General features: G+C 37.5%; 6 protein-coding genes, 1 non-coding gene and 1 pseudogene across 10 annotated transcripts in view; 3 read left to right on the top strand and 5 right to left on the bottom strand.

Moving 5' to 3' along the window:
- The window catches only part of RGS7 (regulator of G protein signaling 7), a 592,608-nt gene extending 523,719 nt beyond the window's left edge, over positions 1–68,889 (bottom strand). Inside the window, exons 1-3 of one of the 4 annotated variants that reach the window (XM_073801627.1) lie at positions 68,448–68,889; positions 67,143–67,269; positions 63,784–63,861 (exon numbers count right to left, since the gene is read on the bottom strand). In XM_073801627.1, the coding sequence (XP_073657728.1) occupies positions 63,784–63,861; positions 67,143–67,220 (156 nt within the window). In that variant the 5' untranslated portion in view covers positions 67,221–67,269; positions 68,448–68,889. The remainder of the gene's footprint in view (positions 1–63,783; positions 63,862–67,142; positions 67,270–68,447) is intronic. The other 3 variants (XM_073801618.1, XM_073801639.1, XM_033851999.2) reach the window with 3 other exon arrangements.
- A 148,554-nt stretch (positions 68,890–217,443) lies between these two features.
- Positions 217,444–260,340, bottom strand: FH (fumarate hydratase). The gene is made up of 10 exons (XM_019920567.3): positions 260,182–260,340; positions 248,247–248,381; positions 240,126–240,236; positions 238,098–238,274; positions 235,048–235,230; positions 232,701–232,866; positions 231,361–231,564; positions 229,654–229,781; positions 221,403–221,556; positions 217,444–218,889 (listed from the first exon to the last, which is right to left on the bottom strand). Exons 1-10 carry the CDS (start codon positions 260,311–260,313, stop codon positions 218,747–218,749), a joined length of 1,533 nt encoding a protein of 510 aa, XP_019776126.1. The 5' UTR covers positions 260,314–260,340; the 3' UTR covers positions 217,444–218,746.
- A 23,528-nt stretch (positions 260,341–283,868) lies between these two features.
- KMO (kynurenine 3-monooxygenase) lies at positions 283,869–339,328 on the top strand. The gene is given in 16 exon segments (XM_019920608.1): positions 283,869–284,193; positions 304,487–304,556; positions 306,103–306,200; positions 307,409–307,498; positions 313,859–313,907; positions 317,620–317,707; positions 319,101–319,266; positions 322,095–322,166; positions 323,091–323,212; positions 324,773–324,920; positions 332,734–332,791; positions 334,991–335,073; positions 336,297–336,398; positions 336,489–336,548; positions 338,053–338,190; positions 338,193–339,328. Coding segments are annotated over 16 exon segments (1,482 nt in total). The 5' UTR covers positions 283,869–284,118; the 3' UTR covers positions 338,256–339,328.
- A 127-nt stretch (positions 339,329–339,455) lies between these two features.
- Positions 339,456–398,802, bottom strand: OPN3 (opsin 3). Its single transcript, XM_033855994.2, is given in 5 exon segments — positions 339,456–340,467; positions 341,430–341,684; positions 356,723–357,042; positions 398,147–398,527; positions 398,565–398,802. Coding segments are annotated over 5 exon segments (1,455 nt in total). The 3' UTR covers positions 339,456–340,206.
- CHML (CHM like Rab escort protein) lies at positions 387,096–394,161 on the bottom strand. Its single transcript, XM_019920576.3, has one exon. It carries the CDS (start codon positions 393,862–393,864, stop codon positions 391,909–391,911), a length of 1,956 nt encoding a protein of 651 aa, XP_019776135.1. The 5' UTR covers positions 393,865–394,161; the 3' UTR covers positions 387,096–391,908.
- Positions 398,803–407,577: 8,775 nt separating the features above from the next.
- On the top strand, positions 407,578–557,548 carry WDR64 (WD repeat domain 64). Its single transcript, XM_033851972.2, has 28 exons — positions 407,578–407,892; positions 414,027–414,157; positions 431,344–431,446; positions 433,923–434,026; positions 436,739–436,768; positions 438,022–438,132; positions 440,591–440,805; positions 443,817–443,951; positions 462,065–462,144; positions 468,441–468,580; positions 474,605–474,731; positions 477,753–477,901; positions 480,294–480,417; positions 482,836–483,011; positions 491,478–491,654; positions 509,952–510,082; positions 512,714–512,815; positions 514,003–514,072; positions 515,008–515,044; positions 515,647–515,786; positions 517,467–517,572; positions 529,528–529,586; positions 532,581–532,690; positions 543,271–543,459; positions 545,880–545,985; positions 548,688–548,768; positions 549,600–549,713; positions 557,465–557,548. The coding sequence occupies exons 1-28, from the start codon at positions 407,748–407,750 to the stop codon at positions 557,546–557,548; spliced, it is 3,276 nt and encodes a 1,091-aa protein (XP_033707863.1). The 5' UTR covers positions 407,578–407,747.
- On the top strand, positions 496,654–496,759 carry LOC117309699 (U6 spliceosomal RNA). Its single transcript, XR_004524013.1, has one exon. It is a non-coding gene; the product is annotated as a U6 spliceosomal RNA (small nuclear RNA).
- LOC109547480 (protein-L-isoaspartate(D-aspartate) O-methyltransferase pseudogene) lies at positions 528,380–529,290 on the bottom strand (annotated as a pseudogene).
- Positions 557,549–576,716: the final 19,168 nt, after the last annotated feature.

Below are 576,716 nucleotides of genomic sequence, written 5' to 3'. Positions count from 1 at the left end.
ATTTCATTTCCCTTATAGGTAATGATGTTGAACATATTTTTACATACTTATTTGTCATCTGTCCTCTTTTGTGAAATGTCTCTTCGTTTCTTTTGCCATTTTTTAATTGGATTGTTTGGTTTTTTACAGATGGGTCATGAGAGCTCTTTATACACGCTCAATATTAGCCCTTTGTCAAATACATGGTTTGCAAATATTCTTTTCCAGTCTATAGCTTGTCTTTTCATCCTCTTAACAGGGTATTTCAGAGAGCAAAAGTTTTTAATTTTGATGATGTCCACTTTATTGATTTTTTTCCTTTTATGGATTATGCTTTTAGTATCATATATTCAAACTCTTTCCCTAACTCTTCATTTCAAAGGTTTTCTCCTATGTTTTTCATCAAAGCTTTATCAGTTTGACTTTATATTTAAGTCCATAATCTAGTTTCAGTTAATTTTAGTATAAAATGTGAAACATAAGAGGTTGAGGTTCATTTTTCCCCATGAGTGTCCAATTATCCCATTACCTTTTGTGGAAAATGCTACCTTTCCTCCTTCAAACTGTGCAACTTTGCCAAAAATCAGTTGGTCATATTTGTGTGGATCTGTTTCTGGTTACTCTATTCTGTTCCATTAATCTATGTATATGTCCCTCTTACCAATACCACACAGTCTTGATTACTGTAGCTATATAATAAGTTTTGAAAATTGAAAAGACTGATTCTTCCAACTTTATTCTTCTTTTCCGAGTTTGTTTTACCTAATCTAGTTCTTCTGCTTTTCATTATAAATTTTAGAGTATTCTTGCCTATATTTACAAAAAAATCTTGCTGGAATTTTGATAGGTATTATGTTAGACCTATATATCAATTTGGGGAGAATTGACATTATTAATATTTTGAGTTTTCTAATCCATGAACATGGTATGTCTCTCCATTTATTTAAATCTTTGATTTATTAGATCAGCACTGCACAGTTTTCAGCATATGTATTGTTTCACAAGGTTTACACATAATATTTCAATTTTATCTTTAGCAATTGTAAATGGTATTATATTTTTAATTTTGGTGCCAAAATTTTCATTGCTATGATATAGAAATACAATTGATTTTAAGATCAATTGTATCTTATGTATCCAATTGTATCTTACGTATCATACGTATCCTATGATCTTACTGAACTCAATAGTTCTAGGAGTTTTTTCATAGATTCCTTGGAATTTTCTACATAGTCAGTCATGTCATCTGCAAAGAGAGACCTCTTCCTTTCTAATCTGAATGTCCTTTCCTTTTCATGAGTTACTGTACTGGCTAAAACTTTAAGCACTGTGTTGAATGAGAGTGGAGAGGGTAAATATCCCCACATTGTTCACAGTTTTAGGGAGAAAGCACTCAGTTTTTCACCATTAAGAATAACACTGGCTGTAGGTTTTTTGTAGATGTTCTTAAATTGAAGAAGTTCTCTTCTATTCCTAGGTTTCCAAGAGTTTTTACCATAAAAGGCTGTTGGATTTTGTCAAATGGTTTTTCTGCACTGATTGATACGATCATGAGAATTTTCTTCTTTAGACTTCTAATACGGAGATTTATGATTGATTTTCAACTACTATATCAGTCTTGGATCACTGAAATCAACTCCAGGTAGGCATAGTGTATAATTCTTTTTATCCTACTGAATTCTACTTGTGATTGTTTTGTTAAGAATTTTTGCACTATATTAATGAGATACTGATGTGAGCTTTTCTCTTTTTGTACAGTCTTTGTTTGGTTATGGTATAAGGGTAATATGAGGCTCCTAAAATGATTGGGGAAGTGTTGTCTCCTACTCTATTTTCTGGAAGGAATTGTGTAGAATTGGTATCAACTCTTTAAACATTTGTTATAGGGCTATTCAAATTATCAAGTTTATATTGAGTAGACTGTAGTAATTTGTGTTTTTTGAAAAAGTGGTCCTTTCATCTAAGTTATCGAATTTATGTGTGTAGAGTATTTCCTTATTATCCTTATTATCTGCAGTCTATAGTGATAGCTCCTGCTACATTCTTGAGATTGGTAATATATGTCTTCTTTCTTTTTTTGTTTGCTGGTCTTGCCAGAGGTTTGCTACTTTATTTGATCTTTTCAAAGAACCAGCTTGTTGCTTCATTGCTTTCTCTATTTTTTTATTTTCAATTTCATTTCTATATGTTCTTATCTTTATTACTTCCTTATTTCTTCCTGCTTTGCTCCTCTTATTGATTTGATGCTTTTCTTATTTTCTAATATATGTTTTTAATGCTCTAAATTTCTCAGTTCTACTTAACTAGGCCCCACAAATTTTGATATATTCTATTTTCATTTTCATTCAGTTCAATATTTTTAAACTATTTCCTGCTTGTCTTCCCCTTTGACTCACGATTTATTTGGAAATGTGTTGTTTAGTGGCAAGCGTTTGGAGATTTTCCTGTTACCTTTCTGTTATTAATTTCTAATTTGTTTCCTCTGTGGTCAAAGAACATATTATTTACGTGTTCGATTCTTTTAAGTTTACTGAGGTGAGTTTTATGTCCCAGGATGTGGTCTATCTGGCATGTGTTCCATAACCATTTGGGGGATATATATATATATATATATCTTACTTCTAGAGTGTTCTTTAAATATTGATTAGATCCTGGTGGTTGAAGATGTTGCTGAGTTCTTCTATATCCTTGCTGTCTTTCTGGCCAGTTGTTCTAATCTATTTTTGAGAGAGGAGTGCTGAAGTCTCCAGCTAAACTGTCAATCTGTCTACTTCTTTCAATTCTATGAGCTGTGCTTCAAATATTTTGCAACTATTTTTTGATGTATACACATTTCAGACTTCTATGTCTTTTTGCTGGATTGACATTTTTAGCATTATATAATGTCCTTCTTTGTTTCTAGTAATTTTTTTGACCTTGAAGCCTAATTTATGTGATATTAATATAGTCACTCATTGTTTCCTTTAATTAGTATTTGTATAAATTTATTTTTCTTTCACTTTCTGTTAATTATTATGTTTGAAGTCAGTTCCTTATAGACAGCATATGGCTCAGTCATGTTTTTAAATCCACTCTGCCAAGCTCTCTAATTTTATTGGTGTACTATGCCATTTATTTTTAATGTAATGATTGATATGTTAGGTCTTAAGTCTGCCTTTGTAATTTTTTCTATTCCCTCTGTTTTTCATGTTTTCTTTTTCCTGCCTTCCTGTGGATTATTTGAACATTTTATAGAATTTCATTTTGATATCTTTTTAAGTGAATATCCATGTATAACTTTTTTATTTGTTGCTTTAAGGTTTTACATTATAGATACGTAACTTATCAAAACCTACTTGGGTGGTTGTTGACACTTGCGTGTCATTATTTTACCAATTGAGTGATATATAGAAAACTTAACTCCCTTTATGTACCTTTACCCTCTCTTCTTTATAATATAATTGCCTTAAATACTTCATTCACATACATTTAAAGTCACATCAGACAGTGTTGTAGTTTTCCCTTCAACTGCCAAACATAATGTAGAAAGCTCAAAAGGAGAAGAAAAAACTACATATTTACCCATACTTTCACTTACCATGTTCTTTGTTCCTTCCTGATGTTCTAAGATTCCTTCTTTTATAATTTATTTTCTGTTTAGAGATCTTCCTTTAGCCATTCTTTTAGGGTAGGTCTGCTGGCAATAAATTCTGTTTTCCTTCAACTGAGAATGACTTGACTTCCCCTTCATTCCTGAAGGATATTTTTGCTGGATAGTGGGTTCTGGGTTGAAAATTATTTTCTTTCAGCACTTGAAAAATAATATGTCACTTCCTTCTAGCTTCCAATGTTTCTGATGAAAATTTTATTTTATTTTTTTTTGCCCCATAGATTAAAATGACATTTTTTCTGGCAGCTTTTAAGATTTTTTTATTTTAGTTTAATTTGCAGAAGTTTAATTATGGTGTGTCCTTGCATGAATTTCTTTGGGTTTATTCTGGGTGTTCATTCATTCACAGTTTCTTGAATCTATAGGTGTATATCTTTTGCCAAATTTGGGAAGTTCTCATCTAGTATTTCTTTGATCACCTTTTCAGCCCACCCTCATTCTCCTCTCCTTTCAGAACTTTGATGACCCACATATTAAATCTTTTGGTATAATTCTACAGGTCCTGAGTCTGTTCATTCTGTTTCAGTCTATTTTCTGTTTTTCAGATTGTGTCATTTCTGTTGTTCTATCTTCCAGTTCATTGACTCTTTCATCTATCACCTGCATTCTGCTGTTGAGCCCATTCACTGAGCTTTCTATTTTAGTTATTACATTATTCAGTTCTAAATTTTCCAGTTAGTTTTTTTCTTTAATATCTTCGATTTCTCTGCTGAGGCTTTTCATTTTTTCATTTGTTTCAAGTGTGCTCATATTGCTCACGGAAGTATTCTTATCATTCTTATGGCTGCTTTAAAATCTTTGTCAGATAATTCTAACATTTCTGTCATCTTGATGATGGTAGCTATTGATTTTTTTCTTTTTGTTTAGTTTGGGATCTTCCTGGTCCTCAGTATGGTTCGTGATTTTCAACTGAAACACAGCATTTTTGTCACATGTTAGGAGACTCTGGATCTTATGTTCTCTGACACTGCTCTGGCAGGGTATTGGGGAGGGTGCTACCTCATTATTGCCAGATGAAGTTCAGTTTTGTCACTTGGCTTCCACTGACACCTGGGAGTGGAGGGCGCTCCCTGTCACTCTTTGTCATGGGTGGTATTTCTAGCTCTGACACCACAATGAGGATATTCTCATTACCCCTGGGTAATGGTGAAAGTCCTGACTCTCCATTAAGCCTCCTCTGACACCACCTCAGAGGAAAAGAGAGGGTTTACCTCGTTACTGTCCAGGCTACCCATATTGTTTCCACTGACCATGGTGTGGGATGGGGGAGACAGTCTTGATACTAACAACAAGGAATGAAAGTCCCAACCCCTACTTGATCTTCTCTGGCACCACCGTGATGAAGGTGTTGGGTACCTCATTACAGCTTTGTGAGAGAAAATGTCTAGTCTCCCCACCAAGCCTTTGCTGGTATGGGTGGTGGTGGGGCCACAGTTTTTTCTGTGGTGTTTGGCTAGAGTGGAGCTGTTATTACCTAAAAGTATCTGTCTTTCTGAGTTGCCCTTTTCCTGGTCCCTCAACTAGAGAGATCAGGTTTTTGTGGCGTTTTTTTCTCGTCTGTGCCCATTGGAATTTCTGGGTTGCTGCCTTCTTCTACTCCAAGTCTGGGATATGAAGCAAAAAGATTACCCAGAGAACTCATTAGCGGTATCATTCCTCATGTTCCAAAGTCCCTAGCTAGTCTAACTTCTTATCTCCTCCTTTCATAGTCTTCTTACATTTGTTTGTATATAGTGTCCAGGACTTTTCATTGTACTTAGAGGATCTAGTAGGGAAAGGTATGTCTACTTCACCTTCTTGGAGACAGAAGTCTGTCCTAGGTATTTTACATCTAATCTTCATAATATCCTCTAAAGTAAAGTTATTATCATCTCCATTTTACACACAAAGAAACTGATTCAAAAAGATATTAAGTAGCCTGTCTAAGGTCACACAGCTAAAAGTGGCAGAGCCAGGTTTCACACCCAAGAAGTGTGTCTCCAGAGTCAGTGCTTTCAAACAGTGTACTAAAACTCCTCTCAGGTAATAAATTTTCTTACCAATAAGGAAGCTCCTTATTGGTCTTGATTGACCTCTTCCTGCCGGGCTGGACTCCTGACTATTTCACAGTAGCTAGGAGTGCCCTCTGTGGAATGTGGTCCTCAAGGTTACAGCCCCAACCTTTCCCCAGCCCTCACCCACAAACATACACCAAATCTAAAAGGTTCAAGTCTCTTAGAATAAAGATTATCAATCATATTCCTTATTTTTGAAACTCTATCATAAGAGTTAATAATAACCTGAAAATGATAATTGTAAATGTAATCATAATCCTTTTGTTTATTGATCATATCCTTTTGAATTCAAAACTTTTTGTTTTCTACCAACTTTTTATTGCATTATCTTCAAGGAAATCATTCTTTCCAAGTCCCTTTTTGAGGTCACTTCCATTCTCTCTAACTTCATCTCCAGTCATACCCATTCCATCCCAGAAAACCTCAACAATTCTATTACCTTCTCCCATACCTAAGGTCATGGCAGTGCTGAGACAGAAAGAGCCTTAGGGATCTTTTCATAGGTGATAAGGCAATGAAGTGACTTGGACAATGTTATGCTACTTCTTAGTGGTAAAACTAAGATCAGAATACAGATCCTCCATTCAGTCCAGTTTGTTTTACACTGACTCCCTTCATCAGCTCTAATACAGGAGAATGAAATTGTTTCCTATTATTTTATATATGATGCTTCCTTTCCTTCCATCCAAACCTAATTCCGAAACACCATCAGGAAGAATTCCCACTGTAATTTTAAAAGGGGGGATGAAGAGACGATGGTATTATCCTATTAGCAAGTCTGAATATACAGCCTATCTGCTGGTTCAATCGAATAGAGAGTATATCAAACCTGCCTCACCAGGAATCAGTCTGATTCAACCTCTGAGTTTCTTCTCCTTCTCTCCATCTAGTCCAAACAGAGATCCTTCTATCAGGTCTTTTCAGCTTCCTGAATAAAAGCCAGCCCCCTGCGGCTTGCTGCTACCAGCCTGACTATTGCTATCTTCCAGAAGTCTCTAGTTATGCCACATTGTTCAAGAAAGAGTAATATCATTAAAGTGACTTCACAGTCCCATAAACATGCCACTTGAAGCCCTCTTCTTCTGTTTGGTAACCTATACACCACCCACCACAATTGACAAATGGCATCTAGATTTCAGTGCTTAATTCCTGCAAAGACTCCAACCATTGGAGAGCCTTCAAAATATAGATCCCTGTATGTCATGATAAAATAACCTGACCTTAAAGCTCAAAATACATCTGACTACAGTATTTTTTTAAAGCCACTGGACGGTGACACACACGGTTGACATCACTAAATTATTCTAAACAAAATTATTCTGATCAATGCTAAGAGAAGTCATGATGTGTCCAGGGACTTATCACAAAAGGAGTGGTTTCCGCCCATTAACATAAAGATTACAGTGAAGACAGAACCCTTTCTCTCTGGGCACAAAGGATACATGGCAATGAGGTCACTAGTACAGTGTATGACCTGTAAGTCGCTGGCTCTAGTTTCTCCGATTCTATTTTTCTGTAATACAGAAGTGTTCTGCATCATATAATGATCTTAGGCAAAGGAAGATTCTTCTGGTTCTCCTCATTTCTACAGATACCTATAAACATCTACTATACATATGACAGATGAACTTCTCCCATATAAACATCACATGCATTGCCAGAAATCAGGTTTCTGCCCTGTTCTAAAGGAAGTAACAGTCAGGCTTGGACATCTGTGGTGGCCAGATTTTCTGATTGAAAAAAAATCAAGATACATGACATAGGACAAGTCATTTGAAAGTCGAACTCTTCTAGAAAACTAGGGGCACCTCGTTGCAGATCAATTAACATTTTACTTGATGTAGAAACTTATGAGAAATAATGAAAATTTCCACAGCACAGAAACTGTGAAGTTTTGGCAATGAGAAAAAATGAACATCAACAGATCATACAATTTATGTGACCAAGCACCTGATATTTTATTACCCGTGAAGTTTTCACACATGTGAAAACTGGGCTAAGAGAGGTAAAGCAACATGCTTGAGATCACATGGCTAGAGATGAGAAGATTCAGGATTTGAGTCCAGGTTTGTTCTGCTCCAAAGCTCCTGTTCCCGTTCATGTATCTAGTTCAGGCTTCATCTCTGAGCAGGTGAGGAGACCAGCATGCCAGTTACTTGTCCTCTGAGAAGGCTTTTCAGGAAGCCTTACGAAGTGTACAGTGGATCCTCCTTCCAACTCCATTTGAATCTGTTATGAATGTGCTGAAGTGCCTGTGGGGCAGTGATGTAAAGGAAGGGAAATTTCTCTCTGATCTGTAGACTCCTCAGATGGGAAACTGCATTGCTGCAGACATCAAGGTTATCTGCCATCAAGAGGAGTAAGATAAGTAAAAAGGCCTACTTCCATTTTCAAACTGAGGGCTCCTGACAATTACAATATCCTGTAAAGGAATAAATCCATTTCTGGAAAGTCCTGAAAATTCTCTTCATGGCACCCTGCCCAAAGCCTCTCTCAAGAAATTGAGGACCTGCAGGATAGGATTCCTCCCCAACCTCTGGAACTCAGGTTCCACGTCTGATTGGTGGTTCTGGCCCCTGTAGCCTCTCCATCCTAACCTGTAGCTACTCAGCAGGAAATACGCCTTTCTGGAGCACAATTACCACTACCACAAGGATGCCTTCCAGTGACTGCACTGTTCTGATATTAGACGCCAGCCAAAACCAAAGCAACCTGCCTGCTTTAGTAACTGTATAAATCCACTCAACTTCTGCAAATGCCCAGACCATTCTTTGTTGTTGTTTTTGTTGTATAAGGCTTAATATGCAAGGCAAGTAATGACACCAATTCTTCCCTCAGTAAGGGGTGCTGGTCTCAGAGCAGCCCCATATCCAAGACAATGCAAGTCAAACTTTCCATGAGATACTAAGCACATAAGCCCTTCATGGTCTAGCTCCTGCCCCTCTGTCAGCCTCAGCATCTAAGTCTCCTTCTCCAGTCAATTCAAACTAATTGCAGGTCCCTAAATACATCATCCTTTCCTTAACTCTGCAGTATTCTTTGCATAAATTTTTTCCTCTTTCTGCCCTGTGGACCTTCTTCATCTAGTAAATGTCCACTCATACTTCAAAATTTAGTCCCATTGTCTAGTTGTCAGGAAATACTCCCTGATTTACAAGCTTGATTTATTTGTCCTCTATATTCCCCTAATAGCCTTTCCAGGCTTCCATCATAATACTCACCATGTTGCATAGTAACATCTAGTAACCCTCCTCAACAATTAGATTCTATGCAACAACTCATTCAGTTTTTCTCATTCAATTTTATAGTTCCAGATTCCACGACACAGCAGTTGTTAAGTGCCTAGTAAAAGGTGCACTTATCTCATTCATTGACTGAACAAATATTTATGGAGTAACCACAAAGCATATTTAAAAAGCACCTGGGTTCCTGAGCACTTATTCTAAATTAAGGAAGCTTTCATCACACCTCACTGTCTCAGGTGCATCAGAGATCAAACAGACTCTCAAACAATCTGCCTGGGGGTAGACGGGGAATGGTGTCGGGAGGAGGACGGAGTTGAGTCATGACTGTGCCTGCTGCTATTGAAGTGAGAAGAGGAGCAATGGAGGCAAGGTAGAGCACAGGGGCGCTCTCCACGGCTCTGCCCAGTGCACTCACATTGAAAGTAGGTGGTGCTATCACTTATTCAAGCTCAGCAGGAATCCCCTGTGGAGAAATTTCTTATCTCACCAAGGGAGATATCATTAGAATATATGCAAAAGTTAAAACAGCCCTGTATTTTCCATCTCAGTGTTTTTATGTTCTAGTTAGTTGCATACATATGTGAAAATCTCCCTTTAAAATCAAATGCCACAGCAGAAAGTAGGGTTCACATGTACAAGTGTTTGTAAATGAGAAGTATGTATTTTAGGGAGTGCATATGTAATAATGTCTCACCCAGAGCTGCTACAGGCAAGATGATCAAAAGGAAAATAGCACTAGCTGATGCCAAATGTGCGATTTACATGATTTGAAAATAAAGTGGCATTCCAAAGAACGTGTGCAAATTTCCCTCAGACACAATCCACTAGCCAACAGATTAAAATTTTAAGATACATGAATAACTTCTCTAACAAAAGCTTACTAAAAGGTAGCACTGACTTAGAAAATTAGCATGGTTACGTGAACTCCAAATATCCAAATATCTCTCTAATCATCCGCTATCTCAGGGTGCAAAATAAAAACTCTTTGTTTCATTTTTTTATTTATGCAAAGTAGAAAGGAAATTTTGGTCTATTCTCATTTCAAGTTAGGTTGATTGATTGATTAAAAAAAAAACAGAATGAACTCTGTACTCAATTGCACATTAACTAAACACCTCAGCATACGTTTATAAAAAGTAGGGGGTGTGGAAGGGTGACAAAGAGGCTTTACAATTGATTTGATCTGGATTTGGATACCAGTTTTGTCACTTTATAGTTGTGTGAGTCTGGATAAATTATATAAATTCTCCAAAGCTCGGTTTTCTCAACTGTCAATGGAGAATGAGTGTAGACATTTCATGGGTTGACTAGATGGATTATAAACTTACTTACAAACACATGTATATGTGAACACTACTTTCTAATGTGACATTGGCACTTAAAGGATATCTGCATGTATGCGTGCAATTAATCAGTATAATGGAAGTATAAAATGGCACAGGTGAAGTATCATGCGCCTGACTTAGTGAGCCACAAGCACTCATGTTTGGTTTCCACTCACCCCACCTCCTTCCCAGATTTCTATTGAGAACATGGCAAGGTAAAATAAAGCGCCTCTCTGTCCTTAACGAATTTAGACTGGTAAAGGGGATTAAATGTACACAGATTATGCCAAATGAGATATACACTTTGAGAGCAGAATAATCCAAGTATTATGAGAACACAAGGGAGGAAGACAGTGAGTCAAGGTCCCCTGGACATCAGGATCAGTTCATGTAAAGGCCATTTTAGATGGGCCTCGTAGAATTGTGGGTGCTTATAGTTCGTAAATCTAGCAACTGAAATAACGTTAACACAGAAGAAGAAGCTTAAGCAGATGGTTGTCTGATAAAGAACCCTGAGGAATTTCCACTGGTCACTAACTTGTAGAGCTGACCTGAGGATTGCTACTAGCCAGAACATGGTTTACCACCTAAAATGGGACAGTGCTACCAGCCTAAGGGGAGATCAGACATTCCTTATTCTTCTAATTCCAGCCCAGAGAATACTCAGTGTCCCAACCAAAGCACAAGGAGCACTCCTTCTACAGTGCAATCAGTGAGAGAAATTATGTCTTGGCCTCTACTTTAATCCATACTATTTTTTCCACAGCTTTCTATACAAACCAATTCCTTAAAACAAGAAGAGAGGGTGTAAAAGGGATCATTTAAGAAATAGGGCTTCCCTGGTGGCGCAGTGGTTGAGATTCTGCCTGCCGATGCAGGGGACATGGGTTCGTGCCCTGGTCCGGGAAGATCCCACATGCCGCGGAGTGGCTGGGCCCGTGAGTCATGGCCACTGAGCCTGCGTGTCCGGAGCCTGTGCTCCACAACGGGAGAGGCCACAACAGTGAGAGGCCCGGGTACAGCAAAAAAGAAAAGAAAAGAAAAAAAGAAAGAAAGAAAGCACTCCCTGGAAACAGGTATGACCCCAAAAAGTAAAATGCTACAGGATGGTGAAGTGCCACTTCACCATCCTGGTAAAATGCTACTTGTATAGTGAAGTTTGAAGAGCCCTAGTAGCAAAGGGACAACAGGGCTGTGGATTTTCATGTACTTTGTCCATTTATTAGTCCATCAGAGAGACAAATAGTGAGGATAGAAGAGGATCCCATTAATCCAACAGAACAGTACAGGACTTAGAAACTCCTCATAGCACAACCAGTCCAGGTTATGGGTCTGAGAAGATGCTATCAGCAATCAAGCCAAGAGTGGGTGGATTATGTACAAGCCATTGCCCCTGCTTACAGCCAAATGCTTAATCTACCCTGAACACTCCTCACCCCAGGGAAAATAAAGGGCAACAGAGAGAAGAAAGGGAGGGCAGAAGGAAATAAACCATGTGTCCTAAAGAAACAGTATAGGGATAATCATCTTAAAAATTCAACAGAAAACTATGCCTCTTTAAAATTATTTACTACACAAACCAGTAGATTTTGAATAAGTTACAGTACATCCATATGATAAAATATTTTGCAGACATTACACGTTCTCAAATAACACTTAATGCACCAGAAAATGCTTACAATGTAATTCGAAGTAAAAAGAGCTGATGTAAAACCTGTACATACAGTGTTTATCAATATCCCTAAACTAAATGTGTGGTAAATGTATATCAATGAAAATAAAGTTAAATAATATAATAGTTCTTACATCTGAGTGATGTGACTATGCAAGAATTTTAATTCCTTTCTAATATTTTCCTACTGTCTTCCAAAATTTCTGTGAGGTTACTTTCATGATTTAAAATTTGTTATATAAGAAAAATAGTTACATTTACAAATGTAAAGGTAACAAAGGTTGAGGGAAAGAGTCTTCAAAGCAAAGGGGAAATGTCAGCAAGGACAAGTCAGTAAGAAAACATAACCCATTTCCTACGCAGCCAGAGCAGTGGTGTGTGGGTGCAAACAGCCGTGTTGAGGCAGAAAACAGGGAATAGGGTCAGACGACCACACTTATGAACAGAGATTTTCTTCTGTCCACAGGGCATATTTTGAATATCAGGAAAGGCTAAGTTGGAGCTGTGTTTGTGGAACTCCAGCAAGTAGCATCCTGAATCAATCAGAGGTGAAAGACTATGCTAGGAGTCCAAGTGTCAGGCAGTGACAGCTGTGGCCTCAGTGACAAAGGTGAGGATGAGGTAGATCCAAGTGTCGGGTTATAAAACTACTCAACCAATGCTTGGATACAAATGGCCTGGGAGAGGAGAGGATTGAAGATAGCCTCAAAGACTCAATTCTGGGTGGTTAGTTAGAGATCCATATTATTCACAAAAATTGAGGTAGGAGTATGAGTTTATTTTGAACAAGTTGAGTTTAAAGTGTCCACAGAGTATCTTGAGAAGATTCTAACTGGGAGTCAGAAATGTGAATTTGCAACTGGAGAGAGAATCCTGGGCTGGTAATGAGGGTTCAGGAATCATCTGTATAGACATGAGAGGTGGTCGGATAATAGAGGAGGAGACAGGGAGATGAAGAGCAGAAGGAGAGAGAGGAGAAGGGCGAAGGGACACATAAAGAGTCAGACAGAGGAGATAGGCAACAACGTTGGAGGATCACACTTCGGAAGCTAAGAGGAGAAGGAGGCACTGACTGAGCCAGGAAAAACAAACAGAAAGGTGATCCCTTATTTCAGTACCACGGGAAAGGAGCTGAGAATGCTGAGTCACCCTAAATGGTAAGCGCTGTACAAAGTTCCATCAGACTGAACTCTGAGAAATGGCTGCTGGAAATGGTGATTAGGGGGTCAAGTGACATAAAAATGTTTTCAAATGAAAAATTAAAAATAAAGGCAACTTGTCTCAGAATAGACATTTCTCCGCAGTAACTGTCATGTTAAAAACACACCTGGAGTGCCATACCCTAAGCATCACGTCATTTCTGCCTCATGCAAATGAGCTGGAGACATTCATCTCTGAAGTGCTACCAGCTTGAGGCCATCACCACAGCAACCAACAGAATAACTGTTGTTTTTTAACTCTGCCCATCACTAACTACATGCCAGCTTTTGAAATGCATAGAAATGAAGTTGTTCTTTCAGACACTGTTGCATGGGACTTAGCCTGGTTGCAGGTGTCTGTGAACACTGCCTGACTTAGGATATTTTCTATAATAACTGTAATGATAAAATCTGCCATGCAGTTTGGTAGCAGTCAGGAGAGACAAATTAACTCCTAGCTTTGTGGACTAAAATATATATATATTTATCAATTCAAATTGGCTTTATTTTAATTAGTTGTTTCTTAAGATACAGTTTTAGCAGTTCCTTAATCAAACTGACACTTTTCCTTAATATTAAAGAGGAAATTTTTTACACCTAATACATCCCTGTAAAAGCAAACCAAAAGCTGAGTCTTGCTTATGTCTCTCCTTGCCCCCAAGGGCCAGCCTGGGAAAAGGACAAGAATCAGCTGTTCAGTCTATTCTCTTTTTCACATAAATTGATTCTTCTTTTGTTCATTTCTATGAGCCAAGGTAGATAATATTTAAAATTGTTTGAATTTATGTTACCTATCTAATTATTGTTAATAATAGTACTAAAATAACAAACAAAACATGCTTGAGAAGCAGCCCAGGGTAACTGAGAGTTGAAGATCCATGTACTAAATTTCTTACAATTATTAGACAGATTCAGAAGAAAAGTACCATTAATGCAGTGGAGAACTCCCATAAATCCCAACTGTCTGAATATGACCTTATAGCATGCAAAATCTCCAGTCTTCAACATACACAGTGATAGGCTGAATGACCACTGAGCAGAGCTACGGAAGAATACTTCCAAGTATCAACTGGTTGTTTAGATTAGACCTGTGTTTCCCAAGCTTATATTTGCATCCCAACCTTCACAATTTTTGCTATAACTATGACCCTCTTGTACTATTACTTAAGTTTTCCTTAAATCAACACTTTTTAGGTGAGCGTCTTTCAAAGTAATAACACAATTGGCCTTATAGTATAAACTGTAAACACTACCAGATAAAATAGAGTTTACCAAAAAACTGACATGCTAATACCTCTGAGAATTCTGAATCTCAAAGATTTATTCCATTTTCAGCTTTAAAATTTTGTAGCACATTATTTCTTTGCTATCATTCAAATAGCTTATGTACCCATATCTCAATGAACCCCTTCCCAATAAAGCCCAATCTCAATGTGAAACATTTATGTAAAGGAAAATCAATTACAAATAATAGGATGATCTGTTATAACCAAAGAGCTTTTCAAGGCACAAGTCACACCATAGAGCTGAACGCCATTCATTCAACAAATTCAGCTGTGAAGAAGCAAATATGGACCCTACCCAACAGGCTGGGAGCAAGACCTAAAACAGGCAGGAGGGGCCCAGGAGGTGAAGGATGGCGTGAGGGAATTAAAAAATGTGAATCCCAGAGGAATGGCTTCTAGCTTGAGGTCTCAACTCCGACATGAAAGAGGAAAATACATACCAGCGTATCAGAACAGCTACAACCAAAGTTCTTTATTTCACTCCTTGTGAGATTATGTTACTTTAAAATGAAACATGAATTCTAGCATAATTTGTATTTTTCTTCAAGTCCCTGGCCCTCCAGGACTCCATCCAAAATTCAGATGTTAAAAAGGCAACTCTGTCTCTACACATATCCTCTCCCCTCCCTCAGCCCCATTGTTCAGCACTAAATGAGACTCTAGCTCCCAGGAACCTGTCAACCACCTTCAGTGGGGAATGAGTGAGTGTGTATGTGTCAGGACTGAGGAAGGCCTGAGAATAGCCATGGGTCTTGAGAAAGGGAGGAACGAGGAGGCCTTCTGTCAAACTTCCCATCTTCTACCAAATCTGCGCTCCTCCAGTCTTCCCCATCTCTCTCTTTTTTTTTTTCTTTTTTTGCGGTACGCGGGCCTCTCACTGTTGTGGCCTCTCCCGTTGCGGAGCACGGGCTCCAGATGCGCAGGCCCAGCGGCCATGGCTCACGGGCCCAGCCACTCCGCGGCATGTGGGATCTTCCCGGACTGGGGCACGAACCCGTGTCCCCTGCATCGACAGGCAGACTCTCAACCACTGCGCCACCAGGGAAGCCCCCCCCCCCCCCGTCTCTCTTAATAGCAACTACACACCTCCAGTTGCTTGGGCCAAAAAACTCTGAGTCATCCTTGACTTGTTGCTTTCCTTCACATGCCCATCTATCAACAAACTCTCTTAGATCTACCTTACAAATATAGCCAGAATCCTTCTCCTTCTCACCACCTCCACAGCCACCACTATGATCCAAAGCACCTTTACCTCCTGCATGGATTATTGCAACAACCTCCTAACTGGTCTCCCTGCTTCCAACTGTATCCCTTTCAGCCTATTACACAACAGCCAGAGTAAATCTGCTTATGTGTAAATCAGATCATGTCATTCCTTTCCTCAAAACTCCAGGGTCTTTCCATCTCCCTCGCAGTAACTAAGCCACAGTGTCCTTGAGGTAGCCCACACAGCCCCACACGGCCTGATCCCTGTCACATATTTGACCTTATCTCCTTTCCTCTCCCTACTGGTCCTACCCCTCCGGTCTACTCATCCTTCCCTGACCATTCCAGGTATCTTTTCTCTTCTAGGATCTTCCCTCTTGCTGCTCTTCCTGTTTGGACATTCTTCCCCCAATAGTGCCATCTCATTTCCTTTACATCTGTTCTCAAAGGTTAGCTTCTCAGCTAGGTTTTCCCCTGGCCACCTGATTTAAATGTTCAATTTGCCCACCAACACTCCATCTCTCTCCCTTATTTCTTCTACGGCACTCATCACCAACTAAAATGCTATATTTTACTTATTTCTCTTACTCATTGTCTCATGCCTTTAGAATGTGAACTCCATTAAGAAAGTGATTTTTGTGTCTTTAATGGACTGCACTAGCCCCAGAACCTAGAAAACTGTCTGGCCCATAGAATGTGTTCAATGAATATTTATGGAATTAATTTGTAAAGAGAAGGATGGAAAGGACAGATAGATTATGAGAATCAATCCTTAGAAGGATAGCAGCACCATTTCAGAACCAGATTAAAATGAGTGGATTAAATTCAGAAAGAACACAACAAGAATGCCCTACCAATATAAGGTGTGAATTTTTGTAATGAGGTATAGGAATAGATAGTCAGCTTTCTTCGTATCTGGTTTGAATGTGGCTTTGATTATTCAGCTCTACCAGGAGAAAAGTCAGTAACAAACAAAAGTCAGTAACAATCCTAAAAACCTCATTTCAGAAATTTAGGAATTCATTAGCAAGTAAGAATGATCCTGTCACCAGGGGCATCACCACCAGGTGAAAATTCAACAGTAGAATTGGCCAATACTAGGAAGAACTACATGGTAAAGCTTGAGCTGCTGTGAAGTCTATAAAAGGCATGGCTGAATTCTTGACATGTAAATAATTACAGTACTAAGCCACAGACAGCTTTTGACCTCATAAATCCTTAAATCCCCCATTAATCTGGACTTCAATAATGGGTTGATTTAAGGAGTTGCAGATTTTCAGTGTCCTAATCCTGAGATATAAGTGTATGAGGTAATGAGAATCCTTTTCTTTTTTTATAATTATATATATATATATATATATATATGTATATATATATATATATTTTTTTTTTTTTGGCTGCATCTGGTCTTAGTTGCAGCACGCAGGATCTTTGTTCCAGCATGCGGGATCTTTTCGTTGTGGCACGTGGGCTTCTCTCCAGTTGTGGCGCAGGATCCAGGGCTCTATAATTGTTGCACGCAGGCTCCAGAGCACTCTCTGTAGTTTGTGGCATGCAGGCTCTCCAGTTGAGGTGCGCAGGCTCTGTTGTCTGTGGCATGCGGGATCTCTAGTTGAGGCACGCAAGCTCAGTAGTTGTGGCGTGCAGGCTTTGTTGCCCTGCGGCACGTGGGATCTTAGTTCCCTGACCAGGGATCTAACCCACATCCTCTGCATTGGAGGGCGGATTCTTTACCACTGGACCACCAGGGAAGTCCTCAAGAATCCTTTTCTAATGAACAGTATCAAAGAAAGTAAAATCAAGTGACTCGAAGTAGCATCTACTTCCATCTGAAGGTGTCCAATGAAATGGTGAAGGAACAACTGTAATTATGCCGCAAAGTTTAAGTACTACAAGACCTAAATCAAACACTGAAACACAAGTGTGCTATTACTATAAATGGTAAAGCAATATATTAAAGATAGTCAACCAGAAAACCACCAAAATTATTTTATTAAAGGGAACTTGGGCAGCACAGAAAAATATTCAAGCCAAATCTCATTCGCCATTGGATCTGCTACCAGTACATTAACTCACTCCCTTCAAAGGAGATGTTGGATGGACAGTGACTAATGGGACAAAGAAGAGGAATCACAAAGTAATTCAATATTACTCAAATCCAGATGATAAAGAAAGAAATATGACTCCTGATTGCAGATTACTAGGGAAGGCTAATATTAAATGGATAATTACAAAAATAATCACAAACCAGGAGAGGACCAGCATTTCAAGCCAATGTTAAGTAGCCTGTGTGAATACCCTGATCAGGGAGCTTGCTTTATGTTTGAAAAGTTGAAATAAGGTCAGTTAATCCAAGTAGAGTTGTTTGCCTTACTGACACCTACTCGTTCTTTTGGTCCCAGCTTAAATGTTACCACTTCAGGAAGATCTTGGCTCATCTCACCCCTCCGACTAAATCAGGTTTTTCCATATTCCCTAATGGCACCTTCTATTGTTTCTTCATAGCACTCAGCACAGTCATCTACACCCTTGTGTATTATTATGCTTAGGCTAAGTGGAAACCAAGACCCAACTTTAGAGAAAATTCTGGTAGACCAGAAGAAGTATCTCACAAATAGTTTTCCCCAAATAAGGCTTGTTCTCGTCTATGTATGTTAAACACTAAGCAAATACTTGGTTGCACCAGTCAACAGGGAAACCATGTTAATTGGTAGTAGCAATACTGGTAAAGGTCAGTTCTCTCAAAGTCTCCAGGACTTCCATCATCTAATCTTCTGAGGAGATCACATAGCCATGGAGAAAGAATTTAGTGTCCATTGTTTTGATTCCGTTCACAACATTCTGGTGACCTTAGGATAACCTTCTAGAAAAGAAAAACAAATGTAATAAGGTCAACTGAGCTGTGCCCAAGGCTGGGGCATGTTTACCATCACATAAATCAGCAGATAAAGAACAAGAGGCTACAAAATTGCATCTCCAGGGGAGTCCAGAGCTGGTTCAGTGATCTCTGCAGACATGACAAGTACTTCTCACCCTTTAATTTTAATTCTAGTGTGTACAACCTTTTTTTTTTTTTTTTTTCTTGCCTGTGTTGGGTCTTCATTGCTGTGTGTGGGCTTTCTATAGCTGTGGCGAGCAGGGGCTACTCTTCATTGCGGTGTGCGGGCTTCTCATTGCAGTGGCTTCTCTTGTTGCAGAGCCCAGGCTCTAGGCACACAGGCTTCAGTAGTTGTAGCACAACTCAATACTGTAGCTCGCGGGCTCTAGAGTGCAGGCTCAGTAGCTGTGGCACACGGGCTTAGCTGCGCCGTGGCATGTGGGATCTTCCCAGACCAGGGCTTGAACCCGTGTCCCCTGCATTGGCAGGCGGATTCTTAACCACTGCACCACCAGGGAAGTCCCTAGTGTGTACAACCTTAAATCTAGGATTAGTCCCCAAGAAATGATAATATGTTTAAAGAGAAAGAAGGGCTAACTAACATGAGCTAATACAGTTCTGAAGACTCTTGGAGCTTCCCTTTCTAAACTTTGACACTCCTAGGCTTGTTAATAGTCTCCATATTTTCCAGGAAAGTCAGTGTTTCAATTATTCTGTCTAGTTACTACACTGACCATTTCATGTATGTCACTTAGATGATAGGTACATATTTTTAGCTCAAAAAAAAAATACTACTATCTTAAGTTACTAGAATAAATGCTGAAAACTTATAAGCAAAGAAATGTTCTGAAGATGAGATATGAAAAAGCCAACTATCTTGAGCAACTCCAAAGACTTTTTTGGCAAATCTCTTTTCTGAGGACTTTGTATATAAATTCCATCATCAGCTTTGGCTGCTATGGCAACTGGAATATTTAGGAAATGATCTGAAACCAGCATCACTACACATACTGCATCTTTTGCAGGAAAACAGAAAAGACTATGAGATCTAATCCACTCTAATTTCGAAACACAGCTTTGATTTTCATTCCTAAAATCTATGCTCATATTTGCAAATCAATAAATAACAATCTAGTTCATTATGGAGCAGCCTTTCATTTTATTCCTTAACTAGTCACATTAAGGCATCACTTAGGTACTCTCCTCTCAGTTTTATTAGGCCTATCTTTTTTTTAAACAAACTTAATTTTTTACAGCAAAACGGAGCTAAAGATACAGAGTTCTCATATCCTGCTGCCCCCGTAACACACACAGAGCCTCCCCTATTATCAATCCCCCACCAGAGTGGTACATTTGTCACAATCCAATAAACTACACGGACACATCATAATCACCCAAAGTCCATAGTTTACATTAGGGTTACACTTTTGGTATTGTATATTCTATGAGTCCTGACAAATGTATAGTGACATGTAAATACCGTTATAGGATCATATAGAGTAATTTCACTGCCCTAAGTATCCACTGTGCTCCACCTATTTATCCCTTCCTCACTGCTAATCCCCACCAACCACTTGTCTTTTTACTGTTTCCATAGTTTTGCTTTTCCCAGAACGTCATATAGTTGGAATCATACAGTACGTAGCCTTTGCAGATTGGCTTCCTTCACTTTATAACATGCATTTAAGGTTCTTCCATGTCTTTTTATGTTTGACATCTCATTTCTTTTCAGTGCTGAATAATACTGCACTATCTGGTTATACCACAGTTTATCTATTCGCCTACTGGAGGATACCGTGGTTGCTTCCAACTTTTGACAATTTTAAATAATGTTGCTATAAATATCCATGCGAAGGTTTTTGTGTGGACACAGTTCCAATGTATTTGGATTAATAACAAAGAGTGACTGCTGGATTGTAGGAAAGAGTACGTTTAATTTCTTGAGAAACTGCCTGTCTTCCAAAGTGACTACACCATTTTGCATTCCCACCAGCAATGAATGAGAGTTCCTGTTACTCCACATCCCCACCACCATTTGGTGTTGTCAGTGTTCTGGATTTCAATCATTCTGACAGGCCTGTAGTAGTATCTCATTGTTGTTTTAATTTGCATTTCCCCATCTTTTCATATGCTTATTTTCTAATAAGCCTTTCTCCTTTTACTCAATACCTGAGTGTCCCACTGAACGCTGTGCAACAGAATGAAAACCAAGCCCTCTAGTCATTAGTTGGCTGTGATTTAAGCAAAAAACCAACCATGGTTCTCACATTCTATACTGGAGTGCTCCTATTCCTGGGTCACTGAAATAGCTAATTTTGTTTGCTAGAGCAAAGAAATCGGTGCAGAAACGAAGAGTACTAAAAGGACTACACAATTCAATATAGCATTTAGATCCATGTACCCTAACTACATGTACGAAAAAAACATCAGACAAGTTTTTGAGCTCTCTGTTTGGACCATGCCATTAGGAAGTTCATCTAGAATTAACAGTGTTTGCTTGAAAGTCCAAAAAGTGAGGAGATTTCTTCTTCCTTGAAGTTCTTACAAGATGTTCCCCTGAATATTTGGGGATGATGGTTAAGGAGTGTCACAGTTAATCTACCTAGATGAACAAGTACTGAAAAAAGCATATATCTAAGTATATGCTGCAAGATAATGGGGGAATAGTGGAGGTGGGGGAATTCTGGTTCAAGCAAATATTCTAGAATCTAAAAGATTCTAACTAAAAATTGTTTCAGCTCCTAACTAAAAATTGTAAACTCCCTAAAACAATGGCCAAGACATTTTGGAAGTAAACTAATCAAACTGTCATTCTTTTTCCTCTGGAAGCTTACTGATTCTGTTTTTAAGATACTTATTATAGTCTCTTAAAAGGTTTCTACCTCTGCACTTCTGGTGTAGAAACAAATTTATATTGAGCTTTTGAAGAGAATCTAAGATAATTTGTACTATTTTTATCAATATTAAAAAGTGTTTCCAGCAGTACCATCTTCCAAAAATATAATTTAAATGTTGTAGTCAGTGCAGGTAATATAATCAAAAGTGTCAAACAAGAGAAGAAAAATTCTGTGACATTCACAGATATCACCTGCATCCACTCATTTTGTTCAATAAAAAATTATTTTGAGTAACCACTACATTCCAGGCACTATTCTAACTACTTAAATATGTAGTTTATATTGATTTAAATATGTAAATAATATTATGTGTTAGAAGATGATAAGTACTAGGCATCACAAGTACTAGGCTGGGGCTGTGGGCAGAATGGAGCATTCAATGGGGCCCTTATTAAGAAGATGGCATCTAAGCAAAGGCTTGAAGAAAGTGAAGGTGTGAGTTCTGTGGTCATCTGGGAGAAAGTATTCTGGGCAGAGACAGCAGCCAGTACAAAGGCCCAAAGGAGAAAGCAGGCTTAGCATACTGAAAGGCCAGCAGGGAGATCAACACCAGTGGAGCAGAGTGAAAGGAGAAGGTCAAGTGTAGGCCTCTCATGTTATAGTCAGGACTTTGGCATCTACTCAGAAAGGTAGTCCCTGGAGGATTTTCAGTAGAAGATGTGACTTACTTTTTAAAATCTTTCTATTTTAGAAAATGTAAATCATATGTAAAGTAGAGAAAAATGTATAAGAAACCCCAGTATATTTATGACTAAAATACTTTTTCATTTATACTCCCTACACACCCCCACCCCAGATCATTTTGAGGAAAACCTCAGACAACATGTAGTTTCAACTATATATATTTTAGTAGGCACTTCCAAAATATAGGCACTTTTTTTTTTTTTTTTAACACCACTGCAATATAATTATCACCCCCAGTGTGGGCTGGAGCAGTTCATATATTGGCTTAGCCTGAAAGCATTGGCTTAGCCTGTGTGCATCTCTTCTCATTCAGGGATCTCTGACCTTGAAATCGGCCATAGGGGGAGTATATACTTCACGGAAATCAACAAACATGAAAATCAGGGCTTTTATTTCTGGAGATCCAACTGTTAAATATTTACCATCACACCTCTGATTCAAACTTGAAAAATTAACAATGCTTTTTTAATATCATCAGATGTCCAGTGAGTGGTCATAGTTCCTTGGTAAACTTACAATTTTTTTAGTTTGTGTGTTTGAATAAGAATCAAAATAAGATCCACACTTTGTAATTGTTGCTATCTCTTAAGTCTCTTTTAATCTATAGGGTCTCCAATATCCCTTTTTTTTTTTTTTTTTTTTGCAGTACGTGGGCCTCTCACTGTTGTGGCCTCTCCCGTTGTGGTGCACAGGCTCTGGATGCGCAGGCTCAGCGGCCATGGCTCACGGGCCCAGCCACTCCGCGGCATGTGGGATCTTCCCGGACCGGGGCACGAACCCGTGTCCGCTGCATCGGCAGGCAGACTCTCAACCACTGCGCCACCAGGGAAGCCCTCCAACATCTCTTTTTTTTCTTGCATTTATTTTTGCTGTTATTGAAAAAACTGGGTTGTTTATTCTGCAGAATTTGCCACAGTATGGATTTTGTTGATTGCAGGCCTATGGCTTCATGTAACATGTTCCTCTGTCTCCTATAAATTGGCAGTAAGATCAAGTGGCTTGTTCAGACTCAGGTTCTATTTTTTGTACAAAACTCCTTCATAGGTGAAGGAAGAATACTTTTATCAGGAGGAACAGTAATGCAGGTTAAATTTTATTTTGTGGTGGTAACAGCCTACTGATAATCCTTTCAAAATGATAACAGTTTGCATTCTGTCACTTATCCTTCATTTATCATTTGAATATACCTATAAGAGAAATTTCCATTTGTCAACCATTTGGTGAATTTACATTTTAACAAGGTCACTCTGATTGCTGTGCAGAGAAAAGACCATAGAGGCAAGTGTGGAAGCAGAGATATGAGTTAGGTGTTTCACCCACCCAGGAGAGCCACAGTCATGGTTAAGGCCAGGGTGTAACCCTGGAAGTGATGAGAAGCATCAGATCCTAGATCTGTCTTGAAGTACATCCAACAAAAGTTCTCAATGGATTGGAGTTGTTGTTTTTGCTATTTGCACGTGGCCCAGGAGGTGCCTGATGATTAAAAGTTTGTAATCCGGCTGAGGCAGGAATTTGAGTTCTAGGTGCTACAAGCTGGATAGAAAAGCAAATGACTCAACAAGGGGTTGAGAGGGGATTGGGAGAAGTGCACATGGAGAAAAGAACTGACCATTCAGTTTTCCTGTATTAACAAAGTTCGGGTTGTATACATACTGCTAAATAAGGAGTTACTTTAAAATATATAGTTATTTACTTTTGAAAGATGGTAGGGGACATCAAAGATAGTTACAGTGCTGGCTTGAAAATAAAGTAAGAAATCATGTATCTGCCATGTGTGAGGTTTGAGAAGGTCCTGGGAATGTAGTGTCAAAGATTTATTTAACTGCACATTGTTATCAGTATCTTTTATTATTACCTGTATTTAGCTATGTCACGAATTAAAACACAGTGACTAATTGTAATATGTTGTAACCCTCTTGATCTGTCAAAAAAAAGTTGTCCCAATATCTAACAACCAAACTTTACAATAAACCTGATCTACTATATTATTTAAAGGTTTAAATTTTTCAGATCTTCTGTTTATGAGTGGTACAACTGCCTAATTTCTCTAAAGGTATTCTGTGTTTTCTCTGGTAGATTCTTTTTAGGAATTTTAAACTATTTTCGCTGGCTCATATCCTTTTCCAAGTTTTAATGAAGTAATTTACAAACATATTTTTTTCCCAGCATTTCTACCTCAGTGGCTAGCTTTCTCTTACTAAAAAAAAAAAAAAACAAACACATAACTAGAGAAACAGGCAGTAATATGAAGCTGATGCTCAATCCTACAACATTTTCGATCTCAGTTTTTCTAGATCGAGTTCCACCAAAGTGATTGCCATGCTCTCACAGGCTCAGATAACAGCCATTCTTGCTAATGAGTGTGTCAGGATATTAGAGAGTGTGTTCAAAGAACCCAGAGTGGGCACTGTCCTCAAAGACATTTATTAAAAGAACAGAGTAATCTTATAACTGGATGGACTTCAAAGGCCTTCTCAAAAACTTCACTCTCCCCACTCTCCTCTTTATAGAAGGAAAAAGATGTAAAGGGGTGAAGTAACTTCCTCCAAGGTCTAACTAACCTGTAACTAACCAGTAGAAATGAAGTTGGAATAGTTTATGGTCTTGGAGCATGGAATTCAGATCAGAATAAAGAAAAGACATATTAGTATATTTTCTAAGTAACTACATGAAGACCTCCTACTCATTCTCTCTCTCTTCTGTCTCTCTCTCTCTCTCTCTCTCTCTCTCTCATACACACACACACACACACACACCTACCTCTAGAAGTCTACTTTGGAACAGAAGAGGTTAACTGGCAAAATAGTGTCATATGACTGATTATCCAGTGTTTCCTTTCATAGCACACTAACAACAAGGTAAGAAGGTAATGAGATGGTTTGTAAGGGAGAAAGGCTGTAAAAATGAAATCAAAGCCCTTGGCAGGCAAATTAGTATTTGGTCACCTGTTGAGTGTTTTTTGCTAAAACAGATTTTTATTGAAAGATTCTACTGTGTTTCTTGGGGTTTAGGTATTATTTTTTCATCTTCACTATAAATGTGACCATAGAAAAATGCTCTTCTTCCTGTCCAATCTCTATATGCAATCTATTGGATGAGTCATTTATAGGAACATTTTGAGAACATCCCAAACACTATGAGTGGACCCTGGAAGTGCATACTCTCCACTCCATCCTAATGAATTTAAACGTGGTTAAAGGAAAACTTACTAAATTCACTGACCTGCTAATAAGGCCACACTGAGAAAGATTCTAATGGAAACTGGCGTAACCAACTGCCAAAAGAGATAAATAACAAACGCACATTATATAAAAATAAACAAGACATTTGAGTACATCAATTATCTTGGTACTTCCCATTGAGTAAAGGCAGTGATCAGGGCTTTCAAATACATTTCTATTAACTCACCAATAGATCTCAACAAACTGCTAAGAGATTTAGTTATTCATTCAAACCAACTAAAAGAAATAGGTTTCCTTTAGAAAAGTAAAGTTCAGGTAAGGAGAAGATAAGAAGAGGATGCTGGTCATTGATTACTCATAATGTGGCAGGCCTTTTTCCAGGCCCTTTTCATAAGTCGTATCAAGACATGAATGAATGTACACTGGAATAGAAATTCCCTAAGAGCAGGAGTCTTACTTGTTTTGTGTTTCTGTTGCGTCTCCCAGCATCTGCAGTGTCTGACACACATAGATGCTCAGTTAATATTCTTAAATGAATCACTGAATGAATGGGATGTCTTACCAAAGAAGTTGCTGACGCAAAGCTCCAGAGCATTCAGCGGGGGTCCCTGGTGAAAGTCTTATCTTCCCTTGACCTCAGGGTACAGATATAGATGGCAATAAGAATATGTGTTCAGTGAGAATTCCAGCTGTATGTTGATACTCAGCTTTTCACCTCACTCCAGTAATTTTTTTCACTCTTGTGATTTTCTGCTTAAAATGTGCAGATGGATGCACACACATCTTTATCTCTGCAAAATTAGGAATAACTTTCAACACAATGATCTTTATCCTTTTTCAAGGGCTGTTTCAGGCACTGATGCCATTGCAGTTGCTAGGGAGATGAGAATAATGAGGTGGGGAGGCACTGAGTGCTTTCTTTAGCCTGCAGCCCAGGGCACACTGACCAAAATAGAAAAACAATTCCAGTCCAGCCTCCCAATCAAATCCCTTACAGTCTACTGAATATAGAAGGAACTGTGATCCCATTTTGGTATTTAAAATAGGACCATCAAAATAACAGCTTAAAACTTAGCTATATTCTAATATTCCAGTTCTGTTTAACCGAAAACAAACCAACTTTATATTTTTACACTGATGTGGATCAAGCAACTGGATAAAGTATCACACTTTAAACATTTGCCCTGTAAGATAACAGCAACAAGCCTGTTAGGGGGTCAGAGCAAATTATTTTTATCAGCTGGTCTATTTCCTGAGAGACCTAGAAAGGATTGTGCTCATCTGTGTAAGCACTTCTAAGGGCTTGGGCTAGACAGTTGCTAAGTATTTTTAAAGTTTCTAACATAGCCTGGATATAAGTATCCGTAATCTAGTAGATTTGACCATGACTCTTGGCTGCTTTTTACAGCATGCTCTCCAGACTTATACATTGGTTCACACCACGGATACTTACAATGAGCACACTGTGTGGGTGTCCTCCAAGCTTAATGAACACGGAAATAGTCAGCAAAAGAGAGAAAGCCGGATTTATTAAAAGAAAACTAGCTAATGCAGATTTTTAAACTAAAAGTGTTTGGAATTACTTATATACTGGTTCTTATAACATCAGGTCTCCTTTGTTTTACTCTCCATCATCCTCTCTAAACTGAGGACAGCCATCACCTATGTCAGAGTGGCATTAATGAGTACATGGACAAACAGTGGGCTCAAAACTGTTCATTTTATTTCACTTGCTTATCTTTCAATAATCTCTCCTATAAAATTCAAGGCATGAAAGCACCGAAATGAAAATGACAAGAATAAACAACCCAAGGAGTCCATAAGGAACAGGAATCACCCAATCATCTTAGTCATATTGCAGACTGTTGTAATTAAAGTTCATTATCGGGCTTCCCTGGTGGTGCAGTGGTTGAGAGTCCGCCTGCTGATGAAGGGGATGCAGGTTCGTGCCCCGGTCTGGGAAGATCCCACATGCCGTGGAGCGGCTGGGCCCGTGAGCCATGGCTGCTGAGCCTGCGCTCGGAGCCTGTGCTCCGCAACGGGAGAGGCCACAACAGTGAGAGGCCCGCGAACCGCAAAAAAAAAAAAAAAGAAAATGAAAGTTCATTATCAAAAGAAATTATTCAAAAGTCACGGCATCTGGCATTAAAATTATAGACATCTGACATTTGCCACTGGAAACATAAGATTTCAGCAATAAACTCATACTTAGAAGCATTACTAGAATGCAAAAGTGACAAGGTCAGTATAACACCAAAGATCTGAGGAACGCTGTATTACAATGTTATACGTTACAGTGTCTTTTCCTATAGAAGATTCCTGATTCACTGAAAACTTAGGAAAACAATACAGATTGTGACATTTGATTGTCTGGCATAGGAGGCAAGGCAAAATGCAAATGTTAGAATTAATCTCAAATTACAATATTGTGCTTAATGTGATAATTAAAATAGCACGATTCATGAGTCTCCATGATTGCATCAGTCTGACAGCTCACCATACAGTGCTCAGATTCTTATTTATTTTTTATTTTAAACATCTTTATTGGAGTATAATTGCTTTACAATGGTGTGTTAGTTTCTGCTTTATAACAAAGTGAATCAGTTATACATATACATATGTTCCCATATCTCTTGCGTCTCCCTCCCTCCCACCCTCCCTATCCCACCCCTCTAGGTGGTCACAAACCACCGAGCTGATCTCCCTGTGCTATGCGGCTGCTTCCCACTAGCTATCTATTTTACGTTTGGTAGTGTATAAAATAATCCATTTGTCACACTGGCACAAGTATCCTTGAGAATCCTAGTGAGAGGGGTTTTAATGCCACAGTCTCTGCTACTCACAAAAATATGCTAGCATTCCAGAGCAAGATAAGAGATGCATCAGCCCAAAAATGCCATTAATGCTGTCTTGTGAGTAATTCCATTACAAGTTAATAAGTCATATTTCCAAGGCACACAACATGTTTGCTTCTTCCTGAAGGTGGATTTTTTTCAAAGAACTTTCATCTTAAGGGGACAAGAAACCAATACTTGCAGTCATTCTTTTCTTTATGAAAAACGTCAAGAACTTGAGAAATTGACTCGTGGCAGCAAATACATCTTCTAATTTAGTCAAGTCAACCATTTTCCATTAAGTATATCTATCTTAAGAAACAGTGTAAATTAAGACCTGGATGAAGAAGCCGTGTGTGTGTGTATGTGTGTTGTGTGTGTGCATGTGTGTGTGTGATGAAAGACAAAGAGACAGTCAACACAGGAAGACAGGAATATGTTCTTTTCACCGATATACCATCCCCTACAGTCAAGAAAACCCAGGACAAAATCATGACATCATAAAATTCCCAGGGAGCTAATGACTATCCATGAAAAGGAGCTTATAGGAGCAAATGATGGGTGAATCATCCTCCCTTAGCCTTTAAATGCCTCCCTCACTCAATTCAGATTTGCTCTCTTTCCTATTCTGCTGTTATGTGAAATTTTAAAATTCTTAACTTAATATTCTTGTATTGCTTTTTAAAATTCACTGCTCAATCAAAGGTATTCGGGCTTCCCTGGTGGCACAGTGGTTGAGAGTCCGCCTGCCGATGCAGGAGACACGGATTTGTGCCCCGGTCCAGGAAGATCCCACATGCCGCGGAGTGGCTGGGCCCGTGAGCCATGGCCGCTGAGCCTGCGCGTCCGGAGCCTGTGCTCCGCAGCAGGAGAGGCCACAGCAGTGAGAGACCCGCGTACCACAAAAATAAATAAATAAAGGTATTCATTTGACTATCAGAAATATTTTTCCCACAGAGGGATATGGAATGCATATCTGCAAGACAGTCATCAAAGAAATGAGCCAGTATCCTCTCATCTTGGTCCTTGTAGTTGCTGAGGCAGAGAACTGCACTTATAGACAGAGGCTTGGATTTGACTATAGTTCTGACATTGATTTTTGACCTCTGACAAGGTTCTCAACCCTCTCTCATGTTTTGATTCTTCATTTATAAAGTATCTTACTCAAAGAATCATTATTAAAATAAAAAATTGGATAACAAAAATGGAACCTATAGATTGCAAAGTGTAACACAATTTTAAGGTATTATTATTACTAGACATTTTGCTAGTCCCTTTTGAAAACACAGCTAGTTCAGCTATAACACAACATAGGTGTTCCTAAAAATTATGCACTACAAAAAATTGGGCAATAGGGGCTTCCCTGGTGGCGCAGTGGTTAAGAATCCTCCTGCCAATGCAGGGGACACGAGTTCAAGCCTTGCTCTGGGAAGATCCCACATGCTGCAGACCAACTAAGCCCATGCGCCACAACGACGGAGTCTGCACTCTAGAGCCCGCGAGCCACAACTACTGAATCCCGCATGCCTACAGCCCATGCTCCACAACAAGAGAAGCCCAAACACCGCAGCGAAGAGTAGCCCCCACTCACTGCAACTAGAGAAAGCCTGCACGCAGCAAGGAAGACCCAACGCAGCCAAAAATAAAATTAATTTAAAAATTAAATTAAAATAAATAAATAAATAATAAATCACAGAGCTTATGGAGGGAAAATGTAGTTAGAGACACAACACTCAAAACTTCATCTGTGGGAATGTAAATTGATACAGCCACTATGGAGAACAGTATGGAGGTTCCTTAAAAAACTGAAAAGAGAACTACCATACGACCCAGCAATCCCACTACTGGGCATATACCCGGAGAAAACCATAATTCAAAAAGATACATGCCTCTCAATTTCACTGCAGCACTATTTACAATAGCCAGGACATGGAAGCAACCTAAATGTCCATCAGGAGAAGAATGGATAAAGAAGATGTGGTACATATATACAGTGGAATAATGCTCAGCCATAAAAAGGAATGAAATTTGCAGAGACGTGGATGGACCAAGAGTTTGTCATACAGAGTAAAGTCAGAAAGAGTAAAATAAATATAGTATAGTATCGCTTATATGTGGAATCTAGAAAAATGATACAAATGAACTTATCTGCAAAGCAGAAACAGAGACACAGACGAAGAGAATGGATTTATAGATACTGGGGGTGAAGGGGGGATGGGATGAACTAGGAGATTGGGCTTGACATATATACACTACTATGTATAAAATAGATAACTAATGAGAACCTACTGTATAGCACAGGGAACTCTACTCAGTGCTCTGTGGTGACCTAAACGGGAAGGAAATCCAAAAAAGAGGGGATGTATTTATACATATAGCTGATTTACTTTGCTGTACAGCAGAACCTAACACAACATTGTAAAGCAACTATACTCCAATAAAAATTAATTAAAAAAAAACTTCATCTCTGACACATGAAAAAAAGACGCAAACCTATTAAAAAGGGTAGCAGTTTTTCACATGTTAATTGGTTAATAAATACATAACTTCTACAGTATTTAAGTTTTTTCAAGATAATGCATAATCTTCATCTTGAAAAGACCTGATGTTGGCTAACAGATGTGGGCATGGCAAGGGTTACAACCTGTGTTACTGTGAAGTGATAGAAAAAGGGTTGTCTGAAATTGCAAAGTGGTGACACCATATGAAGGTGGGTGTGGCTCATAGCATAGGTCTAAACTGTGAGGTAGTTGGTAGATGTTTGAGAAATGTGCGTTTTGTGTATTTCTATTGTATGTGGCTCAATTCAGTTGGGTGCAGTTTTCTTCATTCACTCACAAGTGAATTTGCATTACATGCAAATTGCTCCCTAATATATCAATTGTGATGAAACAAACTTGTGATTTCAAATGAGTGTTATAGCAGAACTGATTGTATCGTGGAATGTGTTCCCCAAATGGAAAATAAAGCCCCAAAATAATTTAAGCTGATTCTCTCTGCCCCTGATACTTAAGAGACGAGTACATACACAGGAAGAGCAACAGGGCATTGCTCTGAGCTTCTCTTTTCATCAGTAAATAGATGAACATTTGATACTTTGAAAAATTAAAGCTTTCAAAAGTGAACTTCACCACAACTGGGATTTTCTTAGCATATTACTAACTTTGAGCCTCCCAAAGGACATTTGATTAGGGAATTAATATCACTAGGTTACAAACCATAGGGAGCTTTTCCTTACTTTTTCCAATCACTCAACAAATTTTTCATTCCTCACCTTTATTCACTCAGTTACTATTTATTGAGCACCTACTATTCTAGGCATTGGGGATGCACCAGTGAACAAAACCTACAAAGGTACCTACTCTCATGGAGCTTACATTCTAGTGAGGGAAATACACTAGGAACAATAGCATAATATTACATACAATGTTAGAAAGTGATAAATGCAATGTATTAGTAGAGGGTAAAGGGAATTAGGAATATCAGGGAAACAGACTGAGCATTATTAAATTATGTGGTCAAGGAAGTCCTCATTGAAAAGCAGACAATAAACACTAAAAATCATATGTAATCATATGTAATATAATATCATGTAATGATTAATGCTAAGAAGAATAAAGCAGGGTGAAAACAAAGAGAGTAATGCAGGGAGTTCAAGAAAGTTGATGTATGAGCTAAGAGAAATCGTGACTCGTGAATATCTGAGGAAGGAGAATTTCAGACAGAAGAACAGCAGCTGTAAACTGCTTGAGGTAGGATGAGCTTGGCGCCTTCAGAACCCATCCAGAGACCAAAGCAGTTGTAGCAAAGGGCCAGAGAGAGACCCTTGCGGGAGATTTGGTGAGAGAAGCAGTCAGAGCAATGGCCAGGCCCAAGCCCCATAGGGATTTGTAGACTAAGGCAAGGACCTACAGTGCACTGAGTTTTTGAGTACGCTGTGGCATAAGCTAACTGAAATGTTTAAAAGACCATTTTGTCTGTACTGTTGAGAAAAAAATAGCAGTAGTCTATGTAAGAGATGATAGTGGTAACTATGAAATGATTTAATGTGGATGAAGTCATGATGTATTTTAAAGGTAGAGCCAAGGAAACGTGTTGATGGATAGAATACAATGTGAGAAAAAGGACAGAATCAAGAATAGCTTCTAAATTTCTTTACTTAAATAATGGAATGAATGGTAGTACCATTTTTTGAGGTACAGATGATGGCAGAAATAAGTTTGGCCCCGGGGAGTGGAGGAGTGCCAGAAATGAAGATCTACTTCACAGTAGCGAGTTCAACCTAAGAAAAAGAGAAGCCTCATACAGAATTATTTTAAATTGAATAGTGATCAATCTCACAATCAACCACTTCATTTTGTTTACCAGGGGTATTTTAATGTTTTGACTTCATATTTTTTTAATAATTAACTTAAAGTGTTTCTCTTGACTCCTGTATTTCCTCCAGCATAGTTATCCTGTTAACTCTCTGTTGTCTGAAAATTGCTATGCCTTATTGCCTTAAAATTTCAGACTAGGAGAAAATAAATTTCAGGAATTTAATGGCTTAAAAAATGTATCAATAACCGAGTCACTTTCTGGTTGTACCAAAGATTTGAATGCATTCTCTAGTATGATTTCTTTTTGATAATTTCGACTAAATTATGTTTTGAACAATACCAACAATTCTCCCTTATTAACTTTCCTGCCCCTGAGCTGTGGAATGTCACATAGCGCCAGCTGACCAGAAAAGACCCTGATAAAAGAAGCAAACAAACTATTTAAACCCCACAACGGATGTTAAACTCTCCTGTGACCAATATTCATAAATAATTCTAATTCTAAACTCCTTGCTGCCATTGAACAAAATAATGAAGTATGTAAAATTCCTCTTTGATTTCTGACTCTCCATTCTGAGCTTTTTAACTTCCACAATATCCCTGGCTCTCTAATCAATGAATCAATATAACAAATTCAAGCATACTATGATACAAATGATTAATAAAGAATAATGTGCCACTTCTCCCAAGAATGTTAACATTTTAAACAAACAGGAAGCCTTGAGTCTATGAAATAAATTTCTACTCATCAAAGGAAGGAGGAGAAAGGGCTTTTCCACAGCCTCATAATCATAGCCCCATAAACAGGCCCAAACTTTTAAGGTTAAGGGGTAGGTGGTATTGCTGTCAGCTTCTAGTTTGGCAGCACTATGCTAATGAATGACAGCACCTGGCCCTCCAAAACTGTAAGTATAAACATAAGTTTATTATAAATTATACTGATAGAATGAGTACCACACAGTTTACCAAGAATACAATATATATACTTCTTATTGTAAATTCTACACAGCCAATTGATTCTCACAGGATGCTTTCATTGGTTTCTACACAACTGTTTTATCCATAGCCAACTGTGGTTGCAATTCAACCATAATTTGACAAATGGAGTTGCATCTCAATCCATAACTCCTTTCCAAATAGTTTTTGTTATAATTTTATATGTGGCATGAATGCTGGTTGATATTTTTATCTTAACGAGTAAAACAGTGAAGATGAATGTCAAAACTTTTCTTGTTTATCAATGACGTGAGCAACTTTGTTGAGTCAGATTACAGTTTTCAAATATCAGGAGAACATTTTCTTTTTCTTTTTTTTCTTGGCTGTTCACAATGTAACAGCTCTAAACACGATGTATTTTAAGTTTATATCTGCATTGTCAATGTTTTTGCCATCACTTTCTCAGATCTTGAGTTCAATAAAACAATCAAGTAAGCAATTCATTTGTAATGTTAGCTGATTTCTGTGCTGTAACTATCCCAATGTGGCTGATTTCAAGCTTCCAATGTATGATATGGGACCTAGAGTTGGGAAGAGATAAGCAGTTTATTTACAAGATGTAAACAGTTTTAAAAGCACAGAAAATAATAAAATTTGGAAAAAATAATTAGGAAGTGATGAGTTTTGAGTAGTTATTACCTCCTTTTAATACAATTTACTGAATTGTAAGTTTATGTTACTTAATACTAAATCATGGCTGTGTTTAAAAACCAACACAGAGACTTCCTGAGAATTTAACAGTTGGTTCTTCTTTTTAAATTTATTTTATTCAAGTATAGTTGATTTACAATATTGTGTTAATTTCTGCTGTACAGCAAAGTGATTCAGTTATACATACACAAATTATTTTTCATATTCTTTTCCATTACGGTTTATTACAGGATATTGAATACAGTTCCCTGTGCTATACAGTAGAACCTTGTTCTTTACCCATTCTATATATAATAGTTTACATCTGCTAATCCCAAACTCCCAATCCATCCCTCCCCCATCACCCCCCTTGGCAACCACAAGCCTGTTCCCTATGTCTGTGAGTCTGTTTCTGTTTTGTAGATAAGTTCATTTGTGTCATATTTTAGATTCCACATATATGTGATATCACATGGCATTTGTCTTTGTCTTCTGACTTACTTCACTTAGTATGGTAATCTCTAGGTCCATCCATGTTACTACAAATGGCATTATTTCATTCTTTTTTATGGCTGAGTAATATCCCACTGGGTATATATACCACATCTTCTTTATCCATTCATCTGTCAATGGACATTTAGGTTGCTTCCATGTCTTGGCTATTGTAAATAGTGCTGCTATCAACATAGGGGTGCATGGATCTTTTCAACTTAGAGTTTTGTCTGGATATATGCTCAGGAGTGAGACTGCTGGTTGGCAACTCTCTTTTTAGTTTTGTGAAGGGCCTCCATACTGTTCTCCATATTGCCTGCACCAATTTACATTCCCACCAACAGTGTAGGCAGGTTCCCTTTTCTCCACACCCTCTCCATCCAGCATTTGTTAGTTGTAGACTTTTTTCATGATGGCCATTCTGATCTGTGTGAGGTGGTACCTCACAGTAGTTTTGATTTTCATTTCTCTAATAATTAGCGATGTTCAGCTTCTTTTCACGTGCCTATTGGTCATCTGTATGTTTAACAACTGACTATTGTGAAACAACACAAGTCAGCTCTAGAACTTCAGCTTCGTCTCCAGTAAGCAAGCTGTTAAGATGACCTGGGGCCGAATATGGGGAAAAGACCTTTGCCTTGCTTTCTGCATTTACCTTTTCGTGGGTCTCTCAATGTGCCTGAGAGAAGCTGCTATCAACCCTTCAGCTGAATCAAACCCTGAACCTCGAGCCAGGCTTTTTAAGACCTCACCCAAGAACCCACTATACTAAGGACCACACGCCCAGCCACCCAGGATTCTGATGACGAGTTTTGAGAGGAGAGACCAATGTGGTCCCCACATAACAAAGTATGCGCCCTTTACAAAACATCATGGAATAAACATCTCAATTGTTTACATTATAGATGTATCTCTTTGGATTATCGAGATTTCATACATCTGCTTCGAAGCCATTCCTCAGCTGCTGTTGTTGGATATATTTTGGGTTCTGAATATATCTTCCAAGGACAATAATATCATCATCTCCTTTGCCAAAGCAGAAGATAACATTGGGCAGTAAACAGTGATTCATATGCCATACAAGTTATTCTGAGATTCCTTTTCAAGGCCTTGGCTTCCTTACATAAACCAAATCCTTTCTTGTGTATTCCATAGGAAAGCCATCTCCTGCAATCTTGATGCTCCTGACCCACTTCACCTTCTCAATGGAGAGTCTGAGCATAATATTTATTCCTTGTTTAATATATTTGTCTATGTATCACAGACATATCCCCTGCTACCCAGGAGTTTATAACCAAAGAGTAAACATTCTGATAGAAAAGCGAAAATAATAAATACATATGTATGGACAGTAAGTTAAAGTTATTAAGTCAATATGGGAATCCAAACATCAAACACTAATGGAAGTATCTCAGTTTTAATAATAAAATAACAATAAAATTGTACACATCTACAGTATTTCACATTAACTATAAAATAAGACTTGGCTGAAATGTAGCAAGTAGGTGGTCTCAAAGAGCTTGCCACTTTTCCTTTTTTTTTTTTTTTTTTTGCAGTACGCAGGCCTCTCACTGCTGTGGCCTCTCCCGTTGTGAAGCACAGGCTCCAGACGCACAAGCTCAGCGGCCATGGCTCACGGGCCCAGCTGCACCACGGCATGCGGGACCCTCCCGGACCGGGTTACGAACCCGTGTCCCCTGCATCGGCAGGCAGACTCTCAACCACTGCGCCACCAGGGAAGCCCAAGAGCTCGCCACCTTTAAAAGTCAGTTCTTATATGTGATAGTATTTTAAAGTATTCTTAGGTACATGTATGGAATTGCCAGCATTTAAGTGCTTCTACTGTGAGGACTTTCAACATAGGAGTGTTGTTTTACAAGTAAAAGTAGTCAACATTCATACTATATTTTAATCATTATAAAGCAATAAAAAATTATTCAATTTTTATTACTGAATAAAATAATAATTCAACTCTCTGATTCATTTAGAAAAGGCTGCATAGACTTAACCCTTTAAACAGGCATGGCATTTGACTTTTCTTAAAAAACAGAGGGTAGAAAGAGAAGATCAAATGAAGGGCACTGATCCATAAATTACTCCTCAAGTAAGACATTTGGGTTATCTGTGATTTTTCAAGTGATTCATCAGACTGTTTAAATGATTAAGTGAACAACCAGAACTGTAGCAGGAAATCCATGCAGACATGGTAGCATCCCATAGGCACTTCTTATCTTCTAGAGATTAGAGTCTGAATTCCTTTGGCAATGTTAACTTGGTTGACTGATAATATTTAATATGAAAAACCTAACATTTTGTCTATAAATGTTAATTTTCTTCTCCCTTTCTAAAATAAAGGCCATTTAATGATTTATTGCTTGACTTTCATTTTTCCCATGTTCTACATCTATGGAATTAGATATGGAATACTGATATAAAAGAAAAAACCTACAAAAACACATCAATTATTACTGTTAATGGTATCTGTAAAATGTTGATATTTTAAAAATCAGTAAGATAATACACCAAAATATTAATGGCAGTAGTATCTCTGAATGGAGGGATTAAAGGAGGAGTTTTATTTTATCTTTTCCATGTAGTCCAAGTTACCATAATAATCATGTATTACTATTGGGTTGAAGAAAGTTTTATTTATTTTTTTTTTTTTTTGCGGTACGCGGGCCTCTCACTGCTGTGGCCTCTCCTGTTGCGGAGCACAGGCTCCAGACGCGCAGGCTCAGCGGCCATGGCTCACAGGCCCAGCCGCTCCGCGGCATGTGGGATCTTCCCGGACCAGGGCACATACCCGTGCATGTCCCCTGCATCGATCGGCAGGCGGACTCTCAACCACTGCACCACCAGGGAAGCCCCAAAAGTTTTATTTTTAATAAGGATAAATGAAAAGAGAAAGAACATTACCATCTCATTTCACTTATTAAATATCTTTAAGAAAATATTTTATAATTTCTGTTTTAAAGTTTTAAAATGTCCAAAAGAAGCTAACTACTCTCCCAGGCTTTTTCCCATCCATGCTGAAGTACTTGTAGTTCACTGAAGCATCATGCTGACTCCAACTCTGCGCCCTTAGAGATGCTTTTCCTGATATCGTAAGTACCGTTCCCTGTGTTCTTAAAGTAATTAACTCCTGGTTTTCCTTCAAAACTCAGCATCACCTTCCCCAGGAATCCTTTTCAGGCTCTCTAGTGCAACATAAATGTTTATCCTTTGGACAGAACCCTCCATGAATTCATCCACAGTAAGCACTTATCACACTGAAATAACTGCAGAAAGTGTGTTATTCCCAAATGACTTAGTACAGCACCTACTGAATAAAGAGATGAGTGAACTGATAACTTTGACATTTCCATAAGTTAAACAAATGGTTGACCTTTGTTCTTTCTCTCACTTAAGCGATTGGACCTTTGACTAGAGTAGTTAAACCAAACTAGGTGATGTGATGCCTTAGAAAAGGTTACAATTATTTATGTAAACAATCCATTAATTTAATTAATAGTATTTATTGAGTAAACATTAACTGATGGCACTGTGTTAGGCACTGGAACTAGAAAGGAGAGACAATGCCTCTTCTCTCAACAGAGACTAGTGGAGATACAAGGTAAATATACAGTTATGGTAGAGGGTGCTGAGTGTTGCAGTGAGGCAAGCACTTTCTGTAGCAGTAGCAAAAAAGGGGTGGTTGGGATGTGGGCACAAGCCTTCTCTGTTCCAATAACATATAAAATTAAAATGCAGCTGCGTCTACAATACAAAGCAAAATAGAAATTGGACTGGACAACTACCTAATATATCAGTGTAAACACTCTATGTTATATAACTTGAATGGACAGAGGAAACAGCAAAACCCACTGTTATAAGCACTGGCCCACAGTGAATGACTGGAAGACATGCAGACTGCCACTCAGTACAGGAAGTCTAGATCTGAAAAAGGGAGTTTCATAAAGATTTTATAAATATTTAAACCTGGTGTCAATTTATTCTTTCCCAAATCCAATTCCTAGGTCCAAATTTGGGAAGCGTGGTGGGGAGGAGATAATAAATTTCTCCTTAAACTGTACCACCACAGGAAGAAATTCTTTCAGATCAAATTGTTGCAGAATAACAGAGTCACTTTTGGCCATCTCATCTTTGAGCATTATTGCCCTTTCTATCTCCCAAAGAAATGAAGCTGTTTCTATATTAAAAACGTAGTAAGCATGAGTAGTCTTTTTCTCTCCAATGCTTTCTGCTTCTAAGCAATTCAGAGTCTCCAGCTGGATGTGAACCCTATCTCCCTTTCAGCTCAGCCAACATGCTTCCATGACATTCCAAATATGAAGTTGGGTGGACACATCAGATTCACTTTCCAAAAGCATAGTGAAAACTATTCCACTTGATTCAGAATCACAAGTCAGATTTTTAACTACTTCAATGTCAGACTCTTCCAAACTTCTTCCTAAAATTATTACTTCAAACCAAAGAATATTGTCATTTATACCTAACAACATGAGGCTAGGAGGTTGTGGTTGCTTCAGTTCTGTCAGAATTACCACATATATCAGATATTTACTGCCCAATTTAAAGAATAAAATATACCTAGAACTAATAACCATAATCCTAAATAATCTTCTCTAGTATATCCCACACATAGTAGACAGATTAGACTTCTTAAAACACAGCTCAAAAATGTGTATATGTGTATGTGTATGTGTCCTGATTTAAACTGTATAATTCTTATAATTCTTATAATTTAAACTGATTTAAACTGTATAATTCTTGCTTGTTATTTGTAGAATAAAGTACAAACCTCTGGTCTGGAATTCAAGCTCTTCACAAGCTGGCTCCAACCTGCCTCCTTCACTGGTAAGCCACATATCCTTTGTAAAATCTATACTTCATCTCCAAAAGACCTTGTGCTATTCTCTTAGCATTCAGAGAACTCACCCCTGCTCCATGTCTGTTCTCTCCTCTCTTTTTCAACTGGACTAGCATACCTCCCATTCCACGTATTCAAACTCAACTCATCCAAACCCCTCCTCTATTAATCTGCCCAAATTATGCCATATGAGGGTAACATCTCTGTCCTCTACACTCTCAGTCTTCTGGTTTATATCTCTCTTGCCACCTCTAACACATCTTATTCATTTTTATAGCCTCCCACAGCAGTGAGGACATAGTAGGTATACAACTGCAGAACTAAAAGTGAATGACTGGATCTTTTAAAATAATTATTCAGAAGACATTCCAGGATTATTTTATTTCTCCACTTAATCCACACATATCTGCTACCATTATTTAATAGGTTCAGGTGTTGTAAGATATTAATGACTCTATGTTCACCCTATAACTGACATCAGAAGTTGTTTTAACAAATATACATATAGCAGCTTATCTGCCACTTGTTTCTCATATAAAGAAAATTAATGAAAAAAATCTGATGGTTGAATAACCTACATGTAAAAAATTCAAGTAAAAAAACGGTTTACCCTGAATTGAATTATCAGCTGCATGAATTGCCCTTTAAGGGTGAACTGAGCCTTGATGCCAGGCAGCCCCTCAGGTGTTCTTTAAGTTCCAACCTCAGAAAACCTGAAGACCTTTATGGCATTAAATAATAAATACCAACATGATTACTACTGAAGGTGCTAGTTTCAGAAATCCTATTGGGCTGTAGAGTAGCAAGTATCAGTTCCATATAGTCACAGTGTCAATGGCCCTACCTTTTCCTAGCAAATAGTCTATGAAATGTAAGATAAAGATATCATAATTCATGAATTCCCAAATGAGGAACAAATGAAAACAGAATCACACAAATATTGCCCAGACCTTGAATTTTATGCTGCAGTCTTAGACTACTCCAAAGGACAGAAATCAATTTGATAGAGCTGGGAAATAAAATGATTTCTAAATTCTTCTGACAGTAAGAAACAAACATGTAAATTTTATCAAAGTAGAAAACAAAAACCAAGGGATTTTGATTAACTGATTTAATCATTTAAATATCATAGTTATTCTCATACACTACAAACTACTGTGATATTTTTATTTGGAAATTAAAAAAAAATAAAAGGTGAAGTGTTTGATTCTGTGATAATAGAAAATTTCCTGATAATAAGTTTCTGTGGCTATATTAAGTGCCAATGAACACACCAAGTTCTGGCTAATACACAGTGTTTACCAATAGATGATGTGACAATTTATTTTACTTAAATAGTGATGCATTTGTAACATATACCATCTACTTCTTCTAAACCAAAGAGGTACCTGTCAGAGCCTATGTCACCCATCACTCTCGCTGAAGGGGCAGGCCTAGGGGAGTACAGTCTTCTCCTTCCCCCAAATCCAGTTTTAAGAAGAGAAACTGGGTTCTCATTGAAGGACAGCCAATGCACACACTAGGCAGTGGCAAAACTATGCCCAAGTATCAGAAGATAAACGAGGCAATGAGATTCTAATCTCAAAATTTTGGAATTAGAAATCAGAAGAGTGAGCCAACATAATTTAATGTTATGAGGGAGGACAAAAGGTGAAGTATAGGATGAAGGCTAACTAGTAGAAAATAGGACAAATGAAAATGCCAGACAGAAGCAGTTCCCATTAGAGAACAAGCCTGAGAGCTGTCTGAGGTCCTGACACCCTGAGAATCTGATTCCAGTCAACCCAACCCGCTGGGTTACAACTGTTCTGAAATATACCCCAAACCCCAATATGACAGATTCGTAACATACTCAAATAATTAGGGTAAATTCTGGAAGTTCATAGTAAAAGAATTTAATCTATTCTTGATATACTGCTGTAGCAAAGCGGCATAGGCAAACAGTATCATTTTTTAAAGCCCAGGCTGCCTGAGCCCAAAGCCCAGCTCTGCCATTTACTACCTATGTGGCCCTAGGCAAGCTATTTAATCTCTCTAAGCCTCATCTATCTCATGTGTAAAATGGGTATAGTAAGAGTGCCTCAAGGGGCTATTATGAGCAATAAGTGAGATTATGAACAATAGCGGTTAGCACAGATAGCCTTCGGTGTTGTTAGATGATAGTCCTGATCACGATGATGACAATAATGATGATGATTTTCTTTTCTACTCAATAGAGGAAGGAATAAATGAGCTTTAAATTTAAACTAACTCTCTAGCTACTTATCACTAGCTTGTTCACTTAAAACAGACTATTATAGTGAGTATTTTAAACACAGGATGCATTGCCCTGGAGACAATTTGGAATGGAAAAGAATAGATATGGAAGCAGAAACCCAGAACATTTTTTGCCTTATGACACAGATGATGGTTGCTTTTCTATTACCACCTAGTGATGCTACGTCTCATATATAACCAATGCCCTTTTTTCCATTTTCTCTGCAAATAGTATAACTTACGCCCTCACTACCCTCCTGGGGATTTTATGAGGGCCTTATTATTGAGCCTTCTGCCTTCTCACGTGTGCAATCTTTGTATTGCTTCAGAAGACCTCCTAATTCATAGTCATCCCCAATTAAAAACTCTTCTATAGAGCACCACTGTCTGCTGAATAAATGCTAAATTCTTTTATCATGATCATCACGACCTTTCAGAATCTGATCTCACTTCTTGGCATCATTCCCTACTGTTGCCCACCAACTTTCCATGGCTTATTCTCACATCTATTAATTTTCTCTGGCTATTTTTCCCCGGCTAGACGCCTCTTCTAACTTATATGTTTAAGTCAAAATCTGACCTATTTCATAAGGCTCAGCTCATTGCTCTTTCTTTAAGAAATATATTTAATACTCATATTCAGAATGAAAACTGTTCTGTGGTCAGAGTAATCTATAACACTTCACATTCTACTATAAAGTTATGACTTTATAGTCAAAGCTACATTTTAAATGAAGAGGAATAAAAAAATGGATGTAAAGTTCATAAACAAGGTAATCTTGATATGAGAAAAATACTGGTAAACACATCTGAAACTAGTCAACGTCAGACATATTTCAATGCCCACTCGTCCCCATCAACAACCTGACTCTAAGGAGATTTAAAGGATTCTAGTAACTAAGAAAAAACAATTATTTACACAACAAAGATTTTCTCTATTTCAATGTGACAAACTTTTTACTCACTACAATGGCAGGCCTTCCTGGTGCTGTTAAGCACAACAATGTGAAACTAGATGCAAGGGACCTATGCGGCCTTTTTCAATCAATTCTTAGTGAGTGATCACTGTGATCCAAACTAGCAGGGGATCCTTGTACCTACTAGTTACACAGAAGCCATACAATACTGAATGGATCTTCTTCCAAAGAAGATATTCAGGTGTCCAGCAAGTGTATGGAATTATTAAGAAGGTCAGAGCAGGGCTACGGTGAGGTGTCACCTCACAACTGTTGGAATGGCTGTTATCAGGAGGATGAGGGATGGTTAGTGCTGGCAGGGATGAGGGTGGGCCTCATTCACTGTTGGTGAGAGTATGGACTGATGCAGCCACTGAGGAGAACAGAACAGAGGTTCCTCAAAAAACTAGGAATGGATCTTCCATATGGTCAAGCGGTTCCACTTCTGGATATGTCTGAAGGAAACAGGATCACTATCCCCAGAGGATGTCTGCACCTCCACGTTCATTGTGGTGTGTGTTGTCTATGGTGCCGAGGACATAGAGGCAGCCTGGGTATCCATCAGCAGATGTATGGATGGAGAGGGTGTGGTGTGTGTATGTGGTGGAATACTGTTTAGTCATAAAGGGAGGAAGGTCCTGCCATTTGCAATGACATTGGTAGACCATGAGGGCATTGTGCTAGGTGAAGCGGGTCAGACAGAGAAAGACAAATACTGTATGATCTCACGTATATGTGGAATCTAAAAGAAAAAAACTCATAGAAACAGAAATCACATTTACAGTTTCCAGGGGCCAGAGAGGGGGATGGAGTAGGTGAAGGTGGTCAAAAGGTACAAACTTCTAGTTATAAGATAAGTAAGTTCTGGGGATATAATATACAGCATGATAATTAAAGTTAACAATATTGGATATCTGAGAGTTGCCAAAAAGTACATCTTAAAAGTTCTCATCAAAAGGAAAAAAATGTGTAACTATGTGATGTGATGCATGTTAACTCGACTTACTGTGGTGATCATCTCACAATATATAGAAATACCAAATCCTTATGTTATACACTTGAAACAATGTAATATGTCAATTATAGCTCAATAAAACTGGAAAAAATAAAAGGGGAAAAAGTCATACAATAAGTACTACCATGCTCACTCTCCAGTTACTCACACAAAGCTGTAAATACAAAATTGCAAAATGATCACACAACAGTAAAACGGGTATTTATGTTGTTAACATGAGTGTTGGAAGTAGGAGAAAATTAAAGGATCTGAACAGCTTCAAGGCATGTTTCATGTATGCATAATCCACTGTCAGACACAGGTGCACATACTTGCCTCCCAAATAAATCTTTTTTGACATTCACTTCATTACTATAGGAAAGTTACAGGATATGCCTATTGACAAGAGAAATGGTGATCCATTTGGGTCACTCCAACCTTTATGTAGAGACCATTTTTCAAACTCCAAGGCATCAAGCACAGATTTTAGATCTGATATCTGCTGTGCATGTGTCTGTTGTGTTGTAGGATAACATTATGCTCAGAAGTTATTAACTTTCTTTTTCTTAAGTCCAAATCAAGTATTGAGACACAGAGGGAGGGAAAGAAAGAGGGAGAAAGGTGGGGGGACAGAGAGAGAGAAAGAGAGAATATCTGTACGCTGATTAGAGGAAAATGTAATTTTTCTCACTTCTCCAGGTAAACAGGATGACTTCGAACAACCATTAGTTTTTTATTCTTTTTTTACTATGTCACATGTAGCCTCTACTCTAGAGACTACACTGTTAAACTTAAGTACACGGTAACAGGATCTACCCATAAAACAGTGTAATCCCTTTGCCAAATCCCCCAGCAAAGGTCAGCTTCCCCAGGGCTATTAGCTTCCTTAGGAAAGTCATAAGCTGTTCAAACACCACCGGTAACTTTGGTTTTCCTCCCTAGGATTCCTATGCAGACAGAGGTACCTCCAGGAGCTTCATCTCCAGTCACCTCTAATGGGAAAAGACTGAGGGAAAGAAGCAATCCCTCAACATCCAACTTATGGGACCCCAGCTGTGTTATTACATCAACTCCTGAGTGAGGGGCAAAGAAACTCCACTCTTAGTCTGTCTTTCTCTCAGGACACTCCAGGAAGTAAGGCTTATCACCATAGACTGTCTGCTGGGCATATCTGGCCTCCTCATTTGCACCTTCGCTTATTAAATGTAGAGAATCCTTCTGCTATCACCTCCCCTTCTTCACTTCCCTATGAGAAGTGAAGATATGACATAAATAATAAGATATGACATAAATAATAAGTCATCATCATAATAATAAAAATAATAATAATAATAGTAAGTGAAGTCCCTTCACTTCCCTTCACTATGTATATGTTGGAAGAGGGCATGGAAAGGACGTGACCGCAGGTTGACCCCTGAGCTGCACTGGGCAGTCAGAGGCTCTTCATCCCTCTCCAGTCCTTGGATTACACATTTCAGGCATGGTTCTCCCAGCAGAAGCCGTTCTGAAGAACGCAGACTTCCGAGAGCAATGTGGTGTTGAGACCATCTGAACTGAATATGTGACTGAACCCAGTTAAAGGCCTCTAGATAAACTTTTTTTTTTTTCCAGGGTTTCTCACCTTAGCACTATTACTATTTTTCATTGAGGTATATAGTTGATGTAACTAGATAACCTTTTTAAGTTTCTGGCGGGCAGATGTGGAGACCTATTTTAGCTGCCCAAGGCAAGTCTCATACATGAGTTTCCTGCTTATTCCACCTGCCACCTACCAAACTGGAGTGTCTGCCTCTTCCATCTCCCCTTGCCTTCCATGTATGGAGCAGATTTCAGGTTTCACCCAGGAAGCTCCTGAGGTTTCGAACCAACAGTATCAACAGGCCTGCCCGCAACAGCTCTTACCAAATTTTGTATATGTTTATTGTCTGTACTTCATCTTGTTCTTTAAAAAACGTATTTGAAGCTTATCTATATTATTATTTATGTCATATCTTATTTTCAAAATATATTTAAGGTCAAAAAAATATATATACATATTTAAGGTCAATTATAAAGATACATTAAATTTCAATGATTAGAAATTAGAATTGAAAATGATGTTTTCAAATTAGATTTTACAGAAAATACTGGTTAATAAGTCAATGAAAATTTCGTGGCAAGTTTTTAACTAAAGTGAGGGCTCATGGCTCTGTCTTCTGATGCGATCAGCTTTAAGTGGCCCATGTCACACATCTGAGAGTGAAATGGAATAGAACGTATGATCTGTCAGACAAAAAAAACCCAACATGATGAAAAACTGAATGAAATTCAATAAAATGTAATTAGAAAGATTTCAACATAAAGCCAGTGTTTAGGTTTAAATAATCGATCACGAAAGTATCAACAGAACTTGAAGAGGGCCTTGCTATACAGTAGCTTCTCTGAAAAATACTTCCTTTGATTGCAAGCTCAATGTGATCTGAAGTGTAAGAGGATTGATAAAACAAAAAGCTATTGAGGGCTTCCCTGGTGGCGCAGTGGTTGAGAGTCCGCCTGCCGATGCAGGGGACACGGGTTCGTGCCCCGGTCCAGGAAGATCCCACATGCCGCGGAGCCGTTGGGCCCATGAGCCATGGCCGCTGAGCCTGCGCATCCGGAGCCTGTGCTCCGCAACGGGAGAGGCCACAACAGTGAGAGGCCCGCGTACGGCAAAGGAAAAAAAAAAAGCTATTGAAACCATTTATGCAAAAACAGAATTATAATGTCCAGAAAATAGGTGGTAGAAGTTCCACTATACTAGTCAAGCCACTCTGTGGTTGAATTTTCTAATGGAAACTATTTATACACCCTAGAATCTAAAGGCATAATCTTCCACACTACAAAGCAAAATAAAACCCTGTTTCTATTTGGATGCAACAAATGTTTTCATCAGTCATCATTTCATCTCTATTTAGTACAGCTTTTTCATAATTCCTATATTAAATGCATTCTTCTTCAGTGGATTTTTCCTTCTATTTTTTTTAACTGTTTGCTCCAGCAGATGTCAAAAACCAACTAAAGAGACATTTAAAATATACATACTATTTTATTGCCAACTCCTAATCCTGTCTATCAAAAATGAGAAAAAACAGTCTAATTTTAGAAAGAGGGTATTATCACTTACCCATTGTGCTGTTGTTTATTGAACTGAAGTCACCACTAAGATTGCAAAACCTCTTAGCTTCACTTTGAGGGTGAAAAACTGTTAATGAAACCCGATTGAGAATCTATTGCATTATAATATAATGGTGGAGAGAACAAGCTTTAAAAAAAAATCTGGGTTTGAATCCTGGCTCTGTCAATGCAGCTTAGCCTTGGCATCTTCCCTAAGTTCTCCAAATCTGTAACTAGTTTAAGGATTAAATTATATAACATATGTAAAGTGCTTAGCACAATGCCTCACATATGGTAAAGAAATAATATATTTTAACTATTATACTGTTGTTTTTGATATTCTTATTAGAGTCACTATTATTACTATTACTTATTCACTTTTACATACTGTGAGACTGTTTTAGACCTGGAATCTAGCAATCATTTTTGCTATTTTATTTCTGCATTTACTTACTAGTTTCACTCAATCCATAGACTCTCTAAAACAGCAGTGATTTAAATCTACTCATGGGTAGAACTCTGGGCAATTTTACTAGCCAGCTAGTAGTTTGCCCAGGAATGTTTTATAGAAATACGAAATGAGAAATACAGCTTATATTCAGATATTCCCAGTTAGGGGATCACAAGGTAATTATTCATTCATACACACACAACAAAGACATATGGTAAGGCAGAGATGAAAAGTGATTCGTATCATAAAAGAAACATCAATCAAGTGTTGGGAGAGTTCGACAGACAGAGGAGGAATTTTGTTGGTCCAGGAAGGTTAAAATTGTAATAGATTGTAATAGACTGAGAGCACAGTCTAGTTTCCAAAATTGTTCTTGGGGTACTTTCACACTGAATCTCCCTCTCACCCACTGTACCCTCAGCCTCCACTCCAGTCCTTTCATTTAAACATTTATTCCAAATAGTACCATTCAATTTTAAAAAGTAATTTTTTACTTCATACACTGCCAATGAAATATCAAAAACAACGAAACACTTCCCTTTTAGATAAAGCCTAATTAATTGTGCAAACTGTTTTGAAAACCTGATTGTGGTGTTTCTCCTGGTTGCATACCTGTAAACAAATGAGAAGCAGAAACTTATTGGCAGCTTGACCCTCCCTGGAGAATTTAGTTGGAATACTAATAAAATAAAGCCTCTGAACCCTCCCCACAAATTGACACAAACAGGAGGAAGAAAAAAATTAAAATTTCAACTTCTGAACCATATAATACAGGTTCTGACATTATAGGAATGCAACAGACAGTCCTATTTCCCCACCAGCCTTTGTTTTCACTGCCGCCTGCAAGGGATGGAGAGTTTTTTTCCAAAATGGTGAACAGTCATAACTGAGTTGGTCTCAATTCACTGCCGCCTGGGGGGAGAAAGGTAACAAATACAAGGTTTTATTTTGTTTTGAAGAGTCTCTCACAGAGAGGAAATTCAGTAGGTGGAGTTTAGAAAAAATCTCCAAACAGACCAACAGAGAGGCAGACCTAGGCTCTCCTTAAAGGCATCAACCACTACAATATTGTCATTTGCCTCGCCTAGCTTTCTCCACCACTTACTCCTCAAGGCCTGCTGGGCTACTGGTATTGATAGAAAAACACTCAGTTGGTGAGATGAGGTTACTGAGGTGACAGCAACTTCACAAAGTTTGTTTAGTCACATGTGAGAATTTGCCATGAGTAATCCAGTAGTGACTGGATATATCTCAACTGGATCATTCCAGTCTTTACTTTGAGGCCATTATAACAGGTGTATTCAAAATGGTATCTAGACAACTAAGGAAAGACTTAGGTTGGAAGAATGAGAACTACTTTGTGAGTTAGAAAACCTGGGTTTGTGTCCTCAGATCTATAATCTTGGCTAAGTCTACGACTGAGGTTTCTCATCTGCCGTACTCAATAAGGATAATAACTCCCACAGGATAACTATGAGGGCTAAAAAGAAATAGCATCTCTAAAAGCACTCTGTAAAGGTCAAAATACTGCTTAAATGTTAGGCTATGGCAATCTTTTACTGAGCCTGACAGTCATGATTTGACTCCTTAAATCTCAATAATTTAACAATGATTTAAAGGAATACACTGTATTTTCTTATTTTTTGTAAGAATATCAAAACTATTTGTATAGGCATTATGATCTATTAGCAAGATCAAAAGGCCATTTTGAGTTTTATTAGATCTCTTTATTAATACAAAAATGTTCTATTTATTTTGCATCTTAGTTTTCTCATCGTTTTCATAGAAAAAATAGTCCTTTGTATTTCTCTGTTTTAATAAGTTTCTGTGAAAGTTCTACATAAATAGCAAGTATAATATTATAGTTTCATGAACATTGTTTGGTTCTATAATGTTTAAGTAAAACAAAACCATAACCACAAAGGAACTTGCTCAGAAATCTATTAGTAGAATAAGTCAATGTAATATATATCAAAAAATGTTTTAGGGCTTCCCTGGTGGCGCAGTGGTTGAGAGTCCGCCTGCCGATGCAGGGGACACGGGTTCGTGCCCCGGTCCGGGAAGATCCTACATGCCGTGAAGCGGCTGGGTCCGTGAGCCATGGCCACTGGGTCTGCGCTTCCAGAGCCTGTGCTCCGCAACGGGAGAGGCCACAACAGTGAGAGGTCCGCGTACCACAAAAAAAAAAAAAAAAAAAAATTGTCTTATTCCCTTCCAATAAAAACGAGGTAAACCAGAAATACAATCATCTAGAATAAGCAGGTGAGTGGATGAGAAAAGTAAAAGCTTTTCAGAATTCTCAGCTTCTAGACTGACATTATGAAGATGGTGGTTAATTGGTGGTTTAAAATCTTTTTCCCTTGAAAGAATAATTAAGGTTTCCACTAAAAACAAGGGCAATGGTTGAAACAGCAGAATCTGTTCTCAGTCAGAGGTTATATGGGTCATATAGATCATTAAGATCATTCTAGGCCATGGAATGCTTTAATAAGCTCAATGACACTCGGTCTCACTGAACTGATGCACCTCTTAAAAAAAGAAACTTCCTATCCTGAAGGGACTCATTCTACAGTTGAATGGCTGTTAGAAAGTTCTTTTGTATATCATAGGGCAATACAGTGAGGAGGGGCAAACAGAGCATTCCTCCCAAACAGCAATAGCCACTCAACTGATAAAAGTTTCCTTCTCTAATGTAGTTTTTAAAAAGTAGCATTAAGAAAGTCCATGGATTTTTCAGTTTCCTTTGAATACTATGACCATTTTGTATTTTTATAAAAAGAGGGAACTGCAATGAAAAAGGCCATGTCTTGGCAAAAATCCATATCAGTAGTTCTAGCTATACAATCACTTCCAGAAACATCAGTTGATTTATGCAAAAGCTCTAATATATGCAAATACAAAAGAAAGCAAACATTTATTTCCAGAAGCATTATTAAATTACGACACATTAGGAGTCATTAACAACTAGCAGGAAGGGGCACTGGGCTTTGCTAGTCAAATGTTCCAAACAATCAAAAATAATATCCACGAGACAATTTCCTGCACATTGATTATTCCAATCTCCACACTAATAAGAAGGGCTAAACCAAATAAAATGAAACAGCACAGCAAGAAACTAAAGACTGAGCCCACTTGTAATGGGGTGGTCTATAACCTTGAGAGATGGATTATATCTCTCAGGTTACCGGGGGAGTATGGGAAGTTATTCCAGCACCTTGAATCATACCTTGAAACCTTAGCACTGCTTGGAAAGCATCTTTACATCAACTATGCCCTTCCCACATGCACAAACACACACACGTTTCACAAAGCAAAGAATTAAGACCCAGACAGATTGTCCAAACCAACCAGTTAGTAATGATAAGCAAAGTCGGAACCGGGGACTTCAGATTAGTCCAATGTACTTTTACTCTGTAAGGGCTTAAGTGGCTATTTAAACACTCTTGAGATTGCAGCAAATGCCACTGCTTTTAACAACTTACAAAGCAAACTGAGAAACTGTCATTTTTGTCTTAGTTTTTGGAACTACTTTTTAATAAAATAGTAGAAACAAATATTTTGAATCTGTTGTAAAAATTTTAACCACAATTCTCTTTCTTCCTTCACACAGTCCTAAATCTGTCAGTTATTAAATATCCACTAAATCTGCCAAGTGATACGTTAGTTTCTCTAGGGACACAAGGGAAACCAGAACCAGATCTTCTTACAGAGCCAAAAAGATTAAAAAAAAAAAAAAAATAAGCACACATGCAAGCAGTATCTGCAGCTGGAATCAATGGTTCCCTCCTTCAGTTTACTTAACATACAGAAGCGTTTTGCTTTGGAACCAAACTTCCCAGGGACTTTCCTCTTTCTGCTTTTTAACTTGTGACTATATAAACTACTAAGCCTGTCATCTTAAAAAAAACATTTATAATCATTTTTAATGTAAAGAGCTGGAAGTTTCGTGGAGAGAAAATAAGATGCTTTATTGCTTGCATAATGTTTACACATTTGTAAAACACTTCTACGTGTGTAATCATATACAATTGTCACAATAATCCTCTGAAGTGGCTATTCCTAGCACCTCCATATGTGAGGTAAAAAAGGCTCAGGGAGTTTAAAAGATTCCCTAAGTTCACAAAGCCACAGAACTGTGGCCCACTGCCTTGAAGACTCGGGCTACAGGGCCCATATTCCAACCCAGTAGGGAAGTCACCTTCTATAGTTTGTAAAACACAGGATTTGGGGTTACACAGACTTGATTTCAAATCCTGACACCACCATTTTCTATCTGTGCGATCTTGGGCCAAGTCTTTACCCTCTCTGGGCCTCATTCCCCTAATATGTAGAATGAGGGAACAGTACCCCCTCATAGGACTGTTACGAAAATCAAATAAAATCACACATGGGAAACTGTGTTCTCAAAGCATTCACCTTCCCTTGTCTGCCTTTATCTACCCATTGTTCACCTCCTCTGCCTTCTTTCCTTGCACCACCCTTAGTTCAAACACACTTGCTTTTTTTCTTGCCTGGACTGGGCAGGTCTCCCTTGCTCAACGGTGAGGAGTTTAACAATCATTTGATGTAGTGTGTTTCACACAGAGTGTATTTCCATAGCAAGAATTAGTCCATAGGTAAATGAGGGAATTATGTCAGACCAACATAGAAGCCCCATAGGTTCATGCACAATATTTCTTAGCACGCTACGTTTTGTGCCACCACAATACAACAGCCAAACACAAAGTGTACACATAGTGGATGCAGCAAGCACTGGAGGAATGTAGCACTGCTCACATGACCCATTCTTCCTCTTTGCTCAGTCTGGCTAAATGCTAGGTTTCAAAAGGGTTTATTGCACATTTCTCTCATATATTTGTACAAAACAAACAAGCAAACACTAGATAAGGAGCCAGAACCATTTCATGGTAAGCCTGTCACTGCTCCTCTACCTGCAAATTCTGCTGCTAACGTCCCTCTGTCCTTGTTTTCATAATTCAGCAGACAATACTTCCTTATATACTCTTCCATCAAGCCACCCTCGCCTGTATTTTCTAAAGGTAAAGTCTTGTATTACTGTGTTATTTCTTTACTTATAGGGAAGTTAGCATGTTTTTATAGACATGCTAGAAGTTTTAATAAGATTTTTTTGGTTATTGCTTAATTATAACATTAAATGTTTTGGTGGTTAAAACATTTTGAGTGATCTATTCCAATTCTATTTCCTTCAAAATGCCAGTTATTTTTAGTGTGTGATTTTGCAGAGTGTGGGGCTTTTTTAGTGGAACTTATTATGCCACAGCAGAAATGTCTATATTTTGCTTTGTTGTGTGGGTATTTCTGATATACTCAGGCACCACAGATTGATGGAATAGATGGTATAAATAAATTGTTTTCATTGCACTTACTTGACTCTCTTTGTTAAAATTCAACTCAGCACCTCATCTGCATGGTTAAGAATGTACAATTTCCCACGAAGATGCTACCAAGAAGGGTAATTCTTTTTCATAAATATGCTCAACAAAATGCTTATAAAATTTTTTATAAGCATAAAATAAGGCTCATATATAGTGTTCAAATAAACGTAGGCAGTACTGGCCTAGCTCCACAACTTTAAGTAGCTTGTGTTTTAGTATGTAAAATGATTCAATTTTCAAATCAGCTAAAAAGACATTGCAAGAAGAGCATCTTCAGCTATAAAATCTGTCATATGAGTAATTTCTAAGGTAAAGAAATAAATTCAAAAATTTTAAAAGTGTTTACTCTTATACCTAGCATACTTAATTGGCAATAAAATGAAACATATGGGGTTTTTTGTTTGTTTTTTTAATTTTATTGTATTTATTTATTTTTGGCTATGTTGGGTCTTCGTTGCTGTGCGTGGGCTTTCTCTAGTTGCTGCGAGTGGGGGCTACTCTTCATTGCGGTGCAGGGGCTTCTCACTGTGGTGACTTCTCTTGTTGCAGAGCACAAGTTCTAGGCGCGCAGGCTTCAGTAGTTGCGGTTCGCGGGCTTTGTTGCTCCGCAGCATGTGGAATCTTCCCGGACCAGGGATCGAACCCCTGTCTCCTGCATTGGCAGGCGAATTCTTAACCACTGCACCACCAGGGAAGCCCAAACATATGGTTTTAATGTGCATTTATTTTTTGACATGGGAAAATAACCTTTCCAGGCCTTGGTTTCCTCATAGGAAAACAAGAATTTTTTTAAAATTGAGTAAGGGACCTCCCTGGTGATCCTGTGTTAAAGAATCAACCTTACAATGCAGGGTATACGGGTTGGATCCCTGGTCAGGGAACTAAGATCTCACATGCCGCAGGGCAACTAAGCCCGCACGCCACAACTACTGAGCTAGAGAGCCTGAGTGCTGCAAACTACAGAGCCCACACGCTCTGGAACCACAACTACAAGAGCCCATGTGCCCTGGAGCCTGCACGCTGTAACTAGAGAGGAGAAAACCCGCACACCACAACTAGAGAAGAGAAAAACCTGCACACCACAACTAAGGAGAAGCTCGCCTGCCACAACGAAAGATTCTGCATGCCTCAATGAAGATCCGGTGTGCCCCAACTAAGACCCAATGCGACCCAAAATAAATTAAATAAATAATAAACAAATATTTAAAAATAATAAAAAATTTAATAAGTGCACCATCAATTTTATGAGGTTTTACACATACACATATATATATACAAGAAATTCACTGTAAAACTGTTGATCCTCCAATCTTGGAATTGTAAAGTGCTCTGATAAAGAATATATGATTGTCATCACTGATTCTTTACCCCCAACACTTCTAGCAAAATTACCTAGCACAAAACAATTGTTCAGTAAATATTTACTAAATTAAATTGAACTATTTACATAATTAATGCGGCAGAATTTCTCAATTATATTATTTAAAAGAAACTAGATTTATTCCTAGAAAGCAAATAGGCTGCTTTTAAAATAAAACAAGAAACGTATATTTCAAAAGAAAAAAAAAAACTTTTTCCCTATTACTATCTTACAGATTAAAAATAAAAGGTTTTGGATGTCGTTGTTAAGTTGGTTAGAATTTGATTTGGTCGCAAGTAACAGAAAATCCAAATCATAGTATCTTAAAGAAGACATAAAGATGGCAATAAAACTACTCTGTATGATATTATAATGATGGATACATGTCGTTATGTATTTGTTCAAACCACAGAAGGTACAACGTCAACAGTGAACCCTAAGGTAACCTATGAACTTTGGATGATTATAATGCATCAGTATAGGTTTATCTTTTGTAAAAATCTACCACTCTGATGAGTAATGTTGATAATAAGGCTGGTTATGTAGGGTAGGGATTATATGGGAAATCTCTGTACCTTCCTCTCAATTTTGTTGTAAACCTAAAACTGCTCTAAAAAAATCTTTAAAAAATATAGAAGAAGAATTCTTAATTTTTAATTTTTCTCTAACATAGAATTATGTAGGCAGGTCAGGTTTGTATGCTGACTCTATAATCATCAGGGACCCAGGTTCATTCCCTTTTGTTGTTCTGCCATCCATAATTCCCAGCTTCTACCTCCTGGCCAAGATGACTGCATTCTAGCCAGGAAGAGTAAGAAAAGGAAAAAAGAAAGGTATACTCCCTTTCTTTAAGGGCACTTCCCAGATATACACCTCTTCTGTTTACATCTCATTGGCCAGAATATATCAAATGGCCATGCCTAGCTGCCTGGGAGCCTGAGAAATGCAATCTTTATTCTAGTGGCCATGTGCCTAGATGAAAATGCAGAGTGCTATTACTACAGAAGAAGAGGAAAAGAAATATCAAGGACAGAGGGGTTTACCACAGTTTTATAAAGTGATAATGAGCTTTGAGTCAAACAAATCAATACGGTACAAGTCAAACAAATCATAGTGTACAAGTAAGTTAATTAGTTTCTAGTAAACTTTCAGAGTAAGACAGCAATGAGGAATGCTAGAACACATTTCCAAAAGATAAAGTCCTTTTGATTGAAGCCATTGAAAGTCTCATCCCAAATGACCTATACTAAGACATCTTCAAATCAGTTAATCAGTTCAAATCAGTTAAAAGAAATGTTATGAAAAGAATATACAACTGCATAAAAACAAGATTTAAGATGAAAAGAGAAATTCATTTTAAATTATCTTTTTATACTAATCTAAATGAATAGTAACTTTTCTGGTTAAAATCAATTATATCTCTATTCTTACCTTAAGAATAGAATGAGTGCTCTATATTCACTAACATTTTCCAAACATAAATGTACTAAAAATAAAAGAATGGAAAGACTAAATAAAAGTCAAGGAAAGACAATAAATATTCTAATTTGAGAGAGTCTGGAATATTCTTTAAAACATTTACAAGATTCTTTAAGAGATGTGGACTGCCTGTCCCATCCCAGTAGCCCTAAAAGCAGTTACTTTATAGATTCAAAACAAATAAAACTGAATTCATTTTTAAATGTGCTATTATTTTTAATTTTTTTATTCATTAAGCTTCATCACTACCATCACCCAAAAGAGTCAATTATGGAGGTTTCACTTTAACTGTAAACTTGGAAGCTAAGGATAGAAAGGACTTTAAAGACCTCCCCATTATTAAAAAGGTAGCTCAGAAATCCAAACAAAAATAACAGAATTTTGGTTAGACATAAATCTAAGTGGTCATGTAGTTCATAGGTCAAACCATTCCTAACTGCAATCAAATCTCTTTAAAAGTTCACAAAATCTCCAAAGAAGATATGAAAATAGCCAATAAGCAAAAGATGCTCAATCATTTGGGAAATGCAAATCAAAACCACAAAGAGATGTCACTTCATACCCATTAGTATAACTACTATCAAAAATAACAAGTGTTGGTGAGAATGTGAAGAAGTTGTAACCTTTGTGCACTGCTGGTACGAATGTAAAATAGTGTAGCCACTATGAAAAACAACATGGTGGTTCCTCAAAAAATTAGAAATACGATAACCATATGATCCAGCAATTCCGATTCTGGGAATTAAAAGCATGGACTTGAACAGATATTTATACACCAATGTTCATTGCAGCATTAGCACAACAGTCAAAGGTGGAAGTAACCGAAATGCCCATCCATGTATGAAAGGATAAACAAAATGTGGTATATACATCCAATGGAGTATTTTTCAGCCTTAAAAAGGAAGAAAATTCTGACACATGCTATAACATGGGTGCACCTTGAGGAAATTATACTAAGTGAAATAAGCCAGCCACAAAAGAGCAAATACTGTATAATTCCACTTATATGAGGTACAAAGAGTACTGAAATTCACAGAGACAGAGAGTAGAAGGGTGATTGTCAGGGGTTGAGGGAGAGGAGAATGGGGAACTGCTGTTTAATGGGTATAGAGTTTCAGCTTGGGAAGATGATAAAAGTTCTGGAGATGGATGGTGGTGAGAGTTGCAGAACATTGTGAATGTACTTTATGCCACTGAACTATACATGTAAAAATGTTTAAAATGGTGAATTTTATGTTAGATGTATTTTACCACAAAGAAAAAAGAAAAAGAAAGAATGATAGACCCATTTGAGTAACATGAAAAAAATGATAAAGCTCATGGAGTAAAATATGCCATTATTTTAAGGACCTAGGACAAATTATCATTTTATTTACCTTTATCTTCCTTAAAGTACTTATACACACTAAAGAATTTATATCTTAAATGATATATTTTCTGAGATTTGCTTCAAAATAACCAACTGGGGGAAATCTGAAGTGAGGAAGCATAAATGAAACCAGATCTACCAGCAGTTAAGAATTGTTGACACGATGTGATGGGTACATGAAGATTCTTTATATTATTTTTCTCTACTTTTGTATTTGTTTGAATTGTGTATGATGAAAAATTTTTAATATTTATTGTACATTTACCATATGAAACAGTTTTAAACAAAATCATCAAGAACCAATGAAGAGCAGCAAATTCTAAATTCTAAAATATGTATAAGAAAGACAAATTTTAAAGGGAAATCCTCCTTATATGTCATCACTTCCACTTACAGAGAAATCCTTTGGGGGCAGCATTTATAGGTAATAGTTAACATATATTAAATGCTTCCTACTTATCCAAGCTTTACATGCACTATTTATAATAACTTATCATTATTATTATTACTATCTCCATTTTTCAGAGGAGGAAACTGGGACTCAAAGAGGCAAAGTAATTTCATTCAAGTTCACAAGTATTAAGTAAATTTTAAGTCTATGGAAGGAGACATTTGGTTTTCTAAGGGATAAGATCAACACTCTTGCCTCCTCTGTCTCCATAAATCTCTGAAGACTTTCAACATTAGCTTAGCTCAATTTAGTTCATTTATTGAGTACTTACTAAGTGTCAGAAGCTGGGCACTTTGGGCACTGTGCTAAGCACTCAGAACTGCAAACAGAAGATACATATCAACATAATATTTATTTCAGAAACCAGATGACCCAATATAAATAAATTTTCCTAACACCCAGTTCTTCCCTTTTCACAGCAGTAATCACTCTATGATAAGTTGTCTGACATCTGTCCTCACCACTGTAATATAAGCTCAGTGAGGGCTCAAACCCTATCTATCTAGACCACAACTCTATCCCCAATGCCCACACAAGGCTCAATCAGAGCTGAGGCTCAATGTATGTATGGCGTACAGAACTGAATTTTGAGTGCGCTGTCAATTCACTAACTTAAATGGAAGCAACACAGTGAAGAGGCAAGAATACGGTCTTTGGATCAAGCATTCATTCATTTATTCACCCACTGATTCATGTGCTTAGGCACTCAATATTCAGAAACAGCTATTATGTGCCATTTTTCTAGGTGCTGGGAACACAGCACTGAAAAATAGGAGTCTCCACCCTCGTGGAGCTCACCAGCTCTGTTACTAATTCCTGAGCAATCTTGGGCAGTCACTTAGTCTGCATAAGTCACTTTCAGCTTTCTTATTAGAAAAACAGGATGCTAATAATCAACGTGCAACATATTTTAAGGAAATCAGGTAATACAGATAAAAGCCTTGACACTCAATAAATAACAACTATTCTAATTAACAATAAACCAAAAGTCAAAACCCAAAATACTAAATATAAAACAGAGCAAGTGACAAATGGCATTAATTTCCAGAGGAAATGCAACTAAAAAAAGTTCAGCAAGAGAAATATTATTAATAATATGTTCTATGTGTACTTAATTTTCTTCAAAATGCTTTGGTATACATCATTTTAAATATTAAAGGTGAAAATTTTCCCTAGATTTCTGTACTAGAGAAAAACTTTCTACTGAACCAGTTTGCCTAACGTTCAAAAGCTTCTGTGTGGCCAAAGATGGTTATGTAGATTTATATTGGTCTTGACATCTTCCAGCAATGACCAAATGGGGGAAAGCATGTTAGCTGGACCTCTACATGACCTACAGCCATGGGGACACTCAGCAAGCAGGGAAGACTTGGCAAGGAGAGTTTTGCAAAGTTTATTCTTGCAAGGAACCTCAGAAACTTCCACAATTCCCAAAAAGAGTCTGTATTACCTGTCAATCACTCTCAGTCAAACATTCTCACTTATACTTCATCTTTCCAATGATTCTGTAAAGTAGTCTCCAGGAGAAGTTAACACACTTGCCCAAACTTACACAGCCAGTTGGGGGCAGAGCAGGAATTCACATCTAGCCCTTCTGACTTGGAGACTCTGTCACTCCGTCATGAACTACTACTTTCCCTAGACTACTGCCTTCCTTTCAACATTCTGAGACATATGAAAGAGAAGTGAGCTTAAAAACAATGGATTTCTTTATAACCCAATTTTAAACTCTGAACAAGGATTCCAACCACTTTAAATCCCTTTTACCCAGGGCTTCTGGTTTTCCCTCAGTCTTATTAGGAATTGGAATGGCTATGATGTATGTTTGAGACACCATAAGATAGAAATTAATTGGAATACTTTCAACATCAGCAAATCATCTGAGATGCTGCGAGTGCACTTCCTGGAATATTCATGGCATATGCAGACTTTAGTCTTACTGAAAGACAGCCCCTATCATCTGACCTCTGGAGGGCCAGCCTCTGCAGACAACTTAAAGTCTCCATAGGATGAAAAATAACAAAACATCAACCCTTGGTGTCATTTATTATAATATCTCCTAATATCTCCTTAGCAGACCATGGTCCTCCTTTAAAACCTTACATCTGTATTATTATTTTAAAAAATTGTTTGTTGGGCCCTACTTTGTTGCAAGCACTGCATGCCAAGTCTCAAGCTAAGTCTAGCATTTTCTTTTATCTCTTCTCTTGGGTTTGATGCTGTTTTTCCAAAGGTCTTTATTCCATAATCACTATGCTATCAAATATAATAGCCACTAGCCACAGGGGGCTATTTAAATTTAAATTATAATTAATTAAAATTAAATATAATTTATAATTCAAGTCCTTGGTCACATCAGCCACATTTCAAGCGTTCAACTACCCTCTGTGGCTAGTAGCTACTATACTGGACAGTACACAGAATATTTCCATCAAGATAGAAAGCTCTATTGGACAGTGTTGCCACAGAGCATCAAATTCTGGGTTTTCATCAGCCTAGAACTTCCAGTCAGGATCAAATCAAAGACAGAACTACTACCAGGGTAGGTCAGTCAGTCTAGTTCCCAATCTTATCATTCCTGGGGCTCCAAATGCTAAACTATAGTTGAAGGGAAAAGGGAATCTAGTAATCTATTTATAATGGGTGATTAAATACCCTGGAATAATACATAGATGCCACAGAGTAACCAGGATGCTGATTTCTTACTGAAACTGAACTACAAACACAAGACTTACTGCATTTATTTTAAGAGAGAGACACACACACACCACAGAAAGACAAATAAAGACCTGAATTCAACCTGTGTGACCTTAGACAAATCATGTTACTTACTTCTCTGATCTTAAATTTCATAATCTGCAAAATTAAAAAGTAGATAAATTCTTAGTTTCCTTTTACCTCTGAAATTCCAGAATGCAAAGGCTTTATTGAGTTTACATAATACCTAAGTAACTATGCAGACTTCAAAGATATATTAGATAATAATTCAAAGGGCTTATTAAAAATAGAAGCTAGCTATATTGAACTAATAACATAAGACAGGACACTCATTGTGTCATAAAATGGTATTACCAAATCATCTTACAGAATCTGCCTTTTCAACTACCAGAAAGACATGACTGGAAGTGGTTAAAATGTTCACATTTTCACCTTTATCAAAAAATATAGCAACATACTGGACCCCATGGAACATACAAGGTGTTTCATTAAATAAATAGTAATAATAAAAGAATAGTTATTAGAATTATATAATGTAACTATTATATATTATAAATTATGTTATAATTATATAATTATTATTATAGCATTTTTGAGACATTCATTGAGGGTCTAACATAGGCTACCTCATTTTATCATCAAACAGCTCTATGAAGGAAATGTTTCCTTATTTTTTGTCATTTTATACATAAGGAAACTGAAATGAAAGGAGTTAGGTTGCTAAACCACAACTGCAGAGCTAAACAATGGCAGAGCCATGACTTAGAACCAAAACCGCCCAACTACAATGCAGATGCTTCTACTTCAGCACACTGACTCCTTAAGAAAATTTTACTTGCTAATCACCAGAAAGGACCTAACATAAGAAGGCTTCTAGACTATTCTTAAGAACGCAGCTAGAACAAAGCTGCCATTTTCCTACATATTTTTCCGGAAGACAGAACAACTTCTCTCCCTGGATAGGCCCCTCAGTCAAAATTTTTTCTAGCCTAGGCCAGGTGGCAATTTTAATGGAGCTGAAATAACCTTCATGATTGTCTATTAGAGTTCCAATGTCCTGAGACCTTTGTTAATTGAATTAGACACAAGACAAAGGGAATTAAAAAGAGGGAAAGTTAAATTTTCATATTGCCTTGGGCAAATGGCAGAGAAGTGGGTCTTTTTTTCCCTAAGGAACTGCATACCCACATTCACATTTACAATTATTTTATAATTAGATTGATATCTTGTAAGATAGAAGCCTCTGTAACTCTGACATTCAAATGCCTCCTTTTCACAGCTATGAAAGGCGGAGCAAGGGCCAACTACTTGTGTTGCTTGTTTTCCACAATATCGTTTTCAAGGAGACTTAATATTTATTAAGTCACTAAACTATCCAAACCCAAAATATTTTCATATTCTCTGCAGTGATCACATTCCATCAACCATACTACTGAAATATACCCTGCTTTCCATCACTCAATAGAGCCACAAAGGCTATTATAAGGCAATAAAATTCCTTTACAGCTTCTCCTTTCTACATCTGCACTTTCCTCTGATCCATTAGATTTGGTGAGGTTGGAGGTGAGAAACGGAAATAAAATTCAGGCCACAAATTCTTATCTTAATCCCACAAATAGTACTGATAAGCAACAACTGGTGAGGAAAAAGCTCCACCATGAAAGGCTTTCTTGCTCCGAACTCAAGTTAATTATTACCCAAAATTCAACATTAAATTATTACTCATAAAATGTCTCTATCTACTTCTCAGAAGTATCATAGATGGTGGTCCTATCCTATCTCAGGACGCATTTGTGTCACTGAGGGAAAAACAGGTCTGCATTTGATTCAAACAGATTAAATTCATATTTATAGTAGACAACATCCTTTAGTCTAGGAAGGTGCTTTCAAATAATGCATAGAGAAGACACTCCATTTTGGAATTTTTTAGAAATGGAATCTTTCTGATGCCCGCCTCCCATCTGAGCCCCTAATTTAGAAATCTGAGGGGCCTAAATACCTTTTGTGATTATCCATTTGCAAACATTCCTTCCTTTTCTAACAGGCCTTTCTCTGGTTATCACTTAGAAATATTCTTTACTGTACTAACATGTAGCTGCACCCTATACCCAGACAGATCAAGATAACTAAGGTTCAAAAATGTCAAAGGCTATTTTTGATAATGGAGTTCGAGGAGGGAGGAATGTGACACCTTCAAGGTTGACCACACTGGACAATCCTGAAGTGACAAATGCACTGAGTTAGTGCCAAAAATGTCAGCTAACTCACCCCTAAGAAACTAGTGATGTCTGTGACTAAATCTTTTCCAAAGAAGAAAACTAGTCACTCCCCTCTCTTGCAAATATATCTGTTTTCACAGAACAGACTTACTTCAGAAAAAGCTTTCAAAGGCAATGTCTAGGTCAAGCCAATCAGCAGAGGTCATCTGCCTACTGGGCTGATAGCTCCCATTACACCTTTATGTAAGAAAGGCCAGTGGTCCCATCTTACTCTGCAAAAAACAGAGCAGTCTTAATCTTTCAAGACTAACCTTCTGCCACTACCACAATATAATACCGAGTTTAAAAGCACCTGAATGTCTGTGTATAACAGGTACTCAAACAAGATGGTACCTGCTCTCATATCCAAAAGACATCATTTTCTCTTTCACAACTAAAATGAGCAGCATCTCAGGGAAAATTACATCTTCACCCTAGGTCTTTTTTTAAAATATTTATTTGGCTGCATGGGGTCTCAGTTGTGGCACACGGGATCTTTAGTTGCGGCATGCGGTACCTAGTTCTCTGACCAGGGATCAAACCTGGGCCCTCTGCATTGGGAGTACAGAGTCTTAACCGCTGGGCCACCAGGGAAGTCCCCACTTAAGTCGTTTTTGAAAAGTGAAAAGGAAGAAGCAAACGGAATGAGAGTGACTAGATGGAAAATGAAGAGAGAGGAGGGGAAGAGAGAATGGGTAAGGGAAAAGGTGGGGGGGAGGGGAGAGGCATAGTGAACTTTATAGGTTTGCTATTTCCAAAATATGTGTTCATTCCACTAAAACAGTGAATGAGGAAAATATTTTCATTTTCTTTTCTGACAACCGGAAGATAAACTGTTGCTGCAATAATAACAGAAATTATTGGTCATTTTGAGCATTCTTGCTAGTAAGAAGCCAGCATTCCAGCCAATATGAAATATTGGCCCCAAGGTGCCCTAGAAATTTTGTTTTTCAAATGCAGGAACGTCAGCTTCTGGACAAAAAGTGATGTATACTGTCTAGTGGGCAGCATGCTGGCCAGACACCAAATTTACAATGTGTCTCCTTGTAACCCTGGGTTCTAGTTCAGCGATCCTTTACAGCCAGTACCACCCCCAGGAATGAGAGTTTTACCCAAAGCAGACCAAGAATGACAGTAGTGTTTGAGTTCTGAATTTTCACCTCTACATACTTTTCACCTCACTACATTTCAAGAAGCTAGTCTGAATCCAAGGTGAGTTGGAGCTAGGTGGGTCTCTTCTTAAAGAAGTTGATTATTTCTATTCCCTTCTAGTTAAGGTCTATCTGAAGGGAGCTTAGGAAACCCCAGAAATAAAAGTGGTTAAGCTTCACATTTTATAAACTTTTGAATGTTTTCAAATACATAAAATGACATAACCACACTAACTTAATCACTTGCTTATAAAAAAAAAAGCAGCATTATAAATTGAAAAATTTGTAAGGAAAATATTTTGTCCATATGGATTTTTTTAATGTACCTCTTATATCAAATGAAGCCTACAGAGAGCCCTCACATTAAGCCAAAAAGGTACTGGCAAATATCCGAGACTGATTTGCAGGTACCAACCCTGATTGTGAGGCAGTGTTGAGACAGGCTGGGACCTGGGACCCTTTGCTGCAGTGCTTGCACCTGGATGAACGTCTCCTGCAGCAACAGAATACAAAGAAACTATAAGGGACTAAAAATAACTGTGTGCATGTGCAGCTGGGGCAAATTATGAACAAGATACAAAAAGACCAAAAACCCAACTGCCACTTATGAGGCGTTCAGAGCAAAAGCAGGGTGCTGTGCATGATCCCTGCACCCAGCATCACCAAGGGAGTGGGCAGACCACCCAAGCCATACCTCCAGTCCAGTCTCCTGGACCCGCCCCTACCCTCACCCCATTTAAGGGACCAGCTCACCCTCCACTCAGGCAGCAAGCAAGGGGAACTGTTCCTTGTTTTCACCCCACTGTGCTGCAGTGGGCATCCCAATAAACCCTTGCCTGAATTTCTCATCTGGCCTCTTATCAATTTCTATTGATTAAGGAGTCCAAGAACCCTGGTCGGTAACAGTGTTACTAATGCCTGTAGCTCTCACTATGGCAGCACTCACTCTGCCTGGAGGATCATAGTTCTACCCACTGAAAATACATTTTTCCCGAACATCGCTAAGGAATTCTCCATGGAAAAAAGATCCCTGGAACCTTCCCATTATTTTGAGGAATTCCAATAATCCATATGAGGATAATCATAATGGAGAGACATCAGATGAACACAAGAAATTCACAAATCCCAGCTCTTTTCTGTGCATCACACTTTGACAACCATTCACTGTTTTCTCTGCCGCACAAGAATATTCCTAAACCTCATTCATAATCTACCGAGAAAAAATGGAAACAGCACATGCATATCTTTAGTAGGTATAAACCATCAGAATCCTGGGCAGTAAACAAGAGGTGGCTTGCAGGGAGGGGAAGTGGTGAGAACACAGAACCCACTTTAAGAACTGTGTTTCAACAGTGAACTAGAAGTGGAAAATTGGCATGAATCAATAAAACAGCAATTTCTCTAACTATTCTCTTCACTGATACTAAGCAATGCACTGTGAGGCTGAAGCTCTTTCCTAACCTTTGACTGACTTCATGATTAATAAGCATTTGTAACAAGTCGCTTATTCTTTCATGCAGGTTGAGCAGTTGACATATGGAGTCAACCTACTCCTTTCCTTTTTACCCCTCTCCAACTATTCTGCTGTTCTTCACATTAAAATCTGGCCTCTACTGAGAAGATATTAAATGTCAAAGCCCACATAAGATACAAAAAACAGAGGTAAAATGGTCATATAACATCATGTTGTATGTCTGTCTACAGACATGGACCATTTGACTTGGTAACCAGCAAATGCTAACCAAGAACAACTGTGTTTCTTTATACAAATTATCTGGTATTTCTTTATATATTATTATTTATATCACAAACAAAAAGATATATGTTCAGAGAATAAAAGGATAGACAGGAAATGCATAAGTAAGCATTATGAGTAAAATTTACTGGTGTCAACTTTTTTCCAACAATGATTTATCAGGAAAATCTTTTCTAGAAATAAATTGTATGTGTCATTACCCTAAACAAAAAGCTAGGAAAAGGAGGGCAAAGAAGTAGCACAAGCAGTTCCAACCTTACCCAACAGAATACAAATGCTTAAAAGAAATGAGGCATTACATTCTCTCCCTGAAGTTATCATAACCTGTTAATTTATAAGTAGCCCTAACGGCAATTTGATGCTAAACAACAATTTATAGAGTGTTTCAAAATTAGCAATATGAAGCTTAGGTACACTAAATAATCCAATAACTATCTATAAAACTCCTAGCCTCATTTTTCACATATTCTCATGATAACTGACTAAATGAGACACAGACTGATGTCATATTAAGTTTATTTCTAATCAAGATTAACTGTTAGGTGTCCAATCAATTCAGCCCCTGATCTTTTAATAGGGAAACAGAGAATATAGTGTTTGACCTAACAAAAATAGCTAACTACTGATAATTTTACAGAAGTCCAACTCTCGACATTGCACAAACCTATAAGGTAGAATTTACAATTCTCACATCTTGCATATTACAATATTCAGTCATACAAAACAATAAAGAATATTATAACTTCTTTAAAAAAACACATAACTGCCCCTAAGATAGTTCTTCTCAGAACCACATCTATACAGAATGGGCAAATATCCAGTAATTTCAATCAATGTAGGAAAATAACAGTAATAACTTAGGCTCAAGTGGATTATTTTCTTGATTTATCCAGTTGGGATGCTTTAAGACTAAAATAGGCAATTTTTTTTCCCTGTGGGAAAAAAGTTTTACTGTGCTATCCCAGACCCACAAAAGTGCATTCATAGGTACACAATACACTACGGTCTACAAGGCTAGCATTGACAGGATGTCCATGCATATTCACATCAAAGCAATAACAAGATTTCCTCAAACGCATATCATCACCACCTCTTAATCATCCTGGCTCACATAGAAGGAGAGTTTTCATTTAGTATAGGTCAAGGTGGAAAGCTTTTCATCTTTATTCATAACCAGTTCTGATCCTCTAGCAAACTCATCCTAGACTCTTCAATGTGCTCACACTAATCAAAATCTTTAACAATTTCCTTCATTTCAAGGTCTGGTTTCCTTTTTACCATTGCTAGTGTTAACTAAAGAAATCTTGCCCCATAAGCACTACAGATAATATGCTAAAGAAAAATAATCCCAGCATAAAAAGCAACAGAAACAAATGGTACAGAAGTTAAATAAAAAATACTGCTTCCTGAATTTTAGGAAGATTGTTGACTATAACCAGAATGAACTTACCTAAGCAACCACTCTGAAGCATACACAATATTCAAATACACCTTTATTATGGTGGCTTTAAAGCTAAGATTTAACTTAAAAAAAACTGGAATTGTTTAATTAAAATTATTAAACCACCCATACATTCACAGCCACATTCACTCTTGCCCCAGAATTGCAAAGTAGTCTATTTTCATTTCTAAAATGTTATACATTTATATAATCATTATAACCTAAATGCTTAGAAGGAGTATAAGAAAAAGCTTCTAAAATCTATTACAGATGCTATAAAATCATGTATGTAACAAACAAAATATGTGGGATGTCCAAACTTGCTGCTATTGCTGACTGCGGATTAATCTATGTAAGATCACCAGGGAAAGTGTGAGAACACAGTATGAGTAGCCTCATTTACTTCACTGTGTCTCTACACATATGCATTACTTGAGAATGTCAGATCATCCTCAAGTATAATGTGCAGTCACTGGGGATTTGGAGAATCCATAAGGCCACAAAATTGATCTGAGGGAAAAAAAATTCAAGGAAGCCAGAAGTTTCCCTTTTTCCACGAAAGTGAAGAAATCCTTACCTTTCTGTACACCAGCATGTTGGGTGATTCATCTGCCACCCCATTGCTGGTCTGCCCATAATTATTCCCCTGGGCCATGTCACCACACACGTGGTCCACTCTTAGATACAAGAATTATCACTCCTCCCTGCAAGAGTCAGAGAGACATCAGTGAGATCCTAATGGTAGTACTTAAGAAGGTTGACTTTTTTTTTTTTTTGCGATACGCGGGCCTCTCACTGTTGTGGCCTCTCCCGTTGAGGGGCACAGGCTCCGGACGCGCAGGCTCAATGGCCATGGCTCACGGACCCAGCCGCTCCGCGGCATGTGGGATCTTCCCGGACTGGGGCACGAACCCGTGTCCCGTACATCGGCAGGCGGACTCTCAACCACTGCGCCACCAGGGAAGCCCTTAAGAAGGTTGACTCTTGATTCATCTCCCCCATCCACAGCACCCATCCCACAATGGAGCATGCTTAAATGCTGGGGCTGGCTTGCAAGAAATAGCACAGAAATAGATTTAAAAAAAAAAAAGAAAAACTGAATTTACACCTACAGTACTCCCAGGGAATTATAAGTAAGAAATGAATGACAATCTTTTAGTTAAAATAGTCATTTGACTATGGTTTTAATTGACTTGATTTTCTGGGTACTCATTTTTTAAAGTGTTTAAGGCTCACTGAAAAAAAAAAAAAACCACCGTTACCATTTCCATCCTATGAGTTCTCTTCTCTCCCAATACTGCATCTCCACAGTATCTTCGGTGTTTTCCCCGAATGGGCAGAAAGGCAACACCCTGTGGCAGCACACTTTCTCCCAGGTGTCTGGCTAGTTTCCCGCATGCAGGCGCATCAGAGAGGCCCATTCCCCGAGCCATTCTCCAGTCATGTGTTTCGTCTTCATTCCCCTAGGTCTCCCGCACAGAGTCAGGGAGCTTCTCCGACTTTCACCTGCCTGCACTGCCGGCCAGTGGCTCCTCTCCCCTCGGCCCACTCGGCTTCGGAAGTCACGGCGTAACCCTGCCCAACCTTTGCAAGAAGGCATCAGAAGGTGTCCCGGAAACAAGACCAGGTGGGAGGTCGGCCCTTTAGGCAATTACCTGGGTCACTGTGAGCAGCACCTAACTGCGGACGCCTCAGAGTGACCAGGCACTGAGGGGAAAACAAGCAAGCCCAGCTCGCCTGCTTGGCTCTCACGGCGGCAGCAAATGGCAGGCGAGCCCAAGCCGCGCGCGGGAGCCGGGCCAGCGGCAGTGTCAGCCCCGAAGACCGGGTCGCGGGGCTCCGGGGCGCCGCCTCCCCCCAACCCCCACCCCCAGCCACGTACCTTCTCCTGAAGGTCGCGGCCCGAGGCGCCTTCTTCCCGGCGGCTGGGTGCGGCGGTGTCAGCGCGCGGCCAGCTTCATCACCTCCGCGCGGGCACAGGGCTCTGACGGCCCGCGCTCCTCCGCTCCCTCCTTCGCTTCGCTTTGCTCCCGGGCTCTCGGACCACGAGCGCGCGCGGGACCGAGACGCCCGGCCCGTGCGCGCGACTGGGGAGGGAGGAAGGGACTGTCACGTGGGACCCGGCGTCCGTAGGTGCTGGCTAGGGGGCGGGGCTCGGCTCCGCGCGGCCTCGCGGCCCCTCCGGCCCCGCCGCCCCACAGTCTCCTCTGTGGGAAGCTGCCGCCCTGCCCCCAGCGCGCGCAGCCCGGGCCCTTGCACACCCGGGCCGGCGGTGTGCGCGCCGCTGAAGGCCTGGCGATGGGAGTGTAAGCCGGAGAACAGGAAGGGCGATGGGTAGGTGGGTGGATGGATGGAGGCATGCAGGAATGGATGGAGCCCCTTGCAGCCGGCAGTTTCGTCACGTGTCTGATGACTTCGCTGACTGTGCGAGCGAAGCAGATGATTGTTCATCGTTATGCTTAAATAACGAGAGTAGAGAGATATTGAGACATCCTAGGAGTGAAGGAAATGTCCAGGATCAAATGAGTCATTCAGCCCGTTTGCCTGCGACTTTCACAGCTTCCTCCTAAGTTAGAGAAACGGGAAATGATCTGGAGGCTGCCAACTCGAGGGGAACATCTTGCCACCTGTTAAAATGAAGGCACATCCCCAATATCTGGTTTCTCTCTCTGACAGATGGTGCTCAGAGGAACTTTCACCCACTTACTCTCAACCTCCAGCAGTTTTCAAAGAAGGTGTGGGGTGCTGATCCCCCATAATTATTCTTCAGGTTGCTGTCACTAATTCTTCTGTAAGGATTAGAGCCACATTAAGAAGAAAAATCACTTGTGTCCCAGTTATAGTAAAAGGAATTTGTGTGTCTGGCTTTCAGGGGCAGGGTTGTGAAGTTATAAATACCTGAAGTTTTCCTTCCACAGCTGGGCCAGGTGTGGTGGAGAGACAGAAAATAATCAAGCCAGCCCCTCCTAACATCCTAGGTAAGAATAGAACTTACCCCTGGTCAGGACAACTGTTCAAAGCAAACCCAGGGACCATGTGCACCAGTGCATTTCCCCCGTCCCACCCAGGTCCTGTCAGGTTTCACTCAGGGAACAAATATTTATTCAACCTATCCTCTGTTCTAAATACTACAGGGCAAAGATTACTAGCCCAAACTACATTTACACACACCCTAGACTGACCCATCTCCCACTCTTCCCCAATTCCCAAACTGTTTCCATGGTGTGCTCTGGAAATTGTGATCCTTTTCAGCAAAATTGCCATTTTTTCAAATTCTCTATATATGTCCTTAACCTTCTTACCATAGCCAAAAACTACCTCTTCCCCTTCGGCCCCTCTCTCTTCCCCTTCACTCCGTCAACTCCGGGAAGTTGTCATGAACTGGATTAATAAGTTTGGAAAGAATAACTGGACATATTCACTCAGCTTGAACATTTTTCTCTTAAGGAGGAACTGCCTGAAACAAGCAGTCATTCTCCTTCACATCTCGAGGTAGAGGTTCTGTCCCTATAGGGGACACCCAAGCTCAGCATTGATGGAACATTCCCATCAATCAACAAACTAACAGAATAGAGCTAACATTTCATATTTTATGAATGAGGTGTAAAATATACCCCATCAATCTATCTACCCATCATATAGATATGATATCTATATCTATGTGTAGATTATCTTAGGTAAGATATGTACATAAGATATCTATATGTAGATACAGTTATAGATAACATGTACAATCTCCCTTGACACACTTCCCACTTACTCCTGTCCTATTTTTCTGCTTCCTTTTACACCAAAAACTTCCTCACCCGAATTCTGTCTTGAACCCATTCTATTCTGACAATGACTTCCTTGTTACTAAATCAATGATCAGTTCTCAATTATCATGTGAATCAACTTTTCAGAAGTTAAAGTTGATCCCTCTCACCTTCTCAAAAACTTTCTACATTTGATTATCAGGACACCGCTGTTATTTCTTTTTTTTTCTTCTAGTTTTATTGAGACATAATGGACATACAGCACTATATAAGTTAAGGGTGTACACCATAATGATTTGACTTACATATATCATAAAATGATTACCATAATAAATTTAGTGAATGAAGATCCACCATCTCATATAGATACAAAAGAAAAGAAAAACATGTGTTTTTTCCTTGTGATGGGAACTCTTAGGATTTCCTCTTAACAACTTTCATAGGTAACATGCCACAGTGTTAATTATATTTAATTATACTTATCATGTTGTACAGTACATTCCCTAGTACTTACTTAACTTGTGACTGGCAGTTTGCACCTTTTGGCTACCTTCATCCAATTCTACCTCCCCCCCACCCCTACTTCTGGTAACCGCAAATCTGATCAGTTTTTCTTTGAATTTGTTTGTTTTTGAGGTTTAATTGACCTGTGAGGCTATGTTAGTTCCTGTTGCGCAGCATAGTGATTCAATATTTCTGTACATTTCAAAATGATCACCACAGTCAGTCTAGTTACTGTCACCATATAAAGATAGTACATAATTATTGACTATATGCCCCACACTGTACATTTCATACCTGTGACTCATATATTTTGTGTCTGTAAGTATGTACCTCTTAATCTCCCTCACCTATTTCTCTCATCCGCTCACCCCTTTTATTTCTTTTCTACATTTCTGGCTGCTGTTTCTCAGCCTCATTGCTTGTTCCTCTTTATCTTTTTCACTTCTGAATTTTGGTATGCCTCATATCTCAGTCATTGGGCTTCTACTTCTCTCAATTTACGAGCACTCCCTAGGTGAGCTAAATCAGACTCAGACCTTCAAATGCTTCCTAAATAATAATAACTCCCAAATATATACCTTTAATGTAGACCTATGCTCCGAAATCCAGTCTTTCATCTGCTTGCTTAACACCTCTATTTGAATATCTAATTGGTGTCTGATCAGCTTCATGATAACAGGGATAATGTCTGTTTATCTCACTGCTATATAACATCTCAGGCATAGTACAGTTTCTGGCACACAGTAGATGCACATTAGCTAAATGAATAGATGTATCTAATAATAATAATATGATAAGAAATTTTTATACTTAGTAATACATTCTTTACATTATTATCTCATTTAATCCTCACTAAAACCCTGCAGAGGTAGTTATAATTGTCATGTCTTTTACACTGATACACCAGTGGGAAAGGGGAAGATTAGAAAGCTTACATAAACTGTCCAGATACAGCCCACATAACCAATAAGTGGCTGTGCTGGTTGTTACTGTGTCAACTTGGTTAGCCAAAACTACATTTCCCAAGATCCCCTTCCCTGTGTGCACGTGAGCAGAGTTTGCCAAAGGAGGACTTTGTGCAAAATAAGGAAAACAGAGTGAGATAGCACCTATTCCTCTCTGAAGGACTTTGTAGTTTGACACTGTGACACACACAGAGTCCCACAGCGTTCTAGCATGTCCTTCCTCTCCCTCACTTCATATTTAGACATTCCTAATTCCCAACCCTTATGAGCAACCACACACATACCAAGAGTCTGAATGTGGACCTAAAGGAGCAGTAGCCATGCAAAGACCATAGCTTTCCGCTGACTTTCTACCAGCTTCCTGTAATGGTCCCCTCCAGCACGCGGCTATGTCTGGCTTCTGAGATATCCCTGTAAGCTTCAACTTGCCCACTGACACAAAGGCCTCAGAGGGTCTGGTAGTGACTTTTCTCAGATATTTCAATTGTGTAAACTATTGTTCCTAAAATACACTTCTTATTCCATTATACTAATAGTGGTTCTACTTTCCTGACTGAGTGGCTGGCAGAGTTCATATCCAAGTCTTCCTGGTGCTTTTGACTATTCTACGAGAAATCCAAGTTAGGGAGCTAAAACCTTGAAACCAATAACTACATGAAAATGCAAAACTGAATGATAGAAAGTATGTGAACTGACTGAAGGGAAGGGGTTGACATTCAAACTGAACTCTTCAAGGACTGATAGGATATCTCCATGTAGAGATGATGACAAAAAGGGTTTTCAGTAAGACACAAAGGCAAGAAATTCTGAAATGCATTAGGAAATTAATAAGACCACCATTTACAGGATTCCTACCATATCTATATTTATATATAGACATAATTTATATCTATATTCGTCCTATACATTTTTTTTAATTCTCACAATTTCTGACAAAATTTAGCCCAAAAGCTATGTAAAGAAACTGAGGTTCAAGTTAGGAAACTTGACCATGGTCATATACCTTCTAACTATCAGAGCCTGGAGTCAAACATGCCTCTGTGTGTCTCCAAAGCCCTATGAAAAAAAATGTGCAAAAGTGCCTCTAGCAACAGCATGAGTTTAAAAAAATCCAGGGGTCTCCCACCAAGATGCCTTTCATTCTATTGTCTGTCTCATCTCTCATCCCACTGTCATCCCTCCACATACCTAACTTACACCTTTCTCTCTGTGCATTTATGACTCAAGAATGCTTCTGACTACTTACCCTTGCAAGGCAAATATCAAGGAGGAAGATTCAAGGAATAACACATTTCACCATTTCTTCTATTGTTATTATTAAGCCTCATTAAACAATTCATAATTTGTGTTACAGAATATTGGAAAAAAAATTATGTCCATCACCTTAACATTTCTAGGACTCACATTTTTCATATATAAACTGTGGAAATTAGACTAGATCACCTCTCAAAGCCTGTCTGGATCTTAGAACATAAAGCTTTAATATGTTCTTTTTTGTATTTTTGGCCTCTGTAATGACTTTTTATGTTGCAAACAGCAAAACAACATGGATATTTTGGGATGTTTTTCTGTTTCTTTCTTTCCAAAACCATGTAAATATGTGAGTCTCAGATATCATCGCTCAAAATCACTTATCATTTTCCTCATGGACCCTATATTTTGAGATATTTTTGTCAAACAAATTAAATTGTAAAATGTAATAATGCATCCATTTTTTCATGCTATATAGAACTCCTGAGCATCAGGTAAAAGTCCTGTTAATTCACCAAATAAATGTAATTCCACCCCAAACAATGACATTTAAGGTTTTTGTTGTCGTTGTCTTTGTCTTTAGCTTCAGTCTTACCTTAGAAAAAAATAGAATTTGATTAATATTTTTGAAATATTGGAAATAGTTTATTTGTTTGCTGACTGTTGTAACAAAGCATCACAAACTGAGTGGCTTAAACAACAGAAATGTATTCTTTCACAGCTCTGGAGGTTCGATGTCCAAAATCAGGGTGTCGGCCAGCGTGTCTGCCCTGACAGCTCTTCCCTCAGATATTGCTGAGGCACCCTCTCAGTGAAGCCTACTCTAAATAACTTATTTGAAGTTATGCCCCCTCCTGTCACTCCCCTTCCTTTTTACACTGATTTGTTTTCTTTTTCAGAGCATTTATCACCTTCAAACATACAATACAATTTACTTATTGACGATGTTTGTTGTCTGTCTCCCTCTGAAAGAATTTAAGTTCTGCGAGGTCAAGCATTTTTCCTCTCCTGTTCACTGCTATATCCCCAGGGTCTAGAACAGGACTTGACATATAGAGAGCACCCAGTAATTATTTGCTGATTTATTGAGTGAATAAATCAATGAACATGATTCTGTTTGAAAAGAACATGGTCTATGACTTTGAACAAAACTGAATTAACATCACGTTCCACAATAGATGGAAATGATATGCTCTTCAAACCTATTTCCTGTGTGTCATAAAGGGAAAGAATAATTCCTTTTCCTACTACATGCCCACTCCACAGAGAAATGCTTTGAGAATTAATTAAACATTAACATAGAGAAAGCACTTTGAATTTCTAGAAGAAAGCACTTTACTGATTTGAGGCTTTTATTGTGTGAAAGAACTGCAAGTGACACAGGGGCAAGTACAAAGATGAGGACATGTTAAATGGATAATGCTGGTCACAATATTATATTGGCATTTTATGGGATAATTGATTTGAGATTGATATAGGCAGGGTGAAAAAAGCAGAGTGGTTTAAGAAATCTTAACCCAAATGACAGACTTTTAAGAAATACTTTCTTCTTTGTAGTCAACTCTCAATTATTTATGGCACAATACTCACGTTAATGAATTATTCTCCACTTTTACCATCCTTTTGTCTATTTTATGGCCACTTTCTTGCTAATTAGAACTCCCATACCAATGTCAGGGGGCTGGCAAAGAGGAAAAAAATAAAAACTAAACTTTGTCCTTATCAGGAGTTTATTTCTCTCTCCTTGTTTGTCAGGGCCCAGCGGTGAGGCCAGGTTAAAGATCACAGAATTAGAGAGACCTTCAAGATGGCGGAGGAGTAAGACATACAGATCACCTTCCTCCCAACAAATACATCAGAAACACACCTACATGTGGAACAACTCCTACAGAACACCTGCTGAACGCTGGCAGAAAACCTCAGATATCCCAAAAGGCAAGAAATTCCCCAGGTACCTGGGTAGGGCAAAAGAAAAAAGAAAAAACAGACAAAAGAATAGGGACAGGACCTGCACCTCTGGGAGGGAGCTGTGAAGGAGGAAGTTTCCACACACTAGGAAGCCCCTTCACTGGTGGAGATGGGTGTGGCAGGGGAGAAGCTTCAGAGCCACAGAGGAGAACACAGCAACAGGGGTGCAGAAGACAAAGCGGAGAGATTCCCGCACAGAGGATCAGGGCCAACCGGCACTCACCAGCCTGAGAGGCTTGTCTGCTCACCCGCCGGGATGGGTGGGGGCTGGGAGCTGAGGCTCGGGCTTCAGAGGTCAGACCACAGGGAGAGGACTGGGGTTGGCTGCATGAACATAGCCTGAAAGGGGCTAGTGTGCCACAGCTAGCCGGGAGGGAGTCCAGGAAAAAGTCTGGACTACCTAAAAGGCAAGAGACCATTGTTTCTGGGTGCACAAGGAGAGGGGATTCAGACCACCACTTAAACGAGCTCCAGAGACAGGCGTGAGCCGCAGCTACCAGTGTGGACACAAGAGATGGGCATGAAACACTAAGGCTACTGCTGCAGCCACCAAGAAGCCTGTATGCAAGCACAGGTCACTATCCACACCTCCCCTCCCTGGAGCCTGTGCAGCCTGCCACTGCCAGGGTCCTGTGATTAAGGGACAACTTCCTCAGTAGAACACACGGCATGCCTCATGCTGTTGCAATGTCATGTCCGCCTCTGCCACCACAGTCTCACCCTGTATTCCGTACCCTCCCCTCCCCCCAGTCTGAGTGAGCCAGAGCCCCCTAATCATCTGCTACTTTAACCCCGTCCTGTCTGAGGGAAGAACAGACACCCTCAGGTGACCTACATGCAGGGGAGGGGCCAAATCCAAAGCTGAACCCCGAGGGCTGTGCGAACAAAGAATACAAAGGGAAATTTCTCCCAGCAGCCTCAGGAGCAGCAGATTAAATCCCCATAATCAACGTGATGTACCCTGCTTCTCTGGAATACCTGAATAGACAACAAATCACCCCAAAATTGAGGCAGTGGGCTTTGGGAGCAACTGTAGACTTGGGGTTTGCTTTCTGCATCTAATTTGTTTTTGGTTTTATGTTCATCATAGTTTAGTATTTAAAGTTTATTATCATTGGTAGATTTGTTTATTGATTTGGTTGCTCTCTTTCTTTTATTTTATATAGAGATATATATTTTTTTCTTTTTCTCCTTTTGTGAGTGTGTATGTGTATGCTTCTTTGTGTGATTTTGTCTGCATAGCTTTCCTTTTACCATTTGTCCTAGCATTCTGGCTGTCTGTTTTTTTGTTTTGTTTTGTTTTAGTATAATTTTTAGTGCTGGTTATCACTAGTGGATTTGCTGTTTTGCTAGGTTGCTCTCTTCTTTCTTATTACTTTTTAATTTTTTATTTTAAATAATTTTTATTACTTTTTATTTTAATAACTTTATGTTATTTATTTTTTCTTTCTTTCTTTTTTTCTCCTTTTCGTTCTGAGCTGTGTGGCTAAGAGGGTCTTCATGCTCTGGCCAGATATCAAGCCTGTGCTTCTGAGATGGGAGAACTGAGTTCAGGACATTGGTCCACCAGAGACCTCCCAGCTCCAAATGATATCAAACGGCAAAAGCTCTCCCAGATATCTCCATCTTAACGCTAAGACACAGCTCCACTAAACGACCAGCAAGCTTCAGTGCTGGACACCCTATGCGAAACAACTAGCAAGACAGAAACACAGCACCACACATTAGCAGAGAGGCTGCCTAAAATCATAATAAGGTCAGAGACACCCCAAAACACACCAACGGACACAGTCTTGCCCACCAGAAAGACAAGATCCAGCCTCATCAACCAGAACACAGACACCAGTCCCCTTCTACAGGAAGCCTACAAAACCCATTGAACAAACCTTAGCCACTGGGGGCAGACACCGAAAACAATGGAAACTATGAACCTGCAGCCTGCAAAAAGGAGATCCCAAACACAGTAAATTAAGCAAAATGAGAAGACAGAGAAACACACAGCAGATGAAGGAGCAAGGTAAAAACCCAACAGACCAAACAAATGAAAAGGAAATAGGCAGTCTCCCTGAAAAAGAATTCAGAGTAATGATAGTAAAGATGGTCCAAAATCTTGGATATAGAATGGAGAAAATAAAAGAAACGTTTAACAAGGACCAAGAAGAACTAAAGAGCAAACAAAAAATGATGAACAACGCAATAAATGAAATTAAAAATTATCTAGAAGGAATCAATAGCAGATTGACTGGGGGAGAAGAGTGGATAAGTGACATGGAAGATAAAATAGTGGAAATAACTACCGCAGTGCAGAATAAAGAGAAAAGAATGAAAGAATTAAGGACAGTCTCAAAGACTTCTGGGAAAACACTAAACAAACCAACATTTGAATTATAGGGGTCCCAGAAGAAGAGGAGACAAAGAAAGGGACTGAGAAAATATTTCAAGAGATTATAGTTGAAAACTTCACTAATATGGGAAAGGAAATAATCAAGTCCAGCAAGTGCAGAGGCTCCCATATAGGTTAAATCCAAGGAGAAACATGCAAAGACACATATTAATCAAACTATATAAAATTGAATACAAAGAAAAAATATTAAAAGCAGGAAGTGAAAAACAACAATAACATACAAAGGAATCACCATAAGATTAACAGCTGATATCTCAGCAGAAACTCTGAAAGCCAGAAGGGTGTGGCAGGACATATTTAAAGTGATGAAAGGGAAAAACCTAAAACCAAGATTACTCTGCCAAGCAAGGATCTCATTCAGATTCAATGGAGAAATTAAAACCTTTACAGACAAGCAAAACCTAAGAGAATTTAGCACCACCAAAATAGCTTTACAACAAATGCTAAAGGAACTTCTCTAGGCAGGAAACACAAGGGAAGGAAAAGACCTACAATAACGAACCCAAAACAATTAAGAAAATGGTCACAGGAACATACATATTGATAACTACCTTAAATGTAAATGGATTAAATGTTCCAACCAAAAGACAAAGACTGGCTGGATGGATACAAAAACAAGACCTGTATATATGCTGTCCACAAGAGACCCACTTCAGACCTAGGGACACATACAGACTGAAAGTGAGGGGATGGAAAAAGATATTCCATGCAAATGGAAATCAAAAGAAAGCTGGCGTAGCAATTCTCATATCAGACAAAATAGACTTTAAAATAAAGACTATTACAAGAGACAAAGAAGGACACTACATAATTATCAAGTGATAAATCCAAGAAGAAGATATAACAATTGTAAATATTTATGCACCCAACATAAGAGCACCTCAATACATAAGGCAAATGCTAACAGCCATAAAAGCGGAAATCGACAGGAACAAAATCATAGTAGGGGACTTTAACCCCCCACATTCACCAATGGATATATCATCCAAAATGAAAATAAATAAGGAAACACAAACCTTAAATGATACATTAAACAAGATGGACTTAATTGATATTTATAGGACATTCCATCTAAAAACAACAGAATACACTTTCTTCTCAAGTGTTCATGGAACATTCTCCCAGATAGACCATATCTTGGGTCACAAATCAAGATTTCATAAATTTAAGAAAATTGAAATCATATCAAGTATCTTTTCTAACCACATTACTATGAGACTAGATATCAATTACAGGAAGAAATCTGTAAAAAATACAAACACATTGAGGTTAAGCAATAAAATGTTAAATAACCAAGAGATCACTGAAGAAATCAAAGGGGAAATCAAAAAATACCTAGAAACAAATGACAATGAAAACACGACTACCCAAAACCTATGGGATGCAGCAAGAGCAGTTCTAAGAGAGAAGTTTATAGAAATAAAAGCCTACCTCAAGAAACAAGAAACATCTCATAAACAACCTAACCTCACACCTAAAGCAATTAGAGAAAGAAGAACAAAAAAAACCCAATGTTAGCAGAAGGAAAGAAATCATAAAGATCAGATCAGAAATAAGTGAAAAAGAAATGAAGGAAACAATAGCGAAGATGAATAAAAATGAAAACTGGTTCTTTGAGAAGATAAACAAAACTGATAAACCATTAGGCAGAGTCATCAAGAAAAAAAGGGAGAAGACCCAAATCAATAGAATTAGAAATGAAAAAGGAGAAGTAACAACTGACACTGCAGAAATACAAAGGATCATGAGAGATTACTACAAGCAACTATATGCCAATAAAATGGACAACCTGGAAGAAATGGACACATTCTTAGAAAAGCACAACCTTCTGAAACTGAACCAGGAAGAAATAGAAAATATAAACAGACCAATCACAAGCACTGAAATTGAAACTGTGATTAAAAATCTTCCAACAAACAAAAGCCCAGGACCAGATGGCTTCACAGACGAATTCTGTCAAACATTTAGAGAAGAGCTAACAACTATCCTTCTCAAATTCTTCCAAAATACAGAAGGGGGAGGAACATTCCCAAATTCATTCTACGAGGCCACTATCACCCTGATACCAAAACTAGACAAAGATGTCACAAAGAAAGAAAACTACAGGCCAATATCACTGATGAACATAGATGCAAAAATCCTCAACAAAATACTAGCAAACAGACTCAAACAGCACATTAAAAGGATCATACAGCGTGATCAAGTAGGGTTTATCCCAGGAATGCAAGGATTCTTCAATGTATGCAAATCAATCAATGTGATAAACCATATGAACAAACTGAAGGAGAAAAACCATATGGTCATCTCAATACATGCAGAAAAAGATTTTGAAAAATTCAACACGCATTTATGATAAAAACCCTCCTGAAAGTAGGCATAGAGAGAACTTACCTCAACATAAAAAAAGACCATATATGACAAACCAATTGACAACGTCATTCTCCATGGTGAAAAATTGAAAACATTTCCTGTAAGATCAGGAACAAGACAAGGTTGTCCACTCTCATGACTATTATTGAACATAGTTTTGGAAGTTTTAGCCACCTCAATCAGAGAAGAAAAAGAAATAAAAGAAATCAAATCAGAAAAGAAGAAGTAAAGCTGTCACTGTTTGCAAATGACATGATAATATACCTAGGTAAACCTAAAGATGCTACCAGAAAACTACTAGAGCTAATCAATGAATTCGGTAAAGTAGCAGGATACAAAATTAATGCACAGAAATCTCTTGTATTCCTATACACTAATCATGAAAAATCTGAAAGAGAAATTAAGGAAACACTCCCAATTACCATTGCAACAAAAAGAATAAAATACCTAGGAATAAACCCACCTAAGGAGACAAAAGACCTGTATGCAGAAAACTAAAAGACACTGAAGAAAGAAATTAATGATGATACAAACAGATGGAGAGATATACCATGTTCTTGGATCAGAAGAATCAACACTGTGCGAATGACTGTACTACCTAAAGCAATCTACAGATTCAGTGCAATCCTTGTCAAACTACAAAGGGCATTTTTCACAGAACTAGAACAAAAACTTTCACAATTTATATGCAAACACAAAAGACCCCAAATGGCCAAAACAATCTGGAGAAAGAAAAATGGAGCGGGAGGAATCAGGCTCCCAGACTTCAGACTATACTACAAAGCTACAGTAATCAAGACAGTATGGTACTGGCACAAAAACAGAAATATAGATCAATGGAACAGGATAGAAAGCACAGAGATAAACTCATGCACCTATGGTCACCTTATCTTTGATAAAGGAAACAAGAATATACAATGGAGAAAAGATATCCTCTTCAATAAGTGGTGCTGGGAAAACCAGACAGCTACATGTAAAATAATGAAATTAGAACACTCCCTAACACCATACACAAAAATAAGCTCAAAATGGATTAAAGACCTAAATGTAAGATCAGATACTATAAAACTCTTAGAGGAAAACATAGGCAGAACACTCTGACATAAATCACAGCAAGATCCTTTTTGACCCACCTCCTAGAGAAATGGAAAAAAAACCCAAAAATAAACAAATGGGACCTAATGAAACTTAAAAGCTTTTGCACAACAAAGGAAAACATAAACAAGACAAAAAGGCAACCCTCAGAATGGGAGAAAATATTTGAAAATGAAGCAGCTGACAAAGGATTAATCTCCAAAATTTACAAGCAGCTCATGCAGTTCAATATCAAAACAACAAAAACCTAATCCAAAAATGGGTTGAAAATCTAAATAGACATTTCTCCAAAGAGGGTATACAGATGGCCAAGAAAAAACATGAAAGAATGCTCAACATCACTAATCAAATGCAAATCAAAACTACAATGAGGTATCACTGCACACCTGTCAGAATGGCCATCATCAAAAAATCTGCAAACAATAAATGCTGGAGAGGCTGTGGATAAAAGGGAACCCTCTTGCACTGATGGTGGGAATGTAAATTGATACGGCCACTATGGAGAACAGTATGGAGGTTCCTTAAAAAACTAAAAATAGAACTACCATACAACCCAGCAATCCCACTACTGGGCATATACCTTGAGAAAACCATAATTCAAAAAGAGTCATTTCCACAATGTTCATTGCAGCTCTATTTACAATAGACAGGACATGGAAGCAACCTAAGTGTCCATCAACAGATGAATGGATAAAGAATATGTGGCACATATATACAATGGAATATTACTCAGTCATAAAAAGAAATGAAATTGAGTTATTTGTAGTGAGGTGGATGGACCTAGAGCCTGTCATACAGAGTGAAATAAGTCAGAAAGAGAAAAACAAATACTATATGCTAACGCATATATATGGAATCTAAAACAAACAAAAAAAGTTTCTGAAAAACATAGGGACAGGACAGGAATAATGCTGAGGACGTAGAGAATGGACTTGAGGACATGAGGAAGGGGAAGGGTAACTTGGGACGAAGTGAGAGAGTGGCATGGACATATATACACTACCAAATGTAAAATAGATAGCTAGTGGGAAGCAGCCGCATAGCACAGGGAGATCAGCTCGGTGCTTTGTGACCACCTAGAGAAGTGGGATGGGGAGGGCGGGAGGGAGATGCAAGAAGGAGGAGATATGGGTATATATGTATATGTGTAGCTGATTCACTTTGTTATAAAGCAGAAACTAACACAACATTGTAAAGCAATTATACTCCAATAAAGTTTTAAAAAAGAGAAAAGAATCACAGAATTATAGACTTATGAAATGTAGCCAATTCAATTCACAAATCACTAGGTACATTGCACACAATTAGCACACAACATGAGTTAGTCAAAGTGGGGAAATAGCAAGGGGGTAACAAGACGCTCCAAGGAAAAGCATGGGAAGGAGGCATCTCAGGTCCAGCAGCAGGGCTCATGAAAAGCGACAAGTATGTGTGGGAAGACATCTGTTGTTCTGAGGGAGCCCCCAGCAGTTTCCTGGAATAGCTCTCAGCAGCTCAGAGTTGGCTCCTCCAGCAAAGATCCTTCCAGTCATGCAGCTCAGTGGTCTCATTTTAAGAAGTCTGTCTGTCAGTAGGAGCAACAGTTATACCCCAGGGGATCTTGTCTCTATCAGTTACTCCTCTAGTTCCAGTGACATAAATCCTAATTTGCCTAATAAATCCGTTATCAAAATTAACACTCTTAGTTTTTTACTCAAAGACACTTGCAATCTTACAGCAGACATTTCAAAACAACTAATATGAAAGTTCACATTGGCCACTGTGACCCCATTTGAACTACTTAGCATAGCTTAACATAGCATAAATCCTATAACTTTCACACAAGATGACTAGATATCATAACACAAAAGAAGTCACATCATAACACTCCTTCCTGTTAAAATGTTTAAATTCTGATATAGATTACTTCCAAAGTGACACAATTTTTTTTTTTTTTGGTACGTGGGCCTCTCACGCACAGGCTCAGCTGCCATGGCTCACAAGTCCAACCGCTCCGCGGCATGTGGGATCTTCCCGGACCGGGGCACGAACCTGTGTCCCCTGCATCGGCAGGCGGACTCTCAACCACTGCGCCACCAGGGAAGCCCCAAAGTGACACAATTTTTAAATATTATATACACTCTTCAATTAGTTTGCAAATTCGTTGAACACATATTATGAGTGAGATGCTGTATAATGTTTGGGAAGGAATACAGAAAGTGTTGCGACCTTGTTCCTGCCCTTTTGGAATGTTGGAGTAGGACTAGAGAGGGCATCAGAACATCTGAGTTTTAGCTGACTTCACTGCTTAAAATCTAGGTCACAGTGGGCAAGTGACTGTGCATTAATTTTGTATACTACTACTGTATCAAATTCATTGATTAGCTCTAGTAGTTTTCTGGTAGCATCTTTAGGGTTATCTAGGTATAGTATCATGTCATTTGCAAACAGTGACAGCTTTACTTCTTCTTTTTTGATTTGAATCCTTTTTCTTCTCTGATTGCTGTGACTAAAACTTCCAAAACTATGTTGAATAATAATGGTGAGAGTGGACAACCTTGCCGTGTTCCTGATCTAACAGGAAATGGTTTCAGGTTTTCACCATGGAGAATGATGTTGGCTGTGGGTTTGTCATATATGGCCTTTATTATGTTGACGAAAGTTCCCTCTATGCCTACTTTCTGCAGGGTTTTTATCATAAATTGGTGTTGAATTTTGTCAAAAGCTTTCTCTGCATGTATTGAGATGACCATATGGCTTTTCTCCTTCAATTTGTTAACATGGTTTATCACATTGAGTGACTTGCGAATATTGAAGAATCTTTGGATTCCTGGGATAAACCCCACTTGATCATGGTGTATGATGCTTTTGATGTGCTGTTGATTTCTGTTTGCTAGTATTTTGTTGAGGGTTTTTACATCTATGTTCATCAGTGATATTGGTCTGTAGTTTACTTTTTCTGTGACACCTTTGTCTGGTTTTGGTGTCAGGGTGATGGTGGCCTCGTAGAATGAATTTGGCAGTGTTCCTCCCTCTGCTATGTTTTGTAAGAGCTTGAGAAGGTTAGGTGTTAGTGCTTCCCTAAATGTTTGATAGTATTCACCTGTGAAGCCATCTGACCTGGGCTTTTTTTTGTTGGAAGATTTTTTTTTTTTTTTTTTTTTTGGTACGTGGGCCTCTCACTGTTTTGGCCTCTCCCGTTGTGGAGCACAGGCTCCGGACGTGCAGGCTCAGTGGCCATGGCTCATGCGCCCAGCCGCTCCGCAGCATGTGGGACCTTCCCGGACCGGGGCTTGAACCCGTGCACCACGCATCGGCAGGCGGACTCCCAACCATTGTGCCACCAGGGAAGCCCCGTTTGAAGATTTTAAATCACAGTTTCAATGTCAGTGCTTGTGATTGGTCTGTTTATATTTTCCATTTCTTCCTGGTTCAGTCTCAGAAGGTTGTGCTTTTCTAAGAATGTGTTCATTTCTTCCAGGTTGTCCATTTTATTGGCATATAGTTGCTTGTAGTAATTTCTCATGATCCTTTGTATTTCTGCAGTGTCAGTTGTTCCTTCTCCATTTTCATTTCTAATTCTATTGATTTGAGTCTTTTCCCTTTTTTCTTGATGAGTCTGGCTAATGTTTTATCTATTTTGTTTATCTTCTCACAGAACCAACTTTTAGTTTTGTTGATCTTTTCTACCGTTTCCTTCATTCCTTTTTATTTATCTCTGATCTGATCCTTATGATTTCCTTCCTTCTGCTAACTTTGGGGTGTTTTATTTTCTTCTTTCTCTAATTGCTTTAGGTGTAAGGTTAGGTTGTTTATTTGAGATGTTTCTTGTTTCTTGAGGTAGGGTTGTATTTCTATAAACTTCCCTGTTAAAACTGCTTTTGCTACATCGCATAGTTTTGGGTAGTCATGTTTTCATTGTCATTTGTTTCTAAGTATTTTTTGATTTCTTCTTTGATTTCTTCAGTGATCTCTTGGTTATTTAGTAGTGTATTGTTTAGCCTCCATGTGCTTGTATTTGTTACAGTTTTTTTCCAGTAATTGATATTATAGCATTGTGGACGGAAAAGATACTTGATATGTTTTCAATTTTCTTAAATTTAGCAAGGCTTGATTTGTGACCCAAGATGTGATCTATCCTGGAGAATGTTCCGTAAGCACTTGAGAAGAAAGTGTATTCTGTTTTTTTGGATGGAATGTTGTACAAATATCAATTAAATCCAACTTGTTTAATGTGTTTAATATGTGTGTCATTTAAAACTGGTGTTTCCTTATTTATTTTCATTTTGCATGATATGTCCATTGGTGAAAGTGGGGTGTTAAAGTCCCCTACTATGATTGTGTTACTGTCAATTTCCCATATTATGGCTGTTAGCGTTTGCCTTATATATTGAGATGCTCCTATGTTGGGTGCATAAATATTTATGATTGTCATATCTTCTTCTTGGATTGATCCCTTGATCATTATGTAGTGTCCTTCTTTGTCTATTGTAATAGTCTTTATTTTAAAGTCTATTTTGTTTGATATGAGAATTGCTGCTCCAGCTTTCTTTTGATTTCCGTTTGCATGGAATATCTTTTTCCAACCCCTCACTTTCAGTCTGTATTTGTCCGTAGGTCTGAAGTGGGTCTCTTGTAGGCAGCATATGTACAGGTCTTGTTTTTGTATCCACTCAGCCAGTCCATATCTTTTGGTTGGAGCATTAATCCATTTACATTTAAGGTAATTGTCGATATGTATGTTCCTATTACCATTTTCTTAATTTGGGGGGTTTGTTATTGTAGGTCTTTTCCTTCTGTTGTGATTCCTGCCAAGAGAAGTTCCTTTAGCATTTGTCGTAAAGCTATTTTGGTGGTGCTGAATTCTTTTTGCTTTTGTTTTTCTGTAAAGGTTTTAATTTCTCTGTCGAATCTGAGTGAGATCCTTGCTGGGTAGAGTAATCTTGGTTATACGTTTTTCCGTTTCATCACTTTAAATATGTTCTGCCACACCCTTCTGGCTTACAGAGTTTCTGCTGAAAGATCAGCTGTTAACCTTATGGGGATTCCCTCGTATGTTATTTTTCCCATGCTGCTTTTAATATTCTTTCTTTGTATTTAATTTTTGATAGTTTGATTAATATGTGTCTTGGCATGTTTCTCCTTGGATTTATCCTGTATGGGACTCTCTGTTCTTCCTGGACTTGAATGACTCTTTCCTTTCCCATATTAGGGAGGTTTTCTACTATAACCTCTTGAAATATTTTCTCAGTCCCTTTCTTTTTCTCTTCTTCTGGGACCCTATAATTCACATGTTGGTTCGTTTAAGGTTGTCCCAATGGTCTCTGAGACTGTCCTCATTTGTTTTCATTCTTCTTTTCTTTATTCTGCTCTGTGGTAGTTATTTTCACTATTTTATCTTCCAGGTCACTTATCCGTTCTTCTGCCTCAGTTATTCCACTATTGATTCCTTCTAGAGAATTTTTAATTCCATGATTGTGTTGTTCATCATTTTTTGTTTGCTCTTTCATTCTTCTAGGCCCTTGTTAAACGTTTCTTGTATTTTCTCCATCTATTTCCACAATTTTGGATCATCTTTTCTATCGTTACTCTGAATTCTTTTTCAGGTACACTCCCTATTTCCTCTTCATTTGTTTGTTCTGGTGGGTTTTTACTTTGCTCCTTCATCTGCTGTGTATTTCTCTGTCTTCTCATTTTGCTTAACTTACTGTGTTTGGGGTCTCCTTTTCACAGGCTGTATGTTCGTAGTTCCTGCTGTTTTTGGTGTGTGCCCCCAGTGGGTAAGGTTGCTTCAGTGGGTTGTGTAGGCTTCCTGGTGGAGGGGACTGGTACTTGTCTTCTGGTGGATGAGGCTGCATCTTGTCTTCTGGTGGGCAGGACCATGTACGGTGGTGTATTTTGAGGTGTCTGTGACCTTATGATTATAGGTAGCCTCTCTGCTTACGGGTGGGGTTGTGTTCCTGTCTTGCTAGTTGTTTGGCATGGGGTGTCCAGCACTGGTCGTTGAGTGGAGCTGGGTCTTAGCATTGAAATGGAAATCTCTGGGAGATCTCTCACAGATTGATATTATGAGGAGCCAGGTGGTCTATGGTGGACCAATGTCCTGAACTTGGCTGTCCTACCCTAGAGGCTCAGGCCTGACACCCGGCCAGAGCACCAAGACCAGACATATAGCATCTTGATGTTGCAATGATAAGTGTAGTTCCAGGGGAAGGAGCTTGGTGGTGGTACTGTTGCTGCTCTAGGTGACCACTGCCTCTGCAGCAGCTCCAATAATCCTAAGGGTCTACAAGCTGCAGGAAGATGAGGCCACACGGGGAAGTCTGCAAGCTATGATTCTTGCCATGAACCTGCTGCTGCAGTTGTGGAATCCGGCTTCCCCCGCCGCTGCCACATGTGGCTCAATGTTTTCATCTGAAAAAATGGGTCGATTAGACTTTATGATCTTTGAGCTTTCTTACAGCTCTGACACCTCTGAGAGATCAGCCTTAGCACCAACAGTGGACCTGACATGATATGGCCATGTATTTCCAGGCACACTTAGTTTATTTATTTATTCTATTTTGATCTAAGCTACTTCCATATTCCTTTTCTTCCCATTTTCTGGCCACATGTACATAGTAGCAGAAAGCATGGCTTCTCCACAAGTGAACCTTCTTTTTTTTCTTTTAATTGAAGTATAGTTGATTTACAATATTATATTAGTTTCAGGTGTATAACATAGTCATTCAATATTTTTATAGGTTATACTACATTTAAAGTTATTACAAAATAATGGTTATATTTCTCTGTACCATACAGTACATACTTGTTGCTTCCATAAGTGAACATTCTGATTTTGAATTCATTTGTAAAGAGTGAAGTGGCCCAAAAATGCCATTCATAAATGATCCTTGATAAAGCTGACTTGCAATAAGCTTCTGTCATGCTTAGCCTCTTCTGACAAAAGTCCCATTTTCAGTGAACTTGGCTGGGAGTGTGAGGTATAGCCCCTATCCTAGAAAAAAATCAAGAAATTGAAAATATTTTCTAAAACTTTATATGAAAAAACACACACTTTGGAATTTAACGGAAATGTAATTGTAGGCCAAGGAAACCCAAGTCTACTTCTTTTGCATCCTGAGCACAGGACTCTCATGCAATCTCCTTGGGGGTGGGATAGTGAATATGGAAGAGGAAGTTCAGGCTTTGGAGTTAGACTAGGATTCAGAGCTCTCTTCTGCAATGTGAGAACCCTCAGTTTCCTCATCTGAAATAGGTGGAGATAATAAAACTACCTCATAAGCCTGCCATAGGATCAAATGTGATAACACCTTTGGTCTTTTAGCATGGCCTCTGGCACATGAAGACCTACATAGAAGTTAGTCCCTTTCTTTCAACAATTTCTTGATAAAATAGCTTTAGCCATACCCGAAGAAAATCTTGTCCTCTGAAACAACTAGAGTGAAAAAACCTAGAGAACATGGTTAACCGAAACTGGCAAATATCAGTGTTTTCTGCCAACACTAGTGCCATGAAAAATCCTGTGAATTTGGCACCACTTGCAAGTAATGCAAAGGTGATTCACAGCCACATTTATAAAGTTCTTTGACCTCCTTAGGAGAAATATGTTAAATAAATACAAGCAAAATTCTGTTCATATCATTCTTCAGTGGAAATGCCACACTTAACCACATTCAAACTCTATAACATATTCTTTTTCTTTCCATGCTATGTACCCAAGTCAATATTTCAAAAATCTATGTCTGTCACCAAGAAGAATGATGAAATAGCATACAGGACAATTTAAAATAAAGAAGTGAGAGAGACTGGACAGATAGAGAACATTAGCTGCTCCCAGAAAGAAGTTTGAAAAGAGACAGCACTGAACCCTTAGAGAAAACTTGCTTAAAATGCATGGTCATCTTACTTTGCTCATGATTTGAAATTAATTATGTTATAATTTCACTGCCTTATTCGTTTCTCTAATGTGTTATCAAGAACAGGCAGAGCCATTTAGGTATTCACACAGCCCTTTAGTGATCTAGAATTGATTAATACCCATTGGCACTGACAGTCTGTTTGGAGTGAATGAAAATGCACACTTTCAGTACTCCAGGGGAATAGAATAAGAGGTCTTCATATTTGAAACAAAAGCTGTCAAACACCTGTACTTATAAGTTAATTCTTAGCATAGTGGAGAGAACAGCAAAACTATCCATCACTGACCCTTGATCAGTATGGAGGTTGACGTTCCCTATCCCTCTGTCATTGTGCACCTCATGGTGACACTGGGTATCTGACCTTGACACATCTGGGAGCTATTTTTCTCACTAACCAAGACATAGCTATATACCTAAGCCTTTTTCTTCCAAGGAGCATGACTAGGCTAAATTTAAGACCTATAAATTGTAGTTAGAAAACTGAAAAATACAAGAGAAACATAAATAATTGTTAGCCCATACCAGGTAAGGAAGGATAAGAGAGAAATAACATAACTAAGGGGAAATTCCTTCAAAACAGAAAGAGGGCAAGAATTCTATAAATTCTCCCCATGGAGAACAAGGAAAAAAAACATGTGAAGAAAAAGAAACTGATTTAAAAAAATTAATAATAAATTGATGTGTCTTGTGAAACAACTTTCTTCCAAGTATGAGTTGTCTGGCTATTTTGATGAAAGTCATTTTGGAATTTTCAATCCATGGACATAATAATAAATATACTTTGTCTTCTGAGGAAAGAGGAAAAAAGAACAAGTTTTTCCCTTGTTGAATTTAAATGTGAGTCTGGTTATTTTAATCAGAAATATCCTATACCACAATACAAGTGGAGCATGAAGAGTATATATGAGTCCATATTCTAGTGTAACTATGAAACATGTCCATCCCTCTAGTCTTGTTCTCAAACATAATTTGAGTGTTATAAGAATAGAACTGGAACAGATACCCAAACAAGAAAAGAGTCAAAGACATGAGTTCTTATTTCAGAAAAAGAAACGCAAATAGGCTTTAAAATATGAAAAATATGTTCTTCTGATTCATAAGATAAATGTAATTTTAAACTATACTGACAGTGCATTCAATGCAAACCCTATTGAAATATCTGCCTTTTTTTGAGAAATGTATAAGCTGATCCTAAAAATCATATAAAAATTCAAGATATCCAGAATATCCAAAACAATCTTGAAAAAGGAGAATAAAATTGGAGAATCACACTTCCCTGCTTCCAAACTTACTACAGACCTATGGAAATCAAGACAGTTTGGCACTGGCATAAAGATAGACACATAGATCAAAGAAATATAATTAAGAGTCCAAAATAAAATCCATATATCTATGGATATCTATGGCCAATTGATCTTTGTTAAGGGTGCCAAGGTCATTCAATGGGGAAAGTATAGCTTCTCCACAAATGTGCTGGGACAACTAGCACCCACACACAAAAGAAAGAAAGTGGATCTCTACTCACACCACTTACCCAAAATAACTCAAAATGGATCATAGACCTAAATGTCAGAACTCTAAAACGCTAAGAATAACTTACGAGTATATCTACATGTCCTTGGCTTAGGGAACAATTTCAGGTATGACAGCAAAAGCACAAAAAACAAAAGGAAAAAAATGATATAATAGACTTCATTAAAGTTAAAAACCTTTGTGCTTCAAAGGACACCATCAAGAAAGTGAAAAGACAACCTATAGAAGGCAAGAAATTATTTTGATATCATATATCTGATAAAGAGCTTGTATCCAGAATTTATAAACAACTCTTAAAATTCAACAATAAAAAGGCAAAAACCCAGTTTAAAAGTGGACAAAAGATTTTTGCCAAGAAGATATATCTATGACTGATAAGCACATGAAAAATGCTCAACATCATTAGTCATCAGGGGAATGCAACTTGAAACCACAATGGTAGCTACTTTGTTACTGAGAGCAATTATCATTTCCAGTTCCAAGGCAAGAGGCTGATAATTTGGGCTTTTCCCAGGCAGGGGGCCATAGCTGGAGGACAGAAACCAGAAGAGACTATGTAAATCTCACAAGGCTAGAGAGACAACATTGGAAGTGAGGAGGCAACATTCCAGTGAGTAAAGAGTGAAACTGAATCTGGTGGGGAAACATTTTGCCCTCTAGGAATTTGCCTATTTCTATAGCTGAATGTCTTTGGAAGATATAAACCTGAGCGGAAATCTCCTGAAATTCAGAGCCGTGCTTTATTGCAGTCTCACTGTGATATTGACATAAAAATTAGAGTTCAGGATTTGCTAGGGGAAGGGCTCCCAGTGATCATATCAGGCTATCAGAAATGTGAAAAATTAATAGAGCTTGAAGACCAGAAAGAGGAGCTCTCATGTCCTGGGACGAAGGCAGAGCTCAACGGGAAAAGATTCTTCTTCTTCCCTGGCAAGGACTAAGCCAATGAAAAGCCATGTACTCTTTGCTTACTGTAGCCCTTCCAACTTCTTTACTGTCTCCATAAAAGCATTCTCATTACCTTGCCACGTGGGGACTTGCACATGGTTTGCCATTGCAAATTGCAATTCTTTGCTGATCCTGAATAAACCCATCTTGGCTGGAGAAATATCTAGCAGTCTATTTGTTTCTGATCAACATTTTGGTGGCATGTATGGGGACCAGAGAAGACCCCTGCAGCTCTGTGGCTGGTGAGCAAATAGGTGGGGCATCCACAGTGGAGGCCATTGTCACTCACTGCTTTTCTGCCTGACCCTGGCGTTTGAAGGTACATCTTTCTCCTGGATCCAGGTTCACACTCTCTGCATTTGAAGCTCTCTAGTTTTTACTTGGGATCTATATAAAGGTTTCATCCTTGTGATTAAGGCCTTGTTCTGTATGAAGTACTTGTTTGGCACTTTGATCTGATCTTGAGATCAGACTGTTTCAACTGAAGCTGGCTAAGAATGCCTTCAGCCCAATTCTATTGGGAAGAGGCTGCTTTAAATGAAACTGTAGGGTTTTTATCATAAATGGATGTTGAAATTTGTCAAAAGCTTTTTCTGCATCTATTGAGATGATCATATGGTTTCATCCTTCAATTTGTTAATATGGTGTATCACATTGATTGATTTGCATATATTGAAGAATCCTTGCATTTCTGGGGTAAACCTCACTTCATCATGGTGTATGATCCTTTTAATGTGCTGTTGGATTCTGCTTGCTAGTATTTTGTTGAGGATTTTTGCATCTATATTCATCAGTGATATTGCCCTGTAATTTTCTATTTTTATGACATCTTTTTCTGATTTTGGTATCAGGGTGATGGTGGTCTCATAGAATGAGTTTGGGAGTGTTCCTCCCTCTGCTCTAGTTTGGAAGAGTTTGAGAAGGATATGTGTTAGTTCTTCTCTAAATATTTGATAGAATTCGTCAGTGAGACCATCTGGTCCTGGGCTTTTGTTTGTTGGAAGATTTTTAATCACAGTTTCAATTTCAGTGCTTGTGATTGGTCTGTTTATATTTTCTATTTCTTCCTGGTTCACTCTCGGAAGGTTGTTCTTTTCTAAGAATGTGTCCATTTCTTCCAGGTTGTCCATTTTATTGGCATATAGTTGCTTGTAGTAATCGCTCATGATCCTTTGTATTCTGCAGTGTCAGGAGTTACTTCTCCTTTTTCATTTCTAATTCTATTGATTTGAGTCTTCTCCCTTTTTTTGTTGATGAGTCTGGTTAGTGGTTTATCAATTATGTTTATCTTTTCAAAGAACGAGCTTTTAGTTTTACTGATCTTTGCTATAGTTTTCTTCATTCCTTTTTCATTTGTTTCTGATCTGATCTTTGTGATTTCTTTCCTTCCACTAACTTTGGGGGTTTTTTGTTCTTCTTTCTCTAATTGCTTTAGGTGTAAGATTAGGTTGTTTATTTGAGAGTTTTCTTGTTTCTTGATACAGGATTGTATTGCTAGAAACTTCCCTCTTAATGGAGGCATAGAGGGAACTTACCTCAACATAATAAAGGTCATCATATATGACAAACCCACAGCCAACATTGTTCTCAGTGGTGAAAAACTGAAACCATTTCCACTAAGATCAGGAACAAGACAAGGTTGCCCACTCTCACCACTCTTATTCAACATAGTTTTGGAAGTTTTAGCCACAGCAATCAGATAATAAAATGAAATAAAAGGAATCCAAATCAGAAAAGAAGAATTAAGGTGTCACTGTTTGCAGATGACCTGATACTAGACATAGAGAATCCTAAATATGCTACCAGAAAACTACTAGAACTAATCAATGAGTTGGTAAAGCAGCAGGATACAAGATTAATGCACAGAAATCTCTTACATTCCTATACGCTAATGATGAAAAATCTGAAAGAGAAATTAAGGAAACACTCTCATTTACCATTGCAAAAAAAAAAAAAAACCAAATAAAATACCTAGGAATAAACCTACCTAAGGAGACAAAAGACCTGTATGCAGAAAACTATAAGGCATGGATGAAAGAAATTAAAGATGATACAAGAGATGGAGAGATATACCATATTCTTGGATTGGAAGAATCAACGCTGTGCAAATGACTATACTACCCAAAGCAATCTACAGATTCAATGCAATCCCTATCAAACTACCACTGGCATCTTTCACAGAACTAGAACAAAAAATTTCACAATTTGTATGGAAACACAAAAGACCCCAAATAGCCAAAGCAATCTTGAGAAAGAAAAACAGAGCTGGAGGAACCAGGCTCCTGGATTTCAGACTATACTACAAAGCTACAATAATCAAGATAGTATGGTACTGGCACAAAAACAGAAATATAGATCAATGGAACAGGATAGAAAGCACAGAGATAAACCCACGCACCTATGGTCACCTTAACTTTGATAAAGGAGGCAAGAATATACAATGGAGAAAAGACAGCCTCTTCAATAAGTGGTGCTTGGAAAACTGGACAGCTACATGTAAAAGAATGAAATTAGAACACTCCCTAACCCCATACACAAAATAAGCTCAAAATTGATTAAAGACCTAAATGTAAGGCTAGACATGATAAAACTCTTAGAGGAAAACATAGGCAGAACATTCTATGACATAAATCACAGCAAGATTCTTTTTGACACACCTCCTAGAGAAATGGATATAAAAACAAAAATAAACAAATGGGACCTAATGAAACTTAAAAGCTTTTGCACAGCAAAGGAAAATGTAAATAAGATGAAAAGACAACCCTCAGAATGGGGGGAAATATTTGCAAATGAAGCAACTGAAAAAAGATTAATCTGCAAAATTTACCAGCAGCTCATGTAGTTCAATATCAAGAAAACAAACAACCCAATCCAAAAATGGGCAGAAGATGTAAATAGACATTTCTCCAAAGCAGATATACAGATTGCCAAGAAAAACGTGAAAGAATGCTCATCACTAATCATTAGAGAAATGCAAATCAAAACTACAATGAGGTATCACCTCACACCAGTCAGACTGGCCATCATCAAAAAATCTACAAACAGTAAATGCTGGAGAGGCTGTGGAAAAAAGGGAACCCTCTTGCACTGTTGGTAGGAATGTAAATTGATACAGCTACTATGGAGAACAGTATGGAGGTTCCTTAAAAAACTAAAAATAAAACTACCATACAACCCAGCAATCCCACTACTGGGTATATACCCTGAGAAAAACATAATTCAAAAAGAGTCATGTACTACAATGTTCATTGCAGCTCTGTTTACAATCGCTAGGACATAGAATCAACCTAAGTGTCCATTGACAGATGAATGGATAAAGAAGATGTGGCACATATATACAATGGAATATTACTCAGCCATAAAAAGAAATGAAATTGAGTTATTTTTTGTGAGGTGGGTGGACCTAGAGACTGTCATACAGAGTGAAGTAAGTCAGAGAGAGAAAAACAAATACCATATGCCAACACATATATATGAAATCCAAAGAAAAAAGGATTCTGAAAAACCTAGGGGCAGGACAGGAATAAAGACGCAGACATAGAGAATGGACTTGAGGACACGGGGAGGGGGAAGGGTAAACTGGGATGAAGTGAGAGAGTGGCACGGACATATATACACTACCAAATGTAAAACCGATAGCTAGTGGGAAGCAACAGCATAGCACAGGGAAGTCAGCTCCGTGTTTTGTGACCACCTAGAAGGGTGGGATAGGGAGAGTGGGAGGGATATGCAAGAGGGAGGACATAGGGTTATATATGTATATGTATAGCTGATTCACTTTTTTATACAGCAGAAACTAACACACTATTTTAAAGCAATTATACTCCAGTAAAGATGATTAAGAAAAAATAAATGAAACTGTGCTGGTTTTTCAGCCCATAGCCCATTCCTTTAGAAGAGCTGTCTTCTGGAGACCTGGCTCCTCCCAGACAAAGTTATCTTTTTAGTATTGGCTGGGATTAGCTTGCAAGCTGTTCGAATTGAGCCGTTTGTTCTGTAAGCTCTTTAAGTTGTTTGAAAATTGTTCTTTATTCTAGAGGATAAAAGACCTGTAGGAAATGGGATCCCAGTTATCTAAGTATTTTGAGGGTGCTCCCCTCACAGGAACTCCAGCTGATTTTATTTTTAAAAATCATAACCTGGGAATTCCTTGGTGGTCCAGTGGTTAATATGTGGTGCTTACACTGCCGTGGCCCAGGTTCAATCCTTGGTCAAGGAACTAAGATCCCGCAAGCTGGACAGCACAGCAACAAAACACAGTCTTTCCTCCTGTGCATTTCTAATTAAATAGACTGACCTGACCAAAAGCAATTTAGAAGATCAATGGCCTTTATGGGGAATTTTGGAATCCCTAAACTTAATTCCCTTGAAACAGAATTGGACTACAATAGCTCAGAATTTTTCAGAACTGTGTGGAATGCTTATTCCGATTGGTATTTTGTAGCTTCCCAATGCTGTTAGGAATCTAAAATTGCCTCACTAAAGAATAAGATTTTAAGATTAACTGAGGCAAACAAATTACCAAAGAGAGATAAAAAGGTGGCTCCCGGCACCTCAGGCTCTTCTTTCTTGGTTTCTCTGTCTCAGACTCTGCCTCCAGCAGAGCCTTGTCTTGTCTCTCTCAACTCCTTGTGGTCAGACTTTGCCTCCTTGCCTTCTGTGCTGCCTATGCCTCCACTACAGCCTCAGTTCCCCCAAGTGTCTCTCCAAACTTCTCCCTTTCTCTGAAAATCTTTTCACTCTCTTTTCCTCTGAACTTGTCAGAACCTGTCCCTTTAAAGTTAAGCCATCTGAGGATCCAGAGGTTAAACCCTTAATTTCTTATACTCCCTGGACTAAAGCTGAACTGCAAGCCATAGTCAAAAAGTTTCCCAAAGTAACTGAATTCCTCAGATTTGCTAAGGAATTTAATATAGTCGTTCAGACTTATCAACCTAACAGTTCCTAGGACTTTTCTGAAGACTGTTGATTGAAACAAAATTCAGTCTTGCACACAAAAATCTGAAGAACCTGTTCTTGATTATTACAATCGACTTCAGGTTGTCTTTAAAGAAAATTCTAGTCTTCAGATATTGATTCCACCTGGGTAGCTTTTAACTCTATGTTTATTAATTTGCTGAACTGGGACCTTTTCCTTCTAGTAAGAAAGACCAGGATGGAATGGAAACTATGTCCACTCCTGATTTCGTTAATCTGGCAATCAGCTCTTAATCTTAAACTCCACCAAATGAAAGTTCCTAAACAAAACCAAAACCTTCCTGATTCCTGCTGTTATTGCAAAGAGCCAGGACATTGGAAAAGAGATCATTACAAATTGAAGTGCTTTAGGTGCCTACAGCCCTCCAACCAGCCTTTCCAACTTTCTCCCAATTCTCAATGATGGGGCTCCAAGGAACTGCAGGGGCTCTTCCCACTCTTCCCTTTCAACTGGCTTTCAGAAACATTTCTCCAGGCTGGGGATGACTTGCTTCCAATCCTAACTGACACCAGAGCCACACTCTTCGTGCTCAACCCCAATACCATAAAGCAGCCCCTACCTCGGAGTACTAAAACAGTTCAAATAGTAGACATCTCTAATAAACCTCAAAAGGTTCCTCTCTCTAAACTTATTCTCTTTTGTTTAGGCTCTTTGAGAGGTACTGACACTTTTCTCCTTAGTTCCTCCATCCCCATCTATTTATTAGGTTGAGACTTCTTCTTAGAGTAGTATCATACCAGTACGTCTTTCTTCCCAAAGACAGAAATGATTCTAAAAATTAACAGTAGTAATCAAAGGAACCCACCAAGTGAATTAAATGACCCTTGACATCTTTTATTTGTTCCATCTCTGATGGTACTAGAGGTGATTCTGGAAACACTAATAATTTATCCTTATTGAATCAGCTACCACTTTCCTTATGGGCAAAACCTCCAACTGATGTTGGCAAAATTCACAGCACAACTCCTATCAAGATGCAAATAGACCTCTCAAAACGTCTTCTCAGAATTAATCAATACCCTATAAGAAGCCCTCCAAAGCATAAAGCCCATAATAGAAGATTACAACACTCAAGGTGTCATTATTCCTTGTACTAACCCCTATAACACTTCCATATTATTGGTGAGAAAACCTAAAGGCTGAGAGTGGAGGTTTGTCCCGGACCTCTGAGCAATAAACAGCATTGTTATCCTTCAACGCCTGTTGTTTCTAACTCCCATACACTACTAACATCCATTCCCATTGGAAGTAAACTCTTTACTGTAATTGATTTATGCAGTGCATTCTTTAGTATTCCATTTAATGAAGCTTTTTGCCTTAACCTTTTTGCCTTCACTTGGGAAGAATAATTCACCTGGACAGCAATGTCTCAGGGTAATAGTAAGAGTCCTTCTTATTTCTCTCAAATCCTAAAGGCTGGTCTGGATGTCATAAAGTTCCCTAGAGGTTCTACTTTGTTGGAATATGTGGACCATTTGCTTCTTTGCTCTACTTCTGAAACCTCCTCATGAGAAGACAGCATCTAAAAACTTTTAGCCTTAAAGGGACACAAGGTCGTCAAAGAAAAATTACTGTTTTCCCAAATCCGGGTTCGGTATTTAGAGCATCTGATATTAGAACAAGGGTTACACCTAGTTCCAGATAGACTTCATGGTGTCCTATGTTTCCCAAAACCCAAAACAAAGCACCAGCTGTGAGGTTTTCTTGGGCTACTTGGTTATTGCTGAAATTGAATTCCAAATTTCTCTTACGCGCAAACCACTATAGGTTTTACTCAACATTAACAACCCCAGTCCAATTTTATGGGGCAATGTAGCCTTTAAAGCCTTAAAGGAGAATTTGATGAACTCATCTCCCCTTGGGCTCCCTAATTATCATATCCCCCCTTATATATATGAAAAGGGAATGCCCTTGGTGTACTCACCCCAAAACACAGGGACTACCATGGACCTATGGAGAATTATAGTCAGCAACTGGACCCTGTGGCATGGGGATAACACTCTGGTCTTAGAGCCATTATGGCCACTTCCCTTTTGGCTAAGGCCAAAGAGAAAATTATTGTGGAATCCCCTTTAACTATTTTTGTACTTCATGCAGTAGAAGCTCTCCTGAATTGTCATCACACTCAGTATTTCTCAGCCAGCTGCCTCACCTCCTATGAAGTCCTTTTGTTAACTGCCATGCACATAACTCTTTATATTGCAATAAACTTAACCCAGCTACTCTTCTTCCCTCCATCACTGACAAAGTCCCTCATGACTGCTTAACACTGATGGACCACTTCCTGACTCCTCATGATGATCTACAGAAAATCCCATTGGATAATATTTACTTCTCATCGTTCACTGATGGTTCTTATTTTAAAGGTGACAGTGGCAAATATTGTGCTGAGTATGCTATTATAACTACTTTTGATGTCGAGGCAGCATTTTTACCCATTTTCAGACTGGACTGAAGCCTTCCCTTGTAGACAGTCTACTACCTTTTTTGTGGCTAAAGTACTTTTGGGAACGATTATTCAAACTTCATAGTGACCAAGGAACCTGTTTTCTTGGCCAGGTGTTTTAACAAGTCTGTGCTGTGTGTCTGGTTTTACAACACTTTCACTGTGCTCAATCTTCTAATGCACTAACAGCATTATTAACACTCAATTGACAAAATTTGTAGAGGCCCTCCAAATACCTTGGTCAAAAGCATTGCTGTTGGTCCTTCTAAATCTCAGACTTATCCCTCTTGGAGCTATAAACCCTCACCCTTTGAAATGGTCACAGGACATCCAATACAATTGGCACCTGCTTCTTTTGATCCACAACTGATAGAAGGAGAGATACTCTAATATTGCAAAGGCCTAATTGCTTCTATTAAAATAATCATGTTTTGGTAGAGCCATCTTTTCACAGTGTACTCTCTAGAGATGAAGACCTTAAGCATCACATTTTGCAACCTGGAAATTTTATCTATTGGAAAAGACACCACCACAAGAACTCTCTTCAACCTTGCTGGAAAAGCCCCTATCAAGTACTGCTAACCAACCCTTGTGCCATCAAACTCTAAGGAGTAGACTTTTGGATTCATGTTACACACCTAAAGAAAACACTGAACTCTGACTGGACATACACTTCATCTGGTGACTTGAAAGTAAAGATTTCCCAGAATTGAAGCAGATGACATCTGATGAGACAGCTTTCCTAAGATATCTGGACCAGGTCTATTGGAAGTTTATTGCCAAACCTTTGATGATGCAATGTTTCACATGATCTCCAATGTCTATGAACTTGATAACATATGGACTTTAGATAAAAAGTGCCTGACAGTTCTCCCTCCTACCCTTAACTTGTTACTTCACTGTGACCTTAATAGGTTTTCAATCTGTGAACTTTCCTGTTGATAAGACACATGACGCCCAGGAAAGGTCCTTCCTGATGTTGAGGGACAAAAAGCTGCTGAAAATAGAAAACCTGATACTTGATCAGAGATGCTTTCAGAGAATGGTCTTGATCAAAAGGGGAAAATGTAAAAAATTAATCAACAGAAACCTCAATTAAATAGAGTGGGAGACCAGAATAGGGAGTTCTCACACCCTGTAATGATAACAGTCCAACAGGAAAAAGGAAGACTCCTTTTCTTTTCTGGCAAGGACTCAACCAATGAAAAGCCATGGACTCTCTAATGTAACCCTCCCTATTTCCTTTTCCTCTCCTTCCCTTGCCATGGGGGAAGTTGCCTGGGACTCACCATGGTTGCAGACCCCAAATTTCAATTCTCAGCAGGTCCTGAATAAACCCATCTTTTCTGGAGGAATATTTGGCAGTCTACTTGTTTAGGTTAACACAAAAAGACAGTGAAAATTTACAACCTAGGATTTAAATTAACCAGAACTAGACAAAGCCTTTCCAAAAACAAAATATAGCCTTGACTCAACAGTCTCTGACTGAAATAAAGTTATAAGCCCTTTCTCTATATGCCCAGCAGAGGAAAAGGTAAAATCTCTATGGAGAAATATAAACTGAAGCCTCTATCATTATTTTTTTCTATTCAATATCTACCTTTCAATTAAAAATTACTAATCATGCCAAGAAACAGGAACATATGATTGTAAGCCAAGAGGGAAGAAGACAAGAAACAGACTCAAAGGTAATCAAGATAATAAGTTGAAAATTAAGAATTTCAAAGTAACTATGATTGGCATGTTCAAGAACATAGAGGCAAAGATGGAGAAAATAGATTAAAAGATAAAGACCTTCACCAAAGTGTTGTAATTCATTTAATATTTAAATTCTATAACATAAAAATATAGTAACTGAAATTAAGAATCAAACAGGTCTTTGGCAGCAGTTTTGACACAGCTGAAGACAGGATTAGTGAACTGGAAGAAATGTTAACAGAAAATAATCAAACAGCAGCACTGAGATTAAAAAACAGAACCATTGAGAATAGGAAATACAGAAAAAAAGTGGAAGATATTGTGGGGTAAAATGAAGAGTTGTAATGTACAGATGAAAGAAAGAAAAGAGTAAAAACAATATTTGGAGGAAAACTATATGAGAAATTTTCAAAACTAATCAAAGCCATCAACCCACAGATCAACCACCAACCTAGAATTCTGATCCACCAAAATTATCCTATAAAAGTGAAGGAGAAATACATTCTCAGATAAATGATAATTGGAGAAATTTCTCACCAATAGACCTGACTTGCAAGAAATGTTGAAATAAGTTCTTTAGAGAGAAGCAAAATGATATAGAAGAAGCACTGCAAACCACAAGCTAAATAAGTCAAGTAAGATGTAAGCAAATAATAGTAAAGCCTTTCAGCACCAATATAACGAAAAACTTTAAAATGAATAAAAGAGAAAAATGACACATGACTTTAAAATGACAACTGAATTCTCAACAAAAATGATGGAGGTCAAGAGATAACAGAATGATATTTTTAAGGTGTTTAAAAAAATAACTGCCAACTTAGAATTCTTTAACAAGTGAAAATATCCATACCAAAAAAAAATCATAAAAGTCATTTCCAGAAAGAAAAAAAAAACTAAGAAATTTGTTGGCAGGAAAGATAGAAATGAATGAAGAAATAAAGTGCACTAGAAAGGGCAAATATGTGTGTAAAAATAAATAAATATTGACTTTAATAAAAACACAATATTATGTGAGAGTTAAAATATAAATAAAATTCATGGTAAGAGTAACAAAATAAGGGAACTAAAATATTCCTAACTTCTAACATTATTGGGAAGTAATAAAAATAATAGTTATTATTGAACTATAATAAGTCAAGGGTACATATTGTAATCTCTGGGGTAACCATTAAAAGAATAGTAAAAGAATAAATATATGTCAAATAAATACAGAGGGAAATGGAACAAGAAAAATATCTCACTAAGATATTAATGGTATTAATTTATTTATAATTAATAAAAGACACCAGAAAGGGATAAAAACAAAGAGAGGTGCTAAATAGGAAAAATATAATATAAAGATATAAATAAGTCTATATACATCAATAATAACAAAAACATAAATGTGCTAAATAGTAAGACTATGGATGAGTTAAAAAGAAAATATAACTACATGTTATTTATTAGAGACACACTTTAAATATAAACACACAAAATGTTAAAAATAAAGGGGTAGAAAAGTATATCCCAGTAACCCTCTCCCGCAAAAAAGGTGGAATACCTATATTAACCCCAAAAATGTACACTTTAAGCAAAAGGCATTACTAGAGATAAAGATGTACATTTCATAATCAATATTAATAATATAAAAATTAACTAAATAAAATAATTATGTTAGACTTCTTTTAGAAACCATGCAAGTTAAAAGAGAATGGAGTGAAATATTTAAAGTGTTGAAAGAACAAAAACAAACAAACCAATCAACGTAGAATTCTGTATCCAGTAAAATTATTCTTCAAATGTGAAAGAGAAACAAAGACTTTCTCAGGTAAACAACAATGAAGGAATTGCCCACCAATAAATCTGGCTAGCAAGAAATGCTAAAAAGAAGTTCTTCAGAGAGAAGGAAAATGATATAGGTCAGAAAATCAGATTTATATGAATAAAGGAATATTAGAGAAAGAGCTAATGAACTTAAAATAACATCTTTTACTTTTCTTATTTTTAGCTGATCTAACAAATAGCAGTTTGTTAAAAAAATAGTAACAATGATGATTATAGCTTACAGATAAGTGAAATATACGACAGTAATGTTATAAAGTAGGGGAGGGAGAAATTGGTAATACTCTGTTATGTTACCTGCACTACCCATAAAGCAGTATAGTATTATTTGAAAGTGGACTGAGATAGTGGAAAAATCTAGGTCTGCCACTTAAACATATTTTTAAAGAATTATAATTGATATGCTAAGAGAGAAGAGGAAATGGAATCCTATAAAATGTTCAATTAAAACCAAAAGGCAGAAAAAGATGTGGAAGACAAATAAAAGGGAAAAAGACAAGGGCAATGAATAGGACCTAGTTACAGAAGTGGTGGATACTAATCCAGCAATATAAACAATTGCTTTAAATTAGAATGGTCTAAATACAATTAAAAGACTATCAGAATGGGTTAAAAAAACCACCACCAACAACAAGACCCAGCACAATGTTTTCTATAGGAAACCCATTTTAAATATAAAAACACAAATAGATTAAAAGTAAAGGAATACTGCATGTTAAGATGGTGGTGGGGGAAGACACGGAGTTCATGTCTCCCCACAACGAGGGTGCCTGCTGGATGCTGGTGGGGGACTTTGACGCCCAAGAAGACAGGAGGAACTCCCGAGCAACCGGGTAGGATGAGGGGAGAGTGAGGGGGGAAAAGTAGTGAAGGCTGGACAGGACCAGCACCCCTAGGGTGTATCTGGGAAGAGGGAGGGTTTCCCATGCCTGGAGGGACCCTCGGGGGCTTGGAGGATCGGGAGGAGTGCACTTAGCATCTCCCCTGCCCAGCTGGGGCCCAGGAAGCCTGCAGGACACCTGGGCCGGGTCCTCTGCCCTCTGAGGCCCCTTCCAGGCTGCTTTAGTCCTAGGGGCATAGGAGGGAGATGGGGAGAGAAGAGGAGAGGTGGGAAGGAGGGGACCTCCAGGACCGGAGGATGAGGGGAGGCTCAGCAGGCGTTTCCCCCACCCATTCAGGCCCTGGGAAGCCTGCTGGACTCCTGGGCCTGGTCCTCTGCCCTCTGAGGCTCCCTCTGGATGCAGCGGTCCTAGGGAAGTAGGAGGAAGGGAGGAAGGGAGAAGAGGAGGAGAGGCAGATGGGAGGAATATCCAGGGCTGGGGGATCAGAGGTGGCACTGTAGGTGTTTCCCCCATGCACTAGGCCCTGGGGAGCCTGTTGGGTTTCTGGGTCTTTTCCCCTGCCTTCCAGGGTCCCCACTGGCTGAATGGGTCCGAGGGTCATAGGAGGGAGGAGGCAGAAGAAAAAGAGAGACCATGGGGAGGGGCTCTCTGGGATTGGAAGATCGGGGGGAACATGCTTAACATTTCCCCTGCCCACTTGGGCCCAGTGAGTCTGTTGGGGTCCTGGACCTGGTCCTCCACCCTCCAAGGCCAGAGGCATGCCTGGGCCCCTCCGGCTGCATTGAGCCTAAGCCCCCTCCCAGCCTCCTGAGGGCCTTTACTGGCCCTCTGGGGCCTAAACATAGACCCTGCCCACCACCTAAACCCCGCCCCAGCCTAAGTGCCGCCCTCCACAACCAAGACCTTTTCCAGCTTTTTTTGTTTTCCTTTTCTTCTCTTTTTTACTACTGTGGTTCTGTTTTACCTTCTGGTTGTTGTTTCATCTATATTTTTATTTTTTTATTCTTTCTAACATATCTTTTAGTTTTCTAGCTTAATTTTATTTTTTACCCTTTCTTATTGTTCTGCTTTCCTTTTTCTTTTTTTGGCTCCATTGGGTCTTCATTGCTGTGCGTGGACTTTCTCTAGTTGCAACGAGTGGGTGTTACTCTTTGTTGCACTGTGTGAGCTTCTCATTGCAGTGGCTTCTCTTGTTGCAGAACACAGGCTCTAGGCATGCAGGCTTCAGTAGTTGTAGCACACAGGCTCAGCAGTTGTGGCTTCGCAGGCTCTAGAGAGCAGGGTCAGACATTGTGGTGCATGGGCTTAGTTGCTCTGCGGGATGTGGGATCTTCCTGGACCATGGCTCGAACCCATGTCCCTGGCATTGGCAGGCTGATTCTTAACCACTGTGCCAACAGGGAAGTCCCTCTTTTTTTGCTTTTCTTCTTTTTGCTGCCCCATGCTGCTTACAGGGTCTTGGTTCATGAGCTGGGAGTTGGGCCAGAGCTCCTGCAATGAGACCTCTGACTCTGAACCACTGGACAAACAGAGAACCTCAGACACCAGGGAATATTCATTGGAGTGAGGTCTCCCAGAGGTTGTCACCTCAGCAGAAAGACCCAGCTCTACCCAACTCCAGTGCTGGAATCCTCAGGCCAAACAACCAGTAAGACAGGAACACAATCCCACACACCAAAAAAAAAAAAAAAAAGAAAAAAGAGACAACAAAAAAATATGTCACAGATGAAGGAGCAAAGTAAAAACCTACAAGACCAAATAAATAGAGAAAATAGGCATCTTACCTGAAAAAGTATTAAGGGTAATGATAGTAAAGATGATCCATAATCTCAGAAATAGAATGGAGGCATGGATTGAGAAAATACAAGAAATGTTTGACAAATATCTAGAAGAACTGAAGAAAAAACAGAGGTGAACAACACAATAACTGAAATGAAAAATACACTAAAAGGAATCAATAACAGAATAACTGAAGCAGAAGAACGAATAAATGAGCTGAAAGACAGAATGGTGGAAATAACTGCCGAGGAGCAGAATAAAGAAAAAAGAATGAAAAGAATTGAAGACAATCTCAGAGACCTCTGGGACAACACTAAATGTACGAACAGTCGAATTACAGGGGTCCCAGAAGAAGAAGAGAAAAAGAGTTTCTGAGAAAATATTCAAAGAGATTATAGTGGAAAACTTCCCTAACATGGGAAAGGAAATAGTCATGCAAGTCCAAGAAGCACTGAGAGTCACATACAGGATAAACCCTAGGAGAAACACACCAAGACACATATTAATTAAACTAACAAAAATTTAATTCAAAGAAAAAATATTAAGAGCAGCAAGGGAAAAGCAAAAAATAACATACAAAGGAATCCCCATAAGGTTATCAGCTGATTTTTCAGCAGAAACTCTGCAGGACAGAAGGGAGTGGCAGGATATACTTAAAGTGATAAAAGAGAAAAACCTACAACCAAGACTACTCTACCCAGCAAGGATCTCATTCAGATTCAACAGAGAAATCAAAAGCTTTACAGACAAGCAAAAGCTAAGACAATTCAGTATCACCAAACCAGTTTTACCTTTATGCTAAAGGAACTTCTCTAGGTGGGAAACACAAAAGATGACAAAGACCCACAAAACCAAACCCAAAACAATTAAGAAAATGGTAATAGGGACATACATATCGATAATAACCTTGAATTTAAATGGATTAAATGCTCCAACCAAAAGACACAGACTGGCTGAATGGATACAAAAAAAAGACCCATATATATGTTCTCTACAAGAGACCCACTTCAGACCTAGGGACACATAAGACTGAAAGTAAAGGAATGGAAAAAGATATTCCATGCAAATGGAAATCAAAGGAAATCTGGAGTAACAATACTCATATCAGAAAAAATAGACTGTAAAATAAAGACTTTTACAAGAGATAAGGAAGGAGACTATGTAATGATCAAGGGATCCCTCTAAGAAGAAGATATAACAGTGATAAATATTTATGCACCCTCAATACATCAGACAAATGCTAATAGCCATAAAAGGGGAAATTGACAGCAATACAATAATAGTAGGGGACTTCAACACCCTACTCACACCAATGGACGGATCATCCAAACAGAAAACAAATAAGGAAACACAAACTTTAAATGACACCATAGACCAGATAGATTTAATTGATAATTATAGGATATTCCATCTGAAAGTGGCAAAATACACTTTCTTCTCAAGTGCACGTGGAACATTCCCCAGGATAGATCACATCTTGGGTCACAAATCAAGACTTGGTAAATTTAAGAAAATTGAAATTGTATCAAGTATCTTTTCCAACCACAATGCTGTGAGACTATATATCAATTACAGGAAAAAAACTGTAAAAAATACAAACACGTGGAAGCTAAACAATACACTACTAAGTAACCAAGATATCATTGAAGAAATAAAAAAGCAAATCAAAAAATACCTAGAAACAAATGACAATGAAAACATGATGACCCAAAGCCTACAGGATGCTGCAAAAACAGTTCCAAGAGGGCAGCTTATAGAAATAAAATCCTACCTCAGGAAACAAGAAACATCTCAAATAAACAGCCTAAACTTACACCTAAAGCAATTAGAGAAAGAAGAACAAAAAAACCCAAAGTTAGCAGAAGGAAAGAAATCAGAAAGATCAGATCAGAAATAAATAAAAAAGAAATAAAGGAAATAATAGCAAAGATCAATAAAACTAAAAGGTGGTTCTTTGAGAGGATAAACAAAATTGATAAACCATTAACCAGACTCATCAAGAAAAAAAGGGAGAAGACTCAAATCAACAGAATTAGAAATGAAAAAGAAGTAACAACTGACACTGCAGAAAGCAACATAAGAGACTACTACAAGCAACTCTATGCCAATAAAATTGACAATCTGGAAGAAATTGACAAATTGTTAGAAAAGTACAACCCTCTAAGACTGAACCAGGAAAAAATAGAAAATATGAACAAATACAAGCACTGAAATCGAAACTGTGATTAAAAATCTTCCAACAAACAAAAGTCCAGGACCGGATGGCATCACCAGTGAATTCTATCAAACATTTAGAGAAGAGCTAACACCTATCCTTCTCAAACTCTTCCAAAATATAGCAGAGGGAGGAACACTCCCAAACGCATTCTATGAGGCCACCATTAGCCTGATACCAAAACCAGATAAAGACGCCAAAAAAGGAAATTACAGGCCAATATCACTGATGAACATAGATGCAAAAACCCTCAACAAAATACTAGTAGACAGAATCCAACAGCACATTAAAAGGATCATACACCATGATCAAGTGGGGTTTATCCCAGGAATGCAAGGATTCTTCAATATATGCAAATCAATCAATGTGATAAACCATATTAAGGAATTGAAGGATGAAAAACATATGATCATCTCAGTAGATGCAGAAAAAGCTTTTGATAAAATTCAACACCAATTTATGATAAAAATTCTCCAGAAAGTGGGCATAGAGGGATCCTACCTCATCCTTATAAAGGCCATATATGACAAATCCACAGCCAACATCATTCTCAGTGGTGAAAAACTGAAACCATTTCCTCTAAGATCAGGAAAAAGACAAGGTTGCCCATTCTCAGCACTATTATTCAACATAGTTTTGGAAGATTTAGCACCAGCAATCAGAGAAGACAAAGAAATAAAAGAAATCCAAATCAGAAAAGAAGAAGTAAAACTGTCACTATTTACAGATAACATGATATTATACATAAAGAATCCTAAAGATGCTACCAGACAACTACTAGAGTTAATCAATGAATTTGGCAAAGTAACAGGATACAAAATTAATGCACAGAAATCTCTTGCATTCCTATATACTAATGATGAAAATTATGAAAGAGAAATTAAGGAAACACTCCCATTTACCATTGCAACAAAAAAAGAATAAAATACCTAGGAATAAACCTACCAAAGGAGACAAAATTCCTGTATGCAGAAAGCTATAAGACACTGATCAAAGAAATCAAAGATGATACAAACAGATGGAGAGATACACCATGTTATTGGATTGGAAGAATAAACACTGTGAAGATGACTGTACTACACAAAGCAATCTACAGGTTCAGTGCAATCCCTATCAAACTACCTAAGGCATTTTTCACAGAACTAGAACAAAAAATTTTATAATTTGTGTGGAAGCACACAAGACTCCCAAGAGCCAAAGCAATTTTGAGAAAGAAAAACAGAGCTGGAGGAATAAGTTTACCAGACTTCAAACTATACTGTAAAGCTAGAATACTCAAGACAGTATGGTATTGGCAGACAAACAGAAATATAGATCAATGGTAAAGGATAGAAAACCAGAGATAAACCCATACACATATGGTCACCAATTTATGACAAGGGAGGTAAGAACATACAATGGAGAAAAGATAATCTCTTCCATAAGTGGTCCTTGGAAAACTGGACATCTACATGTAAAAGAATGAAGTTAGAACACTCCCTAACACCATACACAAAAATAAACTCAAAATGGATTGAAGACCTAAATGTAAGACCAGACACTATAAAACTCTTAAAGGAAAACATAGGAAAACACTCTTTGACATAAACCACAGGAAGAGCCTTTTTGACCCATCTCCTAGAGTAATGAGAATAAAAACAAAAATAAATGGTACCTAATGAAACTTCAAAGGTTTTGCACAGCAAAGGAAACCATAAACAAGACAAAAACACAACCCTCAGAATGGGAGAAATTATTTGCAAATGAAGCAACTGACAAAGGGTTAATCTCCAAAATATACAAACAGCTCATGGAGCTCAATATCAAAAAAACAAACAACCCAATTAAAAAATGATTGGAACACGTAAATAGACATTTCACCAAAGAAGACTTACAGGTGGCCAAGAGGCACATGAAAGGTGCTCAGCAACACTAATTATTAGAGAAATGCAAATCAAAAGGACAATGAGGTATCACCTCACACTGGTCAGAATGGCCACCATCAAAAAATCTACAAACAATAAATACTGGGGAGAGTGTGGAGAAAAGGGAACCCTCTTGCACTGTTGGTGGGAATGTAAATTGATACAGCCACTATGGACTACAGTATGGACGTTCCTTAAAAAACGAAAAATAGAACTACCATATGACCCAGCAATCCCACTACTGGGTATATACCCTGAGAAAACCATCATTCAAAAGGACACATGCACTCCAATGTTCATTTTAGCACTATTTACAATAGCCAGGGTATGGAAACACCCTAATGTCCATCAACAGAGGCATGGATAAAGAAGATGTGGTACATATACACAATGGAATATTACTCTGCCATAAAAAGGAACAAAATTGGGTCATTTGTTGAGATGTGGATGGACACAGAGTCTGTCATACAGAATGAAGTAAGCCAGAATGAGAAAAACAAATATCGTATATTATCGCATATATGTGGACTCTGGAAAAATGGTACAGATTAACCTATTTGTAGGGCAGGAATAGACATGTAGACATAGAGAATGGACATGTCGACCCCAGGGTGGGGGGGATGGGGAGGGTGGGACGAACTGGGAGATTAGGTTTGATATAAATACACTACCATGTGTAAAATAGATAGCTAGTGGGAACCTGCTGTGGAACACAGGGAGCTCAGCTTGGTGCTGTGTGATGACCTAGATGGGTTGGATGGGGATTGGGGGGGGTGGGAGGGAGCTCCAGGAGGAAGGGGATATAAATATACATATAACTGATTCATTTCATTGTACAGCAGAAACTAACACAACTTTGTAAAGCAATTTTACTCCAATAAAAAAAATAAGAGAAAAGAAAGGGATGGTGAAAGGTATACTACACTAACGCACACAAAAAGAAAGGAGAATGGCTGTATTAATTGTAGACCAGTAGAATCAAGAGCAAGGAAAAGTATCAGTGATTAAGAGGATATTATGTAATATTAAAGAGGTCACGTCTCCAAGAAATTACAACAATTCTTAACATGCATAAACCTAGCAAGACAGCATCAAGATACATGAAAGAAAAATTGGCAGAATTGCAAGGAGAAATAGAAAATTCCACTATTATAGTTGGAGACCTCAGCACCCCTCTATCAGTACTTAACAGGTCCAGCAGGCAAAAAGAATCAATAAGGATATAGTTGAATCAAACAACACCATCAATCGACTGGATCTGACTGACATTTATAGAATATTTCATCCAACAATAATAAAATACACATACTTCTCATGCCCACGTGGAACATTCACCAAGATAGACTGCATCCTGGGGCAGAAAACACACCTCAGCAAATTTTTTAAAGTAGAAATCATACAAAGTATGCTTTCAGACTACAACAGAATCAAATTGGAAATCAATGACAGAAAGAGAGCTAGAAAATACAAAAATATTTGAAGATTAAACAACACACTTCTAAGTAACACTTGGTCAAAGAATAAGTCTCAAGAGAAGCTAAAAATATTTTGGACTAAATGAAAATGAAAATAAAACTTAATAAAATTTGTAGAATGCAGTAAAAACCATGCTAAAATATTAATTTATAATATTAAATGCATACATTAGAAAAAAAGATCTAAAATCAATTATCTAAACTTCCATTCTAAGAAACAAGAAAACAAAGGAGAAAATTAAATCCAAAGTAAATAAGAGAAGATGAAAATGGTGGACTAGAAGGACATGGAGCTCACCTCCTCCCACAAATACATCAAAAATGCATCTACAGGTGGAACAATTCTTACAGAATACTTACAGAACACTGGCAGAATATCTCATATAACCAAAGTTGCAAGAAAGATCACTAGATAACCAGGTAGAACAAAAGAAAAAAAACAAAAAAAGAGGAATCTGGATGGGATTGGTGCCCATGGGATGGAGCTGTGAAAGAGGAATGGGACTCTCAGCCTGGGAAAGCTTTTTACTGATGGGAGATCAGCCAGGACACAAAGGGAGCTTCAGAGACTCAGAGGAGAATGCAGCAGCTGGATTCTGTCAGGCAGAACAGAAAGAAACCAGCACAGGCAGTCCTGGCCACCTCCCTAAACTTCCCAGACCAAGACACACAACTGTTGGTGCTTACAAGGGCTGAGAGCTGAAACTCGGGCTTCAGTAGACAGACCTGGCGAGAAGACTGGGGTTGGCTGCAAGGAGACAGCCTGAAGGGGCTGGAGTGTGGTCTGAGGTGCAACTGGGTGTGTGTAGAGGATGGAGCCCATGTCCACCATAGAAGGCCCATTGTAAACAAAGGGAGGGGCAGGATGCAGCCATAGCAGCTTCATTCTTGGTATGCTCACAGCAGGTCCAGCTCCACCTCTATGAACTCTGGGAGTACGCAAGCATGAGCAGGTTGCCCACACAAAGAGGCTGGGCTGAAATCTGAGCTGATCCCCAGGGGACATGTGACTTCATAACCAGGGCTGAAATCTAAGCAGTGTTCCAGGGCTGTTGATCCATGGATTTACTCCATGAGCAGCACCAGCTGGACATCTGAGTAGATTACTGGTGCTCCCACTGCTGGGGCGGGTCCAGTTTTAGTGGCTGTGGGTTTTGCTGGTGAACACACCTGGAGGCAGGTCAGGGTCTGTGCTGATTCCAAACCTCCCTTGGTGGACCCAGGTGCATGGCTACTGCAGTCCCAGTGCCAGACTTCAGCAGATCTGCACCAAGAGACCTGTGCTGTTGGCTTTGTGAGCACAGAGCCTGGGACACCCAGGCCAATTGCCTGCATCCCCACACTTGAGCTGGGGCCAAGGGCATGCCATCAACAGTGTACTGTGTGAACCTGCACAATAGGTGACAAGCAACACCACAGAGCACAATTCCCAGTGGACAGCTCCTATGAGGAATACTCAATGGCTCCTCTCCCAGAAGAAGTTCTCCATTCCCACCCACCTCACACCACAGCTCAGAAATGGATCTGGGGGCTTCTACTACAACAACTGGGGAAGACTCCTGACCTGACGTGACTGTGACAACGATAGAGCAAACTCATTTGCCAAGACGAAAGGTGAGCTAAAGGCAATAATAGCAAACTGAATATTGCAAAATAATGAATAAGTGATCTGCAAGATAGAATAATGGAAATCACCCAATCCGAATAGCAGACAGAAAAACAAAAGCAAAAAAATGAAAGCAATATATGAGACCTATGGGACCTATACAGCATCCATATCTACACATAATAGGGATCCCAGAAGGAGAAGAAAAAGAAAAGGGGATTGAAAATGCATTTGAATAAATTATGGCTGAAAATTTCCCAAACTTAGAGAGGAATCAGACATCCAGGTACAGTAAGTACAGAGGATCCCAAAGAAGATGAACCCAAACTGACATACACCAAGACATATTATAAATATAATGAAAAAAGTTAAAGGTAAAGAGAGGATTCTAAAGGTAGCAAGAGAAAAACAAAAAGTTAATTACAAGGGAACCCCCCCATACGGCTATCAGCTTACTTCTCTACAGAAAGGTTGCAGGCCAGAGGGGAGTAGCAAGGTATATTCAAAGTCCTGCAAGGGAAAAAACTGCAAACTAGAATTCTCTATGCAGCAAGATTATCATTTAGAATCAAAGGAGAGATAAAGAATTTCACAGAAAAGCAAAAACTCAAAGAAATATTGAAAAGTCTTCTCCAAATAGAAAAGAAGCAAGAAACTATAGGAAAGAGAACATCACAATTGGGAAGTAAATCACTTACTCCAGTACACAGATTAAAAAATACAACAAAAGCAAAAAAAAAAAAATCTTGTGAAAGCAATGATACCTAGAATGAACAGCAGAAGAATAAGCATGAAGATGTAAAAGAGGACATCAAAATCATAAAATGTGGGGGAGGGGAATAAGAAAATGTAGGGGTATTTTTTAGAATGTGTTTGCACTTATATGACTACCAGTCTAAAGCAAGTAGGTATAGTAAGGGGATAAAATACTTGAAAAGCAGGGTAACCACAAATGAAAAACATACAATAGATTTACAAACACCAAAAAGAAGAGAACACAAGAATAAAACAAAGAAAACCATCAAATCACAAAAGGAAAACAAAAGGAAAAAGAAAGGAAAAATGAAAAAATACAAAATCAAATAGAAAACATTTAAAATGGCTATAAATACATATCAATAATTGCCTTAAATTGTCAATGTACTAAATGTGCCAATCAAAAGACACAGAGTGGTGTATTGGATAATAAAGAACCTACAATACACTGCCTACAAGAGACCCAATTTAGGATGAAGGACACACAAAGATTAAAATGGAGGGGAAGGAAAAAGATATTTCATGTGAGAGTAAATGACAAGAAAGAGGAGGTAGCAATACTCATATCAGAAAAAGTATACTTTAAAACAAAGGCCATAAAGAAAGATAAAGAACAACACTTTAATTCAATATCCCATGATAAACCATAAGGGAAATGCATATGAAAAAGAATATATATGTGTATAACTGAATCACTTTGCTGTACAGCAGAAATTAACACAACAGTGTAAGTCAACTATACTTCAATAAAATAAATTTTAAAAAACTACCCATAAAAAGGACAATATATAATGATAAAAGGATCAATACAAGAAGAGGTTATTTCACCTGTTAACATATGTAAATCCAATATAGGAGCACCTAAATACATAAAACAAATCCTAACAGACAGAAAAAGAGAAATTGATGGAAATACAATAATAATAGGAGACTTTAACACCTCACTGATAACAATGGACAAATCTTTCTGGAAAAAAATCAGTAAGGCAACAGAAATCCTAAATGATAAAATAGAGCAGTTAGACTTTTGATATTTTCAGGACGTTATATCCAAAAATACAGAATACACATTCTTTTCAAGTGCACATTCTCTAGGATAGACCACATACTAGGACATAAAATAAGCCTCAACAACTTTAAGAGGATAGAAATTATTTCAAGCACCATTTCTGACCACAACAACAAGAAACTAGAAATCAACCACAGAAAGAGAAATGAAAAAAAAGAAAAGAAACAAAAAACAATTACATGGAGACTAAACAACATGCTATTAAAAAACCAATGGTTCAATGATAAAATCAAAGAGGAAATTTAAAAATACCTTGAGACAAGTGACAATGAAAACACAACCATACAAAATCTATTGGATGTACCAAAAGAAGTCCTTAGAGGGAAGATCATAGTGATACAGGCCTTCTTCAAAAAACAAGAAAAATCTCAAATAAACATCCCAACCTACCACCTAAATGAATTATAAAGGGAAGAAACAAAAACCTAAATTCAGCAGAAGGAAGGAAATAATAAAGATCAGAGAGGACATAAATAAAATAGAGATAAAAATCAATAGAAAAAAACAATAAATCCAAGAGCTGGTTCCTTGAAAGGGTTAATGAAATAGACAACCTCTGGCCAGGCTCAACAAGAAGAAAAGAGACGACCCAATTAAACAAAATAAGAAATGAAAGAGGAGAAATAACAACTGATACCACAGAAATACACAAAAAAGTGAATACTATGAACAATTATATGCCAAAAAATTTTACAACCTAGAAGAAATGGACAAGTTTCTAGAAACATACAGCCCACCAAAACTGAATCAAGAGGAAACAGATAATTTGAACAGACTGATCACTACAAGTGAAATAGAATATGTAATTTAAAAAACTCCCTGCAAACAAAAGTCCAGGACCATACAGTTTCACTGGAGAATTCTACCAAACATAAAAAGAAGAACTTAAACCAATTCTTCTCAAACTCTTCCCAAAGATTGAAGAGGAGGAAACACTCCCAAAGTCATTCTATGAAGCCAGCATCACCCTGGTACTAAAACCAGACAAGACACTACCAAAAAAGAAAATTACAGACCAATAAGTTTGATGAATATAGGTGCAAAAGTCCTCAACAAAATATTAGCAAACTGAATCCAACAACACATGAAAAAGATCATACACCATGATCAAGTTGGGTTCATTCTAGGGTCACAAGGTTGAATATGCAAATCAATCAACATGATATACCACATCAACAAAAGAAAAGACAAAAAGCACATGATGTCTTAACAGATGCAGGAAAAGCATTTAATAAAATTCAACATCCATTAATGATTAAAAACTCTTGCCAAAGTGGATTTAGAGGGAAAATATCTCAACATAATAAAAGCTATTTATGACAAACCCACAGCCAACAAATACTCAACAGGGAAAAGCTGAAAGCCTTCCCACTAAAATCTGGAACAAGACAAGAATACTCACTCTCACCACTTCTACTCAACATTGTTTTGGAAGTCTTAGCCACAGCAATCAGACAAGAAAAAGAAAGAAAGTGTATCCAAATTGGAAGGGAAGAGGTAAAACTGTCATTATATGCAGATGACATGATACTATATATAGAAAATCTTAAAGATTCCACATAAAAACTACTAGAACTGACAAAATTATTAAGTAAGTTAGCAAGGTACAAAATTAACATACAGAAATCCATTGCATTTCTTTATACTAACAATGAAACATCAGAAACAGAATGTAAAAAAAAAAACCCTTTTAAAATCACATAAAGGGAGACTTCCCTGGTGGCACAGTGGTTAAGAATCCACCTGCCAATGCAGGGGACACGTGTTTGATCCCTGCTCTGGGAAGATCCCACATGCCATGAAGCGACTAAGCCCAAGTGCCACAAATACTGAACCTGTGCTCTAGAGCCCATGAACCACAACTACTGAGCCTGCGCACCACTTGTAAAGTACTGAAGCCCACACACTCTAGGGCCCACGTACCGCAACAAGAGAAGCCACCATAGTGAGAAGCCAGTGTAGTGCAATGAAGAGTAGCCCCAGCTCACCACAGCTAGAGAAAGCCCACACACAGCAACGAAGACCCAACACAGCCAAAAAAAGAATTAAGGAAATTCCCTGATGGTCCAGTGCTTAGGACACAGTGATTTCACTCCCAGGGCCTGGATTCAATCCCTGGTCAGGGAACTAAGATCCCACAAGCCATGCAGCATGGCCAAAAATAAATACATAAGTAAATAAAGATTTAAAAATCACATAAAAAATACTTAGGAATAAACCTGACCAAGGAGCTGAAAGACTTATATACTGATAACAATAAAACATTGATAAAGAAAACTGAAGATGATTCAAAATAATTTAAATATATCCCATGCTCTTGGATTGCAAGAATTAATATTGTTAAAATGGTCATACTATCCAAAGCAATCTACAGGTTTAATGGACCCCAATCAAATTACCCATGACATTTTTCACAGAACTAGAACAAATAATCCTAAATTTTATATTGAACCTTAAAAGGCCCAGAATTGCCAAAGATATCTTGAAGAAAAAGAACAAAGATGGAAGAATAACCCTCTCAGACTTCAGACAATACTACAAAGCTACAGTAAACAAAACAGCATGGTAGTGGCACAAAAACAGACATATAGGCCAATGCAACAGAATAGAGAGTCCCCCAATAAACCCACACATCTACAGTCAATTAATCTATGACAGAGGAGGCAAGAATATACAATGGAGAAAAGACCATATCTTTAACAAGTGGTGCTGGGAAACCTGGGCAGCTGCATGTAAATCAATGGAGTTAGAACACTACCTCACACTATACCCAAAAATAAATTCAAAATGGCTTAAAGACTTAAATATAAGACAGGACACCATAAAACTCCTAGAAGAGAATATAGGCAAAACATTATCTAACACACATTGTAGCAATGTTTTCTTTGGTTGTTGTCCTAAGGCAACAGAAATAAAAGCAAAACTAAACAAACAGGACCAAATCAAACTTAAAAGACTTTGCCCAGCAAGGGAAACCATCAACAAAATGAAAAGACAACCTATGGAATATGAGAAAAGTATTTGCAAATGATGCAACTGACAAGGGCTTAAAATCCAAAATACACAAACAGCTCATACAACTCAATAACAACAAAAACAGCAACAACAAAACAATCCAATCAAAAACTGGACAGAAGACCTAAATAAACGTTTATCCAAAGAAAACATACACATGGCCAATAGGCATATGAAAAATGCTCAACATTGCTAACTTTCAGAGAAATGCAAATCAAACCTACAATGAGGTATCACCTCACGCTGCTCAGAATGGCCATCATTAAAAAGTCTATAAATAATAAATGCTGGAGAGGGTGTAGAGTAAAGGGGACCTGCCTATGCTATTAATGGGATTGTAAATTGGTGCAACCGCTATGGAGAACAGTATGGTTGGTTGTTTCCCAAAGGGGAAAGCGTGTGGGAGAAAGGATAAATTAGTGATTTGAGATGAACAGATACACAGTAATATGTATAAATTAGACACATATAACAAGATTCTACTGTATAATAAAGGGAACTATATTCAATATTCTATAATAAACCATAATGGAAAAAATATCCATAAGAATATATATATATATATATATATATACTGAATCACTATGCTGTAAATCAGAAACAAACACAACATTGTAAATCAACTATACTTCAATATAAATAGATAAATAAATTCGAAGTAGAAAGAAGAAAAGAAATTGTGAAAATCAGAGCAGAAATAAATACAATCAAAACCAAGATATTAATAGAGAAAATCAACAAATCCAAAAGCTAATTCCTTGAAAAGTTCAATAAAATTGTTATATCTCTAGCCACTATAATCAAGATAACAAAGGAGACACAAATGACTGTGAAAATTAATAAATTAAACCTCAATTAAAGTTGGTCAGGAAAGTCTGTTGAAGGAGTTCTCATGTTCTACCTCTTCTGTTTGGTGTCAATTTCCTCAAACAGGAAGAGACGCACCTTGCACCTTTAACATGAAGGTGCTTCTACTTCTCTAGGAAGAGGAAGGAAGATTTTCATCTCTCCCAGCAACAAGTTCAGCCAATGAAAAATGACACAACTCAGCCAATGGGAAGCCATGGCCACCCTGAATTCTTACATTCCTCTAATGAACTTTCATTTTGAACAGACCTTCGCATCTCCTTCTTTTCCCTATAAAAGCAAGCTCCCCTCCTTTTTTCTCTGTATTTGCTCATGGCTTGCCATAGCTAGTGCTTCACAAATTGCAATTTCTCTGGCTGTTCCTGAATAAACTAACTTTGCTGGTGAGATAACTGGATGTTTTATTTTAAAGTAGACATTATTAATTTTTGAAATGAAAAGGGGTCATCACTACTGATGCCATAGACATTGAAAGGGAAAAGAATAATAAAAAAATATTATGAACGTCTTCAAATATATGAAATCTTATATCCACAATTTTAATAACTTAAAAGAAGAACCAATTCCTTGAAAGATACAATCTACCAAACTCACACAAGAAGAAATAGATAATTTGAATTGGCTGATGTTTATTAACAAAATTGAATCTACAATTAATAATCTTCCAAAATAGAAAGTAACAGGCACAGATGGTTCCACTAGTGAATTCTACCTAACATTTAAGGAAGAAATTATACCAATTTTCTACAATCTCTTCCAAAAATAAAAACAGAGGGAACACCTCATAACTCATTCTATGAGACCAGCATTATCCTAATACCAAAACCAGACAAAGAGATTACAAGAAAGGAAGAATAAAATAAATACATAAATCTTAATCAATTTGGGGGATTTTAACACATATCTTACAAAAGGTGCAAGAACCAAGAGATAGAATAATAGTAACAATATATAAAATGTGAACATTACATACTTTGCCTAAAGATAACACTATGGTCAAGAATCACAGAATGCACATGAGCATTTGCCAAAACTCTTCATATGTTGCATTAGAAAGCAAGCCTCAATACATATCCAAGAATTAAAATAACTGAAAGTGCATTCTTAAATTGTAGTGCAATTAAACTTAAATTCATCAACAAAAATACAACCAGAAAATTTACAAATGTTAGGAATATTAATCAGTAAGCTTTTAAGTAACAAATAATTCAAAAGAAGAATTGAAATAAATATTTGAAAGTATTTTTAACTTAATTTCAATGAAAATATATCATGCCAAAATATGGCATAAAGCAGAAACAGTGTTTAGAAATGAAGAATTTATAGATGTAAATACATATATTAGTGAAGAAAAAAGGCATAAAATAAATGATCCAACATTTCATCAAAATAAATAGAAAGATAATATCAAATCAAAGAAAAATAAATAATAAATATATGTCAAAATCAATTAAGTGAAATAAAATGTTCAACAGAAAAAATTCAAAATCAGGGTCTACAAAATGAGTAATGCAATTAAACAGCCTTGAGCAAGACTGATCAAGAAAAAAAAGAGAATGCATAAACTACCAATCTCAGGAATAAAAAGGAGAAATCACTACAGTCCCCACAGACAATAAAAAAAATAATATATTATCAAAAACGTAATGCTAAAACTTTTCACTATGAATTGGAAATATCCATTGAAAAAGGACCTAGCCACAGTCATAAAACAATGATCAAAACTGAACCCACTATTAGAGTTTTGTCATGAAGAAACATCCAGATCTAGATGGTCTCATTGATGAATTGTTCCAAATATTTAAAGAGGAAGTAATACCAATGTCACACAAAATTTTTCAGAGATTAGAAAGGGAAAGAGTTTGCTTCTTTTTGATGTTTTTTTTTTTTTGCTATTGATTATTTTTTAAATTGAAGTATAGTTGATTCAGGCATACCACACAATGTTTCAGCTGTACAGCAAAGTGATTCAGTTACACATATACATATATATAGAGAGAGAGAATATATGTAAAAGAATATATATCTTTATGCATATTTTCCATTATGTTTTATTACAGGATATTGTATATAGTTCTCTGTGCTATACAGTGAACCTTGTTGTTTATCTATTTTATATATAGTAGTGTGTATCTGTTAATCTCAAATCCCTAACTTATCCCTCCCCCTTTTCCCCTTTGGAAACCATAAGTTTGTTTTCTATGTCTGTGAGTCTTTTCTGTTTTATAAATAAGTTCATTTGCATCATTATTTTAGATTCCACATGTAATATATTACTTATAAGTAATATATTACTTATAAGTGATATATTACTTATATGTAATAAATTACTTATATTACATATAAGTAATATATGTGGAGTCTAAAATAATGTCTTTGTCTGACTCACTTCACTTAGTATGATAATCTCTAGGTCCATCCGTGTTGCTGCAAAAGGCGTTATTTCATTCTTTCTATGGCTGAGAAATAGTTCATTGCATATATATACCACATCTTCTTTATCCATTCATCTGTCGATGAACATCTAGGTTGCTTCCATGTCTTGGCTACTGTAAGTAGTGCTGCTGTGAACATTAGGGTGCCTGTATCTTTTCAAATTAGAGTTTTTTTCTTTTCCAGATATATGCCCAAGAGTGGGATTGCTGAATCATATGGCAACTCTATTTTTAGTTTATTAAGGAACCTCCATAATGTTCTCCATAGTGGCTGCACCAATTTACAGTCCCATTAATAGCATAGGCAGACTCCTTTTTCTCTACACCCTCTCCAGCATTTATTATTTATAGACATTTTAATCATGACCATTCTGAGCAGTGTGAGGTGATATTTCATTGTAGGTTTGATTTGCATTTCTCTGAAAGTTAGCAGTGTTGAGCATCTTTTCATGTGCCTATTGGCCATGTGTATGTTTTCTTTGGATAAACGTCTATTTAGGTCTTCTGTCCATTTTTTGATTCAATTGTTTTTTTTTTTATTGAGCTGTATAAACTGTTCATATATTTTGGAAATTAATCTCTTTGTTGTATCATTTGAAGATATTTTCTCCCATTCCATAGGTTGTCTTTTCATTTTGCTGATGGTTTCCTTTGCTGTGCAAAACTTTTAAATTTAATTAGGTCACCTTTTTTTGTTTTTGTTTTTTTGTTTTGCTTTTGTTTCCATTACTCTAGGAGATGGATTAAAAAAAAAAAGTTGCTGTGATTTTTTTCAAAGAGTGTTCTGCCTATATTTTCCTCTGGAATTTTTCTAGTATCTTGTCTTACATTTAGGTCTTTAATCTATTTAATTTAATTTGTTTATTTATTTTTGCAGTACGCGGGCCTCTCACTGTTGTGGCCTCTCCCGTTGCGGAGCACAGGCTCCGGACGTGCAGGCTCAGAGGCCATGGCTCACGGGCCCAGCCACTCCGCGGCATGTGGGATCCTCCCGGACTGGGGCACGAACCTGCGTCCCCTGCATCGGCAGGCGGACTCTCAACCACTGCGCCACCAGGGAAGCCCTTTAATCTATTTTGAGTTTATTTTTGTATATGGTGTTAGAGAATGTTCTAATTTCATTCCTTTACAGGTAGGTGTCCAGTTTTCCCAGCACCACTTTTTGAAGCTGTCCAGTTTTCCCAGCACCACTTTTTCCCTCACCACTTTTTGAAGAGTTTGTATTTTCTCCATTGTATATTCTTGCTTTTTTTGTTGCCCATAAGAATGTAGTTTTATTTCTGGGCCTTCTATCCTGTGCCATTAATCTACATGTCTGTTTTTGTGCCAGAACCATACTGTTTTGATGGCTGTAGCTTTATAGTATAGTCTGGAGTCAAGGAGCACAATTCCTCCAGCTCCTTCTTCTTTCTGAAGACTGTTTTGGCTATTTGGGGTCTTTTGTGTTTCTATACAAATTAAAATTTTTTTGTTCTGTGGAAAATGCCATTGGTAATTTGATAGGGATTGCATTGAATATGTAGATTGCCTTGGGTAGTATGGTCATTTTAACAATATTGATTCTTCTACCCAATTTGTTTTGAGGCCAGTATTAACACAATACCAAAATGTGACAAAGACAGTACTAGAAAGAAAAATTAAGGTCAGTGTTTCTCATGGAAAGGTGTCAAATCTTAAACTAAAAAAGCAAATAAAACCCAGAGGTACAAAACAGAAATACATCACAAAAATACTGATTTTAACCCAAGAATGTAAAGATATTTTAACATTTAAGAACAATGAAGGTAATTCACCACATTAACATAAGGTGAAAAATCATTGTGATAAATTCAGAAAAAAGATTTAAAATTTAACATTGATTAATAATAATGATAATAATAATAAGAAAAACTCTTAGCAAACTTGGGAGACAAGGGAACTTTCTTAACCTAGATATAGATATCTACAAAAAATCAACAGCAAACATCACATTTAATTGTGAAACACTGAAATATTTTCCCCCATGCTCAAGGACGAGATAAAGATGTTAGCATTGTAAGAAAGGTAAAGTTTCAAGCCTAAGCAATAGGGCAACAAAAGGAAATAAAAGATAATGAGGACTGGAAAGGAAGTAATATAACTCTTATTTTGTACAGAAAAGATTATTTTATATATAGAATCTGAAGATAAACTGTTAGAATTAATAAATGCACTTAGCAATATATAAATAACACATATGTCTACTTGCCTTCTGAGATTTAATATTACTTCTGGCCTCTGACTTTCCAGAAACCCAACATACTCATTGTTAAAAGGAAGTCCAGTTCCATGGCAGAATTACCCTTTTGTCAAACCTCACTAAGAGAAGAGAATGCTACCAAGCCTTTTAAAGATTCTTGTCCTTCCTTCATTTTTAAAAAATATTTATTTATTTATTCAGTTAGTTAGTTGTTATTTGGCTGTGCTGGATCTTAGTTGCAGCACATGGCGTCTTCATTACAGCATGTGGAATCTTTTTTAGTTGTGGCATCCTGGATCTTTTAGTTGCAGCATGCACCCTCTTAGTTGTGGTATGCAGGATCTAGTTCCCTGACCAGGGATTGAACCCAGGCCCCCTGTATTGGGAGTGTGGAGTGTTAACCACTGGACCACCAGGGAAGTCCTATGATTCTGGTCCTTCTTGATTGCCTTGGTGAAGCAACCATCTTCTGACTACTCCTGTGGCAACACTGTCAAGTGATGGATTTGGGATTTTTCATGCAAACCCATCCTCATACTCTATACCCCTGAGTGTTCTGACTCCTTCCTCAATCTTGGGTCAAGGAGATTCTGTCATCTCTATTTCATCTATTGAAGGTCATTGTCATGCCTAGCTTCAAGGAGTCATCCCAACAAAATATAAGAACCAGCTTTAAGCAAATGTCTTTGCTTGAAAACTTCACCAACATGCCAGCCCCATGAAATTGGCACACTTGGCACACGTGTATCTTTCCAGGAAAGAATATTAAATCCCAAGTCATGAGAGAATTCTCCCCATGTCAATAAATTCTTTTCTATTCATCCTGCTCCAGCTTTCTCCATACCACGATATAATACCCTAAATATCTCCTTTCAGAAATATTCTCCCCTTTCCTACTGGTACATAGTAGTCATGCCACTTGATTATTTTGTCATGTTTTGGCTATCTTTCCTGAAACAGAGGCTATGTTTCCCTTCTCAGGCTGTGCTGACATAAGGCCCTGTTTATTGGCCTGAAGCCAAAGAGGAGTAGAGAGGTGAAACTTGGAAGCTAACATTATATTACAGGTAACCTCATTCAGATGATGTTTTCTACAGTTTCCAGAAAAGTAAAATTTATTCTTCTCTGGCAAGGAAAAGAAGGCTGTATTCCTTGCTAGAAGGATCTTGGGGAATTTACAAGTATAAGATGCTCAGATTAGTCCAACCCAAATGTTGTCATCCCATGTCTCAAGGTATACTGTTTCCCTGTGAGGGCCTTGACTTTGACATAGAAAACCTGTCAATCTATGCATTAAGCCTTGTTTGTAACACAGCCAAACTTATAGTTTGATCCTAGACTTGATATTTCAGCAGAGCATGCCCTGAGGCTGCAGTTGACAAGCATCCCCTTTAAAATTGCCACAAAGGTACCCTAACATTCACAGTATTCCTTAAGATGGAAATTAACTACTCTGGACTTATTGTTTATATTGTTTGCAAGATCTTCAGTGCTCTCAGAAGTACTTACTTCAAAGTCAGAAATAAAAAAACAAGTACTGTATGCTAACACATAAATATGGAATTAAAAAAGAAAAGGTTCTGAAAAACCTAGGGACAGGACAGGAATAAAGATGCAGACATAGAGAATGGACTTGAGGACACGGGGAGGGAGAAGAGTAAGCTGGGACGAAGTGAGAGAGTGGCATGGACTTATATATACTACCAAACATAAAATAGATAGCTAGTGGGAAGCAGCTGCACAGCACAGGGAGATAAGCTCGGTGCTTTGTGACCACCTAGAGGGATGGGATAGGGAGGGTGGGAGGGAGATGCAAGAGGGAGGAGATATGGGGATATATGTATATGTATAGCTGATTCACTTTGTTATACAGCAGAAACTGACACACCATTGTAAAGCAATTATACTTCAATTAAGATGTTAAAATAAAATTCAAAAAAAAAAAAAAAAATAAAGCCCTGGAAGTTAGGGGGAAAAAAGTACTTACTTCACAGCACAACTTATAATTATTCTTGCCCTTATACCAACATAGTGTAGCATGCACTTGATCTCTTTTCTCCTTCCCTGCCACGTGCATCTTGTCCCAATTAAATACATGTGAAAGCTTTAGTATTTGTTATGTTCTACATGCCAGAGGAGTTTTGCCATCACACTTACTCCAGCAGTAACTTCTTACTGACTTTATAGAGGTGGAAAGAACATTTTCAAAACCTCATGCTAAGTGTCTGCTTTCCAGAGCCACTTCTTGTACCAATTGTTATAACCAAAGCTCCCTGGAAAACAGAGGCAAAGACAAAGCTTACAAGCTAATACTTTATTCAGGGAGGAGGTACAATCCAGGAAATCAAGAATGAGGGGAAAAGAAAAAAAGGGAAAACAAATACAATTTGTAACATGGCCAGGTTGGTACAGCCTCCAAAAAAGCACTGTTCTTTTGCTTGTTCTCCAGGGGATGTCTCCAGATAAGATGTTGGAACCATTGTGCCATGAAACAGTTGTCATGGGAAAGCAGAAAGAATAAGGTATCTGATGGCTCTCTCCATTTTTTGTCTTTTATTAGTCAAATTTCGCCACCTGGACCATTTACTTCCTATACTTCCAGGTTATGGGAAGCTGTTGGGGAAGCCAATCTCCCAGGGTAGTACTTCATCTGAGTCCAGAGTGGTAGAGAAACCATCACCTCCAGATGCATTCAGGCCAGGTTTGGAGGCCATAGCTGCAGTGGCTCCCACTGTTCTGGGGACAATGGAGACTGCCAGAGCCTGGCCTTCACTAACAGTGACTGGAACTGCCAGCAGTGTTGAGAGACAGGGTAGCAAGCAGTTCAGGTTCTCCGCTGAGAAAGTGGCCAAGTGCTTGGGAAGCAGGAGAAGCCAAGAAAATCTGGAGACATGTAAAAATTGGGAGTAAGATATATACCATTTAGACATCTACTGAACATCTCCACAGGAATGGAGATACAATTGGTGTGTCCAAAACTGAACACATTGTCTGTACTCAAGCTTATCTCTTCTCCTCTTGTGCTCCCTACCTAAGTGAATAACACCACCATTTATTCACTTACCAAGAAGCAAACCAGGATGTCATATATCTCAACCCTCTCTCTCCTGCAAATCAGTCTATCTAACTTCTACTTCCTTAATGTTGCAATCTACTCCCTCTACAGTATTACTTCTATTTTAATTCAAGTGTGTAACACTTCTTGCCTGGAAAATTACATCAGTCTCTTAACTGGTCTCATTTTCTTCATTCTTGATTCCATCAAATCCATTCTCCAAATCATAGTATGGGGATGTTGTGGAAGTACAGTAGGGATTAAGCGCACACACTCTGGAGTCAGACTGTCTTAACTTTGAATCTGGTTCCTTTACTTATTGACTGGGTGACCTTGGACAAGTTAATTAACTTTCCTTTTCTTCAGCTCCCTGTTGCTTTTAGCATTCAGCCAATGGCATGTAAACAGGATCTCTAAAGTGAAGGAGTATGATCCATATCTAGATTTAGTTGTGGGGCCACTGAGAAGCAAAATGTTTTAGGGGTAGAAATCTACTTTTGCATTGTTTTAGTTTTGCTGCCCCCGTAATGAGGAGGTGTTGGTCACAGTCTTATCTTGCAGAAGTTTAAGTAAGGAAGAACATTTACATGGGCATTATCTGTACTGTGAAAAGTCCTGCATTTCATAGTCTTCAGCCTTTTGTAGGTTATTGGTGTGATTACTTCTGAGAGTCAATTTCTCTCTAGAAGCTAATCATTACTGACATAGCCCATTGAAAAGCAACAAACTCAGGCAAATTCAAACGCTTGCATTAATTTTTGATGCTGTCATCTGTGCTATAAGTGCCTGTATTAGGAAGTGAAGAGATGGCAAGAACAAATGAAGAGTATTTTCAAAACTGAAGTCATTTTAGATTACATTTTACTTAAGAGATTTGTAGAAGAAACACCATTTTAAAAGGTGTATTGAAGGATCTGAGTAACTGTGATATTAAATGGCTGGTGCAAAGATTATTTTGGGGAAGGGCATGATTTAGGATCATACACTGACAAAGATGAGGGGGATTTTAGAGGTCATTTAAACCAAACTCCTCATTTTACAGAAGAACAAGAATGGTTTCCAGTTTAGGTCTGTTTCTATTATACCACGTGTCAGTTTCCTAGGGCTGGCATAACAAATTACATAAATTTGCTGGTTGAAGACCACAGTAATTTATTTTGCACAGCTCTGGAGCATAGATATCTGAAATCAAAGTATCAGCAGAGCCATGTTTTCTCTGGAGACTTTAGGGAAGAATCCTTCCTTGCTTCTTCTGGCTTCTGGTGGCCCCGAGCATTCCTTGGCTTGTGATCACATCAATCCAATCTCTGCCTCTGTTTTCACATGGACTTTCCTTCTGTGTGTCTCTCTGTGTCCTCTGCTCATCTTCTAATGACACCAGTCATTGGATTTGGGGCCCACCCTAAATCCAGGATTATTTTATCTTAGATCCTTAGCTAATTTTAACCCTGTTTCCAAATAAGATTACATTCTGAAGTTTTGGCTAGACTTGAATCTTGGTGGGGACACTATTCAACCCACTATATACCATGTGTTCCTCCTCGACACAAAGAGATCATTCCTGGATCTGAGGGAGCAGCTACTGGACTCTGCACCTCTCCTATTGTTTTAGGCCATAATTCCCACATAGATGTTAAGAGTCAGACTACCTCGATTCAAATCTCATTGACCCTAGAAAACTAAATTCATTCTAAGCCTCAATTTCCTCAGGTACAAAATGGAGAAACTAGTATTCCCCTCCTCACAGGAACCCCACCCAGTTACAGTGAGGAGAAAATGAGATAACCCACAGGACCCATGGGAAGGGCTTGATAAATATTAACTGTCACTAATCAAACCAGCACTGATGCTTTGGAAGGGTTCACATAATATACAAAATAATACTCATTCAGCCCTGGGGCCATGTGAGAAGTGTACCATCTGTCAGCTAGCTAGCTATTCCCAGCCAGTTCTCTTATTCTTCTGACTCTATTATGGGAAATGGCCTGACCTCCGTGCAGATACATTCAGTGGGGCTTGTTTTGTTGATTTTTACCTGATTTTCTGGCTATTGGCAGTTTTTTTGTGCTGTCTGACTTGTGCCAGGTTCATGTTTGGAAATTGAACTCTAGTATCTGAAGTAAAGAAGAGATGAGCAGAAATGTTCAAAGACTCTCAAGATAAACAGCTCCAGGATGTAGGCTTTAAAAGGTGGTAGCTCTCAGGAACTTCTCAAAGATAGTCTCTGAATTGAGTGACTGGGTCTTGCCTCAAAGGCATGCTGTCACCTCAGGAAAAGAAGCTGGGAATGGGGCCAGGAAGATGGACGATCCCTAGGGTAGACGCCAACGGTGGCAGCTCAAATTTCAATTACAGTGTCTTAAGGAAAAGCACAGTGAGACTCTGGGAAGGAGAGTTAGGGTGAAGAGGCAGCTACTGAGTCATGGGATTGGGGCTTTACCTACTCTAGTGGATACTGTGGGCCACTACTTAGACCCCCCTTCACAACGGAAGCACTCATTTGGCCATCCCTTGAGAGTGTCAGCTCTTGGGTAATCTGCTTAAGCTAAAGAGAGCCACCTAGCCCAAGGTCAGAAACTCCCCACTGGACACAACCCACATCCAACTTCTGGTCCACAGGGAGAGGTGGGGTATAAAAACCTGACCTTTTGCCTCAGGCAGGGCAACTCTTAAGGGTCATCTCAGCTCTAGAGCTCCTACAGGATCAGCTGAGGTTTGTGTTGCAACTGCCCAGGCCGTCAGCTTCTTGCTCAGCCCAAACTTGCTTCCCTTGCTCCCCTACAGGTGGTGATCCTGAAAACAGCCCAATAAAACTCTTGCATGCAAATTATCATTTCATTATGTTTGCCAAGGAAACAATTCCAGACACCTACCTCCGCAAAATCCCAGCAAAGCCAGGCTTTTATTAGTTTCATTTTTCAGATGAGAAAATTGAGCCATAGAGACATCAAGCAGCTTCCGCAAAGACATACAGCTGGTAAGTGGCCAAGTCCGGGTATTAAACCCAAGTATGTGCAGCCCCAAAGTCTTTGGTCCTTTCACTCCAATCTCTGTCTTCAGTGAGCCAACAGTAGTAAAATAGAGATTAAACATTCTCAGGATGGGCAAATGGGAAACTAACCATGTTGCTATAGGATAAGATTCCCTTTATGTTCTCCCTGGCTTGCCCAAAGCCCTATGATTATGGCTGCAGTTTTTTTTCCTGTTATCTCATTCAACACTGGTTAGCAAATGTTTGTTTTCTTTATTAGCCCACTGTATGCTTAGAAAAGGCTCCAGTTTCCTAGCTGTGTTTGCGTAGCTCCTTGTAAGCTTGAGCCATCTGTTCCTCTTGAGGTGAATGAGATTTTCCCCCAGAGATTTCCCTACTTTTTCTTTTATAAGGGATATCAGACTAAGTGATTCATTGTCATCATCCTCATCTTTATCCTTCTCCTCCTCCTCTTTAACATATGAAAATAATGAGAAGAAGCCTTAGGGAACACACTGAAAACTATGTCATGTGATATCAGCAGCAAATTTATCATGTTTGGATGTAGAACTACAATCAAAGTAAAGCAGCAGAACATTGTAATTAATCAAACAGGATTTTATTTTCAAAAGCTTTATTTTAAAAAAATATTTACTTATTTGTTTATTTGGATGCATCGGGTCCCAGACACAGCATGCGAAATTTTTTGTTGCAGCCCACAGGCCTCTCTCCAGTTGTGGCACTCGGGCTGTCTCGTGGCATGTGGGGTCCTAGTTCCCCGACCAGGGACCGAAACTGCATTCCCTGCATTGGAAGGTGGACTCTCAACCACTGGACTACCAGGGAAGTCCCTCAAACAGGAGTTTTGAAAAAAGATCTGAGTTTGGTTTCCTGTTTCAGTTCATACTAGCTACACAACCTTGAGTAAGTTACTAAACTGCTACGTACAAAGTTCTTATCTGTAAAATAGAGCTAATAACAGTAATTATTTTGTGTGTGTGTGAGAATTTGCGGATATACATGTAAAGGGCTGAGCACAGTGCTGTAAATATAGCAAATGCATTTTCAAACATATCTATTGCTGTGTGGAAGTTAAGGGTGAATAAATTTGAACTGTTCATTAAAAAAATACTATGTGATATTTAAAGAAATTCAACAAAAGGATAAATTGTCTGAGGGGAGGCAGCTCTTAAAAAAGTCTTGGAAGAATGCTTTTGATATTGGAGTTTAAGGGTAAATTATTGACTTGGCCTCTGATGCAGACAACTGGTGTCTCAATTCCATGGGACTGACTAAGACTATACAGCATGCTTTCAGGATGCTTGTCCAAGTAAGATAAAAAGGGAATACATTAACCTATCAACTCTTGTCCCCTGATGGTCAAAATTTTTACCCTAAAAGGTGGTATAACTCCCTGTACATCCAGGATGCTTATGTATGGACTCATTGTGGTACTGAGAGAGATGTCCTGGGTCTGGATGCAAATACAAAATGTATAGAGAACTCCTACAAATGAATAAGCAAACATCAAACAACCCAGAGACATCAAACTAGCCCAGAAAATTGGAGGAGATGCTTGAGAATGTACTTCACAAAAAAGGATATTTAAGGGCTGGTAAGAATATGAAAACATGTTTATAATCATTAGTCATCATGAAAATGGAAATCAAAAACACAAAGAGATATGACTACACAACCACCAGAATGGCCAAAATTAAAAAGACTGAAAAAAACGTGTTCATGTGGATGTAAAGCAACTGGAGCTCTCCTACACTGGTGATGGGAATATAAATTGGTAAATCCCTTTGGATAAATTGTAAATAAAATAAATTATAAATCCCTTCAGAAAACTGGTCATACATTCTAAAGCTGAACATGTGCCTACCCTATTAGCCAAGATTTCATTTTCCAAGTGTTTACCCAAGAGAAATGCAATGTAAATTTACCAAAACACCCACACAATAGAGTTCATTGTTATGCTACTGTGATAATCCTATGAGCTCTCTGGGCTCTCTTTCATATGAAGGTACTAATCCCATTCATGAGGGCTCCACTGTCATGACCTAATCACCTCCCAAAGGTCCCACATCCTAGGACCATCCCTTCAGGCATTAGGTTTCAGGGGGACACAGACATCCAGTTTATAACTTATTGTTTTTTTCTTTTTTCAAGTGGTTCAATACTTGGGCAGGGGGGAAAAATAGATGTGTACAACATCTATTGGATTGGGCCAGAAATCTGAGAACCAGACCAAAATAAGACATGGTGAGTCTTTAGCTGAGGCCAAGGCATGGGAATTTAGGTGTGGGCTTCAGTAAGTACACAGCTTGGACCCTGAAAACCTAGAGAGGCCATTCAGAGCCATGTGGCTGTGTCTTAACAACTGCGCCTTTATTTAGTTTTTAGCTGTCATCACCAAGGTACGCAGCTTTCGGTGTCAGGCTCAGCCATGTTGGATTTTTCACCTTAGTGGTTCACATGAGTTTATGGCAACTTTGCCACAGTAAACTGCTGTTTCTATGGAGACAAAGCTGAAGGTACCAGCGTTCTGGAAAACAGTGCAAAGTATCAGCATGCAATATCTCCACAGCCTGACCTTGGACTAGAAGGCATAATTTCTCTAAGTACTTGTAGCTGAGGTAAGGATTCAACTTTAAGACAAAGAGAATTTCTCCATATATAGGCCTTTTAGGCATTGTTGAGCAGAAATTTTTGCTTTTAAATTTCAAGGCAACGAACAACATTCAGGTATTGGAATGTTGACACTAGGGAGAATTTACCTTTAAATTATTAATTTAAAGCTTAGGTGGAAAGTGCTAGAGTCACTGCCCAAATTTCATTCTGTTCTCAGGGTGAAGGAGCAAACTGTGAATGGATAGCCTTGAATAGAGGTAGCTTATCCAAAGGCTGAATTTTTGCATGTGGGACCTTCCTGGGCACGAACCCGTGTCTCCTGCATCGGCAGGCGGACTCTCAACCACTGCGCCACCAGGGAAGCCCAGGCTGAATGTTTTTAAACACTTGAAGAGTAGCTGAATGAACTTCAGGGACATGTAGGTATCTCAGCCTGTGCCAGGGTGGTCCTGCAGTTTTAAAGAAAGAAAGGAATGAATAAAATCAGCAAATTAAACACAACTTAGAAATTCTAAAAAGAAAAGTGTAATGGCAGAGCTGTATCCCACACCTGCAGAAAAGGTGGAGCAGAGGAATTGTGCTTAGAGTCTAAAAGATTGAGGCAACATGAGAAAAATTCAGTCCTCACTGGGCTCCAAAGCTTCAAAAACATCCACAGAAGCTGCTGAGTGACTCTTCAGTGGAGACAAAAGTGGGGAAGAGTAACAGCTGTTCCACAGGAGGTGGGTTTCACAGGCTTAAATAGTTCCATAGAAAGAGGAGTGGCAGTAGCCATGTGACATGACGAAAAGACACCCCAAAGTGACAATGGAGGCCACTGGGCAGAGCCCACCCCCAGGTTAGCATTCTGTCCAGAAACAAGGACTTCCAAGATTAAATTAAAATGAAGACATATGGAGTATGCTGAATAGTTAAAAGCACTTTAGATAAGATCTGCCACTTGGCAGTCACCCTGACAAACTACTCAACTTTGCATAAATGTAGCAATGCCCTCAAATGCTACTCTCTCTGAGAGAAAAACATGGCATTCATGAGGGACTTCTTGCCACAACCCCATCAGAGTATACGCATTGTGCCAAAATTAACCACTTGGTAGGTAATTTCTCTAATAAATTGATATGTATAAAAAAGTCTGCCAGGGCTTCCCTGGTGGCGCAGTGGTTGGGAGTCCACCTGCCGATGCAGGGGACACGGGTTAGTGCCCCGGTCCGGGAGGATCCCACGTGCCGCGGAGCGGCTGGGCCCGTGAGCCATGGCCGCTGAGCCTGCGCGTCCGGAGCCTGTGCTCCGCGACGGGAGAGGCCACAACAGTGAGAGGCCCGCGTACCGCAAAAAAAAAGCCTGCCAGCTAAAAATTGTTGCTCGCCATTTGATTATGGAAGAAAGAAGTCGCCACTGCAATCGCTGACCTTCAACACACCCTGAAAGAAGTTCAAGGCTGAGATCAGGAATGAGACACTCTGTGCTCTGGGAAAACCAGCTGAATAGGTCTTCAGATAGGTATTTTCAGAAGACAATTTTATGACCCCAGTTTCTTGCATCTTCTCATATCTAGAAAAGCACTAAAATCATTAATGGTGACGTCTGCTCCTCATGACTAGCAGCAACCTTTTGCCAAAATGGGTGCTTGATTGCACTTATCCCCCTTCACCAAAATCACGTATATACTGACCTCCCTGCTACTCTTTTTTTTTGTGGTATGCGGGCCTCTCACTGCTGTGGCCTTTCCCGTTGCGGAGCACAGGCTCCGGACGCGCAGGCTCAGCGGCCATGGCTCACGGGCCCAGCCGCTCCACGGCATGGCATGTGGGATCTTCCCGGACCGGGGCACGAACCCGCGTCCCCTGCATCGGCAGGCGGACTCTCAACTACTGCACCACCAGGGAAACCCCCTGTTGTCTTATTGACTAGCCCTAGCTGCAAGGAAAGCTGGGACATATAGTCTTTTAGCTGAGCACAGTGACACCCAAAATAAAATTGGGTTCTGTCATTGAGGACTATGGGAGTTCAAATGTTGGGTAAGCAGCTAGCATTCTCTGCCAGGGAGCAGAAGTCCCTGAGGGAGATTTTTCTTTTCTGATATAATAGAAAAGTCACAGCCTGCATAACCTGCTGCCCTTCCTTCCTTTCCTAGCCTTGAATGTGCGTTGGTGCCAGGAAGAGGAGTGCTTATCTTACAACATAAGGTGTTGAGCGTGGGATGAAAAAACAAAAGGCAAAGCAAGTGAATCATGAGGTTTCTTATCAAGTCATTGAACCAACACTAACAGCTACTTCGATGGTCATATTACATAAGCGATTCCTATTTGCTAAGTCAGTGAAGTCATATTTTCTGCTGCCTATAGACAAACATATTCATAACTAATAAAAATCCCAAATATTGTTTTTTTGTTTTAGGTTTAGCTCCCTTTCTCCATGTGTGCGTGTGCGTGTGTGTGTGTGTGTGTGTGTGTGTGTTGAGGGAATGTTTTGGAGTGAGAGCTCTGTCTTATTATTTCCTTTCAGAAATGACAGGAACTTTATGGGGCTTATTCAATATAAAAGTTTTCCCAAGGATCAAAAAGTTCCCTAGAAGTCATTTACTCCCTTTCTATATCTATTTTCTCTATATTTTCTAAAAAGAATATCCTCTTCAAACATATTTTTCATCATCTCAAAGCCATTCATATGACCAGAGAAATTCCTTGACACCCCTGGGCCCTGGAGGACAAGTACTTCAACTTTGTTATTCTTTTGTGCTTCTCTGGACCTCTTTCATGGCCTCCATATCTTATTTCTGTAACTTGTCAGATGCCAGAAAAAAAATAAAGTCCTGATTAGTGCCTAGAATTGAGAGAGGATCATCTCAAACTCCCTTCATGATGTTCTAGCCTTGGAAATATTCCTCACCCTTTAACACTTTGATGAGTTTGGATACGTCTTATTTGTTTTAGGAAATGCTGACTATATGTTGAAGTTACCTGCAAAGCTATTAAAAAGTATCCATTCCCTGGCCCCAGTCTCGGAAATTCAGAACAGGGTCTCAGCATTGGCATTGCATTCGAGCTTTCCAGTGAACTTAAGGCACAGACAAGTTTGAAAGCCAGTGAGCTAATCCCTCTGGCTCTTCTTTAAATTTCATCATCTCCTGCCTCCAGTATGTTCTTGCTCCATGAATCCTCTCACAACCCCGTAGGAACTTATTCTCCATGACTGTACCTTGTCTATAAGTAAATATACTCAGTTCTTTCCCACCTGGAATAAAATAAACAATAATTAAGCAAACAAACAAAAGTTAACCTCTGCTCTGAGAATTCCTCTAGCTATCATTCTTTTCTCCTTAATAGCCAAACTTTTGGAAAAAGCAACATACATCAACTATTTCTTCATCTTCCATTCTTTCCTCCACCCTCCTGGCTTTTTATACTTATCTCCTCACCTATACCCAAAACTATTACAGACATTAAGTTGCCAAATCTAAAATCTACTCCTCGTTTTTATTTTACTTCACTTCTGCAACAATTGGCATTATTGTCTACACTTTCCTTTCAGAAATACTTTCTTTCCTTTCTTTAAAAAAATCTTTTACCTGTCTTTTTACCTGTCACTCTGCTTCCATGGGTTCTCTTTGCTCAACTACATTCCAAATTTGCCCAGGCATCAACCTAGTCTTCCTCTAAAATTTCTAAACATTCTCCCTGAGTAATCCTAACTTCTTGTCTTCCATTCCCTGGTTGATGTGTTCTAAATAAATCTATATATCTTAGTTCCTGTTTCCTGAGTTGCAGACCCAGTCATTCAATTGCTTTCTGGCATTTATAATATCAGGCCACTACTTCAAACTTAATATCTTCAAAGTGGAATTCATTATCTTCCCCTCCTCACACCATCCACCAATCTTCTGCTCCTTCCATTGCCTTTGTTAATATCACCACTAATCACCAAGATGCCTAAGGCAAAAGTCCAAGAGTCATCTTCAGCCTTCATTTGTGGACTGTTCCTATATTTTGGTCACAAAATCTAATTAATTCTACTTCTAGACTGTCTCTTAAAATTTCCCTCCACTGCACATCCTTTAATCCAAATCCTCAGCTCAAAAGTTAACATATATCTCTAATTGGTCTCCTTCCTCCTATCTCAGCTTTCTCTAATCCAGGGGTCCCCAACCCCCGGGCTGCAGACCCATATCGGTCTGCAGCCTGTTAGGAACTGGACCGCACAGCAGGAGGTGAGTGGCGGGCAAGTGAGAGAAGCTTCATCTGCCGCTCCCCATCGCTCCCCATCACTCACATTGCCGCCTGAACCATCTCTGCTCCCCACCCCACCCCGTCCATGGAAAAATTGTCTTCCATGAAACCTATCCCTGGTGCCAAAAAGGTTGGGGCCACTGCTCTAATCCATTTCCACACCAATGCTAGAATTATCTTCATAAGATAGGAATTTGATTACATTACTACCCCAAGGAAAAGACTTCAAATGCTCCTCATTTTTACAATGTACAATTCATTCATTCAGGATTTTTTGTGATTTAGTTTTTCTTTCTCTTCATTTTGACTTTCTGCCCCTCTTCCAGGCACACTGAACTTCTTGGAGTTCTCTAAACAAGTCATGTCTTAGCACTAATTATTTATTATTCCATTAATGAGAAATTAAGGCTATTATCATTAAACTGATTAAGTAGGAGCAGGCTTGTGAGGCTAGTTAGCAGGCTATGGGCAGTAGCATTAATTCAAATTATATTACTTTTTGATAGCCAAGTCAGGGGTATTAATATAATCATAGGAACAATAAATTTTAGCATTGGAGAAGGTTAAGATTTTGTACGTAGTCGGTGCCGTATATGTTTGATACTATCACTAGTAAGGATAGTCTGAGTGCGGCCTCTCAGAATGTGAGCACTAATAGGATGATTGGTATTATGCTGGCCAAGGTGAAGTGTGAATTTAGGATCATTAGGGTTGCCAATAATGAAATTAGCAGCAGGGCTATGGTGAGTATTGTTTTTAGTTTATTTGAGTTGCTCGGGGGAGGGGCAGTAGAAGGACAACTTCTAGGTCAAAGAGAATGTCACTAACATTGTTAGGAATGTCACTAACAATCTTCCATCTGACAAATTCCTCCTCCTCTTTTAAGGATGGTAAGACCTGTGAGGGCTTTCTTATCTCCATTGTAAGCCCATCCCTCAGCATACTATCTGAACATGGTAAGTGATCAAGGGGTATTTATTGTATGCAAGCTTCCCTGACCACCCACTCCCTACTCAGGCAGAGTTGGATCTGATAGCTATGGTCACTTAGCACCATGTACATATGGGTATAATAGCATTCATCCCATTAGATTGTGATTATTTGCCCATTTGTCTGAATCCCTTAATGAACCATGAGCTCTTTGAACGAAGGAAATGTGTTATGTTTGCCTTTGCATTCCTATCACTCAGCAGTGTCTGGCATAGAGCATACAGTACTGATTTTTTTTATTAAGTTTGTTAATTTATTCACCGAAGGGATGAAATGGAATAATCGAATTGAGAACTTAAAAAAAATGAATGTGCAGCTTTCAAAAAGAGAAGAGAGTCAAACATTAAACTATATTTGTATAGTTTAATATATATTTGCCATTTTCATGCAGAGCTTGAGAAGGAAGCCAACAAAAGAAGACCAGATGAGAAATGGAAAAGACTCTAAAAAGATGTAAATAGATGGCTCTATTTATGTGCCTAGATCAAGCAGTATGGACAAATATTCCCCTTGCCTTTTTAGTTATGTGAGTCAATAAATTATTTTTGTTTAAGCCACTCTGAGTGAGATTATTCTGTCACTTGTATTCAAGAGTCCTACTGATGGACAAATTACAAGTATCCTATGGGATTTACCTTGAAAGATGTGTTCTAGCTTACTACCTTTAAAATCCAACATAAATCAGCCGAGTCATTTAGAGACTCATCAATCAGTTGAAATGTAATATATGCTTTGAGGATTTCATTTTATTTTCCTAAAATAATATAGACCAAAATTTAATGCATAGAGATTTAGTTAAATGATGGTAAATACTTTCATTTTAATAACTGTGAAGAAAGTTTGAGAATTAAACATTTTCAATAACTGAAAAGACGTAGGCCATTGCAAAACAGAGGTTAGCTAATTATCTAGACCAGAGGTTTAAAATGCACACGTCTATAAAGGTCAGGAAAATAACATGAAAGAATAAAGTATGCCTGTTAGCAAACAATAAGTGGGTGGAGACTGTGGCAAACTGGAGATAAAATAGCCAATTAGTGTCACCTGGAAATAAAAGCCCAGCATTTTCCAATATTTCCATTTTTTTCCCCAAAGAGACAAATTCAGATTAGGTGAAAATCTCTTGATTTTTAAGATGTTCATAATGAGAAGGTAAAAAAATGGCCCTACTGACAACCAGACCACAATGTTACCCCCAAATTATAATACTCAAAGCAAGACAAATAAGGTCACTCCATGACCATGTTCAGAACAAGACATAGATGAGGTCACCCCATGACACAAAAATGGCTAAAACTCCTCTTCTGGCTAACATCTCTTATTTCTAAGTGGATACTGCTTCTTTAACAATTGTATATCTAGACTCATATAATGCTCCCACCTTGTAGGTACAAATTATTAAGATACTCAATGTCTGAATTTTCCTAGTTTCTTGGTAGTCTGAAATCCAGAACTGGTATCTGCTTCCCAATTCCTCCTCAAAATCGAACACAAGCCCAACCTCTAAAAGAAGACCCTTTCAACAACACTTTACCAGAAACTTCCCCAGAGTGAGATCACCCCTATGGCAACAATATAAAGAAACCTAATGTCCTTAACTACAGATGTGTTCTTAATAGTCTCTGATCCATTGGCTTAACAACAAGTACTTAGAAAATCTCTTAAAACACTGGGCCAAACATAGCTGGCCCATGAGCCAGTTCTGATGGGCAAACCACTATGACCTTATAATCTCTGTTAAAACTAATAATGGAAGCAAAAGCAGGGATGGACAGATTTCCTCATTGTTTTATTCCATTTCTTGTTTTCTTTATCAGTATGTTAAAAGGAGAGGCATAATCACGACATCTATGTAGTACATGCTACTTGAAGATTATGATTGTTTTTATTCATGCCAGGAGGGACGACTTTATTCTGCTTGATTTGAGCAAATCCATTACCAGTGCTTTCAATTTCAGGCCTTCCAAGTTGAGGTCTGCTTGAAGCTTGGAAGCCTGCTGTATCTTAGAGGGCCTTTTCCTTTGTATTTTCTTAAAATGCAGGAACAGAAATCAGGAAAAATCAGAGAGACCACTGAAATTATTCAGATGTTTATTATACAGGTAACTAAGATGTAATCACTTTTCTTGACTAGAATTCTGTTATATATTCACTAGACAAGGAGACTCTATGCCTAATATCACATCTCATGGAATTAGTAGGTAAAAAATATATTAAAGGCAAATAAATGTCTTCCCAGGCTATTACGAGTCAAAAGGATTAACTGAGGGTGATTTGAAGGCCTAAATGATAGCTCGCCTTGCCTATCTATCCCCAACTTCCCTCAGGCATATCAGATGCTAGAAAGCAGCATACCCAGACAACTCCCCTGAACAGCCAGCACAAAACCTAAACCCAGCCTTTTTAGTCCCCTGAATGACTGCCCTCATTCAGAAGAAAACGACAGAAGAGCAGAAGACCCATGTTACAACCCAAACATGACTCTTCATAGAATGTCCAGAAGATGGGGAGATCATTCTGCTGATTCTTCCATCTCTGAGTCCCAACATGTACTAGCGAAGCTTGCTACTATGTTCCTGGGCCCAAGGCAGGGTAACTCTGTTTGACACGGGCCTTCATCTGTCCCAAGGTCTTTTACCTAAGAGAGTACCACTGCCCCCTCTTGGCCTCACCTCTCCTTTTGGCCTCTGGCACAGTCACACTCTTCTGCCTCCTCAACTTCCTTAGGTACAATCACCCTCACTATATAAAGCTCACAGTTGCCTCCTTCACAACCCCATTGCCATTTACATCATTTCAGGTATTGCTTCTATGGACTTCCCAAAACTAAGAATGTTTGACCTTCCTCTCTTTTCCATGATCTCTTATTTCTCTTGGCAACCAAGCCACAGTTTATTAAAATGTGGCCGTATACATGTATTTACACGAAAACTCAACTGCAGGGATTTAAACAAGTAAGGGACTTTTTAACATAAGAAGGAATCTAGAAATTGACAGTCAATCCATAGATGGTGCAACTGCTCAAGGAAGTCACCAGGAGCTAGTTTCCTGCTAGCTACCTGCTCCACCATTCTCAGCATGCAGCTTCTGTCTTAATGGTCTCAAGGTGACTCCTCCACCTTCAGGCTCTGAGTCTTAATTCCAGCCAGAAGTAAAAGAAGAGAGGAAGATGAGGGGCAAATAGTAAATGCTAAACAGCTTTATTCTTTTTTAATCAGGAAAATTAAAACTCTGGAGGCCTAGCCAATAGATTTCTGCTTGTACCTCATTAGTCCAAGTGGGTCAGATGACTATTCAAGGAAGTCTGTGGAGGTTATAGGTAAGTGGAAGGTGATTGCTAAGTGGGTGATTGATTGGTAAGTGGGATTGTTTGTTTGCCACTTCAAATAAAATTAGAGTTTCTTTAGTAAGTAAGGGGAGAATGGCTCTTGAGACAATTAGTTATATCTGTCATAGTCAACTCCTTCGGATACCCAACATTCACACACACCCTTCCTTCCAAGGCAGAATATGTTAGCATTGCTCCTCAAAGGCATCAACCTCAAAGCCTAATTTATTTGCTTCATTTAGCTCTTCAAAGTCTCTGGGTGCAACCTTTCCATCAGATCTATATGGGACTTCACATAGTCTAATGACTGGTAAACTGAAAGACAAGCTATCTTTCCACAGAACACTCAATATATAATGGTTAAAAAAAGGAACAGGTTAAGGGCGATATTAACTCCTATTTGGGAAAGAGAACCATGGAAAGCACATAGCAGAGATATTACCAGAGTAAATACCAAACTTTGCCAGGCAGGAAAGCTCAGAACTTCTGTGCTCTATCACTAGGATACATTCCTGGGTTTACTCAATGCAACAGCCTCACATTCTACTCCCTGGGAGACCATCTCTTGACCACTGTCATACAAGACTACATATGAAACAGGCTTTGTAGAGGATAACTTCCCTTAGGGGGCCACAGATTTTTTGGGCCCACTTCCTTTGGTTTGAATTTGGGATACAGGAATGGACTTAGAGGTTTAGTAATTATGGCCTTTGGCAGTATAGTTCCATCAAAAATTTAGATTTCCAATCTTTTTGCTCTCGGTCAGTTAATTCCATGTGTGAATAACCACAGACAAATATTTCATCTAGACATGATATTTAGCTTGAAGATTCCTTTCCCTCACCTGCTGATCTCTGGGCTCTTCCAAGTCCTCTATTCCATAGCTTAATGGCCATGTTTTGAGGTAGTTTAAAATATAATAGGCATTAGTGGGGACATATCAAGCATAATATGATCTTAGTTAATTGGCATTTGTCTAAAGAGCACTTAGGAGACTGTGTATAAGAAACTCAGGTACTGAGTTTGGTAAGAATACATTTATTTTTAAAATTCTGCATGTATGCAAAATATAGGCTTCGCAGTGAATTTAGAATGCAGGCCACAGGTAAAGAATACCTCTCCCATCCCTGCTTACAGATTAGCAAACTCTAGGCTGAGTACAGAGCTCTCCTTCAGAAAAAAAAATCTATAACCTCATGCTGGGGTTCTGGATTTTTCCTACTACTTATGCTAATAGCAAAGCTGCCATAGCACATGGTCTGTATTCCAAAGAACAGCGGGTGGCAATATGACCAAATGTTTTTCCATCACATAATAAAGGTCACCAGATTTGTAGCCTGAAATATCTGAGTCCTAACTGTCCAAAGTCCCACCTCTTTCACTCAGCCAATTCCAGATTTTAGAATCTTACTTGCAGCATCCCTTCCAGATAGAAAATTTTATTTCAGGTGGACTGAATTCAACTGCAGCTACTGAATAAATCAGCAGGAATACGGTCGCCTACCACCCAGTTCACAGAAGCAGCTTTGGAGACAGATTTGCCGATAGTAATAAATAGTGTTTCTTACACTCTAGTCATGCCAATTTCCTTGAAGAGCAGCTTAAATACATCATCTAATTTATTCCTCAAAGTAAGGCAGTGAGTGGTATGCTAATATCCCCATTTCACTGATGAGTAAACTGAGCCTCAGAGCCTAGATGACTTGCTCAGTTTCACCCATTTGCTAACTAGTGGAAAGAGGATTTGAATCCAGATTTGAGTGATGAAAAAACTGGTGCTTCTTATCATTTGATCATTTTAATCACCGAATCTGTGTTTAGGGTAAAAATGCATCACAGAAGAAGAAGAGGAGAACTCCAGTGCGAGTCAGTGTGCCTGTAGCCACATGAGGCTGTAGCTCAGCAGGCACTTTGTGAAAGCTCAGGACAGTGCCTGCACTCCTGTGCTTAGCTGTAGTCACACACGGACATCACCGCACAATGGACAGTAGTTTTAATCTGAGGACACTGATCAGGATGTAAACATTATCAGAAAATAATGAGTCATGAGTCTGCCAAGCATACGCTTCATTCCTGAGCCAAGTGTATGTAATCACTGCCAAAACTCCTTCAGGCCACTAAATCACCAAGATAAGACCCCAGCTTCAGAGTACAGTACCCAGGCACATGAATCACACGCTTGCCTGAGGCAGTCTCCAGGAGTAGACCCTGTGTGTTTGCTCACTTTCCTCACCACCTTTGGGGGCCATCCGGCAATGCTTTCTGTGGGGACCTGAAAGAAAGAGTCCTCTCAAGCTGTGACTCTTTCTCCCTTGGGAAATGGGATATGTTTTCTTGGTTTGAATTGTTACTGCTTCTCTCCTACAGCTCCCTTTGATCAAAAGGTAGTGTATGGCAGCCCCTTCCTTCCCAGCCTCCAGGAGCAGTTGTGAGCCGCACTCAAGGGCTACAGGGGAGCTCAAAACCTGCCATTGCTGCCAAGAACCAGCAGCTGCATCTACATAGCCCCTACCAAGGGGATAATGGCCAGTCCATGCTGAGGAAAGAGGCAGCAGGCATCCATACTAAAAACAGCCCTTGCACCAAAAATATTAAACCCACACAAGCTACACAGGGACAGTCCCACCTATAAATAGCCCCCTAAGACCACAGTCAATAATTGTTTCTCCTAAACTCACAGAGTAAGAGAAATATAAATAGAATGAAGAAGCAGAGGAACCACTCCTAGTTAAAAGACCAGGAGAATTCCCCTTAAAGAACAAACAATGAAACAGACCTCTCCAGTCTGTTAGATCCCGAGTTCAAAAAGGAGGTAATAAAAATACTGAAGGAATTAAGAAAGGCTATTGACAGAAATGCAAAGTTATTGTAAAAAGGATCTAGAAACTATAAAGAAGAGCCAAGAAAAATTAGAAAACACATTTGCAGAGAGAAAGTTGAGCTAAAGGCAATGAATTGCAGAATGAATAATGCAGAACAATGCATAAGCAATCTGGAAGATAGAATAACGGAAATCACCCAATCAGAACAGCAAGAAAAAGTCAAATGAAAAAAAATAAAAGCAATATAAGAGACCTATGGGATAATATAAAACATGCCAATCTACACATAATAGCAATCCCAGAAGGGGAAGAAAGAGAAAAGGGGATCAAAAATGTATCTGAAGAAATTATGGCTGAAAACTTCCCAAACCTAAAGAAAGAAACAGAAATCCAGGTACAAGAAGCACATATACAATGGAATACTACTCAGCCATAAAAAAATCATGAAATAATGCCATTTGTAACAATATAGATGCAACTAGAGATTATAGTACTAAGTGAAGTAAGTCAGAAAGAGTAAGATAAAACACCATATCACTTATATGTGAAATCTAAAACATGACACAAATGAACCTATCTATGATGCAGAAACAGACTCACAGACATAGAGAACAGACTTGTGGTTGCCAAGGGGGAGGGAGGGTCGGAGAGAGATGGATTGAGAGTTTGGGGTTAGTAGATGCAAACTATTATACATAGGATGGATAAAAAACAAGGTCCTACTGTACAGCACAGGGAATTATATTCAACATCCTGTGATAAACCATAATGGAAAAGAATATTTTAAAAAAATGTATATATATGTTTAACTGAATCACTTTGGTGTACAGCAGAAATTAACAGAACATTGTAAATCAGCTGTACTTCAATTTTTTTTAAAAGGTAGTGTATGGCACACATTGGATGAATTCCATTGACATACTGTGAACATTTCATGGCCTCCCACAACCTGGCAATGGGAAGGACATTTGGTCATGAGCTATACTGGTTACCAGTGGCCTGGAGCCAAGTGTGCTAAAGAGTCAGACTGTGAGGGGCACAAGCCCCCTGCAAACTGGGCCTGACCACAGCTCTTTCAAAAGAGAACTAGGCAGGGCTGTTTTCTTCAAAATGAAGTAAAAACATGAAAAAGAGTGAGGAATGTTCACATCTTGACTCTACTGAATAAATGATTTTGGGGTGTGCTCCTCAGCTTGCATGTAAAGAATGCAGAATCTTCTAGGCACAAGCTCCCCTGCCTGCCCTGGGTTCTCTGTTGCTGGTAGCAGAAGCTGATTTTCAGCGGTTGGATCACATGTTGGGTTTCTGTCTCTTCAGTAGTTGATAAACTCTAAGAAGACAGGGGTATGTGTATGCATGTGTGTTGTTGTTCTCCATAGCTTCTAAGGTAGCAATGACTACATTGTCATTTGATTTATTGAATGCCCTGAAATGTGATATATTGAAGAGAGGAAAAGTCTCACAATAATCTTTCCCTCTTGAAACTATTTTTTGTCACTCTAGATTCCAGAGTGGCTAGAATTAGAAATGGAAAGATTTTCTTGTAAAATGTAGTTATCTTGAGCAGAGATTTTTATGCTGGATGAGTAGAAGGATAGATGGCTATATAAATAGGTGATAGGTAGGTAAATGATAGATAGATAGATAGATGATAGATAGATCTGGTAAATGTGATAGATAGAATATAGTAGTACAATATATATTACATAGTGATATTTACCAAAATTATGAGTTTTTAAAATATACATATACAACATGAACACAAACAGAAAATAGAAAAGGCATTTAAAAAATAAAATATCATCTAAAAGCTTTCCCTGTGTTAGTAGGGAACTGGAAAAGTACATCTCCTTTTTCTTCTACTTGGTCTGTCCTTGAGGAAATGACAAATGAATTCCTCCCTCCCTCCTTCCTTCTCTCCCTTTGGTATAAGTAACTGCCTTCAGTTTCTGTGATACAGATTTTTATCTTCAGGGAATCTCCAGTTCCAATACTGTTATCTTTTCACTTCACAGAATTAATAGGAGTTATTACTGCTGCCAAGGTACAACTATACCTCTCTCTCTATTTAATACTTGTACCCCTAAAGAGTAATATGTCAACTGTGAATATTTAACGGATTTTATCAAAGTTTTAAATACATAAGAGGAGCTTGCCTCTTAAAGGAATTAGCTATGAATCTTTTGGTAAAATGAATAATCAGTAATTGGCCTATTGTTTAAATCTAGATCTGTGCATACTGGATTTATTTACAAATCTTTCAGATATATAAGGTACTCCTGCAACTCTGAATCCCAATAGTGATTTTACAAGACCAGAATGAGCAGAGAAAGTCACCAAGAGTGTAATTTGACTGGGCTATAATGTGGCTAGCAAGAATTTCTAACATCTCGTGTGACCCATTCCTTAATGATAGTGCAGGCAGGAGAGTTGTTCATGGCCTCAGTCACAATAATTTAATTCTGCATGGCCATGCAGAAATATTAGATGATGCTTTTAATAATGGTCCCATAACAAAGTTCCCACTGGAATGAAAGCCACTACCTTTTGAGCTCCTGGAGCTCAGAGGGTTTGCCTGTCCATGTTCATATTTCAATTTCCAGCCTGGTACTTTGAATTTTTCTTCTTTTTTATATTCGTTTCTATTATGGTTTATCCCAGGACATTGAATATAGTTCCCTGTGCTATAGAGTAGGACCTTGTTGTCCATCCATTCTATATGTAATAGTTTGCATCTATTAACCCCAAACTCTCAGCCCAAACTCTCAGTCCATCTCTCTCCCACCCTCCCTCCCCCTTGGCAACCACGAGTTTGTTCTCTATGTCTGTGCGTCTGTTTCTGCAACATAGATAGGTTCATTTGTGTCATATTTTAGATTCCATATATAAGTGATGTCATATGGCATTTGTCTTTTCCTCTTTCTGACTTACTTCACTTAGTATGATAATCTCTAGTTGCTTCCATGTTGCTGCAAATGGCATTATTTCATTCTTTTTTTATGGCTGAGTAGTATTCCATTGTATATACGCACCACATCTTCTTTATCCATCTGTTTGTCAATGGACAGTTACGTTGCTTCCATGTCTTGGCTATTGTGAATAGTGCTGCTATGAACATAGGGGTGCATGTATCTTTTTGAATTATAGTTTTGTCTGGATATATGCCCAGGAGTGAATTGCTGGATCATATCATAATTTGATTTTTAGTTTTCTAAGGAACCTCCATACAGTTTTCCGTACTGGCTGCACTAATTTACATTCCCATCAACAATGTAGGAGGGTTCCCTTTCTCCACACCATCTCCAGCATTTGTTACTTGTAGACTTTTTAACGATGGCCATTCTGACTGGTGTGAAGTGGTACTTCATTGTAGTTTTGATTTGTATTTCTCTAATAATTAGTGATGTTGAGCATCTTTTCATGTGCCTATTTTCCATCTGTATGTTTTCTTTGGAGAAATGTCTATTTAGGCCTTCTGACCATTATTTGATTGGATTGTTTATTTTTTGTTGTTGAGTTGTATGAGCTGTTTGTATATTTTGGAAATTAAGCCCTTGTTGGTTGCATCATTTGCAAATATTTGCTCTCATTCTGTAGGTTGTCTTTTCATTTTGCTTATGGTTTCCTTTGCTGTGTAAAAGCCTGTAAGTTTGATTAGGTCCCATTTGTTTACTTTTAAATTTTATTTCTATTGTCTTTGGAGACTGACCTAAGAAAATACTGGTACCGTTTATGTCCAAGAATGTTTTGCCTATGTTATCTTCTAGGAATTTTATGGTGTCATGTCTTATATTTAAGTCTTTAAGCCATTTTTAGTTTATTTTTGTCTATAGTGTGAGGGTGTGTTCCAACTTCATTGATTTATATGCAGCTGTCCAACTTTCCCAGTACCACTTGCTGAGAGACTGTCTTTCTCCCATTGTATATTCTTGCCTCCCTTGTCAAAGAATAATTGACCATAGTTGAGTGGGTTTATTTCTAGACTCTCTATTCTTTGCCATTGATCAATATGTCTGTTTTTGTGCCAGTACCACGCTGTTTTGATTACTATAGCTTTGTAGTATTGTCTGAATTCTTTGAGGGTTACTGGTGCTTTGAATTTAAATGGTGCTTGGTAAATGTTTTTTAACTTATATTTAATACATATAAATATTATTCATGTTTCAGACGAGAGGGAAAAGAGTATCAAAGAAATACAAATTGCTATTTGAGAGTAGGAACATCTGTTTCACATTCTAAATTCTAAGTTGGGTAAGAGAGAACTCATAAAAACAAAAGAGGATGAGAGAGAAGATTCTCACATTTATTTGGAAAGCTCTTCTATTCATCTTATCTTGGATTCTTTTTTAATTAATTAATTAATTTTTGGCTGCACTGGGTCTTCGTTGCTGCATGCAGGTTTTTCTGTAGGTGAGGCAAACGGGATAGTCTTCAGTGTGGTGCAAAGGCTTCTTATTGTGGTGTCTTCTCTTGTTGCGGAGCACAGGCTCTAGGCGCACGGGCTTCAGTAGTTGTGGCACATGGGCTCAGTAGTTGTGGCTCGCGGGCTGTAGAGCAGGCTCAGTAGTTGTGGCACACGGGCTTAGTTTCTCCGCGGCATGTGGGATATTCCTGCACCAGGGCTCAAACCCGTGTCCCCTGCATTGGCAGGTGGATTCTTAACCCCTATGCCACCAAGGAAGTCCCTTGTCTTGGATTCTTTAAGGGAATTATGTAGGTAAAAAAGGAAGAAAAACAGAGAATATAAAAGAATCAATTAACAGGTATTAAAAGAATTTCATGTAGCTACTGGCATATGCTCAAAAAATACAAAGAAAAAGAATTGTGCCCAAAGTCTTGTGTTTTCTTTGTCACATACATTGAAATTTAAAGTTTTATGTATAACTGAAAATAGGATCGTTCAGGGAAAATTCAATTATGAAACTGAAATCTTTTCACAAAACGGAGAAAAGAAAGATGAACATCAAAGAGATCAATCCCGGAAGTAAGCCTGGGGTTATAAATCGAGATTCTTAAATCAGAGACCACACTTTCCTTTTCTGGTTATTACTTGCCCCCATGTTTCCTACACTTCATTACTGTTAACATTCTAGGCTTGACTACAGCCACCTCTTCTCAGCTGCTCATCTTAGTCTAATGAAATGAACATTTGCCATGATTTTGTTCTTGTTAAGATCCAGTCTTAACCTACATGAGACATAGTAAATGCACAATGATAAATTAGACATTTAAGCTATCTCAGCCTATTCTCAACACAGCACTCTTTTAAACTTAATCAATCACTTTTTTACTCAAACACCCTCAAGGGGTCCCTATTTCAAAAAAGGTAAAAGAAAAGCCCTTCCAAAATCCTTTGTGTGCAAGTGTCTCTGTATTCCTCTCCTTCCCTCCCCTCTCCCTGACTCCCTATACTGCTCACTCTGCTTCAGTCACATCAGAGCCTTTGGAAAGTCTTCTACCACCCAGTTGCTCTCTTGACTCCTTCATGTCTTAGCTCAAATGTCATCTTCTCAATCACCACTCCATTTCAAAATGTAAACCTCCCTCTAAACCACATACAGTGTGATTCCCCTATCTTGTTCTATTTCTTTTCTCCTGTTTATTTACACTTTTGAATATACTATACAATTTACTTATTTATTATTGTACTTATTGGTTATTTTCTATCCCTGACCCACTAGAATGTGAACTGTACAAGAAGCAAGGATTTTTGTCATTTTATTTCATTGATGTATCCCAAATGCTTAGAACAGTGCCTGATATAGAACTTATTCAATAAATGTTTTTGAATAAATGGAGGAATATGTTCAATATTCATTATCATTTATTAAGTGGTATTGGAAAAATAATGTGAAACTCAAATTTCATTATATCTGATTCTCTAGACATTGGGCTATATGGCCATAAATAGATGTTCAAGTGAGGCACTGATACTGAGAGGAAAGAAAAAGGCATAGGGATCAAATCATAATTCTGCCCTTTACCAGCTATGGAAAAGTTAAGTAAATTTCTGTGAACTTTAGTTATCCCCTTTGTGAAATGGCAGTGATGTAGATATTAAGTGAACAACTAGCACAGTTCCTGGTGTAGGAGGCACATGGTAAATGTGAGTTTCTCCATTTTTCTCCCTCTAACTTCACAGGAGACCCCACATGGTAGGGGGTAAAAGAGAAATCTAAGGCACTAGCAGAGATACACAGTGTGTCCCCAAACCTCCCATCATAAGCAATTGTGCAGGAGATTGGGAGAATGGTGAAAAGGCAGCTTTCAGATCTTTTCTAGTCCTTCTTTAATGGAGGGCCTGGCCAATGGGGATACTGAGAATGAAGATAGACAAGATCACATCTTACCCGTGACTGTGGTGGAAGGAACTGGAGACCTAATGTGGACAAAATTGTGGTTGAAAGTGCTGGCCATGCAGAGCCAAAAAAACCTGACCAAACATATAATCAAAGCAAAATAGTCACAGACCAAGTGCTAAGCCAAGGGATTAGAGAGGTAAAGAGGTCAAGAATACGAAAGTTGAATAGACGTTTCTCCAAAGAAGACACACAGATAGCCAATAGGCCCATGAAAAGATTCTCATCATCGCTAATTATTAGGGAAATGCAAATAAAAACTACAATGAGGTATCTCCTCACACCAGTCATCATTAAAAAGTCTACAAATAACAAATGCTGGAGATGGTGTGGAGAAAATGGAACCCTCCTACACTGTTGATGGGAATGTAAGTTGGTGCAGCCAGTATGGAAAACAGTATGGAGGTTCCTCAAAAAACTAAAAATAGAGCTGTCATATGATCCAGCAATCGCACTCCTAGGCATATACCCAGACAAAACTATAATTCAGAAAAACTATAATTCAAAAAATTCAAAACTATAATTCAAGTATAATTCAAAACTATAATTCAAATATATTTCAAAAACTATAATTCAAAACTGCTATACAGCCCTGTGTTCATAGCAGCACTATCCACAATAGCCAAGACATGGAAGCAACCTAAATGTCCATCAACAGATGAGTGGATAGAGAGGATGTGGTACATGTATACAACGGAATACTACTCAACCATTAAAAAGAATAAGATAATGCTGTTTGCAGCAACATGGATGGGCTTAGAGATTATCATACTAAGTAAAGTAAGTCAGAAAGAGAAAGACAAATACAATATGATATCACATATATGTGGAATCTAAAATATGACACAAATAAACATATCTAGAAACAAAAACAGACTTACAGATATAGAGTACAGGCTTGTGGTTTCCAAGGGTAGGGGGTGGGTGAGGGAAGGACTGCAAATTTTGGATTAGCAGATGCAAACTATTATATATGTTGATAGGATGGATAAACAACAAGGTCCTACTGTATAGCACAGGGAACTATATTCAATGTCCTGTGATAAACCATAATGGAGAAGAATATGAAAAAGAGTATATATATGTGTAACTGAGTCACTTTGCTGTACAGCAGAAATTAAACACGACATGGTAAATCAACTGTACTTCAATAAAATACAAAAAAATAATAAGAAGGTTGAAATTGTCTATAGGGAATATGGACTCAGTGAAGTCATTGCAAATGGCCATGTCCTGCAGCTAGATTGAGAGACCTGGATGCATAAGGATGTGTGATGCCACAAGTCCTTTAGAAAGTCCTGCACAGAAAGGACAGCAATGTTTATTTGACAGTCTGGGGATCTGTCTTCACTGATACTCATCTGACATTTCTAAAGAAGGATTTCACCTTCAGGAAATTGGAAAAAGAGGCAGTACTGGGGAATACCATTCCCCTTCCTCAGGTCAGAGGGAGTAGTACTTCATACTCTGAAGTCAGAAGGAAAATTAAAGTGAAAATATGTTTTTAAAAAAATAGAATACACTTTAACCAACGCTCATGGACTCAATGAACAATCAATGGCAAGTCAATAAATGAGGATGTCCAGTTGTTCTAGCAGATTGAGCACTTTTCTAGGACTTTCATTCTGAGGGAGACAATTGGGAAAATGCTCACCTAATCTCATGTTATATTGTGTAAGTGAAGAAAATGAAACACAGAAAAGTAAATTGATTTTCTGACGGTCACACAATTAATACTAGCTACATTAAGACTAAACACTGATTTACAAAACAAAATTCCAGTTTCCACTGGAAGCTATTTTTTCAAGGGCCAAGATACTTGTATTTGTTGCCTGATGCCTTTCAAGTTGGAAAGTGTTTCCAGAGTAAATAATCAGATGGTTGAAGCAGTAAAAACATTTCATTTAGATTGTGGTGTAATCTGAACATTTTTTCCTATTTTATTTTGTAGTCACCTTTTGTAGTGACAGAAATTCTTGTATCTCTCAGAGATGGTGTCTTTTTTTCTTAGTCACAATATATACACGTTAAAAAAATTAAAATTAAAAGAGTATATATATGTGTGCATGTATACTTTATATATGAGTATATATATAATGTTATAGAGTATACATATATCTTTAATTTTTTTTGTCCTTGAGTATATATACCACAATATGTATATATTGTTACCACTTGAGGCATAACATCATTAATAGTTTTACAATTTATCTTACATTAGTCATTGTCAATGCTGATAAATAACATTCAGTTCAGTTCTTTTTTACTGAGCTCCTGCTTTTTACAGGCCCAATAACAGGTGTGGAGATTTCAGAAAACCTGAGATTTTTTTTGATAAATGTTTTAGACATTCTCCCATGTCTTTGATAAGCTTTTGAAACCTTCCGTAATCTTATCTCTTATGTTTGCTACACAAAGTTACCTCTATGCAGAGTTAGTCTGTTTAATTTGTGTTGACTTTCCTGACATTGTACCCAAATTCTAGAAGTTAAGACAGTTCAGGGCCTGATCATACCTAGGGACATCAATCTTCCTTTGGCTCTAACAATTGCCCCAAAATAAATATGTTAATAAGGTTTGTGAATGCAATATCTCAATTGTCCCATTATAGGTGATTCTGTTTTAAGAGGAAGCAGGGAATGAAAAACATTCTAAAACTGTTCTTCATTCTCTCTCTTCCTTCTGAGATTTTTCAAATAGGTAAAGCTAGAATTATGGACTGGCTACTTCAGCTGAGTACATTACCCTTTGATGGGAGGAATTCACCCATTTCATCTCTATATGAAGTAAATCAGTTTTACAAAGTGAGACCTTGTTGTCACTCGGAGCATGGCATTGAATTACAGTCTCTGCTGGACGTCATCTGAGGGGGTAAATTACTTTTTCCAAAACCTAATTATCTTACCACATTGCAAAGTATTTTGCTTCTATGATTACATGTTTTGAATTGTGAGGGTAAAAACTCCATTATCTATAAGAAACCTCTATTATCTATAGATAAAATATGGGAAAGGAAGGCAATCTAGGGAGAGATATAGAACAGAATGTTTCTAAGTTCATACTCTTGACAATAATAAAAATTCAGTGAAAAGGAACAGAAAACACCAAATTTAAAAACAATGACATGACTATCTGCTTCAATCAATCAGGAACTGGCGGGGAGAAAAAAAAAATGCCGTAAGCATCAACACGAAATCCTGCATACAACTGATGTACAATCAAAATTTGTTAAATTAAATTGGCTTAAGTTAATTTGTGGTTTAATTATCTGGTGAGACACTTGAAGATTGATACTGTTCTTAATATTTATTTTCTTTTTTTTTTTTTTTTTTGCTGCGTTGGGTCTTAGTTGCAGCATATGGGATCTTTCATTGTGGTGCAGGCTCTTTATTGTGGTGCATGGGCTTCTCTCTGGTTGTGGCATGCGGATTTTCTCTCTCTAGTTGTGGCGCATGGACTCCAGGGTGCATGGGCTCTGTAGTTGCAGCACACTGGCTCTCTCCTTGAGGCACACTAGCTCAGTAGTTGTGGCACATGGGCTTAGTTGCTCTGTGGCATGTGGGATCTTAGTTCCCTGACCAGGGATCAAACCTGTGTCCCCTGCATTGGAAGGTAGATTCTTTACCAGTGGACCACCGGGGAAGTCCCAGATTGATACTGTTTAAAAGAGATAGATATACTTTAGACACCAGAGGAGTGGGAAAGCAAGTGTTTGTTTTGTTAATTTTGATTTAATATTAACTTTCAAAATACTTTTTATTTTAAAAATATACAAGCATATATAAAAGTAGAAGAAATAGTATAATGAGACCCATTATGAATCAACTAGCTTCATCAATTGTAAACACATTGTCAATCTTCTTTCATCTCTACTTGTCCAACAACTACTCCTTGCTGCTTATGATTTTTCACAGCTTCATTGAGATATAATTTACGTAGCATAAAATTCACCCATCATACTGCACACTACAATGATTTTTAGTAAATTTATAAAGTTGTGCACCGTTACACAAAACTAGTTTGAGAACATTTCTATCACCTCCCAAAAGTTCCCTTGTGTTCATTTGGAGTCAATCTCCCTTCCAACTCAGACCTAGGCAAACACTGATCTGGCTTCTATCTCTGTAGATTTGCCTTTTCTAGACATTTTATAGAAATGGAATCATATAATATGTAGTATGTGACATCTGGCTTTTCTCACTTAGCATAATATTTTTGAGGTTCATCTATTGTGCACATTTGATTGTTTCCAGTTTGGAACTGTTATGAATAGTGGCTGTATAAAAATTCATGTATAAGTCTTATTATGGGCATAGGCTTTTATTTCTCTTCTAAACACCTAAAGTGAATTGCTAGGTTATATGGTAAGATTACATTTAACTTTTTAAGAAATGACCAAATTGTTTTCCAAAGTAGTTGTACCATTTTATGGCCACTCATGGCCATAAATGTTTACATTCAGTTTAAATATTTCATAACTACCCTTGTGAATTTTTCTTCAACCAATGGGTTATTTAAAAGTGTTTTTTTTAATATCCAAATATTTGAGGATTTCTCAAATTTCATCCTACTGTTAATTTCTAATTTACATACTTTACATGATTCTAATCCTTTAAAATCTATTGAAATTTGTTTTACGACCTGGCATATGATCTATTCTGAATAATGTTGCATGTGCTTCTGAAAAGACTGTATATTCTGCTATCATTTGAAGTATTCTATAAATATTGATTAGTACAAGTTGGTTGACAGTTTTGTTCAAGTCTTGTGACTCCTTGCTGTTTTTCTGCACTCTATCAATTATTGAGTGTGGAATATTCAAGTCTCCAACTATTATTGTTAAATTGTATACTTCTCCTTTTAATCTTTAAAATTTTTGCTTCATGGATTTTTGAATTCTATTGTTATTTGCATATATATTTTTGAAGCTTACACTTGTACATGTATCCAGACAGGGCCAGCTCACTACTTGCATGTACTTGGGTACTTGTTAACTTCCTCTTACAAATATATAACAATAAACGCTTTGACTGTTCTCTTGTAATTTCTGTGCCTCAGTTTTCACACCTTTCAATGAGAGCTGGGAGCTAATAAATGTGAAACCTCACAGAGTTTTTGCAAGGATTAAATGAAATAATTTCAATGTTCTAATAAAAGTTTTTGTTGCATTTAAAAGAAAGGAGCTGCCATGAAAATATCTTTTTTTTTTTATGATTTGACATGGGTTAAGATGAAATACAATGCATCAACAAATTCCCAAAATGTTAAGAGGATATTTCCTTCCAGAATCAATCAAGATATGTCTGCCACATAGAAAACTAATCATCAATTGTCATTCATACATTAGAGGTTGCTGATGAAGTTCTTGGCTCCAAAATGAGAGAAGCCATAGGAAGTGTTCACTATCACATTCTCCTCAAAGTGTCAAAATGCGACTCAGCACTAACCCAAACTTAAAATACATCAAAGGTTCTTCCCATGTTAGCATTTGTTTCTATAGTCCCTCAACTCTCACCTTTACAGCAGAGGAAATGTGCAGTTGTAGAATTGGTATTTGGGATTAAACATTTTCTTTTAAAGGGCTTGTATCTTCTGTTTATTCTATTTTATCAAAAGCCTGATCTATGATCAACCAAATTCATATTCTGACTGAAGTCAGATATCTGATACCCCAAAACTAGTCACCTCAGTGACTAAAAGTTAGTGAAATTCATCATTTAGAATATTATATACCAAAGTCTACTCTTCTTACTTTTTAGAAAATCAGTTGTATTGGTCTCATTTAGGGATCTAGAAATTAACTTTAAGATCCTTCAACTTAGTGAACAGCAGTGATTTGCCCTCATAACTTTAAAGATAGTAGAGCCAAGCATCTGTATTCCCTGACAACTATGCATCTATGAAAATTCTGTCCAAGCTTTTAATAGTCAGGATATTTTCTTCAAATCACTTATTCTGTCTAGTATTATTTTCAAAATAACTTTATTGAGGAATGATTGACAAATATAATTGTATATATTTAAAGTGCACAACTTGTGATATACATATACATTGTAGAATGTTTACCAAGATCGAAATAATTAACACATCCATCACCTCACATACTTAAGTCTTTTTCTTCTTGTGCTAAGATTGTTCAAAATCTGTTCTCAACAACTTTGTTATACAACACCATATTATTAACTATAGTTATCTTGTTGTACATTAGATCCTCACTATTTATTCTCATAACTAGAAATTTGTGCCTTTGGCCTACATCACCATTATGGAAAACTGGACGGGGGTTCCTCAAAAATTTAAAAATTGAACTACCTTATGATCCAGCAATCCTACTTCTGGGTATACATCCAAAGTAATTGAAATCAGTATCTCGAAGAGATACCTGCATACCCATGTTCATTACAGCATTTTTCATAATAGCCAAGATATGGAAACAACCTAAATGTCCTTCCATGGATGGATAGATTTTAAAAATGTGATCTATATAAACAATGGAATATTATTCAACCATAAAAAACCAAAGGAAGTTCTGCCATCTACAACAACATGGATAAATCTAGAGAGCATTATTCTAAGTGAAAGAAGTCAGATAAAGAAAAGCAAATACTTACATGTGGAATCTAAAAAACCCCTATGTCTAACAGTAGTATTAATTCAAGTTTAGTCCAAACCCATTTAACACAGTATGCAGTTGTTCACTAATCTAATAAGCTCTAAGGTAGTTTTCCTCCATCTCAATACACCTTCCGAGCTGAAAATAATAGGAACAAAAGTCTTCTGGTTCATTTTATCTGGCTTTAGGTATTTTTTAAAATGCAAAGCAGAAAGGACTTACCCAAAAGCAATAGTATGTGAGGCCTACTTGTTGGATTATTTTAATAATAGTTTATAACTTTTATATCTCAAGTGGCATTTTCAAAATCTTTTTATTGTAAAAAAAAAAACTTTGAAGTCAGATGATAAAACATTATTATCTTCATTTTAAACATCAGCAACTGAATGAAGCTCAAAATGGTTAAGAGAGATGTCCAATGTCAGATAGCTAGTAAGTGGCAGAATGATAATTCAGATTAAGGCCTCTGAATCATCACATAAGTGTTATTTTATTTTATTTTATTTTATTATTTTTTTTGTGGTACGCGGGCCTCTCACTGTTGTGGCCTCTCCCGTTGCGGAGCACAAGCTCTGGATGCGCAGGCTCAACGGCCATGGCTCACGGGCCCAGCCGCTCTGTGGCATGTGGGATCTTCCCGAACTGGGGCACGAACCTGTGTCTCCTGCATCAGCAGGTGGACTCTCAACCACTGCGCCACCAGGGAAGCCCTGAAGTGTTATTTTAATAAATGAATGATTCTGGATGTTTGCTGTTACTTATACTTGTTCCTAAAATATAGCTTTACTTTCTAATCCTAATGAAATATATACTTTATAGACTATTCATTAAGGACATTCAGGGCCACCTCAACAGAATCCTGGATTTGATTATGACCTAAAAACAAGTTCAAGGAAGAATGGTCTAAGAGTAACGTAAAGCCAAAGATTAAAGACATTAACATATCTTATTGCTTTTGCCTAATAGGTCTGCAGAAGGCAGGTTGGCTTTCTTGACAGAGCAATTACAGTTTTCCCATGATCTCCAGACTGACCATTTTAGGTTCTTAGGTATCAGTTTTCAGGGAACTAGAAACATGTCTGTCTACACAGGGTACTGGTTTTCTTCCCTGTAAATATTAAAGAAAATAAATTCCATTTAGATGACTTTTCATGATTGACACCAATAATTTGGCTCATGTAGTTAATAAGACAAAATCATAAAAATAGAAGTCAAACAACCAGTTGGAAGAGTAAGAAAGGGCTAGAGTTGGTGAGGTCGTCAGTTGGAAATTAGAAAATCTGGTAAAATGCACACAATGTAGATGTTGGTGATATGACCAGAACTGAGAATGTTCCATATTCTTCATGACTTTTTTTGAAATTGAAAACATAAACAACCATTTAGCTGATATCCCAACAAGACACAGTATTTTATGTCCTTATTGCCTCATTACTGAAATTTTCTTCATGAAGAAGAAATGTGGTGAGATCTTTGATTCTTCCTCTAATGACATTAACTTGGCATTAACCCTGCTGCCCTTGGGAATTATCAGTGGGCCATGTAACATTTGTAACAGAGTATGAATCCCTAGGGCTACAAATTCATCATATTCCTCAAGCTACTGAGGAACCTCATGATCCATTTAATATAAGGTGCTTGAGAACTTGGAGCTTGACTTGATGTACTGGCTGATGAATGTCTCACTGGGAAGCAGTGTTTTTTAAAGCTAATTCTCCTGATTGCATGAAAAATCACTAACTTCTGCTGGTTAGGGTGTCCTCCAAACTCAGCTGCATCTGTGGGAATAGCTATTTATATGCATTTTAGTTAACTTACTTCTTAAAGAGGGTAAAAACTGTCCTTCTGACATGTGCAATTCTAATCCTTGGGCCTGACAACCAAAAGATTCTTCATGGGAAGAATCACTTTCAGGCACACATGTACGACAAGAACGTTCTCTTGGGAGACATCAGATGTTTAACATGAAAATTATGGCTTTGACAGTAGGAGGTTTTCACCCAGTCATCTTTTCTCCACTTTCCTCTCACTAGAACTAGGAAGTGGGAGATGGCATCTGAATGTTAGGTGTACCAGAGTCTCCAGATAGGGAAAAGGTAAAGCTGATATCCTAGAACCATCTAGATGATGGGAAGTATTCTAGAACCAGCCCCTCCCTGGCCTCAGAGAACAGGGAAGAGAGCAGTTCTATAAATGGCTCTAATGTGGTGCTTGTCACTGTTTTCCTTGTATTCTTGTTCTTGGTGATGTATCTGGACTTCTTTTGCAAAGCAAAAGTATGTCTAATAAATCTCTGTATTCCCCCAAGCATATGGGACAGCAGCACTGTAGAATATGCTCATGCCTGTGGAAATGGAAGAAAGGGAGAGAAGGAGGGCAGAAGGAAAAAAATCTCCAGCTAAGAGAGAATCTGACTAGAGAGATATGGTACCTCTTTGATGCCCAACAAACAAACATTTCCTAGAATTTTGCCAACTTGTCACAGCACTTAGGTTCATTACTAAGAAGTCCACATATTCTGATGCCTTAGGTTTTTCACTACATTTTGACTATGTTTAAGGTAGGGAAAACAGGAGGATGGGAAACTGCATTTTATTTCTACAAATATACATGAAATGGCACTGTGTGCTGGATGTTATAAAGATTCATTCAATCACAAAAAAGTCCAAGAAGTATTGTTGTGCCCTTAATATGTGTTAGGGACTGCTCCCAGTGCAGGGTACACAGCAGTTAACAAAACAAAGTACTGGTCCTTTTGGCTGGGCCATGTGACTAGTCCATGAATGTAGACCAATGCAGTATTTATAGAAGTGAAGTATATTGAAGTGGATAAGATGCAGAAGTGCCTTCTACACCCTGCCTTTTCTCTCTTCTGGATGCCAATGAGACATCAGAGGTTGTGTGCTGAAAATGTCAGAGCCTCTGTCAACCTCGATCCCTGAATGACTTTAGGGACTGAGCCCCATCCACATCCACACCCACCCCCAACAGGAACATCTGCATTAGACCGAAATGTGAATAAGAAACTAACCTTTATTGTATTAGGCTACTGAAATTTGGGGGTTTATTCATTCCAGCAGTTACTATCCCCTTAACTAATAATGGGCCTACCCACTCCCACCCCTAGCCATGTGGACTCCTCTGAGACTTAGATATCATCTCCTTTAAGAAATTCACCCTGACCACTCCACCTCTCCAGCCCCCAGACTCACAAGTGTGCAATGTAACGCTCTTACATTTCATTTACTAGATTGTTTTATAATTATGTGTGTATTTATTGCCTTCACTAGAATTTGAGCTTCTTGAGAGAATGGATTATGTTTTACTCTTTCTTACCTCTCCAGAGCCTAGGGCAAAGACTGACACATAAAAGTGCATAATAGGGGCTTCCCTGGTGGTGCAGTGGTTGAGAGTCCGCCGGCCGATGCAGGGGATGTGGGTTCGTGCCCCGGTCCGGGAAGATCCCACATGCCGCGGAGCGGCTGGGCCCGTGAGCCATGGCCGCTGAGCCTGCGCGTCCAGAGCCTGTGCTCCGCAATGGGAGAGGCCACAACAGTGAGAGGCCCGCGTACTGAAAAAAAAAAATGTGCATAATAAACATTTGTATTGAATATAAAATATATATTATGCCTGAGGAGATGTTTTAGATGACAGATGACTGGAAGGGTTTATTTTAAAGTTTAGAGGTGTATCTCCTACTCTGAAAATTGGGAAATTCTTTTCTAAACTGAAACATGGAAATAACAATTGCTTGAAAATTTCTTGCAAATCTGAGCTATATATAAGCCATGGAGGCCAACATTGAAAGGGTGATAAATAGGGTCCACAGATTCATCCAGTTATACTTACACTGTTATGAAAGATACATATTGCATTGAGAAGCCCTGCATTTCCAATTTCCAATTAACTACTTAAAGAAAATTCCTAGGCTTGCAGGAGGTACCTGATTATAGCATCTTTTTTTTTTTGGCTGCACTGCATGGCTTGCGGGATCTTAGCTGCCTGGCCAGGGATCAAACCTGGGCCCTCGGCAGAGAAAGGGTGAAGTCCTAACCACTGGACCCTCAGGGAATTCCCTGATTATAGCATCTTTGAAGTCAGGAAAACTAATCTTCAAATCCATCTGCTAATCAACTCACCATGGGCAAGTTACATTCCCTCTCTGAGCATTAAGGGTTTTTTTCTCTTGTAAAAATAAATACAGTGCATTAACTATGTAATTGTGAGGATTAATGAGATAGTAAATATGAAAGCTCCCAACACATGGAAGGCACTCAATAAATGTTAAGAATCTTTTCCTTCATTGTACTGTATAAATTGCCTACCCAAAATGTAAATTACTGATAACTACAACATTTACCTGTCTAAATTTCAAGAAAGTCATTAATTTAAAAAGATATTTTTGCAACATATATATTTGTGTCTTTATATTTTTATATGCATATATCATGCCATATGCATTTGTAGGGCTGCGATTTGAACCTAAAACAGCAAAAATGTATAAATAAATATGAGCCATCATAGTTTATGACATTGTATCAGTAGTATTTGCTATAAAATAAACAAAATTTAATGGTTTAAAATAATAAACATTTATTTAGTTTATGATTCTGTGCATCAGCAATTTGGGTTGTGTGGTTCTACTGCTGATCTCAGCTGGGATCACTCATGTATCTAAGGTACAATTCTGGTTAGCTAGGCAGCTTTGCTTCTGGGAAAATGTGGGTAACTGAGACACATGCATTTCATCACCAAGCAGGTTGGCCTGGCCTCACTCACATAGTAGCCCAGGGATCCAAGAACAGCAAACTAGCAAGCCCAATATGCATATACTTTTCTAGTCTTTGCATCAAGTTTGCTAATATCCTGTTAGCCAAAACAAACCACATGGCCAAACAGATTCAGGGATTAGGCAAAGAGATTCCACTGCTTGAAGTGAGGGGGGAAAGTGCTGGTCATTTTTGTAATCTACCACATATAGCCATTAAGATGATGATGAAACCACAGCTACACAGAGGCTTGGATGTTGTGATATCACTGACCAGCCATGAACTGCCCAACAGACCACTTCATCACCCTACTTACACCATGGCAAATGTCTTATTTGGGTCTCCCAGAAGTCTCAGAAGGTGAGTCTTGCACAGTGATTTTTTTTGTGGGAGTACTCTCAAAAGGAGCCCATAAAAAGAAAAAAAAAGAAAGAAAGAGCCTGTTAAAAAAAAATGAAGGGTGGGGAGGGAAGCTTCAAAATGGCAGAGGAGTAAGATGTGGAGATCACCTTCCTCCCCACAAATACATCAAAAATACATCTACATGTGGAACAACTCCTACAGAACACCTACTGAATGCTAGCAGAAGACGTCAGACTGCCCAAAAGGCAAGAAAATCCCCATGTTCCTGAGTAGGGCAAAACAAAAAAGAAAAAACAGAAACAAAAGAACAGGGACAAGACCTGCACCTCTGGGAGGGAGCTGTGAAGGAGGAAAAGTTTCCACGTACTAGGAAGCCCCTTCAGTGGCAGAGATGGGCGGTGGGGGTGGGGGGAATCTTCAGAGCCACACAGGAGAGCACAGCAACAGGGGTGCAGAGGGCAAAGTGGAGAGATTCCCGCACAGAGGATCAGTGCCAACCAGCACTCGCCAGCCTGAGAGGCTTGTCTGCTCACCTGCCAGGGCGGGTGGGGCCTGGGAGTTGACGCTTGGGCTTTGGAAGTCAGACCACAGGGAGAGGACTGGGGTTGGCAGTGTGAAGACAGCCTGAAGGGGGCTAGTGCACCACAGCTAGCCGGGAAGGAGTCCAGGAAAAAGTCTGGACCTGTAGAAGAGGCAAGGGACCATTGTTTGGGGGTGCACAAGGAGAGGGGATTCCTTTCCCATGTGCCCACAGAAGGCAGAGCACTGCCTAAGCAAGGTCCAGAGATGGGCATGAGCTGCAGCTAGCAGCCCAGACCCCAGAGATGGGCATGAAATGCTAACGCTGCTGCTGCCACCAAGAATCCTGTGTGCAAGCACAGATCACTATCCACACACCACCCGCCCCGGGAGCCTGTTCATTCCACCACTACCATGGTCCTGTGATCCAGAGACAACTTCCCTGGGAGAACACACAGCACTCCTAAGGCTGTTGCAATGTCACAGCGGCCTCTGCCACTGCAAGCTTGCCTCATATTCCAATTATGACAACCGTACCCCTCCCTATCCCCGGCCTCAGTGAGCCAAAGCACCCTAATCAGCTGCTGCTTTAACCCTCTCCTGTCTGAGCAGGAACAGATGGCTGAGGGCGATCTACACGCTGAGGTGAGACCAAAACCAAAGCTGAACCCAGGAGTTGTGTGAACTAAGAAGAGAAAGGGAAATTTCTCTGTGCAGCCACAGGAGTAGCGGATTAAATCCCCACAATCAACGTGATGTAACCTGCATCTATGGAATACCTGAATAGACAATGAAGCATCCGAAAATTGAGGTGGTGGACTTTGGGAGCAACGGTAGACTTGGGCTTTGTTGTCTGTGACTGATTTGTTTCTGATTTTTATGTTTATCTAGTTCAGGTTTTAGCGCTAGTTATCATTAGTGGATTTATTTATTGGTTTGGTTGCTCTCTTATTTTATTTATTTTTATATTTTAATAATGATTTATTTTAATTAATTAATTATTTCTTTCCTTTTTCTCTTTTCTTTAGAGCCATGGGACTGACAGGGTCTTGGTGCTGTGGCCTGATGTCAGGCCTGACCTCCAATGTGGGAGAGCCGAGTTCAGGACATTGGAGCACCAGAGACCTCCCAGCCCCATGTAATATCAGTCAGCAAGAGCTCTCCCAGAGATCTCTGTCTTAATGCTAAGACCCAACTCCACTCAACGTCCAGCAAGCTCCAGTGCTGGACACCCCCTCCCAAACAACTAGCAAGACAGGAGCACAACCCTACCCATTAGCAGAGAGGCTGCCTAAAATCATAATAAGGTCAGACACACCCCAAAAACATCACCAGACATGGTCCTTCCACCAGAAAGACAAGATCCAACCTCATCCACCAGAACACAGGCACCAGTCCCCTCCACAAGGAAGCCTACAAAACCCACTGAACCAACCTTACCCATTTGGGGCAGACACCAAAAACAATGGGAAATATGAACCTGCAGCCTGTGAAAAGGAGACCCCAAACACAGTAATTTAACAAAATAAGACAGAGAAATATGCAGCAGATGAAGGAGCAACGTAAAAACCCACTAAACCAAACAAATGAAGAGGAAATAGGCAGTCTACCTGAAAAAGAATTCAGAGTAATGATAGTAAGGATGATCCAAAATTTTGGAAATAGAATAGAGAAAATACAAGAAATGTTTAACAAGGACCTAGAAGAACTAAAGAGCAAACAAACAATGATGAACAACACAATAAATGAAATTAAAAATTCTCTAGAAGCAGTCAATAGCAGAAAAACTGAGGCAGAAGAACAGATAAGTGACCTGGATGATAAAATAGTGGAAATAACTACCTCAGAGCAGGATAAAGGAAAAAGAATGAAAAGAATTGAGGACAGTCTCAGAGACTTCTGGGACAACATTAAACGCACCAATATTTGAATTATAGAGGCCTCAGAAGAAGAGAAAAAGAAAGGGACTGAGAAAATACTTGAAGAGATTATAGTTGAAAACTTCCTTAATATAGGAAAGGAAATAGTCAATCAAACCAGGAAGTGCAGAGAGTTCCATACTGGATAAATCCAAGGAGAAACATGCCAAGATACATATTAATCAAACTATAAAAAATTAAATACAAAGAAAAAATATTAAAAGCAGCAAGAGAAAAGCAACGAATAACATACAAAGGAATCCCCATAAGGTTAACAGCTGATCTTTCAGCAGAAACTCTGCAAGCCAGAAGGGAGTGGCAGGACATATTTAAAGTGATGAAAGAGAAAAAGCTACAGCCAAGATTACTCTATTCAGCAAGGATCTCATTCAGATTCTATGGAGAAATTAAAACCTTTACAGACAAGCAAAAGTTAAGAGAATTCACCACCAAATCAGCTTTACAAAAAATGCTAAAGGACTAATCTAGGCAGGAAACACAAGAGAAGGAAAAGACTTACAAAAACAAACCCAAAACAATTAATAACATGGTAATGGGAACATACATATTGATAATTACCTTAAAGGTAAATGCTCCAACCAAAAGACACAGACTGGCTGAATGGATACAAAAAGAATACCCATATACCTGTTGTCTACAAGAGGCCAAGTTCAGACCCAGGGGCACATACAGACTGAAAGTAAAGGAATGGAAGAAGATATTCCATGCAAATGGAAATCAAAAGAAAGCTGGAATAGCAATACTCACATCAGAGAAATAGACTTTAAAGACTATCACAAGAGACAAAGAAGGACAATACCTAATGATCAAGGGATTAATCCAAGAAGAAGATATTACAATTGTCAATATATATGCATCCAACATAGGAGCAACTCAATACATAAGGCAAATGCTAACAGCCGTAAAATGGGAAATCGACAGTAACACAATAATAGTAGGGGATTTTAACACCTCACTTTCACCAATGGACAGGTCATCCAAAATAAAAATAAATAAGGAAAAACAAGGTTTAAATGATACATTAGACAAGATGGACTTAATTGATAGGACATTCCATCCAAAAACAACAAAATACACTTGCTTCTCAAGTACTCATGGAAAATTCTCCTGGATAGATCATATCTTGGGTCAGAAATCAAGCCTTGGTAAATTTAAGAAAATTCAAATCATATCAAGTATCTTATCAGACCACAACGTTATGAGACTAGATATCAATTACTGGAAAAAATGTAAAAAACACAAACATATGGAGGCTAAAAAATGCACTACTAAATAACCAAGATAACACTGAAGAAATCAAAGAGGAAATAAAAAAATACCTAAAAACAAATGACAATGAAAACATGATGACCCAAAACCTATGGGATGCAGCAAAAGCAGTTCTAAGAGGGAAGTTTATAACAATACAATCCTACCTCAAGAAACATCTCAAATAAACAACCTAACCTTACACCTAAAGCAATTACAGAAAGAAAAACAAAAGAACCCCTAAAGTTAACAGAAGGAAAGAAATCATAAAGATCAGATCAGAAATAATGAAAAAGAAATGAAGGAAACAATAGCAAAGATCAATAAAACTAAAAGCTGTTTCTTTGAGAAGATAATCAAAATTGATAAACCATTAGCCAGACTCATCAAGAAAAAAAGACAGAAGACTCAAATCAATAGAATTAGAAATGAAACAGAAGTAACAACTGACACTGCAGAAATACAAAGGATCATGAGAGATAACTACACACAACTATATGCCAGTAAAATGGACAACCACATAGAAATGGACAAATTCTTAGAAAAACACAACCTTCCAAGACTGAACCAGGAAGAAATAGAAGATATAAACAGACCTATCACAAGCACTGAAATTGAGACTGTGATTAAAAATCTTCAAACAAACAAAAGCCCAGGACCAAATGGACTGGCAGGAGAATTCTATCAAACATTTAGAGAAGAGGTAACACTTATTCTTCTCAAACTCTTCCAAATATAGCAGAGGGAGGAACACTCCCAAACTCATTCTACAAGACCACCATCACCCTAATACCAAAACCAGAAAAAGATTTCAGAAAAAAATAAACAAAACTACAGACCAGTATCACTGATGAACATGGATTCAAAAATGCTCAACAAAATAGTAGCAAACAGAATCCAACAGCACATTAAAAGGATCATACACCATGATCAAATTGGGTTTATGCCAGGAATGCAAGGATTCTTCAATATATGCAAACTAATCAATGTGATACACCATATTAACAAATTGAGGAGAAAAACCATATGATAATCTCAATAGATGTAGAAAAAACTTTTGACAAAATTCATATATTCATTTATGATAAAAACTCTCCAGAAAGTAGACATAGAGGGAACCTACCTCAACCTAATAAGGGTCATATATGACAAACCCACAGTGAACATCGTTCTCAATGGGGAAATATTGAAACAATTTCCTCTAAGATCAGGAACAAGACAAGGTTGCCCAATCTCACCACTATTATTCAACATAGTTTTGAAACTTTAAGCCACAGCAATCAGAGAAGAAAATGAAATAAAAGGAATTCAAATTGGAAAAGAAGAACAAAAACTGTCTCTGTTTGCAGATGACATGATACTATGCATAGAGAATGCTAAAGATGTTACTAGAAAACTACTAGAGCTAATTAATGAATTGAGTAAACTAGCAGGATACAAAATTAATGCACCAAAATCTCTTGCATTCCTATACACTAATGATGAAAAATCCAAAAGAGAAATTAAGGAAACACTCTCATTTACCATTGCAACAAAAAGAATAAAACACCTAGGAATAAACCTAGCTAAGGAGACAAAAGACCTGTATGCAGAAAATTATAAGACGGTGATGAAAAAAATTAAAGGTGATACAAACAGATGGAGAAATATACTATGTTCTTGGATTGGAAGAATCAACATTGTGAAAATGACTATACTATGCAAAGCAATCTACAGATTCAATGCAATCCCTATCAAACTACCACTGGCATTTTTCACAGAACTAGAAAAAAAATTTCACAATTTGTATGGAATCACAAAAGACCCCAAATAGCCAAAGCAATTTTGAGAAAGAAAAACAGAGCTGGAGGACTCAGGCTCCCAGACTTCAGAGCTACAGTAATCAAGACAGTATGGTACTGGCACAAAAACAGAAATATAGATCAATGGGACAGGATAGAAAGCACAGAGATAAACCCACGCACATATGTTCACCTTATCTTTGATAAAGGAAGCAAGAATATACAATGGAGAAAAGACAGCCTCTTCAATAAGTGGTGTTGGGAAAACTGGACAGCTACATGTAAAAGAATGAAATTAGAACACTCCCTAGAACACACAAAAATAAACTCAAAATGCATTAAAGACCTAAATGTAAGGCCAGAAACTATCAAACTCTCAGAGGAAAAGATAGACAGAACACTCTATGACATAAATCACAGCAAGATCCTTTTTGACTCACCTCCTAGAGAAATGGGAATAAAAAAGAAAGAAACAAATGAGATCTAATTAAACTTAAGACCTTTTGCACAGCAAAGGAAACCATACACAAGATGAAAAGACAACTCTCAGAATGGGAGAAAATATTTGCAAGTGAAGCAACTTACAAAGGATTAATCTTCAAAATATACAAGCAGCTCATGCAGCTCAATATCAAAAAAACAAACAACCCATCCAAAAATGGGTGGATGACCTAAAAAGACATTTCTCCAAAGAAGATATACAGATTGCCAACAAATACATGAAAGGATGCTCAACATCACCAATCATTAGAGAAATGCAAATCAAAACTACAATGAGGTATCACCTCACACCAGTCAGAATGGCCATCACTAAAAAATCTACAAACAATGAATGCCGGAGAGGGTGTGGAGAAAACAGAACCCTCCTGCACTGTTGGTGGGAATGTAAACTGATACAACCACTATGGAGAACAATATGGAGGTTCCTTAAAAAACTAAAAGTAGAACTACCATATGACCCAGCAATCCCACTGCTGGGCATATACCCTGAGAAAACCATAACTCAAATAGAGTCATGTACCAAAATGTTCATGGCAGCACCATTTACTATAGCCAGGACTTGGAAGCAACCTAAGTGTCCATCAACAGATGAATTGGTAAAGAAGATGTGGCACATATAAACCATGGAATATTATTCAGCCATTAAAAGAAATGAAATTGAGTTATTTGTAGTGATGTGGATGGACATAGAGTCTGTCATACAGAGTGAAGTAATTCAGAAAGAAAAAACAAATACTGTATGCTAACACATATATATATGGAATCTAAAAAAAAAAAAAATGAGAAATGGTTCTCAAAAACCTAGGGGCAGGACAGGAATAAAGACACAGACGTAGAGCATGGACTTGAGGACACCAGGAGGGGGAAGGGTAAGCTGCAACGAAGTGAGAGAGTAGCATTGACATATGTACACGACCAAATGTAAAATAGATAACTAGTGGGAAGAAGCTGCATAGCACAGGGAGATAAGCTCAGTGCTTTGTGACCACCTAGAGGGGTGGGATAGGGAGGGTTGGAGGGAGACACAAGTGGGCAGGGATATTGGGATATACGTATACATATAGCTTATTCACTTTGTTATACACCATAAAATAACACAACATTGTAAAGCAATTATACTCCAATAAGGACATTTAAAACAAAGAGACACTGGAGTGGGCAGAGGAAGAAGCTAAGAAAAGACATAGCTTCATCTGGTCCCTCAGGGAGCTCAGGAGCATGAATGGCAGCAGTGGTGTCCTGACTTGAAGCAGCAGTGCCAATCTTCTATTCCCCAACATCACTGTCTCAGTCAGTGACTGCAGGCTTTCCCTAGGTGGGGTGGGCATAAGCTTTTAGGTATCTCCAGGTAAGGCTGCCATCTCCAGGCTTGGCACCTCTCCCATGTTGAAGAAAATGCTCTGGAGAAATAACAAATGTGACACGATAGCATCTCAGTCTTTGTTATGGACTAAATGTTTGTGTCCCTCCCAAATTTATCTGTTGAAACCTTACCTCCAACGTGATGGTATGAGGAGGTGGGACCTTTGGTAAGTGATTAGGATTAGATGAAGTGATGGGGGCTCCACTCTCATCAATGGGATTAGTGCCCTTACAAGTATCTCCAAAGAGCTTGCTTCTCCTCTCTGCTGTCCTCCCTGTGAGGTCACAGAGAGAAGCTGGCAGTCTGCAGCCTGGAAGAGTGCTCTCTCCAGAACCAGACCATGTTAGCACCCTGATCTCAGACTTCCAGCCTCCAGAGCTGTAAGAAGTAAATTTCTGTTGTTTATAAGCCACCCAGTCTGTGGTACTTTGTTAAAGGAGCCCCAGCTGAGGGTCTTGGAAGTTAAAAATGTATCCATGCCTTAGCCTTAGGTTTAGGTTTCTCCTCACTTGGATAGTTTCATCCAAAGACCCAGCTCTAGAAATCTTCAGCTCTGATCCTTCACTGAGAAATGGTCCCTTTATAGAACTGCATTTGTCACTCATGCCTCCTTAGGTAAGTTTATTCCTAAACACTTATTCCTAAGTGTTTTATTTTTTTTGATGTGATGGTAAATGGGATTGTTTCCTTAATCTCTCTTTCTGGTCTTTCATTGTTAGTGTATAAGCATGCAAGGGATTTTTGTGTATTAATTTTGTATCCTGCAACTTTACCAAATTCACTGATGAGTTCTACTAATTTTCTGGTAGCATGTTTAGGATTTTCTATGTATAGGATCATGTCATTTGCAAACATGACAGTTTTACTTCTTTTCCAATTTGTATTCCTTTTATTTCTTTTTCTTCTCTGACTGCCATGGCTAGGACTTCCAAAACTATGTTCAACAAAAGTGGAGAGAGTGGACATCCTTGTTTTGTCTTGATCTTAGAGGAAATCCTTTCAGGTTTTCACCATTGAGTATGATGTTAGTTGTAGTTTTGTCATATATGGCCTTTATTATGTTGAGGTAGGTACCCTCTAAGTCTACTTTTGGAGAGTTTTTATCATAAATGGTGTTGAACTTTGTCAAAAGCTTTTCCTGCATCTATTGAGATCATATGGTTTTTATTCTTCAGTTTGTTAATGTGGTATATCACGTTTATTGATTTGCACATATTGAAGAATCCTTGCATCCCTGGGATAAATCCCACTTGGTCAAGGTGTATGATCCTTTTAATGTGTTGTTGATTTGGTTTGTGAGTATTTTGTTGAGGATTTTTGTGTCTATGTTCATCAGTGATATTGGCCTGTACTTTTCTTTTTTTGTGATATCTTTTTCTGGTTTTGGTATCAGGGTGATGGAGGCCTCATAGAATGAGCTTGGGAGTGTTCTTTCCTCTGAAATTTTTTGGAAGAGTTTGAGAAGGATAGGTGTTAACTCTTCTCTAAATTTTTGATAGAATTCACCTGTGAAGCCATCTGGTCCTGGACTTTTGTTTGTTGAAAGATTTTTAATCAGAGTTTGAATTTCAGTACTTGTGATTGGTCAGTTCACATTTTGTATTTCTTCCTGGTTCAGCCTTGGAAGGTTTTATCTTTCTACGAATCTGTCCATTTCTTCTAGGTCATCCAATTTACTGGCTTATAGTTGCTTGTAGTAATCTCTTATGGTCCTTTGTATTTCTCCTTTTTCATTTCTAATTTTATTGATTTGAGTCCTCTCCCTTTTTTTCTTGATGAGTGTGGCTAAAGGTTTAACAGTTTTGTTTTTCTCAAAGAATCAGGATTTAGTTTCATTGATCTTTGCTATTTTTTTGTCTCTATTTCATTTATTTCTGCTCTGATATTTATGATTTCTTTCCTTCCACTAACTTTGGGTTTTGTTTGTTTTTCTTTCTCTAATTGCTTTAGGTATAAGAATAGGTTGTTTATTTGAGATTTTTCTTGTTTCTTGATTTTAGGATTTTATTGCTATAAACTTCCCTCTCAGAACTGCTTTTGCTGTGTCCCATACGTTTTGGACTGTTGTGTTTTCATTGTCATTTATCTCTAGGAATTTTCTGATTTCCTCTTTGATTTCTTCAGTGATCCTTGATAATTTAATAATGCATTGTTTAGCCTCCATGTGTTTGTGTTTTTACAGGGTTTTTTCCCCCTGTAATTGATTTCTAATCTCATAGTGTTGTGGTTGGAAAAGATGCTTGTTATGATATTAAATTTACCAAGGCTGGATTTTTGACACAAGATGTGATCTGTTCTGGAGAATGTTCTGTCTGCACTTGAGAAGAAAATGTATTCTGCTGCTTTGGGGTCGTATTTCCTATAAATTAAGTCTTAATTAATAATTTAAGTCTTAACTAATAAATTAAGTCTATTGGTCTAATGTGCTATTTAAGGCTTGAGTTTCCTTATTAATTTTCTGTCTGGATGATCTCTCCATTGGTAAAAGTGCAGTGTTAAAATCCCCCACTACTCTTGTGTTACTGTCAATTTCCCATTTTATGGCTGTTAGCACTTTCCTTATATTTGAGGTGCTCCTATGTTGGATGCATATATATTTACAATTGCTATGTCTTCTTCTTGGACTCATCCCTTGATCATTATGTAGTGTCCTTCCTTGTCTCTTGTAACAGTCTTTATTTTAGAGTCTATTTGTCTGATATGAGAATTGCTACTCCAGTTTTCTTTTGATTTCCATTTGCATGGAATATATTTTTCCATCCTCTCACTTTCAGTTTGTTTGTGTCCCTAGGTCTGAAGTGGGTCTCTTGTAGACAGTGTATATATGCGTTTTGTTTTTGTATCCATTCATCCAGTCTGTGTCTTTTGGTTGGAACATTTAATCCATTTACATTTAAGGTAATTATCAATATGTATATTCCTATTGCCATTTTCTTAATTGTTTTGGGTTTGTTTTTGTAAGTCTTTTTCTTCTCTTGTGTTTCCCACCTAGAAAAATTCCTTTAGCATTTGTTGTAAAGCTGGTTTGGTGGTGCTGAATTCTCTTAACTTTTGCTTGTCTGTAAAGGTTTTAATTTCTCCATTGAATCTGAATGAGATCCTTGCTGGGTAGAGTAATCTTTGTTGTAGGTTTTTCCCTTTCATCACTTTAAATATATCCTGCCACTCCCTTCTGGCCTGCAGAGTTTCTGTTGAAAAACCAGCTGATAACCTTATGGGGATTCCCCTGTATGTTATTTGTTGCTTTTCTCTTGCTGCTTTTAATATTTTTCTTTGTCTTTAATGTTTGTTAGTTGGATTAATATGTGTTTCAGCATATTTCTCCTTGTGTTTATCCAGTATGGGACTCTCTGTGCTTCCTGGGCTTGGGTGACTATTTCCTTTCCCATGTTCTGGAAATTTTCAACTATAGTCTCTGCAAATATTTTCTCAGTCCCTTTCTCTGTCTCTTCTTCTTCTGAGACCCCTATAATTCGAATGTTGGTGCATTTAACATTGTCCCAGAAGTCTCTGAAACTGTCCTCATTTCTTTCCATTCTCTTCTTTATTTGGCTCCACGGCAGTTATTTCCACCATTCTATCTTCCAGCTCACTTATTCATTCTTCTGCCTCAGTTATTCTGCTATTGATTCCTTCTAGTGTATTTTTCATTCAGTTATTGTGTTGTTCATCACTGTTTATTTGTTCTTTAGTTCTTCTAGGTCCTTGTTAAATATTTCTTGTATCTTCTCAATCGGTGCCTCCATTCTATTTCCGAGATCTTGGATCATATCTGAATTCTTTTTCAGGTAGATTGCCTATTTCCTCTTCATGTATTTGGTTTTGTGAGTTTTTATCTTCCTCTTTCATCTGCAACATATATTTCTGTCATCTCATTTTGTCTAACTTACTGTGTTTATGGTCTCCTTTCCACAGGGTGCAGGGTCGTAGTTCCTCTTGCTTCTGGTGTCTTCCCCTGTTGGTCCAAACACTTGTGTAGGCTTCCTGGTGGGAGGGACTGGTGCTTGTGCTCTGGTGGGTGGAGCTGAGTCTTGTCCCTCTGATGGGCAGGGCTGTGCCAGGTGGTGTGTTTTGGGGTGTCTGTGAGCTTAATACAATTTTAGGCAGCCTTTCTGTTGATGGCTGGGGATGTGTTCCTGTCTTGCTGGTTGCTTGGCCTGAGGCATCCAGCACAGAAACTTGCAGGCAGTTGGGTGGAGCTGGGTCTTGGTGCTGGGATGGGAACCTCCAGGTGAGATCACACTGATTAATATTCCTTCAGGCCAGGAATTCTCTGGTGGTCCAGCATCCTGAATTCAGTGCTTCCCCCTGCTGTGGGCACAGGCCTGACCCCTGGCTGGGGGACCAAGACCCTGCAAGCCACGTGGTGCAGCCAAAAAAAACACAAAAGACAAGGAAACAAACAGTGAAACAAAACCGAAGAAAAATAACAAAAATAAAAACAAAAGAAAATGAAAAGAAACAGACAAACAAAACCCAAGACAAGTAATAAAAACCAAACCAAACAAACAAACCAAAAAGAAACAAACGAAAAAGGAAAAGAAAATAAACAGTCAAACAAAACCCAAGGCAAATAACAAAACTAACAAGCAACAATGAAAAAGAAAAGAAAACAAACAAAACCCAAGACAAGTAATAAAAACAAAAACAAACAAAAAACTAACTAAAGAAACAAACACTATGAGAAGAAATAAGAAACCAACCAAAGAAAGGAAACCCAAAACAAACAAGAAAAGAACAAACAAATAAAAAAAAAAACAAAAACAGAAAGCAAAGTAAAAAAAGCAAAGAAAACAAAAAACAAACACACAAAAACGACCAAAAAAAAGATAAAATCAGAAAAAAATTTAAAAAACAAAAATCAAAAAACCAAAAGTAAACAAAAACAAACAAAAATAAATGGACCCTCAAAAAAGTAAAATAAAAGTAGAAAAATAAAAAATGTATTTAAAAATTTCAAAAAATAAGTTAAAAGTTTTGAAAATTTGAAAAATAAAAAAATAAAAAAAATAAAACAACCACAAAACAAAACAAAACAAAATTTTCCTGGGGTCTTTGCTATCAGTGTGCTTGCAGCTACCGTGAGCCACAGCCAACCCCCACTTCCCCAGGAGGCCCTCCAAGACCTCTGGGTAGGTCTCTTGTACCCACTGTGGGCACTGTGGGGGTAGCTCAGACTCTGACCTGGCCCAGTTCCCACATGTTCTTGCCCCCAAATTCCACAGCTGGTAAAGCTAGACTGGTCTCAATTGTGAGAGCACTTTTTGTCCATTCAGATATTCCACAGATGCAGGGTTTACCAAACCAATCATAGGAGTTTGATCTGTGGCTTGTGCAGCTCCACAGAGAGATTTCAGTTACTCTTCCTTAGTCCTATAGTCCCTGGGGCTCAACTTTGGTTTTGGCTCCACCTCTGTGTGTGGGCCACCCTCAGGCATCTGTTCCTTACCCAGGCAAAAGGGGGAGATGGCAAGATTTCTCACTCAGGCAGGAGAGGGATAAGGTGACCATGACTGGGGCTCACATGCTCATTCTGATGGGATCCCCCTCTAGAGCCTGTGGAGGCAGGGGCTGGCAGGAAGCTGTGACAGATTAGGGCATGCTCACTCTGGTGGGAGTTCCTCCCACTGCCTGTGGAGGCAGGGACTGGAATGTATGGAGAGAGTCCGTTATGGTGGCCTTGCCCTTTGCATGCCACTTAACGATGGTGTCTCATTTCCAAGGCAGAACCCACTTAGTCCAGGAGCATTCCTGGCAGTGGAGCTCCTCAATCCCATCCACTCAGGTCATCTCTGCACAGCCAACAGCAGTCCTCTCCCCAGGTCTGCTCTCCTAACCCCATACTTTAACACCCAGCCCCCACCAGCATTGGCGGACACCCATCTTAGGCTGGGGTGCCCAGAGCTGACTCCCAAGGAGGATTTGGCAGGTGTGGCGTGTGGGTCCCCGGAGTCTGTGCAGGTCGCGGAGTCCTTGGCTTGAGGGGTGGGTGAGCCTGCTCAGATGGGCACCCCTCCCAGTGCCCGTGGAGGCAGGGACCAGCAGTTGGAGAAAGGGGGTGCAATGGCAGCCCCACCCCTTGCACACTACTCAACAATGGTGCCTTGCTTCTATGGTGGCCCAGGCTTCTTCCACAAACTTTCCTGGTCATGGAATTCCTTACTCCTCTCCCTTCAGGCTGTCTCTTCACAGCCAACAGCTGCCCACTTCCTGGGCCCAGTCTCCAAACCCCACTTTCCAGCACCCAGACCCCCTCCACACCAGGAGACACACAACTCAGGCTGGGGCGCTCAGGGCTGCAGCATGGACCATGCACGCAGATCTTACTCTGTCCTGCCTTCCACTGACCAGTTGCTGCATTCCCCTTTGATACCATGAAGTTCCCTCTCTGTCCTAGCTGAGTTCCCTGCTGTGAGGGGGCTTCTCTGAGTGTGGGAAACTCTCCTCTCTTTCAGCTCCCTGCCAGGGATGCTTGTCCCTTCCTATTTTCCCTTTTCTTTTGTTCTTTCTTTAGTCTTACCCAGTTGCATGGAGATTTTTCTTGTACTTTTAGGTTTAAGGTCCTCCACTAGTGTTCTGCAGGTGCTCTGTGTGATTTGTTCCATTTATAGATGTATTCTTGATCTACTTGTGAGGAGAAGTGAACTCCACGTCCTCCTATTCTGCCATCTTGACTCCAGAAATAAATTTTAATACATGTACCTGGAGGTCCCATAGAAATAGGACCTCAGAAGTGGCCAAAGCAAGCAGCTTTTATACTTTTTAGACAAAGAAACAATAAATTTGTGAGGAATTGATAGGACAAAGAAACTTAGGTTTTGGGTGCTCAGTTAGTGAAGAATCTAAGCAGAGTTTGGACTTGGGGTAGTAATTTAAAGAAGTAACAAGTTTTGTTTATACAGTCTTCTGAGCCTGAACTTCATATCTTTAGTGATAAGCATGCCCTTCTACCTCCAGATGCAAGGAATGCATCTTTCACTTGGGATATTTATTTCATGCTTTACAGGGAAACAGAAAGGAGACTCAGAGTGTCCCCATTGCATTGGCCATTTCTTAAGTAAGTTTAATTCAGAATACTCAATATGCCATTGAGTTTCATTTTGGTGTGGCCTACTCTGAGCCCCAACAATATATTATGGTATTTGGTGTTGTTTTGTTTTTGTTTTAAACCAATCTGAAAGTTTTTCACTTTAATAAGGGAATTTAGTCCATTTACATTGTCCGACATATTGATATGTTTAACTCATGTCAAATTTCTTTCTTTCTTTCTTTCTTTCTTTCTTTCTTTCTTTCTTTCTTTCTTTCTTTCTTTCTTTCTTTCTTTCTTTCTTTCTTTCTTTCCTTCTTTCTTTCCTTCCTTCTTTCTTTCTTTCTTTCTTTCTTTCTTTCTTTCTTTCTTTCTTTCTTTCTTTCCTTCCTTCTTTCAAATCCATTCTCCTCTTGCTTTTTCCTATTCTGCTGTATGGACTGTGTTTGGAAAATTACCTTTCTCTCAAGTGTTCTATAGTTTTCTCTAATTCTCGCATCAGGGAGTAAAAGACTAACTTTTGATTTCTCCCAACCATCCTTTCATTTATAATTATTAATTAGTAACTTTTACTTTCCCTATGTCCTCTCCTAACCATTATTTGTTTTCAAAAAATACATTTTTCATCTCCATGTAATCTTTCTGTCCTAAAATTATGTTCATTTCACAAATACTTATTATAAAATCATATGTATACAATGGACTAACGATTTTGCTAGAAGTTAGAATTTCCTTCTTAATCAGGCAGAAAATCCATTTCTGAAGAAGGCAATAGAAGTAATTATTTTTGAGTGATCCATTTTATGTGTACTGCAGTATATTTTCATACATCCTACAATATTTCAGTTAACTCATCTCATAGTGAACTTTTTTTTTAACAGAGATTTCTCCTTCCTTCCTTCCTTTCTTCCTTCCTTCCTTTCTTTCTTTCTTTCTTTCTTTCTTTCTTTCTTTCTTTCTTTCTTTCTTTCTTTCTTTCTTTCTTTCTTTCTTTCTTTCTTTCGGCTGTGTTGGGTCTTTGTTGCTGTGTGTGGGCTTTCTCTAGTTGCAGTGAGTGAGGGCTACTCTTTGTTGTGGTGTGCTGGCTTCTCATTGCAGTGGCTTCTCTTGTTGCAGAGCATGGGCTCTAGGCATGCGGGCTTCAGTAGTTGCAGCACACAGGCTCAGTAGTTGTGGCTCACGGGCTCTAGATTGCAGGCTCAGTAGTTGTGGTACATGGATTTAGTTGCTCTGTGGCATGTTGGATCTTCCCAGACCAGGACTCAAACCCATGTCCCCTGCATTGGCAGGTGGATTCTTAACCACTGTGTTACCAGGGAAGTCCTCTCATGGTGAACTTTTGAGGCAAGCAAGAAATAGGTTGAATACCTTTGATCTCAGCCCACACATTTTAAAGAAATGTTTACAGTTATAAACCACTGTCATGATCTAACAGTCTGGGGCATGGAGACGGAACATAAATCATAGATTTTCACTTAATGAATATTCATCTATGCCACTAATACTGTCAGTTCACTAGAGAGAAGTCTCCAGCCACTTTTCTCCTCAGTCTCACAAGAGTAAAGAGCAAACCTTAGCTGAACTCTAATTCTCTACTTTCTAGACTGAAACAAGAATGAACACAGGGACCTATGAGTTTACTAGTGGAACACAAATCCTATTGGTGGGAAAAGGCAGGTGGGAGTTTTAGCTCCAGGGCCTATTTTTGCTTCAGTTCTTGAAATTTATAGCTTGTCAGAAGAGCTCTTCTAGGGTTTTGTATTCACTTCCTCTAATGTGTGGATAATATTCATGTCTAGTTTTTAGTTATTTAAAAATATATTTGTATATTTTACTGTTCATTTAAATAGGAATTTGGGAGCAAGAATAAAAATGCCTTCTTCTCATGCCACCATCTTGCTCAAAAGCATTTTCTTTGTATTTACTTAGTAGCAAGCATGCTAGGAAAAGTCTGAGAAACAGTTCTGGTAGCCAGCTTACTAGATGGTCAGCTTATTTATTTATTTATTCATATATTTTTTAAATAAAACTTTATTGGAGTACAATTGCTTCACAACACTGTGTTAGTTTCTGTTGCACAACAAAGTGAATCTGCCATATGCATACACATGTCCCCATGTCCCCTACCTCTTGAGCTTCCATCCCATGACCCTCTAGGTCATCACAAAGCACCGAGCCGATCTACCTGTGCTATGCTGCTGCTTCCTATCAGCGAACTATTTTACATTTGGTAGTATATATATGTCAATGCTACTCTCACTTCACCCAGCTTTGCCCTCCCACCCCATGTCCTCAAGTCCATTTTCTATGTATACCTCTTTATTCCTGCCCTGCAACTAGGTTCATCAGTACCATTTATTTTTTTAGATTCCATATATATGTGTTAGCATATGGTATTTGTTTTTCTCTTTCTGACTTACTTCACTCTGTATGACAGACTCTAGGTCCATCCACCTCACTACAAATAACTCAATTTCGTTCCTTTTCATGGCTGAGTAATATTCCATTGTATATATGTGTCACATCTTCTTTATCCATTCACCTGTCAGTGGACCTTTAGGTTGGTTCCATATCCTGGCTATTATAAATAGTGCTGCAATGAACATTGTACATGTCTCTTTTTGAATTATGCTTTTCTCAGGGTATATGCCCAGTAGTGGGAGTGCTGGGTCATATGGTAGTTCTATTTTTAGTTTTTTAAGGAACTTCCATACAGTTTTCCATAGTGGTTTTATCAATTTATGTTCCCACCAAAAGTGCAGGAGGGTTCCCTTTTCACCACACCCTTTCCAGCATTTATTGTTTCTAGATTTTTTGATAATGGCCATTCTGACTGGCATGAGGTGATATCTCATTGCAGTACTGATTTGTATTTCTCTAATAATTAGTGATGTTGAGCATCTTTTCATGTGCCTCTTGGTCATCTGTATGTCTTCTTGGTGAAGCATCTATTTAGGTCTTCTGCCCACTTTTTAACTGGATTGTTTGTTTTTTGATATTAAGCTCCATGAGCTGTTTGTATTATTTTGGAGATTAATCCTTTGTCTGTTGTTTCATTTTCAAATTTTTTTTTCCCATTCTGAGGGTTGCCTTTTTGTCTTGTTTATGGTTTCCTTAGCTGTGCAAAAGCTTTTAAGTTTAATTAAGTCCCATTTGTTGATTTTTGTTTTTATTTCCGTTACTTTAGGGGGTGGGTCAAAAAAGATCTTGCTGTGGTTTATGTCAAAGAGTGTTTTTCCTAAGTTTTTCTTTAAGAGTTTTATAGTATCTGGTCTTACAATTAAGTCTTTAATTCATTTTGAGTTTATTTTTGTGTATGGTGTTAGGTAGTGTTCTAATTTCATTCTTTTACATGTGGCTGTCCAGTCTTGCCAGCACCACTTATTGAAGAGGCTGTTTTTTCTCCATTTGTATGTTCTTGCCTCTTTTGTCATAAATTAGGTGCCCAAATGTGCGTGGGTTTATCTCTGAGCATTCTATCCTGTACCACTGATCTATATTTCTGTTTTTGTGCCAGTAACATACTGTCTTGATTACTGGAGATTTGTGGTATAGTTTGAAGTCTGGGAGCTTTATTTCTCCAACTACATTTTTCTTTCTCAAAGTTGCATTGGCTATTTAGGGTATTTTGTGTTTCCATATGAATTGTAAAATTTTTTATTCTAATTCTGTGAAGAATGCCATTGGTAGTTTGACAGGGATTGTACTGAATCTGCAGATTGCTTTAGGTGGTATAGTCATTTTCACAATATTGATTCTTCCAATCCAAGAACATGGTATATTTCATCTGTTTATGTCATCTTTGATTTCTTTCATCAGTATTTTATAGTTTTCTGAGTACAAGTATTTTGCCTCCTTAGGCAGGTTTATTCCTAGGTATTTTATTCTTTTTGTTGCAGTGATAAATAGGAGTGTTTCCTTAATTTCTCTTTCTGATTTTTCATTGTTGGTGTATAGGAATGCCAGAGATTTCTGTGCATTAATTTTGTATCCTGCAACCTTACCAAATTCATTGATTAATTCTAGTATTTTTCTGGTGGCATCTTTAGGATTTTCTGTGTATAGTATCATGTCATTGGCAAACAGTGACAGTTTTAATTCTTTTCCAGTTTGTATTATTTTATTTCCTTTTCTTCTCTGATTGTTGTGGCTAGGGCTTCCAAAACTATGTTGAATAAGAGTGGTGAGAGTGGACATCCTTGTCTTGTTCCTTATCTTAGGGTAAATGCTTCCATTTTTTCACCATTGAGTATGATGCTTGCTGTGGGTTTGTCATATATGGCCTTTATTATGTTGAGGTAGGTTCCCTCTATGCCCACTTTCTGTAGAGTTTTTATCATAAATGGTGTTGAATTTTGTCAAAAGCTTTTTCTGCATCTATTGAGATGATCATATGGTTTTTATTCCTTAACTTGTTCATGTGGTGTATCATATTGATTGATTTGTGTATATTGAAGAATCCTTGCATCCCTGGGATAAATCCCACTTGATCATGGTGTATGATCCTCTTAATGTGCTGTCGGATTCTGTTTACTAGTATTTTGTTCAGGATTTTTGCATCTATGTTCATCTGTGATATTGGTCTATAATTTTCTTTTCTTGTGATATATTTTTCTGGTTTTGGTATCAGGATGATGGTGGCTTTGTAGAATGAATTTGGGAGTGTTTCTCCCTCTGCGATTTTTGGGAAGACTTTGAGAAGGATGGGTGTTAGTTCTTCTCTAAATGTCTGTTAGAATTCACCTGTGAAGCCATCTGGTCCTGGACTTTTGTTTATTGGAAGATTTAAAATTATGGTTTCAATTTCATTACTTGTGATAGATCTGTTTATATTTTCTAATTCTTCCTAGTTCAGTTTTGGAAAATTGTACCTTTCCAAGAATTTGTCCATTTCTTTGTGGTTGTCCATTTTATTGACATATCATTTGTAGGAGTCTCTTACAATCCTTTGTATTTCCTCACTGTCTGTTGTGATTTCCTCTTTTTCATTTCTAATTTTATTGATTTGAGTCTTCTCCCTTTTTTTTTCATGGTGAGTCTGTCTAAGGGTTTATCAGTTTTGTCTATCTTCTCAAAGAACCAGCTTTTAGCTTTATTGATCTTTGCTGTTGTTTTCTTCATTTCTATTTCATTTATTTCTTCTCTGATCTTTATGGTTTCTTTCCTTCTACTGACTTTGGATTTTCTTTGTCCTTCTTTCTCTAGTTGTTTTGAGTGTAGGGTTAGATTGTTTATTTGAGATTTTTCTTGTTTCTTGAGGTGAGATTGTATAGCTATAAACTTCCCTCTTAGAACTGTTTTTGCCGCATCTCATAGGTTTTGGGTCATTATGTTTTCATTGTCATTTGTTTCTATGTATTTTTAAAATTTTTTCTTTGATTTCTTCAATGATCTCTTGGTTATTTAGCAGTGCACTGTTTAGCCTCCATGTATTTGTGTATTTTAGTTTTTTTTTTTCCCTGCAATTGATTTCCAATCTCATAGCATCATGTTCAGAAAAGATGCTTGATATGATTTCAATTTTTTAAAATTTTCCGAGGCTTGATTTGTGGCCCAAAATGTGATCTATCCTGGAGAATGTTCCATGTGCACTTGAGAAGGAAGTGTATTCTGCCACTTTTGGGTGGAATGTTCTATAAATGTCAATTAGATCTATCTGGTCTATTGTGTCATTTAAAGCTTGTGTTTCCTTATTTATTTTCTGTTTGGATGATCTGTCTACTGATGTAAGTGGGGTGTTAAAGTCCCCTAGTATTATTGTGTTACTGTCGATTTCTCCTTTCATGGTTGTTACCATTTGACTTATGTATTGAGGTGTTCCTATGTTGGGTGCAAAAGTATTTATAATTGTTATATCTTCTTCTTGGATTGATCCTTTGATCATTATGTAGTCTCCCTCCTTGTCTCTTGTAACATTCTTTATTTTAAAGTCTATTTTATCTGATACGAGTACTGCTACTCTAGCTTTCTTTTGATTTCCATTTGCATGGAATATCTTTTTCCATTCCCTCACTTTCAGTCTGTATGTGTCCCTAGGTCTGAAATGGGTCTCTTGTAGACAACATATATATGGATCTTCTTTTTGCATCCATTCAGCCCGCCTGTGTCTTTTTGTTGGGGCATTTAATCCATTTACATTCAAGGTATTATTAATATGTATGTTCCTATTACCATTTTCTTAATTGATTTGGGTTTGTTTTTGTGAGTCTTTTTCTTCTCTTGTGTTTCCTGCCTAGAGAAGTTTCTTTAGCATTTGTTGTAAAGCTGGTTTGGTGGTGCTGAATTCTCTTAGCTTTTGCTTGTCTGAAAAGCTTTTGACTTCTCCATTGAATCTGAATGAGATCCTTGCTGGGTAGAGTAATCTTGGTTATAGGTTTTTCTCTTTCATCACTTTAAGTATATCCTGCCACTCCCTTCTGGCCTGCAGAGTTTCCACTGAAAATCAGCTGATAACCTTATGGGGATTCCTTTGTATGTTATTTTTTGTTTTTCTCTTGCTGCTTTTAATATTTTTCTTAGAATTTAATTTTTGTTAGTTTGTTTAATATGTGTCTTGGTATGTTTTTCCTAGGGTTTAACCTGTATGGGACTCTACATTACCTGGATTTGAGTAACTATTTCCTTTCCCATGTTAGGGAAGTTTTCAGCTTCCTTCTTCTCCTTCCTCCTATCTCTTCAAATGTTTTCTCAGACCCTTTCTTTTTCTCTTCTTCTTCTGGGATCCCTATAATTAGAATGTTGCTGTGTTTAGTCTTGTCCCAGGGATCTCTGAGATTGTCTTCAATTCCTTTCATTCTTTTTTCTTTATTCTGCTCCTCAGCAGTTATTTCCACCATTTTGTCTTCCAGCTCACTTATTCATTCTTCTGCCTCCATTACTCTGTTATTGATAGGTTCTAGTGCATTTTTCATTTCAGTTATTGTGTTGTTCATTTCTGTTTGTTTGTTCTTTTGTTCTTCTAGATCTTTGTTAAACATTTCTTGTATTTTCTCAATCAGTGCCTCCATTCTATTTCCGAGATTCTGGATCATCTTTAATATCATTACTCTGAATTCTTTTTCAGGTAGACTGCCTATATCCACTTCACTTATTTGGCCTTGTAGGTTTTAACCTTGTTCTTTCATCTGTGACTTTTTTGCCATCTCTCTTTTTTTTTTTTATGATTGGGATTGTGTTCCTGTCTCACTGGTTGTTTGGCCTGAGGCTTCCAACACTGGGGTTTGTAGGCTATTGGTAGAGCTGGGTCTTCGTGCTGAGATGAGGAATTCTGTGAGACCTCACTCTGATGAATATTCCCTGGGGTATGAGGTTCTCTGTTAGTCCAGTGGTTTGGACTCAGAGCTCCCACTGCAGGAGCTTCAGGCTGACCCTGGGCTCATGAACCAAGATCTTGCAAGCCACTGGTTCACTTTGGGGTTCCTTCCATCTCCTTGGGCATCAGAGTTCCCCATCAGTGGCTGGCAGGTGCCCTAGCTGTGGGGAGATGCTAACTCCACGTCTTCCCACACCACCATCTTGACTCCCTCTACTGGTCAGCTTATTTATTGAATGCTGTTATCAAATCAATTTTGATTGTGTGAACTCACATATATCACAATCTCTATAATTATCCAAATCTAGGAAGTAATTATTGATATACACTAGGTGATGAAGAAGAAAGAAGGAAAATTAGGGAGAAGTGAGTGACCATTTTTTTATTTCACTTAAACTGTGAAGGGAGGTTGGGAGATGTGAAAAGAGAAATAATGGCTTTTCTCAATATTTATTATCCTCCCAAAACCAAGATACCAATAAGTATGAGATGTATGAAAATAATAAATATCAATAAGCTGAAGAAGAAGACAAATTTGTATATCTAATCTCAAGTTCTGATTAAAAAGCAAATAGTAGGATTTCATGTCTCCTGTATTTAAAATCATGTATTAATTTTTCTATCACATTTTATGTGGGCAATTCAGCAAAACAGAAATGATTTAATGTTAATTGCCCTAAACTTTCCCTTCTGATGTCTATTCATTACATTACTCATCTTACTTTCTTACCAAAACTGTCAGGAGACAGATTCTCAAGGAAGTGATCAGCAGTTCTGTGTCACATAAACAGCTGTCAGGTTTCAGTGGTGAATGCAATGGTAGATTTACATAGATACCTCTGGCCATTTAATTAATAGATTTAAGCAAGACTAAAGGCTAAACTAATGCCACTGTGGGGTTAATTGAAAGAACAATAGTTCATTACCATAATAAAACATTATCATTAACATATAATATAATTATGTTATTAACACCATGTTCATGCAGGCAAGTAGCAGATATTAGCAGCTTTTCTGGGTTTGTTAATTTGCTCTCAAATCACAACTATAATAAACATAAAATCCACGGTTTCATAATCAACCTAAAAGAGGCTCTCTAGCTTTTGATATTAGCTAAGACATTTGAAGTATTATTCATGGACTTGCTGGGAAAAGTTTGGAAGGATAAAGTCCACAATCTAGAGTGGCCTTAGGTAGTGAAGGTAGATTGCAGAGTATAGGCTTATATGCAGAAAGTAGAGCCTTGGGAGATGCCTGGAGAAGTGGTCATGGGAACAATACTTGGTGGCACTAGGAGTGGTGGGCTAGGAGTGCAGAAGGATGTTGGGAATGCATGGGGTGAGCAGACAGATGGAGAGTTGGAGGGTTCCTTATAGATTTAGCTAATTTCCCCTTACTTCTAAGTATAATTCAGAGGCAAATCAAATCTGAAACATTTTATTTTCAAAAACTAAAAACTTCTTCATTTTTATTCATATGAAAGTCCAAGGTGGTGCCAAATATATAAAATGTGTGATCACATACTCCAAGTCCTGTGATTCTGCTGCTATTTCCTCACTAAGCTTGGCTAAGACATTTCTTGCTCACAACTATTACTAAGCTGCATTTTCTATTTGGAAACAACCCAGGTGCTTCACAGGGAGAGAAGAACAATTCAATTTCATTTGTATTACCTTGCAATTTGTCCTGTTCTACTGGTTTCGGAATGACAGCAGTGAGCAGTCGCTGGAAGCAAGACTGGGATTAAACCCTGGTTGCAGCAGTGAGAGTGCCAAGTCCTAGCCACTAGACCACGAGGGCCAGTGGCTAAAGTCTGGGCCTCAGTTCTTGTCTGCCTTGAAAAAAAATTTTTTTGACAAGGAGATAGAAGGTAGAAAGTCTAAGGTGTGTATTTTAAAAGCAGAGTACATGCCGACAGACACACGGTGAACTCAGACAAAAGTCATGCCTTTGGGAAGTTTAAATCATTTATAAGGGGGTAGTCTTATGAATCTTTGTTTTCCTCTGGTCAATCGTCTTACTTTGTTCTTTGACTCAGGACCATTCCTTTTTGACCTCTGAGGAGTCTTTCTGTGCATGTGCAGTCGAGGTCTCCCTGACCCCAAGGATGAGAAATATGTGACCTCTTGATCTTTTACCCAAGCAGGGTTTAGTCCCTTTCTGCCCCTGCCATTACTGTTACCTTAGCATGTCCACTGGACACAAAGGCCAGCTATTTACTTTGTTCCTGTTGTTATTTCTATCTGGAAGTGTAAAGAGGAGGCTGGCTGTAAATGTCTAACCTGGAGTCCCTCTATTTCCTGCCTCAGGAAATATAAACAGGAGGCTAGTTGTAAATGTTTAGCCTGGAGCCCATGTATCTCCTGCCTTACTACAAAGTGACCTAGTTTCAAATGTTGAGCTAGCAGGAACCTTAAGGATCTTTTAACTTCTACCATTTCATAGATGATGAAACCAGGGATCAGAAAAATTAATGGACATACTAGAACCTGCTCTCCTAGAACTTTGAATTAGCTCCTTTAAATTTAGAGAGAAAGTAAGAAAGTAAGTTAAGAGACTACAAAGGAGCAGCTACCATATTTTATTGAATTCCAAGCTCTCATAAATTTTATGTTTCACTAAGAAAAAGAAAAGTTAACCAATTATAAAATGCCAATTATAAAATGCATCTCTAAAACTTTTTTTAAAGCATCTTAGAATTATTAAAATATGGTAATATAAATCTCTGGTGTTTCCTCCAAATTGGAAGCTTATCAAGGTAGCATATTCTACTCTTACTTCTCAGATGAAAACCAACCATAGTGCCACACTCAATAGTTTCGACTAGTTTAGTTAGTTGCTTAGTCTATTGTAAGTCCTTTATGGTAAGCTTATTCTATAGTTGGTGATTCTATAGTATTTGTTTTGTAAAAATCCATTTATATTCTGTACACTTTTGCATATTTTTAATTAATTGAACAGAAAGTATACTTGTTACAATTGATAAACCAATATGGATGCATTATTATAAACTGAAATCCATATTTTGCATTGGGGTTTATTAGTTGTGTTGTATAGTTCTGCAGGTTTTGACAAATGCATAATGCCATGTATATATCATTACAGTTTCACACAGAGTAGTTTCACTGCTCTAAAAATGCTTGTTACCTCTTGTAACCACTACTTTTTTTTACTGTCTCCATAGTTTTATCTTTTCCAGAATGTCATATAGTTGAATTCATATGGTATGTAGTCTTTTTAGACTGGCTTCTTTCACTTTCATTTAGCACCTTTCACTAAAGGTGGATTTAAGTTTCTTCCATGTCTTGTCATGGCTTGATAGGTCATTTCTTTTTATCACCAAATAGTATTCCACTGTATAGATATACCAGAGTTTGTTTGTTCATTCACTCATTGAGAGAATTTTTTTTTCCTAATTTTTGGAAACTATAAGTAAAGTAGTGCATGTTTTTGTGTGGACATAAGTTTTCAACTCATTTGTATAAACACCATAAAACCAGAACAATTTCTGGTTTTATGGTAAGTGTATGTTAGATTTGTAAGAAACTGTCAAATTGCCTTCCAAAGTGGCTTTACCATTTTGCATTCTCACCAGCAATGAATGAGAGTTCCTGGTGCTCCACATCCTCAATTGTATTTGGTGTTGTCAGTGTTTGGGATTTTCACCATTCTAATAGGTGGTAATGGTATGTCATCATTGTTGTAATTGCAATTACCTAATGAAAATAATGTTGAGCATCTTTTCATATACTCATTTTCCATTTGTATATCCTTTTTGTTAAGGTGTCTGCTCAGATCCTTTGCCCACTTTTTAATTGGGTTGTTTGTTTATTGTTAAATTTTAAGAGTTCTTTGTATATTTTACTTTTTAAATTTTTCAAAATGAAACATTTTACATAATTCACAAGTAAAAGGATTTAAATAATTTACAAATAAAATAGTGTAAGTAATTTTCATCAGAATCAGAAATTTCAATTAGCAATAAAACTAAAAGTAACCTCTAAGTAAGACAATAAATTTCAGTTCTATCCACATAAAATATGTAGTTTTGATAAGATTTTTTTAAGCACCAAAAAACTTCTTATAATGTTAAGTCACTAAAGTCAGATAAATAATTTTCCTCCTTCCAACTTTGATGAATAGTGAAAGATTGACTATTGGTTAATAGTCAGAACCAAGTAAAATAATTTTCACTCATTCAGCAATCAATTTACACAAAGGAAGGAATTACAGAAGTACATACAGATAAGCAGTTAGAAAGTCTCATTTTATATATCATCATTGTATTTACAAAAGGCCAAAACAATTTGCAGGTTTGGTCAATTTCTTGAAAAACAATTAAACATTAGTTCTGATTGTCAGAAAGAACTGTTAAACTGGATCAAATGGTCCATTCTTTCTAGATATCCCATGTTTAGGGATCTTTTTCAATCTCTTTGTATGAAATTTATGTAAAATAAGATTAACAGTATTTTTAATGGAGCTTCTATGAGAACTTATTTTGTTTCTAAAACTCTTTAGCAATTTAAAGTGTTAGTTAATTATGATGAAATAGAAAAACCAAAGTAAATCAATTCCTGAAGAACAGAGACCATACTTCTTAATCCACTTCCTAAAATGTACCCAAAATAAGATTATTTCAGATATAATGTTCCCCGAGTGATCTGACCTAACCAATCTGGAGATATGAAGTTGGGGAAGTCAACCTTCTATTTTATGGAGAAAACTGAACCCGTATGGTACATATATCTTCTCCCTCCGGCTGTCATACCTGTAGATGTGGATGGAGGTAAGGGATGAGGTAAGGTTTAGTTTTACACATATTTCTTGGTTATAAAATGAAACTAAAGGCATTCATTTCCCCTCAAAACCTGAAAGGCTCAATAGTGTGTTGTATTTTGATGTGTTATAACATAACTAGGAAAGCTGTCAGTTTTAATTCTTACAGAACTATTTGATCTATTTATCATGTTTGAAAACAGCTCTTCTGTTTAGATTTTTCAATAGTATGCCATGCTTTGCTAATCAACCAACATTTTGTGTTCATCTCCTCTGTATGAAAGTTTATCAGAGCTTTGTTACTATGAGTTTCATACTTAATAAGGAACTGAAGCAGATAATCTGTAGGTGTGTTCCAGCTTTATGCATAGGTGATATAACAGGACACATCATGGCTTACATTCTATTTAATAACTGAATGTAGTCTTTCTGTAGGATTATCTGCCCAAACTCCATTCATCATGCTGGTGAAAAGAAAATTGAATTATGAACTATAGCATCCAAACGGCATACCTTTGAAACCCAAGACTTCATGCAGCTGGTGATAGCATGATAATAGGGCAGCTAGCTGAGCAATTGTAGGCTTGGAAATCTACTTTAAAATAAATTTGCTTTTAAAATGTGGGTAATAACTCCAACTTTAAGATTAAAACAGATTATTCTCATTGTGTAGATTTCTTCCCATAACCTACCACCCCACCTCCACAATGGTAATGGATTTATGACTAAGACTGGTGTCACCATAATGTTCTTGGGACAGAATGATAGTCCAATGACTCATCAGGCACTAGAAAGGGAAAATATTCAAGAAATCTAACATCATTGGCATTTGAAATATTTCAACACTGTGAATATCTTCCTAAAAATAAGGACAACAAAATAACTTTATACACTGATAAAAGCCACAAATCAAAACAACTGTGACAAAGTACAGAACAAATTATAATTACTTTAAAAATCACCATGATTACTCATAAAAACCTTAACATTTGCCAACCAATTTTTCTGGTCAAAATACATTGTTTCTTCTGGGGTTTATACCCTCAACTTGCCCAATTACTCTCCATAAATGTTCTTTTTGGTGGCTGAGATACAAAATAGTACTCAGAGTCTAAAGACTTCTTTCTGTAGGAACATTTGAGAAGCAGATGAATACCTTTCAAAGGCAACTGTAGTTGAAATTGTGGGTGAGAATGATAGAAAAAAGTTATCTGAGGTCTCTGGCCTATGCCAAGAAATGGTTGAGTAGAGCAGGAACTCTGAAACACAGCTCAGGTAACTAATGGCAGGCAGCTCTCAGACTGTTAGCATCTCATTTTTTCCTTTCTAGCCCTTATTTTTTCCTGCTTCTTCCTTCCTTCACTCAATCCATGCTCCTGTCACTTCTCTTCTCCTACTCCCTCTCCTCTGTCCTCCTTTTCCTGTGGTTCTCTCTGTGCATATTGGCCTTATGAGATCTATACTTCAGAGATAACTGGGTTGTGGGACCTGCAAAAATGGGTGTCTATCCCTTTCTGATTTCTTCTAGGAAATACTAACCATATTCAAGATATGATTAATTCCATAATGTCTTATCCCCAGTAAGATAGAGACTCAAACTCATTAAAATTTGTATAGGCACAGAACTTATTCCCAGGAAGTTTTTCACATTTGCTTTAAGTGTCTGTTTTTGGAAACCTTCTCTTAATTTTGAGTGTTCCTCTTTCAATGCATTTAACTTCCTCTAGCTCCCTACTGCTCAGCAACCACCTGCCCCAACACCATAGTTTTACCTTCCTTACTCAATAATATCCCATGGTCTAGACCTCATTTGTGAAAACTATGTTCCATTCCCCAAGGGTATTACTACATGGCTGAAGTTAATTTGATTGATTAAGCCAATGTTAATGATTTAATAATGTTTGGTTTATCAGGGATTGTTGCCTAGAGTCAAGGTTTTCTCAAAGAAGGAGTTTGAATAATGCCCTTATTTGATCAACAAATATTTATGAAGTACTTACTATGTGTCAAGTACTGTGTAAGATGTTGGATATTCAGAGGTAGACAAAATACACATGGTCACTATATTCATGGAGCCCTATACTGTAGTGAGTCTTCAAGCCAGCATTGAGAGGGACTGTTTCCAGACCATTTAAATAATATCTGGTATGGCGACCACCTACTCTGTCACCACAGGCCAGACAACGTTTAGAAGGTCATCCTTGGTAGTAGTTACATTCTGGGACTTATGGCAGCACAAAAAACAACCATGTGAATTAGAAAGTTCTACTCCTGTTTTGCAAAGAAAGTTGGTTTTACAAAGCTAAGTCCTCTACTTAGGGTATCAGGACAAGCAAGTAGCAATCTCAAGATCTGGAGAGGACTTTGACATCCAAGTCCAGAATTGTCCACTCCACCACAGAAGTCACTTCAAATCCTTCCCAAGGCCCCCTTGGATATGTGGTAAGTAGATAATCAGGAATCACATGCCATCTTCAGCTTCTCATTGAATATATACCATTTTCTCCCACCAGAGAGACAGAGCTGTAATGCAGGTTTTAAACTACTGCTATTGCAACAGTCCCATGTTAATAACGCTCTTGCTGCATAAAGTATGCTGACAAGAGTCATCCAGCTAGCACCCTCTTTGCCCTTTACTTCATTAATTTTTATATGTATGAACTCACTCTATTCCTATGTTTTCCCCCAAAGTGTTAGTATGGCATTGGAGGTTGAGTCCAATTGATCTTTTTCTGTCTGGTATTGAATATTTTATCTCTAGGCACAAACTGTTATCCATTACTCACCCTCCTCTTCTGTCAGATGATTGACAATGGCTTAGCCCTCCAACTCACCCTCAATAATCATTCATTATATTGATGGCACTGAGAGTTGATGCGGCATGAGAAAAGTGTGGTACAACTTTATGTTTATTATATAAATGAGTCAAAGATGGCTTCTTTGTAATGGACCCTAGCTTATTTATTTCTTCACTGCTTCAAAGACCTCTTAGCTCAAAAACCTACCAGAGACAAACAAATTTTTACACATCCAGCTATTTTAAACATTGTCCAAAAAAGCAGATTTTTAACCATTAGAGCTTGCCTGTTTTGTGTACCTCATGAAAAACTGCACCCAACATATGCTAACTATAGATAGGATAAGATCCAGGCCATAAAGACCCCAAGATACTGTTTCCTTTTGGCACTGTCTGACTGAAAGACTCCCACCATGCTGCTAGGTGACTTCACTCTTGTGTCCACATAAATCCCATCTCTGATGCACCTCTACCCTAAGAGTTCCCTTGCCTTCCTACCCTTCTGAGTGATGATCCCCTAATCTTTAGACTCTAGGAGGTCAAATACTATGAGAGATTTTGCCCTCATTCACATCTATCAAAGTGCCACCCAATAAAGCTTGGATGTACTACTTCCATCTTATGGTCATGCCTTACCTTGGACAACCCCCAAATCCCTTGAAACCCCTACAATAATATGAAGTATACTTAGGTTCATTTGGAGGTATGCACATCAACAATTTTGTAAGTTAGATGTGATTTCAGTTTATTATTTTTCATTTATGTGTGGTATTTGGTAATACTCATCTACCCACTTTATGTGACATTGGTATCACTGAGGTGCAGGCAATTCTCAATTTTACAATTGTGTTGGTTATAACATAAAAATGAACTAATTAATGGAGAAGATGTTTACCAGTCACATTAACTCATCAGTTTTCTACTTCAAAGTGAACACTTTGCACAGGTAAGATCATCATAGAAATGTTTGAAGATCATGTAGTTACAAAGGATGAAAATCTTTTAGTACCAGGAAAGTTAAAATGCACTTGAAATAAGAGAGCTTGTCAAAAGAACATAAGGGGTAGCCTAACCTGAATAACCAAATTTAGAGCAAATTGAGTCACAAAATTAATAATGTTTTTATTGGTTTTAACATAGAGAATAAAAGTAATTTTCCACAGTTTCATACTGATATAAATAAATAACAAAATAAGTAATAAATGATGAAAAGTACAGCTCTTCTTTAAGGAAAGAAAAAAAAGAGAATCACCACTGTTAAGCAAATACTACAATAATAATTGATGCAGAAAAGATCTACACGCGGATGCAAAAATTTGTGAGAGAAATAGGACTTGCATACTTTCAACTTACTTCCTTGAGATATTTATTAACTACAAAGGGAGAGATAGTAACTTTACATTAGAGAAACATGGAAGGCACCAGCTTAACCAAGACATCAAGGTAAACAACATTGGTAATAAGGTAAAGATAGAGACCTTCAAGATGGCAGAGGAGTAAGACATGGAGACCACCTTCTCCCAACAAATACATCAGAAATACATGTACATGTGGAACAGCTCCTACAGAACACCTACTGAATGCTGGCAGAAGACCTCAGACTTCCCAAAAGGCAAGAAACTCCCCATGTATGTGGGTAGGGAAGAAGAAAAAGGAAAAAATAGAGACAAAAGAATAGGGACAGGACCTGAAATGCTTGGATGGAGATGTGAAGGAGGAAAAGTTGCCACACACTAGGAAGTCACTTCACTGGCAAAGACGACGGGTGGCGGTGGGGGAGGGGAAGCTTCGGAGCCACAGAGGAGAGTGCAGCAACAGGGGTGCAGAGGGCAAAGCAGAGAGATTTCTGCACAGAGGATCGGTGCCGACCAGCACTCACCAGCCCATGAGGCTTGTCTGCTCACCCACCGGGGCAGGCAGGGACTGGAGCTGAGGCTCCTGCTTTGGAGGTCAGATCCCAGGGAGAGGACTGGGGTTGGATGCTTGAACACAGCCTGAAGGGGACTAGTGCACCACAGCTAGCCAGGAGAGAGTCTGGAGAAAAGTCTGGAACTGCCTAAGAGGCAAGAGACCATTGTTTCAGGATGCCTGAGGAGAGGGGATTCAGAGTACCGCCTAACAGAGCTCCAGAGACCGGTGCAAACTGTGGTTATCAGTGCAGACATCAGAGTCGGGCATGAAATGTTAAGGCTGCTGCAGCCACCAAGAAGCCTGTGTGCAAGCACAGGTCACTATCCACAACTCACCTCCCAGGAGCCTGTGCAACCCACCACTGCCAGGATACCGTGTTCCAGGGACCACTTCCCTGGGAGAACACACAGCATGCCTCAGGCTGTTGCAACATCAAAGCGGCCTCTGCCGCCTCAGGCTCCCCCCACATTCCATACCACTCTCTCCCCCAGGCCTGAGTGGACCAGACCCCCCTAATCAGCTGCTACTTTAACCCTGTCCTGTCTGAGTGAAGAACAGACACCCTCAGGCGACCTACACACAGAGGCAGGGCCAAATCCAAAGCTGAACCCCAGGAGCTGTGCAAACAAAGAAGAGAAAGGGAAATTTCTCCCAGTAGCCTCAGGAGCAATGGATTAAATCTCCACAATCAACTTGATGTACCAAGCATCTCTGGAATACCTGAATAGACAATGAATCATCCCAAAATTGAGGCGGCGGACTTTAGGAGCAACTGCAGACTTGGGGTTTGCTTTCTGCATCTAATTTGTTTTTGGTTTTATGTTTATCTTAGTTTAGTATTTAGAGTTTATTACCATTAGTAGATTTGTTTATTGATTTGGTTGCTCTCTTTCTTTTATATATATATATTTCTTTTTCTCTTTTTGTGAGTGTGTATGTGTATGCTTCTTTGTGATTTTGTCTGATTTTGCTTTTACCATTTGTCCTAGGGTTCTGGCTGCCTGTTTATTTATTTATTTATTTATTAAGTATAGTTTTTAGCACTGGTTATACTTGATGGGTTTGCTTTTTGTTAGGTTGCTCTCTTCTTTCTTTCTTTTTTATTACTTTTTAATTTTTTTACTTTTAATAATTTTTAATTATTTTTTATTTTAATAATTTCTTTTTATTTTCTTCTTTCTTTCTTTCTGTTTTTCTCCTTTTTCTTCTGAGCTGTGTGGCTGACAGGGTTTTTGTGCTCTGGTTGGGTGTCAGGCCTCTGAGGTGGGAGGGCCAAGTTTAGGACATTGATTCACCAGAGACCTCCTGGCTCCACATAATACCAAATGGCAAAAGCTGTCCCAGAGATCTCCATCTCAATGCTAAGGCCCAGTTACACTCAAAGACCAGCAAGCTACAGTGCTGGACACCCTATGCCACACAGCTAGCAAGACAGGAACACCACCCCACCCATTAGCAGAGAGGCTGCCTAAAATCATAATAAGGTCACAGACACCCCAAAGCACACCAACAGATGTGGTCCTGCCCACCAGAAAGACAAGATCGAGCCTTATCAAGCAGAATATAAGCACCAGTCCCCTCCACCAGGAATCCCACACAACCCACTGAACCAACGTTAGCCACGGGAGACAGACACCAAAAACAATGGGGACTATGAACCTGCAGCCTGCAAAAAGGAGACCACAAACACAGTAAGTTAAGCAAAATGGTAAGGTAGAGAAATACACAGCAGATAAAGGAAAAAGATAAAAAACCACCAGAAGAAACAAATGAAGAGGAAATAGGCAGTAGACCTGAAAAGGAATTCAGAGTAATGATAGTAAAGATGTTCCAATATCTAGGAAGTAGAATGAAGAAAATACAAGAAACATTTAATAAGGACCTAGAAAAACTAAAGAGTAAAGAAACAATGATGAACAACAAAATAAATAAAATTAAAAATTCTCTAAAAAGAATCAGTAGCAGAATAACTGAGGCAGAAGAAAGGATAAGTGATCTGGACAATAAAATAGTGGAAATAACTACAGCAGTGCAGAATAAAGAAAAAAGAATGAAAAGAACTGAGGACAGTCTCAGAGACCTCTGGGACAATATTAAATGAACCAACATTCGAATTATAGGGGTCCCGGAGGAAGAAGAGAAAAAGAAAGGGACTGAGAAAATATTTGAAGAGATTATAGTTGAAAACTTCCCTAATATGGGAAAGGAAATAATCAATCAAGTCCAGGAAGTCCAGAGAGTCCCATAGGGGATAAATCCAAGGAGAAACATGTCAAGACACATATGAATAAAGCTATCAAAAATTAAACACATACAAAAAATATTAAAAGCAGCAAGGGAAAAGCAACAAATAACATACAAGGGAATCCCCATACGGTTAACAGCTGATCTTTCAGCAGAAACTCTGCAAGACAGAAGGGAGTGGCATGACATATTTAAAGACATGAAGGGGAAAAACCTACAGTCAAGATTACTATACCCAGCAGGGATCTCATTCAGATTCAATGGAGAAATTAAAACCTTTACAGACAAGCAAAAGTTAAGAACAAGCAAAAACTAAGAGAATTCAGCACCACCAACCAGCTTTACAACAAATGCTAAAGGAACTTCTCTAGGCAGGAAACACAAGAGAAGGAAAAGACCTACAATAAAAACTCAAAACAATTAAGAAAATGGTAATAGGAACATACCTATTAATAATTACCTTAAATGTAAATGAATTAAAGGCTCTCACCAAAATACATAGACTGGCTGAATGGATACAAAAACAAGACCCATATATATGCTGTCTACAAAAGACCCGCTTCAGACCTAGGGACACATACAGAATGAAAGTGAGGGGAAGGAAAAAGATACTCCATGCAAATTGAAATCAAAAGAAGGCTGGAGTAGCAATTCTCATATCAGACAAAATAGACTTTAAAATAAAGACTATTATAAGAGGCAAAGAAGGACACTAAATATGATCAAGAGATCAATTCAAGAAGAAGATATAACAATTGTAAGTATTTATGCACCCAACATAGGAGCACCTCAATGCATAAGGCAAATGCTAAAGCCATAAAAGGGGAAATTGACAGGAACACAATCATAGTAGGGAGGTTTAACACCACACTTTACTAATGGACACATCATCCAAAATGAAAATAAAAAGGAAACACAAGCTTTAAATGATACATTAAACAAGATGAACTTAATTGATATTTATAGGACATTCCATCCAAAAACAACAAAATACACTTTCTTCTCAAGTGCTCATGGAACATTCTCCAGGATAGATCATATCTTGGGCCACCAATCAAGCCTTGGTAAATTTAAGAAAATTGAAATCGTATCAAGTATCTTTTCTGACCACAATGCTATAAGACTAGATATCACTTACAGGAAACAATCTGTAAAAATTACAAACACACAGAGGCTAAACAATACACTATTAAATAACCAAGAGATCACTGAAGAAATCAAGTGGAAATCAAAAAATACCTAGAAACATATGACAATAAAAACATGATGACCCAAAACCTATGGGATGGAGCAAAAGCAGTTCTAAGAGGGAAGTTTATAGCAATACAATCCTACCTCAAGAAACAAGAAACATCTCAAATAAACAACCTAATCTTACACCTAAAGCAATTAGAGAAAGAACAAAAAACCCCCAAAGTTAAGAGAAAGAAAGAAATCATAGAGATCTATCAGAAATAAATGAAAAAGAGATGAAGGAAACAATAGCAAATATGAATAAGACTAAAAACTGGTTCTTGGGCTTCCCTGGTGGTGCAGTGGTTGAGAATCAGCCTGCCAATGCAGGGGACACAGGTTCGATCCCTGGTCTGGGAAGATCCCACATGCTGCGTAGCAACTAGGCCCATGAGCCACAACTACTGAGCCTGTGCATCTAGAGCTTGTGCTCCACAGCAAGAGAGGCCGTGATAGTGAGAGGCTCCTGCACCGTGATGAAGAGTGGCCCCCACTCGCTTCAACTAGAGGAAGCCCTTGCACAGAAACGAAGACTCAACACAGCCAAAAATAAATAAATAAACAAATAAATAAATAAATAAATATTTAAAAAACCAAAAAACAAACAAACAGAAAAACCGGTCTTTGAGAAGATAAACAAAATTAGCTGGACTAATCAAGAAAAAAAGGGAGAAGACTCAAATCAATAGAATTAGAAATGAAATGGAGAAGTAAAAACTGACACTGCAGAAATACAAAGGATCATGAGAGATTACTACAAGCAACTATATACCAATAGAATGGACAATATTGAAGACATGGACAAATTCTTAGAAAAGCTCAACCTTCCGGGACTGAACCAGGAAGAAATAGAAAATATGAACAGACCAATCACAAGCACTGACATTGAAACTGTGATTAAAAATCTTCCAAGAAACAAAAGCCCAGGACGAGATGGCTTCACAGCCGAATTCTATCAAACATTTAGAGAAGAGATAACACCTATCCTTCTTAAACTCTTCCAAAATAAAGCAGAGGGAGGAACACTCCCAATCTCATTCTGTGAGGCCACCATCACCCTGATACCAAAACCACACAAAGATGTCACAAAGAAAGAAAACTACAGGCCAATATCACTGATGAACATAGATGCAAAAATCCTCAACAAAATACTAGCAAACAGAATCCAAAAGTACATTAAAAGGATCATAGACAATGATCAAGTGGAGTTTACTCCAGGAATGTAAGGATTCTTCAATATACGCAAATAAATCAATGTGATACACCATATTAATAAATTGAAGGAGAGAAACCATATGATCATCTCAATAGATGCTGGGAAAGTTTTTGACAAAATTCAACACCCATTTATGATAAAAACCCTCCAGAAAGCAGGCATAGAGGGAACTTACCTCAACATAATAAAGGCCATATATGACAAACCCACAGCCAGGGTTTGTCCTCAATGGTGAAAAACTGAAACCATTTCCACTAAGATCAGAAACAAGACAAGGTAGCCCACTCTCACCACTATTATCCAACATAGTTTTGGAAGTATTAGCGACAACAATCAGAGAAGAAAAAGAAATAAAAGGAATCCAAATCGGAAAAGAAGAAGTAAATCTGTCACTGTTTGCAGATGACATGATACTATACATAGAGAATCCTAAAGATGCCACCAGAAAACTACTAGACCTAATCAATGAATTTGGTAATGTAGCAGGATACAAAATTAATGCACAATCTCTTGCATTCCTATACATTAATGATGAAAACTCTGAAAGTGAAATTAAGAAAAAACTCCCATTTACCATTGCAACAAAAAGAATAAAATATCTAGGAATAAAACTACCTAAGAAGACTAAAGACCTGTATGCAGAAAATTATAAGACTGATGAAAGAAATTAAAGGCAATACAAACAGATGGAGAAATATATCATGTTCTTGGATTGGAAGAATCAACATTGTGAAAATGACTCTACTACCCAAAGCAATCTACAGATTCAATGCAATCCTTATCACACTACCACTGGCATTTTTCACAGAGCTAGAACAAAAAAATCTCAGTTTGTATGGAAACACAAAAGACCCCGAATAGCCAAAGCAATGTTGAGAAAGAAAAACGGAGCTGGAGGGATCAGGCTCCCTGACTTCAGACTATACTACAATGCTACAGTAATCAAGACAGTATGATACTGGCACAAAAACAGAAATATAGATGAATGGAACAGGATAGAAAGTCCAGAGATAAACCCACACACATATGGTCACCTTATTTTTCATAAAGAGGCAAGGATATACAGTGGAGAAAAGACAGCCTCTTCAATAAGTGGTGCTTGGAAAACTGGAAAGCTACATGTAAAAGAATGAAATTAGAACACTCTGTAACACCATACACAAAAATAAACTCAAAATACATTAAAGACCTAAATATAAGGCTAGACACTATCAAACTCTTAGAGGAAAACATAGGCAGAACACTCTATGACATAAATAACAGCAAGACCCTTTTTGCCCCACCTCCTAAAGATTTGGAAATAAGAACAAAAATAAACAAATGGGACCTAATGAAACTTAAAAGCTTTTGCACAGCGAAGGAAACCATAAACAAGATGAAAAGACAACCCTCAAAGTGACGAAAATATTTGCAAATGAAGCAACTGACAAAGGATTAATCTCCAAAATTTACAAGTAGCTCATGCAGCTTGATATCATAAAAACAAGCAACCCAATTAAAAAATAGGAAGAAGACCTAAATAGACATTTCTCCAAAGAAGATACACAGATTGCCAGCAAACACATGAAAAGATGGTCAACATTACTAATCATTAGAGAAATGCAAATCAAAACCACAATTGAGGTATCACCTCACAACAGTTAGAATGACCATCATCAAAAAATCTGCAAACAATAAATGCTGGAGAAGGTGTGGAGAAAAGGGTACCCTGTTGCACTGTTGGTGGGAATGTATATTGATACAGCCACTGTGGAGAACAGTATAGAGGTTCTTTAAAAACTAAAAATAGAATTACCATATGACCCAGCAATCCCACTACTGGGCATATACCCTGAGAAAACCATCACTCAAAAACAGTCATGTACCACAATATTCATTGCAGCTCTATTTACAATAAATAGCCAGGACTGGAAGCAATCTAAGTGTCCATTGACAGATGAATAGATAAAGAAGAATTGACACATATATACAATGGAATATTACTCAGCCTTAAACAGAAACGAAATTGAGTTATTTGTAGTGAGGTGGATAGACAGAGTCTGTCATATAGAGTGAAGTAAGTCAGAAAGAGAAAAACAAATACCGTATGCTAACACATATATATGGCATCTAAAAAAAAAAAAAACTTTCTGAGGAACCTAGGAGCAGGACAGGAATAAAGACGCAGACATAGAGAATGCACTTGAGGACATGGGGAGGGGAAAGGTAAGCTGAGTCGAAGTAAAGGTAAGCTGGCATTGACATATATATGCTACAAAATGTAAAATATGTAGCTAGTGGGAAGCATCTGCATAGCACAGGGAGATCAGCTCGGTGCTTTGTGACCACCTAGATGGGTAGGATAGGGAGGGTGGGAGGGAGACACAAGAGGGAGGAGATATCGGGGTATATGTATATATATATAGCTGATTCACTTTGTTATAAAGCAGAAACAAACACACCATTGTAAAGTAATTATACTCCAATAAGGATGTTAAAAAAAATAAGTAAAGACACCATGAAACTCTTGATATGATGTTACTGAGAAGAACACCATATCATTCTTTGTTACTCTTGTAAAATTGTATAATTTCATCCCCCAAATGAGAAAATATTAGAGGAATACAAATTGAGGAATATTCTATAATTTAAATAGTCAATACACTTTAAAAGTGGCAAGGTCATAAAAGATAAGGAAAGACTGAGAAACTGATAAAGACTGGAAGCAACTAAAGGGAATTAACAACTAAGTGCAGTTTGGGACATCAGATAGAATCCTGGAACAGAGAAGGAATAATAATGGGAAAATTGCTGAAATTTGTGAGAAAGGTTATAGTTTAGTTAATAATACTGTATGAATGCTTATTTCCTGTTCTTGATCATTGTACTACTATGTAAGATGATAATATTAGGGGAAGGAGGATGAGAGCTATAAAGGAACTTTTTGTATTATTTTTTCAACTTTTCTGTAAGTCTAAAATAGTTCTAAATGAATAGCTCAATAAAATAAGGTAAAATAAAAATAGTGGGTAGTCAGTGAGGAAAACACTAGGATGCCATTCAAACAGCTGGAAAAATTAGATGATGGGAAGATTTTGATCCAATTTTTTCAGTTTAAATAATTGAGAAATAGAGAAGTTCCATGACTTAAGCACAGCAAACTAGACACAAATACCTTGGTCTTCAGCTCAGGTTTGACTATTACTATCCTATGACAAGTAGAGTTATATAGAATGAGAAAATGTTATGTGATATACTTATTGTATTCACAAAGTTAGGATGATTTTTTGGAATACATGTTCATTTATGATTGGGGAGTATTGAAATGGGCAGTGAGGAATCTCAATAAAATTACATCTAACAATTATGAAAATATAAAGTCACATATTGCTTATGTTAAAATAAGAATAGCAGTAGACAATATGTGCTATGTGTGTGTGTGCATGTGTGTGTGTGGGTGGGCAGGGGGAATTTTTATTTTGGGAAAGTATCACAACATTCCAAGAAACTATGACTTTACTATTCTCTCCAAAAGGCTGTTAGTAATACAGAAAAATTACTTTTGAAAAATGTTTGATTATAAAATAAAATGGCAATGAAAAATTTCTCCCATATAATCAAGGCCCTTTAAGACTTCAAGGAAATAAAGGAGAAATAACTAGAGAATTTAAAATAACATAAGTAATTGATAATGTGAAATCCTGCCCAGATGATTTAAACAGTGTCATAACAAGAACCGCACAATATGCATTCATTAGACATACTAAAAATGACTACATTTTATCTGGGATGTAGTGAATTGCTTATTTATATATGGAAAAAATTACCATTGTGTTATATAGGTTGGTGGTTACCTATCCTGGCTAGACATAAAAATCACCTGGGAAGCTTTCTACAAAAATGGCAATGCCTGGGGCCCTCCCTCAGAAACTGATTTAATACATGAGGATGGAGTAAGACATTGATTTACTTCTTAAACTTCCCCCAAAGATTCTAATGTGTCACTCCCACTACCAACTGGGGTAAGAATCACTGTTACTGTTGCTTTTTGCTCAAATATGTCTGTAATTTGATATACAAGATAAATACTATAGTCAAAAATTACATTTTGGCAAATATACAATAATTTACTCCTAGAAGCAATGTAATAGAAAATGAGGCAGAAATATGCTAAATAAATTGAATCTAAATAATTATAAGTATAAACATGACCAAAAGATAATTAAAATCAGAATTTAGTTAATTATCATCTCATCCCAGTAGAATGGAAATTCATCCTATTTCATTTAAGATTATTTTGGTATAAAAAATGTGGTTAGTTTAATGATACTTTATATAGAGACCCCTAAAATCTCCACACAGAAATTATTAAAACTAGTAAATGAATTCAGCAATGTAGCAGAATACAAGATTAACATACAGAAATCCATTTCTTTACACTAACAATGAAATATCAGAAAGAGAATGTAAAAGAAACTCCCGTTTAAAATTGAGTCAGGGCTTCCCTGGTGGCGCAGTGGTTGAGAGTCCACCTGCCAATGCAGGGGACATGGGTTTCTGCCCCGGTCTGGGAAGATCCCACATGCCGCGGAGCGGCTAGGCCCGTGAGCCATTGTCGCTGAGCCTGCGTGTCTGGAGCCTGTGCTCCACAACGGGAGAGGCCACAACAGTGAGAGGCCCGCGTACTGCAAATAATAAATAAATAAATAAATAAAATAAAATTGAGTCAAAAAATAAAATACCTAGAAATAAACTTAACCAATGAAGTGAAAAACCTATATGCTGAGAACTATAAAACTTTGATAAAGGAACTTGAAGATAGTTCAAAGAAATGGAAAGATAACCCATGCTTTTGGATTGTAATGGCCATACTACCAACAGCAATTTATAGATTTAATGCAATCCCTATCAAAATACTCATGACATTTTTCACAGAACAAATAATTCTAAAATTTATATGGAACCAGAAAAGACCCAGAATTGCCAAAGCAATCCTGAGGGAAAAGAACAAAGCTGGAGACATAATCTTCCCAGACTTCAGACAATACTACAAAGCTACAGTAATCGAAAGAGCATGGTATTGGCACAAAAACAGACATATTGATCAATGGAACAGAATAGAGAGCCCAGAAATAAACCCACACTTATATGGGCAACCAATCTGTGACAAAGGAGACAAGAATATACAATGGAGAAAAGACTGTCTCTTTAACAAGTGGTGTTGGGAAAGCTGGACAGCTGCATGTAAATCAATGAAGTTAGCACACTTCCTCACATCATTTTCAAAAATAAACTCAAAATGGTTTAAAGACCTAAATATAAGACACGACACCATAAAACTCCTAGAAATGAACATAGGTATAACATTCTCTGATGTAAATCACAGCAATATTTTCTTAGATCAGTCTCCCAAGGCAAAATAAATAAAAGCAAAAATAAACAAATGGGACTTAAAAGCTTTTGCACAGCAAAGGAAACCATCAACAAAAACAAAAACACAATCTACTGAATGGGATAAAATATTTGCAAAAATGTGACTGACAAGGAATTAATATCCAAAATATACAAATGACACATACAATTCAGTATCAAAAAAACAAATAACCCAATCAAAAAATAGGCAGACCTAAATAGACACTTCTCCAAAGAAGACATAACAGATTGTCAATAGGCACATGAAAAGATATTCAACATCACTAATTAGAGAAATGCAAATCAAAACCACAATGAAGTATCACCTCACACGGGTCAGAGAGGCTATCAGCAAAATGTCTACAAATAATAAATGCTAGAGAGGGTGTGGAGAAAAGGGAACTCTCCTACACTGTTGGTGGGAAAGTAAATTGGTGCAGTCACTGTGGAAAACAGTAGGTATGTTGCTTAAAAAAACTAAAAATAGAACTACCATATGACCCAGCAATCCCATTCCTGGGTATATGTCCAGAAAAGAAGAAAATTCTAATTTGAAAAGACACATGCACCCCAATGTTCACAGCAGCACTATTTACAATAGCCAAGACATGGAAACAACCCAAGTGCCCATCAACAGATGACTGGCTTAAGAAGACGTGGCATATATATATAATATGGCATATAAATATATATAATGGAATATTAGCCATAAAGAATGAAGTATTGTCATTTGTAGCAACAGAGAGGGACCTAAATAATATTATACTTAGTGCAGTAAGACAGAGAAAGACAAATATTATATGATGTCATTTATATGTGGAATCTAAAAATAATACAAAACAGAAACAGACCCCCAGACATAGAAAACAAACTTATGGTTAACAAAGGGGAAAGGGAGAGGAGCAGATAAATTGGGAGTATGAGATTACAGATATAAACTATTACACATAAAAATAGATAAGCAACAAGGATTTATTGTATAGCAAAGGGAACTATATTTAATATCTTATAATAACCTATAATGCAAAATAATCTGAAAAAATATATATAAATGAATCCCTTTTCTTACACTTGAAACTAACACAATATAGTAAATCAAGTACACTTCAATTAAAAATAAAAAGTGGTCAGTTTAAATTCCAGCCCCCCTCCCAAAAAATAACTACAGAGTATAAATCTAAATCCATAGTTTTGTTTTGTGTGTTTATTCATACATCAAATAGAACCATATATAGATACATAATCCAAAATCAAAATTCATAAGTTATATTGATAATTTTCATGATTAATGATTAAAAAAAGACAAAGTGCAAAGCACTTCTCATCTTGTCAAAACTGTGAAATACATTAGGAATAGCTTAAATTAAAATGAAAATTAACACATCTTTTGCTACTGTTGTGAGGAAGTAACTATTTTCATCATCTTTTCTGGCTGGTTTGACAATTGCAAGGACATACACGTTTTATTTAAACTAGCCTTTGCCATCCTCCTTGCACACTGTACAGGACATGGTTGATGTGATAAATCAATCTGGCTTGATCCACAGAATTCTGGGTGATGGTTTTCTCAGCAATTCAGTCTGCAGGACAGTAGTAAAGTCCTATAAGTGAGGTTTTTTGACTGGAAAGGCAGTTATCCATCTGCTATTGAGCAGGAACAGACTAAATAGCAGTCTTTTCCTTTCATTCTTGGTTTCTAAAGAAAATTTTAGGGGATAATGATTGAGACTTTCCATCTCAATGAGCTAAGGATGCACCCATCCTTAGCTGTATTGCTTCAGTCAATAAAATACTCTTTCAAATATTTACTTGGCAGGCATGGTATTCAAAGAAACAAAAGACTCATTGTAGTACAAAAAAATTGTGTTATACCTCAGTAAAGCTGCAATCCTTTTATAAATGTGGTTTAGGAGAGAGTCCTTGATTATAACCCAGCTACACATTAAACCTTCAACCCCTGAAGGATTTGTTGAGCACCCACCAACCATGTGCCAGGCCCTCTGAAGAATAGAGACACCAGAAAAGAATAAGATCCCTTTCCTTGGGTCCCCTTAATTGCTCCTCACTTCTGTATCCCCAGTTGAAAATATAAACCCTGTCCTATTTCTTGCCAAATCTAAACTATCCATGACACTCATTCTGGTTTCTTCTGGGACTTTACTCCATCCAACACTTTTTCTCTTGTATCTTTGTTGTCTTTTCAAATCTACTTCTATGTCAATAAAAAGTTTAAGTTTTAGCATTTAAAAAAAAAGGAAAGGAAGGAGGGAAGGAAGGAAGGAAGAAAGGAAGGAATGGAGGGAGAGAGGGATGGAGGGAGGGAGAAATGGAGGGAGGGAGGGCAAGAGAGAAGGAGAGAAAGAAGAAGAGCAAAGACACTGGAATAAAACTTCCCTGGATTCTCCTTGTCCCTCAAATTATACCCCTGTCTCTTTCTTTTGCTTCCAAATATCTTGAAACAGCCAAAGGGAAAAGTTGACAGATTTGAGTGCTCCATAAAAAATGAAAAATCCCTGCATGTCAAAATATACTACAAATTCAGCTATCAGGCAAACAGAAAAATTGGAAAAAATATTTACATTCATTATATCAAAGCTTGATAAACTAGATACATACAAAGCTCATTCAAATTGGTACAAAAGCACTAAAACCCATTAGAAAAATTAACAAAGTTCAGGAACAAAAAACCAAATTAATAAATGGGTTAAAAAATTGACTACAGTAGTAACAGAAGAAATTTAAACTAATGATGAGATACCGTCAAAAAACGAAACTGTTAGTTGGGCAATTTTTTGAAATGAAAACCCTCATTGTTTGCTGAAAGATTATCCCCATACAATTATTACTAGTTGTAAAAATTTGTACAATTTTTGTAGAAAAGTGTTTTGTAATACAGTCAACCTTAATTATTTACAGATTCCATAGAATAGTAGTAGTTCAAATAGTAATAGTGAGTAGTTCACCTACTCACTAAAATTTATTTGTAACCCCAAATTAATACTGATAGTGCTTTTGTGGTTCATTTGTGAACATGTTCAGAGTGGTGAAAAATTTGGGTTGCTTGACACACATGCTCCTAGCTGAGTTCAAATAAGGTAAGCTTGGCCTTCTTGTTTTAGCTCTCATTCTGTAAACAAGTGTCCTTTTCTTGTCTAGTTAGTGCTATGTTTTTCTCATTTTTGTGCTTTTTGTTGGTCACTTTGCTGTTTAAAATGCCCCCCAAATGCAGTGCTGTCCAGTACTCCCAAGCACAAGAAGGCTGTGACTTGGCTTCCTGAGAAAGCATGTGCATGAGATAAGCTTGCTTCAGGCATGAGTTACAGCGCTGTTGGCATGAGTTCAATGTTAATGAATCAACCATAGATACACATATATATTCATATGTATATATACATATATTCATATATATATGAATCAAACTTATATACATTAAATAAGAGATTTTAAAACAGAAACACACATAAAACAAGGTTATATATTAATTAGTTGACGAAAATATGTTGCCCAAGGGCTTGTGAGATCCTAACTTTCTATTTCTCATGGGAGCAGTGCTTTAGTATTCACTAAATCAGTCTTTGCTGTGACTTTTGTAGAACATAACTGCCACAAATAATGAGAATCAACTGTATATATCTATAAGTTCATGCCCTTTTGCCTCCAAATTCTCCCCTACTGCTTTATGTAAGAAAAAAAGTAAAAGAGTGGCCAAAATTTAGAGTATGCAGTAGTTCATGACAGTGTTGTAATAATAATTTAAAATACTCAGTGGTAGAGGGAAGATGTGTTTGATGTAGTCATTCCTGCCAGAATGAGTAGTAGAAAATGTGAGGACAGAAGCAAGACAATGGAGCATTGCAAGGAAGAGCCAGTGAGCCAAGAAATGCAAGGCAGCCTCTGAAGCTGGAAAAGGCAAGGCAACAGGTGCTTCCTTAGGGCCCCCCAGAAGGAATCAGTCCTGCAGAAGAGCAATAACGAACCCAAAACAATTAAGAAAATGGGAATAGGAACATACATATCGATAATTACCTTAAATGTAAATGGACTAAATGCTCCCACCAAAAGACACAGATTGGCTGAATGGATACAAAAACAAGACCCATATATATGCTGTCTACAAGAGACCCACCTCAGACCTAGGGACACATACAGACTGAAAGTAAGGGGATGGAAAAAGATATTCCATGCAAATGGAAACCAAAAGAAAGCTGGAGTAGCCATTCTCATATCAGACAAAATAGACTTTAAAATAAAGATTGTCACAAGAGTTAAAGAAGGACACTACCTAATGATCAAGGGATCAATCCAAGAAGAAGATATAACAATTGTAAATCTTTATGCACCCAACGTAGGAGCACCTCAAAACATAAGGCAAATACTAACAACCATAAAAGGGGAAATCAACAGTAACACAATAATAGTAGGGGACTTTAACACCCCACTTTCACCAATGGACAGATCATCCAAAATGAAAATAAATAAGTAAGTACAAGCTTTAAATGATACATTAAACAAGATGGACTTAATTGATATTTATAGGACATTCCATCCAAAAACAACAGAATACACTTTCTTCTCAAGTGCTCATGGAACATTCTCTGGGATAGATCATATCTTGGGTAACAAATCAAGCCTTGGTAAATTTAAGAAAATTGAAATCATATCAAGTATCTTTTCCAACCACAACACTATGAGACTAGATATCAATTACAGGAAAAAATGTGTAAAAAATACAAGCACATGGATGCTAAACAATATACTGCTTAATAACCAAGAGATCACTGAAGAAATCAAAGAGGAAATCAAAAATTTCCTAGAAACAAATGACAATGAAATCACGATGACCCAAAACCTGTGGGTTGCAGCAAAAGCAGTTCTAAGAGGGAAGTTTAGAGCAATACAATCCTACCTTTAGAAACAAGAAACATCTCAAATAAACAACCTAACCTTACACCTAAAGCAATTAGAGAAAGAAGAACAAAAAAAAAAAAACCCCAAAGGTAGCATAAGGAAAGAAATCATAAGGATCAGATTAGATATAAATGAAAAAGAAATGAAGGAAACGATAGCAAAGATCAATAAAACTAAAAGCTGGTACTTTGAGAAGATAAACAACCCAATCCAAAAATGGGCAGGAGATCTAAATAGGCATTTCTCCAAAGAAGATATACAGATTGCCAACAAACACATGAAAGAATGCTCAACATCATTAATCATTAGAGAAATGCAAATCCAAAGTACAATGAGATATCTCACACCGCTCAGAATGGCCATCATCAAAAATTCTACAAACAATAAATGCTGGAGAGAGTGTGGAGAAAAGGGAACACTCTTGCACTGTTGGTGGGAGTGTAAATTGATACAGCCACTATGGAGAACAGTATGGAGGTTCCTTAAAAAACTAAAAATAGAACTACCGTATGACCCAGCAATCCCACTACTGGGCATATATCCTGAGAAAACCATAATTCAAAAAGAGTCATGTACCACAATGTTCATTGCAGCTCTATTTACAATAGCCAGGACATGGAAACAACCTAAGTGTCCTTCAACAGATGAATGGATAAAGAAGATGTGGCACATATATACAATGGAATATTACTCAGCCATAAAAAGAAACGAAATTGAGTTATTTGTATTGAGGTGGATGGACCTAGAGTCTGTCATACAGAGTGAAGTAAGTCAGAAAGAGAAAAACAAATACTGTATGTTAACACATATATATGGAATCTAAAAAACAAAAAAGAAATGGTCATGAAGAACCTAGGGGCAAGATGGGAATAAAGATGCAGACCTACTAGAGAATGGACTTGAGGATATGGGGAGGGGGAAGGGTAAGCTGGGACAAAGTGAGACAGTGGCATGGACATATATACACTACCAAATGTAAAATAGATAGCTAGTGGGAAGCAGCTGCATAGCACAGGGACATCAGCTCCGTGCTTTGTGACCACCTAGACGGGTGGGATAGGGAGGGCGGGAGGGAGGGAGACACAAGAGGGAAGAGATATGGGAATATATGTATATGTATAACTGATTCACTTTGTTATAAAGCAGAAACTAACACACCATTGTAAAACAATTATACTCCAATAAAGATGTTTAAGAAAAAAGCAAAAACAAACAAAATATAGTACTTAAAGTATCTTTCATTTAGAATTTGCTCTGAGCTTATCAAGTACATCAGCAGCTATAGAGCGACTAGTTGCTCAATTAAAAATATTGTAGTCTACAAAGAGTCAATTGAAAATGTAAAAGATTTATAATTATTCACCACAAATGTAGCTTTAAAGATTATAGCCAATTTTGTGGAAAAATTCAAAATAATAAGACCCTATTGGAAAAAAGTACATTCTTTAGAAAACACAAGTGATGCTTTATTAGAGACAGATAATAAGACACTGATCAAATTACTTTAATATGTACCATGAATAATAGTTCTGCTTCTGTTATTTTAAAAATTTGTTATTGAAGTAACTGGTTTATAATATTATATGTTTCATGTATGTAACATTATATTTCTACTTCTGTATACTGTACAGAATGTTCACCAAAAATTTAGTTTCCATCCATCACCATTTCACCCTTCCCCTGACCCTTTCCCTCTGGGTACCTCTAATGTGTTCTCTGTATCTACATGTTTGTTTTAGTTTGTTTTGGTTTGTTCATTTATTTTATTTATTATTATTTTTTAATATTCAACATATGAGGGAAATCACACAGTATTTGCCTTTCTCTGTCTGATTTATTTCATTTAGCATTAGTGAAGCATTCACTTAGTATTAATCTTCAAGGTCCATCCATGTTGATGTAAATGGCAAGATTTCATCTTTGTTTATGCTGAGTAATATTTCATCATATATTTATGTATTACTCCTTTTTTATCCATTCATTTGTTGATGGACACATAGGTTGTTTCCATAGCTTAGCTATTGTAAATAATGCTGCAATTTATTTCTAATCTCATAGCTTTGTGGTTGGAAAAGATGCTTGATATGATTTCAATTTTCTTAAGTTTACTGAGGCTTGATTTGTGGGCCATGATGTGATCTATCCTGGAGAATATTCTGTGTGCACTTGAGAAGAAAGTGTATTCCACTGCTTTTGGATGGAATATCCTATAGATATCAGTTTAGTCTATCTGGTCTAATGTGTCATTTAAGGATTTGTTTCCTTATTAACTTTCTGTCTGGATGATCTGTCCATTGGTGTAAGTGGTGTATTAAAGTCCCCCACTATTATTGTGTTACTGTCAATTTCCCCTTTTATGGCTGTTAGCATTTGCCTCATATATTGAGCTGCTCCTATGTTGGGTGCATATATATTTACAATTGTTATATCTTCTTCTTGGATTGATCCCTTGATCATTATGTAGTGTCTTTCCTTGTCTCTTGTAACAGTCTTTATTTTAAAGTCTATTTTGTCTGATATGAGAATGGCTACTCTAGCTTTCTTTTGATTTTCATTTGCATGGAATATATTTTTCCATTCCCTCACTGTCAGTCTGTATGTGTCCCTAGGTCTGAAGTGGGTCTCTTGTAGACAGCATATATATGGGTCTTGTTTTTGTATCCATTCAGCCAGTCTGTGTCTTTTGGTTGGAGCAAACCATTTACATTTAAGGTAATTATCAATATGTGTGTTCTTATCGCCATTTTCTTAATTGTTTTGTGTTTGTTTTTGTAGGTCTTTTTTCTTCCCTTCCTCTTTTGTTCTCTTCTCTTGTGGTTTAATGACCATCTTTAGTGTTGTGTTTGGGTTGCTTTTCCTTTCTTTGTGTGTATCTATTGTAGTTTTTGGGTTTGCATTTCTCATGAGGTTTTGATTTAGCAGTCTATGTATGTACAATGTTTTTTACGTTGCTGGTCTCTTTCCCACCTAGAGAAGTTCTTTTAGCATTTGTTGTAAATCTGGTTTGGTGGTGCTGCATTCTTTTAGCTTTTGCTTCTCTGTAAAGCTTTCAGTTTCTCCTTCGAATCTGAATGAGAGCCTTGCTGGGTAGAGTATTCTTGGTTGTACGTTTTTCCATTTCATCACTTGAAATACATTGTGCCACTCCCTTCTGTCCTGCTGAAAAATCAGCTGATAACCTTATGGAGATTCCCTTTTATTTTATTTGTTGTTTTTCCCTTGTTGCTTTTACTATTTTTTCCTTTGTCTTTAATTTTTGTCAGTTTGATTAATATGTGTCTCAGTGTGTTCCTCCTTGGGTTCATACTGCATTGGATTCTCTGCACTTCCTGGACTTGAGTGAATGTTTCTTTTCTCATTTTGGTAAAGGTTTTGGCTATAATATCTTCAAATATTTTCTCAGGCCCTTTCTCTTTCTCTTCTCCTTTGGGAACCCCTATAATGCAAACGTTGGTGCATTTAATATTGTCCCAAATTCTCCGAGACTCTCATTTCTTTTCATTTCTTTTTCTTTATTCTGTTGTGGCAGTGATTTGCACCACTCTGTCTTCCAGCTCACTTATTCCTTTTTCTAGTGTATTTTTCATTTCAGTTATTGTATTGTTCATCTCTATTTGTTTGTTCTTTAAATCTTCTAGGTCCTTGTTAAACATTTCTTGTATCTTCTCCATCTGTGCCTCCACTCTTTTTCTGAGATTTTGGATCATCTTTACTATCATTACTCTGAATTCTTTTTCAGATAGATTGTCTATGTCTTCTTCATTTAGTTGTTCTTGTGGGTTTTTATCTTGTTTCTTCATTTACAACATATTTCTCTGTCATCTCATTTTGTCTAACTTTCTGTATTTGTGGTCTCCTTTCCACAGGCTGCAGGATCATAATTCCTCTTGTTTCTGGTGTCTGTCTCCTGGTAGGTGAGGTTGGTCCAGGGGCTTGTGCAGGCTCCTGGTGGGAGGGACTGGTGCCTGCCGTCTCTTGGGTGGAGCTGGGTCTTGTCCCTCTGATGGGCAGGGCCATGTCAAAGGGTGTGTTTTGAGGTGGCTGTGAGCTCAGTATCACTTTAGGCAGCCTGTCTTCTGATGGGTGGGCCTGTGTTCCTATCTTGGTGGTTGTCTGGACTGAGGCATTCCAGCTCTGGAGCCTGCAGTTTGTTGGGTGGGGCCGGGTCTTGGTGGAGAAGTGTGGACCTCCAGGAGATCTCACTCTGATCAATATTCCCTGGGACTTCTGCTACCAGTGTCCTTGTGCTCACAGTGAGCAACAGTCGACCTTCACCTTCCCAGGAGACACTTTAAGACCCCTAGGTAAGTGTAGCCCAGGTTCCTATGGCACTATTGCTTTGTGCCAGATCCCAGTGCACATGAGACCTTATGTGTGCCCTCCAAGAGTGGAGTCTCTGTTTCTCCTGCCCTGTGGAGCTCATGCACTCAAGCCCTGATGGCCTTCAAGGCTAAATGCTCTGGGGGTTCTTCTGCCCAATGCCAGACCCTCAGACTGTCTTGGAGGGCTATTTTATGTGGGAATTTCCCTGTGTAGCCTGTTTGGGTTTAATAGGTTTTGGTGTGAGCGTTGTTTTTACCATAGATGTCTGCCACCTCTTTCCTCAGTGTATGCTGGCCATTATCTCCTTTATAGGAGGTGTGACTGATGTTGTGGTAAACAGAGCCAGCACTGGATATTGAGCAGGGCCTCCCCTTTGCTCTGTGGTTGTTGCTGCCCTGTCAGAGGTAGGATCTGTTCCTTATTTGTTGGAGTAGGCCCCCAGATCTGTTTCTTAGCTGTGTATCTGATCTGCGGTATGAGGTAGGTGGGATTGGAGCACCCCCACTGGGAGGGAAGCCACTGAGTATTCCTTCTCTGGACCTGTTCACCTGTGGCTGTGCTCTGTTGCGTCACCTTTCACCCGTTGTGTGAGCTCTCAGATTACACTGTTGTTGGCACTGCTCTAGGTCCCACCTTAACTGTGGGTATGCTGGCAATTGACTCTGGTGTCTCTCAGATGTTGTTTTCACCAGGCCACCAGCATAGATCCACCTAAGTCAGGTCCCAGGACTGCAGTAATCATGGATCTGGACCTGCTGTGCATGCTATGGGGCAGCTTCAACTCTAGCCTGGCCCAACCCCCATGTGTATGTGCTCACAAAGTCTATAGCTGCTAAAGCTAAGCCTGTCTTGGCTGCAGGAGCACTTGTCGTCTGTTTAGGTGTTCTGTAGGTGCTAAGTTTACAAGGCCGGTTGAACAGGTGCCAATTTGCAGTTTGTGCAGCTGTGAGGAAAGATTCCAAACTTTCTTCCTTAGTTGCATGGTCCCTGGGGCTAGGCTGTGTTTTCAGTCCCACCTCCACGTGTGGGCCACCCACAGGGGTTTGCTCCTGAGGCTTCCCTGGAGCACAGGAGTCTACCCCAGTGAGGAGGGGGTGCAGAGGCACCATGGTGGCTGGGGTCGTTGGAGCCCTGGCAGTGACAGGTGTGTGGTGGAGCCAGTGGCCACTGGCATGAGAGAGTTGTCCTCAGCAGGAGCCCTTCCTAGCACCCAGTTGTGGGTGTGAGAGAGAGGCCCCAGCAGGGGCCCTTCCTAGCGTCAGGTCACAGGCGCGAGAGAGCCACCTTGGTGGGGGCCCCTCCTAGTGGCCAGGGAGGCAGGGGCCAGTGCATGGGGAGAAAGGATGTAATGGCAGCTCTGCCCCTTGCGTGTCACTAATGGCGCTTCACTTCCATGGCAGTCGGGTTTCTTCCACACTCTCCGGTTGCGGATTTCCTCACTCCTATCCCCTCAGGCTGTCTCCTCGAAACCAAGAGCAGTCCTCTCCCTGGGCTTGCTCCCCAAACCCCTCGTTCCAGCACCCAGCCCCCGTCTGCACTGGGGACACACATCTCAGGCTGGGGCACGGACTGTCTGTGTAGGTCTCATTCTGTCCTGCCACAGACCTGGTGCTGCACTGTCTTGCAAGAGCCCCCAAAGCTCCCCTTCTGTCCCATCTGATCTCGCTGCCGGTGAGGGGTCTCCCCGGTTGCAGGAACCTCTCCTTTCCTTCTGCTGCCCTCCAAAGGGCTGCCGTTCCCGTCCCACTTCCTCTCCTCTTTTTCCCTTCTTTCTCTCATCCTACTCAGTTATGCGGGGATCTTTCTTCTCCGTTTAGGTGTCTGAGGTCCTCTGCTAGTGTTCAGCCAGTGCTCTATGAGACTTGTTCCATTTGCAGATGTATTCTTTTTTTTTTTTTTTGTGGTACGCGGGCCTCTCACTGTTGTGGCCTCTCCCGTTGCGGAGCACAGGCTCCGGACGCGCAGGCTCAGCGGCCATGGCTCACGGGCCCAGCTGTTCCGGGGCACGTGGGATCTTCCCGGACCGGGGCACGAACCCGTGTTCCCTGCATCGGCAGGCGGACTCTCAACCACTGCGTCATCAGGGAAGCCCTGTAGATGTATTCTTGATGCATCTGTGGGGAGTGATGAACTCCATGTCCTCCTACTCCTCCGCCATCTTGCCCCCCCCCCCCCCCGGCACATTTGAAGTAGTGAACACCTTTACACAAAGCTTTTTAAAACTTGAGTCTAGGGTTTCCCTGGTGGCGCAGTGGTTGAGAGTCCGCCTGCCAATGCAGGCAAAGCGGGTTCGTGTCCCGGTCCGGGAAGATCCCACATGCCACGGAGCGGCTGGGCCCGTGATGCATGGCCAATGAGCCTACTCGTCCAGAGCCTGTGCTCCACAACGGGAGAGGCCACAGCAGTGAGAGGCCCGCGTACCGCAAAAAAAACCCCCAAAAAACCAAAAAAAAAAAAAAACCCTTGAGTCTAAGGATTCAACAGGTTAGAAATTAGAGGCTTTTCTTTTGTTTTCCAGAAGGTGGTGCTATAGCACAAGTTTTTGGTTTCTCTTGCTTGAGCTACTTCTAGTTATATTTGAGAGCCAGCACTTTCCACGCACTGCCTTTGCCAGAGTTGATGCTCAGTGCCCTCATTGTCGTTGCTGTGCTCCAGGGTCATTTGTGCCTTGCTGCTGCTGTTGTCTCTGGCATCACTGCCTGGGGTACCAGGATGGTGGGCGCTTATGTCGCATCTGGAATTTCCTGAGCCACAGGCTCCACCACCATAGGGAGGAATGGAAGGTTGGGGGGTGCCTGCCATGTCCAGTGTTGTCAGGTTCATGGGCTGCACTGGTGTGGTCAGGGAGCGCGGTACCAGATTCTCGGGTGCCTCCTCGGCTGGAGGGATGGGAGCACAGGTTTTGCTTCCACTGCTGCCAAGTTATCTGTGACTGTGGGCACTGCTGTGGCTGGGAGGCCAGAGTTGTGTGTGCAGCCTCCCCTGCTGCTACCAGGTTTTCTGGGGCTGTAGGCTCAGCTGCTGCAATCGGAGGGCCCCAATTGCAGGCACCACCTCTGCTATTCCTCCAGTTCCACCTCCTCTATGTGTTCCAGTTTAGCCACCTTTAGATGTACAGATATGTGGAATTCTCCAGTGTCCCAGTGTGTTGGGCAGAGGAATCTTTGTTGAGTTGTTAATGTTTTACTGGTTGTAGATTGAAGAGGAAGAGATAAAGAGAGCATCTCACCCAGTCATGATGTTGATGTCACTCTGCTTCTCTAATTTTTTTTTTTTCGGTACGCGGGCCTCTCACTGCCGCGGCCTCTGCCGTTGTGGAGCACAGGCTCCAGACGCGCAGGCTCAGCGGGCATGGTTCACGGGCCCAGCCGCTCCGCGGCATGTGGGATCTTCCCGGACCGGATCACGTACCGGGTCCACTGCATTGGCAGGCGGACTCCCAACCACTGCGCCACCAGGGAAGCCCTGCTTCTCTAATTTTTATTGTTCAGATAATCGTTTAAAAATTTTGCTTTTTAATGTACACACATACTCATACATGTGTTTTTAGTATTTTGGAGAAAAATCTATTTTTAAACTTAACTTTTGAGTAGCATTATTTATAGGCCCACCAATACGATAAAAATTTTTTGGTCAATAAATTTTTAAAAAATTATACGATTTAAATTAGCTTAGCACCTCCTTTTGTTCTGGAACACAAAGTGTTCCAGTTTGGATGATAAATTATATGGCTGAACAGTCTTCTTGAAGGAAAAAATGGCTAATCCAATTTTACCTTTTAAAATCTGTTTAACACTTAGTAATTTTGTCCATTCTCTTCAGGGAAGGAAACCGAGAAAGCTAATTGAGGCAGGGATTGCGCTTGGTACTTTGTAAGTATGAAATATGTTATCAATAACTCCATTTTAGGGATAAGGAAATGGGTTTATAGACATAAAGTGGTGGCCAGGAACATGACTAGTAAGCAGCTGAGGTGAAATTGAACTCCACTGGATTTACCAGCTTCCCCCTTCTCCTGCCTTAGCATCTAGACTGAACCACTCTAATTTAACCTCCATGGCCACATCTATTTCATTCAGTGGTTACCTCTCATTTTCCTTTTGCCTTTTCCTTGGCCATTCTCTTTTACAGCTTCAAATTTCACCTTTGTTTAAATGTCTTGATATGACAATTAGCCCCAAGTTACTGATGACAATGTGTAGCTTTCATCAAAAACTCTTCATTCTAAACCCCTTTCTCACCTGAGGCAAGATGATGCACACTTGACCACAAGTTTTGTTTTTTAAAGATTTTTTTTTATGTGGACCATTTTTAAAGTCTTTATTGAATTTGTTACAATATTGCTTCTGTTTTGTTTTTTTGGCTGTGAGCCATGTGGGATCTTTGCTCCCTGACCAGGGATCAAACTTGCACCCCCTGCATTGGAAGGTGAAGTCTTAGCCACTGGACTGCCAGGGAAGTCCCAGACCACAAGTTCCTAGAGAGTATTGTCTTTTAGAGTATGGTGTTTTATATGGGAAACATATTTCATTATCTCCCACCCGTTAATCCTAGGGACAGAGGTCTTCTCAATCCCAGATTCCATAGGCTTATGAATGAATATGTTTGATGCTAATACAGCAAATAGATTTTAATGGTACTCAGCATCTTGGCCTGTGGCTGGGTAGCCATAGTTACGTCTTTTGTGGAAAGCCCTGAAGAGCAGGGTAAAGTGTCAGCAGGTTATCTGCAGGGTAATCTGAAGATACCAAGACAATGTCCTCATCTGCCTGGCTTCACACAGTTGTTCTGTGATCTTGATGCTCTGCTTCTTGACATCACAGATGGCAGACAATGATCAGCAGCTTCTTTCATCTCACCCAGCTTGCAGATGGAAGCAGCTCTAGGTTAGTTGCTCAACAAGTCAGTTGCTAAATGGCCAATTTAATGAATTTGCTTAAAAAAAAACTAAAATTAAAAAAAAACTAAAATTAAAAAAACTAAAACTAAAAAAAATTCGTTTTAGCTTACCAGTTTTAATCTTGTCTTTTTAAAAAAACATTAAATTTGTCTCTCCAAGATTTCTTGCTGCTGTAGTTATAGACCAATAGGACAGTTGAAGAGATATAACAGCCATATTCAAGCATATGATCTTTAAAATATACTTGAGTATGAAATATTCTCATAAATTTTTGTGAATATATACTTTTGCTGTCAACCAAATGAAACAGTTAAATGAGTAAATTTAGCCCGTGGCTTTCAATGAACTTCCCTGCTGCGTCTGTGTGGCAAGTTTGGTGTAGTTCTAGACTGATCTGTTCATAAGTCCCATGACTTTCCTCCTCTGAAATGTGTTTGCTCAAGTAAGCCCCTTGGCATTCTACATGTTTGCTAAGGATCAATGGATTGTTTTCGTCTCCATCTTAAAACATATTTACCTGGCGTTTTTGCAAGTACTTGACAGCCCCTCACCCCCATTATGTTTATCCAGCACAAATCCTTGGATACCCTGCTGGGTGTAGGTCATTCGAAGCCATGAGCACTGTGATCATTTAATGTTTCATTAACACTTTTCTGTTCATGCTCACATCTAAGATACCTCATGGTTTCAATTAATAAAGTCTCTGCAATGCCAGGATATAAATACACACAAGCAGTGAAGCCTAACTAAACAGTGAGCATTTCCAGAGATAGTAGCTTTGGGGTTTAAGTTTCTGTCTCACCACTATTGATATGTGGGGGTGGACAATTCTTTGTTGTTGGGGGTTGTCCTGTGCATTATAGGATGTTCAGCATCATCTCTTTCACCCACTAGATGCCAGCAGCACTCCTTCCTCAGTGCTACCAAAAATGTCTCTGGACATTGCCAAACGTCCCATGAGACAACACTGTCCTCAGTGTACAAATACTGAAGTTGATTTTCAGTACAACCCTCTCACAGGGAATCCTAAAACGCTTATGTAGGATTTCACCATAAAGCACAGTGTTTTACTTCACTAACATCACACAAAGATGATTGTCAGCTCAAAGGATTCAATGATGGCTCATAATATGCTAGGATATAGCAGATAGCTGTACAAAGACTGTTTGAGGCTACAAACCTGATCTGCTATTATCTTTATTACATAAGTGGTTATGTTTCTAGTTGAGCCCTCCAATGACAGCTTGTTTAGATTGAGGATACCTGCTCAGGCAAAACATCATTCAGGTCCACAACTATAGAACAGTTGCCAGTTTGGTTAATGAGTTCCAGGCACAATGTGATTTTGTTTTATGATTTTTTCCAATAATTTTTTTTAAACAAAATAGGCTACAGGAAATCAAACTGCACAAGCATCACATCATCACCATGTGAAAAACACTGCCAAAAACAATACTGCATGGGTTAAAAGTAGATCCTATGGGCTCCATTAAAAGGTTTGAAATCCCTTTTACAGTAAAAAAATACCCACTCAGGCTTAAGAGATTAGTTGTAAGAATATAATTTCATTTTTCATCACAATACTTCTACAACTTTTAAAAATTGAGGTACAATTGACATAGAACATTATATTAGAATTTTAATTTTTTTTTTAAAATGCTATATATGCTATCTTCTAAATACCACAGCGGAGTTGGTGTTAATGAGCCTAATTTTCCAAGAATAAGTATCAGGAGTAAGTATTCCTTTTTTTGTTTGTTTTAAACACACTTGATAGAGCACTACTTACAGATGAGATGCTTTAGCCAGTGGGAATCACTCTCTTCATAATCTTGTTATTTATTATACATGTGGGAGGGGAAAAAAGAACAAATTGTTCCAACTCCCTACATAATTAAGGTTGGGTCTATTTTAAACAAAGCCTTCAGTTCCAGGTTTAAATCAACTTAACCTGGATCTCCCTAGAACTGCTAATTCAAAATTCCCTGAGGTTGTGTCAAATGAACTCCTGCTGAAAAATCCTGGCACTGAGAGGTGCACAGAGAGATGATGGGCAAGACTCACTCCCATGACACCCTCCCTTTCTTTCCAAGCTTCCTGCTTGCACCCCTTATCCTTTTTAATCCATGTCCTATAATTCTTAACTCAGTCTTTCCAGTCTTCCTAGGATAATTTAAATAAGATCAGGAGGGGTGTGTGTCTGTGTAATTAGCACATAGGATAGATATGTTTTAATTTTGTTAATCTATCCTATTTCCTTATCTATGTGTACATATATATATTCCATATATATGCATGCATGTGTGCATGACGCGTACACACATACAAACACTCACAACCCCACTTAGGAGGGCAAATGTTTGGTCAGCTTATGCCCCCAAATCACAGGAAAATAAAAGATGTCTGAAGACTTAACTTGGGAATGAGCTAACAAGTACTTTTTTACTACAGGGGAATTTTTTAAAAACAAAAACCACCCCAAAAAATTACAACTCTTTAAAAGCTGATATGGCTCTTATAAAACATTTGAAATGGTAAACACCCATACACAAAACTCACAGATTCAACTATATAATACGAGTCAATTAACATAAAAGAAAAATAAGTCTGTTTTCCTTTTGATTTTATACAATTTAATTATTTTATCTTACACTTTTAAAATTCATTTTGGACCTAGCACGTCCTGGCGTTTTATACACTGACCAAACTGCTCTGCTAGAGACAGTCAAGTTCAATAGCAGTTTCCTTTCACATTTATCCATTTTTGTTTAAGAAATATAAGGAGTCTGTTTCACTTTTTATTTTATATGACAATCATTTTTATTATGAATTTATTTAAATCACTTTGGACCCAGCATGTCCTTAGGTTTTACCCACTCATCAAACTGCTCTGCTGTGAGATAGCCAAGTTCAATAGCAGTTGCCCTTAAGGTCGATCCAGTTTTGTGTGCGGTCTTAGCAATCTTGGCTGCTTTGTCATACCCTAAAGAAAAAATTAAAAGGCGATGTAGGAGTTAATAGTGAAACTTGGATTTCTAAAGCAAAAGGTAATTGTTATTATTTACTTAATGCTACTGGTCTCTTAAGTAAACATTTTTTAATCTTAAAAATATTTAGCAGTGGATTATCTTGATAGTTGTCGTTTCTTATATGGACTAAAACTTTTACTTTTCTGAAGTAATACATACTTCCCTTTCTACAAGATTTGTCCCTAAATTAAAATTGCCCACTAACCCAGATATTTTCATAAGGAGGAAAATATATACACATAGATGCATCTCTCTCTCGATATATATGTATACACATACACAAACGCGCGCGCGCACACACACACACACACACACACATAATGGCACCAAGAGATAAAAGTATACATCTGACTAGTATAAATGTGCTGTTTCAGTAGCATGCTTAACCAGAAAAATTATCTTTCTAACAAAGCATTAACAAGCTCAATGCTGCAGCACTACAGAAAAGACAGGACTGCACAACCAGGAACTATATGGTAAAGGGCTCTAAGAGGGAAAAGAGAGGAGAGTCCTCTCACAATGAGGGAAGAGCTGGCAGGGCTCTGAGAGATGAGCTGCTTCCAACATCTCTCTCTGGTTCAGCACTCCATGCCCTGGCCTCCTTCCAGACATTACAAGGGTACAAGTTGGGAAGTCTTAGTATAAATATATACTTGTGCAAGAGATCACAGGTCTACTGTTTACTTCAAAGTTACTTGCTTTTAAAATTAATAAAGATAGGGGCAGGGCAATTCTGCAAGTTATCTCGGTTTAATGTTAACAACAACAAAAAAAGGCGGCAAAAACCAGAAGAAGGGAAAAAACAAAAATGAAACCAGTGAAAGAGAAAAAAAAAACAACAAAAAAAACCAACCCAGGATTAGAGGACTATGACCAGAGAGAAGAAGCCTGCTGAAGCAATTTGATTATTGACCAAGCAACACGTTATGTGTCATGTGCAATTATCAACCACCTACAAGATGTTATGTGTAATATGCAATTAATCTACCTATAAACATATTAAGGACATAGTTAATAATAAAATTAATTTGTGAATGCTAAGCATGTTGAAAAGGGCATTTACTGGTCAGACTAACTTTGTGAGAAAGAATTCTCATGTCAAACCTTTGGGGTTAATATTAGACATTCTGTACTTTTATGTTAATAATGACATTAAAGTCTATGCATTATGCTAACCCTTTCAGTTCTCTTCTTCAAGCCCCACAAAACATGATTACCAATCAGCTTGTTATATATGAGCACAAACAGAACCCATGATGTGGAGTTGTAAGGCTCATGCTTTGTCAACCAGTAAGGTGTGGTTTGCCCACTTATCCTTGTATGGCCTTTACCTCACATTAAATTGTCTAAGAAAGACATCAATCATTCTGCTTTAGGAGTATCTCTAAATGCTTTCGTAACAAATTCTGAAGTATATATGTGATGAAACATTTCTCACATAAGCCTTTGGGTTCCTCTGTATATCTCTCCAGTTGAATGCTGATGTACAATTATTTCAAAAGAACCCAGTATTACTGTCAATCTTAATACTATTCCAAAGAGCAGATAGCATATTGGGCTCAGAGCTACCTGAAGCAGTTATATGAGCTCTAACTTTATAAGACTGAAATTACAGCTTGACATGAAGCCAAGAATATAAAATCAGCCTTCAAAGTTCAGGATTATTGAAGTAAGACTGTTTTAAAACAGTAATCATATCACACCAAATGACTGCATCATAACTTGTTCTGATGTAGAAAATCAAAGAATATGTTAATAACCTCAGCTCAGCAGTAAGGAGAAGGTGGGAAAAGGCTTTTAACACATTATAACAATGCAACGAATGCCTCAAAATCCATGACAAAACAGTGTATTTAATGGGGATCACTAGTCAGTCTATAATCCAAGCTAACATTTTTGAATCTACATAATGAAATATTTATAAATCTGGAAAAGGCTTGCAACACAAAAGCCATGGTTTTAGACAAAATATTTGTATTTCCCCCCTTTCCCTATAAGCTATGCATACATAACCCTTTTTCTTTTAATTTAATCCATTTCTGAGTTGAATAAAACAACAAAAACAAAGTATAGTACAGCATCTAGAGAAGGTAGAAAAACGAATTCATTCAGTGTTGTTAATCAGCCAGTGCCACCTAGTGACATTAAAAACTGAGAGGACACTTAGTATCTGAATTTAGTGTCCCACAGGATCTGAATTCCATTAAGATTAAAATAAGTTTAAAGTCTACTTCTGAACTTAGCACATTTCAAATAAAATGAAGCATAAGCAATCAAGATTTTGAAAGAAATATGATACCATAAAGGTTATATATATATATATAGCGTCTTTCAACACAATGTGAAATGTCTTAAGAGATTGTCCAAAAGACATCTGTTGTTCACAAACATTGATCCAGTAGTCTCTTAAAAATTTTTCAGCCTTTAACTGTATTCAAAATGACACTATTATTCTTTAAACACATACCTATATGAGGATTAAGAGCTGTCACCAACATTAGCGACTCATTCATTAGCTTGTTGATCCTTTCTGTGTTGGCCTGGATTCCCACCACACAGTTTTCTGTGAAGGAAACTGATGCATCCCCCAACAGTCTGGCTGAGTGCAACACATTTTTAATCTAAGAGAGAGAGACAAACTTATTAAGCCTAACTTTTTTCTTTGTCCAATAACACATTATTTGCAATTCATAAATGAGTATGTAATACAATTAACATACAGCACTCCTACAACCTGTAAGGCATCATACCCAAGAAAACAAATATGAAAGAAATTATAAACGTCTGAGGGCACCAAAGTGCCCTTTTAAGAGGTATAAAGGCATAAATACAAATAAATAAAACACAAGATAGCCTGTGGTGTTATAAAATACAGGTATGAAATGTTAAAGAGCATAGAGAGAGAAGTAAATTCCAGTTGTAGGAGTTGATAAAGTTTTATTTGATGGAGAGCACTTAAATAGCCAGAGATGGAAAAAGAATCTTCTGTGCAGAAGGAAGAGAAACAAAGATGCAGAGGTTAGAAAGTTCAGCGTGAGGAGATTGGTTCAATATGGCAGAGTAGAAGGACGTATTCTCACTCTCTCTTGCAAGAACACCAGAATCACAACTAACTGCTGAATAGTCATCGACAGGAAGACACTGGAACTCACCAAAAAAGATACCCCACATCCAAGGACAAAGGAGAAGCCACAATGAGACAGTAGGAGGGGTGCAATCACAATAAAATCAAATCCCATAGCTGCTGGGTGGGTGACTCACAAACTAGACAACACTTATACCACAGAAGTCCACCCACTGGAGTGAAGGTTCTGAGCCCCACATCAGGCTTCCCAACCTGGGGGTCTGGCAACAGGAGGAGGAGTTCCTAGAGAATCAGACTTTGAAGGCTGGTGGGATTTGATTGTAGGACTTCGACAGGACTGGGGTAAACAGAGACTCTACTCTTGGAGGGCACACACAAAGTAGTGTGCTCATTGGGACTCAGGGGAAGGAGCAGTGACCCCATAGGAGACTGAACCAGACCTACCTGCTAGTGTTGGAGGGTCCCCTGCAGAGGCAGGGGATGGCCGTGTGTCACCGTGAGGACAAGGACACTGGTGGCAGAAAGTCTGGGAAGTACTCCTTGGAGTGAGCCCTCCCAAAGTCTAACATTAGCCCCACCAAAGAGCCTGGGTAGGCTCAAGTGTTGGGTCACCTCAGGCCAAACAACCAACAAGGAGGGAACCCAGCCCCACCCATCAGCAGGCAAGTGGAATAAAGTTTTACTGAGCTCTGCCCACCAGAGCAACAGCCAGCTCTATCCACCACCAGTCCCTCTTATCAGGAAACTTGCACAAGCCTCTTAGACAGCCTCATCCACCAGAAGGCAGACAGCAGAAGCAAGAAGAACTACAATCCTGCAGCCTGTAGAACAAATACCACATTCACAGAAAGATACACAAGATGAAAAGGCAGAGGGCTATGTACCAGATGAAGGAACAAGATAAAACCCCAGAAAAACAACTAAATGAAATGGAGATAGGCAACCTTCCAGAAAAAGAATTCAGAATAATGATAGTGAAGATGATCCAGGACCTTGGAAAAAGAATGGAGGCAAAGATCAAGAAGATGCAAGAAATGTTTAACAAGGATCTAGAAAAGTTAAAGAACAAACAAACAGAGATGAACAACACAATAACTGAAATGAAAAATATACTAGAAGGAATCAATAGCAGAATAACTGAGGCAGAAGAACGGATAAGTAACCTGGAAGACAGAATGGTGGAATTCACTGCTGAGGAACAGAATAAAGAAAAAAGAATGAAAAGAAATGAAGACAGCCTAAGAGACCTCTGGGACAACATTAAACGCAACAACATTTGCATTATAGGGGTCCCAGAAGTAGAAGAGAGAGAGAAAGGACCAGATAAAATATTTGAAGAGATTATAGCCGAAAACTTCCCTAACATGGGAAAGGAAATAGCCACCCAAGTCCAGGAACTGCGGAGAGTCCCATACAGGATAAACCCAAGGAGAAACACGCTGAGACACATAGTAATCAAATTGGCAAAAATTAAAGACCAAGAAAAATTATTGAGAGCAACAAGGGAAAAATGACAAGTAACATAAAACGGAACTCCCATAAAGTTAACAGCTGATTTCTCAGCAAAAACTCTACAAGCCAGAAGGGAGTTTCATGATATACCTAAAGTGATGAAAGGGAAAAACCTACAACCAAAATTACTCTACCCAGAAAGGATCTCATTCAGATTCGATAGAGAAATCAAAAGCTTTACAGACAAGCAAAAGCTAAGAGAATTCAGCACCACCAAACCAGCTCTACAACAAATGCTAAAGGAACTTCTCTAAGTGGGAAACACAAGAGAAGAAAAGGACCTACAAAACAAACCCAAAACAATTAAGAAAATGGTCATAGGAACATACATATCGATAATTACCTTAAACGTGAATGGATTAAATGCTCCACCAAAAGACACAGGCTTGCTGAATGGATACAAAAACAAGACCCATATATATGCTGTCTACAAGAGACCCACTTCAGACCTAGGGGCACATTCAGACTGAAAGTGAGGGGATGGAAAAAGATATTACATGCAAATGGAAATCAAAATAAAGCTGGAGTAGCAATACTCATATCAGATAAAATAGACTTCTAAATAAAGAATGTTACAAGAGACAAGGAAGGACACTACATAATGATCAAGGGATCAATCCAAGAAGAAGATATAACAATTACAAATATATATGCACCCAACATAGGAGCACCCCAATACATAAGGCAACTGCTGAAAGCTCTAAAAGAGGAAATCGACAGTAACACAATAATAGTGGAGGACTTTAACACCTCACTTACACCAATGGACAGATCATCCAAACAGAAAATTCATAAGGAAACACAAGCTTTAAATGACACAACAGACCAGATACATTTAATTCATATTTATAGGACATTCTATCCAGAAACAGCAGATTACAATTTCTTCACAAGTGTGCACGGAACATTCTCCAGGATAGATCACATCTTGGGGCACAAATCCAGCCTCAGTAAAGTTAAGAAAATTGAAATCATATCAAGCATCTTTTCTGGCCCCAATGCTATGAGATTAGAAATCAATTACAGGGAAAAAAACATAAAAAGCACAAACACATGGAGGCTAAACAATACATTACTAAACAACCAAGAGATCACTGAAGAAATCAAAGAGGAAATAAAAAAATACCTAGAGACAAATGACAATGAAAACACGATGATCCAAAACGTATGGGATGCAGCAAAAGCAGATCTAAGAGGGAAGTTTATAGCTATACAAGCCTACCTCAAGAAACAAGAAACATCTCAAACAATCTAATGTTACACTTAAAGGAACTAGAGAAATAAGAACAATCAAACCCAAAGTTAGCAGAAGGAAGAAATCATAAAGATTATATCAGAAATAAATGAAATAGAAACAAAGAAAACAATAGCAAGGATCAATAAAACTAAAAGCTGGTTCCTTGAGAAGATAAACAAAATTGATAAACCATTAGCAAGACTCGTCAAGAGGGAGAGGACTCAAATCAATAAAATCAGAAATGAAAAAGGAGAAATCACAACTGACACTGCAGAAATACAAAGGATTATAAGAGATTACTACAAACAACTATATGCCAATAAAATGGTCAACCTGGAAGAAATGGACAAATTGTTAGAAAGGTATAACCTTACAAGACTGAACCAGGAAGAAATAGAAAATATGAACAGACCAATCACAAGTAATGAAATTGTGATTAAAAATCTTCCAACAAACAAAAGTCCAGGACCACATGGCTTCACACGTGAATTCTATCAAACATTTAGAGAAGAGCTAACACCCATCCTTCTCAAAGTCTTCCAAAAAATTGTAGAGGAAGGAAAACTCCCAAACTCATTCTATGAGGCCACCATCACCCTGATACCAGAACCAGACAAAGATACTACAAAATAAGAAAATACCAGACCAATATCACTGATGAATATAGATGCAAAATTCCTCAACAAAATACAAGCAAACAGAATCCAACAACACATTAAAAGGATCATACACCATGATCAAGTGGGATTTATCCCAGGGATGCAAGGATTCTTCAAAATATGCAAATCAATCAATGTGATACACCGTATTAACAAATTGAAGGAGAAAAACCATATGATCATCTCAATAGATGCAGAAAAAGCTTTTGACAAAATTCAACACCCATTTATGATAAAAACTCTACAGAAAGTGGGCGTAGAAGGAACTTTCCTCAACATAATAAAGGCCATATATGACAAACCCACAGCAAACATCATTCTCAATGGTGAAAAACTGAAAGCATTTCCTCTAACAACTCTGTTGTTGGAACTCCTAGCCACGGCAATCAGAGAAGAAAAAGAAATAAAAGGAATACAAATTGGAAAAGAAGTAGAACTGTCACTGTTTGCAGTTCACATGATACTACACATAGAGAATCCTAAAGATACCACCAGAAAACTACCAGAGCTAATCAATGAATTTGGTAAAGTTGCAGGATACAAAACTAATGCACAGAAATCTCTTGCATTCCTATACACTAATGACGAAAAATCTGAAAGAGAAATTAAGGAAACACTCCCATTTACCATTGCAACAAAAAGAATAAAATACCTAGGAATAAACCGACCTAGGGACACAAAAGACCTGTATGCAGAAAACTGTAAGACACTGTTGAAAGAAATTAAAGTTGATACCAACAGATGGAGAGATATACCATGTTCTTGGATTGGAAGAATCAATATTGTGAAAATGAGTATACTACCCAAAGCAATCTACAGATTCAATGCAATCCCTATCAAATTACCAATGGCATTTTTTACAGAACTAGAACAAACAATCTTAAAATTTGTATGGAGACACAAAAGACCCCGAAAAGCCAAAGCAGTCCTGAGGGAATAAAAAGGAGCTGGAGGAATCAGACTCCCTGACTTCAAACTATACTACAAAGCTACAGTAATCAAGACAATATGGTACTGGCACAAAAACAGAAATATAGATCAATGGAACAGGATAGAAAGCCCAGAGATAAACCCACGCACCTATGGTCAACTAATCTATGACAAAGGAGGCAAGGATACAATGGAGAAAAGACAGTCTCTTCAATAAGTGGTGCTGGGAAAACTGGACAGCTACATGTAAAAGAATGAAATTAGAACACTCCGTAACACGATACACAAAAATAAACTCAAAATGGATTACAGACCTAAATGTAAGACCGGACACTATAAAACTCTTAGAGGAAAACATAGGAAGAACACTGTTTGACGTAAATCACAGCAAGATCTTTTTTGATCCACCTCCTAGAGTAATGGAAATAAAAACAAAAATAAGCAAATGGGACCTAATGAAACTTAAAAGCTTTTGCAAAGCAAAGGAAACTACAAACAAGACAAAGAGACAACCCTCAGAATGGGAAAAAAAAATTTGCGAATGAATCAACAGACAAAGGATTAATCTCCAAAATATATAAACAGCTCATGCAGCTCAATATTAAAAAAACAACCCAATCAAAAAACAGGCAGAAGACCTAAATAGACATTTCTCCAGAGTACATACAGATGGCCAAGAAGCACATTAAAAGCTGCTCAACATCACTAATTATTACAGAAATGCAAGTCAAACTACAATGAGGTATCACCTCACACCAGTTAGAATGGGCATCATCAGAAAATCTACAAACAACAAATGCTGGAGAGGGTGTGGAGAAAAGGGAACCCTCTTGCACTGTTGGTGGGAATGTTAATTGATACAGCCACTATGGAGAACAGTACGCAGGGTCCTTAAAAAACTAAAAATAGAATTACCATGTGACCCAGCAATCCCACTACTGGGCATATACCCTGAGAAAACCATAATTCAAAAAGACACATGCACCCCAATGTTCATTGCTGCGCTATTTACAATAGCCAGGTCATGGAAGCAACCTAAATGCCCATCGACAGACGAATGGATAAAGAAGAGGTGGTACGTATATACAACGGAATATCACTCACCCATAAAAAGGAACGAAATTGGGTTATTTGTAGAGATGTGGATGAATCTAGAGACTGTCTTACAGAGTGAAGTAAGTCAGAAAGAGAAAAACAAATATATATTAATGCATATATGTGGAATCTAGAAAAATGGTACAGATGAACCTGTTTGCAGGGCAGAAATAGAGACACAGGTCAGATGTAGAGACCAAACGTATGGACACTGAGGGGGGAAAGCAGCAGTAGGTGGTGGTGGTGGTGTGATGAATTGGGAGATTGGGATTGACATGTATACACTGATGTGTATAAGATGGATGACTAATAAGAACCTGCTGTAGAAAAAAATAAAATAAAATTCAAAAAGAAAAAAGTTCAGCGTGAGCTTGAGGCAATCAGTGAAATCAGGGCTTCTCAGTTCTTAATGATCACATTTTTTATGCTTAACAAAACAAATATTCCATAATCCCTTGAAAATAACCTTTCACACAGTATTTTAAAACAGTATAAAGTCAATTAGTTTGTTTTAGCAGTTTTTTTTCTTTTTGATAACATTTCCAATATATATTAAGATATATATCCACATCCTAATCTCTGTGGTCTAAAATCCCAGGGTCTGAAAACCAGACTCCCAACAATGGACTCTAGTAGAAGACACAGAACTTCAAGGTTTAATTTGATACTAATGACTTTATTATATGGCAAATGTTGATTATCTTGACTTATTTTCTATTAAAAACAAAACAGACCTTTGTTTAAAAAAATTTGGCAAGACACTTATTGTTATGCACATATATTTGCCAGGCAGCTGGTGTTAACTGTTTGGAATTTGACCTGAAAGCAAATGCTTATCGGTCTGGGGCTTCCCTGGTGGCGCAGTGGTTAAGAATCCGCCTGCCAACGCAGGGGACACGGGTTCAAGCCCTGGTCCGGGAAGATCTCACATGCCGTGGAGCAACTAAGCCCATGCACCACAACTACTGAGCCTGCAAGCCACAACTACTAAGCCCACGTGCCACAATTACTGAAGCCCGTGCACCTAGAGCCTGCACCCTGCAATGAAGAGCAGCCCCTGCTCACCACAACTAGAGAAAGCCCATGCAGAGCAACAAAGACCCAATGCAGCCAAAAATAAATAAATTAATTTAAAAAAAAAAGTTTATCAGTCTGAGTTGTGCTTTGGTCTCTCTTCTTTCTATTTTCCACCAGAATGTACATTCCATAAGGGCAAAACAAAAAATCTGTCTTGTTCATTGTTCTATCACTAGCAATGAGTACAGTGCCTGACACAGACCTGTACTCAATAAATATTTGATGAATACACTGAATGAATACACTTAATATTTGTTATTTGCATATTCTTATCAAATTAAAATCAGACTTTACACCAGACACAAACAGGAAATAAGCCTCTAATATATACTCAGATATAACACTTCACACAAATAAAGGATTGTAAATGATAATAGCTCCATTATCTGGAGTTGGGGAAACTGGATAAAAGATGATGCCATTTTGTTCTGTCTTCATAAAGATGAAGGAAAAAGAATAGATTGAGTGGACACAATGTTTTCAAGGTATGTGGAAGAGTAAAACCAATGGAAGAAAGCCTTGAGAAAGGGAAGAGAACTGGAGAGAAAGTGCTGAAGAAACCAAGGACATAGAGTGTTTCAAGGAGCAACAAGTCAAGGTCAGATGTTAGTTGAGAGCCGTGGCATGTCTGCTGGACTCAAGAGGTCACAAGTGCTACAAGAACAATTCAAACATAAGTGCAGGGGTGGAAGCCAGACTGCAGTGCAAATGAGAGTGAGAGTGGGTATTTCTTTAAAAAGGCTGAATTCAGAGAGAGGAAGAAAGCAGCAGCATGAGAAGGAGACAGGCTGGAAGGAGAGTTTCTTTTTTTTTTTTTAACTGAGGAGACTGGAACTTATTTCTAACAATTGGCATCCCCAGTGGTGAGGGAAAAGAAAGAAACTTATACCCTACTTCCAGAATTTTTCTTCCTATTATAAAAAGCAAACCACCAATTACTTAAGCTAAAAGTCACCTAATTAAATATACAGGATTAGTCCTCTAACATTAACATATGCTTAACTTCCAACTGCTAGGTATATTATCCAAGTACCTAAAGAACTGTAGGAAACCTTAATGAAAGACAGAAACCAAGACAACTAGCTTTCGGTTAATGACATTAAAAATCAAATTTAAAGCTTACCATCAATGGCTTGAAAACATTCAACTCAAAATGTCCACTGCTGCCTCCAATGGTAATGGCGACATGATTGCCCATGACCTGGGCTGCAACCATGGTCAGTGCCTCACACTGGGTGGGGTTCACCTTGCCTTCAAGAAAACCACCATAGAGAGAAATCACATCAAACACACTTGTGGCTTCAAATATGAGTTTAAGATTAGGTTTTATATCAAATAACCAAGAAAAGAAGTAAAACTAACTTCATTAAATAAAGACATATAATAAAGCAATGTCCCAACCATCAGTGCTGTTTAATGAAACAAACCATATAGGCAGAAACTCTGAATCATGCAATGGCTAATAAGTAGAGTACCTACAACTACACAGTAAATATAGCTCTTTTCACCTTCATGGCTTACATGCACTCCAGAAATATTTATGGAGCCAGGCACTGAATATACAACAGTGAGGAAGAAGGATGCAGCCCCTGCCCTCATAGAACTTGGAGGCGAGAGAGAGAGAACTGGCAATTATAATAGATAAGGGGTCAATACAGAGAAGTGCAGACTGCTATGGGAATACTTATAAAAGAAGCACCTCACCAACATCTGGGAGGCTTCCCAGACGAAACTGATGTTAAGCTGGAATTTTCCTATTTGAGTTTCCAGAACCCTACCACCCTGTAACACTCCTCTGACAAGCTCAAGTTTGAACCGAACATCCCTGATTCCTCTGACAAGTACAAAGCAACGCAGTGGGAAGATTAGTTCTTTATCTGTGACTCTGCATTTCTCTTTTTTAGGTAATCACCTTGAATTTGCAATCAACTGAACTCATGTCATTTTTCAACATGACATATGTTAAAATCAGATCTTTTCTCATTCTACACATGCCTAGATCTAAAAGAATCTATAGTCAGGTCTTTCTTTTTCACTCTTGTCAGTTTTAGTCCAACTACAGAGTCCCTTATGAATTTAGACTCTGTCATCTGATGTACTGCTATTTCAACTTTATCTGCTAATATGATCAACACATATTCTCTACCTTCACCCTCAGTCACCAGTAAAGTGGTGAAAGGGCACAGCCCTTCAGCTTGCTGCCAAGATATCCCTCCAGTCTGAAGTCAACTCATTAGGCACTCCTTAAATGTCACTGTTCACCCAGCTACATTCATCTAACAGTACTGCCCACACTTCTCCACTGGATTCCATGAATATCAAGTGAGTCCACCAAATGACTTACTAGAATCCAGACATCAAGAAAAGAAGGAAATCCAACTTCATTAAATAAAGTAAGACATATAATAAAGCAAGGCCCCAACCATATTTGTGGAGCCTCCCTTACCTAACTGGCCAAAACCTAAAGCAAAAAATGAAATAAGAGGCATTTGATATAATTCATCTTTATTCATCCCATGCAGATCACTTTAACAGCCTGTTTTAGAATTCTATTTGCTTTGGATTGTGAAAGATAGAACTATTACATATTTTCTAAGGTGGAAATCAAAATATATGCTGCTAACTAAAATTCTTTTCTCCTATATTGCTGGGTGATGTCCCCAGAAGTCCTGATCAAAAGCAGCCCACAAAGACATTGTGAAACAAGTGCACCACACATGTCCCTATCCACTTTGAGATCACGTTAAACAAAAGCAGATATGCTTTGTAGATGAGAATGCCTGGGTTCTAGTCAAGTTCCAGTTCTAACATTTACCAGCTATGTGATTACCTGGCATGATACTGCTTCCTGGTTCATTTTCAGGCAAAATCAATTCTCCCAGACCTGAGCGAGGACCAGAACCCAGAAAACGAATATCATTTGCAATCTTCATCAGACTGCAAGCGGCAGTGTTCATGGCTCCACTGAGTTCAACCAAAGCATCATGAGCAGCCAAAGCTTCAAATTTATTTGGAGCTGTGACGAAAGGCAAGCCTGAAGAAAAATAATAACCTATATGAGCTAACAGGTAAAAGTCAACATTTTTCTAATATCAGCAAGTTAAACAGAAAGTGCCAGTATATGAAAAGCAAAAAAAGAACAGAATAAAAATCTTACTTCAGAAAAAAATGCTTAAGACTCAAGCTTTGTCTACATTTCTTCAAGAAGTCCTAAAGGGGTAGAAAATCTGATGATACTAGCAAACTTAAAAGATAAAAAGAACAAGTACAATAAATGTTGAAAGAAATATAAAATATTGAAAGAAAAATATTATCCTACTGCAAACACCTGTGTATGATGCCTGACTACGCTTGAGTAAAGAGGAAAAGTAGGTAAAATTCACTCTGCTTTATTCCACACTCCTTTCCTAGTACAATTTTTCCCCCATTTTAGGTGTTCTATTCTCTTCTCTAGCCAGGACCCACAAGGTCCTCTGAGAGATTAGGGAGCCAGAATGAGTTAGACATTCTCAATCTCTCCCATGTTCAAATTTTAAAAAATCTACATATTCTAAACCCCATAATACAGTTCTTCTTGATTAAAATTTGATTTAAAAAAATCTCTGCTAGTAAGCAATAAGCAGCATTGTATAATTATCTGTACCCTAACTCTCTGGTAATATCTGCATCTTAATAAGAGTTTTCTGGAGATAATAGCTCTAATAACAGTTATCATTATCAAGAGCACAGTACTCTACTAAAGGAAAGAGAATTCAAAAAGGTCATTAATTCAACGAAATGTCACAGCATGCCATAGGAAAAAAAGAAATTAAGCCTGTCAATCTCTAACATATTTGTCATTCAAATGAATTTCTCAACCATCAGTTGATTCCTCCTGCTTTGAAAATGAGTATTCAAAACAGCTTTAAATGGAAAATAATTGAATACTACCAGATAGTAAGCAAATTAGCACTGACAGATTTTAATAATTACATGCTGTATGAACTTACAGATGGAAAACTTTAAAAAAGCAAAAGGTTAACATTACAACTTCTGAAATAGACACAAAGTACATGTTTGATGGGAAAATATTATTTCTAACTTTAAATTTGTAAGAATTCAAAGCAGAAACACCGAAAAAAATACAGACTAGTATAATGGAAATGAGTAATAAACCGTGTTATCACCTACCTGTGAGTGCAGCCACTTTTGCAGCAACCTTTTCTGCAAAGCCAATTCTAGTATTTAAACCAGTACCGACAGCAGTGCCCCCAGCTGCGAGCTCGTAGATTCTTGGCATGGCACCTTTTATTCTTGTTGTTGCATATTTCACTTGTTGAACATAACCACTAAATTCCTGAAAAGCAAAAGAAATTAAGGTGAGAATATATAATTTTCTAATGGCATACAAGTTACTCTAACTACATTAAATTCAAGTTTTTAAAAAACACGTTTCAGGTACAAAATTAGAAGCTACTCAAGTGGTAACTGTATTATTTGATTCATACAATAAACAAAGTATAGGAGAGAAAGAGAATTTATAAACCTATCAGGTAGACAATGCCACTGATAACATGTGGCCTATTTATAAACTAGTCTTTCCATAGAAAGCAAAGAAAAACAACACAGGAAATTAAAAAAAAAAACTTTACTAGATTAAATTATTGGTTTATTTGTAAATTATTTACTTTTTGGTGTATCTCAAACAACTCTGAGAAAGAAAAAAACTGAATCCCCTCAAGAAAAATGCAAACATAGAAATATCCTCCATACAATTTCAGTTAAAAAACCTGATATGGAATTTGAGGATGTTTTACAGGGACTCAAGAAGCTACGTGACTCACTGAACAGCACAAGAAGGTAACAGCTTAGAGTTAAGACTATAGCTTCAAGATGCATTTTAATTCTGCTATTAATGCCACACTGGTTCCCACCGTATAACATCCTTTAAGTAAAGTAACCACAGAATTCATCATGTTTAGAACATAGCAAGGGCCCTATCAAGAATTATGCAGGGACAGAAGGCATAAGCTAGAACTCAACTGAGCAAGCTGGGATATAGGGTTACACTAAATCTTTTTTTCCTGCCTAAAAACACTGAAAAATCATGAATACTTTTGATTAGTACTAGGATTTCACACTGCTCTAAAGAAAATGTTTTAGAAGATACAACTCCTTTCAGGTAGACCTGATCCATCTGATCTAACACCACTTACATATACACCAGCTGGATTCACTTCAGGAATATATTTTTATTGAGGAAAAAAACTGCACTCAAAAACCTCAAAAGACAATTACAATAAAAGTATAAATGCTTCTGATAAGATAAAATCAAAGAGAAAAAAAAAACTTTCTGTCATAATATGAAGAATGATGATTTTACATAGGAGGCTGAGTAAATGGCCCAACCAGACTTCAGCATATAATGGTTTTCCTACATGTAACACACACAAAAAGGAGTATCCAGAGGGATACTCAAAAGTTTCAAAAACATATATTGTATCTCCTTAGAAATTATGCATGGTACTAAGAGCCAATGATGTAAAGAGAAATAAGATACAGCCTAAGAAACAACTTAATTTAGCAAGCTCAGTTTAGTCATATCATCTGTATGTCAATTAATCACTTCCAGTTTTCCTCATTCCTTCCGTGATAAAGTTAAGGTAAATGATCAAGTTTTTTTTTCAGTGTCTGCTGTCATCTGAACAAAACTACAAATGAAATCTTTCCAAATAACCAGCAGCCAAACTCTCTCCCTCACCTGAATTTCTACAAAAATACTGTTATTGGATACCTATCTTTTGATACTTGATATAGAATTTGCATATGTCCTACCTCCCAAACTGGAGTGAACTTAACTGAGACAAAAACTGTTCCTTGTATTTCCTTTGCAATATATACTTTTAGGCATTCTTTAAAGTATCAATAAAGAAACATAAAAATACTTTCTGGTATTTTGGAAAAGAGAGAAATACCTCTTTTACATGTGGCCAAAACAATTGTAAAGAGTAAGATATGCCCCATTTAATCATTTTAAAATTAATTTTTAAAGAACTTACTAATTTTGAGTAAGAGAGACAATGGAAGAAATTATGATAATGATACTGATGAAGATGATGATGACAGCTAACACCAACATGTGCTTATAATGTGTCAGGGACGGTTCTAAGCACTCTACATGAATCAGCTTATTTAAACCTCATAACTATCCTATGAAAGAGATATTTTCCTCACTCTACAGCTCAGAAAACTGATGCACAGAAAGCCTAAATAATTTTCCTAAGGTCCAATAGTTTGCACATAGCAAAGTAAGATTTGAACTCAAGTAGACTGATGTGGAGTCTGGCTCATAGCCAGTATGCTCTGCTCTTCTGAGTGGATACCAATAAAAACTACTGACTGGTTAATGCAGAATCATCTGTCACTGAACTGAATTGTTATAAATTTGGCCTTTTAAACCAGTGTGATTTAGAGGGTAATACGCTGGCCGTTTGTACCAAGCCCGCAATTGAACCAAATCTAATTGCACGCAATATACCTGCCCAAGAGTAAGTGGAACAGCATCCTGTGTATGAGTACGCCCAATTTTGATGATCTGGGCAAATTCTTTGGATTTTGCATCAAGGGCATCATGTAGCTTCTGTAGTCCTGGTAGCAGTACTTCATGAACTTCTACTGCAGCAGCAATATGCATTGCTGTGGGAAAAGTATCATTTGAGCTCTGTTGGAAAATTTTCAAAAGAAATGTAAAATGTTAAATCAGAGGCAAAAATAAACCAAACTTGAATGCCTCAATTAAAAATCTCACTAAATGACTACTCAAAACTTGGCATATTTAGTACTCAATTACATTTACCTGTGGCAAGTCACTTAGGATCAAGTAAGAAGCAACCTGATTTCCTTTGTGGAAGGTATTTAGGACTGTATTACATATACCACCTACAATGAATGTATTATATGTTACTCTATCTGCCTGCTAAGAAATGACAGCAAGACATAGAGAAGTACAACTAGCAAATGTATGTAAGGATAGCAATAATAAAATATCTTACAGTTAAATAGCACATACAGTCTTTCACAAACACTTCTTCCTTTACTAAACTTGAGGAAAATTCTGTGAGGTAGGTCACCACTTTAAAAATAGAAAAGCTAAACTGTCAAAGAAATTATGTGACTTGCCAAAATTTTTACAGTTGGCAGAACTGGGACCTGACCAGGTAGTCTAAACTCCATGCTCTTTCCTCAACTGTAAACCCATACTTTTAAATTACGATGCTATTTAAAAAAATATATTCATTACTCATTTGTTAAACTTTGTATTATGGACATTATCAAACTACTTACAAAAGTAGGATGAATGGTATAATGAACACTCATGTATCTACCACCTGAATTCAAACAACTAGCATATAGCCAATCTTGTTTCATCTATAACTCCACCTCACTCCTCCATCTGACCATACACACTAGATTATTCTGAAGTAGATTTCAGACTTCAGTATATGTAAAAGATAAACTCGGGCTTCCCTGGTGGCGCAGTGGTTGAGAGTCCGCCTGCCGATGCAGGGGACGCGGGTTCGTGCCCCGGTCCGGGAAGATCCCACATGCCGCGGAGCGGCTGGGCCCGTGAGCCATGGCCGCTGAGCCTGCGCGTCCGGAGCCTGTGCTCCGCAACGGGAGAGGCCACAACAGTGAGAGGCCCACGTACCGCCAAAAAAAAATAATAATAATAAGATAAACTCATATTTAAAGGCAAGCCTTGGGTTTACAAAATCCTTCATACAATGGATTTATGTGAAAAAACTTCCTCACTACTTAAAAATATATTAAATTATACTCAGAACCCAGATCTTGGTTTTTAAATATCACTTCCCAATAAGTGATAAGATCCTCCAAGAGCTCTTTGGAAAAATGAGTGCTTATGAGGGCTAGGGCAGGAAAAATACAAGATGAGAAGCCTGGAGCATCTTATAGTGCAAAAAATTAATCAGTGCCTTAAAAAAGAAAAAGGATGGTGGCATGTCCAAAGGACACAGGAGCCAACAAGCTGTGGCTCTGTGGCAACAATATGAGTAGCAATATAAATATCAAAAATATTGGATTATAACCTTAAGAAAAAAATATTAATGAATTCATACTGATATACATAAATGATTAAATAAATAAATGTCAGGGGAGAGAGAAGACAGTATTCCTTACAGAAAAATTTCAATTAATAAATGTAGAAAGAATGAGGGAAACAGAAAATCACTACTGAAACACTAATGTAGTTGTTATTGGCAAGATCCATTGATGAATGTTAAAATGAATAGGCAAAAGTTTAAGGAGAAAGAGGCTATTAGAATAGCCTCAAAGTTCTCTATTAATTCTGTGGTGATCTTAACACATGTCCAAAAATTTCTTGATACTCTTCCGTTTAGGAAGTGGAGCTTAAGTGTAGTAGCTGGAGTATAGGCCGGACACAGTGGCTTACTTCTACCAAATAGAGAATAGAAGATGGAGAAACCAGGGAGACACCATCTTAAACAAGTGATTCAAGTTAACATCACCAGTACCAAGTCATGTTGCTATCATGTACCCCTGATACGATGCAAGAAGAGCCCTTCATTTCTATAAGTCTTTCCAAAAATCCAGTCTCAGTCTAATCATGAGAAAACAACAGACAAACCCATATTGAGGGACATTCTATTAAATACCTGGCCACTGCTTTCAAGAGTCACAAAGACAAAAGACAAGCTCTCATATATTAGAGGAGACTAAGGGGATATGATGACTAAATACAATGTGGAGCATGGACTGGATCCTGGTTAAGAGAAAAAAGAGATCAACAGAAAACTAGGGAAATCCTAATAAAGCCTGTTTAATTAAGAGTATTGTACCAATGTTAATTTCTTAGTGTGACAAATGTACCAGGGCTATGTAAAATATTTAATATTAAGGGTAGCTGGGTGAAGGGTATATAGGAACTCTGAAATATCTTTGCAATTCTTATAAATAATTTTATATTTCAAAAGAAAGAGTTTTTAAAATATAAATCAAACAGCGAAAATATATATATATACTAAATTCAGGTGTCCTAAAAGTGATTTTTTTCCCTAAAGGTGCTTTTTATGAAAATTTAAGACATAGACTCAAGATTCCTAAAAGAAATAAGGAGAAGTCCTTTCCATTAAAGAATATAAGCAGAATGAACACTCCCTGTCAAAAGTTAATGCCTGGGGCTTCCCTGGTGGCGCAGAGGTTAAGAATCCTCCTGCTAATGCAGGGGACACAGGTTCGAGCCCTGGTCTGGGAAGATCCCACATGCCGCGGAGCAACTAAGCCCGTGCACCACAACTACTGAGCCTGTGCTCTACAGCCCGTGAGCCACAACTACTGAAGCCTTTGCGCCCTAGAGCCGTGCTCTGCAACAAGAGAAGCCACCACAATGAGAAGCCCATGCACAGTAATGAAGACCCAATGCAGCCAAAAATAAATAAATTTAAAGAAAAAAAAAAAACCTCATTAAAAAAAAAGTTAATGCCTGTTTTACAAGGAAAATCTCAGGATTCTTTTCAAGTTATAACAAAGAAAAGATCGTATACCGACCTGGCTTTTATTAACATGATCGTTGGGATGCACGGGTTTCTTGCTGCCAAGTTCACCTCCTAGCATTTCAATTGCTCTATTGCTAATGACTTCATTTACATTCATATTTGTCTGGGTTCCTGATCCAGTCTGCCATACCACGAGAGGAAAATGATCATTTAATTTACCTTCAGCTACCTGCAGAGCAAAATGTTACAAAATGAATTTTAAAAAATAAGAAATATTCATTTAGCTAATTAAATCAAATATGATTAAGTTGGTACTATTTATAGTACTATTTTAAAGGTATTCACTTTTTTCATATGCTAGTGATGGTGCCAAATAGTTCGTGATTGTCCAGCAAATTGAAGCTCCTGCAGTCTAACCACTGCTACTTTAAAAGGTGAAAGATTGGGGCATCCCTGGTGGCGCAGTGGTTGGGAGTCTGCCTGCTAATGCAGGGGACACGGGTTCGAGCCCTGGTCTGGGAGGATCCCACACACCGTGGAGCAACTGGGCCTGTGAGCCACAACTACTGAGCCTGCGCATCTGGAGCCTGTGCTCCGCAACAAGAGAGGCCGCAATAGTGAGAGGCCCGTGCACTGTGATGAAGAGTGGCCCCCGCTTGCCACAACTGGAGAAAGCCCTCGCACAGAAACGAAGACCCAACACAGCAAAAATAAATAAATAAAATTAATAAACTCCTACCCCCAACATTTAAAAAAAAAAGGTGAAAGATTATCTATTGTGAATGGTATAACAATTTCACTGATTCCAAATGAAAACTGAATCAAAGATATCTTTCTCCTATTTCTCAACTGCCCTCTAATAATATACAGACAGACCCACCCACCCATTAAGGCTGGCAAATGTGTTAAGTCTCTAGATAAATTTACTGTTGGTACTCAGCAAGAATACCCAACAGATGTTACAGCCAGAGTCAGCATGATAATGAACGAGTGACTTAACACTGTGAGCTCACTAATAGCTACTGCATCCCACACATGTCCTATGAGTAGCAACCTCCAAGCATAGACATAAATATGGTCTAGATTTGTCCTTATTTTTGTCATATTTTTGTCCTTTTAGTTAATTTGTTAGTTTTTGGATTATAAGCTTTCTAAGAGAGTGGGTGCTTAACTTCACCTTCTGGAATGATTTTAGCTTAAAAAAAATCAGCATGCACTTTAGAAATCTATTACCTTAAACAACTGATTCACTTTAAAGTAAAACTTTTTTCCTAGTTGTATAAAAATAACAGGTGATCAGTGTAAAAAATTCTGAGAACTAAGAAAAGCATAATAGTCATCATAGTTCTACCCTCAGAAATAAAGATGATTAGCATTTTGGCATCACCTTCTAGTCTCTACTTTCAGCAATGGGAGTACATATGTAGATGTAGAAAAACATATTTTTCTGTTCATTTTTTCTAAATAAAATTAGGATCATAAAATACATGCATTTTGCAATCTTTCCTCCCCACTTCTTATATGGTAGGGTTTGTTCTATGACATTCTTTAAAAAACTAAATTTCCATGGCTTCACAATATAACTTACATAAGCAGCTGTTATAATAAATAGTACTGCAATGAACAACATTATATTCAGAGCTTTTAAACTGTTATCTCTGACTGCTTATCTTTAATTGCGTAAGCAATTAATTATGTTATTAGTGAAATAGTGAAATTACATTCTCCACACATAGTATCAAATAACCAACTAGCTTTAAAAGGAATCATCTATACATAAAACAAGAAATCAAATATGTAAGTTCAAAGGGTATCTCTTCAAAGTTTTCTTTAAACTATATAAATTAAAAGGAAAAGTAAAGAAAATTAAAAATAAAAGGTATAAAATCACCCAGAAAATTTGCCACAATATTTTAAGCGCCACATTAATATCCTCACCAAATAATAATGCTGCCATCCTATGCTGAAACTCATTAACTAAAGAATTGACAGTGCCCCTTTCCTCGTGTCAGCACTTATCATTATCCAGCAGTTAATATGGGTCTGATGCCATTAAGTAAACACACTTATCACCTCTTACCTCATCTGCTGCCTTCATTATTGCATTAGCAATCTTTGGATCCAGACCATAATCCTGGTTTACTTCAGCAGCTGCTCGCTTCAAGACGCCAAATGCTTTAATAACTGGGATCTAGAGTTAATCAGAAAAATATCTCAAATTTGCAACTTTAGTTAAGCATGAAAGTTTAAGATTACTATCTTATGCAGGTACAAAAATTTAAGATTACTATCTTATGCAGGTTCAAAAAAAATGCAGGTACAGAAAAAAGCATGAAAGTTTAAGATTACTATCTTATGCAGGTACATAAAACAATAACTTAAGTAACATTATGACCCTAAAATGTTTAGGATATAGAGAAAGATTAAAAATAGATATATAAAAACCAAGAATCATCATTTATCTATTTGTTTAGGGAACCAAACAAAAGCAAATACAATGACTTTTCATAGATATATACGTATGCCTCACACACACATATACACACATTCACACATATGTACCATTCGTCCTATTTATTATAAGACATTATAATGTATATGTTTTTATTTCATATATTTAAAAACAAATGATAACCATTTCACCAGCCTTCACCATTATTTCCCCTCACTGGATCCCGTGCTACATTATAAGTTTTCCTTCTCTTTAGAAAAAACTAAAAGTAGCAAATAAAATAAAGGTAGCAAAATGGTGCTGGGAAAACTGGCCACATGCAAAAGAATGAAACTGGACCACTATCTTATACCATACATAAAAATGAACTCAAAATGGATTAAAGACTTGAACATTAAGATCTGAAACCATAAAACTCCTAGAAGAAAATATAGGCAGTAAGCTCCTTGACATCAGTCTTGGCAATGATTTTCTGGAGGAGTCCAAAAGAAAAAGCAACAAAAGCAAAAATAAACAAATGGGACTACATCAAACTAGAAAGCCTCTTCACAGCAAAGCAAACGTCAAAAAAAGTGAAAATGCAGCAGCTGGAGGGTGCAGGACCTGAGTGCTGGAAGCCAGGGCCCCCTCATTGACAGTGGCCCTGTGTGGAGGCCAGAGGCTGCCAATGCCTCTAAGGAACAGGGTGCTGAGGGGCCCAGGGTCCAAGTCCCTAGCTCCCCAAGGGCCACAGAAGCTCCTTGCTGTCCTGGAGCACTGAGCACAGGAGCATCAGGCCAAACGGGGCTTCAGGAGTCTACCTTCACCACCGCTGAGGGAGCCTGCGCCAGGGGCATGCTGGGAAGGGAGCGAGCGGCCCAGCCAGGCCTGGCTTGTGCGAGGCTCTCACCGCTGAGGCCCAGGGTGCTCTGACCTAGCTGGCATCTGACTCTGCAGTTTTGGATTTTGTGGGTCAATTTTACATACATATGGCCTATGGGCAAGAGCTCATACACTTATATCTGTAAGTGTAAAATGGGCTTGCCTTGGAGATGGGGGTGTGTACACATGAAGTCAGTGGCTCTTCTGTGAGCTGAAGAGTCTTAAAGCGGAGCTGTCATCTGTGGCTGCTGTCACAGTATGCTGGCAGGACAAGCGACTTGAGCGTTTCGCTGCCCGATTTGAGGCTCAGTCCCTCCCTCCCTGCCCTTCAGGGCTCGAGACAGGTGACACATCCAGGCCTTGACTGTGTTTCTCCTGTTAGCAGGACTTGGGCAGCTCTGGCTCTCCTAGCTTCCCTGGAAGCTCCTTTGCTTCTCTTGACCTAGAAAAGGGGTTGCCAGGCAGAGTGTTGATTGGGCGCTCAAAGCCAGCGATGAAACTGCTTCCCTGCCTAGGACAAGGGACTTGGAGAATGTTCTGTGTGGGATGATGTGCTGTTAGGGAGCCCCTCAGGCACCACTTCCTCTACCCTCTGGTAGTGCCAGGACCATGCCAATGACATTTTGCAGTAGCCTTATCATTCACAGGTGCCTCTCTAGCCTGCACAAATGATTGACAAGGGATCACCCAAAGGATTTTTTCTAAAGGTTTTTGGGTTTTGTTTTGTTTCCTTTGTTTTTGTTTTGCACGTGACAGTGTTTGTATTGAGGATTTTCTGAGGAAGAAGGGGTGTTTTAGGGGTGGTGCCAGGGTTCCTGGCCTCTAGTGCCCCACTCCCCTCAGCACCCCACCTGGTACCTTTGCCATGTTGGTGCTGAGGTTTCCTGCTTGATGAAATCAGATTGTTTAGAGTAAGAAAAAGGAAAGGGCTTCTGATGGCTTTGCCACAAGCTTACCTGTGGTTTTAATCTTGGGAGGCCACTGCTGATGCCATCACCACTATCTCCATGCAGTAGTTGCTGGGCCCCGGGCCCAACTGTCCCCTTGGCTTTATGAGTCTGTTTCTGCTTCCTACACCCATACCCGCAGTGTACAATCTTTTGAGATTTTCTCTGATCTTGTTGCCCAAGTAATAAGAGCTATGTCCTTCTTGACATCTTACTTCTTCTTATGTGGGAGCCCCCAGGTCTTGTCTGACAGCTTATGGATAAGAATGAGACTCAGCCATTGACTAAGCCTCAGAAATCCACAAAAATGGCTGCAGACAGTTATGTCTGTTCCTTCTCTACCCCCACTCCCACCCCTTATACATGATACCCTATACTCTGAAAGTCCTGCTAACTGCAAACTTGCCAGAGTATTAGCCAATCTTTGTACAGAACAATGTTCTGGAACAGCAGAATGAGTCTTGGGTCAGGAAGCAGGGCTACACTGGGCTTGGGGTACTGTAACTCCATCTCCATCCGGGGCTCAGCTTCACTGTACCTGAGGGAGCCACAGACCAAGATGAATCAGATGCTTGAGTTTTTGCTTCTTCCTGTATTTTCTTGAAGTCTATTCATTATCTTACAAATAGCCTACTCTTTCAGCCTTAACTTAAATCCTTCAGATAATTAAGTTCATGAAGAGTACTCCTGAATTATGTTAGGACTTAGACCAGAGATGGCAAATGAATGGCACATCACTTCCCCTCTTCCCCCATGGTAGGTACCACTAATCTGCTTCAGAGTATTTCCTGCTAAATCCCTGGTATATATTCTCATTTCTCAAGATTCCCCCAGCAGCCAGTATAAGTGTTGAGACCTATCTGCCATCCCTGGCTGAGGGGATACTACTCTACTCTGCTGAGGAACATAAGAGCTGCCAATCCCATACAGGGTTTGCTGGGCTAACGAAGCACGGGGAAGAGGCAGAAGTTTCTGCCTGCCCCCAGCAGGAAGGCTTGCAGTAGCCCACATGATTGCCTGCCCCACTTCAGTTACCTCTTAAAGTCCTAATGTTGGCAGGGAGGGGACTGTTGGAGTCCAGTGTGGTGTGGGAAATCACAGCCGCACAGGACAGCAATGCTCAGAAACCAAGTCTAGCTGCTGTGGAGCTACAGTGAGCAAGGTGGTCCCAGCTGTGCAGGGTACAACCTCTGCTCTCACCTCCAGCCATCTGTCTCTAGGCATCCAGGCCAGGCTATGGATGGGGATCCCCTTCTTCTTCCTCTCCATTGACCAAATCTTATCAACCACTACAGGTGCTCTGCTTTCCAAATTCAGCCCAGGCTCCTGGGTGCTGCCCACACCAGCCAGGGTCCTGGGCCAGATGAAGAGGTGGCCTATCCATGAGTGAAGGCCAGTTCCTTCCTCACTGGGGCAGGTCTTATGCCCCAGTTTTAGGACCAAGAGTTGTGTATTGGGTTCTTAGATTGCTAGCTTTTCCTGCAGGAGATCACAGCAGGAGAGGATCTGCTGACAGTAATCTGCGTTCAGGGTCTTGTCCAGCTGAGAGCTTTGTGTACACCAGATTCTACGAGGTGTCAGCAGTACTTTTTAAAATTTGTTTTCTGTGAGGTTTTTGGACCATGGGCTGAGCTCAGGCACTTTCTGTAAGAGAATGTTATGTCTGTAAAGATGGTTATTTCCCCTCCTCCACCCACATCATGGTGGCCCTGTGGAAGGCTGACCAGAAGGCCAGTGGAGCTGCCCTATGTCTATGGGGGAGGGCGAGGCCTGCTGAGTTGGTGCTCTAGCCCTCTCACCTTGCACAGCACAGAGGAGGTAACCCCAGGGACAGCCAGGCACCTGCCTGAGGGAGGGGTGCTGCCTTCTGTCCCTGTAACTGCTTCCCTTATGGCCCAAACTGGCCGCCCAGATTTGTTTGAAGGTGTGCTGAAAACTTTTTGGTATACAGAACAGCCAGGGACTTGATTTTGATGTATTTTAAAACCACATCAAATAAAGAGTCTGCTGCCTTTAAAAGAAAAAGAAAAAGAAAAGAAAATGCAACCTACTGAACGAAAATATTTGCAAATCATATATCTGATAAGGGGTTAACATTCAAAATATATAAAGAACTCATACTACCCAGTAGCAAAAAACAAACTGATTATAAAATGGGCAGATGATGAGAACAGACATTTTTCCAAAGAAGATATACAGATGGCTGACAGATACATGAAATGATGCTCAACATCACTAATCACCAGAAAAATGCAAATCAAAACCACAATGAGATACCACCTCACACCTGTTAGAATGGCTATTATCAAAAAGACAACAGGGGCTTCCCTGGTGGCGCAGTGGTTGGGAGTCCACCTGCCAATGCAGGGGACATGGGTTTGAGCCCTGGTCTGGGAGGATCCCACACACCGTGGAGCAACTAGGCCCGTGAGCCACAACTACTGAGCCTGCGCGTCTGGAGCCTGTGCTCCGCAATGAGAGGCTGCGATAGTGAGAGGCCCGTGCACCGCGATGAAGAGTGGGCCCTGCTTGCCACAACTAGAGAAAGCCCTCGCACCCACGAAGACCCAACACAGCAAATATAAATAAATAAATTAATAAACTCCTACTCCCAAAATTAAATAAATTAATAAACTCCTACTCCCAAAATTAAAAAAAAAAAAAAGACAACAAATAAGTGTTTGCGAGGATGTGGAGGAAAGGCAAATCTTGTACGCTGTTGGGAGGAATGTAAATTGGTGCAGCCACTTTGGAAAACAGTATGGAGATTCCTCAAAAAACTGAAGTACGTCTACTGTCTGATCCAGCAATTCCAGGTATTTACTGGGTATTTACTTGAAAATGAAAACACTAATTCGAAAAGATATATGCATCCCCATGTTCAGAGCAGCATTATTTACAATAGCCATGATATGGAAATAACCTGTATCCATCAATGAATGAATGGATAAAGAAGATGTGGTAAAAAATACAATGTAATATTACTTGGCCATAAAAAAGAATGAAATCTTGTCATTTGTGACAACATGGATGGACCTTGAGGGCATTACGCCAAGTGAAATAAGCCAGACAGGTAAACACAAATACCACATGATCCCACTTATATGTAGAATTTAAAAAGCAAAACAAACAACAATCAGAAAACCAAGCCCATAGACAGAACAAACTGGTGGTTGCCAGGGACAGGGGGTGGACAAAATGTATAAAGGAGGTCAATAGGTACAAACTTCCAGTTATAAAATAAATAAATCATGGGGATGTAATGTATTGCATGGTAACTATAGTTAATAATACTGTATTGCATATTTGAAAGTTGCAGAGATTTTAAAAGTCCTCATCACAAGAAAAAAAATTTTCTTGTAACTACGTAGAGTGATGGATGTTACTAGGCATGTAACTAGTAACTAGTAACTAGACTTACTGTGGTGATCATTCTGCAATGTATACAAATATCGAATCATTATGCTGTACACCTGAAACTAATGTTATATGTAAATTATACCTCAACTAGATAAACAAATAATAAAAAGAAATAATATATTTAACTGCTAATTAGTATGAAATACCCAGTTACTGAATGGGTATCATTTCATCCCAAAGCCAAAAAACATGATATTTTATTTAGTCAGTGAAGCCTTGACACTCAATAAATCACTGGACATTTCTCTCAGAATAATTTTTTTTAAAAACCCAGAGTTCTACAGACTTAAAGGTGATAGCTTCTGATATATATAACCACATATCAAACCCTTTTAGTTTTCAGATCTTTTCACTTTCTACTCCAAAGCACCTCATAAAATTTAACAGGATAAATTGAGTAAATCTGATGAGGTTTCAATGAAATACAAGATAAATGAGTCTTGGGGCAGGAAGCAGGGCTACACTGGGCTTGGGGTACTGTAACTTTCCGCAAGATAAATAAATTATGTGTTCTTGTCAAAGTTAATAATATAGACTGTGATTTAGATACCATACCAGGTTTGAATGAGAAAGAAGGAAGAAAGGAAGGGTGAAGAAGAGAGTGATAAATTTGTAAAAGAGAAGCTATAGTCCTTAGAGGAAAATAAAAGTGGAAAAACAAGAAAAAGTAATGAGTAAGACACACTGAACCTGGGTCACACAGAGGATAAACTGAAGGGCAAACAAAAGGAAAGAAAAACAAAACATTTTTACTTTGAATTTTAAGAAATCAAAATTAAAACATTACAAGTGTTTTACCCAAATGAAATGGAGATATATGGCACAAAAGATTAGAAGCTTTAAAACTTTACACATGAAAAAAAATGGGAATTTAATTTTCTACAGGAACACTGCAGTGGGTTAAACCACTGCCAAAGTCACAACCAAGCCACAGTCACAACCAAATGCCAATCAACTCAGGCTACTAGAATGGAGTGACTGACCCCACAGTGCTTGTGGACTCATGAAAATGAACAAAGGTCACAGCAGAAAGTTTCACTGGACACTATTAAAACAAAATAGTAAATGTATCATTGGAGATGAAAGAAGGGTCTCATTATTCTTCATTTACTCACATAGCAGTTCATAATCTTTTTTGGTTTTATTTTCCTATGGACCTGAGGTACAAAGGGTTGGGTTTAATCATACTACTTAGCTCAAGGCACACAGTCTGCTTTATATTTAACATAGTTCAGGAAATTCATCCAGATGAAGCCAAATGTGAAAAATCGATAACCCACGTATCCATGTTTCACAGACACCTGTCCAAATCCAAACAACTTCTCTATCTCTGGGACAGCAGCAGTGGCAGCAATCATGCACTCCCAGAACCACACATCTTGCTGGTTGAAGCAGGAAATTCAAAACATGAGCCATACTTACTCCAGTCAATACTGGTTAAGACTGATCTCTTTAATCCCAGGAGTTGAACTATATGAGAATACTTTAGGATCTGCTACCCTCTGTCTCCCAACCATGTAGTCTGACCCTGTGTTTACCTCACCATTAAACTGGCTGTGGGTGGCAATAACAGAGAGATTCTTCTAAGAAGATTCAGCTGTCTCTTGGGAAATTGTATGAACCTGTCAAGATTCAGTCTTGAAGCCTTAGTAATTAGCTAAACTACGGAAGTTAAATTTATTGTAAGATAAAAAGTATATTTAGAAGATAAATGTTAAACAGTATCTCACCAGATGAAGCCTGGTTCCTTCTAGGCTTACTAGCCTATCCTGCATTCCTACACTGACTATTTTTCATACCCTAGCTGGGCTCCAGTAGGATATGTAATATATTCCATCAATTCTTTTCACACTTTAACATCCCTGAAATCAAGATGCATCCTACAATCAATGACATGTCACAACTTTAATTGGCAGACTTTTTCTTTCTTAGTAGTACATATCAGTTCTAATTGAGGATCAGTTCTAATCTAAGGATTTAATGAAATATGGTAGAAAGTTTTCTAATCATTAAATCATTCATGTTAGCAATGAACAAATACTTATATATTACCTATTATATGCCAGACATCATGACAAATAGTATTTTTATGAATTTGTGTATACTTTTTTACAAACTGAAGCCAAGACAGGTAAAGTATAATATTAAAGAAAAATTGGTTTTCTTTTAAATCATTTAAAAAATCAGTAAAAAATTAAGTATCAAAATTAAAAGTGCTTACAAACTGCAAAATTCAAGTAAAAATACGAAAAATCCAAACAAGAATGAAAGACAAATCACTTAGTTCTATCAAAAATCCAAAATACTCAAAGTCATACATAGCTCAAGATATTAGTATACTAAACTTCAAAAAGTTCTTTGACACTTTACTGAGAGAGAAACATCTTATTATTCACAAAGCCAGTTCTCTAATAACTTTACATTTTAACTCTGTAAAATACTTATTTATAAGGTAAGGTGACTCACTGAATAATGCCAAGTTCATCCAAAATAAGCCAACATTTCCAAAAAAGCCACTTACTGGCATGCGTTCTGTCACCCCTCCAATCTTAAAGTTCATTGTTGATCTCACAGTCTGGGCGCCATAATACTTATCATTTGGGACCTTGAGTTCACCAAAGGTATCATATTCTATCCGAAAAGAATTTTGGCTTGCCTAAAGATAAAGACAAGACACTGTTATAGCTTGAAAAGAAACCAAGTATCAAGAACAATAACATCATATAAACAATACATCATGTACAGGTAAAGAAACCTTAATAAGTACCAAAAAGACAAAAAAATTCCATTTTGATTCTCATTCTACTCCCCCCACTTCCAGCTTTTTTCTTGAGAAATTTTTGTCACACAAATTTATTAATACATGTGTTAAAGACAGATTGTAGAATTCATACACTATGCAAATGATAAATAAAAATAATAATCTTTTCCAATTCAGGAGTATGCCTATTATTGGTCAAGCTTTGATGTACTTAGGTTAATGCTTATTTTACTGGGAACTTTGGAAAATGACCTAAGAATGATACTTTAAAATTTGAAAGTGTTATATATATATATATATATATATATATTATAATTATATATTTAAACAAAGCTCAACTATGGTCTACAAATATTATGCATGAGAGATAGCTTAGTGCCATACAAAACAGTCCAGGCTTTGCAGTGAGACAGCCCACCATCTGGTAGCTGTGTCACCTTCAGCAAGTCAGCTTTTCTCATCTATAAGTTATAGTAAATGTACAGACAAAGGGACATCAGTTCTTAACCTTTTCAGGGTGTTGGAACCTTTTGAGAATATGAGGAAAACTATGGATCTTCTCTCTAGAAGAATGAACATAAATACATATATGTAAAATCTTACATATGATTTTAAGGAGTTTATATCTTGAAACCAATCCACTCCGCAGGATAAGAACCCAGGACCCCAAATCCCTTTTATGGAGAACCTAGGATGCTACTAAGTACATCAACTTACACTAATTAAAAAAATATATATACAAATCTGGAGTTTACATATGATACTTTACATTAAAGAGATTAAGAGTATCAGAGATACTCAGAACTTTAATTAATGTTCATCTTGCATTAATTATAAAATAAACATGGTCAGATGATTCAAAAGATTTAAAAACACCCAGCCAAGTAACCTTATTTTAGTAAACAGTCCTCTGAATAAGAAAAAATTAATTTTGTAGTTATCCCCTGGGACTAGAAAGATTTAAAAATCCTTTATATATTATAAAGCCTTTTAGATTGCATGAAAAGAAAAGTATCCTTGTACCTAGTTAGAAATATAGGTGTATATCCAATGAGGTACATTTTTTTTCTATGCCTAAAAGTCTGCAGAGGAGGGGAGTGGCCAAGATGGCAGAGTAGGAAGACTCTGAGCTCATCTCCTCTCATGGGCACACCAAAACTACAATCATTTACAGAGCAATGATTGATGAGTAAGGCTAGAAAATTAGAGAGAAGACCTTCTACAACTAAAGATATAAAGGAACCATGGTAAAACAGGTAGGAGGGAGGAAGACACAATAAAGTCAAAACCTATTACCACTGCCCCCCACCCCCTGAGGAGGGGTGACCCACAAACTGGAGGATTATTACAATTGCTGAGGTTCTCCCCAAGAAGCGAGGGGTCCAGGCCCCATGTCAGGCTCCCCAGCAGGGCGAAGAAGAGCTCCTTGAAAGTTTGGCTTTGGAGGCTAGCAGGGCTCATTTTTTGCCAGAGGGCTGTGGGAAAAAGAAACTCCACTCTTAAAGGGTGCACACAAAATTTCACACACTCTGGGACCCAGGGAAGAAGCAGTAATTTGAAAGGAACCTGGGTCAGAATACCTGCTGATCTTGGAGAGCCTCCCGGAGAGGTAGGAGGCAACTGGAGCTCACACTGGGAACCTACACACTGGGGGCAGCCACTAATGGGAGCTTGTTCTACCACAAGGACATCAGTTCTTGAAAGCACCATTTTGGAATACAGCTTATTAGTGCAGGGACATAGCTCCACCCACCAGCAGGCCAGCTGCCTTAAGACCTCCCGAGCCAACAACCAAAGAGAGCTAAAGAATACAACAACTGAAATAAAAAGTACACTAGAAGGAATCAACAGTAGATTAGATGACAGAGAGGAACAGTTCAGTGGGCTGAAAGAATAGTGGAAATTACTGAAATTGAACAGGAAAAAAAAAAGGATGAAAAGAAACATGGGCAGTTTAAGAGACCTCAGAGACAACATCAAGTGTACTGGCATTCACATTACAGGAGCCATAGAAGGAGAAGACAGAGAGAAAGGGGCAGAGGACATATTTGAAGACATAATAGCTGAAAATGTCCCTAACCTGGGAAAGGGAAAGGACATCCAGGTCTGGGAAGCACAGAGAGTTCCAAACACGATCAACCCAAAGAGGACCACACCAAGACACACTTTAATTAATGGCAAAAATTAAAGATAAAGAGAGAATACTAAAAGCAGCAAGGGAAAAGCAACAAGTTAAGTACAAGGTAATTGTACTTAACATAAGGATTTCAGCTGAGTTTTCAGCACAAACTCTGCAGGCCTGAAAGGAGTGCATGATATATTTAAAGTGGTGAAAGGGAGAAGCCTAAATCAGAAGACTCCAACAGGCAAGGCTTTCATTATGATTTAAATGGACTGATCAAAAGTTTTACAGACAAGAAAAAGCTAAGAGTTCAGCACTACCAAACCACCTTTAAATGGGTTTCTCTAAGAGAAAAAGGCCACAACTAGACGTATGAAAATTATGAAAAAAACATCTCATTGGTAAGGCTAAATATAGTAAAGGTAGTAAATCAGTCATGTACAAAGCTAGTAGGAAGGCTGAAACACAAAACCAGTAAAATTGTCTATATCCACAATAAGAAGTTAAGGGGCACACAAGACAAAAAGATGTAAAATACAATGTCAGAAACAGAAAAAGTATGTGTGGGGAAATAAAAATGCAGGGTTCTTAAAGTGTTTTTGCACTTAAAAGATCAGGAGCTGAAAATAATCATACATACACACACACACACACTGCAATATATAAACCACATGGTAACCACAAACCAAAATCGATACACAAAAAAGAGAAAGGAATCCAAATGTAATATTAAAGACAGTCATCAAATAACAAGAGAGCAAAGTAAGAAAAAAGGAACAAAAAAGAACTATAAAAACAACCCCAAAACAAAGGACAAAATGGCAATAAGTACATATCTATCAAGAATTACTTTAAATGTAGATGGCCTAAATGCTCCAATCAAAAGATATAGAGTGGCTGAATGCTTATGGAAACAAGATTCATATATATACTGCCTACAAGAGACTCACTTCAGATCCTGAGACACACACAGACTAAAAGTGACAGGATGAAAAAAGGTATTCTATGCAAATGGAAATGAAAAGAAAGCCATGGTAGTAATACTTACATTAGACAAAACAGATTTTATAACGAAGACTGCAACAACAAACAAAGAAGCCTATTACATAATGATCATGGGATAAATCTAAGCAGATATAACAATTGCAAATATGTATGTACCCAACACAGAATCACCTACAAATATAAAGCAAATATTAACAAACACGAAGGGAGAAAATGACAGGAACACAATAATAGTAGGGGATTTTAACACTCTACTTACATCAATGGACAGATCATCCAGACAAAAAATTAACAGGGAAACACTGGCCTTAAATGACACATTAGACCAAATGGACTTAATAGCTCTATATAGAACATTCCATCCAAAAGCAGCAGAATACACATTCTTTTCAAATGCACATGGAACATTCTCCAGGACAGATCACAAGCTAGGCCACAAAACAAGTCTTAGTAAATATAAGAAAACTGATATCATATCAAGCATCTTTTCTGACCACAATGCCATGAGTCTAGAAATCAATGACAAGAAAAAACATTGCAAAAAACACAAACACATGAAGGATAAACAATACGCAGTTGAATAACCAATGGATCATTAATGAAATAAAAGAATACCTAGAGACAAATGGAAATGAAAACACAATGATGCAAAATTTATGGGACAGAGGAAAAGCAGTTCTAAGAGGGAAGTTTATAGCAATACACACCTACCTCAGGAAACAAGAAAAATCAAAAATCAACCTAACCTTACACCTAAAGGAACCTGAGAAAGAACAAAACCCAAAAGTCAACAGATGGAAAGAAATCATAAAGATCAGAGCAGAAGTAAATAAAATAGAGACAAAAAATTATGAAAGATAAATGAAACTAAGAACTGGTGCTTTGAAAAGATAAACAAAATTGATAAACCTTTAGCCAGACTCAAAGGAAAAAGAGAGAGGGCTCAAATCAATAAAATCAGAAATGAAAAGGAAGTTACAACTGACACCACAGAAATACAAAGAAACATGAGAGATTACTACCAACAATTATATACCAATAAAATGGCCATTAAGAAATGGACAAATTCCTTAAAATGTACAATCTCCCAAGACTGAACCAGGAAAAAATAGAAAATATGAACAGACCAATTACCTGTAATGAAATTAAATCAGTAATTAACAACAACAAACGAAAATCCAGGACCAATTGGCTTCACAGGAAAAATTCTACCAAACATTTAGAGAAGAGTAGCAACTATCCTTCTCAAACCTTTACAAAAAACTGCAGAGGAAGGAACACTTTTGAACGCATTCTACAAGGCCAGCATCACCCAGACATCAAAACCAGACAAAGCACAAAAAAAGAAAATTACAGGCCAATCTCTCTCATGAACACAGATGCAAAAATCCTTGACAAAATAGTAGCAAACAAAACTCAACAACACATTAAAAGGACCATACACCATGATCAAGTAGGATTTATTCCAGGGATATAAGGATGGTTCAATATCCACAAATCAGTCAATGTGATATACCACATTAACAAACTGAAAAACAAAAATCATAGAGTCATCTTGACAGATACAGAAAAAGCTTCTGACAAAATTCAATACCCATTTATGATAAAAATTCTCAACAAAGTGGGTATAGAATGAACATACCTCAACATAATAAAGGCTGTATATCACAAACCCACAGCTAACATTATACTCAACAGTGAAAAGCTGAAAGCATTTCCTCTAAGATCAGGAACAAGACAAGGACGCCCACTGTCATCACATTTAATCAAGATAGTATTGGAAGTCCTAGCCACAGCAATCAGACAAGAAAAAGAAAAGGAATCCAAGTGGGAAAGGAAGAAGTAAAACTGTCACTGTTTGCAGAGGACATGATACTATACATAAAAACTCTAAAGACACCACCAAAATACTATTAGAGCCCATCAATGAATTCAGTAAAGTTGCAGGATACAAAATTAATATACAGAAATCTGTTGCATTTCTATACACTAACAATGAACTACTAGAAAGAGAAAAAGGAAACAATCCCATGTACAATCTCATAAAGAAAGAATAAAATACCTAGGAATAAATCTAACTAAGGAGGTAAAAGATCTGTACTCAAAAAACTATAAGACGCTGATGAAAGAAACTGAAGATGACACAGACATGGATTGGAAGAAATAATAATTTTAAAATGCCCATACTACCCAAGGCAATCTACAGATTCAATGCAATCCCCATCAAAATACCAATGGCATTTTCCACAGAACTAGAAAAATAATTTTAAAATTCATATGGAAACACAATAGACCCTGAACAGCTGAAACAATCTTGAGAAAGAAGACCAAAGCTGGGGGTATCATGCTCCCTGATTTCAGACTATACTACAAAGCTATAGTAATCAAAACAGTATGGCACTGGCACAAAAACAGACATTTACGTCAATGAAACAGAATAGAGATCCGAAATGAACCCACACTTATATGGGCAATTAATCCATGACAAAGGAGGCAAAATATACAATGGGGAAAAGACAGCCTGTTCAATAAATGGTGCTGGAAAAACTGGACAGCTACATGCAAAAAATCCAACTGGACTACTCTCTCACACCATGCACAAAAATAAATTAAAAAATGGATTAAAGACTTAAATGTAATACCCGAAACTTACGTAAAACTTCCAGAAGAAAACATAGGCAATAAGTTCTTTGACATGGGTCTTGGTAAAATTTTTTAGTATATGACTCCTTGGGCAAGGGAAACAAAAGACACAAAAGCAAAAATAAACAAACGGGACTACATCAAAGTAAAAAGCTTCTGCACAGTGAAGGAAACTATCAACAAAACAAAAAGGCCATCTACTGAATGGAAGAATATATTTGCAAACAATATATCTGATAAGGGGTTAATATCCAAAATATAGAAAGAACTCATATAACTCAACATCAAAAGAACAAACAACCCAATTAAAAAAATGGGTAGAGGGCCCAGATAGACATTTTTCCAGGGAGACATACAGATGGCCAATAGGCACATGAAAAGATCTCAACATCACTAATCAACAGAGAAATGCAAATCCAAACCACCAAGAGTTATCATCTCACACCCGTGAGAATGGCTATTATCAAAAAGACAACAAATAACAAGTTTTGGTGAAGATGAGGAGAAAAGGGAACCCTCATGTACTGTTGGTGGGAATGTAAATTGGTGCACCCACTGTAGAAAAGAAGTTTCTCAAAAAACTAAAAATAGAACTACCATATTACCCAGCAATACCACTCCTGGGTATAAACCTGAAAAAACCAAAAACACTAATTCAAAAAGATACATGCACACCAATGTTCATAGCAATATTATTTACAATTGCCAAGATACAGAAGCAACCTTAGTGTCCATCAACAGATGAATGGGTAAAGATATGGTATATATACACAATGGAAAACTATTCAGCTGTAAAAAAGAATGAAATTTTGCCATTTACAACACCATGGATGGACTTGGAGGGTATTTTGCTAAGTGAAATAAATCAGACAGAGAAAGACAAATATCACTTACATGTGGAATCTAAAAAATACAACAAACGAGTAAATATAAAAAAAAGAAAAGAAGGAGACTCACAGATATAGAGAACAAACTAGTAGTTACCAGTGGGGAGAGGGAAGGGGCAATACAGGGGTAGGGAATTAAGAGGTACAAACGATTATATGTAAAATAAGGTACAAGGCTATATTTTACAAAACAGGGAACATAGCCAATATTTTATAATAACTACAAATAGAGCATAACCTTAAAAAATTGTGAGTCACTGTACTGTACACCTGTAATTTATATAATATTGTACACCAACTATACCTCAATAAAATAAATAAATAACTTTAAAAAATCACTATGTTGTTTAACAGGAATTAACATAGTGTTGTAGGTCAATTATACTTCAAAAACAAACAAGCAAACAAACAAACTCATAGAAAAAGAGATCAGATTTGTGGTTACCAGAAGCAGAGGGTGGGGTTAGGCAGAATTGGATGAAGGCAGTCAAGAGTTACAGATTCCCAGTTACAAGATAAATAAGTACTAGGGATGTAATGTACAACATTATAAATATAATTATCACTGCTGTATGTTATATATGAAAGTTGTTAAAAGAGTAAATCCTAGGAGTTCTCATCACAAAGAAAAAATCTGTTCTATTTAATTCTCTATATGATATCATGCATGTTTACTAAACTTATTGTGTCAATCATTTCATGATGTACGTGAGTCAAATTATGCTGTACACCTTAAGCTTATACAGTGCTGTATGTCAATTACATTTCAATAAAAATGAAAAAAAAAGTCTGCAAAGGACTGGTCTAAGCCAATAAGGAGAAGCCAATAAAAATAATCATTTACTGTGCTATGTAGCAAACACTTTTTAGGTATCACCTTATTTGAATTTCACAACCACCCTAGGAGATTTTAATATCGTCATTCCCATGTTAAAGAAGGAGACACTGAGGCTACACAAGATTAAATAATCTCAGCAGATCACCCAGATAGCAAGAGGGAGGGCCTGAAACACTCAAACCCTGAACTTTCGTATTCTAAAAGCTGTTTGGATTCCCTTTTTTATCACTTCCATAAACCAAGAAATGGAGGAAGTAACTCCAGATTGGCCCACAACAACCACTACCCTGTAGGATCTGAAGATGTACAGTTAGATTTTTCTCTAATAGAGTGTGCTTACACTGACACCACTGTATGCCAACTTGCAGCTGGGGTTTTATATCTCAAATGCACAAAAAATTTTTGCATAATGATCTTTGTTTTAAATATCCTAAGTAAATATCCTTGTATGTTAAAATATACTTTGGTGCAATAACATTAGCAATGACAACAGTGGCACTGGACACATGAGCTAGGTTCTTCTTCCTCTCCATCACCTTGTTATAAGACAGCAAATAGTTACTGGCTCCAAAGAAAGGAGATTGGTTTCCATCAGTCATTTGTGAAATCAAGTTCGATTCCTTAAATTTAAAACATCATTTTTTGTGTTCAAAATTATTAAATTTTCATCATAAAACAGGAATAATGTTGTCACCTAAATAACAGGTTGCTATGATAAAACTCATATCCAAAGTATTTTGGAAAGATTTAAATGAATAAATTTTACCTATGTTCTTCAAGTTTAAACTTTAGAAAAATTTAAATTCTAACTCAAGAAACAACGGTCTACATCAAATTCTAGATCTTGACACTGACCATTAAAAAATGGCAGATGTCAATTGTGGCTGAAATCACAATCTCAGTAAACACTTCAAAAAATATACTTCTTGTCCTTACAGTAATAAAAATAAACATCCCAAATTTCCAACAACAAACATTGTAGCAGCTTAGCTAGCTAATAAACTATTCCAAAAAACCAGAAAGTTCTCCCTTTTTTTAACCCAGGAAATATACAGGTTGCACAAATCTGTAGATCAGAAACTGAAGCAATCCTGTAAAATACTCTGAAAGGCTCCAGGCTCTGTCAGTGGAGGCAATGCCTATGGTTGGTGTCTGTTAGACAAGCACATATACACAGATAGAGGAACAATGAAACAGGTAACTTCCAAATCTCTTCAAACGTTCTTCCCAATGACCTACAGAAGAAAAACCCTTTATATTGTACATAAACACACATGTAGATGCACACAAACCTGAAACAAAAATTCTGTGAAAAAATCTGTCCTGTATGCCTATTTTCTATTCTATGCTATTCTGTCAAAAAACCAATGCTGTTAACTGCCCACTACCTTGATTTCTCCACCCACTAATGAGTCCACCTGAAGTCTGAAAAACATATGTATGATTTTCAAAACCTTCCCACATTATAATGTATGTCACCTCTTCCCAGTGGCTTGGGCAAGAAGAGGAGGGCTGCTCACCTAAATTAATGGGAAAATTATCAGTGCTTTTGATGAAAAATGAAGTCATGATGGTATCTATTAAATATGTTTTTAATTCATATAATATAATCCATTGTCACAAAAAACTAGTTTTTTTGAAAACCATGTCTTTATAACCTGTAATTTAGAGAGCAGAATTTCTGGGAGAAGTTTAAAGAGTTAACCAGATAGGCATGGGGCAGGCACAAATGTGCAATTTCCTGATGTCCTGGGAGATGCATGTTTATTCACAATCACTTCCCCTCCTGGAGAAGCATGAATGACTAATGTGTCCAGTGTTCACCGTAGTATGATTGCTATTTAGCCCTAGAAATACCAAGTGCTATTACCAACCACTAATTCCAGTAACCTCAGGAATTGATGAGGTGGTCTCCAAATTTGCATGCCAGTCTAAATGAGAAAGGCCAGCCAAAAAAATATAGGCCTCAGGCCTATAGTATATCCCCATGCATGTGTAAGATAACCATTAACTAAACCATGGTATCTCCTAAAGAAAATATAAAATGCCTTTCAGATTCTTATCCTAAGGTGGTTTAAAAGAATATTTCAGTGTTCAAGAAAATCCAAATCATTTCCTAGGCAAAAAGACTATCTCAAGAGATAAAATCCAAAATTTGACTTCATTGTGTTTGGGCTTTCAGTTTCTTTAAACAGACTTTTTAAAAAGTCTTTCTGTTCTTAAAATATAGGGTGACCACTAAGTCTTGAAATACTGACAAATATGTAATAAATGGTTTATTGATATTGCATTATGACACAGAATATTATCTATGTTTCCAGACTTTATAGCCATCCTGAAGATCATAAAATAAAGTAACTTTAAAAAATGTAGGACTTCCTTGTCCACCATGCTACCAAGGCAGTTTCACAGCAGGTCTCCATTATATATTCTCACTCTCACTGTACTTTTTCTCCTCGGTACCACAGTGTTATTAGCTGTGCATGACTTCTTTGCTTATTTAATATGCCTCAGTAGTCTCTAAACTCTGTGCCCATAGTGACTGTTTTACACACAGGGAGCATTCAATGTAATCTTCCTGTTGGATGAACTTCTTTGTGTTCTTAATTGAGATAAAAGGTAACAGGGCATTTAGGGTTATGTGAATTTCTTTGTTTTGTTAAAAAAATTTTATTGAAGTATAGTTGATTTATAATATTGTGTAATTTCTTCTATACAGCAAAGTGACTCAGTTATACATATATATTCTTTTTCACATTCTTCTACATTATGGTTTGTCACAGGATATTGAATATAGTTTATTTCTTAACAAGAAAAACTTTTAATAAAATCAACTCAGAGATTTTGGAGCTGAGAAGATTAGAGAGCAAAAGATGTATTTAGGATTATATAAAAAAAAAATCTATCCGCATCTGATGTTAGCTAACATTACAACATTAAAAGCAACGCAATGCTATTTTTTTGACATTGACAGCGGGATAGAGTCAGTTCTCCAGCCTTCTATTCCCTTTTACAAAACACTAAATAAGTGAAAATCAAATTTTTAAAAGGCTCTAAAGTGCACTAAAATTATTCAAGCAGGGAGTTGCAGAAATATAAAGCACCCCTGATTTCGCAGTTTCAAGTACAGTGATGTCATCAAATTATCTTACAGTTTATAGCCCAGAAAAATGTCTTGGGCCTTTGAAATACCTTAGATGGAAGCATTCATTTAATAAGCACTCACCATATCCCAAACTCAAAGTACTTTCACAGGGGCAATCTTGATGAGTATTTGTAATTATTTTCATTTTACCGGCAGACACTGAGGACAAATATTACCTGCTCCAAATCCCAACTCTGAGTAGCAGACTAGGGTCTGAAATCACATCTCCCTCAATGAAAGCTCATACAGCAGTGAAAAGTGCAGAATGTAAGTCTTCCTAAACTAGAATTTATTTCTCAAACTTTTCCTGATAATACACATGTGAGCATACGTATTTAATGCTTGTTGAAGCCCAAATTACCGAAGGTGACACTCTAAAGCGCAAAAGGGCTCATGTAAGTCAGGGTGTCACAACCTGAAATTGGACCTTTAAGTTCCTTGCAGGTCTTTCTCAATAAAAAGTGCTGATTCAGCTGTAGTTATGTTATGGTCCATGCAATTTCCTCCAACGTACTTCAGGACACTCTGCCCCTGTTTCACATTTCAGGGTTTATACAAAAGTTAAGTGGGGAAAACCAGCCTAACAAACTAAATGGCCAATTTCATGAAAAGTAAAATCTCCTAGGTTCACAAGAACTTTCAACCCGCCTGGAGGCCTAAGAACAGTTCCCTGCAGAGCTGTGACCCCAGAAGCTAGCTCAGAGGGGCTGGATCCAGCTCGGCCCATCAAAGGCAGAAGCGGAGCAGCCCCCTCCGGACACCGTCCCATTCCGGCGCCGCCCCCTCTTCACACCGTCCACCCCAGCACCGTTCCGAGGGCAGCCGCCGCGGGCAGGGGCGAAGCAGTGAGCGCGGCTGGGGCGGGGTCGGGGAGGCCCGACAGGGCTCTCGCCAACAGCTGCCGCCCCTCCCGGGCGCTCCCCCGGCGGAGGAGGCGCCCCGGGCCAGCAGCGAAGTTCCAACACGCAGCCGAGTATCGGGACCTTAGGGCCGGCAGGCGGGAGGCCTGAAGGTCACCGCGGGGCGGCCACGGCGGTTGGGCGGCACGAGCTCACCATTCGAAAGACGTTCGGAGGCCGAAGCAGCAGGAGTGCCGCGCCACCCGGGCCGGGGCCAGGGCGGGGGTCGGAAGCTGGAGCGCGCGAGAGGAAACGCGAACGCGCGAGGAGCCGTAGCGCACGATCCATAGCGCGGCGGCCCGGGTAGAACTTCCGGGGGATATGGCCACGCCTCCGCACCGGCTGTCAGTACCAGTCCCCTCCACGGTCCTCACTCATATCCAATCAACGGCTTCAAAGACAAGCTTGTGGGGCGGGACCAGTGGCCAATGGCCAGTGAAGCGTGAGGGGCGGGCTTAACTTCTTCACTGTAGAGCCCTGGGATTCCTGGGAAACGAATGATGGGAAAGGGGGTTCGTGGTGTCCTTGAACCAGTGTTTATTTGGTTTGGTTTGGTTTTACTGTGTTACTGTGCCTAACAGAGAGGTATTAGCTAATGAGTCAGTATTTGGTTGGTGGCGTAGCCTAGAGAGGAGAATTTACTTATTCATTTATCTACCATGTAAACATTACATGTTCTATTTGCTCTTTTTTCATCTGTTCCAGATTACCTCTTAAGTACAGAAATTTTAGAAAACGAAGTATAGAGACTGAAATCATAATTATCCATAAAAAGCCAACACTAATTACTCAGTTTGTTTAACTTGTTGTTTTGAGGTCTGTACAGTTTCCTTTCTCTTCTTAGTAGGTACTCTAAGAACTCTTTTTTTAAATGTAATGGGGAAGATGTCCATAATCATAGGTGATTTCGGAATTTTAATTTTTTGCATACAGGTTCTCCAAGTCTTTTGCATTGATAACATATATTTTCAGATTAAAGGCATGTTGTTTTTATAGATGATGATAGGAAAGCAGGAACAGATATAAAATTGCATAGGAACCACAATTTTTTCTCTCGTTTCTTCTTTGAACTGTTTGGAACCAGATGACAGTTAATCAAGAAAGAGAACCATTGGATGATGTCCAGAAGTCAAAAGTCCAGGACCTGCAGAGCCAAGCTTCTTAGAGTTAGTCTCTGTAAAACCTCTAGGTAACACTGTTTGTTATTTTGTGGCTTACGAACTTGACTCGTATATATTTAAAATTTGAAAATTTAAATGAAAGAGCATAATAGTTGAACTACCATCTAAACATTCCAGAACCACCCCCCTCACCTCTTTGTATCTCAGTATCTCCTCCCTCTGTCAAACAAACCAAGATTTATTTAGAAGTTAGAAGTTCAGAATAAAAAAAATTCAGAGTAAAAGACAGTGGAATGGTTTTAGAAAACAATGAACCATCCATCCCTTATGGTTATGCTTTCCACCATTAAAAGACAGACAACACTGAATAAGAAGACAGCACACCAAAGTTTAGTGTGAAGGTAATATTGTTAGCGTTGTCATCGGTTTGACAGAAAACTACAGAAACAAGCACTTACTAATAATTACTCCCATTTCCTAGGAAATGCTAGCATTTTGATATATTTGCTTCATACCCTTTGTAAAATAAAATAAATTACTAATAATGGAGTGGCATTTTCTTCCCCATCTTCCCAGAAACTGTCATTGTTTTGATATAATATTCACCAGTGTATTTTTTGGTTTGCATATTGGTATGCAAACAACGGTTTTTAAAAATTTACAGTTTTACTATTCTATAACCGGATTCTGTTTTTAACATCTAGCCATGATGTTTTTACTTAATAGTATTCCATCACATGAATTTAGCACATTTTATGTATGACATTTTCTTAATAATCTTTTAACTTAACAGTATTTCATTGAATGAATGTAAAACTTTTTATTTATACAGTTTTTAATGAAGGGTAATTTTTTGCTGTTATACACAATGCTCCAATGATTTCTTTATAGGTAGTCTCTCTTCATTGGGAACATCACTCTTTATTTCTGTTACTTGTTATTTTAAATTCTTTTAAATATTGTTTTCTATGCCAGTTGTATAGTGGTTATTTGCCTGATGTATGTTTCTCATTTTATTTTAGATAATTCTGTTTCATTTTATTTTGAGTGTATCTTCTGTTTCCACCATACATTTTAACTTAAAATGTTAACTGACAGATGTTTTATAAATGGGCTATTTTAATCCCTTTTAACAATCACCTATTGATACATGTTATGATCTAGAAAATTTTCTAGCACTTATATGTATTAATTCTTTTAACACTGAGAACAACCCTATGAGGTAGGTCCTATTATTATTCCTATTTATAGAAGAGAAAATTGATGCCCAGTATCATCTAACTAACCCACAATCTTAACTATTTTGCAGGCACATAGTGTGATTTTTTTTTGTATCATTATTAATATTTCTCAGGAAATGGAGCTTGGCACTGCAGAATGATTAAAAATAATTAAAAAAAAAAATAAATGGGTGTGGCAAAATTTATTTTCCAACAGCAATATCTCCCATCCCATCTGCTTTTCTACAGTGTGACTTTTTCACAGGTGAGTCTAAATAGTATCTTCCCCTTTAATTTAGCCTGGTCTTATGACTCACTGATAACAAATAGAATCTGAGTGCTGCTGAAGATAGGTCAGAAAAGGCTGTGCTACTTCCCCATGAGTCTTTTGAGACACTTACCCTGTGCTAAGTCAGCCACCATGTAAAAAGTTTGACTGCCCTAAGACAGTTGTCCTGGAGAGGCCACAGGCAGGCATTCTAGTCAACAGCTTAGCTGAGCTCACAGCTGGCACCCAGCATCAATTCTCAGCCATGTGAGTGAGCTGTCTTGGATATCCAGCCCAGATGGACTCACATAACTAAAACTGTTACCCAACTGGACTTGTGTCTGCTTGCCTGTGCACAGTAAAGCCAATCTACTGACAACAGGTTGTGGTGAAGGTAAGTGCAGCATTTATTGCAGGCACAAGCAAGTAAGGAGTATGGGCAGCTAATGCTCAAACCCCCCGAACTCCCTGATGGGTTTCAGGGAAGGGGTTTTAAAGGGGAGATGAGGGAGAGGAGTCACAGAGAATTGTGCATGATCAGCTCATGCACAATACCCTGATTGATTGATGGTGAGGTAACAGGGTGGTGTCACAGGGATTAACATTATCAATCCTCAGGCTCCAGCATGTCTTGGAGCTACATGCTCATGGTCATCATGCCATTAGCTTCTTCCATCTGGTGGTGGTTTTGGTATCTGTAAAACAACTCAGGAATGTGCATCAGATACTGCTATCTATACCCTTCAGAGAAGAACTAAAGATTCTGCTATATGCCTGATTTATTGTTCAAATTGTCACCAGTTCTCCTGGCTCAACTACTATTTTTTGTTACTACATGTTCATATTTTTTCAATCATTAATTCTTGAGCCAGACTTTTGCAACTCAGGGGAACCTGGGACACTAAAGCTTTTCTAAAACAAGAGGCAGGTGGAGAACATTGGTAGCGCTTCTGTCCCAGGAAGGTCACATAGGGTCCTGCTTGGTTACAAATCCACAGATAGAACAGTTTCCAGACTAGATGATCTCACTGTTGTAGTTTTATCTCTCTTATGTTATCTTCATTCTGCCCTTTTCTTTGTGTAGGCTTCATCTTCAGATTTTGACAAGATGGCTACAGCAATTCCAAACCTTGAATCTGCATGTAATAACTTTCAGTGAAAGAGGGTCTCTCCAGAAACAGTCCCCAAAAAATAAGAAAGAACTTTCCCAGAAGACTTTAGCAACCTTCTCTTCCTATACTTTTTAGCTCTTGTTCTTTTCTTCAGTTTTCTTTCTTAGCTTTCTGCAACAGAAATATTAAATAGTATAAAGCTTAGATTATAAATTAAATCTTTTTGTTCAACATTCATAGCATTATGTCCCATTTTCAGAATTTCAGCTGATTTTGACTGCCACACTCAAGGGACTTGCTTAGGTTTAAATTCAGGCTAGACTTAAGGTTGCTAATGTGGTTATAGTTGTACTATGTTACTAAGAGAGGAGTACTTTACATTTATTCTTCATTTTCATTTCCATTCAAAGTCTCTGCCTACTTCAGGAAGAGCAAGACCAATTTACATTTATTCTTTATATAAGGAGTCATATGTGTAGCTCCCTGCTCACTGGAACCCTGTTTACAATTTATCCCAGGGGTATTTGGTTGCCTTTTACTGGGTTGGCACACTGTGTCACTAAGCCCAATGAGCCAGCGCTACCTTGTTTGCTGTTCCTCTTAATTTCTGGGGATGTTGCACACTGGCTTTATAGAACTTATAAAATTAATTTTTAAAAAGTTGCAACTAGTTGCTCTAGCCCTCTTGGACCCATCTTTCTCACCTTATTAATTTCCTGTGACTTCTGGTGAGCCTACTTCTCAAAGTAGAGAAAAGGTAGCCATTTCAAGGAGTTTGTCAGGGAAGGGGCCCACTTCATTTCACATTTCCCATGACAATTTGTGTTTTCTAGAGATCAAATAATGGCTCAATATATGTCAACTCCTTTTTTCCTTGTTATTTTGAACGTGCTTTTTTGATTATTAATTTCTTCCTATTTTCTTTTGGTTTATTTTGTATTTCCTTTTCTTCACCACAACTTCCTGACTTAAGTCTAGTTCAGAGTTTCTGCAAGGGTGTGATATAAACCAATATTGCCACCTGTACATGGCCCAGGAATGCAACATTAAGTAACATTGGCCATTATCCCATTTTCGATCTCTATTTTGTAAGAAAGAGTCTTTTAGGTGTATGTGCAAATGTTTATTTTACACTTCTCCAACACTTGCTAATATCTCTTGTAAAAAGAGAGGGAACGCCTTTGGCTAAAGTTCATCCACAGGTGAAGAATTCAGCTACAATTTAGAATTCATTTGTATTTTTCCCTTCTATTTATCAATGAACCTGATTTCCCTTCTCCAGCAGCAGTATAATGTTACATTTTTATATAAATAAAATGTACATAAGATGAAACAAAACTTTAAGTATATTGTGAAGGTGCTATACAAATGACTGAAATTTGGGAAACATTGACTTAGTTAATTTATTTTTGTTACTTAATAATGAAAATGTAATGTAAGTGCCTTTAAATTAATAGTTGACACTATACATCTTCATTTTAGGATGCAAGCTTTTATCTATGCAAAATACGTTTTTATTTTGCTTAGAGATTTGTGTGCATGGTTTTTTAATTCTTTTTTTTCTTTTTTTACCTTGAACTTTGTCTGATGACAATATTGACCTGCTTTATTCTTGTTGATATTTGCATGGTTTGTTTGAGTTTCTCTTTGACTTTGCTTTCTGTTCAAGTTATGGAACTTGATGTCCTGCCATGAAGGCCAAATGAACAATGCAGTGGTTTTCTCTTTCCTTTGTTCTAAATCTAAACACCTTGTTGACAAAATTTATAGTAAGTTTCTATGCTTATCAGTTAAAATATTCTTATTATCCTATAATAATAATACAGGACTGTATATAATAATGTATAATAAATAAAAACTCTGAAGATTCTAATTTAAGATACCTCCCAACCTGGGAGATTACTAGGGTATTTCTTAGAAAAAATTTAGTAGAAATGTTGGAATATATGGCTGTAAAAGTCTACAGAAAGTAGAGCAAATATTCAAAGAGAAGGAAAATGTGAGAGAGAAGTTAATTAGAGGAACAGTTCAGTATGTCCAACATCTGAATAATGTTGAAAAACAAAGAGGAAGAAACTATTAAACAAATTCAAGAAAATATTTTAGAACTAGCAGAAATGAGTTTTCAGAGTAAAGCTGTTAAAATAGAAGTGGAGGCAGGTTAAAATTTTTGTTTATTTGAGAAAAACTGGATTATAACAGGGCAGCATCAAACCAGAAGTGATTAGGAGCAATCTGCCGGTAGAAGCCAGGACAAAGACTTACATAGAGAAAGTGCAGAAGCAAAGGAAATGATCTGATTAGCTATAGCTTAAAGCCAGTTGGCTGTTTGTGATTGGTTATTCTTAGGTTTCACTTTCTTAACCTTGAAGCACTTACAGGCTTAGGTTTTGGTTTGCTTATATAGGCCACAAAAGCATTAGAGCCACTTAGGTCTAATGGTTGCCTTGTGTAATTAGTTTAACAAAGTCCACTAGTGCCAGAACAATGGGGAACACAGGCCAGAATCCGTCATGTCATCAATAAATGTAACAACACTGGGAGCAGAGAGAAGAGCTTCTGGAGAGAAAAATAAGTCACGATTGAAGGATTAGGAATCTTCATGACTTCTCAACAGCAACATTGGAAATTAGAGAATAGCTGACTGATGTCTTCAAATTGTTGGAGGAAAATCATTTCCAACTTAATATTCTATACCTAGCCAAATCAAATGTGAGGATGGAATAAAAATATTTTCACATAGACAAGGTCTCAAAAAACTTACTTACCATTTACTCTTTTTCAGAAAATCCTTGGAGAAAGGGCTTCACCAAAAATAGGGAGTAAACCAAGAAAGAGGAAGTCATGGGCTTCAAGAAGTAGAGTCTCCAACATATCTGATAGATATTTAAAATCCCTAGATGAGGATATGACAGCTTGCACTTAACACAGAGAGCAACCATCCCAGATTGAAGCAGATTAGAGCATCCAGGAGCTATTTCTTCAAGAATATAAAATATCTAAAACCCTTGAATGTATTCATAAGAGATTTAGATAAATGGGGGAGATTTTGGAGATTGAATTTATGATGTCCTTGAAAATTCAGCAAAGAAAAAGATACCATTTTTAAATTGAGAAATAAAAATAGTTGTATTTTTCAGGAAAGTAAACATAATCATTATTAAATTTGACAGGCCATAGTTATAATAAATTAAATGTTAAATATCAATCTAACCAAACTGTTGATGTAACAATACTGATAGAGAAATGGAAAGAGTATAGGTGCTGGGAGAAAAGAAAAGGTGGTGAAAAACATTAATCCTCATCTTCAATGATAGGAAGTCATGATCTAATACCTAAAACCAGAAATTAAAACAACCAAAAAGTCATAACATTGCATGTTATTTAGAGATACGGATATATATACCCTGGAGTTGGAAGTGATGGTTCTGTGCAGGGACAAATTACAGAGAGATAAAGAGGATGATGACCGTTTATGTTGGCTATCTTGTAGAATTTTTTGATTTTTAAAGCTATGTGGATGTACAGTAACTTTGAAAAACACTAAATTAACAACCCAAAATAAATAAATAAATATAAAACTAAGCAACTCTCTCTCCATTCCCTAAGAAAAATAAAGAAAAAAAATCTACTAATGTGCTGGATTCCACACCCCATCAAGGACAATGCACCTTTAATTTTCTACTCTTCTTCCTACATCATCAGTTTATTTCTCTTTATTGGACCACTGCCATAAACTAATACTGTAAACTTGCTGTATTATCTCCCATGTTTAAAAGCAAAACCAAACAAAACTCCCTCAACTTGCATCCCACTTCAACTACCTCTCCATTTCTAGGGCATATTTGCTCACCATCTACACTTCGCCTCTGATTCTCTCTTCAGTTTACTAGAGACTGCCTTCAGATCACATCACTCCACTGATACTGCTTTTGTCAAGTTCACCAATGACCATCAAGTTGCAAATCCAATGGACAGTGTCCGATATTTTCAGCAGCAGTGATGCAACTGACACTCCTTCCATTTGGAAATATCTCTTTCCTGATCTTTGCAGTATTGAATGTCCCCCTCTTCCCTTATCTAATTAGCTAGTCCTTCATGCTATTCTTTGCTAGCTCCTCACTTGAAGATGAGGAAGTGCCTCAGGGCTCAGTCTTAGATGATCTTTCCTTTTTCTTCTGTTAAAAAAATTTTTTTTAGTGGACCTCAAGTAGAGAGGGTTAAGTTAACCACACTCCTAACTTTATGGCACATTATAGAGTATAAGGTCCATTATTAATTTATTTTAATATTTATTTCCTTTTCTATTCATCCACTACAGCTTTTTTCTTTTCAGACCTAAACATGCAGAGCCAGCCCTGCAAAGACAGAAGACATAGAGCTGTAAGTGCCAAAGACCTGGTGAAATGAATAAATAATTATTGAGCAAGCTGAGTTCATCTCAACTTCAACAGTATAACAATGATGAAAAACAACAGAGCAAATATTGTATTAATTAATCTCTTCGAAATTTTAATTTTTAATAAACTTTTATTGTTCCCAACAATGCAGATTTTTAAAACTTATAAATATATGTAGAGAAAAGTGGAAACATTCAGTGTCTTCTGTAAAGTAAAGCATACTGTAAAGTATGCTCTGCTTGGAGTCATTCTGTTGGAGAAGGACCTGATTTAGGGATTAACAAATAATCAAATCCCAATGAGGAAGAAATGCTGCTGCTCCTGACACAACAGTTACCCCATAAATCCCTAACTTGTCCCACAGCCTCACATTCTTCAGGCTCAGAGGAGGGAGAAAACAAGTTCATTAATTCCTTCTTTCCCTCAAGAAAACCTTCCATAGAAAAAGAGTGTGGTCATCTTTAAGTTTCCTGAGGCAACTCTTTCTACCTGACATTTAGGAAGAATAGAAAGACAAGTAGCCGTGGTCGAAATTGTAGCTTTGTAATAGTTAAACTTTGTTCAAGCTTTTGATGCCCTTTCTCTTATCAGACACCCAAGGCCCTCATGCCATCCTTCAATTTATAAAGTTATTGACTATGTTACTCTACTCAGATCTGTTTCCTCCTGCCCAACCTCAAGCAAAAAGTTATCTCTTTCGTTCTCCTCCAACCCAAAGAATATCAAATCCACATTATTCAGGTGTTATGAAATGTAGCTACTTTATAATTCAAATTTCATTTAGTTTTGTATTTTCAAAAAGAGAAAAAAAGGAAAAGACAAGATGAGACTTGAAAATTGTCACCTAACTGGAGAAACAGTCAAATAATACTGACTCTCCCTGTTACAGGGACTGGGGAAATTCCTGGGAGACAATAATACAAAGTAATTTTACTTGTTCTACTGAGAGTGAACTGAGACAAGAGCTGGGACTTGCTGCCAAAGTAATAATGATCATTACCTATCAGTCCACTAGCATGTTTCTTATAGGCTGCATAGAACCACATGATTCATTATTAATCTCTTATCTACTTGCTTGATGCGTGTTTCTTTGGCTCAGACCTGGAAAGTTACTTGATCCACCTCATTAATGATCTAGAAACATCATAGAATAACAGTTATCAGCATCCTCATAGTTAATCTCAATATCATAAAACATTGTTTTAACTAGATCATTTGTGACGTGGGTCAACAATACGTCATACAGGAGAGTTAGGTTTTGAAAGTTTTAAATGATTTTTTAAAATAATTAAAGCAGTCAGAATGTTACTCAGGTAATAATATACTACCAGATGTGCTTTTTGAGTAGAAGAGAAAGTTTACAGTTATCAAGCAGAGAATTATATGTAAACTTCAGGCTATGTTATTTGTGACTGATCTGCCAATGAGTACTTCCATACGAATTTGTCTTTCAGATGAATAACGTTCAAAATGGGCACATCACGTGTTATGGAAAAAAACTCCTAGGCTGAAAGAGAGCAAATAGTTGAAGATAACTAGTTTAGTCTCGTAAGGGACATATAGACATCAAGGGAACACCTATTTTAGAAACAGACAGACCTCGCTAATTCTACACATCAAATGAGTGGGAAATCACCCACAGGCACTCGGCAGAAGCAGAAATACTAAGGCAATATACTGATATCTGAAGCTTTGAACTACTGCAGCCCTTTTTCTTTTTTTAAGTCATCATTTCTTTTTTTATTGAAGTATAATTCATTTACAGTGTAGTGTTAATTTCTGCTGTACAGCAAAGTGATTCAGTTATACATATATATTATTTTTCATAGTCTTTTCCTTTACTGTTTATTACAGGATATTGAATATAGTTCCCTGTGCTATACAGTAGGACCTTGTTGTATAGTAGTTTGTATCTGCTAATCCCAAACTCCTAATTTATCCCTCTCCCACTCCCTTTCCCCTTTGGTAACCATAAATTTGTTTTCTATGTCTGTGAGTCTGTTTCTGTTTTGTAAATAAGTTCATTTGTATCATATTTTAGATCCCACATATAAGTGATATATGGTATTTGTCTTTCTCTTTCTGACTTACTTCACTTAGTATGATAATCTCAAGGTCCATTCATGTTGCAAATGGCATTGTTCATTCTTTTTTATGGCTGAGTACTATATATATATATATATCTCCATTCATCTGTTGATGGACATTTAGGTTGCTTCCATGTCTTGGATATTGTAAATAGTGCTGCTATAAATATTAGGGTGCATGTATCTTTTTGAACTATGGTCTTCTCTGCATATACACCGAGGAGTGGGATTGCTGGATCATATGGCAACTCTAGTTTTTTGAGGAACCTCCATACTGTCTTCTATAGTGGCTGCAGCAATTTACATTCCCACCAACAGTGTAGGCGAGTTCCCTTTTCTCCGTACCCTCTCCAGCATTTATTATTTGTAGATTTTTAATGATGGCCATTCTGATTGGAGTGATTTCTGCTGTACAGCAAAGTGATTCAGTTATACATATATATTATTTTTCATATTCTTTTCCTTTACTGTTTATTACAAGATATTGAATATAGTTCCCTGTGCTATACAGTAGAAGTGAGGTGATATCTCATTGTAGTTTTGCTTTGCATTTCTCTAATAATTAGTGATGTTCAACATCTTTTCATGTGCTGGTTGGCCACCTGTATGTTTGGAGAAATGTCTATTTGGGTCTTATGCCCATTTTTAAAAATTGGTTTGTTTGTTTATTTGGTATTGAGTTGTATGAGTTGTTTGTGTATTTTTGAAATTAAACCCTGGTTTGTCGCATTGTTTGCAAATATTTTCTCGTATTCCATAGGTTGTCTTATCGTTTTGTTTCCTTTGCTGTGCAAAAGCTTTAAAGTTTGATTTGATCACATTTGTTTATTTTTGTTTCTTTTCTATTGCCTTGGGAGACTGACCTAAGAAAACATTGCTATGATTTATGTCAGAGAATGTTTTGCCTATATTCTCTTCTAGGAGTTTTATGGTGTCGTGTCTTATATTTAAGTCTTTAAGCCATTTTGACTTTATTTTTGTGCCTGGTATGAAAGAGTGTTCTAACTTCATTGATTTATTTGTGGCTGTCCAGGTTTCCCAGCACCACTTGCTGAAGAGATTGTCTTTTCTCCGTTGTATACTCTTGCTTCCTTTGTCATAGATCAATTGACCGTAGGTCAGTTGGTTTATTTTTGGGCTCTCTATTATGTTCCATTGATCCGTATGTGTGTTTTTGTGCCAATACCACATTGTTTTGTTTACTGTAGCTTGTAGTGTTGTCTGAAGTCTGGGAGGGTTACACCTCCAGGTTTGTTCTTTTTCCTCAGGTTTGTTCTTTCCTTGCTTTGAAAATTCTGGGTCTTTTATGTTTCCATAAAAATTTTAGGATTACTTTTTCTAGTTCTGTGAAAAATGTTTTGGGTAATTTGATAGGGATAGCATGAAGTCTGTAGATTGCTTTGGGTAGTATGGTCATATTAACAATGTTAATTCTTCCAATTCAAAAGCATGGGATATCTTTCCATTTCTTTGAATCATCTTCAATTTCCTTTAACAATGTTTTATACTTCTCAGCATATAAGTCTTTCACCTCCTTGGTCAGGTTTATTCCTATGTATTTTATTTTTTTGATGCGATTTTAAAAAGGATTTTTTTTACATTCTCTTTCTGATATTTCATTGTTAGTGTAAAGAAATGCAACTGACTTCTGTATGTTAATCTTGTATCCTGCTACCTTGCTGAATCCTTTTATCAGTTCTATTAGTTTTTGTGCAGACTCTTTAGGGTTTTCTATATATAGAATCATGTCATCTGCATATAATGACAATTCTACTGCTTCCCTTCCAATTTGGATACATTTTCTTTCTTTTTCTTGTCCAATTGCTGTGGCTGGGACTTCCAATACCATGTTGAATAGAAGTGGTGAGAGTGGGCAACCTTGTCTTGTTCCAGATTTTAGGGGGAACACTTTCAACTTTTCACCATTGAGTATTATGTTGGCTGTGGGTTTGTCATAAATAGCTTTTATTATATTGAGATATGTTCCCTCTTATACCCACTTTAGTAAGAGTTTTTATCATGATGGATGTTGAATTTTATGAAGTGCTTTCTCTGCATCTATTGAGATAATCATGTGGTTTTTGTCTTTTCTTTTGTTGATGTGGTATATTATGTTGATTGATTTGCATATGTTGAACCATCCTTGTGACCCTGGGATGAATCCAACTTGATCATGGTGTATAACCCCTTTTATGTGTCATTGGATTTGGTTTGATAATATTTTATTGAGGATTTTTACATCTGTATTCATCAACGATATTGGTCTGTAATTATATTATTTGGTATTGTCTTTGTCAGGTTTTGGTATCAGGGTGATGGTGGCTTCATAGAATGACTTTGGGAGTGTTCCCTCTTCTTCAATCTTTTGGTAGAGTATGAGAAGGGTCAGTATAATTTCTTCTTTGTATGCTTGGTAGAATTCCCCAGTGAAGCCATCTGGTCCTAGACTTTTGTTTGCAGGGAGTTTTTGTTTTGTTTTGTTTTGTTTTTAACATATTCTATTTCCCTTCTAGTGATTGGTCTGTTCAAATTATCTCTTCCTTCTTGATTCAGTTTTGGTGGGCTGTATGTTTCTAGAAAATTGTCCATGAAGTAATGGTTGTCCAATTTGTTGGCATATAATTGTTAATAGTGTTCTCTTGTGGGTTTTATTTTATTTCTTCAGTACCTGTTGTTATTTCTCCTCTTTCATTTCTTATTTTGTTTATCTGGGTCCTGTTTTCTTCTTGGTGAGCCTGGCTAGATGGTTTGTCAATTTCTTTACCCTTTCAAGACCAGGTCTTTGTTTTATTGATTTTTTTTCCATTTTTTTAAATCTCTATTTTACTTATTTCCTCTCTGAACTTTATTAGGTCCTTCCATTTGCTGACTCTAGGTTTTATTTGTTCTTTTTCTAAATTCTTTCAGGTGGTAGTTTAGATTGTTTATTAGAGATTTTTCTTGTTTTTTGAGGAAAGCCTCTATCACTGTGAACCTCCCTCTTAGAACTGCTTTTGCTGCATCCCATAGATTTTGTATGGTTGTATTTTCATTTTCATTTGACTTGAAGTATTTTTAAATTTACTCTTTTATTTTTATTGTTGACCCATTGTTTTTTTTTAGTACCGTGTTTTTTAGTCCCTGTGTAATTTGAGTTTTTTCCCCCTTTTTTCTCTTTCTGTGATTGATGTTTAGTTTCATGCCAGTGTGGTCAGAAAGGATGCTTGAAATAATTTCTATCCTCTTAAATTTGTTGAGGCTTGTTTTGTGTCCTAGTTTGTGGTCTATTTGAGAGAATGTTCCATGTGCACTTGAAAAAAAATGTGTATTCTGGGCTTTTTTCTTTCTGATTTTTTTTTATTTTTCTAAATTTCATTTATTTCTTTGTTTATTTATTTTTATACAGCAGGTTCTTATTAGTTATCTATTTTATACATATTAGTATATATATGTCAATCCCAATCTCCCAATTCATCCCACCACCACAAACCCCACCCCCTGCTTTCCACCCTTGGTGTCCATATGTTTGTTCTCTACATCTGTGTCTTTATTTCTGCCTTGCAAACTGGTTTGTCTGTGCTCTTTTTCTAGATTCCCCATATATGTGTTAATATATGATATTTGTTTTCCTCTTTCTGACTAACTTCACTCTGTATCACAGTCTCTAGATCCATCCATGTCTCTACAAATGACCCAATTTCATTCCTTTTTATGGCTGACTAATATTCCATTGTATATATGTACCACATCTTCTTTATCCATTAATCTGTCAGTGGGCATTTAGATTGCTTCCATGACCTGGCTATTGTAAATAGTGCTGCAATGAATATTGGGGTGCAGGTGTCTTTTTGAATTATGTTTTCCTCTGGGTATATACCAAGTAGTGGGATTGCTGGGTCATATGGTAATTCTATTTTTAGTTTCTTAAGGAATCTCCATACTGTTCTCCATAGTGGCTATATCAAGTTATATTCCCACCAACAGTGCAAGACGGTTCCCTTTTCCCCACATCCTCTCCAGAATTTGTTGTTTGTAGATTTTCTGATGATGCTCATGCTAACTGGTGTGAGGTGATACCTCATTGTAGTTTTGATTTGCATTTCTCTAATGATTAGTGATGTTGAGCATCTTTTTGTGTATCTCTTGGCCATCTGTATATCTTCTTTGGAGAAATGTCTATTTAGGTCTTCTGCCCATTTTTGGATTGGATTGTTTGTTTTTTTGATATTGAGCTGCATGAGCTGCTTGTAAATTTTGGAGATTAATCCTTTGTCCATTGATTCATTTGCAAATATTTTCTCCCATTCTGAGGGTTGCCTTTTCATATTATCATTTCCTTTGCTGTGCAAAAGGTTTTCAGTTACTTAGGTCCCATTTGTTTATTTTTGTTTTAATTTCCATTACTCTAGGAGGTGGGTCAAAAAAAATCTTGCTGTGATTAATGTCAAAGAGTGTTTTTTTCTGTGTTTTCCTCTAAAAGTTTTATAGTGTCCAGTCTTACATTTAGGTCTTTAATCCATTTGGAGTTTATTTTTGTGTATGGTGTTAGGGAGTGTTCTAATTTCATTGTTTTACATGTAGTTGTCCAGTTTACCCATCACCACTTATTGAAGAGCCTGTCTTTTCTCCATTGTGTCTCCTTGCCTCCTTTGTCATAGATTAGTTGACCATAGGTGTATCAGTTTATCTCCGGGCTTTCTATCCTGTCCCATTGATCTATATTTCTGTTTTTGTGCCAGTACAATATTGTCTTGATTATTGTAGCTTTGTAGTATAGTCTGAAGTCAGGGAGTCTGATTCCTCCAGCTCCATTTTTTTTCCCTCAAGATTGCTTTGGCTATATGGGGTCTTTTGTACCTCCATACAAATTTTAAGATTTTTTATTCTAGTTATGTAAAAAATGCCATTGGTAATTTGACAGGGATTGCATTGAATATGTAGATTCCTTTGTGGAGTATAGTCATTTTCACAATACTGATTCTTCCAATCCAAAAACATGGTGTATCTCTCCAACTGTTTGTGTCATCTTTGATTCCTTTCATCAGTGTCTTATAGTTTTTTGAGTATAGGTCTTTTACCTCATTATGTTGGTTTATTCCTAAGTATTTTATTCTTTTTGTTGCAGTGGTGAATGGGATTGTTTCCTTAATTTCTTTCTGATCTTTCATTGTTAGTGTATAGGAATGAAAGAGATTTATGTGCATTAATTTTGTATCCTGCAACTTTACCAAATTCATGATTAGCTCTAGTAGTTTTCTGGTGGCATCTTTAGGGGTTTTTATGTATAGTATCATGTCATTTGCAAACAGTGACAGTTTTACTTCTTTTCCAATTTGTGTTCCTTTTATTTCTTTTTCTTCTCTGAATGCCATGACTAGGACTTCCAAAACTATGTTGAATAGTAGTGGTGAGAGTGGACATCCTTGTCTCGTTCCAAATTTTAGAAGAAATTCTTTCAGTTTTTCACCATTGAGAATGATGTTTGCTGTGGGTTTGTCATATATGGCCTTTATTATGTTGAAGTAGGTTCCCTCTATGCCCACTTTCTGGAGTTTTTATCATAAATGTGTGTTGAATTTTGTCAAAAGCTTTTTCTGCATCTATTGGGATGATCATATTGCTTTTATTCTGAGATGAGGTGTTAAAGTCCCCAAGAATTATTTGTTGATAATTTTGTTTCCTTGTTTGTTTGTTACTGTTTATTTCCTCTTTTGGCTGTTGGCATTTGCCTTATGTATTGAGGTGCTCCTATTTTGGGTGCATAGATATTTACAGTCATTATATCTTCTTCTTGGATTGATCCCTTGATCATTATGTAGGGTCCTTCCTTTGTCTTGTAACATTATTTTAAAGTCTATTTTATCTGATATGAGTATTGCTACTCCAGCTTTCTTTTGACTTGTATTTGCATGGAATATCTTTTTCCATCCCCTCACTTTCAGTCTGTTTGTGTCCCTAGATCTGAAGTGGGTCTATTGTTGGCAGCATATGTACGGGTCTTGTTTTTGTATCCATTCAGCCAGCCTGTGTCTTTTGGTTGGAGCATTTAATCCATTCACGTTTAAGATAATTATTGATATGTATGTTCCTATTACCATTTTCTTAATTGTTTTGAGTTTGTTTTTGTAGGTCCTTTTCTTCTCTTGTGTTTCCCACCTAGAGAAGTTCCTTTAGCATTTGTTGTAGAGCTGGTTTGGTGGTGCTGAATTCTCTTAGCTTTTGCTTTTCTGTAAAGCTTTTCATTTCTCTGTCGAATCTGAATGAGATCCTTGTTGGGTGCTGTAATCTTGGTTGTAGCTTCTTCCTTTTCATCACTTTAAATATATCATGCCATTCCCTTCTGGCTTGTAGAGTTTCTGCTGAAAAATCAGCTGTTAACCTTATGCGAGTTCCCTTGTATGTTATTTGTTGTTTTTCCCTTGTTGCTTTTAATAATTTTTCTTTGTCTTTAATGATTGTCAATTTGATTGCTATGTGTCTCGGCATGTTTCTCCTTGGGTTTATCCTGCCTGGAACTCTCTACATTTCCTGGACTTTGGTGGATATTTCATTTCCCATGTTAGGGATGTTTTCAACTATAATCTCTTCAAATATTTTCTTGGGTCCTTTTGTCTCTCTTCTCCTTCTGGGACCCCTCTAATGTGAATGTTGGTGCATTTAATGTTATACCAGAGATTTCTTAGGCTGTCTTCATTTCTTTTCATTCTTTTTTCTTTATTCTGTTCCATGGCATTGATTTCCCTCCATTCTCTTTTCCAGGTCACTTATCCATTCTCTGCCTTAGTTGTTCTGCTATTGATTCCTTCTAGTGTATTTTTCATTTCAGTTATTGTATTGTTCATCTCTGTTTATTTGTTGTTTAATTCTTCTAAGTCTTTGTTAAACATTTGTTGCATCTTCTCGATATTTGCCTCCATTCTTTTTCCGAGTTCTTGGATCATCTTCATTATCATTATTCTGAATTCTTTTTCTGGAAGGTTGCCCATCTCCACTTTATTTAGCTATTTTTCTGGGGTTTTATCTTATTGCTTCATCTGGTACATAGTCCTCTGCCTTTTCATTTTGTCTATCTTTCTGTGAATGTGGTTTTCTTTCCACAGGTTGCAGAATTGTAGTTCTTCTTGCTTCTGCTGTTTGCCCTCTGGTGGATGAGGCTATCTAAGAGGCTTGTGCAAGCTTCCTGATGGGAGGGACTGGTGGTGGGTAGAGCTGGCTGTTGCTCTGGTTGGCAGAGCTCAGTAAATCTTTAATCCACTTGCCCGCTGATGGGTGGGGCTGTGTTCCCTCCTTGTTGGTTGTTTGGCCTGAGGTGACCAATCACTGGAGGCTACAGGCTTTTGGTGGGGCTAATGGTGGACTCCAGGAGGGTTCATGCCAAGGAGTACTTCCCAGAACTTCTGCTGCCACTGTCCTTGTCCCTTCAGTGAGCCACAGCCACCCCCCGCCTCTGCAGGAGACCCTCCAACACTAGCAGCTAGGTCTCATTCAGTCTCCTACGGGGTCACTGCTCCTTTCCCTTGGGGTCTCATGCACACACTGTTTTGTGTGTGCCCTCTAAGCATGGAGTCTCTGTTTTCCCCAGTCCTGTTGAAGTCCTGCAATCAAATCCCGCTAGCCTTCAAAGTCCAGTTTTCTGAGAATTCCTCCTCCTGTTGCCAGACCCCCAGGTTGGGAAGCCTGATGTGGGGCTTAGAACCTTCACTCTAGTGGGTGGACTTCTGTGGTATAATTGTTCTCCAGTTTGTGAGTCACCCATCCAGTGGTTATGGGATTTGATTTTATTGTGATTGTACCCCTCCTACCGTCTCATTGCAGCTTCTCCTTTGTCTTTGGATGTGGGTGTCTTTTTTGGTAAGTTCCAGTGTCTTCCTGTTGATGATTGTTCAGCAGTTAGTTGTGATTTTGGTGTTCTCACAAAATGGAGTCTCTGGTCTTTTTTGCATGTAATGTCCTGAAAATATCAAGTCTAACTGTTCTATTGTGTCTTTTAGGATCTCTGTTGCCTTACTGATTTTTTCTTGAAGATCTGTCCACTGATGTTAGTGGGGTGTAAAACTCTCTTAATATGATAATATTCCATTCAATTTCTCCCTTTATGTCTCTTAGTATTTGTTTTATGTATTTAGGTGTTCCTATATCGGCTGCATATATGTTAATGAGTGTAATAGCCTTTTATTGATCCCTTTATCATTATGTAGTGTCCTTCTTTATCTTTCTTTATGTCCTTCGTTTTAAAATCTATTTTGTCTGACATGACTTTTGCTACCCCCACTTTCTTGTCATTTCCATTTCATGAAATATCTTTTTCCATCCCCTCACTTTCAATCTGTGTGTCATTCGCCATAAGGACAGCAAGTTGTAGGCTCTTGTTTTATTATCCAATCTGCCATTCTGTTTTTTGATTGGAGCATTTAATCCATTAACATTTAAGGTAAATTTGATTAGATATGTATTTCTTCCCTTTTTAAAACTTATTTTCCAGTTGATTTTGTATTTTTTCTTTCTTCCTTATTTTTCTTTTTGTTTTTCCTTTTGTGGTTTGATGGATTTCTTTTGCATTATGATTGTGTTCTCTGCTTTTTGATTTCTGTAAATCTATTGTATGTTTTTGATTTGTAGTTATCCTGTTTTTCAAGTATGCTAACCCATTACTATATCTACTTGCTTTAGACTGGTAGTCATATAGGGTCAAACACATTCTAAAAAATAAATCCACATTTTCTTAGCTCCCCAACCCCACATTTGATGAGTTTGATGTACCCTTTCACATCTTCATGTTTATCCTTTTGCTGTTCATTCTAGTTATCTGCTCTTTCATAAGAATTTTTTTGCTTTTTTTTTTTTCTTTTTAATCTGTGTACTGGCTTATTTGAGTGATTTACATTCCAACTGTGATTTTCTCTTTCCTGTAGTTTCTTGCTTCTTTTCTATTTAGAGAAGAACTTTCAATATTTCTTTTAGGATAGGTTTAGTATTGCTGTATTCTTTTAGTTTTTGCTTATTTGAGAAATTTTTATCTCTTCTATTCTAAATGATAATCTTGCTGGTTAGAGTATCCTATGTTGCAAGTGTTTCCCTTTCAGTGCTTTGAATATATCTTGCTATTCCCTTCTGGCCTGCAAACTTTCTGTAGAGAAATTAGCTGATAGCCTTATGGGGCTTCTCTTGTAACCAACTCTTTGTCTTTCTCTTGCTGCCTTTATAATCCTCTCTTTATCTTTGACTTTTGCCATTTTAATTACAATGCATCTTGGTGTAGGTCTGTTTAGGCTCATCTTGTTTGGGACCCTGTGTGCTTCCTGTATCTGGATATCTGTTTCCTTCTTTATGTTTGGGAAGTTTTCAGGCATAAGTTATTCAAATGCAGTTTTAATCCCTTCTTCTCTTTCTTCTCCTTCTGGGATCCTTATTATGTGTAGATTGGGACACTATATTATCCCATGGGTCTCGTATAGTGCTTTCATTTTTTTTTCATATGTCTTTGTGTCTTCTATTCTTATTGCATGTTTTCTATTTTTTTATCTTGCAGATCATTTATTCGTTCTTCTGCATTATTTAGTTTTGTATTTATTGCTTTTAGTGCAGCTTTCATTTTGGCAAATGAATTTTCTAATTTTTTTTTTTTTTTCAGTATGCGGGCCTCTCACTGTTGTGGCCTCTCCCATTGTGGAGCACAGGCTCCGGACGCACAGGCTCAGCGGCCATGGCTCACGGGCCCAGCCGCTCCACGGCATGTGGGATCTTCCCGGACCGGGGCACGAACCCATGTCACCTGCATTGGCAGGCGGACTCTCAACCACTGTGCCACCAGGGAAGCCCCGAATTTTCTAATTTTAATTGTCTTCTCTTTATAGTTTCTAGTTCTTTTTTACAGTGATCTACATTTCTATCAATAGCCTTTCTTAATTCCTTCAGTATTTCTGTTACCTCTTTTCTGAACTCAGGATCTAATAGACTAGAGAGTTCTGTTTCATTGTTTGTTCTTTCAGGGGAATTCTCTTGATTGTTTAACTGAGACTGGTTCCTCTGCGTCTTCATTTTACTTATGTTTCTCTATGAATTTAGGAGAAGCAGTTATCTACTATGTTCTTGAAAGGTTGTTTTTACGTGGGAGCATCCCTGTGTAGCACGCATGAGTCTAATATTTTTTGTGTAAGAGCTATTTTTAGTATGAATGCCTGCCATATCTTTCCTCAGTGTGTGCTGCTCTTTATCCCTTTGATAGGTTGTGTGATTGGTGTTGTGGTGAACACAGCCTGCACTAGATGTTGAGTGGGGCCTCCTCTTTGTCTGTGGTTGTCACAGCCCTGTTGGGGGTAGGGTCTGCTCCCCAGTTGTTGGAGCAGAAGATCCCATATCTGTTTCTCGGCTGCAGTGTGAGGTAGGTGGGACTGGAGCACTTTTGCCTGAAGAGGAGCCACTCCTCCCTAGGAGCCGTCCACTAGGAAGTGCACTCTGTGCACTCTGTGGTGTCTGTCACCCATTGTGCGGGCTCACAAAGTACATGGTTTTTGACACTGCCCTCAGCCCCACCTCAACCATGGGAATGCAGGTGATTGGCCTGGGTGTTCTTCAGACACTGTGATCACAAAGCCACCAGTGCAGATTCATCAGTGCAGATTTGCTGAAGTTAGGCATCGGGACAACCACAGTTGTGCACTTATACCTGCCATGGAGCTATGGAATCAGTCCAGTCCCCAGCTCTGCCTCTCCATGTGCCCACCTGCAAAGACTGCAACTGCTATCACTGGACCCACCCCAGTTTCGGGAGCACAAGTAATCCACTTGAATGTCCAGCAGGCACTGAGTTCACAAAGCTGCCACTGGTGGCATAAATCTGTGGATCACACAGCTGCTGACACATGGCTCAGATTTCAGCCCTTCTTTCTAAGTCATGCAGCCCCTGGGGATTGGCTCAGATTTCAGCTCTGCCTCTGCATGTGGACAACCCACTGTTGCTTGCACACTCCTAGAGTTTGTAGAGGTGGAGCCATGCCCACTGTGAGCATGCTGAGAATGAAGCTGCTATGGCAGGGCAGTGTCCCCCCTTCATGCTTGTGTTAACAATGGGGCTTCTATGGTGGACCAGGACCAGTCCTGAGTACACCTGTGGTTGCTGCTCAGATCACACTCCAGCCCCCTCAGGCTGTCTCCATGGAGCCAACCCCAATCCCCTCCCCAAGTCTGTCTGCTGAAGCCCAAATTTCAGTAGCCAGCTCCTGCACACCAGCAGACATGCATTTCAGTCTGGGGAGTGCTGGGAGGTGACCAGGACTGTCTGTGCTGGTCTCACTCTGTTCTGCCTGCCACAGTTCTGCTGCTGCACTCTCCTCTGAGCCTCTGAAGCTCCCTATGTATCCTGGCTGTTATCTCAGCTGTTGAAGGGTGCTCCTGGGAAATTCTCCTCTTTCACAGCTCCCTCCCAGGGATGCGGGTCCCCTACCAATTCCTTTTTCTCCCCCTTTCATTCTACTTGATTACATGGTAATCTCTCTTGAAGCTTTGGTTGTATGAGATCTTCTGTCAACATTCAGTAGGTATTCTGTGAGAATTGTTCCACATGTAGATGTATTTCTGATGTATTTGTGGGAGGAGGTGAGTTCCACATCCTTCTATTCTGCCATCTTGATCTCCCTCCTGCAGTTTTTTTTTTTTTTAATTTTCAAGAAGAATTTTGAGCACTCAGTTTAAAATGCTTGTATGGAAATTAGATAACATGAGTACCTACTCCCCCCAAATAAATAACCATCAAAACAAACCCATAAGGGAAAAGGTTGATAATATTTGATATGTTAAAATTCAGAATATCTTTCCATCAAAACACATCATTAAGAAAGCAAAAAGGCAAGCTACAGAGTAGAAGAAGTTATTTGTAATAGATAAAAAGAATAAAACTCATATCCAGTGTCAGTTAAAAAAAAAAGACTACCCAAAAGAAAAATGAACACTATACAGAGGAAGAAAAGCAAATGTGAATGAACAGGAGAAAAGGTGCCCAACTTCATTAATAATCAAAGAATGCAAATTAAAATGACAGTGAGATACAGTACACACCCACCAGACCAGCAAAAACTAGATGTACTAACGAAGTACATGCTGATGAGGATGTAGCAGAAGAGACATTTCTATACACTGTGTCAAGTAAAAGTTAGTATAATACTTTGGAACATAACTGTGGTTTATTTTGGAAAGTTAAAAATATGCATAACCAGTATGTAATTCCTATACATACTCATATGTATGTGCACTACATCGTATATACAAGGTTGGTCAAGCAGCAGCATTATTCAAAATATTAAAAAATTGGAAACACCCAAATATCCATCAGCAGTAGAATGGATACATGAAAACGAGTGAACTAGAACTCCATGGAATAACACAGATGGATCTTAAGAAGCATAATATTGAGAAAAAAAAGCAAATTTCAAAGAAAAAAAACCCAACATAAATTCATTTACAGTAAAGTTTAAAATGATGCAAAAGTGCAAACCTAAAGTATTTTAAGGATACTTGTATGAATGGTGGTTACCTCTGTGAAGAGGGTGGTGATCAGCAGGGAACACATGTAGACTTTTGGGGTTCTGGCAATGATTTTTTGTAGCCTGAGTAGTGAATACATGGGTGCTTGCTTTACAATAAGTTATTGTACTCTACACTTGTGTTTTATATACTTTAGTTTTTTGTGTTACAGTCCACAATTTTAAAAAACAAATGAAACTGTTCTCTGTATGTTGGAATTCTTGAGGTTATGTTGTAAATGAAAAAATAGAGCGTGGAAAAGTATGTAAAATTGGCCACTATTTATGAAAAGGAAGGGAAGAGGAGGGAGAGAGAGAGAGAGAGAGAGAGAGAGAAAGAGAGTGCTGTTTACAGAAGAGTAGGGAAACCCAGACACCAAAACAGTGGATGTCTCTGGGCAGGAGAAATAGGTGGCCAAGGGACAGGATTAGAAGAAAAATGACTATTCACTGTATACACTTTTGTGCCTCTTGTATTTCATACCATGTGAATGTAATATTACCTATTGTAAATAAATAAATAAAAATTCCTAACAACTTCTTCTAGCAACTCTAACCATACTTATCCACAAGGGTCACTATTGAATGATGTCTAACTCTAGTTCCTCACCAGGGAAAAACCGTTCTGAAGTCTGTCTGCCCTCACCAGGGAGAAAGCATCTTCATTTATGTTCTTACTTTATTTTACACATCATGCTCCATTTTAAAGAAACCCTCAATTCAAAAATATGCACAAAAAATTTAAAATATGCTTTTAAAATGGGGTTAAAGAAGACAAAGAAATGGAAAGATAATATGAAACCATGAGTGAATTTATAAAAAGCATAATATTAACCATCTCCCCTAGAGTTAATGCACAAATTAGATTCTAATGTTTCTAGCATTTGATGCAAAAAAAGACAATCCATGAGGACCATTTAGCTGAAATTCCTGACCAGTCTTAATAACAAGAATAATCCACAGATCAATTATGAAACCATGCCATCTTCCTAAGAAAAGTGTAAGATGCTCTGGGACATGAGACCAGGGAAGTATCATTCATGGTTAGTCATGGATGAAAATGAAAGTAAGAATACACAGTTTAGAAAAGGAAGAAGAAAAGCTGTAAAACTGTGCTTTAAAAATTCTGTTTTACACATAAGATAGTGAGTAGCTTCACTTGTCTGGATTTTTCAAATTTTGATTATTGCAATGAATTCCCTTTTTTCCTAAAGTTGAGCTGATTGTCCTTTGGGCAACTAACGGGTTAAATGCTACCTTCTAAGTTCAAGGAAAATTAGCCTTGCTCAAATAATGCTGCTGGCTCACAATTGCAGGGCTTTGGGCAAAGACCGGAGGAAATCAGTGTGTAGGAGACAGTCTTCTCCGTGACAAGACCAGCAAAAATTATGGAAACCACTTTGGCAGTGATGGATTCTTCTGATATTCAAAGGAAAAACATAGCTGTCATTGGTGGTGGCTTGGTAAGAATCTCTTTGGATATATTATTCCTGTTAGCAGTATTATATTAATTATCATTACTCTTTTTTATTTGTTTATCAGAGATTAACTTCTTTAATTTTTTTCTTCCAGTTTTATTGAGGTATAATTGACATACAACACTGTATAAGTTTAAAGTGTACAGCATAATGATTTGACTTATATACATCATGAGATGATTGCTGCAATAAGTTTAGTGAACATTATCCCTCATCTCATACAGATAACAAAATAAAAGAAAAAGATCTTCTGTGATGAGAACTCTTAGGATTTACTTTCTTAACTTTCATATATAATATATAACAGTATTAATTACATGTTGTACATTACACCCTTAGTGCTTATTTACATTATAACTGTAAGTTTGTACTTTTTGACCACGTGTTTGTTGTCATACAGAGATACTATATAATTATTGACTATATTCCTCACGATGTACAGTTCATTTATCTTGTAAGTGGAAGTTTGTACCTCTAATCTTCCTTACCTATTTCACGTATTTTAATGATTATTACTAATCATTTGTAAGGATTGTTCACTTTCTTTTGAAACTTTTCTGATATTTAAATACACCTTTTTAAAATGTGGTATTAGTTTAGTTTGCTCTTTTCTAGAAAAGAGATTTTATTTCCATTAAATACAAAAGTGTCTGTTTTCCCCTGCTTTTTCAGTACAGCATTTTTAAAATAGAAAATAAAGCAAATCGAATTTGATTAATCCCCAAATTGGCTACTCTTTAAAAACAAATTATTAGTGTAAATAGTCATTTTAATCAAAACATTTGCCCCACTTTGGTTAATAACTCAGTTTATACTGTCTAATAAGAATAAAAGGGTCAAGAAACATGAAGTTAACGCAAAACTATCATGTTGAATGTTCACTAGTTATCTGAGTACTTGGGAGTAAAACCTGTTTAGTCACCTTATTTGGCTGGCGCAGTGGAGCTGGTCCTAGGGTGGTGAAGTTAGGCCTCCTCTCTCACAGAGCCGGTGAGATGAAGGGGCTGAGATGGCCCACATTTAGCAAGATGTAGGAGGGGGCTCTCCTCTGCTCTGTCGTTATTATATGAAAGCTAGCTCTGCTTAATGTGGGGCTGCATCAGCTAAACTGTATTTCCCCTCCCTTAGCAGAACTCCTATTTTGGAGTAAAAATATCCCCATTAGTTAAAGTTTAATCATTTTGGTTTTGCTTTTGGTCTAATGATTTGCAGGCCTTTAGCTCATTCATTCATTTACTCAACAAAAATTTATTAAGGGCCTAATATGTGCCAGACACTGTTCTGGGTTGTATATAGATCAGTATATTTTATATCGCACATAGAGTTATACAGTTTGTACTAATTCTGACTTTTGTTTTGCCTTCTTTCTTGTGTTTTCCCCAAAGTACGATGATAGTTCTAACTTTTCTTGTTCTAAATTTCAAAATGCTAAGGAAGGTTACCACATGTCTTGTTGGCCAATGCATGTGACATGTGTCATCATTTCTTATTACTTCATACCAGGCTTCAGTCCAGTTTTTTCCTTTCTAAATTTTACATAAAAGGAGAATTCATGTATTCAACAAAATCTTATTGGGTGCCAGCTATGTGCTAACATTGCTTTAGGTACTAGGGATACAGTGGTGAACATTCAGGGAGGAGAAAGACAATGGAGAAGAAAACGAATAAATAAATTCGGTGAGACCTAAGCACTATGAAAGAAATGCAAGCAGGGTAATGCGGTAGTGTCTTAACGGGTGTCCATTTAGAGTGTGCTCAGGGGCAGCCTTTCTGAGGGGGAGGCATACGACCTGAATGATGAGAAGGAAGGAACCATGCGAAGGGCTACAGAAAGAGCATCTTGGGTAGATGAACGACTGTCCGAAGAGAAACACTGAGGCGATAGATAATGGGCTGGGCACTTTGTTGGAGCAGACAGAAAGGCAGAAAGAATGAGAGTGGAGAAGAGTAGCTGCTGAGGCTGGGGAGAATGAAATAGCCAGAGATCCTAGGATCTTAGAGGGCAAGGCAGACAGATTTTATCCTAGACACAATGGAAAACCATTGGAAGATCTTAGGTAGGAAAGCAAGCTGCGATTTTAAGATTCCTTAGGCTGTTATGTAGAGAAGAGTTGGGAAAATTGTAAGAAGACCAGATACACCAGTTAAGAGGCTGTTGTGTTTGTCCAAGACTTGGACTAGGGTGGCAGCAGTGATATATCTTAAAATGTCTTAGAAGTCCAAGGGGAGATAACAAATATGTGATTGGATATATGATTTTGGAAGGCATAAAAATGGGTATCATCCACAGATTTCTCCCCGAATAACACTTGAACTCTTCATCATGTAAACACGTCATTATCTGTGCATGCATACATACATGTGCTAGAAAAATAGAAGACATGAATTAATACACGTGTATTAACAAGCAACTAAAATTCCTCTGCAAAGGAATTCTATTTACCTTATTGCTCAGGTCCATGCCTAGGAATCATGTTCTTTTTTTCATTTTATGCAAACCCCATTCCTCTTTCACTCTACCAGTAAGCCTTGGTGGCTCTATATCCAAGATATATTTCAATTCTGGCCATTGCTAACATCCTAGTCCAGGCCATCAACATCCTTCATCCATAGTCCTGATTTCCTCCTAAGTGGTCTCCCAGCTTCTACTCTTATCCACAGGCAGTTACACAGCAGCCACTTTTAAATCATTAGTGTGATAATTATCACTGTTTGCTTAAAACCTTCCAGTGGTTTCCCATTACAAAAAAAATAAAATCCAAACTCCTTACCAAAGGCCCTACAGGAACTGAGCCTGTCTACCTGCCTGGCCTCATCTTTTCCCTGTTTTTTGTTTTTTTGTATTATTTATCAGTATCTGAACTTACACACTTTATTTGTTTTTGGTAAATAAAGGTAAACTCTTTATTAAATATCTACTCCAACTAGGATATAGACTCTTATGGCTGGAACCATACCTAACATTGCTTAATGTCATTATTTAGTTAGTATTTGATGGATGAATGAATGAGAGGAATGAAAAACTCTTCTTAATGATATGAAGGTAAAAGAAATTTCATATTGGATGGAAGTCTGAATATTGAGGAAATTACGAAAAAAAAAACATTGATTAAATAGAGCAATTCAAGAAGGTTAAATTCAATACATAAAGGACAAAATTATTTTCTTACCCATCTACTTCCTTGCATCTTCACTGTTGTGGCCTCTCCTGTTGCGGAGCACAGGCTCCGGACGCGCAGGCTCAGTGGCCATGGCTCACGGGTCTAGCCGCTCCGCGGCATGTGGGATCTTCCCGGACCAGGGCACGAACCTGTGTCCCCTGCATGGGCAGGCGGACTCTCAACCACTGCTCCACCAGGGAAGCCCCCTTGCATTTTTTCCCCCACCTTTCCCATACTCTTCCTCCCCATGGACTGATCCTAATCCTTTATACTGTCTACTACATTAAAGACTCTCTCTGGGCCCCAGGGGAAAAAAAGAAATGGAGCTGAGAACCTTTACTCGAAGTCCAAAGAATATAGTGAACGTATTTTTTTCCCAATGGTGCCTTGTCTAGTGAAAGATTACCCTTAGAATTTGTCTTTGCTCTAGTATAGTGATTATCTGATTCTGTGATTAACCAGTTGATTTCTGTTCTTTGAAGACATGTCAAGTCCAAAAGGTCAGAAGGAGCCAATAGATCAATGAAAGAATCTTACTCAGCAACTAAAGGTGAAAGAAACTGTAAACCATGGTCATAAATTGGTGAAAGTTGAGCTATTGAAGAGTGGAAAAAGATGTTAAAACAGTTTTTCAAGAACGTTAATCTGGATATTTAGCAAAATGAATGTATTGGCTTAGTTATCTTCCTTCTCGTGGGAAACACTGCTCCCAACCCCTTCCCCTGCAATGGTCATTACCTCCCCTTCCCCTGCAACGCACACAGAGCTTTGCTTGCCTTTCTCACAGACTGCATTCTGTGAAAGTTATAGATATGCAGAGTGTATTCCCCATAGAAGGTTTTTAACTTCATGAGTCTAAAGATTTTCTTATCTTTGGGTCCTGCTCCCTTTCCTTTTATGAAGGTTATCCCAGTGCCTTATACTGTCAAACACACTAAAATATTTTGTGTGCATGAGTTTGCTTTCAGAACAAAATGGGGGATCATGCTCTTAGAAGTTATGGGCAATTAAAAGAAAGACAATATTTTTCATCAGAATGGAATCATAAGGAATGCAGTCCTTTGAAGGACTAATTTGAAAAACAATCTCTACTTTTCAGGCTGGAAGGAGTTTTACAGTTTTCCAATTCTAACAAGTTGACCTAGCGGAAAAAACTGCCACACAAGCTGCCTTACTTTGTGTTAGAGTGAGGTGTGTTTTCTTCCCAAAGCGACAAGCCAGAGAAGTCAAAAGAAAGGCCATCTATCCTGCACATATGTCCTTAAGATATGTAGGTATTCAGATCCTTGGTATTCAGAAATGCTGCTTCTGAGGTGACTATTTTCAATGTTTACAGGTATGATGAAAATGACCAGAGATTTCAGTGACAACTACAGCTACTAAGCCCTCACTTTTTGGCTGAAGTTTAAGAGTTTTAGCTGAAAGGACTATTAAGCATTCCAGCCTTAGCTGCAGCCTTCTGTTGAAGTATGTGTTCATTGTTCCGGCACACACTTTGAAGATGTATTTTAGGGCAATATTGAAGCATTTCTTTTGTCTCCCCTGCTGACAAGCAACCCCACTCCATTCTCCCTATGTTTGACCCAGCAAAATTCTCCATTAAGAGCTATTTAGAGGGTAAAGTCATTCAAAACATCAGGGTAAGGAGAGTTGTGCATTTTATGACTTACTGTCGTTAATTGTGCCCTCTCCCCTAGTATTCAAGTCATTGCCTTTGAAACTGCTTGACCTTGATTCTATGAGAGGTTGTGTCTCACTTCTATAGATGATAATTCTGTCACAGATTTATAGGCTCAATATAGTCCTGATACCAAATTGGCCCTAGATGGTGCTTTCTGCCCCTTCTCCCTAGGATCTTTCCCCTCAGAGCTCACTCTTCACTCAGCTCAGTTGGACAGAAAGAGCAGAAGACAGTGAAGAGGAGGAGAGGCTGCAACCAGCTGGAAGCCCAAGAAATCCTACCCTCTCTGCATCTTGTTTGCTTCATCATGGGCTAAAACTAGGTCCCTAGATCTTTTTTTTTTTTTCCTACTTGTTTTATTTTTATTATTTATTTATTTATTAACATCTTTATTGGAGTATAATTGCTTTACAATGTTGTGTTAGTTTCTGCCGTATAACAAAGTGAATCAGCTATACATATACATATATCCCCATATCCCCTCCCTCTTGCGTCTCCCTCCCACCCTCCCTATCCCACCCCTCTAGGAGGTCATAAAGCCCCGAGCTGATCCCCCTGTGCTATGCAGCTGCTTCCCACTAGCTATCTATTTTACATTTGGTAGTGTATATAAGTCCATGCCTCTCTCTCACTTCTCTCCAGCTTATAATTACTGCTCCCCGTGTCCTCAAGTCCATTCTCTACGTTTGCGTCTTTATTCCTGTCCTGCCCCTAGGTTCTTCAGGACCATCTGTTTTTTTTTTAGATTCCATATATATGTGTTAGCATACGGTATTTGTTTTTCTCTTTCTGACTTACTTCACTCTGTATGACAGTCTCTAGATCCATCCACCTCACTATAAATAACTCAGTTTCGTTTCTTTCATGGCTGAGAAATATTCCATTGTATATATGTGCCGGTCCCTAGGTCTTTTAATTCTACTATTATGCTGCTTCTTTTTCATACTTCCTCACTCACAGATCGCTATCTTTGTTCTCAATGTAGTCTTCGTAAAAACAGAAATCAAATGTCACCCAGAATTTTTACTTTCTATAAAATAAATATTCTAGACACATACAAACCATCAAATGTTTCATAATCTTTGGTCAAGGTCTATATATAATTCCATGTATAGGTCTATATATAGTTGGTTCAAGTGTCTACTTTTTATTTTATGCAAATATTGATGAGACAAACCATGTAAATAACTTAATTACCTTTATTATTATTGTTGTTCTATTAATATTAAAATAAAACTCTATTCAGTCCACTCTTATTTTCTGCTCTTCAGGCACTAAAATCTGTGTATGAAAAACCTTTATTACTGCCCTGATATCTAGCAACTTCTACAAACAGAAGTAGAGTGGATTTATTTTGTGACCACAGACATCATCCTGCGGTTGCTCAATGGCTAGGGACAAGTTTTCATCTCACTCTACCAGCTTTCCTCAATCTCTTTTGTAATTTTGCTGTGCTTCATTTCCTCCCACCGAACAAGCTTTCTTTCAGCTATCTCGCTCAAGTATCTATATTTCTCTAACACACCAGACTAACATTTTGAGATTTTTTTTTTTTGTTTTGCTATCCTGATGGACTTCTAAGTTGCCTCATAAATCCTGTTCTCACCTACATAAAACAGAATTCCTTGCTCAGAGTTTATTTCATTTGCTACCTGATGAGCAGTACCTGGAATGGAACCAGTAACTCTAGACAGATCAAAGTATTATTAACTCCCTGCAAGGAACGTGTTTTGCTTTCCTTTTCATTGGTTCCGAAATACTCTGTTTGTCCATCTGTCCATAAACATCTATCCATCCACCTATTCATCTATCTGTCCACTCAAAGAGAAAAGAGCACTCCTCCACTGTTGATGATAATCTAAATTGGTACTTTTTTCTGGAAGACAATTTGAAAAAATACATGCTGATTGTCTTAAAAATAGGGGGGAATTGTGGAAAGCAGCATCAGCTCTCTCTCTCGAAGTCAGCCTCAGCAAGGCACTGCATTTAGAGGAACGATCGTCCTTCAACCTGAGGGGAATTAAAAGCATTAGAATCTTTAACGTGGTCTCCCCAAAACACCAAATCTGGAATATGTTCAAAACCTGTAACAAAACCTTCTAAAAATCTCACTCACTCTCAGTCTCTTTCATGTACTTTGCAGCTATTCCAAAAACAAAACCAAAGAAAATACAGCAAACTCCTCCCACACTCCAGGCAATCAAAATCATCTCCTCCACTTATCTCAGATTTTCTTCTCCCTCCTTTCTTGTTACCCTGTTATATTTATTCCATTCCCCCCTGGTACTAAGGCCTAAGAACCAATGGGGCAGACAGAAAGAGGGTGTAGATCTCAGAAGTTTCTGAAAGTTTGGTCCCTGCCACTAAGACTTGTGCTTTGATGGACCATTTCATTACTGTGATTTTATCAAAAGAACTCAGTGGGCACCATGCAATCATTTATAATCCTAAAAAATTAAAATAACTCAAATGTACAAATATAAGGGCATTGCATACAATGAAATGTAATGCAACTATCAAGTATTATGATTTAAAGTATTTTATGACTTGGAAATATATTCACAGTATACAATTCATTTTTTAAAGGAAATTATGAAATAAAATATATATCCTGCTACCATTTTTAAAAGAAATATCGTTTGCTTTACATACATAGAAAATCTTAACACCAGTTCTCCCTGATGGTAAGATTGTAGGAGATTACATTTTTCTTCATGTTTATCTGTATTTTCTAATGTTTTATTAAAAAATGTTAAGGTTTTTACTAACTATCAGGTCTGTACCAGAAATAGAAAGATTGATAAAGTACAAGCCATACACCACATATCATTATTCCCTGGGCACTCACAGCCTGGTGGGAAAGTCAGACAGGAATGTAAATAAATAATTTAGTTAATTATGAGAGACGTTAAAACACACACACACACACACACACACACACACACACACACACACACATATATACATCCATGGAATTAAAGAAGAAAAGACAAGTCTTTTGGAGTAGGAGAGATACTGAGAGAAATTGCACAGAGGACATGAGTCTTGAATGAAGGCTAAAGCAGAAAAAAATAGTCCAGGCAAAGGGAACATTAGATTCAAAGGCACATAAATATAAAAGTCCATGGCATATTCAGGAAATATACAGTGACTTTGGTATACCTCTTACAGATAGTACAAGGGAATAGCAAAAAATGAGCTGGAGAGAGAGGCTGGGTTCCCATGTAAAAGTCTTTTATGCCATGTTGAAAATTTGGGACTTTTTCCTAAGGAGCCATTAAAGGATTTTAAGAAAGAAAATGCATCATTTGATTTCTGTTTTAGAAGATAACTAGCTCTGGTGGAAGTATGGCTTAAATAGGTAGAGACTGGGGGGGAGGGAGAGTTATTAGAAAACTTGTAGTAGTTCCAGTGAAGGGTAATGGCATAACATACACAATTCTAGCAGATGGAATTGTTACAAAGTATGAAGACCTTTTTTAAAAATATATTTATTCATTATTTATTTATTTAGGCTGCGCTGGGTCTTAGCTGTGGCATGAGGGATCTTTGTTGTGGCACATGGGATGTTTTGTTGCGGCACGTGGGATCTTTAGTTGCGGCATGTGGGATCTTTTTTAGTTGCAGCATGTGGACTTCTTAGTTGTGGCATGCAAACTCTTAGTTGTGGCATGCATGTGGGATCTAGTTCCCCAACCAGGGATCGAACACAGGCCCCCTGCTTTGGGAGCTCAGAGTCTTACCCACTGGACCACCAGGGAAGTCCCTGAAGACACTTTTATTTGCTTATTTCAGAGTAAGTACAGTTAACAGTCTTGTTCTTCTCATTACATTGCTATGTTCAAAGATCAAATTCTTCAGAGATCAAGCTATAGTTTCATGAGTAGGAGGTAGTAACAGACTTTACTAAAGTCTGTTTGGTGACAGACTCATAAACAAACAAACTCTGTGACTCTTAGGGAGAGTTTTATATGCTTCATTATGTTGACACTATGGGTCAACATAGGTGACACATGTTTAACATTACATTATCAGATTAATTTCAAACACATTACATTAAAAGGCATAAAAGGTATGACATGTTTATAATCATGTTGCCTCTTCCTGTCAAAGTCAGCATTTATAAATTAAAAGGTACAGTTTTCTCATGATCATTGGACACTTGAACGATCATTGCTGAAGAGGTCACATGGGAATCAGCAGAAAGTTAATGAATCCTATTACAAAAAGCCACACCTGCTGAATGCTGAGCTTATCTCACTCACATTTATATAAAAGAAAATTTCAAATTATCTTTTAAATTGGTAAGTTAGGCATCAATATAATGGGCCAGCGTGAGTCAAAGCATATGACCTTTAAAGAAGGAAGTAAGACAAGAGGAAGTAGAGAAATGGAAGAACAATAAATTGGGTAAATACATAATTACATAACCTAGGAATCTCATCAGAGCTCTGTTTAAGCAAACAGGCTAGAGCAGTTGTTAATAAAACATTTAATTTACAAATTATTTTATGATCAAAACTGTTTACTATTGTGGACTATTGGTGTTTCAAAAGAAATATAGAGATTTTTCATAATTGTCCATGTCATTAATAGAACTGTCTTAGCTCTGTCCAGGCTTAACTCTAAGAACTGGCATGAAAACTGCTGATTGCTCCCAGGAGTCTAACCCTGCCTAGTTTCTTCTCTCCTCTCACCACCCTCCTCCCCTATTGATTTATAGGAACCAGCTGTGCCTTAACCGAGAGTTTGTGGTGTGCTCAGAATGATGTACACACATTTTCCTTTGCATTTATATCTTTATGTCTTGCTAGCCTTTTTGCCTGTGTAACAACTAAACAAGGCACTTCATTCCTGATTAAGTGCATTTTACACAAAGTAAGAAGGAGAAATAAAGTTAGAGTCTGAAAAGTACTTTATTAGCCATGTTAACTAATCCTTCTAGTTGAATTTATGTAACATCTACCAATATTTTTTCTTTTAATTTTATTCAAACCTTAGTTATACAGAATTGGATGCCTTATTATGACTGGTCTTGGAGAAAGCATTTTTGTTTATTCTTTTGTGTGTTTATTAATAATAATAAGCAGCAGTACTTTTGAACTCGCCACTCAACCTGGAATTGATACATTGAATGACTTATAACAGCCTCTGTGCTTCTCTCCCACCCATTACATTGGCCTGAATCTCGTGTTTATCATTCTCTTGATTTTATATATATAAAAGTTTTATGTATATATGATATATGCTGATCATATATATACACACATAAATAATATGCTCCTAAAAATATATACTTCTGGTGCTTCCCTGGTGGCACAGTGGTTGAGAGTCCACCTGCCAATGCAGGGGGGGCGGGTTCGTGCCCCGGTCCGGGAGGATCCCACGTGCCGCGGAGCGGCTGGGCCCATGGGCCGTGGCCGCTAGGCCTGCGCATCTGGAGCCTGTGCTCTGCAATGGGAGAGGCCACAACATTAAGAGGCCCACGTACTACAAAAAAAAAAAAAAAAATTCTATAAAATATATACTTCTAAAAATTGTTATATACATGTATCTGTGGTTTAGTTGTAGTTGTCTTTATTATATGAGCATCACGCAGTATGAAGTCATCTGGGACATGTTCTTTTTACTTGTAGTGTTACTAATATATTCATATTGTAGTATTTTATTGTGTAAATATACCATAATTTATTTGTCCATACCTCTGTGATGGCTATTTAGGCTGCTTCCAGTATTTCGTTTATTTTTAGTTATGAAAACTGTGGCTCTGGATATCCTGGCATGTGTCTCCTGGAGTTTCTCTTGGGTATATGCCTTGAAGAGGAATTGCCGATTTGTCAGTGATGTGAATACTCAACTTGAGATCATTGCAAGCAATGCATAATAGATCCTATTGGCCCTCATCCTCTCTAGCCCTTGATATTTTCATGAACCAAGATTATATTTAACCCTATTGTGTCCATATCACCTGAGGTTCCTTCTTTTCCTTCTACCTCATGAGGAACCATTTATACATGCTCAATTGGTAAACACAAGAAGTGTTAGAGAGGTAGAGATCAACACTTCCAACCTTAGAAAGGATTGAAGGAGAATCTCCACCTGAGTCAGCTTCATCTCCCAAGATCCTGGAATCAAATTTTGGTCAAAGAAAAGTAACATAACAAACCCATGAAAGTAGACCATTGGCCCACCATTGGCTTGGAACTGAGCCTGTTCTGAACTCAGTCACTGAGACTCTTGTTTGTATGTCATTTGTTACAGCTCATTTACTCTATAATTCAAGTTGAATTCCCAGGAAACAGATGAATGGATTTCTTGCTTCTGAGTCTCAGTTTCTCCACTTTTCTGTCATTGTCACCAAAGGCAAGTTCGTCTGCCTGACACACAGTGAGGCCAAACAAACCAAAATGTTGGAGTTTGGAGCAGAGGAAGCTTTATTGCAGGGCCATGCCAGGAGACGGTGGCTCGTGCCCAGAAAACCCGGAACTCCCTGAAGGTTTCAGCAAAGCATTTTTAAAGGCCAGGTGAGGGGTGGGTATCGCAGGGTATGTGATCAGCTCATGCACAATTCTCTGGTTCGTTGATAGTGAGGTAACAGAGCAGTGTCACAGGGGTTAACATTATCAATCCTTAGGCTTCAGGAGGTGTGGGGGCTGTGTGCTCATGGTCACCAAGTAGTTAACACCTTCCATTTGGTGTGGGGGGGAGGGGTTCATATCTGTAAAACAACTCAGGAAATGTGCATCAGATACTATTATCTAGGTACTTCAGAGAACAGCTAAAGCAGAGGACATGGAGGAAGGGCATGCCCTGGGATGGCCCTAAAGGGTCCTGCTCGGTTACACAATTTCCCTATATTAGGTTCACTGACCTTTCATTGTTTAGATCGTGGCTTGTGTATCCTACTGTCTTTCTCCCTGGTCTGTTTTCCCAGTAAGAAAAACTCATTTCTAAATTATTTCCTCTAGCCTCATTCCAACTTTCCTGACCCAGTTGGTCTCCTGATCAATATCCTTCCCCTGTCCTGCTTTCCACAAACATAAAAGAAGCAGTTATGATTATAATACTGTGAAAGAAAGAGGAGTTTCACAATCCTTTCTCTTTTCCTTCAGTGAGACTTATTCTATCTAGCCTTTCTATTTTTTTCCCTAATGCTATAGAGCAATTTAGCCTTTGGAAGAAATTTATTTTATTGTATGAACTTTAGTTAGCTTACAGTTTTTCTTTTCCTTGATACAACTTACTACTATTGCCCTTACTAGATATTCTTTAACACGCATGTGAAAGGAAGATAGGCAGGCAACTTTTCATAAGCTGGAAGAAATCAGGGGAGGAAAAAAGGGAATTAAGAAGATCAAAGGAGGGCTTCCCTGGTGGTGCAGTGGTTGAGAGTCCGCCTACCGATGCAGGGGACACGGGTTCGTGCCCCGGTCTGAGAAGATCCCACATGCCGCGGAGCGTCTGGAGCCTGTGCTCCGCAACGGGAGAGGCCACAACAGTGAGAGGCCCGCGTACCGAAAAAAAGAAAAAAGATCAAAGGAGCTGTGATTAGTGAAACACAAAAGAGTCCAGGGCCTTGCTGGAAAGGTGTGAAGAAAGGCATGAAAAAGATATTAAGACACACAGTTTTTTATGCCAAGCACCAAGTCATACTGTCAGCTGAGATAGCTTGATCACTGATGAGAAAATGATGACAATACAAGGTGAAGTCACTTCAGACTGAGGGATTAAGAGGGAAGCAATTTGTAATGATCTCTTCAGACACACCAAATGTTAGCAAGTAATGTGTTCTCAATTTAAGTAGTGGCTACACAGGAAAAAATGGTTTGCTTATTTATTTATTTACTTACTTTTTTTTTGTTTGGCTGCACTGGCTCTTTGTTGCTGCGCACGGGCTATCTCCAGTTGCGGCGAGTGAGAGCTACTCTTTGTTGTGGTTCTCGGGCTTCTCATTGTGGTGGCTTCTCTCGTTGCGGAGCACGGGCTCTAGAGTGCGCAGGCTTCAGTAGTTGTGGTGCGTGGGCTTAGTTGCCCTGCAGCATGTGGGATCTTCCTGGACCAGGGGTCGAATCTGTGTCCCCTGCATTGGCAGGCAGATTCTTCACCACTGGACCACCAAGGAAGTCCTTACTTACTTATTATGAGTATATTTTTTAGAACAGTTTAAGGTTCACAGCAAAATTAAGGGGAATACAGAGATTTCCCATATACCTCTGGCCCCATTATCAACCACCCCCACCAGAATGGTATATTTGCTGCAGTTGATGAACCTACATTGATACATCATTATCACTCAAATTTCATAGTTTACCTTGTTCACTCTTGGTGTTGTACATTCTGTGGGTTTGGATAAATGTATAAAATTAGGGTATCATACAGAGTATTTTCAATGTCCTAAAAATCCTCTATGTTCTGCCTACTTACCACCCCTTACCTCTGGTATATTTATTTAACAAAATAATTCAACATGGATTTCTTGGTTGGCCTTTCAGGATATTAAATATGTGAATTGCTTTGCAAAATTAAATTTTTAAACTTTCCACACACTTAATGGTTTAAATAGGGACTGACTACAAAATAACCATCACAGTCTACAGAAATTGAATAACATGAAGAAAGTTAGGTGGCTGCAGTATCCATGGTGAGAGGAGACACAAGCCCTGAACCATCAGATTATTAAGAAAAAGAATATCTAAGTGCTTAGACGTTAAGTTGCCTTGGAGCAGAGAAAAAAAACTCAGGTGGAGTAAATAGAAGAGGACTCAGGTCCTCCTGTGCCTACAATTGTACTAATAGGGCCCCTAAACACTGCCCAGGTGCAAGCCCCTCTCCTTAATCCCCACATCCACTGGGGGCTGCTGAGAACACAGCAGCCTCACATCTCAGAGCTCCTCTAGTTAAGTGTGCCCTCGCAGGTGTACCCTCATCCATATCTGTGATTCCTGTCTCCCTGCTGAACTTCTCTTTTCTCCCTTCCCTTCCAAAATCTTCCACAGAGCCCACTGGATCTGTTTTTTGGTAGGCAAAATTTCCAGTGTTTTTGCTTTACTTATTGCATTTTCCCTCAGACTCCTGGCCTTAGCTTAAACCTGAGGACAGCAGCTCTCTTGCAGCCTTCTCCCACAGCTCAAGTATCTCAAGATTGGGAGTTGCCATGGTACCCTTACTCTACACCGAAACTTCCAGCCCTGTCTCCATTTTTATGTGCAAATCATTTGAGGTTACTTATACTACTTATATCACCTCTGTCCCCTCACTGTGGTCATCAATCAACCTCTAGGCCACTTCTACCCAATACTGAAGACTTCATAATCTTTCTTCTATACCCCAGCCCTGACATCACACTGAGTGACTATCAAAGTTTACATTGAAGACCCAACCAATTCCCTAGCCTGTTAGTTCCTAGAACTCTGTGCTTTCAATCCCTTCCACCTCCACCATACTTCAGTCTCCAAGTCCCATGACCACATCCTGGACCTCGACCTTGTCATTCCACAGAAGTGCCTCATCTACGATAATAGTGTTGGATTTAAGACTCTCTGTTCAAAGCCTCCTAACTTACTAGCTCTCTCATTCAGTTGCTTCTCCTACATCTATTCTTCACAGGGAACTCCGACTCCCCCCATTTATCAGTCCTCTCTGTTTTCCTTTCATCCCATCCAACTTAATTGTTACTGTTCATCAATCCAAATAATACTTCAACTCCTTGCTTTCTATTCCATCCAAATGGATGGATCCCACTCTGCTTGATTCCAGTGGTTTTCTTCCTCTCCATAGAATCCAAGCTGTTCAGTGCTACAATGAAAAAAATATAACAAAACCTCAAATCTTGGGGCCACTTTTAATTCATGGTCTCAATCTTCAACTGTATGCTATTCACCCATACTTCTACTTTATTGATTAAGAGGCTGTGTTCTGGAGACAGATTGGATCCATTTGAATCTTGATACCAACTCCAGCACTCACTAGCTGTGTTACCTTAGGTGAGCCACTTAACTTCTCTGTGCCTCAATTTCCATATCTGTAAAACAAGATAATAAAGTATCTACTTCATATGGCTGCAGAGAAGATTAAATGAGTTAGAGCAATGAATGAATGATACATAACAACTTCTTGTTGGGTTTGTACATTATTATTATTGTTTCTTTAATTGGATTTCTGTTTTATTCTTTCTAGTAGTTATTTTTAACCTTTATCATGTGTTCCTTCTGCTTAGAACCCTCTTCCTCCTGACCCACCCACACTGACTGACTCCCACCCACACTTCCTCCTGACCCACCCACACTGACTGATTGAGTGGCTGACTCCCACTCAATCTTTCAGTCTCAGGTTAGATTTCATTTTTTTCTGAGAAGTCATACCCTATCTTACTCTGTAACCCTACATTTGGGTTAAGGGTCCTTTCTCCGTACTCTCATAGCTGTACTTCCCCCACCATGCTATTTATCACTGTGTTATAATCGACTGTAATCCCCTTGAGAGATCGAGATATATCTTGCTCTTGGTTGTATCCTTAGCATCTAGCACAGAGCTGGCACATAGGAAAAAATCAATATATATGTGCTAAATAAATATGTGAATAATATTTGAAAAAATGAAGATCCAGCCAAGACTGTGAACTCCCTTGGGACAGCCATTATGTATTATCTTTGGATCACTTTTAATGCCTAACAAAGATTCTTGTAATACTTAGGAATCAATAAATATTTTTCAAATAATCATTTTTCTATATCTCTTGAAAGTTGTTTCTAAAATTCCAAAGGATTCATACCCTTTATCAATTTGCTTCTTCTCTACATGTCAAAATAGTTTCATTCTTCAACTCAACTGAAACATAGTCTTCTCTAGTAAGCTTTTACCAATCCCTTTGTTCTGGCTATCTATTGCTGTGTAATAAACTACCCCAAAACTTAGTGGCCTAAAACAACAATCTATTATTACGCCTCACAGTTCTGTGGGTGTTCTGCCATATACCAGGGGCTGCAGTCATCTGAAGGCTTGACTAAGCTGGATGTCCAAGATGGCACACTCCCATGGCTGGCAGTTTGTGTTGGTTGTTGATGGGTGAAACGCTCAGCTGAGGCTCTTAACTAGAGCAACTGCATGGGTACTGTCCATGTGGCTTGGGTTTCTCACACATAACAGCCTCCAGATAGGTACTCTTCTTATATGATCACTGGCTTCCAAATGGCAGGAAGCAGAAGCTTCCAGGCCAGCTAAGGACTATGCCTGGAAATGGCTCAGATGTCGCTTCTACTGCATTTTATTGATCAAGGCTATCACAGGCCCTCCTGGATTCAAGAAAGTGAAGAAATAAACTCCACTTCTTGCTGAAGAAGTGTTGAGATCAAATAACAGAAGAGGTATTGTTATGACCATCTTTGAAAAATACAATCTGCTAGATCCCTTAAGGCAAAATTAATCCCTTCCTTGTATGTTCTGTAAGATTTCCTTTAGTTCTTTTTTTTTCTTTCTTTTAACATTGATTTCCACCTCTGGGCTGAGAATTATTTTGCAGGGAAAGGTATCTCAATCTATATGCACAAAACATTGGGTAAATGGAATAAAATTATATGACTAAAACATATAATTATTTAAAAATTATATATAAATGTTTTATGATTAAATTTATTATATTTTTTTTAACCAACCCATATATGAAATCCAGATACTGTGGGGGATCTGCAAAATTTTTATATAAAATCTACTAAACATTGATTAGTTTATATGTTTGTCTCTTCTTGAACTAGATTAAACTAGATTGAACTAGATTGACACCAGAACTAAATTAGGTGTCAGTGGGCCTGAGTACTTAGCTTGACAATCTTTAGATCCCTAAAATCTAGCAGATTAAATCATGCATAACAGATGCTCAATATAATTTGGCTTGGTTTGGTTATAAATTTTATTTAAAAATGTAATCTCTACCATTCATTTATACATTCAACAAATATTGATCAGGTACTGATTATGTTGCAAACACAATGGTTTTGGGCAGGGATAAATGGTGAACAAAAACAGTTTGCAGCTTAGTGGGGTAGACAGATATTGATTATAGAATCACCCTAAGGATGTAAACTTTCAATTGTGATAAGCACTTTGTATTAGTTTCCTAGGGCTGCCGTAACAGAATACCACAAACAAGTGGTTTAAAAAATAAATAGTTATTGTTTCACAGTTCTGGAGGCTGGAAGTCTAAAATCAAGGTGTCAGGAGGGTTGGCTCCTTCTGAGGGATGTGAGAGAAAGATCTGTTCCGGGTCTCTCTCCTTGGCTTGTAGATGGACGTCTTCTCCCTGTGTCTCTTCACATCATCTTCCCTCTATGAGTGTTTCAGTATCCAAATCCCCCTTTTTATAAGGACTCCCATCATATTGGATTTGGGGGCACCCTAGTGACCCCATTTTAACTTAATTACTTCTGTAAATACCTTGTCTCCAAATAAGGTCACACTGAGTTACTGGGGTTAAGACTTCATCATATTAATTTGGGGGTGTCACAATTCAACCCTTAACATTTCTCAAAGGAAAAGTCTGTAGCACTATGAGAACTCATAAGAAGGGGTTTGAGGTAGTTAGAGTGGCTGAAGAAGGCTTCCTTAAGGAAGTAAAGCTGAGTGGAGACCTGAGGATGAATGGGCATTTACTAGAAAAAGAGGAAAGAGAAGAAGATTGTAAGCCACAGAAATCTTTTGGTGAGGGAGAGCATGATGAGTACAAGCAGCTGAAAGAAGGCTAGCAAAGCTGGGGCAGAACAGTGATGTGATCTCCATAATGTAAAAATATTATGGAGAAAATCTTAGGCCTACAATGATGTCATTTTTCTCTGAGAAGATTATGTTTGCTTCTGTCAGGTGGCTGTGGTCACCAGCAATCCCAGATGAACATAATCCAATCAGGGCTAGAGATGGTTCCTAAGCCTACTTTGGTCCTTTTGATCATTGATTTATTTCCAGTTTACCCTACTTCTAAGATATACCTGTTTAGGGTCCTAACCCAAAGCCTGGGCATTTATTAAACCCTCCTGAACAGGAGGTTGGGGTACATGTCCTACACTCCAGATTTTGTCCCTCTAACTTCATGAATCTATCAAAAATTCTGTTGAAATTCTTTGCCTCCCCTGTAATCAGTAGATAACCCTAGGTGTGGCTCCAAATGCCAAGTTCACCTGCCTGGGCTTTCTTTTTCTCTTAGCAGAAGATTTCGTTCAAATGACCTGTTTCACTATTACACCAAATGGCTGCTTGTGGAGAATCAATGGTCAAGAAGTCAGATGAATGCTGGTAGAATAAAAAGGAAACGACATTAATCGAGCACAATGATTATGATAACTAGCAGCAGAATGGTGAAAATGAAAAGAGATGGATAGATGGAGAAACATTACAGGGTAGAATTGGCAGAACTTGGAATGGATTGGATGTGGAGAATGAGAGAGAGAGAGGTGCCACAGACGACTCTTAGATTTCTAGCTTGAGCAACTGGATGGATGAGATGTCATTCATTGAGACATCCCATCTATCCCATGTGAAGAGAACTGACACAATTTGGGGCAAGGGTCACAAGTTTCTATTTGTATCTGTTGATTCTGAGGTGCTTTGAGACATTTAAAAAGGTACATCAATTAAACATCTATATGCATGAGCTCAAAAAAGAGATCTGAGTGGGAGATGTAAGTTTTTGCATCACCATGGATGTGGAAGATAGACCAGGATGGAGGTTTAAGAAGCCCCAACATTTGATTGTCCTTCTTTGCAAGGGTGAAAGACAGAAAGAGGCAATGGCCAGAGATGTATGGAAAAAAACAGAAAATGAAGGAAATTTAGTGTTTCAAGAAGAAAGGTTAGTTAACAGTATTGAATGCTGCTGAAAATTCGAGTGTGATAATTAAATATAGATGGCGTTCTTAAATTTAAGTTGCTAGTGGTGAGGCATTAATCACTGCAACCTATATAAAGCTATTTAGGAGGGCAACGCTATAAAGCTTTGAGAAGACAATATACAAAAACGTTGTTATAATCTCAAAGTAGGGAAGGATTTCTTAAGCAGGACACCAAATGCATTAACAATAATGTAAAAGATTCTTAAATGTGACTACATTAAAATAGATTCTCATCATTAAAGATACTATATAGTTTAAAAAGCAAGCCACAGAATGGAAGAAGATATTTGCAACATTTAAAAATGACAGACCCCGTACTCAGATCTCTGAATAGCTCAAATGATCGATAGAAGAAAAAACAGACAACTCAACCAAAAATGGGCAAGACAGACACTTTACAAGAGAGGAGATGCAAATAGGTAATCAATATATGAAAAAGTGTTCAATCTCTTTATTAATAACTATTTATTTATGTAAATTAAATCTATACTCCTCCTCACCTTACCCAACCACTACTATGTTTAAAAGTTTGAGAACACCAAATGCTGGCAGCAAAGATGAACTCTCAGAAGCTGCTGGTAGGAAAACACATTAGTATAAAATTTTGAAACAGTTTGGCATAATAAAGGTGAAGATACATAAACCTTTGACCAGGGATTCCACTTCTGTGCATAAAACCCTAGAGAAAAATCATGCACATGTGTGCCAGGACACATGTACAGAAATGTTCTTTGCAGCATTGTTAATTAACCCAGGCCATCAATTCACAATATACACATCTATCAAACCATTATGCTGTATACCTTAAATTTATACAATTTATATATTGATTAGATCTCAATAAAACTGGAAAAAATAATATTCTCTGGACAGAAACAACTCAAATGTCCTTCAACAGTAAAACAGTTAAATAGTCTGTGAGATTTCACATAATGAAGAATCATACAGTAATGAAAGTGGATTTTATGCGAGATCATATGGATGGATCTCATCAGCATATTATTGAGTTAAAGAAACATCTGCAAAAATAATACACAAGTGTGATTCTAATTATCTGATTCAAAAGCAGACAAAATTAAATTATATTGCCTAGGGAGGTATACCTAAGTGGTAAAAATATAAACAAGCAAAGATTGGTTATCACAAAAGTCGGAATGTTTACCTCTAGGTGAAAGTTTGGGGATTGTAACCGGGGAGGAGTTTGGGGGAGACATAGGAGATTGGCAATGTTCTACTTTTTGATCAGAGTGGCTATATGGGTGTTCGCTTTCTAATTATTCTGTAAACAGTACACATGGTTTATGATTGTTCTGTATGAAAGTTATATCTCATCATACAAAAGTAAAAAAAAAGGAAAAACCAAAACTTCCTTGAAAATTATACCACTTAATGTTGAGTTAATCCCATTATTTTTGCAAATGGTATTTTCCTGTAGTGATTGAGTAAATCAGTGTAATGACTGAGGCTATGACCACACATGATGTTGCATTTAGCCAGCAAAAATTCCCTGTATTTGTGGAATCAGATAAAAATTTGAAAAAAATTGCTTTGATTCCTAGGTGGGATCATTAAATGCATGCTTCCTTGCCAAGAGGAATTTCCAAGTTAATGTGTATGAAGCTAGAGAAGGTAAGACAATACTGAATAACGTGAGATGTTGTTCTGATTCTTTGACTTCTTCCTCCTTACATTTTTTTTCTTTTTTTTTTTAACATTGTTATTGGAGTATAATTGCTTTACAATGGTGTGTTAGTTTCTGCTTTATAACAAACTGAATCAGCTTTACATATACATATATCCCCATATCCCCTCCCTCTTGCATCTCCCTCCCACCCTCCCTATCCCACCCCTCTAGGTGGTCACAAAGCACCGAGCTGATCTCCCTGTGCTATGCAGCTGCTTCCCACTAGCTATCTATTTTACATTTGGTAGTGTATATATGTCCATGCCACTCTCTCACTTCTTCCCAGCTTACACTTCCCCCTCCCCGTGTCCTCAAGTCCATTCTCTACATCTACATCTTTATTCCTGTCCTGCCCCTAGGTTCTTCAGAACCATTTTTTTTTAGATTCCATATATATGTGTTTGCATACGGTATTTGTTTTTCTTTCTGACTTACTTCACTCTATATGAGAGTCTCTAGGTCCATCCACCTCACTGCAAATAACTCAACTTCATTTCTTTTTATGGCTGAGTAATATTCCATTGCATACATGTACCACATCTTCTTTATCCATTCATCTGTCAATGGACACTTAGGTTGCTTCCATGCCCTGGCTATTGTAAATAGAGCTATAGTGAACATTGTGGTACATGTCTCTCTCTTTTTTTAAAAAAAATATTTATTTATTTATTTTATGGTTGGGTTGGGTCTTCGTTTCTGTGCAAGGGCCTTCTCTAGTTGTGGCAAGCGAGGGCCACTCTTCATCGCAGTGCGCAGGCCTCTCACTATTGTGGCCTCTCTCGTTGCGGAACACAGGCTTCAGACACGCAGGCTCAGTAGTTGTGGCTCACGGACCCAGTTGCTCCGTGGCATGTGGGATCTTCCCAGACCAGGGCTCAAACCTGTGTCCCCTGCATTGGCAGGCGGACTCCCAACCACTGTGCCACCAGAGAAGTCCCTACATGTCTCTTTTTGAATTATGGTTTTCTCAGTGTATATGCCCAGTAGTGGGATTGCTGGGTCGTATAGTAGTTCTATTTTTGTTTTTTAAAGAACCTGCATACTGTTTTCTATAGTGGCTATATCAATTTACATTCCTACCAACAGTGCAAGAGGGTTCCCTTTTCTCCACACCCTCTCCAGCATTTACTGTTTATAGATTTTTCGATGATGGCCATTCTGACCAGTGTGAGGTGATACCTCATTGTAGTTTTGATTTGCATTTCTCTAATGATTAGTGATGTTGAGCATCCTTTTATTTGTTTGTTGGCAACTCCTTAGATTTTAAAAAGAAAAAATATTTAAGAGATGCACTGTTAGATTTCATTAAAAACCTCAACTATCTAAATTTAATTTAATGCAAATATATTACTATCCGTGTTTTCTTTAAAAGAGTTAACAAGGTCTTTTAATTTGGTCCAGATGGCACCAGTTTTTCGGGTGCTCTATGCTCATCCCGTATTAGGATATAAGAAAGTGTGTGTAACATGGGGTTTACTTCCAATATCTTAGATATCCGAGTGACTAAATTTGCACGTGGAAGAAGCATTAATTTGGCCCTTTCTTATAGAGGACGACAAGCCTTGAAATCCATTGGCCTGGAAGATCAGGTACCTTGTTAATGCATTTTCCTTATAGAAAATAATATCTGCTGTTTTTCAACAACTGCACGGTCTTGATTTCTCCTAGTTCAAAGCACCACTTAATGCCAAAAAAACCTCTGCATGAGAGCTCATTTTACAAAGGTTTTCAAACTTCTAAATTTCACAACAGGGTGAACATTTCACACTTGAGGCACCTGGGGGGACCAGAGCAGGTTGTGGGGCAGGCAGATACTGTATCAGATGGGAACTTGATCATCACTTCTGACACTGGGCTCTCAACAGTATCGTGAACCTCTGCCTACAGAAGTGTGATCTGAGATGGCATCCAGGGTGAGAGGAGGCGGACGAACTCCGTTCTTTTGACTACTTACGTCCATAATCTCTTATCCACAACTCTGTACTCCAGAAGTTCTGGGACTAGAAAGCTTTTTCATCACCCGCTCAGCAGCAAACTTGACCTGATGTGAGGCTCTTTATAGGCTTTTTTAAAAAAATCTCATTTCGTGTGAATGTGTTTTACTAAAGAAATATTGTATTAGGGGTGGTGCCCTAGACTCCTCTGTGTGTCATATAATAACCACATATGCACTACATTGCCTAGCTAAAATTTGAAAACTTCTAAATTCTGAAACCAATGAGCTCTCAGTGTTTGGATTGTGTGCCTGTTGCAGATTTTCCTTATATGGATTCAATGTTGCCAAACTTCTCACTATCATGTCTCTTGGAAATGTGAAGAGAAATAATATATTTTTATTGATAGCACTTTTGCAACAGTGTGTCTTTGAAATGATATATAAGTCAATATAACTGCCATTTGCATTTCCACATTTTTCTTAAGCATGTGTAGGAAAGCACTTTGCACTGGATTTCAGGAATCCTGGGATTTACTCCTCATGCATTACTCTCTTTTGTGATCATGAGAAAAATAACTTAATCTCTCTGACAATGAACCATTTCTTCGCTTGTAATATTTGCTTTAGACCAAATAAACTTGACGTCTATTCTAAAATCTAAAGGTTAAAAAAAACCTAAAAAGTAAAATTTGCAGGAACATAGTTTTTATTGATTTTCTACCATACTGTGTTCTCATGGACCTTTACATTTTTTGATTTTTGGAAAATACTTGAATAAGCACATTTTAAAATCGATATCTATCTTATTTGCATGATGCCACATTATGGAAATTGAAATTGATATTTCTGATTTTATTTCAGATTGTATCCCAAGGTATCCCCATGAGAGCAAGAATGATTCACTCTCTTTCAGGAAAAAAGTCTGCAATTCCCTATGGGACAAAGTCACAGGTAGGTTTAACTGGAGATACTTTTCTTGTAAAATGGTAATAACTGAGTCTAATGTCTGGAACCTGCTACTTTCTGTTCTGTTACTTGTCTGTTGGCCCTGCCTTTCTTCTCTAACCCTATCTTTGACATTGCTTGCCTGTTTAGAATGCAAGAACATATACTAGTTAATTCATATGAGATGCTTAGAAAGGGCCCAGTCCCTAATAACCATTCAATAATGGTTATTATTGTTATTGCTATTAGGCTGTTTTATGCCTCTATGCTTCACTCATACTGGCCTGGGATGCCCTTTCCCTCCCATCTCCTTTCAACTAGATAGAGATTACCATGTATTTATTGTTAAGCATACTATGCAAGAACAACGCTATGCAAACTTAAGTTTTATGATGCTATTGCCTCCCCCTGACTCTCTTTTCTCAAATTATTATTATTCTAGTTGTAATAGTTATAATAGAATTTATAGAATGAACTGGAAATGATTTCAGCATTGTATAATTTCTCAAACAGAGGCCAGATGATGATGTAGTGTTTAAGAAAGAAAATCCATTATCCTACTTTGTATTTTTCTTCTTATCTTTGAAATAGTAATGTACAGAGTTGGGCAAAGTATTTTTATCTGATTACACTTTCTTTCTGTGTTTATTTCTTTGAGAGAGAGAATGAATGTACCATAAATCTATCAACCATAGAAAAACCTCAGCTTACTTTATCCAGCAATGCCTCATTTTGCAGAGCCCAAGTGAGGTTCATATTCTTCTGACTCTCTGATCCTCTGCAGAGCGTCCATTGTAGGTAGATCAGCGCTTCTCAGACTCACCTGGGATCTTGTTAAAATACACAGTCTGATTCTGTAGGGCTGGGGTGGAGGCTGAGGTTCTGCAAACCAAATTCACCCAGGTGGTGTCCATGCTGCAGGTCCACAGACCACACTTTGGGTAGCAAGAAATAAAGCACATATGCTCATGGGAGTAAGGTCTTTGTGGATCTTGTGCTGATTAAAGAAGCTGAAGCACCTCATACTCATTAGGGTGACTACTATCAAAAAATAAGTGTTGGTGAGGGTGTGGAGAAATAGGAAACTTGTACCCTGTGGGTGAGAATGTAAATTGGTGCATCTACTGTGGAAAACAGTGTGGTGGTTCCTCAAAAAATTAAAAATAGAACTACCATATGATTCAGCAATTCCACTTCTAGGTATATATTCAAAAGAACTGAAAGCAGGGTCTGGCAGAGATATTTGAACACCCATGATCATAGCAGCATTATTCTCAGTAGTCAACAAGTAAAAGCAACCAAAATGTCCATTGATGGATGGATAAACAAAATGTGGTATATACTAATGTGAGATAATAGAAAAAATACATACAGGTCTCTGCACTGGTTCCTGACATAGGGCTCCTAAAACCCTTGTAATCTTCTAAGTGACAAAAACACTAGGAGCATCTTTTGTTCTAATATTTGGTCTTTGGTTCCTTACACAGAGTTTCTAAATCCCTTGGAATTTCCTGGGTGACAGCAGTGTCTTTCCAGGTAACTCTGGATGGACTCCTGGATGGGGGCTGGTCACCAGAAAGACCAACTCATGATTAGAAGCTTGGAACTTTCAGATACAACCCCCATTCTCCAGAGGCGGGAGAGGGGCTGGAAATGGAGTTAATTATCCATCATGCCTACATGATAAAGCCTCTATAAAAATCCCAAAATTATGGGGTCCAGAGAGCTTCCAGGTTCATGAACACATGGAGGTACTGGGAGAGTGGCACACCCAGAGATGGCAAATACATACTTTATCCTATGCATCTCTTCCACCTAGATGTTCATCTGTATCCTTCATCATATTCTTTATAATAAACTGGTAAATGTAAGTAACCTGTTTCCCTTAATTCTGTGAGCCACTCTAGCAAATTGATTGAACTTGAAGAGGGGATCATGGCAACTTCTGATTTATAGCTGATTAGTCAGAAGCACAGGTGACAAACTGCATTTGCAATTGGCGTGTGAAGGAGAGGAATGGTCTTGTAGGGCTGAGCTTTTCACCTGTGGAGTCTGACGCCATCTCCAAGTTAGTAGTGTCAGAATAAACTATAGGGTGCCCAGCTGGAGTTGCAGAGAATTGCTGGTTTGAGGAAAACTCCCACATGTATATGGTGTCAGAAGTGTGGTGAGTGTGGTAATAGTATGAGAGTAAAGGAGAGACACACAGCAGAGGTGTAGGTTTTCTATACAACATAAAAAGGAATACCATTCAGCCTTCAAAAAGAAGGAAGCTCTGATATTCTACAACATAAATAAACCTTAGATAAACTAAGCTAAATAAGCCAGCCACAAAATGTTAAGTACTATATAATTCTGCTTATGTAAGGTATCTAGAGTAGGTATATTCATAGAAAGAGAAAGTAGAATGGTGGTTGACAGGGCCTGGAGGAAGGGAGGAATGGGGAGCTATTATTTAATGGGGACAGAGTTTCAGGTTTACAAGATGAAGAGTTCTGTGGATGGATGGTTCTGATAGTAGCGCAACAATGTAAACGTATTTAATGCCATCGAACTGTATATTTAAAAATGGTTAAGATGGTAAATTTTGCGTGCATTTAAAAAGTAATTGAAGGGCTTCCCTGGTGGCGCAGTGGTTGAGAGTCCGCCTGCCGATGCAGGGGACACGGGTTCGTGCCCCGGTCCGGGAAGATCCCACATGCCGCAGAGTGGCTGGGCCCGTGAGCCATGGCTGCTGAGCCTGCGCGTCCGGAGCCTGTGCTCCACAACGGGAGAGGCCACAGCAGTGAGAGGCCCGCGTACCGCAAAAAAAAAAAAAAAAAAAAAAAAGTAATTGAAAAGTAAAACATTCCAACGACTAAGTGGGAATGAGGGGGTAGTGGGGAAGGACTAAAATTTTCTATTTAATGACTTTTTAGAAATAATAACCTGCTTATTTTGGCATTATGAAAACTTAGGTACAGAGTCTTAATACATGAGCCTGGCAGGGGAAGGAAGGGAAAGAAAGTCCACTGACCATCCATAGTCAGATAAATGTCTTCAGATAATTAATATGTCCGTTTAATTGGCCCCAAATTGAGCTTGGTGCTATAAGAAAGAAAAGAATTGCCTCTTCTTGATAGGTAAGTAAGATTTACACATGCAAGTCAAGTATAAACTACACTAACTAAATGTATCTTTTCTGGAAGCAATAATTGTCCTCCTGTGCTATGCTAGCCATGCCCTGTGCTAGTTGCTGAGCAACAGGAGAGGAGCTTGCAACCTGGGGAGGACAGATAGTAATCAAGTTCTTGTGAAAAGAACTCACCCGAGTGATGGCAGGGGCACTCAGCTATATGGCTCAGAGAGGGAGGAAAGCTTTCATTTTCAGAGAAGAGAAGGTGAGGCTTGAAACAGACATTTTGTTTAAATCTTAGATTGGCAGCGAAATAGCACTGTTCCAATCAAATGACAGTCTATCTATGGAGGGACGTTGGGTGAGACCAAATTTCTAAACAATGTAAATTTTTAAGTGTCACGTGTGTCCAGTGATGAGAAAACTTGCAAAGAATCTTACAGCGATCAGCAGCTTTAGATGCATTGACTCCAACCACCTTGGAGAAAGAAACTGGCTGCATGATCACATGAGGTCAGCAGCAAGGGAGAAACAAGACAGGTTTCCTTACAGACAACAGCCAGCGAGCATGGTGTAGGAGGCCCTCAGAGGAGTGCTGGTAGTACTGCTGAGTTGCACTGTTTCTTTTTGCTAAAATGAGAGCGACTCGTAATAGTCATCCCACCTTTCTCTTGGATTAACATTGTGCTGAGGAGGTCCAATTCAGCATATCCATCCCTTCCCCAGAGACTGAACCAATAAAGTATGATAGGTCAAGGAGTAAGATATGGTTCAAAAATAACAGGGAAGCTAGATGAAAAGAGTGACTTGGACTTGAGGCTAAAATTCACTTCCTTACCCTCACAGAGAGAGAAAGAGAGAGAGAGAGAGAGAGAAAGAGAGAGAGAGAGAGAGAGAGAGAGAGAGAGAGAGAGAGAGGAGCAGTTTCATCACCAATGACTCCCCAGGAAGTTGACCGTGTTGGTGGGAGTTCTCATTTCAGGGCCTTCAATATGGAAGGAGGAAATGATCCTTCCCCATCAGTCTTGCCATTTCTCAATTCTTAGCAATTGAGTTAATGCTAAATTTATAGCTTTGCAAAACTGTCTCTATACTGGAGTCGAACATGGGGTCTCCTTATCTTTTAAGAACTATATAAAATTGCTTTGAATTGGTCGATTCCACAGACTGTGGAAGTGCAAAGCCATCCCCATGACCCCAGGATTCCTTCGAATGCTCAGGGAGCCTACCTACTGTCCTATGGACTTCTTGGTGTCCACTCCCTCTCCTCTAGTATTGGCTGTGTACCATGATGGCCACACATGAAACTCACCATTTTCACCATTTTCCATACAAAAAGCACTCACTCAAAATACACATGAATATGCTGAAGACTTGGGGGTCATGGAAGGTCCACCTTGCACAGGACACAGCAAACAATTTATAAATTTCTAGTGTGTACAGTTTGACCTCTGAAATCCTTTCTATACCCCCTTCTCTGAGCCTACCTCCCCCAGCTGTTATTTCTCTGCCCTTTCTCCCTTGTGGTGACTGTCTTACTGGTTCCTCCCATTTCCCTCCCCAGTTGCCAAATATCAAAATACTCTCCAATATACAGAGCGGGTCAGAGTTCCTCCAATTCTTCTTGCTAAACTCCTATACCCAAAATACAGAAATGGTGCCCCCTTACTAGAAAACATTCTCATTTGAAGGCTTTCAGGACTAGAATGTAAACATTTTTTCCTAGCATATTTGAAAAAGTCAGCACTGCAACTACTGTCTTACGAATCTCCAAAAGAGATTATCCTACTTATTTTAGGTTTGGTTACAAGGGCCACTTTATAGCTCTTGACTTGTTTGTTCTTATTCTTACTTATTCTTCACAAGATAAGCCTTTTAGAATATGTATTGGAGAAGTGAAGCTTGATGTGAGTGACTCTAACTTTTGGTTATAATAAGATACTGCTCAAAGATATGGAGTAGATTAGACCGGGACTCTCCCTGGCCTTCCTGCAGGACCGACATGTCTGTTGGTTCCCAGATTATTAGTTCCCAGATTATCTCAACTAAGCCTGAAAGGAATCAAGTGAAAGGAAAAGAATATTTTCCTCACATTAATAAGCCTTTATAATTTGAATGTTTCCTAATATACTTTGAATAACAAGTGTGGTTTCTATGGAAATGCAATGATTAATAATGTAGAAGACTCGAAAACGACCATGAGGCAGAGAATGAAGACATCCCTGTTAATTTTAATTTATAGCAAAGACACAGGAAGCTCCTCCTCAGTCACTGCTTCTGTATCATGACCAAGTTATTTTTACACCATGTATAGATTTAGCTGTTAATTTTAAATGCCTATATTTGAATGAGGTGAAGATTAATAAATTACCATATTTGTGTTAAATGTTGTAATGTCCCATAATTTGGAAAATTATATGCTTTAAAATTTTAAAACAATAGACTTGCCCTGAATTGCAAGACTGCATTATGACTTTCATGAGCTCTAGATAGGCACTTTTGCCTTTGTGAGACCCTTTCTCTATAAAACAATAAATATTGAAAATTAGATTGTATGAGTGCATTGATATAAAGATTATATTAATCTTGAATATAATCCAGACTGGATTCATTCTTATATATACTCATTATATTTATTTTTCTTCTGATTTTAAAATAAACTAAAATTAAAATATTTTCATGAATCCCTGAAAATATCATGGGCCCTATGCACTGTTCTGACCGTGTCTCATGGAACAGTTGGCCCTATGAAGTCAGAAACAACCAACACATGTCCCAGCTGGGTTCCACCTACTCCTAGCAACCCTCACCCCACCACAACCACACCACACACACACACAGCCTTTCACACCGAAATGAAGGCTTTCAAAGTAGTTTCTTTGGGAAATAGTACATTTATTCTAGTAGTGCTGTCATTTCTGAAGTTTTTTACACAGCTCGATTTAGAGACCTAAGATGAATATATGAGATTTATGTTTGATTGTTAAAACTATCTTAGTGAAACTAATGTTTTTGCTACCAGAAAAAGGTTTGTTTTTTATAGTATCGAACCTAAGTTTAAACGTGAACATTGTATAACATGTATTTGATTAAAGTGTTTATAGAAAAAAATTACTTAGTTAAATGGTTATAAAACTGAGCTTGCAACCTTCTGCTAAATGATTAATATTTCCTATTGCTGAGTGAATAAAATAGAAGCATATTTGTCCATTCTTCAGAAACAAACAGTATCTATTATATTTTTCTTGCAGTATATTCTTTCTATAAGCAGAGAAAATCTAAACAAGGATCTATTGACTGGTAAGTGCAGTGCTTTATTCACCAGTTGTCACTTTCTGTAAAGCACATGAGACTAATGATTGTCACATGATTTACTGAGATTTGTTTACTATTCCTTTTTGGGGGGGTTATTAAGAGCAAGACTATGTACAATACAAAGTGTTTCTTTAAAAGTAGAGGGCTTCCCTGGTGGCACAGTGGTTGAGAGTCTGCCTGCCGATGGAGGGGACACAGGTTCGTGCCCCGGTCCGCGAAGACCCCACATGCCGCCGAGCGGCTAGGCCCGTTAGCCATGGACGCTAAGCCTGCGCGTCCGGAGCCTGTGCTCTGCAACGGGAGAGGCCACAACAGTGAGAGGCCCGCGTACCGCAAAAAAAAAAAAAAAAAAAGTAGTGGTGATGCATCTTCCAGCATCTCTTTTTCATTTTATCAGTGGTCTAAATAAAAATCATTTGTTCAGCGTGTATTGAATTCTTATTGTTTTCTAGGCACTGGATTGAATGAGTGCTCACTCCTCAGTGAAGAACTCATGGTCTAGTGGAACAACAGATATACAGATGTAACAATTTTCAAAGAGACAATTAGATTTTCTTATCAGAAAGATGAAAAGCAATAGTGTGAAGGCTGATAGAGGGCTGCAGATTTTAGAGTATTATGATAATCCCTGTGTGCAAAAACAAGGCCCTGGACTAAAGCTATAGCCAAGTGGTTGGGGGGAGGTATAGATTCAAGATATTTGTAGGAGACAAAACAGATTCAGGGTTTAGGAGGTTGAGAAAGAGGAAGGGGTGTATAAGCCTGAAGATGCTCATGTAACTAAAAAGACCTACCTATTAATTGAAAAGTCCCTGGATTGCAAATTAAATTTGTAGCTTGGATAATCAATCCAATCACATTCCATGTAGCCCTTTATCATAGTTTTTTCTCTTCTTCAGCATTTGTACTAAACAGATTCATTCCATGCAAAGCATGCCATTAGTATTTCTACTTTCTTTTAAATCAATCAATCCCTCAATGCGTTCCAGCAGCCTTGGATTTTTGGAGAGCAGAAGTTCCAATGATTTATCTGTGTTTCTCCTCAGTCCCCTACCCAGGGTGAGTTTGCAACATATCTGTTGAATTGAATTCAACTGGGAGGAGGAGTGATAGGGAAGGTCACTCTAGTTGATTCACCAGGTACTTAAGATATAGGGCTTAGTATTCTTATTTCTACTTCTTTACTTGTAGTTGTAAGACTGACTTTTGGATGAGTAGATAGGTGGGGGTGGGCTAGGTTGCTTGATATATTCATGTTGATCTTAAGAAAAGAAACTACAAAACAGATTTTTGAAAAAGTAGCATAGTGGACCTAAGATAATCTCTTAAGAGTATCCTATGAATTTATTGATAAAAATAATAGACAATATTCACTGATGCACCAGGCACTATGTTAATTGCTTTATATTGCATCAATTTGTATAACCCTCCAAACAACTCTGTGAAGTGGGAATTATTTTTACCTCAGTTTTATAGATGGTAAAGGAGGCTTGGAGAGCTCCACAGAGCAGCAGATTACACTGCTAATAAGTAGTAGAATCTGGATTTGAACTTGAGTTTGTCTATTCCGAAGTCCATGCTTTTAACTATTATGGTCACTGCCTCCAGTATTATATATAATATATGAAACACCTGCTAATAATAAGGAGATCCAATCTTGCATGCTCCCCTGTTTTTCATTAGGGGTGCACTGCACAGCATGCAATTTCATAAATGACATAAATATGTTGATAAAAAGAATGCTGAATCTCTTGACTCCTAAAGTTTGTTTGACATATAAAGTTCTTTTACACAGCTCTTATTCCTTTACATGGCATCAGATGTGTGAGCCACCCATTCCACAGATAAATGCTCATTCCTTCTAATAGAAGAGCCTCACCTCTGAAAGTACTGTAACTAAGTCACTTCCCTGAATCAGCTTTTCATGTAGGATTGTTTCATAGTTTACTATTTGGTGGGCTATTAATAATTGTTAAGTAAAACAAACAGAAAAAGTATATGTGGTCAGGTAAATTTAATAAACCCTGCATCAACTTAGTTTTAAAAGTCTTTTCTTACAGTACTTCTCAGGGCCTTTATTCTACTAGTCTGCAGTGTGGATTTTCTAGAGCAATGCTGTCTAAGATGTGACCACAAATGCCAGCCACATGTATAATTTAAAACTTTATATTAACCACATTAGAAAACCTAAAAAGAAATAGGTGAAATTAATTTTAATAGTATATTTAACCTAATATATCCAAAATATTATCATTTCAATGTACAATCAATGTAAGAAAGCTACTCATGAGACATTTTATTCTTTTTATTTTTTGGTACTAAGTTGTCAAAACCCAGTGGGTACATCACATCTCCATTCAGACCAGCTGCATTTCAAGCACTCTAGAGCAACATATATCTGGGGACCAGGACAGCACAGCCAGGAGGGTCAAAGTATGAGCATTTCTCTAATGACTGACCACAGAACAATTATTTTGGGGAGCATATCACAGGACTAGTGTTCCATGGAAAATTCTTTGGGATGTATTACTATACATCTAATTTGAAAATAAAATAAAATTTAATTTACAAAAAGGTTGATTCCACAAACACATTTTGTGTTTGTATTGATAAAAGACACCCATAGTGGTTCAGGTAAACTCTGACTTCTCCAAGTTATTTGTCAAAAGGTTTCTTAAACACAGATCAGTCTTAGGCTTATCTCAGATTTCAATATTCTAAAGCTTCTAATCCCATGTCCAAGAATCTTAAAGTCTTCAGACCCCAAATCAAACTCAAGCAAAGCAGAACAAAAAAAAGACAAAACCTGAGATGAAAAGGAGAGATAAGTACAGAAGTCAGACTTCTGGATTATTTTTCCTAATTTTTTTACTTTGTATGATCTCAGGCAAATTGTCTTTCCCTCCAGGATCTTGGTTATTCCATTTATAAGATGAAGAGTTTTGAAATAAATCATCTCTGAGGTCTATTCCAGCTCTAACACCTGCATTCTGATTTGTAGCTTTAAGAACAATAAATAACCACTAATTATAGATCTCCTGCCCATGAGAACTAATAGGAACAAAAATAAATTTACTACTATGATAAGAACATAATTAATAATTCAGAAAACGAAATACACTATAGATTGTTAGCAGGCAAAGAAAGCACTAAAATAATTTGATTCTACTTATTAAGTTTCAAATCTTCTTACTCATTTTCCCCTAACTGTTGCAGTGTTTGATTACAAAAAGAATTAGTATCAATAATCTATATTTATGACAAATTGAGCTAGAAGTCTAGAGGACTTGCTAAAAAGAAATATAAAGTCAGACATAGTATGAGAAAGGAAGTTTGATTGAATATTTCCGATCACAAATTAAGCCTTAAATTGGGGAAAACTTTTAAAATATGTGATGACAGCTTCTTTCCTAGGGTGCCAACAATTACAGTGATATAAGAATTTGCATAATGGAATTAGTTTTTTTTTTTTTGAGATGAGGATAGTTGATTTTTATTTATCTCTTTTGCTACCAAATTATCCTGGAACATTTGCCAAATAGTTGTCAAATTACCTTTTAACTAACTCATTTTTACATTGGTAAGAATAAGTATCTCTATCACACTGTTCTCAGAAAATGATTAATATTTCAATTTGATTAAGTGAAATAAGAATTGGAATTTCATTTCTATTAGTTGTCTTTCTTTGTTTCCTCAGCTGTTGAGAAATATCCCAATGCAAAGGTGCACTTTGGCCACAGGCTGTTGAAATGTAATCCTGAGGAAGGAACGATCACAGTGCTTGGGTAATCACCGGTTAGCCTTTTGACTTCAGAGGTGAAGGGTTGACGTGGAGAATTGTACCTGTAAACTTTGTTCTCTGACTCTTTTGAAAGAATTAAATGATAACTAACAGGGTAATTCAAATAGTTTCTAGAATCAAGTAATTTTATATTGAAAATAGGTCTTAGATGCCTTCTGAATACTAGCACCAGTGATTCTTCCTGATTCTACACTAGTACACTAGTAACCATACTCTGCTTCAAACACTCTCCTCCCTTGAAACAGATGACCCTCCGCTGCCCTGTCTCCTCCCCTCTTTCTGAATACTGTTTGTCTGCCTCCCCTTGGCCAACTCCATTTCCTCTAGAGTTCTAAACCTCATATCCCACTCGTGGGATATGTCATGGATTCACAGTTCATTCAACAACTACTTGTAAATTCACATTTCTATGATTAACATCTCCAGGCCAGGCCTTTTTCTTCATTCTCAATCCTTATTTCAATCTTAATCAATATTAATTTCCCATTAAACACCTTCACAACTACTTGCCATAATCTCAAACACATCTAAAACCTTGATCCTCTATTTGTCACCAAGCATCTCCCATTCCTGACTTCCCTAGTACTATTACCCAAATAATTAAAATCATCCTTGATGTAGCCCTTTCCATATTTTCTCCCACTAGACCTATAAACATGCACCAATCATTCATTCTTTCTGTTTGCCTCAGAGCCTATGTCTTCCTTCTTCCTGAGCGCCACAATCCTTGGGCTCTCATCCCCACACATGCAGGCTACTACAGTCACCTTGTCCCCATTTCTTTCCCGTCTGCACTCTGGTTCCACTGCAATGTTTCCACTCCTAAGTAAGTTATCTTAAATTACTACTCTTTATACACCATCTCCCCAATGGAAAAAAATTGTTTTCTCCCATTTGCCAGAATAATGTATTTAAACCTTTTGTCTTAACATTCATTCTCTTCTCCTCCCTTCCCAATTGTATTCTTTTCTTAAATTCATCTTCTGATCCCCTCTGTTCAAGACAAATGTGTTGCTCCTAGAAGGTTCTGGTCACATCCCTGTGGTTGTTCATACATTCCCTCCATTTGAAACACTTTGCTTTCTTTTCAAGGTTCTCTTCCTTCATGCAGGGAACTCAACTCTTAGTCATGCTTCTGTGGCCTAGCATGTCTTTGTTAATCAGTATGGTTGTGTGTTATCCTCATTCTCATAAGCAAACCCATGACTGGGACAATTGTTATCTTCATTTTATAGCTATCCACTCAAAGCTCTAAATCAGATAGGTAAAAGTGAGTAGTGGCCCCATTAAGTCACTACTTTTTATACCCAATAGAGGTACTTCATCATTTTCACCACTAGGCTTTTTTTTTTTTGATGATTTATTTTATTTTTCAGACATGAGAACGTTGCCAAAGATGTCACCTGTGACCTCATTGTAGGATGTGATGGAGCCTATTCCACTGTCAGAACTCACCTCATGAAGAAACCCCGCTTTGATTACAGTCAACAATACATTCCTCATGGGTTCATGGAATTGACTATTCCACCTAAGAATGGGGATGTAAGTCCTTTCCCTTTCTTTTCTTCTTTCTACAACTCTCCTCCTCCCCCTGCCCCGTATTAGTATAGAAGCATATTCTAGTGCAGTTGTTCTCATAGCATATCTTGATCAAGGCCACAAGTATTTTGTAATTAATAATAAATTGGATGTACAGGTATCTCTTCAATAATATCACTCTCACTCCCTTACCTTTTGATATGTTTTCTTGAATGGAAGAAAGGAGAGGAATTACAACTACCTTATTGGAAACACACAGGGGATTTGTCTTACACAATAATATCATTTTTCTATTATCTCTTGGGAGAAAAAAATTGGGTTGGGAATCAACTATGTATACTGACAATCCAGAGTTCTTATACTCATGATTAAATGCAAAAGTTATTAAATAAAGTGAACAGCAAGTTGTTTCAAAGAGATTTGCATTGCATGTTTCTCATTCCCTCCTTCCCATGTTAAACCGTATGTGGCCGGAGGGAAATATGTAGTATGTATATTGTGTATTGTCATAAACAAATAAATGTAGGAATTTAATAAGGAAAATTAAAACACCAACAGAAGCAATGAGGATCTTGGCTTATCAGTAATGAAAAGTAAACAGCATTAGTTAAATACTTGATTTGCATATAAAACATATATTTTTAAGGTACTGATTTAATCTATACTATTTGAAATTCAGACATCTATGAAATAGTTTGTCAGTTTGGGATAGTGGTATTATATACCACTTATATACTAAACTATCAGCCAGTCAAATCCATATTTTAACATTTCGTTGTCTTTCTATTTCTTCCTCCTGGTTAAACATGGATTTACTAATTCTTCAATGATATTTTATGGTCTTCAGGTGGGTCATATTCTAATGGCCCAGGATCTGATAATTCTGGATTATAGGATTCTGTTGAAAAATTGTCCCCAGTTTGAGTGGGATCATGCCTACTAGTGTAGATTTAAGATAGCCATTTATTTACAAGGTGTTCCTATTTAATAGTAATGATTGGTGGTTTATAGAAAGTTTTTACTCTTTTAAGAAATGCTGTTTTGACATAGTAATGTGACCAGACATGGGAATATTTTGACATGGCCCAAAAACAATTCTATGAAACTTTTTCTCCACTTCTTTCTTTCTTCCTTCCTTTCTTTTCTTTTTCCTTTTCTTCCTTCCTTTTTTCTTTTTCTAATGTAGCAGACATTTTCACTCCATCTCTGACAGGTGGAGTAGGAGGGAGAGATTGGATGAGTGACAGAGTTGGGTGAATATTAAGGGAGTGCTTTTGGGAATTATGTGGGAGCTTATCTTAAAGCTGTTTTTGCACAGCAAGCAAACTGTCTCGCTTAGACTTTATGTGTGGAGGGACTTGTAGTAAGAAGACCCATGGGAATTATGACAAATCTGACCTTGGGACCGCTGTTGCATAAGGATATCTATTGAGAGCGTGACTTGGAATAAAGAACCTGAAAATTTAAAGAGTTGTTTTCTAGGGTCATGAAATATGTATGAATATCAAAATGTTTTTGGTATCATATTTGCTTTATCAACACCATGTAGAATAGGTCAAAAGATAGCAAGAGGGAAGCAAGGAGGCTCACCTCATCCAGGCTGGTGTCCTATTACCAGTAAGGCACCATGCTCATTTGTTCCCCCTCCACGTTGCTCAGCGTGCTCACCCTCACCAGCAGCCACTGTCCTTCACTGCTATCTAATCTACCAATCCCGTGATTCAGCCATCCCAGACCCACAATCCTCTTACCCGACCAGTTTTTATTTCCTAAACTTCTACCTAGGCACCAAATCATTTTGTCTCTCTACCACTTGAGTTGTTGTTAAAGAGAAGTTTTGGGGAGCTTTTCATATGTATATATCTTGCCTATTCAACTGCTTTGTGAGATCTTTGGTGTCAAAGTGTTATTCACTTATTCATCTCTTTGTCTGTGTATTGGGCTTTCTTTGGGGCTCTGGGGTTAAAAAAGCCGGGAAGAAGCAGTTTCATCTCCTAAGACACAAATAACTATAAAAAAGTGTGAAAATGTTAGCTAGGAGACTAAGATGTACTTTCTGTCATCTTTTTACTACCATAAGACATATACATGGTAGGTGCTCTCTAAACATTTATAGAAAATAATACAAACTTAAAATAGTTGGGAAATGGATGGCATATTCTTATATATGTAATACCCCTGGGAACCTCAGTGGTTTGGGTCACTTGGGTCTTTGGGTCAATTCATGTGCCCAAGCCATACATACCTACTCAGGTGGCTATTGCCCTGTAGTGGCTTTGCTAAAGAGGGAGCATTTCTCTCTATTATTTATGTTGTAGTAAACAAGCAATAAGAGGCTTGTTTGTAAAATTTTGTTTTGTCCATGAAATTTAAACTTAGGATCTTTCTGTTTATACAAATAAGTACCCAAATAAGGTAAAAAATAAAGTAGAAAAATATTACACATATATACACACATCCACAGCTTATGTGTGTATATAATATACATTTTATATATGTATGTATACATATTTGTGTATGTGTATATATGTGCGTGTGTCCGAAATAGAGGAGAGAGAGAAAATGAATATCTTACAGCATGTTCTCAAATCTTCAATTATACATGGTATCAAAAACTCACCTAAGCCTGAGTTTATAAAGACAGAACACAAAGTCTTTTCTAAGAAAACTTCTGCTTTACATAGCAATGGATGTGCACATCACCATGCATATGACACTGATTTAAATTGCTGTGGAAACAATTATAACATAAACAGAATCATCGTGTTTAATTTGTTAATTCAGATGTGCTACATTAATGCACTAATTATATATTCCTTTTTTCCCTGCAGTATGCCATGGAACCTAATTATCTACATATTTGGCCTAGAGATACCTTTATGATGATTGCACTTCCTAACATGGTAGTGTAAAAGTTCTTATCAACTGTAATTTTGCATATATAATTAATGTTTTTCGTTACTTACTTTTATACTCTGTATGCATGAATGTAATCAACTTCATCATTGTTTAGTCTATTTAGTGATTATATCTGAAACTCTGGGGATACTGAGGAAAAACCTGAAGGAATCCAAACTATTTACTTTGGAGAGGATATTTAACATATATGAATGACTAATGGGGGTTTATGTGTGGTGGTACCTGACTGCCATCTTCCCCAAGACAACACAGGAAGAAATGGTCCCGAAATAAAGCCAAAGAGATTTAGGTTATATATTAGGAAGTATTTTTCATCCTTTAATATCTGTAGGACAACATTGGAAAAATCATTATCTCAAAAGAGCATGGCTGTTCTTCCATTAGAAAGAAACTTTTTTGCTATGTTAATATATAATATATACATATATATAGTTATTATTATCTATATTATCTATATAGATAATATAGACAGATATACCTATTGATATTTCTCTGGTTGGTCTTTTACTTTCTTTTTTTCTTTCTTCACTTATTAACAGTCCTAGGGTCTAATGCCTTAATATCATAACATCTTAAATGGAACAACAATAAAGAAAAAAAAGAGGAGAAATCAAATCCAACCAACCTATTAATAATCTAAGAAGTGTAATGTTTGCTTGGTGAAAATATCTTGAGTTTACAGTATAAAATTCTCCTGATAACCAAGAAGCTGGGGAGCACCTTGGGACTTGACGGAGCTTTTCCTTGGGAGTGAGGGAAGAAAGAGAGGCTGCCTTTCCTGTCTGCTTGGACATTCTTCCCAGAGGCCCCTGAGCCACAGCAAGTGGTCTGTGATTTAGGGGTCTGCCTTAGTGCCAGCGTTGCCTGGCCCCCTGATCTCTCTCACACTGTTCCTCTTCTTCTCACAGAACAAATCTTTCACGTGTACTTTGTTCATGCCCTTTGAAGAGTTTGAGAAACTGCAAACTAGTAGTGATGTGCTGAATTTCTTCCAGAAGTACTTTCCGGATTCTATCCCTCTAATTGGAAAGTAAGTCTCAAGATGTGCAATTGTGCCTTTTGCCCCACTGGTTTGAGTTATTCAAAGTTCAAATAAAGGCTAATGCACTTATTTCCGTTTTTGTTAAGCATGACTAATCATGCAGTGACCTGGACAGGAAGCCTAGATTACAGCAAAAGTCCAAGAAGATCTTGTGCTGTGAACAGGAATTCTGAAAAAATCCAGGCCAGGCCAGTTTCCCTGGGAAAGACAAATCACCAATGTCCCTGGACCTTCTATGTACCCTGAGCAGGCGCTCAGTCCCCTTAGGGCTTGTCTGTGTTTCCTTCTGCTGGTGGGAACACAAATCTTATATCAAGGCAGAAATAGCTGGCAACCTCAAGTCTCAAGTCCACCAGTTGCTAGCTGTATAAGCTTTCCTATGTCTCACGCCCCTCACAGTAAAATGGTGATAATAGTAATACCTGCACCAAAGGGTTTTTGTGAGGAGTAAAGGGGATCATGCCTATAAATCATTCAGCACAGGGCCAGGCACATATAAAGTTCCCCCAAATTGATAGCTAATTGTATTAGCTGTCTGGATAATCAGTCTCAGCTCCTCTAGCCCATATCAACTTCCCCTTCATATGGACCTTGTCATTTGGTCTCACTCAGTGCCTCTCTCCCACTGTCACTCCGTCCTGGAATCCAGCTCACTTTCTATCTCCAGCGATGTCTTCATGGAGGCAGCACAATACTGCAGAAAGAGCAAGATTTTAATACTGCTCTTGTCCCTGACTTCCCTGAGTCTCAGATTTTTCATCATTAAAATAGACATCAGGTTACCTAACTTTTAGGGCTATTTTGAAAATTGAATGAGCTAATTATGTAAAAGGGATAGCCCACTGCCCACCCATAGCAAATCTATTAAAAATTGTCAGTTCTCATCCTTTCCTGCAGAAAAATTCAATTGCCTCTGTTGGCTTCTTCTCTGACTTTGAAGGGAAATCTCTGCACACCAAAATTTAGCCCTTAGCTACTTCAGAACTTGTTCTGTGGCTCTTTCTTGCCTCTCCAACTAGATTTAAGATCCTCTAGTGTATGTACTACTTCTCTACCTATAGCTTCCACAAAACCTCTGTAGATGCTTGAACAGATACTAGCTTGATTACAGTTGTTCATTTCCAAATACACATGGATTCACATTAACTTAATTTTGGTTTGTTGTGTGCTAATCAAATGCACAACTGCATCTCAAGTTTCTCCAAGGAAACCTAAAGCATTCCAACGTAGTTGAAAATTGTGTGATCTGTGTGCTTGATAATAAAATTTTCATGACATATAACACAGATAAATTTCAAGTTATTCAAATGCAGCTAAACTTGTTCTTTTTGGATGTGATTAAAACTGTTGCAAATTAAGAATATAAATAGAACAGTGGAATTTGGGAATTAGAAGAAACTTCAGTTCTCCCTCTCCTGTTTTCTTCCTGGCATTCTCACGTACTTTTCAATGAAATATTATGTTAACAAAGCCAGTAAATCTGAAAGAATTACACAATATTTAATACCCAGCTTAACATTTTTACATTTTTATTGTTTTCCTCTAAAGGCAAACCCTGGCACAAGATTTCTTTCTGTTGCCCGCCCAGCCCATGATATCTGTTAAGTGCTCTTCTTTTCACTTTAAATCACACTGTGTGTTGATGGGAGATGCAGCTCATGCCATAGTGCCCTTTTTTGGGCAGGGAATGAATGCGGTAAGTTCTTTTTCTGTAGGTAAGTCCCTTAAATTTCTCTGGGTCAGTCTCAACTAAAAAGTCTTAAATAAAAAATATGCTTAAAACTATCCTCACATAATCTCTGAGAAAACAGTCAACTCAAAAACCATACCAGCTATTTAACTAGATTGATCTCTAAATATAGTCAACTCTTGGATTACTTGATGCAGTAATTTACTGTATAAAAAAGCATAAGATAGTTTTCTGTTCAGTTAGAAAATGTATTGATGACTTGAAATTTGGAAACTTGACTATCAGCAATTCAAGACTTAACTTTTAAAGTATATTTTTTCTAGAGATTATAATGTTAGTATCAAAAAAGAAAAATATCCCAAATTATCTTTTTTTTCCCTCTGCTTTTTCATTCCAAAAGAAAAGAAAACACAATTGATAGAGTTAAATAAAATGATGAAACAGACTAGATGTTGAATACTAGCTGCTTTCATGGAAATTTTACCATTCTGGCTAAAAAATATTTCAGAAAACGAATAGTGTTCAAATATTGAACATTAATTTTAAGGAATTCTAAAATAATTGTCTAGACAAACAATTATTTTATGTGCATGTGTGTTTGATTACTATTAGTTTTATAACCATAGTCTTATATTGTTTTGGTGAATGGGATATAGTCCAAGAATAAAGAGCTTATGAATCTAATCAATTATATTTTGAGCAAAGTAGTCAAAAACATTTTGTTTTACAAAAACATAACAAGAGAGGTGGGATCAAGTTGGCAGAGTGGGAGGACCCTGAGTTCACCTCCTCCCACGAACACATCAAAACTACAGCTACACATAGAGAAACTCACTGTGAACAACCTGAAGACTAGCAGAATAGCTCTTCTACAACCAAGGCTGTAAAGAAAGAACCACATGGAGTCTGGTAGGAGGGGAGGAGAATTGATCTAGTCAAGACACACACCCCTAGTGTGTGACCCAGAAGAGGAAGGGGCTATCACAGATTTGGGGATCCTCCCTGGGGAGCGAGGAGTTTGAGCCACATATTAGACACCCCAGGTCTGGGGTTCAAGGCCAGGAAAATGAGACTCCTTAGCTGTTTTGAAAACCAGTGTGGCTTACTAGGGGACAGTAAGAAACTGATACTCTGCTCCTGAAGAGCATGTACACAGACTTGCTTGCTCCCAATCCCAGCATGGAGGCAGCAGACTGACAACTGCTGGTTGCTCTGGATGGCCTGCCAGGGCTGCCCCAGTATACCCCACAACCTGCACTGGGCTCCTGCTCCAGCACCTCCTACTCTGGTGCTGTTCCCCACTAAGGTGGAGGCTGCTATTGCTAATGAGCATGCACACACCAGGGAAGAAATGCAACCAGCTCAGCAGTGTGGCTCCAACCCCTCCAGCCCCCACCCTGCCTCTAACCAAGGTGTGTACACATGGGCAAAAAGCAGAACCAGTTTAGAAGTGTGGCTCCAAGCCCTCAGGAACCTGGCCATGCCCCCAACCAAGGCAGAGATTGTCATCACACTCAGCAGAAACCCACCACCCTTGGGGCTTCTACTCCAGGCCCTGGGAGCCTCAAACCCTACCCCATAGGGCAGTGACTGCCACTGAGTCTAGGAGAAGCCCTGGCTGCAACTGGATCTGGCTCTAGCCCCTCTGAATCCAGCCCTATTTCCCACCAAAGTGGTGGCTGCCAGCATACCCTAGGGGAAAGTGTGGCCCATGCTCACTTCAGATGCAGCTCTCCCACCAAAGCCAGTGGGCACGTGCAGACTGAATAGGACATCATAGGACATGCCTTCAAGACCAGGACAGGTAACTTTCACGTAATTTCATAGAGACAAACATAGAAAGTTAAACAAAATGAGAAAATGGAGGAATATGTTTCAAACAAAAGAACAAAGTAAAACCCTTGAAAAATACCCTAATGAAATAGAGATAAATAATTAACTTAATAAAGGGTTAGAAGCGATGGTCATAAAGATGCTCACCAAACTTGGGAGTAGAATGAAAGCACTCATTGAAAACTTCAACAGAGATTTAGAAAATATAAGAAAAAACCAATCAGAGCTAAAGAATATAATAACTGAAATGAAAAATACACTAGGGGGATTCAACAGCAGATTAGGTGATATAGAAGAATGCATATGTGATCTGAAAGAAGGAATAGTGGAAATCACAAAATCAGAACAGCAAAAAGAAAAACAAATTCTTAAAAATGAGACCTCTGAGACAATCAAACATACTAACATTCACATTATAGGGGTCTCAGAATAAGAAGAGAGAGAAAGAGGTAGAAAATGTATTTGATGAAATTGTGGCTGAAAACTTACCTAACCTGAAGAAGGAAACAGATATCCAGGTACAGGAAACAAAAAGAGTTCCAAACAAGATGAACCCCAAAATACCCACACCAAGACAATGAAAATGGCAAAATTAAAGAAAGAATTTTAAAGGCAGCAAGAACAAAACAAAGAATCACAAACAAGGGAATGCCCATAGGCAATCATATTAGCTGATTTTTCAGTAGCAGCTTTGCAGGCCAGAAGGGAATGGAATGATATGTTTAAAGTGCTGAAAGGAAAAAACCTACAACTAAGAATACTTTACCCAGCAAGGTTATTGTTCAGAATTGAAGGAGAGATAGTTTCCCAGACAAGCAAAAAGTAAAAGAGTTTATCATTACTAAATCGACCTTACAAGAAATGTTAAAGTGTCTTCTTTAAGTAAAAAGGAAAAGGCTGTAACAAGAAATAAGAAAAATAAGAAGGGAAAAATCCCACTGGTAAAGGCAAATATATGGTAAGAGCTGTGGATCAACCACTTAAATAAGCTAGAACAAAGGTTAAAAGACAAAAACTGTAAAATCAAGTATAATTACAATAAACAGTTAAAGGATAGGCCTGAAAATGTAAAATATGACATAAAAAACACAAACCATGGGGGAGGAGTAAAAAAAGTAGGTCTTTTAGAATGTTTTTGAACTTAAATGTCTATCAGTTTAAAACAAGTAGGTATAGTTTAGGTCAACATATATGAACTCCATGGTAACCACAAATCAAAAACCTAGAATAGATACACAAAAATTAGAGAGATAGGAACACAAACATAACACTAAAGAAAATCATCAAACCACAAAGGAAGAGACTAAAAGAAAAAGAAAAGAACAAAGAAGAACTACCAGAAAAAAAATAATAAAATGGCAATAAGTACATACCTATTAATAACCACATTAAATGTCATTGGATTAAATGCTCCAGTCAAAAGACATAGGGTGGCTGATTGGATTAAAAAATAAGATCCATCTCTCTGCTGCCTACAAGAGACTCACTTCAGAGCTAAAGACACACACACAGATTGAAAGTGAGGGGATGGAAAAAGATATTCCATGCAAATAGAAACAAAAGGAAAGCTGGGTAGCAATACTCATATCAGACAAATTAAATTTTAAAACAAAGTCTATAATAAAAGAAAAAGAAGGACATAATATAATGATAAAGGGGTCAATACAGGAAGAAGATATAAAAACTGTAAACATATATGCATCGAATATAGGAGTACTTAAATATATGAAGTGAATATTGACAGACATAAAGGGAGAAATTGACAGTAATACAATAATAGTAGAGGACTTTAACACTCTATTTGCCTTAATGGATAAATCATCCAGACAGAAAGTCTAAAAGGAAACAGTGGCCTTAAATGACACATTAGACCAGGTGGACTTAATTGTTATTTACAGGATGGCAAAAGCAGTTTTAAAAGGGAAGTTTATAGCATTTCAGGCCTACCTCAAGAAAATAGAAAAGTCTCAAGTAAACAACCTATCTTATCTGAAGAAATTAGAAAAAGAAGAAAAAACAAAGCCCAAAGTCAGCAGAAGGAAGGAAATAATAAAGATCAGAGTGGAAATAAATAAAATAGAGAACCCCCTCAAAAAAAAAAAATAGAAAAGATCAATGAAATCAAGGGCTGGTTTTTTAAAAAGATAAACAAAAAACAGATAAACCTTTACCCAAGCTCACTAAGAAAAAAAGAGAGAGGATCCAAATAAACAAAATAATAAATGAAAGAGGAGAAGATATAACCATTATCACAGAAACACAAACAATCATAGGAGAATACTATGAATATGCCAACAAACTGGACAACCTGAGAGAAACAGATAGATTTCTAGAAACATACAATCTTCCAAGACTGAATTAGGAGGAAATAGATAATCTGAACTGACTGATTATTAGTACTGAAACTAAGTTAATAATCAAAAACACTCAACAAACAAAACCAGGACTAAGAAATTCCCAGATGAATTCTGCCAAACATTTTCCAAAAATTGAAGAGGAGGGAACACTCCCAAATTCATTCTGAGTTCAGCATTACCCTGATACCAACATATACAAAGACACTACAAAAAAATAAAAGAATATTACAGACCAATTTTTCTGATGAATATAGATATAAAAATTCTCAACAAAATATTAGCAAATAAATTTAACAATAAATTAAAAGAATCATAAACTATGATAAACTGGGATTAATCCCTGCAGTACAAGTATGGTTCAATATCTGCATATCAACCAGTGTGATAAATCACATTATCAAAACAAAAGATAAAAATCACATGACCATCTCAATAGATGTAGAAAAGGCATTTGACAAAATTCAACATCCATTCTGATAAAAACTCTGAACAAAATTTGTACAGAGGGGACATATCTCAACATAATAAAGGTCATTTATGACAAACCCACAGATAACATCATACTCAGCAGTGAAAAGCTGAAAGCTTTTTCTCTAAGATCAGGAACAAGATAAGGATGTCCACTCTCACCATTTCTATTTAATATAGTACTGGAGGTCCTAGTCATAGCAATCAGACAAGTAAAAGAGGTAAAAGCCATCCAAATTGGAAAGGAAGACGTAAAACTGTCACTATTTGCTGATGACGTATTATATATAGAAAACCCTAAAGTCTTCACCAAAAAAATATTAGAACTAATAAATGAATTCAGTAAAGTGGCAGGATACAAGATTAATATACAGAAACCTGTTGCTTTTCTATGCACTAATAATGAACTATTAGAAAGTGAAAGCAAGAAAACAATATTAGAATTGCACCAAAAATAATAAAACACATAGAAATAAATTTAACCAAGGAGGTGAAAGACTTATACTCTGAAAACTATAAGACATTGATAAAGATAATTAAAGATGATAAAAATAAATGGAAAGATATCCTGTATTCATAGATTGGAAGAATTAATATTGTTAAAATGTCCATACTACCCAAAGCAATCTACAAACTTAATGCAATTCTTATCAAAATATTCACGACAGTTTTCACAGAACTAGAAAAAAATCCTAAAATTTGTAAGGAACTACAAAAGACCCTCAGGAGACAAAGCAATCTTGAGAAAAGAGAAAAAAGCTGGAGGTATCATGGACCCTAAATTCAGACTATGCTACAAAGTTATAATCATCAAAACAGTATGGTAATGACACAAAAACAGACACATAGGTCAATGGAACAGCGAGCCCAGAAATAAACCCATGCAGATATGGTCAGTTAATCTACAGCAAAGGAGGCAAAAATATACAATGGGGAAAAGACAGTCTCTTCAATAAGTGGTGTTGGGAAAACTGGACAGCTACATGTAAAAGAATGAAATTAGAATATTTTCTCCTATTATACCCAAAAATACACTCAAAATGGATTAAAGATTTAAGTGTAGGATATGAAACCATAAAACTATTAGAAGAAAAGAAATGCTTTCACATAGGTCTTAGTAATACTTTTTTGGATCTGTCTCCTCAAGCAAAAGAAACAAAAGCAAAACAAACAAGTGAAACCTAATCAAACTTAAAAGTTTTGCACAGTGTAGGAAACCATCAACAAAAGGAAAAGGCAACCTACTGAATGGGAGATCTTTGCAAATGTAATGTCTGATAAGGGGTTAATATCAAAAATATATAAAAACTCATGGAACTCAATGTCAAGAAAACAAACAACCCAATTTAAAAAATGGGCAGAAGACCTGAATAGGCATTTTTCCAAAGAAGACATACAGATGGCCAACAGGCATATGAAACGATGCTCAACATCACTAATCATCAAGGAAGTACAAATCAAAACCACCGTGAGATATCATCTCATAGTTGTCAGAATGGCTATCATCAAAAAGACAACAAAGAACAAGTGTTGTCAAGGATGTGGAGAAAAGGGAATTCTAGTAGTGTTGGTGGGAATGTAAATTGGTTCAGCCACTAAGGAAAACAGTATGGAGGTTCCTCAAAAAATTAAAAATAGAACTACCATATGGTCCAGAAATTCCACTCATGGTATGTATCCAAAGAAAATTAAAATGTTAATTTGAAAAGATATATACACCCCATGTTCATATCAGCATTATTTACAATAGCCAAGATATGGAAGCAACCTAACTGTCCATTAACAATGGATGGATAAAGAAGTGCTATGTATATACAACAGAATATTACTCAACCATAAAAAAGAACAAAATTTTGCCATTTGCAAGAACGTGGATGGACCTGGATGGTATTATGGTTAGTGAAATAAGTCAGACAAAGAAAGACAAATACTGTACGTTTTCACTTATATGTGGAATCTAAAAAATAAAGCAAATGAACGAATATAACAAAGCAGAAACAGACTCACAGATATAGAGAACAAACTAGTGGTTACCAGTGGGTAGAAGGGTAGGGGGAGGGGCAAGATAGAGGAAGGGGATTAAGAGGTACAAACTATGAGGCATAAAATAAATAAGATGCAAGGATGTAATATACAGCACAGAATATATAGCCTATATTTTATAATACCTTTATATGGACTATAATCTATAAAAATATCAAATCACTATGTTGTATACCTGAAATAAATATAATATGGTAAGTCAACTGTACTTAAATTTTTAAAAAAGTAAGGAAACATCAATTTTAGTATAGTGGATAATTAGAACTCCCTGGTTCAAAGTCTGGCTTCATGATTTATTAGAATATGTTCTCATGCAACTAACTTATTTCTACTTCCTTATCTGTAAAATTCGGATTTTAATATACCTATCTCATAGGAATTCTCCAGGAATAAATGAATTAATTAAATAAAGAATTTAAGAGTGTTATCTCATCCCTATATGGTATCTCTCATTTCTAAATTCCTATAGCATTAACAGCCTATATAATTGACAAATTTATTTGCTTCAGGTATGATATGTATAATTGATATAGAAATATTTTATTTCTTAACCTTTACATATTTTTATATTGTCTTAAAACCATAGTTTGAATTCCTAGGATGCAGGGAAACATAGCTTTTTATTTTCTTCTCCCTACTTCATTTAGCATAGTACCTTACTAATTTTGTAGATTTGTTGATTGAAAATTTGCTTTAATCTTGGCTTATAGAAAGTAAGTTAATATGAAAGTTCTATCCTGTCATTAAATTGCTCTAAATGTGAATCTTAAAGCCCTGAATAGTTTAAATATTATTCTAATGCTCATGGTAGAACAATATAATTATTTTTGCTTCTTGAAGAAGCAAAGGAATTGTCAAAATTACAAGTAATTTAAAATTTTGATCATATTCTAAATTATATATATATATATATATATATGAGTAAATCGGGCAAAGATAAAACCATCAAACATACAGTCAATTGTCTTTTTAATCAGAATTCAATGCTAAGTGTGATTATTTGGCTGTTATGTGCTGGTTGAGAGTAAACATTCTGTGAATTATACTCACCAATGAAAAGTCTATTCAAAACTGCTAAGAAGTATTTATTATTTACAGTTTATTTTTTCTTGTTTTAGGGATTTGAAGACTGCTTGGTATTTGATGAATTAATGGATAAATTCAATAACGACCTTAGTAAGTAAAATTTCTCAACTGGACACGAACTAGCCTTGCTGATTAATTGTACACCTATTTCTGATCCTGGAAGATTACAAACCATGATGCATATTTCCTGTTCAGGATTATAAATTTTTCTATTAACAGTCTATGCCACTGTTGTTGCCCATATCAGACAAGGAACACCCAGAGAGGAAAAAATAGTTTCTTTTAAGTTTTACATGGAGGTCTATGCATCGATCAATACAAAGATAAAAGTTCCGAGCACCAAAGTTTGGCAGAGATATACTCCTTTCCCTCCCTCTCAGCCTAGCTAACCTCCATGCCTATAATCCCTACAGCATGCCCTCAGAAACACTTTTAGAAGCTCCAGAATTTTCTTGATTTTTGCCTTATCAAAGGTTGCATCTGATACTTCCATTTGCCTTTTGATTAAAATTAATTCCAGAAATATATTAATTTTACAAGTATTGAAGTTTTAAACTTTATGTATAATTCTGAAAGTAAGTTAAATTAAACGTACATAATTTTCACCTGTAAAAGAAATTGCAGATAATAGCCTGAGAACTGGATAACTTTTATTGCTTCTCAGCATTACATGTCCTCAAAGGTCACCTCTGAATTTAAACCTGTTTCAGGTAAGGGATAGACTTAGAGAACCAGCTTTGAATCTACACCCAGATTCCAGTCTTGACTTGCTGACTTATTAGCCCTTTGACCTTGAACAAGTCACTTTATCTTTTTAAAGTCTCAGATTTTTTTTCCCATCAATAAAATGGGGATAATACTACTTCAGAGAGTTGTGAAGTTTAAATCAAATGATTTGTGGAAAGCTTTTTTTAAAAAAAGCCTAACCCACGGATTACAAACTAGTGGCTGCCAGTGGGTAAAAGGGTAGGGAGAGGGGCAAGATAGAGGAAGGGGATTAAGAGTTACAAACTATGAGGTATAAAATAAATAAGCTACAAGGATATATTGTACAACAGGGAATATAGCCAATATTTTATAATAACTATAAATGGAGTATAACCTTTAAAAATTGTGAATTACTATGTTGTACACCCATAACTCATATAATATTGTACATCAACTATACATCAAGAAAAAAAAAGAAAAAAAAAGCCTGGAACAAAGTAAGTTCACAGTGAAAATTTTTTTTATAGTGCTATAGGGAGTCAGTGAACACTGTGCTGTCTGAATCTGAAAAGATTATAGATTCCAGGGTAAATTTCTTCTGGTTTTCTTCCTTTCTTTCCCAGTTATCTCACTCAGATGCTCAGGATCCAGAAGTATTTTGTTTCCTCCCTTCTTAGCCCTTGTGTGATTGGTTAGCATGTAATGACAATGGTGGAGACAGACGGAGGGCTCATGTAACAGAACATACTGTCAATACTGGTTTTAGTTACAAGAGAATGAAGATAGAACAAAAATTATCACAATAATAACTAACGTCACTGAACATGTAATATGTGTTGGGTATCTTGCTGATTTTTATCACATTATCTCATGAAAAACATGGGGCATAGGTACTATTCTTGTCTCTATTTTACAACTGAGGAAATTTAAGCTTAGAGATGGTTAAGTAACTTGCCCAAAGTCAAGTAGCTAGAAGTGGTGAAGCTGGGACTTGCACCCATGTTCTCTGACTTCAGAAATGGCTTCCTCAGAACTAGAGTTGTTTGGCCCTGTGAAGTTATATTAGTTAGTTATTAATTTATCAAATATTTATTCAGTGTTTACCATATACCAGGTTAAGTTTTCAAACATGAATATAACATGAGTCCTGCCTCTGGGAGATAACAGAATAACAGGGTATGTTTAAGCTAATGAGGTGGCTTAGGTAAAATGAAACAAATGTATATGGGGTAGCAAAGAAGAACAAAAAGGAGAGTAGCAAATTCTAAGGATTTGGGGTCATTTACAGTCATTTATATGAACTGCTTTCCATTTGTGAAATAAAAATAATGATTCACTAATCTAGTATATATTATAACAACTTTATCATAAGTTTTATTAAATCATAGGTAATGGGAAATGCCCCTGTGTTATTGCTCAGTATTCATAGATTGTTGGTCATACAGTCTTGTTGTCCAGAGTTTTAAAAGGTTAGTAGAGACCACTGATAGAGAATACACCATTTCATTTGAACTGTGTAGAGTCAAGCACATTGTTTACAGACTGTTTTGGAAAAGATATATTATTTAACTTGGTTTCTAGGTATGTGCCTTCCTGAATTCTCAAGATTAAGAATTCCAGATGACCATGCAATTTCAGACCTATCCATGTACAATTACATAGAGGCAAGTGAGAATGTTTGGTTCTATTCAATGAGATCATGCACTGACATTCTAATAAACATTCTTTGCTTTAATGTTTCTTTGATCCCCGTCTCATGCATGCTGCATAAGAATAGGTGCCAAGAGAAAACATACACACACACACACACACACACACACACACACAGAGCATTCCTTACACATAGTTGAACTTTGACTATAAAGACAGTGATAATGACCCACACACATCACCTCCATCTACATTTCAGGGACATTTAGGAGGTAACAAAAAAGACAAAATGTCTGGTTTCAATATCTGATAATTCATAGGCTCAAGGCTTAGACATTTAGTAGAGGTACTAATATGCTATTTTAATGAAAAATTATTTTTGATATGAGTTAACATATTTGGAAAATTTAAGAGACATTAAATAACCTTTCCATTCTTAACATTATAAGCTGCAAACTTAAATTAGCACTGAAATCCTTTGGGGTTTTTTGCACTGAAAGAAATATGTAATACCAAAGAAATTCATAGTCAGTAGGTTACTACTCAGAAGAAAAACACAATTCCATTTTAAGCCAGTCACATGAAAAGCTCACAGTAAATGGTTGTGGTTATAGTTTTTAAATAATCAAATGAAAAAATTTACAAGATAAAAATTTTAAAAAGAGTATAGTTGTTTTCCATCTCTCCTGAAGACAGAAAGAAATAAAATAGACTTCAACTCAAGCAGAATTGTTGCATATGTGGTGAAGGAAGTTCTATAAGATACTGGAAGTCTCACTGATGTATTTTGCCTTGTCTTTGAAAACAAGACAACTACAATGTAATGTTTATCCTGAATATGGAGTATATCAAGACAGGCCTAGTTTTAAACAGATCTCTTCTTGCCATAAATAATGTTCCAAACTGACCAGGAAGTAACAGAAATTAGTCAAGTCTTTGGGCTCACAGACTACTCACAGATCCATACAAACAGACTCTTACTGAAATAGAGTTGGCCCCCATGCAAAATAGAGTTCTCTAACAGGTTTTCCATAATTGCTCTACCTTTTCAAGTTATTGTTCTCTGACATTGACTGAAAAGGATTGGAAATGACTGAGAAGAATTGAAAATAAGAATTTATTTGACTACCTTCAGTCTGGCTTTGTGGTGAATGGGAATAAAGAGTGATAAAGTTGCAGAAAACAATTAAAGGTACTTTGTTCAAGGTATTCTTTGAGACTCCTTACATTATTGCAGATGCGAGCACACGTCAACTCAAGGTGGTTCCTCTTCCAAAAGAACATAGAGAGATTTCTTCATGCTATTATGCCATCTACCTTTATCCCTCTTTACACCATGGTAAGGTCTGGATTTAAGACTTTTCCTCATTTTAATCTTCTGTTTAGCCGTTAAAGAATACACAAGAATACTTTTTAAACTTTCTTACAGGTCACCTTTTCCAGAATAAGATACCATGAGGCAGTGCTGCGCTGGCATTGGCAAAAAAAGGTTGGAACAGATTACACTTATTTTTAATCTGATGTGTTGAATTTCACAGTGTTATGGTTATGTTTACCTCAGGCAAATATGGAAATAATGTGACAGACACTAGGTGTTTGCCTTTCAAATTAAAAAATGTCCTGGATACACAGGTGGCAGAATGCCTAATGAACAAAATTACAAAAAGAGGCAATCCCTGAGGAGAAGAAATTCAAAAAAGAAATTGATGCTAATATTTCTAAACTTTCTACTTTATTTTATCAATGTGACCTTTTATTTAGCAATTGACTTTTGCTTCATGCAATACTCCTATGGGTTTAATTTACAAAACTGGACAGAAGCAAATCACTTATAAAACACAGTCTAATTCCAGTGTAATGCTATTTCACATTAATTTTGGGCAGTTGACTCACAGATGCCATTAAATGGAGATTCAGATTCCTGATCTTCCACTGTGGAAACTTTACAACTTCACTCACTAAACAAATAGTATGTAAACATTGAGCTGGGCATGGTGATGAACATAAAGCAGCCCCTACTCTTTGCATAGCTCAGAGACTAGTGGGGGAAATGGACACCTGCAGTGAAGAGGCACTGCCCTGGTGGGGAATGGGCATGGGCATAGGGAGGGGGGCGTGGAGGTTGAAGAAACCTCTCACATGTTCAGAATGGGAATGGCAAGTATTTCAGTGGACCTGGAAGAAGCACATATGTGTGAAAATGGCTAGAGGTGGAGCTGGAACAGTAAGTAGGACCTGAAACATCTTGAATATTATTTTGAGGGAAACAGGAAGACAAAGGCAGCTCATAGTCTCAGGTGTGAATTTTAGAAAGATTTAGAGGCTAGATTGGAATGAATCAAGATTTATTCATACAGAGGTGAATAAAATAAGGTCCCTGCCTTCAAGGAACTAAAAGTCCAAAGGGGAAAGAGACAGTGACAGGCAGTTAGAATGCAGGACAATAAGTGCAGTGAAAGAGACCAGGATGATACGAGAGTGCACGCAACCCAGACTAGACTGAACCTCAGCTCGTGCGGTTGATAGACTGTAGGTGGTGAAGGTGCATGTTTAAGTCTTTGAATGTGTGTCTTCCAAGTCACAGAGGCCAATGAACCCATCACTCTTCTCAGGGACACTTTGTGCAGGGTCTGAGCAATGACTGAATCATTTGTGGCTTCTTTCAAGACAGAGTTAACAGTTATTTTTTTTTTCAACTGTGAATTTTTTTTATGGCTGGACAAAGGTTAACTGTTAAGAATTCTTTATACAGACACATAGATTCAGGAGTTTCTGGGAAGAGAGAGAGGAGGGAGAAAGGGAGGCAGGAAGTTCCAAATTCTTGACCTTGCCAGATATTTCAGGACTTCACCTAGTGGTCATGCAATTACGTCACTGTTTCAGTTTAAAGAACAAAGAGGAAATTGTATAAAACGTCATTTAAAAATGAAGTCTACTTGAAAGATTTTAATCACTGCACAAATAAAGTGAAATTTCTTGCTCTTTTTTTACAGGTGATAAACAAAGGACTCTTTTTCTTTGGAACACTGATAGCTGTCAGTGGTACTTACCTACTTATGCGTTCCAAGTCACTGAGACCCCTGGACTACTTGAGAAGACCATGGGACTGGGTCACTTACTTCCAGAATACAGGGCATGTCTCCCTGTAAACTCCCTGGAGTCACTAGAACAAATTCCCAATGTCATTAGAAAGTGATAAAAAGATCCTGAAGTAGCAAATATTAGATTTCTCTGTAACCAAAACAGGATTAAAATCATGTTTCCATCATCATATTTAATTCACTAATAGAAGATATTTATCAGCTTATAAATTCAATGTAGAATTTCTCTGTGAGCTCACTGAAATTATTGAAAAAATAACCCACCACTTTAAGTAAAACTCAGCTTCCCCACAGCACTATGCTTAGGTCAGATCATTCTAAATATAAAAGTGCAGTGACTAAGATCTCTTTCACGTCTCAAAAAGTAAGGCCCTAGAGACCTCAATGAAGTCACTGATCACCCTTTTCTTTAAAGGACATAATAGAAGTCATGATAGGATTGACTTAACATCTGGGACTAAAAGTTGCAATTTGCCTAATATATTAACTGCATTTTTCATTACCTGGATGGAACTTACCTAAGCACAGGGCTCAGATTTTCTTGCTAAAACTAGAAGTATAAATGAGGGATTGGGGGGCTTTCGAGAGAGTTCAAAATGAATTGATTTTATTTCCCAGTCTTCAAAAGGCAATATTACCTTCTAAGGATTTTTTTAAAAGGCTATTAAAGCCACACTAAGTGAAGGATAGGAAGAGCTTTATTTATAAACTAAATATCTATATACATAAAAGAGTGGAAAGGAAACAAGGGGAGACAATTTTCATAGAAATATGAAGCCATATTTTATTCCATTTCAGAAGCAATTTACTAACATTCTTGAACTATATGCTACAAAACTAGCAACAAACTTGATGTTTAAATGTTCATTTAGTGAAACTTTTTTCTTGCTTCTTCCTTCTTCAATAGGCCAACTGAATCATTTAGAAGTCTTTCAAATGTGATTAATTATGAAGATGCAACACTAGTAGAACAGTCATGTAAGAAATAAAAATTAGGAAATAAAATGATTCACTTTCTTGCCTATATTGTCAAGGAAATTCTTGAGTCCTAATAATCCATGTTTAGACTAAATAATGACTCATGGAAAAATGGTCTCTTCACTAACACTGACCATTATTTATCCAGTGTATTGACTGAAGATCAATAAAGATTTTTATTTAATATTCACATTTTGTGAATACAGTTTTACACTTATTTTCATCCCTCTTCAAATGTAGGTTTGTTTGTTTTTTGCTGGAACTCCTTTTCTAAATCTCTCAATAGAATTCTTGGCAAAATTGTGGGAAATTACTAGAAGGAGGGGCTAAGCCTGCCATGTTCATATTTGAAATGAAATAGATGGAGATACCTATCTGCCATTAACATCAGCTTCACCATGTACATCATCTGCTAATGTATGATTACCAATAAACCTTGACCACCTTGACATTTTATTTTCTTTCCTGTGTTTCTTTTTAATGGTATCTTCTAGAGCTTGCTCAGTAGCATATTGGTCTGAAGCTCCTCTTTATCATATTATACATAGAGCAATAGTCTTTTGTTTCACATAAAGTTAAGGAATTGATTTTCTTTTTCATCCTAAGAATTGTCTCTTTGATAAATTTGATTGAGCAAACATTTGACATGACACTGAATAGGACCCAACACTACAGAAAATTAAAGATTTTCTAGCTATTTCACACAAGTGTATGAGACAAAGTTATTTTAAGAGCTAAGTATTTTTGAGAAATGTGTTATGTGCCTTGGAAAATACAGTCTTTTAAAAATATATATTTGAAGTGAAAACTTCCAATATGTTAGAAGTTGATGGTGCCTGATGCCCACCTTGTGCAAGTCGTTTTTCATTATACAAAGCACCCGTTGAATTAAAAGAATTTGTCTTGCTCAGTTACTCCTTGAGGTCAGAGAGCAATTCAGATTTCCTGTTGAACCACAAAAGTTCTGTTGATATTACATAGAATGGGGATTCCAAAACAGTTCTTTTAATGGTAGTCTAAATGTGGTATCTGATTTAAAGCCCCATCTTTCATTACCATTATTCTTTCCTATAAAGGACAAACTTGGATTACATCGACCTATGACCCACTGGTTCTCTCACCGTCAACTGATAGTGATTCATCATTAGTGATGACAAAAATGATGGAAGAAGAGTTAAAAGTCAGTTTTTTCTTTGGTCTGTCCCTATCTTTCTGTGGCATCACAATGAGTTGGATTTGCATTTCACTCCCAACTGCTGGTAGATCTTTAGCTGGTCACTGGCATCTCTGCAGTCGGAAACATAGGAGCTGCAAAAGGGCTCTTCGAAACTGGGCAGGGAGAAAATAAAGTTGAATATTAAGTAAAGGTTTGGATTGACATTCAAGAAAATTAGGTAAATTTAATTTGGGTTGTTCTTTTTTATTTGTTAGCTGACGTGGAGTTAGGTGGTAATGCTCAGATCTACTTAAGCCTGGAGTTTAATGTCTTTTACTTATTATAATTCTTATTAACTTTACCACATAGGTCTCTTTCAATACCTTATAATAGCCATAGATTCAAGTTGCATGAATCTTCCAAGCAGGCAGCTAGATGTGTTTCCTTAAGGGATTTTGAACATTAATTCATTCCATAAATATTCAATGAGCCCCTATGAGGTGAGGCAATTTGTGCTACAATCTGGGGATATTATGGGCAGCAGAGACAGACAAGGTCCTTCCTGGTAGAGTTTACAGCTTAGTGTACTCACTAATATTCCTTTAATTAGGTTAAGATTTTTTTTTTTTTGGATCAAGATTACAAATCAGTTGGTGAAAATATACAACAGCAAACCAGGTTCAAATCCAGACACCAACACGTCCTGAAGCAAACAACTTCTTTTACTTCTCTGAACCTGTCTCATAATCCATAAATAAGATACTATTAGTGCCTATTTCATGGAGTTTTGTAAAGATAATTGATACAATCTGCATAGTGCAGTAAGAATTTTAAATAAATTATTAACTTTGATTGTAGTTATTATTACTAAACATAAAATGTTTTCTGATGTATTAAATACTGATTTTAATACAATTTTACCTAACAAGTGCAAACCTCCATTGGTAGGTCTTAGAATTGTTATTATTTTCTCTGGGAATATTCTACATTTCTTCTTAAACCCTCTACTTTCCTATAAAATGCTTGATTTAGGTTTTTATCCTTGAAGCTGCTATGAATAATCTCTGTAAAAGTATTATATTTTCCAACAACCCCACCAACATGGTGAAAATGATCAGTTAATTACAAAGCTTACCTTTCTGATCATGAAGATATAGATAACTGGATTATATACAGTGCTTGATTTAGCAAAGAGATATCAAACAGTAGATATTATTGTAGGAGTGAACAGGTGTCCATAACCATTAAACACCAAGAAACAAATCACAATATAAGGCATCCAAAAGATCAGAAAGGCAAATATCATGAAAAAGCACATTTTGGCCAGTTTCTTTTCATATCTTAAAATCTTGAACATTTGAATTGTCTGAAGATCTTCAACAAAACGGAGCTGCAGAAAGAAGAAGGAAAATAAAGGGGTGAAAATGAAAAAATCATTTTTGTTTGTTGTTTTCATAACAAATATGCAGGCACCATTCTTGGCCCCACCTTAATGGAAAGAGAACTGAATAGGACCTTGGGAGGCTGGCATCTGATCCAGGACCTGCAGCTGGGCCCAGCCCTTAAACTCTCTGGGCCTCAGTCTCCTCACCTTAATATAATATATTGAACTAAATAGCCTCTTAGATCCTTCAACGGTTTTTAATGTTTTCTAATTGGCTTAAAGAAGAAGAAAATGAACTCTTTTGCCTAGATCTTCAAGTCGCTAAAAGACAGCCTGAAAGAGCCATGATAGGGACTTCCCTGGTGGTCCAGTGGTTAAGAATCCACCTTCTAATGCAGGGGACGTGAGTTCCATCCCTGATTGGGGAACTCAGATCCTTCATGCCACCGGGCAACTAAGCCCTCACACTGCAACTGCTGAGTCTGTGTGCTGTAGAGCTCAAGCACCACAACTAGAGAGAGGCTGCATACCACAATGAAATATTCTGCATGCTGCAATGAAGATCCCGTGTGCCACAACTAAGACCCAACAAGGCCAAATAAATAAATATATAAAAAGAGTCATGATAAATTGGAAAAAAATTCTCCATAATCCTAGAATCTCTTTTATCCAGAGCATAATCCTCAAATTCTCAAACCAGGCAGCAAATGTGATGTCAGTAGTTCTACATGTTAAAGCCTACAGCTGGTCTTGATGAAAACTTAATTCCTAAATAAATTCTTCCTGGAAACTACTGTGACTTCCACTTTACAGCTAATGACTATAAAGTGGAGTTTTGATGAGCAATTTGCTTGGGTTTGTTTCATCAGTGGCTCAGCTGCAGAGGATAGAGCTCAGTAAAGCCCAGATAGCCCACTTCTCTAAACTTTTTACTCCTAGTTTTACTCCTAGTTTGTCCCCACTAACAGTATTTAGGCATAATGGCCTATAGTCTGAAAGTTCTTTGACTTTCTCAGATAAAAAAACTCTTTAGAAGTATAACAGGGAATAAGAAATCTGACTTCATATTAGACCTGTTTCTTTTACTTTAACCTTTGTATTCTACTGCTTTTGCTACAAGTTAATCACTAAAGGGATGCTGCCAATAGCTGAAAATATACATAATGGTCCATATCCAGAACCCTGCTCCCATGCCTGAATGTTAAACCAAAATACCTTTGTTCTGCTCACAACATCCTGATGCAGCCCACTTGTCAAATGGCTGCAGGAAAGAAGAAATTAACACATCCTTTCCCAGAGTCTGGCTGAAATCAGGAAATAATTGCAACAACTTATGGCCTTTTAACTTTACCTCCTCACCTCCCCCCTCTTTGTTCTATAAAATAAACTAGCATCCAGACCCCAGAAACAAGATGGTTCTCTAAGACATTAGTCTGCCATCTTCTCAGACTCCTGGCTTTCCAGATAAAGCCATTAATTCCTTGCCCCAAAGCCTTGTCTCCCAATTTATTGGCCTGTCATGTGGCTGGCAGAACAATCTTGGACTTGGTAACAGAAGTTCCTCCTATTATTGTGATAAACGTGTTATTAAGAAGGGGAGAATATTCCTGTACATCAAAAGTATATTCATTCCCACGTGCCGTGGATCGGCTGGGCTCATTAGCCATGGCCGCTGAGCCTGCGCGTCTGGAGCCTGTGCTCCGCAACGGGAGAGGCCGCAACAGTGAGAGGCCCGTGTACCGCAAAAAAAAAAAAAAAAAAAAAAAAAAAAGTGTATTTGTAAATAAAATGGATATTTCTGACATCTTAAGAAGCTAATTTTGCTACAAAAATCCAAATGCTTTATATATTGATATAAGAAAAGGTATCTGGCATACCACTGATACTTAATATATAATTTTAACCTGGGAAATTTATTGCATTTTGACAAACTGTAAGTGTTCCTTTTATTTCTAGCATTATCATAAAAGTTAAGGAAACATTTTCCGAAGAAATCTGTTAAAACATGTGCTTATAGTATTTAAAAATATATTTGAATTGATATATCTAAATCATTGATGTCATCTAAACTTTATTTAAGAAACTATATTCTTATTAAATTATGTATTCCTATTGACAGAGAATAGAAGAAAACAGATAATTAAAATGGTTGATTTTTTTTCTAGAGTAGAGGAAATGTGTGTATGGTAGTGAGTATTAAATTTCTGGTACTATTATTATCTGTGTGTGTATTCTATTTTAAAAGAAACTATTTTATTTAAAGTGATAGGATATTATTCTATTTTCAAAACAGGATTTTGGTGGGGGGAGGATTTTTCCCTAGAGATTTTAAGAAGGTTGTGGAGTTCTAGTAAAAACTTTAGATGTGGAATTAAAAGATCTGGGTTCATATTCCAGATTCACCACTTTTGCTCCCTGTGTGATGTTGAGCAATTCAATGACCTTCTCTAAGAGTAATGATTAAAGGAGGTTAAAATGTGTAACTTATTAAACAGAAGTTGAGTCCCAGTTCCACACATACGACTTTGTGGAATTGTTTTTGAGATTATGTATTTATATTTGAATTATATTTGAAACAACCATACTTATTCATATGCATATGTACTTTTATGATAATATAGGATATTAGGAATCACGATTTATGACTCCTTGGAGTTTCAATTAACTAGTAATACACCACTTGTCAATGATCTGTGCCCCAAGTCCCCACTATCTAGGGCCCAACAATTTTATCTGTACCACTTTCTGGGCAATGTCAGTCCCCATAATTTCTCACCACTTATCAAAGCAGAGAACTCATTTATCATTCTGGAATTACATGCATACTGGAGAAATTAATTGAAGAAAATGTTGGTTTATGCTTCCCCAGTTCCTCTGGTATAAGGAAAAGATCTGACTAAAGTTTCAGATTATTTGGGTTTGTATATGTGACGTTTCCATGATTATTTTTCATTTATCTCTTTTTGGCTTCTTTGTTTCATCATTCTCAATTCCTTTACTCTGCTTATTTTCCAAATAAAGAGCTCTACTTTATGTCTTGCCCCCTTTATCCAATCATTTGAGGATATTTTTCAAAATTGTTATGGATAAAGCAAAAGTATTGATACATACACAAATTTGTCCTAAAGGAGGAACGACTTAAGACAAATCCCCCAGAATTACCTCTAATGGTGTTCTTTGCCTATATAAATGGCAATGCCTAGTGCTTGGTGATTCAGATACCTGTAGGTTTTTCAAAGACTTTACTGTGAGTCCTTCTCAAGGGAGTAGCTATGTCTCTATTGCTATTACAAATAACCTCTCTGGATAAGGAAATAGAAGCAATTCCTTGCACCAAGCTCTGTGTTGAGTTTATAGCACAGTCAGTAGTCAAATCTCTTTGTACTTTCACCACTCCCCTTTCCTAAACCCTCTGTAAATTTTTTCCAAAAATAGTCACTGGTCCCTATTGCATGTAGGTACTGTTCCAGCTATAGGTGAAAAAATAAATAAGAGTGGGTCTCTTCTCTTGAGGAATTCACTATTTGGTGAGGGTGACAGGCACATAAATATACCATTTCCATAGGTGATAACATGCCATGAGGGAGGTGATCGGAGAGGGCTATGGGAATACGCAGTAGGGGTAACAAATTCAGAGGTAGATAAGAGCAAACAGATCCTGATCTCAGCCTTCCGAGGTGAGGAGGAGTTTAGACAAGGAGGAGAGACAGAATGTTCCAGGGTTAAGGCAAAGAGGTAAAAGAACATGTCAATTTCTGGGGACAAGAAATACTGTAGTTGACTGAAGCTTGAGGTGGCAAGAGGGAGGGAATGTAAAAAAATCAGACTGGACAGGCAGATGAGAGATGGCCACACAGGACCTCATAGTCAGCTCAGGGGCCTTACTTTTAATCATGAAGGCAATGGAACCCTTAAAGGATTTTAGGCTGGGTAGTGACATAAGAAAATTTTCATTTGAGGACAATTAATCTGGTGGCAGTATGAAGAGAATGGATTAGAGGAAGGCAAGAATAAAGAAAGGAAAACTAAGATCCTTTTGAATTGAGTCTGGCAGGCAAAAAAATTGAGAGGACAAAATAGATATATGGAAATATATTTGAGGTTCGATAGATAAAAATTGATAATTGTTTGGGTGTGAGGGAGACATGGATGAAGAATAGTCAAAGATTACCCCTTAGTTTCTGGCTTAGGTAGATAGGAGTGATGACCATTCACTAAGAAAGGGAATGGAGGAGTAGAGACTTGGGGGGAAAGATGACCAATTCATCTTCACACATGTTGAATTTGACAAGTCTGTGGACTATCCACATGGAGGTATTCAATAGGCAATTGACTATGAGGATCTGATAGAGGTCATAAGAACTACCTGGATCAGAAGTAGAATTTCAAAGTCACCATGCTATTGTTAGAAGGAAAATACTGCCAATATATGAGATTGCCCATGTCTATTGCGTAGTATTGAGACAGGCTGGGACCTGGGACCCGGGACCCTTTGCTGCAGTGCTTGCACCTGGACACACGTCTCCTCAAGCAACAAAATACAAAGAAACTATAAGGGACTAAAATTAACTGCATGCATGTGCAGTTGGGGCAAATTATGGACAATGAGATACAAAGAGACCAAAAACCCAACTGCTACTTCTGAAGAGCCGGGAGCAAAAGCAGGGTGTCAAGAGCAAAAGCATGCCCCCTGCACACAACACCACCAAAGGGGTGGGCAAACCACCTAAGCCACCCCTTTAGCCCATCTCTGGGCCCACTCCTACCCTCACCCCATATAAAGAACCAGCTGGCCCCGCCTCAGGAAGCGAACAAGGGAACTTGTTACTTGTTTTTCTCCTCCCTGCTGTAGCAGGGACCCCAATAAAGCCTTGCCTGAATTTCTTATCTGTCCTCTCATCAATTTCTATTGATTAAGGAAGGCCAAGAACCCTGGTCAGTGACAGAATGAGATGAGAGCTAAGCATAGAATGCTGGGGAGGCCCAAGGAAAAGAAGCCTTTGAAGGAGACATGAGACGATGGGGCCCAGAGAGTCAGCAACAAAGATAAAAGAGAATGGGGTCCTAGAAACACTGAAAGCAGAAACTCACAATTAAGTAGGAGCTGTCAACAATGCCACAAGTCTCAATGCCACAGATGCCAGAAAAAAAAGAGATTGAAATGTGTCCAATGGCTCTAACATTTGGGAGACCATCAATGACCTTAATAAGGCTGTTTCTGTGAGAGTGTGGTAGAAGAAGGAATCACCAATTTGCAATGGGTTGAGGAATAAATATGTGAATTTACTAAACTACAGACTCTGAGGCAGTGGCTATATCTTATTCACTGTGTATCCTTAGAGATTAGTAATTGCCTTTGCTTGGACTTCCATAACAAAATACTGAGTGGCTTAAACAATAGAAATTTATTTCTCACAGACTTGGAGACTGGGACGTCTAAGATCAAGGTACCAGTAAGGTAGGTTTCATTGTGAGGCCTCTTTTCTTGGCTTGTAGATAGCCAAATTCTCTCTATGTTCTCCTATCAGTGGAGAGAGAGAGTGAGAGCTCTGCTCTCTCTTTCTTTTCTTATAAGGGTACTAATCCCATCATGAGGGCCCTACCCTCGTGATCCCATTCTCATATATCCCTAATTACCTACCAAAGGCCCCATCTCCTATACCATCACATTGAATGCTGGGGAGACAACAAATATTCAGCCCATAACAGTAAATAATTGGTACATTTTAGATGCTCAATAAATATTGGTCAAATGAATGCTTATTGAGTGACGATGTAGCACCAAAAGCCACCAATGGTTCTTTGAGTTAGCAGTGATGTGGAGAGAAATAAACTGATAACTAGAGGGAGTTGAGAGTATATTTTGCTTTTGAATTAAATTATCATGGTTGTATGCTACAGATAAAGAGCCAGTACTGAGGGAGAGATTGAATATATGAGTAAAAGAGAAAATTATTACTTGAGAGAGGTCCCTGAGGCAGAGATTGGGGTGAGGAAGAAAACAAGAATCTAGGATCAGTTTGGTCCTGAGAGACCTCTCCCATTCCCTTGCAACTGAAGGGAGGGATATAAGAATGAGTGGGGGCATTTGGCACCACTGGGACTCCTGTGATTCAAGCAGTCATACCACCTCTGTGCCTGGTCCTCACAGGGATAGACCCAAGGGCTCCAAGGCAGCCTCAGGACCAGACTCCTGTTGGTGGACCACACACAGAGGTGGGGATAAAACCAAAGCTGGATGGGGTGACTAAGGAAGAAGATCAAAAATCTTTCCATCAGCTGTGCAAGCTGCAAATTAAATACCCGTGATCATCTAGGTAGACCCTGCATCTATGGAATATCTGAGTAGACAGTGAGTGTTCCCACAAGTGAAAACGGTCTAGCTCTCGCAGCTGTGGACTTTTGGGGTAAGCACATGCAAGAATTGGACCAGGGCTTCCCTGGTGGCGCAGTGGGTGAGAGTTCGCCTGCCGATGTAGGGAACACGGGTTCGTGCCCCGGTCCGGGAAGATCCCACATGCCCCGGAGGGGCTGGGCCCGTGAGCCATGGCTGCTGAACCTGCACATCTGGAGCCTGTGCTCCGCAGCGGGAGAGGCCACAGCAGTGAGAGGCCCGCGTACCGCAAAAAAAAAAAAAAAAAAAAAAAGATCCCTTAAAGAATTGGACCAGATCAGAGCCTGAGTAGTCCCCACAGGGCCCACAGCACATCCAGAGACCAGCCCAGAGGCACAGGAGAGCCTCTTCGGGAGGTGGAGGTGGGTTGTGGCTCATGGCATGTGCAAGGACACAGCGGAGACCCCAGGGAAACATAATTATTACTATTAATTTTATTATGTTTCAATTTGTTCTGTTGTTGGTTCCAGCTTTTTTTTTTTTGGTTTTTCTCTGTTTGTTTATTTGGTGGTAGAGTTTTTGTTGTTTTTCTTTTTTTAATTTAGTCTCTTGGGATCTCCATGTTTCATAACATATTTTTAAAATTTTCTTTATACATCCTATTTTTACTTTGCTTTTCTGTGGTTCTGTGTTCTTTTCCCTTATTTTTTCTTCAGTATATATATGTATATATATATTTTAAATATTTCCATTTCTTCTTTGCTTTTCTGTTGTCCTGTGATTTTTCCCTTTTTATTTCATTTTATTATTTTTTTAAAAATAATTTTTATTGGTTTGTTCTGTTTCCTTGCTTCATTCTTCAGTTGGCACACTGCTTTGGTTTTGTTTTTAGGTTATGTGTTTCTGTTAGCTTTAATCCTAATTGTTTGATTTCATTTTTGAGCTCTTCTATTTGTCTGGTTGTTCTCTTGCTTTCTGTTTTATTTGGCTCTGTGTTTGTTTCTTTTACATGTGTGCGTTTCCTTGTCTCTGTTTTTGTTTATTTGATTTTGTTTTTACCATTTCTCAGGGGTTTTGTTTGTCTTTTTTTTTTCTTTAATTTTGCATTTTATTTTATTTTTTTTATATTTCTGTTTCTACATTGCCTTTCTGTTGTTCTGTCTTCTTTCTCCTTTTTCTTTTCTTTTTATTTTTTAATCATTTTTGTTGGTTTGTTTTGTTTCTTTGCTTCATTCTTCACTTGGCACTCTGCTTTCCTTTTGTGTTTTGGTTTTGTGTTTTTGTCAGCTTTCTTCTTAATTGCTCCATTTTGTGCTTGGGTTCTTTTGTTTGTCTGCTTGTTCTCTTGCTTTTTGTTTTGTTTGGTTCTGTTTTTGTTTCTTTTGTGTGTGTGCGTGTTTCCTTGTTTCTGTTTCTGTTTGTTTTATTTTACTTTTCACCATTTGTCTGGGGTTTTGTTAGTCTTTTAAATTAACTTTATTGTCAGGATGAGTGACTTGTGGGGTCTTGGTCCCTTGACCAGATGTCGGGCCTGAGGCTCTAGGGTGGGAGCACCGAGTCCAGGATGCTGGACCACTAGAGAATTCCCTGTCCCAGGGAAGATTAATTACCAAGAGCTCTCACAGAGACCTCTATCTGAATCCAAGACTCAGCTCCAACCAACTGCCAGCAGCTTCCAGCAATGGACGTCTCACACCAAACAACAAACAAGACAGGAACACAAGGCCACCCATCGTCACACAGACTACCTAAAGTCATACTAAGCTCATAGACATACCAAAAACACATCACCTGACATGGCCCTGCTCATCAGAGGAAAAAGACTCAACTCCACCCATCAGAACATAGGCACCAATCCCTCCCATCAGGAAGCCTACACAAGACAATGGACCAACCCACTACCGAGGGCAGAGAACTGAAGCAAGAGGAACTACTTACAACCCTGCAGTCTGGGGAAAGGAGACCTTAAATACTATAAATTAAACAAAATGAGAAGACAGAGAAATTTCTTACAGGTAAAGGAGCACGATAAAAACCCACAAGACCAAATGAATGAAGAGGAAATAGGCAAACTACCTGAAAAAGAATTCAGAGTGATGATAGTAAAGATGATCCAAAATCTCAGAAATAGAATAGAGAAAATACAAGAAACGTTTAAAAAGGAACTAGAAGAACTAAAGAGCAAACAAACAGTAATGAACAACACAATAACTATAATTTAAAATACTCTAGAACGAATCAATGGCAGAATAACTGAGGCAGAAGAACAGATAAGTGAGATGGAAGATAAAATGGTGGAAATAACTGCCACAAGCAGAATAAAGAAAAAAGAATGAAAAGAATGGAGGACAGTCTCAGAGACCTCTAGGACAGCATTAAGTGTGCCAACATTATAGGTGTCCCAGAAGAAGAAGAAAAAAGGAAAGGGTCTGAGAAAATATTCGAAGAGATTAGAGTTGAAAATTTCCCCAACATGGGAAAGGAAATAGTTAATCAAGTCCAGGAAGCACAGAGAGTCCCATACAGGATAAATCCAAGGAGAAACATGCTGAGACACATATTAATCAAACTAACAAAAATTAAACACAAGAAAGAATATTAAAAGCAGCAAGGGAAAAGCAACAAATAACATAAAAAGGTATCCCCATAAGGTTAACAGCTGATCTTTCAGAAGAAATTCAACAGGCCAGAAGGGAGTGGCAAGATATATTTAAAGTGGTGAAAGGGAAAAACCTACAACCAAGATTACTTTACCCAGCAAGAATCTCATTCAGATTACTCAGCCATAGAAAGGAATGAAATTGGGTCATTTGTAGAGACGTGGATGGATCTAGAGATTGTAATACAGAGTGATGTAAGTCAGAAAGAGAAAAACAAATATTGTATATTAATGCATATATGTGGAACCTAGAAAATGTTACAGATGAACCAGTGTGCAGGGCAGAAATAGACACAGATGTAGAGAACAAATGTATGGACACCAAGCGGGGAAAGTGGTGGGGGTGGGGGGGTGGTAGGATGAACTGGGAGATAGGGATTGACATATATACACTAATATGTATAAAATAGATAACAAATAAGAACCTGATGTATAATAAGTAAATAAAATAAAATTCAAAATAAAATGGATCTCAGATTCTACAGAGAAATCAAAAGCTTTAAGGAAAAGCAAAAGTTCAGAGAATTCAGCACCACCAAACCAGCTGTACAACAAATGCTAAAGGAACTTCTCTAGGCAGGAAACACAAGAGAATGAAAAGACTTACAAAAACAAACCCCAAACAATTAAGAAAATGGTAATCAGAACATACATATCAATAATTACCTTAAATGTAAATGGATTAAATGCCCCAACCAAAAGACACAGACTGGCTGAATGGATACAAAAACAGGACTTGTATATAGGCTGTCTACAAGAAACCCACTTCAGACCTAGGGACACATACAGTCTGAAAGTGAGGGATGGAAAAAGACATTCCATGCAAATGCAAATCAAAAGAAAGCTGAAGGGCTTCCCTGGTGGTGCAGTGGTTGAGAGTCTGCCTGCTGATGCAGGGGACATGGGTTTGTGCCCCGGCCTGGGAAGATCCCACATGCTGTGGAATGGCTGGGCCCATGAGCCATGGCCGCTGGGCCTGCATGTCTGGAGCCTGTGCTTTGCAACGGGAGAGGCCACAATAGTGAGAGGCCCACATACAGCCAAAAAAAGAAAGCTGAAGTATCAAGACTTGTATCAGACAAAATAGACTTTAAAATAAAGATTATTACAAGAGACAAGGAAAGACACTATATAATGATCAAAGGATCAATCAATGAAGAAGATATAACAATTGTAAATATCTATGCATCCAACATAGGAGCACCTCAATACATAAGGCAAATGCTAACAGCCATAAAAGGGAAAATCAACAGTAACACAATAATACTAGGCAGCTTTAACATCCCACCTACACCAATGGACATATCATCCAAACACAAAATAAATAAGGAAACACAAGCTTTAAATGACACGGTAGACCAGATGGACTTAATTGATTTTTATAGGACATTCCATCTAAAAATAACAGAATACAATCTCTACTCAAGTGCACATGGAACATTCTCCAGGAGACATCATATCTTGGGTCAAAAATGAAGCCTCAGTAAATTTAAGAAAATTGAAATCATATCAAGCATCTTTTCCAACCGCAGTACTGTGAGACTAGATATCTATTACAGGAAAAAAAAACCTGTAAAAAATACAAGCACGTGGAGGTTAAACAATATGCTACTAAATAACCAAGAGATGACTGAGGAAATCAAAATATACCTAGAAACAAATGACAATGAAAACATGATGACCCAAACCCTATAGGATGCAGCAAAAGCAGTTCTAAGAGGGAAGTTTATAGCAATACAATGCTACCTCAAGAAACAAGAAAAATCTCAAACAAAAAACCTTACCTTACACCTAAAGGAATTAGAGAAAGAAGAACAAAACAAAACAAAACAAAACAAAAAACCAAAATTAGCAAAAGGAAAGAAATCATAAAGATCAGATCAAAATTAAATGAAAAAGAAATGAAGGAAACAATAGTAAATCTGGTTCTTTGAGAAGATAAACAAAATTGATAAACCATTAGCCAGACTCAACACGAAAAAAAGGGAGAAGACTCAAATCAACAGAATTAGAAGTGAAAAAGGAAAAGTAATGACTGACACCACAGAAATACAAAGGATCATGAGAGACTACTACAAGTAACTATATGCCAAAAAAATTGACAACCTGGAAGAAATGGATAAATTCTTAGAAATGTACAACCTCCCAAGACTGAACCAGGAAGAAATAGAAAATATGTGTATAACAATCACAAGTACTGAAATTGAAACTGTAATTAAAAATTTTCCATCAAACAAAAGCCCAGGACCAGATGGCTTCACAGGTGAATTCTATCAAGTATTTAGAGAACAGCTAACACCTATCCTTCTCAAACTCTTCCAAAATATAGCAGAGAGAGGAACACTCCCAAATTCATTTTATGAGGCCACCTTCACTCTGATACCAAAACCAGACAAAGATGTCACAAAGAAAGAAAATTACAGGCTAATAACACTGATGAACATAGTTGCAAAAATCCTCAATAAAATACTAGCAAACAAAATCCAACAGCACATTAAAGGGATCATGCACCATGATCAAATGGGGTTTATCCCAGGAATGCAAGCATTCTTCAATATATGCAAAGCAATCAATGTGATACACTATATTAACAAACTGAAGGATAAAAAACTTATGATAATCTCAATAGATGCAGAAAAAGGTTTTGACAAAATTCACCACCGATTTATGATAAAAACTTTCCAGAAAGTGGGCATAGAGGGAACCTACCTCAATATAATAAAAGCCATATATGACAAACCCACAGCCAACATCAGTCTCAGTGGTGAAAAACTGAAAAGTTTTCCTCTAAGGTCAGGAATAAGACAAGGGTGCCCACTCTCACCACTGTTACTCAACAGAGTTTTCAAAGTTTTAGCCATGGCAATCAGAGAAGAAAAAGAAATAAGAGGAATACAAATTGGAAAAGAAGTAAAACTGTCACTGTTTGCAGATGACATGATACTATACATAGAGAATCCTAAAGATGCCACCAGAAAACTGCTAGAGCTAATCAATGAATTTGGTAAAGTTGCAGCATACAAAATTAATGCACACACATCTCTTTCATTCCTATACACTAATAATGAAAGACCAGAAAGACAAATTAAACACTCCCATTTACCACTGCAACAAAAAGAATAAAATACCTAGGAATAAACCTACCTAAGGAGGTAAAAGACCTGTACTCAGAAAACTATAAGAAACAGATGAAAGAAACCAAAGATGACACAGATGGAGAGATATACCATATTCTTGGATTGGAAGAATCAATATTGTGCAAATAACTAAACTACCCAAAGCAATCTACAGATTCAATGCAATCTCTATCAAATTACCAATGGCATTTTTTACAGAACTAGAACAAAAATCTTAAAATTTGCATGGAGACACAAAAGACCCCAAATAGCCAAAGCAATATTGAGGGGAAAAAAAAAAAATGGAGCTGGAGGAATCAGAGTCCCTGACTTCAGACTATATGACAAAGCTACAGCAATCAAGACAATATGGTACTGGCACAAAAACAGAAATATATAGATCAATGGAACAGGATAGAAAGCCCAGCGATAAATCTATGCATGTATGGTCACCTTATCTTTGACAAAGGAGGCAAGAATATACAATGGAGAAAAGACAGGCTGTTCAACACGTGGGGCTGGGAAAACTGGACAGCTACGTGTAAAAGAATGAAATTAGAACACTTCTTAATACCATACAAAAATAAACTCAAAGTGGATTAAAGACCTAAATGTAAGACCAGACACTATAAAACTCTTAGAGGAAAACATAGGCACAATACTCTATGACATGAATCATAGCAAGATCTTTTTGACCTACCTCTTAGAGTAATGGAAATAAAATAAAAAATAAACAAATGAGACCTAATGAGACTTAAAAGCTTTTGCACAGCAAAGGAAACTATAAACAATGAAAAGACAACCCTCAGAATGGGAGAAAATATTTGCAAATTAAGCAACCGACAAGGGATTAATCTCCAAAATCCACAAGCACCTCATTCAGCTCAATATCAAAAAAACAAACAACCCAATCCAAAAACGGGTGGAAAACCTAAATAGACATTTCTCCAAAGAAGACATACAGATTGCTAACAAACACATGAAAAGATGCTCAACATCACTCATCATTAGAGAAATGCAAATCAAAACCACAATGAGGTAACACCTCACACTGGTCAGAATAGTCATCATCAAAAAATCTACAAACAATAAATGCTGGAGAGGATGTGGAGAAAAGAGAACCCTCCTGTACTGTTGGTGAGGTTGTAAGTTGGTGCAGCCACTATGGAGGACAGTATGGCGGTTCCTTAAAAAACTACAAATAGAACTACCATATGACTCAGCAATCCCACTACTGGGCATATACCCTGAGAAAACCATAATTCAAAGAGTCATGTACCACAGTGTTTATTGCAGCACTATTTACAATAGCCAGGACATGGAAGCAGCCTAAATGTCCATTGACAGATGATTGGATAAAGAAGATGTGGCACAGACAATGGAATATTACTCAGCCATAAAAAGGAACAAAATTGAGTTTTTTGTAATGAGGTGGATGGACATAGAGTCTGTCATACAGAGTGAAGTAAGTCAGAAAGAGAAAAACAAACACTGTATGCTAATGCACATACATGGAATCTAAAAAATTGGTACTAATGAACCTAGTGGCAGGGCAGGAATAAAGATGCAGATATAGAGAATGGACTTGAGGACACAGCAGGGAAGGGGAAGCTGGGACGAAGTGAGAGAGTAGCATGGACATATATACACTACCAAATGTACAATGGATAGCTAGTGGGAAGCTGCTGCATAGCACAAGGAGATCAGCTCAGTGCTTTGTGACCACCTAGAGGGGTGGAATAACGAGAGGGGGAGGGAGGTGCAAGAGGGTGGGGATATAGGGATATATGTATATGTATAGCTGATTCACCTTGTTTGTTGTACAGCGGAAACTAACACAACATTGTAAAGCAATTATACTCCAATAAAGATATTAAAAAAAAAAAAAGAATGAGTAGGTACCTAGAAGTTTGTATAAAGGGAGGCAGAGAGTTAAGGAATTTCTTGGTAATTGCTTTATTTTGCCAAACAAACAAGAAGCATGACGGTTTGATAAGAATAAGGAGGGGAGGATAGTAGGGCAAGAGAGTAAAATGAGAATTGAGGATTTGTAATAGCAACTGCATAGAGAGTGGACCATCTAGGGATCCAAAGTTTGCTAGACACTGCTAAGAGGACATCTCACTGCTTGCTGAATGTGGGTGCTGGGAATCCAATGTGGTTTTTCTTCAACTTATTGTAGTTTGGCTACAGTCATGCAGAAAACAAAGAGTTGGATTGAACAAGGGATTTGATTTTTTTCAAAATGAATGTGCATAAAAAATGTTGGAACATGAAAGTTAAGGATAATGGGGCATGATTTAAAATAATGCATGTGGCTAAGTGATTTAAAAGAGGTGAAAGCTAGAGGGGGTTGGCAGAGTGAGCAAGAGACTGGAGAATTTGGTGAGAGAAAAGAGTAGGAAGAAGCAGTGAGTAAGGAAAACGTACATGGTTGAAGTTAGAAACTGGAATATGAAGTGTGCTCCAGTCTGTTACTTCAGATGCCTTCTTGCTAGCACCTAACAGGAAACCTGCTGTGGTCAGTTCTTGTCCTTTATGACTCAAAACTGATTTCCAGACAAAATATCTGTACCATTCTCTAGTAGGTTTATGTGACTATTGGATGAATAAAGTTATGGGAAGTGTGGAATTCCCTTTATTAGAGTTCTTAAATTCTAAGAATGCTTGAAGATGTAGGGTTTTTTTTTGGTTGTTATTGATTTTGTCTGCCCAGAACGCCTTTCCTTCCTTTTTCTAGTTTAAAGAGTGACGAAGGGAGAGTAAATGCCATTCCTCATTGATCTTTTCAGAGAGTGACTCACAGTGCAAAATTTTATCAAGTGGGACATCCCCTAGAGCTGTATCAGCTGTGGGGAAGAGCATGATTTTCTTTCACAGAAAATTTTCTACGCTGCACAATTTGGAGGAGAGGCATTCATATTCTTCAACTCACCTTTCGAATGGAATATAAAATATGGCCATAGCAATGAGCAATGACACCCACAGGTACCACCATGCAGTCAAGAAATAAGAAAAGCACAAAGGAGGAGTCGCTGGTGTCCTTGGATTTCCAATCCACAGCACAGCCTAGTACATGCACATCCAGGATATACCTGTGTCAGCCCAGGAGAGGTGACCCTGACCTCACCAGCGAGTATAGCCAGATGTACGTAATAGCCCTCCAGGCCCAGGAAAAACTGATCACTCTGTTATGGATCATGCCAATATAACGTTCACAGGCCAGTGTAGTTAGGGTGATAATGGAAAAAATACCTGCAAGAAGAGAAAGTGGGACAGCATAGCACAGCACTGTGGGGTTGTGGGAGAAGACAGGCAGAACAGAGCAATACATTCTCCGCTGGCAATACCTTACAGAGTATCTGGAACCAACAAGGTGCTCTAAAAGCCAAAATACCTTAATAGAGATAACGCCTCACAGTCCCCAGGAAACTCAGTTGGAAACATGTTTACTCATAAAGAAAATGTGGAATGGAAAATGGCATGTGAGTTATAGCAGGACAAAAATAAAAGCTCTAAAATCAGCTCTAGCCCAATGGTACAGCTGTTGTGTTAAATTTTCTGCCAAAGAGAAACTCTGGAGCATTTCAAGAAGAGTCACTAAAAAAAAAAGTCTCTTTTGGTTTTGACTTCTCTCAGGTATCTGACTCGGCTATAGAGGTAAAGTCAAAGTGGGTTCCACAAATGTGAACTGACCAAAGTGATGGTAAAATTACACAAGAGCTGTCCTAACCTACCTACTAGCAGCGTCAGCCTATGAACTTTCACATGCAAGACTGCTGACAGAGATGGAAGTCTTCTGTGCTCCTGTGTCTTCATCTATACTTTTATTTTGCAACAAATAGGCTTTAACAAGAGTATCCATTTATTTCTCTGCCTCTCCCGAGAGAGCAATTTATTCACTCAATAATTTATATATTTCATATATTAATTTGCTTATTCATTAACTGCATGTGTCAATAACGGTGCTAGAAAATTGACGTGAAGTGGTGAGTGAAACAAGGTTTTGTGGAACATATTACAGTCCAGTGGGTAAAAGAGAAGAGATAATAACAAACCAAAAAGCAAAACAAGTAAATTAGTGAAGTGCTATGAAGGAACGAGACGGTGCAGAGATAGAGAATAATGTGAGGTGAGGCAGGAGAGGGCATAAAGGGAAATGTGGACAGGGTGTCAGGAAAAACCTCATTGTGCTCAGAGCTGAAATCGGGAACCAACATTGTGATGTAAGAACACAGGAGTTTACTGAATTTTCCCTTCTTATTATTTAGTTCAAAGCAATAAGAAATTTAAAAAATATAATATAGTTTTTGACCATAACTGTGTCTTAGCAAGCACAATGGGCTTCAAGTCCTGAACTCAGTTGCTATTATTCAGTACCATGACCAGTTAGTACAGACCTAGAGAGAGCAAGCCTTGCATTCCTCAGGCCCTCCCAACAGCACGGGTATATATAAGTAGCAGGCTTAGTCACACTGACTTAGTCTTGGATGGTGACCCATTTGAACTGACCTAAACTACATCTCTTTGTTGCAAAATATATGTCAGCCTCTTTTTTTTTTTACTAGCGAATTTCAATCCTGAGTCCAAATTACTTTCTATATTCTAATTGATTCCCAGATCACACCCCAGGAGGATGAAAATGCACGGATAATCTTACAACAATGTTACATGTACTTTTTAACTGATGTTAAGCCTAATTCTCTATTCCAGGTGACACTATGGGCAGGAAAGGGGAAGGTGACTGTTGCAAACTGGGCATCAGTTATGAGTCAAGCCCCATGGTAATCACTCTATATATAGTATTCCTTTGTTTTGGAAAAAGAGGTCCATGGCTCCAGAGGGTAAGAGATGGTGGAGACAATTTTGAGAACCCAGGACTGACTTCAAAACTTGATTTTGTTGTTACACAGCCTATTGTACTACAGGGCAACTTCTATTACCCTACAACTTCTATAGGGCTAGTGTGATGTCCCTGCTCCCCCTATAAAGCTGTGAATTGATCATGTATGTATTAAGTGCCTCTTACTCTGCTGAGTAGGTCTTGTAGGAGAAATCAGAGACATGTGGTCCCTACCTTCAAGGGGACTACAATATGCTTATAAAGCCAAGACTAACTCATATGCAACATTTAAGGGCAATGTAAGATGGGCAATGTAAGATGATACGTAATCATATGTTAAGTTTATTGTGCAACAACAAACCAGAAAAATGAAATCCCACTGGATTGTTTTTTGGGGATGGCTTCATGAAGAGGTAAAAGTTAAGTTGGATCTGAAAAGATGGACTACGTGTTAAGAAACAAAAAGTATCAGGGAGGGCATTTCTGACTGGAAGGAGAACTTCTACAAAGGCAAAGCAATCCTCTTTGAATTCGTGTAAGAACCTCTAAGACTCCAGACATGTGGAGAGGTAGAAATGTTAGTCATTACCAGGCTTGTACACATCTGACCATGCCTTCTGTCACTGTCTGTGGTCCACAATAGGGGTCTTCAATCTTTTTTCTAGTGTTTTTCCTAATAGAATTTTGAGAAACTATGTATACTCTCACATTTTTAAAGAGATATATTTAAATTCTTTTTACCTTAAGTTTAAAGACTCATGCAATGTAAATATAATTTTAATAGAGAAGAACGTTCTGTATTCTATTACAAGTTAATCGCTAAAGGGATATTGCCTATAAGCTTAAACAGTACATAATGACCCATCTCTGGGAACACTGACTTCCAGGTAATGAGCATTAAACTAAAATAACTTTGTTTAGCTCACAGGAAACATCCTGACTAGGCCTACCTGTGAATGACTGCAGGAAGGAAGAAATTAACACATCCCCTCCAGAGGCTGACTGGAACCAGGAAAGGTTTGACTTTACTCCCTCCCCTTTTGGTATAAAAGAAGCCTGAATTCTAACTCAGACAAGATGGTTCTTTGGGACACAAGTTCACCATCTTCTCAGTCTGCTGGCTTTCAAATAAAGTCACTATTTCTCGTCCCAAAAACTCATCTCTCAATTTATTGGTCTGTTGTGCGGTGAGCACTATGAGCTTGGACTCAGTAACATAAACATTGAAAAATATATTACTTTACTCTTTAAATATATCCAATGATTCATAAATGTTAGTAATTCCATAAACATATTTGTATCTATATTTGCATATATATATACTTACATGTCTATACACAAAAATCCACACATGTAGATGATTAATCATTTAAACTCATACTTCCCTTAAAAATTTTTTATAGCAGTTTATTTATTTTAATTTTATCTTTTTATACAGCAGGTTCTTACTAGTTATCTATTTTATACATGTTAGAGTGTATATGTCAATCCCAATATGCCAATTCACCCCACCACCACCACTCCCCACCCCACTTTCCCCCCTTGGTGTCCTTATATTTGTTCTCTACATCTGTGTCTCTATTTCTGCCTTGCAAACAGGTTCATCTGTACTATTTTTCCAGATTCCACATATATGCATTAATATACCATATTAGTTTTTCTCTTTCTGACTTATTTCACTCTGTATGACAGTCTCTAGGCCCATCCACGTCTCTACAAGTGACCCATTTTCAATTATTTTTATGGCTGAGTAATATTCCATTGCAAATATGTACCACATATTCTTTATCCATTAATCTGTCAGTGGGCATTTAGGTTGCTTCCATGACCTGTCTATTGTAAATGGTGCTGCAATGAACATTGGGGTGCATGTGTCTTTTTGAATTATGGTTTTCACTGGGTATATGCACAGCAGCGGGATTATTGGGTCATATGGTAATTCTAGTTTTAGTTTTTTAAGGGACGTCCATACTGTTCTCCATAGTGGCTGTATCAATTTACATTCCCACCAACAGTGCAAGAGGGTTCCTTTTTCTCCACACCCTCTCCAGCATTTGTTGTTTGTAGATTTTCTGATGATGCCCATTCTAACCAGTGTGAGGTGATACCCCATTGTAGTTTTGATTTGCATTTCTCTAATAATTAGTGATGTTGAGCATCTTCTCATGTGCCTCATGGCCATCTGTATGTACTCTTGGAGAAATGTCTATTTAGGTCTTTTGCCCATTTTTTGATTGGGTTGTTTGTTTTTTTGATATTGAGCTGCATGAGCTGTTTATATATTTTGGAGATTAATCCTTTGTCCATTTATTCATTTGCAAATATTTTCTCCCATTCTGAGGGTTGTCTTTTCATCTTGTTTATAGTTTCCTTTGCTGTGCAAAAGTTTTTAAGTTTCATTAGGTCCAAATTTTTATTTTTGTTTTTATTTCCATTACTTTAGGAGGTGGGTTAAAAATGATCTTGCTGGGATTTATGCCAAAGAGCGTTCTTCCTATGTTTTCCTCTAAGAGTTTAATAGTGTCTGGTCTTACATTTAGGTCTTTAATCCATTTTGAGTTTATTTTTGTGTATGGTGTTAGGGAGTGTTCTAATTTCATTCTTTTACATGTAGCTGTCCATTTTACGCATCACCACTTATTGAAGAGCCTGTCTTTTCTCCATTGTATATCCTTGCCTCCTTTGTTATAGATTAGTTGACCATAGGAGCGTGGGTTTATCTCTGGGCTTTCTATCCTGTTCCATTGATCTATATTTCTGTTTTTGTGCCAGTACCACATTGTCTTGATTACTGTAGCTTTGTAGTATAGTCTGAAGTCAGGGACTCTGATTCCTCCAGCTTCGATTATTTCCCTCAAGATTGCTGTGGTTATTCGGGGTCTTTTGTATCTCCATACAAATTTTAAGATTTTTTTGTTCTAGTTCTGTAAAAAATGCCATTAGTAATTTGATAGGGATTGCACTGAATCTGCAGATTGCTTTGGGTAGTATAGTCATTTTCACAATACTGATTCCTCCAATCCAAGAACATGGTATATCTCTCCATCTGTTTATGTCATCTTTGATTTCTTTAATCAGTGTCTTATAGTTTTCTGAGTACAGGTCTTTTGCCTCCTTAGGTAGGTTTATTCCAAGGTATTTTGTTCTTTTTGTTGCAATGGTGAATGGGATTGTTCCCTTAATTTGTCTTTCTGATCTTTCATTATTAGTGTATAGGAATGAAAGAGATTTATGTGCATTAATTTTGTATGCTGCAACTTTACCAAATTCATTGAGTAGCTCTAGCAGTTTTCTAGTAGCACCTTTTGGATTCTCTATGTATAGTATCATGTCATCTGCAAACAGTGAAAGTTATACTTTTTCTTTTCCAATTTGTATTCTTTTATTTCTTTTTCTTCTCTGATTGCTGTGGCTAAAACTTCCAAAACTATGCTGAATAATAGTGGCAAGAGTGGACATCCTTGTCTTCTTCCTCATTTTAGAGGAAATGCTTTCAGTTTTTCACCACTGAGAATGACTTTTGCTGTGGGTTTGTCATATATGGCCTTTATTATGTTGAGGTGTGTTGCCTCTATGCCCACTTTCTGGAGAATTTTTATCATAAATGGGTGTTGAATTTTATCAAAAGCCTTTTCTGCATCTACTGAGATGATCATATGGTTTTTATTCTTCAGTTTGTTAATATGGTGTATCACATTGATTGATTTGTGTATATTGAAGAATCCTTGCATACCTGGCTAAATCCCACTGATCATGGTGTATGAGCCTTTTAATGTGTTGTTGGATTCTGTTTGCTAGTATTTTGTTGAGGATTTTTGCATCTATATTCATCAGTGATATTGGTCTCTAATTTTCTTTTTTGTAATATCCTTGTTAGGTTTTGGTATCAGGGTGATGGTGGTCTCGCAGAATGAGTTTGGGAGCATTTCTTCCTCTGCAATTTTTTGGAAGAGTTTGAGAAGGATGTGTGTTAGCTCTTCTCTAAATGTTTGATAGAATTCACCTGTGAAGCCATGTGGTCCTGGACTTTTGTTTGTTGGAAGATTTTTAATCCCAGTTTCAATTTCATTACTTGCGATTGGTCTGTTCATATTGTCTATTTTTTCCTGTTCAGTCTTGGAAGGTTATACCTCTCTAAGAGTTTGTCCATTTCTTCCTGGTTGTCCATTTTACTGACATAAAGTTGCTGGTAGTAGTCTCTTATGATGCTTTGTATTTCTGTGGTGTCCATAGTAACTTCTCCTTTTTCATTTCTAGTTTTATTGATTTGAGTTCTCTCCCTCTTTTTCTTGATGAGTCTGGCTAAAGGTTTACCAATTTTGTTTACCTTCTCAAAGAACCAACCTTTGGTTTTATTGATCTTTGCTATTGTTTTATTTATTTCTATTTCATTATTTCTGCTCTGATCTTTATGGTTTCTTTCCTTCTACTAACTTTGGGTTTTCTTTGTTCTTCTTTCTCTAGTTCCTTTAGGTGTAAGGTTAGATTGTTTATTTGAGATTTTTCTTATTTCTTGTGGTAAGATTGTATTGCTATAAACTTCCCTTTTGGAACTGCTTTTCCTGCATCCCATAAGTTTTGGATCATCGTGTTTTCATTGTCATTTGTTTCTAGGTATTGTTTGATTTTCTCTTTGATTTCTTCAGTGATATTTTGGTTATTTAGTGACATATTGCTTAGCCTCCATGTGTTTGTGTTTTTTATATTTTTTTCCTGTAATTGATATCTAGTCTCATAGTGTTGCAGTCATAAAAGATGCTTGATATGATTTTAATTTTCTTAAATTTCCTGATGCTTGATTTGTGACCCAAGATGTGATCTATCCTGGAGAATGTTCTGTGTGCACCTGAGAAGAAAGTGTAATCTGCTGTTTTCGGATGGAATGTCCTATAAATATCAATTAAATCTATCTGGTCTATTGTGTCATTTAAAGCTTGTGTTTCCTTATTAATTTTCTGTTTGGATGATCTGTCCATTGGTGTAAGTGAGGTGTTAAAGTTCCCCACTCTAATTGTGTTACTGTCGATTTCCTCTTTTATAGCTGTTAGCAGTTACCTTATGTATTGTGGTGCTCCTATGTTGGATGCATACATATTTATAATTGTTATATCTCCTTGGATTGATTCCTTTATCATTATGTAGGGTCCTTCCTTGTCTCTTGTAACGTTATTTATTTTAAAGTCTATTTTATCTGATATGAGTATTGCTACTCCAGCTTTCTTTTGATTTCCATTTGCATGGAATATCTTTTCCCATCCCCTCACTTTCAGTCTGTATGTGTCCCTAGGTCGGAAGTGGGTCTTTTGTAAGCACCATATATATGGGTCGTATTTTTGTATCCACTCAGCAAGCCCCTGTCTTTTGGTTGGAGCATCTAATACACTCACATTTAAGGTATTTATTGATATGTATGTTCCTATTACTATTTTCTTAATTGTTCTGTGTTTGTTATTGTAGGTCTTTTCCTTCTCTTGTGTTTTCCACTTAGAGAAGTTCCTTTAGCATTTGTTGTAGAGCTGGTTTTGTGGTGCTGAATTCTCTTGGCTTTTGCTTGTCTGTAAAGTTTTTAATTTCTCCGTGGAAACTGAATGAGATTCTTGCTGTGTAGAGTCATCTTGGTTGTAGGTTCTTCCCTTTCATTTCTTTAAATATGTCATTCCTCTCCCTTCTGGCTTGTAGAGTTTCTGCTGAGAAGTCAGCTGTTAACCTTATGGGTGTTCCCTTGTATGTTATTTGTCATTTTTCCCTTGTTGCTTTTAATAATTTTTCTTTGTCTTTAATGTTTATCAATTTTGATTGCTATGTGTCTCGGCATGTTTCTCCTTGGGTTTATCCTGCCTGGTACTCTCTGCACTTCCTGGACTTTGGTGGATATTTCCTTTCCCATGTTTGGGATGTTTTCGACTATAATCTCTTCAAATATTTACTCTGATCCTTTCTCTGTCTCTTCTCCTTCTGCGACCCCTATAATGTGAATGTTGGTGCATTTAATGTTACACCAGAGGTCTCTTAGTCTGTCTTCATTTCTTTTCATTCTTTATTCTTTATTCTGTTCTGCAGCATTGATTTTCCTCCATTCTGTTTTCCAGGTCACTTATCCATTCTTCTGCCTCAGCTGTTCTCCTGTTGATTCCTTCTAGTGTATTTTTCATTTCAGTTATTGTATTGTTCATCTCTGTTTGTTTGTTCGTTAATTCTTCTAGGTCTTTGTTAAACATTTCTTGCATCTTCTTGATATTTGCCTCCATTCTTTTTCCAAGTTCCTGGATCATCTTCACTATCATTATTATGAATTCTTTTTCTGGAAGGTTGCCTGCCTCCATTTCATTTAGCTGTTTTTCTGGGGTTTTATCTTATCGTTTCAACTGGTACATCATCCTCTGCCTTTTCATTTTGTCTGTCTTTCTGTGAATGTGGCTTTCATTCCACAGCCTGCAGGATTGCAGTTTTTCTTGCTTCTGCTGTCGGCCCTCTGGTGGATGAGGCTATCTAAGAGGCTTGTGCAAGCTTCCTGATGGGAGGGATTGGTGGTGGGTCGAGCTGTTTGTTGCTCTGGTGGACAGAGCTCAGTAAAACTTTAATCCACTTGCCTGCTGATGGGTGAGGCTGAGTTCCCTTCCTGTTGGTTGTTTGACCTGAGGCAACTCAGCACTGGAGCCTACAGGCTCTTTGGTGGACTAATGATCGACTCTGGGAGGGTTCATGGCAAGGAGTATTTCCCAGAACTTCTGCTGCCAGTGTCCTTGTCCCGGCAGTGAGCCACAGCCACCCCCCACCTCTACAGGATACCCTCCAACACTAGCTGGTAGGTCTGGCTCAGTCTTCTATGGGGTCACTGCTCCTTCCCCCTGGGTCCTGATGCACACACTACTTTGTGTGTGCCCTCCAAGAGTGGAGTCTCTGTTTCCCCCCATCCTGTCAAAGTCCTGCAATCAAATCCCACTAGCCTTCAAAGTCTGATTTTCTGGGAATTCCTCCTCCTGTTGCAGATGCTTAGTTTGGGACCTCTGACTTGGGGCTCAGAACCTTCACTCCAGTGGGTGGACTTCTGTGGTATAACTGTTCTCCAGTTTGTGAGTCACCCACCTAGTGCTTATGGCATTTGATTTTATTGTGATTGTACCCCTCCTACCATCTCACTGCAGCTTCTCCTTTGAAACTTTGGATGTGGGGTATCTTTTTTGGTGAGTTCCAGTGTCTTCCAGTTGATAATTGTTCAGCAGTTCTGATATTCTTCTCTCCTAAAATTTTTATCCCAGTGTAATATATTCATATGGTGAAAGATTTTAAATTATTTCCCTTATTCTTTTCTTCAACAAAAATATATTTGGAAATTGATTTTAAAATTTTCTGGATAGTAAGCCTCTAAGTGTTAAGAAAATCTGTCTTATAGATTATGTTTTCACTACAATTTATATCAGCATACAATTGATCAAAATATTTTGTTAAATATTAAAAAGAAAAAATTACAAATACATATATCAAAATGATAAATACAGCTGTCCCTCACTGCAAAGAATATATCTATCCATGGTTATTATTACCCATGCCAAAATAATGTAAGGTAAATTCTCCTCCTATTTTTCTTCTTTCTGAAGTTAAAGAGAGATTTCTTGATCATATATAAATCCAGATGGTAATGGAAGTTTTATTACAGTCAATTTTTATTAATTTTAAGAATATGTTTCTATATTGAATTACTTAAACTCTTCTGAGTTTATGTGCCAAAAATCAGTGTTTATTTTCAAAAGTTATTTTTAGTTATTTACCAACTACCATTCAATTTTATTAAAACAAATAATTGGAAACAACCTGAGTGTCATTCACTTCATCAAGATCTTCATCAATATTTTAAATTGTCCCTTTGCCATCCTGAATTTTCCTCCCACACCCCCCACTGGTAATACTCCACAGTTAAAGTTTATCTGAGAAAGGTTAGGAGCTTGCCTTTCTGTGTAAAGCGGGAGAAAGCTGATTGAAAAAGGGAGTGTCTGGATAGTAAGTATGATTTCTAGGAAGAATACAAATGGAAGCTGAGAACTTAGAAACTGATTCTCATAAACCTATCCTTGCAGAGCCATTGGAAAGAGTTTATATTCCTCTAGCAGTATGCATACTCCAATTTGAAGACAACAGACTATAAAATCTAATCTCATTGTCATATTATCAAGACTGCTTACTACTGTGAGGTATCACCTCACACCAGGCAGAATGGCCGTCATCAAAAATTCTACAAATAATAAATGCTGGAGAGCATGTAGAGGAAAAAACCTCTCCTACACTGTTCGTGGGAATGTAAGTTGGTGCAGCCACTATGGAGAACAGTATGAAGGTTCCTTAAAAAACTAAAAACAGAACTGACATATGATCCAGCAATCCCACTCCTGGGTATATATCTGGAGAAAAACATAATTTGCAAAGATACATGCACCCCAAAGTTCATAGCAGCACTATTTACAATCTCCAAGATAAGGAAGCAACCTAAATGTCCATCGACAGATGAATGTATAAAGAAGATATGGTATTTACTCAGCACTATTTACAATCTCCAAGATAAGGAAGCAACCTAAATGCCCATCGACAGATGAATGTATAAAGAAGATGTGGTATTTACTCAGATATTTACTCAGCCATAAAAAATAATGAAATAATGCCATTTACAGCAACATGGATGGACCTAGAAATTATCATACTAAGTGAAGTAAGCCAGACAGAGGACAAATATCATATGATATCACTTATATGTGGAATCTAACAAAAATGATACAAATGAAATTATATACAAAACAGAAATAGACCCACAGACATAGAAAAGAAACTTATGGTTACCAAAGGGGAAAGGGGGAGAGGGATAAATTCTGAGTTTGGTATTAATATATATATACTACTATATATAAAATAAATAACCAACAAGGACCTACTGAATAGCACAGGGAACTATGCTCAATACTTTGTAATAACCTATAAGGGAAAAAAATCTGAAAAAATAATATATGTATAACCGAATCACTTTGCTGTATACCTGATACCAACACAACACTATAAATCAACTATATTTCATTAAAAATTAAAAAAACCCAAAAACAAAACAAAACAAAACAAAAACTGGCCTCTTTGATATTGCTGTTCCCTCTGCCTGCAATTCTGACAAAGATCTCATAGTCTGAAGGAGAAGACAGACATGTAACCAAATAATTATAAGAATGTGATCAGTGCTAAAACTGAGCTGTATTTGGGGAGCTGGAGAATGCAATGAAGGAAGTACTTATCTCTTTGCCAGAGGAAATACTGGGGAAGATTTTAAGAGAAAACAATATTTGAATTGATGCATGGGAGGGAGTTTATCAAGCTGACAAGGGTGAGGATATTTCAAGGCCAAGGATATAGTGTATACAAAAGCATGGACATGAAAAGAGGTATTCAAATGTTAACTCCATGCATCAGTTTGGGTCCAGTAAAGTTCTTTGTGATATAACTTGATTATGCACTATTTACAACATTTATCAACAAACATACATCATGCACACACAATATACCAGGAACTGTGCTACGTAATGGAAAAACAAAGACAAATTATAAACAGAGGAATAAATAATTATGAAACAATTTGATAAATTCTATGATATAGGAATGTTTTTGAGGCCAAAGTCCTGGATTCAATTCCAATTTCTATACATAAATACCATGACTCTGGGAAAATTAATTAACATTTCTGAACCTCAATTTGCTCACCAGTAAAATAGGAATAATTTTACCAAAACACTGTCTCATTGTGTGTGTTTGTGTGTGCCCGTGTGTGTATTAAATGAGAATATAAATGTAGTTAGTAAAGTGGTAGCATATAAAGTATTATTATTTAATAGCTGAGTATCTGGGAGCAAAATTGCTTTAAGTGGTAGAAAATTGTCAGAAGGCACAGGAGTGTGTAGAACTCTGGAGCTTAAAAACGAGTTTATTAATAATATGTACAAAAGCTGAGAACCAAATCATTTTCCCTCTTTGGCCACTAGAGGTCCACATTGAACAGCTTCAATGGCCTAGACTCTGGGTAAGCAAGTTTACACTAAATAGAATAAGTGTTTAGAACAGGTATTGTTTAATCATGCCCCAGATCTGTTAATTCCTATGTGGTAGATAAAGTTAATATGACACAGTTCATGCATTCAAGGAGCTCATGCTCCTTGAAGGTGGTATAAGAAGAAACTCCAAGTGTGATAGTAGGAGAAGGAATATACATACAATTCAGGAGACTTTTCTCTGGGAAGCAGGCACGATCTGAATCTTGAATATGAATACCTTTTAACCAGGCAAAAAAGGAGGGGGTGGGGGAAAGGACTGTCAATTGTATTCCAGGAAGAGGGAACAGTTTATGTAAACACATGGAGACCTGACAGAACTTACACTATTTGGGTTCCTACAAATAATTCAATATGGTAGAAAAAGAGAGAGAAGTGAAATAAGAGAGAAGTGAAAGAGCAGGGACTCTCCCAGGAAGACCCTTAAACATCAGGCGAGGAGTTTGAAATGTATCCTGAGGGCTCTGAGGAGGCTTTAAAATGTTGTTGTTCTCTTCTACCACTGTACAAGTCTAGAGAATTTTGTTTTATTTTCTTTTGGTTTTGCTTTTGCTGATTTCCCTTATGGAAAGTTCTTTCTGACTGCATTATGGAAAAAGGCTTAGGGTGAGAGACAAGTCTGGTAATTGAGAAACCTACTGGAGCAATACAATCATAGTGATGGGGGACGGAACTAATGCAGTGACACTGAGGAAGAAGAGATGAGAAGTGTCCATAAGCTTTATGGGTGTGAATCTTTGTTGATGTGGGAATGAATGAAGAAGAATCAAATGATGGATAGTTGATCTGGAGAGGAAATTGGAGAGAGAGAGATTTGGGAGAGAAGATGATTAGGGGATAAAGCACTTCATCATGGATTCTCTGGTGATTTTTGAACAAATCACTCAGTGCTCTGTGTTTCAAATTCTCTACCTATAAATTGGGGCAAACTTTAAAAACCTGACTTGTGGCAGATAAAATCTTACAGATCATATGGTAAAAATCTTTCAAACTAAGTGGGTATACATTTTTTCCAAGCAATAAAAATTCCAGTTTTGTTCATTCAAAAACATTTATTGATTTGCAAAAGTTTCAAAAGATGTAGTTTATTTCAGTCCACATAAAGCTACTTGAAGTTGCTTAATAAAAATGCTTCTTTATTACGTAACTGGTGGTTTCTACTCATACTTGAACAACATTAGAGGAAAACAGTGCATTTAATATGCTTGAAAAAGTTTGCACTCTTAGGAGAGTAACCAATTCTTCTTTGAAATCTTGTTTATGTTGCTTATTTGTTGAATAAGATTTCCCACCTCTTTTAATTTAATTAGCAATGATAATTTCAGCCACTAACACAGAGTGCTTACTATGTGTCAGGCACTGTTCTAAGCAATTTACCTTTGTTATTTTATTTAATCCTCACAACTCTGTGAGACACGAAGAAATTATCATCCCCATTTTGCAGATGGTGAAACTGAGGCAAAAATAACTTACCATGGTCACAAGTTAATAAATAACAGAGCTGAGATTCAAATCAGTCTGCTTCCAAAGTCCATGCTATGCTATACTCATCTTCTAATTTCCTTTTAAAAATTATAAAACAATTTTATACTATTGAAGTAGGCTTTGCAGAAAGCATATTTAATCCATCTGTTATCTACTACATATGTTCTGTAACTGTGTCTACTTTTGATATCAGAAGAGGTAATTTTTAAAACTCAACTTTTTTTTTTAGTTGAAGAATTTTAAAGGAAAATAGAGATGACCATTGTATAATGTTTCCCAGCCATTGGAATGAGCAATTCCATTTGATCGATAAAAGCAGTCCTCTGAAACACCAAAATGATGGTTGGTTTTTAGAATACATATTTTAGGCATTTATCCGATGTCTATATTAAGAAGAAAGAAATTAACGTTAGTTAATGATTCTTTCTTTATAACTGCTTCCTTCCCTTTATGAAATGCCATTTTCCAACTATTTGTTCCAAAAACAAATTTATTATTCTTCATGTTTAGTATTCAAAGACTCAGTTCCATAAGAAACCCAGCACAGCATAAAACTCTTTCCATGGGTTAACAAAATTATGATTTCATGGGCTTCCCTGGTGGTGCAGTGGTTGAGAGTCTGCCTGTCGATGCAGGGGACACAGGTTCATGCCCCAGTCTGGGAAGATCCCACATGCCATGGAGCGGCTGGGCCTGTGAGCCATGGCCCCTGAGCCTGCGCGTCCGGAGCCTGTGCTCCGCAACGGGAGAGGCCACAACAGTGAGAGGCCCGCATACGGCAAAAAAAAAAAAATTTCAGGTAAGCAGCTTAACTGAGATTTACTTTTGACTGCCATGTAGCCACCAAATGCTTGCTGTGCATTAAGAATTGGGAGCACCCTCACCAAAAGGGCCAATGACTCCTCAGAAGAGAGTGATTCAACACGGCAGTCTCAGATTGTGGTCTGTGGACTAGCTTCTCACTGTTTAAATGTCTGTATTATCGTCTCAGTTGTCCTCACTCATGCAACACTTCACTGTGTTGGGGTTCAGGGAGGGCCACCCCAAAGTGTGCCTCAATGGCACATTGATTATTTTGAACTAAAGTTACTTAAGAAATGGCCAACACAAGAGGAACACTAACCATCTCCTCTGTCTTCCTGAAAGCAGGACATAAATCTCTCATGTGAAAGGTGTGCTCTCTGCATCTAGAGGGAGAAGGATACCTTGTCACCAGAGATAGGGAATTCAGGCCAAGAAGACTGTGTAAACAAACCTTGTTACTTCTTCCATTTACTACCCCCAGCCCAAACTGTGTTTAGATTTTTCACTTTATTGGGCACCCCAAAACTTTGTCCTCTCAATTTCTCTCAAATTTATTGTTTCTTTGTCTAAAAAAGCATAAAAGCTGCCTGTTTGGGTCACTCCTTGGTCTCATTTCTATGAGACCTTTATGTAAATGATTAATATTTTTTCTTTTTCTTCTGTTAATTCATTTTGTGTCAACCTTATTGTTAGTCCAGCGACAAAAACTCCAGACGGGTAGAGGAGGGAAATTCCCCCTTTCATGACTAGTGGTATTTCGTATACATTGAAAAAAGGAGTGCATTTTTTTCCCCATTAAATCTAGTGACTTTTTTTAATAGGGGAGGCAGGGGGAAGTAGTCGTTGACGCAGGTGGTAAAACACAGCGGATTGTCTGTGTGTGTGTCCCCTCCTCCTGGGCTACCTTGGGCATCTGCACAGTAGCCTGGAAATCATTCCAGGCTCATCTCCGCCCTGCAGTCTTTGATTCATTCAATATCATCACTTCTCAGCCTCTGACCTCTCTGGCTTCAAACTTGGCTCCTTGATTTCCTACAGCCCCATTTGGACAGATAACCCAATTTTAGACTGTTTCCTTTGCCTATTATTTGAATTTAAGGTTTGTTTTTTTCTCCCCCCTGGTAATTGTTTAACTCCATGCACCATAACCAAAGGAAAGGAGTGCCCTATCTTTGGATAGGGCATCATTAGAACTTACTCCATGCTTATGTTCCTGCTTGTCAGGGGAGGACATTGAATAAGATAGCTCACAATGGGGGAAATGGGATAATTACTACACTAAGGGACTCAACAAATGTCCATTGTGACCAGTCTACAAGTCCAGTGAAAAAGGACAGTTTGAATATATAGTAACTTCTCTGTCATATTACTTAAGATTCAGAAGAGTGACAAACACAAGCAACACTGGGACAAAAGTCTGGAAAACAGTCAGATGGAAACACTGATATATTCTGATATCTCAGTTGTGCATTTAATCCTAATTCAACTGCACTTGTAGAATGGGTATGGTACCACAGGTAAAATGGGAGGCATACACTTAGTTTTAACCACTCAATCAAAATTACTCCTTGAACACAGCATTCTAGATCTTATGATAATTCACCACAATGTACTCAAGAAAACTGTAACAGAGACTGTTCTGCTTGCAGGACCTTGACTCTGACCCACTTTAGGAGCATGTTTACTTGCTTAATTTTCACTCTTGTATTTCCCCTATCTCATATTTTCACTTAACACCAACAGAAGGCTTTTCTTCTGAAATATTTCTATATTCATCTCTGTGCTTCATACCACTCCCACTATTCTAGTGCAGGCTCACATCCCACATGTGATCGTTCTGACCGATTTCCTCATTGATTTTTTTTTCTTTACCTGACCTCTATCATCCTCTCGTGCACCAAATACCAGTTTGAGACTGGACTCAGTTTATGTGCCATCCTACATCTCCTTGACCCAGCTCACAAGCCCCTCTCTTAACCATGGGCCTTGAACATTTGCCTTGCTTTAAAGCAATGGTGGTTCCGTGACTACAGTCACCAAGCTACAGCTCCTACTGCTGTAACAACCATAGACCTACTTGCAGTACCAACCTGTACCTTTGCCCTCACTCGACTGGACCCACAGAGACTCTGTCTTCCCTAGCTGCTGCCTGGATGCAGCTGACCCAACCCAGAAGCAAGGGGACATTAACACATAATGGAGCAGACTTGGTTGAATATGAGTCAGGAGACAGGAAGGACTGAAGTTAAATTGCTTGCACTCTCCTCTAACTCCATGGGTTTCATACAGCCTCTCCAAAGTTGTCCTGCAAGATGAAGCAATCAGCTCTTTTTGTGAAGCTGTGGCCAGCTTGGCATTGTATCTTTTCATATTTGACTGCCTTTCTTCCATGTCTCTTCCTCTATTCTCTCATTCTTGAGACCCTGGGAATATATCCCCAATAAATCATTAGTCCTTATGCTTTGCCTTAGGCATTATTTTGGGAAACTTGTGCTAAGATAATCATCTTAAGGTTCTCTGTAGCATAATGATCTGCAAAGCTCCCTTTGCTTAACATTCTGCTTTCAAGGAACTCTGCATATTGCTTCCACTATCTGGTCAACTTTCTCTTTCACCGTTTCTAATTTCCTTAGTGCATGCTACACTCTGCTCATACACAACACAAACAGACTATACCTTCATGGCTGCTGTTTATTACCTACTATATTTTGGTATAATTCAATATATACCCAAGTCTGCAATCAAGTTATCAACACCCTTAGGTGTTGATAGGTAGGGACCATGTCTTTTGTATCCTGACATCTTCCTTGGCACCTGGAATAGTTACCAAGGTATTATCATATATTTATTGATGATAAAAGTTAAGTATACCATGTTTCTTCTCAAATAAAGAATAAAAATCCTGGAGCAAACATGGTCACCCCTGTAAAATAAACAAACACTAAGGTTGTCACCTATGCTTAGAAATAGTCACAGTCCAATTTCAATGAAAAGGGAAAATGTTCCTAATGGAAAGTAGCAACATATAAGTTAGGAGAAATAAAACAAGCCAACTTCCTGCACTTTTCCCTAAGGGATTCCCTTTTTTTTTTTCTTTGCGGTACGCGGGCCTCTCACCGTTGTGGCCTCTCCCGTTGCGGAGCAACAGGCTCCGGACACGCAGGCTCAACGGCCATGGCTCACGGGTCCAGCCGCTCCGCGGCATGTGGGATCTTCCCGGACCGTGTCCCCTGCATCGGCAGGTGGACTCTCAACCACTGCGCCACCAGGGAAGCCCGGGATTCCCTTTTCAGCTTGAAACACTATTTGACACTTAGCACAATTTAATTTTTGACTATTAAAAAGACCCTGTAAAATATTCATTTTTATGGATGATGGGAAGTCAAATGGTATTCTCATTAGATTTGTCATCTCTTGTTCTCCAAACACAATAATAAATTGTTACACCTTATTTCATATGGTATTTTACATTTTTCAAAGTACATTGCATATATTTTTCTCATCATATCTTCATAGACATGTGAAGCAGAAAAGGCTCATTATCACCACTGAATAAGAGTGTGGGGAAAAGGGGCTGAGATTAGTGACTAGCCTAAGGTCACAAGATTAGTAAAGTTTTGCTTGGAGGAGAACCCAGGTCTTCTGACTGCTAGTCCAGAGCTCTATTTGGATTCTCCCTGGAAAGATCTGATGAAGTGAGTTGGTTGTGATGAAGAGAAGCTTGAGGTCTTTTTAACTCTATGAAAAAAGTTCAACTCATGAATACATTATGGGATAGCCATGTGACCGCATGTCTGCAATGACGATTCTAATTTCTAAGTGTTCCTTCCTGGCTTACTAACCTGGCACGAAGTGAAGAAAATCTGAGATAACTTGGAAGAGCAAATTAACAATATGAGGACATCTCAGAGGTACAAAATTAAATCTTAGTCATTTATAATTTACAAAGCTCTCAAAGGAGCTCAGAGTTTAGGTTTTAGAGCAGGTGGTAACACACTGGTTCCCTTTTAAGTCAAGTGGAGAGTATTAAAATACAACCAGTGTCCCTTTTCTCTCAAGAATGAATATAGCACACTATTATAATTATGTATGTGTGTGTGAGTTTGTGTGTGTGTGTGCGTGTTTGTCTGTGTGTGTGCAAGTAACTAGTCGACTAAATAATGTGATATGAGATACCACAGGACCATAAAAGGAGAATGGGAAAAGAAGATAGGAAGCTTGTCAGAATGTGTTGAGGAAAAACATAATTGCTATATCCTGGGCAGTACAGTGCTGGGACACAATGCTTGAAGTTTAAAATACACATTTGTGAGGTGGTAGCATGTACAGTAAAGCCCATCTTGAGCTTGACTAGTGTGGGACAATTTGGAAAGACAAGAAAATATCATGAAAGTCTTAGTTATTCTGAGCTGAGAATGTCAAACGAAGAAGAGCTAAAGAAAAATTGGAGGTGGGAAAGGCAAGCTTTACAAATATGAAGTATTTTGCCTAAGGCCACAAAGCAAAGCTAGTGGGTGTTAGAGCAGGGCTGATTCCCAGGTCCATTCTGATTCTACTGCTTCAAGCTTCTCCCCCACATTGTCAAATTGGGGTCACATGGATTTAACTCCCCCTTGATGTTCAATTTAAAACCCTCTAGATCTGAGCAGCAAGTCTCTCTCCCTTGGTAGGAATAGTGATTCCAAATGCCAGCTTTTGAAATAGCTACAAATGAATTTCCTGGGGAGATTATTTAAAATGCCAATTCTGAGGCTCTGCCCTTGAAGATTCTGCTTTAGTAGGTCTGGGACAGAACCTAAGAATTTGCATGTTTAAGAGACTGCCCTGATGATTCCGACTTCAGGAATGGTTGATCTAGATTAAAATCAAATCTCCTTTAATATACTCCCTATATGGCTATTAGCTCATTTTCCAGGTTTTCCTCCATAGGCTCAATGACCAATGGAGAAACACCAGACACCACTGTGGAAGTCTCTGACTTCTCCAATTTCAGTCCCATACCAAGAGATGCAGTGCAGAGCTCTTTCGATTGCATCATCTGCACCCACGTCAGTCAGCATGGAGGGATGGCCTTCTCATCTCTTTGACACCGACCCTGCAGGCTACCCATTTCTCCTTCAGCCCCTGAAGTCTTCCCATCATGACCTTCCTCCTTTGCGTCAGAGAAACAGCATCACCATCTGTCTCTTTGTCCGGTCAATAGCAAAGGATTGGAAATATATCCACAGACTTTAGTGTTCTATGGAACGATTCTCTTCAATGAGAAGATTTTCACATGTATCATATGGTTTCAGCAGTTTAAAGTTTTCTTCTTTTTTTTTTTTAACATCTTTATTGGAGTATAATTGCTTTACAATGGTATGTTAGTTTCTGCTTTATAACAAAGTGAATCAGCTATACATATACATATATCCCCATATCTCTTCCCTCTTGCATCTCCCTCCCTCCCACCCTCCCTATCCCACCCTTCTAGGTGGTCACAAGGCACCGAGCTGATCTCCCTGTGCTATGTGGCTGCTTCCCACTAGTTATCGGTTTTACATTTGGTAGTGTGTATATGTACATGCCACTCTCTCACTTTGTCCCAGCTTACCCTTCCCCCTCCCTGTGTCCTCAAGTCCATTCTCTAGTAGGTCTGCATCTTTATTCCCGTCCTGCCCCTAGGTTCTTCATGACCATTTTTTTTTTTTTTAGATTCCATATATATGTGTTAGCATACGGTATTTGTTTTTCTCTTTCTGACTTACTTCACTCTGTATGACAATCTCTAGGTCCATCCACCTCACTACAAATAACTCAATTCCATTTCTTTTTATGGCTGAGTAATATTCCATTGTATATATGTGCCACATCTTCTTTATCCATTCATCTATCAGACACTTAGGTTGCTTCCATGTCCTGGCTATTGTAAATAGAGCTGCAACGAACATTGTGGTACATGACTCTTTTTGAATTATGGTTTTCTCAGGGTATATGCCCAGTAGTGGGATTGCTGGGTCACATGCTAGTTCTATTTTTAGTTTTTTAGGGAACCTCCATACTGTTCTCCGTATCAATCAATCTCCGTGGCTGTATCAATTTACATTCCCACCAACAGTTCAAGAGGATTCCCTTTTCTCCACACTCTCTCCAGCATTCTTCTTTTCTTATGTTATATTTTTTTGCTTATCTGTCTTTTGATTCATTTACTATTATTATTATTATTATCAGGTATATTTCATCCTAAGAATTCTTCTACATCTTTAAGAAAGAGAATAATGAGATATGGCTCATGCCCACAGCAGAGAGACCAGTATAATGTATGCTTTTTCAGATATAACTGAGGATCACCCCAGGCAGGGAAATAGCACATACCCTTCAACTGCTGTTATTGTGCCTTTTATGTTTGCAGTCTCTTATTCTTTAGCTATCTTTCTACATCAACACTCCCACATCCCTTAGCTTCCCAGTAGTGTCCTTCTGGGCTCTAAAATTTGCTTGCCTTTATTCCTGTCTGGTGCTCAGGGCAATTTGTAAATTGCCCCCACCTAAGAGAAACTGAACATAACTATTCCTTTGAATTAACACTTCACAAAACAGTATTCCACAGGGACACCAAAGGCTATGTCATGCACAAAGCTCCAGCTCTGAGGAAGGGGAGCCTTGTCAAGTTTATATCGACAGATCTAATATTCATATTTTACTCATTTCTAGTTTTATTCTTCTCTACCTATTCCCTTGACTTTTGCAATTCTGCTGCTTCCTATATTCCAATTAGCTATCGTAATGCCATGTTTTATTGAACCAGATGTAGCATGTCAGAAAATGTCTGAAGGTGGTGTCATTTGAATAGGGAGCTTTATTGGCCTTGTACATGTGAGGTTCTCCCTGGCCTAGTTATCCAAACTCCAGAACCCACTAGTAAGTGAGGAGCTTGTTGGGGAGATATCAGCAGTTTCATCAGCCTGAAGACTAATGTTACTTCCTAAGGAATTTTCTCATATTATGGAGAGCAAAGTGAAGCCTGGATGCACAAGAGACTTAAGGCATATTCTAGGTAAATAAGATAAAACTGATCCAGGACAAATCACAACTTAAAGTAGACCATGACAGGACTCTCTAAACCTTCCTGAAGTATTTAAGTGGCTCTAACATGTAGGGCCCTGAGCTTAGTGCTGGGGAAGCAAAGTCCCAAGATACAGGGACCCCAGATGTAAAAGGGAAAAGGCAACATAAAAAGACAAACCAAAATACAAAATTTGTATTTGAACTATCAAATGAGACATACAAACCTAAGTGCTGTAGGAGCTCAGAGAGAGCAAAGATCACCAAGACTGGGGGAAATGGAAGGGCTTTATATAAAGGAGTGAGACTGAGGATACTGAAAAAATCAATCTGAAAAATTATCCAGCATTTACCAGGCCCAAGAATTCTAGGTTTACTTATATACTCTAGAATAGTACTGTTCAGTAGAAATGTAATGTGAGCCATATGTTATTTAAATTTTTCTAGTAGACACACTTTAAAAGGTAAAAAGAAACAGATTAATTTTAATAATATATTTTATTTAACCTAACACCTTTAAAATATTATTTCAACTTATAATAAACATAAAATTATGAGTGAAATATTTTATATAATTTTTTGATACTAAGTCTTTAAAATACAGTGTGCATTTTACATCTCAATGTAGACTAGTTACACATCTAGTGTCCAAGAGGCATGTGGCTGGTTGTTACCATATTGGACAGCACAGCCCTAGAGAAACTCTTGTACATTGGATAGGAAGAGATATATACGAGGATATACTTTGAGGCATTGTTTATCATATTATAGGAAGTAACCCAACATCCATCAAAAGGGGGAAATGGGTAAATATATCATGAGCAAAAGTGTCGAAGCATTGCTTGGATTCACATTAAATTCATGTCTGCAGTGACCTCTGGAAGGGAAGAGGTAGAATGGACTAGAGAGAGGAAATACATAGATGTGAATTTTATCTGTAATATTTCAATTCTTTAAAGATAGATTAAAATAAATAAAGAAATATTAACCTCTGCTCACTTTGGGTGGTACATAGACATGTATTATATTATCCTTTGCACTTTTCTATATTTAAAAGCTTTTAAATAATTTACAAAACAAAAAATTTCATTGGGGATATGGAGGTAGCAAGTAGCAGACATTCAGAAGATAGGCTCTTTAAACAAAGAATAGAAAGGGACAACCATGAGTCAAGGGACAACTGGAGGTAGTGGCTAGACTGTAAACTGATGTGAATTATCCAGGAGGGAGAAAGAAGACTGCAAATGAGACAGGCAAGAGCCATATAAGCTCTATATGCCCTGCACATCTTGTGATAGCATGAGTTCAAGTTTGTGACCTCACTGTGGGGTGAGTGTTGATGGAGCAAAGAGTTTTACAGGAAAAGTAGGGAGTAATGCTTTGGAAGCAGCAGTGATACTCAATGGGGCATTTACTCAACTATGTGGTTCTGGGGTATATGCAGTGTATTGAGAGTTTAGCTAAGCTACTCCATGGTATTACTGCCTCAACATCTATTTTATTTGGTCAAGAGGCCTGGAGGACTTTAAACTAACACTAACCCCTCATTCAAGCACATGCCCCTGATAGCAGCCCACAGAGTCACAAGCAAACATAAGTTCCTGATGTGACTCCCCAACAGCCCTGACTATCACCTGCTTCCCAGGGCCTTCCTGCTATGTACCCCTTAGATAAGCCCCTGTGGAACTTAACAAAACCCTGTTATTTTTGGCTTGAATTGACCAATCCATCTTTAGTCCACCAACACCAAAGCACTCAACCCATGAACCATAATGCATCCCAGGTCCTGCCTCTTTTTTTCTGCACTCTGCCTTTACCTCCCTGTGTGACCCCTTGAAGTGTGCCATGTCCTTCCTCCAGGACTGTGAGTGCTAAACTCTATTTCAGTTTCTCTCATGGTCTGTTGTCGAAACTTCAGCTCACCATCTGAAAAAAAACAGCTTCTGCCTGGAGGTGGGAAATCAGAGTCCTTGGGGGCAGCCAGGGTTAAGGGAAAGAAAGGAGGTAGAGAAAATGTTGAGAAGATGTTGAAGATATAGGAGAGTTTACTGCTTGTGAGAGGAGGCTCTGAGCACACATGGTGGGAGCTCAGGACTGCACCATATCAAGAAATAATAATAATTTATCAAGAAATAAATAATATGGTGCAGCTCAGGACTGCACCATATCAAGAGAGTGCAGTCATGGCCGATGAAGAGCTTTCCCTTTTGGCAAAGACTGACCTCAGCAGGGATGTGAGGTATGACAGGATTTGTTCTGATCATCTTTTGGTGGGTCAGGAGGAGGTAAAGCATGTTTCCAGCGTCTGGGTCCTGAATGGTTTGCTCAGTGGTATGTTGATTTCTGGAACATGTGCTCCCTCAGATGTCACACAGGATCTGTGGATTATTTGCAATTTTTCACTCTTCTAACAGTGCTATGAAGAGAGACACTAAGTATAACATAGGGCGCTAAGTTCAGGTTCCATATCCTCCACTTTTATGTGACCTTGAATAAGTTAATCTACTGGTGCATTAATTTATTTAACTGTAAAATGGGGTAATAGTATATTATCTAACTACCTTGCAGAGTCGGGGTGAAGATTGAGTTAATTAATATGCATAAAGCAGTTATAACAGTACCTGGAATATTGTACACATTTAATAATAAGTGTTAGCCATGGATATTACAATCCATTAGCTATATATTTACAAACATCCATGATTACCTCCTTAGGATAAATTCTTGGCAATAAAATTGTTAAGTGAGAAGTTGTATAAAATTTTAATGCTTTCAGTACAACTCTCTAAAATACCCACCAGAAGATAAACTAAATACCAACTACCATACCATCAAATACTTGCTTTATTACTTCTTACTTATGACATGATGCATGACAACCCACCACCCATGCAACAATCAAATGCAATTGCCCTCTGTATACCCCCTGACCCAGAATGCAGGAGTGGGACCTGGTAATCTGTACTTTAAAGACATTCCCATTGGAATCATAAGAACTCTTCAGTTTAAAACCATTGCTCTATAATTTTATCAATTGATAAATCAATCAATTGCGAAAACATTTCCAATATCAACAGTTTAGAACAGGCTCTTTTTGAAATTCCCCTTGGTTTCTATAACCCCTCTCCTACCTCATGTCCTATTTCTATGCCAGTTTTGTATTTCCAGTAGAAATATAATGTGAGCCACATAAGTTAGGGACCTGAAATATGTCATCAGGGCTATGTCTCTCTCCTCCCATCACTGGTTTGGTTGCTCTCTATTCGGTCTAAGTTTCAGACAGACTCTCTGGTAAATAAGGTACTGGCAACCTCTGATTTATATCCTTGAGGCTTAACAACTCCAGGAGGAAAAAAAGAGTGTATAACTAGGAATCCTAGAAGGAAATTTTCCTAATCCAGGACAATCCAGGGGGTCAGTTACTGCATCAAAACGGGCAGGGTACCATATTTGCATTCATAACAGGTCTCTATCTACTAGCTCTTTCTCTGTTGTTTCCTGATTTCTCTTCCTTTCTTTTGGCACTCACATTCAATCAATCACTAACTCAGCTGATTTAATCTCCTCAGTAGTTCTCAAATCTTTCCTTTGTCCTAAGTACTATTGTCCCAATTCAGACCCTCATCATTTCTTGACAAACCATTTTAAAAGCCTTCTGTCTGGTCTCCTTTCTACATTCTTGCCTCTCTTGGATTTGTCCTCCACACAGACACCAGGGTTATATATCCAAATACAACCCATTTCCTTGTTGAATACATTAAGTGGGGCTACACTAGGACAAAGTCAAAACTCTTTAGCATACAACCCTCTGAGACCTTCCAGAACCATCTCCTGATCACCCTGTATAACCAGAACCAAACCCATTTGCTTTTCTTCAAAACCTGTTCCCAATCTTGGTTAAAACCTATTACACTCATTCAAGTACCTAAGGTGAAGTTTTAATCATTTTCAATTCCTTTCTCTACCTTATCCATAACATCCAGTCACTTTCTAGGTTTCTATCTCCAAATTTTTCTCTGCCTGTTTCATTTCCATCTCCCAGCCCACCCAAGCCTTATTATATTTTTTCTCATTACCACTCATTTTCTCATTACCATTCTCATTTGCATCCAGTCTCTGCACCTTCTTTCCGGCCTCCCTCCTCACTACACCAGACTAACCTTTTTAAACATAAGCCTGATCTAGAAAAACCTTCAACATATACACTGAATAGAAGTCTCATGGTCTTTATGACACTGATACCCTGGACACTTTCCCACATGTCCCACCTCTCCACTCTAGTTCAGTGCACTCTATGATCTAGCCATCAGAGAGTTGTCCTGGATGACACCATACCTCTGTTCCTGCTGTTGTCCGTATATGGAATGTTGTTCTTCATATCAGTCTGTAGAAATTCATTTCAACCGTCAGGGCCCAGGCCTTTTCTTTCATGAAGCCTTCCCAGATTTCCCTAGCCAGACTTAAAGTAACTTCTCTGTGCATCCATTAAAGTTTATTTATACCTATATCACAAAAATGTTCATAGCCTGGTTAATATGGTGGCTAATTGTGTATCAATGTCAGCTCCAATGGATTGGGAGTTCTACTACTTACCAATTATATAACTTTGGGAAAGTTACTGAGTCTTATTTCTTATCTACCCATGGAAACATTAATACTACCTCACAGGGTTATTTTAAAAATTGAGATCATATATATATATATATATATATATATATATATATATATATATATATGTAAAGAAATCAGGACAGTTGCTGGCACATAAGTAATTACTTGTTCCTGGAATTAATATGACGTCTCTCTGAAGAAACTACACCACACTGCAATCATAGCACGTGGGTTATATAGTCAGACTGCCTGGGTTTGAAGCCTGGTTCTACCACATACCAGCTGTGTTATCTTGGTCAAGTTTTTCTTTGCAGTTTCCCCATCTGCAAAATGGGCATAAAAGTGCACCTACCCAATTGGGCTGTTATGAGGATTAAATAAGGTAAATACAGCAAGCACTCAGAACAGTGTTTGGCATACAGTAAATGCTCAGTGTTACATACAATTATTCTCTGTATTCCCAGACTCTAGCACAGAAACTGAGGCACAGTGCTCAATAAATGTTGCATTGTATCGAATCCTATGTTTCACTTTGCGAGTAATCTACTTAAGATTCTTATCTACATGAAGAATACTGACTCATTCCCTTACTCATTCCATTTTATAGGTATTTTCTAGTTAACCCCCATCTATAAAATGTCAAGCTACTGCACTATTTCATTGCTTGGTGAACAATTAGTGAGTGTAAATGTGAATATAATTCAATTATGGATGGTTTATTTAGTCTTGTATTGGCTTCTCTGAAACTCATAGGATATTGTCATATACATGTAATTTGATTAATTTGCCCATAGCTTGTCAAGTAAATAATACCCCTCCAAAAAAAAGTATGTCAAAATATTTTTACATTGATTTTGAGGTAGTTGTTTGCAGTGTATAGAAAGATACCTAAAAAGATAATGAGAACATGACAAAAAAACACAAACAAAACAGTAGAAAAATATCATAGTTTCATTTCTATAACTGCTTTGTAGAGTTATTCTATTTCTGAATGAGATGCATGTTTTTTTTAAAACCCCACAAAATCTCAGGCTGTACCTGACAATTGGGGCAGGATGAGAAATATTCCCTAAATCTCTGAATTTTGTTTTGAAGTTTATCATAAACCTTCAGAAGGAAGCCATTGCTAATTTGTGAGGGAAAGGAGAAAAAGGAGTGGGGAGGTGTTATGTAAGGAAGCAGCAGACAGCAGTTTCTACCAAGAGTGACCCTGTTGAAGAAGCATTGAGGGAGTCAGAAGATGTTGAGGAAGAAAGGTAAAAGTGCAGAGCATAAAAGAAAGCAGATTCATTATAAATATTCATAACTTTTACTCTAATGCAGCTTCTCCAACTTGGCACTATGGACATTTTGGGCTGGATAATTCCTTCTTGTGGGGAGGCTGTCTTGCGCATCATAGGATGTTTAGCAGAACTCCTGCCCTCTACCCACTAGATGCCAGCAGCAGCCCATTCCCAGTTTTAACAACCAAAAATGTCTCCAGACATCGTCAAATGTCCCCTGAAGGGCAAAATCACCCTGGTTTGAGAACCACTGCCTTGATGGGAGAAAATTGGTAAAATGATTAGATGAAACATTTCATAGATTTAAATGTTCCTTTTAAGTAGTTTCATTCACTCACATAGGTTTATCCTAAAACTAATTACCTGTACTAATAATACAAAGACCCAGCACTATAATTTTGATACATTTTCCCAGATTGTTCTTCCGTACTCTGTTCGTCGGTTGGAACCTAGAAGGAAGAAAAAGGGTGTTGGAAACTGCTAGTTCGTCTGCCATTTAGCAAATCTTTTTCTGGATGCCTATGAAGTGCAAGACACTGTACGGAATACAGAGGTACAGCACACACAGACTTTGTTTTAAAGGAGATTACAATCTCATGAAAAACTATTTCCAGTGCAGTTCTCGTCTTTTGCTTTTTCCTTTTAGTAAACACCTGGTTGGTATTTATGTTTCAACAACAGAGGGCACTACAAATAATGTTATATGCAGTCATAAAATGGAACTGTTAAAGGAACAGAAGGACATACAGCTCATTTCTCTTTAATAATTCACTTAAATCATTTAGGAACTTAACTGTTAATTGCCTAAAAACAAGATTCCCTGCTCTTCCTCAGCAGTCCATTCCCCCAAATTTCTTCTTTACAATGGGCAATAAGAATACTGAAATTGGTACAAAAACTTTAACTATAAATTACACATATAAATGAAATTAACTTATGATGAAGTAAAATTATCTTACCCATACTGATTCATAATATTTGTTATTTTTAAATATGAGGTGAATAAATGAACAAATAAAAGTCTCAAACAGGAACTGGGTGCTCAAGGGCTTTAATTATATGACCTATAATCAAGAGTTGGCCTTAATCCTACTGCACTGGTATCCCCTAGGATTCCCTTTTCTTTAAAACTTATAAAATGCCTAAATATGTTTTCCTTCTGATTGAACTACAAAAAGGTATTTATCTTCCTACTACACTTTGTCAACCCTGCACCTCCAAATCCAAAGTCATTCCTTTTCCTCTGATGATGTCTATACCTTTATTCATGCTGTTCAGAGCATATTAAGGGTTAAATATATATTTAGCAACAAGCAAATGTTAAAATTATAGGATATCAAAAGGAACTAATAAAAATACTGTATTATAGAAATGAAGCTCTTGACATAAAAACCAGGAGAAAGTTTGATTTCAGGTGTGAGCAATTTGCACAATTCTAGTCAGCCCACTTGAACTATACAAATTTTAATTTATAGGATGATTTATTTATTGAAAAAAAAAGTACTCTCAAATTCTAGAAGCAACCACTTTTAAAATAGTGATTTATGTGCTGTGCACTCTTACATGCAATAAATAATCATCTTGAGATGAAGGTAAGGCAGAAGTTACATTTTAATTCTAATTAATGAATCTGAATACTTACTAGGAGAGAGTCCAGGCAAATCACTTAATTTCTCCAAGTCTTATCTGTAAAATGGATATAAATACCTGCCCTTTCTTACCTTATGTAGTTGTCTTGAGGTTCATATAAAAAAAATGTAGTCGTCAGGAGAAAAAATCCTACAAATGCTGTAGCAGAACTGCTGTCAAAATATTCATGTTAGAGTCAAATTCTTTCAGTTGAATCACTCAGCATCTTTGTTCATGGCTTACATACAGCTGGAGGTATTGTGTCCCCTGCTTTAGAAATGTGAATATCTTTGGTTGTTGGTTAAAAGGGTAAGAACTATACTGGAAACAATGCCTCTTTATGAGTAAAAATACTGAAATAAAAATGTATAAATCTTCAAAGAGGAAGCAACTACCTCAACGCAATAAAAGCATGACTTCTATCTGTCCTGCCAAGTCAAAGGTAGGTAAACCTAATCTAATCCTAATTAGAATTTTTTGTTTTGAATCTTTATGATCTGCTTCTCTCATTTTGATTTCTTTATACTTCTATTCTCTGAGCTCTCAACGCTTTGGGCTTCTGGGACCCAATCTCTTGTACCTTCTCTTCAGTCCTTCCCACAGGCAAGACAGAAAGCTTCTGATTGTCAGAAACTTCTTAATTAACGGAATGTTAGCTGAAATAGATTTCAGAAAGTATTAACTGATCTACCGTTTAACTTTTATTAAGCTACTTGTTTGCAACTGCATAATAAAAGGTCTTGGTATTCCTTTAAAGGAATGTCATGCACCACAAATCAGATTTCTCTTTTTTCTTTTCTTTGTTTTGGTGCGGGGGGAGTGCAGGTGAAAGGAGGTGGTTATGATGGGGAGTATGATGGATAGAAAACACCTTAAGTTCCCATAAAGATAAAACAAAACATACATCCTCTAGAGGATCTGTCATTTATATTTCTATTTCTAATCCCTAGAATAATTCAAATTCATAACCCACATTTGATGTTCAACTGATGTTTGTTGAATTAAATCACCTTGATTTGGATGTCTCAGACTAACAAGAAAGGGTCTGCCAGCATCCTCAGTCCCCTGAGATCTGTCCTTAACACCGGTCTCCCTGAAAGCACTCCTCAGACCCAGGCTTGGCCACTTCTACCAATCCAAACCCAACCTTCATTTCCCTGGCCTCCAAGACTCCAAAATGAAGTATGTTCTTGGATTAGGGGCCATACTTTAGTATATAATGTCTTCATGCTGATGTCCTGGAATGCATTAGTATCATTTCTATTATTTCTACCTCTGGCTCTGAGATTCCCATTTAAAAAATTATCTATCTATCTATCTACCTAGCATCACAATATACCTTATTTCTTAATGTTGGGCAACTGAGAAAGATGCAAAATCTATCTTGACCAAGAATTCCTTCCCAACAAGAGTCGGAAAACTTTCTGTCCATGTTTTTGGAGATTATCTTTTGACACTAACACTTATATTTTTTAATTTAAAGGAGAAATTTAGAAGTTTAGAAATCAATAATTTTCTCACCAATTCAGTAAACCATTTTACCAATTAATCTTTTATTTTTTATTTCACACATCAGTATTTTATAGAAAAAAGAACCTCTTAATGTTAAACTAATTACAATGTTCTCTTCGGATTCTTTCCAATGTATAGATCTAAATTTTTACACAATCAGTAAATACAATAATTTATGTTTTAGCACTTTCAAGTCTCATTTAAACATTTTCCCATATGGTTTTACATATATCAATACTATTTAATGGCTATATAACAGTCTATGATAGCAATAGCAATACATGAAAATTTACTTATCCAGTTCCCAATTACTGGGCTTTTTTTAAAACTCAAATGAATGCAATCACTAGAAATATCTTTATACAAATAGACTTTTTTTTCTTTTAAAATATTTTCCTGGGCATATGCTACTCAGAGTGAGTTAGAGCTATCAAAAGACAGATTGGTTATAGAGTTCTTATATTCTTCTAAATAGTTCTTCAAAAAAACTACATTAATATAATAATGCTACTGGTATGAGGATACATACAATTAAAATTTTTTTTGCTAATATAATTGCATGAACTAAGTCAAAGTTGCTCTAGTTTGCATTTTTAATATTAGTAAATCTGAATACCATTTTATTTCTTCTTGTTTCAACTCAATTCTTTCATAAACTTGCCTAGTAAAGAGCACAAAGTCCTATGGATTTGCACTTACCTTTTAAAAAATATTGAGTACTTTATCCTTGTGTAATGCAAGTGGCTTATACCCCATTTCTTGTCTTCTTCCTATTTAGTATACATTTTTCATTTTTCTTAGTTGATCTCATCTACCTTGTCACTATTTTTCTTTGCCATAAAGTTTCCTTTGCAAAATTATTGGGATGAGAATTGTAGTCTTTTTATTTTTACCTTTATACTGAAGATCTTAATCTGGAACAAACTGTTATGTGTGAAGTGGATTTAATTTCTTTTTTTATACTTACATCCAGCTAATCTTTCCACAAGCAGTTATATTTCTTTCCAATTGGTTTATTAGTCTTAAACTTTCTACTCAATACCATAGTGTACTTAGAAAAGATGCTTAACAGCATGTTTTAACGATCTGAAGTGCAAAACTCCCTTTTTTCCCAAGTTAAAAAGACATATCCTTGCTTATTTTCCTAAATTATTTATCACAATTCTGTCAAATTATATAAAGCATCCAGTTGGAACGTTAAGTGGAAGTGTAGTATATCTACATACTAACTTCACCCTATTGCCAGTCCTTTGGACATAATTTCTTTTACATTAATTTAATCCTCATAATAATTCTGCAAAGCATTATTTCTATTTTATAGATGGTGAAATGGAAAGTAGGCATGATTTTCCCAAGATTACACAACTTGTAAGTAGTAAAGTGAGGACTCTAATTTTGGTTTTCAGATTTCCTATTTACTTCCTTTTCATTATACTAGGATGCAGTTCCTGTAACCTGCTTCTATATAAGCATCTTTCTTACCTCAATATAGTTGTATAACTTTCTTTAAATGGCTTGTATATGTTAATACCCAAACACTTTAAGTTGTAGTTTGTCACTGTTTGAATCTAGAAATAAGATTAAATTTATTTATTTATTTATTGCGGTACGCGGGCCTCTCACTGTCGTGGCCTTTCCCACTGCGGTGCACAGGCTCCAGACGCGCAGGCCCAGCATCCATGGCTCACGGGCCCAGCCGCTCCGCGGCACGTGGGATCCTCCCAGACAGGGGCACGAACCCGCGTCCCCTACATCGGCAGGCGCACTCCTAACCACTGCTCCACCAGGGAAGCCCAAGAAATAAGAATAATTTTAAAGTTATACACCCTGCAACTTCCTGAATTAGTCTTTTATTGTCAGCATGTTTATGATACTACAGGTTTCACCAGTTTAAAAGTCATGTCAATAGAAAATATTTGTGCTTTCTTTCCTTATCTTTCTCATTTATGAATGCTTATTAATGATTTATTACAATGACAAGCTTTTTCAACTATATATAAATAAAAGTAGTGCCAAGATTATTTAATTTCTGCTTGAGAAATGTTTCCTATGTTTTCCTAATAGGAATGATGTTAGTTCTTTTAGTAATTATCACAATGAGAAACCAAAAAAATCATTACCAGAGATAATTAAATAAAAAATGATGAATTTTATTAATATTTTTAAAGTTACCTGTAGTTAGTACTTTGCATTTTTACTATTTTGTTCTGTTGATATTGATTTAATGGTTATTCTGTTGAACACCAACCTTATAATCCTGAGTCACAGTAAATAATTATTTTTATGTTGTGTATCATTTGCTAATATTCTGCATTTGTTCAGAATGAGACCCTTTTCAAAATGCTTGACTCCTAGCATTGAGGCAATATTAACCTCAAACTGCAAATATTATATCATCTTTTGATACACAGATATTATTTATATTTTGAACATTTGAAAAAGTTCCCCAATAAGCCCATAAGGGTAAAATTCCAACTTGTCAGAAAATTATACTAGGTTATAATATCCTCTAATTTTTAAAATGCTTTTTATTGGTAATAACTTTTTTCATTTCCAATTTATTTGCATTCAAGTAGGAAACCAATATATTCATTTTCTTAGTTTTTAAAACCCTTATTTTATCTAATCTAACATTTTCCTGTTTCCATTATCTTTGGTTCTATCATTTTTTGCAGCTTCTCGTTGCCCTTCTCAAATTCTTATGAATAAAAACATTCATGATACAGAAATTAAAATTTTTCAATAGGTCTGGATTACTTTCACCTCCATTTCACTTAACATCTTAAATTCTTTTACATTTTAATAACTAATTTTTAGGTCTATTTCAGTTGTTTTGATAAGTTTAAGCCTTAGAATCCACCCAATAATAGATCTGCTAGATTCAAAACATATTAATACCAATTAATGACTTCTCTACTTCAGTAGGCTGAAAATTACTTAAATCTTTCTTGTTTCATTTTCCTCACATATAGAAGATCAACAAAAGACTATTCAAAGCATATTTTGGCCTAGTAACATTACTTTTTATAACACAATAATCAAAAGATACATTAAAAAGTATGATTTTGTTAAACCTTTAGACAAATTCTGCTTCAATGAGATCCATAGCTCTAAGCCATATTTATTTTTAATTAATCTTTATTTTCATATTTCTCTGACTCAATAAACCAAGAGATGTCTGCCTACTTTGATTAACTAGCAACGCTAGACTGGTTTTCATATTTCTCTGACTCAATAAACCAAGAGATGTCTGCCTACTTTGATTAACTAGCAACGCTAGACTGGTTTTCATGAGCATCTTTTCCTTCTCCTACAGTACCTACACTCTTCTAACAGTTAACATCAGTTGAAAGATTTTGAAATCATGAAAGCCTGGATTCCAATGTTGGCTCTTCCACAAACCAGACTCAGAGAGAATTATTAAGTCTTTATTTTCTCTTTGAAAATGTATTCAATAATATCTGCCTCACAGGGTTGTTGAGAAACTATAATTAGAGAGCACAATAAGTGCCTAGCATATAGCAAATGCTCTGTTCCAGGACAAAAACTGTATTAAAAGGGCTTCCTATATCCTTTCCTATCCCTTCCTAAATCCTTCCTATAGGATTATCATTCTCTGTCTGAGGAATGGAAACAGTGACCTAAAGAGAAGGAAGTTTATTTCTTCTGACAGCTCCACAAGCTTCTGCTGCTAGAGTATAACCAGTTTTATGACTTCTGGTAGTTCTGGAAAAAAATGTTTTCTGTCCTCTAGATAACAGCTAAGAGGCAGGAGTTGATTACGAAGGCATTTACCTCATTATTTGTGGGGTGGGACACAACCAAAGGGACATGGCAACCCTCCTTTGATTCACTCCTATCAATTGTAGTGTTACTAATTAAAGTGGTGGAGTCAACAAGATGGTGTGCTTCACTTTCACTGAGAAACCTTGGGAAATCTATTTACAGATGGATTTTAAAAACCATCTGTAATCCCAGGTTAAAAATGCTTCACTCAGTTTCTCCTTAGCAATTTCAGAACAAGCATTCTGTAATATCTTTCCCTGGAGCAATTTATTTTTTCTTTAGCCTGAGTTACTTAGAAGTTCTTTTCTTTTAGGTGCCAGAGTAGTGCTCTTCAGAAATTTTCTGAAATATTAAACCAGAACTAATCTTTTCCCCTAGATTTTCTTTGGACTGAACCTCCCAAGAATGAGCTCTTCAACTACTAAATGAACTCTGACTCTTTTTGCAATGTATAAGACTGTGGTGGCATCACTGCCTCATTGGTTACAAGGCTCAAATAGGAGAATTAAACTGCAAGATGTATTGTAGGCATCACCTTCACAAATAAAGGATCATACTTAATGTATTATCTTTATATTATAAAGAAAAGACCCACATAATTTCCTCTGTGTGTGTTTCACTATTCAGAGGTGGTAGCAACTGTACTAGCTACAAAAGTAATTAAAATATTCCTTAGATGTTATCGTTCTGTAGACAATAATAAAATCTGAAGATCAGCAGATACAATACCATCTTCCTTTAAGCACCATGGCTAATATGGAACCCTCACATATATACCCAGTACTAAAATAAAGCTAATCCTGTTTAAGATTCTGGCTCATGAAACCCATTCTGAAACAAAAAGAAGTCCAATAACTAATAAATCAATTATTGATAGGTTAACAAATACATCCAATAACTGAAAGTCACAAAGAGAATTATAGACAACATCTGCATGCCATTCATCAAATAACCATTTCTAATTACTCATATAGGAAACTGTCCTTTAAATGAGAATATTCTGATACTGGATGAAGGCCCAAAGTAGCATTTCCAGTTTGCTTTTTTTCTAATTTTGAAGGTGCTTCTCTGAGCTTTCTAGGTTTTTGCTTCCCTCAGAGGATTCTAGTTGGGCTATTATTATAGTATTGGCTCCAAGAGGCTCTGGTTGCTTATCATCACCATCAAAGAAAACGTCTTCTGGATTTGGAGGTGGGGGGCAGAATTCTTCACTTGGAAAGATCTCCTTGAAGAGTGTTTCAGCTTGCTTGACTGCGTGTTCATTTCCTAGTCCACAGTCAGGCCCAGTGCAGACATAAACATTGGAAGGTAAGCCATTATATGAGCTTCTGCTGACTCCTGAGGAATCTCTCATGTTAAAATAAAGAGCCCACAAGAGTCTTGGCTTTGCAAGTTCTTCCTTGTCTATTTCTGTTTCAGCATATGGGGTGAATAATTTCTTCACCACTGATTCTAAGTCTTCTCTTGCTGTTTTGGAAGATGAACAGGTCAGATGTACCAGACAGGTGTCTTTCATGCACGTCATGGTTGAAGAACACAATTCAGTGACTCGAACAGCACATGCTCCTGGTTCCACTGGAGGTACTATCAAAATGGAAATCTGCTGATCTGAATCTGTCTTTAGTATAGACTGATCCGTAATGAGCACTGCCCTGGATATCTGTTCGTACTGCACATTTGAGCATGTTTCCTCAGAAAGGTAACTATCCTCCACAATGAAATATTTAGCATTTATTCTTTGACCAAGGTGATCTATAATTGCTTTACATCTTCCAGATTCTTTGTCAACTACAAGGCATTGTACTTTATGGCGAAGACAATATATTCCACCAAAAACTGCACACATCCTGCAGAAACACTGGGGAATTTCTCCTTGGCCGTACAAGGGAAATAAAAAGGGAGTGTTGCCAAACTTTCCAAGACACTGAAGAAAGTTTTTTGTTGCTTTAAGGCCTTCTATTGTTGTGCAAGATGACTCTGACATCATTGCAATTGAGTGTAGTACAAAATGTTGGAGGCTGGGGGTTAATTTTTTGGTTTTTAAGTACTCTGAAAATGAGCATTGCGTGAAAGCTTGGTATTCATCAGGATGTTGTTCGTAGTCTAAACAAAATGTAAGAAATTTCATTAGCATCCTCTTTTCAACCATAGTGAGCTCTTTGCTATTAAAGACATCTGCTCTGGAGCAAGGCACCTGCTCTACTTTTCCTTCTCGAAATGCAAGAATCCTAGTGACATTTTTAAATTCTGCATAACGACTAACATTTGATTTGATTAAAAGATCAATTAACAGTCCTTGGGAATAAAGCAGCTTTGATACCAAATCAATATTAAACCTCCTGCCTTCTTCAACTATTTGAGAGTAAGTAATCCTGTTTCTCTTTGGTGGATCACTGTTGTCTTCCAATATAGGTTTGATTTCGTCTTTAGCACCATCTGAAACTCTGTGTTTATAAGTTTTATATCCACAATATTCTTCTTTCACCAAGGTTTCTGCTATATCAGTTACTTCTCCATTGTTTTCTGGAGTCCCTTTTGCAGGCACTTCATTGCTAGAAACATATAACGAGTGCATTTCTTCAGACAAGCATGCAGAATCCAGAGGTTTAATGAGGGTACTAGATGCTACCCAGGAAGGATTTTTCTGCAGATCATCAGTCTCTTCAATATTGCCATCCATATCCTGACTGGCATAACAAAAAACTTCTGTGTGTTGAATGGTTTCATCCTTCTTGCGAAGAGTGATGCCTTCTTCTGTTTCATGGATCATGTCTTGCCATGCAGCAGTACTTTCTTCCCCAATGTCACTGTTTTGCTGATATTCCTTTAACCAGGAGAGCAATCCTGAAAAGCTGAAACTAGCCCAGTTTCCTCCATAGTAACTTCTTGAATCAAGATGCAGAACCCTCTGACCACTTCTGGAACATGCAGCTGCAAGGATGGATTCAGGCAAACCTGTCCCTATTACAACCACATCAAACTCTGTTGGGAGCCTGTTGTCCATCCTGGGAGGTAAAGCGTCTGGTGACAACTTCTAATGAAGGAAATGTGTATGAACATAGGCTGAGGGCTCAGATAAGGTGTGAATATGCTGTAATAAAATCTCTCCTTGTGATATTCCAGATCATCCCAGACGTACTGAAGTTGCAGGTCCTAGGTGTTTAACTGCTACCCTTTTTTAGTATTTTTTTCTTATAGGTCAGTAGCATAAAAACATGATAAAGTACATCTAATCATATCTGAGAATACTAGAATGAGTGTGTCGTGTTCACTTCTGCATTTCATCTTAGCAGTGAATGTCAAAATGTATCACATGTGCATTTGTGACTGGAACTCTTCTCTGAAAGAAGAAAATTCAAGAAAGAATACAATTGTAAACAATATTAAGAGAAAAGTAATTTCATGCAACAGCAATTACAATCCAATGGAGCCCAACTTATTTTTAGGACATAAGCCTCTACTAAAGCAAGTCATTAAATGCTTTCTCACATCTTTTCTAATTTCCTGAAAATGAACAAAAGATACAGACTCCTCCAAATCATGTAATTCAACAATGAAGAATGGATAAAATAACATCCCACAAAAATAAAGAAGAATTAACATAATACACTTCTATAATTTTTGCTTTTAAATATCTGAATAAATGATATACAACTGTGAGATTAAATTGCAAGTAACAAGTGGCTCCACTGTGTTTATGGAAACAGACTATATACAATGTGCACACTGTCATGATTATGCATACTTCTGTGTCAATACAGTCTGTGCATGCTTCTGGGACAGATGAATAGAAGATTTTTCCATGTCCCACCTACCACTTGAATCTTATGGGAGCAGCATGAGACTATTTCAACTGAATTAGCCATTCAGATTATTAAAAAAGGATTAATAATACAACTAGCATTTTAAAATATTTAGGTATATGAAAGAATTGGTCTACTGAAGGGAAAATATTTTTATAAGAAATCCTTATATGAATGTACATACGCACAGGTGTGTTTTTTAGGTATAAGTTAAAAAGGAAAAGTCCTGGGTCCATATGTTAAAATATCTTAACATAAAATAACACCTATTTCTAAAACCCAAGTCAACATAGGGTGACTTGCATTTTGCGAGACTCTAGCTCTGAGACCCTGAATCTCTGTCTTCCAAGATAAAGGGCTGTCCAAACACCCTCTGCCAAGATTAACATGTTTTTTGTTGTTCTTGTTTTTGAAGGGGTAGGAGGTGGTAGTGAAGAAAGTCTCTCCTGTCCAGCATCATCCTGATTATACTCCATGTGCAGAACACCTGTGTAGTGGTAGGTATGGCCAGAGGTGCAACAGCCAAAGGGTTGAAAGGCATACTCACCTGGAAGTCTTTAGGCTAAAGCATTACACACACATGCTAGGTGGCCTTTCTGTCATTCATCATTGCACAGTAAGAGTGAGTTTCTTGAGCTCTGATTTTTCCTACCACTATACTTACTGATCAGTGCATATTGGGTCCGCCTAGGCTAAGATGACTAATTATCCTAGACATCTGTAAAACAAGCTGTTCAATTGGAACTTAGATTAAATTGACTAATTCACTGAACTGACTGCTCAGTTTGAGATGGCAATCTTAATAGTCCTGTCTAGTCAAAGCCTCTGCCTCAAGAATATCAGGGATTCACTTGCTTTCAACATTCCCTCAGAAACAAGAAACTGAGCACAGAATGAAGTGGCTGCCAGGCCTACTCACATAAGTATGTGAGTATGTTTGAGTTACTTATTCTGCTTTCTTCCAGCAGGGTGTGCAGAGGAAGACAGAACCCATGAGGGTATGTGAAGAAGTGTAACCATAGTATGTACTTATTCTCAGTTTAGAAGGGGATACAGCTGAGGGCTGGGAGTAAGGGAGGGGATATAAGCTATAAGTGCTAAAACCAGGCACCTTCTAACCTATAGGTATCAAAGGAGTCCTCGTAATACAAAGCAGGACAGGACAACCTTAACACATTTAGCTCAACTACCCTGTAAAAAAGATGAGAAAACTGATGGCTGGAGAAATTAAGTGACTGGGAAAGTCCACACGATGGGTAGCCACAGGATCAAGAGTGGGACCCACTCTCACACCATCAGACCAGTGGTCTTTCCACTTGATGAGGCAGCCTCTCCAGAAGCCTCTGGAGCAAGCAGCCACTTTTGGTATTTTAAAATGTTCTGCCCCTTCAGTATACTCCATGGTTGGTTAGTTCTTCCTCAGGGATAACAATGAGGGAAGCATCCTCCCTCTTTTCATCTTTAACTCTTACCTAGAAGCACAGTCTTTTGAATTTACCCCAGGCAAAGAAATTCTTAATCTTTGCTAAGAATTTTTTCAGCTCCACCATAACCCACTATTGACTTGTCTCCCAGGGCTTAAACAAGACTCAGAACCTCTTGCCCCAGAGTTTCCACCTCTAACTTAAAAACAGGTTAAAGTCATTGTTGAAAGCACTAAAGAAATGCCCAGAGAAAGAGCAGTAGTCAGGCAAAATACTGTGTGGTGAACATTTCTAGCAGTCTTAGAAAATCCCTTCTGATTGGGGTGAGACCTAAGCAGGGATGATGAGGGAGGAAAAAGGATGGAAGAGACAAGGAGACACAGCAGGGTGGGGCCACAAGATAGAAGGGATGAGGAAGAAGGGGAATGCTGGTACTAATAAAAAAACTCAATATACCCCTGTTTTCAAATTCCCAGGCACCGAGTCAGGATAGAAGCTGAATTTCCCAGCACAGAAAAAACACTTTTTAAAGATAAGAACTTTAATGTCTGTGACCCAATTTCTGCTACTGATGACACTTTAGGGCTTGGCTTGAATTGCCCTCTTTAAAGCTTAGCCCTGCCTGAAACATTGCCTGTTAGGTATTTTAAATTAATACAAAGAGTGTAATCTATAGTGTGATCTATATCACCACCTTTACACACCTACAAACCCCTCCCAAGTTTCAAATCTTTGTATAAATGAAGTTCTCAGATAAGGGGTTATTGGGGAAGGGGTAGGTAGTATTAGAATATTATAATCATTGAGACAATCAAATAAATAAAATTATGATCTCTATTGCATTTTCTTGTTTCCCTCAAAATATAAAAGAAGAATCATAACAAATATAATATTTGGATTTGTCACCACATAGAAGGTTGGTGAATAAGAAAATACTTTTGATAACACTACAAAGATTTTATTCTCATAAACCTGCCAAGATAAAGGCAGTAATAAATTATCAATGGATTTCAGGATTCTTTTTTTTTAAAAGGAAATTTAAGACCTGAGAAATATATATTTCTATTTCAAATCTTTGTACAAATGAATTCTGGAGCACACACAAAAGAATACTTTCCTAATCTTAGAAAAATCACATCTTCAATGACACACTGGGTGGTTCATCCTTCAAAATGTCAAGTCTCAGTGAGACTTAAATCTTCCATATGGGTTAAGAGTATTGTATTCACAATCAAGTTCTACTTTAATGAAATCTACTGGCTGCACAGCTAATTATTTGTTCATCTGAGTTGGGATTCTCTGGGCCATCTACAAACTCACCTTAGATTTTGGTGTGCTGGAAACTATAAGGAGTATAGTAAAATAGCTAATAGTAAAAATAGCTAATAGGGCACATGCCAATTTGCATTCTGAGGACCTGAATAAAACGATCTCACTTCCTAGGAAGCAGTCAAAGGTTTACAACTGCTAATGGGCAAATTTTTCAAAGAATTTACACATTACTACTACGTTAGGTTTCTACCTCTCACTTTAGGTAAGTAATATAGGAAATAGATCTTTCCTCATCACCCTCTCCAACTTTCACAAATCAAACACTTTCTTCCTTGAATCTCTTAACTCCACAGCCCCTCATTTCTTTCCTCAAAGTGTAAAAGCCATTGTCTCGTGCCCTGTCGAATTAAATTAGGAGATGAAAGCAGAGAAGCGAGATGAGCTGCACAGCGGCCAGAAAGGGGTATGGAGAAGGTGGGCACAGGGGAGATGGGGCTGCAGACAGGCTGGGGTCTGGGTTGGCGTGAGGCCTGGTGAGCACAGGGAGGGAGGGAGATCAGCGAGTGCTGGAGGAGAAGAGGTCGGCGGGGAAGATGCAGAGGTGGGGGGAAGCGGGTGAGATCAGGGGGAAGGCGAGGTCACAAGGGAGGAGGTGAGATCAGAAGAATAGAGGTAGGGGGAGGTGAAGTCAGGGGAGCACCGCCGCGAGGTTGGGGTCCAGGAGCGGGAGGGGGCGGGGCCGGGGGCAGGAGGCCGCAGGAGCGGGAGGTCTACCCCGGCCACTCACCCCACAGGCTGTTGCTGAAGCCGTCCCACACGCAGTTCGTGGCGCCCCCCACCACGCCGCCCCGCGGGCGGAACGCGAAAGCTAGCGCGGCCCGGAGGACGGAAGGTAGCAGGTTGCCGAGGCCGACGTGAAGCAGGAAGAGGCGGGAGGGGCTGCGGAGCCGCGGGAACTTGAGGTAGAGGACGAGCACCAGCAGGCTGCTGCCGACGCCCAGCAGTCCCACGGAGCCGAGCAGAAGCACCAGGAGCTCGTAGGCGCCCTGGCTGACAGGCTGCGTAAGGCTCGGCTGCCCAGGCCACAGCCCCTCGCCGCCCTCCCAGCCGGCTCCGCCGCCGCCGCAGTTCCTTGCCGCGTGCAAGCCGGGCGCCGGCGCGCTAGGTTCTGGGTGGGGCGCAGAGCGCTCTGAGGTGTCCGTCACCCACTCCGGCCAATGCGCGGGCAGCTAGATGCCGCTCGGGGCCCCCCCCCCCCTTCCCCGCCCCCGGCGCGCCTCGTAACCCCGCCCCTTCCCGCCATTGTAGTCCCGCCGCGACGCGCCTTGTAGCCCCGCCCCTTCTCGCAGGCAGCGGAGTTCCTGCTCTCCAGGTTCCTCTTCCCTCGCCCCCTTCCGGTACCCCGGCCCCACCCGCCCAGTCAGTGAGAGACGGGAGGCACATCAACCACCGTGATTCCTCACTCTGCAGCTTCCCCCACCCAGCTGGAAGCCCTCTTGGCGTTCACCACCCACCGACTCATTCAGGAACATTTATGGGCTCCTGGCCCACCACGTGCTCATGAGGGGTTTACACCGTCCTTGGCTTCTCCCTCCCCAGGAAGCTGTTACGACCCGCTGCCAAACGGAGTCGCACACTTAATGCAAACCCGGGCCACACCCCAGGCCTGACCATATTGTCCTTCATGTCCTCCCTGAAGTAGCAGTGGATACACCCTGTCGCTAAGGCCCTCACTGTGGCGACCCCCCAGGCTGCGCCCTCAAGCTCCAGACCATATCTAGCAGGTGCAGAGGTGGTGCTATACTTGAAGCAGCACATTTCCTCTGGCCTTTTACACAGTGAAAACAGAGGGCAAGTCAAGCACAGGTCCGTGAACTGATCAGTCTTTGCAGGGCTGCGCTGCTGCCTCTGCACAGGCCCCAAAAGGGCCCGAGGGGATGCAGTCCCTAGCCAGACCTGCAGCCTTTCCTGGGCACTGCTGGCTAGCACAGGGTCTGTGCAAGGGCAAAGTAATGGCCCTCCACGAAAGTGTGTGCCTCCTCCCATCTCCATTCAAAAGATCGGTAGAGAATGACTAGCCTCAGTGAACCTCCATTACAAGTTCCTTGGGGGGTAAAATCTGATCGTCAGGGTGCATTGAGCAATAGCTGAGGGGCAGTGTGCTCCGTCCTTAAAATCTTGATTTGTCACTAAGGCTTCCAGTCTGGCTTTGTCTGTGAGACTGACTTACCCACTTCTTTAAAAAACTCATTTAGGGCTTCCCTGGTGGCGCAGTGGTTGAGAGTCCGCCTGCCGATGCAGGGGACACGGGTTCGTGCCCCGGTCCGGGAAGATCCCACATGCCGCGGAGCGGCTAGGCCCATAAGCCATGGCCGCTGAGCCAGCACGTCCGGAGCCTGTGCTCTGCAACGAGAGAGGCCACGACAGTGAGAGGCCCACATAACGCAAAAAAAAAAAAAAACATTTAATTTTGTGTTTTAGATTTATGCAACCATTTAACAAGTTCTGTTTGTTTAATGTCTATGGCATTTACTGACTAGTCCACAGTAAGGTCTCAATAAATATTAGTTGAATGAATGAAGGAGGACTCATATTCTTTCCTAAAGCATTCATTCATTCATTCATTGGTGCTGAGTCCCTGCTCTCACAAAGCTTACATCCTGGTGGTGTTAGGAGAACAGATGATTATCAAATAAGTACATATGTAGTGTTGTGAAATGTGACATAAAGAAAAGTAAAGCAGAGAAAGGGTATTTTGGAGGGAGGGGAGAGGTTGTTATTTTGTACAGTGTGGTTACAGATAGCCTCACTGAGTACTGCAGGTACAGGGTAGATGTAATGGGGTGGGACTGTGCTTGGCATATTGGAGGAAAAACAAAGAAACCAATGTGGCTGGAGTGGAATGAGAATTATGAAATAAGGGCAGAGAAGTAGGTGAGCAGTGATTGGCCAGATAATGCAGGTTCTTGGCTATTTTAGTAAAAGGACTTTGGCTTTAGAGTAAAGTCCAGGGCAATGCCTAAGCAAGAGGAATAATATCAATGAAGGAGAAAAAAGGGAATAAGAGGCTTCTGGCAAATGTTTAAGAATTTTGATAAATTTATTTTTATAATACAATGAACTGTTAAGGTTATTTATTATACTCGACAGAAACGGGTAATGATACTACAAATATTATTCACTTTGTCAGTAATGATATATGTTTCTATTCATTTTCAGAATTATGTAATCGTAGGATAATGCCAAAAATACTACAACTTAAAAAGCAAGTGCAGTACTGGCATAAGGACAGACTATGTAATGAATAGAGATTTCAACAAGGATGCCAAGACTACTCAGTGGGGAAAGGACATTTCAATAAATGGTGCTGGGAAAACTGGATATCCACATGCAAAAAATGAAGTTAGAACCTTACCTTATACCAGATACATAAATTGACTCAAAGAGCTAAACTTAAAGGCTATAACTATAGAATTCTTAGAAGAAACAAAACATCTTCATGACATTAGGTTCAGCAATGATTTCTTGGATATGACACCAAAGGCATAGGCAGCAAAAGAAAAAATAAATTGTACTTTTGTTCATCAAAATGAAAAACGTTTGTACACTATCAAGAGAGTAAAAAGACAACACACAAAATAGGAGAAAATATTTTCAAATAATATATCTGATAAGGGATTAATATCCAGAACACATAACTCATACAACACAACAACAAAAAGCCAAACATCCCCAATTCAAAAATCGTCAAAGGACTTGAATAGATATTTCTACAAAGATACACATACAAACGGCTGATAAGCACTTGAACAGATGATCTTTAGTTATTAGGGAAATGCAAATCAAAACCACACACCCACTAGGATGACTATTATCAAAAAATAAAAACAACAACAACAAAGAAACTAAAAAGTGTTGACAAGGATGTGGAGAAGTTAGAACACTGCTGTGCCGCTGGTGAGAATGTAAAATGGTGCAGCCACTGTGGAAACAGCTCGGTGTTCCTCAAAATGTTAAACACAGATTTTTCATATGATCCAGCAATTCTGCTCCTAGACGTATAGCCAAAAGAATTGAAAACAGGGACAGAAACATGTATTTGTACACCAGTGTTCATAGCAGTAGTATTCACAATAACCAAAAGGTGGAACTAGACCAAATGTCCATCAACAGATAAATGGATAAACAAAATGTGTTATGTTCATACAATGGAATATTATTCAGTCATAGAAATAAATGAAATTCTAATACATGCTACATCATAGATGAACCTTGAAAACATTATGCTAAGTGAAATAAGCTAGACACAAAATGACAAATATTACAGATTCCTCTTATACGGGGTACCTAGAATAGGCAAATTCAGTAACAGAGAGTAGAATAGTAGTCACCAGAGGCTGAGGGGAGGGAGGAATGGGGAGTTAGTGGTTAATGGGTACAGACCTTCAGTTTGGGATGATGCAAAACTTCTGGAAATGGATAGTGGTGATGGTTGCACAAAATCGTGAATTACTTAATGTCACTGAACTGTGCACTTAAAATGGTTGAAATGGTAAATTTTATGTGATGTGTATTTTAGTACAATAAAAAGCTTATGCCAATTATGCCTGCATCTCACTCTCTCAAAGTAGGAGAAGTACAGTGTCTGCAAATGTAACCGATTTACTGAGTGAGCTGGACTCAGTATAGTGCGAGCAAAAAGTAACTTTACTGTCTCTGGCAGTACTCATTTCAGATATATTCTTTCCACTTATTCTTCACTGCCCTTCGTTGACATTTTATCAGTTCTCAAAGCCTTTCTGCTCACTTTCAAGTAATATAAAGTCCAGAACATTGTAATAATGAAATGTTAAAACTCTTGGAAAACTCATCTGTCAACCCTCCAAAACAGAGCCTGCTGTAGCCTGGAGAACTTCTGGGGATGGGGGTTGAGGAAACAACAAACTTAGCTTCTCCTGTTTCCTTGACCACTACCTTTAGATGCTGCTCTGGGCCCCCCTCTGAGATTTTGAGGAAAAATCTTCCTTGATTGATAAAGTTGTCATCTGATGTTGGTGCCCTCTGATTATAGCAGATTTTTAATGCTGTGTTTTTCTCTCCTGGGGTGATTTGTGGGATCTCTAGAGGACTGAGGTCACTGGAGATATTTCTCCCACAATTCCCTCAACAGGGACAATGCCTCTGTCAGTTGGCTCCTTGGGTCTACCTCTCAGATCCTGGTTAGGGGCCCTTAGACCCTACAGGCAGCGCTAAGATGACACAGCTTGGCTCTTCTACTCAGAGTCTTGCATCCGGCCCTCTGGAAGTATGTATGCATCCTTGCCCTACCAAAACCTGGATGTGGCCTGCTGTTGGAGAACTGGCCACAGACTGTCCCCTTCAGTGCCAGTTGGGTAGAAAGAAGTGGATAAAAGTTATGGCCACTTAACTACTCTAAAATTTTTCTCTAAAGTGCTCACCAAGGGTCTCCTCAACCTCTTAATGAACCTGCCTCCTCTTAAGTATTTTGAAGGTGAGAATAGACTCATCTGTGAAGAATCGGTTTCTCAGTGCCTCCACTTCTCAGCCCATCCTCCTACATGGGCTGTATAGCACTTTTTCTAGAATGGGGGGATTCCTCAAGTGGAGCCTCTGGCAAGACAGAAAGAAGGCCATTTTAATACCTTCCCACTCTGGAGCATTAAATCATCACAACCCTCATATTCCAAAAAAAATCTTTTACAAAGTATGAGGGTGTGAATGGAGACAGTTTTTATCTGCCACTCTTGCTCAGATTCACTGATAACACTTAGCCTTCTGTGTCATGCACATGTCAGCTAAGAGGACTCTTCGACCCTTACTCAACTGAGTAATCTCCTTCCAAGGGCTGGAACTAATCCTTCCCTGACATGTCTGAACTGTGATTCCTAGTGAGAAGCAGAAAAAGCCTTGAAGAAAATCTGGCCAAATATATCTGAACAATTTCTGGCCTTAGGAAACATAAGTTAGTGAATGATATTGAACTTTTTCAAAAAAGAAAATCTGGCATACCTTCAAGTTCTGAATGTCAATTCTCTTTGTGCATACAACTTCTCAGATGTGTGAGATGTAGGGATCAGTTTAATGAAAATTGGGTACCTGTCCACATTCCCCTCCCCCCAAATACATACATTTGTTTTAAAATGGAATCTTGGGACTTCCCTGGTGGTCCAGTGGCTAAGACTCTGTGATCCTGATGCAGGGGGTCCGGGTTCGATCCCTGGTCAGGGAACTCGATCCCACATGCCACAACTAAGAGTTTGTGTGCTGCAACTAAAGATCCTGCCTACTGCAACTAAGACCCGATGAAGCCAAATAAATAATTAATTAGTATTTTCTAAAAAATGGAATCTCATTTATAATCTTGCTCTATAAAGCAGAGTTTGGGTGACAAAGGAGTTATAGAAGAATAATCATTCAATTTCTTAAAGGAACTGGTTAGTGAAGTTATGATTAATGTATATCTATCTCTAGCTATATCTCTATCTATATATATCTGTATCTATATATACATATATTCTCCACAGCAGTACCCATTATAGTGAAATTTTGGTACAATGGGGACAAAGAGAGCATTTATAGGTTTCCTGAGGTGGGGGGGTCGGGAATAAAATAAGTTACGTACAAAGGATCAGAGATCAGAATAGCTTATAATCAGCAACAAAATCTGATCAAAATAGACTTCCTCTAATAGCAACACCAGAAGCAAAAAGACAGTGGAATGTTATCTTCAAAACACTGAAATAAAGCAATTTCCAGCCTGGAATTCTATACTTACCCAAATATCATTCAATGCAAAAGAAGATTAAGAATATTTTCAGATGGGTAAGTTATCAAACATTTATCTTCCAGGCAACTATTTCTGGATGCAAGCCACCAAAATGAGGGAATAAACCCTGGAAAAGTAAGATATAGGATAAAAGAGAAAAGATAAGGGAATTTCCAAAGTGATGGCAAAGGGAAATAACAGTATGACAGCTATGCCCTGATATATATGACATCGGTTTTGGCTGTAACTCAAGAGACAGACATGCAGAGGAGAGTTATCGAGGTATCTTCTGCTCTTGTATTATTTTTTTATCTTGTAAATACCTGGGTGAACATGGCCCAGATTCTTAGCAGTACCTGGCTGGCCAGCATCATGCAATGTTGGAGCTCCTGCCTGCCCTGCCACACGCACCAGTCAAGAATTCTCATTTCACTCCAGAGGGGTCCTTCGCTTACTTATGTTGATAACTAGAGTTGACTAGGGTGAACTCAGAAGCAGAAAAAGCAGAACAACCTATTGCTTCTGGCAGAATTTCTACCAGATATCTGGTGCCTGGGCCACATCACAGACCAGCTGAGGACCTAACTATAGGCCTTATGTCATGGCCTTGGTCACTGACTTCCACACACAAGATCTTATATGACTCATAGAAGCTGAAGCCAAATAGCTCAGGGAAATCATTCCAACTATTTTTTTTTAAACTAGAGTCTTTCTCTAAGAGTGGCAATATTATTTCTTTCCTTACACAGCTAGATGTGTGCTTGCTTCTGAATTTTTATATCAATCACCTTCACAATCATTTATATGTAAAAAAGCAATTAATAAAATAATTAAATATTTGGTTGAGAAAAATAGATGGAAAAGAAAAAATATATACTTATGAAGGATATTAGAAACATGGAAACAGATTTATGAAAGAATACATTAATATTTAAATAATGTGCATGATTCTATTGAAACTGCATACAATTATCAAAGTATGTGGCCTGAGCCTAGAAGGAAATATTCTAAAATCAACAATTTTGTAAGAGGGGTGGGAACATGAGTGATATCTTTTAAGTTCTTTAAACTGATGGTTATATCATTTTTGCAATTGAGAAAATACAGGTACCACTGCATCCTGTAGCTCTAAAAATGGCCACAATAATTGTGAATTGCTCCAGCTTATACTTTTAAGATGTTCCCAAAAGCCACTGCCATAATATGCATTTATACTTGCTGTTTCCACAGTCCCTCCTCCCACCCTCTCTTTGATCCACCATTCCACTGAGATGGTGTTTCTCAAGGTCACCATAATGCACATTCCAATGGTTAATCATCAGTCCTCACCTTATATAGCCTATCATCAGTATTCGGCACAGTTTGCCACTCCTTTGTATTTTAACGCTTATCTGTAAATACTTCAGTATGTAGCTCTTGTCAATGAAACTTAATCAATAGTCAATCTATGAAAGAAATGGAAAATTTCAATTTTAGCCAAATTTGAGAATTATAACCCAGGAACAGCATCTGAGAAAGCTCCAAGAACTTTTCCGCCTGTTAGAATCAAGGTACAGTTCTTGTGAAATTTTTTGAGACAGAGGGCTGTACATTAAATGACATATTATTGACAGTTTACACAGTTCAGATCTAAGCGTCACTGTGGCCCCTTACAAGATGAAAAAGGAGTATTATCTTTTAAGGGGCTGTTTTTTTTGGTGCTAGGAGAATGTTGCTCTTTCAGGTATTTCTACTGATGGGGAAGGTTTGGTCAATGCATAATGCAGATACACAATGCACAGTAGAGGACAGAGAGGAGGCCAAAGGGCAGAGAAATATTTTATGTTTAAATTTTTCTTGTCTTGCCATAAAATATGAATTTTATTTCACACTCTAAAATATATCACATAACAATAATATAACATAATATATATTCATTACATCTAAAATAATGAACAATAACTTCTCAGTATCATCAAATATCTTAGTCAGTGTTCCAATTTCCAATTATCTCAGACATGTTGGAATTATTTTTCAGTTTGATTGTTGAGTCAGGATCTAAATACAGTCCACATACTATGACTAGTTGGTGTGTCTTTAAAGTTCCTTTTAACCTGCAGGTTCTCCTTCCTTCTTTTTTCTTCCCATGCAATTTCTTTACTGAGTAAACTGATAGTCCTTCCAATGTCTCCTTCCTTTTCAAAACACTTTCTTCTCTTGGTTTCTGAAATACTCCTTTCTCTTGGCTCTTCTACCTCACTGGCCACTCCTACTTAGTCTCTGTCAGTGGTTCTTTCTGATCACTCTGACCTCTGAACACTGGCATGCTCAGGGTTTGGTCCTCAGTTATTTTGCTTCTTCAAGGAGATCTCATCCAGTCCAGTGGCTCTGAATACCACCGAAATGTTGATGATTCTCAAGCTCTCCCCTGAACCCTGGACTTTTATATCTGAGTATTCAATCTCCACAATTGTTTATCTAATAGACATCTCAAACTTAACACATCCCAAATTGAACTCTTAATTCTTCCCCCAAAATCTGCTCCTCCCACTGACTTGCTCCCCAAAAATGAGTAACTACTCTATCCTTCCAGAATCCCTGGAGTTATTCTTGATCCTTCTCTTGCTATCACACTCTCATCTAATCTATCAGCAAATTCTGTCATATTTACCCTCATACAATCTGACATCTTAGCCCTACCTTCATCACTAATATCCTAATCTAAACCACTATTAACTCTTACTTGGATTATTGAAATTGCCACCTAATTTGTTTCCCTGCTTCTATTCTTTCTCTCCTTCAGTTTACCTCCACAAAGCAGCTAAAACAATCCTTTTCAATTGTGAATCAGATCATATCAGTATTCTACTCAATAGTAGATTAGGGATTACTGTATAGACTGTCCTTACAAATCTGCTCCCTGCCCCCCGACTCTCTGACCTTATCTCCCCACTTCTCTTCCCCATCCCACATCACCCCTGTCACATGATCTCTTTGCTGTTTTTCAGATACGTGAAGCACACTTTGATCTCAGGACTTTATGCCTTCTGTTCTTGGAACACCCTTCTACCATTTACCCACATGGCTTGCTACCTTACGTCCCTCTGGTCTGTGCCCAGATGTCTTTCTATTAATGAGGCCTTCTCTGCGCTCCATAACCCTTGTCCTTTGACTTATCCCCACCAGTTTCCTTACTTGGTCTTTACCCATTTTTCTTCCCTCTTAGGCAGTGTATACACACACACACACACACACACACACACACAATTTGTGGGGAAAGAAATCTCAATCTCCTCCTTATGAAGGAAGGATGATGTTACAGATATATTATGATGCAATGAGGACCATATGCATGACACTGGTAACATTATGAGGTCAGGATTTTTACTGAAATGTTTGCCTGTATGAAATGCATTAGACCAAAGTCAGTGTTTCTCCCTGCTAACATCCTAGTGGCAGCAACTCTTATTCCTACCCACAGTATGGGATTTTAAGATCAAAGGAATGAGACCTAGGGCAAAAATTGAGGTAACAGGGAGACATTGTAACAACTGGAAAGTTTTCTAAGTTGGCAATTTACATTGTTATTTCTGGACAGAAATAAAAGATTCCCTATGTCCCTATGGATATCAGGGAAGAAAAACATTTCAACCTTGCACTTCAGGTTAGCAATTTCAGGACAGCCTTGGGAGGGTTTGAAAAATTGGTTGAACGTATAGCAGCCCAGAAAAGAGATGAAAGAGCTGGCTTTTTTATCCAGAAAGAAGGTAAGATCAGTGATCACAGGGCAGTCCAGTTGGGTCCGTTGATTAGACCTGGGAAAAGTTTTAAGCCATCATGGAGAAGCAACATAGCTTAATAGCAAAGACATTGAATGGGGGGCCTCAAGTCCTCGTTCTGAATCTGTCCTTGAATAGCTAAGTGGACTTAAGGAAGCTCTTTTCATTTTTCTGAATGTTAGTTGACTCAAGTATAAAATTAGGGGGTTGGATTAAATGACATTTAAGCGTTCTTCTGTGGGATCTACCATTTGATGGCTCACTGATTGCCCTGGGACTCTCAGTAGTGCATAGTGACCATTAGCAAGCCACATGAGCCACCTGCCATCTCTTTACTTAACGATATCACAAGATCATAAAGACTTTTATAAGTAAGGCAAAGTTTTCTACCTTACCATGATTCACTCTCTGGGTCTCTCCCCGCATCTTTAAGCTAGAATAATTTCAAGCATGAGAAGGTAAGGGAAACAATGAACAATTGTCTGCCAGGATCATTAGCAGCAGATACCAACACAGAACTGAAAGTACAGCTCCATGGTCAAGGTTGAAGGGGAGTGGTGTAGTGTGTAGCTTCAGAGCATTGAGGACAGCAGTGAATAGCAAGGCTTAACAGCAGAATAAAAGGCTAACAGAACAAATCCTGCTGTTGTGAGGAAAGAAGCAGGGCCCACATAACTGCTAAAGGGTCAGCATGGCCAGCCTTTTAATATGCCAGGTTGTATAGTCATGAATAAGTGAAACTGTTGACTTTGGGTGTTCAAACCCAAAATGGTATTATTTGAATAGCATTTAAGGATTTACAAGTCACTTTAATAAATATAATTTAATTACTTCTCATAACAATTCTAATAGACAACTACTACTATTATTGCTATATCCCCATTTTATTTGTTAAAAAATGAGAGGTACGGTTAAATCATCTCTCAAGTCATTCAATTCCTAAGTGTTACAGCTGATTCAGACCTTTCAGATATGCTTTTGTTAGATGACAGAGAATTTGGCTGGGCTTTCTAAACTACTCAATAAGCTTTCATTTTTCCCTAGTCAGTTTGTTTTAACTCTCTGTATAACTGATTTTCCAAACCCTTGCCACTTTTTCTGAATCCTCTACAGGAACTCACCTCCATTCAGTCAAGCTTCCAACATCATAAGTGAAAGCAAAGCCAAAAGGCAAGAATTCCCTCAAATTCCCTTTCTTCCACTTCCAAATTACCTGAAGCAGCACCTGTCCTTTCTTCCACTTTCTTCCAGCCCTCTTCCCCTCCAGAGCTATCACCTTGCTGCAACAACTGCAAAACCTCCTTTTCCACTGGCTTTGTCTTCTAAAACTAAAATTCTAAAACTAAAATTAAAACTAAAATTATAACCATGGTCCTGACCTTGACTTTCTTTTCCTTTTAAGCTGTATGTCTTTCCTTTGCTTCTCCACTAAATTTCCCCATAGTGTCACCACTTTGTTTTCAATCAACTCAAGTCTGGCTTCCCTCATCACTTTGCTGAAAAAATGCTTTTTACCTAGGTATTCACCTGCCAAATTCAATAACTTGTTTATATTTTCCAGCTTACTTGGCCATTTTACTACATTAACAGTTAGCTGCCACTGTTTCTAGAAATGTTCTCCTTCAGTGTCTCTCATCACACCACTCTCTTCTTACTTTTTCCTCTTGTAATTCTTTCTTTGCCTCTTTCTTCCTTGAGCTTTGCCTGTGTTGTCTCTCAGTCTTCTAGCAGAGACATCATCTACCTAGTCTCCTAAGTCAGGTGTCTTGGTATAAATTTTGACTATTTTTTGGTATTTCACTCTTGGGTTATTATAGCAGCCTCTTGATATAATGGTCTTCTTGCCAAGAGTTATTCCTTTCTGTATACTTCTGCAGGGAGATTTTCCTTTAAAAATCTGTTTTGAATTGCCACATTCCTGGCTTATTAGCTCACCCTTAAATTCCATAAACATTAACTTGGCATCCAGATCTATTCACAGTCATCCCTTAACCTACCTTTCCAGCTTCAGCTCCTGGAAGTTCCCTTCATGCACCTCTGCCCTAACATGAATCTCTCAGCATTTCCAAGCATGGCAAACTCTTAACGACTCTGATTTTGCACGTGTCATCCCTGCAATGTGTAGTGCATTTCCTCCCATTTTTGTGCCTATAAGCTCTTGCTCATTTTTCAAGACCCAAATCAAATATCACTTCTTCATAAAAACTTCCAAACTTTCCCTAAGCAAAGCCATCCTTAGAACTTTTGACACATTTTATTGACATCACAAGGAATATATCTACTAATCTTAAGCTGCAGAAATTTATATACATGTGAGTATTAAATACCTGCCCATTCTTTCCTGCATTGAACTGTGAGTGTTTTGAAGGTTTTGTAACCCCAGGGTTAGCCCAGGGTCTGAAGCCAGGAAGTATGCCTTAAAGGTGTGCTAAATTAACAAGTTAACCTTGCTTACATTTACAAGCTTGCAATTACAAAGCCACACTGAAAATTTCCTTCTTCTGTAGTATATATGTTTGTATACACACACACACACATACATATATATATATTTAGAGAGAGAGAACATATATATATATTATAGACATATAGATATATGTTTTATAATATTTTATATTATAATTATACTATAATGTACTATAGTATAGTTTATATGTATATGTATATATATTAGATTTGATCAAAACTAAGTACTGCTAGATAAATTACCTTTATGACAGGGACTAAACTGAAAGGCTGAGAAGGGAGAAATGTAATCTGAACTTTGATCAGACTGCTAATACTGGCATACATTCATATTCCCTTATAAATACAGGACAATAATGTCTACCTCTCACCATAGGCAGGAAGCTAAGAACTAGAGAGAACATTTCTAATAGAATAGTTGTTTACCTCAAAAATGATACCAAGTACGTTGCAGGATTTCATCTGTACAATATTGTTCTTAAATCTTCTTGTCAATTACCCAATAGGATTAAAATCATCCCAGGAAAGGAAAGTCTTATCATCCTCATCCAGTGGCATTTAGAACGAGACACCTATCTTGTACTAGTTGGTATGAATTTAAAACAGCTAAGCTATTTGGATCTCTCATATGAATATCAAACTTAATATGACCAAGATTGAATGGTTTGTTTTCCCCAAGAATTATGGTCCTTATTCATTTGCCCCTGTTTTGGTAAATAGCACCAACATCTGCTGAGTTTTGAAATTAGAAACCTGAGTGTCATTCTAGAACAGAGTTTCTCAACCTTGACACCATTGACATTTGGGGCTGGATAATTCTTTGTTCTGTATATGTGTATGTGTGTGAGGCCGGGGGTGGGGCAGGCTATCCTGTGCATTGCAGAATGTTTAGTGGCATCTCTGGCCTCTACCCACCAGATGTCAGTAGCACCCCATCCCTAGTTGTAACAATCAAAAAATGTCTGCAGACGTTGTCAAATAGCCCTGTGAGAGAGGGAGGGCAAACACTCCGAATGGCAACCATTACAATAGAACCCAGCCTGTCCTTCAATCACAACTTTGTCCCCAACAACTTCCAAGCTATTAGCAAGTCTTGCAATTCTACTTCCAACCATATCTCACCATCTCAGTGCTATCTCTTTGATGCCTATACCACTTATCATCCAGTTGATGACACTTTCAAGAGTGAAAGGGGTGTTATTAATAATTAAGTTGAGGGACTTCCCTGGTGGTCCAGTGGTTAAGACTCCATGCTCCCAATGCAGGGGGCATGGGTTTGATCCCTGGTTAGGGAACTAATATCCCACATGTGGCAGGGCGTGGCCTAAAAATAATAATAATAAGTTGAGAAAGCAGGCATAAATGAGACTTCCATGGCAGCTCAGGTACAATCACCCTCAGTATCATCCTGGCCTAAGCCTCCACATTTGAAACCCGGGTTAAATGCACGAGCCCCTCAGTGATTTTATAGCTTTCACTCTTATCTCCTCACAGCCACCAGTGTCTTTCAAACTCTCTAGTGATATCTCACCATTATGCTTAGAATAAAATACAAACTTCTAACTCTAGCTTGGCCCTCCTTCCTCTCTGATCTCACCTCATGGTACTTTCCCCAGTCCTCACTATACTTCATGTCACTGACCTTCCCAGAATGCACCAAGCACTTTCCTGCCTCAGTGTCTTTGTGTTTGTCAGCCTTTGCCTAAAATCCTCTTGTCTACCTTTGCACATGGCTGACTCCTTTTGCTTATCAGGTCTCAGGTTTATTTATTTTTACCTGTCCTTAGAAAGGGATTCTCTCGGGTCCACCCCCACACACCAGCCACTAGATAGTTCTATCACAGCTCCCTATTGGTTTCCTTTTGAGCACTTATCTCACTCTATACTTAATGATTCTCAAGTTGTTACTAAGGTATGGCCTACATACAGTAAAGCACAGAAAGAGCACTAATCTTAAGTGTATAACTCGATAAATTTGGACATATGTAAACATACCTGTAGTTACCAACCAGATCAAGACAGGGAACATTTCTATCATTCCAGAATGTTCTCTCATGCTCTTTTACACAGATAACCACTAATCCAAACGTTGGATTGGATTTATCTCTAGTAATTAGTCTTGCTTGTCACAATCTGTAAATATTTTGTTCACTTGTTGATTTTCTGTTTCTCCCACTGGAATGTAAACTACAGAGGAAGGGGTCTTGTCTATCTAGTTTTCCATTCTAAGACCACTGTCTAGCTCAGTTCTGACACATAACAGTTGCTTAATGCATATTTGTGTCTAACTCCTTCTGGTCCTGAGACTTAATAGCTATACCCCAGTGAATCACAAAATTTTTCAAAATCAATATTCAGTCAATGGTGTGGTTTGTGTGCATGTCTGTTTACAGTGTCAAAGAATCAATCAACAATTGTTCTTTGTAGTGATTTTAATTTTGCCCATATAATAGATGGGAAAGTGGAAAGTCAGAGATATTAAGTTACTAGTGTGGCTCACAAAAATCAATAATTGACAAAGCTAGAGTCCAGATTTTTTTTACTCTGTCTAGCATATGGCAGCATGGCAGCTAGTGATAAAAAGTCAGGCAAAGTCGGATATTATCCAAAGCTTTAGGAAATTTGACATTAATAAAAATTATTTCAAGGGGAGAGATTTTAGAAGAGATAGTGCAAAAGAGATTGGAGCCTTTCAAAGATTACAGTACAACTGCAAATGGTAAAGAGAAAGATGGAAGGTACCCAAACAATGACTGTAGATACGAAGAACATTATTGAATGGGCTCTGCATTAAAAGGATCTAGATGAAGTGTGGAAAATGATGAATTACAAGGGTGTAGGGTCAGGAGAATCCTAGGAACCAAGGAACCTGCAGGTATGTTCTTACCACACCACTTCCAGTAACAATACCTTTGCTGAGACCTAAGAGGGAGTGAGGGGCAAGTGAAGGCTCAGGATCTTTGGGAGTCCTGTTGAAAACTGGTATGGAGACCTGTCTTTCATGGGTTGAATGAATTCACCTATCTTTCCCTTAATATGTATCAGAACTCTATTATGATCTGAAGTCTCTCATCATTTACTCCTGCTCCCATTCTTCCTTTTTCATAGGAGTTTCCCCCCAATAAATCTCTTGCAATTCTGCATCTGTCTTGGGGTCTGTTTCTTAGAAAATCCAAAATGAAACACCCTTACTTTACATCATATGTAAAACTATGCTGAGATGAATTAAAGATATCATGTAAAAAATAAAATAATAAAATTTTGGCAAGAAAAAAAAAACAACAAAAAAAATTGCTCTTTGCTCACTTCTATCTTCCACTCAAGATTAGCTCTAGCAAACACTCCTGTTAGTAAAACTTTTTCCCAATAGGAAAGAAGTAATTCACTTTCTTATCTTTGTATTCCTGAACAAAATGCCTAAAATAATTGAGACAAAATCTATGGAGGATATACTAAACACCAAAGTAAAATATTTTCTTCTAAGTAATATTCTAGCCAAGAGCCTAGTTACGTTCCCATGAAAAGATCTTTAAACTTTAGAAGAATATGGTTTTTATAGGTTGAAATAGATTAGAAAATGGGAAAAAAGCAGCTGAAAAATGCAATATATTTCTTTGAATTTTATGACAATGTTCTTGTATTTTGTTACAATGCAGATGCAATTGATTATGACAAGTTTTATGCGACCGTACAGGAACTCTTTGGTCCAGAAGTGAAGAATCAAGATGTGAAATGCTTTTACAGGAAACTCTGCAACAACCCTGATGCGTCTATAGACTGGTGTGAGGTAGTCATTTTTCATGTTTGTAATATGAAATCCAGGTATTATTTTTCTTTGTTCAGCAAAAATAATTAAAGTGTTGCTCCCATAGGGGTTAAACCCACAGTGTGTGTGTGGCACATTTAAATGCCTATACCCATAAAGGTATGGCACTGCCCATAATTAAAAGAGAGTAAGGCAGACAGATGTTTGACCTTCATTACATTCTAAATGAGGTATTCTTTTTCAGTGGTGGCAGTTTATACAAATTTCAGTGTATCCATATTTTTAAGGGAAGAAAAAGGCTGAGGTTGACCAACTAATGTTTCCTGAGTCATTTTCTGATTGGTACAGCATTGACTCCTTAGATATCACTCTGGTGTTGTTGGAAGAACATATAGAAGCACGTTTGGTTGGAAAGTAATCTATGAACTATGGAAAAGGGGAGGGAAAGCCTCCAGTCCTCATTTAAACTCACAGAAGACTACATTCTATAGATTTGTTTCTAAATCTAAAAGGATTTGAGGTAACTTACAATTGAAAAAATTGCACACTGCATACAGAGTAATCAAAATGATTTTTAAATTATCTGGCTCTCTCTGAAAAATCAGTAGATATAGTAGGCAAAAGAAAAAGCAAGGATTTAATGGATTTGACTATCACATTTAAGGAGCTGGTAAATATGTATAAATAGAACTTTGAATCCAAGATATAGAAAAGATACATCTCAACTATATACAGGGCCATCACAAAATTGACCATGGGGAAAGCTAAAAGTAACATTTCAATAAATTCCAATATAATAAAATTATAAACCAATAATAAGTGATAGCTCAAATCCCCAAAACCAAGCAGACAAACAAATTCATCAATTAATTTTGGGAAGAAAATTGCAAACAAAAAATGTTTTTATTAAGCCTTTAAAGAACATGTAATTCCCACATTGAAACTGAGAAAGACCCTGTGGGACCTTCCCGGTGACAGAATCCTCTGTGTCCCTGCTAATTGTTGATTGGGAAAAGCAGCTGTAAAAATACACCATGACCTCCTAGGCCCTCCATGTAGAACAAAGAATAGGCCTTAGCAGTTAATGTTTGGGGAAGCAAAGAATGCAGAAACAAAGATAGGAGATTCAGGCAGGAGAGTAGCCATACTTAAGCAGTTATGGCTGTAACTTAAACAGTTAAACATAATAACTCAGTCACAAAGACTCCTAGTTCTGTTTCAAAGGTAAAGATAAGTCTGAAGCACATTCCTAAGTTGTTCTGAAGATACTAAAACCCCCACCAGGTTAACTGTAAGTTAACCAGAAGTTACCTGCATCATTATGCCTCCAGCATGTAGCCCCCAGACTGGTTAGAACCAAAAAACTGAAAATTGAGATTCCAAGACATCAGCTAATCAGGGAATTGAGCACAAGCTGATCACACACCATGATTCTCTGCATCTGACTTATTTTACTTAGCATATTATCCTCAAGGTCCAGCCATGCTGTTGTAAACAGCAGGATTTCCTTTTATCTAAATTTAACAACTTCAAGAAAGCATTTGACAAAATTCAACATCCATTCATGATAGAAATTCTTACCAAAGTGGGTATAGAGGAAACATATCTCAACATAATAAAAGCCATTTATGACAAACCCATAGCCAATACAATACTCAATGATGGAAAGCTGAAACCTTCCCACTAAAATCTGGAACAAGACAAGAACGCCCACTCTCACCACTTCCATTCAACATAGTATTGGAAGTCCTTGCCACAGCAATCATACAAGAAAAAGAAATGGAATGTATCCAAATTGGAAGAGAGGAGGTAAAAATTGTTACTATATGCAGATGACATGATACTATATAAAGAAAGTCCTAAGGACTCCACACAAAAACTACTAGATCTAATAAATGAATTCAGCAAAGTAGCAGGATACAAGATTAACATTCAGAAATTGGTTGCATCTCTTTACACTAACAATGAAAGATCAGAAAGGGAATGTAAAAAAATAATACCTTTTAAAATTGCACCAAAAAATAAATTAATTAATTAAATACCTGGGAATAAACCTGATCAAGGAGGTGAAAGACTTGGTGAAAGTCTTTCAGGTGAAAGACACTGAGAACTATAAAACATTAATAAAGGAAATTAAAGATGATTCAAAGTGGAAAGATATCCCATGCCCTTGGATTGGAAGAATTAATATTGTTAAAATGGCAATACTGCCCAAAGCAATCTACAGATTTAATGTAATCCCTATCAAATTACCATGACATTTTTCACAGAACTAGAGCAAATAATATTAAACCTTATATGGAACCACAAAGGCCCCAGAATTGCCAAAGCAGTCCTGAGGGGGGGGAAAAATTGTAGGAGGCATAACTCTCCCAGACTTCAGACAATACTACAAAGCTACAGTAATCAAAACAGTGTGGTGTTGGCACAAAAACAGACATACAAATCAATGGAACAGAATGGAGAGCCCAGAAATAAAGCCACACACCCATGGTCAGTTAATCTTTGACAAAGGAGGCAAGAATGTACAATATGAAAAAGACAGTCTCTTCAGCGAGTGGTGCTTGAAAGTTGGACACCTGCATATAAATCAACAAAGTTAGAACACACCCTCATACCATGCACAAAAATAAACTATGGCTTAAAGACTTAAACATAAGACATGAAACCATAAAACTCCTAGAAGAGAGGATAGGCAATATATTCTCTGACATAAATTGTACTAACAATTTCTTAGGTCTATCTCCCAAGGAAATATAAATAAAATCAAAAGTAAACAAATGGGACCTAATCACACTAACAAGCTTTTGCACAGTGAAGGAAACCATAAAAAAAAAAAAAGAAAAGACAACCTATGGAATGGGAGAAAATATTTGCAAAAGATGCAACCAACAAGGGCTTAATCTCCAAAATATACAGTTCATACAACTCAACAACAACAAATAGATATTTCTCCAAAGAAGACATACAGGTGGCCAGTAAGCACATGAAAAGTTGTTCAACATCATTAGTTATTAGAGAAATGCAAATCAAAACTACGAGATACCACCTCACACTGGTCAGAATGGCCATCGTTTAAAAAATCTATAAATAACAAATGTCGGAGAGGGTGTGGAGAAAAGGGAACCCTCCTACAATGTTGGTAGGAATGTAAGTTAGTGTAGCCACTGTGGAAAACAGTATGGAGGTTTCTCAAAAAACTAAAAATAGAACCACCATATGATCCAGAAATCCCACTCCTGGGAATATACCCAGATAAAATTATACCCACCCCTATGTTCATAGCAACACTATTCACAATAGCCAAGACATGGAAACAACCTAAATGCCCATCAGCAGATAAACGGATAAAGAAGATGTGGTGTATATGTGTACAATGGAATACTACTCAACCATAAAAAAGAATGAAACAATGCCATTTGCAGCAACATGAATGCAAGTAGAGATTATCATACTAAGTGAAGTAAGTCAGAAAGGGAAAGACAAATACCATATAATATCACTTATATGTGGAATCTAAAATATGGCACAAATGAACCTATCTACGAAACAGAAACAGACTCACAGACATAGAGAACAGACTTGTGGTTGCCAAGGGGGAGCGGGGAGGGGAGGGAAGGACTGGGAGTTTGGGGTTAGTAGATGCAAACTATTACATTTAGAATAGATGGACAACGAGGTCCTACTGTATAGCACGGGGAACTACACCCAATCTTCTCCGATAAAACATAATGGAAAAGAATATTAAAAAAAAGTATATATGTGTAAAACTGAGTCATTTTGCTGTACAGCAGAAATTAGCACAACATTGTAAATCAACTATACTTCAATTTAAAAAATAGAGAATAAAAAGAAGAAACACTTATTATTTCACAAGTGCCATAGATCAGGAGTCTGGGCACAGCTTAATTGGGTCCTCTTCTCAGGGTCTCACAAGGCTGCAATCAAGGTATTCTCATTTAGAGGCTTGACTAGAGGAAAATCTGTTTCCAAGCTAATTCAGAGAGTTGGCAGAATTCAGTTACTTGTTTTTGTATGACTGAAGGACTCATCTCTTTATTGGCTGGAAACTGGAGACTGGAAGATGCCCTCATGTCCTAGAGGCTGTCTGTAGTTCTCTGCCACATAGCCCTCTACATAGACAGTTCACAAATTTGCTTCCTCAAGGCTGGCAGTAGAATCTCTATCTCCGTAGTCCATGAAGACAGTCTTAAATAATATAATTATGAGAGAAACAGCCCATTTCATTTGCTTTATTCTTTTGGTTAAAAGCAAGTCACAGGTTCTATGCATACTCAAGGGATGGAGATGATACAAAGGTGTGACTCATTGTATGTGTGTGGTGAGGAGTCACATTAGGATGTGTTCACCAGAGATACTTAATAGGAATATATTTAATCAAGGATCATATTTAATAGTGAAATACTAGAAACACTCCCATTAAAGTCAAGAACAAGAAAAGGATGCCTATTATCACCACTAGTCTTCAACATTTTATTGGAGGTTGTAAGTAAAGAAAAAAAAGTGATATGTAATAATCTATGAAAAAATACAAAATTGTCATTATTTGTGTATGAAGTCTACTAGGCATATACAAGAGAATCACATTGTTAGCTATTAGAAGTAAGATGAAAGTTCAAGAGAATTAAATGAAGATAAACATGCAAGAATCAGTAACTTTCATAAACGTCAGCAATAACACTTACAACACACACATAAAGCTAACAGAAAAAAAAGATTCATTTGCAAGAGAAACAAATAGCAGAAAATATTATGGGATAAATCTATTAAGGAATGTATAAGGTTATGACATTTTACTGAAGGAATAAGAGAAAATCTGGAAAATAATTGGGAGACTCAATTTGTAAAGAAAAAAATGGCCCGCAAATTAACTTATAGATTTAATAGAATTCCTCAGGGATTGGCCAAAATAGCAGAGTAGGAAGGTTCTGAGCTTACCTCATTCGATGTGCACACCAAAATTACAACTATTTAAAGAGAAGCTACTGATGTCTTTTGCTGAAGACTAGCAGAAAAAATCTTCTACAACTAAAGATATAAAGAAGAAACAACAAGATGGATAGGAGGAGTGGAGTCATGGGATAGTCAAAACCCATACCCCTGGGCAGGTGACCCAGAAATGGGAGAATAATCATAATTGCAGAGGTTCTCCCAAGGAGCAAGGGGTCCAAACCCCACAGTGAACACCCCATCCAGGGGTCCTTCACCAGGATGATGAGCCCCCGGAATATTTGCCTTTGAAGGTCAGTGGGGCTTACTTTCAGGAGAGCCAGAGGACTGTGGGAAATAAAGACTCCACTCATAAAGGACACACGTAAAATCTCACACACTATGGGACCCTGGACAGAAGCAGTAATGTGAAAAGAGCACAGGTCATAACCACTTGCTGATTTGGGAGAGACTCCCAGAGAGGCAAGTTGCAGCTGGGACTCACTGAGGGGACATACACATGGGCAGCAGACAGTTTTGGGATTTCATACCATAATGAAGACACTAGTGCTAACAAGTGCCATTTTGGAATCCTTCCTCTAGCTTATCAGCAGGACCTGTCCTGTCCACCAGTCGGTTGGCACCAGTCCTGGGATGCCCCAGGCCAAGCAGCTAGCTGGGAAGGGACCCAGCCCCACCCACCAGCAGGTCAGCTGCCATAAGACCCCCTGAGATGTCAGCTGCCCCAGGACTCAGTCCCTCTCATCAGAGGGCTCAAGACATGGTCTCACCCACCAGTTGGATAGCACTCGCCCCAGGACCCCTGGGACCCCACAGCCAGCCATCGGACCCAGCCTCACCCACCAGTGGGTGAACACAAACTCTGGGAGCCCCAGGCCTCTCAGCCAGAGACCCCAGGACCCAGCTCTGTCAACCAATGGGTCAGCACTAGACCCAGGGCCGAATCTCACCCACCAGTGGGCAGACACCAAGCCTGGGACCCCCTGGGCCACAGCCCAACCCACAAGTAGGTGAATGCCAACCCCAGGACCACTAAGTCCTTACAGCCAGCCAGAGAGGACCCAGCCACCCACCAGCAGCTGGCAGCCTCTACACAAGGCAGGGCCTGGCAACCAACTGCACTGGGAGCCAGCCACAGTAGACAGCCTGTCACAACAGAATGACCCACGCCACCCACATAGAGGGTACCCCTGGAGCATATACTCTGATGATCAGAGAGGAATGTGCTATTGGTCCTCATAGGATATTTCCTACATAAGTCCACTTCTCCAAAACTGGGAAATATAACCAACCTACAAAATACATAGAAATAAAAACAGAGCAAAATGAGGCAACAGAGGAATATGTTCCAGACAAAGGAACAAGATAAAATCTGAGAAGAACTAAGTGAAGTGGAAATAATATATCCAATAAAAAGTTCAAGGTAGGGCTTCCCTGGTGGTGCAGTGGTTGAGAGTCCGCCTGCCGATGCAAGGGGACACGGGTTCGTGCCCTGGTCCGGGAAGATCCCACATGCCATTGAGCGGCTGGACCCGTGAGCCATGGCTGCTGAGGCTGCACGTTCAGAGCCTGTGTTCTGCAATGGGAGAGGCCACAACAGTGAGAGGCCCGCGTACCGCAAACAAACAAAAAAAAAAGTTCAAGGTAATGATCACAATGATAATCAAAGAACTTGGGAGAACATTGGATGAACAGAGTGAGAAGTTTAACAAAGAGTTAGAATATACAAAGGACAAAATAGAGATGAAAAACACAGCAATTAGAATTAAAAATACACTAAAAGGTATCAACAGTAGAGTAGATGATACAGAGGAATGTTCAGCAAACTGAAAGAGTAGTAGAAATCATTCAAGCTGAAAGGGAAAAAGAAAAAAGAATTAAAAAAAAATAACAGTTTAAGAGACTTCTGAGACATCAAGTATACTAACATTTGCATTATTGGGGTCCCAAAAGGAGAAGAGAGAAATGGGCAGAGAACATATGTGAAGACATAATAGCTGAAAACGTTCCTAACCTGGGGAAGGAAACAGACATCCAGGTCTAAGAAGCATAGAGAGTCCCAAACAGGATCAACCCAAAGAGGACCACACCAAAACACACTGTAATTAAAATGGCAAAAATTAAAGATTAAGAGAGAATATTAAAAGCAGCAAAGGAAAAGCAAAAAGTTACCCACAAGGCCACTCCCAGGAGGCTATCAGCTGACTTTTCAGCAGAAGCTCTGCAGGCCAGAAGGGAATGACACAACATATTTAAAGTGATGAAGGGAAAAACCTACAAACAAGAATACTCTACCCAGCAAGGCTATTATTCAGCTTTGAAGGTGAGAAAAAAGACAAGCAATAGCTAAAAACTTTCAGTACCACAAAACCAGCTTTACAAGGAATATTAAAGGGACTTCTCTAAGTAGAAAGGAAAGGGCACAACTAGGAATATGAAAATTACAAAAGGAAAAATCTCATTGGAAAAGGCAAATATGCAGCAAAAGTACTAGATCAACCACTTATAAAGGTAACAGAAAGGTTAAAAGACAAAAATAGTAAAATCATCTCTATACACAATAAGTAATTAAGTGATACTCAAAACAAAAGTAAGTAAAATAGGATGCCAAAAGCAGTAAACTTGGGAGGGGGAGTAAAAATGCAGGGTTGTTAAAATGTGTTCAAACTTAAGAGATCAATAACTTAAAATAATGACATATCTGTCTAGCTATCTGGATATATAGATTGCTACATATAAACCTCATGTGGTTTGGCTAACCACAAACCAAAAATCTATAATCGATACATGCACAAAAAAAGATAAAGTAATTCAAAGATAATGTTAAAGAAGTCATCAAATCACCAGAGATCAAAAAAAAAAGGAACGGAACCAAAACCCCTACAAAACAACCCCCAAACAATGAACAAAATGGCAATAAGTACATATCTATCAATAATTACTTTAAATATAAGTATTTATATTTATAAAGTATAAAATGTAAAAAAATAAGTGTATTTTATATTTATTTATAAATACTCCAATCAAAAGATATAGAATTGATACAAAAACAAGACCAAAATATATGCTGCTTACAAGGGACTCACTTCATATCTAAAGATACACACAGACTGGAAGTGAGGGGATGGAAAAAGATATTCCATGCAAATGAAATGAAAAGAAAGCCAGTACAGCAATACTTAGACAAAACAGAATTTAAAACAAAACTGTAACAAGAGACAAAAAAGGTCATTACATAATGATCAAAGGATAAATACAAGAAGTTATAGCAGTTGTAAATATATACATACCCAACATAGGAGCACCTAAACACATAAAGCAAAGATTAACAGACATAAAGGGAGAAATTGACAGTAACACAATAATAGTAGGAGACTTTTAACACCCCACTTACAATAATGGACAGATCATCCAGACAGAAAGTCAGTAAGGAAACATTGGTCTTAAATGACACATTAGACCAGATAAACTTAATAGGTCTATATATAACATTCCATACAAAGGCAGCAGAATACACATTCTTTTTTAAAATTTTTGCAACTTTTAATTTTATTTTTTAAATTGAAGGATAGTTGATTTACAATGTTTCAGGTGTACAGCAAAGTGATTCACACACACCCACACACACACACACACACACACACACATATATATTCTTTCAGATTCTTTTCCATTATAGGTTATTACAAGATATTGAATATAGTTCCCTGTACTATACAGTAGGTCCTCATTGCTTATCTATTTTATATAAGAATACACATTCTTTTCAAGTGTACATGGAACATTCTCCAGGACAGAGAAGGACAAATACTGTAATTTTTCACTTATATGTGGAATTAAAAAATTCAACAAATGAACAAATATAACTAAATAGAAACAGAATCATAGATACAGAGAAAAAACATGTGGTTTCCAGAGGGGGGGCTGTGGGGGGAGGTAAGAAATAGGTGAGGGAGATGAAGAGATACAAACTTCCAGTTACGAAATAAGTGAGCCACAGGTATGAACTATACAGTGCGGGGAATATAGTCATAACTATATAATACCTTTGTATGGTGGCAGATGACAAATAGATTATCACGGTTATTGTTTTGAAATGTGTAGAAACACTGAATTTCTATGTTGTGTACCAGGAACTAACATAGTGTTGTAGGTCATTTATACTTCAAAAACAAACAAACAGAACTCATAGAAAAAGATATCAGATTTGTGTTTACTGAGGTGCGGGGTGGGATTAGGAAGAATTGGCTGAAAGTGGTCAAAATATACAAACTTCCAGTTATAAGATGAAGGAGTATTAGGGATGTAATGTACAACATGATAAATATAATTAACACTGCTGTAGGTTACATATGGAAGTTGTTAAGAGAGTAAACCCTAAGAGTTCTCATCACAAGGAAAAATATTTTTTCTACTTTAATTTTATATCCATGAGATGATGGATGCTCACTAAACGTATTTAGGTCATAATTCCATGATGCATGTAAGTCAAATCATTATGCTGTACACCTTAAACTTATACAGTGCTGTATATCAATTATATCTCTAAAACTGGAAGACAAAAATTAATAGAATTACAATAAAACTGATTTTTGGAATTAATACAGCTAAACTAATACATAGCCCAGCACACCAGTAACTGAATATCAATACAACTTTGTATTTTTGATAATTCTTATAAATATTTTAGGTTGCTTATGTTAATTGAAAAACTAACAAACTTCTGGTGAGCAATTACAAAGCCTTGGACACCTGTAGATGAGCATGAAGATTCTACTGTGGAGTATGTTTCTGAAGGATGTTCTTTTTTGCAAGAAATGAAAAGTAAAAGTATGTCTTTTACTTAGATCTGTACTTGATTATGACATCGAAAGAGAAAATATGAAAGCAAAATATATATGAAAACATCTAAATTAGGTCATGATAGACATGAAAAGGGGTTACTGGGGTACAAGTTTCATATGTCAAAGAGAATGAATTCTGATTGCTGAGCTTATGAGGGTTTTTTTTTCTTTCTCTCTTCTTTCTTTCTCCCTTCCTTTTTTCCTCCCTCCCTCCCTTCCTTCCTTCCTTCCTTCCGTGGTTTGTGTGCTTGAATTTCGAATGCAATAGTTTCAGACCACTAAGAATGCAAAAATGAATCTATAACAAATAATTCATGTCAATATCAATAATTTATGCCTTTCAGGAAGTTACATAAGTCTGTTTATATTATATTACACACTTAGATTCAGGAAATCAATGCTCTAAAAATGTCCCATAATGACAACAAATGAAACACAGTATAGTTCATTTTTACATGGAATTCTACATCAGCTGAGAATTTGGCCTCTGTGTATTTTGTAGGGATATCTGTTTTGAGGAAAGATAATTATGTTACAAATTTTTGTTGTTACTGTAAATAAATAAAGCACTTTCTTGTCCTTGTAAAAAAACAAAACAAAACAACCCCAAAAAACAAAAACAACAACAAAAAAAACTAAATTCAGACTTTTCATGGTGTAGATGAGGAAATTGAGCCTCAGTGTCTCCCTCATCCATTCCTTCTTTTTCTCCTTCTCTTTCCCTTTTCAGCTAGAACATCATGATCATCTTACTTTTTTTTCCAAAACCTCCCATGCATGTTCTCATTTAATCTTCACAACAGCCCCATGATGTAGATTATGGAGGATAATATTATTGCAATAATAAAGAGGAAGAAAATGAAGCACAGAAAGGTTAACTGACTTGTCTAAAGCCACACAAAAAAATTGGTTTCGGTCTTGGAGTTGAGATTTTCTCCCTCTCTATATAGCAATTTCAAATTACATTATCCTGTTACATCCCTTGGGTTCCTATAAATTATATGCAAGTTTTAGAAAAATTTGTGACCAGCCTCTGGCACACTGTATGTATATGAAGAATAACTTTGAAAAAATGGTGCAGGAAGTTTTTTATTTTTCTGTCATTTTCCTCACAAACTATCTGTGCCAGTGCTCCTAAGAGGCATTTCTATTTCAAGCCATGTGACCTAGCCTTTCTGGGCTTCAGATCTGTCATCCGTAAAATGGAAATTCAATGCTGGAAGACTAATTTCATTTCAGTGTGAAATGAAATTAGTCTTTTTTATCAGACAGTCAATCTTATCAGGTAGTACAAACTAGGTTTATTCTTTTGAAGTCTGGCACAAACATACAAACCTGATTGGATATAAATCTCTTTGTTGTAGCAATGGCACAAAAAGGTATACTTTCTTTTCCTAGGTTTTAGATGCAAATGTACTTGAAAAAATTGATACTTATAGAATAATGAAACCTTATAACTCAACTATCATCTGGACCTGCCCCTTTAATTTATAGTGAGAGAAATTAGATGTAAAGAAATCTAAAGAAATGTGATTGTCTTAAATTTATAAAGCCAGTCAGTAGAAGATTCTGGTATTGATACAATCGTCTTTTCCTACAATAGTGTGTTAGTCTAAATTTCCAGTGGGCAATTCATAAACATGTTCCTTCCAGGAGCACACCCAGTTAATTCAAAGAAGAGCCATGTAGCACCATCTGGGATGCCTATAACTGTGTTCCCCCAAAGTGAATTTAAAATGAACTACTATAAATCTACAACTATTTGCTGACTTCAAAAATGTGAAAAGAATGCTCCAGGATAGGTTAAAAAATGAGTTGCCTACTGATTTTTATTTTCCTCTGCTTTTTATTTTCTCCAAATATTCTACATTGAACATGTGTTCCTTATGTAATCTGAAAAAAAAAAAAGTGTAGTTAAAAAGATGGATTACTTAATGCGTGGAGCAAGCCCTTGAAATAACAAAGTTAAAATAAAATTAATACTCTAAAGCATCATTAATAGTCATAAAATACTCTAAGCATGTCACAGTTACTAGACTGAAATTTAAACTACTGAAAGAGAAATTTGAGATCCATGAGGCTATAGCCCATCACAAGAAAGGAGATATTTTCTCCTCTTTAAAAACATTATTTGAAACATTTCCTTTCAAAATGTAATAACTTTAGCTGTCTCTTCGGAAGGAGTTTATCTGCTATAATGTCTCTTAAATTTTTCCTCAATAAATTTTAGTAATTTGATATTTTTAGTGTTCCTTGGAAATTGCTTATGGTAAGCATTGTAGTATTGTGTCACTATAAGCTTAAAAATAGCAAAATGTATGATTTCCATAAGAGCAGATGTTGTACAGGATGGCACCTATCATAGATGTGACTGTAAACCACATGTATGACAGATTGCATGGCTGATGTGCCATCTGGGAAGGAAGCTAAGTGCTCAGTGGACAGTTTTGAACTTGCAAAGAGGACATTAACGTGGAAATATTAATTCCCTTTGTCATTTCACATTATTATCTGAAAATTCTCTCACACTATTATCTGAGGTTAAATTGGCTGCTAATATTGGTGTTTTTGCTGTATTTTGCACAAATAACTTACTGTACTGAAATGCATTTATAAAAGGAGGATGTGATAGGCAGAATGCTAAAAAGGTGTCCCCCACCCCAGCTACCTGCCCCAAGATTCCTGTCCCCTGGTTATCCAATCAAATATCAAAGTAATTTAGGTACTGCTGTGAAGGGACTTTGCAGATGCAATTAAGATGACTAATTAATTACCTTAAGATAGGGAGATTGTCCTGGATTATCCGGGTGGGCCCAATGTAATCACGTAAGTCCTTAAAAAGAGAAGAAGATTCTAAATGTGGAGAATTTAAGTACCATTGCTTGTGCTGAGATGCAGGGCCCCATGTAGCAGGACTGAAGAGAGGCATCTAAAAGGTAAGGGCAGCCCCATCTGACAACCAGCAAGGAAATGAGGACCTCGGGCCAAGCACCTGAACGAGCTTAGAAGCAGACTCTATCCCAAGCCTTCAGTAAAGAATGCGTCTCTATTGACATCTTGATTTTGCCATGTGAGACCCATGTTGGACTTCTAACCCGTGAAACTATGAGCTAATACATGAGTGTTGTTTTAGCACACTTTGTTTGTGGTAATTTACTTCCACAGCAATAGGAAACTAATACAGAGGGGAGACTGTCAAAGATCAGAAAGAGTGTCTGTTGTTACAACCAGCAAAAAGCAAACTGTAGCTACAAGAGGAATCCAAACTTAACAGCAATGGAAGGAGGTTGCAATATTGGGAGTAGGAAGCTGGAGAAGAGGAAAGCAAGAAAAGGACTAAGGACTATGATCTATAATTATAATTACCTTTGGAAGGTTTGCTGTATTTTTTTTTTTGAAGGTGTTGGGGGTAGGAGTTTATTAATTAATTAATTTATTTATTTTTGCTGTGTTGGGTCTTCATTTCTGTGCGAGGACTTTCTCTAGTTGTGGCAAGCGGGGGCCACTCTTCATCGTGGTGTGCGGGCCTCTCACTATCGCGGCCTCTCTTGTTGCGGAGCACAGGCTCCAGACGCGCAGGCTCAGTAGTTGTGGCTCACGGGCCTAGTTGCTCCGCGGCACGTGGGATCCTCCCAGACCAGGGCTCAAACACGTGTTCCCTGCATTAGCAGGCAGATTCTCAACCACTGCGCCACCAGGGAAGCCCCTGTATTTTTGTTTTTAAGATGAGAGAGATTCCCGCATGCTGAAAGGAAGGCGGTAGAAAGAGAGAGAAAAGAGCCAATCTCTGAAGATGAAAGGGGACGAGTTGCAAAGAATACGTAGAGGGATGAGTCTAGGAAAGGAGAAACACATCTTCCTTTAAAAGGGAGAAGGGAAGAAAGAATGAATCCAAAACCAGGTTAAGTTTTGAATAGGGTGGCAGGAAATACTAAGAAAGCTCTTGTCTGGAGACTTCTACTATCATCTGAAGTAGGAAATGAGGCCAGCTGCAGAGTAACAAGGAGCACATGTTTGATAAGACTGGAGAAGGTTTGACGTTGCTTTTGTGGACAATGTAATACAAGATCACCCAGGAGGCTGGAGCTCAGAGAAGCATGGGTGGCACTGAAGACCCAGGAGGCTGGAGCTCGTGAATGATTCATGGCCCCATCCATAGGGCTGGGAGACTTTTTCTGTGGCTGATCTGCCACAGTAATTGGGGTGCAAGGAGCACAAGCAGTTGGCTTCCTTGCACCCAAGTAGGAGTTGGGTTTCCTGCCAGGCCAATGCAGTGGTAGAAAAGGATGGAGGACTGTGGAAATGTGGAATTGAAGTGACAGACCACAGATTCTAAACTGAGTAAGAAAGGAAATGAAGGGCTTCCCTGGTGGCGCAGTGGTTGAGAGTCTGCCTGCTAATGCAGGGGACACGGGTTCGAACCCTGGTCTGGGAGAATCTCACGTGCCGCGGAGAAACTAGGCCCGTGAGCCACAACTACTGAGCTTACGCGTCTGGAGCCTGTGCTCCGCAACAAGAGAGGCTGCGATAGTGAGATAGTGAGGCCCACGCACCGCGATGAAGAGTGGCCCCCACTTGCCACAACTACAGAAAGCCCTCGCACAGAAACGAAGACCCAACACAGCAAAAATAAATAAATTAATTAATAAACTCCTACCCCCAACATCTTCTTTAAAAAAAAAAAAAAAGAAAGAAAGGAAGTGAAGGCTGCAGGGATCTGATAAATGAGGAAGGGCAAGAGGCTGAATTTCCCTCTTAGTTCTGACTGGCCGAGGAGTCATATAAATCTTTCCCAGTGAGGTTCCACACACATCAATTTACTGCAGTACCCATCTGACTCGTCTTTTTCTTTTAGAAGAAATGTTTCCACTCCCAAGTGGACTGACAGTTTTAAAGTACTATCTCCAGAGAGAGCCTAATTTTCTCATTAGTGGTTATGGTCTTGATATAATTTATGATTTTTTTCCTCTCTTCCATGAGACCTTCTTAATCTAGGCTTTCTAATGATAATTATAGCTAATATTTTAAGAACAATTATTATATTCCAGACACAGTGCGAAATGCTCTACACATGTTACATCATTTAACCACCATTAAAAAATGCCCTCAGAAGTTTGACCTTTTATTCTGCTGATGAGAAAATTGAGACTTAAGGAGCTAAATGTATTTATCCAAGTTCTAAGTACCAATCAGTTGGAGAGTCTGAACTCAAACACTGGACTCTCTGATTCCACAGTGCATGCTCTTGCCATAAGGCCATATTGTGGGTTCAAATGATACAGGATATCAGGGAACTATATTCAATATTCTGTGATAAACCAGAATGGAAAAGAATATGAAAAAGAATATATATGTATAACTGAGTCATTTTGCTGTACAGCAGAAATTAACACAACATTGTAAATCAACTATACTTCAATAACTTTTTTTTTTAAATGATACAGAATGTTGGAGAGGGGGAAATTTTCCCCTCTAACCTCTTGAGTTCTTGTGACTGGATTAACAATAAAATTTACACAAGACAGATTAACATGAGAAAAAGAAATTTTAATTTATGCACAGGGATGTCCCAGAAATAGGATCTAAGAAGTGGCCAAAGCGGGCAGCTTTTTGTACTTTTTAGACAAAGAAACAATAAATTTGTGAGGAATTGAGAGGACAAAGAAATTTAGATGTGGGGTGCCCATTAGTAAAGAATATAACAGAGTTTGGGCTTGGGGTAGTAAATTAAAGAAATAACAAGGTTTGTTTATATAGGCTTCTCCCTTCTAGGCACAAATTCTCTCTCTTTGTCAATAAGGGTGTCCCTTCTACCTCTGGATGCAGGCTGGTACATCCTTTCATGTGAAAGTGAAAGGGAGTGTACCTTTCACACAAAAGCTTTATTTCCTGTTTTCAGGGAGACAGGAGGATCAGAGTGTCCCTCTTGTGTTGGCTGTTTCTTAAGTAACTTTAATTCATAATAATCGATATGCCACTGGCACACATTTTGGGTTGGCCTACTCTGGGCCCCAACAAGGTTTAAGTTGCAGATCAATGTATGTCTATTAACTGGGTAATGCATCAATCAGTGATGGCAGGAAGTTGCAGGGACAAAAGATTCCTGTCCGCTCCAACAGAGATCTATTGAAAGCTCTCTGCTTTCTCTTTTCTCAGTCCTTCAGAGGTAATTAGATACTAAATGCAGAGGTTCTGTACTCATGGAAAATTAGTGGCAATTTCTGAGAAGATAATAAATTACTTAAGCTTTTAATTGAATACTGCTTTTGCTGGTGGGAAGAAAACTGGAAAATACAAGAGAGTCTTTGATAATCTTCATCTTCCCAAAGAATGAAATCTAATTGTAGGAAATTATTAAGGCAGCTGGTTTATGTTGTTAGGTTTGGATGGGGGAGAATGTAAAGGAGGAAGTAGTAACATTTGTAAACCAACTGATGAAAGGACATGTTAACACCTAATGCTAAGCCATCATCTAGCATCAAAATAGACAAATGTTATTAAAACAAACTGATATATAGTTGGTTTTGATTTATTTTCAATTGACTCATTTAGTCACTAGGTCCTTTATATGGAAAGTGTGGTCCCTCATGGGGAGCTTCTTAGAAATGCACACTCCCAGGCCTACGAGTCAGAGCTGCACTTTAGTAGGATCCCAGTGGTTTGCATGCACACTTGAATTTCAGAAGCTCATTCTGTTTATTCACTACCAAGCACCAACTAGTCTCAAGTTTATAAGAAATACAGTGTGTCATTAACTTCTAAGGACTTTATTTCTGCTTATTCATAGACAGCTGAAAAACAGCTATCTTATTTTTCAAATTCCTTGGAATTACATAATCTGACAATTTATTCACAAATAAAATGCACTTTTTTACTTCAAGATATCTTTTCATAGTAATTAATTTTCATGCAACACCTGGAGGATAGGATTTGGAACAGTAAAATTCCAAAATTCCCCCGAAAAGGGAATGAAAAATCTTGTTCAGGAAGATTTATGGAAAATGGGTAGGAATAGTTATTTGAGAGTGGCCAAATTCATTGTCAGGATTTTCAGCTGAGAGCCTGTCTGATGGAGGCTGATTTGATTTCCAAACAAGTGCCACCTCCTAATTGAACTATCAGTCTGAGCAAGGACACCAGCCGAGTACATCAGTTTATCTATTGGAGAGAAAAATCAATGACTGCTCAAAAATCATGCACCAGCAGCATGCGGTATGTTGAATACATTAAACTGCCTTCTGATATTTATATCAGAACCCCTTGATATTTATAAATCAAGCTGTTGATTGTTAGTCCAAATTAAGACTTCAAATTCAACCAACATTAAATCTCTTACTTTACAGCCATTTCTGAGATATTGTGCATGTTTATATGTGTTGTTTGGGATTTTAGATCTTTGGATACTTCTCCTCTGAAGAAGATTCTCTTACTTCGCAAATGGATGAAGAAAATTTGGTTTTCCTCGTTTCTAGAAAACAACGAGTTGTAATTTCAGGTGATAATTTAAATTTCCCTAACAGATTAATGTGGGTTTTAATATTTTCTCAAAAATAAATATTGGGACTATAACATTTCCATTAAACCATTTTTCATCTTATTTACTTGATCAATACTTTATAACAAGAAAGGGGAGTGACAGTTTCGAATGCAATATCAGAAGAAACTTGCAGTTGAGTTGGAAATATCATTGCTCTGAAGGACACTAAGTAAGGTATGTTAGGGAGGGAAATTCCCATTTTCCTGAAGAGGTTCAGATCTTAAGTTAAAGCTCTCTACAATGTCACCTCAATAATGCATGCTTTGGTACCAAATGGATCATATTTTTAAAAATAAATATTCTTAAAATTGAATTTTCAAGTTTTCACTTATTAGAAGTCTTTCCCATGTCCTCACCCTTAATTATCTTATGGAGGTTTAACCCTACACCTCTAAAACTGTAAATTTGTGCCAATCACAGAGGAGTGTTACCTCAGATTAAGAGGTCTCCAGTTTACATATGTCATTTGTTTTAAAATTTGAAACTGGACCCCAGGAACTCATTTCCCTCTCCACTATTGACAACTTGGGTTTTCTTTCCTTTCTTCCCTACAGGGAGGAAGAAGTCCAAGGTGAGGAAAGGCAAACCCTGGAATCTGCCCCGTCCTCCAGCATTTCATAGCAAATTCTGAGATGAAGGGCATAGTCTAGGTCAAATCTGGTGTTCCTTAAAAGAAAAAAAAAAAAAACCCAGTCCTTTGTGAGCAAAACCCACCCTTGTTTTTGACCCTTCCTTAGCCCAACCATAGGCCTCACCAGAGCCTAACCTCTGGGTCCCTCCATGGGAACTATCATCAAAGAACAGAAGCAAGGGAGCTATCCCTGCTTCTGTCATCACTGAGTGAAGAGTGGCCAGTGAGTAAGGGAAATATGTTGCTGGCATCCTAAATTAGAACTTTGAAAGCATCTTTATAGATAGCAGTTGGGTTCTGTAACTTGTTTATTCACTCAGCAAATAATCGTTAAGGTCTACTTTGTGGGCCGAGTAACTTTCTAAGTGCTGGGGATACAGCAATGAACAAACAATCATAAATCCCTGACGCCATGGAGTCTACATTCTAATGGGGAGAGATAGACAATAAAAAAATCAAACAAGTAAATTAAGTGCTACAGAAAAAATAATAAAGTAGGCAGACTGTGGAGAAAAATAAAACAGGAGTGTGGGAAGAAGCTGGTTTGGAGAGATTTTAAATAGGGTAGTTGGGGAAAACCTGAAGGAGATATGAGAGCGAACCACACACTTCATGCTGGAGTGGAGTGGTAGGGGGACAGTAGTAGAAGATGAGGTTAGAGAGGCAACAGTGGCATAGGCACAGATGTCCAAGGACTTGTGGACATGCTAAAGACTTCTGAGTGAGACAGAAAGCTGTGAGAAGGCTGCAGAGAGGAGAGAGGCCTGGCCTGAGTTACCCTTCAAATGTTCTGGCTTCTGTGATAAAAATGGTCTATAGTGGGGAAGGAGTTGAAGCAGAGAGAATGATGGTGGCTTGGAATAAAATAATATTCTGTGCCTGTTTTTTCATTATTGACCCCTCCAAGGAATCTTTTGGACCTTCTTTCCTAATCTCATCCCAAATCCCCTCTCAACCTCCTTCCCCCTGAACCCTAGACATTTTAATACCTCAGATATACTGTATATCAGTCTATGTACTGTATGTATATCTGAGCTTTTGACACAGAGAGTAAAACTCATTCACACACCACTGCCACCACCACCCCCTGCCCAAGAACCAATTTGTACCCCTTTGGGAGCAATAATTTCTCTGTTGAGAATGCATGAATTAGGGGGATAATACTGGAGTGTGAGATTTGTCCACTTGCTTTTCCTCTCTAAGAATTTACAATTATAAAAACTTGATTTAAATCATCCTGGGAAGAGGCCCAGTATGTGTGGCTTTATCATTCAGCACATAGGCAAAGAAACTTGAAAGTGTTTTTTTCAAAATGCATAAAGTAAAAAAAAGAAAAAAAAAAACCTTAAAAACAGTATTAAAGTAGTTTCATTCTTTTGTACTGGAAAGCCTGAGATAGTATTAGGTTTTTATTCTGTGTAAATCACATGGTGATAGTTTAAAGAAAGAGCTCCTGAGATGTGAAGATCTTAAAATAGAAATGATTCTAAAAGACATTTGGAAAACTCATTCTCTGAAATGTACACGTGGAGGTGGGATGGGGTATGATCTTACATTTTCTCTGGGAATTCATGCACCATGTTTAGTTGGAAAGCACTATAACGTCAGATTACTATCTCTAAGGATAATTAAAAAGCAATAGTTGTTCATTTTTTGGTTTTATTCCACTTTAATTTTTAAGTAACTAAAGTCTTTCTAGCAAAAAGTTGGTTGCTTCCTTTCTCTTTTTTTTAAATAAAACTAACAAGTGACTTTTAGGATCTTTACTGCTAGGAGTTGAAACGAGTGTTGTGCCATCAACAGGTAGTAGAAGACGCGATGTGATTAAGTGCATTGTCAAGATTCCTCAGCTGGATTTACTAGTAACAGCTTCTCAGAAAGGATTGATAACAGTTTTTAATAGCCAGGTAATTTGAAAGCTTGGATTCCTTCCTCCCTCCTTTCTTCCTTCCTTCCTCTCTTTTGTTTTGTCTATGCATTATGCCTATGTATCAGATGCAGCAGAAACCATAGCCATATTTCAGTTATTCCAGAAAAAAAAAAACCAAGTATTACTAAAACGAGGAGCTCGCTGAACCCCACAGCAGTTTTTGAGGTTTTGATAACTGCATTTGACATTGTTCCTTGGGGTGTCATATTGAACCATGTGGCATCAGCATAATTAAGGATGATCCTGGATAATTTCTCAGATAACATCATAAACACTCACAAGCCAAGTGATTTTGTCATAATACTACCAAGTAATAAAAGGTCCCAACAAGAACCTTGTACTTGAAGTTAAAAACAAGGCTCAAATTCTAGCTCCTCTATTTTAACAGCCTAGATGTTAAGTAGGGAACTTAATGAGCCAACTTGTATATTTTCACGTCTCTTTTTTTCATATCTGTAAAATGAAGACAATAGGATCAGTCTCCTCTCCCTCAGAGGATTGTAGTGAATTTCAAATGAGATAATGAATGTTGGAAACATTTTAAGGCATTGCTATTATTGTCATTTCTTTCTAAATTTATGTTTTGGACTTCTATTTTCAAAATATGAGAGATTTTCATGGAATGTAAGATGATATCATCTATATCATATTTCACCATGAAAATAAATGTTTGGTGTTAAATATCAAAAAATTGGTCCAATTATTAGTTTATTTCCAAGTAGAGGCAAGCTTTATACAAATAAAATATATTTAAAATGATCATCACATGATTAAAATTTCAACAATAATTTTCAGCCTTTCAGTGATTTCCATCATAGGCAGCCAGATCGTGTCAGAGAGGGTGGCCTGCACCCAGAGGTGCAGCAGGAGATTCTGAGCATGGGCGTGGAGACTGGCTTTGCCTCCACACTGCCAGCTGTGCATGTTACTTTTTATATCCAGGCCCCAGTTGCTCCTCATCCAAACCAGAGAATATCCCTCCCTATGTAGTTGTGCTGTTTACATGAGTTAATCAACATAAAGCACTTAACATCATTGTAAGCACTTAGTAAATGTTGGCAATTACAATTATGAACAAATAATGTGAAAATAAAAATGGATTTGCCTCATTGAAGTGTGAAAACCTTCCTTGATCACTCTTTTCTCGATGCATTAATTCCCTTCTCATTTTTTACCTTTATTTCCTCAAAAATAGAACTAACATGGTATCTAAAGAAAAACAGTGAGGAGGAAAATTATGATCTTCATAATGAAATAGTTCAGGATTATGTGAAATAAGTGAGAGGGCATTATCATATTTCCAGATATGTCTCTCTCTCTCTCTCTCTCCCTCTCTCTCCCTCACACTCACACACACACTCACTCACACATGCTTATAGGCGCACACATGTGTACTCACGAACATGCAGATGCTCACCACCTGTTTCTATTTAAAGATTTGGTACTCCAGGAATAAATAGTATTTTGAATGCTGCATGCCTTAAAAATAGGATGGTACATTCTGTGAGAAAAGTAATTTGGCAGGGTAGGTCACAGGAATAATTTATTAAAAGATAGCCATTAATAATGCAAAATATCTTACACCCACAGTTTAGGCTCTATCTGAGGTAGAATAAATACATTTAAGGATTTTCATGGTGCTCGCTGGAGGGCTTGGTGATGTAGACTGTAAATGTCATTAATGAAAGTTCCTACAAAAAGGCTAGATTTAGAAAATTCAGAAGATATATAAGGATTATAAAAATTTTAGAGCAGATAAGATAATTTTAAACAAGTGACTTCCACTAAAGATAGAGATAGAGAAATAGAGGAGGAATTTCTTTGAGCCCTTTATTTTTTCCATCTAGAAAAAAGTCCCGGTTGGAAAAGCATTTTTGAACTCTTCAGATGAAAGACAGTCTGTGATGACCAGAACTAACAGTTTTAGTAATCTCGATTTACTTTTTCTCCTTTTCACATGAGCCATCCTTCTGGGCAGCCATTTTCTAGACTTTCCCCAAGACCATTAGAGCATGCAAAAGAAACTAGGTCATTAATATATTTCAGACACTAACCTTTACCTTGGGAGCATTTAACATGCTTTAAGGGTATAAGAGGCTGCTCAAGTAATACATACTAGCTCTGCTTGGATAAATCTATGATTCTCAGCCAGCATAGTACTTAGGATATGATATTCATTCAATACATATTTATTGAATAAAAGAGAAAGCCCACTGGATAGAATGTTCTTAAATCTCAGTAACTTGAGAGATAACTCAAATGAAAAGTTTTTTTTTTCTGTATCAATCTATATCCATATTGACCTGTTTACCGTTCTTGCCATTGCTGTTAGTATTATTTTGCAGTCCCAATTTTTGTTATCAAAGGTTGCTCTGAATAGCTAAAGAATGTGAGGCAGTTTGCAAATAGAAGGAACAAATAACTAATAAAGTTTAAGCCTAAGAGCATAGTGACCAGGCTTAAAGACAAGCCACGGAAACATAAACTTGCCCAAAGCAAACAGTGCATTATTTTACAGAGCTAGATTACAGCTAGATTTTTCAGAGGCAGAAGGAACAAGGAGACTAACAGAAGGTAGAAATGACAAGTGAGGTTAACCAAGGAGGTACCGTGTTGCTTTAGAGCCAGCATTTTCATCTTTAATTGTAGTGCCAGCTGGGGATCATTATTCTCTTCCTTTTTCTTATAGATGAGAGTTCAGACCAGCACCAATGTTACAGTAAGTACTTTAAAAAAATTCCTAATTAAGTTAAACTGATTGATGATGGTTCCTCCATAACTAGTCAAAATCTCAATGAAGAGTCTGAATACACTCTGAGAATAAGAGGTTCTCATAGACTGTAGCTTTATCTTTATTGACTAGGATCCAAACTAAAGCTTGAGCAACAGCAAAGAGGACACAGACCTTGCTTTCTGAGTTAATTTGATGGTAGAGAATTGCTTGGAAGCTGACTATTCCTTGGAAGCTTCAATTTAAAATCTTCGCCTGTTTTTCTAAGTGCTCACTATTGAGGAAAGTGAAAGACAGACAAAACCCATGTTGTGAGAACAAGGAAATAGCCAGTGAAAATTATTTGAAAACATTTTATTCTAAACTTGAAAACAGCATTAAAGAACTTGAGTGCAATATTGTAATTTATTTAATCCATATTGCTAACTGGAACAGTAATCTTGTGGCAGCTATTGTAAAGCTATGGTGAATTGCTCTCAGAATCCCACCGTGGCTTTATGAGAGATGGAGAAGGATTGACTTTCACCCTGCTTGTATGCACTGAAATGCACTGAGGGTGCCAAGCAGAGGAGTCTCTGAGCCTCCATTTCTTAAACTTTCTTAAAATTCCTAACGGGTTTTACAGAAGGTTCAAGGGCATGCCTGAAATACAGGCAGCAGTTTCTGGCACAGAAGACACTCACGAGTGGGAGCCATTGTTCTCGTAAAGTAGTGTGTTGTCAGAGATATTATGGATCCTAGCCATGCCAATCTGGTGACTTTAGGAAAGCACAAGGCAGACTCACTGACCTCAACTTGATCACTGACCAGATGACCACCAAGGTCTTTTCCAGCTAAAAAATTTAAGCATGAGGACAGGGCCAGAAAACTCACTTAATCGGTGCCCTAAATCTAGTCCCACTGATCTCCTGTGCAGAAGTGTTCTCATGTAAAAGAACAGTGCATAAAGATGACTGCTTGGTCAGTGGCTGTGTGCTTCCAGAGAGCTGTGCCAGGCTCTAGCTGTGTCATTCTCCAGATGATGGTTCTGAGAAACTCAGGCTGAGGGTGAAAGGGAAAAAGATGGAAGCTTCTTCTCAGGACATTGAAGAAGAGACCTTGTGTGGCTCCTCTGCAAATAAGGGGGCAAAATGGGGCTTTTAATGTAAGTAATCTGCTCTTTTAGTAGCCACCATTGTGTGATAAAACAAAACACAATATACTCCAAAACACAACATGCCAATCCTATGCTTTTCTATCAGGATACCTCCTGGATTACAGGTTGTGATTACCTCTCTCAGCTGAAACGAATTGTAGCTACTACTGAAAGGACCATTATTGTCTGGGATCATAAAGCTCAAGGGAGCAGCCAGGTACTGTGCCAAGAGATACTCAAAGAAATTGGATTGTCTTTTCCATACTGGGAGGAAATGAGCAACACACTTTCTCTATTGAACATCAGTTTCCTCATATATAAAATGAGGGAGTTTAACTAAGATAATCAAGTCCAGCATCAATATTCTGTGAGTCTTAATTAAAAGGGAACATTCTTTCCATTTAGTGTATGTTTAATTTGTTTTGTTTTTGAGAGAGAATGATTAGTTCCTTTCTTCTTTTATATCTTTCTCTGAATCCACGTATTATCTTTTTGGTTATACTCATGTTAACCAGTTCAAAGCCTTTCTCTTCAGTCCAGCTTCATTTGGCAAGAAAACTACTAAAATCAAATGCATAATCCTGGCAAAAAATCGAATGGGCAGATGTTAATGTTAATCTCCTCAGTTAGTGATATGTTACCACTTAACCAATTTACAATATTTATTGAGCATCTGTAGACATATAGAAGTAATGAACATGTTCCCTACACTCAAACAAAACTCAGTCTTGAAGATTCTCACAAACAAACATAATATATAATATAATGGTATAGCAAAAAAGTAAAGTAAAAAAGAACAGGTACTCAGGGAGAGGAGCGATCACTAAGCATTGGGGTTATTATAAAAACGTCCTCAGGAAGCAGGCTGACTTTGAAGGACATGTAGGATTAACAAATAATTTAACCTTCCTCTGTGCCATACTAGTCTCAGTAAAATAGTAAACTTCCTATTCTTGTCTACAATATTGGCCAACTAATTATACCAAGATGATTTTAAAGAAGGCAGCTGTTTGCTTAATGTATTTTATTATGTGATGTGTCACTATCTCATGTCGTATAGTTTGATTACAACTTCTTTTCCTTCCCGCTCTCTCCTGTTTTCACTCTTGCTTTTCAATCTCATAGAAGCCTCCAGTTCATTGAAAGCATCTTCTTCCACTCTTCAGTACCCCTGCTTCTTCCCTCTTTCCCTTCTCACATTACCTCCTGGATGGATCATCTCTTAAATCTCTGTCCTTCAAAACTTGAATCTCGGATAGATGCTATAGCCCTTCTTTGCTCCTTTGCAGTGGCTAAGCACTGCTAGAGAAAAACTCAGAGCCACACTATTTGTCATCACTACAAATTCAGGGTCTGCAGACTCACCTGAGCACTCAGGGGCATTTATCAATCTCTTTCTGATTCTTGCCAACTCACTTTCCCACTCCTGGCAAGTATTCCAAATTCCATTATTCTTCTCAAGCCCTTGCCCTTTCGACAGGTGAACTTCTTCCTGTTTCTGAGAATACTGAGTCTGAAAGGCTTGTCCTCTTTCAAATTCCAGCCCTCCACCTACAGCTTTAACTAACAATACAACACTACTTCCTTTCTTTCTTCCTTCCTCTCTCTAAAGACAAAATATCTGACACTCCCTGTATCTGACACCCCCCCATCCCCTCCTGCCTTGTCCAGGACAAGACTCCATAGCCTTTTCCCTTTCTATCTTTTTTGACATTAATCTCTTCTCCTAGGATCCTTCTTTTCAACCTCTTCTGAATCTTCCTCTCAACCAATTCAGGTCCCAGATCCAAGGTCACCTTCCCTGACCATGGGACCCAAAATGACCTCTTAAGTCACTCTTTATCACAGCGCTCTGGCTTATGTTTTTAAGTGCACATCCCATTATCTGGAATTATCTGTTTAATTCATCTGTCTCCCCCAACTAGGACAGTAGCTCCACAAAGTCAGAAATTTTTGTTCATCACCATAAGCCCATGCCTAGAATGGTTCTTGCCATGTTGTAGGTGCTCAATAAATATTTGTTGAAAGACTGAATGAACCTCTAAATATGCTCAAGTCTCACTGATTCTATAGGAAACAAAACAAATTTAAAAATTTTTAAATACTTTTTTCTTCTCCTTAGGTAGAAATTAAGCTCCAGGAAAACAATGGCCATATAGCTTAGTGAACCCAGTTCAATAATATAGAGTCAGCTTGATAAATGCTTGCTGAATATTTTTGGATAAATGTAGACGTTAGGATATTTTTCTCCTTGTAAAGTAATTGGGACTTTGATATTAGATTTTCCTATTTACCATCCATTTTAATTTCAATGGTCTTTTAACACCTCAACTTTTTAATGCTTCCTGTTAATATTGCCTTACGAATTCAAGAAAGGAATGTTCACAGTAATACATCAGAAAATCTCATTATTTATTGAGCTAGAGACAGGTACTTCACACTTTTTCCCCACAAAACACCCAAAAGCACAATGTTGGGCTCAAAGTGAGAAGTTCATTCGTTAACTTCTACTTAGTTAACTTTGTTTCTTTCAAGTTCCTTTAACAGTGGGAATATCTAAAATGAGAAACATCAGAAAGTAAAATCTTATCAAATAATAAGAGCAATATTTAAATTTAATATTTAGATATTTAGAGCAACACGATAACTTATTAAAAGTGTTCTTCTGTTTCTAGGAAAACTATTTTGTCATAAAACCTATGGATCATTGCCTCCTCTGTGTGTGTGTAGTGTCTCTGCCTGACCAGCTCTGCCAAGATGACATCCTCTTGGGGGACGACGGTGGTTTTGTGAACAAATTCACAGTAAATAGTGATGACTTTGGACTCAAGCAGGCAAAATCCAAAAAAAAATTACAATATCAGGTGTTAGACTCAAAGAACTTTAAAAGGTAAGGGTATTACGGGAATAATCCAATTGTTTTAATATAGACATTGTTCAAGTATTTATGTAGTGAAAATAATATGCCAGACCCCATGGTAGAGATTTTAAATACAAAGCTGAAAAAGAAATGTTTTTTACCTCAAGGAACTTCTGGTATAATAGGGAAGACAGACAGGAAAATTAGCAACTGAAATTCCTATTTTAAGTGCTACTGACAATGAAAATCTATAGGTACTTGAATGAATTCAGTGAAAAATTAAATCATGAATAAAATATAAAAGACATACATGGCTGTTTACTAGTACTTAAATATGGAAGACAATTCTAAACATAAAAGCAATGGATACAGAATTCAAAGAAAAAGTTTGATAGATTTGACTATACACATCAAAAGATAACATTTGAAAGTAAATAACAAACTGGGATAAATATATATAACAAATATGACAGACAGTTGGTTAATAATCTTTAATAGGTTTTAGAATTCAATTAAAAAACAATAATTTCTCAAGATAAAAACTGACAAAGACGATGAACAGTTAATTCACCCACATGCCCACACAGCAGTCAATAAACATTTCAAACTGATCATCAGGCAAGAATGCTAAGAGCAGTTTCCAACTGATGAGGTTATGGGTGATTTCTATTGTCTGCTTTATAATTGTAGTGTTTTTGAAGTTTTTAGAGTAAGGCATAGATTACTTTTATTAGCAGAAATACAAGTTTTATACTAAATACAACCTTTTTATTAATCAAAGAAGTACAACTTATAATCATATACAACTTCTCACATAAAATTAGAACAGATTAAAAATGAGTATGATGTTGTGAGATGGGCATTCTCGCATACTGCTGGTGGTGGAAGTATGAGTTGAATCCCTTCTGGAAAGCAATTTGGGCAGATGCATCAGGTGTCTTAATAAACATTTATACATTGAGACCTGTGATCTCCATGTGTTTAAAAATATAAGTATGATTATCACAGCATTATTTCTAATAATAAAATATCTAGTGTCCAACAATAGGGGAATGATTAACTTAAATAAGTAATCATTTAAATAAATAATTCAGGTATTATATAAATGTGTGATATAATATAAATTCTACAAATATAATTACATATTTTATAAATATGTCCATACATGTGTAATACATTTATATGTAAATTTCATTTTTTGTCAGAGTCCTAAAAAATATTTAAGGCATTAAGGGCATTCAGTAAATCATAGTATAACCATATTAGAGAATGCCATACATCTCCATTAAATTATATTTTGAAAGATATTTAATAATATGGAAAATGTTCATAATATAATATTAAGTAAAAAACTTCTTATTTTTTTATGTACATTGAATCCAGTTTTATTTATGTATACGTGTCAGTATGTATATGTGTCCATTTGTATGTCTGCGTATTTCTACTTAGAAAGAAAAATATTGAATGTAAGTATCCCAAAATGTTAATGATGATTCTCTTTGGAACTTCAGAGAAGTGATTTTTCTTTTCTTCTCTATGGTTTTCTACTTCCTAAATTTTGTACAAACAAAATTTTCCTTTTAGAATAAGAAAAAAACTTTGAAAAATACAGGATTATATTTTGTTATTAATATAGCAAATATTTTATTCCAGAGATAGAATATGTAATTCAAAGCTCATTACATCTATTGCTACAACGGAATTAAGACTAGCCCATTGCTGAAACCCTAAGAATGACACAATGTTTATCTGGCTCCATTTTCCATCCTTCATATATTAGCAGTATTACTTAGTTCCACCAAAGTATTAAACTCTGATGTGGGAGTTTCCCAGTATGTGATGTGCTGCTCTATTTACTATCAAGCACTTTATTCCAATTATGATAGGCTCTTAGAATAGATGCTGAGACATGAATCTTCTCTTTACTGAGATGTGCATCACATGTCAGAAAATTCCATGGCCTGTTTTCCATCTCTGCTTCCATTAGACAGATATATTAGAAATGAGATTGGGGGAATTTGAAGAATGTGAGTACAGTTAAATGAATGCTAATTCATACTGGTTCTTTTGTAGATGATTTAATCATGCAGCTGATCATTATATACATGACAAATTATTTGAGACTAAAGTGTATATATATATATATAAGCCGAGTGTTGAAGCAAAACATTGTAGAAATTAAAGAAAGAACTAGCCAGTATCCTGAGTTCAAAATTTAACACAATCTGGCATGGAAAAAAGAAATCTCCCCCGACTCCCACTCTGTTTAATCCAATATTGTCAAACTTTCCTGCCTTGAGTTATAAATATGTCTATTTCTCAACTACAATCTAAGGAACTTGGTGATAAGGATTTTACCTTAATCATCTTTATGTCCTTGGTACCTGGGATACAATAAGTGCTCAATAAGTGTTTGTGGACGAGGAAACAAATACACTATAAAATATGAGTAAATAAAATACCATGAAGATGGCTTCTTCCAGGTTAAGACAAGAAGAATTTTATGGAAGTTTTGGCCTCTAGTGCTAAACCTCTCCCTCAAATGTCCTGTGTACTGATGAGCAAGCCTTTGACAAACACTTTGAAGGCTGTCCTAGCCTCAGCTTTACCAGTGATCTGGGTTAGAAACTTCCTAGTTCTTCAGTTTTGAATGTATTCATGGGAAATATGAAAATGAATTGACTCATACAAGATAAAAAACAATATAAAACACAGTCCTCCATTTGCATGATCAGAATTTCTTCAGTAGGGTAAGGATGATCATGTCAATATTGGATTGGGTTTCTTCTAGATTATTCCTCTAATTCTGAATCTATAGCTCAAAATCTGATGATAAACTTTTATTTTTTCATTTAAAATATGATGACGATCATATAGTTAAACAATTGAAAGTATAATGCATAGGATAGTGTTACACATGTAGGCTTTACCACAGCTCAGAGCTGCGATTTGGTTAAAGTAAAAGTGAAATACCAAAGAGAAACTCAACATGATGTGTTTGTGAGTCTAACATAACCCCCTTTTTTTCTTGTAATTCTCAGTGTTAAAAGGAAGCTACATAATGACTGGGTTATGAAAATTAGATACATTTCAGACCTAAATTGCTTTGGATCCTGCTCTGCAGACAGTGTTCATTCATTAGTTTTGGAATCCTTGAAGAGACTTGAGGATAATTTGTAAGTACAATTGTTTATATGCATAAACATTCTGTGACTTTCAGGTGTTTTCCTGAAACCCATGGCAGCCTTGGAGCTTTTAAACTGGTTTTTAGACACCTCAGATGTTAAGTATTCCATTTGTTCAACAAGATTAATTAGATTTTCAGGAGGAAGTTGAAGTTACTCATGCAAATCTGAACATGATATGTCCTCCTAGAAGCAGTTTTGCTCCTTTGTTTTTTATTGCTATATTCTATTAAAGTAAATCAATATTGGTGTAGCTATATTTTCCAAATAGTGTTCTATTGGTAAAACTTTATACTTTAAAAATCATTCTTACAGGTCAATTGACTAGACAATAGCCTGTGAGTATCTGTAGAACAACCATCATATTCCATGTGTAATAAACACACCAAATGGCTTTCTTATAGACAGATGAGTTTGAATAGTGTGTAGTCTTATTTTCTACCTAGTTAAATATTTATTAATAGTTATACTGATATATAGCAAGGGTATACGAATATATAGTAACTATAAAACAGCTGTTATATTTTTTTAAGAGAGATACATTCTACAGCATGGATAAACCTCAAAAACATTATGCTAAGTGACAGAAGCCAGACACAAAACACTGCATATTGAATAATCCCATTTGTTGGAAATGCCCAGAAAAGAAAAGTTTATAGAAATAGAAAGTAGATTAGTGGATGCCTGGGGCTGGTGATGGCAGCAAGGACCCCAAGTTGGCACAAGGGAGCTAAAGGGAAGCTTTAGGGTCCTTGCTTTAGGGAACTTGGGGTCCTTGCTTTAGGGAAGACTAAAGAAGAAGGAAATCACATGATCACATCAACAGATGCAGAAAAAGCACTTGACAAAATCCAGCACCCATTCCTGATAAAAACTCTCAATCTAGACACAGACATTATACCAGTTACAGGAAAACAACTCAAAATGGATCATAGAGCCAAAGATAAAATACAAAGCTGTAAAACTGGAAGAAAATATGATATTGGGTTTGGCAATGACTTTTAAGATACCACTCCATGAGAGAAATCATTGATAAACTGGACTTCGTTCAAATTAAAAACTCTGCTCTGAAAAAGACACTGTCAAGAGAACAAAAAGACAAGCCATAGACTAGGAGAAAATATTTGCAAAACACATATCTGATAAAGGGCAGTCATCGGAAATATACAAACAACTCTTAAAACTCAACACTAAAACAAACAACCTGATTAAAAAAATGGGCAAAAGATATGAGCAGACACATCACCAAAGAAGGTATACAGATGGCAATAAGTATATGAAAAGATGTTTCACATTCTACATCATTAGAGAAGTGGAAACTAAAATCACAATGAGATATCATTACACACCTACTAGAATGTCCAAAATCCAAAACACTGACAACCTCAAATGCTGACAAGAATGTGGAACAATAGGAACTCTCATTCAGTGCTGGAGGGAATGCAAAGTGGGTACAGCCACCTTGGAAGACAGTTTGGCGGTTTCTCACAAAACTAAACATACTTGCCATATGATCCAGCACTAAAAAGCACTAAAAGCACTAAAAAGAAATAAGCTATCCATGAAAAGACATGGAGGAACCTTAAATGCATATTACAAAGTAAAAGAAGCCAATCTGAAAAGGTTACATACTGCATGGTTCTAACTATATGACGTTCTGGAAAAGGCAAAACTGTGGATAGGCAATTAAAAATCAGTGATTGCTGGGATGCAGGGGGAGGGAGGGTTGAATAGGCAGGGCGCAGAGGATTTTTAGGGCCTTGAAAATACTCTGTATGATACTATAATGGTGGACACATGTCATTATACATTTGTCCAAACCCACAGAATGTACAGCACCAAGAGTGAACCCTAATGTAAACTGTGGACTTTGTGCGATTATTATGTGTCAATGTGTAGGTTCATCAATTCTAACAAATGTACCACTCTGGTGAGAGATGTAGATAATGGGGGAAGCTATGCATGTGTGGGAGGGCAGGAGCATATGGAAAATCTCTGTAATTTCCACTCAATTTTTCTGTGAACCTAAAACTGCTTTTAAAAAATTGTCTATTAAAAAATGCACTGAGCCACAAATTAGAATCTGATTTGCTGCAACAAGAAGCGAAAGATCTTCTTTAAACTTTGTTTTAAGGATGAAACTGGAGGGCATTATGCTAAGTGAAATAAACCAGACAGAGAAAGACAAATACTGCATGGTATCACTTATATGTGAAATCCAAAAAAAAGTAGAACTCATAGAAACAAAGTGTAGAACAGTCATCACCAGGGAAAGGGTTCCCTTTCCATAGGGAAAGGTTCATAAAAGTTTGGTAAACTTTCATATAGGTTTTTATAAAACCTATAAAATGTCTGAGGATCTAATGTAAAACGTAGTGACTATAGTTAACACTGTATTGTATAATTGAAATTTGCTAAGAAAGTAGAATGTAAATGTTCACACCAAAAAAAAAAATAAATAAACATGTGAGATGATGAATGTGTTGATTAACTCAGGGGCATCCTTTCACAATGTGTATATATATCAACTCATGTTATACAGTTTCAACAACTTACGATTATATGTCAAAACTGAAAAAATGGGATAAAATACAACAAAACACTATGGGTAAAAACTTAAAACTGCAAAACCCTTACCTAGTGATTCAATTCCATTCTTAAAACATACTTTCTCAATTGTAATCATTTTCTTCTGAATTTGTTTTTCTGTTTAAAGAATCAGTGAGTTGAAATGAGACAGAGTCTTGCTTTCTTTTTCTCTTTGCATTTAGGGTACAACTTTAAAAAGTTCTGGGAAAAATGGTAGAGAGACAAATATGACCCCCTAACAAAACACAAGTGATAGATACCTCCTAGGTCCTCTTGAAGTTTTAGTGAAATTCACAAAAAAATGGGAAACAAAAGATAGCCTTTGCACATACAGAGCTAGAATTTCTTTAAATTCCAAGGCTTTTAATTTAAGCAATGGAATAACAGAAATTTAATGAAAGATGAGAATATCACAGTCAGTCAGATGACTGACTACCTTAAGTTTTCCTGGAAGCTGTAGTCTTCAGGAAAAACACATATTTCCCCTTACGTAGAAAAAGGTGAAAATGTTTATCTTGGTGTAAAACATATTACAGTGAGAGATGATTTAAAAACTTTCTTCAGTACCTTAAAAACAATTTCATTTCTTGACACCACATCTGACACCACAAATATCATTTCTATGTTTTTGTGACATAATTAACTAGCTAGTGATTATACTCTGGCATTTTAAAGGAATACATTTCTGAAACATTTAATTAAGAACTAGATGCCACCTTATTTCCAATTTGATTTTATACTACGTTGGCAATTCATGATACATTCATAATCATAAAGAAACATTGTGAAAACATATACAAATATAATATGTCCTCGTGGTGGTATAGAAAAAATATATTCTGCTTCAACATCCAGAGAAAGGATTTTTATTTGCAAGATATACAAACCTACAACCATGATTTCCACAGAACAAATACTACCAGTACACTTACCAGGGTAATTCTAACAGTTTATATGGCAACCAGAAAGCTGTATAAGGTAATGTAGTTCAGCCTTTAATCCAGAACTGTATCAATTATTCAACAAATATTTACTAAGTCAGAATGTGTTAAGAACTGTGGACAATACAAATATGTTTAAGTCGTGGCCCCTGTCTTAAAATGCTTAAAATGTAAGTGGGAAGACAAGAAATATAGACATAAAATCAGCAGTATGGTGCAGCCAGCTCATGTCTGGAATTTGGCCAACTTATTGTTAAACTCTGCCATGATTAAAATAAGCTCACAAATCAATTATATTGAAAGCAAAGGCAGTAAATACTCAAAACTCATTACTTCTTATATATTTACTACATTTTACTATTACCTATGTTCTTGAGGGTTTTATGTCCTGAAGAACACAGTGCTATATAATGGTGTGCAACTCTGTATCTTTTCCTAACTCCACGTTAAGAGATGTCCCTTTGCTGGTTTGAAATCAACCATGAGAGAAATATTTGTACCATGGAAAACAGCAAATGTTGTAAAGCAATGGCACACTACCATCTCTACTTTCCTGTCCCCAGCTCAATGAATGTTAAACATTTATCAGCACACTACTACTTAGGATAATTTGTATTGCAAAGAAGAGCAAGTTAAAGGCCAGTTGACTGGTTTAGGATTATAGACATAATAGGAGTTCAGAAAGGGAAGTGCTAAATAATGGTCCTCCAGCAAGCCCATAGAGATAAGAACCAGAAGTCTTATATAGGAGACTATGTAAAGTAACTTGCCAGTGATTTCATTACACAAGAAAGTTTAAAGCAAACACAATAAACGTGCCTAGGTGGCTTTTGGATGAATGAAGTGGCTTTTTTTTCCTTCTTAAAGACTGTCTTTACATTGGTATGTTTAGTTGCCTATTGTCAATCTAATATTACAAAATAGAAATCAAAAATTGATCTGCACAATATTGACAGGCGCTACGTTCCAGTATCCTTCTCTCAGACCTCCACGTCTCACCATATCAGCTTTTGAACACTCCAACTCGCACTATACCGACTCAGTGATGTTGCTGAGGTCTCTGATACCTTTATCTCTCAGTAGATTGAATTTTATCAGCCCTTTCCTTGACTTTCTTCCCTTCCTACCTGACTGGATCCCAAGTTAATCATCTGAGTTTGTATCTCACCAGCATTCTTCCTTGATTTATACTCCTATCTGTCCAACATATCGATCAGCAAAATCCCAACCCTTTTGCTCAGCAGAGCCCTTAGCCCAGTCTCCCAATCCTTTTACATACCTTTGATTAACCCCCTCTTATTCCTCTCAGTGACTATTCCAAACTTCAACTCCTTTCACCCTCCACCGATGTCCTGTCCTTCCATATGATCAAAACAAAAAACAAAACAAAAAAAACCCTGTGGCCTCAGGAGTAATTCCCCAACACCCCAGATCTTTTCAGAATTTTCTATATCCACACCCAGCCTTAAGTCTTTTCTTTTTGTTTCAGAGGTTGGTAACACACCTTCCATTGGTGACCCTGCACTTAACTTCTTCTCCAGGATCTTGCTACCTCAGTTTCTCCCACTCTCTCATTTTCAACTTAAAATGCTCAAGTCTCTTGTGATCTGAATAACGCTTTTCTTGACCTTTAGTGTCCTTTGATCTATCATACTACACCTCTTCTGGAAAGAGTACTCTACATTCACTATCCCCACTATCTTGACATTACTCATTCCCTCTAAAATCCTGTCTCATATAGCCTCCCGGCTACTACTCTACGGAAAAGACTCTCAAATTGGCCAATGATGTCTACATTGTCAGACCAAAGGAAATTAAACTTGGAGCATTCAGCATTTCTGATCTCACCCATCCTAAAACTCTATTCTCTTGGCTTTTGGGAAGCCAGAGTTTTCTCCCGGTATCTTACTGTCTGACCTTTTCCCTTGTGATTCCTCTTTTTGTGTCTGCTCTTTTTGCGGTGGTATTCTCCAGAGTTTTGTCCTTAGCCAACCTTAATTGTCACTTTCTACTCAATTCTTGGGTTATGTTCCTCTTCTCCAACATATTAATACCTGTATACTAATGAAAACCCAAGCTATCTTGAATGTTGGACTTACGTATACCTACTCACTATGTCCACCTGGATATCTCATAGCCCCTTAAATTTCACTTCACTTCCCCCACTTTTTAATCTATGCCCTTTATAGAATTTAAAATTTTTCTTTGTGGCACCATGATGCATCAAATCATCTAGGCAGAAATTTAGCAACCCCACATGACTCCTTTTTCCCTCAACCCCTAAAAATCGTCAGTCACCAATTTGTCTATATTGCCTTAAAACTTCTTGTTGAATTTATTTTATATTCTGTATCTCTATTGTCCTAGGCTCTTCTCTCCAACTACCCTCTTGTCCCAATACTCTCCCAAACTATTCTTGTAAGGATGATATCCAACCATCTCAATGTCCTTCACATTTCTCCATCACCTGCCACAGCACTCCCATTATCTGGTTCCTGTTAACCTCTCCACTTCATCCACTTCACTGCTCTTTACTACCTTGTTCTTAGGTTCCTGTTATCCTGTTACTCTGAACTTCTTGCTGATCCCTGGATACTGCATGTTGGGACTTTGTACATGTTCAGTGCCTGAAATACTCTCTCCACTCTTCCTCTTAGTTCTTCTACCTCAACCTCCATAATCCTGTGGGATTTTTTTCTTTTTTTGAGAAGAGGGAAGTTTTTTATTTTTAAAATTGTTTCCAGTTTTTTGAGATATAACTGACCCCGTAAATCCTTTAAGGATCAAGTGATACCAACTCTAGGAAATTTTCCTGACCTCTCCCAGCAACCTCTTCCCCAGCTGCGTTAGGTACCCTTTTCATGCTTCAGTCTTTGTACTTATTGCATTTTAATTATGTTTAAGGATGTGTCTTTCCAAGACACTAAGCTTGTTGAGTTTTTTTGTATTCAACAATCTCTTTCTGATAGTCCTATAATTTGAACAAAACTACATAGATGACTCCAGAAGAAGCTCTAGAGCAGGAGGCTGAATATTCACTTTTTTTTTTTTTTTTTAGCAAATACTTATTGGTTAGTTACTTTGTTTAAAGCACTGTATTACATGTTGGAAATTTAAAGATGCATAAGACTAGGTCTTTGCTCTCATGTCTAATGAGGGAGAAAGGAAATAGATTCCCAGAGAGGGTGATAAGTGTTATGATATCGATTTAAGAGAGTTGTATGGGAGCAGAAGAGAGTTCTCAGAGCATCTTAAGGTAGGATAGGGGTGTGGATAAAAATTGAGGTAAGCTTCCTGAAAAGGAATGTCATGCATACTGAGTTTTGAAGAACTGGTAAGAGTTAGCCAGGTAAAGCAGTTGCAGGAGAGTAGAGTTGATAAATAGTCACATTAAAGAAATGACATTTATAAAGGCACAGAAGTGAAGAAGAAGATGGTGAATTCTAGAAACTGTAAGTGGTTCAATATGATCGGAACAGAGAGAAAGAGTTGGGAAAGATGAGACTGGATAAGCAAAACATGAAGAGACCTGCATACCATGATAAAAAGTTGGAATTTTAACCTGACGGCTACAGGAAGCCATTGAATACTTTAGAAAGAAAAGTGATAAAATTCGTGTTTTTGACAGATTACCCTAGCAGCAAAGTGGGGAATGGATTGGGGAAAGCAAGTTGAAAAGAGGAGACCAATTGGGAAGATATGGCAATAGTTTAGAAAAGAAATGATGGGGGTTTGAACTGAACCAGTGAAAGTAAGGATGGAAAGAGAACAGATTCTCGTATAATTTACAAGAACTGGTGACCTACTGGATGAGAGAAATAAAGGAAAGAGAGGAATCTAAGGTTCATTTTTTCATTCTCAACAATATTTAATGTATGCCTATTATAGATCAAAAACTGTTCCAAGAAGTGATATAATGGTATACAAAAAAGACTAACTCTCTCCTCTCCTGGAGTCATATTCTAGTGGGAGAGCAAATAATCAAATGAATAATACAGACTTAGGTGAGTAGGTGATGGAGATGAAGGAGCATTATGGGATAAAGAGTGATGGGAGGCAGTAATCTTGACAGGATGGTCACGAGAGACTGCTCTGAGGAGATAACATGTGATCAGAGATCTGAGTGAGGTGAAGAGCAAATCATCCAAAGATCTAGAAGAAAAGCATTAGAGCAGCAGACACCAGGCTCAGTTTCGGGGAACTATATACGTGGCTGTGCTTTTCACTATGAGAGAATATAAATAAAGGAATACATTTGCAAGGGAATTCTAGATCACGCCTGCCTCTTATTCATTGTCCAAGAGTCTTGAGCATGTTTTTTTAACTTATTTGAACCTCAATAACCTCATTTATAAATAGGAATAATACTAACTTTCTTAGCTCATGGGATTTTTGTGCTACTCAAATAAGCTGAAATGGGTGAAGGTGCTTTGAAAACTAAAACCCCTTAACAACGGAAAGTATTATTATTTGCTTATAGATATTTAAGGTCTTTTGTGGAGACTGGATTTTTAAAGAACACTGATTTCTGCATGCTGCCAAAATCTATGATAATAATAAATACTCTAACACTGCAAGAAAGAAAAGGCACAAGTTTTCCTTTGAGAACAATTTGTATGGGCCAATATTCCCTTTTCCAAGTATTAGGATCTGTCAATCAGGTGGTGAATGCTTGTATTAGGTCTTAATGAAATGTTAATAGGTACCTTCTTTTTGTCAGCAAAAACATGCCCTTCAACTGACATGATTCTAGGAAGATATAATTCCCTTTTTTTTTCCAGTGACGTATCCTCAAGAGCAGAATTGAGTTAGTCACACTCTTATTCCTTTTTATTTATTTATTAACATCTTTACTGGAGTATAATTGCTTTACAATGGTGTGTTAGTTTCTGCTTTATAACAAGGCGAATCAGCTATACATATGTATCCCCATAACTCTTCCCTCTTGTGTCTCCCTCCCTCCCACCCTCCCTATCCCACCCTTCTTGGTGGTCACAAAGCACCAAGCTATCTCCCTGTGCTATGTGGCTGCTTCACACTAGCTACTGGTTTTACATTTGGTAGTGTATATATGTCTATGCCAATCTCTCACTTTGTCCCAGCTTACCCTTCCCCCTCCCTGTGTCTTCAAGTCTATTCTCTAGTAGGTCTTTATTCCCGTCCTGCCCCTAGGTTCTTCATGACCATTTATTTTCGATTCCATATATATGTGTTAGCATACGGTATTTGTTTTTCTCTTTCTGACTTACTTCACTCTGTATGACAAACTCTAGGTCCATCTACCTCACTACAAATAACTCAGTTTCGTTTCTTTTTATGGCTGAGTAATATTCCATTGTACATACGTGCCACATCTTCTTTATCTATTCATCTGTTGATGGACACTTAGATTGCTTCCATGTCCTGGCTATTGTAAATAGAGCTGCAACAAACATTGTGATACATGGCTCTTTTTGAATTACGGTTTTCTCAGAGTATATGCCCAGTAGTGGGATTGCTGGGTCGTATGGTAGTTGTATTTTTAGTATTTTAAGGAACCTCCATACTGTTCTCCATAGTGGCTGTATCAATTTACACTCCCACCAACAGTGCAAGAGTGTTCCCTTTTCTCCACACCCTCTCCAGCATTTATTGTTTCTAGATTTTTTGATGATGGCCATTCTGACTGGTGTGAGGTGATACCTCATTGTAGTTTCGGTTTACATTTCTCTAATGATTAATGATGTTGAGCCTTTGTTCATGTGTTTGTTGGCAATCTGTATATCTTCTTTGGAGAAATGTCTATTTAGGTCTTCTGCCCATTTTTGGATTGGGTTGTTTGTTTTTTTGATATTGAGCTGCATGAGCTGCTTGTAAATTTTGGAGATTAATCCTTTGTCAGTTGCTTCATTTGCAAATATTTTCTCCCATTCTGTGGGTTGTCTTTCCATCTTGGTTACAGTTTCCTTTGCTGTGCAAAAGCTTTTAAGTTTCATTAGGTCCTATTTGTTTCTTTTTGTTTTTATTTCCATTTCTCTAGGAGGTGGGTCAAAAAGGATCTTGCTGTGATTTACGTCATAGAGTGTTCTGCCTATGTTTTCCTCTAAGAGTTTGATAGTGTCTGGCCTTACATTTAGGTGTTTAATCCATTTTGAGTTTATTTTTGTGTATGGTGTTAGGGAGTGTTCTAATTTCATTCTTTTATATGTAGCTGTCCAGTTTTCCCAGCACTACTTATTGAAGAGGCTATCTTTTCTCCATTGTATATTCTTGCCTCCTTTATCAAAAATAAGGTGACCATATATGCATGGGTTTATCTCTGGGCTTTCTATTCTGTTCCATTGATCTATAGTTCTCTTTTTGTGCCAGTATCATACTGTCTTGATTACTGTAGCTTTGTAGTATAGTCTGAAGTCAGGGAGCCTGATTCCTTCAGCTCCATTTTTCTTTTTATCCTTGTATCCCATTCCATTTTTACTTATGTGCAAACAGACACACACACACACACACACAGAGATGCAACCATTCTTTGGGTTGGGTTTAATAAATCTTTTTATTTATATGTTTTGTTCAAAATGAATGTTAGTATGTATTTTTTATTTATGTAATATTATTGTAGGGAATTTAAATTCCTCCTCTCTACAGTGTTCTGTAGATTTGGTACTTTGTAGCTGTAAACACTTAAATTATCTAGAAGGTTTTCTTTTTCATACTTGCCAGTACTTTCTGGTCTTAGGTCTGAAGAGCATCTATTTTGCAATAGGCAGGAGTTTGTCTTTAAGCTCAATTCCAAGCTTCCTAGTATTCACCATATCTCCTGGAATTTGGCCCAAGAGGGTCAGGAAACTGTGAGACAAAAATATACAAACTCAGCAAATAATGATCATTGATCTATTCTGTCAAATTCTGGCTGACTTTTCATCTACTTCCTTGGGTCACTCTCCTAAATCTAGAAGCTAAAGAGATTTCTCAAGTGATACAGTGTAATCATGTTTTCCAGAACTGTCAGTGCCATTGAAGAGTCATTTCAATAGAGAGTCAAGTCCACTCCATCTCTAGATTCATCATATTCTTATCTCTGCAATTTCTTATGATAAGTCTTAAGCTGAGACAGATGAAACTGCATTTATACTAATTCATAATTGGCCAGTTGTTAAAATGGAAGCCAGTACAGCTCCCAGAAAGGCAGGAAAAAACTCCTCTCAAAAAAAATTTTCCATTTAAGAAATGATTATCATTCTGGTCATAATTTTGTATGGTAATTTCACAAATGTACCAGCAGGAAAATGAACATATGCTATTAATATTGCCATGTAAAGAATATTGGCCTATTGCAAGACATAAGTTGAACCATTAACCCTTTAATAGCTTGGCAATTCCAAGAGATGAGCAATTAACTACTTAGCATTACTCTTTATTAGTTACCCAGCTTGGAGGCAGATTGTAATATTAGAAAGTATGTAGTGGTTCTCAGTAGGGTTGCTATGGAGCCAGTCAGAACTGGTTTCTGTCTGGCACTCAAGGCTTTGTGACCATTGAACACGTTACCATTAGCTCTACTTAGTCTCAGTTTTTCCATCTTTAAATGGGAATGAATATACCTACCTCGTAGTGTTATAAGGTATGTAAAAATTAACCTAATTTACTCAGGTAAGGTGCCTAGCTTAATGCATGGTATATATAGTTAGTGCTCAATAAATGTAAAAGTTCCCCTTTTTGTTTCCTTAATAAAGATACTGAAATACATCAGACAATGAATTTTAATACTGAGATCAGGTGGAGTTACTGTAGACCTGTACTGGTTTGTGCTTTGTGTTCCCACTTCTATAGTAAGGGTCAGAAAATGGCATGTCCCATGTTCAGCGGGCCATCTGCTTTTGTAGCATCTGCAAACTAAGAATAAGTTTTACATTTTTAAATCGTTGAAAAAATCAAAGAAGAGTAATATTTCATGACCCATGAAAATTATATGAAATTCAAATTTCATTGCTCATGAAGTTATATGGGAACACAGCCATGCTCACTTGTTTACGTGTTATTTACAGCTGTTTTTGTGCTACAGTGGCAGAGAGTAAATAAGAAAGTGTAAAATATTTATTATCCGGATCCTTAAAGAAAAAGTTTACCATACTCTGATCTGAAGTTTTCTATTGCACCTTCTCTTGTTCTTTGGGAATGGGTACAATATGGATTAATCACAGGCAGTAACCCAGAGTGAGGACCGCTATCTAAAAAAAAATACCTTTACCTGAGGCACGCAAATTTTCTGCCTTACATCATTAAGGAGGAAATAAAAATGACTTCTTCTTTGTCCCCTGCATTCCTCCCATCTACCCCCACCCCAAGGGAAGATAAGAGAGGATACAAGCTTGCTCAATGGCCCTTCACCTTTAGCAATTACATGATCCCCCGGAATGCTTTCCTGTCTGAGCATCGTATTACATTCAGTGAATAACCCTAATTATGTAACGTTCCATCTGATTACCCTGCTTCCCTCTCCAGATCAGAGCTCACAAATTTGTGTAACATTAGCAAGGAAACTAAGGTGAAGTATGCTATGATTCAGGCAAGGTCTTTTGATAGTATAGTGTTTGGATTTTTTTTTTTTTTCATTTTGAAGAAATTATTAGAAAATGTTTCTCCTTCAAAAGTACTATTATCTCAGGGAAAATTTCAGAGGGAACTTCCCAGAATCAATATATTTCTATTCTGTGTGACTCTGAAAACTGGTACAGTACTGTCAACCAGTGGTATTTTTCCCTGAAGGGTATTCAAACATATTTATTGGGAGCCTTCTGTGTTCAAAGGCGCATGGTATCTACATTTTATTTTGTTATGGAATGGACAATATGGGCCAACATTGTACATAAGACTATGAGTCTAGTGCTATCTTGGTGTGGTCACTGTTTAGAGGTGGGTCCCCCTGAGGCATCCTAGACAAGAGGGTGGTCCCCCCCAACTCCTGGCCTACCACCCCATCCCTGAGGAGGGACCATGGTGTGGAGGACCTGAGCTCAAGTCCAAACACCAAACCAGATATCTCACTGCACTGTAAGATGTTGAGTGAAAACTCTCTTCATTCTTCAGATGTAAAATGCTGTGGAAATACTAGTTAATATTATCATAACTTTCTCAGAGAACACTCTGGTATGTACCAGTTAGAGTAAATTACACCTAGTTACAGAATAAGAAAGCAACCTGTTTAAAACTATGCAGTTGAATATGTATATAAAATATCTGTGAAAAGCAGCTCATCTTTTAAGTTTTTTCCCAGTTGACATCAATTATATGAATTTTTTTGAATTTTGATTTTTTTTGAATCAATTTTGAATTTTTTTGAATCAATTATATGAATTTTGAATTTTTTTGAATCAATTATATGAATTAGTTGCAACTGGCTTTATTGAAAGACACAGTTCATCCATTTCTGGTCCATTTAATTATGTGGGCCAGGAAAATAGATTAATTTTATCTAATGGGCAGGTATTTTAAAAAAACAAAAAAATTTTAATGGGAAGTATGTATGATCCCCATTTTACATGCTGAGACATTGATGTAAAAATGTTTGATAGATCCATAATCAACTAACAGGGCATTAAATGTTTCTTTTCCTGCTATCTTAGAATTTCAGCTAAAGTTCCATTTAAAGAAAGATATACTAAACCATCCTCACAGAATTATTAGAAGGTAGTCAGACCAGTCCCATGACTCTTATCAGTCACCCACAACAATGAAGAAACAACAAACAATTCTAAAATAGTTGAAAAGGAGGATGCAGTTACCTAGGTGTGGAACTATGGGCAATGCTGAGGCATTTGGTCTGCCATCCCCAGGGTGAGAGTGGAGGTGATAGAGAGTTTTCCGCACCTCAGACCGCTGGAGGAGAGCTCCAGGAGAGCCAAAAAAGCAGGGAAATACATCTGGCTCCCCAGGGGCTACTTGCTGAGGCCCCAAAGGACACAGGCTCACCTTAGGCAAGTTTGACAGGTGACATATGCACATTATGACCACTACTTGCTTCCCCATGGGGAATTCTGAAGGCTGCAGGCTGGACCATATTATGACATGCGGCCCTGAGCACTTTTGCCTTCAAGTGTCCCTCCCACCATAACGCTCTCAATATTGCACGTTATTTTTGATATAATTTTAAAGACTTCAACTTTTTTAATGTTTTAGGCTCTAAAAATTTTAGTTTTTCTGATATGAGAAAAAATTAAAACACTTCTCTTGACCCTAAACTTAAATTTTTTCCTTTGATTTTAAGAACAATTAGAACATTTCTGTGGGCCCCCAAAATTACTGTGGGCCCTCAGCTCTGCCCCTGCTGTGCCTAATGCACACATTCCTACCTGGCAGGAGGGACTCAAGACAATAGGGTGGGGCTGCATTCAGGTTGACACTGTCCTGCATGACTAGCCTGTGTGAATTTCCTGTGGGCCACAGTCAGTGGTTTAGCAGGAATTTCCCTTTCTAATGGAAACTGGTCCAGGAAGACTTGCTGCTGGGGCACGATGATGTACTAAGAGACTGTGTTTGGAGACAAGGGTAGAAGAAAATAATGACTTCCCAGTTTATACCTAATCAAGTTCAGTTCATTCAGTCAACCAGAAAAACATGTCATTGGCAAAAGTGTAAATAAGTCACCAGAGATAAGTAGAAACTACTTCTTATCTGGAAAGTTTAAACATTTTCAAAATTCTAAATTCTGACTTTAGATTTATGTTACTGAATTAGGGCTGCTTTTCATGAACTATAAATAAGTAATTTGAATAAATTAGGACTACAGTTTACCTTTGCATTAGCTAGTCAGAAAAATTACTACTATAAACTAGATATAATTTTTTTGGAAGAAAAAATCTTTTAAAATATCTTAGAGGTATCTTTTTACATAGAAGTAGTATAATCTATTCCTGTTTATTTAGTAAACTTCCCACTTAGGACTTAACAACTGATACTTTGTTTTACTTTTGAACTTTAAGACAAAAAGAGCTATTTTTTTCTCCTCTAAATGATCATTCTCACTTATCAAAATTGGAAATTTTGTCTAAACTATTGCTATTTTATCATCGTGTATGTTTTTTAAAATATAGGAGCTGTCTCATTCAGAGGTTGCAAACTGGTAGTCTCACGAGCTAAATGCAACCTGCAAATGGTGTTTTGTTTGGTAGCATTTACAGTCATTTATTTGGTTTTGTTAACTGACTCTGGGCCTTGGTTCCCACTTTCCACAGGACATGCACTCTCCGTGCACTCCCTGTAGTTTCCTAGCCAGCCCACTTCGCTCATATAGTTTACCTGCCTGGCTCCTGTACACATCTTAACTAATGAACACTCTCACCTCTGCTATCACAGTTCACTGATATTTCCTCTAGGCCAGTGCTGGACATTCAGTTTGTACTCAGTAAATTTTGTTGAGGCCCTACTGAGTGCCCCCCAAAATTCTTTCACAGGCCTTGTTGTCATTGGGGAATTTCTCTCTCTTGGTTACTTCCCTTTCAGAGTATACTTTTAGCTCACTATGCCCTCTCCCCAACTCCTTTGCCAACTGCAGACATTATTTAATACAGAAATCTAATGCTTTAATAATCTTAGGTAAGACAGGAACAATTTTCAAACATACTATCCCGAACATTTCCAATATGGAAAGTCTATAGTCAACAACCTTCAATGAATCCATAAATTCAGATCTATTTCTCCCACAACTCTCTAGCTGCTCTAATTTCACTTCTTCCCCCACACGGGGGGAGCTACACTACTGATTAGAAAGTACAATGAGTCATTGGAGTCTTTGTTCATATACTTTCCCCTGCCCCAATCCAGGGGCCACTGGTAACGGTTATGCAGGTTGTGTGCTGCATAGTGCTGGCCACCACCTACATAAGCTATGCAGTGGCCTGCTGGACTCCTACCCAGCCACATCCACACAGAAAGCATAAAATCAAAGATTTTAAGTAGTAGAAGCTATTTAAGCTATATCCAAATCCTTGGTCTCATAAGTGGGGAAATTGTAGTTCAGCAAAATTAAGTGACGCTTCTAATGTCATATATTTAGCAACAGAATGTGACCAAAATCTAGGCCTCCTGACCTCAACCCTGGGTGCATTCTAAGTCCACTTCACCAGTTTGCCCTGTCAAGCTCCATCCATTTTATGGCAGGTCCCTACAGAAGTCTGCCCTTCCCACTACCTCCTCCTACTGGGGCTCCTGTTAAAAAAAAAAAAAATCAGAAAGAGCTCTCATATTCTTTCTTGAAACTATCAGGAACCAACTCAAAAGCAGGGTGCATATACCCCAGAGGGAATGCAAGATGAGCAATCAGAAAGTGGGTAGAAATTCCCTTTCTTTTACATTTTTATCACATTTTTATTGCTGTTTGTTTATAATATACATACTATATTAATTGTGTAATATATGTATATAATTTACAAGTAAATGTTATAGGCATATATGTGAGAAAACATTTTGGAAAAAAATTTAATATGAATTTCTGAACCCCTTGAAGATTCCGATTTACTAAGTTAGGGATAGGATCAGGAATTTATATTTTAGCATCCAAAGTGATTCTGATTCCAAGTTTAGGAACCACTGCTCTAAGGTCATGAGAATTCCTGACCTAAGTAAAGAGGTTAATGAAGTTAACCTCTAAGTTAAGAGGTTGATGAAGTTGGATGTAGGGTTCTAAGAAATACTCTTTACCTTAGGTTTAAGGAAGAATAAAAAGTAACGTAATTGGAAAAACTACACATGATCCATGGTTCCCAGTAAGAGCCTCTTATGTAAATTCCTGAATTTAGTTGAGCAAATTTTTTCTTCATAATTTTTCTGACATTAAACAAAGTTGTTTCAGCCAAATCTTATATCTGCATCTTCCCAAAGACTGCAATTCAGACTTCATTTACATGCTCTCTCATTGACTTTGTGATTGTGTTCTGAGAAATCTACAGCTTGTGTTTAATTCACATCCATTTCTTTTATAACCTAAATCCACGTTGGGCCCTTATAATGAAAATTTATTCTCACCTGAAGTTTAGGGTGATAATTGCAATCCAAGATGCTTCTGGGTATTGCCCCTTAGGTTTATTATCTCAAAGATAACCCCAAAATATAAGCTACATAGAAGTTATGCTTTATGAGGCCCAGTTTTTGTAAAGAGCCACATTTGAAGAAGTGTAGTCTAGTGGGCAAAAAGAATTAAAAAGAAACTGCAATATAATTTAAAATTACAAATACATGTACCCCTTGACTTGCAATACCACTTCTAAGAACTTGTCTTTTAGAAATACATACATATGACATGGCACTTTTATAAGAAAGTTGCAGTATTATTTGTAATCACAAAAAATTTGAGACAGCTTGATGTCCCTCAGAAATTAAGTGATGATTTAGTCTTATAAAGGAATACTCTATGACAATTAGAAAAAAGAATGAGAAAGTTTTTTACCTACTGATTTGGAAAGATCGTCAAGATATATTATTAAGTGAAAAAACCAAGGAACAGAATAGTATATATTACCATTTTATTTATGAAAAAAGAAAAGAAAAGGAAACATACAAGGCAAGAGGAGACTAAGGTCAGGTGCTTTATGCCTAAGGGAAAATAACATGGTACTAGACTAGAAAATAACACAAAAGACTTTATTTATTTGGTGGGGGCAGGAGGGTGGAGTCCAGGAAAGGCCTTTCTGAGAAAGTGGTATTTAAGCTGACGCTTACAGGGGGGTGTCTGTTAGTGTGGCTAGGATCCGGGGAAAGAAAATCTTTGGCCTGTGCAGAAGCTCTTGAGGAGAAAGAGAGTTCAGTGAGGCCAGAAAGGAAGCTAAAGAGACCACATGGCTGGATCCAGGGGAAGAGGAGGGCATGGAGTGAGCCTGAAAAGGTGACAAGGACCATCCAGCACCATATGGGCCTGGTGGGCCAGGTGAAGGAACCTGGTGTTTCTTAGAGTATCAGGAGTCCACTGGAGAAAAGTGATGTGATCCAACTCATGTTTTAGAAAGATCACTTTGGCTGCAACTTGACAACAGGATTTGGAGTGTGATTGGGGAAAGAGAATGGAAAATAGTAGAAGCTGAGAGATTAGCAGTTTATTGCAGTAGTTCCAGTGAGAGGGGATAGAGAGTTGAACCAAGACATTGTGGCGGAAATGGGAAGAAGTGGTCAGATTTCATGTCTATTTAGGAGATAAAATCAACAAGATTTGACAGCAAGTTGGATGTGGGTAGTGAGTGAGGGGGAAGTATCCAAATACATTCCTGCCATTCTGTACTACACTCATTTAGCTGAGCAATATACTTTCTGGCTTAAGACATGATATATCTCTGCCCAGCCTTAACATCAGCACAACCGCAACTCCAGGGTGGAGGAAAGGATTTCTTTTTAAACAGAAACAATGCAAATGCTGCATTAATATCATATTATGGAGTAAGTAGATTCTGTGGGTCAGTAAGAATTTAATCTTTGCTTATAATATTTTCTGTGGGTAAATGGATTCATAACAACTTAGAAGTGAGCCTCTTGAACACAATCTATTTATAAGTTGGAATTAGCTTTATAAGGAAAAATATACAAGCTTTATATCTAATTTGTGTTTTGCAGGCCTGTCAGAGAGTTTTCCATGCCAAGAGGAGCAAACACTTTTTGTTACAGTAGAAAAGCAAATGTGATTGTCACGGGAGGTAAGAGGGCATTTCATGTTACACAGAGATTTTCTACTTTGCAAACAGTGCTCTCCTTAATTAACACAGTTATAGAGTTTCATACAGTTATCGCATTTTACTGCTAGAGAAAACTTTTAGAGAATGTTAAAGTTTGTATAAAGTCAAATCTGTCATTCTTTTTCTTTGTGGCTTTTTGATTTGGTGGCACACTTAGAAAGGCCTTCCCCAGCCTGTGAATGTGTGAAACAAATTCTCCCATATTTACTATAATTTTTTGTTTGTTGTATATTTTACTTTTAAATATTTAATCTCTCTAGAACTTGTTTCAATGTGTAAGAGCATGAATTCCTAGCCTGGGGCCCATGTGTGGGCTTTAAGGGAGTCCTACAGCCCCTGCGGCTGAATGCTTGTGTATCTATGTGCATTTTTCTGGAAAGAAAGTCCAAAATTTTATCAAATCCTCAAAGGAGTCCCTGACAAAAAGGTAAAGAGCCAATGGTTTAGCATTAACAGAGAAGAGGACCAGGGATAGAGTGTTGAAAAATACCAACATTTAAGGGCTAAGATTATCTGCTGAGAGTAGGAGGAAAGATGACAAACATAAGAAACTTGAGGGGAAAGGTGATGGACTGAAATATTCTTCCGGCCTCAGACTCCTTATCTATCATACTGAGGTTCTAAGACTGTGATGGCTTTCAGCCTGGACTCTGTAGTCAGACTGCCTAGGAACAAATCCTGGCTCTCTTCCTGGCAAGCTGTATGGCCTTGGATAGGTTATTTAATTCCTGTATGCTTCAATCTCACCTGCAAAATGGAGCTGATAATAATACCTACTCGTAATAGTATTATAAGAATAAAGTACTTACACAGGAAGGGTCTTGCACGTAATAAGTCTTCAATCCAAATTTGCTAATACTGATGCTAACAATAACAAAAAACCACACCTACTTCATATGGTAGTGTTTAAGATTAATTGAGGTAAGGTATGCCTGGCACATAGTAGGTTATCAATAATTATTAATTCAATTCATTTACAACAGTTAGGCACAATCACTTTGATCAACTTATACAGGTTTTGTTGGAATAAATTGAAATCTTCAGTTCATTAGGAGGCTGTTACAGAAGTCATGAGTGAGATGGTGAGGGTCTGAGTTATTGTAGGTGCTCTAGAAAAAGAAAAGCAAGAGTCAGTCTCTAAGACATGGAAAAATAAATTATTCATAAGACCTGGGGACAGAATGATATTGGGGATTAATAAAAGGGAGCAGCCAGCTGCAAGTTTGTAAGGAGGGAAACATAGAAGAATAGCAGTTGCATTGATAATTACATAGAAATTGAGAAGAGGGTGCTTATATGGAGAAAGAATGCAAACAAAATTTCAATTTTGAACTTAAATACTTAAATATCAAGTGTCAATTAGACATCTGAGAGGATATTCCTACTGGTGATGGGTAAAGATCTGGCTGGAGATAGGAGCTGTTAAGGACTCCGTAGGCTACCTGTGTGTTGGAGAAGATGAGCTCCCAGAGGCTCCTCAAGGAGATCAGGGTCACCTTAAAGGAAACAAGGGACATGTAGACTTGAAAGATGTAAATGAGCAAAACAGAAACCCAAACAAATAAACATCAAGAAAATGGCCTATACTGGAGATCTGAACTTTAAAAGAGAAAAAAGATTTTAAAAAAGAAGAAGAAAGCCCTGCCATCAAAAACATCAACAAATATACCATTTGGTAAATGCTTAGAGTACACATATTCACTAAAGGAGGCGAGATGTTAGATGAATAAGTGCTATTGGCCCCCTTCCATGTAAGATTTCTTCAAATTTCTTCTCCCAAAACGCACACAGCAGGAAATATTTGGTTTCCTACAAAGAGTATCCTGCCTCAGCCTTGAGGTACACATAATGATAGCTGCACTTTCACTTCATGACAGGGTAATCTCCTTTGAGGACACGAAGTTAATTTTTTTTCAAGTACACTGTGCATTTAAAGTTTATACTTAAATCTGTCCTCAGCTTTGGGCCTGCCACAACACTTACTTAAAATTAGATTGTGGTTCAAATCTTATTTTTAAAAATTTTGTTGTAGTCTACTGGAAAGCAAAACTAATGAAAACAGTGAACTAGAAGATAGAAGAACTGGGTTTAGTCATGCCTGGCCACTAACCAACTGTATGATTTTCAACAATCACTTAATCTCTGCCTGGTGCTCATTTTCCTTATCTGGTAAAATGAAGAAGTTGGACTACATAAATTTTAAGATTCTTTTGAACGTAATACTCTGATACTATTGTTTTAAAAACTTCCTGTTCATGGGAGATAAACTAAATTGTCCTTTTGAAAAATTGGAGCCGAGTTTTCCAATTAGATGTTATTCAATATATAACCACAGCTTCGTGTATTCAGAAAAACAAAGCATTAACTGGTCACAAACCTACATTTCAGTTAAAGACATCAAGAAAAGAAAGAAAGGTGTCTGGATAAGAACCTGAAAAGCAATATGTGGGAGTCACGGCTTAGACTGGGGGCAAGTTTCCTGACACTCAATACTGATGATTCTAAGCACACACAGGAATCCAACTCTTTAAGCTGTACTAATTAAGGCTATCATGTAGAGAGCTCCATAATGAGATCTATAACACATAAGGGAACAGAAGAAATACTAAAATCAGATGTTTTCAATAAAAGAAGTAGAATGCTTGTATCATAATTTCCTGATCCCCCATTGCCCTTTCCTGACTATCTTGGCTCATTACTTGCTTGGTCCTGGCCGGAAGTCAGAAGGAGGGAGTAGGTGAGGGAAGGAGAGTATATTGGTGGTGAGAGAGTAAGCAGCAAGATTGCCTGAGAATCAGATTGCAGTGGATGCTGCATTCACCGCAGCTTGTCTTCAGTTAGATAAAAGCAATGACTTCTGTCCTGCTTCAACCTGAGCCCTGCACACAAAGCCTTTGAAAAAGTAGTACTTAAATACATGGCTACAGTGAGATTTGATTTCTAAAATCTGATTGTTCTGAAAGATGTGCTGTCACATTAATCTTAACCAATTCCTTTGGACAACCTTCGTTCCCACACAAAAGAATGCAAAACATAAGAATGGACCAGGGCTTCCCTGGTGGCTCAGTGGTTAAGAATCTGCCTACCAATGCAGGGGACATGTGTTCAAGCCCTGGTCCAGGAAGATCCCATAGGCTGCGGAGCACCTAAGCCCGTGCACCGCAACTACTGAGCCTGTGCTCTAGAGCCTGCGAGGCATAACTACTGAGCCTGCATGCCACAACTACTGAAGCTCATGTGCCTAGAGACTGTGCTCTGCAACAAGAGAAGCCACCACAATGAGAAGCCTGCACACTGCACCGAAGAGTAGCCCCCACTCACCACAACCAGAGAAAAGCCCGTGAGCAGCAACGAAGACCCAACGTAGCCAAAAATAAAATAAATTTAAAAAAATAAATTAATTAATTTTATTTAAAAAAGAGAAAAGGAACGGACCAACTTTTGTATACTTTGTAGTCTTAAGTATTTTAATCAGTTCTGGAAAAAAAAATGTGTTTGGTAATGTTTTGGGACTCAAACCACTTCAGTGCTTATGGATTAAAACATTTGACTCTCACTAACCTCAGTGTTAATTATTATAAGATCCCCATTTCAGCTTTGAAAACCTGCTAATTATAGTGTTTCTAGCACTCTTCCAAAGGCAAGAAAACATTTAGCAGTATGACTGACAAGCAGCTAATTCTTTTCACCATGTGTAATTTATTGAATTGCCACAGTTATGGAGCCTCTGTTAGTAGAAAATGGAAATCCTCAATAACTGAAAACACATTTTTCTCAGGAGAATACTCTTGTTGATTGCTCCATGTGCAGTATGTAGCAGCTGATGACTCAAAATATACTCTAAAAGCAGATTTGCTAAACATAGTTGAATGTGTTAAATGTGCAGGGACGTTTGATGAGCTTGAAAAAACAGAAGTTCTTGCAGAAGGAAAAAAAAAAAGCCAAACCAGGACAAGGTATTTCCTGAGCATTATTTTGTTGCACATCAAGAATTTTTTACCCAATAGTTGTCTCTACTGGCCATTTTAAGAATTAATCTCCTAATTTGGAAGGTCTAGTATATAAAAACAATTATCTGCCATCCCAACTATCTTGGGGACTCTGCATGCATTTGTTCATGTTTCATTCAACAAACATTTATTACACAGCTGCTCTGGACTAGACATGGTAAACCTCATAAAGATCAGGTTGAATTTCTAATATTCAAGGATTCAAAATCTAAAGTACAAATAAGGCATGTTTATAGATAGCTATAAATTGGAGCATGAGACAGCTGATTAATAATAATAGTAATGCAGTTGAAATACTGTATGCATTTAGAGGTTAGTATTGTGTCCCTCTGTACATTCTGGGTCCAAAAAGTAGCCACACAGACTATATAAGGATTTCATTACTATCAATGAAAAGCAAGCAGAGCTGGAAGACCTCTGGTAGTAGATAATAGAGAACCTCTGGAAGATTGAGTTTCCTTCACAATGCATATTGAACAAAGTTCTTAGTTTAAAAGGCCTGGACATTTCTCAGGTGGCAATCATCTATTGAATCCTTCTGCATGTAATAGACAAGTCATAGATTTTCTTCAGGGAATAGTGGTCTTATCCTTCAGGAGTGACAGTGCCCATTTCAGCAGTTACCCTAACATTATCTAGGATGATTTATGGGCCTGAGGCTTAGGGTTCTGAACATATCTGAGAAACGTGACACTTCTTAGCCATAGACAGTGAAAAGCAAATCAGGCAAGATACTGCATTATTGGAATTACTCAGTTTTAATCATGTAACTGATAACCAATTTTACTGGGTCTAAAACAGTACTTTGTTTTATATCTGCTAATTGAATTGTTTGACTGTATCTTTTACCCATGATCTATTATAATTTTGATATTAAAAACTAAAACTTAATAAAAATTTTATTATCATATATGTTTATACACACACATCTAGTTATATCATAAAAACTGACAGCTATTCACCAAACCTATATTATCTCTTACTGGATATACAGCTAGACTACATTTCCCAGACTAGAAAGTGCATTCAATATAGCATCCTGCAATTTCTTGATAAAAATACATTTGAAAACAGTGATTTTTGTATTTGGGCAACATTTATAATATATTTTTATTTGTGTATATTTTATGTGTGATAGTGATTTTTTTTGTTGTTGAGAAAAAGTATTTTCTGAAAATAATTCAAAGTATTTAAATATAAATGGGAAAATGTTATTCTTTTTTCCCCGTTGCGGAGCACAGGCTCCGGACGCGCAGGCTCAGTGGCCATGGCTCACGGGCCCAGCCCCTCCGCGGCATGTGGGATCCTCCCGGACCAGGGTAAGAACCCGTGTCTCCTGCAATGGCAGGCAGACTCTCAACCACTGCGCCACCAGGGAAGCCCGAAAAATGTTATTCTTAACTCTGAAAATAAAAAGTTTATTCGTGGGACTTCCCTGGCCATCAAGTGTTTAACACTCCTCACTACAATTGCAGGGGGAGCAGGTTCGATCCCTGGTTGGGGAACTAAGATCCTGCATGCTGCATGGTGCGGCCAAAAAGAATAAAGAAGTCTATTTGTAAGAGAGAAAAAGAAGTTAACAGTGACAACCTATAGGGTGTGGAACTAGGGATTATAAGGGAAAAGAGGACATTTTTACAATAATAATATCCTTCCATATTGTTTAAATCTTTCACTATGTACCTATATGATTTTAACAATTAATAAAATTTTATCTATGCCATGATAGTAATTGCATATAAATTTTGTATGCTCATGAGTATGTGCTAGAAGGGAAGATGGAAAAACAAAAACAGCTGATTTGTTATAATGGTAAAGATTATGTGCAATTTTTCACTTCTTTTGATTCCTTTTATTATTATAATGCTTGCATAATTTTAAAATGTAGAAACAAAAGAACAGCTGTCTTAAGTACTTTTGGGAAGTAAATAAAGTATAAATAATACATTAATGCATGAATGAGTAGGAAAGTGTTAAATCAAGAAAAGGACTCATAGAATATTTATGAGAATTCACATTTATATATGTAAATACAATTATTAAAAAACAGTCTTGACAAGAAGAAGCAGATCCAAAACAAGGCTAGACTCTTAGCAAGTCAATCATAGACAACATCCTGGAAGAAACAGACTGTGATTTGATATTAGAAGAAAAATAAGGATATGATTAAGGGTGAGAGAGACTCTTTAAACTGTGACCACCTGCAACTCTGAGAAAATAAATAATCTTCACGTGTCCTTCTTTCAGGAGATGATAAAGTGCTCCGGTTGTGGCACCCCAATATCAGCACCAAGCCAGTGGGGAAACTTGTGGGGCACATGTTCAGTATCACCGAGATTGTAACAAATGAGACAGACCAACATGTCATCAGCCTATCTTCTGCAAAGGTAACAAAAAGAAAACAACAAAAATGAAACAGAACAATTCTTTCCCTTAAAATCAACTATTGGAAAACCTAGAATACATACAGTTTTTGACTGAAACGGCTGATAGTCACTGAGAAAAATATTGTGAATTTGGATAAGGAAATGATAAGTCACTGTGCTCTGTTTCTATTGATTTCAGCATAAGAAAGAACATATTTAAAGACAAGAATAAAAGGAATACAACATTAGAAAGAGAGCCTATCCTCAATAGTAAAACACAATATAGCCCTCCCATGATCATTAAAGACAGAAAAAATAAGGATTTCTAGACATAGATAACAAACTTACGGTTACGAAAGGGGAAAGGGAGTGGGGGAGGGATAAATTAGGAGTTTGGGATTAGCAGATACAAACTACTATATATAAACTAGATAAACAACAAGGTCCTACTGTATAGCACAGGGAACTATATTCAATATCCTGTAATAAACCATAATGAAAAAGAATATGAAAAACAATATATAATGTATAACTGAATCACTTTGTTGTACACCAGAAACTAACACAACATTGTAAATCAACTCTACTTCAATTTTTAAAAAAGCAAAGAAGGAACAAAGACAGATTTCTGTTGTTATTGCTATGACTACACAGTGTTTTAAATGTTCTAAATAATGTTATAAAAAAAGAAAAATGACTTACAACTATTAGAAATGAGGAGACTGCATATTTGCAAATAATGTGATTGCTGGAAAAATTCAAAAAGTTTTAGAGCATATAAATTTGGTAAAGTGGCTGGTTATATTGATAGTAGCAATTTATAAAAATAAATTTCTGTGTAAGAGCAGAAACAGAAAACAATGGTCAAAGGGGTAGTAGCATTCACAAGAGCAAAAATGTATGAAATGCCTAGAAATAATCTTAACAAGCAATATTCACTATTAATATTGTTAACTATGAAGCTATTCTGAGGTACTTTTATTTAAGAACATGAATGTAGGGACTTTCCTAAATGGGAGTATTATACTGTAAAAGATACTCTCCATCAAATTAAGCTATACACTTAATGTTATTCAGGATTATTTAGACATTAGTTTGCCAAATTTAATGTAAAAGTGTTGACATAAAAGAATATCCTAGAAACTTTGGAAGATATGATTACAAGATGACACTTTCCCTATCAGATATTAAAAATTATAGTAAAGCCTCAATAAATAAAACAGAACAGCAGTCAATGCATCAGTAGACACATCTATGAAACAAAAGAGAAAATTCACACATGAGTGTGAATGGGAATTTCGTATATGATAAAAGTAGCATTTTAAATCTGTGAGCAAAGGATTGTTTGTTCATTAAATGTTGGGAAAACTGATTAACTATATTAGGAAAAAATAAGTAATCAGATCATCATTTCACAATTAACAACAAAATGCATTCCATACGGATTAAAGATTTTAAATGTAAAATATAAAACCTTGGTAGTCCTAAGATTTTCCAGAAAAAAACACAGGTGAATATTCATGTAGCCATCAGGTAATTCCTAGGCATAACACCTATGGCTGAACAAAAAAAATAAATGTGACTACATAAACATTCAAACTGTAAATTATTATAATAGCTATCATTTATCAAATGCTTACTAAGAGGCACACACTGTGCTCATTATTTTACATCACAACTTACTTGATGCTAATAACAACCCTGTAATTATCTCAATTTTGCACATGTAAAGGAAAATGACATCTAAATAACTTGCATTAAATAAGTGTAGCCGGGCTTCCCTGGTGGCGCAGTGGTTGAAAGTCCGCCTGCTGATGCAGGGGACACGGGTTCGTGCCCCGGTCCGAGAAGATCCCACATGCCGCGGAGCGACTGGGCCCGTGAGCCATGGCCGCTGAGCCTGCGCGTCCGGAGCCTGTGCTCTGCAACGGGAGAGGCCACACCCGTGAGAGGCCCGCGTACCGCAAAAAAAAAAAAAAAAAAAAAAAGTGTAGCCAATCCTGTATCTGTCCTGAGCCCAGACAGCCTTCTTTTACCCATAAAAAAGGATAAAGAAAGACAGCAGAATGGGGAAAAATGCAACAAAAATGACATAAACTGGAATAATATTCTTAAACAAACAAAAAATGTTAACAAATCAGTAGGAAAAAAGGAGGAGGGAAGAGGGAGATGGCAAAGAATACAGACATGTTCACATAGTACTATTGGGGGGTAAAGCTGGCAAAAATTCGTGGGCTAATAAAATAAATTTTTATTCTAATAAAATAACCAGGGGCTTCCCTGGTGGTGCAGTGGTTGAGAGTCCCCCTGCCGATGCAGGGGACACAGGTTCGTGCCCCGATCCGGGAAGATCCCACATGCCACGGAGCGGCTGGGCCCGTGAGCCATGGATGCTGAGCCTTCGCGTCCGGAGCCTGTGCTCCGCAACGGGAGAAGCCACAGCAGTGAGAGGCCTGCGTACCGCAAAAAAAAAAAAAAAAAAATCATCATCATCAAAGTGCCCAGAGATCTATGTTAAAGGATATTCATTGTGCTATTGCTTATATTGGTTTAAAAAATAAAAAGGAAGGGAAATATTAGGGAGTGAGAAATTCAGTGTCTAAAAATAAGGCTTTTATCAGTAATTTATTTATTTTCCCTCAGTTTTACTGAAATATAACTGACGTATAACACTGTATGAGATTAAGGTGTATGGCATAATGATCTGACTTACATACATCATGAAATGATTACCACAATAGGTTCAGTGAATGCTCATTATCTCGAGACTGTCGTACTAAGTGAAGTAAGTCAGTCAGAGAAAGACAAATATCATATGATATTGCTTATATGTGAAACCTAAAAAAATGATACAAATGAACTTATTTACAAAACAGAATGGAGTCACAGATGTAGAAAACAAACACGGTCACCAGTGGTGGAGCGGGGGGAGGAGGGATAAATTGGGAGATTGGGATTGACATACACACACTACTATATATGAAACAGATAACTTGTAATGACCTACTGTATAGCACAGGGAACTCTACTTAATACTCTGTAATGGCCTATATGGGAAAAGAATCTAAAAAAGAGTGGATATGTGTATAGCTGATTCACTTTTTAAAAAAGGTGGAAAACCCTAAAATAAAGTCTTTTAAACAGGAAGAAATCTTTTTTAACTCTTAAGTTCATAAAGATATCCTCCTCTAAAATTTTCTAAAAATTATAGTTTCTTTTTAATATTTAGGGGCATGTGTCTGTATGTGTGTGTGTGTGTGTGTGTCTATATGCTAGCTCCTCCACATCTGCAACCATCTTTCACATAGCCCCTTGGGCCCCAGTCTAGAAATAGGTCTAGTCCCTGAGCCAGAGGTTGCCTTGGTTTAGTTTCTGGTCAGAAGGCAGCATCCCTCCCTTTCACTGATCTTACAACTTTCATAAACTATGCCTCCAGATGAAAATAGAGCACAGCCTATTGCTTCTCAGTCTCCTTTTCCTGAACTGGGAGACCTGCTCTGGGTGCTGCCATGGAGTAGTGATAGTGCTTTTGGTCCTGTCTGCCCTGCAGGAGCTGCTCCCCTGATGCCACTGTCTGTTCCAAACAAGTGCCCAGGCTCTGGCTGGAGCCCACTCACTGCTTTGTATGCCTCTCTTAGTTGGATCTGTAGAGATTATATATCTTGCTTTGAAGCCTTGCTATTTCTTTTTCCTCTCTCTTTTTATATTTTCTCTACTATTTCTCTGTGTTTGGAGAAGAAATGGCAGAGTGAGGCATAAATTTATTGCAGTATTCTGACCTGAACTCTAACTCTTTAATTCTCTTTATGACAGATTTAAAGAAAGAGTAACAGTTAGCTAGATAGAGAGGAAATAGTAGATGATAGGAAGAGTATGTGTGAATGCACATAGACAATAAAGAGAAAGATGTTTTGGAAATTGGAAGCAGTTTGGTATGACAGTAACTAAGACAGCCTATGGGGAGAGGGCAGCAGAAAAACCTAGAGGAGAGACGCAGCAGAATGAGTCTTTGTGCCTTCTGCCAGCCCAATAATCACCACTTCCCTAAAAACCCACAAAAGACCTAAAGAACTGAAGAAAAGAGAAATATGATAAAGAAAATAGAATCACTCCATAGAGTGATTTGAAACATCACTGGTTTCAAAACATGTTCACACCAATTCATTGAGGTGGAGAGTACTGGTGTTTCATGTCCATTCTAGAAACAAGAAAACCGAGGCTTAAGGAATTTAAATGATGGGCTAGAACTGAAACCCAAAACCTCTTTTGCTTCATCCCTTGTTCTTTCCTCCAACCACAATTCTGAGCATATACAGGTACAGTAAAAAGACTGCCAACCATGAAGTATCTCAGCCAAAACTATAGAATCAAAAATAGTTACGGACTTCCCTGGTGGTGCAGTGGTTAACAATCTGCCTGCCAATGCAGGGAACACAGGTTCGAGCCCTGGTCTGGGAAGATCCCATATGCCATGGAGCAATTAAGCCTGTCCGCCACAACTACTGAGCCTGTGCTCTAGAGCTCACGAGCCACAACTACTGGGCCCATGAGCTGCAACTACTGAAGCCTGCACACCTAGAGCCCATGCTCCACAACAAGTGAAGCCACCGCACCGCAATGAAGAGTAGCCCCCGCTCGCCGCAGCTAGGGAAAGCCCATGCACAGCAACAAAGACCCAATGCAGCCATAAATAAATAAAACAATTAGAACAGAGATAAATTTCTTTGGCTCTCCTTGATTCCACTTTTAGATTTTTCCCCTACTTGTCTCTCTGAACCTAATTCATAAATAGACCCTGAACTTAAGTTTATAAAGAGTCCATTACACTTGCTTACTCTGTGATGCAAACACTGATAAATTTCAATGTTCTAGCTAATCCCCAAACTTGTATTTTTATGAGAACAAAAGAAGTAACTCCCAGTTGTACATGTTCTGAGTAATAGTGGCCTACAGAGTGTATAAATGTGAGCCAAAGCTCCTAATCACATGATTTTGACACTTTTATGCTTCTACATATAAGGACCAACCTGCCTTCACAATAGTGAAGTTTCTAATTTAATTAACCAAATTCTAAGTGTCTCAAATAAGAAGCCAGTATCTCTGTTAACAAAACTACTTATCAAAGTTTTATATGTAGTTCTATAAAATTATCACTCATTTATTCAACAAATATTCCAATTTAATTAGTAATATATAGTGATAGGTAATATATATAATGACTCTTATAATATAAAAATATTATTTAATGCTGTTGCATGCTAGGAAACATAATCCTTAATCAAGTCACACTTTTTTTCCTGAAATCAATCACACTAACTTTCTAAAAAAAAAAACAAACAGAATAATGAAGAATACTAATTTCAAGTGACAAAGTAAACTTGACCAAGTTTTGCTGAATCTGTACTTTCCTGTTCTTTCTATTATATCAACACATGTTCTATCTGAGTAATGACATAGTTCTGTTTCCTTCCTCAAAGGAGAGCTCTAATAACCTATTTTCCTATACTCTTCCTATATCTACACCATCCCTAAAAACTGCTTTCTGTAATTCTTACATCCCTAGACAGGAAGAGGGGAGGGTTCTTCGAAACCTCATTTAGTAAGATTTTCTCATCTTCTTAAGTCATGGAAGAGCAATTTGAAACCCTCCACCAAAACTATGCCTTCTCTCTATTTTCTAATCCACAGTGTAAAGAGAAATATGGCTTCAGTTCAACTGTTAATCATGGCCAGTCCTTTATCATGCCTCCAAATTCTTAAAGGATAATAAGTACTATGTCTTTCTCCTCTCTTCTGTAAGGATAGAAAAATCTAGTTCCTGTAGGCAAACTTTTAGTCACTGCTTTTATTTTCTTCTGATATTAATGAATAACAATTGAATCAAGAACCAAATTAAAGTTTAGCAAATGAGTGCTCATATGTAAATCATAATTTCCTACAAGTTTTTAGGAGCATATTGTAGACTCTAAAAATGGTTCACCTAAATAGCTTTGAGTAGGGAAAGTAAAGTGGAAAAATGGTGACCAGTGTTCTTTATCCCTCCAGGTTTTCAGGGTGTGGAATATACAGACTCTTTCACTATTACAAGTCTTCCATGATAGCCAGGGAGGACCAGGAGACATGCAGATTTACTCTATGGTATTTGATTCCAATCATGGCATGCTTGTTACAGGTAAGTGCACCCAATTAATGGCACATAAAACTCATATGTTGATGTTTTACCTTTTTTTAACTAGCACTTTATCACTGACTAGAAGAGAAACAAAACTAGATGGGAAATTTATAAACTGTGATTCCTCACAATCGGTAACTGAATTCAATCCTGTTCCTTCCTATCTTTCTATAGCTTGGTGGATGAGGTCTTGAACCTAGGAGTCAAGGTGGTGGGGTTAAGCAGAGAAGTGGGATGTAAGCTGCTGCTACACGTAGGGCAAATCCAGCTCTGTCTTGACCATCAGGAGCAGGAATATGATGCATCTTAGAGTGGCTGCACCAGCATGCTGAGTCAGTGCCCCTTTTCCTCAAGGAGGCAATTTGGCCCCATGCACTCTGGTACTGAGACAGTTACTCGGTGAGGAGTGTGTTGACCCTCCCACTTCTAGACAAAGAAGAGTGGAGAGAGAGGATAGAGTCCTGAATGACAGAACCCCCAGCACTGAGGCCAACAGATTTGTTGTCCCCTTTTCCTGCTGCCCCTTAGAAAGGTGCTGACTAAAGAGACAAAAGCCTCTGTTTGGCATTTGGGTTGAACACTATTTACGTGCCTGCTCTCAGAAGAAGGTTTAGAAGAAATGAACGGTATTGACAATACTTATTCTTTCTGGAACATCAACCCAGAATGCATTTCCTAAGCATTTTTCCACTGACTACCTGCTCTGAGTTCCTGTGGGATTAATTAGGGCAGAGGAATGATTGGTGATATCTCTGCTGGTAGAGAATATAATTATTTTTTAACTTTTGGGTTTTTTTCTGGATTAGAAGTGAAATAGCACTTCGTGCTTGATAGATAATTTTCCACCTTGTAAAACAGAACTTACTTCTAGTTGTAAGTACCCCTCCTCTATACTACCTCCTCTAAAAATAACATAAAAATGACTACAAGCAAATTTTCTCTTAGTGCCCCAAACTGCATGTTTGATTGCTGGGCTCAGCATCTTCATCCCATTTATCATCAGAGTAACTAAAGACTCAAGTATCAAGGTAATAAGAAAAACACAAAAAACAATCAGAAAATAAAAGATGCATCCCAATATTATGTAATTCTGATAGTATTCTGCTTACAAAAGTATAGAGCTTTGTGTATTGCTTAATCACTAAAATTGCATACGTTGACTGCAACCATCAACTTGACATCAGAACTGCATGAAGCTTATCTCTCAGATTTTAATTTGTGCTTTCATTCAAATGAAGCAGCCATAGTAATCTTCTAAACCCCAATGACAGCAACACAACATTGTAGAATATGTTGTTGTAACTGTCACCATTGTTGTTGTTATTGTTACTCTATTAAAACAACTACCATTTGATTAGTTCTTCCACAAAATGCTTTCATGGATTTTATTTCACTTGATCTGCACAACCACCACTTAAGGTAGGAATTAATATTTATCTTATTTTATAAATGTCAAAACTGAATATTAAATATTTCAACTGACTAGTAGAAGGATACTAGTTGAAACATAGAGCTGGGATTCAGTCCCAAAGCTTCTGACTCCTGGATCCACTTTCTTTCTTTGTACCGCATTGTTTCCATAGTAGTTGTGTATCTAGCCAAACGTGTAGAGCAGGGGTCCCCAACCCCTGGGACACAGACCGGTACTGGTCCATAGTCTGTTAGGAACCGGGCCACACAGCAGGAGGTGAGTGGTGGGCGAGTGAGCAAAACTTCATCTGTATTTACAGCTGCTCCCCATTGCTCATATTACCTCCTGAGCTCCACCTCCTGTCAGATCAGCCGCGACATTAGATTCTCATAGGAGTGTGAACCCTACTGTCAACTATGCATGTGAGGGATCTAGGTTGTGCACTTCTTATGAGAATCTAATGCCTGATGATCTGAGGTGGAGCTGAGGTGGTGATGCTAGTGCTGGGGAGTGGCTGCAAATACAGATCATCATTAGCAGAGAGGTTTGACTGCACAGAGACCATAATAAATCAGTTGCTTGCAGACTCATATCAAAACCCTACCAGTGAATGGCAAGTGAAAACAAGCTCAGGGCTCCCACTGATTCTGTATTATGGTGAGTGTTATAATTATTTCATTATATATTACAATGTAATAATAATAGAAATAAAGTGCACAATAAATGTAATGCACTTGAATCATCCCCAAACCATCCTCCCCTCCCCAGTCCATGGAAAAATTGTCTTCCACAAAACTGGTCCCTGGTGCCAAAAAGGTTGGGGACTGCTGATGTAGAGGATTACCACTTGTTCATAAGCATAATATCTAACTTTGTTGTCAGTTTGGATAAAGTCAGTTACAGTCAGTGTAATGTCAAAGAACCTATGAAGGCGTTCCATGTGTTGTTTGATTACCTGGTTACCACATCCTTCTCATATTTCCATCCAGATGTATTTGAATTGAGAACTACTACCAGAAGAGCCACCTCCATTCCTCTTTAACACATGAGTAGACTTTATCTTAAAATTTAAACACTTTAGATGGTCCTGGACTTTTGTTTGTTGGGAATAATTTTTTATTATTACAGATTCAATTTTATTACTGGTAAAAAAAAAAAATTTAAACACTTTAAGAAAGTGTTTATTAACTCCTGCTGACAATTTTGCTGCTGTTTGAGAGACTTCTTTGGAGAGACTAGAGAAAACCAATATGAAGGGTCAGCCTTTGGTAGCTTAATCTCCACTTCACTAAGTAGACTATAAAAAATAGGAAAATAGTGGTCACTGAAAAACAGATATCAAGGAAGCCCAAATGCCCTACACTTGAATATTAATGAAGCCCCAAATGAATACTTTTCTCTGGCTGAATCATATTTGTTTTATTTGTCAAAAATATTTTTGAAGAAATGGATGTATTTTCACCTCATTAGGTTTCCTAGGCATTAATAATCTCACTGATATTAATAATCTCACTGATCAACTATTTGCAAATGCAACTGGTTGAATAAAATCCTTTGTGATTCAAATCTTCTAATATTGGGTATTTATGAGATTCTTATTTCTGTTCCAGGATCTAGGGTTATGGACATGTATCCTTTGACTAGGATGATACAAGATGCGAAACGGGTTCCTCACACCCATGAACGAGAAATCAATGTCATGCTTTACAACAAATATTTTCACCAAGTACTTACTATCTGCTCTGAGTCTTTAATTAAGGTGAGTACATATTGACTCTTCAGGAAGAAAAAGCGAAAGAAGATAGAATTTTCTCTTCTTATAGGCAAGTCCTTAAGTGACTAAATAAATGTAATGGCACATATGATGGAACCCTACATTAGAGCTATTTTTAAGCTTTCATGAACACATGAAAAACAAGCATTTTAATCCAGCTCATACTGCTTGTTATTAAGCTACACACTCAATTAAAAAATGAAGGTAGTCTTTACAATCAAAATAGGAATTTTAAGGGAAATATATCCAGGAGAAAAAACTAGTGTGTGTGTGTGTGTGTGTGTGTGTGTGTGTGTGTGTGTGTGTGTAAACTTTTTAAGCTGAGCCACGGGAAAGAGAATGTTAAGAAGGAAGGGGAAGAAATGTATAGATGTTTCCTATAACCCCTATAGGTGCAGGACATGGAACCTTATGGTGCCTTAAATCTATGATCTTGTTTAATCCTTGTACTAGTTCTCTGTGGACAGATAAAGAGTTCCATTTTAAAGATGTGGAAATTAGGACTCAGAGATCAAGGCAACTTGCCCAAGTTCATATAACTAGTAAGCATTGTGGCTGGGATATGAACCCAGGTTTGCCTGAGGTGAATACCCAAGTCCTTTCCTCTGCAATCCTCAGGCCATGTCATTAATGTGTTCCCTAAAGGCCAGAGTACTTGACCATCCTAACTGTATCTGTAATTATGACCCCTGAAGTCATCTAGCAGTGATGGCTGGAGGTGTGTACTTCCAGTGTTTATCCTTTTATTTCATGCATGCTCTCCAAAAGGAGACACAGGGAACCGGAGAAAGCCTTCATCTGGAGACTCCTCAAATGCCCTCTCAATTTTGACCTTCTGTGCTTATCTGCTAGAGACTTCCTCCGGCCCAAATCTCCTAAGTTCATTTAATTATCAGTTATTTCTGATAATGCCTACAGAATAAGTAGAGGGAAACTAAAACTAAAACCTGTCTGTTTTCATAAAATACTGACCTCTTAAGGAGAAAATGTCTTCCCTGCAAGGGGAGAAGGGGAAAGGAAGGCATCTAGGTGAGTTTTCATACCTGATTGGTTGGCAAGGGATCATACTTTAGGCCAGGAAATGGGTGGCCTCTGAGACCCCTTCATGCAGTGGCCCTCATTCTTCATTCTCCCTTCAGGACCTCAGCTATACCCAGTGACACACAAAGGTTAAGAGCATGGACTTAAGGTCCAGACTGGCTTCTTTCAGATCTTGGCTCTGCCACAGCTCAGTCGGGGGCCCTTTGTTATCTGGTCTCCGGACTATTTATTACATCAACTACTCCTTCTCCCACTTGCCCTCTTTCACTCCAGGTGCAGCAACTGACTTTCAGTTCCCTGGAGCAACAGTGCACCTTCCCATCTCTGGCCCTGTGTTTACACTGTCCCTGTCCCCAAATATCTTGAGTATAAACTGTGTTGCCAGTTCAATTTTATTGTTTACTGACAGTCTAACATACACCTGACAATGGCAGATACATGAAAAGGGAAAGATTCAGACTGAAAGACTGCAAGTCTAAAGCTTCTACTGCATTTCCAAAGAGACAGTGATGAGACTTGATGTGTTTCTAGATTTTCTGATTATACCCAGCCTAATTACACATACAGACTTCTCTGAAGTCTCAGACTCCCTTGCCCTCCCTTCCCCTTTTCTCTCTGTTAAGAGCTGGGCACATGTCCCTAATCAGAACACTCCTTGGAAAGGTCAGTGAGCCCTTTCCTCATGACTCTCTCAGATTTCATGCTGTTAACCACAGATTCTGTCCTGTGACCCCTAGCTAATTTGGATGAGTGTCAATAAAGAGTAAAATAGTTAGCTAGTGGGAAGCAGCAGCATAGGACGGGGAGATCAGCTCGGTGCTTTGTGATGACTTAGAGGGAGGGAGGCTCAAGAGGGAGGGGATATGGGGATATATATATGCATATGGCTGATTTCACTTTGTTGTACAACAGAAACTAACACAGTATTGTGAAGCAATTATACTCCAATAAAGATCTATTAAAAAAAGAATAAATTCAATTTGATTTCTTTGTCCACTGAACTCATAACTGTTACATTTCTATCTTGCTGCTAAGCTTGCTTTGTGCTTACAGGAGCAATTGACTACTTCCTGGACAGACAGGGGCTGCCTGGAATAGTTGCTGCTAGTGTCAACCTACCTACATATGTTACAGACACACTCCAGGGTAGCAAAGTAACTATTAGACAGCGCAACATCTTTTAGACCTTTCTTTGATCAAACCAACATTCATGGCAGAATGTTGAGAGAGGTGTTAGATGTGCATTGTACCAATTTTGAGGCTATTTTGAATATTGTAAAATTGACGAAAACTGAAGGGCTTATGGATTATTTGATTGTTTTGTTCTTTCCTGTAGGTATGGGAACTCGAAACTGGCCTCCAAATATACCAGATTTTAGACCCTCATGGCTTCAATGTTGAACTGACTTCTGCAGCTATTGATGAAAGTGGATTTCTTTTTGCTACAGGAGCATATAATGGTCAGACTAATATCCAGAGTATAGCCTCCCTGCTTTAGTGTCCTGAGAATTCGTTCTAGGATCTCATTACAAGTTGTTTGGGTTAGAGGGGAAGCATGAATCAGGCTGGAATATGTAAACGTGCCAGTGAGAGTGCTGTGCCTGACTGAATAGTGATAGGCTCTTCTCTAACTGGCATTAATGTCCTGATACTGTCGTTCAAAATAATCAATCCTTACGTTACACTTATATAGTTGCTTTTCAGTTTGCAAAGTCTTTCACGTATACCATCTCATTCTGTTCTGACTGAGACTTATCTGTATTACACTGACTCATTCTGTCCTTCTAATTTTGGGTACCATCAGCTAAGAGACAGACATTCTATTTAGTGCTTCTGATAATATTTTTACTGACAATATGGGACCAGACAAAATATCATCCAACTTTGCTATATCACACCTAGAATTCTATACTGGACTTGTTTATAAGTCTAAGCTGCTTAAGGGCATGTGTCATGTGACACTTGAGAGGATGTCCTGCTCCAGTTGTGCTGTGTCATTTGCTGCTCATGCTGTGGGGAACTGCATAGAACTTGCTAGAACCAGAGAACTATAGCCTGCCTCTTCTTTCACCTTACCTTGTTCTGAACTCCCACGAAAGAACCGCTTTATCTAGACAATATGACCATCTGCATCACTACTCAGAATATATTTCTTCTAGGTATATATTTACTAAATAAATTCTTGCTTGTAAGCCAATGGATGGACTGACTGAATATCTTGATATGAAAATCTGAGTTTTTAAAGTGTACGCAGATAACAGTACACATGAAATAAAATCATGAATGCTGAGTTGATGAGGTGTGAATAAATGCAACTGCTCTTCATGTAGGAGAGTTCTTAAGAAAGCAGTCTTAACTGCTCTATCAGCACATCCTGCATACATATGAAAATTAGAAATTCTGAGCAATGCACATGACCATTGCCCAGCATAAGCACTAAGAAATTCGTATAAATGACTGAGATACTATTATTTTCATGCAAGCAAGTCATATTTCACTTTGTTAGTGCTAGTGACAGTTTGTCCTCCTCAGAAGTACATGTTAATTGTCAAAGACTCTGGGTCTAGGACACCCTGAGGAAAAGGATTCTCTAGCTCCCAAAGCAACTCTACCCACAAGCCAGCAGTCCCCTCTCATTCTCACCCACCCATCACCTGGGAAGAGCTGAGCAGTATCCTCCCTGCTTTCTGCCCCACTAAATCTTATTGCCAAAGTCCTAAGTTAGCAGGAAATCTGGGCCATGAGACTGTGGTCCACATACCCAGGAGTAAGTGAGAGCATGATCACTTCTTTTACTTGTTTATATGACTTCCTACATGACCATAAATTCCTTGAAGGCAGAAACGATGCTCACTTTTCATCCCCTGCTCCTACCACCATGCTGTGTATATAGGGAGAATTTAATTAATGTTTAAAGATGTTTTTAGTGAAAAAAAAAATGATGGGGTTGTGAGTATTGCTGATGGAGGGAACCTAGCATAAAGGAAGGAAAACAGCACAATGAAAACATTCTGGATGCCCAGCAGAATTAGAACTGGAAGATAAGAAGCAGGAGGAGGGGGTTGAGGTTAGGGTTAAGGAAGGGGAGGAAAAGTACTGTGAAGGGCAGTACACTAGCTTTTAACCCTGAGGTCGCTATAAAAATCCATGTTAGAAGATAATTATCAGTGTACACTGAGTAATGATGCAGAAATAGGCATTCAACAAGTATGCTATCATCTCACCTGGCCTCTTCATCAGGGTCTCCTAAATGAATGAAGTTAACTATAAAGAAAGTACGATTTCAAATGTAGGAAGAAACATGACACCCTTTCTACATTTCCTTCTTATGTAACAAAAAAACAACTCAAAGCTTGACTGTTTCCTACCTGCTGGCATTCTTTTAAACCTTTTGTTACCAGTAGGAGCTAGTCCTAAAACACATTAGCACCTTAGGAAATGACACTATTGGAGTGATTTTTGACTATTAATAATCATTGTGACATGATATTAGATAGATAGATAGATAGATTGATTGATGATAGATACTGAAGAGTACTTAGCAAACTGGAAGGCATTGGGAGAATAAAGACAGAAAAGACCCACTTAAGACAGAAAGCTCAGACAGGAGAGTCTGAGACTTTCAAAGAAAACAGTCGCAAATTTCAAGACATTGGCTGGTCCTGTTTATTTTTTATCAGCCTGTGACAAATTAAGGCATACAGAAATATATTTGGTACACAGCAATGCTAGAGAGACTCATATAGCAGTCTCAGTAGGAAATAAACCTAGGATAAACTGTTGCAGAAAGCTTTCAGTTAGATCAATTTTCTGTGAGATAAAAGTCATTCTTTCTATACATTATTTTTGCCAATATAGTCTTTTCTCTGTGTGTTCAGGAACAGTTAAAATCTGGGACTTTGGCAGCGGGCAAGAGATGAAAGTGTTACCAGAAGGGAAAGACTGGAAGGAGGAAGAGCACTGGCTGCAACGCCTGATTTTCCTGAAAGCTCAGGAAAAACACCAGTACTTGATCCTCGCTTTGGAGCGCAATGGGAAGATCAAAATGATCCAGGTTTGCAATCCCATTTTTACATACTCTATATGCTCTTCTTGGGAAAATCAACTGAGTGTGGATAATCCCCATTTAAATCCTCTCTTGTCAGCCAGCTGAGGATAGTATTTCTCCACCAACCTTCCTAGGATGTTCCTAATTTTAACATTGCCCAGGTCCAAGCAAAGAACAAAAAAGAATAGCTGCTCAGCCATAGCATCCTGCCCATCCAGTGTTTGCTGAAGGGATTAGCTGGGATCCTCTGGAGTGGATATCAAAAAGATTAAATGTATATACAGCTGCCATGTCTGACATGGTTTATACCCTCATTTGGGGATAATTCCCTGGCAGAGCTGCTTCCCAGCAGACTCTGTGAAAGGGAGCAATGATTCCTCTCTGAACCTTATAACCCATAATGCATTCAGGGATGCTCAAGTCACTTTTTCAGTTTGCCACCAAAATTACTTTGTTTACTTTATAGTTAATAATGCCATCTGCTCAGGGCTGTTTTACAGGGATTGAGGTAGACTAATTTATTTTTTCCTGTGAGTCTATTACCACCTAAGAACACTAATGCCTTCTTCATTCTTAAATGAAAACTAGATCATTTATGGACTTCCGTGGTGGTCCAGTGGTTAAGACTCTGCACTCCCAATGCAGGGGGCATGGGTTTGATCGCTGGTCGGGGAACTAAGATCCTGCAAGTTGTGAGCCGTGGCCAAAAAATCAATAAAAATTTATAGAACATAAAATAAAAAAGAAAATTAGATTACTTATCCTGGCTATGAAGTGGATGTTTCCCTGACTAGAACTCTGGGATTCATTGCCCTTATTATTCCCCTTCTGAAAGCTAAGATCAGAAAAAAAGTCTTGCATTAAGGTAGCATTGATTACGATGACTGACAGCCCTACTGTTGGAAAAAAGGAGTGAAAAACTTTCTTGATTCAACTAATCCTTCTTTGCTATTTGAGCAATCCAAAATGGCACTGTGCTAGAAAGGAAGCTCTAAAGTGGAAAGAAATAGTTGTAAATTTCCTTTAAAAGATTTACTTTGTAATTCTACCCTGTTCAGAATGTTGAGTTCTTACTGATGAACTCAATTTCCTCAATAAATAAAATGAAATACTGAGAAATGAAGTTAAAACTTGAATAATATATAGACCAAAGGAAAAATTTAATGACCTTTTAGATAATTGAGAGAAAAACAGTTGTGGCATCAACACAATTCTGTTTAATTATGTATTAAATAATTTGCAGGAAAGTGAAAACAAATTGATAGCCAAGTCAACACATCTCTAAATGAGAATTTGGTCTGATTATTTTTTGCTGAATTGACAAAATAAAGCAATAGTTTAAATATCATCTAAACATAAACACATTCCTTCAGAAAACAGAACTTGCAGGTAGCATTATTCCTGAAAACTGGGGCATGTAGTTAGCACTTGTGGGTTTTCAGCCTGTGAAGGAAGAACCTAAAAAGTGACACAAAGCAAGGGGGTCGTTAGGAAAGTGTAATTTTGGCCCCAAATAAAGTTTTGGCTAGAGATGGCATTAGTCTTTCTCATAGCTTACCATTTGTTCAACAGACGGCCTTAGACTGGAATTCTTATTCTTTATTTCCCATCTTCTTACCATCTGGTCCTGACACACACATGCACACCCCCAGCCCCAGCTCATGCAGTGTCATTCGTGTTGCCAACTTTGCTTTTATCAGGGCTTGGTCTACCAACCTACTTTCTCTTTAGAGAGATGAAATAAAACCAAACTCATCTCCAACAACTTAGCCCTCAGAACCTTTAATTGCTGAAATGTTTAAAAAATAAATAAAGAAGTAATAAATAAAACAAGCTCACTTACTCCCTTAAAAAATGGCACTGTAAAAAGGAACTTCTTAGTAATATAGTCTAAAATGCGACAGTGTATTAATTTCCCTGTTTTAAGTTAGTGCAATTGACCATCAAGATACCCTTCCTAACAGACAATGTCTGTTGTTATAAACACTCCTTTTTAAAAACTGCAAAAAGTAGCATGGTGCTGTTCTCACATCAAAATTGCTTTTAGTCCTATTGTGGCATTTTACTTTGATTATTTTCCATGTCTCCAGAATTCTATAGATTTAACTTGATGAGGACTGAAAACCTGTCTTATTCATATTTGTATTTTTGCTCTGCCCAGAGTAGGTGCTCACTAAGGACTGAAATGTAAGAAATATAAGAAACCCCTTGTATGATATACAATAGTAAATCTATGGAGCATTTTAGGGTATTTTTATTAATGTTGGACAGGGGAATTTTACAATAAGGATAATGTTGAAAATACACTTATTATTATTAACATCTTATTATTTACTTATCACTTATTATTATCTGCCAATTTAAAGTAAATATGGTCTGATTTACATACTTTCTAGAATACTTTCATTCACTTGTTTTGTTCAGTGATCATTTACCAAATGTTTACCATGAACCAGAAAGATAACCCCTTTCACAATGGGACTTACAATTTAATAAGAAAGACTAATGTTGATCCGCCTATTACAAGTGTTATGATTGCTTGCACAAAGTGCTATAGAAATTAATGATGTGGGTGGTGCCTAACCTAATCTGGGAGTCAGGGAAGATTTCTCTTTCCTCAGATTTCCAATTAAATTCAACACAATTCAAGAAACATTTTGTGTGCTCCACATATGCTACATATTTTTTCTAAATCCCAGGATTCTATATTAGTGAACTAGATTACTCAGACCAATCCTCCACTGAAAACCATGAAAATTTCTGGATAATATATTTTCTAAATCTCCTAACTAGCATTAAAGAGATGACAATATAGTAAGTAAATAGCAGACCAAAATTTTAGTGAAAGTGGAGAATGAGAAAGGTAAATTGAGAACCAAAACACCACTGCTACTTTCATCCTGAGGGCATTTTCCAAAGTAAACTGGGTTCAATTTTTGAAAACTCACCAGATTAGAAGGGGCAAAAGAAGTCAAGGCTCAGGGCCTGTGTAAGGCAAGGAGTTTAATACCAACTCCACAATATGCTGGGACCCAAAATCACACTATCAAGATTAGGGTGAACCAGAAAGAAAAAAGCCAACCTCCTAGGGGCAATCCAGGAAAGACTGCCCTCACACTGAGCCAAGCAGGGAACAAGGGAGAAGAGTAGGAAAACAAAACAAGATGAGACAAACCCTGTCCCTGAGAAACTGACCACAGGTAGGATCTCATGTGCATTTGCAACCTAGCTTGCCGCCTAGATTTGCAGTACTTAGGTGGTCAAGGAAATCTTAGCTATGAACTTGGTTTAAGGTGATCCAATACTGGTAGTTCCACCAGGCACCTGGCAGAAACAAGCACAAATTCATTCTGGAGGAAGACAACTTCATCTTAGACCATAGGTAACATAATTAAGCTCATAAGGAAACAGGACAACCAAGTTTGGGCACAGAGAGTAACAGAACAACAAAAAAATCCATATACAGCAGAAATGGCATAGCAGGTATTTGTGGCAAGAATATACTTTTCAATAAATCATTTTTGAGCAACTAGATACCCACAGGGAGAGAAAAAAAGAACTCGAATTTTCATGATTTCATGATCTCTAAGACTATTCCTTGTGGATTAATGACTTCAAGACATTAATTGAAAAACAAAACAATATGGTTTTTAGCAGATAATTAAGGGGATTGTTTTTATGAACTCAGGATAAAGAAATATCTTAAATGATATTTTAAAATCACTAGTTATTAAGGAAAAGATTAATTTATTTGAATTAATAACATTTCTCCATCAATAGTCACCATAATGAGAGCAAAAAGACAAGAGTAGAATTATAGAAAATATTTGCAACTTGATTAGTATCCAAAGATCTTAGATAATAAGTAAGATAAACAGTTCAATAGAAAAATGAAAAAAGATAGACACTTCACAAAACAGAAAACACAAAAGGCCAATAAACATGAAAAGCCGCTAAACATTATTAGTAACTTTAAGTTAGAATTTGAATAGATATAATACACCCAATAGACTGATTTTAAAAGTAAGTCTGAGTTTTAGCAAGGCTGTGGAACAATGTGACTACTCATTCACTGCTAATGTTGGTGTAAATCAGCACCAACTCTTGGGAAATATTTTGGCATTCTTGAGTTACAGGACCTTTTATTCAGTCTATATGTAACTTCACCGTTTTGAAGTGACAGTGTTACCAATGAGCAGTCCAAAGCTTCTCTGTGTCTTCCCATGTAAGCAACTTATTCTTTCTCTCTGCAAATTTGTAAGACGTTTTCTTTGTCTTGAAGTTTAAAGTCTATGCCTATGTGTATATCTTCTCCCATCAATTCCACAGGAGACTTTCAATCTGAAGTCCTAGGTATTTCTTCCAGCTCAGAGGATTTTTTGAATTATGATTTGTGTATTAGATGTCTCTTTGGCATCTGTTTTTTTTTCTAATTCAGGAACCCATACTATTTGCATATTAGGTCTTCTGAATCTGTCCTCCAAATCTCTTATATTTTCCTCTGTGTTTTTGTTTCATTTTAGTTTTGCTAACTGTTTTGAAGTATTTTCTCTACTGCTAGGCTATTAATTCAAGTCTCAGACAGGTGTTGATTCTCCTTCAGCTCATTAACCAAATTCTTAAATTTTTTTGTTGTTGTTTTTTGTTTTTGTGGTACGCGGGCCTCTCACTGTTGTGGCCTCTCCCGTTGTGGAGCACAGGCTCTGGATGCGCAGACTCAGAGGCCATGGCTCATGGGCCTAGCTGCTCCGCAGCATGTGGGATCTTCCTGGACTGGGGCACGAACCCGTGTTCCCTGCATCGGCAGGCGGACTCTTAACCACTGTGCCACCAGGGAAGCCCCCAAATTCTTCAATTTGAAGATCACGTTGTGTTGGTTTTTGTTTCTGTTTTGAACTCCCTTAAGTACTGTTCAGTTTTGCTCAAGTTATCATACTTCCCAGCAGTTCTAGTTAGTCTGGGATCTGTTCTGCATGTTTTGTCTGTTCTACTCTCTAGATTCTAGGCCTACTGAACTACATTTCTTTTTCTGCTCACTGGGGTTTGGCTACTAGAAAATTGCATGATGTGATAATCCCAAAGGGTGGGATGTACAGCCATGGTGTTCTTGAGGGCTGGGGTTTAGCAGTCCCCACAACAGTCCCCTGTCGAGGCACTGGCAATAAGCTTTTCTGAAGCCCATTCTCTTCTCACTCTCCCAATTTCTAAAGTACAGAAGGCTTAGTCCACCTGTTCAGCTACTCCTCTACTTCCTTGGAAGAAAGGGAAACTAGGCATAAGCCATGCTACACATTGTCCCCTCCACACACACCTCTGGGGATTTAAGCATATTTGCAGATGAACCACCGTGCTTAAATCCCATCCTAGGAGTCTCCCCCTGAATAAGGGTTCCCAGGCTTTTATTCAGCCCAGGGCGGAACAGGCCCATGATAACTTTCTTTCCCCAAACTCTAAACCCCATTTCTCTGCTTGTCCCCAGAAACTGTTGAGGGCAGGAAGGTTGTTCTTCCTGACATTGAAGCTGGGAGTAGAGTGGAGAAAAGATGAAACAAAACTCTATCTTCCAAGACTCTCAGCTGCATTAAACAAACAAACAAACAAAACAAAAAATTCTTCAGGTATCACATTCAGTTATTCAGGAAACATTGCTAATGCATTATGAAGTAAAGTAGAGACCCCATAAGTTTTATGTACTTCTTTTTAATGTCTTCAAACCAGTTTTTAATGGTTTAAAATGTCATGTCTCTCTTGTACTTATATTCTTAGTTTTCTTTTCTCAAGTCTCAGAAAAATGTTTGTGCAGTTGCCTGATCTCTTCACAAATCACCGCTATACTAGTTTTCTGGGCAAGGTCCTTTAGTCATGTAATGGGAGGGCAGATTTTAAATTGACTGACCCACTGATAAAACTTCATAGACCACAGAGAAGAAAACAGTATAGTTTTTCATATCTCAGTTTTAAGAGGATAAAATTGTATTGAGTACATAAAAATTTTAGTAAATTTGGAATAAGTTTGCCCCAAAACCCTTTTTGACAAAACCATAGGTTGATTAGAAATTACTGTTCTAACATTATGAACAAAGCACTATGGGAGTTCAGAGGTTTTTATTAACCTCCCCCAATAGTTCAAATTCTAAAACCCCACTTATTTCTTTTTATTTGATCTTCCTTCCTATCCACATTACTTTGTGTGTCTACTCATATAGCCCTATTTGTGAGTCCCTTAAAGCAAAAGACCTTTCTTTGTGAAGCAATTAGCATAATACATGCCCTTAGCATTATGTGAACTGCTGTTTTTCTGGAGCACCAATTCCTAAAGGCCTATTTGTCAATACCTATCTGAGATAAAAAGTTTCACCAATTAGAGATGAAATGAATAAAATAAGAATAATTTTTCATAAACCTAATTTTACTTCAAAAATTATAAGATTTTATCTGTTTTACTTTTTTGTATTAAAATAGCCTTTCTTTTCATAAAATGATGATAATAGAGTTTTCTCTCTCCTTTCCCCCATGTTCTTTCCTAGCAAAATTAAATGTTAGTAACTCTAAATCAATCTTTTAAAATATTTTTAAAATTTAGTGCTCTATGAATTCAGAAAGTCTGATAACCACCTTCCTAAGTGGTTCAGTTGAAACCAGCTAAACTTATTAAAACCACTGTAGCCAATTCATCCCATCAAGGGGGCCCATGACCCTAAATAAGCTATTACTCAGTATATCAATATCAGATCACTATTTGGATATTGCTGAGATTCCTTCTACTCCCACAATGGTGCAAATGCTAACCAAAGAATCAACTAGTATGTGGGAGTACCACTGGCTCATACTTTTGAATTAACATAGATATGAGATAACAGAGATATTAGATCTACACCTAGAATCATAAAGTTTTTTTTTTAAAAAATGGAAGGACTTTTATCCATTAACTAAGGAAAATAAGGCCCCATAAAGTTATACACTTTGCCCAAGTTCTCACTAGAACTAAGACTAGAAACACATTGTCATCATGCCTAGACCAATATTCTCCCCACTTTACCACAGCTGCTTTGCAACTAAGGAAGATCCCTGCTCTGCTCACAAAATAACCAATCTTCAAAAATTGGCCTTTATTTCCATATAAAAATTGAAAATTCTAAAGCTAAGAGCATCTCATGAATAATAACCAATTAGAAAACAGAATAAATAAATACAACAGCAAACAAAAATCTAAGGTACCTAAAATAAATCTAACAATAACATACAAGATTTTTGTGTGGGGGTGTGGGAAATCTTAAAGGACATAGAAACACCCTGAATAAATGGAGATATACCATATTCATGGATGGGATATCACAAAGATATCTTTACTACAGTAAAATTAAAAACAAACATTTACCTTAAAAAACAAAGCAGAAGGACAAGTCACAGACTGAGAAAAGACCACTGCACCCCAGGTAACTGAGAAAAGATTGGGAACCAGAATACCGAAAGAAGCTCCACAAATCCAAAAGAAAAAGAAACAGCCCAACAGAAAAATGGACAAAGGACAGATAAGAAAGCTGGATGCCTCACAAATACATGAAAAAAAAAAAAAAAAGTTCAACTTACTAAATTAGAAAAATGTGATTAATGTAATTAACAAATTTTAAAATTAATTTTTAAATGTCTTATTTTAAACCCATCAGACAGTCAAAAATAATTATTTAAAAATCAAGTAAAACGAGGTTTTGGCAAGAATGTGAAGAAAGGAGAGCTTTTATTTACCCCTGGTGAAAGTGGAAATGGATGCTACCTTGAAGAGCCACTTGGCAATACCTAGTGAAGTTGATGGTGTGCATATCTTACAACTCGGTAATTCTACACCAGGCACATGCTCAAGAAAATATGGCACCTGTCCATAAAAAAAACGCAGTGAAAAATTGGCAACAACCGGAACACTCATCAGTAGGAGAATGGATAAGTAAATTATAGTGTATTCATACAATACTATAAAGCAGTTAAAAATAAATGAACTAGAGCTCCATGTAATAACTTGTATAAATCTCAAAAATATAATATTAAGTGAAACAAGCAAGTTGAAGCAGAATCCATACAGTTTGATAACATTTATAAAAAGTTAGAAGCCTGGAAGCAATATCATGTAATATATATTGCGTTGGCCAGAAAGATGTTAAGATGCTACGGAAAATCCCAAACGAACTTTTTGGCCTACCCAATATATATGACTAAAACCTGAATATGGGGGGGGTGTGTGTGTGAGTGTGTGTATATAAACTTTCATGACTAAAACCATATTCAGGTACTTGTTACCTCTGGAGAGTAAAGAAGAAAGAGGAATTATATTAGGGAGGGATAGATGGTGCTTAAGATATGATAAAGCTGAGTGGTGGGTATATCACTGTTTGCTCTATTTTTCTCTATATCTTTAAAACAGCTCAAAATAAAAGAGTTAATTGAATTTTTCATGTACTCACTGGATTTCTCTTAAAGGGTAAGGAAGATGATATTTACCTTGCGGTGATATGGGAGCTGCCTGATGTTGTGCCTGTCCTACAAAATGGGAATCGCATTGTGCATCTAAGGATGTCTGCTAAAGATAGGAGTATGGCTATTCCTTTCCCAGATGTGGAGTTGATAGTGGAGAAAAACTTTTCTCAATATGTTGATGTAAGTTTTTTCTTGATTTGTTTTCCTTTTTATTATGAAAATTTACAAACATATATAAAAGTAGAGAAAATAATACAATGAACTTTTATGTATTATCACCCAGCTTCAAAAATTATCTATGCATGGCCAAACTTATTTCTCGTTATTCCTACCACTCTCCCATGACCACTGTCAATGGATGGATTATTCTGAAGCAAATCCCAGACGTTGTGTAATTTCATCCCTAAATATTTCAGTATGTATCTCTGAATGGTAATGACTCAAAAACAAAACAAAACAATGGTACCATTATTTTCTAAAATAATTTACAAGAGATCTTTAATATAATCACATCACATTTTTCAGTTTTCCCAGATTTTATCATACAGTTTGTTTATCTTACAGTTTGTTTCAGCCAGAATCTAATCAAGGCCCATTTGTTGCATTTGGTTGATGTCTCTTCAGTCTTTTTTAATATATAATTATCTTTCCATATCTGTTTTTTTCCCCTTGCAAATTATTTCTTGAAGATACTGGACAATTGGTACCTGGCTTCTCATTTTCCAGATTTTGCTGATTGCACCCTTGTGGTGAATTTAAAAAGTTCTTCTTTACTTCCTTTAACCTGGTAGTTATATCTGGTGCATGTAGCTTTGATTAAAAAAAAAAATAAGACTCTATAGTACATGGAGGTCACTACAGTACATGATGTCATGTACTTCCATCAAAATTCACATAATACTAATTCTCTTTTTTTGGATCAGCCATTGATGACCACTACCTAGGTTTATTATTTCATTCAGAGTTGCCATCTTAACATTCTGATTCATTTATTAGCTGGAATGTGTCTTTAAAGAGAAACTGTTATCACTGGTTTGCAGGGCAGAAATAGAGACACAGATGTAGAGAACAAACGTATGGACACCAAAGGAGAAAAGTGTGGGGGGATGGTGGTGGTGGGATGAATTGGTAGATTGGGATTGAAATATATACACTAATATGTGTAAAATGGATAATTAATAAGAACCTGCTGTATAAAAAAATAAATAAAATTCAAAAAAGAAAAACTATTATCAACTATTTGGTTACACTGAGGTATAGTTCAGATACGAAATCAAAGTAACTGATTGATTCTTTCCTTACATTTATCAGTTTTCAAAATAAGAAATTGGGTTCCTTAGCATCCTCCAAAACAGTGGTCAATGGATTTTATTTGTTTAGTATCATTATCAAATCATAAATTTAAATATTCTTGATTTGTTTCAGTCTATTGCATTATTAATTAATTCTCAAATCATCCCATCTCAAGCTAGTTGGACACTTTTCAGGCTTTTGAGTTCTTTTAACATGACTCTAGTAGTTCTGGATAGCTTCCAGGTGTGACAAGTTTCCAGGCGTATTTTGTTAATTTCTTGTTCCAGATCTACAATCCACCATTTTACCAAGAAATCCTAATTCTTTTAGTGAGATTAATCATTAAAATAGTATTAAGAAACTACAAACTGAGTTTTAGAGATGCTTATTGTCACTAGATTGATCCTTGTTTTTAGAACTTTTCAATGGACAGAGCTAGGAAAAAAATTTAAGAGAAAATACATCTTTAGCTTGTACTGATATTCCCATTCAGATTTAAAATAATATGGCATTACTGATTTTATTTTTGTTATCTTTTTCTCTCACAGAAAATCTCTGTTTCTAATGACATTAACATAATTACTTACTTGCTTTATCCTATTATTTATATAATGTATCTTATATAATATATAGGGTTTTATGTCATATTATATTGTATTATAGTACATTATATTATAGTATGTTAGATTATAGTTTTGGAAAAATATAAAATAACTAGAAATATGATAGCTGAAACAATTATCTTATCTTCTTTGTAGTTTCTGTCCTTAGAGTACATATCTCTTGGAATATGCAATCAAATTACTATGTTTTAAAATTATTTGAAATAATTTCTTGTGCCACCAACTCTACACACAACAAAGTTTATTGCATTTTTAATGTATTGTTTTTTAAAAATTTAATTTTGTCTAATTATTATGTAAAACATTTGAATAGATTTTAAATCAGATCTTCAAAACAAGATTTATTCTAACTTCCATTCCTGTCCCTTCTATTCTTTTCCTAATCTATAGTTAATCTTTTGTTTTTAAATTTTTGATTTATGCTTCCAATGTTGTTTTTTAAAAATATAATCTAATACTTATCCTTATGTGTATCCCCTCACTCCTTCTCAAGCAAGTTTTAAGATACTGTACATATTCTTATATTCCTTGCTTACTTTATTTAATAATATATTCTGGAGATCATTATAAACAGTACATAGAAATGTTCATCTTTTTAAAAGATGTGTATTTTAAGGTAAAATACACAAAACATAAAATTTACCATATTAACCATTTTTAGTTATAGAGTTCAGTGGTATTAAGTACATTCATACTGTGTGCAACCCTCATCACCCAGAGAACCCTTTTCATCTTGCAAAACCAAAACTCTATACCCATTAAACAATAACTCCCCATTCCCCCCTCCTCCAGCCCCTGACACCCACCATTCTACATTCTGTCTCTATGACTCTGACTACCCTAGGTACCACATGTAAGTGGAATTATACCATATTTGTCCTTTTGTGACTGGTTTGTTTCACTTAGCATAATGTCTTCAAGGTTCATTTATGTTGGAGCATATGTCAGAATGTTCTCCCTTTTTAAGCCTAAATAATATTCCATTGTATGTATATACCACGTATTATTTAACAATTCACCCATTGGTGGACATTTAGGTTGCTTCCACATTTTGGCTACTGCAGGTATGAACATAGTTGTACAGATATTTCATCTTTCTTTTTGAAAACTCTATGTTATTTCAGTTAGTTGGATGTACCATAGTTTGTTCAACTAGTCCCCTATGAGTTAACATTTGGGTAGTTTCCAATTTTTTTGCAATTATAAATAATGCTGTAACAAATAGCCTTATGCATATGTCATTTCAAATTTTTGAATCTAATCTTTAAAATAGATTCCTAGAAGAGATATTGCTGCATCACAAAGTAAATGCCAAATTCTCCCCTACATCAGTTACACAATTTTATATTCCCACTAACAACGTATGAGAGTTCTTACTTCCCCACAGCTTCACCAAGAGTGTACCGTGTCAAACTTTTAGATTTGTTCAAATATCATAGGTGGAAATTGTAAGTTGGTATGTTTTTTCTATTGTAATGAATAAGTGGAGCATATTTTTATGTATATGCCTCACTTGTCTATTCTTTGTCTATTTTTCTATCTAGATTACTCTTTTCTAATGTTTCAAAAAGCTCTTTATATATTAGGAATATAAAAATACATACACACGTGTATAAATAATTAGGAATATGCATTAGGAATATTAGTCCTTTGTGATAGAAGTTCCAAATATTATTTCCCAGTTTCTTATTTATGTTTTCATTTTGTGTATGGTCATTTTTACCATGGCAATTCTCACTTCTGAGCAGCTGGGTGTAGATGAGGTTCAACAGTTTATCAGAAACTACTCTTGGGTATAATCACAAATATTCTTCAGGCTCCACTCAGGGAATCCAATAGTATTTCATGTTCTCATTTATCTAAAAATAGCTAGGTGTTTTAACTTCTCCAAGATTTTAATAAAAAGGGTAAGTTTGGGGTCATATCAAGAGGTCACAAAATTGTTCACTTTTTCTGGCTAATTATTATTTCAACATTTTTACATTATGTAATCTTAACTAGATTTTCCAATGTCAGTTAATAAAATTTCAGCTTTTTGTTTTTACAGTTTTTTTTAAGCTTCTTTTCTTGCTCTGGTGACATCACTTGGTTAACTTTTTTCTTGCTGCTCTAATTGTTGTTTTAAAAATCTAAATAAGGAAAATATATCATCAGACTATTTTTTTTACAGGATATTCTCTGAATTTCAAAATTGTAAGTAGACTGAAAGGAACCAATCTTATATTCCACACAGATAAAAAGAAGTGTTCCCTGACAAGTTTTAACAATAGATCCTCAGAGCCACAGAACCAGAGCCCTTAACCTGGGATCCTTGGATAATCTGTTCATAGGTGGACTTCCAGGGATCTAAAAAGCCTCTGCAATTATATACAAAACTTCTCTTCTGAAGAGAGCATGGTTCATAAGTTTTTCTTTCTCAACATTTTATTATGAAAAATTTCAAAAATATAGAACAGTTGACAGTGTTACCCTCCACTTAAAATTTACTCTTAACATTTTGCAATATTTGCCTCATTGCAGATGTATTCATGTATCCATCCTCAATTCACCCTTCAATCCACCTTATTTTAAAAATGTATTTCAAAGTAAGATGAAGATATCAGTACATATCACCCCTAAACACTTCAGTATATATATCTTTAACTAGAGTTCACTCTTTGTTTATGGTGTTGTGTTTTTAGTGAAATTTACAAATAATAAATGCACAGAATTTAAGTATGCTATTCAATGAATTTGAATAAGAATATACACATCCAAACCCTTATCAAGATAAAAAAAAAAAAACACTTTGATGCCCCTGCCCATCAATACTTGCCCCTCACTGAAAGACAACTACTGTTCTAATATTTTTCACCATAGATTTGTTTTTCCTTGTTCTAGAGTGTCATGTAAGTGAAATCATACAGTATATATTTAAAGTTTATTTAATATGTTTTTTAGATTTGTCTATGTCACTGTATATATCAATAGCACTTTTTATTGAACACCTACTATGTGTTGAGCACTATTCTTAGCATTCGGAATGCAAAGTTTAATGAGGTATGGTACCTGCACTACTGCATTATAGGATTGTAGCAGAGAACTTGGAGGGTTGAGCCAGGGTGCAGGGGTGAAAGAAGAGGAGGTTCCTGATGAAGATAGTTGCTGAATTAGTTCTTTAAGAACAATCAAGAGTTAGCTTGGCCCAGAAAGGGAGTTTCTAAGGGGAGGTGAGAGGACAAAGTGAATCCCAAGGGGAGGAGTAACATGGAAAAAATGTCACAGTGCTTGCTTGACAGCACATATACTAAAATTGGACTGATACAGAGAAGACTAGAATGGCCCCTGCAGAAGGATGACATGCAAATTCATAAAGTGTTCCATATTTTTCACAGAATACACATTCTTTTCAAGTGCACATGGAACATTCTCTAGGACTGACCACATACTAGGGCACAAAACAAGCCTCAACAAATTTAAGAGTATAGAAGTTATCTTAAACATCTTCTCTGACCACAACAGCATGAAACTAGAAATTAACAACAGAAAAAGAAATGAGAAAAAAGCAATTACATGGAGGCTAAACAAAATGTTACTAAAAAACCAATGGGTCAATGATGAAATCAAAGAGGAAATTAAAAAATACGTTGAGACAAATAACAATGAAATCTCAACCATACAAATCTATGGGATGCAGCAAAAAGAGTTATAAGAGGGAAGTTCAGAGTAATTCAGGCCTTCCTCAAAAAAACAAGAAAAATCTAAAACCACCTAACATACCATTTAAAAGAATTAGATAAAGAAGAACAAATAAAACCTAAAGTCAGCAAAAGGAAGGAAATAATAAAGATCAGAAAGGAAATAAATAAAATAGAGACTAAAAGAAACCAGAAAAAGTCTATAGAACCAAGAACTGGTTCTTTGAAAGGATAAACAAGATTGACAAACCTCTGGCCAGACTCACCAAGAAAAAAAGAGAGAGAACACAGATATACAAAATAAATATAAAAAACCATAAGGGAATACTACAAATAATTGTATGTCAACAAATTCAACAACCTAGAAGAAATGGATAAACTTCTAGAAGCATACAGTCCACCGAAACTGAATCAAGAATAAATAGATAGGGACTTCCCTGGTGGCTCAGTTGTTAAGAATCCACCTGCCAATGCAGGGGATGTCGGTTTGATCCCTGGTCCAGGAAGATCCCACATGCCATGGAGCAGCTAAGCCTGTGTACCACAACTACTGAGACCATGCACTGCAACTACTGAAACCCATGTGCTCTAGGGCCCATGTGCCACAACTACTGAAGCCCACATGCCTAGAGTCCATGCTCCACAACAAGAGAAGCCACCACAATGAGAAACCCATGCACCACAATGAAGAGTAGCCCTCACTCACAACTAGAGAAAGCCCACATGCAGCAACAAAGACCCAATGTAGCCAAAAAATAAATAAAAATTTTTAAAAAGAATAAATAATTTGAACAGACTGATCCCTGCAACTGAAATAGAATCTGTAATTTTAAAATTCACTACAAACAAAAGTCCAGGACCAGATGACTTCACAGGTGAATTCTACCAAACATACAAAGGAGAACTTATACCAATCCTTCTCAAATTCTTCCAAAAAAATTGAAGAGGAGGGAACACTCCCAAGGACATTCTATGAAGCCACCATCACCCTGATACCAAAATCAGACAAAGACACCACCAAAAAGGAAAATTACAGGCTAATATCTTTGATGAATATAAATGCAAATATTCTCAACAAAATATTAGCAAACTGAATCCAACAACACATAAAAAAGATCATACACCACAACCAAGTGGAATTCATCCCAAGTTCACAAGGATGGTTCAACATACACAATTCAATCAATGTAATACACTACATCAACAAAATAAAACACAAAAACCACATGATCGTCTCAATAGATGCAGAAAAAGCCTTTGACAAAATTCAACATCTATTCATGATTAAAACTCTTACCAAAGTGGGTATAGAGGGAACATATCTCAAAATAGTGAAAGCTATTTATGACAAACCCACAGCCAATATAATACTCAGCGGTGAAAAGTTGAAAGCCTTCCCACTAAAATCTGGAACAAGACAAGGATGCCCACTCTCACCACTGCTCTTCAGTATAGTATTGGAAGTCCTAACCACAGCAATCATACAAGAAAAAAAAATGTGTCCAAACTGGAAGGAAAAAGTTACAATTGTCATTATATGTAGGTGATAAGGATACAAGATTAACATACAGAAATCAGTTGCATTTCTTTACACCAACAATGAAATATTAAAAAGGGAATGTTAAAAAAACAATGTCTTTTAAAATCACAACACAAAAAATAAAATACTTAGGAATAAACCTCACTAAGTAGGTGTAAGATTTATATGCTGAGTACTATAAAACATTAATAAAGGAAATAAAAGAGGATTCAGAGAAATGGAAAGATATTCCATGTTCTTGGATTGGAAGAATTAATATTGTTAAAATGGCCATACTACCCAAAGCAATTTATAGATTTAATGTTATCCCTATCAAATTACCCACGACATGTTTCACAGAACTAGAACAAATAATCCTAAAATTCATATCATACCATAAAAGACCCAGAATAGCCAAAGCAATCCTGAAGAAAAAGAATAAAGCGGGAGGCATAACCATCCAAGACTTCAGACAATACTACAATGTTACAGTAATCAAAACAAAGTGCTATTGGCAGAAAAACAGACATATGGATCAGTGGAACAGAATAGAGAGCCCAGAAATAAACCCACTCACCTACGGTCAATTAATCTTCAACAAAGAAGGCAAGAACATACAATGGATAAAGATAGTCTCTTCGGCAAGTGGTGTTGGGAAAGTTGGACAGCCACATGTAAATCAATGAACTTAGAACACACGCTCTCACCATACACAAAAATAAACTCAAAATGGCTTAAAGATTTAAACATATAAGACATGACACCATAAAGCTCCTAGAAGAGAACACAAGAAAAACATTTTCTGACATAAATCATAACAATGTTTTCTTAGGTCAGTCTCCCAAGGCAACAGAAAAAAAAATGAAAGTAAACTAATGGGACCTAATCAAACTTACAAGCTTTTGCACAGCAAAGGAAACCACAAACAAAATGAAAAGACAACCTACAGAATAGGAGAAAGTATCTGAAAATGATGAAACTGACAAGGGCTTAATTCCCAAAATATACAAACAGCTCATACAGGTCAATATAAAAAAAGAAATCAAAAAATGGGTAGAAGACTTTAATAGACATTTCTCCAAAGAAGACATACAAATGGCCAATAAGCACATGAAAAGATGCTCAACATTGCTAATTATTAGAGAAATGCAAATCAAAACTACAATGAGGTACCACCTCATGCCAGTCAGAATGGCCATCATTAAAAAATCTACAAAAAACAAATGCTGGAGAGGGTGTGGAGAAAAGGGAACCCTCCTACAATGTTGGTGGGAATGTAAGTTGGTACAGCCACTGTGGAAAACAGTATGGAGTTTCCTCAGAAAACTGAGAATAGAATTACCATATGATCCAGCAAACCCAGTCTTGGGCATATATCCAGACAAAACTATAATTCAAAAAGATACATGCACTCCAATGTTCATTGCAGCACTGTTTACAAGAGCCAAGACATGGAAACAACCTAAATGTCCATTGACAGATGAATGGATAAAGAAGATGTGGTACATATATACAATGGAATATTACTCAGCCATTAAAAAGAATGAAGTAATGCCTTTTGCAGCAACATAGATGCAACTAGAGATTATCATACTAAGTGAAGTAAGTCAGAAAAAGACAAATACCATATGACATCACTTATATGTGGAATCTATAATGACACAAATGAAACTTTGTATGAAACAGAAACATAATCAGGGGCATAGAAACTAGACTGGTGGTTGCCAAGGGAAAGGGGAGTGGGAGAGGGTTGGGTGGGAGTTTGGGATTAGCAGATGCATTCTATATTATATATAGAATGTATAAAAAACAAGGTCCTACTGTATAGCACAGGGAACTATACTCAATATCCTGTGATAAACCATAATGGAAAAGAATATGAAAAAGAATGGAAAAGAATATGAAAAAGAATATATATATATATATATATATATATCACTTTGCTGTATACCAGAAACTAATACAACATTGTAAATCAACTATACTTTATTTTTTTAAAAAAGCCCTAAAGAAAGACAAAGAAAGATCAATGCAAGAAGAGGATATCACACTCAATATATATGCACCCAGTATGGGAGCACCTAAATACATAAAACAAATACTAACAGAGATAAAGGGAGAAATTGACAGGAATACAATAATAGTAGTTGACTTTAATGCTGACTTCAATGGACTGATCTTCCAGAAAGAAAATCAGTAAGCAGCAAAGACCCTAAAGTGTACAGTCCCTTTGCTGTACAGCAGTAATTAACACAACATTGTAATTCAACTATACTTCAATAAAAATATAAATTTAAAAAATCACAGAGGTAAGAAATTGCATGGTTTTCTAGGGATAACTACAAGTATTTCAGTGTGCCTGAAATAAGTGGTAGAAGATGGAGACAGACAGAGAGGTAGAGCCTGGATCATTCTCAGTGTTATTAAGGAGATTGAATATCCTATAAGAAATGGAAAACAATTGAAAGGCTTTAAATGAGAAAAGTCATGATCAGATTTGTGTTGTGGTAGCAGATTTGATGCTGCTTTAATGGCAGATTCAAATGGACAAGACTAAAAGCAGAAGATTCAGGTAATAAGGTACCATTTTAGTTAAAAGATATAAGACCATGATAGTGGGGATGGTAGAAGGAGAGGTTTCCAAAAATATTTAGGTGATAAAAGTAGCAGAACTTGCAATTGATTAGTTAGTGATGGATACCATGCAGTCAGGAGAAGGTCCTGAGAGAAAAAAAGGAATCAATACAGCTCCAAGATTTCTAACTTGCATGATGAATTAGGAAGTGGTGCTACCCAATAAGATATAGAATAGAATGAAGGAACATGCTTAAAGAAGGTGATAAGTTAGACATATTAACTTTGAGATACTTGTAAAATTTCTAAGTAATTAGATATATAAGCCTGAAGCTTGTGGGAGAGGACTGGACTAGATTATTAGGTCATTAACGTAAGAGGATGATTATTAAAACATAAGAGGAGGGCTCCCCTGGTGGCGCAGTGGTTGAGAGTCCGCCTGCCGATGCAGGGGACGCGGGTTCGTGCCCCGGTCCGGGAAGATTCCACATGCCGCGGAGCGGCTGGGCCCGTGAGCCATGGCTGCTGAGCCTGCTGCATCCGGAGCCTGTGCTCCGCAACGGGAGAGGCCGCAACAGTGAGAGGCCCACGTATCGCAACAAAATAAATAAATTAATTAAAAAAATAAATAAAACATAAGAGGATGAGATTGCCCAGAGAGAGTTAGAAAAAAAAAGAAAAAGAAAATGGGCTGGAGGTAAACCCTAAGGATATAAATATTTAAGATGTTGGTAGAGTAAGAAGGTACTGAGTTAGAAACAGAAAATGAAGGATTATATAGACACAAGCAAAACCAAGAAAGTCCAGGGCCGAGCATGTCAAGAGAGTAAGAAGTTTCAGGAAAGAGGGAGCAATTGACAATGGAAGAATAGACCTCTAATCTTATTTAGATGTTCCCAAGTCTTGCCTATATCGCTGATATAGCACTTTCAAATTGTACAGTAATCAGGAGCAGATTTTTCAGGATTACTTGAGATGCTGCCTCCCAGGCTTGAAGTCCTCAGTATGTCCACCAAATAAAACATAACTCTCAACTTTTAGATTGTGTCTATATTCTTTTAGTCGACATTTATGGTGACTATGGATAAGGAACCCAGAGCTGATTTCTTTCCTTCACCTGAACTGTACGAGGATCTGGAGCCTTGGTACCAGCAGAGACCTCATGCCTATTCGCATCCTCGGGGAGTCCAGATGAATTCGGATGAGCATCTCCTGGTTCTAGGCTCTCCCGTTATTGGTTGATGATCCTAAGTTTTATTCGGTGGTGTTAAACTCATCTCTGGAGGAGTAGGTTACCCTTGAAACTCAGTTTCAAGAAGAGGTACCTGGGTTACCCTCAGTGTAAAAGGCACTGGGAAGATTTTTGCTCAGTTTAGACACTGAGTGGTTTATCGTCAGTTTAGAGACTGGAAAGACGTTGCTCAGTTAAACACCGAGTAAGGTTGGACTGGACTGAGTAATTAGGGGGAAGACTGACCTGTCATTTTTCCTTGAATTGGCTACCTTAATAGAGTTTGTTGAAATAAAACATAAATCTTATAAGAGCTTCTGAACTCTGAAGAACAGACTGTCTTCTCCTGGCCGGCAACAGCTTTCTCAGGTGAGTGAGAAACTTGCAGGAATGGTGGAGGCAAGACCATGCAGCTGTCCTATAGGGAAACCCATTAATTTAATTAACAACCTGCTCAACCCGGGATGTGAATAAGAACTGGCCATCCCATGATCTGAGCACCCATGGTGGTCTTATATGCCACCAGGAGAACCTGAGAAATGTAAGAGGGGGCTGAAACAACTCTGGGGCAAAAGCCTATAGGAGTTAAGATCTCAAGCAGCAATTGGCCCACCACATGATCATCACAATCATCACATTGCACATGATCATCACTAGCAATTTTTATTTCAACAAATTCACCTCAGAATGGGAAATAAAGCTTTCAGAACAAAAGAAAAAGGACGACAGATTGCCAGCCTCCAACTAATACCCCCAGCCAGGTTTACGTATGTACAAAACTTACAAGTACTTACTTAATTGGGAATTAAAGGAAATCTTACTCTAAAAATAAGGGGGCTCTTTTATGGCATATGAAGTTAAGTTTAAAAAGCTGGCTTGATAAAATTATCTTTTCAGAGTTCTGACTTTAAACAAAGGCTTTCTAGAGGGAACTTGCATTTCTCTTTCTGTATCTTGGAGATGTAAATGTTCTAGCTGATCTTTCTAGAGCATTGTGTGTGTGTGTGTGTGTGTGTGTGTGTGTGTGTGTTTGAAAACCTGACCTCTGCCATACTATTTTTGAGAGTAAACTTTCTGGATCTTACTTAGGTGACATCTTTCTCCACTCTCTTATAGGGAAGCCTCTTGCATCTTATTGGTTTGAATCACTATTAAAATATTTCATTAATGGCCAAATGACGGATCCTTTAAATTGAAGAAACTTCTAAATTGGTGGATTTTCTAGAGTGCTCTCATTATAAACAGCTGTTTTATTGGTACCTATAAAAACAAAAATCAAATTAAAGTGGAAAAAAGAAATATATCTAATGGTCAACCTAAGAACTTCCTTAGCTTGAATCAAACAAAGAAAAACAAATTTGGGAAGCTTTATTTGTGGTCTTTGCTTCCCCTCAAGAGCTCTTACAGATGTTAATAAAAACATTGGAATAAATTAATGTTAACAGGAAAAGAACATGTAAGAAAGTCTAGATACTTTTTCCAGCAAGGTAGAAATTTTTAAAAAGACATCTCAAATGAATAAAGAAATCTTTAGATAGTTATTTAAAATGGGATAAATAAAATGAATATTTATGTGATTACCTAAGGTTAAATGGGCCAAAAAGGACTCCCTACAGGTCCTCAACATTAAAAGCCAACAAGTCTACTTACCCCAGTTTAAAATATACATATATTAAGAGCTGAAAAAAATTTACACTGAGATATCTGACCAGCAAGTATTTGGAGCAACAGTTGGGCCAAAGCACCTGAGTTCCTTGGCTCAACCCTCTCTGGGGATCCCAGAGAATTTTATATAAAAATAGATTAAATGGGCAGGGAATAAAAAGAAAGAAAAACTTCTAGAACGCCTCCTGTAAGATCAAAGTTTGTTGATTGGATCCTAATGAAAACTAAAGGTATAAAAAGTGACATAATTGAGATGAAAGTGTATAAAATTGATATATTTAAATGGGCTTTATATAAGATGGTTATGTCTCTTTGTTTAATTATATTTCAGGATAGGCATGTTTCACTGGGGAATTCTTCCTCTGTGTGGTATTGAATCACTAGGTTGTGTTTCAGGGGGCTCTGAAGAGCTCCAGGTCTTTATGACTCAGTGCAGAAAGAATTCAGTGAGAGGCAAAGTGATAGATAAGAAGTGATTTATTAGCATAGGAAGCTTGTGAGGCTTACAAGTGGGTGGGTGAGAGGGTGCTGCCCCGAGAACATAGTGGGCTACAGTTTTATAATCAAAGGAAAAATGGCGAGGGGGAAAAGACCAACTTATTCCTCATTCTTGAGTAGACATCAAGCTTCCATCATCAGCTCCTCCTCCAGGTTGGGCAGGGGAGTTTTCTTGTCCCTATATGGTCAAGCTGGGACTGTCATGGCACTATGGAAAAATTATTCCATGTCTCAGTACAGTGAGGGTCTTTCACTTTGAAATGTCACCTTTCCATAAATTATTGTTTTGCATGTGTGTAGAGAACATGTCCCAAGGATTATAACTTACTGAGCTTGCTGGGCAAGATGTGGGTCTCATGCCACAATTGTTTTATTGTTTTGGGGCATGTCTCATGCTTCTGCTGCATGGTTTTGTTGCTAAGCAAGCCTGATTGGTTTTGTGGTTAAGCAAACCTACTTTCTTGAGTGATCATCAACTTACAGGGGTCCCCCATATTTTTTCTTTACTTACAATCCCCTAGTGGGATTAACTATTTAATCATCTAGTTTGTCCCTTTACTCTGTCCCTATCAGTATTATAAGACAAGGCATATAGATCTGCCCCTCAGGAAATATTAATTGAACATATTAAAGGAAACCGATAGGGGTACCTGAGCCATACAAAAAGTAAAACCTGGAAACTAACATTCAAGGGCTAATAAAAATAAAAATAGTGATTTTGCTCTGGGTTTAACTTGTAAACTCAGAAAGAAGGTCTTTGCTGAATGCCTTATACAAGCTTTTGAATGTATGATAAACTAAACTCTAATGTTCTGGAACATAGAGCTCATAAATTTCAGTTTAGTTAGAAATCTTCTCACTGATATAAAATATAGCTGGGCAAGTCAATCTTTTAGTATCCATTAGGTGACAGACCTGTTCTTTGGGGAATTAAAAGCAACTGTCTTTCTCTTGCAAATCTTTACAAACCAGAATGTAAATTCAAGTCACAAGGAGCTGAGACTGAGCCTAATTAGCTCAATCAGGCAGAACCTGACACCAAGGGGAAAAAAATGACAAAGTGACAGTTTTAAAATTCAAACCAAACTTTACAAATAGTAAAGCCTTAGTCATCTGAGCAAACAACTTTAATGTCTTCCAACTGTTCTTTGTAAATTAGTAAGTTTATATTGTAATACCTGATTCATTACTGGTTTTTTATTTATTTATTTTTTAGTGAAGCCATGAGATCTCTAGCTTTGCCTGTTTCTATATCTGTGTACACACTATACATATGAGATAGCTCTACCTCTGGAAGGTATTTTCAGAATTGAATTTATAAAGAGCTCAATTTTAAACTAAGCACATACAAATTAAATAGGAAAGAAACTGGCTAAAATGACTTTCAGGTTCATGTGAACTGGGAAATATTCAATATTAGGTTGATACCTGGTATTAAAGTTAAAATCTGTTGATCTAATAGACATGTCTTTAGAGCCATCAACATTAAGTATAATATTTTATTGTGCCTAGGTTTAATAGAAGTCATATAAGACCTTATTATATCTATTACAAGAAAAATAACTTGATATGATGAAACTTCGTAGTAAATTTAACTGAGATAAAAAGCTTTTTGGTTAACTTTAAAAATAATAATATTTTAGAAATGTCTACTTAAAGTGATCTCTCCAGATATTTGGTAACAAAGTTCTAGTGTTGCTTAATTTAAATGATGGAAGTTTATTAAATAGCTAGGTGATTCCCAAATAACATAAGATACTGAGACATAAATTACTAAACAGAGAAACTAAAGGTATTTAGGACTATAAATAAATATGTTTGGTGCCACCCTGAGATGTTCTCTATAAGAAAACAAATGTTTTTTAAGAAATTATCACTGGTATTATGTTTACCAATCTACAGAATGCTAACGTAAAATACAGTTCATAATTGCTTACCTCTTAGTTTTCACTAGAAATTAAGGTTTTTAAGAGTTGAGGATTCTCATTTAAACATGTAATTAAAGTGAATATTTTAAGTATACTGTGGGAAAGTAGAATGTGTGTTTTCAGTAAAGAAGTTATGAGGAATGGAATTACATTTTACTGGGGGAAAGTATGTCTTAGAGCTAGTTGTTTTTGGATGGAAAGATAAAGGATGAACAAATATGGATACAGAAAGTGATGAGAGATTATGGAAAGGAACTCTGAAGTTTTATGCATGTTCAGGATTAACTAATTTTAGACTGAAGTTAATTAAGTTAATGGATTTTGTTGTTAAGTAAGCTAGTACAAGACTGGAATTTGAAAAAAGTTTCTTAGAGTGCTCCTTTTTGATAACAGATTGTGTGAGTTTCTGTGCCCTTAAGTGATCTGTATTTGTTTTGTTTGGTTTTTAAAATTTTTGTGACTTTGGTTAAATGAATAAGTATTGTTTTGCAGTGACCTATGATCCTGTTGCATTTTAAAACCTTTTTTATATTTTTAACAAACTTCCTAAATATCAAACTCTAACTAAAGTTCTTTTAGCCTCCAGCTGACCCTGGGTTGCTTCGAAGGGCTTTGAAGGAACCCTGAGATATCTCTGAGAGAAATATTAAACTAATTAAGTTTATTTGGTATGTTAAATTACTTAAAGAACATTGCCAAGTGATTGGAGATGAACCTTAGCTTATAATGTATGGATAAATGTCATAAATACACATATTCCAAAATTTATATTAAATTCCTAAAATCTGATATGCTCTGATATGTTATCAGTCATAATTCTAGTGATTATCTTAAAATGTTATATGTCACAGAAATATCCAAGTTTCTTGCCAATTGCATTGTATTCAAATCTTTAACCATGCTATTTTAAGTTTTGTCTTTTATAGACAATCATTATTTTACTCTGATGCTTTTACAAAAATTAGGATCTTCAAGAAGACTCATAAAATGGACTTGTTTTAAACAAATATAAGTCTCTGATAGCCTTTAGATAACACCACTGAACTGAGGAACAAATGACAAAACTCTAATGGAAAATCTGATGACTTCATCCAGATCAACAGAAATTAATTTCACGGGACCAAATGAACTAAAAATTATGGTTTATAACATTATGACTTTTTGTAAAATATACTAGCTTTAATCTTTGTTTTCCAAAAATATCTTTCTTCTTATGCTATGTCCTACAACAAGTTGATAAAGTATACCTTTGTAAAAAAAGATGAAACATTTAACTTTTTCTCTCTACCTGATTAATCCAGACTTTGGCTTCTCCAGGTGGCTCTCTTGTGAACTTGATGGTTTATTGCAACTGGATTATAATATTTGTTTTAATTTGTTCTTTGTTTCCAAGTTGTTTATGCTTTGTGTCTCCCTGTTGCACTATTGACTTTATCAATGTTACTAGCTGTATTACTTATATCCTGTCTATTTTATAAGGTTGTTGTCTCTTGCTGTCACCAGGCCTCCAACAAATTGATGATGTTAGCTAAACATCTTGAGGACATAGATCACATTTATGACTCATAAAGTAATTGTAATTGTTAGAGAAATGCAAATCAAAACTACAATGAGGTATCACCTCACACTGGTCAGAATGGCCATCATCAGAAAATCTACAAACAGCAAATGGAGGACATAGATCACATTTACGACTCATAAAGTAATTGTAATTGTTAGAGAAATGCAAATCAAAACTACAATGAGGTATCACCTCACACTGGTCAGAATGGCCATCATCAGAAAATCTACAAACAGCAAATGCTGGAGAGGGTGTGGAGAAAAGGGAACCCTCTTGCACTGTTGGTGGGAATGTAAATTGATACAGTTCCTATGGAGAACAGTATGGAGGTTCTTTAAAAAGCTAAAAATAGAATTACCATATGACCATCAATCCAACTCCTGGGCATATACCCAGAGAAAACCATAATTCAGAAAGAAACATGTACCCCAATGTTCATTGCAGCACTATTTACAATAGCCAGGTCATGGAAGCAACCTAAATGCCCAATGACAGATGAATGGATAAGGAAGATGTGGTACATATACACAATGAAATATTACTCAGCCATAAAAAGGAATGAAATTGGGTCATTTGTAGAGATGTGGATGGACCTAGTAATAGTGTGATTCTAGGTATAGGAAGAAGCAAAAAGGTAAAACATTTCATGAATCATAATAGACTAGTAAGACAGAGGATCCAGAGAATCTGTAATTATCAACAGGGCCTAATCCAGAAATTAGCACCTGGAGTGACATATCAACAAAAATTTTTGCCTGATCTGGGAAGAAACTCTGAGCACTGTGGGACAAAAATTGGTCATGAAATGTCTCCCAAGTATCGCTCAAATTTCAGACCAAGAGGAGGAACTAAGAAATCAAATATGTCCTGCCATATCAGTAAAAAATATATCACAGTCATCAATAATTGCAGTCATCTCTGATGGTGAGCTGGTTAGTCCTGAGGGAACTCAGGAAGGGAACAAAGAATACTTGCCATCTAGCAGGCATCAGACTACAGCCACTCCTGAAGTTGAGCCCTGAGGAAACTCAGGATGTAAAAACACTGGATACTGGCCCCAGGTAGCTGAGGTGTATATCAAAGGAATGATCTCAGTGAGTCCAGACTCTTGCATCTTCCCACATATAGAAAAGCACTAAATTCTTTAAATTGAGATATCTAGGTTTTCTTCTATTAACAGTAATCTTTTGTTGCTCTTTGTTGGAAAACTCCTATATATCCTAGCTCTCCCCTCACTTCCTTGGAGCAGTTTTCTCAGGGTTACTTGAGATGCTGCCTCCTGGGCTTGAAGTCCTCAGTATGTCTGTCAAATAAAACATAACTCTCCAAAAAAAACTGTACAGTAATCAACACTTTATCTGAATTCTTGAATTGTATTATAAGTTTTGCCAGGTCACCGACATTCTGTTTGGCTGTATATTCCAAGAACCTAACATAGTAGGTACCAAAAAAGTACTTGAGGCAAGACAATTGAAAAGCATCAAATAGCACTAGCAGTAGAAAGTCTTTAGTGGTAATTAGAAAAAGCTTTCATAGAGTGGCATGGAGCAGAAGTCAGACAATGGGTGAAAGGAAGGTAAGTTAAAACAGCTAATATAGAATATTCTTTCAAGAAGTTTGAAAAGGAGAGAAAGCTGGGAAGGTAATTTAATGGTTGGTAGTTACCGCTGAAGGAAGAAGACAGTAGAGAAGGAGACTATATTTTTGTTGTTTTAATAAATTCTACAAATTAAAATATTTTATGCCAAAAGAATTTAGCTTTTACTAACTTTCATGCTTTAGAATTTAAATATATATATTTTTTGTTTTAAGTTAATGACAGAATAATAAAGTGTGCACATTGTGTTTGTACTGTGCTTAGATATTGTTTTCATTATGGTCATTGAGTCTGTTTCCTTCCTTCTTCAGAATCCTGCCATCAGTATAGAAGTGAACTGCATTGATCTATTACAAGTAGAAGGATATAATTTGATAGCTGCCGGAACCTTAAATGGTGTGATCATCTTATGGAATTTTGGAACATCTACTGTCAAAGAAGTGTGAGTTGCATTGTTTCCTTAAATAATATAATCATTTCCATAAAAAGTTGAGCTGCAGAAAAGCCAGAGTAACATTCAATACTTAAAAATATAAATACTTAAAAAAATAAAGCAATAAATAAAAGGGATGATAACTCTTTCAAGGAGGCTTTCCTGGAGGTTATGCTCATGAGGAGACTATGTTTTAAGTGTCTAAATCCCAGAATGATATGAATAAAGTGAATCTTAAGTATATGTATTCCCAAGTGCTTTTACATTTACTCTTCTTGAGTATGTACTAGAGTATGTACATGCTTTCCATGTAAAATCTTGTCCAAATTCATAACCTTAACAAATACTTAAATACATAATAATTTTAAATAATAATCTCATAGCTTCAAGCACACATATCCAATTGCCTACTGGCAATTACAACATCTGGATTGCCAACAAGACCCTTAAAGTCCCACATACCCAAATCTTCTTCCCAGCCTACCCTCCCCCAAAACATCTTTTCCTGTATTCCCATTGACACCACTATCTACTCAGTCACCAAAGTCAAATGGTGAGAAGTATTCAAGAGGGGTTTTCCTTCTTATTCACCACCCCAACACATTACTACAGGTCAATATTAACAAGGGCATGACATATGTAATTCTACATCTCAACCAATTAGATTTGCTCTGTTCCACAAACTTTACCCTCCCCTTGCAATCCATTTCTAAATGTCCTTACCATTGGTTATAAAGAAAATAATGTAACATTGTATTATTTGTTATGGATGGATTATAAATAATAAGCTTTCCCCAGCTGTGTAATTGGGCTCTAAGCAAGGGCCATGTATGAACACCTTATGTCAAGAGAGTTTGTAAAATTGTACTTTGAGGTACAAGATAGCCAAGAACTTTAACAATGAATTAAAAAGAAAATCAATTCTATCTAAGCATTTGGGGGAAGGAAAGAGGTATAAAAGGAGGAGAGAAGAGAGTCAAAGAGAACAAGGGAAAAGAAGAAAAAAAAGCAAAAGAAATCTCTGCCTGTCTAGCTATAGTACCTTGCATACATCTACCTGGACTCCATGACCCTTTCCAGTCTATGTCAGAGTTTTCATTTTCAACCAAGTTTTGGGAGGAAATAGTCCTTTCCTTTTTGATTCTGGGTATATTTTCCTTTGAACCTTTAGCTGAAGTATCTGTTTCGGAAGACCCCTCCTCTGTACCTCAGCTCAGGTTCTACTAGGCCCTGCCGCTAGAATTCCTGTCATCCTTCAGTTCCTTCCCTTCAACCCTTGCCCTTAGGCTTTTCTCACAGACTGTATACTTGTCATTTTATTCCTATATCAATATACACTGCACAAGTCCTCACCTTCTTATTAATTCAGTTCTCACATTGTGTCAGCTTGTGTATGACTCACTACTTAGGGAGAACATATAGACTAAAAAGGCAGAGAAAATAGTCCTACTGCCACAGCTTAAAAGAGAGGGCAGCTTCCCTGAGAATATTCCCAATTCAAAGGTGAAGATCTTCCTTGTTGAAGTGCTACGCATTTTACCAAGGGATGCATGCAAATCCAATACCCAGTCAAAGAAAAATAACTGACGGTAATGGGTCATACACAGTGTCCTCTTCCTATAACAAGATGATTATACAAAAACGATTGATTTAGAATCACTGGAGTATTTCACATAGCATATAATTTAACACAGAACTGTCCAAGGTAATTTAGGCCTAGTTTAAAGACTCTAAAGTTGAACATGGTTTCCATATTCCTGGTGGGGGCCATCTCTACTTCTACCTCAAACTTTGCTTTAAGATCCCTTCACCAGTCAGGAGAAATAAGCTTTCTCTTTCTGTTCAAAGCGCCATGCCTTTTTTTGGATGCAAACTAGAAATTGTTGTTGCTAATGAATAGTCCACTTCACTATTCAGTTTACCTGCAGAGCAGAAATATGTAAAAAGTTGGAGCTCAACAAGTCATCAAACTCACAAGCTCCTCTTTTGAGCTTGGTTCACTCTCCAGGAGGTCCTTCATCACTTATCTGTCCAAATTAGCAGAGGCAATTTCCACTAAAGGAAAAAGAACAGTTTGCTACAAGGTCTATTTGCTATAAGGAATGTCAAGTGTGGCTTAACAGCCTACCATGAAGTGCCAGGACAGGCAGTGGAAGACCATCGCTCTGCTCCCAGGAAATGGCCTAGGAAGGTGTTCTTGGGAATCTGGGCTAATGGGAGACTCAAGCAGCAAGAATAGTGTGATCATCAAATTACCTGCTTTTCTTCTCCACTTAATTATAAGCTACTTGAAGGTAGTAACTACATTTTATTCAAATTTCTCACTCTACTTATTCAAAGAGTAGAAATCTATTCTTTAAACTGTATGAAACTACCAGGAAGTTATATGAGCTCACTCTGTGAACTATAGGTTGAAAAAATAGACAAGCTAATTGACTTAAAAGACTTCTAAGCACTAAAAGATCATGTTATACAGAACCTTATTAAGGAAAGTATGCTCAAATGCTATACCTCTGGGTTTTCTCTCCATATTCAATGAACATTTCAGGAGTTGATTAGTTCTGCATGGGATATATGATATAGTAATGTAAATTACCACATTTGTAAATTTTTATCATGTAAATGTATGCTTATTCCTAGGTACAGACCTGAAGATTGCTTCACTGTGGACCCTGACTTGGATCCTAAACGCTTTAGAATTAATGACATACTGTTTCTCTTTCGTAAACCTGAATGTGCAAGGTAACTCAATACTTATTGATCAAGAAATACTGTCTGGGACTTATGTGGATGATATAAAAAGAATTCTCTTCATCCCAGCATTTAGGAAGGTACAGTTGATGGAAGACATAGTTGGGCTGACTAGTTGGCTTCAGCTTTCTTCCCTGTTATTGTTTTTGTAAGTGGATGGTCCCCAGGAAGATTTAATTTGCTGTGTGGGGATCTAATTTCCCTTACCACATCTCCCTTTACAACAGTAGCAGAGAGGGAAAATGCTCACTTGACCATATTTGTAGCCAAAAGACAACTCTATGAGCACTTATGTAAAGCAGAAAAAAGGATTTATATGGCAAATATGAAAGATCATATGGCAGCAGTTTTCATATGACATCTACTATAGCTGAGCAATCTTCATTTCTGAGAGAGCAGGGGATTTTTTTTTTTTTTTTTTTTTTTGCGGTACGCGGGCCTCTCACTGTTGCGGCCTTTCCCGTTGCGGAGTACAGGCTCCGGACGCACAGTCTCAGTGGCCATGGCTCATGGCCCATGGGCCCAGCCGCTCCGCGGCATGTGGGATCTTCTCGGACCGGGGCACGAACCCACGTCCCCTGCATCGGCAGGCGGACTCTCAACCACTGCGCCACCAGGGAAGCCTGATTTTTTTTTTAAATTTTAAGAAAAGGTGAATTTCCTGTTTATATTTGCTTGAGAGCTCTGATTTCAGTAAACAATAGGCAATGGTAAACACATCTCTGGAGAGAAATCAAAGGCTTCTGTACTATCATCATCCAGAAGTGAGCCAGAATGTAACACCTTCCCTACTCCTTGACTTGAAATGTTCTTATTCTGAGAATATTTTTAGGACCTCATCTATATATATCTGCACCAGAACCCTAAGCCAGTTTTCAGCCCATTCTAGCAGAATTGGAAACTGTAGAGCAGAAGTTACCAGGTTTTCCAGGCCTCCCCACTGCCACCCCACTCCCCACCATTTCAGTGTCAGAGCCTCTGGGACAAAATCTAGCCTTAACAGTGGGACAGAGCAGATTTTTATTTCCCACACCCAGGCAGTATCCACAGTATGCACACCAGAATGCACAGATGATGGCAAGAGTAATCACCTGAAATTAAAACAGAGGAGAGCACCCTTTGAGTATGATAGATTATCTTAACTCTTCCTCTTCGGACTTCCCTCCCTCTCCTTGTAGGAGATCAAGTCAGGATTCCATATGTTCTTCATCCCAATGTGAGTCTAGCAAGGGTCCACAGAGTAGTAAGGTAAGCAAGAAATAAGGAGAGTATGTCTTCCTGTTATACCCAATGTTGGTTCAAAAATAGTGATTTGTTGCATATAAGTCCCTCCCCTGCATGTATGTAAGAACTTTTTTGTTTCCCCTAAAAAGCAATGTCTAAACTGTCTTCATCTTTTTTTCCTATTTTTTCAAGGCTTTTATATCTGCAAATAATCATGAAGAAAACAAATTACATAGGCTACTTTTAAGTTCATAAAATAATAATTTTAGACTATCTCTTTTGCTAAAAAGTATTACACAATTACACACATTTCACAGAGGGAAGAGACAGCATGTAATTACATAATGTAATGTAATGCCATGGTTTTCAAACTGTGTTCTCAGTTCCAATTTTATATATTTTTACACATTTCATTTCTAGTTAGGATTTTGTCTGAAGGAAAGTTTTCACTGCATAAATTATTTTAAAAGCACTAGCTTAGTGGAAAAAAATAAACTTGTAAAGATGTGTGTCAGACAGACTTGCACTTAAATCCAAGCGCTCCATTTATTATCTGATTAGCTTTAGAGATGTCACTTAATCTCTGAGTTTCTGTTTCTTCATCAATAACAAGGGAATAATAAAACCTAACTGGCATGGTTGTGAATGGAATTAGAGATCATATACACCAAGAACACAGCATGAACTAGGTATTTAACTATTCTCGTTATTATGCTACACCGGAGCCACTAGGAAAAGGTTGTGTTACAAATACCCTATTTATGAGCATGAAAATCTCTTAATACACCTTTTCAAAGAATTAATTAAAAAATAACTTTAAACCTAATCCTTAAAAAAAAACAAACTTTAAACCTAATGCTTAGAGATATAAATTTAACTATGAAAAAAATCTATTCATCCGATATATCTCATTTCCTTCCAATGTCATAGAAATATTATCTTTTTCTCCCCAAATTCAGGAAAGCAAACAGAGCATACATGACAGTGAGGTTAAAGGTCGGTATGAAATCTCCTCTCTTCCTTATAAAACAATTCCTTTGCAATAGGGAGTTTAGGTGATAGAATACTTCTAATTAACATATATTCTTTTTGTGACTAAATGTTAAGGTGCTATAGAATTCCGTAGCCTAAGAAGCAGAATTTCCATTAGGATGATACCTTTTAGTTACTAGTTAGTTAGTTAGTTACTACTAACTCTAGATTTTAAAAATCCAAAATATTACTGAGCGTCTTAGTCTTCAGCCCATTTCCCTAAAACTTATACTAGATTCATAAGCCATTTTGTAATGTGTAAGACTTATACTGGATGTATATCTAGTTTTAGCTGCTATGTACAGTGCAAAGCCTTTTTCAGTAGAATCCAAAATGAGCCCTCTTAGTTCTTTCCAGTGATACAGGATTCCATTTGTTAATGGTTTTTTGTTCTCTGCCTGATTGAAGTTCTCTGGGATTAAAAAAATTCTAGACAAAAGAATGTGGGGTTCTTTTTGTTTTGTTTTGTTTTGTTGCTATTTTCTTACCTGCCTCCTCTTTTACATTCTATAAAATTTGAAATTCCAAGTATAACAAACACTGGTAACTCACTAATTTTCCAACAGGTGAGCAAAAAGATGTCATGGTAGGTGAGCGACAGCCAGTGGACAAAAAACATCTGGAAAGCACCAATTTAACAGATACTCAACCAACTATCCTTGTCACTGCACATGAGGATGGACATCTCCGCTTGTGGACCTTGGAGGTGATGGGGCCTGTTATTTTCCTGGAACAGCAAAGAATAGGAAAGATAAAAAGGATTATTGAATAAACCTTAGCCTTCTAAGGTTCCGTATAGCATCTAATTCTATTATTGTTCAATCTTCTAGTCAATATCCTAGTTTTTCAGCCTGCTCACTGAAAATACGACTCAAAATTTATAATAGGTCAGTTTTGTAACTCAGAAGATCAAATCATCAACACTGCTAAGACAACGACTGTATTTCAAATCTTTCTTTACATTGAGCTATGAATACAACCCACCATATATTTCACTGGATATTTAAATAACATTAGATAATATAAATGATGAATATATCATTAAAGAATGTAAGAACACTGAAATGTTGAATATACATAAACTTTTAGTTATCCAAACTATTGGAAGAAGTTATTACAATAGTATTAAGAGTCCTTAAACATTTTACAGTGAAAAAATAACTTTCATGTACTAAAAGATTTTAAATGATTTGAGGGTGGAAAGTGGGGCAGGGTTTGAATTGGGAGTCCAGAAATGACAGAAGGAAGGATCTTGGGTAGACTGATGATGATGACAATGAAATTTTTAGAGAGGCAAGGGAGGTAGCACCACTTGTAAGGCTCCTTTCTAGAGGGAAACCCAGAAAACAGCAAGTTTTGTATGGCAGATAGTGAGATCCAACAACACAGAACAGCATAGCTGTCTGTTGGATAAAACCTCCCAGTTGATCAGTTGACTCTTAACTTATTAATGAGAAACTCTTGGATTGAAAATGCTACAAAATATTGTAGCAATAATTTTCCCTGTGATGATCCTGGTATTTGAGCAGTGCTTTTTTTCTTCCCCGATAAATAGATAATAAAAGTGTGAGAGCAATAGAAGGAGAAAAGGTTATATCTAACTAAATCATAGGAAACAAGCGGCAGATTCAAATTTTTTCTTCCTAAGCTTCAATGTTTAATCTCCAAGTAGAGAAATGTATATGAAAGTCCTTCCCAGTGATGACTTATACTAAATGCCAAAAAACACTCTGCCAAATTTCAATCCTTATCTTGCGCCAATATTCAAAATTAGATATTTCTGAAAAGGCGAATACAATATTCTCGCTTAAAATAAGTGAGATACACTTAAATCTGAAAAGAATGTTTATTTAAAAGGAGAATATGGGGCTTCCCTGGTGGCGCAGTGGTTGAGAGTCCGCCTGCCGGTGCGGGGGACACGGGTTCGTGCCCTGGTCTGGGAGGATCCCACATGCCGTGGAGCTGCTGGGCCCGTGAGCCATGGCCACTGAGCCTGCACGTCCAGAGCCTGTGCTCCTCAACGGGAGAGGCCACGGCGGTGAGAGGTCCGCGTACCACAAAAAAAAAAAAAAAAAGAATATGTCACTGGAAAAGGGTTGAGGAACTGCATGAAAAGGGTCATGGGAAGTGAGCAAAAACAACCCTCAGGTATAGAGGTGATCTACAATAATCAGTCTAAATGCTTATAATTATGATAATAGTCTCCACTTTTATCAATATTTAATTTCAAAGAAATAAGTCCCTATAGATAATTTCAAATTATTTTTATTACAAAGAAGAGAATCATGTTACAATTAGTAGACGTAGTTCTTTGGATAAATTATTTATCGAGAAACTCAACTCCAATATTGATATTTTATAGAATTTATTATCATACTTTATACAGGGAAGACTACTGAAAGATATTCTACCTTTCACAAAACATGCTGCCATTTCTCTGACATCGCTGTATACTGATTCATGTACCAGGATACTACTGACTGGAAATGTGGGTAAGTCACTACTCTTATGTAGTTGGTCACAGGTATCTTAACAAACTGCATGGTATAAAAATGGATATAGGAAAATATGTGACATTTATTGAGACAAAAGGAAGGATGCCCAAGCTGTCAAATGAACAGAAGAATGAATGAATGTCAGGAAAACCTATTTCATTCCTAACTCTTTATTTAAAGTAAGACATCTATTTCTTCTGTCTTTAAATTGGGTATAGGACTACCCATCCCCTTACTTTACATGTTGGGAAGAATGTAAAGTTTTCATTTTTAATCTTAAAAGGGTTATGTTGCATTAATCTTTATTCTAAAGGGAGCAATGTCATGAATTAGAGAAGAAAGAGATTATTTTTCTTAATAGGGGACTTTTTATATTTATTGTTATAACTACTACAGTTGGTCTTAATTCTTTCATGTAACACTATTCTTTTTTTTAATGCTTCCTTTCTATTTCCTTTCTTCTGTCTTTTGAATTAAGCTTAAGTTTTCTTTTCTTCTCTCTAATACTTTGAAAGATTATGTATATGCATAATCTTATGCACATGCATATGTAAATACAGTTTTTAATTTTACTAGTGTTTACTTTTAAGTTTAAAAAAAATCAGTTTATTAGAAGTTAGACTGAAACCTCATCTTTCCAGGTAAACAGAAAGCTTAGCCTACATTACCTGTCTCTTTTTCCCATAGCCACTCCTTCACTTATTATTTGCTAATGTAATCTCGAGATTTGCATCCAGATACTGCTATTACATTAATATTTATATTTTACATCTCCTGTTTTAAAAATGTTTTTTCATTTCAAAAGTTATTTTACAAAAGTTGCAACAAATTATTTCATACCAACAATTATTTGAGTCTTCTGGAGATTATAGAAAATAATTGTTTATGTTTGCATTCAGTATTACCAGTAGGTTTACAATATTTATTTAAAGTTACCTTTACTTAAATGAACTTATTTACAAAATAGAAACAGACTCACAGACATAGAAAACAAACTTATGGTTACCAAAGGGGAAAGCGGTGGAGGAAGGATAAATTAGGAGTTTGAGATCAGGAGATACAAACTACTATACAGAAAATACATAAACAACAAGGTCCTACTGTATAGCACAGGGAACTATATTCAATATCTTGTAATAAACTGTGATGGAAAAGAATCTGAAAAAGAATATACATGTATAACTGAATCACTTTTCTGTACACCAGAAACTATCACAAATCAACTATACTTCAATAAAAATAAATGAATAAAGTTATCTTTATTTTATCTGTTTCTTATTGCTCATCACCAGTCCTTTTATACTCTGATAATCTTATTCTTGACTTCTTATTTTTATTTATCTGTCAATCTTCATAGTTTCCACAAACACTGTTTCTGTTTGTAGTAGAATAGAGAAATCTAAAATCAGGCAAATTGTGCTCCTTCTTGTATATTTTTGCACAAACTTTACCTTCTATATGGTAAGCCTTTTCTAACAAAATACATAGAACTAAAATTTGAAATTATCTACAAAATCCCTAGAATGCACCTCTTTTACGGTTATCCCTCTTTGTCTCTGCCCAGAACAATTTTTCTATCATGTAAGCCATCTACTTCTTGAGATTTGTAGTTTTTGCTGTGGCCTAGAAAAATAGGGTGGGGGTGCATTTGGGATCCAATCCAGTCTCGTGTATATTATAATTAAAGAAGACCTCCTAGATTCTGACCTTAAGCTTCCTTTATCTGTGCTTTGGTGGATACTAGAAGAACTTTTATGGGGGTTGCTAGTGAGTCACTATTTTAATCAGGCATCCTCAGACACCATTAGTTGTTGCTTTTCTGTTGTTATTAAACAGGGTTTATCTTTTAGATCAGTTTTAGGTTCACAGAAAATTTAAGCATAAATTGCAGAGTGCTCATATACACCTTACCCCTACTGCCACACTGCACACAGCCTCCCCCATTTTCAACATTCTGCACCAGAGTGATACATTTGTTACAGTCAATGAACCTACACTGACATATAATAATCACCCAAAGTCCATAATGTATAATATTGACTTACAACAAATGTGTAATGACATGTATCTACCACTACAGTATCATACAGAGTAGTTTCAATATCCTACAAAAACCCTGTGCCCAGCCTATTTATCCTTCCCTCCTCTCTTAACCCAGCAATCACTGATCTTTAATGTCTCTCCACAGTTTTGGCTTTTCCAGAATGTCATGTGGTTGAAATCATATAGTATGCAGCCTTTTCAGATTGGCTTCCTTCACTTAGTAATGTGCATGTAAGGTTCTTCTCTGTCTTTTCATAGTTTGATAGCTCATTTCTTTTTAATGCTGAATAGTATTCCGTTGTCTGAATGCACTACAGCTTATCCATTCACCTACTGAAGGTCATCTTGGTTACTTTCAAATTTTGGCAATTATGAATAAAGCTGCTATAAATATTTAGCTGCAGGTTTTTGTGAGGACATACACTTTCAACTCATTTGGGTAAACACCAAGGAGCATGAGTTCTGGATCTCCTGGTAAGAGTATGTTTAGTTTTGTAAGAAGCTGCCAAAATGTCTTCCAAAGTAGCGGTACAACTTTGCATTCCCACCAACAATAAATGAAAGCTCCTGTTGCTCCACATCCTCACCAGCATTTGATGTTGTCAGTGTTTTGGAAATTGGCCATTCTAAGAGGTGTGTAGTGATAGTGGCTTTAATTTCCATTTCTACAATGACATAAGATGTGGAGCATCTTTTCATATATGTATTGCCTTCTTCGATGTTGTGTATGCTCAGATTTTTTTGCCTATTTTTTAATAGACTTACTTGTTTTCTGATTGTTCTTTGAGTTTCAAGAGTTCTTTGTATATTTTAGATAAAAGTCCTTTATCAGATATATCTTTGCAAATATTTTCTCCTGGCTTGTCTTCTTGCTCCCTTGATGGTACTTTTTGTAGAGCAGTAGTTTTAAATTTTAATGAAGTCCAACTTATCAATGATTTGCTTCACAGATCATGCCTTTGGTGCTGTATCTAAAAGTCATTACCAAACTTAAGGTCATCTAAATTTTCTTCTAGGACTTTTATAGTTTTGCATTTTATATTTAGATCTATGATTCATCTTCAGTTTTTTTGTGTATGAAGGGTACAAAATCTGTATCTAGATTGAGAGTGTTTTTTTTTTAATCATGAGTGTGTATTGGATTTTGTCAGATGTTTTATCTGCATCTATTGATGTGATCGTATGATTTTTCTTCTTTAGCCTGTGGATATGGTGAATTGCATTCACTGATTTTCAAATGTTGAACCAGCCTTCTATACCTAGGATAAATCTGATTAAGTCATTGTATATAACTTTTTTATATTGCTTATTTTGTTGAGGAATTTTGCATCTATATTTATAAGAGATTTTGGTCTGTAGTTTTCTTTTATTGAAATATCTTTGTCTGGTTTTGGTATTATAGTAATCCTGGCCTCATAAAATGAGTAAATAACTATTCCCTGTGCATCTGTCTTCTGAAAGAGACTGTAAAGAATTGATATTCTTCCTTAAATGTATGGTGGAATTCATCATTAAATCCAAGTTGTCCTGATGTTTTCTGTTTTGGAAGATTATTAATTACTGATTTAATTTCTTTAATAATATAAACCTATGTAACAAAACAAGCTTTGGTAAATTTAACAAAATTAGAATCATTTCAAGCATCTTTTTCTACCACAATGCTATGAGACTAGAAATCAACTGTAAGGGGAAAAAGCTATAAAAAACACAAACACTTGGAGGCTAAACAATATGTTACTAAATAATGAATGGATCACTGTAGAAATCAAAGAGGAATCAGAAAATACCTGGAGACAAATGAGAATGAAAAGAGAACAATCCAAAAATCTATGGGTCACAGCAAAATCTGTTCTAAGAGGAAATTTTCTAGTAATACAAGCTTATGTCGGGAAACAAGGAAAATCTCAAATAACCTAATCTTACACCTAAATCAACAAGAGAAAGAAGAATAAGCAAAGCCAAAAGCTACTAAAGGGAAAGAAATCATAAAGATCAGAGCAGAAATAGATGAAATAGAGACTAAGTAAACAATAGAAAAGATCAATGAAACTAAATTCTGGTTCTTTGAAAAGATAAACAAAATTGATAAACCTCTAGCCAGACTCATCAAGAAAAAAAGAGAAAGGGCCCAAATCAGTAAAATCAGAAATGAAAAAGGAGAAGTTAAAATGGACACCACAGAAATACAAAGGAACATAAGAGACTACTATGAACAACTAGATGCCAATAAAATGGACAACCTAGAAGAAATGGACAAATTCTTAGCAATGTACAATCTCCTAAGATTGAACCAGGAAGAAATAGAAAATATGAACAGACAAATTACCAGTACTGAAATTGAATCAGCAGTTTTAAAACTCCCAACAAACAAAAGTCCAGGACCAGATGGCTTCACAGGTGAATTCTACCAAACATTTAGAGAACAGTTAACACATATCCTTCTCAAACTATTCCAAAAAACTGCAGAGGAAGGAATGCTTCTGAACTAATTCTATTGTACAAGGCCAGAATCACCCTGATACCAAAACCAGACAAAGATATGACAAAAAACAAAAATTACAGGCCAATATTGCTGATAAAAACAGAGGAAAAACTCCTCAACAAAATACTAGCAAACTGAATCCAGCAACACATTAAAAGGATCATACACCATGATCAATTGGGATTTATCCCAGGGATGCAAGGATTCTTCAATATATGCAAATCAATCAATGTGATACACCATATTAACAAACTGAAGAATAAAAAACATATGATCATCTCAATAGATGCAGAAGAAGCTTTTGACAAAATTCAACACCTATTTATGATAAAAACTCTCCAGAAAGTATGCATAGAGGGAAACTACCTCAACATAATAAAAGCCATATATGACAAACTCACAGCTAACATCATATTCAATGGTGAAGAGCTGAAAGCATTTCCTCTAAGATCAGGAAAAAGACAAGGATGTCCACTCTCTCCACTTTTATTCAACATAGTTTTGGAAGTCCTAGCCATGGCAAGCAGAGAAGAAAAAGAAAATGAATCCAAATTGGAAAAGGAGAAGTAAAACTGTCACTTTTTGAGGATGACATGATACTACACATAGAAAATCCTAAAGAAGCTACCAGAAAACTACTAGAGCTCATCAATGAATTCAGTAAAGTTGCAGAATACAAAATAAATACACAGAAATCTGTTTCATTTCTATACACTAACAACGAACTATCAGAAAAAGAAATTTAGAAACAAAACCCATTTACCATTGCATCAAAAAGAATAAAATACCTGGAATAAATCTACCTAAGGAGGTAAAAGACCTATACTTAAAAAACTACAAGTCTCTGATGAAGGAAATTGAAGATGACACAAACAGACAGAGAGATATACAGTGTTCATGAATTGGAAGAATTAGCATTGTTAAAATGACCATACTACCCAAGGTAATCTACAGACTCAATGCAATCCCTATCAAAATACCAATGACATTTTTTCACAAAACTAGGGCAAACAATTTAAAAAATTTGTACGGGAACACAAAGACCTTGAATAGCCAAAACAACCTTGAGAAAGAAGAACAGAGCTGGAGAAACCATACTCCCTGACTTCAGACTATATTACAAAGCTACAGTAATCAAAATAGTATGATACTGGTGGAAAAAAAAAGATACACAGATCAGTAGAACAGAATACAGAGCCCAGAAATAAACCCACACACTTATGGTCAATTAATTGATGACAAAGGAGGCAAGAGTATACAATGGAGAAAAGACAGTCTCATCAATAAGTTGTGCTGGGAAAACTGGGCAGCTACATGTAAAATAATGAAGTTAGAACACTTTCTCATACCATATACAAAAATAAACTCTAAATGGATTAAATATCTAAATGTAAGACAGAAAACCATAAAACTCCTTGAGGAAAACATAGGCAGAACACTCTTTGACATAAATTGTAGCAATATATATATTTTTTGTATCTGTCTGCCAAAGCAAAAGAAATAAAAGCAAAAATAAACAAGTGGGAACTAATTAAAGTTAAAAGTTTTGCACAGAGAAGGAAACCATTGACAAAATGAAGAAACAACCAAAATGAATGGGAGAAAATATTTGCAATTGATATTAACTGTATAAGGGATTAATATCCAAAGTACATAAACAGCTCATATGAATCAACATTAAAAAAATAAAACTCCAAAACTCGGACTTCCCTGGTGGAGTCATGCAGTGGTTAAGACTCTGCACGCCCAATGCAGGGGTCCTGGGTTTGATCCCCGGCCTGGGAACTAGATCCCACATGCATGCTGCAACAAAGAGTTCACATGCCACAACTAAGGAGCCAGTGAGCCACAACTAAGGAGCTGGTGAGCTGCAACTAAGGAGCCCATGAGCCGCAACTAAGGAGCCCAGCTACCACAACTAAGACCTGATGCAACCAAATTAAAAAAATAAATCCAATTTTAAAAAATGGGCTGAAGAACTGAATTGACATTTTTTCCCAAAGAGGACATGCAGATGGCCAACAGGCACAGGAAAAGATGCTCAACATCACTAATCATCAGCAAAATGCAAATCAAAACCACAATGAGATAACACCTCACACCTGTCAGAATGGCTAACATCAAAAAGTTTACAAATAACAAATGTTGGTGAGGATGTGGAGAAAAGGGAAGCCTTCTACACTGTTGGTGGGAATGTAAATTGGTGCAACCACTGTGGAAAACAGTATGAGGGTTTCTCAAAAAACTATAAATAGACCATATGACCCAACAGTTCCACTCTTGGGTATATATCTGAAAAAAACAGAACACTAATTCAAGAAAAATACACCTAATGTTCATAGTAGCATTATTTACAATTGCCAAGATATGGAAGCAACCTACATGCCCATTAACAGATGAATGGGCAGAGAAGATGTGATATATATATAATGGAATACTACTCAGCCATAAAAGAGAATGAAATTTTGCCATTTGCAAAAACATGGATGGACTTGGAGGGTATTATGCTAAGTGAAATAAGCCACACAGAGAAAGACAAATACTGTATGATATCACTTATATGTGGAATCTTAAAAAAAACTAATGCATATAATAGAAGAAAATAGAGAACAAGCTAGTGGTTACCAGTGGGGAGAGGGAAGCAGGGGGTAAGATAGGAGTAGGGAATTAAGAAATACAAGCTATTATGTATAAAATAAATAAGCTACAAGAATATATTTTACAATATAGGGAATATAGCCAATATTTTATAATAACTTTAAATAGAGTATAACCTTTAAAAATTGTGGATCATCATGTTGTACACCTGTGACATATAATATTATACATCAATTATATCTCACTTTTTAAAAGTTTTAAAAATGTAGGCCTGTACAGATTGTCTAGCTTCTTGTGTGAGTTTTGGCAGATTGTGCTCTCATGGAATTGGTCCATTTAATCTGGGTTATTAAATTTGTGGGCATAGAGTTCATAGTATTCCTTTATTATCCTTTTAGTGCCCATGAGGCCTGTAGTGATGTCCCCTCTTAATTAATGATATTAGTAATTTATGTTTTCTCTCTTTTTTCTTAGTTAGCAGTGCTTTATCATTTTATTCATCTTTTCAAACAAGCAACTTTTGGTTTTGTTGATTTTTTTCTGTTGATTTTCTACTTTTAGTTTAATAGATTACTGTTCTAATTTTTATTATTTCTCTTCCTCTGCTTACTTTGGATTTAATTTACTCTTCTTTTTCTAGTTTCCTAAGGTGAAACTTAGATTATTTATTTTAGATATTTCTTCTTTTCTAATATATACATCTAATGCTATAAATTTCTCTTATAAGCACTGTTTTCACTGCTTTCCACAAATTTTGATAAGGTGTATTTTCACTTTCATTTAGTTAAAAATATTTTTAAATTTCTATAGAGATTTCTTTATTGACCTATTATTTAGAAGTGTGTTGTTTAATCTCCAAGTATTTTGAGATTTTCCAGCTTAATTTTTGTTGTTGATTTCTAATTTAATTCCATTGTGCCATTTCTTACATTGAGAGCATACATTTTATGATTTCCATCCTTTTAAATTTGTTAAGGTGTGATTTATGGCTCAGAAAGTGGTCTATCTCAGTAAATGTTCCATGAGAGCTTGAGAAGTATGTGTATTCTGCTGCTGTTTGATGAAGTAATCTATGGATGTCAATTATATCCATGTTGATTGATGGTGCTGTTTAGTTCAACTATGTCCTTACTGATTTTCTGTCCATTTCTGATAGTTGGGTGTTGAAGTCTCCAACTATAAACATGGATTCATCTATTCCTCCTTGTGATTCTGTATTTTGATGCTCTATTATGCACATACATGTTAAGGATTGTTATGTCTTCTTGAAGTATCAACCCCTTTATCATTATGTAATGCCCCTCTTTGTCCCTGATAATTTTCCTTGCTCTGAAGACTTCCTTTTTGAAAGTAATAATAGGTACTCCTACTTTTTTTTTATTGGTGTTAGCACAATACATCTTTCTCTTTACTTTTCATCTATATGTGTCTTTATATTTAAAGTGGATTTTTTGTGGATAACATATAGTTGGGTGTTACCTTTTATTCTATTCTGACAATCTCTGTCTTTTAATTGGTTTATTCAGCTGTTGACCTCTAAAGTGATCACTGATATAGTTGAATTAATATCTACCATATTTCTTACTGTTTTCTCTTTGATGCCCTTGTTTTTTGTCCCTTCTTTTGTCTTCTACTATTTTTCTGCCTTTTGTGGTTTTAAGTGAGCATTTTATATGATTCCATTTTCCCTCCATTCTTAGCATATCAAATATACTCCTTTTAAAATTTTGTTTATTTATTTGTTTGTTTTTGAGTGCAGGGCATGAGTCTGTTGCTGCTGCTGGCACTGAGTGGTCAGAGCCTCGGCCTGGCCTGCCAACCTGGGCATCTCTTCCCTGACAAGCACCCTGCACCTCGTTATCAAGTAGCAACCATGGAACATTTTCTTAACTTTTAAAAGTGGTCTCCCCAGAATTTACAATATATATTTACATCAAATCCATGTCCACTTTCAAATAATAACACTATACCACTTCACAGGTAGTGCAAGTACCTTATAAGATAAAAGTATTCCTAATTCTTCTATCACTTAACATCCTTGCTGTCTTTCATTTCAAGTATTCATAAGCTATAATCATCAAATACAGTTGCTGTTATTATTTTGAATAAACTGTTATCTATTAGTTTTTATCTTCATTCTTTCTCTTATGCATGTCTTTCTTTATGTAAATTTGAGTTTCTGACCTGTATCTTTTTCCTTCTCTCTTAAGAACTTTAAAAAACAGTTCTTGCAAGGCAGGCTTACTGGCAATAAAAACTCTGTTTTTGTTTGTCTGAGAAAATCTTTATTTCTCCTTCACTTTTAAAGAATAATTTCTCAGGATACAGAATTCTAGGTTGGTGGGGTTTTTGCTCAACACTTTAAATATTTCACTCTATTCTCTTCTTGCTTGTGTAGAGTTTCTGAGAAGTCATATGTAATTCTTATCTTTGCTCCTCTAAAAAAGGTGTTATTTGCCCCCCTCTGGCTTCTTTGAAGATTATTTCTTTTCTTTCTTTTTTTTTAAAAATTAATTAATTAATTTTTGGCTGCGTTGGGTTTTCATTGCTGCACACAGGCTTTCTCTAGTTGCGGTGAGCGGGGGCTACTCTTCATTGCAGTGCACGGGCTTCTCATTGTGGTGGCTTCTCTTGTTGCGGAGCAGGGGCTCTAGGTACGCGGGCTTCAGTAGTTGTGTTTCGTGGGCTCTAGAGCACAGGCTCAGTAGTTGTGGTGCACGGACTTAGTTGCTCCGCGGCATGTCGGATTTTTCCGGACCAGGGCTCGAACCCGTGTCCCCTGCATTGGCAGGCAGATTCTTAACCACTGCGCCACTAGGGAAGTCCCTGAAGATTATTTCTTTATATTTGATTTTCTGCAGTTTGAATATGATGCTCAGTGTAGTCATTGTTGCTTTTTTAAATCTAATTTTTGTAGCTATCATTTGGATTGTAGGATTTGTGTGTCCATAACAGCTTGGACTCCATTTGGTAGTGGTGTATTCATTTCTATTTCATCTACCCTGATGTTTACAACAACTTTGAGTGTATGAGGCAAAACATTATGACTTATTAAGCTAGAAATGAAAAGGAATTTCTACATGTAAAAATTGATATGAAACTTCGTCTTTCATTTCTGGTTTCTCAGATTCAATTTTTTCTTTTTTTTCCTCTTTCACTTTTAACTTTATTTGGCAAAGCAGCACTGCATAAACTGTTCAGTAACTAGGACGCAGCTTACACAGCATGTTAAATCCATATACATTATCAGCAGCAAATTAGAAACAGAGAAAACAATACTGAGCTACAAGTCTCCTATAACTTTTAAAGAAAGGAAGAACTATGCCAAGTATGTCCAATCTGAACAGCTGTTTTAAAGGAAATCACTTGCCATCTTCTTAAGTTTTAATATTTACAAATGCTTAGTTTTAAGGTAACAGAGCAGCTGATTGTATCTACATGCCATTCTATGACACCACGTCAAAAGCTTTAAAAAGGGAGCTCATCTCTATTTTCTTTGTAGCATCGAACAGACGTCCAAAATCCAAGAAACTTAACTTGTGAATGGTGGTGTTATCTGATACACAAAAGCAATCTGATAAATTCACATCAGAACAGAACTAAGTGTCTAAGAAAAGAAAAACCACTCCTCAAAATCAATTCACAAACTAAGTTTTCCACTTTGCAGAACCCCTCCTTTTAATATGTAAAGTAAAATGTGGGCATGTTAAAGTAATAATACACAAATTTATACTTAGCATCCTTCTTCTACCAGTTTGGCTTCTGTGCCTCTTTGAAGGATTAGAAATCCCACAAAACCACACATTTTCATGCTGAAAATAGTGTATGAAAGCCCAAAACAAGCTGTGATGCTGTTGATTTTCAAAAAGCTTTAAGGACTGAGGTGAGCAATCCACTGTAATATTATATACAGGTCAAGCTGATGTTGCTAAAAAGCAGCAGTTCGTCCCTAGACCACTGTGGGGTTTTTTGTTTTTGTTTTTTTTAATCTGTTAAAGCCATGTATATCACTGCCATCTTGTAGCTTGTCACACTGTTCCAACATCTGGTTTCCACCTGCAGGACCAACCGGTAATATCAATCTTCCACCAGGCTTTAACTGGTCTATTAGAGCCTGGGGCACAACTGGGGTTGCAGCTCCTACACGAATAACATCATACGGGGTTTCTTCAGCATACTCCATTCTTCCATCTCCCACAACAAGTTGCACTCTCCCTGAAAACAAAAGCATTGGATAATCTACTAGCTCTTTAATGTGATCAATTCCTATGACTTTTCCACTAGATCCAACTTCATGCAAAACATGAAGAATTCCACTTCCATATCTACATCAAAAGCTTTAGCTCCTTCATGCAATTAATCAAATAGAAGTACAAGTGCATATGCATACATGTGTGGAGCACTGATTTTTGCTTGGAACCCTATTGATTGCTGAGAATCCATATAAGGGTTTCATCTTGCATAGTGGGAGTGGTCTGTGGCCAGCATTACTTCAAATACTTTGTCTTGATGATTCCATTTTTGCGAAGGTTGTGGATTTGCTCCGAGTGGCTGGCACCACCAGATTTTCAGGCCATCGCTAAGAACACTCAGAGCAGGCACAGGACCACGTCCAGCGCAACAACGGTGCCCAGCAGCTTCCCAAGAGTGAGAACACTTCCCACATGGTCACTGCCTTGCTCGCGTCCCTGCTGCAGCTGCCGCCACTGCACCTCTCAGATACTATTTTATTTACCATTTTAAATGCCTGATTCAAAACAAGTCTGAATAGTATTTACTTAGACAACAGAATATCTAATTAAAAATTCCAATGTTTAAATTTCACACAGAAGGACACGTTATCCTTTGCAGTATTAGTTCCTTCCTGGATCCACCTCATGATGAAAAGGTAAGAACTTTAGTTTTAGTTTAATTAATGAATCAATTGAGCTAGACACCACAAAAGATAGAAATACAGGACACAACTGCCTATTCTCAAGTCATATATACTACTATTGAAACTTAAGCTATATGGCAAATAACAATGGTGTACTGGAGAAAATAGGGGATGAATGAGTGAGTGAGCAAACCAGCCACTGGTCACTCTGCATCTGTTTCACGTTTTGACTTATTTGTTAGAGTCTATGTGGAAACCCAGAGCTTAAAAGAATTCATACATCATCTAGTCCTCCAGTCATTGTCTATATCTTATACAACTTCATAGAAGAAAGTTCCATAACCTTTCCTTTCAAGCCCAGCCTAGTTCCCAGACATTATTATTTTCAAGAAAATCTTCTTCCCCTCTAGTCTAAATCATCCTTATAATTAAATATATACTATTCTATTTTTAGTGTTAATGCAATGTAAATGTCAACATCCTTATTTGTTAACCATTTAAATATGCACTTCTTGTGTGTATGTGGATATGCAAATATAACTACATATATTATAAAAACTAAACACTAATTAAAGAGTACAGCAAAGAAGCACTATTTTATCATAGGCCTATTTCCCTTAAAGTTAATACTTCAAATCCAAAAGCTAAATATTTACTTAAATAATAATGTTTTGGTTTTGGATTATTGGTATTAATACTAACATATGGATACGTGGATTAGGATAGGATTCCTGCAGAGTGTTTTAGAATGATTATTGTTTCAAACATTATTTCATTTGATCTATGGGTTTTCTTTCTGTTTCCAAGAACCAATTATTGTTTTTATAATGTTCAGATATTTAGCTTTAGTATGATTATCTTCAATTTGCAGAGGGGAAATCAGAGTGGCCTGCCTGGGATCACATCACAGTTAATGATGAAGTCAGGGCCAGAACCAGGGTTCTTGTCCTCTAATCTAATGCTCTTTCCATATCTAAAACATACAGCTAGCAAATGGAAAACAGTAAGTTTCAACTTACTGTTTCAACTATAAGGCATGTTATGAGCGGAACAAAAACAATCATATGCTTGAACCATCTATGAGTAGAGGGTTATCTAACTGTTTTCTCTTACTCATGATGATTATCAATATTCTATTAATTTGAGCAGATAAAAAATACAATTCAAAACCTACATTTTTGCAAATGGACTTCCTACAAACTGGCAATCAAGACCTTTCAAAATTCAGAGATAATCTTTAAAACAAAGTTATGTATTAATATTGAATTAGAATAATAGTGGAATTGATTTTAAAGCATTTTCACCAATTTAAAAGAGAATCTATTTAACAATGTGTTTAAATTGTTCCCTATTCAACCTCATTTCAACGTTTTCTTTATTTGGACAATGCGATTTTCCAATTTGTATCTGGCTGCTTATTTTTAAATATATAACAGAATCTGGTCATAAGATGTCTCATTATTACATACACTAATATGTACCATGCATTGAACAAGATTCAGTTATAGATTACAACTATAGTGAAAATGTCAGTCTATAAATCAGAGGTTAATCTGGTTCTCTTGCAACAGTACTGTTTAAAAGATGCTCCATGGAATACCGATAGTCTAAAGATAGGGTAGTCAAAACTTATCCACAGAAAGGAAAGTAATACATGATTATATTCACATGCCTACAGAAAAAAGTCTTAGACCAGTGATTTTCTAATTACAGGATGTTATCCACTAGGGGGAGTCATCAAATCAATTTAATAAGTGGCAAGCAGTATTTTTATGAAAATAGAAGAGTGGAGTGGAATGAATACAATAGAATAGAATAGACAATATCAGTATACATTATACATAATAAGGTTAAGTATCCTTTGTAAAGGTTACTGAAACTTGTTTCAGATGCATGTGCAGGTATTGCATGTGTTTACTGGGTCATGAAGTAAAATGTATTTCTTACTATAGATGTGGTCCATATTATTGAAATACTTGCCTTAGAGGATCCCATCCCAAGGCAGGGAAATAACCTTTGGATGACCAAAGGTTCTTGAAAAGCTTTAAGAAAATAAGTAGAAGAATGCAGATTTTACCCTGGCTCTCTAGGAACATGGAATTGAATCAGAAGGTCAAGAAATTTAGGAGGAATTTTGCCTAACCTATGTTAAAGTCCAAATGAATTCAGGCCTTATAGAACTCTAAGCTGCCAGAATTCTAGCTCCCACATAGATGAGCAGGAGGAAGTAATATCTTAGTTTGGGTTCATCAGTGATAGAGAGGGAACATATTTTACAGGGATATTACTGCAGAGCAAGCTCCCCAGTTGACAGCTCTAGTTCACACAGTTTAAAATTTTCTTCTAGAGTCCATTTAGAGGCTCTAAAGTTGAGAATAAGTCACATCCTGAAGGAACATACTAATCAAGCCTCAAGATGTCTTTGAGAGAGAATGAGCTGGGCCCATTCCTTTTATTAATTCCTTGTGGTATATAATTATCATATATACCCCACCATCACCACCAAAACAACAACAACAAAAAAAACAAACAAACAAAAACAATTAGCCACGGATCTTTGGATAAAATTTGGAAATAGGAAAAGTCTTCTTGCCAATCTCACCTTTGGCCTTCCTTTTTAACTCTGCTTTCTCCTGCTCCTTATTATATCTTTCAGTCCCCGCCCCCCACAACACTTCTACCAAGACTTTTCTTTCATCTAGTCATCTGTTTATCCTCAACTAAATGAATTGCTAATCCTCAATTAAATGATAAGTTGCTAAAGATGTAAGATAGTTCCTGTTCCAGGGATATGTATAGATTAAAAAATATCTATAAATAGAATTTTTGGTACCTCAACAAGCAAAAGAAGAGATAATTGGGGTGGGCATTTCATTGTCTTGTGCAGATGTCCACACCATTCATTCATTAGCTTAGGTCTTTAATGATTAACGTTTTTTTGCTCAAGATTGAATTTGAATCAGTACATCCTTATTACATGAGATATGCTTTATTGTTGCTGTCTAGAAAGTCAAACAGCTGCTGTCCTGGCGTGCTCATTCTTTAGAAATTACTCAAATAATCTATGTAGAAGACAAACAAGTGGTGCTGACTGCCTCCATCGATGGCTCAGTGAGGTATGGACCTTCATATAGTGAATTCAGGGTGTGAGAGGTAAAGGATTTTAAGCTAAAGTTTGAGTATATACCATAAATGTAATCTTTTTTTTTTTTCCGGAGAAAACAAACATTTTATTTTATTTTTAACAACTTTATTGGAGTATAATTGCTTTACAATATTATGTTAGTTTCTGGTGTATAACAAAGTGAATCAGCTATACACATATATATACCTCCGTATCCCCTCCCTCTTGTGTCTCCCTCCCTCCCTCCCTATTCCACCCCTCTAGGTGGTCACAAAGCACCTAGCTGATCTCCCTGTGCTATGCGGCTGCTTCCCACTAGCTATCTATTTTACATGTGGTAGTGTGTATATGTCAATGCTACTCTCTCACTTCGTCCCAGCTTACCTTTCCCCCTCCCTGTGTCCTCAAGTCCATTCTCTACATCTGCGTGTTTATTCCTGTCTGCCCCTAGGTTCATTAGAACCACTTTTTTTGTTTTTAGATCCCATATATATGTGTTAACACACAGTATTTGTTTTTCTCTTTCTGACTTCACTCTGTATGACAGACTCTAGGTCCATCCACCTCATTACAAAAAACTCAATTTCATTTCTTTTTATGGCTGAGTAATATTTCATTGTATATATGTGCCACATCATCTTTATCCATTCACCTGTCGATGGACACTTAGGTTGCTTCCATATCCTGGCTATTGTGAATAGTGCTGCAATGAACATTGTGGTACATGACCCTTTTTGAATTATGGTTTTCTCAGGGTATATGCCCAGTAGTGGGATTGCTGGGTCATATGGTAGTTCTATTTTTAGTTTTTTAAGGAACCTCCATACTGCTCTCCATAGTGGCTGTATCAATTTACATTCCCACAAACAGTGCAAGAGGGTTCCCTTTACTTCACACCCTCTCTAGCATCATAAAAGCAATCTTGATTAAAATAAATAAACAAACAAATAAAACATGACACAAAAGGGCTTTGAGAAGGTAACCACTGATTTGCAATTCTTTTCCACACCCAAGGAAATGAGATGTCATGCTCATCAACATTAAAAGGATAATAAATACTTTCAATACAAGTGTTCTTACAGAATTATCTCAAATCATTAAGCAATATGGGTAGCTAAGAGATAGACCCAAGCCCAGAGAAGACCATAGGATACATAGGACCAGAAGTCATTAAAAAAATCATAGGAAAGAACAACTAATACTGAGAAAAGTGAAAGTGAGCTAATTGTTTCAATGACAATGTGATTGATATTACAAAGCCTACTTGTTTTTATGGTTCTTTTCTTCCTTGGTTGCTTCACCTGCTTCAGAGGGGTGAGCACAGTGCTGCAATTGGAGCAAACAGAGATGATTTACTAGGACTGTAATCAATTACATTCTCTAGAGAGCTTCCCTTCAGGATCAGCTTTCTTTTTTAAAATTGAGATATAATTTATATATAACATTATATTAGTTTCAGGTGTACAACATAATGTTTCAATATATGTATATACTGTGAAATGATTACAATAAGTCTAGTTAATATTTGTCACCATACATAGTTACAAAATTTTTTTTTGCTTCTAATGAGGACTTTTAATATCTACTACCTCAGTATTAATAACTATAATGGCCATGCTCTACAAAGCCTACTTGTTTTTAATTGCCTAGTAATACTAACTATACATACACAAAATGCTAAAAATACATATACATAAAGAAAAAGGAACTTTTATGATCATTATTGAGACAGATTGCTACATATTAAAATGTCTTAAAATCATGATAATGAGGAGGAGGAGACAAGACAGCAGAGAAGAAGGATGTAAGTTCCCTTCTTACAGAAACACCAAAATTACAACTAACTGCTGAACAAACACCAAGAAAAAAAGCTGGAACCTACCAAAAAAGACACCTTACATCCAAAGACAAAGAAAAAGCCACAACAAGATGGTAGGAGGGGTGCAATCATGATAAAATCAATCCCATACATACACTCTGAGTGGGTGACCCACAAACTTGAAAATAATTATATCACAGAAATTCTCCCACGGAGTGAAAGTTCTGAGCACCATGTCAGGCTCCCCATCCTGGGTGTCTGGCAATGGAAGGAGGAGCCCCCAGAAAATTTGGCTTTGAAGGCTAGTGGGGTTTGATCACAGGAATTCAACAGTATGGTGGAAACAGAAACTCAACTCTTGGAGGGTGCACACAGGGCCTCATGTGTACCAGGACCCAGGGAAAAGGTGGTGAAATCATAAGAGACTGGGCCAGACTTACCTGCTAATATTAGAGGTGGGGGCTGGCTATGGCTCACTGCAGGGACAAGGACACTGATGGCAACAGTTCAGGTGAGTACTCATTGGTGTGAGCCCTCTTGGAGGCTACCATTTTCTCAACAAGACCTGGCCCCACGCAACAGCCTGTGGGCTCCATTGCTGGGATGCCTCAGGCCAAACAACCAACATGATGGGAATACAACCTGAACCATCAGCAGACAGGTCACTTAAAGTCTTCCTGATAAAACAGCCACCTGATAAACACACTGCTTGACAAGGCCCTGCCCACCAGAGGGACAAGACCCAGCTCCACCCACTAGTGGGCAGGTCCAAGTCCCTCTCACCAGGAAGCCTGCACAAGCCTCTTAGACAGCCTTATCCACAAGAGGGCAGACAGCAGAAGCAAGAAGAACTACAACACTGCAGCCTGAAGAATGGAAACCACAATCACAGAAAGTTAGACAAAATGAGATGACAGAAGACTCTGTCCCAGAAGAAGGAATAAGATAAAACCCCAGAAGAGCAACTAAGTGAAGTGGAGATAGGCAATCTACCTGAAAAAGAATTCAGAGTAATGACAGTAAAGATGATCCAAGATCTCAGAAAAAAGAGTAGAGGCACAGAGACAGAAGATAGAAGAAATGTTTAACAAAGACCTCAAAGAACTTAAGAACAAACAAACAGAGAGGAACAATACAATAACTGAAATGAAAAATACACTAGAAGGAATCAATAACAGAACAACTGAGGCAGAAGAATGGATAATTGAGCTGGAAGAGAAAATGGTGGAAATCATTGTTGTAGAATAGAATATAGAAAAAAGAATGAAAAGACATGAGGACAGTTTAAGAGACCTCTGGGACATTAAACTCACCAACATTCACATTATAGGGGTCCCAGAAGGAGAAGAGAGAAAGGGCCTGAAAAATATTTGAAGAATAATAGCTGAAAACTTCCCTAACATGAGAAAGAAAAGAGTCACCCAAGTCCAGGAAGTGCAGAGAGTGCCAGGCAGGAAGAACTCAAGGAGGAACATGACGAGACATATGAATCAAACTGACAAAAATTAAAAATAAAGAGAAAATATTAAAAGCAACAAGGGAAAAACAACAAATAATGTACAAGGGAACTTCCATAAGGTTATTGGCTGATTTCTCAGCAGAAATTCTGCAGACCAGAAGGGAGTGGCATGATATATTTAAAGTGATGAAAGGGAAGAACCTACAACCAAGAAAACTACCCAGCAAAGCTCTTGTTCAGATATGATGGAGAAATAAAGCTTTACAAAAAGCTAAGAGAATTCAGCATGACCAAACCAGCTTTACAGAAATGCTAAGGGAACTTCTCTAGGCAGAAAAGAAAAGGCCACAACTAGAAACAAGAAAATTATGAATGGAAAAGTTCACCAGTAAAGGCAAACATGCAGTAAAGGTAGGAAACCATCCACACACAAATATTGGCTTGGCCAAAAAGTTCGTTCAGTGTTATGAAAAACCTGAATGAACTTTTTGGCCTGCCTAATAGTATATCAAAACCAGCAATTGTGATAAGAAGAGAGTACAAATGCAGAATATTGGAAATGTATCTGAAATTTAAGAGACCAGTAACTTAAAACTTATTTATTTAGAGACTGCTTTATCAAAACCTGATGGTAACTGCAAACCAAAAATCTACAATAGATACACACACAAAAAAGAAAAAGGAATCTAAACATGACAGTAAAGTTAGTTATCAAATCACAAGAGAAGAGACCAAAAGAGGAAGGGAAGAAAAAAGACCTATGAAAGCAAATTCAAAACAATTAACAAAATAGCAATAAGAAATACATTTCAAGAATTACCTTGAATGTAAATGGATTAACTGCTCCAACCAAAAGACATAAGTTGGCTGAATGTATACAAAAACAAGACATGCATATATGCCATCTTCAAGAGACCCATTTCAGATCAAGGACACATACAGACTGAAAGTGAGGGATGGAAAAATGTATTCCATGCAAATGGAAATCAAATAAATTTGGAGTAGCAATACTCATATCAGAAAAAATAGACTTAAAATAAAGACTGTTAAAAGAGACAAAGACAGATACTACATAATGATCAAGGGATCAATCCAAGAAGAAGACATAACAATTGTAAATATATATGCACCCAACATAGGAGCACCTCAATATATGAGGCAAATGCTAATAGCCATAAAAGGAGAAATCAACAGCAACACAATAATACTGGGGAAATTTAACACCCCACTTTCATCAATAAATAGATCATCCAGACAGAAAATCAATAAGGAAACACAGGCCTTAAATGACACATTAGAACAGATGAACTTAACTGATATTTATAGAGCATTCCATCTGAAAGCAGCAGAATACACATTCTTTCCAAGTGCTCATGGAATATTCTCCTGGATAGATCACATGCTGGGCCATAAAGCAAACATCAAAAAATTTAAGAAAATTGAAATCATATTAAGCATCTTTTCCAACCACAATACTATGAGATCAGAAATCAACTACAAGAAAAAAACTATTAAAAAAAAAGTGGAACCTAAACAATATGCTTCTAAACAACCAATGGATCACTGAAGAAATCAAAGAGAAAACCAAAATATACCCAGAGACAAATGAAAATGAAAACATGATGATCCAAAACATATGGGATGCAGCAAAAGCAGTTATAAGAGGGAAGTTTATAGCAATAAAATTGTACCTCAGGAAACAAGAAAATCTTAAACAAACAACCTAACCTTACATGTAAAGCAACTGGAGAAAGAAAAACAAACAAAACCCAAAGTTAGCAAAAGGACAGAAATCATAAAGACCAGAGCAGAAATAAATAAAATAGAGATGAATAAAAGAATAGAAAAAAATCAATGAAACTAAAAGCTGCTTCTTTGAAAAGATAAACAAAATTGATAAAGCTTTAGCCAGACCCATCAAGAAAAAGAGGGAGAGGGCTCAAATCAATAAAATTAGAAATGAAAAAGGAAAAGCTACAACGGACACCACAGAAATCAAAGGATGGTAAGAGACTAGTAACAGCAACTATATGCCAAAAATATGGACAACCTAGAAGAAATGGACAAATTCTTAGAGGTACAATCTCCCAAGACTGAATCAGGAAGAAATAGGAAGTATGAACAGACCAATCACAGGTACTGAAATTGCAACTGTGATTTAAAAACTTTCAGCAAAGTCCAAGAACAGATGGCTTCAGAGATGAATTCTATCAAACATTTAGAGAAGAGTTAACAACTATCCTTCTGAAACTATTCCAAAAAATTTCAGAGGAAGGGACACTCCCAAACTCATTCTATGAGTCACCATCACCCTGATACCAAAACCAGACAGTTACCACAAGAAAAGAAAATTACACACCAATAACACTGATGAACATACATGCAAAAATCCTCAACAAAATACTAGCAAACATAATCCAACAATACATAAAAAGGATCAAACATCATGATCAAGCTGGATTTATTCCAGAGCTTCAAGGATTTTTCAATAACCGCAAATCGATCTGTGAGATACACCACATCAACGAATTGAAGAATAAAATCCATATGATCATCTCAATAGATGCAGAAAAAGCTTTTGACAAAATTCAATACCCATTTATGTTAAAAACTCTCCAGAAAATGGGCATAGAGGGAACCTACCTCAACATAATAAAGGCCATATATGACAAACCTACAGCTAACATCATATTCAATAGTGAAAAGCTGAAAGCCTTTCCTCTAAGATCAGGAACAATACAAGGATGTCCACTCTCTCCACTTTTGTTCAACATAGTTTTGGAGGTCCTAGCCATGGCAACCAGAGAAGAAAAAGAAATAAAGAAAATCCAAATTGGAAAAGAAGAAGTAAAACTGTCACTGTTTGCAGATGACATGATACTATACATAGAAAATCCTAAAGAAACTACCAGAAAACTAGTAGAGCTCATCAATGAATTCGGTAAAGTTGCAGGACACAAAATAAATACACAGAAATCTGTTTCATTTCTACTAACAACAAAAGATCAGAAAGAGAAATTAAAGAAACAATCCCATTTACCATCGCTTCCAAAAGAATAAAATACCTAAAAATAAACCTGCAAAAGACCTGCACTCTGAAAACTATAAGATGCTGATGAAAGAAACTGAAGATGACACAATCAGATGGAAAGATATTCCATGTTCTTGGATTGGAAGAATCAATATTGTCAAAATGACTGTACTACCCAAAGCAATCTACAGATTCAGTGCAATACCTGTCAAATCACCAATGGCATTTTTCACAGAACTAGAACAAAAAATCTTATAATTTGTATGGAGACACAAAAGACCCCAAATAGCCAAAGCAATTTTGAGAAAGAAAAATGGAGCTGGAGGAATCAGGGTCCCTGAATTCAGACTATACTACAAAGATACAGTAATCAACACATACGGTACTGGCACAAAAACAGAAATATAGATCAATGTAACAGGATAGAAAGCCCAGAACTAAACCCATGCACCTCTGGTCTATTCACCTATGAAAAAGGAGGCAAGAATATACAATGGAGAAAAGACAGTCTCTTCAATACATGGTTCTGGGAAAACTGGACAGCTACATGTGAAAAATTAGAACTTTCTTTAACACCATATACAAAAATAAACCCCAAATGGATTAAAGAGCTAAATATAAGACTGGATACTATAAAACTCTCAGAGGAAAATATAGGCAGAACACTCTTTGACATAAATCACAGCAATATCTTTTTCAATCTGTCTCCTGAAGTAATGGAAAAAAACATAAACAAGGGGGACTTAATTAAACTCAAAAGTTTTGAACACCAAAGGAAGACATAAACAAAATGATAAGATGACCCACAGAATGGGAGAAAATATTTGTAAATAATGTGACCGACAACAGATTAATCTCCAAAATTTGCAAACAGCTCATGTGGCTCAATATCAAAAAAATTAAACCAATCAAAAAATGGGCAGAAGATCTAAATAGACATTTCTCCACAGAAGACATACAAATGGCCAAGAGGTACATGAAAAGATGCTCAGCATCACTAATTATTAGAGAAATGTAAATCAAAACTGCAATAAGATATCACCTTACACCAGTCAGAATGGCCATCATCAAAAAGTCTACAAATAGCAAATGCTGGAGAGGGGAAAAGGGAACCCTCCTACACTGTTGGTGGGAATGTAAATTGGTACAGCCACTATAGAGAACAGTAAGGAGGTTACTGAAGAAACTAAAAATTGAGCTGCCATATGACCCAGCAATCCCACTCCTGGGCATATATCCTGAGAAAAACATGGTCTGAAAGGATACATGCACCACAGTGTTCATTGCAGCACTGTTTACAATAGGCAAGACATGGAAGCAACCTAAATATCCATTGACAGATGAATGGATAAAGAAGATGTGGAACATATATACAATGGAATATTACTCAGCCATTAAAAAGAAAGAAATAATGCCTCTTGCAGCAACATGGATGGACCTGGAGATTATCATACTAACTGAAGTAAGTCAGACAGAGAAAAATATCACATGATATTGCTTACATGCAGAATCTAAAAAAAAAAAAAAGATACCAATGAACTTATTTACAAAACAGAAACAGACTCAGACTTAGAGAATGAACCTCTGGTTACCAGGGAGGAGGGGAGGGGGGAGGGATAGATCGGGAATTTGCGATTGATAGTACACACTGCTATATTCAAAACAGGTAACCAACAAGGGCCTAGTTCATAGCACAGGGAGCTCTGCCCAAACTCTGTAAAAACCTAAATGGGAAAATAATTTGAAAAAGAATAGATGCATGTATATGTAAAACGGAATCACTCTATTGTACACCTGAAACCAACACAAAATTGTTAATCAACTATACATCATTATAAAATAAATTTTTTTAAAATTACATTTAAAAAATCATGATGATGAATTGTTCTTTTAAGGGCATAAAGTTACATAAGACCAAGAGAGATAAAGAGGCTTCAAAGTATTTTAGAGAGTTTAAACATAATGAAGATGAAAAATTTTATGTTGCATGAATGACTCTGGTCTGAAATTCAAAAGATTTTAGCTAGCTGTATGAGCTTGAGGCTGGTGATTTAGACAGGGACAAGTCCATGTAGCATGTAGCAGACATTGTTCAGGGTTTGGATCTTCACCTTGAAATAAATAGCCACCAAAGGATTTTAAGTGGGTGACTAACATAATTTGAATTACATTTAAAAAATGAAAATGTGTGGAGAATGGATTTTGGAGCAGCAAAAGTGAGAACAAAGAGACTAGTTAGATGTCTGTGGTGAATATAGTGGCATGAACTAGGGGAGTCGTAACAGTGCTGGGAATAAATATTTTGCATTTGAGAACTATCTAGGAGGTAAAATCCAGAAGATGTGAACTTTAACTGACAGAGAAGGTAAGAGATAGATGTCAAGAATGACTCCTGGCATTATAAAACTAGGTGAATATTGGTGCCATTCATTGAGAGAGGAGACATTAAAATAAAAAAGGAAAATATTTGCAATGTGGAAGGATGAAAAACTTAGAAATGTTGAGTTCAAGGTGAATCTTTGGGGTAAGATCTTATTTGAGGGCAAACAGAACTGTTTGCTCTGTCAAAGAGGAGATCTGTTGTTTTATTCGTAGAAAAAATGAATTGACATGAAAATTACATGTAATTATTATAGATGTTTTTCACAACTCTGTCCCTTGAGTCTCTGCTCCAGCTTATTTTCAGCTACCTGTCATCAGAAGTGTTACTTGGGCACTGTAATGCGCAAACACGCACACACACACTCCCCATGTTACATGTGTGCACACTTCTGTTGTTATAAGCATTTCCTGCTCAAACCAGTTATCCTTGGTATGGAGAAATTACTCTTACAATTCCGTCAAGTGAAGTTATCCCTAAATACTCAGTTCAAAAAACCTAGCTCTATTAGTAGCTATCTCAGAATACAGTTCTCTTCATAAATAAGTCCTTCTGCTAAAACTTGCTGTCACTTTCTAAAGGAGTAGGCAGTTTTAACACTCTAACTCTTGTTTGTCAAAAAGGTTGATTTTGTAATAGGAAAAAGCATAATAAAAGCTTAGCTCTGGGACAGAGGATAGAAAGGGCTAAGGATCCATATCTGAGGCTCAGAAATTCAGGCTGAGAGATAGGATCAGTCACTTGGGAGAGTTTCACATGGAGTAGGAAACACCACAAAACAAGGAGACCAAACGTTACTTCAGTCCTTGCCTCCAGCAGAATGAATTTAGGGTTGTCCTAAAGTTAGTCCCTTACCCCTCTAACTTCTGTGTTGAAAGGGCTAGTCCATTTCACTTTGGTCAAGCCTCTGGGAAGTCCATGAAAACACCTATGTAGCATTGGGGAATTGAAATATGGAAGGAATGGTACATTCTCAGGACACTGTCAGGTGTGAGGTTTCCTGACTGGATACCTCTGTTTTACCTACTCCTCAGTGCCTACCTCTTTGATCTGGGATACCACTTGTACTTTGTGGAGTCTACTCTTAATTCATTTCGATTATTCTCCTCTAAATCTAATTCATTTAGGTTGTTCATTTAGATTATTATTTTTCTTCTGGGTCATTGAGGCAGGCACATTATGATTGTTTCCATCATATGCAATTTTAAGCTTGAAATCAAGACAGAAACAGAAGATCTGCCAAACAATAATTTATTTGTCTTATTTATGTATTAGCACATACTCCTGCTAATGACATTCTGTATGACTTTAAACCATATGGGCTATTTAGAAGGACTTCTTGGAGTGACATAATGCATATGTATAAAGAACCACTTCTTCTCCCACTTTATTGCAGAACTCAGTTGTAAAAAATAGTATGGTGTTTCCACAATAGTAGGAAATGTAGATGGAGGTTGAGATGATTTTGGTAAGAGTGAAACCATTAGTAGCTATCTCCTCTCATGGGTTCTATTGATGCTGATACAGAAAGTAGACAGCTGAGATATGACCCATTCTACAGCTTAATTCAACTGACAAGTCAACATGATGAGGTTGAACAAGTGTTATTTTGGGAAAAATCTATTTCTTGTCTTCTGGGTTTAATAAATGATTATCATAAGTATAGATTTAAATTGACATTTCCAAAATTGTTGTAGATTAGAATTCTAACTGATAAAAATGTTTATGTTATGATTAGCTCCATATATTTAATAGGAAGAGTCCTGGACCCAAGTTTAAAATACCTGTTGGGCCAGTGAAAATCTACATAAATGATCTAATAAACAGAATAACTTCTACTGAATTCCAGTTATGTTCTTCTCCCTACTTTTGCCTTTCCCCAGGCTCTGGCATGCTCTCAATGGTCATTACTGTGGATATTTTGGACAGCGAAGAATCTTTGAAATATCACAGACAAGTGATGTTATTTTGCCTTGTGATGTTAATGAATATCCCATAGAAATAAAAGAAGAAAGCAAGTTCACAGAGAAGAAGCAAAAATATGAATATCCTCTGGTATTTGACCGGCAAAGGTAAGAGCATTTGGTTTCCCGAAGATGAAATTAAACTACATGATACTGTGATACATAGGATTTAATCAAACAAAGACCAAAGAGGCAATTGCTTAAGCAAAGGCACTAAACAGTGAAAGACTATGTTAGTCTTTCAAGGCTTGGAGTCCAGGGAGTAATTAGGGAGGATACAGTAGGAAATAAAATGAGAAAAGTCTATAGGGGCCAAAGCACAGTAAGACTTTTATGGGCCAACATAAGGATTTTTAACTTTACGGAAATCACTGTGACAGAATACCTAAGGGGAAGAGCAGGTCTGAAGAAAAAGGTGGTAAGTTTGGTTTTGGACAGGTTTAAGTCTGAGGTGTTTGTGGGACTTCCAAGTGGATATATTTAATGAGCAGTGAGATCTGTTTGGAGCTCCCAAAAGAGGTCAGACTTATAGGTAAAGATTTTGGTGTCATCAGCATAGTAGTATTTTCAATGTGGAAAAGTCACTTATGTCCTGTGTATAGAGTGAGGAAAAAAAAAAAACAGAAAACTGAGGAAGAAATAGCCTGTAAAGAGCAGGCCAAGGAAGAAAAAACAGTGAAAACATTAAGAAGGAGTAGCCAACATGTTGAAAGTCATAAACAAGTGGTGTGATGGAAATCAAGGGAGGAGAGAATAAGAAAAGTGGTAGAGAGGACACCTTTGTAGAATGTGGCAGTGAAGGTCACATAGGACAAGAGAACTAAACACTGGTTTGGGCATGTCTGTCAGCTGAAAGGTCACTGATGATTCTAGAGAGTAAAATTTCAAAGAGTGATGGGTAAAAATTCACATTGTCTTGGTTGAGAAATAAATAAGAGACATGAGGTGATGACAGTATAGATTACTTTGCAAGGAAGTCAAATAGCTGTAAGGATGAAGAATAGTTTGTTTCATGTGTTTGATTGTTTGTGGGGGAGACTTGAGCATGCTTAAAGGCATAGGGGAGGGAGGATAGTCCTCCAGTAAAGAAAAAAATATTGGTCAAAATGTGTTTTATGCTTTTGCAAAGCTCAGTCCTGGTTTTGACCATGGCTGAATCTTTGTTATAATGGAAGAGATTGGTGCTCATTTGAGCTTTCAACATCAGCAAAGCTCAGACCTAGATTATAGATGTCTAAATGTCTAGCCCTCACAGGACCAGACTGCCTAGACTGGTAATATCCAGCAGACCAGAGCTGGAATAGCTGACAAGATGAGTCCAAAGTGTGAAGAATCCGAGAGGACTGTCTTAAATAAGGTCTTTTAGGGAAATCCTAAGTGGGTCAAAGCTGGGGAGACACAATGCCGTCATCTAGTCCAAAAGTTGGTAGAATGGCTGTAAATAGGAATTGAAGCTGAGTCACAAACCACACAGAATGTGGTGCAAAACAGGAACAGTTTGGGAACAATTAACAAGGGTTCCAAATGACTGCCAAAATCCCACTGCAGTGTTCAAGGCTTGCCTTAGCTGGGCAGTTATCATACTAACTAACACTGGGGAAGAAGTCTGGCTAAAATGTAAGAGGTGGTATAGTAGAGCCAAGACTCATCAGGATATGATAAAGTTCACCAAGCAAAGTTGATCAATCTCCTCGGGTAATTGCTGAGCCTTGAGCATCCATGTATCTTAGTACTGAAAACACTATATTCTAATTTTGTTAATATGCATTCCTTCATTATTCTCTGAGTTCCTTGAGGACAAGAACCATGTTTTATACATCTTTATATACCCAGTTCTTAGTTCAGTACTTAGTACAAAGTAGGCACTCAAAAGATATTGTGGAACAAAAAAAGAATGACTAGTGGAGAACATTACAAGCAGACGCAAGAGATATAAATGATAGATACAGAAGTTTGAAATGATATGATATATTTGGGATAGCTTAAAGTAGGATATGTGTTCACATTTTGTTATAAGTAAATAATTATGTCTTGTGTGTAGCAAATCAGGCCTTCTTCTGTACAAGTACTGCATTTTAGAACATACTACTTATTATCTTTAAAAAATGTTTTGATACTTGGTTATAACTTTTAAAATATATGCATAAGTAAGTTTTAACTATAGTGGGAGCTGACCTGAGTCACAAAAAAAAATCAAACTTTGGTTTTATACCAGAGATTTCCTCATCCTTACTATACTGTTCTTTTTCCCCCCCCAATGGCTATTAATGAATTTAACTACATGGAATGTTCAGGTTTAGTAGACATCTCTGTGGTTTCTTTGGAGGGAAATCTGGGAAGCCAAGTGGAATAAGAGTTAAGTGCAAAGGTCACATGGTTAGGACTGGTGCCATGGGAGCCAAGAGAATTTGGAGGCCCAGACAAAGAAGTACATGATGGATACTTGCTGATTAGGCAAAAAATAAAAGGCGTGGGCATGTCCTTAACTGTTTTTGTGTGTATGTGTGTATGTGTATCTTTATATGCAGATGGGAAAAAATGAGCTCGATGTCTTTGCTCTTCAAGCGTACACCTCCTAAGACCTTTGAAGTGGAACATGATTTTAAGTATTTTAACTCTCTTTCTTCTCCCAAGGTAACCTTAAAAAACAAACAAACAAAAACTTTTGCTTTTGCTTTTTTGAATTTAGATGTGCCCAGTGTATTCGTTTTCTATCGCTGCTGTTACATATCCCTGCAAACTTGGTGGCTTAAACAATACAAATTAGTTATTTCACAGTTCTGTAGATCAAAAGTCTGACTCTGGTTTTACTGGTGTTGCCAGAGCTGTTTCCTTTCTGGAGGCTCTAGGGGAGAATCTCATACTCCTTAGTTTGTGGTCCCCTTCCTTCATCTTCAAAGCCAGAAATGTTGCAACTCTCTGCCCATTCTTCTGTGGTCACATGTCTCTCTGACCAGTGGGAAATATTCTCTGCTTTTAAAAATTCCTGTGACTAGATTGGGCCCACCTGGATAATCCATCACAAGGTTCTTAACCTTAGCCACATCTGCAAAGTCTCTTTCGCCAAGTGAGGCAATATATTCACAGATTCCAGGTGAGAGGAGTAGGGTGCGAATATCTTCGGTTACCATTATTCTGCTTATCACAGATAGACACACTTTTCTTCCATGCAGAAACAGGAGAGAAATGTACACTGTTATTTATTCTATTTCAATTTCTAAAATTTCTAAAAAACGGATATAGCATGAGTCTTTAGGCTAAGGTCTGGCATTAATTAATTAAAATGGATTTCCTCAAGATTTTCAACAATACAAACCAAACTTATCTCCCATTTCTAACCTACAGTTGCCCAACCCTCTGTAAATCAGACTAATTGTTGTTTTCCTGAACATTTTTCTCAGTATTCTATCCCTATAGTCCACCTGGTGTACCCTTGCCATATCCATGATCTCTCTCTGTCAAAGTCCATCCTACTCTGTAACTGACTATGTATTAGTATCCAGAATAGGAAAAAATCAGTAAGTAGAAAAGGTAGTCCAATTTAAAAAAGAGTCAAATACTTGAATAGATGCTTCACAAAAGGAAAAAAAATTACCAATAAATACATGAAAAGATGCTCAGCCTCATTAGTAATCATGGAAATGCACATCAATAATATTATAAGATAGCATTTTACAGCCACCAACTTGGCAAATATCAAAAAGTCTGACAATTGGTGTGCATTTGGAAGAATCAGAACAATAATCTGCTAGTGGAAATAGTGTAAACTGCTAGAATCACTTTGGAAAATTATGTGACAGGCATTATCTAGTAAAGTTGAAAATAAGCATACTCTGCTGAGTAGAAATTCTTGAGCATGTGTTTGGGAGGCAGGAACAAGAGAGCTCAGAGCAGTATTGTTTGTAACAGCAAAAACCTGAAAGCAGCCTAAATGCTCATCAACAGTATAACTGGTAACTAAATTATGGCATATTTATAAATTGAAATACTATGGCACAGTAAAACTAAATGAACTAGAATAGCACTCACCTACACAAATGAGTGTTTGAGACATACTATTGAATGAGAAAAGTTTTGCATAAGAATACATATATAGCGATTTCATTTAGATAAAAATAGAGGAGAGGAAAAACTAAATAAAATATTGTTTTGGCAAAAAGCATAAAAGGTAAAATTGTATAAATAAAAGCAAGAGAATTAAGAATATAACATTCAGATTATGTTTGAGAGCAGATGAAAAGAACTGGGAATGGCACACTGAAAACCTCAAAGTTGAGGGTATTGTTCCAATTTGTAAAACAGAGCAGTGTTCATTATGTCATTATTCTTTCACAGCATCAACTTCATGTTTAATAAATATTTAACACTTTCCAAATGAAACAATTTTTATAAACCCTAGCTTTCTGTCCAAATGGAACTCAGTTTCTCCCAGAGGACAGGCTGACAGGCAGGAAAGGGACTGGCTGTGGAATGTAACAGACTTAGGTTTAATCTTAGATGTTATTTTCTCTAATAACTAATAATCTAATCCTTCAAAGAGTTCTTGTGAGGATTAAATGAGAAAATATATATGAGGTACATCGTAGGTACTCAATAAATGTTAATTCCACTTTTCCCAAAGGCCCCAATCTCTTCTTGCTTTGTGTCTCATAACATGTTCACTTACCATGTTCTACACTGAACTAGAATTATTGGTATACTTACTCTTGCTTCTCACCTCCACCAATAAATCATAAGCTCTTTATGGGCAAAGATACATGTATAGCATATAAAAATTCCTCAATTTTGTTGAATAGCACAACCTAAAAATAAAGATTGGTATTCACTTTTAATATTTTCTTCCAATTTGAAGAGATAAATTTTTAAGTAATTTAACTGAAATATTAAATAAATTTGGGGAAGTCTTTAGAAATGTTTTAAAGCTCTTGAAACAACTGAATGCCCTCTTCTTACCACACCTTTATCTTCTCAGTTTGTTGGTAAAATAACAAAGAGTTAATGCTTGAGGTAAAATACCTTTTACTAAGGAATCTCTGATTTCTACTAGCAATTTTGTTTTGCCCATTCCTTTTCAATCTCAATTGTGTAATATTTATCAATTCACTTCTTTTCTGTTAATTTCTTTTTGACATATTGTTATTAGTAATAATAAAACAATAGCACTAACTCACATTTAAGTAGCACATCACTATGTGCATTTGATCCTCATAACTCATCAACAGGGAAAGAATTTGCTTAAGATCATGCAGCTAGTAAGTGACAGAATTTGAATCCAGGAATTTTGCCACTGATGTAATGTGCCCTTTTGCTTAAACATTCACTCCTCTGCTTTGCAGATTCGAAGACATGCCTTGGAAGGTTTCATGACTGAAAACAGAGAGGCAGGGATTGTTTTTGGTTCTCTGCCTATATATAGGGTGAGTTGGAGGTATCTAAGAGTAGAGTGGTTACAGAACAATAGGGAATCTGACATCTCATCCCTGACCCTGGGCTAAAAAGCAAGGTTGGAGAAAATCACATAACCAAGCAGAATGATGCTTCCATAAACATGTTGTGTCCGATCCCAGAGAAGTCTTCAGTTCTGTTTGTCAATGGCCTTGACCACTTGTCTCTGTCATTCCACACTAAACAATACTACAGAAAACTATTTCAAACTTTACCCTGGCTCTTCATCACCTAGAGGATAAAATCCAGATGCCTTTAGCCTGGCATACAAACCTCTCATGATCTGATCTCTGCCTGAACTGTATAACCCCACTTTCCACCACATTCTCCCACGTACCCTGTACTCCAGCTATGCTAAATTACTTACCATTCCTTAAGCATCACTGTTCTTTCCTCTTCTGTGACTTTGCCTGTGCTGCCCCTCTGCCCATAACTCATCCACCACTTGTTTCCCTCCAAATCCCTATTCATCCTTCAAGTCTCCAACCCAGATAACCTGTTAAATTAAAGAATTAACCAAGAATAATAAACCAAAGACAAAATATTACAACTTAATCTTAACCTATTGTTTCTTAAAATGTTAATTCTCTTTCCCAAGAACATGTTGATACCTATTACAGGTATCAAACACTTAAACTACAGATGATGCTAAGGGTAAAGTATCAGAATTAATAGTGGGCTCCTGGGAAGGTGGGTATATTTTAAAGCAGTTGAATCTTCCCACTCCCTATCCCCCACCCTTGAATTCACATTACAGAAGTTAGCACTTTAAGTATGTCTAACTCCTTGTTTATGGCTTCTAGGTACCAAGCCCCACTAGTCTAAGATTTCTTCCACTAATTGGTTCAGAGGCACAAAGGGACTTTTCAGATGGCATTCCAGGAAAGAAGAAGGGAAGCCATGTTCAACATGAAAGAGTGAGTTAGTACTTAGAATTCCATAGTGTATCCCATTTCTGTTTGGATTGTTTCTTATTTCTGGGTCTAAAATTATCTCAGTTCCTACTTGGTTTACAAATATTCCAGGATGCATGTGTTTTATCTTAGTGAGATGGAAATCATGAATTTCCTGGACAGACAGAAAAATCAAACAAGACCTCTGAGCCTGAAAAAGTAAAACTTTCTGAGAGCTAATGTCAGACTTAGGTTCACTGACTAATTTTAAAAGCTAGGCAGTATGACATGACATATCTGAGGGCTGTGTAGCCATCCTTGCTTCCTAACATTATTGTACCTGCCTGAAGGAGCCAAGACATCAGTAAGTTTCTGGCTTACCAGCCAAGTCAAGGAGAATGCTTTCCACATACTGGGTTGGCCAAAAAGTAAAGTCTTACAGAAAACCCCGAAGAAACTTTTGGGCCACCCCAATATTAGTAGGAAAACTAACACAAAACTTTACAGTTTACATAGTATTTTTATAAATGATTCTTTTGATTTTCACAAAAATCACACAAAGTGTTATACCCATTGTAGAATTGGAAAAAAGTGGAGCCAGAAGGGAGGTTAAGTGACTTGCCAAGATCACATAAAATTAAGTGATAACCTGAGGCCAACATTTTACTCCAAATTTCATGCTCATTCTCTTAAACCAAACAGCCTAAAAAACTCAAACCTTAAAACTCTTCTACTAGTTCTAGGAAGTTTATATAAGCCTAACTTAAAATGTGGTCATTTATCTAGTTATTAAAATTGATCAAAAATTAAGAGGAAGATCTAATATATAGTAATTTTTATTTTTATTATTTTTATTTTTTGGCCACACCACATGGCATGTGGGAACTTAGTTACCCAACCAGGGATCAAACCTGTGACCCATGCAGTGGAAGCACAGAGACCTAACCACTGGACCACCAGGGAATTCCCTTATTTTTATTTATTTATTTATTTATTTATTTAAATTTAACAAATTACTTTTCTAATTAAGTTGACATATTTTTTTAAATTTATTTATTTATTTATTTATTTTTGGCTGTGTTGAGTCTTTCTTTCTGTGTGAGGGCTTTCTCTAGTTGCAGCGAGTGGGGGCCATTCTTCATTGTGATGAGCGGGCTTCTCACTGTCACAGCCTCTCTTATTGCGGAGCACAAACTCCAGATGCGCAGGCTCAGTAGTTGTGGCTCACGGGCCTAGTTGCTCCGCGGCATGTGGGATCTTCCCAGATCAGGTCTCGAACCCGTGTCCCCTGCATTGGCAGGCAGATTCTCAACCACTGCGCCACCAGGGAAGCCCTATTTTTATTTTTAATTTTTATTTTGTATTGCAGTATAGTTGATTTACATTGTTGTGTTAGTTTCAGGTGTACAACAAAGTGATTAGCTTACACATATACATATATCTATTCTTTTTCAGATTCTTTTCCCAAATAGGTTATTCCAGAGTATTGAGTAGATTTCCCTGTGCTATACAGTAGGTCCTGGTTGATTATCTATTTTATAGATAGTAGTGTGTATATGTTAATCCCAACCTCCTATTTTCTCTCTCCCCACAACCTTTCCCATTTGGTAACCATAAGTTTGTTTTCTAAGTATGTGAGTCTGTTTCTGTTTTGTAAATAAGTTCATTGGTATCTTTCTTTTTAAATTCTGCATATAAGTGACATCATATGATATTTCTCTTTCTTTATCTGACTTACTTCACTTAGTATGATAATCTTCAGGTCCATCCATGTTGCTGCAAAAGGTATTATTTCTTCCTTTTTAAGGGCTGAGTAATATTCCATTGTATATATGTACTACATCTTTATTCATTCATCTTTCAATGGATATTTAGGTTGCTTCCATGTCTTGGTTATTGTAAACAGCACCACAATGAACATTGGGGTGCATGTATCCTTTTGGACCATGTTTTTCTTGGGATATATGCCCAGGAGTGGGATTGCTGGGTCATATGGTAGCTCTATTTTTAGTTTCTTAAGGAACATTCAGACTGTTCTCCATAGTGGCTGTAACAAAGTTACATTCCCACCAACAGTGTAGGAGAGTTCCCTTTTCTCCACGCCCTCTCCAGCAGTTATTGTTTGTAGACTTTTTGATGATGTCCATTCTGACTGGTGTGAGGTGATATCTCACTGTAGTTTTGATTTGCATTTCTCTAATAATTAGTGATGTTGAGCATCTTTTCATGTGCCTCTTGGCCATCATTATGTCTTCTGTGGAGAAATGTCTATTTAGGTCTTCTGCCCATTTTTTGATTGGTTTGTTTAATTTTTTGATATTGAGCCGCATGAGCTGTTTGTAAATTTTGGAGATTAATCCATTGTCAGTCACACTGTTTGCAAATATTTTTTCCCATTCTGTGTTCATCTTATCATTTTATTTATGGTTTCATTTGCTGTGCAAAAGCATTTGAGTTTAATTGTCTCATTTGTTTATTTTTTGTTTTTTTTCCATTACTCTAGGAGGTGGATCAAAAAAGATACTGTGGTGATTTATGTCAAAGTTGGTTCGCCTACATACTCCTCTAACAGTTTTATGGTATACAACCTTACATGTAGGCCTTTAATCTGTTTTGAGTTTATTTTTAGCTAGGGCTTCCAAAACTATGTTGAATAAAAGTGGAGAGAGTGGACATCCTTGTCTTGTTCCTGATCTTAGAGGAAATGATTTCAGCTTTTCATCTTTAGGCACAATGTTAGCTGTGGGTCTGTCATATATGGCCTTTATTATGTTGAGGTAGTTTCCCTCTATGCCTCTTTCTGGAGAGTTTTTATCATGAATGGGTGTTGAATTTTGTCAAAAGTTTTTTCTGCATCTACTGAGATGATCATATGGATTTTATTCTTCATTTTGTTAATGTGGTGTATCACAATGTTCAATTTGCAGATATTGAAAAATCCTTGCATCCCTGGAATAAATCTCACTTGATCATGGTGTATGATCCTTTTAATGTATTGTTGGATTCACTTTGCTAGTATTTTGTTGAGGATTTTCGCACGTATGTTCATCAGTGATATTGGCCTGTAATTTTCTTTTCTTGCGGTAACTTTGTCTGGTTTTGGTATCAGGGTGATGGTGACTCATAGAATGAGTTTGGGAGTGTTCCTTCCTCTGAGATTTTTTGGAATAGTTTCAGAAGGATAGGTGTTAACTCTTCTCTAAATGTTTGATAGAATTCACCTCTGAAGCCATCGTTCTTGGACTTTTGTTTGTTGGAAGTTTTTAAATCACAGTTGCAATTTCAGTACCTGTGATTGGTCTGTTCATACTTCCTATTTCTTCCTGGTTCAGTCTTGGGAGATTTACCTTTCTAAGAATTTGTCCATTTCTCCTAGGTTGTCCATTTTATTGGCATATAGTTGCTGGTACTAGTCTCTTATGATCCTTTGTATTTCTGTGGTGTCCATTGTAACTTCTCCTTTTTCATTTCTAATTTTATTGATTTGAGTCCTCTCCCTCTTTTTCTTGACGGGTCTGGCTAAAGCTTTATCAATTTTGTTTATCTTTTTAAAGAACCAGTTTTTAGTTTCATTGATCTTTTCTATTCTTTTCTTCATTTCTATTTCATTTATTTCTGCTCTGGTCTTTATGATTTCTGTCCTTTTACTAACTTTGGGTTTTGTTTGTTCTTCTTTCTCCAGTTGCTTTACGTGTAAGGTTAGGTTATTTAAGATTTTTCTTCTTTTGTGGGGTACAATTTTATTGCTATAAACTTTCCTCTTAGAACTTCTTTTGCTGTGTCTCATAAGTTTTGGATCATCATGTTTTCATTTTTATTTGTCTCTGGGCATTTTTTTATTTCTTCTTTGATTTTTTCAGTGATCCATTTGTTGTTTGGTAGCATATTGTTTAGCCTCCACCTGTGTTATTTTTTTTTTGTACTTTTTTTCTTGTGGTTGATTTCTAGTCTCAAAGTGTTGTGGTTGGAAAAGATGCTCAATATTATTTCAATTTTCTTAAATCTATGAAGGCGTTTTTATGGCCCAGCATGTGATCTATCCAGGAGAATATTCCATGTGCACTTGAAAAGAATGTGTATTCTGCTGCATTTGGATGGAATGCTCTATAAATATCAATTAAGTCTATCTGTTCTAATGTGTCATTTAAGGCCTGTGTTTCTTTATTGATTTTCTGTCTGGATGATCTGTTCATTGATGAAAGTGGGGTGTTAAAGTCCCCCACTATTGTTTATTTATTTATTCATTTATTTATTTTTTGGCTGCATTGGGTCTTAGTTGCGCTGAGGTTAGTTGCGCTTAGTTCGCTGAGGCATGCGGGGTCTTTTGTTGCGGCGTGTGGGCTTCTCTCTAGTTGTGGCATGCGGGTTTTCTCTTCTCTACTTGTGGTGCACAGGCTCCAGAGCATGTGAGCTCTGTAGTTTGCAGCACACAGGCTCTCTAGTTAAGGCACGCTACCTCAGTAGTTGTGGCATGTGGGCTTAGCTGCCCTGCAGCATGTGGGATCCTAGTTCCCCAACCAGGGCTTGAACCTCTGTCCCCTGGATTGGAAGGCAGATTCTTTACTACTGAACCACCAGGGAAGTCCCCCAACCCACTATTATTTTGTTACTGTTGATTTCTCCTTTTATGGCTGTTAGCATTTGCCATATATATTGAGGTGTTCCTATGTTGGGTGCATCTATATTTACAATTGTTATGTCTTCTCTTGGACTGATCCCTTGATCATTATGTAGTGTCCTTCTTTGTCTCTTATAGCAGTCTCTATTTTAAAGTCTATTTTGTCTGATATGAGTATTGCTACTCTAGCTTTCTTTTGATTTCCATTTGCATGGAATATCTCTTTCTATCCCCTCACTTTCAGTCTGTATGTGTCCCTAGATCTGAAGTGGGTCTCTTATAGAATGCATATTTTTGAGTCTTGTTTTCCTATCCATTCAACCAGTCTAAGTTCTCTGGCTGAAGCATTTAATCCATTTATGTTTAAGGTAATTATCGAAATGTATGTTCCTGTTGCCATTTTGTTAATTGTTTTGGATTTACTTTTGTAGGTCTTTTTTCTTCCCTTCCTCTTTTGGTCTCTTCTCTGGTGATTTAAAGACTATCTTTAGTGTTGTGTTTGGATTCCTTTTTCTTTTTTGTTTGTATATCTATTGTAGATTTTTGGTTTGCAGTTATCATCAGGTTTTGATATAGCAGTCTCTATATAAACAAGATTGTTTTAAGTTACTGGTCTCTTAAATTTCAGATGCATTTCCAATATTCTGCACTTGTCCTCTCCTCTTATGATTGCTCGTTTTGATATCATATTTGTGTGTGTATGATTTCCTACCTTTACTGTACGTTTGCCTTTAATGGTGAGCTTTTCCACTTGTAATTTTCTTGTTTCTAGTTGTGGCCTTTTCTTTTCTGCCTAGAGAAGTTCCTTTAGCATTGGTTATAAAGCTGGTTTGGTGGTGCTGAATTCTCTTACCTTTTGCTTGTCTGTAAAGCTTGATTTCTCCATCATATCTGAACAAGAGCCTTGCTGGGTAGAGTTTTCTTGGTTATAGTTTTTTCCCTTTAAACCTATATATAGGTTTAACTATATCATGCCACTCTCTTCTGGTCTACAGAGTTTCTGCTGTAGAAACTTATGGGGATCCCCTTGTATGTTATTTGTTGCTTTTTTCTTGTTGCTTTTAATATTTTCTATCTTTCTTTAATTTTTGTCAATTCGATTGATATATGTCTCACTGTGCTCCTCCTTGGGTTTATCCTGCCTGGGACTCTCTGCACTTCCTGGACTTGGCTGACTGTTTCACATATTAGGGATGTTTTCAGCTATTATCTCTTAAAATAGCTTTTCTGGCCCTTTCTTTCTCTTTTCTCCTTGTGGGACACCTATAATGTTAATGTCTGTGCATTTAATGTTCTCCTAGATGTCTTAAACTGTCCTCATTTCTTTTCATTCTTTTTTTTTTATTATTATTCTGTTCTGTGACAGTGATTTCCACCAGTCTGTCTTGTAGCTCACTAATCCATTTTTTCTGCCTCATTTATTCTGCTATTGATTCCTTCTGGTGTATTTTTCATTGCAGTTATTGTATTGTTCAAATCTGTTTGTTTTTTCTTTATGTCTTCTAGCTCTTTGTTAAACATTTCTTGTATCTTTTTGGTCTACTCCTCCATTCTTTTTCGAGATCTGGCATGATCTTTACTATCATTACTCTGAATTTTTGGGTGGGTATGTTGCCTGTCTCCACTTCACTTAGTTGTTCTTCTGAGGTTTTATCTTGTTCTTTCATCTGGAACATATTCCTCTACCATCTCATTTTGTCTAGCTTTCAGTTTGCAGTCTCCATTCTGTAGGCTGTAGGACTGTAGTTCCTCTTGCTTCTGATGTCTGCTCCCTGGTGACTGAGTCTGTTCTAAGAGGCTTGGGCAGGTTTCCTTGTGGGAGGGACCAGTGCCTATCCTCTGGTCAATGGAGTTGGGTCTTGTCCCTCTGGTGGCCAGGGCTGTGTCAAGGGGTGTGTTTAGAGGGGGCTGTGGTCTCAGGAAGACGTTAGGCAGCCTGTGTGCTGATCAGTGGGGCTTTGTTCCTGCCCCATTGTTTGTTTGACCTGAGACATCCCAGCACTGGAGCCTACGGGCTGTTGGGTGGTACCAGGACTTGGTGTCAAAATGGCAGCCTCCAGGAGAGCTCATGTCCATGAATATCTCCCAGTACCTCTGCCACCAGTGTCCTTGTCCCCACAGTGAGCCACAGCCTTCCCCACCTCCCCAGAAGACCCTCCAAGGCCAGCTAGTAGGTCTGGCCCAGGTTCCTATGAAGTCATTGCTTTTTTCCCCTGGGGTCCTGGTGCACACAAGACCTTGCGTTTGCCCTCCAAGAGTTGAGTTTCTGTTTCCCCCAGTCCTGTGGAGTTGCTGTGATCAAATCCCATTTGCATTCAAAGCCAAATGCTCTTGGGGATCCTCCTCCTGATGCCAGACCCCCAGGCTGGGATGCCTGATGTGGGGCTCAGAACTCTCACTCCTGTGGGAAAACCTCTGTGATTTAATTATTTTCCAGTTTGTGGAAAGTATGGTATTTGATTGTATCACAGATGCACCCCTCCTACTGTCTCATTGTGGCTTTTTTGTCTTTGAAATGAAAGTAGAGTATCTTTTTGGTAGATTCCAGGTTTTTTGTTGATGGTTTTTCAGCAGTTAGTTGTGATTTTGATGTTTTCATGAGAAGAGGTGAGCTTAGGTACTTCTACTCCACCATCTTGCTTCCTCTCTGACAAATTTAGACACCTCTTGATCTAAATTTTGAAACCAAACAAGCTTAACTTTTTATATGCATGTTTTCTAAAAATATCTAATTCAAAAGTAACAATTTTTCTCATTTGTGGGATCATCACTTGATTTTATTTTTTTATAAGACAATGGACTCATGATATTAATATTACAACAACCTAACAAGCTTCTTTGTTTTCTTTTATTTTAACCAACCCCCAACCCTTTGCAGATTAGACAGAGAATCGCAAGAATGGATAATTCCAGAGTTAAGTAGTTCTAAAGCCTTTGCTCTTCCACCATGAGCTGCTGGAGCCTCACCTCCTATTTTTTTTTTAACACATTTTTACCCAGGAGGCACACAGGGTAGCTAAGTAAATAACTAAACTTTCTTCCTTTAATCCTTTAGGAGGATTAAAATCTTCATAAAAATTAGTGGTACAGATTGACTCTAAAAAATTGTGTTTGTCATATAATGCAGTTACTAACTGACCTGTCCTTTATTTCACAGGTACAACGGAGGAGAAGTCTGAAAGGAAATCTTGTCCCACAGATAAACCTGACTTCTTCTTTCTTCCCAGCTATCCCCAAGTAAAGAGAGAAAAATCAGAAGTGGCTGCTGTTGCCTGAGCTGCACTTCAAATGGCAAGGTCTCAGTGATACTCCAGTCTTTATTTCAGGATGAAAGTGAGGGTCTATCAGATATTGTCACCAACCTCTGTATCCTCAGGCCATCCTATTGATGGAAAAGATTACTCAGGGTCTTCAGATGGTCTCATCTCTGAATACCATGCAAGCAGCAACATCCAGTTGGCCAGCTTCTTTCATACATGGAAATCCACTTACTGAATAAGGAATATTTCTTATTTACTGTCAGAAAAATGACTCATAAAGAAACAAATAAAATCAATAGCATAAGTAGATCTAAAATAATATGGTTATCAATGACTTGTTTTCCACCTCCCCCCATTGTTCACCCTAATTTATAACCAGAATTATTATCAGAATGTACGTAGTAAGAGTAAAATTACTTATGTGTCATGCTATGTGCAGTATAAAGAGAATTATTTTTAAAAAGAAAAATGTGCCAGTCAAGCCTCTAGCTATTTGTCTTTTTCATTTAGAGAAATGTCATATGGAAGAAAATGCTCAGAGTTTCTTAGATAAAGTCAGAAGTTATTTGCATTTAGACTATAAATGACTCCAGATAATAGAACTTGAATGCTTATCTGCAGTTGCTGGGGTTCATCTTTTACTGATACCTTTATTAATTGATTCTGATATTTTGATCAAATGATTAATTTCACCATTGGATACTCATGTAAAAAATGAAAGCATCTATATTTGATCAATAATAAATGAGATTTTAAATAAGTCAAAGACATGAGGAAGTATCAAGAATTGAAGACTGGCTGACCCAAATCATTTTGGGAAAAATATTTGTGGTTCTAAGTAATAAAAGCATTCCTGTGTCAAGGGTTAGTCTACTTTCCCCAAAGCACAAGGCTACATGGGAAGAAAAAACTATGGTCCCTGAACACTTGATACTGCCTTTACATTCTAGGAAGTGTTCTATAATTCTTAAATCCCAACAACTTTGGGAAGCTAAGCAAATTTTTTATTCATATGGATCTTATTCATATGAATAAAAAATTTTACTTTTTTATGTTTATTTATAGACATGTACTAATTTTTATTGTTCATAGGAATCTAATCATTTTTCCTATTGATTTTTTTTCTTTTAACTTTTTTCTTCACTTATTTTAATTACATTCAAAACTAAAGTTCCAACAGAAAATATTGAACATTAAGGTTTTTTAATTTTTTAAAAATAATTTGTATCATTCACTCAAATGAAAGAAGAGACTCCTGCAAAAACAGAATATAGTTATGGGAAATTGGCCCTAAATACCTAAGAAAGCCAGGAGATTTTTTTTCCTTTAATTGATGTATAATTGACATATAATATTATATTAGTTTCAGGTGTGCAATAAAATGATTCAACATTAGTATATTTTGTGAAGTGATCTCCAGATTAAGTCTAATTAACATCCATCCCCATATGTAGTTACATTTATTTTTTTCTTGTGATGAGGACTTTTAAGATCTACTCTCTGGGGAGTACATCGGGGAGCAGCTGGAGTGCAGGCACCTGAGGGTTGCTGAGGAATAAAAAAAGCAAACAAAAAGCAGAGATCTACTCTCAGCAACTTTCAAATATACAACACAGTATTATTAATTATAGTCACAGTGTTATACTTTACATCCCAATGACTTATTTATTTTATAACTGGAAGTCTGAAACTTTTAACCTCCTTTATCCATTTTGCCCCAGAATACTCTTTATAAAAAAAAAAATTCTAAAAGTAACAAGAAAATTCAAAGGAGTTTATGAAAATGATCTCATTTCCTGCCTCTCAATCTCAGTTGTAAAAGAAGGCCATTTCATCCCTAGGCATACATTTCCTAGAATGAGACAATATTGAATACCCTGCCATGCACTCAATTCCTTTAATGTGGCATTCAAGGCCCTAAATTAGCATCCCTCTCCTTTTTTGACTGAGGAATTCTCTCAAACCTCTTTTAACAGAAATATACAATTTCTTGACCCTCATAATTAAAAAAAATATTTTGGAATTTTTGCACATTATGTAATAAATGATTGTATTTTAGTCAGTATAATGTTAAGAATAGCAGTATAACTAATTATGTGATTATAATAATTTTAAATGATACACAAAATATGTAGAAAAATTTTGTCTTTTCCCTCACTTATCAAATGAGAGGCCGAGTAAATTAATCATTTAAGAAAAGGCTTGACTTGTTGACAAATAAATAAGAATATTTTATTTTAGCGTGGAGTTAAAATATTTACTAAAACATAAGGTAATGATTTCTGCCTCAGGTGATGGTAGACTATGTAGTTTGGACCAATCACTCCCACTGAAGACAACTAAGAAACAAGGACAAAATAAAGAAATCTCTATGAAGGCATCTGATCACAAATAGGATGGTGAAGCATGAATGTACCAGATTCTAGGGGAGGACTGAGGCTCAACTTTTGAAGCTAATTTTCTCCTGTAAGCATGTGGTGATTCAAGAATGGAAGGTTAAGTGGCTAAGGAGTTGAAGTGATAATTAGGGCTAAAGGGACAGGGAAAGGAATCCAGACCCCATCAAGGTATAATCCCCTCTGGCTTTGGGTTGAGGCTCCAAAAACCTGCATATTAGAAATAAGAGTGACATAAAGTTAAACAGATCTTCATTGGGACTACAGTTCTGCCTCCAGATATTTTAATCCCTGAAATTGGACTAAGGTAATCCTAAATTGCTAGAGTACCCAGGAGCCTTCAGAAGCAGGAGTACATACTGTGGAGAAAGATGATGTCATCTTAGGCCTTACATTACATCTTTACTATTCCAAATATATACCTATGACACTACAAAAAATGACTAGGTACATGAGGACACAAGACAACAAGAATGACAACTGACAGAAAACAGCAGGTAATAGAAACAACACCTGGGAACTCCAGATATAGACTTTAAAATAACTGTGCTTATTATATTGGAGGAGATAAAACACAAGATTTAGGGCTTCTCTGGTGGTGCAGTGGTTGAGAGTCCACCTGCCGATGCAGGGGACATGGGTTCGTGCCCCGGTCTGGGAGGATCCCACATGCCACGGAGCGGCTGGGCCCGTGAGCCATGGCCGCTGGGCCTGCGCGTCCAGAGCCTGTGCTCCGCAACGGGAGAGGCCACAACGGTGAAAGGCCCGCGTACCGCAAAAAAAAAAAAACAAAAACACAAGATTTAGAATTTTAGCAAAGAAATAGAAATTGTTGATAAGAACTAAATGGAAATTCTAGAACCAAAAAACACAATGACAAAAATGAAAAACTCAAAGGATATAACAACAGACTAAGTCAACTAAATAGAAAATTAGTGAGCTGAAAAATATAGGTTACAAGGAATTATCTGTAATGAAGCACTGAGAGATGGAAAGATGAAAAACAAGAGAGGGTAAAAGCAGAATTGAGGTAATATGAAGAATAACAGTAGTACCAGGAGAGAAAAGAATAGGTAGCAGCAATATTCAGTTAGTTTTCAAAACCTGATAAAGCCTCTAACCTACAGAATCATGAAGAGCCATTGGCCTTAGGCAAAATAAACAATTAATTAAAAAATGCAAATCCACACATTTCATAGTAAAATTGCTGAAAATTGAACAAAGAACAAATTATGGAAGCAACAGAAGTAGAAAAAGGACAAAATATCTTCAAAGTAGCACAATTAAAATGACTTCTGCCAACTTCTCCACAGAAAAAAATGGTTGTGAAGCGCCAGAAAACATAGAATGGTATCCTCGAAGTTCTGAAATAAAATGAATGCTAGCTAAGCATTCTCAGTCAAGGGGAAAATAGCTAAAAATCACATAGGATTCTGGACAACAAAAATTGAGGAAATTAATCATAGTAGAAACACATTAAAGAAAGCACTAAAGGATATTATTTAAGAAGATGGAAAATGGATAGGAGTTCAGAGATGGAAAATCGTATACAAGTGGTTAACTTAAATGAACATTAACAGGATAAAGCAATAACAGTAATGTCATAGAGTTTTAAAATACAGATAATTTAAAAATAAACAGGGGTGTGACCAAGATTAGGCCAAGAGGTAGGAAGATCATGAGCTCACCTACTCCCATGGGCAAACCAAAATTACAACTATTTACAGAGACCCTATTGGTGAGAATGATCTGAAGACTAACAAAAGATTTTCCATACCTAAAGATAAATATAAAGAAGGAACCATAACAAAATGGATAGGAAGCATGAAGATGTGGTATAGTCAAGACCCACATATCTGGATAGACGACCCAAAATCAGAAGGATAATCTCAGCTGCAGAGATTAGAGGTTTGTTCCAAGGAGTGCGGGGCCTGACCCCAACATGGGACTCCCCAGACCAGGAGTTCTGCAACAGATGAGCCCCCCAGAATGTTAGCACTGAAGGCTAGCAGGATGCCTGTATAGGAGAACCAGAGAGCTGTAAGAAACAGAGATTCTACTCTTAAAGGGCACATGCAAAAATCTCACAGGCTCCAAGTCCCAGGGCAGAGACAGTAATTTGAAAGACTCTTGTGTCAGACCCAATTGCTGATCTTGGACAGACTCCAGGAGAGGTAGGAGGTTATTAGGACTGTCCCTGGGGACCTAGACACTGGTAGAAGTCATTTTGGGGGAGCTCATTCTAACACAAGGACACTGGTGCTGGCAAGTGTCATTTTGGAATCCTCACTGTAGCCTGTTAGTGCTAGGGGCTAACTGAACAACCAGCTGATCAGCACCAGTCCCAGAACCTCCCAGGCCAAGTAGCCACCTGTGTGGGAACCCAACCTTGACCACCAATGGGCTAGCACCAGTTCCAGGAATGCCTGGGTCCCAAAAGCAGCCGTCCTGGGAAATGGCCCTGCCTACCAATGGATCAGCATCAGCTCTGGAGTACTATAAGCCACAAAACCAGCCATACTGGGACCTGGTCCTAACCACCAGCAGGTGAGCATTGGCCTCAGGACTCCTCAGGTCCCACAGCCACACTCTCCAAGAACAGCTCCACCTACCAGGTAGACAGTTCCAGCCCCAGGACTCCTTGGGCCATGAAGCCAGTCATGAAGACTGCCAGCCCGCTGTGTGTGACCAACTGGGTGGGGGCAGCAGTAGTTGGCCCTGTCACTACAGAAGGACCCACTCAGTGCACATAGGGGGAACCGTTAGAACCTATAACTCTGGTGATCAGAAGGGAGTGTGTTGCAGAGATCCACAGGATGTCTACTACATAAGGCCACTCCTCCAAGATCAGGAAATGTAAACAACCTACCTAATACATAGAAATAAAACCAGAGAATAATAAATGAGGCAACAGAAGAATATGATCCAAATGAAGGAACAAGATAAACTCCAGAAGAACTAAGAAAAGTAGAGGTAAGCAATCTACCTAATAAAGAGTCCAGGTAATGATTATAAAGATACTTACAGAGTTGGATCAAGATGGTGGAGTAGGAGATGTGGAGCTCATGTCCCCCTGCAAACATATCAAAATACATCTACATGTAGAATAATTCTCATGGAAAACTAACTGGAGACTGGCAGAAGAATTCTTATACAACCATAGCTGCAAGAAAGATTTCCACATAACTGGATAGGATGGAAAAAAAGGCATAAGGTCAGGTCCTCTGAATCTAGGAGGAATCTAAAAGGAAGAAATGGTCCACACAGGTGGACCCTCACCCTAGGGAGTGAGCAGATTGAGCCACAGACTGGGTATCCCAGTCCTGAGGTCCTACACAGAGGAGACAGGCCCACTTGGCTACTGAGAGAACTGCTGGGACAGATAGAAGGGCTGGAGAAGCCTAGACTCTACTTGCAAAGAGTGCATGCATGCTAGCTTGCCAACAGTCAGGGTAGAGAAAGTTCTGCATTGGTTGCTGTCACCTCATCGTAGTCCCCAAAATCCAAATGGGGTGAACACCTGGCCCTGCTCACCCCACACCACAGCCTGGTGCATGATCTGGGCTAGCTTAGCCCTGTGAAAAGACTTGGTCTAGCTACACAGAGACATCCCAGGGGGGCTGGGGTATGGTCCAGGTGGGACTGCAGTGGTCTTTGTCAGTGCTTACTTGGGCGATACCTCAGGGACCTTCTTGAGCTGAGAGAGAGCCTGGGCCTAACCCACACCATGCCACAGCTTAGCCCTAGATCTGGGGCATACAGGTCCTGGGAGAAGACTGCCACAGAGGCAGCCCAGATCTATGGTGTCAGTTCAGCCACCTTAATTTCTGCAGCCACAACACCCCAACCCCCACCCCCAGCCTAGTAAACACTCCAGCCCCACCCATTCCATGCCAAAGCCTTGTACTAGATCTAGAATTAACACAACAGAGGAAAGGAAACCGAACTTGGGCTGCATCTAAGCAGGACCATGGATGCCTACACAGGTGATGCATCAGTGCTTTGTGAGCACATGGGCTTACTTTGCTTCAGAACTTTCCTCCTGGGGCAGGGCAAGCACTCAAGAGGAATGGAGTCTGATCAAGCCCAACTCTCAGGGCTTACACTCCAACAACATCTACTTCAACTCCCCACCCCTGACAGGGTAGTTACAGACAAAGAGCAGAGAGGAAGTCCCGCCTCACACCCTACACAGGCTTTAGATACTCCAACACCAACCACACCCTCTTGATGGGGGTGGGGCAACATACCCTGAGGAAAGATGTAGCTGGTGTCCATATCAAAACTAGCTCTTTTACCAAAGACAACGGACAGACACAGTCTACAGATGAATGCTCCCAAAAGAAAACCCCTTCAAAACCACAGTAGATAACTGTTTCCCCTAAATTCATAGAGACAGAGAAAGTTAAGTAAAATGAAAAGGGTTCCAAAGAAGATGAACTGACCAACAGACCCACACCACAACATATCATAATTAAGATGGCAAAGGTTAAAAGATAGAGGGGATTCTGAAGGCAGCAAGAGAAAAATAAAGAGTTATTTACAAGGGAACCCCTATAAACCTATCAGCTGATTTCTCTGCAGAAACTTTGTAGGCCAGAAGGGAGTGGAATGGTGTATTCAAAGTCCTGATAGGGAAAAGCCTGCAACATGGGAGACTCCACCCAGTAAGATTATAATTTAGAATAGAAAGAGAGATAAAGAATTTCTCAGACAAGTAAAAACTACAGGAATTCAGCAATACTAAACTTATCCTAAAAGAAATGTTGAAAGCTCTTCTCTAAATGGAAAAGAAGCAAGAATATTTAGGAAAGGGGAAATCCCAATAGGAAAGGCAAATATATAGTAAGGATTTCATATCACTTAAATAAGTCAGTACAGAGATTTTAAAAAATTAAACATTTTAAGCAATTATAACTACAATAAACAGTGAAAGGATAAACATGAAGATGTAAAATAGGACATAAAAATCAGAAAATGTGGGGGGAAGGGAGAGTAAAAAAATATAGATCTCTTAGAATGTGTTTGATGTTAAATAACTATCAGTTTAAAGCAAGTAAATATAGATATGTGTCAATATACATGAACCCCCATGGTAATCACAAATCAAAAACATACACTAAGTTCACTAAAAAAAAAAAAAAAAAAAACTCAAGGATACTACAAAATAAAATCATCAAACCACAAAAAGAAAAATGAAAAGAAGAAATGAGCAAAGAAGACCTAGAAAAATAACTGGAAAACAAGGATTAAAATGGCAACGAGTATACACCTATCAACAATTACTTAAAATGTCAATGGACTAAATGTTTCAATCAAAAGACATAGAGTAGCTGATTGGAAAAAAAAAAATAGAACCTGCAATATGCTGCCTACAGTAAAATCACTTTGGGATGAAGAATGAACACAGACTGAAAGTGAAGAGATGGAAAAAGATATTTCATGCAAACAGAAACAATAAGAAAGCAGGGGTAGCAGCACTCATATCAAACAAAATAGACTTTAAAACAAAGGCCATAAAGAAAGACAAAGAAGGACATTATATAATGATAAAGGGATGAGTAGAAGAAGAGGATATTACACTTGCTAACATATAGGCACCCAACACAGGAGCACCGAAATATATAAAGCAAATACTAACAGACAGAAAGGGAGAAACTGACAATAATACAATAATAGTAGGAGACTTTAACACCTTACTGACATCAGTGAACAAATCATTCAGACAGAAAAGCAGTAAGGCAACAGTTGGACTTAGTTGATATCTACAGGACACTACATCCAAAAAAAGCAGAATACACATTCTTTTCAAGCACGCATGGAATGTTCTCTGGGATAGACCACATAGTAGGTCACAAAACAAGACTTGACAAATTTAAGAAGATAGAAATTATGTCAACCATCTTTTCTGACTGCAAGAGTATGAAACTAGAAATCAACTACAGAAAGAAAAATGGGAAAAGAAGAAACATATGGAGATTAAACAACATGCTATTAAAATACCCAATGGGGTCAATGATAAAAATCAAAGAAGAAATCAGAAAATACCTCAAGACAAACAAAAATGAAAAAAACAACCATACAAAATGTATAGGGTGCAGCCAAAGCAGTTCTAAGCAGAAAATTCATAGTGATACTGGCCCTCCTCAAGAAAGAAGAAAAATCTCAAATAAACAACCTAACCTACCACCTAAAATAATTTAAAAAGAAGACAAACAAACAAATGAAAAGCCCCAAAAGGAAGAAAATAATAAAGATCAGAGAGGAAATAGAGATTTTTAAAAATAGAAAAGATCAATAAAACCAATAACTGGTTTTTTTAAAGAGATAAACAAAATTAACAAAACACTAGCCAGGCTCACTGAGAAAAAGAGAGGACACAAATAAACAAAATAGGAAATGAAAAGGGAGAAATAACAACTGATACCACAGAAATACAAAACACATAAGACAATACTATGAACAGTTATATGTCAAAAAATTGTACAACCTAGAAGAAATGGACAAATTCTAGAAATATAGAGCCTGCCAACACTGAGTCAAGCAAAAACAGACAATTTGACCAGACTGATCACTAGAAGTAAAATAGAACCTGTAATTTTAAAAAGTCCTCACAAACAATAATCCAGGGCTGAACAGTTTCACCGGGGAATTCTACCAAACATATAAGAAGAAATTATACCTATCCTTCTCAAACTATTCCATAAATTTGAGGAGGTGGGAATACTCCCAAATTCATTCTATGAGGTCACCATTACCCTGATACAAAAGCCAAACAAAGACACTACAAAAAAAATTACAGGCCAATATCTTTGATAAATATTAATGCAAAAATCCTCAACAAAATATTAGCAAACCAAATCTAACAGCACATAAAAAAGATCATACACCATGATCAAGGTGCATTCATTCCAAGGGTAACAAGGATGGTTCAACAGGCCAGAAGGGAGTGGTACAATATATTTTGAGTGATGAAAGGGAAAAGCTACAACCAAGAATACTCTACCTGGTAAAGCTTTCACTCAGATTTGAAGGAGAGATTAAACGTTTTACAGAGAAGCAAAAGCTAAAAGAGTTCAGCACCACTAAACAAGCTTTACAAGAAATGTTAATGGGGCTTTACTAAGCAGAAAAGAATACAATTAGAAATATGAAAATTACAAAAAGAAAAATCTCATTGTTAAAGGTAAATATACAGTAATAATAGTAGATCAACCACTTCCAAATCTAGTAGGAAGTTTAAAAAACAAAAGTAGTAAAGTCATTTACCCACAATGAATAGTTAAGGGATACGCAAAACAAACAGATGTACAATATGATGTCAAAACATAAAATGGTGGGGGAGGAGAAAAAGTACAGGGTTGTTAGAATGGTTCAAACTTAAGAGATCATCAACTAAAATAGTCATATATATACTATCTATATTTATATATTAACATTTCTATTTAGTCATATATAAACCTCTTGATAACCACAAACCAGAAATGTATATAACAGACACACACACACACACACACACAGGAATTCAAACATAACACTAAAGATAGTCATCAAATCACAAGGGAAGGGAGCAAAAGAAAAAGAAAGGAAAAATAAAGAACTGTAAAAACAACCAGAAAACAATTAACAGAACAGAGAAAGTTCAGATATATCAATAATTACATTAAGTGTAAACAGACTAAATGCTTCAATCAAAAAACATAGAGTGGCTGAATAGATATAAAAACAAGACCAACATATATGCTGCCTACAAAAACCTCTGTTCAGAGCTAAATACACACACAGACCAAAAGTGAGGAGATGGAAAATGTATTCCATGCAAATGGAAAAGGAAGGAAACTTGGGATAACAATATTCATATCAGACAATGTAGAATTTAAAACAAAGACTGTTATCACATTATTGACTGGAGACATATTAATACATCTTTTGTTACCTGAACGTTATTGACTGGAGATGTATCAATACGTTTTTAGAGAGTGATACAATTAACATCACTGTGCAAAGTTGTCAGAGCTTAAAATTGACCAAGGGTTCAGTATACAACTTATGATTGTCATTATCATTCACATTTTTCTCCATTAGGTTTTTGTTCCAACCTTGTGTATACTATAAACATAAAATTTTCAAAAATAATGCATCACAAAATTTTGAGTGAAGAAGAATTTTTCAGTGAATCTATGCAGATACTTTCTTTGATCGACTGAGTGACATATGTACTAGTGTCTCAGAAGGTGATAATTCTTTAGAATATAGTTCTGATTCAGACATTGTGAATATTAGACCAACAAAAAATCTTAGTGATTGATTCTGATATGGAAAGTGAAAATGAAACCCATGGTGTTGGAGAATGCCCCTTTGCTTCTACAGAAGAGTGGATTGAAGACAACATTTCACAAAAATTAGAAGACTTTACAGGTGTGTCAGGTGTAACTACTTAATGTAACAACCCACAAAGTTAGTGAAATAACAGAATTAATTTTTGGCCAGCTAAAATAAAAATCACTGGCCACAGGCATAGTTTCTGCAAAAATCCCCCAGTCAATAATGAGTTATCAGAGTTAAAGAAGGACATTACATAACAATAAAGAAATCAATCCATCAAGAAGATATAACAATTGTAAATATATATGCACCTAACATAGAAGCACCTAAATAAATACAGCATATATTAATAAACAAAGGGGGAAATTGAGAGTAATACAATAATAGTAGAGGATTTAACACCCCACTTACATTAATAGATTATCCAGATGGAAATTCAATAAGGAAACACTGGCCTTAAATGACACATTAGAACAGATGGACTTAATAGATCTCTATATACATTCCATCCAAAAGCAACAGAAGACATATTATTTCCAAGTGCACATGAAACATTCTGCAGGCTAGATCACATGCTAAGCTACAAAACAAGTCTCAATAAATTTAAGAAGACTGACATCATATCAAGTAACTTTTCCAACCACAAAGCTATGAGACTGGAAATCACTACAAGAAAAAAACTGCAAAAAACACAAACACATGCAGGCTTAAGAACATGCTACTAAACAACAAATGAGTCACTGAGGGAATTAAAAAAAATATCTGGAGACAAATGAAATTGGAAATACAACAATTCAAACATCTATGGGACACAGCAAAAGCAATTCTAAGAGGGATATTTATAGCAATACAAGCCTACATCAGGAAACAAGACAAATCTCAAGTAAGCAACCTAACCTTACAATGAAAGGAAATAGAAAACGAAGAACAAACAAAACCCAAAGTTAGTAGAAGGAAAGGAATCATAAAGACCAAGCAGAAATAATTACTGATAAAATAGAGACAAAAAAATCAATGAAACTAAGAGCTGGTTCTTTGAAAAGATAAATAAAATTAATAAACCTTAGCCGGACTCATCAAGAATAAAAGAGAGAGGTTGTATTTAAACAAAATCAGAAAGAAAGAGAGAAAATTACAAATGACACCACAGAAATACAAAGGATCATAAGAGATAACTAGTATACACCAATAAAATACAAAGGATCATAAGAGATAACTAGTATACACCAATAAAATGGACAACCTAGAAGAAATGAACAAATTCCTAGAAACATACAATCTCCCGAGACTGAATTAGAACAAAATAGAAAATATGAACAGACCAATTACCAGTAATGAAATTGAATCAGTAATTTTTAAAAACTCCAAACAAACAAAAGTCCAGGATCAGACAGCTTGACAGGAGGTGACCAAATATTTAAAGAAGAGTTCATGCCTAGCCTTCTCAAGCTATTCATAAACAACAACAACAAAAAAAATGGAAGAGGAAGGAATGCTTCCAAAGTCATTCTATAAGGCCAGCATCACCCTGATACCAAAACCAAACAAAGACATCACAAAAAATTACAAGTCAATATTATGATGAATATGTGTGCAAAAATCCTCAACAAAATATTAGTTAACTGAATTCAACAACACATTAAAGGATCATAAACCATGATCAAGTGGAATTTATCCCAGGGATGCAAGGATGGTTCCATAGCCACAAATCACTCAATGTGAGACACCACATTAACAAAACAAAGGATGCAAAACATATGATCATCTCGTGTATGCAAAAATCATTTGACAAAATTCAGCATCCATTTACGATAAAAACTCCCAAAAAAGTATGTAGAGAAGAAACATACCTCCACATAATAAAGACCATATGTGACAAAGCAACAATTAACATCATACTCAATGGTGAAAAGCTGAAAGCTTTTTCTGTAAAATCAGGAACAAGACAAGGATGCCCACTCTCACCATTTTTATTCAACATAGTATTGGAAATCATATCCACAACAGTTAAGCAAAGAAAAAATAAAAGGCTAAATTTTTCTAAATTGGATAGGAAGAAGTAAAACTCACTGTTTGCACATGACATGATACTAGATTAAAGAAAAAAATACTCCAAAGACTCCACCAAAAACCGGTTAGAACTAATAAATAAATTTGGTAAATATGCAATATACATATTCAATATACAGATCTGTGGCATTTCTCTTAAGAATAAATTTAACTAAAGAGGTAAAAAATCTGTACTCTAAAAACTATCAGACACTAATGAAAGAAATTGAAAATGACACAAACAAATGCATAGATATACCATGCTCATGGATTGGAAAAATCAATACCGCTAAAATGTCCATGGGAGTTCCCTAGTGGTCCAGTAGTTAGGACTCAACGCTTTCACTGCCATGGCCTGGTTCAATCCCTGGTCCTGCAAGCCATGCAGCATGGCCAAAAAATAAAAATAAAAGTAAAAATAAAATGGAATAAATGTCCATACTCCCCAAAGCAATTAACAGATTCACTGTAATCCCTATCAAAATACCAATAGATTTTCTCACAGAAGTTGAATCCTAAATTTGTATGGATCCACAAAAGACCCCAAATAGCTAAAACAATCTTAAGGAAGAAGAACAATTTATTCATCCATAAAAAAGAATGAAATTTTCCTCTTTGCAGCAACATGGATGGACTGTGAAGGTATTATGCTAAGTGAAATATGTCAGACAGAGAAAAACAAATTCTGTATTATTTCATTCATATGTTGAACGTAAAACACAAGACAAATGAAAAAATATAACAAAACAAAAAGAGACTCATAGATACAGAGAACAGCAGGTTATTGCCAGAAGGGAGAGTGGTTAGAGTGGGGGTGAATTAGGTGAAGGGGATTAAGAAGTACAAACTTCTAGTTATTAAAAAATAAGTCATTGGTATGTAATGTACACATAGGAATATAGTCAACAATATTGTAATAACTTTGTATGGTGACAGATGGTAACTACATGTGTGGTGATCATTTCATAATGTATAAAAATTTTGAATCACTATGTTGTATATCTGAAACTAACATAATATTGTATGTTAATTATAATTCAGATTTAAAAAGAGACCTTTCCTACCAAATTATCAAACTGTATTCACTCTTTTTTTTAAGGGTTTTCTTTTTTATATAAACTTAAATGTAGTATATCTGTAATTTATTTCATTGTGTAGTGTTGGGTAAAGATATAACCAATAGTTGTCTTAACTTTGTAAATTGACTGTAATTTCCTTACTGATTTAAAATGCAATATTTATCACATTATAAATTCTGACATATGGAAAAATAAAGGGTTTTATGATAGTTTATCCTGGTATGTAGATGAACACAAAGAAATCACAAAGGTCCTTATAAGAAGGAGGCAAGAGAATCAAAGTTGATAAAAAGAGATTTGACAAGAGAAGCAGACGTTGGTGTAATATGCTTTGAAGATGGAAGAAGGTGTCACAAGTCAAAGAATGCAGGATGCTTCTGAAACTAGAAAAGGCAAGAAAACAGATTTTCCCTGGAGCTTCTAGAAGGAGCACAGACCTGTAATATTCGTTTCAGATATTTGGCCTCCAGAACTGTAAGATAATAAATTTGTGTTATTTTAAACCATTAAGATTGTCATAATTTGTTACAGCAGCAGAAAAAAACTAATAAGAAGAGAGGGGTTACAGTTAATTCCAATCTCCTGAGTGAGGCCCAGGCATCATTTTTGTTGTTGTTGTTAATCTCCCTAGGTGATCACTCCTCACTTGCAACCAGAGTTTAAAAGTAGTAAACTAGGATGGTGAAGGAGATGGTAAAATGTTTTGAGACCAGAGGAATTGCCTGTCATGACTAAGTGGCTCTACCTAATAGAGAAAATACAAGATTATGGAATAAGGGATATAATACATTGATACAGGACAAAATGAGAAAGAAATATTAACAAGAGCAGTTTCAGACTATGAATGTTTCAGGAAAGTGTCCAAAGAGTCTACTAATTCCCAATGAAGCCAAGCTTGGATATATGACATTTGTTATTATTATTCATTTATACATCATGTGTTTTGTTTGTTTTGTTCTTTTGTTGGTTTGTTTTTAGTCAAATTAAATTGTAAAGTTTTTAAATGTAGGAAAATTTTATACTTTTCATAATCTAATTGAAATGGATTCTTGGATTCATTTATTGTGGAAGATATAATCTTGGCCATAAAATTCTGGCTATCTTATCCTATAATATCCTGAAATCCCATCTGCTCTTGAGCCCAGTTTTGAAGCCAAGTCCACCCAACCTTCTCTGTGTGGCTAGGATATTTTGGGCAATATCTTAGCACATTTTAAATTAGATTTATTCCAGGCTAGCAGATTTTACTCTCACCAAGCTGGGAACATCTGACAAAAATTACCAATGTGATAATAATCACCAATGGGAAATTTTACATAGACAAATGTAAGTCTAAAATATACAGGCCAAAGCATATCGTTTCAATATAAGCAAAGTGTCAAAAAAGATTATATACCTCAGCCAGCATATCTGATGTAAAATGAGGATATTTTCTCCAGGGCACTTTTTTTTCAGATATCTGATCAAATGTCACCTTATAAGAGTTATTTTCTGATCATCCCCATTTGAAATAGCACCTCCCCTACCTGTCTCCCCAGTTCTATGTCTTGTTTCTCTACCCTCCTTACCTGTTCTGTATATTACTTAATACCAGTTCATAATATTAATTTGCTTTTTTTGTTGTTGTTATCTGTTACTCTTCCCTAGAAGGTAAGCTTTCTGAGAGCAAGGACTGTGAGTAGATATCTTGCTGTGTCCCCAAGTTCTAGAATAAGAATTTGTTGCAACTTTATATACATGATGAGTAGGGAAAGCACTGGGTTTGGAAATGAGGAGATCACTGTTAAGAGCCCAGTCTGTTCTGGCTCACAAGCTGTATGACATTGTTACCAAGTCCAAGCTCATACTGAGAAATGAGTTGTTGGGGCAAGGAATAGCAACTTTATTCAGAAAGCCAGCAGACTGAGAAGATGGTGGACTAGTGTCCCAAAGAACCATCTTACCCAAGTTAGAATTCAGGCTTCTTTTATACTAAAAGGGGAGGGGGTGTGGCTGGTTGTTGCAAACCTCTTGGTGCCAGGATCCTTTGTTCTTGCAGCTGTCCACGTAGGTCTGGTCACAATGTTCCAATAAACCTCCAACACGACAAATGTTATTCTCTGTTCTGTATCTTTTAATCTCTATATGAATGGAGAAGTGCTATACCTTTAAAGGTCAGAGCCTTGAGAATGGGCTATCCTGTATATTTCAGGCTATGGGCAATATTGTTTTACAAAAGGTGCAGAGCCAGCATGACTAAGCACAGGCAACAGAGCACAATGGTTAGAGCACATTGAATAGATTCAATATGAAGTTGTTTGTTCTCTGTTATAATTCCCTACTGTCAATGTCCATTCCACAATCCATTCCCATGGGAAAAGGGATGATGACTGCTCTGCTTAATGTTAAGTGGCCATAACACTTTGCAATGCGTTATGGCCACTTATGAGGGCTTTATGAACTCCATCTAACAGTGACGAGATTTCAGAAGCATGTTTTATGTCCTTATTATTTGAAGTAAGGAGTCCTCTTTCTTTCCAGATTGCCCAAAGTGCATGTACCATGGGGAATGAATACCAGGAGTCTGTATGTATATTTACTCACTTTCCTTCAGCAAGAAAGAGAGCTCTTGTCAGAACAACGGTTTCTGCCTTTTGAGCTGAGCTCCTTGGAGGCAAAACTGTCACCTCAATAATGCTTTCTAGGGTTATTACCACGTACCCAGCACATTGCCTATCTTGGTCCATGAAACTGCTCCTACCAGTGAACAGTTCCAAATCCAACTCAGCCAAGGGTTAGTCAGTTAGGTCTGGTCTGCTAGAGTACACTAGCTCATGATGTGTAGGGAACTGTGCTCTGGGAATTGTGCAGATTCGGGTGGGGGCAACAGAGTACAGTGGTTAGAGCATATTGAATAGTTTCAATATGGAGTCAGGTTTGTTCTTCTCTCTTACAACACCAGATAACTTAATCTTCCTGATCCTTGATTTTCTTATCTGGAAAATAGAACTTTTGCCTGTCCTGCATGCCTCAGTGTGTTAAAAAACAATTGAGTGATGTGCTGATATCATGTATTGTTTTACTGTGCATGGCATGGTGTAGCTGCCCTGTAAGATCTGACCTGTCTCATGGCTTTTGTCCTATAACCATCTCATTCCAATTGATGAAAATGAAAAAGAAATAATTTGTCCCTCACTGACATTTACACCACATTGGTAGTGGGCAAAGACTGTGGATATTCATAAACACAGAGACAATGTGAGTTACTAATGACAATTTTTTAATTCAACCACATAGCCACCACCAGTAAGGAGGTCTCCAGAACTCCCAGCCCCTTCAGTTCCTCTTGTTTAGGCTAAACAAAAACTGAATATGCCTACCAGTCACTGCTTCAATGTTCCATATTATTAGCAGCCAAATAGATTAGCAAATATTAGTAACACATAAAAAATGTAAAATATTAGAATTTGATACTTATGGCTAGCTCCATATTATATAGAACATCCTTACAAATTACCTCCTCAAAGCTGCTTTCTTTTAGGAAAGTATAAATTATTCTAGTACCAGGAGGACTAAAACAAAGCTATCATTTTGTACACGGGCTCAATACCATCCACACTAGAACTTATCTCACCAAAGGGCTAAATTAATTTACAAAAATACGTAGAATATAAAAAGTTAAAATAAATTACTTGAACAATCTAGGCCAGAGCACTACTTGTACAAGAATATAATATGTGTTGATGCTCTAAGACCATTGCTAAGGGAAGAATACAAATTTGGTTCTAAACTATCTAAGCCATCAGAGAAAAGAGAAAACAACATCCTGTATAGGAATTATGGTATTAACAAGATCAAAGCAGATCAGTTCTCTGATAGAACAGCCTTTCCTAACCCTGAGGCCTGACAGTTTTCCCTTGAGTCTTTGTAAAATGCCCTGTGTGATCTAGAGATGATGCTACTATCTCTGTATCCCTGTAGTAAGTATAACAGTCATTTCTGTTTGGCTGTTTATTACAGTGTCTCTTGATTTAGGTCCAACAAAGCCAAAGTACAATTCTGTAAAAGCAATTCAATGAGTTACCAAAATAAACTAGTTGAAAAATGTAGTTTTCAAACAGAATGATGTGATACAAGGGACAAAACCTGTATTGAATTGCCCTTCACATAATGGAATTGTTCTGTTAAGGAATGAAATGAGAAATATCAAGTATAATAGTAAATAACAGAGAAGAACAAACCTGACTCAATATTCTGTTAGCTCTAATCTTTGTGCTCTGTTGCCTGTGCTTAGTCCTGCTGGCTCTGCACCTTTCATAGCCCACTCTCAAGGCTCTGCCTCCCATTCTCAGGGTTATTTGAGATGCTGTCTTTTGGTCTCGAAGTCCTAAGTGTCTGCTGAATAAAACAGACACCATTTTGGTCAGTCACCCCGTTTTCCTGGGTCTCTCCCATACACACGTATTACTAAATTTTTGTTTGATTTTTCTCCCCTTAATCTATCTCATGTCACTTAAATCTTTATACAAGCCAGGAAAACCTGGAAGTGTTGAGGAAAATTTCTTCCTCCCTGACAAGTGTATCAACTGAAAAAAAAAGCACAACCTAAAAGTTGAGAATTATGTTTTATTCAGCAGACTTTCTGAGGATTTCAAGCCTGGGAGGCAGCCTCTCAGATAGCTCTGAGGGACTACTCCAAGAGGTAAGGGTGGAGCCAGAATATATAGGGGGTTTTGCAACAGAACAGGGAGTTGAAACATCAAAAATATTTCTGTTAATTAAGAAAACCAGACATCTCAAGTTAATGAATTTAGTGCTTTTCTATATGTGGGAAGATGCAAGAGTCTGGGCTCACTGAAATCATTCCTTTGATATGCACCTTAGCTATCTAGGGCCAGTATCGTATTCTTCCCATCCTGAGTGCTCTCAGGGTGCAACTTTGGGGGTGGCAGCAGTGGATGAGGGCTTGGCAGTGGACAGCCCCTTTGTCTCCATCCTGAGTTCCCTCAGGGCTCAACGTCTGGGCTGGCTGTAGTGGCTTGGTTGCTACAACATCCTTCGTTTACTGATATGGCAGGCAACATTTTTCATTCACAAGTGCTTCCTTCCAAAATGGGACTCCTGGAAACTCTACAGTGTAGAGAATAACCTTAGATCCTTTAACATAAATAGGCATCCAGGATAAATAGAAAAGGAGTAAGAATTCAAAACCTTTTCTTTTTTTATTACCAAAATTATGGTAAGTTCAGGGAGTGGGAAATTTGTCCCCAACCTTCTTGATTCCTTGTGACTGGACTAATAATAAAATTGACACAAGACAG

Source organism: Tursiops truncatus, chromosome 1, assembly GCF_011762595.2.
Source record: "Tursiops truncatus isolate mTurTru1 chromosome 1, mTurTru1.mat.Y, whole genome shotgun sequence".
In the NCBI taxonomy this organism is placed as follows: Eukaryota; Metazoa; Chordata; class Mammalia; order Artiodactyla; family Delphinidae; genus Tursiops; species Tursiops truncatus.
The sequence above is the reverse complement of the archived record's forward strand: the minus strand, read 5'-3'. Positions and strand labels throughout refer to the sequence as shown.

Excerpts from the sequence above, each read along its gene's own strand:
- FH (XM_019920567.3), bottom strand. The coding sequence starts at position 260,313 with ATGGATCGTGCGCTACGGCTCCTCGCGCGTTCGCGTTTCCTCTCGCGC. Across the intron at positions 240,237-248,246 it reads GGGTGACAGAACGCATGCCA|ATCCCAGTTATTAAAGCATT; the intron begins GTAAGTGGCTTT and ends GATTAACTCTAG. Across the intron at positions 235,231-238,097 it reads ATCATGTTAATAAAAGCCAG|AGCTCAAATGATACTTTTCC; the intron begins GTCGGTATACGA and ends ATTTTCCAACAG.
- CHML (XM_019920576.3), bottom strand. The coding sequence starts at position 393,864 with ATGGACAACAGGCTCCCAACAGAGTTTGATGTGGTTGTAATAGGGACA.
- WDR64 (XM_033851972.2), top strand. The coding sequence starts at position 407,748 with ATGGATATCAGGGAAGAAAAACATTTCAACCTTGCACTTCAGGTTAGC. Across the intron at positions 414,158-431,343 it reads CGTCTATAGACTGGTGTGAG|ATCTTTGGATACTTCTCCTC; the intron begins GTAGTCATTTTT and ends TTGGGATTTTAG. Across the intron at positions 515,045-515,646 it reads ACATGACAGTGAGGTTAAAG|GTGAGCAAAAAGATGTCATG; the intron begins GTCGGTATGAAA and ends ATTTTCCAACAG.